This window comes from Dromiciops gliroides, chromosome 5, assembly GCF_019393635.1.
Source record: "Dromiciops gliroides isolate mDroGli1 chromosome 5, mDroGli1.pri, whole genome shotgun sequence".
Classification (NCBI taxonomy): domain Eukaryota; kingdom Metazoa; phylum Chordata; class Mammalia; order Microbiotheria; family Microbiotheriidae; genus Dromiciops; species Dromiciops gliroides.
Window position 1 is genome coordinate 200,877,910 of NC_057865.1, and position 470,986 is coordinate 201,348,895.

Consider the following 470,986-nt stretch of genomic DNA (forward strand, 5'->3'; position numbering starts at 1 on the left):
CAGGAAAGAGCGAGACAGAGCGCCAGTCTCTTCCTTCTTCCTCCCACTAGCCAACATCACTTCCTGATGCCAAAGAAAAGACTCCTGGTCTTGCCTTCAAAGACCTTCACTTCATGGGAGGAACTCTTCTACAGTAAATCTCCAGCGGGTGGCATCATTCCAATCGTTACATAGCAAATCCTTTTTGCCCCTACTTGTTTGCCTGAGAAGCTCCCACCACCCTAAAATGTTACCTCCCTTCCCCCTTTTTGTACCAGGCTTGGTATATTGTACATTAAAGTCTTTTTAAACGTCACCCTCAGTCAATCAGATCCCTTATTCACAGTCCATTGCTCATGTTTTGGCTCTGGTTTTTCTTCTGGAAAAGGTGCCCCTTTTACTTGAGAGTAGTGAGTCCAGTTTTGCTCCTCAGTCCTCACTGCAGTGTCAGTGAAAAGTAACACCAGGAATAGCCCTTTCCAATCAGGTTCCAACTTGTTGCTCTTCCAGGCTCTTATCAATACCTAGTCTCCAGGCTTAAATTGGTGAGGAGGAGTCTGGGCCAGAAGTCCCTTCCCCTTGGTGAGCATGCTCCACCCTGCGTTTGTGATGTCTCTGCTGAGTTCCTCAGACTCATGAGTCAGGGGTGCCCCACCCCCGCGTGCTCCGACCATCTCTGGCGAAGAGCACTGGGAGTGCTGAAATGCGGAGGGTCCCCACAGCTTCTTAAATCTCACTGGGGCCTCCAATTGTGAGGGAAAAAATCATCCTCTTATCAATAATTCTCAGGAACTCAACAGGGATGTGACAAAGGCTCTTTATTTCCTTCTCATGAGAAGGAGGCACCCTAGTGTGCAGCTAATGGGTGCTTTCTTTTTAAATATATTCACTTAATCTTATCTTTGACAGGCTGAGAAGTCATATATATATATATATATATATATATATATATATATATATAAGAGCTGGCCTTCTGGCCTTCCTTTTTAAATGCTCCAATGACCCTCTTTTCTTTTTTTTTTTCCCTTTGATTTGTGACAACTGTATCCCTGACCTTTTTCTTCCTTTCAACTTCCCTTCCCTCCATTGAAAAACAAAAGCAAAGAGAAAGAAAACCTTTGTTACAAATATACAAGATTAAACAATATACTATTTTACATTGGCCAAATCCAAAAATGTATCTTATTCTGCAATGTGAGTCCATCCACTTCTCTTTCTGGCAGTGAGTAGCATGCTTCAAGAATCCTCTGGAATCATGGTTGGTCATTGCATTTTTCAGAGTTCTTAAGTCTTTCAAGGTTTTTTGTCTTTGAAGTGTTGTTGTTAGGCCCTCTGCTTTATGGCTAGCCCCTCTCGGATAATCTCTGTCCTCCATTTTCATCTCATTCTCTTTTCTCTGTGTGCCTTGGATCATTGTACATAATTGATTTTTTTGGGGGTGGGGCCATGAAGATTAAGTGTCTTGCCCAAGGTCACACAGCTAGTAAGTGTCAAGTGTCTGAGGCCAGGTTTGAACTCAGGCCTTCCTGAATCCAGGGCTGGTGCTTTATGTAATGTGCCACCTAGCTGCCCTATAACTGATTTTTTTTTAAATTATTTTTGTCCTGGATTTAAATACCCAATTAAATTACCTTTTCCACATACACAGTAGAACAGAAAAAGGATTGTAAATGAAACTGTGAATATTATATACAACTTGCCTTTCAAGTATACAATAGATATAACATTAAACTTTAAAGCCTCCTCTCCATATTTTCTTCAGGCTTTCCTTCTGTTCTCTCTGTGTATTATTATTATTATTTTTGGTGGGGCAATGAGGGTTAAGTGACTTGCCCAGAGTCACACAGCTAGTAAATGTCAAGTATCTGAGGTCGAATTTGAACTCAGGTCTTCCTGAATCCAGGGCCAGTGCTTTATCCACTGCGCCACCTAGCTGCCCCCTCTGTGTATTATTTTAAAAACTGTTTCTGTGACTCTTTTTTCCTTTTCTGTTGCTTTCATATTGCTCCCTCTTTTCTCTTGGCTCATGCCCCACCACTGGAAAAAAGAAAGAAAAGAATAAAAACTTTGTAACAAATACGTTTAGCCATGCAAAACAAATTCATGATTGCATCTCAAAATATTATGTCTCATTTTGTACCTTGAGTACATCATCTAAGACTTTTAGAATACACTATATTTTTTCTCATGATTTTCACAACCACCCAGTGTCTTATTATTATCTCCATTTTACAAAAAGGAAACTGAGGCTTAGAGACATTAAATGACTTGCCCAGGGACCCACAGCAAATATTTGAGGCTTTCTTGAGTCAAAAAATGCTTGTTGGTTGTGTGATTGATGTTAAAAATAGGAACCAAATCAATCCCTGGGTGGCTATTTATTGATCTCAGATAACTTACTGTTCAGAACTTTTGAGGCTAAAGCAATCCATTACTCCGATCTTTGGTATGACCTACAAAATCTGGATGAGATAGTTCTAGTATCACTTGGGGTTTCTGCGTAATGACAATAAGAACAAAAACATGCACCTACTTTCCCCTGGACTCTATATTCAATGGGAGAGTATACCACAGATTTTTTTTTTTCTGGCAGGGAGTGGGAGGGAGATATTTTGTACTAACGTCTCACTATGCCACTTTAGTAAATACCCCTTTCCAAAAGTTAATTAAATCTGACTAGTTAATTTCAACTGACAATGAATGAAACACACTAGTGGTGGTTTGTGGGCTGTGACACAAGAAAAACTACATCCTCATGTCTCAAAGCTACCCCTAAACTACGATTGCAAATGGAGGTTAGGAGAGCAAGTTCAGAGCCTGCATGTGCTACACTTGTATTTATTTTGTATATAATTTGTGGATATGTGGATATGTTGTTTCACAGAATAAAGTATAAGCTTCTTGAGGGCAGGAACAAATACATTTTTGTTTTTGTATACCTTGTGCCTAGCATAGTGCCTGGCACATAGCAGACACTTTATAAAGCTTATTGATTGCACAGAAAAGGAAACAAAATGGCAGAAGGAAGGCAGTAACCTCAGCCCACTTGGGCCAGCACATATTACTTGCCACGTGCTTCCCTGAAATCACCATTTTTCTGTTCTTAGAGGGTGGGGAGAAATCACTTACCTAACTTCAGCAGCACTACAGTTTGGAAGTCCAAGGACAAGAAAGCACTGAAGTGAGAAGGTCGAAGTGATTCATAGCTCATTTTTATAGACCTGGAGAGGGTTCCAACAAAGAGTCTTGCCACCATCATCCATAACCAGAGATCATACTGCATGATACTCAGGTGACAAATACCTTGGAAGCAAACCTAGTCACTGGGAAACAATAAGAGGAATTTTCAGTGCCCTTTCAACAAGGTATTAGGGAGATAGGTAGTAGTGTTATCCTCAAGTGCTTGTCAGATTGCACTTAAATGATTAATTATTTTACACTGTTTACATCTTTCAGCAGCCAATTTTTCTTTATCTAGATATAATAATTCTTTGTTGCAGCATCCTTATTCTAAATTGCCACTTTAATCTCAGCAAACAACTTGTGTACTTACAACATGCCTTTTGTGATTAAAAACCTCTTTTCCCTTCGAAAAAAGTATGTGGATTAAGATTAGTCCTTTTCTGGCAACAGTGGAAATAGTTGTGGGTTTTTTTTCCAAAGACAACTTTGAGATATTCCAATATTTATGCTAAAGTTTATACTGAAAGGAAAAGTACACAATGTGATGTTTATCTGCAGAATATGCCATGCCAGGAGTAATGACCCGGCAGGTAAGATAGGACCCTTGGTGATGACTAGCAATAGAAAATATGGGAGCAAGAGGGCATTTGTTTTAGAGGAACAGAATCAGAAAGCATGAGGAAGAGGGAAATAACCTGTGTTCACCAACAGGAGAATGACTGAATAATGGTATAACAATAATGGTATAACTGTAATGGAACATGATTGTGCTTTACAAGTGAGAAATATGAAAAATACTTTTTAAAAATCCAAAGAATGTATCTCAGCATTGCCTTGAGTCCAGAGCAGAAGAACTTACTGCCCACTGATGAAGACTTTGGTCTGGTAATGAGATATCTTCTTAATAAGATATGAAATTCCCATGGCTATAACCTCCATATAGTTCACCTAGATTTTAGCAAAACAATCTGATGAAATGAATATAGTTAATAAAAAGGACAACGTGTTCAAGTCCCACTTCTAGCATGTACTAGCTGCATGAAAACCTCATAGAGACACAGGTAACTCTAAACTATATGTTGCAGAATAAATGCTGGTCTGCATTGATAGAAGGAGTTTTCTCCCTTAAATTATTATCATACATTGCTTACCTCTTTCAGCAACCAATTTTTTCTTTTTTTTTCAATCTTCATAGTATTTTATTTTTTCCAGTTACATATAAAGATAGTTTTCAACATTCATTTTTATAAGATTTTGAGTTTATAAGATTTTTCTCCCTCCCTCCCCCCACAAGATAGGAACCAATCTGATAGAGGTTATATATGTACAGTCATGTTGTGAAAGAAGAATCAGAACAAAAGAGGAAAACCTCAAGAAAGGAAAAAAAAAACAAAAAAAAAGTGAAAATAGTATGTTTCAATTTGCATTCATATTCCACAGTTCTTTTTCTGGATGTGGACAGTATTTTCCATCATTCATCCTTTGGAATTGTCTTCAATCTACAAAGATTGATTGTTGAGAAGAGCCAAGTCTCTCACAGTTGATCATCACTCAATGTTGCTGTTACAGTGTACAATGTTCTCCTGGTTCTGCTCACTTCACTCAGCATCAGTTCATGTAAGTCTTCCCAGGTTTTTTTGAAATCTGCCTGCTCATTATTTCTTATAGCACAACAGTATTCCATTACATTCATATACCACAATTTGTTCAGGCATTCTCCAATTGCCAATTCTTTGCCAGTACAAACAGCTGCTATAAATATTTTTGTATATATGGGTTCTTTCCCCCTTTTTATGATCTCTTTGAGATATAGACTTAGTAGTGATATTACTGGATCAAAGCGTATGCACAGTTTTATAGCCCTTTGGGCATAGTTCCAAATTCCTCTCCAAAATGGATCAGTTCACAACTCCACCAACAATGTATTAGTGTTTCAATTTCCCCACATCTTCTCTAACACCTATCATTTTCCTTTTTTGTCATATTAGCTAATCTGACCTCAATTCAGAGTTGTTTTAATTTACATTTCTCTAATCAATAGCGATTTAAAACATTTTTTCTTATGGCTACAGATAGCTTTAATTTCTTCATCTGAAAACTGCCTTTTCATATCCTTTGACCATTTCTCAGTTGGAGAATGACTTGTATTCTTATCAATTTGATTCAGTACTCTATGTATTTTAGAAATGAGGCTTTTATTAGAAACACTGACTGTAAAAATTGTTTCCCAGTTTTCTGCCTTCCTTCTAATCTTGGCTGCATTGCCTTTGTAGTTTAATGCAATCAAAATGATCCATTTTGCATTTCATAATATTCTCTATCTCTTTTTTGGTTATAAATTCTTCCCCTCTCCATAGATCTGAGAGATAAACTATTCCTTCCTTTCTTAATTTGCCTATGATATCACCCTTTATATCTAACTCATGTGCCCATTTTGATCTTATTTTGGTATATGATGTTAGATGTTAGATGTTGGTCTATGCCTAATTTCTACCACACTATTTTCTAGTTTTCCCAGCAGTTTTTGCCAAATAGTGAGTTCTTATCCCAGAAGCTGGAGCCTTTGGGTTTATCAAACAGTAAGTTACTATAGTCATTTACTACTGTGTCTCGTGTACCTAAACTATTCTACTGATTCACCCCTCTATTTCTTAGCCAGTACCAAATAGTTTTGATGACTGCTGCTTTATAATATTGTTTTAGATTTGATATGACTAGCCCACCCTCCTGTGTATTTTTTCATTAATTCCCTTGATATTCTTTACCTTTTGTCCTTCCAAATGAATTTTGTTATTAATTTTTCTAGCTCTATAAAGTAATTTTAGGGTAGTTTGGTTTGGCATTGAATAAGTAAGTTAATTTGGGAAGAATTATCATTTTTATTATATTAGCTTGACCTATGCATGAGCAATTGATATTTTTCCAATTATTTAGATCTGATTTGTGTGAAAAGTGTTTTGTAATTGTGCTCATGAAGTTTCTGGATTTGTCTTGACTGAGAGATTCCCAAATATTTTATATTGCTTATGGTTATTTTAAATGAAATTTCTCTTTCTATCTCTTGCTGCTGGGCTTTGTTGGTCATATACAGAAATACTGATGATTTATGTAGGTTTATTTAGCAACTTTGCTAAATTGTTTGAAGTATTTTTTTAGTTGCTTCTCTAGTATTCTCTAAGTATACCATCATATCAACTACAAAGAGTGATATTTTTGTTTCCTCCTTGCCCTTTCTAATTCCTTCCATTTCTTTTTCTTCTCTTATTGCTAAAGGTAACATTTCTAGTACAATATTGAATAACAGAGGTGATAATGGACATCCCTGTTTCACCCCTGATCTTATTGGGAATGCCTCTAACTTATCCCCATTACATATGTTTGCTGATGGTTTTAGGTAGATACTGCTTATTATCTTATGGAAAACTCCACTTATTCCTGTGCTCTCTAGTGTTTTTTAATAGGAATGGGAGCTGTATTTTTGTCAGAAGCTTTTTTTGTATCTATTGAGATAATCATATGATTTTAATTAGTCTTCTTATTGATGCAGTCAGTTGTGTTGATAGTCTTCCCAATGTTGAACCAACCTTGCATTCCTGGTTTAAATCCCACCTGGTCATGGTGTATTATGCTGGTGATAAATTGCTATAATCTCTTTACTAAGATTTTATTTAAAATTTTTGCATCAATATTTATTAGTGAGATTGGTCTATAATTTATTTTCTTTCTCTGTTTTGGTTCTTCCTCATTTAGGTATAACCACCATATTTGTGTCATACAAGGAATTTGGTAGAACTTCTTCACCTCTTTCCCCAAACAATTTATATAGTATTGGAATTAATTGTTCTTTAAATGTCTGGTAGAATTCACTTATAAATCCATCTGGCTCTAAAGATTTTTTTTAGAAAGTTCATTAATGGCTTGTTCAATTTCTTTCCCCTCCTACTTCTGCCACCCTCCTTTTCCCCCTTACTCTTCTATTTCCCTATAGGGTAAGATAAATTTATCTTTGTTAAGGGCTAAAACTCCAGCTAAACTGTCCAAAACATCCAATGAGTGGTCGCCAATAAATTATAAGCTTTAGCAAGAGTTAGACTTTTTTTTTTTTTTTTTAGTGAGGCATTTGGGGTTAAGTGACTTGCCCAGGGTGACACAGCTAGTAAGTGTTAAGTGTCTGAGGCTGGATTTGAACTCAGGTACTCCTGACTCCAAGGCCGGTGCTCTATCCACTGTGCCACCTAGCTGCCCCAAGAGTTAGACTTTTAAGCATTTATTAAGAAGAATAAGAATTTGGTAAAGAGAGAGAGAAAGGCCTAGATTCCTATCTATTAAAGGGAGAACACATTTCTAGCTCCGCTCTCCACCAGAGTCCAGAGGAAAGAGCGTCAGACAGAGCGCTACTCTCTTCCTCCTTCCTCCCACTACCCAACGTCACTTCCTGATGCCAAAGAAAAGACTCCTGGTCTTGCCCTCAAAGACCTTCACTTCATGGGTGGAACTCTTCTACAGTAAGTCCCCAGCAGGTGGCGTCATTCCAATCGTTACATTTTTTATCATAAAAGTATTTTATTATTTTCCAGTTACATGTAAAGATAGTTTTTAACATTTGTTTTCATAGGATTTTTAGTTCCAAATTTTTCTCCCTCCCTCCCTTCCCTCCCCGCCCTGCCCAAAACAGAAAGCAATCTGATGTAGGTTATATATGTACAATCACATTAAACATATTTCTGCATGTCATATTGTGAAAGAAGAATCAGAACACAAGGAGAAAAACTCAAAAAAGAAAAAAACAGCCAAAAGTAGAAACAGTATGGTCAATCTGCATTCAGAGTCCACAGTTCTTTTTCTGGATTATACCATGAGTTCTTTGGAATTGTCTTGGATCATTGCACTGCTGAGAAGAGCCAAGTCTATAACAGTTGATCATCACACAATGTTGCTGTTTCTGCATACAATGTTGTCCTGGTTCTGCTCATTTCACTCAGCATCAGCCCACTTAAGTCTTTCCAGGTTTTTCTGAAATCTGCCTACTCATCATTTCTTACAGCACAGTAGTATTCCATAAACCACAACTTGTTCAGCCATTCCTCAATTGATGGGCATTCCTTGATTTCCAATTCTTTGCCACCACAAAGAGCTGCCTATAAATATTTTTGTACATGTGGGTCTTTTTCCCTTTTCTATGATTTCTTTGGGATACAAACCTAATAATGGTGTTACTGGGTCAAAGGGTATGCAACAGCCCCATAGGCCCTTAAGATAAATTTCTTTGTTCAAATGAGTATGTATATTATTCCCTCTTTGAGCAAATCTGATGAGAGTAAGGTTGAAACAATGCTCACTCCTCCTTTCTTTCCCTCCATTGTAATAGGTCTTTTATGCCTCTTCATGTAATGTAATTTACCCCATTCCACCTCCACTTTCCTCTTCTCCCAGTATATTTTTTTCACCCTTTAATTTTTTTATATAATCACATCAGAGTCAACTTATACCCTCTGTCTATGTATACTCCTATCTGCCCTATAGATACATACGTTCTGAGAGTTACAAGTATTATCTTTCTGTGTAGGGATGTAAACCTTATTGAATAATATGTTTGGATTTTTTTTCTGTTATATTTTTATTCTTCTCTTGAGTCTTGTATTTGAAGACTGAATTTTCTGTTCAATTCTGGTCTTTTCATCAGGAAAGTTTGAAAGTTCCCTATTTCATTGAATGTCCATCTTTTCCCTTGAAAGATAATGCTCGGTTGTGCTACGTAGTTGATTCTTGGTTGCAATCCAAGCTCCTTTGCCTTCTGGAATATCAGGGAGCCCAATAATTCTTTTTTTTTTTTTTTTGCAGGGCAATGAGGGTTAAGTGACTTGCCAAGGGTCACACAGCTAGTAAGTGTCAAGTGTCTGAGGCCAGATTTGAATTCAGTTACTCCTGAATCAGGGCCGGTGCTTTAACCACTGCACCATCTAGCTGCCCCCGAGCCAAATAATTCTTAAATTATCTCTCCTGGATCTATTTTCCAGGTCAGTTGTCTTTCTGATGAGGTATTTCACATTTCTTCTATTTTTTCATTCTTTCGATTCTGTTTGACTGCTTCCTGGTGTCTCATAGAGTCATTACCTTTCACCTGCCCGATTCTAATTTTTAAGACATTATTTTCTTCAGTCAGATTTTGTACCTCCTTTTCAATTTGGTCAATTCTACTTTTTTAAAAATTTAATTTAATTTTACATATAAGGTATTTTATTTTTTCCATTACATGTAAAGATAGTTCTCAACTTTTGTTTATACAAGCTTTACAATTTCAGATTTTTCTCCCTCCCTCCCCCCTTTCCTAGACAGCAGGTAATCTGATATAGGTTATATCTATATATCTATATATCTATATACCTATAGATATAGATATAGATATAGATATAGATATAGATATAGATATAGATGTACACACATATATATACACATAATAACATTAATCCTATTTCTGCATTAGTCCTGTTATAAGAGAAAAAAATCAGAGCAATGATGAAAAACCTCAAAATAGAAAAAAAACCAACAGCACCAAAAACAAAAGAAATAGTATGGTTCATTCAGCATCTATACTCCACAGTTCTTTTTTTTTTTTTTCTTGGATTTGGAGATCCTCTTCTATCATGAGTTCCTGGAACTCTTCTGTACCATTGCATTGGGTGAGAAGAATACAGTCCATCACAGTAGATCAACACTCAATGTTGATGATACTGTGTACAATGTTCTTCTGGTTCTGCTCATCTCACTCATCATCAGCCCATGCAAGACCCTCCAGGTTTCTCTGAACTCCTCCTGCTCATCATTTCTTACAGCACAATAGTATTGCATTGTATTCATATACCACAACTTGTCCAGCCATTCCCCAATTGATGGGCACCCCCTCAACTTCCAATTCCTTGCTACCACGTAAAGAGCAGCTATAAATATTTTTGTACATGTGGGTCCCTTTCCCCTTTCCATGATTTCTTTGGGAAAAAGACCTAAAAGTGGTATTGCTGGGTCAAAGGTCAATTCTACTTTTTAAAGAATTGTTTTCTTCAGTGGATTTTTTCCCCATTTGGTCAATTGTATTTTTTTAAGGAATTGTTTTCTTCAGTCAATTTTTATGCTTCCTTTTCCAAGCTAGTGACTCTTTTTTCATAATTTTCTTGCATAATTCTCATTTCTCTTCCCACTTTTCTTCTACCTCTCTTATTTGATTTTTTAAAAATCCTTTTTGAGCTCTTTCAAGAAGGTTCTTTGGTCTTGACACCAATTCTTCTTGACAGTGTTGTCCTCTTCTGAGATTGTGTTTTGGTCTTCCCTGTTACCATAGTAGCTATCTATCATAAAAGTTATTTTTTGTTTCTTACTCATATTTGAGCCTACTTTGTGACTTTTAAAGTCAAACTCTTCTCCTGGGGCACAGTGGGGCACTGTCCCGAGCTTCTTGTGCTGGGGCCAAGGGCCTGATCACTGGTTTTCTGCTCTGAGGCCTGTGGGCCTCAAGGATTCCTCACTGTTCTGGGCTTGCTCTCTGCACTAGGGTGTCCTAGCCTAGTCACATCTGACCTTTGGATGGTTCTCCAGCAGGTAGTTTTCCCTCTCAGCTAGGGGTGGGAGACCTCAAAACTGCCAACAGCCTGCTGAGCCAGGACTGAGGGGCTTCAGCTGCTGATCTGTGCTGTGACCAAGTGCCTCCTGCTGACTTGCCCAGACACCCTTCCTGCTGTGCTCCCCTGTCACCCAAGTGAGACAGACCTTTCCTAAAGTCCTTCTAAATTATCTTAATCTGGAAAATTGCCTCTCTGTCTTTTTGTAAGTTCTGTAGCTCCAGAATCCATTTAGAGGCTGGATTTAATGTTGTTTCTGAGAGAAACTTGGAAGAGCTCAGGGAACTTTCTGGCTTCTCTTCACCATCTTGGCTCTGCCCTCCAACCAATTTTTCTTATTTATATATTTAAAGTTATTAGTTGCAGTGGCCTTATCCTAAATTGCCACAATAAGCACTTTAATCTAACCAAAAAGACATTCCCTCTGTGCTTACAATATGCCTTGCATAGAACAGGAGTTCTCTACATTAATGCTATTCTTCTGGAAAAGATTTGGGGCTCTTGGCTAAATGTCAGAACAATTAGATTAATACAAAGTAAAGTCCTTGGTCTTTTTCAGTGTAGCCCAAAGAGTTCATTCACTATTTGGATGAAATAAAAATGTACTTAATAGTAATAACAACAATAATTAAATAGAAAGTAAACTATAACAGTGCCAAAATTTGTAGTGGTTTAATGGGCAATGTGGCTTTGGAGAGAGTCTGCATTTTCAATTTCCACACTCTTCTTCATTTTCCTCCTTACTCTCCTCATGGGATAGTCACTACTGTGGGTCTTTTTGTAGATGAGTGCTAGCAAGCATTTGAACTGAGACCAAAGGTACTGGGAGAGGGAGCCAAGGGACATTCTAGCTCAACCCCATCTCTTTAGTTTTCTAGTAGTGAATTTCAATGCCTTCACATATTGTGGCTTCTAAAAAGACCGTCAGCTCAACTCCTTAGAATCTGGCTGGCTAGGAGTCTGATTCTAATTATTTGATACTTCATCTGGCTACCTGCGAGGAGGAAGCCCAAAGAGGCATCCTCCAGGCACAATTTCCTCTGCTTCTTTTTCCAGTGTGAAGCAGATGTACCTAGAGAGAGCCAGTCCCAAAAGACTTAAAAGTCCTTTGGAATCTGGCTCCAGCCTCTCTCTCCAGAGTTATTTCATATTACTATGCCTAATGTACATAAATCTCAGCCAGATCAGCTACATCTTGCTCTTTATACACACCAGTCCTATCTCCTACCTCAGCAGATCTTGCATGCCTTTCCCCATTCACTTCCACCTTGTGGAGTCCTCTATATGCCCTTAATACTCATCTCATGTTGAACATAAAAAAAATTTTATAGCAAATTTCTCTGATAAAGGTCTCTCTCTCTGGTCTCTCTCTCTTTTTTTTTAGTGAGGCAATTGGGGTTAAGTGACTTGCCCAGGGTCCACACAGCTAGTAAGGTGTTAAGTGTCTGAGGCCGGATTTAACTCAGGTAACTCCTGACGTCAGGGCCGGTGCTCTATCCACTGCACCACCTAGCTGCCCCAGAGGTCTCTTTTCTTAAATATATTTGTGGCTGAGTCAAATTTATAAAAAAAAAAAAGTCATTTTCCAATTGACAAATTGTCAAGGGATATGAACATGCAGTTGTAGAAGAAATCAAAGTTATCTGTAGTCATATGAAAAATTGCTCTAAATCCCTATTGATTGGAGAAATTCAAATTAAAACAACTCTGAGGGTACCACTTCACACCTATCAGAAATAACAAATGTTGGAAGGGATGAGGGAAAATAAGTATACTAATAAAAAGTAGGTAGAGTTGTGAACTGCTCCAACCAATCGAGAAAATAATTTGGAACTATACCTACCTGTGCAGACCTTTTTGACCCCAAGAACCACTACCACACTATACCCCAAAGAGATCAAAGGAAAAGGACCCATATATTCAATAATATTTATAGCAGCTCTTTTGTGGTGGCAAAGAATTGAAATTGGAGTGAATGCCCATCAATTTTGCAGGTAGGTGGTGCGTGATAAAGTACCAGGGCTTGAAAGTCAGAATGACTCATCTTCCTGAGTTCAAATCTGGCCTCAGACCCTTACTAGCTATGTGACCCTGGGTAGTTCACTTAACCCTGTTTGCCTCAGTTTCCTCATCTGTAAAATGAGCTAGAGAAGCAAATGGCAAAAACCACTCTAATATTTGCCAAGAAAACCCCAAATGGACTCACAGACAGACATGACTGAATCAACTCAACAACAACAACAGCAATCATAAATTGGGGTGTAGCTGAACAAGTTGCCGGCATATGATTGTGATGCAGTACTATGTGCTATAAGAAATGACAAAGTTGATGGTTTCAGAAAAAACATGGCAAGACCATTATAAATTGAGACATAGTGAAGTAAAGAGAACTGAATCATTGTCCTCAGTAATAGGAATATTGTAACATGATCAACTGTGAAGACTTAGCTACTCCGGTCAGTGTAATGATCCAAGAAAAGGACTCATAATGAAAAAATGCTATTACCTCCTGAGAGAAAATTGATGAACTCTGAGTATGATATAGTGTACATTGTTCTCACTTTATTTTTCTGGCATTCCTTTTTTTGGGGGAAGGTGTTCCTTTTTGTACAATATGGCTAAAATAGAAATGTTTGCTATGATTTCGCATGTATAATTGATGTCATATTGCTTGCTTTTCAGTGGGTTGTGGAGGGGTGGGCTAGAGGAAGAGAATTTGGAACTCAAAATTTTTTTTAATTAAAGAATTAAAAAGAAATGTTTTTTTAAAAAGAAATAATGAAAGCAATGGATCCAGAAAAACTTTGAAAGACATGTATAACTGATGAAGAGTGAAATGAGCAAAACCAAGAGAAAAACTATAAAATAACAAGATAATAAATATAAACGACCTTGAAATTTTAAGGACTCAAGATCATCAAAGTTACCAATCAACATTCCAGAGAACTGACAATGAACTATGCTACCCACCTCCTGATTAGAGAGGTGATGAACTCAAGATGCAGAATGAGACATACATTTTTGGAAATGACAAAATTTGTTTATCTTGATGATACAAAACCAAAACAAAACAATTCTTTTTTCAACTGGGAATACGTGGGAGAGAGAAAATAATGCAGGCGCATTCTTCAGCCAGCTTGTCTGGGCTCCTGGGGTGAAGGAAGCAACTGGTTCCTCTTGGAAAGGAGGAAAGAATGTAGCATGATCATCTTTTATTCTTGTTAGAGAATAGCAGCCAAGGAAATTGAGGTCTAAACAAGGTTGAAGTCTGGGGAATATTGGTGTTTGAAAGCGCTGTGGGCTTTGTGGGATTGGGTAGTTGGGGGAGTTTTTTGTTTGCTTTTGTTTCTTGTCTTCTTTTTTTTTTTGCAGGGCAATTGAGGGTTAAGTGACTTGCCCAGGGTCACACGGCTAGTAAGTGTCAAGTGTCTGAGGCTGAGGTTGAATTCAGGTCTCCTGAAATCCAGAGCTGGTGTTTTAGGTGCACTGTGCCACCTAGCTGCCGCCTGGTGTGGGGATTCTTAATTCTGTCTGGGTAATTTGGCTACTGTATATTGCAACGTTATTCATTCATTTTCTTTATATTTTCAGTTTTGCTGGCATTTAATTAGTTATAATAGTATATAAGTAAACTGAGGCTGTCCCTGTTCCCTTTTAGGATGCATATTACAAAAGAATATTAGGAGAGGGGAAGCCAGGTGGCGCAGTGGATAAAGCACCAGCCCTGGATTCAGGAGGACCTGAGTTCAAATCCGGCCTCAGACATTTGATACTTACTAGCTGTGTGACCTGGGCAAGTCACTTAACCCTCATTGCCCTGCCCCCCCCAAGAAAATTAGGAAAATATCTTTGTCTAAAGTCTTTGGTCTCCCTGAATGAGAAATCTTTATCAGTCTTTCTTTAGCTGTCAATTCTGAAACAATACCCTGTACTGAATCCCTTTCCCCCTTACCAGTGACCTAGCCACTTCTGAGTGGAAACTAGTTAAAGGTTTAAAGAGGAGAGGGCGAAAGTCCAATAATGTGGTCCATTGCACACATTTTTAGACTTTTTGCTATGTCTTGATCAGTTTGGCCAATTTCCTTTTCTTTAAAAAATATTATTTGTTTATGGAGTGGCTCTCTTGGAAGTGAGAGTGGGAAAAATTTTGGTAATGTAAAAAAATTATATCAATAATTTTTTTAAGTTTAAGAAGGAATTCCAATGGATTAATGTGGCAAACAGATTTAAAGAGGGACTAACCTTCATCTAATTAAGAGGCAGGTAGGATGGTACGGTGGATTAAAGGACAGTCAGGAAAACTGAGTTCAGATATGGCCTCATACACTAGCTTGTGTGATCCTGGGCAAATCATTTAAAATTTGCTTGTCTTAGTTTTCTCATCTGTAAATGACAAATAATAAAATTATTATCCTCTTAGGGGTTGTTGTGAGGATCAAATGAGATAATAATTGTAGAGCATTACTACAGTGCCTAGAACATGGTACGGGCTATATAAATGTTAACTATTATTGATTAAGATAAATTATTAATTACCTATCTCCAACCTTAACTTGATTGAATAGTTTAGGAAAACAATTTTCTACTAGGTATCTAGGAACATTTTAAGTGACTACTAATGAATCTGATGAATCAGACTGCTTCCTGAATCTTGTTAATATGTTTTCTCTTATTTGTAAAAATTCTGCCTTTATTTGTGAATACTTTAAATTGTAAGGGAAAAGTGGCTTGTGTCAAAGAAAGATTTTCTAAGGCAGGACTTTCCCTTTCTCTAAGGCAAAAATCCTTAGAATGACTTAATTAATAAAAGTGTCTGACTTGTGCAGTATACTGAATTTTTTTCAAATGTAGTGATTAAGCATTTTATTTCCTCTGTAATTACTGTGAATTCACCATGTTCTTTTTTATTTAGGTAATCTACTTTTCTATTTTCTAAAATCAAATCTGCTATTGGTTTATCAATTTTGTTCATATTTTTGAAAATTCAGCTATTTTTGTCAATTACCTTGTTATTTGATTTTATTGTATATTTACTTCATTAATTCAAATTTTTATATTTTTAAAATATATGTTTCCAGAGATATAAATTTTCTTCTAATGACTATTTTATCTGCATTCCACACATAAGGGCTTCTGGGCTATCCCCCCAAATTACACTCTCAAGATGGCTCTTCTGGGAGACAATAACCTTAAAAGGTTAAGGTACTCTGTTAATCCATACTCCTAAAATTCAAATTCCCTTTGGAGGCCAGGAAAATATTGGCAACAGTGATAGTGATAGAGAATAGGGAATGGACCTATACTTTCCTTGTAAAGGGAAATCTTATATGAGGAAATCCCCTTTGTCAATGCTAGTCCCCACCTCCTCTACAATTTATAGTTTTAAAGTTGCTTGGGACACTGGAGGGTTAAGTGATTTCCCCCCTTCCCAATCCCTCCCCTCTTCCCTACACCCCACTTGAACCTAGGTTTTATTGATTCTTCAGAATCATAGAATCAAAGAATTTGAGAACCCAGAGGCAACCTAGTCAAACTCATACCCAAAAAGAATTCTGATTTCTACATACTTGACAAGTGGTCATCCAGATTCTGCTTGAAGACCTTCAAGGAGGTTGGAACCACCACCTTCTAATTGTAAGGAAGATTTTTCTGACATCAAGCCTAAATTTACAACCCTTCTGTAACTTCTACACATTGTTCCTGGTTCTGCCCTTTGGAACCAAACAGAACATAACTAATCCTCCTCCACATGACAATTCTCCAAATACTTGAAGGCAGTTTTCCTGCCCCTCCTCCAGCCCATAGACCTCTTTCTCTTCTCTAGCCTACACATCCTCATCTTCTAGGCACTATGCCCCGCCACCTCTGATCTGATCACAAGATCCTAGATTTATCTAGTTGTGTTGTTCCGTTGTTTCAGTCATATCCAACTCTTCATGGAACCCATTTAGGATTTTCTTGACAAAGATACTGGAGTGGTTTGCATTTGCTCTCCAATTCAGTTTACAGATGAAGAAACTGAGGCAAACAGATTAAGTAGCTTGCCCCGGGGGCTCACACAGCCAATAAGTGTCTGAGGTAGGATCTGAACTCATGAAGATGAGCTCTTTCTGACTTCATGCACAGTACTATCTCTACTGTCACCTAGCTGCCAGATTTATCTAGAGTGACCATAAAACTAATCTATTCTAACCCTCCCATTTTACATTTGAAGAAATTAAAACCTAGGGAGGTTAAGTAATGAGCAGAAAGTTATTTACTTAGTAAGTGGCAAAGTTAGAATTCAAATCTAGGGTAAAGTGTGGTAAGTGTAAATCCAACATTCATTTATAGAAGTTAGAGTTGGAAGACTCTTTTTTTTTTTTTTTTTTTGCGGGGGCAATGGGGGTTAAGTGACTCGCCCAGGGTCACACAGCTACTAAGTGTCAAGTGTCTGAGACCGGGATTTGAACTCAGGTCCTCCTGAATCAGGGCCAGTGCTTTATCCACTACGCCACCTAGCTGCCCCGGAAGACTCTTTAAAGATAATTTTTCTTGGGGCAGCTAGGTGGCACAGTGGATAAAGCACTGGCCCCTGGATTCAGGAGGACTGAGTTCAAATCAGGTCTCAGGACACTTGACACTTAGTAGCTGTGTGACCCTGGGCGAGTCACTTAACCCCATTTGCCCCACCAAAAAAAAAAAAAAAGATCATTTTCTTGGAGAAGAGTGAGATTGTAGGTCTCACTAAGTCCTTTTGATTCCTAGTCTAGCACCCTTTCCACTGCCCCTGGATTTGATATGATAGATTAATTTTCTAATGATTTTACTTTTGATAGTCAGTGGATCCATTACATTTTTGCTGATGTAAGCCCTCCCTTCACAAGCACAGATTGTAACCTTTCTTTCTTGTAACCACTCCTTCTTATCTTGTACAATTCTTACCCACAATCCTGTTTTATGACTTACTTGATAATGATACTCAAGATCACCAAACCAAGTTATCTCTGTGATTGAATTTATTAAATAATCTCATATGGTCTTAACATAATTATGATAACTACTTTGCAGGATGAAAAATGCTAAGCTGTGTTTTGTTCTACTTGTCAGATGTCCTTTTGTAACAAAATAATAATAAACACAGGGCACCAGTAATAGAATACCAAGTGCAGTGATTAGAACGCAAAGCCTTGAGTCAAGAAGACGCTGAGTTCAAACCTGGGTCTCAGACACGTACTAGTTATGTGACCCTGGGCAAGTCTCTTTACCCTGTTTGTTTCAATTCCTCATGTGTAAAATGAGCTGGAAAAGAAAACAGCAAGCCAGTATAGTATCTCTGCCATGTTAGCTGATGGGTGTCATAAATATGGGATACAACTGAAATGACTGAACAACATACAATGGTATTCTTACATATTCCATACTTCTTGGTCATTTGTGTGGCTATGAAAATGTGGAATCCAGGGAAAATCACAAGTAAAAGCCTAACTGCTGGGGGCAGCTAGGTGGCGCAGTGGATAGAGCACCGGCCCTGGAGTCAGGACGACCTGAGTTCAAATCCGGCCTCAGACACTTAACACTTACTAGCTGTGTGACCCTGGGCAAGTCACTTAACCCCAATTGCCTCACTAAAAAAAAAAAAAAAAAGCCTACCTGCCTACTTGCTTCTTGTGTTTTTAATCAAGGATACTCTTATAAGACAATTCCAAAAAGATGTTATAGGAGATAAAAATTTAATTTTATTAATCAATAAGTTTTGATTCTTTTATAGTCCCCCTTTCTTGGGCCATGACATCTGCAATGATTTCAATTCTTTGGAATCTTCTTTTCTTAGCAATATCTTTAAAAATCAATCCTTGAGTGCCTTTAAAATTGCATCCCTCCTAGCACAGGTCTATTTTGTTTATCTTTGGTTGAGACCAACCAGTCTTCCCCTGTGCATCTTCTTTTTTGTTTTTTGGGTTTTTTTGTGGGGCAATAAGGATTAAATGACTTGCCCAGGGTCACACAGCTAGTAACTGTCAAGTGTCTGAGGCCGGATTTGAACTCAAGTCCTCTTGAATCCAGGGTTGGTACTTTATCCACTGCGCCACCTAGCTGCCCTGCCCTGTGCATCTTCTAAAGTATCACTGATATTTCCTCAAACTTCCTTCTATAGCATTTTGGGTACAATGGTGGTAGAGTCCAAATTGCTATAAAAACCACTGTCAACCTATTACATTTTAAAATTTTTGTTGTCCCTGAAGTTTTCTCTCTCTGTTTTGGTCAATATTTTATCAGGTTTCTTTTTCCCTTCACTGCTTTTCACAGTTTTTGGAGGTGATGCTGCTTATAATTTCTTATAATCACAACTCATAATATTTTGTATGTAAATCTGTGATCTAAAACAAAGGTTATTCTTAGCTACCATGCCACTTAATTTGGAAAAGAGATGAGTACTTGCTGAATGAGGCTCAGGTCCATTTTGGCCATGTCACTGTGGTGGCTGGTTTTCTATGGCTAAATTCCCTAAGAAATGGTCCATCCATCAAAGTGTTTTTACTTTTATCCAGTTTCCATGTTTCAAAATTAAGATTTATTTAAGTAGATCAAGCCCAATGCTGTTGTAATTGGATACAAATACCTCCTCATCTATCCTTTCTTCTAGAGAGTTGAGAGTCTGATATATATGGATGATTCTGGGAGGAGGGGGGAAAATCCCATAATGATAGTCAACTATTTCCTGTGCTGGAGTAAATTTTATTTTTTATAATATTGTTTGATGCTAGTCACATTTCAACTCTCTTCATGGTATGTAAGCATGGGGCTTGTGAAAATTTCATAACTTAATAAACTTTTGATTTCTTTCATTTCTTAATCCTGAACCATATTCCCATTGTATGTTTCACCATTCTTCCTTGTGGTAAAGAAGTTACCATCATTAAAATAAATATTATTGACTTGGGATCATGAGAACACAGACTTAGGGTTGGAAGGTGCCTTGTAGATCATCTCCTCTAACCCCTTCGTTTTGCAACTGGGAAAACTGGAATTCAGAAAAGTTAAATAATTGGCCAAGGTTTCTTGGTAAAAAGCAGAAGCAGCCTGTAAAGCCAGTGTTCTATTGGAGGATCTTGTCAAGTTCTTTGTAGAATTTTTCTTGTTTTTTCTTCATTTTTATAACTAAGGTTAGCTCATTGACTATAATACTCTTCACGGTCACCTGTTTGCTTTTGAAAGAGTAAATAAAATGACCAAGTACCCTCATGAAATTATGTTTCTTGTTGCTTTGAGGTATAGAGTGAAAACATCCACTTACCCCTTTATTCATTTCACTGAGAACTTGTGAGATATCTTTACATTTAGTTTTTCATTATGGTTTATTATTTTACATATGGGTAATAAGTATTCATATGCTCATTAATCTATTAACTTGTTTATTAAACATGGATTTCATATTTATGACATTACCAGTTAAATTAACTTTCAGATAATATAAAAAATATTTAATTCTTCTGTTCTTTCTGATCATCTACTATTTCCATTTTTTGCAAGTCACCATAACCAAAGAATTCATCATTTAATTAGTGGCTAACATAATGGTGATGAGAATCTTTATACTTGTACTTCTTGTATTCAGACAGTGGTAGCTGTTGTCAAGGCTTTGAAGATCTTCCAGCTGTCAGAGCTTGGGATCTCCTTATATAGCCTTTTATAATCTGGCATCATCTTCATGTGATAATGAGACATCAGAATATACCTTTTGTAGAGAACCCACAATCTACACTACCTAGATTCCTTTAATACCGGTACAATTAGTCTCTCTTCTGTTCCAAGAGGAATTGTACAAAATGCCTCTTTTGCCTATGGGCCTCACGATGCTAGTTCTCTATTATTCTGATACTTTGAAGTGGCAGGAAGTACTACTTGAAGTTTCTCAAGGACATTTTTTATATGCTAACTTTTCTATTCTTTCCAAACTTCCACTATTGCCAATGTATTCTCAATCGCCTCTCTGTTTTCTAAAGTAATATTCCCTTCGGGTTCTTTACTATTATCCCATTTTGCTAATTAAAGACCTAAACAGAGTCTGTTTTCCACAATCCTATTTATTGACCCATCTACCAATAGGAAACAGAATACTTATAACTAAAACCAGTCTAACATATCGTAAACAATGTTGCTGTTTTCAAAAAGGTTTCCCACAGCTTTTGGAATTACAGAATGATGGAAACAAGGATTATCAATGATAACTAGTGGTTGTGGGTAGTTTGAATTGATGGCTTTGAAAACCAGCAAGGAATGACTGCTAGTTTGGAATAGTAAGAAGAGCATTAAATTTGGATTCAAAAGACTTGTGGTATCTTGGCCAGTCACTTCACCTTTAAGGGTCTCAGTTTCCACACTTGTAAGATGAGAGAGGTAGACTAGATGATTGCTAAGACCCTTTCTGGAGCTAAATTATGTGGGCTTATTTCACAAGCTTCCCCTTCATATACTCTATATTGTAGGAGAAACTAGACTATTCCCAATTTCCCTGCCCCTCACCCCTTTCTATATCTTTGGTCATGTATCCTTTTTACATGGAATGTACTTAGCCCTTATCTCCTCCTCTTTCCACCCATATCTCTGACTATTGAAATCCTTTCCATATTTCAAGGCTCATCTCAATGAAGCCTTCCCTGATTTTGGATCTAATTGTGTGATCCTAAGGAATGTAAAATGAAGTTTTAGAATGACAGTTGGACATTTTACACCTTATACTAAAATAAGGTCAAATGGATACATGATTTAGACAATAGAGGTGAGACCATAGGTAAATTAGGAGAGAAAGGAATAGTCTACCTATCAGATCTTTGGAAGGGAAAACAGTTTATGACCAAACAAGAGATAGAGAATATTATAAAATGCAAAATGGATGATTTTGATTATATTAAATTTTTAAAAGTTTGTACAAACAGAAGCAATGCATCCAAAATTAGAAGGGAGGCAGAAAGCTGGGAAACAATTTTTATGACCAGTACTTCTGATAAAGGCCTCATTTCTAAAATATATAGGGAACTAGGGGGCAGCTAGGTGGCGCAGTGGATAGAGCACTGGCCCTGGAGTCAGGAGTACCTGAGTTCAAATCCAGCCTCAGACACTTAACACTTACTTGCTGTGTGACCCTGGACAAGTCACTTAACCCCAACTGCCTCACTAAAAAAATAAAATAAAATAAATATATAGGGAACTAAATCAAATCTATAAGAATCCAAGTCATTCCCCAATTGAGAAATGGTCAAAGGATATGAACAGGCAGTTTTCTGATGAAGAAACCAAAGCTATCTATTCCCATATGAAAAAATGCTCTAAATCTCTAATGATTAGAGAGATGCAAACTAAAAAAACTCTGAGGTACCACCTGACACCTATCAGATTGGCTAAAATTACAAAAAAGGAAAATAATAAATGTTGGAGAAGCTGTGGAAAAAATGAAATACTAATGCATTGTTGGTGGAGCTGTGAACTGATCCAACCATTCTGGAGAGCAATTTGGAATTATGCCCAAAGGGTGATAAAGCTGTGCATACCCTTTGACTCAGCAATACCACTTTTGGGTCTTTTTCCCAAAGAGATCATGGAAAGGGGAGAGGGACCCACATGTACAAAAATATTTATAGTTGCTCTGTACGTGGTGGCAAGGAATTGGAAGTTATGGGGATGCCCATCAATTGGGGAATGGCTGGACAAGTTGTGGTATATGAATACAATGGAATACTATTGTGCTGTAAGAAATGATGAGCAGGAGGAGTTCAGAGAAACCTGGAGGGTCTTGCGTGGGCTGATGATGAGTGAGGTGAGTAGAACCAGAAGAACATTGTACACAGTATCATCAACATTGTGTGTTGATCTACTGTGATGGACTATATTCTTCTCACCAATGAAATGGTACAGAAGAGTTCCAGGGAACTCAGGATAGAAGAGGATCTCCAAATCCAGGAAAAAAAAAAAAGAACTGTGGAGTATAGATGCTGAATGAACCATACTATTTCTTTTGTTTTTGGTGCTGTTGTTTTTCTATTTTGAGGTTTTTCGTCATTGCTCTGATTTTTCTCTTATAACATGACTAATGCAGAAATATGTTTAATGTTATTATGTGTGTGTATATATATATATATACATATATATACATATATATATATATATATATATATATATATATATATATATATATATATATATATATATATAAAACCTATATCAGATTACCTACTGTCTAGGGGAGGGGAAAAGGGAGGGGAGGGAGGGAGAAAAATCTGAAATTGGAAATTGGAAAGCTTGTATAAACAAAAGTTGAGAACTATCTTTACATGTAATGGGAAAAAAATAAAATACTTTATTAATTAAAAAAAAAGAATGACAGTTGGAAGTGGGAAGTTGGGAAAGGGTAGATAAAGATAATAGTTTAGAATAACAGTTGGGATTAGGTGGTTAGAAATGCAAGTATAGGGGCAGCTAGGTGGCGCAGTGGATAGAGCACTGATCCTGGATTCAGGAGGACCTGAGTTCAAATCCAGCCTTAGACACAACACTTACTAGCTGTGTGACCCTGGGCAAGTCACTTAACCCTCATTGCCCTGCAAAACAAAACAAAACAAAACAAAAGAAATGCAAGTATATCTGAAGAAAGGGAACTGCCAACAGTTATATTGGGGAGGATACATGTAGAAAACACACATGCACAAGGCATCAATGTATAATTTACTTATTAGCTCAATATATAGACATCAAAGACACAAAGAGAAACTACCCAATATCATTAACTGGTTTTGTGAAAGTATGATACTAGGACAAATTACTTTATAACAGTAAGTAGGTATTGAAGAATTATAGATTTTAGAGCCAGAAGAGACCTTTGAAGTCTAATCTAACCCTCTAATTTGCAAATGAAAGCCCAGAGAAGTGACTTGCCTAAAGTCACATAGTAGCAGGGCTAGGAATGGAATACAGGTACAAGAGCTCCAAATCTAGTGTTCTTTCCACTATATTACCTTTTTTATTGAAATCACCGGGGCAGCTAGGTGGCGCAGTGGATAGAGCACCGGCCCTGGATTCAGGAGGACCTGAGTTCAAATCCGGCCTCAGACACTTAACACTTAACTAGCTGTGTGACCCTAGGCAAGTCACTTAACCCCAATTGCCTCACCAAAAAAAATAAATAAAATAAAGAAATCATCGATTTATAAGGTAACCATTACAGAGGGTTATCACTGACTGTAGCAAAATGGTATCAATCAAGACAATGTTATGTGGAGTATATTACAAGTATTTTCCTCTAAGTATCAGGGTGCATATGGGGGAAAACATATGTATTTTTATTTGATATATCATATAATGTATCTTGAACCTAAAATGACAAGGATTGGGCTGAGATAAGATTGGGTTATGAATAATAACATGATAATTAAGGTCTTCAAAGTATTTCCATCATTACATGATTTAATCCTCAAAATTATAAAGAAAATTTGCATGTTATTCCCATTTTACAAATGAGGAAAATGGCCCAAGGAAGTAAAGTGACCCATCCATGATCACCCAGATGGTAAATTGCAGAGCTGGGATTTGAAACTCAGGTATTTTGACTGCCAATCTAGTAGCATTTCATGATGATTTTAGGCATGAATGTTGTGTGGAAATTTATTTTGATTTGGGGACCCTACCTTTGGGCTGAGATTAGAAAGCCTTAGGCCCTCAGGGTCTCTTCTGTGTGGGAGGTGGCTGGTGCCCCTCTCCTTCTGCTTCAGCTGAGCCAAAAAAGCCCCTTGGGCTGTACAAGATGCTAAGTCAGACAACTGGGGGGAGGGAGCGCTAGCTCCCTCCCTCCACTCTGAGCAGAGCTATCTGAGGAGATCCTGGGCTTGTCCAGGGGCCGGGCTCTGGCATAGCCTGTGCTGAGGCACGGGATGCTTGAGCATCCCCCTGGCCCCAGCCACAGCCCTGACTGGCGGATTAGCTTGGTGTTTGGGTGCAAAAAGCCCTGATATTTGAGTGGGGAAAAAAAGATATATATAAGACCTGAGAGTTAGGGACTCAGGGAGGCTGAGAAGAGGACTGTAGGCTGGCTGACAAGAGGAGGAGGCCGGCAGACAAGACTCAGAGTGGGGAAGGACAAGATAGACTGGGCGGACAAAAAAAAAGTTCCAGGGGCAGCAGGTGGAAGAACCAGAATAGGAAATGGAATGGGAAACAAAAAAGAAAAGAAACAAAAAAATCCCCAAAACCCCACATATATTGATAAAATACTAATTTCTACTTTAAAAACAAAGTGGGACTCAAATTGCAGCAAGGTGTTATATTCACAAACTTGGATATGATTTCAGGATCCTTGTTACCAAAGTAACTGTTACTAAGATCTTCTCATATAAATCTGTGTGTGTGTGTGTGTGTGTGTGTGTGTGTGTTTGGGTTTTGTTTGTTGAATGTAATCTCATCCAAAGATGGTCTTAGGTCTTATTCATACCTGTGGCCCATCTTGTGGCCTGCTCCAGCTTATTTTCAGCTGCTTGTCAATGAAGGTGCTAATAGTACTCAGTAGCATCTCTCCTGTTATTCTGAGAACTTATATGTTTACTTTTGTTTCGTTTGTTTTGGGTGAGGCAATTGGGGTTAAGTGAATTTGCCCAGGGTCACACAGCTGTAAGGTTGTCAAGTGTTTGAGGGCCGGATTTGAACTCAGGTCCTCCTGACTCCAGGGCCAGTGCTCTATCCACTACAACCACCTAGCTGCCCCTATATGTTTACTTTTGCAAGAAAAAACTAACAGGCTCTAGGAAACTGAGGGACAACCCGGTGTGAACAGTATTCAAACACATGGCCGAATTGCTTCACATATACCCTAGTTTATTGATCTATGCTGATCCACATAAGACTTTTCCCCCTGCTATATATGTGCCAGTTTGGAAAGCATGGAAGCTTTCCTTTTAACCAAGAGGGGGTGGTCATCACCAGAAAGTAGCTGAAGTGACTACTCTTGTTCCCCATACACATGATGGAGTTCTTTAAAGTGAGGCTGTCACTGAAAAGTTCAAAGAATGTGTATGGAGTGGTTTGGTAGTGAGTTTCAAGTATGGACTAACAACAATTCACTGATATATTTAGACTAATACCTTTTCCTTTTTTTTTTTTTGCTGAGGCAATTGGGGTTAAGTGACTTGCCCAGGGTCACACAACTAGTAAGTGTAAGTGTCTGAGGCCAGATTTGAACTCAGGTCCTCCTGAATCCAGGGTTGGTGCTTTATCCACTGTGCCACCTAGCTGCCCCTATTTAGACTAATACCAACTTAGATGTTACTTGCCAGAGATGAGTAGCAATACTTCAACTTCAATATCCACCCACTGGCCAGGGAAGATCAATATGTTTGCAGATTTCTTGTTCTTAAAGCTTTGGGATACCAAAGTTATGGTGATAACTAAAAAAGAAGTAAGAATTATATGTAACACTAAGACAGCTTTTCTATAAGCAAATGACAGAATTGAGAGAGTTTGAGGCTTCTACCAGCCAGAATGCCAGAGCATATGCAAATCACTCTTCAGTGAACCAAAATTTTTGCATCTGTTGTCTGTGAATAAGTGGCAGCAAGAACAGATGGCTGGGGGCAGCTAGATGGTGCAGTGGATAAAGCACCGGCCCTGGAATCAGGAGGACCTGAGTTCAAATCCAGCCTCAGACACTTGACACTTACTAGCTGTGTCACCCTGGGTAAGTGACTTAACCCCAATTGCCTCACCAAAAAAACCAAAACCAAAAACAAAAAAACAGACGGCTGATAAGGAGCTGCAAGAAGTAATGCGAAACAAGAAGTAAACTCTGAGGTACCACCTCACACCTACCAGATTGGCTAATATAACAGAAAAGGAAAATAAATGTTGGAGAAAATGTAGGAAAATTGGGACATTAATGCACTGTTGGTGCAGTTGTGAACTGACCCAACCATTCTGGAGAACAATATTGAACTATTCCCAAAGGGAAATCAAACTGTGCATACCCTTTGACCCAACAATACCACTACTAGGTCTATATCCCAAAGAGATCATAAAAAAAGGGAAAGGACCGACACGTATGAAAATATTTATAGCAGCTCTTTTAGTGCTGGCAAAGAACTGGAAACTAAAGAGGTGCCCATCAGTTGGAGAACAGCTAAACAACTTGTGGCATATGAATGTAATGGAATACTATTGTGCTATAAGAAATGATGAGCAGGAAGATTTCAGAAAAACCTGAAAAAACTTACAAGAACTGATGCTGAGTGAAGTGAACAGAACCAGAAAGTTGTACACAGTAACAGCAACATTGTGATCAACCATTATAGCCTCAGCTCTTCTCAACAATATAATGATCCAAGGTAATTTCAAAGGACTTATGATGGAAAATGCTATCCAAATCCAGAGAAAGAATAAAGAGTCTGAATACAGATAAAAACATATTATTTTCACTTTTTGGGTGGTTTTCCCCTTTTATTCTTTTTCTTCTTTCAAATGTGGAAATATGTTTAACATAATTGCACATGTATAACCTATATCAGATTGATTGCCATCTTGGGGAGGGGAGGGAGAGAGAAAAAATTTGAACTCAGAACTTTTAAAAAAGGAATGTTGAAAACTAACTATACATGTAATTGGAAAAAAATAAAAAATTATTTACAAAAAATAAATATTAAAAATTGTCTTTAAATATAATTGGAAAAATAAAATACTATTTAAAAAGGAAAAAAACTCCAAGAAGTCAGTGATGTAAAAGGACCCAAATTCTAGTACCTTGAAGACACCTTACCTGCTGAGACAATGGCAGAAATTGGACAATACAAAACTGTGCTAAATTATTCACTGATTTCCTGATACCATGAACAGCTGATGCTACTTACTGCATAATCACTCTATGGTAATTAAAGCTTTATATGATGACTTTGAATAAATTGGTCAAAAGAGAATCCTGGGGGGGCAGCTAGGTGGCACAGTGGATAAAGCACCGGCCCTGGATTCAGGAGGACCTGAGTTCAAATCTGGCCTCAGATATGTGACACTTACTAGCTGTGTGACCCTGGGCAAGTCACTTAACCCAATTACCTCACCAAAAAAAAAAAATTAAAAAAAAAAAAAAGAATGAAGGACAGGGACATAACTGGTTTAGGCGTGCACGGCCTTTCCCCTGCAGTGAGCCCCGACTTTTCACTCTCCTTCTGCTAGCGCTCAGTAGGGGCTATGGCTGATCCTCGTGTAAGGCAGATCAAGATCAAAACAGGCGTTGTGAAGGGATTGGCGGAAGAAAAAATTATGTATTAAAAAAGAAGCAAAACAACAAGAAGAAAAGGTTGAAAAAATGAAAGCTGAAGATGGTGAAAACTATGCCATTAAGAAGCAGTCAGGGGCAGCTAGATGGCGCAGTGGATAGAGCACCAGCCCTGGAGTCAGGAGGACCTGAGTTCAAATCCAGCCTCAGACACTTAACACTTACTAGCTGTGTGACCTTGGGCAAGTCACTTAACCCCAATTGCCTTACTTAAAAATAAATAAATAAATAAATACTGCATTGCTCAATTGGGGCAGCTGGGTGGCGCAGTGGATGGAGAACCGGCCCTGGAGTCAGGAGTGCCTGAGTTCAAGTCCGGCCTCAGACACTTAACACTTACTAGCTGTGTGACCCTGGGCAGGTCGCTTGGCCCCAATTGCCTCACTAAAAAAAAAAAGAAGCAGTCAGAAATTTTCTAAGAATCTCGAAGGATGATTCCAGATTGCCAGCGCAGATTGGAAGCTGCACGATCTGATCTTCTACAGTTGTTGGAAAATGAAAAAGACTTGGAAGAATCTGAAGAATTTAAAGAAGCACGTTCAGTTCTGGATTTAGTGAAGTTAGAAGCTTAAAATGTTTCTCAATACTGAATGATTTTTTTTTTCATTAAACACTGGGGTCCATTCCACATTTTATCATGGTTGGCCGCTGCTGTGTGTTCTAATAGTGTGAGAATGTGATTCATTTTTCTTTATGTAGTTGCATCTCTTTGCCTCTTCTTAACTTAAAAAATGTACCAAATAAATGGGTTGGTCTGATACAAAAAAAAAAAGAAAGAATGAAGGACAAACAATACAACAACCACCCACTTTGAGTAACAGATCCAGGATGAACTGAAGAGGAAACATGCCCAAAGTGGTATTCCAGAGTGAGGCTTCATGAGGTGTAATCAAGAGAGGAACAAGCTTTGCAGCTCAGACCCCAGGAGCAGAGAGGGGTCTCAGTTTCAGGTTCTACCTCAGTTTTAAGCCTGTAGAAAGATAACCAAAGCAGGAATTTGGGACCTATAAGAAACCTGCAGTTCAGAACCAACAGAGCTTAAAGCTTTGCTGATAGTTACTGAGTCTAGCAGTAATCTATTATTGCTTAGACCCAAACCCAGGTCAGGAATTTGCAGGGCTTAGGTTAGGAGGGCATCAATCAGACTTTGCCCTGGATTAGATCACTTTGGGAGTACTGAAAGCTTGTAGGTTCCTAGTATGAGCTTTCCTTGACATCCTAGAATAACACAATATTTAATAAACCAAAAAAGCAGCAACAGGATCAACCCAGACCTTACCTCTAGAAGTGTGGCATAGCTGAGAGGTAGACAGGAAGAATGATCAAACAAACAACAAATATCCCACCATAAAAAGATAATATGGTGACAGGAATACTCAAGACACAAACCCAAAAGAAGAGAATGATTCCAAACATCTACAAACAAAACTTCTAAGAAAAATGCAATTAGTGTTTGCTTTTTCTTTTTTCTCAATTGGGAGGAGGGAGGTTGAAAAAGGAAGGGAGGGAGAGAAGGCAGATTTTTGCTGATTAATATATATATATGTGTGTATATATATATATATATAATGATATGTTCTTGAGGGTTTGATTAATGGCAATCACTAATCAATCAGTGGACCTGATCACCCCCAGGTTATATGAAAAAAATGATTGACTTTTAGAGCTCAAGTCCAGACTGTGAACCCCAGTTATAGATTATTCTCTCTCAACTCTTTTTCATCAGGGCCCTTTAGAATAATACCAGGCATATTGTCAAGGAAAAAGTCAGGATTTTCAAAATATTTTGCAAGATGCCTAAGATTTCCATAGCTTCTCGGCCCTTAGCCCTCCATAGCCCTGTCCTTTACTGCCATTCACTCATTAGGGGATACATAACTATTGGTTTGAAGCTAAGAGTGTCCTTGATCACACTGCCCAGCAGGTGGTTGTGGGATGAGAGTTTCTAATCCCATGGCCAGAATTGCTGCCAAGAATGTAGCAAGGGAAGATAAACTTCTGATATGCTTAGTTAGAATCTGAACACATTCTCTGAAAAATATTATACATGATGGTTAGATTCTACACTATTATGAGAACTCCATTTTGGGTACAAGTTTATATCTATATCTATATCATTTATTTAGAATATTATTTCTCCCCAAATTACATGTAAAAACATTGTCCATTTTTAAAACTTTGTGTTCCAAATTTTCTTCCTCCCTCCCCCATCCCCCACCCCCTGCCCCTTAAGAATGCAAGCAATTTGGGGCAGCTAGGTGGTGCAGTGGATAGAGCACCGGCCCTGGAGTCAGGAGGACCTGAGTTCAAAGCTGGCCTCAGACACTTAACACTTACTAGCTGTGTGACCCTGGGCAAGTCACTTAAGCCCAATTGCCTCAGTTAAAAAAAAAAAAAAGAATGCAAGCAATTCAATACAAGTTAAACTTGTGTAGTCATGCAAAACATTTCTACATTAGTCCAGTTGTGAAAGAAAACTGATTAAAAAAAAAACCTTAAGTAAATGAAACTAAAAAAAAATGCTTCAATATGTACTCAGACACTGTTATGGGAATGCAGTGGGACCCCAAGAAACCTAAAGATCCCAATCCCCATGACCTAGGGAAAAGCAGCTCTCTCTCCCACCTCAGGTATGAGGTAAGGCAGGACATGACCCCAGTATGCTAATAAACCATACTAAGGTCTGCGAGAGGATATGCAGGATATGGTTGGATGCTGCATATCCTACTGATACCCTGCTACCAAAGATACCCTCTTAGTTATCTGTCCCCAGTCTTTGCATTTCCCCCTACCTTGTAATTCCCTTCCCCTTCTTTGTTTTGTAAAGATACAAAAGCCCAGTCTTTTATTCCAGTGGGACAGTCACCAAGGTGATCTGTTCCCCGGCCATATATTCCTTTCCTAATAAATCTCTTTTTATTTTACAAGATTTGTGATGAGCCTCCAATTCCTTGGGTGAGCTAGCCCCCTGATCCAGGCCTCAAGTTCCCCCAAACAACACCATCAGTTCTTTCTCTGGAGATGGATTTCATTTTCATAAGTCCTTCAGAATTGTCTTAGATCATTGCATTGCTGAGAATAGCCAAGTCATTAACAGTTGATCATGTTATAATATTAGTTACTTTGTATACAGTACATCTCACTTCGCATCAGCTCATGTAAATCTTTACAGGTTTTTCTGAGAGCATCCTGCTCATCATTTCTTATAGCACAATAGTGTTCCATCACAATCTCATCTCACAATTTGTTCAGCCATTCCCCAATTGATGGGCATCTCCTCACTTTCAAATTCTTTGCACCAGAAAAGGGCTGCAAAAGTATTTTTTGTACATATAAGTTCTTTAACTTTTTGTTTTTTATCTCTTTTTGGGCACTGACCTAATAGTGGTATTACTAGATCAAAAAGTTTTATAGCCCTTTGGCCATAATTCCAAATTGCTCTACAGAATGTTTGAATCTGTTTACACCTCCACCAACACTGCATTCCTCTCTCATCCCTTAATTTTATTTATTTTTTAAAAGATAGCATCCCTTCATATTCAACTCACACCTATGCCCTCTGTCTAAATATACTCCAGCCACCTGTCCTAATAATGAGAAAGTTCTTAAGAGTTACAATGATCATATTTCCATGTAGAAATAAAAAGTTTAACCTTTTAATATCCCTTATGATTTCTTTTTCCTGTTTACGTTTTTATTCTTCTCTAGAGTCTTGTATTTGAAAGTAAAATTTTCTATTCAACTCAGGTCTTTTCATCAAGAATGCCTGAAATCTTAATCCTCATTGCCCCGAAAAATCAATCAATCAATAAACAAATGAATGAATGAGTGAATCAATCAATAAATGAATAAAGAAATAAAGGAATAAAATAAAGAATGCCTGAAAGTCCTCTCTTTCATTGAATTCCCATTTTTCCCTTGAAGGATTATACTCGGTTTTGCTGGGCTTGGGTACAAGTTTAATATGGTTTTGTAGTCTAGTCTGAATGAATGAAAACATTAAGCACTTGTGTGCAAAGCACTATGCTAAGCTCTGTGGATAAAAAAAAAATCAGAGAAAGTCTGTGCTATCAAGAAGCTCATATTTAAAATGGGGAAGATAGCACAAATAGGAGGGCTTTAGCTTCAAGTAAGAAGGAAAGGTCCTGTGATCCTTAAGGTATAGCAGCAAAGCATATGGTAATGCTTATTCTTTAATGTTGATTTTACTGATGAAAAGATATGCTTATGGTTTTGAACCATTCAACAATCCCAAGGTCTTTGTTAATGAGAACTTTCTTTTCTGGGTTTTCAAAAGCTGTGGTTGTTTAGTAAGCAAGTACTTTAGTACTAGCAGAAGCAATTGCCAAGTCAATTCTCCATAGCAATTTCTTCCTAGGATGATGTCTTTAGAGTTTGATGTAGAAAGAAGACGTGCCCTTGGAGTATACTGCCATTCCCAGAGCTCTTGGACTTACTTGATCCTGTTGGTGTTGGTTGGTCAGTGGTTGTTGGTAGGAAGGAAGATGGGCCCCTTCTCCAAAGGAATTGCTCCTCTCCTGTGGGAGAACAGGGTGGAATCAGGGCTAGTTGTCTATGGGTTACTACAATTACTTAAACTTTGGGGTTTAGGATCTTGGGTTCTGTCCATTGGAGTCTGAGGTGAAATGAAAGCCAAGGTGATAAAAATGGTTTGACTTTCCTAACACATGCTACCTCTTTCCTTTCCCACAGAGTGCCTTGCTGCTTCAGCTAACCTGGCTTACATGAGAATCTAACCATTATGTATAGGCATACCTCAGAGAAATTGCAGTTTCAGTTCCAGATCACTGCAATAAAGTGAGTCACATGAATTTTTTGGCTTCCCAGTGCATTTAAAAACTATGTTTACACTATACTGGTTTATTGTATAATAGTATTGCGTCTTTAAAATATAAATACTTTAATTAAAAAATATTTCATTGCTAAAGAAAATGCTATCACTTGAGCCTTCAGTGAGTCATACCCTTTGCTGATGGAGAGTCTTGCCTTGATATTGATGGCTACTGAATGATCAAGGTGGTGGTTGCTGAAGACTGAGGTGACTATGGCAATTTATTAAAATAAGACAATAATGAATTTTGTTGCATTTATTGACTTTCTTCCTTTCATAAAAATTTTCTCTGTAGCATGAGATGCATTTTACCCAAAGTAAACTAATACTGGTACTTTGGTTTTCTTCTTTCTTAAAAAATTATATTAGCTAATTATTTTTATTTTAAAAAGTTATCTACTTTTATGTATTAATTTAGGTCTTTTGGTCTTTAATTTTGTTAATTTTTCTTGATTTTCAGGACTTCTATTTTTGGTGTTTAATCAGTGTTTTTAATTTTTTGGTTTTCTATTTTTTAGTTGCATGCCTAATTAATCGATCTGCTCCTCTTTTTTTTTTCTCCTCTTTTATTTATGAAGGCCTTTTGTGATATAAATTTTGTGTTGCTTTATCTGCAACTCAAAATTTTTTCATATTTGTCTCAATGCTATTATCTTTAATAAAATGATTGTTTCTCTTATTTGTACTTTGACTCACCCATTTTTTAGGATTAAGTTTTGTTTCTAATTTATTTATTTATTTAGTGAGGCAACTGGGGTTAAGTGACTTGCCCAGGGTCACACAGCTACTAAGTGTTAAGTGTGAGGCCGGATTTGAACTCAAGTACTCCTGACTCCAGGTGCTCTATCTACTGCGCCACCTAGCTGCCCTCTAATTTATTTTTAATCTTTGCTTCAAAAACCCTTTATTGAATGTAATTTTATCACATTATGATTGGCAAAAGAGGCATTCAATATTTCTGTATTTGTGAGGCCTTTGTGCTTTAATAATGGCCATTTTTGGGGATAAAGAAATAGGTAGACTCTTATTCCCTTTAGTCTTCTACAGAGATCAATAATTTCTAACTTTTCTAAAAATCTATTTAGTTTCTTCATTTTTTTTGTTTACTTTTTATTTAGATTTATCTAGGTCAGGGGCGGCTAGGTGGCACAGTGGATAGAGCACCGACCCTGGAGTCAGGAGTACCTGAGTTCAAATCTGGCCTCAGACACTTAACACTTACTTAGCTGTGTGACCCTGGGCAAGTCACTTAACCCCAACTGCCTCACTAAAAAAACAAAACAAACAAAACAAAAAAAAGATTTATCTAGGTCTGAGAGGGGGTAAATTGACATCCCTCACTCTTAGCTTTACTGTCTATTTCTCCCTATAATTCATTTAACTTTAAGAGTTTAGATGCTTTGCCATTTGGTGCATATATGTTTAGTATTGATATTATTGTCTACGGTAAATTTAATACAATTCAGTTTCCCTATTTATCTCTTTTAATCAGGTCACTTTTTTTTTTTTTTGTGTGTGTGTGTGTGTGAGGCAATTGGGGTTAAGTGACTTGCCCAGGGTCACACAGCTAGTAAGTGTTAAGTGTCTGAGGCTGGATTTGAACTCAGGTACTCCTGACTCCAGGGCCAGGGCTCTATCCACTGCACCACCTAGCTGCCCCATCAGGTCACTTTTTGCTGTTACTTTGGTTGAGATCATGATTGCTACCTCTTTTTTACTTCAATGGAAGCATAATGGAATTTAATTTCTAATTCATTCCTCTTCTGTTTTATGGGTGAGTTCATCCCATTCACAGCTATGATTGTTATATATATACCATTTGAGCATTATTTACTTAAACTGTAACCAGTGATTGTCTCTTGTTCAGTCATGCCTAACTCTTCATGACCTCATATGGGGTTTTCTTGGTAAATATATTGACTTGGTTTGCTATTTCCTTCTCCAGATCATTTTACAGATGAGGAAAATGAGGTAAATAGGATTAGGTTACTTGATCAAGGTCACACAGCTAGTCAGCATCTGAAGCCAGATTTGAACTTAGGAAGATTAGTTTTCCTGATTCCAAGCCCAGTGCTCTATCTACTCTACTACCTAGTTGCCCTTGATCATTCTCTTACCCAGTACAAAACTGTTGTCATGATTGTGGGTTTTGTCTTAGAGTTTTCCTGCCCCATCTTTTTTAAAAAATAATAAACATTTTTATTTATAGTTTTGAATTCCAATTTTTATCCCCCCCCTTCCCTCCCTCTCCTCCCCCCTCCCTGAGGCAGTAAGCAATCAGATATGGGTTATACACGTGCAATTATGTAAAACATTACCATATTAGTCATTTTGTACAAGAAAACTTGAATAAAAGAAAAAAATGAAAGAAAAAAAGTGAAAAATAGCACGCTTCAGTCTGTATTCAATTAATATCAGTTCTTTCTTTGGAGGTGGATGGTATGTTTCATCAGTAGTCCTTTGGGATTGTCTTGGATCATTGTATTGTTGTGAATAGTTAAGTCATTCACAATTCATTGAATGATATTGCTGTCTCTATGCACAATGTTCTCTTGGTTCTGCTCACTTCACTATACATCAGTTAAGGCCTTTCTTAAACCATCCTGCTTGTCATTTCTTACAGCACAATGATAGTCTATCACCATCATATACCACAGCTTGTTTAGCCATTCCCCAATTGATGGGCATTGTGGGAAATAGAACTCCAATACTCAGTGTTGGTGATGTGTCAAAGGTTTATTTACTGTCATTCTCTTTGAGAACAGGCCATTCCCTAGTGGAATGGACAACAAAATGGAGGGTTGCAAGTCTTTTTATTGCTTAATGTGACTAGCCCCTCCCCTTCTTCCCCAATTACTCAAAGATTACAATCTGTGAGCCAAAAACTAGCACCAAAAACTAGCCAATCAGAATGCAGTATTCCTTAGCCAATGGGGGAGGCAACACAGGGACAACCCTTCAACTCCTCCCCTACATAGACACAGCTCAGGAGCAGATCTAATTGTGACCAGCCTAGAGTTTCCCTGAATCATGTGATTTTTGCTGGGGGGCAGGGGGGAGAGGGGGAGGAGAGGCAAACCTCTTCCAGACTAAGAGGAGCCCAACCCCCATTTCCTCTTAGGCATTCCTTTTGATTTCCAATTCTTAGCCAAAAAGAGCTGCTATAAGTTTTTTGTTTTTGTTTTTTTTGCACAAATAGGTCTTTTTCTCTTTTTGGGATATCTTTGGGATTGGAATGATTGGAATGATGCCATCTACTGGAGATTTACTATAGGAAAGCTCCACTATGAGAAGAATGCCTCAGAGGGCAAGGCCATGTGGCTTTTCCTTGGCGTCAGGAAGTGATGTTTGTTGGTTGGAGGAGAAAGGGGGAGCCGGGCGCTCTGCCTTTTTCTTTTTTCCTGAGGATGCTGGTGGAGAAGGGAGCTAGAAATGCGCTCTCCCTTTAATAGATAGGAATCTAGGCCTTTTCTTCTCTCTTTACCAAATTCTTATCCTCCTTAATAAATGCTTAAAAGTCTAACTCTTGCTAAAGCTTATAATTTATTGGCGACCACTCATTAGATATTTTAGACAGTTTAGCTAGAATTTTAGCTTTATCAGGATACAAACCTATCTTGCCCCATCTTTAAGAATTTGTTTTGCTTCTGACTAATTTTTCCCTTAACCTATCCTTCTTATATCACCCACTTTCCCCTTAATACCTTTTCTTTATGTTTTCCTGTTTGGTGAAAAATATTTGTCTCCATCTGTGTGTGTATATGTATTCTTTCCTCTGATCAATTCAGATGAGAATGAGATTTGTCACTAATTTTGCACCTACCCCTACCCCCAACTTTCTCCTTGTTGTATAGACTTCTCTACTTGTGCAATCCATTTATGTAGAATCCCCCCTCCCCATTTTTCCTCTTCCTTACCCGCTCTCCTAAGATATTGATTCCTCTTTTGTTCTTTTCAAATAATCATCAAAGCATAACAGAAATCACTCCTAGACCTTTAATAAGGATAGAGTTTAACATGCTAAGAGTTCTGAAGGGTTACATATATCATCTCTCCATAGGAGAATGTAAATAGTTTATCCTTGTTTAGTCCTTTATGACTGCTTGCTCATATTTACTTTTTATGCTTCTTTTAACCCCTGTATTTCTATGTCAGATTTTCTACTCAGGTGTGATCTTTTCATCAAGAATGCTGAGAAGTCCTCTATTTCATTAAAGATCCATTTTCTCCCTGTAGGACTATACTCAGTTTTGCTTGGTAAGTTATTCTTGGTTCTAAGCCTATGCTCTTTGCCTTCTAAAATATCATATTCCAACTCTATGCTTCTTTTTTTTTTTTTTTTTTGGTGAGGCAATTGGGGTTAAGTGACTTGCCCAGGGTCACACAGTCAGTAAGTGTTAAGTGTCTGAGGCCGGATTTGAACTCAGGTACTCCTGAATCCAGGGCCGGTGCTTTATCCACTGCGCCACCTAGATGCCCCAACTCTATGCTTCCTTACAGTGGTATCTTCTAAATCTGGTAATATCTTGACTATAGCACCTTTCTTTCTAATTGCTTACAGTTTTTTTCTTTGACCTAGAAACTCTGGAGTTTGACTATAATGTTCCTGTGAGTTGTCATTTTGGTGTTTCTTTTAGGAGGTGATGGATTGTATTCTTTTTATTTCTGCTTTATCCTCTGACATTAAGAGATCTGGGCACTTTTAAGATTTCTCAAAATATCATGTCTAGGTTCTTTTCTTTTTCTTTTCTTTTTTTGTCATGGCTTTCTGGTAGTCCAGTGCTTTTTATTTTGTTTTGTTTTGTTTTTTTTGCAGGGCAATGAGGGTTAAGTGACTTGCCCACGGTCACACAGCTAGTGTCAAGTGTCTGAGGCTGGATTTGAACTCAAGTCCTCCTGAATCCAGGGTCAGTGCTTTATCCATTGCGCCACCTAGCTGGCCCCCAGTCCAATGCTTTTTAAATCATCTCCAATCTGTCTTCCAGGTCAGTTGTTTTTGCTATTTTACCTTACAATTGTTCATTTTTCCAGTATCATGACATTGCTTTTAATATTTCTTAATGATCTGGGCCCAACTTAATTTTCTAGATTTGTTGTATATTATTTCCTTCTCCTGTACTCTGTGATCCAGGAAAATTGTCCTTCTCTCTGTACTTTACATGTGACACTCCATTTCTCACCTCTATGTCTAGCACCCTGCCTAGTGGAACCCTTCTTAGAACATGTTCAATGATTATTCCACTTAAATGCACATTTTCTCTCCTATTCCCTATTCAAAGCGGAGATCCTTTTTGTTTTTGTTCTTTTGCAGGGCAGTGAGGGTTAAGTGATTTGCCCAGGGTCACACAGATAGTAAGTGTCAAGTGTCTGAAGTAGGATTTGAACTCAGGTCCTCCTGAATCCAGGGCCAGTGCTTTACCCTCTGTGCCACCTAGCTACCCCAAGTAGAGATCCTTTTAATGGTTTCCTGTCAACTGTGGTTGTGGTAAAAATTATTTGTGGTAAAGATTAATATCGAAAATTTTAGCTGAATCATTTGGGAGGGGCCACACCAGGCTCACCCTGAGACTGTGCATGCTACTAGGCAGTTTTTGAAGGACCTTGCCTTTTGGGGAGGAAAAAACGCCAGACCACCTGAAGGCAAGGCAACTTCTGGTGGGTGGGGTGTTCAAAAAACCCCACCTAGAACAGTAGTCTTTGGCAGTGCTTGGCTCCTGGTGGCAGTTGGGAAGCATGTGCTTTGTGCTTGGTCTTGGGCGTGCTGGTTCTCGGCCTGGCGAGCAGTTTGGGATTTGGTGAGTTTTATAAAGGAAAATCCTAAATTCCTTTGAACTAGCTTAATCTCTGGGATTGCATAGACTAAGCTTAGAGCTAAGACTATTCATCTGTATTTCTACTTCCTTATTTCCCTAATTGGTTTCACCTTTGTGGTCTAATTAATTCCCAAGCAATAAAATCTGATCCTTTATGAACTAAAGCTCAGAGGCTCCTTTTCTAATTGGCCTGGGAGGTATATATAAAAGGGAAAGTTTAAAGGGGGAGATTTATGCTCGTATATCCAATTTTGGCCCTCACACAACCATGATGATTGACATGCTTGTACTATGTAATGACAAAAAGTATTTTAATGCTGTTCCAGAACTTCATGGATATAGTCAAGGGGAAACCTGCCCCTCATCATTCTTCCTTTCTTCTACTCTGAAGGACTATTAAAAAGAATACCATTCAGAGCTGCATTAAGGAATTATGAAAGCCTCATTCCTTACTTGAATCTATAAGTTCATTACTACAAGTCCTACTTAGGTCCATGCATGGAATGGGGCTATCTCACTCCTGAGTCTTCTTTCCCTTGAAGGAGGCCTTTTGAAATCTTATAAGCAAGCTGAACCTTTCCCCATTTTTCTGGCACCAGTGCAACATAAATTGGTAATAGTGAGATTGCATTAGGGTGTTAGCAGGTAGCAGTTGCAGTGGCAACAGTAGCAGAAGACAAGTGGCAAGGGAAAGAATTGCCAGCAGAGAAAAACCACTAGATGATCATAATTGGCTATATGATTGGATAATATCAGTGTAGAGAAATTAATTTGCAGCCTAGAAGGCACTGAGTTCAAACAACACTTAAGTATAAGCCATCAATTTGTATTAGTGGTGAAAACTTCCAGTACTCTATTCTAATCATTCTATGATGCTTTATTGTTTAGCATTCCCTTTATGAAAGGGAATAACCAATCAGCAAACACTTATTAAGTGCCTACTATGGGCCGGGTATTGTGCTATGTGCTGGGGATACATAGAGAGGCAAAAGACAGTCCTTGCTCTCAAGGAATTCACAATCAAATGGGGGAGACAACATGAAAACAAATTTATAGGGAAAAAAAAAACTATATATAGGTCAAATAGAAAATAATTAGCAGTGGGAAGGCACTAGAATTAAGAGAAGTTGAGAAGGCCTCCTGTAAAAGATGAGATTCTTGCTCAGACTTAAAGGAAGCTAGGGAGGTCATTAGGCAGAGTTGAAGGAGAGCATTCCAGGCATGCAGGACAGCCAAAGAAAATGCCTAAAGCTGAGAGATGGAGTGTCTAGTTCATGGAACAGATGGGAGGCTAGTTTTACCAAACTGAAGTGACACAAAGTACATGGTGGGAAGTAAGGTATAAGACATCCTCTGCTGTTCCCTTTTCCTTTTGCCTTCAATATTTCCCAATATCAGGGTCTTTTCCAATGAGTCTTGTCTTGTCATTATAGGTCAACATACTGACGCTTCAGCTTTAGTATTTGACTTTCCAGAGAATAGTGTGAATCAATTTCTTTAAATATTGACTGATTTGATCTCCTTGCTGTCCAAGGAACTCTCAAAAGTCTTTTCTAGCACTACAATTTGAAAGCATCAATTCTGTGGCACTCAGTTTTCCTTATAGTCCAACTCTCACGGCCATTCATTGCTACTAGAAAAACCATAACTTTGACTATAGGGACCTTTGTTGGCAAGGTGATTTCTCTGCTTTTTAGTATTCTGTCCAGGTTTGTCATAACTTTCCTTCCAAGGAGCAGGTATACTTTAATTTCATGGCTGCAGCCATCATCTGCAGTGATCTTTGAGCCCAAGAATATAAAATCTGACACTGCTTCCATTTCTTCTCCCTCTGTTTGCTGGGAAGTGATGAGACCAGTTGCCAAGATCTTAGTTTTTTGGATGTTAAGCTTCAAGTCAGCTTTTATACTCTCTTTCACCCTCATCAAGGGGTTTCTTAATTCCACTTTACTTTTTGCCATCAGACTGGCATTATCTGCATATTTGAGACCTTTGGTATTTCTCCTAGCAACTTTTATTCCAGCTTTTGATGTATCAACCTGCCATTTTCCATGATATACTCTGCATATATTAAATATATAAGGTGACAACAGTAGTCAGTTATTCCAAGTTCTGTTCTAACTCTTGCTTCTTGGTTCACATACAATTCCTCAGTAGCCAAGATGATCTGTTACTCCCATCTCTGAGGACTTGCTGCACTTTGTTGTGTTCCATAGTCAAAGGTTTTAGTGTAGTCAATCAAGCAGAAGTAGATTTTTTTTCTGGAACTCCCTTGCTTTCTCTATAATCCAACGAATGTTGGCAATTTGGGTCTCTAGTTCCTCTGCTTCTTCAAATACGAGCCTGCTCTTCTGTTAATTCTTGGTTCACATATTGCTGAAGCCTTGCTTGCAGAAACTTAAGCATAACCTTGCTGACAGTGAAATAAATACAACTGTTTGGTAATTTGAACATTCCTTGACATTGCCCTTCTTTAAGACTGGGATATTAACTGATCTTTTCCAATCCAGTGGCTAATGTTAAGTTTTCCAAATTTCTTGGCATATTGAGTGCAACACTTTAATAGCATCGTCTTTTAGGATTTTAAATAGCTCAGCTGGAATTCCATTCCACTAACCTTATTGTTAGCAAGACTTCCTAAGGCCCACTTGACTTCATTCTCTAGAATGACTGGATGTAGATAAATAACTACACCATCATGGTCATCGAGGATAAATAAGCATATTTATATGTGGTAGCTAATGAGCCAGTGGAAAGGAAGGGATTAAAAATAAGTGATAGAGTTGGGATGATAGAGGGGGCAATTTATTGGAGGAGATAGGATAGAATGGTATTGCTTGAACAAATAGAGAGGGGTTAGCCTTGGTAAGGAGTAAGGGCACTTCACAGTGTGAAATGGGTAAAGTGGCAGAAGGCACCTAAGTGATAAGAGGTAAGGAAGGAGAAAGAGGGAGTTCATGGTGAATGGCCAACATTTTTCAATATAAAACAAGAGGAAAGGTTCTCAGCTGAGAAGTTAAGAGGGAGGAGGAGCCATGAGAGGTTTAAAGAGAGATGAAAAGGTTTGGAAGAGCCTCTATGGAGAGTGGGATGGTGAGTTTATAATGGAGATATGGTAGGATTGCCTTAGGAGCAGTAAAGGCCCAGTTGAGGTTGTGTAACATAAATTTTAGTGGACCCAGTCAGAATAATTGTGTAATTTTCTCCACCTTTATTCAGCAGTTTGTTTTAGGAGAGAAGGTAATGAATGGTAAGAGTGATCCAAGGCTGAGGCTTGTCTGGGTGTAATCACTGATATAAGGGAGTGAGGGATCCAAGAGAGAAGGACAGTGGAGAGTTGAACTAAGGAGTCAAGATGTGGAGGATAGTGCAGCTAGTGAAAGGGACATAGTCTGGGAGAGAACTGAGGGATCAAGGGATTAGAGGTCATGGCATGGACAATGTATATTGAAGTTTCCTAATATAAGAACAGTAGTTAGGGAGGAAATAATATTGTGAGACATTTACCAGACTCACTGAGGAAGGAAACAGATCTGTATAAAATAGCAACCATGATTTTGAGGGAGTACCAGCAACATAACCATTGGCTATGCCATGTTTGGAAATGAACTTGGTGGGGTCAATGTTTTGCAACAACTTGTTTTAAGTTGAGCCCAGTCTTCCCAGGGACTAAGGTGGTATAAAGAGTATATCACCAGGTACTGTGGGGAAATACTTTGTAACATCTAATACTTGCTATATTTTCTGAGTTTATATTGTTTTGTAAAAGCTAATTGATGTCATAGGGCTAAATGATAGTGGGACACTAATTCCTGGAGGTTTTTAATAATGTAAGGGAGACATTAATTATAACTGGCTATTCATGCTGGGGAGAGCATACCAGAATGGGGACTGCAGTCAATAACATTAGAGAATCATCCCAATCCTTACATGAAACTCCTAAAACCCTGGGAGAAAATGTAATCTTGCTCTTGCTAATTAGAATTGGGATAAGGACCTCCAGTTTCTACAAAGCCTACACTTCACCTTCTTGAGTGGGATGTCCTATTCTAGAGCCAGAGGTAGGTATATTTGTTTCTGAGGAATCCTAGGTGAAAGGGGAGGTAAAATAAACCATTGGTGACATTAATTTCCACCCTGAGAAGACAGGCAATGACAGAAGAATGAACCCAGGTGAACTGTAAGGTGAATTGTAAATGATGGAAGAGGTCACCAACCACTGTGGCCTCAGCCAAGTGATATTTTAACTAACTGCACTTGATATAGTTTTGTACTGGCCATCTCTTATGCTTTCTTTGTGTTCTTTCCTTATAGAATCTCTCTCTTCCTTCAAAATATAACTCAAGCCCCAGTCTATAAATGAAGCTTTTCCTGATCTCTTCAACTCCTAGTACTCTATTAAACTACCTTGTATTTAATCACTTTTAATAGTTGTATTGATTTATACTTATACATGTATTTGTTGTCTCCCCCAATAGAAGTTTCTTACAGCAAGGATTGTATCATTTACTATACTTGTTTTATTTATTTTTTTTAGTGAGGCAATTGGGGTTAAGTGACTTGCCCAGGGTCACACAGGTAGTAAGTGTTAAGTGTCTGAGGCCGGATTTGAACTCAGGTACTCCTGACTCCAGGGCTGGTGCTCTATCCACTGCACCATCTAGCTGCCCCTCATTTACTGTACTTGTAAACCCAGATAATAACACAATGCCTAGACCACAGTAAAAGCTTAATAAGTATTTGTTGACCATGTCCCCTTCTTTCCACTTTCACAGCTATCACTTAGATAATTTGAGAACCTCATCCTTCACCTGGGCTATTGCAATATTTTCTCTCATTCATTCTCCATATAGCCAACCCCCACCAATCTTCCTAAAGCACAGATCTGACCATATAATTTTTTTTTACTTTTTCCCCCTCAGTGCAATGAGGGTTAAGTGACTTGCCCAGGGTCACACAGCTAGTATGTGTCAAGTGTCTGAGGCTACATTTGAACTCGTCCTCCTGAATCCAGGGCCAGTGCTTTATCCACTGCACCACCTAGCTGCCCCCCCCCCATATAATTTTTCTTAAGAATTTCTAGTCATTTTCTACTGTCCCTAGTATTTAAAAGAATGATTCAGCTTGATATTTAAAGCCCTGTATGTTTGATTCATATCTTTCTCAACTTATTTCACATTACTCCTTTTCATGAATCCTGCATTTCATTGACAGTAGTCTACTAGTTATTCTCCCAACTTGGCATTTTTTCTTTCATCTTCCATTCCTGGGCTTTTACATATGTTGTCTTGTATACATGGAGTACTCTCTGATTTCATCTCTCCCCCTTAGAATCTCTAGCTTTTTTCAGGGCCCATCTTATAGAACACCTATAGGAAAACTTTCCTGATCCCATTAGTGGTTAGTGCATTTCAAAAGATCTTGTAGTTACTGATTTGCTTGTTTGTATACTCCACCAAAACATAAGCTCTTTGAAAGCAAGGGCTGTTTTTTGTCTTTGTATTTCCAGAATTTATGTTGGACATAGTAGACACTCAAGTAAAGGTTGCTGAATTGAATTTAAATAAGGAAGTTTCAGGGGCAGCTAGGTGGTGCAGTGGATAAAGCACTGGCCCTGGATTCAGGAGGACCTGAGTTCAAATGTGGCCTCAGACACTTGACACTTACTAGCTGTGTGACCCTGGGCAAGTCACTTAACCCCCATAGCCCTGCAAAAAAAAAAAAATAAGGAAGTTTCTTACAAATATATCAGGGGCTAGAATTCTCTCCCTGGTGCAGGATCGCACATGAGGAGCAACCAGCTTCTTTTCTCCTCTGACCCTTTCAGTGATCTTTCAAGAATAGTCTTAGGGTAATTTCAATAATCTGGCCCAGAAGTTTGGTGGGCAGATAGGGGATAGAGGAACAATAAGGTAATGCTTGTGGGAGTAGAATACAGAGTATTTGGAACACTGGGGGAAGAAAGTGGTCAAGTAATATTCATTTTATTTTAAGGGTTAGAGGCAGAGATCTATTTGGATACACAATAAACCTACCCTATAAGGCTTTGGGAAGTAGGGGCTATGTGCTAAAGAATACTTAACTATAACAGATGTGGGCTTTTTGAGAAGTAAAACACCAACCAAAAAAACCTCCAAACCCTAATATCCTTGTCCCATAAAAGTCAGGTTAGTCAGGAAGTCCTCTGGGAAAGGGGATAAGCATGTCTATTAGAGAATAGCTTAACTCTGGAGGGCAAAGAACAGAGCTGAACAGCACAAAGATAGAGAATGACCATTATCTGTTGGAAGAAAGTTAGAAGTGAGCAGAATAGTAGAAAGTAAATGGCTCAGAGAGGAAAGGGAAGAAGAGTAGCTAGGTACAATGGAAAGAGCATTGGCTTTGGAGTCAGAAGACCTAGGTTCAAATCTTGTCTCTTTTACTACCTGTGTGATTTTAGGCAAGTCATTTAATCTTTCTGGGTTTGTTTCCTCATGTGAAAATTTGGAGGTTGGACTCACTGATCTCTAAGGTCCCTCTAAATCTATGATCCTAAGGCCTATGGAAAGAATCAAAGCAGAGCCAAGTGTCAAGACATTAAGCTGCTGCAGAGGACACAGATGGCAGCTGACAGCAGAAGAGAGCTACAGGAGAGTAGCAAAGGACAGAACAATAGCAGGTGGGATTGCTATTGGAGGTGGGGAAAGTGATGAGCAGAGGAGGGCTGCAGGAGGGACAAATCCTAACAGAAGTCCTATTGATTGCAATACTGTTGAATCTTGAGCTTTTTGGGGGAGAGTTGTTCATTGGGTAGTTCTTTTTTTTAATTATAAAAATTATTCTGAAGGTAAACACCAAAAAACCCCCAACATTTCTATATACACAGAAGAACATACAAAAAAGGATTCTCTAATAGTGAATCTCTGTTTTACACTACTGGCTTTTAAAAAAAAGTATGTAACAAAATTCTTTATATCACTTTCAAAACTGCCTCATTTCTCTGTACTTCTGTTCTCTTCTGTGTATTTTAAAAATATGCTTCAATGACCCACTTGTTTTTGGCATCATTATTAGAAATCCCTCCTTCCTCATCTCTTATCTAATAAATAATTTTTGTTCTATGTACATACTGACAGAATAAGAAAATGACTCAAAACAGTTCAGATCAGGTTGAAAATTGAGAAAAAAAGCCCAGCTTTTTATATAAAGCATATATATATATATATTTTTATATAAGCATAAACAAGCAAAATGGACACAATAGCCATATCCAAAAATGTGTGTCTCTTTCTGAACCTTGTGTCTTTCATCTCTATGTCAGAAAGAGGGTAGCATGCTTCATCATTAGTCCTCTTTACAATGTTGCTTTCTTTGTACAAATCTTTCTCCTGGCTCTCTTTCAATTCATTCTACATCATTCTGGATTTTCTGAAATCCTTTTATTTTTTACAGAGCAATACTATTCCATTACATCCATGTACCACAATTTATTCACTCATTCTCCAATTAAGAGGAACTCTAACACATCTCCTTAGATTGTAGTTCTGTTCTCCCTCAAGATCAAGAAGGTTGCCTTGTTTGCTGTCTTTGGTATCGTCTTCCCTCTTACTCCATCCTCACTTCTTAATTTTGCTTGCTTCCCTATTAAGACTAATGCATTTCTATAAAAAATTGTCTCAATATGTTCAACCTTTCTTTGTTTTGGATATGAGTGAAGTTCACCTGCTGTACATTCCACCTGCCCATTCTTCTATGTGCATTCCAGGTGAGTATCCTCTTCTTCCTTTCTATGTGAGTGTTTATGTATATGTGTATATATACATATATACATTTATATACACACACATTCCTGGTAAGTTGCTTTTGATATCTTATAGTTTCTTTTCTTTTTTCAATCTTTTGATTTTGTTCTAATATTTTTTCCTATCTCATGAAGTAAATGATTTCTGTTTGGTATATTCCATTTCATATTTACGAATTCTTTGCTTCAGAACTTTTAATTAAAAAAAAACTTGTTTAATTTAATCTAGGTACTCATGTAATCCTTGTGGAAAATCCATTTTTTCCTTTGAGTCAATGTTTCCAAGTGTTACTTTCTTCTTTTTGGAGACCTATAGAGTCATAATAATTTTTAATACTGCTTGGTAGTTTAAAAAATTACTTATTTCTTCTTACTTTGGTTGCTGACTTGGAGCTTTGTGCCAGGGCCAGGCTCTGCCCTCTGCTGCTGCTTTTGGGTGAAGCGGTCAGCCCTGCTTTTTGGTTTTATCCTAGGCCCCTTGAGTTGTTGTTTTTAACTGACTTCCACCTCCTACAGCTAGACCTCTTCAGATCTTTTGAGGTTCAGAGCCGAGGATATTCAGGGCCCTCTCTGGCACCTCAAGACAGATTGTTAGGGGAAAGGGTATGCTGGTAATTGTTTAAGATCTGACTCTAGGAAAAAAGTAGACAGGACACACTTTTAAATTATAGCTTGGAGGCGCTTTCTGTGCTTGTTCTCGGACTCCCTCTGACTTCCTGAGGCATCTTTTTTCATTTTCTTCCTCAGAACTGTCCGGGAAGGATGGGGAAAGGAAGATATGTGAGCTTTGGGAAGGGTGGGGGAGGGGGATTGGGGGGGAGTAAATTCAATCTTCCTTGGTTATTAAAGGAGGGATGTCGAAACAGAACGACCACAGATATAGTAGTGAATAATCCACTTGCACCCGATTTTAAAGGGGAGGCCCAGACTGGTGACGTCACGCGGGTCTTGGGAAACCATGGTGGGATTTGAACCCAGGTCCTAAGACACCAAACCAAGGTTCTTTCCAATGCACCACACTACCTCTGGACACACACTTCTTAGAGGCTTGCAATCCTCATCTTGGTGGCTGACCCTGTGTGGCAGTGTCAGACGCTGGGGATCACAGGGGTGCGCAGGGAAGGAGTGTGAATGTGTTAGGGCATACGTCTAGGACACGAACAAAAGCCGGAGGGGCCGGAGCCCCGCCCCTCCCCCACCAGCCTCTGCAGGTCGTAAGGCACGAACTCCTCTCACCTCCAGCAGCTCTCCTCACCATGGAGGGAAGGAGGATGAAGGCCCTGGGATGTGCGCGCCGAGTGTCCGTGGGTGGCAGAGGGCGGCAGTGTGTGCGTGTGTACCCGTGGGTGGAGGAGATCGGTCGCGTGCGCGGGGGTGCGCGGTGCCCGTGGGCGCGCGCTCGCTCCCCGGCGCGGGCCGGGAGGGGAACCAGGCGGGCGGGAGGGCGGCCGTTACTCGGACGCGCGCCACTCTGTCGCCGAGTTGCCCCGCCCCCTTCCTTACCCTGGAAGGATCCCGGGTGCCTGCGGGAGGGGCGGGGAGCCGCCGGTGCGCGCGCGCGCGGTGCGGCGAGAGCTCCAGCCAGACCTCGGAGGTCTGCGTTGGCCGAAGGGAAGAGGAGGGGCGGGGGGGGGGGGGGGGGAAAGGAGGAGGAAGACTGGGGAGGAGGGGGCTCCCTACGCCTCTCCGCCCGGCGGACTGGGCGGGTCGCGGTGACGTCGGCAGGGCGCCTGGGGCTGTGCAACTGGTTGTGGCGGCGGCGGCGGCGGCGGAGACAGCGACAGCATCTTGGAGGTGGTGGCGAGGCGAAGCAGCGGCAGCAGCACGGCCGCCACTGCCGGGAGGCAGCAGCAGCAGCGGCCGCCGCCGCCGGATTCGGAGGCACCGCGGACGTCCTCTCGGCTCGGCCGGCGTTCCAGCGTCTCGCCCCTGCCGAGCCCGCTGCCTCTCGCGTTTCGGCCCGGGCGGAGCCTGCGGCCGGGCGAAGCGCCCCCAGGGAAGGAGGTGGGGCTGGAAGGTGAGGCGCCCGGGACCACCTCCTCCGTTCCCCTCCCCCTCTCCTCCGCGGACACCGCCCCTCCCCCGCCGGGCGGCCCCACCCTATCGGCTCGCGAGGCGGGGCGGAGACGGAGGCGGCAGGTTTGGGGGATACCCGGGGAGGATGCGGGCATGGGGGGGGGCGCGGGGCTGGAGCTCGGCCAGGCGCAGGCTTGGAGGGAGATGAGAGGCGGGGGCGTGGGGGTGGGGGGAGATGGTGTGGGGGGCAACCACGAGGTTCAGTCGGGTTGATTTGGGAGATTTAGAGGGGATTGTTGAGGAAGCGGAGGATTCCTCACAATGCCTTTGAAGCAATGGTAGGAGATACTTCTCCAGCCCCCAGCCCCCAGGGCCCCAGCCCCGTACCCCTTGCATTTTAAAATATGCTGCTATTATTCAGAGGGAAGGTGCAGGGATGAATGGATCGGAAGTGAAAAGCCCAGAGGTGAGATCATGTGTTGGGAGACTCAACTCTGAGCAACAAGCCAAGGATGGCTAGTAGGTCTTATCTCACCTGCTTTCCAGAGGTGACAACTGCCTCTTTCCCTGCATCCCCCCCAAAAAAAGCCTGCTTTACGAGGGTCTCCTGACCTTTTAAGAGAAGGGCAACTGAGCCAGTGACGCCTTGGAAGCAGTGATTCTTAATCATTTATATAGGCATTTCTGGATGACAGCTCAGAGAATGTTGTCCACTTTATTCACTGAAAAACAGTTTCATTGGGAATGGATATTTGAAAAACGGTTAAAAATACAGCTATGTGGTTTTTAATGATTGACACCTTTTGTTTGACGGCTTCTTAAAAATGAAGTTGTTCTTTATGTATGATTAGTAGAGATCTCATTAAATATCTGCTTAAACAAAATATTTATCCAAATAGGCCCTTCAACTTCTGAGAAGTTTTTGGTGTTCTTATATTTACTGTACTAGGTATTGCTTTTCAGTGAAATTTATAATTCCATTTTCCAGGAAAATGTGAAAATCCCATCATAGGGAGATGCTATCCACATTCTTGTTTTAAACTTATCGTTAGCACAGTAAATAAAACTTTTGCTGCCTTATTTTGCTAAATAGTTCACAGTAAATTGACCTTATCTGCTACCTGTTAGTGGATGGAAGTAGGTGTGATGGATATTTTTTCCAGTAGTTCTCTTTCAGGGGATAAGAAACAGTTCCAAAAAGAACTGTAGAGAATGTCTGCTGGAGTTATCTAACTTTGGAAAATAAGTCATTGGTACCAAAATAATCAGAGAAGTGCTTTCAGAAAGCATCTGTCAGTTTCAGTAGGTATAATTCATTGTCTTTTCTATTCAGCACTTACTGAACAAGCTATTTCATATCTTATAAATAAGAGGATTGTTTATAGCACAAATTGGTTGGAAATAAGAGGAGGTAATAAGTATGAACAAAGAAAAAGAGTGGCTCCAATTGTAACTAGTTTTAAAATGTTTAACCATTTTTAGAGAAATCAAGTATGAAATAGAATTGTGCAGTGACTTGTTTTTATTTTTAAGGTAGAAGGAAAATTAAAATTTGTATATCTAGCTTAGAGCTTTGAAAAAATGTAATACTATTCAGTGAAGGTAAACAAACAAAATATGAAATAGGTTGCTAAATGAAATTTTCTGAAGATGTGCTAATACAATGATATATGCAAGACTGTTAGTAGGACATCTTTATTTTCAGTTCAAGAAACATTAAATGCCTGCGATGGTCTAGGTTTTAGGGACACAAAGAAAAAAAACCCAATTCCTTGAAAGATTACTTGTTCTTGAGAAGCTTGACATTTAGATTCACATTTTAAGTTGAGGTAGGCAGAAGATGAAGGCCACTTATTTCTGTTGAATGGCTTATGATGGAAGGAAATTGTATATTTTGCTTTTCCAACAGTGCTACTTGCTTCTCATCATGACTTTCTAATGTAGATATTAAGTTGTTTTTTCTGTTGCTTAATGGAATCACAGATAAGATGTTAATCTTTTCATTCATTTTTAAAGCTGCTACTGAGAGCTAGTGTGTAGTGAATGGAGAATTAGTTTTATGAAGCCAGGAAGACAAGAATTCAAGACCTACCTCTGATGTGACTTTAGGCAATTCACTTAATTTCTCAGTGTTCTAGGCAAGTTTCTTTAAGACTAAAAGTTGTAGTTCTCTACCTGCCTTGGTAGAGGGAGTTTCTAGATCCTGGAGTTCCCTAAAGCAATGAAATCATAGTTCCATTCCCTTTTACTCTAATCTACTATACATGTAAAAAATTTAAATATATAAAACCCTCTTACTTGATTCAAAACTTTTCAGTCTGCCCTGTCTTTCTAGTCTTCTTACACCTCATTACCCACCTCTACATTTAATCCTACCAGTGACACTGGTTTCCTTGAACAAGACACTCATCTCCCTACTCTGGGCATTTTCACTGGGTGTCACAAATGTCCTCCTCATCTCTGTCTCATGGCTTCCTTCAGGTCCCCGCTAAAATCCCACCTTTTACAGCAAGCCTTTCATGATCTCTTAATACTAGAGCTTTGGTGATCATTTCCAGGTTATCCTGTATATAGCTTGTTTGTACATAGTTAGTAGTATTTTATCTCCCCCATTAAATTGTCAGTTCATAAGAGCAGGGACTATTTCTTACCTTTCTTTGTATTCCTAGAGCTTAGCACAGTGCCTGAGATACATAGTAAGAGCTTAATGCATGTTTATTGTCTGACTTATCCCATTAACTCTATACACCTAAAATAGAATGTAAAGTTCTCATATCAAGAGCTGAGTTTACTCATGCTTGGTTGACAGCCCTCTTGATGATAAGATGTAGAAGTTGCTGATCTGCATAGGTAGAGGGAGTTTCTTCAACTGGAGTACCCTACACTAGTAAAATTATAGATGGAGACAAATACTAATACAAATGATTATATACTTTATGGCATATCATTTGAAGCTATTAAGGTGTGTGTGTGGGTATGTCTATAAACACAATGGGATATATTATGGTGATGAGGTGTTCTGTTTAATGATTTAGGTTACTCAACAGTCATCATGTACACTCTAAAATATTCAAAAGGCACGTGCCATCTTACTGATTTGGAAATTCCTTTCAATGAAGCAGAACATGGCTTAGACTCTTCTTGATTTCTTTTAAACATTGTCAGAATTAAGGTCTGCAATTTTTTTCTAGACTTGGTATCTTCTTTAGATACTTTGTAAATTAGTACCTCAATGCCCTTGTAATTGTATTAATTCTGTTATAGATCTCTCTATATAATTGTTGCAATCCAGTTGCCTTCCTCTTATTTGTTCTCTTTAGTGCCATTTCTACTTTTTCTATAGCTGTCCCAGGGACTGTGATCTTAAGAGTCCAAGTGTGCTGGTATCTTGGTGACAAAAAAAGTTTGTTATAATAATTTTTGCAAATCTCTTCCATGTTTCTTTGTTCTTTCTTGTTTTCATTCTAGAATGCCCATGGGATGATTTTTCCTCGTATATTTTGCCAAACTTTCTTAAGATTGGTTTTATCCTCCATGACTTCTTTCTACTTTATGAGATGCTATTGCTCATAATTGTTCATCATCCTTTATTGTAAGATTTTACAGATGAGTTTTTGGCAGCCCTCTCCATTTGGCAAGTAAATCATCAAATATTTGCTGACTGAGACTCTTTTGGTCTCCTTGATTTAGCAATTAATTTGAATTGGTTTAACTGAATGAAATTATCATTCTATGTTTGTTTGTTTTTTAAATTTTAGTGAGGCAATTGGGGTTAAGTGACTTGCCCAGGGTCACACAGCTAGTAAGTGTTAAGTGTCTGAGGCCAGATTTGAACTCAGGTACTCCTGACTTCAGGGCTGGTGCTCTATCCATTGCTCCACCTAGCTGCCCCGTTATTCTATGTTAATAGCATTTCTGTTCATTTTCCATTTTGTATAGCTTATTTAAGTCAGGGTTAAATCTTCTTACTTGTATGCCATAACTTTTTCTTATTTTTTTTTCCTCCTTGTTTATTATAAATTATGGTCTTAGCTCCTACAAGTTGATGGTTCAATGGTACACAGGCATCTGACTCATGGATAACTTCCCATGTCCATAATAAGTTTTTTCCTGTCAGTTAAGATGTAGTCATTTTCATTCTTTGTGACCTTGTTTCGTGCACTTAACAATTCTGTTTTTGAAAAAAAGTATTCATGATTTAGAGACATGAGGCTTCTGATACATATAATCAGTTTATAATTTTCTGGGTACTCTTTATTTCTTTCTTCTGAACCATAGCTTTTCATATCTTTCCATCCTCTTCTTTGCATTGAAGTTGCTAAAGAATAGGGTGTATATTGTTTTGACTTTTAAGTTTTTCATGTAATTTCTCTATCACTTCTTCATCCTCAGTCATTGATGTTGGCATGTAAATTGCAATTATTTTTACGGTCTTTTTGCACATACTTGTCATTTTTACTGTAATATATGAAAGCCAAATGTCCAATGAAATAAGATTTCTTATTGCTTTTGAACTTGTGAAAAATTCTACTCTGCCAACTCCTTTCTTTGCTTCTCCAAGGAATACCTATAAGCCAGCCTTTCAGTTAGCTATAATTCTTTCTTGTAGATTCATTTATAACAACAATATCAAGATTGATGTGATTCTGATCCTTCAGAAATATGTTTACTTCTTGGTAAGAGGACAAAGATCTTACATTTAGAATACCAGCAATCAAATGAAAGCTTGTTGATGGTCTGCAATTTGTTATGTTTCTTACTACCCTCTGTCCTCTTTCCTGTCATTTTGTTACTTTCACTGCAGAAGTGTAAGGAGGTTGTAGTACTGAAAGCCATTTTAATTTTCCTCTGTTTTGTTGATTGCCATGGTCAAAAAAAGCTTCATCACCAGGTGGTTTACTAATCTACTGGTGATATATCTCTCCATGATTAGCTTGGCTGGTCCTTGAAAAGAGATTCAATCTGTTTCTGGGACCATACTTGATATTTTTCCAGCATTGTAGAACCTGCCAGAATTCATGTTTGACAAGCATAGTCTTGGAGAGCCCAGAAACACTGCCATACCACAGTGAAACATCAGAATAGTACTTCCATGTGTATATAACTGTATAACTCTCTGTTTCTTTAATGTGTGTATATATGCATATGTGTATGTATGTGTATGTATATATATACACACACTTATTCCTTCCTTCCTTCTCTATCCATCTATCTTTTATTCATCTATCCCCATATTGTTTTCCAAAAATTTTAGAGAAGTATAAATGCTATAAACTTACGAAGAACATCATTTGAAAGTTTAATTATTTAAATCTTTTACACTTATTTAGTTTTATGAATTTTGGATAATATGTTTTGCTTTAATATTTTAATTTTTTTGTTTCAGCTACTCTTAAAGCCAGCATCTTAAGGTTAGGATTACAAATGCAACCCTTTTAGTGACAACAACCAATGAAAGTTTGTGCAAAGTTTGAAAATTGACTAGAGTGATGTATATAGCACAAGATTTTTTTTTGGCAGAGATACTGAAGTGATTTGCCATTTCCTTCTCCAACTCATATTACAGAGGCAATCAGGGTTGTGACTTGCCCAGGCTCACACCAGCTTGTGAGTACCAGATTTGAACTCAGGAAGATGAGTCTTCCTGACTCCAGGCCTGCCCCTCTATCCACTGTGCCACCTAGCTGCCCCAGGACAAGACCATAGTCATGTTTAATTTTAATAAGAAATGTCAAATTTTTAAAAATTTAAATAACCCTTCATTTTGTTTTTTGAAATTTGTCTGCTTGTCTGTGTTTCTTTCTGAACCTCCTTCTTTTCTCTTTTGTTCATTTAAAAAATATTTCAATGGTCTTTTTTAACATCAGAGTTCTTAAGTCTTTCAAATTTGATTTTGGTCATTTCACTCTGCCTCAGTTGATACAACCCAGGATTATTTGAAATTGTCTTTTTTTTTTCATTTCTTATAGCACAGTAATATTCAAATACTACTATATTCATTTACCACAGTTCACAGTAACTGACAGGCACTTTCTTAGATTCTAGTTCTAAGTTTGATGCTCTTTCTTCACCAAACTCTGTGTGTGTGTATTCCTCTTTTGTTCATCTGGTGCCTATTTCACCCAGGCCTTTTTCCATGTTTGTATAGTTTTCTCCCATATCAGTTAGGAGAAATAACAAGTTTCACCCTCTTCTTCCTCCTTTTCCACTAGTGCATTCTTTTTACCCTGCCTTCTCTTTCTCCTTTTCAAGTCCCAAGAATAAAATTAAACCATCCTCAGGACCTCTGATTTTCTTATTTAATTCCTTCAATATCTTTTGAAGATATTAGGTTCTGAAAGGACACATTTCTTTTTCTTCTCTTCTAATATTAGTGATACATCATATAGACTCTGCCAATTGCCCAAATGAATTTACCATTTTGGTTCTTTTGTTTGTATTTCAGAATTCCCACTTAGATCTCATCTTTTATCAGAAATGCTAGAAAATTCCTCTTATTGGAGAGAGGTTGCAAAAGAGAAATTGACAAGCCTTGGCAGCAGTGTGGATATGGGGGCCAAGAGAAAGTGAGGAATCCAAGATAAGTCCTAGGTTGGGAGATTGAGGGACTGGGAGGATAGTGTTATCCTAGGGAAGATAGGGGTGGGGAAGGGCTTAGGAGACTAGAATGTTTAAGATATTTAAAATTGTTTAAGAGTTCAAGGTGTTTAAGTTGTCTACTAGGCATTCAGGATAGCTAGGTAGCACAGTGGCTAGAACACTGGAGTCAGGAAGATCTGAGGTCAAATATAGCCTCAGACACTTAACAGCTAGTGACCTCGAGCAAGTCACGTAACCCTGTTTGCCTCAATTTCCTCATCTGTAAAATGAGCTGGAGAAGGAGAATGGAAAACCACACTAATATCTTGCCAAGAAACACCAAATAGGGTCATGAAGGGGGTTGAATAGAAATGAAGAGGGCAGAACAACCACTGACATTCTTTTCAAGATGTCTTAAAGGTAGTTGGAGATGCAAGATCAGAGGTTCAGCTGAGAGTTTGGGGCAGACATAGGTAGGTTTGACAATCATCAGCTTACAGAAGCTAATTAAATCCATGGGAGTTTTGTGATAGACCCAGTGAAATGGTATGGAGGGACAAGAAAAAGAGGGCCTAGGACAGAACCCTTTGGGACATTTATGATTACAGGGCATATCTTGAGGAGGATCCAGCAAAGGACGCAGAGGCGGGTCAGAGAGATGGAAGGAAGACCAGGAAAGGAGTGGTGTCCTGAAAAAAACCCTGAGAGAAGAGAGAATATCAGGGAGAGGAATGATCAACAGGTGTCAGAAGCTGCAGAGAGCCAGAGAGAATCACAATTAAGAAAAGGTCATTGGATTTGGTAACTAGAAAGATCATTTGTAACTTTGGAGAGAGCAATTTTGGGTGGAACGATAAGGTTGGAAGCCATATTTTAAAGGTCTGAGAAGAGAGTGAAAGGAGAGAAAAGATGCAACCATTGTAGAAAGCCTTTTTGAGGAGTTTAGCTATAAATAGGCAGAAGAAGAGAGACAGCAGTAGTTAGCAGGGATGGAAGGTTCAAGGGAGGACTTTTCGAGGATAAGGGAGAAATAAACATATTTGTAAGCAAAAAGGAGATGACCATGGAGAAGGAGAGATTGAAAATAAGTACAGTTGGTATGACAGAGGGGACAAATCTGTTTGAGGAGATGGGATGGGATGGGATCACTTGAACAGGTAGAGGGTAAACTCTGATAAGAACTAAGGCCATTTCATCATGTGAGACAGGGCTGAAGAAGAGAAAGTGGCAGAAGCACCTGAGTGATAGGAGCTGAGAAAGAGGGGGAGAAGTGGGAATTCACTGCACATGACTTCAGTTTTTCCTGTAAATATAAGTCAGGGTTTTCAGCTGAGAGAGTGTGAGGAGGGAGAGGAATGTAAAAGTTTGGAGGGGCCACTGTGGAGAGTGAGACAGTGAGTGGATAAGGGAATCATTGTAGGACTGCTGAACAGCATTGAGGTTGTGTAGAGATGTATGAAACCTATCAATCACCCTTTAATTTGTTTTCTTTGATTTATTCATCCCCTAAATTGGGGCTTTCTTTGTTCCCCAGTCATTCTTTGTCCTAATGATGTTCATTTTGGCGAGACAGGTGGCCGTACTTAATCTTATCTTAGGTCCCTTGAGTTCTGCTGACCTGCTCAGATATAGTCCTCCTAGATCTTTGAGGTTCAGAACACTGGATCTTCAGAGTCCTCTATGCTATCTCAGGATAGAAAGCTAGAGACTTCATAGTTCCCTCTGCTGCTTGGGCTATCCCTAATCTGAGGGTTACTTTGCTTTTGTTGCTGCCACTTGCTGGGGCTTTCACGGCCCCTATCCCTTAGGCTTTGTGACCACCTTTGGGATCTCTGGCCTCTCTGGGTCTTTCTAACCTCCCTGGGTATTACTGACATCTTGGGATTTTTCTTGATGCTTCTGGACACAGAACCTTATGAGGTGTACATTTCTCTAATCTGTTACTGGTTGCTCTGGGAGGTTGGGCTTGTTTGTTTGTGCTGGTATCCAGCAATCTTCTTTCCTATTGCCTTTGAGTTTCTGGCTAACTTTTTGTGTACTGCTTAAATCAGAGGAATTATTTACTTTATTTTACCACTGGATTTCTTAATCATTATACTGTCTGGTACAAATTTCAGTTTTTGCTTGTGATGTTTAAAATTAAATGTATTCACCTTATTCCTGTCCCAAGCATAGGGAATATTAGCTAGGATTTACTTAGAAATTAGGAGTTTTAGCATCAGTTTGGGGCATTAAGCATTTATTAAAGCATACCAGGTATTAGTAAAAAGAGAACACCTGGATCAGAAAGTTAAGAAAAGGCTTATCTAGCCTAGAGTTCCAGCCTGTCTTGGTTCTTCCTCAAGTCCTCCTCCACACACCTGTTCGAGAGACGAACTGAGCGTGGAAGCTTCCTCTGCATCCCAAGGAGAGGCGGTCCTTCCACACTGCTTCAAGCTAATTGGCTAGCATCATCCAAATCCAATGCTTCACTGGACTTGAGGGTGGTCCCATGTCAGCATCCAGTCTCTGAGAACACACCCTCCTGAGGGCCAGGCAGGTGTGGCTTCAGTTGAATTAACTTTAAGTGAAAATAAGCAAAGTCAGTCAATCTCAGTCAATCCAATCATTCCAAATCAATACCCTTGAGCTGGGGCCTTTGGGCATTGGCAAAACCCCTTATTTTCTTAAAGACCCTCCCCCCATGCTTCGTTAAGAAACATAGTTTCCTTTAATGAAGCAATAACATTACACATATGTATGAGTAACAGTATAAAGGGAATGAAAAGAGAGAAAAGAAATTGAGTGATACATTGACAAAAACTAAAGGGGGCAGTTCCCTTTAGTAGGTGAATATTACAAATAAAACTAAGGGGGGCAGTCCTCTTTAGGAGGTGAATATTACAAATAGTGTATGCAATGGGAAAAGGAAAACAGGAAAATGTCCATTTAAGTCTTTGGAAGTTTTTTCTCAGATGATTCTTGGGATGTCATCTGGGTGTAGTGGTACAGTTAAAGTCTTTCAGATGTGAATGCTGATGATCAACTAGAAAGTCTCAGCTGGAGAGTTTTGGGTGTGGTTGTAGAGAAGTCTCTCAGGTGTTTCAGATACTGATAATCAGCTAGAAATTCTCCTCAGCTGGAAAATTTCCTACAGAATTGATCTTAACACACTTTAAACAGCTTTGCCAATAACCAAATCAAACAATAAGAGTTCTCAAAAACATATGTCTAAGGAAATTCAGAATCTGTTAGAGATATAATAAAAACAAAAATTGAAACTTCTTTTTTTTTTAACTTAATATTACTGTAACCCCCCCTGTGGAGAATAAATTGAGAAGATGCAATATAAAAGTTGTCAGATTAATTTCAGTTATAATAACTTCTAACAAAAGTGGATACCTCCTTAAGTTACTTGCAAGAGAATCCGTAAGTTATGCTGGTATACCCTTCTTTAATACAGGGCTAAGACAATTGTGATATCAACTAAGAAAGGAATTTTTATCTTAATTTCATCGCTTTTTGTATCATCTGCCTAATTATCCTCATGCCATTATGAGAAATTTAAAAATCTAATATAACTGGTAACAGATGTCAAGGCCAAATCTAGCATTGTATCCATCCTGACTGACATCTGAGATAATTATGGGGTTACATAAAAGAACAGAGGAGTAACAGAAATGAGCGTTGCCAAGCCTTGTGGCTCGCAGACAGCCAGTGTAATGTGTGTAGGGGAAACTGAGTCAGACTTAATCAGATGCATGGGATTGAGGTGTCCATGGCATCAGGCATATAGGAGGGGGAATCGAAGCCAGGTGTAGAATGAGATGGCATAGCCTGGCCATCTGGTACTATGTGGGGGGAAAAATTAAACCAAGATAATCCAATGTCAGCTCTTTCCAATGGCTATTCTCTCGGCCTTTCCCAAGGCAGTGTAGTACCTGGACTTCGTGTGTGTCTCCCCTTCTGTGACAGTTCAGTTCCTGCTCTTGTATATATTCCTCTTATGGATGCTTGGCATTTTGGCTGCTCAGATCTGATAACTCAGAATAAAGGCAATCTCAAATGGTAAATTCCCATAATCCAAGACTCATAAGGATTTAACAACTGAGGATAATGATGACAGCAAAAATTGTGAATTAGCTTTATGACTCAGGATATAATATGCAATATATGATAATTCCAATAATAACTACAAATGTATAATCACTGTCACATATAGTAGATGATAAATGTAAATGACTAACATTATTCATTTTTACATAATTTCCATGAATGCATTACTCATCAAGTGTTGGTACTGGTTTTACGTGGGAGCAATGGATCCAAGAGTCTTTCCGATTTTGATAGCAGTTGGAGTTGTCAGCAATACCTGGAAAGGACCCAAGCTGGCTGGGTGACACTAATCTGCTGAAAATTTTGATATATACACTGTCTCCTGGTCTTAAATCATGTAAGGAGAAGTCCAAGGGTCCAGCCTGTATTGCTGCTTCTAACTCATGGAGTTCATGTAGCCTGGCTTATAACTCCTGTATATAGGAAGCAACAGAGGTATTCTTCTCCTCCCCCCCCCCCCAATGATGTATATACTGGGGGAAAAGGTTTTGCTTGGATAGGGGGGTGGCCAAAAAGCATCTCAAAAGGTGATATATGTAGTTCTCCTCTTGGCCTGCTGTGCAGATAGAATAGTGCCAAGGGTAGAACATCAGGCCACTTCAGATGAGTTTCAGTGCACAATTTGCCAGTCATGCTCTTAAGCTCTTTATTCATATGTTCCACCTGGCCTGAGCTTTGTGGGTGGTAGGGTGCATGGAACTGTGGAGTTATTCCCAGGAAAGAGTAGATTTGGGATAGAACAGAATCAGTGAAATGTGTGCCTTTGTCAGAATCAGTGTGGGCAGGCAGACCAAAGGGAGGGACAATCTCTTTAAGGAGAATTTTGGCCATAAATGCAGCAGTGGGGGGTGGGGGGGGAAGGAAGGAGGAAGGAAGGTTGGGAAAGCCTCCACCCACTGAGTAAGCTGATCAACAATAACAAGACAAAACTTACAATGTCCTGCTTTAGGCATTGTGATATAATCAATTTGTAGATTTTCAAAAGGTGTATAAGCTAAAGGATGCCCTCCATAAGCTTTATCCCGGAAAGCATGTTGATTATAAGTCTGACAAGTGGGGCAAGAGGTACACACCTTAGAGGCTATATTAGTAACCCCAGGGGCAATCCAAGCCCTTTTTACTGAGTTCACGATTCCTTGTGTGCCAAAGTGGCCATTCCTGTGAATATGTAGGCATACCTACAGTTAGAAACTCTGGGATAGAAGTGTCTTTCCCTCCAAAGTTATCCAGACCCCATTGATCTGTTTTGCCTCGAATTTCTTTTTCCACTTCTCTACTTTAGACTTATCATAAGTAAGAGAAATAGAAACATCATCAGAAGAGGAGAGGTTAAATACCTGTTCAGGGGCTTCCAAAGCAGCAAGCTTAGCAGCAGTGTCAACATGTAACTTCCCTTTTTTTTTTTTTTTTTTAAAGTGAGGCAATTGGGGTTAAGTAACTTGCCCAGGGTCACACAGCTAGTAAGTGTTAAGTGTCTGAGGCTGGATTTGAACTCAGGTACTCCTGAATCCAGGGCTGGTGCTCTATCCACTGCGCCACCTAGCTGCCCCTCCCCCCCCCTTTTTAAAGGTAAACCAACCATTTTATTTTCCTCTGATTAGTTCAGGAATTTTGATAGGCAGTTAGATCTTTATACTGGCTTTGGAGGGGGTCTGGGGGCAGCACCAGCAGGTCTGAAGCAGGGTGGGGGTGTCTGATCCTTTCATGCCTCATGAGACCTATTCCTCACTACCTTGCTGTGGGTCATGCAGCTCGCACAGTAATGTAGTTTCACGTACAGTTTGGGGAGCACTCAAGAGTCAAAAACACAGGCCTCGGAGATGTCCCTGATGGCCGCGGCTTCCACGATGTTGCCAATGATGACCTTCTTGATGGCCTTGTCCTTGGACACACAGCGGGTACAGTTGGTGCAGCGGATGTGTTGCACGTGGTCACAGCCTTTCTTGGGGCACCAGTTGTTCCTCCTCTTCTTGGTCATCTTGTAAGTCAGAAGCTGAAAAAAAGGCGTGAGTTTCTTCCCTTTGTGAGTAGGGCAATGAACAACAGCTAGAGTAGAGGGAAGCTCCAAGGCAGATAGAAGATCCTTAATAAATTCTCCATTGGCAATAACTTTGCCAGCAGAGTTTTAAATCCTCTCTGCAGCCATAACATTCCTATAGCATGGCAGACACTAAATGCGTATCTGGAATCAGTGTAAACAGTAGCATTTTTTCCTCTGACCAGGTGACAGACTTGCATGAGAGCCACAAGTTCGGCAGCCTGTGCACTACGATGGGAGGACAGAGAAGCTGCCTAAACAGTATCATAATCAGAAACTACAGCAGCACCTGTATAGCACATTCCCTCGTGTATAAAAGAGGATCCGGCAGTATAGAAAATAAAATCAGGGTTCTCTAAAGGTGTGTCAAAAAAATCATCACAGGGTTCCTCAGCCATGTCACCTAGGGAGGAACAATCATGCAAAGGTTCTCTTGAGAATGGTAAGTCAGGAAGCAGTGTTGCTGGGTTAAGGACTGTGCAGTGCTTTAAAGTAATTTTCTCATTTCCTAGTAGGGTTACTTCATACCTAGTGAGCCTTTGATGTGAAAAAGCCTGTGTCCTGTGACGCAGTAAGAGAGCCTCAACTTCATGAGGGCATTATATCATTAGAGGGTTACCTAAGACCAGATCAGAGACTTTATGTACCAGGAGAACAGTGACAGCCACAGGCTGCAGAGTCAAGTTTGGCAAAATAATAGGCTGTTGGGTGCTGGGCAGGTCCTAATTTTTGAGTCAGGACCCCAGAAGCCACTCCTCTCTGTTCATGTACAAAAAGAGTAAGACTTAATGTAGTTTGGGAGTCCTAGTGCAGGTGCTGATAACAAGGCCCGTTTTAATTCTGATATAGCTGAAAGATGCTAGGGATCCAGTTGTAAAGGTTCTAGGACAGAATTTTTGGTTAGAGATATAAGATGCTTATTAATTTCACCAAAAGAGGGTATCCATTGTCTGCAATAACCAGCTGCTCCCAGAATAGCCATTAGCTGCTTCTTAGTAGAAGAAGCAGAAAGCTGTTGAATAGTTTGGACATGGTTAGAAGAGATGGATCCAGTGCCAGCAGCCAAAACAAGATTCAAATATTCCACCTGAGTTGGCCCCAATGTACCTTTGACTTGGAGACTTTGTGGCCTCTCTGGTGCAGCTCTAGCAACAAATGGCAGCTGTCTTCCTGGCAAATATCAGCATTGGGTGCAGCCAGGAGTAAGTCATCTACATATTGAACTAAGGTGGAACCTTTCAAAGTAATGGAGGCTAAATCCTGCTGCAAAATTTGAGAGAATAGTGTGGGACTGTCAACAAACCCCTGTGGGAGTCTGGTCCAAGTCCACTGTGTATTTCTCCAGGTGAAGGAAAACAAGTATTGGGAGTCTTGGTGTTGTTAGGGCCAGATTCAGTATGGGGAGAGTTAATTGGGCGGTTCGCCGTAATATTGGGGTTCAGAAAATAATGGGAGACCTCTAGGTCCAGAGTTTCCCCTCTTCCAAACTGCCTTTTCTTTAGTTATTTCTCCCAGACTGATAAGAAAGGAAATTAAAAGCCTCTTTTCCACAAACAAATCAGGTTTTATTAATGGGAACAAATTTATAACACAAGTGAAGTTAATAGTGCCAGGGACAATGAGAAAAGGGGATAGAGAAAGGGAAAAATACAACCCACTTCCCAGATGATTAGAATCTAAATTTCTAGGGTAGAAAGACTCCTAGGTACCTCAAATAAGCTCTACTTCCTCAGCTACTCAGAACAGCTTGGCTCTGGCAAAAACTAACTCAAACCCTAAACTTGTTTCCAGCTCAGCTGGCCTAACTAACCAGCCTCGCTTCAACAACACAAACTCACCACCACCTGGAATCTGTAGTTCTGAGGAGAATCATCTATGCAGTGTCTCCTGGTTAGGCCAGAAGATTAACCACCACCAGCCCCCTCCCCCCCCCCTTCCTTCCCCATCCCTCTCTGAGTACTCTCTCCTCCTTCCTGCCTCTCTCACAGGAAGGGTGGTTCTATAGCCATGCTGAGCCTCCAATTGGTTTAACATATCCCCTGGGCTGTCCCCATTATAATTTGGCCAGGCCCATGTGGGTGTGGGAGAACTCCTAGGTGGGGATTAGGTACTTAGTTTGGATACTTTGACTCAATAAATGTTTGTTCTATAATCTTTTCAAGTATACACCCATCTTCTCTTAGGCTTTTAAAGTTTGCATCTTTTCAGTGTGACCATGATGAAGCAAAGATGGGTACAATTCCCTCAATGGCTTCTCTGAGAACATACCCTCTTGAGGGCCAGGCAGATGTGGCTTCAATTGAATTAACTTTAAGTGAGTTAATCAGTTAATCTCAGTCAATCCAATCAGTCCAAATCAATCCCCTCCAGCTGGAACCTTTAAGCATTGGCAAAGCCCATTATTTTCTTACATGTGAAAGGTGTTTTGTAATTGTGTTCATATAGTTCCTGTGTCTTGGCAGGTAGACTCTTGAGTATTTTATATTGTCTACGTTTATTTTTATTTTTATTTATTTATTTTTCATCTCACAATATTTCTTTTATTTTGTATACAGTACATGCAGGTCCTTCCAGGTCTTTTTGATAGCATCCTGCTCATCATTTTTTTTTTTTAATAGTAAACTACATTTATATAGTATTTTAAAGAGAGATTTCCTTACGATAAATCCATGAGGTTGATTATTGTAACAACAGTAATAGATAACATTTACATTGTACCTTATACCTGACAAAGAATTTTCTTCACAATAGCCCAGCAAAGTTAAGTACCATACATTTTGTCATCATCATCATGCATAAAGTTTTTTTCATAAAAGTATTTTATTATTTCCCAGTTACATGTAGAGATAGTTTCAATATTTGTTTTTTTAAGATTTCTAGTTTCAAATTTTTCTCCCTCCCTCCCCCCTCCCTAAGACAGCAAACAATATGATATACCTTATATTTGTACAATCACATTAAACATTTCTGCATTAGTCATGCTGTGAAAGAAGAATCAGAGCAAAAAGGAAAAACCTCAAAAAACAAAAACAATACAAATAGTATGATTCAATCTGCACCTAGATTCCATAGTTCTTTTTTTCTGGATTTGGAGAACATTTTGCATCATGAGTCCTTTGGAACTATCTTGGACCATTGTATTGCTGAGAAGAGTCAAGTCTATCACAGTTGATCAACACACAATGCTGATACTGTGTACAGTGTTCTCCTGGCTCTGCTCATCTCCACATTTAAAAAATTTTATTTATTTATTTTTTTTGCGGGGCAATAGGGGTTATATGAATTGCCCAGGGTCGCATAGCTAGTATGTATCAAGTATCTGAGGCCAGATTTGAACTCAGGTACTCCTGAATCCAGGGCTGGTGCTTTATCCACTGCGCCACCTAGCTGCCCTACATTCCTTTATGTATTTATGTATTTATTTGGTTGAGGCATTTGGGGTTAAGTGACTTGCCCAGAGTCACACAGCTAGTAAGTGTCAAGGATCTGAGGCCGGATTTGTACTCAGGTCCTCCTGAATCCAGGGCCGGTGCTCTATCCACTGTGCTACCTAACTGCCCCTACATTTTTTTTTTTTTAATGTATGAGGTATTTTATTTTTTCCATTACATGTAAAGATAGTTCTCAACTTTTGTTTATACATGCTTTACAATTTCAGATTTTTCTCCCTCCCACCCCTCCCTCCCCCCTCCCCTAGACAGCAGGTAATCTGATATAGGTTATATCTATATATCTCTATACATATACATATATATATATATATACACACATATATATATATATATACACATAATAACATTAATCCTATTTCTGCATTAATCCTGTTACAAGAGAAAGAATCAGAGCAGTGATGCAAAACCTCAAAATAGAAAGAAAAAAAAAAACCAACAGCACCCAAAACAAAAGAAATAATATGGTTCAATCAGCAGCTATACTCCACAGTTCTTTCTTTCTTTTTTTTTTCTTGGATTTGGAGATCCTCTTCTATCATGAGTTCCCTGGAACTCTTCTGTACCATTGCATTGGTGAGAAGAATATAGTCCATCACAGTAGGTCAACACTCAATGTTGATGATACTGTATACAATGTTCTTCTGGTTCTGCTCATCTCACTCATCATCAGCTCACGTAAGACCCTCCAGGTTTCTCTGAACTCTTCCTGCTCATCATTTCTTACAGCACAATAGTATTCCATTGTATTCATATACCACAACTTGTCCAGCCATTCCCCAATTGATGGGCACCCCCTCAACTTCCAATTCCTTGCTACCACGTAAAGAGCAGCTATAAATATTTTTGTATATGTGGGTCCCTTTCCCCCTTCCATGATTTCTTTGGGCAAAAGACCTAAAAGTGGGATTGCTGGGTCAAAGGGTATGCACAGCTTTATCGCCCTTTGACTGCCCCTACATTTATTTTTAAATGGAATTTTTCTTTCTATTTTTTCCTGCTAGGCTTTGTTAGTGATATATAGAAATGCTAGTGATTAATGTGGATTTCCTTTATATCCTGTAACCTTGTTAAAGTTCATTATTTGAACTAATTTTTTAGTTGATTCTCTAGGATTCTCTAAGTATATCATCATATTATCTGCAAAGAGCGATAGTTTTATTTCCTCATTGCTTATTTGAATTCCTTCAAATTCTTTTCCTTTTCTTATTGCTATAGCTAAGTACAATATTGAATAATGGTGGTGATAATGGGCATCCTTGCTTCACCCTTGATCTTACTGGGAAGGCCTCTAGCTTGTTATTACAGATAATTCTTTTTTTTTTTTTTAGTGAGGCAATTGGGGTTAAGTGACTTGCCCAGGGTCACACAGCTAGTAAGTGTTAAGTGTCTGAGACCGGATTTGAACTCAGGTACTCCTGACTCCAGGGCCGGTGCTCTATCCACTGTGCCACCTAGCCGCCCCTATCACAGATAATTCTTGCTGATGATTTTAGATAGATACTACCTATCATTTTAAGGAAAGCTGCCTTTATTCCTGTGCTCTCTAGTGTTTTTAATAGGAATGGGTACTCTATTTTATCAAAAGCTTTTCCTGCATCTACTGAGATAATCATATAATTTCTGTCAGTTTTGTTATTAATATGGTAAATTATGCTGATAGTTTTCCTAACATTGAACTAGCTTTATATTTTTGGTATAAATCCCACATGGATGTAGTGCATGATCCTTGTGATATATTGCTGTTAATCTCCTTGCTAGTATTTTATTTAAAAATTTTTCATCAATAGTCTATAGTTGGTATATAGTTTCCTTTTCTCTGTTTTGGCTCTTCCTGGCTTAGATTATCAGCACCATATTTGTGTCATAAAAGGGGTTTGGTAGAACTCTTTCTTTTCTTGTTTTTCCAGCTATTTTATATTGTATTGGAATTAATTGTTCTTTAAATATTTGGTAGAATTCACTTATGAATCTGTCTCTCCCTGGGGATTTTTTTCTTAGGGAGTTCATTGATGGCTTGTTCAATTTTTGTTTCTTCTTCTGTTAACCTAGGCAATGTATATTTTTGTAGATATTCACCCATTTTATTTAGATTGTCTGATTTATTGGCATATAATTGTGCAAAATAGCTCCAAATAACTGTTTTAATTTCTTCTTCGTTGGTGGTGAATTCACCATTTTCATTTTTGATAATGGTAATTTTAATTTTTCCTCATTTTAAAAATAAAATTAACCAATGGTTTATCTGTTTTATTGATTTTTTCAAAATAAAACATGCTTCTAATTTTATTTATTAGTTCACTAGTCCCTTTGTCCATTTCAGATTAAATGAGGTTCATGTACTTTTTTCTCCACCCACTCCTCCTTCTCTGTATATTCTTCTGATATACCCTAGTTATGATAGCAAGTTCCCTATGCTCCCCATATCTTCTTTTTCATGCTAGTGTATTCTTTATTTTTCCTTTCCTTCTTTTCTCCTCTTAATATATTCAGAATACTTGTAGAGCCTCTATTTTTATTATTTAAATTAACTTCCCTGATACTCTTTGAAGACATTAAGATTCTGAAGGGAAACTTCTATTAGAAAGTTGGTGCTACATTATCATATGGTTCCTTCCAGTTGCTGAAATAAATTTACCTTTCTAGGTTTCTTTGAAGTCTTGTGTTTGTGTCTCCAAGTTCTATTCAGCTTAGATTTTTTTTTTGTGTGAGGCAATGAGGGTTAAGCTAGTAAGTGTCAAATGGCTGAGGCTGGATTTGAACTCAGGTCGTCCTAAATCCAGGGCTAGTGCTTTATACACTGTGCCACCTAGCTGCCCCATCAGCTCAGGTCTTTTCATTAGAAATTCTAGGATCTGTTCTGTTCTTTTAAAGATGTGTTTTTCCCTTATAGGATTATATTGAGCTTTTCAGTGTAAGTTATGCTTAGTTGTAAGTCTCTGCCATTTTGAATACTGTATTTTGTGGTCTCTTATTTTTAGTAGAAGCTCCCAGGTTCTACGTGATTCCTTGGTACTTGAATTTCTTCTCTTTGGATGCTTTCAGTATTTTATCTTTGATGTGTAACCTCTGGAGTTTGGCAACAGCATTTCTGGAGTTTTTCCTTTTGGAATTACTTTCAGGAGATAATAATTAGTAGATTCTTAAAAAAAATTTTTTTTTTAAAAAGATTTGGGTCATTTATGATTTCTTGAAATATGGTGTTCAGAAAAAAGGGGGGGGCAGCTAGGTGGCGAAGTGGATAGGGCACTGGTCCTGCATTCAGGAGGACCTGAGTTCAAATCCAGCCTCAGACACTTGACACTTACTAGCTGTGTGACCCTGGGCAAGTCACTTAACCCTCATTGCCCTGCCAAAAAAAGAAATATGGTGTCCAGGATTTAAAAAAAAAATCATTGTTGTCAGGGATATCTTATAATTTCTTCTATTTTAAAAAATCTTTGATTTTATTATTATATTTCTTAGTGTCTCATGGTGTCATTAATTTGTTTTGTCTAATCTAGCTTTCAGAGATTCCATTTCTTGAGTATATGCCCTACCCACCTTCTAAGCTACATAATTTCCTACCAGTTATTTATTTCCTCCAGAGCTTTTATTTCATTTCATTCATTCCGTGTGAAGCATATTTCCTTTTTTAAAAAAATAAACATTTTTATTTATAGTTTTGAGTTCCAAATTTTATCCTTCCTTCCCTTGCTTTCCTCCCTGCTCCCTGAGGTAGTAAGCAACCAGATGTGGATTATACATGTACAATATTACCATATTAGTCATTTTGTACAAGAAAGCTTAAATGAAAGGAAAAAAAGAAAGTGAAAAATAGCATGCTTCAGTCTGTGTTCAGTCAATACCAGTTCTTTCTTTGAAGGTGGATAGTATGCTTCATCATTAGTCCTTTGGGATTGTCTTGGATCATTGTATTGTTGAGGATAGTTAAGTCATTCATGGTTCTTCATCAAAAAATATTGATTTTACTGTGCACAATGTTCCCTTGGTTCTGCTCACTTCTCTATACATCAGTTCATACAAGTCTTTTCAAGCCTTTATGAAATCATCCTGCTTGTCATTTCTCATTACACAATAATATTCCATTACCATCATATACCACAACTTGTTTAGCCATTCCCCAATTGATGGTTATTCCTTTGATTTCCAATTCTTACCCACCACAAAAACAGCTGCTAGAAATGTTTTTGTACAAATAAGTCTTTTTTCTGTTTTTGGGGATGTCTTTGGGATATAAACCTACCAGTGGTATTGATGGATCAAAGGGGGGTATAGACAATTCTATAGCCCTTTGGGCATAGTTCCAAATTGTTCTCCAGAATGACTGAATCTTTTCACATCTTCATTGAGAGTGGATTAGTGTCCCAGTTTTCCCACATCCCCTCCAACATCTAATATTTTCTGTTTTTGTTATATTTGGTACTCTGATATGTGTGAGGTGATTCTTCAGAGTTCTTTTAATGTACATTTCTCTGATCTCTCGTGATTTAGATCATTTTTTCATATGATTATAGATAGCTTTGATTTCCTTGTCTGAAAACTGTTTGTTTATATCCTTTGGGGGTCAATATAAATTGGGGATTGACTTGTATTCTTATAAATTTGATTCAGTTCTCTATATATTTGAGAAATGAGGCCTTTATTAGAGATACTTGTTTTAAAAATTCTTTCCCAGTTTTTTGCTTCTTTTGTAATCTTGGTTGTATTAGTTTTGTTTGTGCAAAAACTTTTAAATTTTATATAATCAAAATTATCTATTTTATATTTTGTATTTCTCTCTATATCTTCTTTGGTCCTAAATTCTTCCTCTACATAAATCTATGATTCCATGCTTTCTTAATTTGCTTTTGGGATCATCCTTTATGTCATGTACTTATTTTGACCTTATTTTAGTATATGGTGTGAGATGTTCTATACCAAGTTTCTGCAATACTGTTTTCCTGTTTTCCCAACTCAGATAATGAGTTTTTGTTCCAAAAAGCTTGGATATTTGGGTTTATCATATACTGGATTACTATAGTCATTTACTATAGTGTAATTTTTTTTTTCAAAGCAGAACAGGATTGATGTATTAACAAGAATGAACTTAAAAAACACAAGGAAAATCAGTAGAATTAGGGGGAAGGAAATAAAATGGGGGAAAGGAAATGATACAACCTGACTAAACACCACCACTCAGGAATCAGCTGAGAACACATGGCATCCTGTTGCCTTCCAGCTTCAAGCTTACTATAGTGTAATTTGTACCTATTCTAGTCCATTGATCTCTATTTCTTAGCAAGTACCAGATTGTTTTGATAATTAACACACTGGTTTTTTTCTGTTTAGAATTTTATTTTCCAAATTACATGTAAAAACAAATTTTGACATCAATTTAAAAAAAAAACTTTGTGTTCCAACTTCTCTTTGTTAAGGGCTAAAATTCTAGCTAGTCTGTCTAAAATATCTAATGAGTGGTCGCCAATAAATTATAAGCTTTAGCAAGAGTTAGGTTTTTAAGCATTTATTAAGGAGAATAAGAATTTGGTAAAGAGAGAGAAAGGCCTAGATTCCTATCTATTAAAGGGAGAGCACATTTCTAGCTCCGCTCTCCACCAGAGTCCAAAGGAAAGAGCCCGAGACTGAGCGCCCGTCTCTTCCTTGCTCCCCCCACTAGTCTGCGTCACTTCCTGACACCAAAGAAAAGACTCCTGGTCTTGCCCTCAAAGACCTTCGCTTCATGGGCAGAACTCTTCTACAGTAAGTCTCCAGCAGGTGGCATCATTCCAATCGTTACATCTTCCTCACTTCCTATCCCCTACCCTGGAGAACTCAAGCATTTCGATATTATTTATACATGAGTAGTCATGGAAAACATCTCCACATTAGCCAGGTTTTGAGAGAAAACAGATAAGAACAAAACTACAGATTAAGGAATTGTCACAAAAAAAAAATGTGTTTCAATCTGTTCTCAGATACCATCAGTTCTTTCTCTGTAGATGGATTCCAATTTTCATAAGTCCTTCAGAGTTATATTGGATCATTGCATTGCCTTGCTGAAAATAACCATGTGCTTCCTAGCAGATCATCTTACACTATTGTTGTTCTTTTGTATTTAGTACATTTCACTCACCTTCAGTTCATGTGGATCTTTCCAGGTTTTTCTGATAGCATCCTGTTCATCATAAAACTTTTATATATTACCTTAAACTTGACAGAAAATTTTCTTCACAATAGCCCCGCATAGTAGGCACCATATGTTTTGCCATTATAGTCAATCATCATAACTATTTCCCTCCATCCTATTCCCTTCCCGTGATATTTACTCTATTTTCTATCTTCTTTTACCCTATTCCTCCTCAAAAGTGTTTTACTTCTGATTGCCGCCTCCCCCACTCTGCCCTCCCTTCTTTCACCCTTCCCTTCTTACGTTCTTCCCCTCCTACTTTTCTTTATGGTTAAATAGATTACTCTTCACAATTGGGTGTATATGTTTTTCCTTCCTTGAACCCACTCTGATGAAATTAAGGTTTTTGAGCTAATTCTGTGTTCTCAATTTTTCTTCCTTCCTCCCTCCTGAACCCTCCCTATGAAATCAGGCATTTCAGTATGTCATACATGTGTAGTTATGCAGAACATCTTCACCTTCCTGGAAAGTGTTTTGCTTTTTACTGCTCCCTCCCCCAATCTGCCCTTCCCTTCTCCTCCCCACCTCATCTTCTTCCCCTCTCACTTTACCTCAGGGCAAAAATATATTACTATACCCATTTGAGTATGTATGTTATTCCCTTTTTGAGCCAATTCTGATGATAGTAAGGTTCACTCACTCTCCCATTCCTTCCCCTTCTTCCCCTCACCTCCATAAGCTTTTTCTTCTTTCCTTCATGTGAGCTACCTGTTTCCAGTCTACCTCTCCCCTTTCCCCTCCCCCACTGCATTCCTCCTACCCCTCAACCCTATTTTAAAGATGTCATCATGGGTTAGCTAGGTGGCCCAGTGGCCCAAGCAACAGTCCTGGCCCCAGGAGGCCCTGAGCCCAAATCTGGCCCCAGACATAAGCCACCCCACCCTGCTTGCCCCACAAAGAATAAGGATAAACAAAGAATACATGCTTTACAGATATCATCCCTTCATATTCAGTTCAGACCTGTGTCCTCTTTCTAAGTGTATTCCTTTCATCTACCCTATTACTGAGAAAGTTCTTATGAGTTAGAAGTATTATCTTCCTATGTAGGAATGTAAACAGTTATCCCTCATGATTTCTTTTTCCTGTTTACCTTTTTATGCTTCTCTAGGGTCTTGTATTTGAAAGTCAGATTTTTCTATTCAGTTCAGGTTTTTTCATCACAAATGCCTGAACGTCCTCTTTTTCATTGAAGTCCCATTTTTCCCCCTGAAAGATTATACTCAGTTTTACAGGATAGGTGATTCTTGGCTGTAGTCCCATTTCCTTTGCCCTCTGGAATATCATATTCCATGCTCTCTGGTCCTTTAATGTAGATGCTGCTAGATCTTGTTTTAGCCTTATTGTAGCTCTAAAGTATTTGAATTTCTTTTTTCTAGCTGCTTGCAATATTTTCTCCTTGACCTGGGAGCTCTGGAATTTGGCTATAGTGTTCCTGGAGGTTTTCCTTTTGGGATCTCTTTCAGGAGTTGTTTGGTGGATTCTTTCAATTTCTATTTCTAGAACATTGAGGCAATTTTCCCTGACAATCTTTTGGAAGATGTTGTCTAAACTCTTATTTTGGTCATGGTTGTAGTCCGATGATTTTCACATTATCTCTCCTGGATCTATTTTCCAGGGCAGCTGTTTTTCCAAGGAGATATTTTATATTGCCCTCTATTTTTTTATTCGTTTGGATTTGCTTTATCATGTCTTGGTTTCTCATAAAGTCACTAGCTTCCATTTGTTCAATCCTAATTCTTAGGGAATTATTTTCTTCTGAGAGCTTTTGTATCTCCTTGACCCTCCTGAATTGCTCTCATTTCTCTTTCCATTCTTTCCTCCACCTCTCTAAATCTTCTTTCTACCTCTCCTACTTTCTCTTCAAAGTCCCTTTTGAGCTCTTCCATGGCCTGAGATCAATTCATATTTTTCTTGGAAGCTTTGGATATAGGGCCCCTGATGTTGCTATTCTCTTCTGAGGGTACACCTCGATCTTCCTTGTCACTAATGAAACTTTCAGTAGTTCTCAACTTTCTTTGCTTGATCATCTTGACGTCTTTTACTTGACTTTTAACTTCCTCTTACAGTTTGGGCCCTACTTCCAAGTTACAGTGTCTCAAGGTTCAGGGGGTCCCAGGTGTTTTGGTTTGAGGAAGGGCAGGTTTTACTCTAGCCTGGCCTGTTCTCTGGTCTGAAGATAACCTGAAGCCAACTTGCTAATTAACCAGCCAGCAGAGTGCTGTGGTTTTTCTTAGCTCCAACGAGCTTGTACTCACCCCCCATCTGAGCCTCTCATTGCTTAGAATTTCTTCCTGGTTCCCCACTGGGATGTGATAGCATAATTCCTCCTTAGGTCCTACAGACACCCCAGTATTCTTCCCCCATACACACACATCCCAGCCAGCCGTTCACTGCTCTCACCCTACCATAAACTTAGTTCCAGAAGATGCCAGTGCTGCAACTGATTTAGAGGCTTTGGGGTAAGTTCCTCTGGTGCAGCGTGCCTGGGGTCTGTGTTGGTGGGCTTGCAGGGTTGGACTCTACTAGCAGCCTAGCACAGCCCCCTTTAATCTGTCTCTGGCTGGAAAAATAATATCAGCCCGTCTTTTTGTGCATTTTTCTGTTCCAGGGGTTGTTTTGGGGCTGTTTTGGGGGTAATTGTGTCAGGAGCTCTGTGTGTTTAATGTCTTTCCTCTGCCATCTTCTCCCCCCTCCCCCTTACTGCCTTGGATAATTAACACTTTGTAATACAGTTTGAGATCTGCTACCACCAAACCACCTTCTATTGCATTTTTCCATTGATTCTCTTGATGTCCTTGAGCTTTTGTTTTTCCAGATGAATTTTGTTATTTTTTTCCAGATCTGTAAAATATTTTTGATAGTTTGATTGGTATAGTACTAAATAAATAAACAGGTAGGATTGTAATTTTTATTACATTAGCTCAGCCTACACATGAGAAATAAATATTTTTCCATTGTTTAGATCTGACTTTATTTGTGTGAAAAGTGTTTTATCGTTCTGGTTCACATAGTTCCTGGGTTTGTCTTGGCTTTTATTTCATATTAAAAGATCTCTTGCTTCATTTGTTACAGGTATTCATGTAGTAAAATTAGTTTTTCCTTGTAGAAAACACAATTTTTTTCTTTGGAGTCTCAGATTGCAGTTGTTATGGTGTTAGATTAGCCATTTTTCAGTGTGAATCTTTGATTTATTCCTCTCCATCTTTAGTTCTTGAATAGGGGCTTTGTGTTTCCATCTCCTTGATCTTTTGGATGGGGTGGTTGGTTGTGATGTGTCTTGCCCTGCGCCCCCTGAGTTCTTGAACTGACCTGCACTTCTCTGGCTTAGTACTGCCCTGGGTCTTTGTGGTTCTGAGCACTGGTTCTTTGTGGCTTTTGCTGGTATCCCAGCATAGAATGTTCCTGTCCTATCATTATGTTGGTCAGTCACTACTTGCATTCCCAGTTGGTAGTTCGTTGGCAAGATTTGCCATTACAGATTCTAGTTTTTATATTATACCTATTATTTTTACTTTGTAAATTATCAGTTCTGCTCTCATAATTCTCATTTCTATTGAACCCCTCAAGAACAGTGTGTTGTAATTCCATGTTCTCACCTTCCACAGAGTTTTCTGTCTTAAGTGCAGGATCATTTATTTCCCTTTATTTTCTAGGATTTAATCAGTTTACTAGACTTAGAGGCCACTTTTTTTTGTCTTGTTAATTATTCCCTTACCAATTTATTGGCTTATGTTTGATGTCTTTGAATTTTCTTGTTCAGGTCTTTGGTAATTTCAGTCATTGTCTTTTTTCCCCTTATTTCCCCCTATTGCTCACTTTCTCACTTATTACCCTCTGATGGTAGTTTTCTTGGGAGCTGGATTTCAAAGCAACTTAGACTCCTCCCATGGTGGGGAATTTCTAGTTCAGCAGCTTAGGTCTCTGCCCCAAGTGACTTTTGAGTGGACAAAAGTAGCAGCAGTTGGATGCTGAGCTCTTTCCCTCAGGCCTGCTAGAGTGCTGCACAGTGCCCACTCTCCCCATTCCCCTCAAAAAACCCCAAAACAAACCCACACAATGGTGTCTTGAGTTGGTGCCGTGCCCCAATTTCCTTGTTTCCTCAGTTCTGGCTGGGCAATGCTCTGTTGCATTGGTTCTGTGGGTTTGATTTCTTTTGTTTGGTTCTCCAAGGCTCTTGGAGGATGAGAGAGTTGTAGTGGTATTGAATTCCAGCTCAGACACATATCTTGTGCTTTCTCTTTGTTCTTCTTGTCCTGCAGAGATCTTTTGCAGCTCACTTGAGTGCTGTCTGTCTTGTTCTGTCCATGGTTACTGCTGTAGCCCTCCCTCTCTGTTGATGCTGGAAGAATCTTCCACAGACTGGAACTTGGGTCTGGATGGGGGACTGGAATTTGGGACTGGGTTTTGTTGTAAGCTTCTGTGTTGGATGTATCCTCCAGTCAGCTAGTGCAGCCTCACTAATTGTGGAAGGTGAGGAAGAGGTAGAGTAGGTAGGAAGAGTGAGCTCAGGGTAGGGATCAGTTCGTGGTGGTGATGTGGTTTTTTGTTTGTTTTGTTTTGTTCTTTAAACCTTCTTGTGGATTCTAGGTGTCCTAAACTAAGATGTCAAACTCCAGGCTTGCAAAACTCCCTATTGTGGAACCAGATTACAAAACTTTCAATGTGGAATAACTATAACATAGATAATGTATGTTTGTAGTTTTCTAAGTCAATGCGAGACCTGCAGAAATCTGTTTATATTTGATTTTGATCCCACTGCCCTAGACCATGGAGACAGCTGAAATTGCTTTATCTTTGGCTTGTAATTTCAATTTTGGAGGAGTTTGAAAGGTTGTGGAAATCAGAGAGAATGCTTAGTTCTCCATCTTGTTGTTCAAGTCTGCTGCCCACTCCTGCTGTAGAGCCTTGTAGGCTACATGTGTCTATGCCAGACATATCTTGTTACTCTGATGCTTGTTTTGCTTTTCTTAAACTTATAGCCTTCTGACTTTTTTGTAGGTCTGGAATGGAAGAAGTTGCTTACTGTAGTTTGTCATTGGATTTTTAAAAAATTGTTATCTGGTCCAGTACTCATTTCAGTATTTTGTTGGAGTTTGGGGGAGCTGTGTCACTTGTTTCCTGCTCAGGCAGTCATATTGAGAGGAGGGTCCCAGGTCCCCTTAAATCCATTCTGGTTTCCTTTGCAATCCAGAAAGAAACAGCTATAGGCTGATTCCTGTTACTGTAACCTGTAAGATATACAGGGTCAGACCCAGTCCCAGTTGGTTAGGTGACTGCCCCTTACTCTGGATCCCAGGCACAGGTCAGTGGAGGCCTAACCTGCCCTCTAAGTCTGTGTTGAATCTGCAACTCAGTTCTGGGGTCAGAAAGAAACATTAGACAGTTGCTTATTGGTGTCTGTACATGTTGTGACTGGAAAGTAGTTTGTGTTTTCTCCTTGGATTTCCCTATCACTTCACAGTGTGGTACTCTTAGATTTTTGTTGGAGTAGTTGAGAAGAGAGTCCGTCCCCACTGCTTTTTTCTCCATCATTTTGGCTCATCTGGCTGTTTTTTAAGATGTGGGAGCATTATATATGTTAAGGGAGAAAGTATTAAACTTTAAATTAGATTTTCTTTACAGATTCATAGATTCATGGAAATTATATGAAGATATTAGGAGCAACTTCTAGATACGCAAGAAGTTTCTTTTACTTGTACTCTGTACAGGGTGGGAGAAAGTCATGACGGGATTTCAATATTTAATAACTCCTTTGTTGTTGTTGTTGGTTTTTTTGCAGGGCAATGAGGGTTAAGTGACTTGCCTAGGGTCACAGAGCTAGTTAAGTGTCAAGTGTCTGAGGCCGGATTTGAACTCAGGTACTCCTGAATCCAGGGCCAGTGCTTTATCCACTATGCCACCTAGCTGCCCCCTAACTCCTTTGTTTTTAATTTACAATACCAAAACATCTTATATCATATAAATAGGAAATGAGTTTACATTACATGTGAAAAATAAAATATTGTAATTAGCAAAAAATAAAGAAAGCATAATTTTCTTTTTTTCCATTTTTCAAAATTTATTTATTTATATATTTTTTGCAACAAATATTTATTTTATTTTTTCCAGTTACATGTAAGGATAGTTTTTTTTTTTTTTTTTTTTTTTGTGAGGCAGTTGGGGTTAAGTGACTTGCCTAGGGTCACACAGCTAGCAAGTGTTAAGTGTCTGAGGTCGGATTTGAACTCAGGTACTCCTGACTCCAGGGCCGGTGCTCTATCCACTGCGCCATCTAGCTGCCCCAAGGATAGTTTTCAACATTCATTTTCATAAGATTTAGAGTTCCAAATTTTTCTCCTTCCCTCCCTTTCCTCCCCCCCTTCACAAGACAGCAACCAGGTTATATATGTACAATCCACAAGTGTTCTTTTTATCAGTTCTTTCTATGGGGGTGGGATAGTATGCTTCATCATTAGTCCCTTGGGATTGTCTTGGATTATTATATTACTGAGAGTAGTTAAGTCATTCACAATTGCTTATTGAAAAATACTGCTGTCACTATGCACAGTGTCTTCCCAGTTCTGCTCACTTCACTATACATCAGTTCATATGAGTCTTTCCAGGTTTTTTTGGAATCATCTTGTTTGTCATTTCCTATAGTACAATACCATTCCACTACAATCATATACCACAGCTTCTTCAGTCATTCCTCAATTGATGGACATTCCCTTTATTCCCAATTCTTAGCTGCCACAAAGAGTTGCTATAAATAATTTTTGTACAATTTTAGGAAAACATAATTTTCAAAAAGTTATTAAAACATCATGACTTTTGGTCCACCCTGTAGAATTGTACAATTTAAGTGCAAAAGTCACAGAATCGTAGTGTGCCAGCCATATTATTCACTGTCTTATTGTTCCCATTTATTTAAAATTCTACTATGAATGCTTAGAAAATTCTCTATTGACTTTCAGTTTCTGTAAGTTAATTTCTTTTTCATATGGTATAAATGAACATGGCTTCTTGATGTTAGAATTGTTGTTTGGACCATGACAGACGTGACGTCTTGCAATGAATTCCATTTAAGTGAAGAAGGGCTGTGCAAAATCACCAGCCTCACTCTCTCTTCTGGAACCAGTGGCAAGATACATTATTAGAAGAATGGAGATGGCCAGGGATGCAGTGGGAGACCTTGGCCTTTTAAGCTAAGGCTTTTCAGGGGTTTTAGTTTTGCCTGAGGCAACACCCATTCACTGATTAAGGTTAGGTAAGAAAGGAGGCAAAGAAAGGTTCGTCTCTGTCTATCTGTCTCTCTGTGATGTAACAAAGGCATAATATGAAATACCATTTTGATGGTCTAGCTGCTGTTTTGAAAACATAATAGGGATTTTTTATTACTGTATTTAGCATTCATTTAGATTCAGCTCCCTGTCTTCTCTAATACATAATAAATTTCAGCATTGTTTTGATGTGATTTTTACAGTTTGGTTTCTAAATTTTACTGTGAGAAAGGTGTGGTGGGTCCAAGTAGGGTTCATCATGTTTGCAACAATCATGTAGCCCATTAGCAAGAAGTGGAATAATGGATGATTTTACAAGGAGGTGCTGGCCTGGTCATGTACTGGGCCAGTGAGGGCTAACAGATGAACAGCCCAAATGCTGCCTTGGTATTCAAGCAGTGTTTGTTGGATTGGAAATTTGATGAGACCTAGAGAATGAGTTTCTGCATATTTGATTGATCCTTTGTGCAAGTTAGACTAGATGACCTAAAAGACTGTCCAACTTCATATCTTGAAAAATTTTATCTTTTTAGCAAAGGCCTTTTCCTATTCAGTGAGAGAATGAATGTGCTTCCTGAACTCCTTTGCCTGAAAATATGGAGAATGTGTCCTATATTCTAAAATTAGATAAATAAAAAAATTTAAACAAAAAACTTCGCAAAGTTTATGTCATTTTTCTAATAAATGATAAGGGACAACATTCTGGGGGGGGGGGCTTCCTATCTCATAGCTCTCATATTTCACTGATTTCCTTCAAGACTCAGTTCTGTTGCCACTTTTTTATCCATAGAAAAGTGCACTGTTATTTGGAGTCAGGAGCTGTTTGAATCTCAGCTCTGCCACCTACTAGTTTTGTGCACTTGGGCAAATCATGAAAACCTATGGCCCTCAGTTTCCACAAGTTTTTGGCCAAGTTCACCTCTAATATTTCTTTTCTAGTTCTATAATTCATTCCTGCCCCCCCAATTCATTATGTATGTATATATGTGTGTCAGTTTGTGCTCATGTGGTCTCCCCCATTAGAATATACATACCTCGAGGGCACTGTCCATTTTCCCTTCTGTGGGGGTTGCTGTCCTTCATCTGGTACAGAGAATCCTTCAGAGCTGGAGTTTAAATAAACAGTCCTTTTACTAAAAACCCTTCCAAAAGCTTTAGATAGGAACAGTTCTCAAGGTGAATAAGAACAAACAACAGTTCAGAGGATTTTTTAAAAAAACTGTCAGCAAGAAGGCAGTTGGCAAGAAGATTGAAAAAGCAAGGAAGTTCTTTGGAATTTCAGAAGCTCTCAGTGAGAGTTAAAAAAACCCCAAAACATTCTCCTCTTGGTCAAGGGACTCACAGCTGAGTTCCAGATCACTTCAGCGGGGTGTGGTATCCATGGCATTGTAGAAATATAGAAAGTTAGTTAACACATATTGTCCGATTTCCTGGCCCACAACAACTTCTATCTTTATATCCCTAGATCTTAACACAGTGTATTGTATGTAGTAAGTGCTCAATAAATACTTTTTGATAATTAATTTAAAAGTATTCTATATAACAAAAATGCTTGGCTCTCCCTTTGGGATTCATAATACTGGATCTATGATTTTATTGATTTGGAAGTTCTTATAAATGTTTTAGATCATAACCCATCCACACCTCTGTATCCATGCTTCTTGTACAACCCTTGTCTTTGTCTTCCCCTAAGTTTGATTGGAAATATGGTGAGAACTAGAGTAAGACCTTCCACATATTGGATTGATCCTTTGTGCAAGTTAGACTAGATGACCTCTAAGACTGTCTAACTTTATATCTTAATCTTACAGCCTGCTCACACTCAATGTGTACCTTCCCATTTCTGTCTGTTTTTGTAAACTGCTATGTTCCTTGTCTTGCTATATAGTAAAATTTAGGATATGATACTTGTTTCTCACCCTGGGCACCAGGTTAGTCATGAAAAGGTAATCACTGGGATGATCTGTGGTTATTTCTAGACCCCAGTCCCACAGTCACTACTTGTTGTTCCTTTGTTTCAGTAGGGTCCAACTCTTTGTGATCTCATCTCTGGTTTTCTTGGTAGAGATACTGGAGTGGTTTGCCATTTCCTTCTTTAGATGAGGAAAGTGAAGCAAACAAGATTAAGTGACTTGCCCAGGCTCATACAATTAATGTCTGAGGGCAGATTTGAACTCAGATCTTCCTGAGTAGTCTAGCACTTTATCCACTGCTAGGTGATGCAGTGAATAGAAACTGGCTGGGAATCAGGAAGACTCATCTTTGTGAATTCAAATGTGGCCTCAGATATTTACTACCTTGTGTTACTCTGGGCAGGTCACAATTATGGTAGATTGAGAGGCTTCATATATGCACTGTGATGTGTTATTTACTACTTGTGTGACCTTGGGCAAAATGCTTAACTTTTGGTCTATTACAAGGAATAGTGTTTCTTAGTGGAGTATTTTAGTTTGCACAGGAAACTCAAAACTTAGGGGATATCCAGGGCTAAAAGGATAGAGTACCAGGCAAGAGAACAACTAGGGAACCAAAGAAATTACTGGACCTCAGGGACCATGGTCTTCTGGCCTGTTCTAGGGGAAAAAAAGGGGGTTTATTGATGGTCCTTTGAAGAGATTTCCCTTTGGCCATGGTGTACCTAGTTTCAATTCTCCAGTCACTCATGGTTTTTTTTTTAGTTTTTTTTGCGGGGCAGACGGGGTTAAGTGACTTGCCCAGGGTCACACAGCTAGTAAAGTGTCAAGTATCTGAGGCCCGTTGAACTCAGGATTCCTGAATCAGGGCTGGTGCTTTATCCACTGTGCCACCTAGCCGCTCCTTCCAGGCACTCATGTTAATTATGGTGAAAGGCAACTGGGCCATATTTCTTCTCAGGGAAAGCATGCTGAACCCCTACACTGAGGTTGGGGGACTCACCCTTAAAAAGTAGGATAATATCTCAAACATGGAATATGTATATATGCATATGTGTGTATATATATATATATTCCTATATTAGTATACTATAATATACCTATACTAGAGCAGCGGGTGGAGAAATAGAGAAATCTGACCATCTGGGCAGCAACAAAACTGGTCATGACTGTGTTTTTTTAATAAAAAGACAGGTTATTCTACCTCTGATGTTACTGTGTGGAAGCAGCAAAGATTGGCCAGTAAGGACTGGTTATGTATAGCAGTGGAGTCAAGCTCAATTAAAAAGGGATCCCTGTGTGCTACATGTTTGATTTAGAAAAATCACAAATTAACAAATTAAATTGTTTCTGTTACATTGTATTTTTATTTATTTTGGCATATATTTCCCATTTCCACTTTAATCTTAGTTGGGCCTCAAATTTGATACTCTGGGTGTGCAGCATAGGGTTTTTTTTAGCATGAAGGTTTTCAAAAACATTGATGGGAATTTGGGGAGGTGGTATTACTAGAAAGGAGGTGGCCGTGTAGCTTAAGTCTTTGGATTCAGAGAGTTATTCCCCACAGCCAGAGAGCTTTTTTGATTATTACAGTGTATTTCCTTTGAAAAATAAAATAAGCTTTTAATTAGTATTTGGATATCTAGAGAATTGGTAATAGGCATGTTCTTAGGGGAAAAGCCTATTAACAGGGTATTTGTGTGTTCCTTTTGTGCAGATATGATTTTGACATCATGAGCACAAGACTTCAAGAATGGACAACAGTGGGAATCTGTTAATTTTGATTAGCCTTAAGCAGACTCATATCATAGAGAAACCTCATCCACTTCCATACTTTCCTGCTTTAAACCTGTCTTGACATCTCACTTCTTTGTGCAGCCATGTATGGAAAGTGCTCGTTCGGTGGTTAAAGTTGAACCAAGCAGTCAGAGTCCTGGGCGTTCACCAGGCTTCCTCGTTCCCCTCGGTTGGGGTCACCGTCGAACCAACAGCAACAGGAGGGAGTTCTGGAAGCAGTACTGGAGGTGGCAGTGGTAAAACTCTTTCGATGGAAAATATCCAATCCTTAAATGCAGCCTATGCCACATCAGGGCCTATGTACTTAAGTGACCATGAAAATATGGGTCCAGATACACCTAAAAGCACCATGACACTTGGCCGTTCTGGGGGTCGACTGCCTTATGGTGTTAGGATGACTGCTATGGGCAGCAGCCCCAATATTGCTAGTAGTGGGGTCGCCAGTGACACCATTGCATTTGGAGAACATCACCTCCCTCCTGTGAGTATGGCATCCACTGTACCTCATTCACTGCGCCAGGCAAGGGATAACACAATTATGGATCTACAGACACAATTGAAAGAAGTGTTGCGGGAAAATGATCTGTTACGTAAGGATGTTGAAGTGAAGGAGAGTAAATTGAGCTCTTCAATGAATAGCATCAAGACCTTTTGGAGCCCAGAGTTGAAGAAGGAACGAGCCCTGAGAAAAGATGAAGCTTCCAAAATCACTGTTTGGAAGGAACAGTATAGAGTTGTGCAAGAAGAAAACCAGGTTAGTTATATTTGTTTTATCTGTGTTCCACTCAATTCACGTGTATATGAAATGGAATCACATTATTATTTTTCCACTTTTCCCTGTCTTTCATGCCCTCTTTATCTTAACTTTTTTGCCTACTTCTATTTCTTAATGCCTCATTTTCTCTGCCCTACTTTTTTTTCCATTTGTTTAATCCACTTTATATCACTTTTCTGCTTATTTTGTTTCCATTTGATTTTTAGAGTTGCCTCTGACTCTCTCCTGTCAGCATGTTGTGTTTCTCTCAGTTCTAGTGAGAATATACTACATACCACAAGCTGTACCATCCATTGTTTAGAGCATTTGAGAGCATATAAAGTTTTCTGTTTTCACAAATGTCCAGAATTAGAGCACTGTCTTTTCCTTTAAAACTGAGTACAGCACTCTGAACTGATCTCAACTGAACAATATAACATTGAGGACAGTGTGTTCAAAATTTAATTTCAATATTTGAGTATCAGCTATAAGTTATCAAACAAATGTTTGTTTTATTCAGTGACATTAATAGAATTTGGTCTTGAAGATATTTAGATAGCCTGTTTCTTTTGTCTCCTTAATTCATTGAAGTTCAAGAAAGAGAATAATTTAAAATTTTAACTTATACTTTTAAAAAATTGGCTATATATTGGAATGCTGAGATATTCTAGATCAAGAACCAAATGTATTATTAATTTCATAAGCTGTTCATTTAATGCTTGCCTACTCTTCCAGGTAATATAAGTTATGCTTCATTCATTATTGTGTCATTTATCTTTATTTGCAGATGTTTTATAACATTAAAAGTGTCAACTGATGCTTTAGGGTTCCAACAATAGAAACCTAAAATATAACCTCTTTTTGAATTATTTATTTATTTATTTTTGGGTGAGGCAATTGGGGTTAAGGTGACTTGCCTAGGGTCATGCAGCTGAGTATATGTCAAGTGCCGACTCCGGTTTGAAACTCAGGTCTCCCTGACTTCAGGGCTAGTGCTCTATCCACTACGCCACCTAGCTGCCTCTATAACTTCTTTTTAAAAGGTTTTCTGGGAGCAGTCTTTGAATTTGTGAGCTTCAGTGATTTGTTTCTAAAAAAGCTAAACTTTCTTTGAGAATTTTTTTTTAAGCAATCGATATTGTAAATGCATATGAATATATCACTTCTTTTTTTAGAGAAATTCTGTATTGATTGTGAATTACTTAAATGATTTGTTTGAAACTTCAACTGTCTCTTGGCATGTTGCTATTCTCCATCATAAATAGTTATGTTCAATAATTATATAACTGATTTGGTTATTTTAAAGTCATAGACTCTTGAGAAAAAAACAATTTCTGCTTTAAAAAAATTACACTTGAAATAGTTTCCTATGGTAATTTTCTAGATCAGCTTGTCCTCAGACATAGTGACCTTCTCTTGAGATTTTGCTGGTGTTTTGGGATACCATTCTAGAAATGACAAATTTTTCAGGAAGTCTCTGACAAGGAAAATATAATTTACCATTAGGTAATGTCAAGCTGATGAAAGCAAAGTACCAGAGGCCATGGCCCCATACTTCCAAATCATAAAACGTATCCTATATTTTCTGAGTACTCATTTGCTATGATTTTGAACCATAAAAATCAATATGGTAAAAATTTGATTCAAATTTTCAAAAAAATGAAATGATAACTTACTTCCCTGTATTACGCCTAAAGCATGAGAATCGTTGTTTTGCTATATGTATATATTTTTATCTTAATAAGATCTGATGATGAAGGTAGCTAGCATTTAGATAGCACCTAGTATGTGCCAGGTCACTGAGCTAAAAAATGCTTTGCAATTATTATCTCATTTGAACCTCACAACAGTGCTCGGGAGGTGGGTGCTATTATCTCCATTTTACAGATGAGGAAACAGGCAGATAGGAGTTAAGTGACTTGTTCATGATCACAGAATTAGGAAAGTCTGAGGCCGGATTTGATCTTAGGTCTTTGTGACTTTAGGCCCAGTGCTCTATCTCCTGCACTGCTTTTGTCTTGAAAAGGCAAAGAATACTTCAAGTATATAGATATGTGTGTTTGTTGGTGTATGATATACAGAGGATTCCAAAAGTCTTACTGCAGTTTTAAGCTTTAGTAGTTTAGTATTAGCTTAGCAGTATCTTGGTATTACAGCACAGGTTGGTGGCTCAGTGGATAGAACGCTGGAGTCAGGAAAAACCTGAGTTCACGTCTGGCCTCAGACACTCACTAGCATTGTAAATTTTGGACAAGTCACTTAACCTCTGTTTGCCTATTTGACTGGAGAAAGAAATGGCAAACCACTCCATCATCTTTGCCAAGAAAACCCCAAAAAGGGTCATGGTGAGGGTTAGGGTCAGGATTAGAGTTAGACATAAATGAACAACATTACAGGGGTACCTTGTGATACTAGATAGGTGTATGGATGTTATGTCTATAAATATTTTTAAATATACGTTGTAATTTCATTGTTGTAAGAAGCTTGAGGTGAGGAGTTTGCTCTGCCAGCACAGATCATTATTTTCCTCTATTACTTATAGACTTAAGAGATGCCATGAGGTATTAGCGATTAGAGGCAGTATATATCAGAGGCGGTGCTTGAACCCCACATCTTCTGAGTCCCAGACCGGCTTCACACCACTAGGCACAATGACTTTACCTTATCCCACACATAAATCAACAAGAATTTAAGTGCCTTTTATGTACCATGTACTAGTCATTATGCTAGATATGGGTTATACAAATTTAAAAAATGAAACAATCTCTAATCCCAAGGCTCATTCTGATATATATTTATATACAGAATAAATACAAATAAATACAAGGTAGTCATGGATGGGAGGTGATGGAGAGATCTATAAAAGACTATGTAGAAGTGTGTCTTGTTAAAAACAAGGAGTCTGGGGAGCTGAATGTGAGGAGGAAAAGGAAATGCATTAAAGGACTGGGGGTGAGGGGTGACTAATGCAAAGAAATGGAATAGGAAATAGAGTGCTCAGGGTGCAGAATGAGAAGGAGGGCCAGTTTGGCCGGAATGCAGAGTGGCAGAAGGGGAGTGATGTGTAATAAGGCTGGAAAGATAGGTTTGCAGCTGGTTTGAAAAGGAGCCGTTTATATTTTATCCTGGGGGCCGCACAGAGCCCATGAGTTGATTGAGAAGGAGAACTGAATAGCTGATTGAGTAGGTCAGATCTTGCCTAAGGAAAATCACTCTGGCAGCTGTGTGTAGGATGGACTGGAGTGGAAAAGACTTAAGTCAGGAGTCTGTTGCAATAATGTAGGTAAGAAGTGATGATGACCTAAATGAAGGTGGGAGCAGTGAGTAGAAAAAATGGATTGGATGTGAGAGATGGTTGATACAGCAAGATTTTTAAACTTATTGGATATGTAGAGTGAGAGAGTGATGTCGTGGTTATATATTTATGCACATACACACACATGCATTCACTTGCATATATGCATATACACATAGATAGGTAAGGTGTGGCATAAAGTATAGAGAGATGGTCTTGGAGTTGGAAAGACCTGGGGTTCAAGGTCTGCCTCTGACACATACTAGCTGTGAGATTGACCTTAGGTAAGGCAGCTAACTTTTCAGTGCCCTAAGTGACACTCTAATTTAAAGAACAGTTATCAATATGAATTGATAGGGGAACTTCCCTGTACCAGTGGAATTATAGGTGAAGGTATGCGCACATCCCTCTCATGGGCCAGGGGATGGTTTTCTTGCTTGCTTTTTTTTTTTTTTTTTTTTTTGTGAGGCAATTGGAGTAAAGTGACTTGCCCAGGGTCACACAGCTAGTAAGCGTCAAGTGTCTGAGGCCGGATTTGAACTCAGGTCCTCCTGACTCCAGGGCCGGTGCTCTTTCCACTGCGCCACCTAGCTGCCCCTCTTGCTTGCTTTTTTTTTTTTTTTTTTTTTTTTGTGGGGCAATGGGGGTTAAGTGACTTGCCCAGGATCACACAGCTAGTAAGTGTCAAGTGTCTGAGGTCGGATTTGAACTCAGGTACTCCTGAATCCAGGGCTGGCACTTTATCCACTGCGCCACCTAGCTGCCCCCTCTTGCTTGCTTTTTAAAAATTGATTTCATAACATTTGTATATTTTGAATATCTTAGTTCCTCATTATACATTGTAAGGTATTTAATAATTAATTATGATAGTTGTATCAAGATACACCCCAACTTCAAATGGATTAATTGATAAAGAAAAAAAAAATCAGAGCCTATTCTAGCTACCTAAATGGCATATTTTTTAGAAGTAAACATTTAAAACATTTATTAAGTGGTTGCTATGTGCCAGGTAGTATGCAAAGAACATGTTCTCAAACAACCCAGTCTGTCTTAATTTTAGCTCATAATCTTAATTCTTTAATGTGATAAATCTTATAATACACATGACAGAAAAATACTAAGTAGATTTGTTTTTAAGTGGTTTATTTCCTAAGGGCTGATTATGTAGTGCTTTTTGTTAAATAGGTGTTATAATAAGAGCTGAATTTAGGTCACCAGCTTTGACAGTTTTTTCTCCTTCCCTGTTCCTTGTATGCCTTGGGTACTCAAAAATTAAACATCAAAAAACAGTTTTATGCTGTGTCTCCAGTAAAATGCCTGTTCCTAAAATGGGTTAAAGGCTTAAAAAATACTAATGTTCACGTGGAAGAAAAAAATCAGACATACTCATTTACTTTTAAATAATCTTGTTAATTGCCCTGTTTTGAAACTATCTGTCCTCCCCTCAGCTTTTTTCAGAGACAATGCATTTGAATTTAATGAAACTCTAGTTCTTTGAAAGCAAACTAGTCCAGGGAATTAGGATGCCAGAAAAGTCATATGACTAAAGAAGGGTGAACACTGACTTTTTTAGATTTTATCCTCTTTTCTAATTAAACATTTACTGAAGCTGGCAGGACTTGATTCTTCCTGCATACACTGTAATTACTACTACAAAGCTAAGAGTATGCAACTTTGGGCCAAAAAAAGGAAAGGTACAATTTAAAAGTAAAGTTGAAACACCTGCAATGAGTTGTTGTAACTAGGAATGCTAATTAATAGATTATAGTAAGCCAGGCAATGTGCCCTAATTAAACTTTGCGTTCATTATATTCTCCAGAGCCTTTAGTGGTCCCTCTTCTCACTCTTTATAAAGAGGTTGGTTTAATAGGACTTGCTGTAATTAAATCCATTTCCTCATTTTACTTTGGGATTAAGGATTTTTTGCTATGTTTTGCTTATTCAGAATACGTAGTTTGAATAGGGCATCGATATCTTGGTCCAGTCATAACAAATTAAACGCATTTGCCTAAAATTGCATAGTATGTGGTTCATTTTTGCTCAGTTATTGCAGAAGATTGTTTCCAACGTACCCTGCTGTTTTTAGATTTTAATAGTCCTTATGTGATTAAACTTTCAGATATTGGAAGCTGGTTAGTTTAAGCAGTAAATGCTATAACAGAGACTCTTAAAGAGTATTTGTACTGACCAAAGACAGAAAACCAACTGAGCCTTGGTTGAACTCTCAGAGCTAGGCTTTGGAAACGTATACCCACGTGCATATGTGATCTGTAACTACAAATATTTTTATACTTTCTCTATGATAATACCATCTTATGTTACTTCATTACGAATTTCATAATGAGTGCATTCATTAAATATTTATTATATGTCTTTCACATTTGACTCTGAAGTCAGAATATATTCTATTTTAAATAATTTTACTGTTTGGTAACTAATTAAATCTTTTTTTTCCCTTTAGGTCTTTTTTTTCTTTCACAGTATCCAGAATTCTTTTATAAATAGCAGTTCTGTAGATAGTTTTTCTTTTGTGGCTTGTTTTCACCATTTGGATACTTTATATAACTAAAGCCTTAACTTGCAGTTTAAAAGAGGCCATTTCTTGGATTTAAAGATATAATTCCTTTAAAAAACCTCTTTAATTGATAACTTTTATATTTACATCACCTACATTTCCTCATATATCCCTCCCTACCGAGAGCCATTCCTTATAACAAACAATTAAAACAAAACAAAATAACAGTTTAGTAAAACTAAGTCTGACCTTATATGCAGTGTTCTACATTTATAATCTCTAATGTCAGCAAAGAAAGTGGGGGAGGTGACTTTTCAAATGTTTTTCCTGGGGCCAAGCCCTTATCATTATTACAATTTCACAGTATTCAAAATTCAGTTATTTTGTGGTTGTTCTTTCTGTTGGCATTATTTTCATTTTGTATATTGTTTCTGTGGGGACCAATTTTTAATTGGGGAGTGCTAGCTAAGCAGTTAGCTACAATATTGGGGCAAGGAAGGACCGGCAGCCTCCCTCAAAACAGAAAAAGATTTATTTTAACAAGAACGAGCTTAAAAAAAAAAACACAAACAGGATCAGTAGGATCAAGGGAAAGGAAATAAAATGGGGAAAGGGAAATTATAATACCTGAAAAAAATACCACCGCCCAGGAATCAGCTGAAAATAGGCAGCAGAACTCCTATTGCTTTCCAGCTTCCACCTAGAATGCCCAATTCTCCTCCCCCAAACCTAGAACACCCCACACAGCTCCAGCCAATGGGATGGCTGCTCTGACAGTCACATGACTACCCTCACCCCGCTTCCAATCATTATAATTTTGCCAGGCCCATGTAGGCGTCGGTGAGTGGTGATGAGCCCTAGCCCTGGCAATGGCTACAGCCAGTGAGTGGAGCACCCTGCGGTTTGTGGAGTCCCAGGCCAGTGCGCGCTGCTGAGGCATAAAAACCTCAAATAACAATTAATTCTTTACATTTCCTAGGTTTTACTTATTTAATTTTGCATCAGTTTGTAGAAGTTTTTCCATGTTTCTCTGCATTCATTACATTTGCTGCTTCATGCATTGCAATAATATGCCATTACATTCATGTCAGTTAGTCAGCAGGCATTTTATTAAGTGCTTTCTGTATGCCAGACACTATGCTGGGTGCTGGGGGTATGAAACCCTTGAGGAGTTTACATTCTAACTTGGGCAGACAATAGGCAAACAACTATATACATGCAAAAGGGAGAGGGATGATAATATCAGAAGGAAGGCACTGGACTAGGGGAGGGAGAATAGAAATTCTGTTGTAGAATCTGGGAAGTGATCTGAGACCAGAAGGTAAAGTTGAGAAGGAGATGGGGAACTCAAAAGGGCCAGTGCCACTGGAGAACAGGGTTTAAGACAGGCCTTTGGGGGACATGATCTGAATGAAGATTTAGCAAAGGAGATCGAAAGGGAGCAGTAAGTATCCATGAAAAGAGATTGATCAAGAGTGTCAAAAACTGCAAGAGAGGTCAAGAAGGATGAAACTTGTGAAAAGGTTGTGAGTTTTGACCAATAAGAGATCATTGGTGACTTTGAGAGTATACTTTCAGTTGAATGATGAGTGAGATGCCAAATGCAAAGCTTTAGAATCTAGTGAGAGGAAAGGAAGTGTGGGCAGTGAGTATAGTAAGATGACTTTCTCAAGAAATTTAACTAAGAAGTCATCTTAAGATTTCTAGTTTCAAATTTTTCTCCCTCCCTCCCCCCCTCCCCAAGACAGCAAGTAATCTGATATAGGTTATATATGTACAATAACATGAAACATATTTCTGCATTAGTCATAAGAGGAAGAATCAGAGCAATGAGGAAAAACCTCAAATAGAAAAACAACAGCACCAAAAGCAAAAGAAATAGTATGGTTCAATCAGCATCTCTACTCCACAGTTGTTGTTTTTCTGGATTTGGAGATCCCCTTCCATCATGAGTCCCCTGGAACTCTTCTGTGCCATTGCTTTGGTGAGAAGAACCTAGTCCATCACAGTAGATCAGCAGTTTGCTGTTGTTTTAAAAAACGGTTATTTTTTTCATTTATATTGATGTAGTCATTGTGTATACTGTTACTTTACTTTGCATTAGTTCACATAAACCTTTCTATGCTTTTCTGTATTGATGTTCATCTTTTCTTATAACAGAGTAATATTCTATTACAATCTGTTTAGTCATTCTTTAATCTTTGGATATTTGCTTTGTTCCTTGTTCTTTCTTATCACAAAAAGTGCTTCTTTATGTTTTTTTTGGTTTATATAGGTACTCTTCTTCATCAGCCTCCTTGGAGTATATACCCAGCAGTGTAGTTTTTCAGTTAAAGGATGGCATGGGCATTTTAGTCACTTTTTCTTGTCTAATCCTAAATTGCTTTCCAGAATAGTTGGAGCAGTTCATAGTATCTGCCATCAACAGCATATAGTCTGTATTTTCATAACTCCTTCGATGTAGATTATTCATATCTTTTATCATCTTTTCCAATTTGCTGGATGTGAAGTGCAACCTCAGGGTTATTATTAAGAATTTGGAGCATGGTAGTTAATAGTTTGCAGCTCTTTTGAAAACTGCTTGTTTATATCCTTTTAAGGAATGGCTCTTTTTCTTATGTATTAGAATAAGTTCCTTATATATCTTGGATATGGGATCTTTATCAGAAAAACTTACCATAAATATTTTTTCCCATTAACTGTTTACCTTCTCATTTTAACTATATTGGTTTTGTTTGTACAAGTACTTTTTAATTTATATAATCTAAGTTTATATAATCTAAATAATCTATCTGTTTTATCTTCTATAATCTTCTCTCTTCTTTGTTTGCTCATGAACTCTTTATCTGTTCATAGATACTCCTTGTTCCTCAGATTTGTTTATGATATCACCTATTTCTGGAGTCATGTATTCCTTTGGTACTTTTCTTGTTATGTGGCTTAAAGTATTGATCTAGAATTTCTCTGATTTCTGCTTTTTTAAGAAGTTTTTGTCAAATCCTTTTTTTTTCTTTTTTGGGCCAATGAGGGTTAAGTGACTTGCCCAGGGTCACACAGCTAGTGTCAAGTGTTCAAGATCAGATTTGAACTGAGGTCCTCCTGAATCCAGGGTTGGTGCTTTATCCACTGTGCCACCTAGCTGCCCCCTTTGTCAAATCCTTAATGCCCATTCCTTGCATTTATTGAACTCCATGGCTTCTGTGACCATTTGCTTCTGTACATTGTGTACCTTATCAGACACTGAAGTCATTTTTCCTTTCTCGAGCTGAACTGCCAAGCATTCAAACTACCAAAGAGAGCAGAACTCTGATGGGCTGTCTACATCGTTCAAATGCCAGGTGTACGTCTGCCTAAAAGAGTATTTTACAGAGAACTCACACAAGGCATATGCTCACATGGAGGTCAGAAGAAGTGATACAAGGACACTCAAGGTCTCTCTAAGAATTTTGGAATTAATTGTGAGACACTGTAACAGGACTGCCCAGCATAACATGCCTGCATTGAGGAAGACCCAAAGCATTGAGCAAAGGCTCTATGAGGAAAGGAGAATTGTAGTAGCTTAAAAGAAACACGAGATGAGCAAATTTAGAGACATTTCCTCTCCAAATGTTCATATGGACTATTTATGCCTAACCTGTGGTAGAGCCCTCTAAGCTTATATTGGTCTGATCAGCCACAGTTGGACACGCTGTACATTAACTCCAACATAGTGATGTCATTTTGATTCTATTTGATTATGAAGGACAACCACCAACCACCTCATCTATTGCACTGATCAAGCTCTGTTCTATGGCTTAATCTGTCTAGTTTTTAGCCAAGCCAAATAGTTGTTATTGGGTTTTTTTTTTTATAGTGAGGCATTTGGGGTTAAGTGACTTGCCCAGGGTCACACAGCTAGTAAGTGTTAATTTAAGTGTCTGAGGCCGGATTTGAACTCAGGTAGTCCTGAATCCAGGGCCGGTGCTCTATCCACTGCGCCACCTAGCTGCCCCTCAAACCAAATAGTTTTGATGATACTGCATTATCATATAGGTATGAGATCTGGGATTGCTGGACACCCTGCCCATCACACTTCTTTTCATTATTCCCTTGATATTCTTGACCTTTGGTTTCTTCAGATAATTTCCTTTTTATTTTTTATAGATTTATAAAATAATTTGTTGCTAGATCTGTTGACGTGGCACTGAATAAATTAACTTAGGTAGTATTGTCACTTTCATTATATTGGCACGGCCTCCTGATGAAAAGTTAATATTTGCCTAATTATTTGGCTCTATCTTTCAGTCCATAAAGAATATTTTGTTGTTATATTCAAATAGTTGAAAATAAAATATGTGGGTTGTGTATTGGGTAGTGTTGGACTTGATGTCTAGAAGAGCTGAGTTTGCTTCCTTGCCTCGTCCAGGGTAAGTCACTTAAACTTTCTCATGCTTACCATTCAGTAAACTTCTGTGGCTCCCTATTACCTACATTATCAAATATAAAATCTTCTTTTTGGCTTTTAAAGCCCTTTGTAGCCTGGTCTCTTCCTACATTTTCATCTTCTTACACCTTAAACCCTTTGATAATTTTCCTTTATTATATTTTCTCCTTTTTTCATTTTTCATAAAACATTTTATCTCTCTTTTAAAAAATCAGATAAACGATTAGATTTCTTTTTTTCAAAAACAAACTTTAGGTTTATTTAGTTTTGTTATCTTGACTTTTCAGAAATTCTACTTACCTATGTTTTAGCTCAGTGTCCTGGTGTCTTGTTCCTTTTCTTTCTCTTTCTGGCACAGTTCTGAATCTGCATTTGGCTTTGTCCCTTGCTGTGTGAGCATGACTGGTCCCACTCACATATTGTTTATTGTGCTAGTAATAGGCTTCCTGGGAGGACCTATGTGTTCCTTATGTGCTGCCTGCCGGAAGCAGTTGTTGCAGTGGACAGAGTTCTGGGTTGGGAGGCAGAGAAAGACCTGAATTCAGATGCAACTTCAGAGACTTACTAGCTATATAAGCTATCCTCAGCAAGATGCTTAACCTTTGTTTGCCACAGTTTCCGCACTTGTAAAATGGATATAATAACTGTGTCTATATTGCAGAAATTTTGTGGGGAACAAATGAGATAATATTAGAAAATTGCTTATGCCTTGGCACATAGTGGGTGCTATATAAATGCTTATTCCCTTCCCTTCCCCCATGCCCCCTCCTGACCCTTTATGTGGCTTGGTCATAGACTACCTTGGCTCTGGGTTACCTGAGTACTGTGCTGCTGGTTGCCAAGCTGGCCCTATTCCCAGTTGTACCTTGGGCAGAGCTGTTTCTTTTTTGAGCCTTCTAGGCTCTGAATTGTTGGAGTGTTGCACACTGTGTTACCTTAAGGCTGGTCTGGTACAGTCTCCTATCGTAACCTTCACTGTTGCTGCCTTCGCTCTATGTATTGTGCTCCCTGTGGGCTGGTGCACTGCTGGGCACTGATCTGGCCCCATCTTATGTGTGTCTCTGTTGGGGCTGTCTGACCACTGGCTCCTTAGCTGCTTAGATATTAAACTGCTGGGCTTTATGCACTCTACTATCTCCCTGTTTGGCCCTGTTTCTTACTCTTCCTTTGTTGGGCCTGCCAGGCTGTCTGCTCCTGATTTGGTCCTGTTTTCTCCTGGGCCTCTAGCAAGTTGCTTAGTCATACAGTTGCCTGGGTGATAAGCTACTTGTCTTTTGGTATGGGTCTTTCCTATGGCTTTTGCTTGTCTTGTTTTTTCTCCACTTTAAAATTCCAGAGGTCTTCAAAATTCTTTGTTGTTGTTGTTTTTGTGGGGCAATGAGGGTTAAGTGACTTGCCCAGGATCACACAGCTTATAAGTGCCAAGTGTCTGAGGCCGGATTTGAACTCAGGACCTCTTAAATCCAAGGCCGGTGCTTTATCCATTCCGCCACCTAGCTGCCCCTGGTTTTCAAAATTCTTAAAAAACAACAACAAAAAAAGTCTTTTTGTTCAATCAGGGACTGGCTGGAGAAGCTTGTAGATGTTTCTCTTTGGTTTTCTTTTTCAGTGTTCCTTCTGGCTTATTTTTCAAGCTTTTGTACAGGTCTGTGTGAGGGGACCTGGGCTTCTCTAGGCCTCTACATGTCACAGTATTTTTACTGTTCCTTTCTGTAGCTCCCTACTTTTAACTCCTTGTGATTTTTACATTTGAGCTATGTTTCTTTTTTTAAAAAACTTGATCTAGGAGCTGAGGGTTTTGTCTATAATATTCTTGAGAGTTTTATTTTTGAGATTTCTTTCCTGAGGTAACCAGTAAATTCTATTTTCCATTTTGCCCTTTTGTTTTAAGAGAACATGGCAACTTTCTTTTATGATTTCTTGGGGGAAAAAAAGATTTCTAGGCTATTTTTTTTCTGGGGGGGAGGAGTGTTATTATAACATCTTAGGAAACATCTTTTTTTGGGGGGGGGGTTGCGGGGCAATGAGGGTTAAGTGACCTGCCCAAGGTCACATAGCTAGTAAGTGTCAAGTGTCTGAGGCCAGATTTGAACTCAGGACCTCCTGAATCCAGGGCCGGTGCTTTATCCACTGCACCACCTAGCTGCCCCTGGAAACATCTTTTTTTTTTAATCATAAAAGTATTTTATTATTTTCTAGTTACACGTAGAGATAATTTTCATTTTGAAGTGATGGGGGGGGTGAGGCAATTGGGGTTAAGTGACTTGCCCAGGGTCACACAGCTAGTAAGTGTGTAAAGTGTCTAAGGCCGGATTTGAACTCAGGTCCTCCTGAATCCAGGGTCAGTGCTCTATCCACTGCGCCACCTAGCTGCCCTAGAGATAGTTTTCAACATTTGTTTTTATAAGATTTCTAACTTCAAATTTTTCTCCCTCCCCGCTCCCCAAGACAGCAAGCAATCTGATATAGGTTATATATGTAAAATCACATTAAACATATTTCTGCATTAGTCATGCTGTGAAAGAAGAATTAGAGCAAAAGGGAAAAACCTCAAAAAACAAAACCAAAATAGAAACAGTATGGTTCAATCTGCATCTAGATGCCCCGGTTCTTTTTTTTTCTGGATTTGGAGAGCATTTTCCATCAAGAGTCCTTTGGAACTATTTTGGACCATTGTATTGCTGAGAAGAATCAAGTCTATCACAGTTGATCAACACACAATGTTGTTGATACCATGTACAATGTTCTCCTGGTTCTGCTCATCTCACTCAGCATCAGTTCATGTAAGTCTTTCCAGGTTTCTCTGAAATCTGCCTGCTCATTGGGAAACATCTTTTTTAAAAGTTAAAAAAGCAGGGGCAGCTAGGTGGCACAGAGGATAAAGCACTGGCCCTGGATTTAGGAGGATCTGAGTTCAAATCCAGCCTCAGACACTTGACACTTGCTAGCTGTGTGACCCTGGGCAAGTCACTTAACCCTCATTGCCTTGCAAAAAACAAAAGTTAAAAAAGCACATTGAATAGTCAAGCAAAACTCCAGTTACCTAGGTACTTGGTAGAATGGATGATGGTTTCAAGGAGGAGTGTATTTAGGGAGGACAGGTTTAGTTTTCAAGTATATAGGACAACAAAATAGAGCTGTTAAGCAGACAGTTAACCACATTGTTCTGGAGTTCAGTAGGGTTGAGAATAGTTTTCTTAATGGTGATAATTGAATCTGTAAGATTTGTACAAATAAGATAAAGCCCTATTATAGAGTACTTGGGGTTAATATCCAGATAATCTCATTTACAATGGAATAGGGTTCCTAGAGGGCAGGTACAATGTTATTTTTATCTGTCTACCTTAGCACACTGTAGATATCATCAGTCCACCCAGCTTAAGTCTAGACCCATCTAATGCAGTCAGTTGTCAAGTCTTACACACCTTTCTTCCTTTCATCACTTCTCACCTAGACAGTAATTATTATAATATCATCATAATTAGTCTTCTTGCTTTTCTCTTACTTCTCCAATCATCCTCCACATAAGCTAAAAAACAAGGAGAATCATGTGTTGCTTCCCCTCTCCAAAACAAACAAACAAAAATAAGAAACAACAAAAAATCTTCAGTGGCTCTTACAAACTCTAGGATAGAGTACAAACTCTCAGTTTGGCATTTGAAACCCTCCAAAATCTGGTTCCTGCTTTTCAGATATACTTCATATTTACTCCTCTTCACACACACACACTTACATTCCAGTTAAACAGGCCTGGGTACTGAATATAATCCTCCATCTCCAGTATGCCATGCTATTGTTCGGCTGCTTCCCATGACTAGAATGCATTCCCTCCTTACTCGTAGAGTCAATAGCTTTTTAGAGGCTCTGCTTAAGGTGTTAACCTCCTACTTAAACCTTTCTAATTCCTCAAAAGTGTTACTGCCTTTTCCCTTTCCTCAGATTGCCTTATATTTACTTATCAGTGTGCAAGTAATATCTTTCTAGAAAGGTAGTCTGGGGCAGAAAGCTATTTTTTCTTTTTGTCTTCATATTCTAGAACCTAACCACAGTGCTTGCACATTGTAAGTGCTTAATAATATGTCTTGACTTGAGATAGTTCCAAAGGACCATGATGGAAAATGCTTTCCAAATCGCAGAAAGAAAGAAAAAAAAAAAGAGCTGTGGAATTGGATGCAGATTGAACCATACTATTTCTCTTGTTTTTGGTGCTGTTGTTTTTTCTTTCTTGAGGTTTTTCCTTTTTGCTCTGAGTTCTTCTCTTCTAACCATGACTAATGCAGAAATATGTTTAATGTTATTGTACATATAAACCTATATCCGATTACTTTGCTGTCTTGGGGAGGAAGGGGAGGGACGGAGAAAAATTTGAAACTAGAAATCTTATACAAACAAATGTTGAAAACTATCTACATGTAACTGGAAAATAATAAAATACTTTATAATTAAAAAATAAATATGTCTTGAATTCCTTTAAATCTTGGTTATAAAATTTTGGATATTCTGTTTTAATGCAGAAGAAGATATTTAGCTTTTAAATTTGTTTTCTTTTAAGTAGAAGGTCCTGGGGGTGGTACTGTGGAGTAGTACCACAAGATAAATTTAGCTGTCAAGAGCTGTGTAATGGAGGTGGTATAAAGAGCGCTGCATTGTTAATCTGAACAGTTGTCCACTAAGCCTGGATTTGCCATTACTTAGTTCCATAACTAGTGGGTAATCACTTAGCCTTAGTGGACTTAGTTTTCTCATCTGCAAAATAACATATCTGGCTTTATTCTTACTATAAAAGTAGTTTTTCATTTTTGAGAGTCTGTGCATGTCTTCACACACTATTGTATTGTGATTCTGAATCCAAATTTCATAGTAGGTCAGATAATGAGCATGTTGCTCTGGCTGAAAATTAGAAATAACTAAAAATACACAGCATAGAATTGATAAGTGTCTCGAATATTACAAAGGAAATTGGATGTCCAGTGTCCAAGAAATAGTCTTTTATTTTATATTCAGAAAGCTGGATGAAGCATCAATTTAGTATGTGATCAAAGAAAATTTTTATTTTAATATTTTAAATGCAAAGTTTTCCTAGTAGTTTGCTATTGGTAGGCAAATAGGTTACTTTGTGCTTAAATTCTTTTGCTATTTCTGGATTACAGGAGTGGACAAGTTAAAATTTTAATTTTTTGACAAATATTGAAGAATGGAATAACTTTCCCCAGTGTTTCTTTATTTAATGTAATTTATTTTGAACTTAAACACATAACCCCCAAAATAAGCATTTCCATATACAAATAATAATATCTTTTTTTTTTTCAGGGCAGTGAGGGTTTAAGTGACTTGCCCAGGGTCACACAGCTAGTATCAAGTGTCTGAGGCTGATTTGAACTCCGGTCCTCCTGAATCCAAGGCCAGTGCTTATCACTGCACCACCCTAGTTGCCTTCCATATCACAAATAGGAAATAAAAGGAATATATATGAAACTGAATTTCTTCCATACATTTTGCTTTTTTTTAAAAAAGTATATAATAAATTCAACAGTTAGAAAACTGTCCAGTTTCTCTTTGCTTCCTTATGAATTTCTTCTGTTTTCTTGTCTGCATTAAAAAAAAAAATGTTACCAGTCCTGTCTTTTTTTCCTTTTCTTTGTGGCATAATAATTTTTAGTTTTCCTTTCTCACAACCATTAAAAAAAAGGGGGGGGAGCCCATGTAATAAATAAGAATAGTTAAGCAAAATCAATCCACACAGAAGCCATCTCTGAAAATGTTTCTTTCTGTATCTCTATCAGGAGATGGGTAACATGTGTCATCATGGGTCTTCCCTGGGATTATGTTTTGATGACAGGTCTTAAAGTCTTTCTAAGTCCCTCCCCCCTCCCCTCCATTAAATTGTTGTTGTATAATTGTACTCTTCCCTTCTCTATGCATTAGTTCATTCAAGTGTTTCCGGGATTTTCTGAAATTGTCACCTGTCACTTTTTATAGTTCAGTAATATTCTTTTTTGTGTGTATATCCTAATTTGTTCAGTCATTCTCCAGTTGATAGGCACCCCCTTAGTTTCTAGTTCTCTCTTCTCTCCCTTCCTTCCTCTCTCCTCCTCTCTCTACCTTCAGGAGCTAAAGTTTGCTTTGTTTTTGACTGTTCCCTCTGAGATATTATCCTCCCTCTTAACCCACAGCTTCCCTATCCTCACTTGATTCCTTTTTGTGTTTGTTGTATTTTTACATTAAACTGTGTATACACAGTTCAACCCTCCTTTGTTTCAAATATGAATGAGATTCATCTGAAGCCTATTCCTGTCCACCCCTTTCTTCATGTTTGTATATTCTTCTTTTCATGTGCAAAGCTCTGTCCTCTTTTTTTCTCAATGTCTTCCACTAGTATATTTCTTTCTCTTCCTTTCCTTTTTTTTTCTCTTAAAACCCTTATCATTTTTACTCGGTATGTTTTGAAGACTTTAAGGTAGTGAAGAATCACTTCTTTCTCCTTATCAGAATGTTATGTTTATCCTCATAAAGTCTTTTCTAATTACTCAAATACTTTTGCTATTCTAGGTTTCTCTTGAGTCTCATATTTGGATTTCAGAGTTCTACTCAGCTCTGACATTTTCGTCAGGAATGTCTAAAGTCCTCTTTTACATTAAAGGTATTTTTTTCCCCTGTTGACTGTCTGCCTTTGCAGAGTAAGCCACCCCTACCCCACCCCGCAATTGTAAAGCCAATATTTTTTGTCTTTCTATAAATTACTGTTCTTTATAGTAGACGGCTGTTAAGTTTTTTGTGCACCTTACTGTTGTTCCCTAGTACTTAAACTTTTCTTTCTGGCTTCTTGTATTTGTTTCTTTAGGTGAGCCTCTGGATTTTGGCTGTGACATCATTGGGACCTTTGGGAGGCAGTCAAATGGGTTCCTTTCCATTTTCACTTTACTCTCTGTAAATTGCAAAGATTCTGATAGATTTAGGCAGTTTTAAATTTGTGATTTCTTGGAAATATAATGTCCAGAGTTTTTGTTTTTAATAATGGTTTTCAGGGAGTCATATGATTCTTAAATGATTTTATCGTGTCTTGTTTTACATCTCACTGTTTTTGATAGCAGATACTTTAGATTTTATTTTATATTTTAGTCTTTTGATTTTGTGCTAATATTTCTTGTCTTATGTAGGCAATTGATTTCTTTTTCTTTTAATTTTTGAGGAAGTTCATTCTGTTCTGTTAATTTTTTCCCTTTCCAACTTTTTTCCTTCAGAGGTTTTATTTCATTAAAGAAAACTCTCTTGCTTCATTTTCTCTAGATAGTCATGTAGGTCTTTGTGGAAAATCCATTTTTTTTCCTCCTTTGATGTCTCACCTTGTAGTTGTTAAGGAGTTGACCTAACAGGTTTGGATCTACTGGGATTCTTTATAGTGGTCAATCTCTCAACTTTAGTTCTTAAATTGCCCCTCCCCCCCCCCCCCCCCCCCCCCCCAGCAAGTGCCTTTGGCCAGGGGCCAGACTTTTCTCCTTGCTTCGTGTTTTGGGTGGATGTGAATTAGTCTTGCTTAGCTTGTGCCTTGGTCCTGGTTTCTGTAAAGACTTCTCATAGATCTCTCATGGATGTAGTCATACTAATAAGGATCTTTGAGGTCACTTAGTCAACAAATTTATTAAGTGTTTTACTATGTTCCCCACCCTGCTAAGCAAAGGCAAAAAACCAGGCCCTGCTCCCATCTAATGGGGAAGACTACATACCAAATAACTGGATACATACAAGATATATACAGAGGAGATGGAAGGTAATCTGGAGAGGTCATTAGTAGCTGGAGTTCAGAGTGATGGAATCTTCAGTCTTCTTGAAGGAACTCGGGACAGAGTGCTAAGGATACCTTGATATCCTTGGGCATTGGGTCGTCCTGATCTCAGCACTCTTACATTGGAATTGGTTGCTACTATTCTTAGTCTGCTTCCAAGGCAATGCCTTTGGATTCCCTGGGGTTCCCTTTGGGAGCTTTTTGCTTTGGTTGTCCTTTGGATGCAGAACTTTATGACCCTTCAGGTGGTATTTACTGATGGGTCTCTGTGTTTGGAGTATTTCTTCTCTCTTAAGTTAGCTCTCTTATACAGCACCTGGCTCCCTGACTGACCCCCATGAATCTCTGTCTGACTATTTTGTGTAGTTTGGGTATAAGTAAAGTTACTGGAGATTTCTCATTGGATTCCCTGATCATTATTTAGTCTGGTACTCTTTTTAGGTTTTTGATACAGTGAATCGAAATTTGGGCTTATTTCTCTGAGGGCACCGGAAAATTTGAGCAGAGTAATTAGCTGTCAGGATATGCAGTTACAGTACAGTCATATCCTGCCTTTAACATTTTTATTCCATAGTGAGTCATTCATAAATCAGAGTACTTTCCTAAAGGAATGTATTACTGCTAGAAATATATTTTCATTGTTCTATTTCTTCTCTGTAGAGTGAGGCCAGCACTTTTCCCTCACCAACTATTTTGACCATTTGGCTTTTATGTAGAAAACCATCTTTGTAAGGCAGCTGAGATTTGGAGAGGAGATGAGATTGATATGATAAATGGAATGTTCTTTACTAACGCATTTATTTTAGGCTGTTAACTTTTGTAATATGCTTCATTTTTTCATCATCTGTGTTTTTGTATATTATATACTTAAAGTCAATCACTAAGAATTGCTTTTTGCCCATAATTCTCTGTTTTTTCCTGACATTTACAAATGGACGGTTGCTTGTGATTTACCTAATGATTTTAATGAACTACTCCACTGCTGGAGAATTACAAAAATTAGAATATCTCTATTAAGGGAGAGTATGTCTTCCAGTTATTCACTGTTTTCAGAAAGTTGGTTACTGGAAGTAATAATATAGAACACATAAAGATGTTTTCTATTATGCCACTAAAGGGAGGGATGGTGTGGAAATGTACTGTAGGAAGTACAAATAAAAACTAATGAGATAACAAATTGATTCTAATTGAGTCGTCAATAAATATGTTTGATTATATTTTAATCAGTGAATACAGTGAATCAAAATGAACTGATATCAGATGCTTTCCTATTTGTACTAGGAGAAGAGATGGAGACAAAATAGCTCTCACATACAGATATGTGTATGTGTGTGTGTGTGTGTGTATATATATATATATATATGTGTGTGTGTGTGTATATATATATGTGTTATATATATATATGTATTGCTTAGCATAGTGCCTTGAACATATATGGACACTTAATAATTAAAGCATGAAACTACATGCTATTTGTGTATACTTTGATAACAAGTCTTTCTACTGTCCCTTTTTGGGATCACTGGAAATTTTTGTAAGGTACTATTATTTTTTGAAGGAAGCTCAAAGATTTCTTGGAAAGCAGGAATAGAGATTCTCACGAATTTAGAACAAGTGTTGTATTCTATGATCCTTTGCAAGCCCTCCTTGGATATTTTTTTTGAGGGAGAGGGTTCTAGCAGGGAATCACTAACTTCAATCCTTCCATCAAGATGGCAGGCATGGGCTCTTACAATTTGCCTTGCAGCTGAGAGCACTCCTCTGTGTATTGTCCTCCATAATTAGATTATAAGCTCTTTGAGATCAGGGCTATCTACTTTTTATTTGTATTTCTAGCAGTTAGCCTAGTGCTTTGCGTGTAGGTTTAATAAAAGGTTTTAAACTCATTTATGTATTATCACCTTTAAAAAAAATTTGTTTATTTATTGTGGGGCAGTGAGGGTCAAGTGACTTGCCCAGGGTCACACAGCTAGCAAGTGTCAAATGACCGAGACCTGATTTGAACTCAGGTCCCTCCTGAATCCAGGGCCAGTGCTTTATCCACTGCACCACCTAGCTGCCCCCTCATTTATGTATTCTTTATGAAAGAACTTCTTTCTCAAACAGAAGGTTTTTTTGTGTGTCTTAGAATAAATAGAATAATCCTTGTAATACAACTGTTTTCAAAGTGTGGTCCACAGGTGCCTGGACATGTATGAGACCCTTTCTAATGGCCCATGAGATCAAAACTATTTTCTTTTTTTTTCTTTGTTTTTTGTGTGTGAGGCAATTGGGGTTATGTGACTTGCCCAGGGTCACACAGCTAGCAAGTGTTCAATGACCTGAGGCTGGATTTGAACTCAGGTCCTCCTGACTCCAGGGCCAGTACCCTATCTACTCCACCATCTATCTGCCCCCCAAAACTATTTTCATAGGAATACTAAGACTTATTTTGCTTATTAAAATATTCACATCCCTTTTACAGATACTTATCTGGTGAGGCTGGATGTGCATCGTACTTAAACAATATACTGAAACCACAAACAGTATATTGCAGCAGTTAGGAATGTAAAAGTGGATATAAGAATCCAGTTATCTTCTTATACTATTTTTTTTTTTGGTGAGGCAATTGGGGTTAAGTGACTTGCCAGGGTCACATAGCTAGTAAAGTGTTAAGTGTCTGAGGTCGGATTTGAACTCAGGTCCTCCTGACTCCAGGGCCAGTGCTCTATCCTTTGTGCACGTAGCTGACCAGTTGTCTTCTAATAATTCAGACATTTAAGAGATTTGCAAAAATGTATAAGCAGTGCTAGTCTTCTCACTAATTATTGTAGAAAATAGTAATTTTTCATAACAATATGCTATTTATGTAACATGTAATGGATTATTATTATTAAATAAATATTTTAACATTACGTCAATTTTAATTGGTAACATGGTGATATAGTATAACTCACATAAAGAAAAATCCTTTAGGACATTGATAATTTTTTTTTTTTTTGCAGGGCAATGAGGGTTAAGTGACTTGCCCAGGGTCACACAGCTATTTAAGTGTCAAGTGTCTGAGGCCGGATTTGAACTCAGGGAGTCCTGAATCCAGGGCCGGTGCTTTATCCACTGCGCCACCTAGCTGCCCCCATTGATAATTTTAAGAGTGTAAAGAGGCAGGGAAGCTAGGTGGCACAGTAGATAAAGTGCTGGCCCTGGGTTTTAGGAGGACCTGAGTTTAAATGAAGCCTCAGGCATTTGACACTTACTAGCTGTGTGACCTTGGGCAAGTCACTTAACCCTCATTGCCATGCCCCAAACAAACAAACAAAACAAAAAAGAGTGTAAAGACCAGGTTTCTAAGGCCCAAAAGTTTGAAAACTGCTGTATAACATTTCATAGACGGGAGACTACATTTCTTTGGCTTCTTTGGCTTTAAGAAAAATTCTGTAAAGTAACGCAATACCTAATTGCCTCCAGGATTACCTGTAAAACACTTCTTTCCTTCAGGAGCTTTCAGTGAGAATTCCAAATAATTGGTTTAGAGACATTTTTTCACCTTTTAATGACTGAACGAGTTGATAATGGAGAATTGCCACTGAGTGATTTTCCTGAGCAATCAACAAGCTGGGTCCTACTTTTTTTTAGGCATTGGGGATAAAAAATGTAAAAATGAAAACCTTCTTCCCCTCAAGGAGTTTACATTTCTTCAGAAAAAGAGAACATATATATGTATACAAAAATGGATTGATTTTGGGGGGTAGGCACTAGCATCTGAAGGAATCAGGGATGACCTCACATGGTGGTCCTTGAAGGAAATTTGGTGTTCTAAGAGATAGAGATAAGGACAAAATGCATTCCAGGACATGGGGAATAGTTAGTGCAAAGGCCATGAAGGCAGAGTGTACACTGAAATAAAAAAGGCCAATCTGGCTGGATTGTAGAGGGAATATTGTTCAGTAACCCAGGAAAGGTAGGTTGGGGCTGACTTGAGAAGGACTTTAAAATCCAAATGGAGGAGTTTCTATTTGATCCTAGAGGTAATTGGGAGCCACTGGAGTTTACTGGGAGAAGAACATGGTAAAACATGTGCTTTTAGAAAAAAATCACTTTGGCAACTGTGTAGTGGGAGAAAGACTTGAGACAGAGAGAATTACCATGAGGCTGTTGTGGCAGACTAGGGCAGCTGTGATGGAGATTTGAATAAAGCCTAGTGAATGGTAATTGGAGGGAAAAGGGATGCATGCTTGAGAGGTTGTGGATGTAGAAATAAGATCTGGTAACTGATTTGATAATGTGGGGTGAGAGACATATCAGTGTAGGAGGACACTGACATTTTGGAACTCATTTAACTGGAAGAATGGAGGGACTAGAAATAGGGAAGTTTGGGAGAGGGTAGATAATTCTGTTTTGGATATATTGAATTTGAGTTGTCTATGAAACATCCAGTTTAAATTGTCCAGTAGGTAGTTGGTATTTAATATGGAGCTTGGGAGAGTCACCAGAGCTGGATATATAGATCAGGTAGACAATCTGCAGAGAGATTGGATCAAGGTCACATGTAGAAAGGTTGGCCAACCATCTATCATTAGAGATTGGAGTAAATAAAAGAGGAGAGATTGTTATAAGGTAGTGAGAAGGAGAGAAAAGGGACCTCATTGTGACTCTGTTTGCTCAGGAAAGTTTGAAGGATGAACTTCAGCTATGTTGGAGAGATTTTAGGAAGTATTTAATACTGGCTACATCCACAGGAAGTAGGTCCTATTATTTTTCCCATTTTTCAGTCGAGGAAACTGAAGTAGACTGAAGTCAAGTGACTTTTCTGAGGAAGGATTTAAACTCTCATCTTATTGTTTGTTTTTGCAGGGCAATGAGGGTTAAGTGACTTGCCCAGGGTCACATAGCTAGTAAGCGGCAAGTGTCTGAGGCTGGATTTGAACTCGGGTCCCCCTGAGTCCAGGGCCAGTGCTTTATCTGCTGTGCCACCTAGCTGCCCCAACTCTCATCTTCTTGACCCTAAACCCAGTGCTGTATCCACTGTGCCCACCTAGCTGCCTATAGGCAGCTAAAATAACTAATGAGATTACTCTATGGAGAGATCATCATGCTACAGACTTCCTTCTCTTCCACTAAAAGTGTGTGTGTGTGTGTGTGTGTGTGTGTAATTGGGGAGAGGAAGTCCTTTAGCTCTGTTGGAAAAGGTTAATATTTGGGCTGATAACTTATTTCTTTGATTCATTCTCAAATTTTGTGTAAATATCCCTAAAACATTTGGTTGTTTGCTTGTTTAAAAGGGTTTATTTCTTTTTCTGGGGGACAGGGAAAGTGGAGGAAGAAAAAAATAAATACTTGGTAATTGAATAATAATAGTTTACATTCATTCTAGTGCTTACCATGTGCCAAGCACTTTATAATCACTATCTCCATTTAATCTCCCTGAAGATTAGGTGCTATTATTTTTCCCTTTTGTCAGTTGAGGAAACTGAGGCAGACAGAGGTGAAGTAACTTGCTGAGGATCACATAGCTAGTAAGTGTCTGACAGGCAGATTTGAACTGAGGTCTTTCTGACTCCAGGACCAACACTCTATCAGTTGTGCCATTTGGTTGCCTCTCAATAATATTAATATTAATAATATGATGATAAAATAAACTTGATGTTTTCAATGAAATGAATTGATTTAGTGGGCACTTGGTACTTTTGGGTGATGGTGGTGGGGGAGTGAATGCCTATTTTATAGTTTATACTCAAATTTTGTAGTAGAGAAAGTAAAGTTTTGTCAGTTTTTCTTCTATTTCATTCATATTTTTACATCGATATTTTTGAAAACTTGCCTGTCAAGAAAATCAACTATATCCTTCCCCTGTCCCACTGCCACCCCCAAAAACCTTGGGTGGTAATATAATACAATATAATATAATGCTCCTTTTCCTCTTGTGAACAGATGGCTTCCCCATGTGGTTACATGCCTACTGCTGATTTTTCAAAGACTAGATGCCATGCATTCTGTGTTTTGGCTGCTTCTAGGTTCTCTCCCCCACTCATTAGCTTCATAGAATGTTGAAACTGAATGTACTTGCTGTTGACATTTATGTGCAGAAGTAGAAAATCACTAAACTACAAATGAGTAGTTACTTTATTTGAATGAGAGTTACTTTATTTTAAACATTTTGAAGTTTCCTAAAGTGAAGGTTGAGCCCTTTTAAGCCAGATAGTTCTTTAAGTAATGATAAATACTAAGCATTTTAATAGTTTTTTCAGGAGTACTTTCTGAAATGCAGGTTTATGATTCTTAATTTTTGTAATTTTGGAATACTTATAAAACATTCCGAGGAAACTCGGCCATGTTTTCATCTTCAGGATATTAGAGAGGCAGAAATCATTAAACTGATTATTAATATGGGTACCAGTAGCCTAGATGCGCAATTATATAGTACACTGGGTAGAGTTCTGGGCCTGAAGTCAAGACTCATCTTCTCGAATTCAAATCTGGCCCCAGACACTTAGTAGCTGTGTGACTCTGAGCAAGTCACTTAACCTTGTTTGCCTCAGTTTCCTCATCGGTACAATGAACCAGGGAAGGCAATGGTAAACCTTTCCAGTATCTTTGCCAAGAAAACCTCAGATGGGGTCACTGAGAGTTGGACACAACTGAAATGACTGAACAATAAAAGTAGCATAGATTAGTAGTCTCAGATAAATATGGTTTTTGGAACATATTGAATGTAGATATGTTTGCTCTTAGAATTCAGTGAAGCCAGATAGCGAAAGGGAGAGGACTTGCCAGTCTCTCTCATTTTCCCTCCCTGCTAAGAGCTCTTTATTGTTCTTCATTCCATTAGCAGGAATGGACAGCATCAACTTTCAGACTGATATAAAGCATATCTTGGTTTTCAGTTCAAGAATACTGGTTCATGTATATAGTGAAAGAAGGAAAAGGAAGTAATTAAATAATTGAGGGGTTTTGGTAGGAGGGAGTAGGGAGTGATTTTGCCTTCAAGCTACTACTGGGCTAGGCTAAGCAGAGATCTTGTTTATCACTAGGCAGAAGAAGTTAATTAAGCAGAATCAGCAGCTATATAAATACATACTGGAAAGCCAGATTTTCCAAGCTTCACTGTCAGAAATCAGTTCAACCCAACAGACTCTCATTAAGGCCTATTATCTAGAAATCGCACATATTCTACTTTTGTATTATTGACCTTGTTTCTCACAAAAAACCTTGTCAAGTAGGTTGTGCAATATTATTGATCCTGTTTTACAGATGAGGGATGTAAGCCCCAGGTCCATTTAGCATATATATTTTAGGTAGATGCTATCGCTGAACTCTATTCAAAACTGGCTTGGAGGAGAGGTAGGTTTGTGATTTCTTCTTGCCCTCGTGAAGGGCTTCTGCCTCAGTGCTCCCCAAATGGTGTGCTCTTGCACAGTCCCCATCGGACCTCACTTCATGCTGATTGCCTTTTGCCTACCCTGTCTGGATAAAGGGACTTGTGACTTCTTCTGAATGTCCTCATCAGTATTTGGTCTGGTACATTTTCTAGATCTGTTTTTTGCATCTTTCTGGACCTCAGCACTTAGCATTGTACCTGGCACATAATGGGCACTTAATAATGTTTATGGTTATTGATTGGTTTAGAGGATTTTTGTGGCCCAGAACTTGGCTGTATTGCTTCCTGCTACTTTGAAATGTTATCCTGACATTTAAATTCTTTAGCCTGACATTAAAAACTCTTCATAACTTTAACTTGTTATCCAGTCTTCACATTATTTTCCTCTACACATAACCTTCCATTTTTCATCTCATTGTCCCATGTCCAGGATATATTATTTTCTCATCACTGCCTTTTGTGATCCATACCTTACTTTAAAAAAAAAATTTTAATTATATTTAACTTTTTTCGATCCTAATAGTATTTTATTTTTTTCCAGTTATATGCAAAAGATAGATTTGTTTTATAAAATTTTGAGTTCCACATTTTTCTCTCTCCTTCTCTTTCCTTCCCTTCCCCCTTCCCAAGACAGCAACCAATCTTATACAGATTATATATGTACAATCATGTCTAACATATTTCCACATTAGTCATGTTCATAGTTACCTTTTTTTTTGAGGTGGGGCAGTGGGGGTTAAGTGACTTACCCAGGATCACACAGCTAGTAAGTTTCAAGTGTCTGAGTTCGGATTTGAACTCTGGTCCTCCTGAATCTAGGGCTGGTGCTTATCCACTGCCCCACCTAGCTGCTCCATAGCTTACTTTCAAAGCACAACTCAAGTGCTGCTACTTCCATGAGGAGTGACATTCTCCATCAAATGCAAATATTTTTTCCTTTTGGAATTACTTTGTAATATTTGTTATAAACTTTTTGTTCACTTGTCTACGTACATGTTGTGTCTCTCCAGTAGCTTGTAAGCTCTTTGAGAGGAAGGTTTATTTTGCTTTTGTGTTGCTCTTCTTAGTGTACAGTTCAATGCAGATATTTGGTATTAATGAATTATTGTTAAATTGAATTGAGATGTATTTTGATACTTTGGATCTTGGATCTCATCAGTATTGAGTATTATCTCCAACAATATAAGACAGTCACTGCCCATATGGAATGTATATTTCTAATGGGGAAAGTCAGTATATGAAAGGGAATTGGAGAAGGGGCATTGTGTGGAGATGGCTGAAGAGTGGTGAGGAGGCTTTGTTCCAGGCAAAATAAGGTGTAAATTCACCTTTTACCACCTGGCTTCCTGGGGCAGAGTCTAAGGTATTAGTGAGAGGGAGATATCAGGATGATGGTCAGAGTGTAGTCAGCATGGTGTGGATATTTGGAAGAATGGTGTTTTTAGGTGAAAGATCATAAATTCTGTTTTGGATATGTTTGAGGTGTCTATAGGATATTCTGTTTTGAAATATGCAGAAGTCAGTTGGTAATATGGGATCAGAACCCAAGAGAAAAACTATCTAGAGGAATCATTTGTATCAAGGTGATAATTAAACTCATGGGAACTGATGAGGTCATCATGTGAGAGAATATGCAGAGAAATGATAAGAGTTCCCAGGACAGAGCCTTGGGGTATATACCCACAGTTAATGATTATGCCATGAATGAAGATGAAAATTCAGCCAAAGAGACTAAGGATCAGTCAGACAGGGAAAAGGAGAACCAACCATGAGAGCAGTAATAAGAACCCAGAGAGTATAGAATGTCATGGGGAAGGTAGTCCTGAAGCAGTTTGATGCTTCAGAGAGGTTAATGCCTCCCTTGTAACAAAAAGTGTGATCAAGTATCCTACTCAACACGTTAGCCAAACGGTGTACTCATAGTACATCTCCTCTCTCTTGAGGGAGGATACATGTTTTACCATTGATTCCCCTGGCTCAGCTTGCTCTGTGCATTGGTCAGTTCTGACATCTTTCATTGTTGCTTTCCTTTACATTACTGTGGTCATCAGAATAGCTATTCCTCTAGTCCCTCTGATTCATATCATTGTAGTCTTCCTTGAATGTTCTATTTCCCTTATCTCTTCCTCCCCTTTAAAACTTTTCTCCTATCTAGCACATTCTGTCCACTTAGACAGCTATTTTGGTATTCCAGGGCTTCATAGCCTCTCAGCTACATTATTGTAATAGCCTTCCACTTCCTGTAATGAATCTACCTGCTTCCAGATAGGATTCTACAATTCATCCTCCACACAGCTGCCATTATTATTTCAAGATTGTAAAGAATTAATTGTGGGGGCAGCTAGGTGGTGCAGTGGATAGAGCACCGGCCCTGGAGTCAGGAGTACCTGAGTTCAAATCCAGCCTCAGATACTTAACACTTACTAGCTGTGTGACCCTGGGCAAGTCACTTAACCCCAATTGCCTCACTTAAAAAAAAAAATTGTGATTTGAGGTTTCTAAGACCCCATCTTTGCCTAGAATTAGAAACCCCCTGCGCCCTGACCTCGCTCCGGGGCGCACCCACAGGCCTGCATGGGCCTGGCCAAATTATAATGAGGGCAGCCCCACCATGACTGGAAGCCGGCTGAGGGCAGTCAGGTGACCTCCAGCATCCGGAAGCTGAAGGGGGGCTGGCAATTGTAGAGCGCCTTGTTAATTCTGTCAAACAGGGCTGCTGGCCAATTAACTTGGGCCGGTGTGTCTGTCCGCCCTGTTTCCTGGGATCCCAGGGGTTGCTGGTAAGGAGAAGGGAGGAGATTCGCCATTCTGGTGTGGATCTGGAAAGAGACAGGATGAAGCCGTGTGTTCTGCTGAGCCCTGGGCAGTGATGTGATTCAGGTCGTATTGTTTTCCTTCCCCCATTCCTTTTTTTTTCCCTTTTCCTTCATTCTGCTGTTTGTTCTTGTTAATAAACCCTGTTCTGTTTTTGAAAGAGGCTATTAATCTCCTTCCTTCCCCCAATATTGCAGCAAGCTGCCTAACAAACACTCCCCAATTAAAATTTGTCCCCTACAAGATAGAGAGTTCATTTACATTAGTCATCTCATAGACTTTACATTCCAGCCAGGCAGGTTCCCCAAATTGCCTCTGTATTTGCCCTGTCTTTCCCATCAACAAGACCAGTGCCTGGAATGTACTACTGTACCTTCCAAAGTGCTTTAAATAGTTAATTCAATTTGACATTGTGCTGCCAAGATCTCATTACAGTTTTTTTTCCCAAATGTCAAAAGCAGTGGTTTCATCATGCCTAAGTGATGTGAAATTCACCAATATTTCATTAGAGTATTACATTTAGATCATATCATTATGATCTTACAGTATTTTGGTTGCCAAGTTTGTTGGTTTTACATGATGAATTGAAGATCTCCACTTGTATGTTTTATTGTATTCAACATACCTACTGTATTGTATTCAATTCAAGCCATTTGTTCTTTTCATTTTGTTTACAACATAAACTTAAATTATTTCAAAATTTGACTACTTATTATTACTTATTGTTTGGGTGAAATCCAAAAAATCACTGTGGAAACAAAGGTTCGAGCTTCTGAGCACATCAGTTTATTAAATGATGCATGCCAATTGCATCATAAATGGAGACCAGGCCTCTTCAGCTTTGCATTTAAAAGAAAACAAGTAACAGGATATAACCAGGATACGAGATAAGGTAATCTGATTTCTAATTGGAGAAAAATTAGGGGCTTTCTGAACTGGAAGGGGAAGAGCGAACAGATGTAATTCTCTGAAATCAGAAAAAGAGGTATCCTCTTCCCTCCTGAACCCCACCCCAAGTGTCTGTATTCAATCAAAGAAATAAGGAAATAGTGACTGGTTGACCAGTAATGGGGAAAGGGCATCTATGTGGTGCAGTAGATATAGTGCCAGATCTAGAGGCAGGAAGACTCATCTCCTTGAGTTCAGATCCAGCCTCAGACCACTTATTAGCTGTGTGATGCTGAGCAAGTCACTTAACCCCGTGAGCCTCAGTTTCCTCATCTGTGACATGAGCTGGAGAAGGAAATAGCAAACCACTCTGCCAAGAAAACCCCAAATGGGGTCATGAAGAGTTGAACAGAACTGAAAGGGCAGGCAGTGCTGGAACCTTATTCTCATTGGAAATGGGTTAGAGGGAATGACATATATATCTAGAAGGGTATTAAAGTCTAATAAATTTAGAAAGAAATAAGAAGGTCTGGATAGGATAATAGGATAAGGGAGGAATTCTTAGAAGGGTGTGTAGATTAAGAATTAGGAGGGGGAGGGGATAAGGGAGAAACTCTTAAAAAGATAACATAGATTAAGGTGCTGGGTAGGAGGAGAAGATTTGGGAGGGCTCTTAGAACCTTGGGTAGATTATGGAATTGAAGGGTAAAGTAGGGGGTAGAAGTAAATTTGAGGTGTAAATAGGGCAAGATACAACAACTAATTACAACTTTGAATGTGAATAGGAGGAATTTACCTACAAAACAAACAGCAGAATTGATTAAAAATCTGAATTCAACAATTTCAGGAAACAGTAAAAATGAGAGATACACAGAGTTAAAATAAAGAGTTGGAGTAGAATTTTTTATGTTAAAAAAAGGAATAGTAATCATGATCTTCAAAATGACAATTTAACTTAATTTATTATTTGCCAAATTATTCATTGCCATTCCAATTCAATTACTAAAAACTTAATTTACTGAGTTAGGAAAAATAATAAAGAAATTAATTTGGAAGAACAAAAGGTCAAGAATTTCAAAGAAATTAAGGGGAAAAATGTAAAGGAACAAGATTCAGTAGTACCAAACCTTAAACTGTGTGTGTGTGTGTGTGTGTGTGTGTGTGTGTGTGTGTGTGTGTGTGTGTGTGTGTGTGTGTGTATGGCAGCAAATTTCAAAATTATTTGGTACTGGCTAAGAAATAGAAAAGTAGAGTAGTGGAGCACAGTAGATATACAGTGTGCAGCAGTAAAGGACTGTGGTAACTTTGTGTTTGACAAATGTAAAGATTTAAGTTTTGGGGATAATAACTCATTGTTTGGTAAATATTGTTGGGAGAGCTGGATAGTAGTCTGGTGGGAATTGGACATACACCAGTATATTAAACCATGTACCAGAATGGGGTCAAAAAAGGAGTATCACAAGAAAATTAGAAGAACATGAAACATATCAGATTCATGGAGAGGAGAATAATATATGAAGAACAAGTGATAGAAAGCATTACTGAGGTATAAAATGGATAATTTTGATTATTTAAAAATCAAAACGTTCTTGTATAAATAAAACCAGTGTAGCCGAGATTATAAGGAAAGCAGAAAACTAGGAAGAAACTTTCATAGTGTAATGATTGGAATGACGCCACCTACTGGAGACTTGCTGTGGAGAGCTTCACCATGAGGAAAATGCCTCAGAGGCATTGTGGCTTTTCCTTGGCGTCAGGAAATGACATTTGCTCATGGGTGCTGTCTATCAAGTCCACCAGCCAATCAACTGGAGGAGCCTCCTATGGTCTGGGAGGAGACAGGAAGGAGGAAAGGGAGCCTGCGCAGAGAGCGCTGGCCTTTTTGGCTTCCGGACTTGATGGTGGTGGGGGCAGAGGACTTCACAGGAAATTTGAGGAAAGATAGGAATGCCAGGCTGTTAGAATTCTGTTCTCAATCTTTTTCTTTCTATTTTCCAATAAACCCTTAAAAACCTAAACTTGTTTTATCAGTGATTTTTAGTCAGTTTCCCGCAAACTGGGGGAACACATTAGAATCCACATTTAGAATCTTAAATTACACAATAGACAGTCTCTCAGATAAAGGTCTCATTTTTCAATTATATAAAGAACTTGGTCAAATTTATAAGGATATGAGTCATACCCTAATTGATAAATGGTCATGGGGTATGAATAGGCAGTGTTTTGATGAAGAAATCAAAACTATATACAATAATATGAAAAAATGCTTTAAATCATTATTGATTATATCATGTTACACCTATCAGATTGGCTAAAATGATAGATGTCCTTTGATTAGGAAATGGTTAAACAAGCTGTGGCATATGATTATGATGGAATACTACCATGATAGAAGAAATGATGAGCTACTTGATTTAGAAACACATGGAAAGGGGCAGCTAGGTGGCACAGTGGATAGAGCACCGGCCCTGGATTCAGGAGGACCTGAGTTCAAATCCGGCCTCAGACATTTGATACTTACTAGCTGTATGACCCTGAGCAAGTCACTTAACCCCAATTGCCTCACCAAAAAGGGGGGGGGGGGAGAAACACATGGAAAGACTTGGACCTATGAAGGAAGATGCTGTCCACCTCCAGAAAAAGAACTGACATTGAAATATGCATAGCATGGTCTCATATGTATGTAATGTATGTGTATATTTATAGATATGTATGTGATATATATTCATGTTTAATTGTAGCCTTCTCTAGGATGGGGGGAGGAGAAAAAAATAAAAATTCATAGAAGAGAACAAAAGAAAATGAAGAAAGCACAGAAGAGCTTTGAAAAAAATCTGTAGTATTTATTATATAGATTTTGATATTGAACACTTACGTCTGCTGTGTACATGGAAATGTTATTTTTTTCTTTTTCTTTGTATTTAAGTTTACAATAAATAAAAAAAATTTAAAAAGAATACTAAGGACATTTTATTTTATTTTATTTTATTTTATTTTATTTTATTTTATTTGTGGGCAGTGGAGGTTAAGTGACTTGCCCAGGGTCACACAGCTAGTAAGTGTTAAGTGTCTGAGGTAAGATTTGAACTCAGGTCCTCCTGAATCCAGGGCTGGTGCTCTATCCACTGCGCCACCTAGCTACCCCCCTATGAAGGACATTTTAATCTCAAATCATTTTCACTTAGTAGGCATTTTTAAAGTATCTGCTATATTTCAGTTACTGTGTCAATAAGCACTTGCAATATGACAAAAGTAGTTTCTGCCCTCAGAGCTTATGTTCTCTTGGGGGATATTGTTATAAACCTCTATTTACAAAATAGATTCATAGTCTTCAGCATCCACATATTTAACTTTTGTGACTTCAAGCATTTACAAGCTTTTATTAGTAATCTTATTTTCACTTTTGTGTTGTCAACCATGCACATTTGTGCTATGCACAGTAAAGAAAAAAATGAGAAGCAAGATGAGTGCAAGTTTGTGGAGCAGTTGGTATCCTATTACGTGTTTCACTGGTCATGTTCACCTTGCCATTGTAAAGAGTTCCTTGTTGCATATTTTCATTGTTTACCTTTAAAACTCAAGTTTTACGCTGCAATTATGCCCCCAAAGTGTAGTGGAAGTTGTTTGTGCTCTAGGGTGATGTTTTAGACCATACCAGTTTCTGAGTCTTCTTTCAGCAGCAACTAAAGTCCCAGAAACCTCTCCCTTTGTTTTTGGAGAATATCCAAAGTAGGAAAGTTTATAGCAGTGTAGTATCCAGTACAGCACTGTTACAGTGCCATCTGACACAGTGAAAAGTAAGATTCAGGTTTTTAAAAGTTGTAGGGGTTTTTTTTTTTAGATTTTAAAAATTGATACAGTATTCCAGCTGCCTGACATTTTTTCCAATCATTCATGAACCAGAATCATACTGCTAGTTTCTTATTTAGTACCACTAATAAATGATTGTATAATTAAATAATAAAATCATATAATAAAATAATAAAGTTGTAGTTTTAAAGAATTTTATTTGCTGTGCAGTATTTACTCTATTATAGATTTCATGTGTTATAAAATTTAATTGTCTGAAATAAATTATTTCCCATTTATTTAGAATTTTATTTTTCTCCCAGTTACATGTGAAAACAATTTTAATGTCCATTTAAAAAACTTTGTGTTCCAAATTCTCTTCCTCCCTCCCTGCCCACCCTTAAGAACTCAAGTAATTCAATATGTTATACATGTGTTGTCATGCAAAACATGAAATAAATTCTTTTTGAGATATTAGCACAATAGATCACTGAATTCTAGTGATTACTAGTGAGAAAAAATGTTTTGCATGTTGCCAGTTTTATTTTGTGTGCTGCATCTTATGTGTTATGTCGTGGTTACTGTGTTAGGAAAAGTACAGACTATCAGAATTAATGTTTTGTTATAAAGAATGTTCAGAAAATGTATTTTCTGCAGTCTCTAGGGAAAGATTATAGTTTTTGGTGGTTGTGAGAACCTAACCTCTTTCCCATAGGTTTCAATGCAACAATATTTGTGTTTTTTACTTTTGTGTTGTTTTCTAGGACCCGTTATCCCCTTGAAAATTGAGGATCAACTGTTTAGTGGGAGAAGCCAGTAGTGGCTGGAGGATCACTAGGAGATAATATCTAGGAGGAGAGGGTGGCTGACAGGGTCAGAAACTGCAGAAAGATCAAAATAGATTAAGGATTGAGTAAGGGCTTTTAAACTTGAGATTTCGGAAATCATTGGTCAATTTGGAGAGAGCAGTTTCAGTAGCATGATAAGTTGAGAAGTCAGCCTGAAAAGAGTTTGAAGGGAGGGTGAGAGAAGTAGAATCAGTGAGTATAGGCAACTTTTTCTAGGCCGCCAAAGGGAAGAGAAATATAGAGTAAAAGCATTGCTTGGCAACTTTTAAGTGACTTGTATTAAATCAATTTCTGGAATAGATAGGAAGTTATTTAAAAAATTTTATTTTAGAGGTCTCAGCAGTACAACTGTCATTGAGTTAACAAAAATTGAGTCTCTTTCCTGCAGATTAAAATCCCTGATTCAGTCTTAAGTCTATTTATTAAGAACATTATTGTGAGCATCTTGGTAGGGGTAGACCAGTAATTCTTTGTCTTGCAGAATTAGTCTAAAAAACTCTTTGTTATAGTGGTTTAATACCAGATATTAGCAGATTGTCATGATGGTTCTGAAATTCTTTACAGTGTGAGGGCCAAAATTTGATATATGGAGTGTTATTTGGGTGACTTGCCTTAATATTGGGGTCCTGGAAATATGAGGGACCTTTTAGGTTTAACCCTCCCCTCTGAACTGCCCTTTTTAGATATTTCTCCCAGGCCAATAAGAAAGGAGCCTCTAAGCTTAAGTTCACAAAAGGATCAGATTTTATTACTTGGGAATTAATTAAACAACAAAGGTGAAACTAATAAAAATCAAAGATAATATAGATAAATATTCTTAACTCTAAGCTTAACCCATTCACTGCCCAGACCATTCCCAATTAAGCTAGTTCAAAGGAATTTAGGGTTTTCTGTAATTAGCTCACCAAACCTGAAAGTCTATAGTTGCTCGAGCCGCCAGAACAGCCAACACGCCACAAGCTCAAGAGCCAAGAAGGAAAAGACCGAGGTCCGGAAGATGCGTAGCATTCTGGAAGCAACCGGCCTCCCTTCAGGAAGCGTTCAATCTCCCTTCCCCCAAAAGGGGAGGTCCTTCAAAAGCTGCCTATGGAGAGTTGTCCTTCTGACCTCAGTAGCATACGTAACCTCGGGGTGGGCCAGGTGTGGCCCCTCCCAAATGATTCAGCTATATGTAAAATAAATTTAACATATTACTTTCAAAATTGTCCTGCTTATCTCTACTTCCTTCTGAGCTTGATTTTCTTCTCCCCTGTGTACTTTTCAGATTATTTCTCTGGCCTTTTTGTTCCTTTCCTTTTTTTTCCCCCCTTATTACCATCTTTGCTCCTCAGTGCTTCATTTTCAATTAAAAATAAAAGAAAAAAAATACTCAAAACAAATAAGCATAGTCCAGACCTATCCACAAGGTGGCCTTATCCAAAAATGTACATGTACTACCATGCCTTGCATCCATCATCTCTATGTCAGGAGGTTGGTAATATGCATATACCACTATAGGTGCTCTGGAAATGCAGTTGGTCATTGTTTTGATCAATTTGACAAGTGTCTTTTGAAATCTTTATGGTTTTTGTCTTAGAGATAAGTGTCATGTTGACAGTTGTTAAATTATTCTCTTGGTCCTGTTCACTTCACTCTATCAGTTCTTACTTCCCAGCATTTTCTGAAATAGTCTTTTTAATTTCTTATGGGACAATAATTTCTTTTTTTTTAAATAGTAAGTTTTTATTGATGTTTTATTTTTTCACATTGCTGTGGTTTCTACCAGTAACCCTTCCCATAATCCTTTCTCCTACACCTCCTTGAGAGCCATACCATATAACAAATAGTTTATTTTTAAGGACATAAAAAGGAAAAAAAAAATGTGTGTGGGAAATCAGCTGAAGTGATTTTTGAAATCTCTTATTGAAGTTAAAAAAGTCTGAAACAATTTGTGGACCTTCCATCTCTCCAAAGGGTTGGGTTTAGAATGTTTTCTATTTCTTCTTTGAGTCATGTTTATTTTTTATAATTTTGCATTAGTCACTTTTGATTTTTTTGTTCCACACATTGTTGTAGTCATTGTGTATATTGTTTTCTTTGCTCTGCCTTCTTCACTCTGTATGGAGTTCTTTTCATGCTTCTCTATATTCATCATATTTGCCATTTCTCATGCACAGTAATATCCTATTGCATTCATATACCACAATTTTTTTAGTCAGTCTCTAACTGATGGGCATCTACTTTGTTGCCATTTCTTTGCTATCACAAAAAAATGCTGTTATATTTAGGTATATATGAGGTCTTTGTGGTCTAAGCCTCGTAATGGAATCCCTGGGCCAAAGGATATAGACATTTAGTTACTTTATTTGCATAATTCCATATTTCTCTCCAAAATGTTTGTATGCATTTACTGCTCTGCCAACAATGCACCAGCATGCCTGTCTTCCCATAACCCCTCCCACATTGGCTGTTGCCATCTTTTGTCATCATTGTCAGTTTGCAGCTTTAGTTTGCCTGCATAGACTTGATAGCTCTTTGCAAATATGCACTGTGCTTCGGTCTTTAGAAGATTCCTCCAGGCTGGGCCACTCTCAGTCTGTGACAGAGTAATTTGAATGCCTTTTCCTATGGTTGCTCTCCCTAGCCTCTAGTGCTAGGGAGAACTTTGTCCCTTCACAGTACAATTCTGTGAGGTTTATGCAGCTGTTCTGAAACATCTCTTTGACTTGTAGGGAATTAGTTCCATTTTAGTGTTACAATTTTAAAATGGTGTCAGGAAAACTAGTTAAACGGACTTGGTCAGCTAGCTAGGTGGCACAGTGGATAGACCACTGGGCTTGGAGTCAGGAAATCATTTTATTGGAAGAATCAAATGAAATAATATTTATAAAAAGTGGTTAGCACATTACCTGGCATGTAGCAGGTTGTGCTATTCACTTCCCTTTTTACTAAATGAATATGTGCTGTACCAAATTCAGATATTGATACTAAAGCATGTGTCAAATGTTAGCTATAATAAAGTTCTACTTCAGTTGCATTGAATCATTTGCTGAGTGCTATAAAATATTTCTATGAATATGAAGATGTATATTCAAGATCTGATATATACACATGTAGATATATGTGTATACATAGATGTGTATGTGTGTGTATATATATATATATATATATTATAGGGGCCAAATTTAATATAGGGAGAGTTAATTGGGTGGCTCACCATAATATTGGGGTTCAGAAAATAATGAGGTACCTCTAGTCCAAAGTTACCTCCCCTCCGAACTGCCTTTTTTAGTTATTTCTCCCAGGCCAATAAGAAAGGAGCTTAACAGCCTCTTTTCCACAAACAAATCAGGTTTTATTTAATGGGAATAAAATCCACAGTAAAGGTGAAATTAATAAAGTCAAGAAAAAGGGAGTGGGGAAAAGGAAAATGGATAATCTCCCTGGCTCTAGCCTGGCTGTCTCAAATCCAAACTCACTTTTAGCTCAGCTAATTCAAAGGGCTGGATTTAACTCACCACCAGGGGTCCGTAATTTCTATGGGAGTCAGCAGCCAGTCTCTAGTCTGCTCCGACAGCTCCTCCAAGGCCAGAGAGGGAGAGAGAGTGTATTACTTCCTGTTGGGGTCCCTTTTTCTCCCTCCCCCAAAGGGGAGGTCCTTCAAGTACTGTGGCCGAGACTAGTTCCCTGTTGATGACACAGTCCACAGTCTCTGAGGTAAGCTAGGTCTAACAGGGTGGACCAGGTGTGGCTAAAATCTAATCATCTTTAAGTGGGTACTTAGTAGTTTCTCATTCACACCCAATTCAAATACTACTAAGTCAATCAAGTCAGACCCCTGGGCATCTGCCAAATTTCATTATTTTACCACTATATACATGCATACATACATATATATGTAGAAAGTAATTTTTGAAGTTGTTAAAATATTTCCTGCATGAAAAGATTAGTCCTCTAGTGCCATAACTTCCTTTGTTTTGGGAGGCAGAAAACTAGTTTTTGCAAAAATTATATGGTATATGATATGGGTGTTATTGTAGCTATTTTACAAATAAGAAAATTGAAGCCTAGAGAGCTTAAGTAACTAACCAAGGTCAAGCAGTAATAAAGTAACAGAGACCAGAGAATAAAATTCAGGTGTTTTTAGACACTGTGTCCAGTATTCATATAATATATTTTTTCATTTAATGTTGTTTTTTCCCTTGTAGGTGGCTCATTTTGTCAAAAACTAAGTTTGATTATTGCTTTCTTTAGAGGTAGACTTGTTAGGTCCTCTCACAGCTGACAGAGGTCTCAGTTACCAAAGTCATTTGATTATTTTTGTTAGCTTATGTTTCATTGGTTAACTATAAGACAAACGAAGGATTATTAATTCTTATTACTTATTGTTAATGACCAGACACTGGTAAAATTGATTTCTGTAGTGTATGGAAACTAGTTATTACTTTTTAGTCATGTCATTATATATATATAATATATATATATGTAAAATTTGTATTATTAAATTCATTTCTGCAGGCATTTATTGTACACTTATATACAAGTGATATATTACTATAAAAATGCTATGAATACAAAGATAAAAACATTTCTGTCTTCAAGGAACTTAAGCTCTGCTGAAAAAATGCAACATGTTCATGTTTATAAATATGAAGGCTATACAAAATAATATAAAGTAATTTCAAGGGTGAGAATGTTGATAATATTTGGGGGGGGGGCAGAAAAGGTGTCAACAGAACTGTACCATGAAGGACACCAACGTAGGAGGAATAACTAGTATTTGTATGGCAGTGTCTGGGACCAAAGATGTCTTAATAGAATGAAATATTGGACTGATCTAATTAGTTGAATCCTAGTAGGGATAAATGTAATAGTCTTATACTTGGGTTAAAAAAATCAGCTTCACAGATTTAAGATGTGGGAGATGTGGCTAGATACCAGTTTAGGTGACAAAGATCTTATCTACTTAGTCAGCAAGGTATTTAACAAACAATGCCATCTTAGACTGAATTAAAACTGTAATCTGAATTAAAATATTGTTTTTCAAAGCAAAGGAAGAGATCTACTGTACTCTGCTGTTATCAAACCACATTTAAGTGTCACTTTTTAGGAAGGATATTAATAAATTTGCAGGAGAGGTAAACAAAGAGGATGAAGGGCATAGAGATCATACATATAAACTCTGGTAAAAGGAACTGGAGAAGAAAAGTTTTGGTGGGCACATGATAGCTCTCAAGTATTCAGGAGTATTAGATTTGCCCTTATTGGCCCTAAAGGGCAGAATTAGGAGTAATGGGTACAACTTGGAAGTCTCATTGATAGTTTTTAAGTAAATGCTGGATGATCATTTATTGTGTATATTGCAGAGGGGATTTTAATATATATTTTGGACTCAACCCCTGTGGTTCCTCTGAATTCTGTAGTAATAAGGGCATCATCCATTGTGGTTTGGTGAATTGAGCCTTTAGCTGTGTGTGTGTGTGTGTGTGTGTGTGTGTGTGTGTGTGTGTGTGTGTATGTTTTGCTGCCCTGTCCCCTTTCAATTAAATGCTATCGGTGGTGACTAGTGCCTTAATTTGTTAATGTTTGTTACCTGAAGTACCGTTATAATTGGCCTCTGCTGTTGATATGCAAGAAATTTTTTTTTTGCCTGATTTCCTGGGGGTTTTGTGACCACACTGATAATCTATAGTACACATGTGGAAGATAAATTACTTGTGTGTGTTTTGAGAGGTTTTAGATCTTGGTTAATTCTTTTCAAAATTATTAATAGTACTGGTTGAACTGCTGGCATTTTGCTGATTAGTTTTTCTTCCCTTCATTTGAGGATTAAATAAGAAAGACTGTCTCTCCAATGTAAAGTGTAGGATTCTGAGAAATGCCCATAGTTGCACCTAGGTTCCCCAAAGGATCTAAGTAAACTCTGTTGTTGCTGAATAGCAAATCACTGATTTGAGATTTTTGGTGTTTTTTGTCATTAAAGCACATGCAGATGACAATCCAGGCTCTCCAGGATGAATTGAGGATCCAGAGGGACCTAAACCAGCTATTCCAGCAAGACAGTAGTAATAGAGCTAGTGAACCCTTTGCAGCAGAGCTGACTGAGGAGAACTTTCAGAGGCTACATGCTGAACATGAGAGGCAAGCCAAGGAACTCTTCCTTCTTCGTAAGACTCTCGAGGAAATGGAGCTACGTATTGAGACTCAGAAACAAACATTGAATGCACGGGATGAATCTATAAAAAAGCTCTTGGAGATGTTGCAGAGTAAAGGACTGTCTGCCAAGGCCACTGAGGAAGATCATGAGAGAACAAGACGCCTGGCTGAGGCAGAGATGCATGTACACCACCTGGAAAGTCTCCTGGAGCAAAAGGAAAAAGAAAGCAATATGTTGAGAGAGGTGAGTGTCTTAAATTCTTGGTTGTCATTATTTTTATTTTTGCCTTTTTCTAGTATATCTTCCTAGATATATTTATCTGTTTTGTTATCCATGGGGAAGTAGGCATCTTCTTCTGTGCTGAATTTTTCAGTGATGTTTTTTTCTATCCTATCTACCAGTCTTGTCTGTATGCTGACTTAAAGTAGGTTGTTATTGTTAGAAATGCAGCTAACAGTTCAAATTGTGTTGTGCAATTCAAGTGTTAGCAGCTCAAGTGTTGCTAGCAGCTTAAAGAATCCAAGCAGGCAGCAGAGGATAGGTGAAGGTGTCTTTATTCATCTTCGAAGATGGGTATTCTTCTGAATGTGTCAGAGACTACACTGAAGTGAGGTCCCACATTGTTTTTTATACCCAACAAGGGTACCGCTTGACCACATTACAGTTTTCATTTACATTCAGCATTACAAAAACAACCAATCATGGCATATGGTACCAACTTCCCATATATGGTAACTGTAAGGACCAATCAGATTGTATCAGTCGACCAATCAGACTGCCCCGTTAACAACCAATCAGATTGCACCAGTTGACCAATCAGATCGTGACACTAGGCCTTAACCTTATTCTGGGCAAGAATGTCCCCATTCCTCACTTGAACAGTGCTGTGTTAATATACATAACCATACATAACTTATCAAGAAACAAAACTACTTGGGTTTTGAACATGTAAAGACTAAAATTCTTGTTGAACTATCTAAACTCTAATGAGTAAATTATATTGCCACTTGACCCAGATGGCTCTGGAGGAGAGAGTGAGGTTGGTGACCTTGCACAGCCCTCCCTCACTTAAATCCAATTCACTTCAAGTCATGACATCACCCTGATATCATGGTCCTCTTCGAGAACAAAGGACAAACAACAAACAACACAACCGAGAGATATCCCATAAATTATATTTTTTATTTTTATTTTTGTAGGGCAATGAGGGTTAAGTGACTTGCCCAGGATCACACAGCTAGTAAAGTGCCAAGTGTCTGAGGCTGGATTTGAACTCAGGTTCTCCTGAATCCAGGGCTGGTACTTTATCCACTGCACCACCTAGCTGCCCCCTGCCAATAAATTATAAGCTTTAGCAAGAGTTAGACTTTTAAGCATTTATTAAGGAGAATAAGAATTTGGTGAAGAGAAAGAGAAAGGCTTAGATTCCTGTCTATTAAAGGGAGAGAGCATTCCTAGCTCTGCTCTCTGCCAGAGTCCTCAGGAAAGACAAACATCAGGGTCATGTAGGAATCACCTCAGGTGCCTCAAGGTGAACTCCCAGCTTAGCTTGGTTCCCACAAAGTGCAGGCCCCATTCCAGGCTTTGCTGGGGCCTAAGGCCCAGGGGCTTTGGCTCCTCAGCCTTGTGTACTGGGTGGCCCCCTACTGGGAAGCTCGGGCAGTGAAGTGGTGGGGCTTGAAACCAAACCCACTGTCTATCTTTAGGTATCTGAGAAGAGTCCAAATATGGTCTTTTCTCTCATTATCTCTAAGATTTTTTGTTATCTAAAGATTTAGGCACTCAATTTTTTGTGACCTCTTACATTGTTCTTTTGTGGACATATAGAAGAAGCTAACTGTTAAGAAAAGCTGATCATTGTTCAGTTAAAAAATGAATAAAATAAAACAAACAGCCACCTGTATTTAAGAGATTACGGAGAAAAATCTTGGCAGTTATAATGAATGGCTGCCCTGTGGTTTCCATGGAAATAGTTACCTTAATTATTAAAGAGCATTTGATAAAACCATCCACTGCTGGGTAGGTATAGCCAGAAAAGATATATTTAAAGGAATAGGGTCACATACATTTTAAAGAGAAGTTTAGTCTTCATCTAGTATTCAGTCATTCTTTTTGAGTTTAAGCAAGACATAAATGAAAACTATTCATCTTTGATAGGAAAAAGGCAAAATTAATAGCAACAATAATCCTGTGAATGATCAGTGTGTCACTTTCATTTGTATATAACAAGACTCTTAGTCTGTTAGCCTAAAAATGCCATCCTTTGTGACTAAGAGCATAGAATGTGTTTTCTGAAATTATTAGCTGTAATATGTACTTGAAATTTTTTGTGTTAAATTTTATTTGAACATAAATGACCCTTATATTTTTCAGTTTTCTTTATATTTCTCTAGGAAGCATTAAATGGTGTTTTAGGAACTCTTCCTTCATTCTGGCTTCAAAGTGGAGAAAACCTTTTCTTCATTCATGTATCCTCATAGGATTTAGAGTTAGAAGGGATCTCATGCATCTAGTCAAAATCCTTCATTTTATATATGAGACCCAGAGTGATGATTAATCAGATAGCATGTGAATATTTGCCATCTTTAGAAGAAAACCACTGAATGCTGGACATATAAAATAGCATTGCTAGTTGGGATGTTTATTGAATACTCCTAGGAGAAATCACTTTAATTTGATCATAATAGGTTCCTAGGAATAATAGAGCAAAAGATAACATTTAGGTGATTTGACTTAAGTGATTTGACTCAAGAGATTTTCTTGTGGCCCCCTTTATGGTTTAAAACAAAAATTTTTAATAGAAAAGATATTTGCCCCCATACTGCATTCTGTAATGAAATTAGCCCTTACAAGAATTGTCAAGTTTCTGAAGATTAAGATATCTCTTGGTTGTGTTGTTTGTTGTTTGTCCTTTGTTCTCGAAGAGGACCATGATATCAGGGTGATGTCATGACTTGAAGTGAATTGGATTTAAGTGAGGGAGGGCTGTGCAAGGTCACCAACCTCACTCTCTCCTCCAGAGCCATCTGGGTCAAGTGGCAAGATAAATATCAGGATGACTGGTGATGGTGCTGGATGTTTTAAGGCAATTGCAGTTAAGTGACTTGCCCAGGGTTATAGCTACTAAGTGTCTGAGGTGAGATTTGAATTCAGGTCCTCCCAACTTCAGGGCCAATGCTCTATTTACTGTGCCAGCTAGATGCTCAAACACAGTGAGAATAAATTAAAGTTACCTCTTTAAACTAAAGGGAAAAAAATAAGAAAACTGAAGATTAGGGCATTTAAGAGTTTATTGAAAGGAAAGTTGTAGAAATAAATTTTAGGGAAAGATATAATAGCTACTTCTGAGGGGTGGTCATAGTTAGGTAGTAAATTTTCTTGAGGATTCTCTCAGTATATCATCATATCTGCAAAGAGTGATAGTTTTGTTTCCTCGTTGCCTATTCTAATTCCTTTAATTATTTTTTTTCTTCTCTTATTGCTAAAGCTAATGTTTAGGTAGCTAAGTTTTAGTATATGTGGCCTGTACAAAAAAAGAAAGATTTTGCACAATGTAGTACAGTCCAAAAAAATTTAATTATGTATCCCCTTTAAATCTTCATAAATTGGGACATAGGTCTTAGTGAAGGCTTATTATTCCTTTCACCACCCCTAACCCCCATCATTACCTAGTATTTATTCTTTTAAAAAATTTTTTTTTCTTTTTCTTTTTTTTAGTGAGGCAAGTGACTTGCCCAGGGTCACACAACTAGTAAGTGTTAAGTGTCTGAGGCCAGATTTGAACTCACATACTCCTGACTCCAGGGCCTGTGCTCTATCCACTGTGCCACCTAGCTGCCCTGCTAGTATTTATTCTTAGTGTCATATATTCACTATACCATTTTATTGGTGTCTTAGCATTTATTGAAGAGATAAGAACTATTTTTGTAGATATTGCATGATCAATTCTCAAAAAATTCTTGTATAATTGGGAATGTAACAAATATTATTCCCAGTTTTTAGATTGGGAAACCATCTATTAAAAGATCCAGTATTAAAAGATCAAGGTAACAAAGTAAAATAAGTACCTGAACTCAATACTTTTTTTTTCCAGTTTAGAAGATTCCCTCACCTCTTCTAAAAGGGTCTCGTTTAATAAATTTAAAAAAAAATTATTTTAAGAAATGTGCTCAAAACAAATTTGCCAACTTCATTCTATTTATTTTTAGTGATTAATATAAGTTTTGTAATTAAGCACAAGAAAAAAATTGTTCTTAAGTGTACATATGATATAGAGAACAATTAGGATGATAGAGTAGGAAGAAGTATAATTGATCTTTCCCCCACAACTTCTCCATAGTGATCTAGAAAACATTCCAGACTGAGTCCTAATTAGATACAAGGGGAGGAAAAAAAAATAGTCATTTTTCTAGGAGAGGTTGACATAAGAGATAGATGGAAAAGTCTGTGAACACTGGGGATGGGGTCTAACCAAGAATGGGTACACAGAGCTTTCCAGTATAGGGACTGAAGGAGGACTAAGGTTATATATCAGGGTACAGACATACACAGAAGGGCCTGAACTTTTGAAGTTCAGTTCAGTTTAATTCAATTCAGTAAACATTTATTAAAATGCCTGTTTGCCATGCAGTGTGATGAGCTCTGGGGATATTTTGTAGATATTAAGAAAAATAAAAATAAAATAAATAAGAAACAGAAAGACAGTCTCTACTTAAGGAAACTGGAAAATGTAGGGAGGTGGGGGTAGTGGCACCAAGAGGTACTGGTTGCAGGGGCACCATGTTCTGTGAAATCCAAACCAAGTAGAACCAGCCCTCTGTGAGATAAAGCTTTGAGAGGAATTGTAGTATTCCAGCCTCTAATCAGAAGGAAGAGGAAGCAGTTGAGTATCTGAAGCTTAGTTAATCAGTATGATGAGGAGATTTCAGGGGCTCAGCTTGTCTTGGGTGGGACATAATGTTCCCTGGATACCAAACCAAGCCAGTCCAAACCAAACTGAGCTGCAGATGGAAAGTGGGGAATAGGAACAGCGGCCAACGGGGATCTTAATTGCTTACTCTCGGGTTCCAGGGCACATATCCAGGGTAGAGGGAGGTGGGGTGTGTGCCTAGTGGTGGTGGGTATGTGACTGACTGCAGAGCAGGGGCTCAGGTTTAGTCTTTCACAGAGGCGTAGTCTATATCAGTTATTCTGCTAGGGCAGGAATTGAAGACCAAAGAGAAGTCTGCAGTTCTGTCACTCAATACTTGCAGAATATTCCAACTAATGGGTAGTGTCTGAGTCCAGCAAGAGTCTACTAGAGATAATAACCAGGCCCAAGTTTACAGGTTTATGGCTCTAACACAGACACAGTTCAGGAACTTGCAGAGCTAAGATCAGGAAGGCAATGATCAGACTTTTCCTTGTATCGCATAATGCCACTTTGGAAGTATTGAAAAGTTGTAGGTCCCTAGCCCAAATCATCCCTGAGATCCTGAAATAACACAGCAATTAATACTCTGTTTTTTCTTTGTTTGTTTGGTTTTTTTGTTGTTGCTGTTGTTTTTTTGCGAGGCAGTTGGGGCTAAGTGACTTGCCCAGGGTCACACAGCTAGTAAGTGTCAAGTGTCTGAAGCTGGATTTGAACTCAGGTCCTCCTGGATCCAGGGCCAATGCTCTATCCACTGCGCCACCTAGCTGCCCCAGCAATTAATACTCTTAAGAAAATAGTAGGAGTACCCAAGAGGACAGAAGCTCAGCCCAGGCACCCTCTCCAAAAGTCTGCAGAGCCCAGGCCTAACATTAAGCTCCAAGTCAAGAAGTAAGCTGGAAGAATGAAGAGGGAAAAATCCTATAATAAAGAACTTTTATGGTGACTAGGATACCAAAGACACAAAGCCAGAAAATAATGACTCCAAAACATTTATAAGTAAAGCCTAAAAACACACCAAGAAAAATAAAACAAAAAACCCCCACCAAACCCAAAAAACCACAACTTGGGCACAAGTCCAATGACAATTCCTGGAAGAAATGAAGCAAGAGGGTTTTGTTTTGTTTTTTTTAAATAATTTTAAAAAATGAAACCAGTGATCTAGAGGAAAGAACTGGAAAAGAAATATGACCCATGGAAGAAAGAATCGGAAAGAGAAATAGCAGCATGCAAACCTTACCCAAACAACAGTCTCTGAAAATTAGACTGGATCCAATAGAAGATAATGGTTCCATGAGATAACAAGAAGTAGTAAAACAAAGTCAAAAGATTAAATAGAAGAAATTATATGGTATCTCCTAGCAAAAACATATCAAGAACAGAGCTTTGGCAGCATATTTGAAGAAATTTTAAAATTAAGCTGTGCAAATCTCTTAGAGCCTGAGGGCAGAATGAAATCATAAAGAATCCAATAGTCAGTAGTTATTTGTCCATTACATATTTATTAAGTGCCTATTTTGTGCCAGGCATTGTGCTAAGTCTTGGGGAACAAAAACAGGAAAAAGAAAGATTGTAAATTCTCCCAAGGTGCTTACAGTCTAATGGAGAAAGACAACTCACACAAAAGGCTGAAAAGTGGGAATGGAGGGAAGGTACCCAGCACAAGGGTATGGTGAAGAAGTCAATGAAATCCAAAATGAGTGAAGCAGGAGGAACTAAAGAAATGCAAAATGAATGTAGCCAGGTGGGAAATGAAATGTCTCTCCTGTCTCCCTTTTTAAAATGAAGGTCGAGGAGTTCTTGGTTCCACCTTCCAATAAGAGACAATGTAGTATGGTTACTGAAACTGAGTGGATCTCTTGCAAGATGAGATTTCCCAATTTATTGGGGATATGGTAAAAAAGTCAAGAATCTCAAATGAGGGCATCTAGGTGGGAAATGAAGAAATGTGCTAGTCACCTCCTGAGAGAAACCCTAAAATGAGAATTTCCAGGAATATTATATCCAAAATCAAAGAAAAATACTTTAAGCAACCAGAAAGAAAGAATTCAAGTACTGAGAAGCCATAGTCACAGTCAAACAAGATTTAGTGGCTACCTACGTAAAGTAACAGAGAGCTTGGAAAATGATATTAGGGAAGGAAAAAAAAAATCCAGGTGTGCAACCAAGAATAATTTACCTAGCAAAATAGAATAGAATGCTACAAGGGGAAATGGAGGCCTTCTAAGCATTCTCTCTCTCTCTCTCTCTCTCTCTCTCTCTCTCTCTTTTTTTTTTAAAGTGAGGCAATTGGGGTTAAGTGACTTGCCCAGGGTCACACAGCTAGTAAGTGTTAAGTGTCTGAGGCTGAATTTGAACTCAGGTATTCCTGACTCCAGGGCCGGTGCTCTATCCACTGTGCCACCTAGCTGCCCCCTTCTAAGCATTCTCGATGAAAAGACCGGACCTGAATAGAAAATTTGTCATATGACAAAACGAGTCAAGTGAAACAGAATTTGAGTAAACGTGAGCCAGCAATCATGAGGGACTAAATAAGATTAAACTGTTTGCATTTTAATATGAATGCCTGAGAATGATTGTTATGATTTAGTCTCAAAAGAAGAATGGATAGAGAGGGTAAAAGGAATATACAGGGGTTTGGGGGGAGGAGAAGGGTGGAAAAATTATTTCACATAATAGCAGTGTACAAGTAGAATATATAGATACTGAGGAAGGGATGGGGAGAGCAGGCAACACTTGAACCTCACTCTAATATGAACTGGTTAAAGGGAAGAAGAAAATAGAAACCCAGTAGAGTTGGGTAAAGATATGTATTATACTGAATAAGGAAACATGGGGTGGGGTGAAAGGGAAATAGGAGGAGGGAGGGTAGGTTAAGGTAAGGGCAACAAAGTGATATAGTAGATAGAGCACTGGACTGGAATCAGGAAGACTCATCTTCCTGAGTTCAGTCTGGCCTCAGACACTTACTAGCTGTGTCATCCTGGGCAAGTGACTTAACCCTGTTTGCCTTAGTTTACTCATCTGTAAAATGGGCTGCAGAAGGAAATTGCAAACCACTTCAGTATCACTGCCAAGAAAACCCCAAATGGGTTCATGAAGACTCAGACAGAATTGAAACTGAACAATAAAAGGTTAAGGGAAGGATTAATAATAACGAAAACAAGTTCTAACTAATGAGGGTGAATTTCATAAGGAGATATAAAAGAAAAGAAAGGATAAGAACCTTTTATTGGGCTCTAGGTGAGGGAAAGAAAAAGACAGAGAAGAGGCATATTGAGTAAAACCTAGAGCACTAGGGGTAGCTAAGTAGTTCAATGGATAGAGCACCAGCCCTAGAGTCAGGAAGACCATTTGTGAGTTCAAATCTGGCCTTAGTTACTTACTGGCTGTGTTATCCTGGGCAAGTCACTTAACCCTGTTTGCCTTGGTTTCCTCATCTGTAAAATGAGCTGGAGAAGGAAATGGCAAACCACTCCAGTATCTTTGCCAAGAAAACCCCAAATGGGGTCACAGAGTCAGACATGACTGAAAAACAACTGACCAGCAGGACAGGAAACAAAAAGAAGGAAAAGCAAAATCAATGAGTATGGAGGGAAAAATGCATTTAGTGCTATTAACTGTGAATGGGAATGATAAGAACTCATACTTTAGCAACAGTGCTTTGCCCCCTCTGACTCTTCTTTCACCACTCTGGCGTAGGTTCTCATCTTCTCACACCTGGACTACTGCAGTAGTGATAGATTTGCTCCCTCAGTTCTCTCCCTACCCCAGTCCATTCTCCATTTGGCTTCAAAAAGTGATTTTCCTTAAACTCAGGACTGATTCCCCCTCCCCCACCCCCAATTAAATTCTAGTGTCTTCTTTTTGCCTCCAAGAGCAAAACCAGAAAACTCAAAGCCCTTCATAACCCAGGCCCTTCCTACCCTTTAAGTCTCCTTATGTATCCCCTGCATATACTCTTTAATCCATTGACACTGACCTTCTGACTGTTTCACCAGCAAGACACTATCTCTTGCTTGTCTCAGGGCATTTTCTCTAACTATCCTTTATGCCTGGAATGCTTTCTCTTCTTATCTCCCTGGCTTCCTTTAAGGCAAAACTGAAATCCCACTTTCTATGGGAAGTTTTCCTCAACCCCTCTTAATTCCAGTACCTTCCCTCTCTTAGTTATCTCTTCACTTATAAATATTCCTTTGCTTACTGTCTTCCCCATTAGATCATAAGCCCGTTGAGGGCAGGAACTGTCTTTTGCCTCTTTTTTGTATCCCCAACATTTAGCACAGTGCCTGGTACATAGTAGGTATTTAATAACTGTTTATTGATTCATTGAATATAGTAGAACGCAGAGTCTATCATTATATTGTTTGTAAGAAACACATTAAAAACAGAAAAATACACATAAAATTAAAATAAGCGACTGGAACAAAATCTGTTTTGCTTAAACTGAAGTGAAAAAGGTAAGGGATAGCAATCATGATATGAATCAAGGCAGCAGCAAAAATAGACTTAATTACAAGAGATAAACAAGGGACACTACATTTTGTTGAAAGACACAAAGAAAATGAATTAATATTAATATTAAACTTGCATACACAATATAGCATAGCATCTAAATACTTAAAGTTAAATGAATTACAATAAGAAATTGACAGTAAAATTACAGTATTGGGACATTTCCACTTAACTTTTTCAGGCTATGATTAATCTAATCACAAAATAAGTAAGAAGGAAAGATCTGAATAGAATTTTAGAAAAATTACCTCTGATAGACCTAGAGGTCTATTAGATTATGAATGGAAATACAAATATGTAGACCTCTTTGTCAGCTGTGCGTGGAAACTTAAAAAAAAACTATGTTTTAGCATATAAAAACCTCAGAAACAGATGTAGAGAATAAAAATATTAAACCCATCTTTTAAAGACCATAATGCAGTAAAAATTAGGTTAAAGGGCTACTGAAAAAAAATTAAAGACAACATTGTAAACCATGCATGAGGCCAAGAACAAATCATGGAATCAATTGGTGATTTCATTAAAGTTATCAATGAGACAGCATTTCAAAAATTTTGGGTTGCAGACAAAGCAGTCTTTTTGGGAAAATATATATGCCTAAACACTTTAATCAATAAAAGAGAAGAAAGACCAGAACAATGGATTGTGCATACAATCAAAAAACCTTAGAAAACCAACAAATGAAACTCCAATTAAACACAAATATAAATCCTGAAAGTATTCAAAGAAGAGATTAATAAAATTTGGGGGGGGGGAGTGAGGCAACTGGGGCTAAGTGACTTGCCCAGGGTCACACAGCCAAAGTGTCTGAGGCTGGATTTGAACTCAGGTCCTCCTGACTCCAGGGCTAGTGCTCTATCCACTGCGCCACCTAGCTGCCCCTTTTATTTATTTTTTTTATTTTATTTTATTTTTTGTGAGGCATTTGGGGTTAAGTGACTTGCCTAGGGTCACACAGCTAGTAAGTGTCAAGCATCTGAGGCCGGATTTGAACTCAGGTAATCCTGACTCCAGGGCCCATGCTCTATCCACTGTGCCACCTAGCTGCCCTGATTAATAAAATTCAAGGACAGAAAAAAAAAAAGAATTTATAATCTGTAAATAATATTAGATAACTTACTGGTTTAGGGAACAAATCAATATCTCAGACAAACCATTAGTTAATTTGATTACAAAAAGGAAGAAAAAACTCAAATTATAGAACTAAAAATGTGATTTCATGAGAGAAGGAAAACATTATTAGATACTAGTTTACCTAGTTGTATAGCAATAAAACTGATACTCAAAATAAAATGGATGAGTGTTTACAAAAACATAAAATGCCCAGATTAACAGAACAAGAAATAGAGCTCTTAACAAATTCAGAGAAAGAAATTGAAGAGGTTATATATGGTTTCTCAAAGAAAGAAAACTTTGGGTCGTATAAGTTTATAAGCAAACTCTCTCAATTAACTCCCAAACTATAGAATTATTTGAAAAAGTATGGGGGAAAGAATATATCAAATTAATTCTATGGTACAAATATGGTCTTGATCCCTAAGCCAAAGTGTCAACACAGAGAAACAAACCTCATACCCATTAAACTGGCAAAGGTGATAAAAAAAAGAAAATGACAGGTTGGAGATCTGTGGGAAAATAGTTACATGGATAGATTGTTCTTCTAGTTGTTGAATTAGTCCAGCCATTCTAGAAGAAAATTTGGAACTGTTCCCTGAAAGTTCTTAAAGCTTGCATACCTTTTGTCCCAGTAACAATTACTAGGTCTATCCATTAAGGAGATCAATGAAAAGGAAAAAAGACCTGTATGTACCAGAATGATAGCAGCTTCCCGCCCCCCATGGCCTCCCCTCCCCCACCTTCTTAACTGAAGGACGGTGCCTCATATTTTTCAGAAAAAACGGAGGTCATTTAGCATGAGCTTCCAATTTCATTCCACCAAAACTGCTCTCACCAAAGTTACTAATCTCTTAATTGCCAAATCCAGTGCTCAGTGCCCTTTTCTTAATCCTCATTCTCTTTGTCTTTTTTGCCATTGACACTTTTGACCACCCTCCCTGATATAGTAGGTGTTTAATAAATGTTTATTTATAAATTGTCTTTCCTTAGTGCTTAGCACAGTGCCTGACTCTTAGTAGGTAGGTGCTTAATTGGCTGAGTAATCAAACCAGTGAAATCACAAGTCTTTGAATTATTGAAGTAGAATATACTATTTGCTACTTAGGAAATATTACTATGGAGTTTAAAAGAGTTGGGACCAACATCAGCATATCTAGACCAGGGCTTCTTAATCTGTGTTCCATGTACTTAAATTGTTTTTTTTTAATAACTATATTTCTATATAATAAATTTCTTTATCTCATATATTTTATTTTATACATTTAGAAAACATTATTCTCAGATGCAGTCCATAGCATAAAAATTGTTAAGAATCCATGATTTGGGGCCAGCTAATGGTGCAGTGGATAGAACACCAGCCCTGGAATCAGGAGTACCTGAGTTCAAATCCAGCCTCAGACACTTAACACTTACTAGCTGTGTGACCCTGGGCAAGTCACTTAACCCCAATTACCTCACTAAAAAAAACAACAAAAAAAACCAAAACAAATCCAGCCTCAGACACTTAACACTTACTAGCTCTGTGACCCTGGGCAAGTCACTTAACCCCAATTACCTCACTAAAAAAAACAACAAAAAAAACCAAAACAAATCCAGCCTCAGACACTTAACACTTACTAGCTCTGTGACCCTGGGCAAGTCACTTAACCCCAATTACCTCACTAAAAAAAACAACAAAAAAAAACCAAAACAAATCCAGCCTCAGACACTTAACAGTTACTAGCTGTGTGACCCTGGGCAAGTCACTTAACCCCAATTACCTCACTAAAAAAAACAACAAAAAAACCCAAAACAAATCCAGCCTCAGACACTTAACACTTACTAGCTCTGTGACCCTGGGCAAGTCACTTAACCCCAATTACCTCACTAAAAAAAACAACAAAAAAAAACCAAAACAAATCCAGCCTCAGACACTTAACAGTTACTAGCTGTGTGACCCTGGGCAAGTTACTTAACCCCAATTGCCTCACCCAATTAAAAAAAAAAGAATCCTTGATTTGAAAATTTTGGTCGCTAATGAGAGAATTTTTTTTAGTGCCCTTTTTTTCCCCTCGTTTTTCTGATTTATTAAGACATATTCTACAAGGTTTCTTCAATTAGAAATTCTTTGAAACAATACCATCATTTTTTGCCAGCCGGAGAATAGAGTCATCAGATTCTCCCATTCTACGAATTGCTCCACAAATTGCATAAGTTTTAAATTGGCCATTGAATCTGCCTGTGACCTTGTCAACCTCGGCCATGTTCATCTGGATGGACGCGTGGTCCTTGGCCCCAATGATCCTGTTGCTCGTGGAGCATTTCTGCGGCACGTACAGGTCCACGAACTCTCCGGTGTTGTTCTGCATGTCGTCAGGTGAGGGAACCGAGTGCAAACTCGAAAGCGGCGGAAGAGAAAAGGCTTTAGTGGCCTTTTTTTGATCTGTGTGCTAAATAAAATGGGAGGCTCATCTGGTAAAATTTTACTATCAGGCTACAGTTGTATGTCTTTGGATTTTCTAGATAAAAACCCAGATAAAAATTGCCCCATCCTTGAAAAAACATGAAATTTAAAGCAAAACAAAAACAAAAATCTACCTAGCAAATTATCTTTTGTTGGGAGATTCTAGACTCCTTGTCTTCATCCAGTCTTCTACTCTTTTACTTTGGTTGATGTGAAAATGACACCATCTGGTGGGCAACCTTCAAACAGCAGTAGGTTCCTTCCAGCAAACTACTGTAAAAATAAAACAGCAAAGAACCCAGAGTGTGCCAAGAGAGAAACAAACCATATCTGGTGAGGTTATAGACATTTAGGACCATTGGCTCCTGGGTGGGTCTGCAGTGGATTGAGGTCTTCACTTGGTGACAGGAGGACTAGAGTTCAAGTCATGTTTCAGGTGCCTATTAGTTGTGTGAACCTGGGTAAATCACTTGACCTCTTTATAATTAATTTTCCTTATCTGTAAAATGAAAAGATTAGACTCAGGGACTTTTAAGGGCCCTTTCTTTATACATTTGTGACCCTAATACATTGTGACCTTAATACATTTGTGACTCTCTAATCCCTAGTAGTTCTGAGGTTTGTGTGAAGTGGGAGATAGAAAAGGTAGAGTCAAGAGAAAGGAAAGAAGAAAGGAGAAGAGGAGAGGGCACAGGAGACGTAGGCAATTCATTTCAATTATTATTAATTCAGGAGAGAGGTGATCTAGTAACTAAAAGAAGAAGAAACAGTGATGGTTGGTGATTTCCTTCTGAGGTGGACTGAGGCAGATATTTGTTGCTCTGATGACAAAAAGATAGATATCTGCCATCTCTCTGAGATTTGGTGGATTTGCAAAATCTTATAGCCAGTGCCACAAGCAATACTGCCAGGAGCATTCTAAAATGCCATGCTGAAGATGATGGATTCTTGGATGAGAAACTGATGGTTTTAAGAACACAAATAATTTTTCATCATTGTATTGAAGTAAATCCTTCTAAAGTGAAGCAGATTTAGGAATGCTGGTTAAGAAATTGTAATTTGAGGGGCAGCCAGGTGGTGCAGTGAATAGAGCAGCAGCCCTGGAGTCTGAAGGCCCTGAGTTCAAATCAGGCCTGAGACGTGTGGGGACCAATTTTCAATTGGGGAGTACTAGCTAAGCGGCTAGCCACAATATTGGGGCAAGGAAGGAGACTGACAGCCTCCCTCAAAACAGAACAAGATTTATTTTAACGAGAATGAACTTAAAAAAACAAACACAAACAGGATCAGTAGGATATCAAGGGAAAGGAAATAAAATGGGGAAAGGGAAATTATAATACCTGAAAAAATACCACCGCCCAGGAATCAGCTGAAAATACGCAGCAGAACGCTTGTCGCTTTCTAGTGTCCACCTAGAATGCCCAATTCTCCTCCCCCAAACTTAGAAACACCCCATACAGCCCCAGCCAGTGGGATGGCTGCTCTTCCAATCACTATAATTTTGCCAGGCCCATGTAGGTGTCGGCGAGTGGTGATGACGTGAGGTGCCAGAGCCCTGGCAATGGCTACAACCAGTGGGTGGAGCACCCTACGGTTTGCAGAGCCCCAGACCAGTGCTCGCGGAGGCATAAAAACCTCAAATAACAATTTTTAACAGACACTACCAGTGTGACCCTGGGCAAGTCACTTAACCTCCTTTGCCTCCCCCCAAAATACAAAAACAAATAAAAGTGTAATTTGTAAAGAGGATTTGTCATTTATTGTTCAGTGTCAACTTTGAAGGTGTCAGATTTCTTCTCAAAGTCTTTCTTAAAGATCTCATAAAGCAAGAGCTCCAGCAACTAGGCAATTGCTGACTTTGTGAGGGGACAGAGCCCGGTTGATGGCCATGGCTGCTCTGGCTACCTCAGGGTGATAATGTCTCTGAATCTTCAACTCCCATAGGCAACTCTCCAGGGCATGACTTTTGGCTGGTTCTTCTTCCTTTGTCATAAAGGTCAGAGGTCACACCACTGGCCTCCATGCTGGGGCTGTGAATCAGGGCCTTATGGGCAGGGTGTCTTTGGAGCAAGTTGCAGATGAAAGGGATGACCATGAGCAGGGCCTGGGGGGGCGGGGTATTCAGGGACAGGCAGCAGAGGCTCTTGGCAAAGGCAGCCACCAAGTAAGCAGGTAAGTGCAAGGAAGACAAGAACGGGTCTGCCAGGTAGAAGAAGCGGGCTCAGTACTTCACATGGAAAACAGATGAATCCAACAGCTTCTGGTAGAACTCAGGGTTCTTAAGATTATGCTGATGAATCAGGATAAAGAGCCCATTCAAGGTCAGGAGGCTTATGGAACCACCAGTGACATAGGCATTCGTGAGGAAGTCAATCATGAGACTTAGCTGGCTCATGTGGGACAGGATGGAATCATGCATGGTCACAAGCACTTTCTTGTAGAGGCTGATGGGCAGCTTACGCTTGAGAAAACTGAACCACATCTTCTCAAAGACATGTTTGTGTTTCTTGAGCAGAGTGATCTTCCACTTCTCCAACGTATCTTTGTGTTTCACATAGAAATTGGAGGTGTCACTCTGCTGGTGGGGGAGGCTCACAGCTGAGATCAGGGTGAAGGTGTTCCAGAATGTGGCAGGCACCCCCTGTTGGTGTGTGTCTGTGACCCTGGCCACTAGATCCGCCACAGCCTACATCGTGTGGTAACGAACGTCATCACGTTCCAGGTATTCTGGAACCGGGAGATCATCAGAGATGATTCTACCTCTGTTGGAATCAGGCCTTCCACCACAGACAAGAGGAGGCCTTAAGGGAGCAGACAGTTGCCTTCCCATTTAGATTTCTCCAGTGGGTGTGCCCCCTTGAACTGCACAAGTGTGTGTGTGCAAAGGGCCAGTTCCTTGACCTCGAAAGAATGGTGGCCCAAGAGTTCTGAGAGGCGGCTGCAGCAGCTGTTATACTGGTGTCTCATCCATACCTGCAGACTCTGCCATTGTGGCCTCCTCTTCGGGCAGGTGACCCATGAAGAGCTCCCCTCATTCCAGCAGGACCCCAAAGAATTGGCTGCAGGTGTGGATGGTGCTGAGAATATCATCTTCTCGATCAGACTGCAGCATGCTGAGGACATTGATCACAGTGTTAGCCCAAAAACTCTGCCCCGGACTTTGGCTCCATGTGGGCTTCTGGACGGCGTCTCAAGGCTCACGTGGGCTTATAATGGTTTTTTATAAATTTTTATTTTTATGGTCTTACTCACTTAATTTTAAGTCTTCTCAGATGTCTCTGAAACTGTCTCCATCATCCTTTCTTACAGTGTAATAGTATTGCATTACATTTTTGGGGTAGCCATTTTGAGTAATTTTTGACAAACTGTTGCTCATGGACAGGAATCCTTTGTGATTGAATAAATTGTTTGTCCTTCCATCTCAGAAAGGACCATGACATAAAGGTGATGTCATGACTTGCAGTGAATTGGATTCGAGTGAGGGAGCCACCAACGTCATTCTCTTTCTCCAGAGCCATCTGGCTCTGCCAATTGGCAGATATCTGCCATTGGAAAGATAAATAGCAGGACAACTGGCGATGGCCCCTGATGTTTAAGGCTATTGGGGTTGTGACTTGCCCAGCTAGTATCTCAGGTGAGATTTGAACTCACATCCTCCCTACTTCAAGGCCAGTGCTCTATCCACTCTGTCACCTAGGTGCCCTATTTGAATATATAGATTTAACCTGAACAGCAGGGATTGGAAATATGTGGTGGAAAGATAGCGATTAAAAGTTACCAGAGAGATGAGTCATGTATAGTCACTTTTTTCCCTAAAGGTAGAGTGAAAGAATTCTACTTATTCTCTCTGAAATGTGGGATATTATAAATTTCACTTTAGCTTACACATTTTTTTTCCTCTTATTTAGGAGATGCATCGGAGATTTGAGAATGCTCCTGATTCTGCTAAAACAAAAGCTCTGCAAACTGTTATTGAAATGAAGGTGAGAACCTTAAAAAGTTCAGGTTTTCAGTTGATAAGAGAACACACTAGCTGTATGTTTTAGAAATGATAAAAAGTAAAACCTTAACAGACATGAACTAATTGAGGGGAAAGGTTTTTTTTGTTGTTGTTTACTAGTATTTTCTTTTCTTTTTTTTCTAGTTACATGTGAAGATAGTTTTCAACATTTATTTTTGTTAGATTTTGAGTTCCAAATCCTCCCCCCCCCCCCCCCCCCCCCGCCATATGGCAATCAATCTGATATAGGTTATCCATTACAATCATGTTACACATATTTCCACATTAGTCATGTTGTGAGGGAAGAATCAGAACAAAAAGGAAAAAACAAAAGAAAGAAGAAACAAAAAAACCTCTAACAACAGAAGTGAAAACAATATGTTTTAATCTGCATTCAGACTTCATCATTCTTTTTCTGGATGTGGAGAGCATTTTACACCATGAGTCTTTTGGAATTGTCTTATTTCATTGTATTGCTGAGAAGAGTTAAGTATATCACAGCTGATCATCGAACCATGTTGTTGTGACTGTGTATAATGTTCTCCTGGTTCTGCTTACTTTAATCAGCATCTGTCTACTTAGTCTTTCCAGGTTTTTTGAAATCTGCCTTATCATCATTTCTTACAACACAATAGTATTCTGTTACATTCATATACCACAGCTTGTTCAGCCATTCCCCAGTTGACGGGCATTCCCTCATTTTCCAATGCTTTGCCACCACAAAAAGAGCTGCTATAAATATTTTGTACATGTGGGTCATTTCTTCTTTTTATGATCTCTTTGGGAACAGATCTAGTAGTGTTATTACTGGGTCAAAGGGTTTGCACAGTTTTATAAAACCCTTTGGACATGGTTCCAAATTGTTCTCCAGAATGGTTGGATTAGTTCACAACTGAGGGGAAAGTTATTAATACTTGGTAAAAAGGTTCAATTATAGAATATTTTAAAATGAATACATTCCATTAAGAGAGACACATACATCCATATACAAAATACAAAATAATTTATACAAAATAAATACAAAGGCCAGAGAGGGTAAGGACCAGGAGAGCCTCTAGGCTACTGTTGCTTTCCCCTGGAGCAAATTGGAGGGGCAAAGCAGCCAGACCATGCCTTGAGTCAGTAGCCCAATGTTTAGAGCCAAAGCAAGGAGGAAATTAAAGGTTTCTCTTTCTTTCACAGGGAGCAAATTAAGAGCCTGGGGAGGGGCCTAGACTCTATGCTTCAGCCCTTTCGACTTTGGGTTGCTGAGGAGAGGCCTAAGCCAAGGGAAGAATTGAGCCTTATAGACATAACATCATTCACTCACATCTCTTGTAATCTCAAATGCCAGGCTTTTGCTAATTTCCCATTGTAAGCCCAGAGACCAGGAAAACTCACCAGCTCCCATTGCTCTCCCTTGATTATTCATTCTTTATCCTTGCTTTCTGAATTGGTACTTTATGTTAGAGCCATCATTTTCCTTTTCTTTTTGGGAGTTTTCTTTGGTGTTCCACCTTTCCCCCATCCTTTTACCCCCTGAACCTCACCCCTTCCCTTTCAGTGACTCAGTTCCAAGCCTTTATTGTTATGTTCTTCTGCAGTCCCTTTTCTTTGAGAGACAATAGGGGTTACCAATGCAACATCACTCATTCCCTTCATTTCTTTACTTCTCCTCTTCCCATTTATATACTCATCTGCTCTGTAATTTTCTTTAACAAAATACCTTGATTTACCTTTAGGTCAGTTGTAGGGGGTTAGATTTAGTCCCTGGTACTTCAGTTCTACTTCTCCACATTGACTTGTATTTCTTTAAATTCTGCTTACATTTTAATCTGTTAATGGTCCATTCTTTTTTTCCTTCCTTCCTTCCTTCCTTCCTTCCTTCCTTCCTTCCTTCCTTCCTTCCTTCCTTCCTTCCTTCCTTCCTTCCTTCCTTCCTTCCTTCCTTCCTTCCTTCCTTCCTTCCTTCCTTCCTTCCTTCCTTCCTTCCTTCCTTCCTTCCTTCCTTCCTTCCTTCCTTCCTTCCTTCCTTCCTTCCTCTCCTTAATTCCATATTGCCTTTCTTTAAAACAAAAAGCCTTTAAACACTGGTCAATTTTAAAATTATTTATAATTTAATTCATAATTTACATTTTCCCTAGTTGTTTGCCTAGTTGGTGTCAGTGGTATTGTGACATTAACTTTTCATATTTTGGAGTTTGTAGTATACATGTTTTTAAAAATTTTTGTTTTGGGTTTTTTTTTAGTTGATTTGTGGATTCTCTTTAGCTTGCTGCTTTATTTTCTGTAATCAGGAGGTCTGGACAAGTATTTTTTTTAAATAATATATCACATCATGGTGTTTTAAAATTAAAAAAAAATTTTGTCATGTTTTCTGGTAGTTTGATGCTTAAGCTTTCTTCCCTTAGATGAAGCTTTGGCTTAGATAAAGATAATGTGCTACTTTAACCTTGTTGCCTTTTGCTTTCCTACTGCTTGTTTAAAGTATTTTAATGTTAAAAGTATGTTAATCTACCTTCCCTTTCTTTATTGAAACTCCATTGTGGATTCATTTTTTTCCCAAAGTGCAAATTGAGTTTCTTATCTCTGCATTGAGAGCTATAGAGTCTTAACTTGTTCCTGATTTCCTCTCTTTTGACTTCCATTTTTCTTTCTGGAATATCTTGTTCAGTGCTCTGCTGAGATTCCTTAGGATCCTTTGTTTCATTAGGCTTTGTTTCACTTTCCTTTGTCATGTAATAATTGTTCAGGCAGTGATGATCTCCTTGTGGGTTTACTACACAATTTCCTAGTTTTTAGATCCTCTGTTGATTTATTTTCTCAGGGTCCAGATTTTTACTGAATTTTCTTCCTCTCTAATTCTTTTGTGTTTCAGATTTTTTTGGTTATTGTCCTGTGTCACTCACTTTCTGACACTTTTACACTTGCTAGTGGTTGTACTTTCAGGAGTAGGCTGCAGAGCTGCCTCACAGCCTTTGTACTTTTGGGGATTGAGTATTTTTAAGCCCCTGTCCCTGTCCTAAATAACAAAATACTATTCAACCACTAGAAACATAGAATCCCCTATTTCCTTCAGGCCAGTTTAGTCAATTACTCTGGCCTTCTTGCCCTTCCTCTTGGCTCTCCTCCCATGCTGCCTTTGAAATGGCTGCTGCTTTAAAAAAAATTTAAATTTTTGAAATTAATAAAAATATTTTATTTCTCTCCCACCTCCCTTCTGGGAAAAATAAAAACAAAACTTTTAACTAAAAGTATGCATAATCAAGTAAAATAACTTCCCACAGTGACCAAAAAAATGTCTTATTCTACCCAAGTTCATCACCTTTCTGTCAAGAAGGTAGGGAGCATGCTTCACTCCTGGTAAATCATGGTTGGTCATTGCATGAATCAGAATTCTTAAGTCTTTCAAAGTTCTTTTAGCAATGTTGTATTTAAATAGTTTTTCTGGTTCTACTCACTTCAGTCTGTATTAGTTGTGATTGCTTTTTCCAGAGTGTTCCACAGAGGATACTCTCCAACCTAGGGGGTCCTTAACTTAAGGGCTGTCCCAGGCAGAATGCAGTATGATTCTCCCTTTCCACCTTTTGTCCCTAGTGTGACTGTGCAGAATCTATGTCTGTTGCTTGTTTTTGACTGGGGAATGGGCGCATTGTCTGATGTGCTAAAAATATCTCTAGTAGGAGTGCATCTGAATATGGGCCCCTGGGGCACAATACATGGCATTCTTGCCATGAGCTTTGGAGGCTGATTCAGCAAAGACTGAAATTTAGTTTTCATTGGAATGGTCTTGGGAGTTGCTGTTAGGATTTTTTAGATATAATAGGTAATGCAGTGATTCACAATATTTTTTGTCATAGTATATTACAATCTTGAGCCTTAATGCCTAAACATGTATGTATGTATGTATGTATGTATGGCCCTTTAAGGTGTGCAAAATGCTTTACAGATATCCTCATTTTATCTTCAAAACTACTGTGGGAGAAAGGTACTATTATCCATTGGAGAGATGAGGAAACTGAGGCAGCTAGCAGTTAAGTGACTTGCCCAGGGTCACTCAGCTAGTAAGTATCTGAGGCTGGATTTGAATTCAGATCTTTCTGACTGGGTCCCAGTGTTCCTTGTTGTATATATATATATATATGTGATTACTTAATAAATGCTTATTGACTGACTGAGCAAGAGGTAAGGGAAGGGCTTTCTTGTAAATGGAAATGAAGATACTTACATTATGAAAAATGTAATTTGATCAAGCTTTTTTTTTTTTTTAAGTGAGGCAATTGGGGTTAAGTGACTTGCCCAGGGTCACACAGCTAGTAAGTGTTAAGTGTCTGAGGCTGGATTTGAACTCAGGTATTCCTGACTCCAGGGCCGGTGCTCTATCCACTGCGCCATCTAGCTGCCCCTTCAATCAAGCTTTTTGAAGGGGTACAGATTCAGTTCAATTAACATAACATTTATTAAATAGCTGTTGTTGTTAAGTGAGAGGCAACATGGTATGGTGGATAGAAAGATGACCTATGAACCAGGAATACCTGGGCTTAAGACTTGCCTTTGGTCATATCACTTAATCCCTCCGTTACTCTAGGCAGCACTCTAAAATATATGAGTTTCAGAGAAGGCAGCAATTGCTTTGATAGAAGGAGGTTCCTCACCTCAGAATTGGAAGTACCAGTGGAATCACAGATCTGGTCCCTGTCCCCTATCCCTGTGTTTTAGTCTTTATCCCTATTCTTATTATCCAATATCCTCTTTAGTTCCACTCCAACCTTGTTAACCACCTTAGATTCTTCATTCTCCTATTCTCTTTGATAACCTAGTTATATTTGCAAAAAACTCTTATATCTTTAGATTTCCTAAGTCATTTCTTTTATTTCTGTAATTGTGGTATGAGTGTAATGAATTTATACAGTTTGAAATGATGAATATAGGAAAGGTGTTTTGTGAACTGATACAGAGATAAGAAAGTAGAATGAGAAAATGAAAACATTCTATTTATCTTCCAAAAAACCCAACAGGGGGCAGCTAGGTGGGACAGTGGGTAAAGCACCAGCCCTGGATTCAGGAGGACCTGAGTTAAAATCTGGCCTCAGACACTTGACACTTACTAGCTGTGTGACATTGGGCAAGTCACTTCATTGCCCCGCAAAAAACAAACAAAGAATAACAAAAAAACCCAACAACCTAGTACCATAGTTTTGAACAATAATTTTTTTAAATGATGTATGCCAATCCCTACGTATTTGTATTTTTAAATTAATTAATTTATTTAGAATTTTCCCTGTTACATGTTCAAAAAAACAAACAAGTGTTTTCACATTGATTTTTGTTTGTTTGTTTTTAGTGAGGCAATTGGGGTTAAGTGACTTACCCAGGGTCACACAGCTAGTAAGTGTTAAGTGTCTGAGGCCAGATTTGAACTCAGGTCCTCCTGACTCCAGGGCTGGTGCTCTACCCACTGTGCCACCTAGCTGCCCCCACATTGATTTTTTAAAGCTTTGTGTTCCAAATTTTCTTCCTCCTTCCCTCCTCACCTCTCCCTAAGAAATCAAGCAATTCAATATAAGTCATACATGTGCAGTCATACAAAACATCTTCATTTTAGTCAGGTTGTGAAAGAAAACAGACAAAATGATTTTAGAAAGAGGAACTAACAAATAAAATTGTACTTCAATCTGTATTCAGATATCATCAGTTCTTTTTCTATTGATGGCTTGCATTTTTCATATATCCTTCTGATTGCAACCTGTTTATCATTTCTTTCACAATTACTATTGCTAACTGTATTACTCTCTATCCTATTCCCTCCCCTTGATATTTTCTCTGTTTTCTATCTTCTTTCACCCTATCCCTCCTCAAAAGTGTTTTGCTTTTTACTTCCCCCTCTCCCAATCTGTCCTTCCCTCCTTTGCCTCTCCCCCCTTATCTCCTTCCCCACCCACTTTCCCTCAGGGCAAAATAGATTACTATACCCTCTTCAGTGTTTATATTATTCCCTCTTTGAGCCAATTCTGATGAGAGTAAGGCTCACTCACTCCCCCACTCCTTCCCCATCTTCCCTTCCACTCCATAAGCTTTTTCTTGTTTCTTTTATGTGAGCCATTTTACCCCCTTCCACCTCTCCCTTTCCCTTTCTTCCAGTGCATTCCTCTTACCCCTAAACTTTATTTTAAAGATGTCATCATGGGCAGGTTAGGTGAAACAGTGGACAAAGCAACTGCCCTGGACCCAGGAGGCCCCAAGCCCAAATCCAGCCCCAGACATAAGCCGCCCCACCCTGCCTGCCCCACAAAAAACAAGGATAAACAAAAAATAAATGCTTTATAGATATCATCCCTTCATATTCAGTGCACACCTGTGTCCTCTGTCTAAGTAGATTCCTTTCAGCTGCCCTAATACTGAGAAAGTTCTTATGAGTTGGAAGTATTATCTTCTCATGTAGGAATGTAAACAGTTTAACCTTTATTAAAAGGTATTAATCTGTTAATTATTAAAAGATATTAATCTGTCACGATTTCTTTTTTCTATTTACCTTTTTATGCTTCTCTAGGGTCTTGTATTTGAAATTCAAATTTTCCATTCAGTTCACAAATGTCTGAAAGTCCTCTTTTTCATTGAAGTCCCATTTTTTCCCCTGAAAGATTTTACTCAGTTTTGCTGGGTAGGTGATTCTTTGTTGTAATCCTAGTTCCTTTGCCCTCCAGAATATCATATTCCATGCCCTCTGGTCCTTTAATGTAGAAGCTGCTAGATCTTGTGTTATCCTGACTGTAGCTCCACAGTATTTTAATTCCTTTTTTCTAGCTGCTTGCAATATTTTCTCCTTGACCTGGGAGCTCTGGAATTTGGCTATAATATTCCTGGAAGTTTTCCTTTTGGGATCTCTTTCAGGAGGTGATCGGTGGATTTTTTCAATTTCTATTTAACCTTCTCCTTCTAGAACATCAGGGCAATTTCCCCTGACAATTTCTTGGAAGATGATGTCTAAGCTCTTTCCTTGATCATGGTTTTTAGGTAGTCCAGTGATTTTAAAATTATCTCTTCTGGATCTATTTTCCAGGTCAGCTGTTTTTTGAAGGAGATATTTTATATTGCCCTTTATTTTTTTATTCATTTGGATTTGCTTTATTGTGTCTTGATTTCTCATAAAGTCATTGGTTTCTCTTTGTTCTATCCTAATTCTTAAGCAATGATTTTCTTCACAGAGTTTATGTACCTCCTTTTCCATTTGGCCATTTTGGCTTTTCAAGCTGCTGCCCTTTTTTTCATGACCCTCTTGCATCACTCTCATTTCTCTCTCCATTTTTTTTCTACCTTTATTATTTTATCTTCAAAGTCCTTTTTGAGCATTTCCATGGCCTATGACCAATTCATATTTTTCTTGGAAGCTTTGGATGTAGGAACTTTGACTTTGTTATTATCTTCTTCTGAGGGTGTATTTTGATTTACCTTTCCACCAAAGAAACTTTCAATGGTCTGCTGCTTTCCCTGCCTGCTCATCTTGGCCGCTTATTTCTTGACTTTTAACTCCTTCTTAACATGTAGCGCTGCTTCCAGCATGGCTCATTCTCAGCCCGCCTGGTCTGAAAGTAACCACGGCCTGCTTTCTCTTTAACTCAGAAGCAGAAATCTGAAATCTGATTCTCTATGGTCAAAAGCTTGATGTACCTCTGCTGCTCCACCACTGGGCCTCTATTTCTTAAGTATGCTTCTTGGGCAACATGCTTTGCCTCTTCTCCGGCAGAGACCTCCACTATTTTCCCCCAGGCAACCACTGTACCCCCTCACAGGTCCATGAGCTGAGTTTCAGAAGAAGCTGCTGAGGCTGAAGATTCTGAGGCTCTAGAGGCGTGGCCTGACTGGGGCTGGATCTGAGCCATGTGTTGCGCTCCTTTCTCACCCCAAACAGTAGATGATCCCTACTGCCTGTTTAAGCTGTCTTTGGCTAGACAATAGTCTCACTCTGTTCTTTTGTGGGTTATGCTGCTCCAGGAGTTGTCTTATGACACTTTTTTTTTTTGGAGGTATGTGGACGAATTTGTCGGGAGCACAGAGAGTCAGCCTTTTCTGTGCCTTTTCTGTGCCATCTTGGCTTTGCCCCCTATTTGTAGTTTTTAAACCTTCTCTCTTGATACTCTTGACTTTTTATTCTTTCAAATGAATTTTGTTTTATTGCAAAGTATCCCTTTAGTAGTTTTGTTGACTCCAATCCATTTACTAAAGTGATTTTCTTAAAGTGACCAAGTCACTTATATCTGTCACCATATCATTCCCCTGGTCCATAAACTCCAGTGGCTCTCTTTTATGTCTGGGAGCAAGTACAAATTCCTTTGTTTGGCATTTATAGCTCTTTACCACTTGGTGCCAACCTTTATAGCTGGACTTCACATTATTTTCCTTTATACACTGTCCTCCTTAGTGACAAAATGACTTTCTTACTGTGCCTTGTATTTGATAGTCCATTTCTACTCTATGAATCTTTTCACAGACTTTCCTCTTTGACTGGAATACATTCTCTTTACCTTTGCCTCTTAGAATTCATAGTTTTCTTCCACATGATGCTCTGTAAATGAAGCCTGTCTTGACTTAGAAATGCCAATTTCCCAACTCTTTGGCTCTAAATGTCTTTGTATTTATTTTGTATGAACCAGTATATGGATGTGTGTCTTAATGGGATGTAGGTTCCTTTAATACAGGAAGTTTCAATTTTGTCTTTTTATACCCATTGTCTGAGTTTAATAACCCTGTCTATTTTTGAGACAGTGTCGTTCAATGTAAAGAACTCTATAGTTATTCACAAGAGAGCTAGGTTTAAATCCTGTCTGTGACACTAATTGCATGAATATGGTCAAATTATTTAAAATCTCTGATCCTTGGTGGTTTCCTCTGTAAAATGAAAATAATGATACCTAAATGAAGATCATAGTACTTAACTTACAAGGTTATTGAAAAGGCTCAAAGGACATATATTATAACACTTTATAAACTTTAAATGGCTATATAAATTTCAGTTATTACTGCCATCCTCATCACCTACTCCTTGAATCTTCCCTGTTAGCATCTAGCATGGAAGTCTACCCAGAATAGCTGTTACTATGTCTTTGTTATATTCAAACATGACTGAATGAATTCTACTTGTTAGTCTATTTAGGGTTAGGGCATTCCTAATTTGAATTATTTTAACCACATTACTGTTCTACTCTTTTCAGGACTCAAAAATTTCTTCCATGGAGCGTGGGCTCCGAGATTTGGAAGAGGAAATCCAGATGCTGAAATCTAATGGAGCTTTGAGCACAGAAGAACGGGAGGAAGAGATGAAACAAATGGAGGTGTATCGCAGCCATTCCAAATTCATGAAAAACAAGGTAATAGGATGTTAGCTTTCAATCCCCCAAATATGTTGGGAAGAACATAAGATGCCTAATGTACTGAATAAAGAGAGCAGTTTTGTCCCTTATTTTTATATTACTTTAAAAAAAGCACAAATATTATACTTTCAGGCTCTGAAATTAAAGTATTGAGGACAGAATTGTTAAAAGGATACAAGTTATTGGTGTGATTTCAAATATAATTACTCTCATGCAGCTTAAAAAATTCAGCATATCTCATTTCTTCAGTAGTTTTGGGCTGGCCTAGGAACATATCTAGCTATGCTTTCCTCAATATGCAAGGCAGCATAATGTTTTATTTCTCTTGTAGATTATTACAGTGCCCAATAGACTGGAGTAATTTTTCTAAACCAGGTTAAGAAAGATGAAATGATTTGTGTGCTTTTGTATATGTTTTTATTAAGGAAAACTTCATTTCTCTTCAGGAATGTTCATTTAATGGGAAATTTATCCCTTTCTTTCCCTCATGTCCATTCTACCCAGTTATTGGAGTATTATATAGCAAAATAGATAGAACAAGGCATACCAATTTTCATTGAATTCAGGCATGATTATAGTTGCCTTTATTCTTGCTTAGGGCCCACAGAGATTCAGCTTTGATTCATCTAAATATCAGGAAGACCAATTATAATAATTAACTAGTTGGAATTTTAAATATTTGGGAATGAATTAATGATACAAAGCAATTCAAAAGCAGAATTTTTCTTTCTAGAGGCTGATTATTCCATTTTAACAGCTCCCCATTTCTAATTTTTCATCTTTCTAGGGAGGCTTTTCACTAATATAAAATAATTTCCCTATTAATATATGTAAATATAAAAAAATGATTAGATCCAAGGACCCTTTCTGGTAAGTGTCATGGTTCAGTTGTTTTACCAAATCTTGTTTTTAGCTAATATCCTGTTCCTCATTCCAACCCCCTTCCCTCAGTTCCCCATCTTAAAATTTTTTTTCCTTTAATATACTTTTCCCTTTGTGACAGTTGTATTCTCTTGGCTCTTTCTTGTTGCCTCTAGATTATCTATATCACTCATAACTAGCTTATAAATATATAGTTATGATTTATATTACCTTATATCAAATAAGGTAACAGTTGTAAAAGTACTTAGCACAGTGCCTGGCACACAGTAGGTAGTTAATAAATGCTTATTCCCTACCCTTTATCATTTTATTTTGCTTATAAATTTGTCTTCAGCCACTTCCATTTGAATTTTAAAATTTAAACATTCATAATTCCAGTTTTTCAGTGGTTTTGTTTTTATGACCTTGTTTGTGAGGAAAGCTAACTGCAATTATTTATGTATTTATTGGTCAACAGTCACTGTAATTGCACATCATTTTTTGATAAATCCTTTCCTGCCTAAGATCCCTTAAAATACTAGTAAATGAGTAGAATAGCCTTGAGTGTTTTTCTTTTTTTCTTTATAACTTTTTCTTAATTTCAATTCCTGCCCTGGCCTTGAAGCAGATAATTAGAAGAAATAAACTGACAGAGAAGTGAAAAAAGAATAACAATGTCGTGACAGGTAGAGCAACTGAAGGAGGAGCTAAGTGCGAAAGAGACTCAAGGGGAAGAGCTGAAAAAGAAAGCGGCTGGTCTCCAGGCTGAGGTCTTTGCCGTAAGATTCATCTCTGTGTGTGCAGTGACCCCTTCCTCAGTGGGACTCTGCTAGCTCTTCGCTTTCTGGGTGGCTCATGCTTCACTTCTCTTGTGGTCAGCAGCTGTGCCAAATATTAGCACTAACCAGCCTCCTCTGCTTTTTAACCAATGTCTGTTTCTACCAGTTGAAAACATACTTAGGGAGCCTTTACTGTACCTGGTGATTTGATGTTGCTTTTTGTGAGATTCTTTTGAGGGTGTTGTGAATTTCGTCTGAAATTTTCCTTTCTGCAAAATAGTATTGAACAATAGGGACTTCCCTTGTCTTGGACACAAAAGGATGGTTATCTCATGCTTTCAGAAATTTCAGTCCCTATCACATGGTAAAGATGATAGACATTTGAAGTTATCAAGTAAAATACCGTCCTGGCTTTATCGTCATGGGTTAACAAAACTCCTGTTAGATTTTAGTTAGGAGGTATTATTTTCCCTACAACAAGAGGTAAAAAGATCAATTAGGTTGCCTTCATTTACATAGTAAATGAAGGACAACTTGGGGCTATCCATTGCTTTTTGGAAATAGACCATTATTCTGTTTGCAAAAACTGTTATTTGACATTGTCTACTTAAGTTAAAATATTAGGGAGAAGGGGCAGCTAGGTGGCGCAGTGGATAGAGCACCGGCCCTGGAGTCAGGAGGACCTGAGTTCAAATCTGGCCTTAGATGCTTACTTGGCACTTACTAGCTGTGTGACCCTGGGCAAGTCACTTAACCCCAATTGCCTCACCAAAAAAAAAAATGTTAGAAAAGGCTTAAGTAGGTAGAGTATGGGACATTTTTTGGTAACAGATACACAAGTAAAGTGTTGCAGAAAAGAGAAATCTGATATGTTAGACTTAACCTGATGTATAAGAAAAACATATATTGTCTTGAGGAGAAAGTTGATAAAAAATGTTTTTGTTTGTAATATTGTCATTTTCCTTTTGCTTTCTTCCCCCCCTTATTTTAAAAAGGACCATTGATGATATTTAAAATTTAAGTAATCATTCAAATGATACAGAAAGTCAGTAAGGTTTTTAAAAATCCGCTTCTGTTACTGTATCTGTCTCTTTCTCTCTTTGAATAGGAAGATGTGATTAATGGACAATCCTAGAATGCAGTGTGGTTCCTGACTTAGGCAGTCTTTCCTTGATACTATTAACTCTGTATTGTTACCAGTCACTATTTATTATAGAAATAAAATGTACTTTAAAACATAATTTCTCCTGAAGAAAGGTAGTTATATTAAAACATTTTTAGACTTTTCTTTAATTTTTATTTCACTTCTCTTTATCAAAACCCAAGTTTTTAATTAAGGCAAAGTACACTTAAAATATTAGCATTTTGGTTGTTTTTTTTTTCATGCACATGAGAAGGTAGTAGGCACTGTTTCGAATTCAAAAGCACATGTGTTGTCTGTCTGGCTTTATGTTTTAAGTAAATAAACTAATGTATTGGAGAGACAAAGTAATTGTTTAATTTAATAATAGAACTTCAGAGGAAAAAAAAGGTATGCACTCTTTTGGTTTGGTTTGCTTTTACCTTATAGGAGACATAAATCTGAAATCATAAATATGAATTATTGATGAACCATGCTTTATACTTTATCATAATTTTTCTCCTTACAAGATTGTTGCCTGATTTTATAAAAATCAGATGCTATTTAAAATTTTTTAAAATACTTTTAGTTTAAGTACCTAAGTCAGTCTTATTTTAAAGTGACTTATAAAAGTTTAAAAAAAGTAAAACAAGGGGGCATCTAGGTAGCACAGTGGATAAAGCACCAGCCCTGGATTCAGGAGGACCTGAGTTCAAATCCGACCTCAGACAATTGACACTTACTAGCTGTGTGACTCTGGGCAAGTCACTTAACCCTCATAGCCCCGCCAAAAAAAAGTAAAACAAAAAATAAAATTTAATAAAATTTAAAAAATAATTTGAAATATCATCACTTGGGAGTGAAAGAGTTGCTTGATTTCCATCTTTGCTGAATCTTTCATAAGCCTTTGTTTCACTTTTGGGGAAATGGGTCTGGTCCTGTTACCCCAATTTGTGAAAGATAAAGTTGGTAGTGTAATAGCTATTGATACCTTTGATATCTTATAATTAGTTCTAATTTTTAAAATTCCTTTCAAATTCCTTTTCCTGGCAAATAGACAGAGGTAAGAAAACTCAGACTCAATTGTTTAGTATTTTTTATTTAAAAGAATAGGTTTGAAAAGAAGGATGTTATGAAAAGAAGGTGGTGTTATGAAAGGAGCATTGAGCTTGGACACTCAAAATCTAAGTTTGAATCTCTGTTTTACAGCTTATTAGCGGTTTGACTCTGGGCAGATTACTTAATCTCTATGAGCTTCAGTTTCTTTTGATGCAAAATGGGGGTGATAATGCTCACCCTACTGATCTTATAGGGGTTTTTTTGGTGAAGAAAGTGATTTGTAAAGTATAAAAATCACATAAATATAAGTTATTTTTGTTTGCAGACTATTTTTGAACATTTCAATATTGCAGATTATCAAGAAAAATTGCATTTAAATTTCTGTCTTGTGATATATAAAATTCACATTAGAAATGGTTATCTTTTTCCTTTCTTCCTCAATGAATTTCACTTTTTTCTCCAGATTGGTCAGGTGAAACAGGAACTGTCCCGAAAGGACACAGAACTCTTAGCCTTACAGACAAAGCTAGAAACACTTACAAATCAATTCTCAGACAGTAAGCAACACATCGAAGTGCTAAAGGAATCGTTGACTGCTAAGGAGCAAAGAGCTGCCATCTTACAGACAGAGGTAAATCCTGTTGTTGATGTTTTTGTTTTGTTTCATTTGTTCATTGTATTTTTTTTTTATCTTTTTTTCTTGACCCAGCACAAGTTGCTTAATGTCTTGGGGCTTGCTTTACATCTATAAGATGTAAAGGTTGAACTAGATGACTCTAAAGTCCTTTCCAATACTTAAATATATGATATTATAATCCTTTGTCACTGTCAGGAACTAGCCAGGTTATTCATCAAGAGTCTCATACCCATTTGGTTGGGCAGTGAGATTTTGAATTCTTTCACGTTAAAGAAAACAAATTATGAAATGATCCTCAACAGTGAGTTTTGCCCCCTTCTCTTCTGGCATTGATAGTTGCCAGAGTAACAAGAAAAGGAGACAAGAGTGCTAAGAGTAACAGTTTTTAGACTATTTGTAAACATTAATCTCTTGGAATACTAAGTATAAAATGCTTATATAATGACATTTAAGTTGATTTATTCATTGCTGGAGAAACTAAGCCATATCAATGTTGATTCTTTTGTTATAAAAGGAATGAGAAGATATAAGGAAGCTCCAGGTAAGTAGAAGTATTGCTCTTGGGTTCTCTTTGTTGTATTTTCCCAAGTATTATTTTTATGAATATCTTTTTTTATATCACCTTCATTTCTAACTCTATGCCTACCCTCTTTCCTGTCTGGCAACGTGACCTTTGTAACAGATGTTTTTTTTAAAAGAGGAAAAAAGGCAGTTTAACTAAATCGGCCAACCAATACATCAAGCATATTTGACAAGTATGTGTAATAAACAGCTATGACTGTAGTTCTTCCTATCTTTAAAAAGGGAATAGAAGTACAGTTTTCAGACACTTCTCCAAGGCCAAGTTTGATTGTCACAATTGCACAGTTTTTACTTTAATTTCTTTTTCTTCTTTTTGTTTATATTGTAGATGGTTGTGCCTGTTTGTTTTTTTTTTCCTGGTAAAACTTACTTTACTCTGTGATAGTTTATGTCTTCCTCTGTTCATCTGAATTCTTTATAGTCATTGTTTTTTATGACACTATAATATTTCATTATATTCATCTACAACAATTTGTTTATCTCTTCTATAATAGGTGGTTTTCTACTTTGTTTCCAAAATTTTGTCACCATAAAAGTTCTTAAAGTATAGGACTTTTTCTATCAGCTTCTTGGGTTCTGTGTTTAGAAGTGGGATTTCTGAATCAGAAGGTATATAGAATTCCACAGTGCATTCCAGAGTAGTTGAATTGGTTTCGAGTTCCACCAACTGAGTATTAGTGCCATAGCTTCTGTTTGGAGAAGAAAATAAAGAAGTTGGCAGATTTGGTTTTATCATGTTCCCAAACGTAATTTCATCATTATCATTTCATGGGACTCTTGGCCCCAGTAAATATAAACTAAAAGCTCATTCTGAAGATGACTAGATTGTATTTGCCAAAGCCTCTTACATGGATGAAGATAAAAAGGAATTCTATGAAGAATTAAAGGGATTCTAAGATAAATTAGGGGGATCCTAAGCTAAATTAGATGACTCGGTGGATAGAGCTCTGGTCCCAGAGTCAGAAATATCTGAATTCAAATCTGACCTCAGATACTTACTAGCTGTGTGAATCTGGGCAAGTCACTTAACCTCTTTTTGGCTTAATCCATTAGAGAAGGAAATGGCAAACCACTCCAGTGTCTTTGCCAAGAAAACCCCATGGATACTATGGTCCACAGGGTCATGAAGAATGAGACATAATTGAACAACAACAACAACAACAAGTTATGTTAAACATTATATAAATCTAAGTCATATAGATTGATACTAGGAGACTTAAATTTGAAGGTGAGTCTAAGTGGAATGAAAGACTACTTGTTGGAAATGTGACTTAGGGTTTCAAAACATATCTTTGGGGTAAGGATTGGACTAGATGACATATATGGTTCCATCTAATTCTTAAATTCTGTGATTTTATGATGTAAAAAAATCACTACATTGAAGAGACAGAAGAGATAAGGAGCAGCCTTAGCTTGCAAATAAATACTTGATCTCTTTGCCAAGCAGAGATATGGCAGCCAAGGGTAATTCTAGTTTAGAATATAAACTCATTTGAAAAACATACAAGAGTATGATAAAAGATTGAGAAGTAGCTGTGTCTCACAGAAAATTGAAGAAAAGCAAGTCTTCAGAAACCTTGGCAGGAGACTTAGTTATCAGATTATCCTAAGGGTGTATAAGGATGAAGTCTTAAGGTTTCATCAGATAATGTAAAGTGTTTAAAGTCTTATATAAATGCTAGCTGCTGCTATCACCATCATCATCAAAGAGACAAAAAAGTACAGTAATTTGCCAATATTTCTTTGGTGCAATATTTTTATCATTTGTCAGTGGGGAATCTTTATTGGTATGTATGAAAGTAAAGACAGAAAAATCGGCTGTTTAAGATTACACACAAAGAAAATGTGTGATGGACATGGAGTTTTGTTTAGAAAGTACTAAGAAATATATTTTTATGATATCTGAAAGTAAGGAAGAATATAGGTGTTTACAGAAAATCATGGACACTAGTATTACCCAGGAAGGTCTCCTTTTTAAGAATGAATTGACCAAAAAAAAAAAAGAATGAATTGACAAACCACAGGCCTTCAGGCTTGTTTTTCTATAGCTAGTGAGCTAAGAATGGTTTTACATTGTAAAATAAAGTGTATCATATTTCAAAATGTAGAGAATAATTTTTAACTTTCAAGCTATAGTTTGTCAGCCCCTTTTCTATAAATTATTTTCTCTTTCTTTCTTTCTTTTTTTTTTGCTGGGCAATGACAGTTAAGTGACTTGCCCAGGATCTCACAGCTCGTAAGTGTCAAGTGTCTGAGGCCAGATTTAAACTCAGGTCCTCCTGAATCCAGGGCCAGTGCTTTATCCACTGTGCCACCTAGCTGTTCCCTCTATAAATTCTTCATGACAGTGATCCATATGTCTTTCAAAGACATCTTTGATCAGAATATGAGATGAAACCTTTCATATATTTCAAACTTTCAAGTAATTTTTTTCATCAGCATCTTCATGATCTCATGGTTTATTGAACAATGTTAACATGTAACGGCCAAATTTAGTATGGGAAGAGTAAATTGGGCGGCTCGCCTTAATATTGGGGTAAGGAAGGAAATAGCCTCTTTCAAAAACACAAAGCAGGTTTTATAAATGGGAACAAATTCAAAACACAAATGAGATTAATAGAACTAGAAACAATGTATAAATCTCTGGGGTAAAAAGGCCCCAGGCACGCCAAACCTGCCTCCAGCCCAGCTAGCTCCAACACCTGAAATCTATAGCTCTAAGGAAAATGAGCTGTGTAGTCTCTTCTGTTTTTGTCCAAAGGTCAAACACCAGCAACTCCTCTAACTGTCTGCCTTCCTTCCCTGTTTCCATCAGAACCCTCTCTTAGAAAAAAACTTTCTAACTGCCTCCAACTGTATCTAACTGACTCTCCCACAGGAAGGGGGGGCAGTTCTTAGTCATGCTTAGTCTCCAGTTGGTTCAGCACACCCACATGGGCTGTCCCCATTATAATCTGGCCATACCCATGTGGGCATGGGGAAGCTATTAGAGGGAGGCTTAGTTACTTAGTTTGAATAAATGATCCCTGTGGTCAGAGTTCCTCTTGTTTGTTCAGTTATCTCACAAAGTACACACCCATCTTCTCTTAGGCTTTTTAAGCTTACATATTTTTCTCAGTCTGATCATAATGAAGCAAAGATAGGGTTATGACAACCCTAAATCACAAATTTTTTTTTTTTGGTGAGGCAATTGGGGTTAAGTGACTTGCCCAGGGTCACACAGCTAGTAAGTGTTAAGTGTCTGAGGTCAGATTTGAACTCAGGTCCTCTTGAATCCAGGGCCTGTGCTCTATCCACTGCTCCACCTAGCTGCCCCCCTAAATCACAATTAATTCCTTACAGATAATACAGGATCTCTTGATGTTATTTATTATTAAGAAAAACCAGTTTGACTTAGTAGAGCAAAATATTGCCTGAAAGCCTTTCTTTTTAGCAAGGTTCTTCTCATTTAGATGATAGAGGATTCTTTGATAATTTCAGCTCTGGTGCTAGCCTTGTTCAGTGTCTCTTAGATTATGTTCAATGCTTGCCAAAGAACATTTGCCTCTGTCATAGAGGATGTTTTGGGCAGGGCCAGAAGAGGAATTGCATAGAAATTTTGAGGTCTTCTTGATTTTCCTGTTGGTGAATGACTGCTAATTTCATCAAGTTCCAAGATGATATAGCCCATTAAAAAAAACAAAGTTATAAAAAATTATTATTATTGAGAGAAGTGTGGTCCATGAACTTTTGGGCTTCCCCAAGACTTTTTCAATGATTCCACAAAGTCAAAATTATTTTCATAATAGTACTAAGACATTATTTGCTTATTAAAATACTCTTCCCTTTTCCAACTATGTATCTGTGGGAGGCTTTATAGACTAATCAAAGTCTAGAAAATCTGTGGGATTTTCTTTATAGACTTTAATCAAAACAATGTATCTTGGGGCAGCTAGGTGGCACAGTGGATAAAGTACCAGCCTTGGATTCAGGAGGACCCGAGTTCAAATGCGGCCTCAGACACTTGACACTTACTAGCTGTGTGACCCTGGGCAAGTCACTTAACCCTCATTGCCCTGCAAAAAACAAAACAAAACAAAACAAACCACAACGTATCTCAATGAAAATAGATAAAATAATCCAGTCTATTAAGTCAGACGTTAAAGAGAATTGCAAAAATATGTACAACAGTGACACACTTTTCATTAATTAATTTTTGTTTTGGAAACTATAATTACTTTTCTTAAAAATTTTGCTAACATATTATGGGTTTATTATCATTTATCAGTTTTAATTTTTAATGCAGTTATCAATAGATATAACCCATATAAACAAAAGCTCTTTGGGGTTCTCAGTGTTTTTAATAGTGCAAAGGACTCCTGAAAGCAAAAAGTTTAAGAATTGCTGGCCAGAGGCAGCTAGGTGGCGCAGTGGATAGAGCACTGGCCCTGAATTCAGGAGGACCTGAGTTCAAATCCGGCCTCAGACACTTAACACTTACTAGCTGTGTGACCCTGGGCAAGTCACTTAACCTCAATTGCCTCACCAAAAAAAAAAAAAAAAAAGAGTTGCTAAGAATTGCTGGCCAGTCCATTTGTACTTATATCATTCAGAGGTTGCTGGAAAATTCACAAATGGCAGTATCAATAACAAGGGTGATTTGGCTAACAGTTGTCCAAGGCCCCATGATCGTTTTCTTACAATATTTAATAATTACGTTGCTAATTTTAGTAGTCTCAAATTTAGCCAACAGACTGGAAATATTTATTAAGTGGCTACTGTGTGCCAAGTATTGTTTTAGGTGCTGGGGATACAAGGGCCAACAGTGAACTGTTCTCTGGCACATACATACATACATATATTGCTTTGCTATTTTCTTTTTCTTTTTTCTTACCATTTATTTAGAATTTTTCTTTTCCAAATTACATGTAAAAACAAATTTTAACATTGATTTTTAAAACTTTATGTTCCAAATTCTCTTCCTCTCTCCCCACCCCCCTTAAGAACTCAAGCAATTCAATATAAGTTATACGTGTGTAGTCATGCAAAACATTTCCACGTTAGTTAGATTGTGAAAGAAAACAGACAAAAAAAAAACACCTTAGAAAAAGGAACTTAAAAAAATTATGCTTCCATCTATATTACTTCTTTCTCTGGAAATGGATTGCATTTTTCATATGTCTTTCAGAGTTGTCTTATTCAGTCCTAATTCTTAGGCAGTTATTTTTGTCAGAGAGCTTTTTTACCTCCTTTTCCATTTGGCCAATTTGGCTTTTCATGCTGTTGACTTTTTTTCTCATGTCTTTCCTGCACCACCTTCCTTTTCTTTCCATTTTTTCTTCTACCTCTCTAACTTTATCTTCAAAGTCCTTTTTAAGCACCTCTCTGGCCTGAGACCAATTCATAGTTTCCTTGGAAGTGTGTAATCGTATGCTAGCTAACAATATGTAAATAACAATATAGAAAAGGAAGAGAGGAAAGTTTTGTCCAGAGGGGCAATTTTTTTGTCCTCATGAACCGACACTTTGACATTGGTCTTGCAAAGGGAGGGCCTCTGCAGAGTACATGTTACAGATGGCATATAATAACAGAAAGGAGATAGTAAAAACTAACAAAACAAAATTGTTCATATTGAGTCTCTGATTTCTCTTGTCTTCTTGAAGTGGTAAGATGTCATCAGGAGGAAGCTGGATTCTGGACTCTGGTCTGGAAAGCTGGATTCTCTTCTTTAACTGTTTGAATTTCTGGATTTTTACTAAACCTTAGCATAGCATTGTCAATGATCAAATTAATAAATTCCATTACATTCCCTCCTTTATATCCTTGGACTTCTAATAGAGGGTTGAGGTAGTTATGCAATCTATAACACTTTTTACCACCATGTGTCTGGATCAAAGCCAGATTTAGTATGTGTTCATGACACCTGAAAAATGTTATGGAAAGATTATCATACCATATCACATGGTTTTGAGACAGCCAGTGATTGTGCTAGGCCACAGGTGATTAGATTGAGTGAGACAAAAAGGAAACAAGTTCAGTTAAATTAGGTTATATTAGGAGGGAGAGAGGACAAAACTGGACTGTCTAGCAATTTTGCTCTACGTAGTCGCCATCATAAGCAAACCATGGACTTACATATACCTGTCTCTCCTTTTCTTGCACATATATTCTTTCCAAGGCCTGCATCAAAGTTCACAGCAAGTTAGTCTCTGAAATGATAAGTTTCCATACTTCCTAAATCTCATATTAATTTCACCAAAGACAGTATGATGGTAAAAATGCGTGCTATGCTACATAACTGAGAATATACTAGTGCTATATACAATAATTCCAAACCATACCCAGAGTATAATGACATATAAATAATAAATGAATGTAAATAGCTGCTTATATTAGACATAATCTTCTTTTAGCAAGTAAACCACATCATCTTATACATGAATTCTCTAGTATAACAGTAGCAGATACTTAAAGTGGTGATCAATTTATCAAAAAGAAATAAGACTTCAATTAGCAAGATTCAATATTCAATATGTTCATTGAGGTATCAAGCAATAGGGTTCAATAACCCTCTTTTTTAAACAGAATACCATAAAAGAGAAAAAAGATGGCCTCACCCACAGCATATATTTAAAATGTCTTTGAAAAGTCACTTAGTTTACAAAATTGAGTTTTAAAGAAAAGCAAAAGAAATAAAAGTCAAAAAACAAAGCAAAATCAAAAACAAAAATAAAAAGCAAAAGATTTGCTAAGCACTCTTTTGTGCTCTTAAAGAATTTAAAGGTGTGGTGATTTCCAGGTCTTGTCAGTGCCTTTCAAAAGCCAAAACAAAAAACAAAAAGGATTAAAGAATAGGTACAGGGAGGGGAAATGGTGGGGGTGATTGAGGTGGGCCAGAAAACCAGGCCATGTGCTTCAGTGGTTTGCCTGTAGAAGGAAATGCTTGTTAAATTTTAAGGTATTTAAGCTGCATGCCAAAGTGGCAGGGGTTTCTGAATTGTCATTGATTTTTCTAATGCTGTCATAATGTTCTTTATGGTAGAAAATTTGGAGTTCTCTTGCATCACTTTTGTCTGTGCCACTGATTTTCAACAGGGGCTGATTCAACTGATGAACTACCACATTCAGCTGATGCTGTCTAGCAAACGCTGCAATGGTATCATTCCATCCCCACTTTCCAAATTTCTTTAATTCATCAACATACTCTTCAAAAGGGGAGTCATTTATTCTAAAAGACTCAAACTCAGTTCTGTGGTTAATCATATAAGAAGCAGATTCTTGTCTCTGTCTGAACTGATTCCTACAGTGACCTTCTAGCTGATCTGCTAAGGCCCTAAAGAAGCAATTTCCATCTCCCAATACTTTACGAAGACTGAGTCCCAAAGCATTTAACTGATCAGTGGGACTATCAAATGGGAACTGCCTGTTGCCGCTGGGCTCTCTTTGCTCTTTAACAGTTGCTATCATTAGGGTTTTTTGCTCTTTAGCGTCTACCTTAGGTTTATCTGAAATCTCTTTACCTATGAATGGTGCAGGCTTTACATGAGAGCAATGAATCCATGAGTCTTTTTCACCAATTTTAATGGCAGTAGGAGTTGTCAATAATACCTGAAAAGGTCCCTCCCAAGCAGGCTGGGTTCCACTGGTTCTCTGAAAATTCTTTACATGTATTTTATCTCCTGGATTTAAGTTATGCAATGAAAAATCTAAGTGTCCTGCCTGGACCACAGCTCCTGCCTCCTGGAGTTCACGTAGCCTAATTTGTAATTCCTGTATATAGGAGGCAACAGAAGTATCACCTCCCACCAGTGATGTATAAACTGGGGAAAAAAATTTAAGCTTTGATAGGAGGGTGACCAAAAAGCATTTCATAAGGAGATATATGAAGTTCTCCTCTTGGTCTACTGCATAGATAGAATAATGCCAATGGTAGAACATCAGGCCATTTCAAATGGGTTTTAGTACATAATTTGCCAATCATGCTCTTAAGCTCTTTATTCATATGTTCAACTTGACCTGAACTTTGTGGGTGGTAGGGCGTGTGGAATTTTGGAGTTACTCCCAAGAAAGAGTAGATTTGGGATAAAATCAAATCAGTAAAATGTGTGCCTTTGTCAGAATCAATGTGGGCTGGTGGGCCAAAACGAGGTACTATCTCTTTAAGAAGAATTTTGGCAACAAAGGCATCTGTGGCTGGGGGCGGCGCTGGGAAATACCTCCACCCACTGAGTGAGTTGATCAACTATAAGGAGGCAAAATTTATAATGTCCTGCTTTTGGCATTGTAATATAGTCAATTTGCAAGTGCTCAAAGGGTGTATAAGCTAGAGGACGTCCTCCATAAGCTTTGGCCTTAAAAGCATGCTGATTATTAGTTTGACATGTGGAGCAGCCCGAGCAGATTCGAGATGCTGTGTTAGTCACACCTGGTGCTATCCAGGTTCTCTTAATAAAGTCTACAATGTCTTGTGTACCAAAATGGCCTTTTCTCTGAACAGAGAGGCATACCTGGTGGTAGAATTTCCGGGGAAGAAGTGGCTTACCTTCTGGAGACACCCAGACGCCATTGATCTGTTTCGCCTTAAATCTCTTTTTCCACTTTTCTACTTCAGAATCATCATAGGTTCGGTTGGAAGGAATATCCTCAGAAGGTGAAAGGTTAAATACATGTTCAGGAGCTTCTAATGCAGTGAGCTTGGCTGCAGAATCAGCTTGTACATTCCCCTTTGAAACGGGATCACTATTCCCCATGTGGGCAGGGCAATGTACAATGGCTAGGGCAGAGGGCAGTTTCAGGGCATCTAGGAGGTCCTTGATAAGGTCCCCATTGGCAATAACCTTGCCTGAAGATGTTAAAAAGCCTTGTTGTAGCCAAATCATGCCAATAAAGTGTCATATACCAAAGCCGTATTTCGAGTCAGTAAAAATGGTGGCACTCTTCCCTTTGGCTATATTACAGGCTTGTGTAAGAGCCACAAGTTCAGCAGCCTGCACACTAAAATGGGAAGGCAGAGAAGCTGCCCAGACAGTGTCATAATCAGAAACTACAGCAGTTCCAGTGAAACGGGTCCCCTCTCTCATAAATGAAAGAACCATCTGTATAGAGGACAAGATCAGGGTTTTCTAAAGGTGTATCAAAAAGATCATCACGGGGTTTCTCAGCCATATCAACTAAAGAAGCACAGTCATGCAATGGCTCTCCCAAAAGTGGTAAGTTAGGGAGTAGTGTTGCTGGGTTAAGGACTGTGCAGTGTTTTAGAGTGATATTCTCATTGCCTAACAGGATTACTTCATACTTAGCCAGCCTTTGATCTGAAAAGGCTTGTGTCCTTTGTCGTAGTAAGAGAGCCCCTACTTCGTGAGGGCATTGCACCATTAGAGGGTTACCTAGGACCAAATCAGAGGCTTTTTCTACCAAAAGGGCTGTGGCCACCACTGCCCTAAGCCAAGGTGGTGCCCCAGATGCTACAGGGTCCAGTTGGGTTGAATAGTAGGCTATGGGGCATTGGTTAGGCCCCAGTGATTGAGTCTGAACTCCAGAAGCCACCCCCCTTTGTTCATGCACAAAGAGAGTGAAGGGCTTACTGTAATCTGGTAGTCCTAGGGCAGATGCTGATAACAAGGCCCATTTTAATTCTGTTATGGCTGAGAGATGCTGGGGATCCAACTGTAAAGTGTCTGGGACAGAATTTTTTATTAGAGTTATAAGAGGCTTACTAATTTCACCAAAAGAGGGAATCCATTGTCTGCAATACCCAGCTGCTCCCAGAATGGCTCTTAATTGCTTCTTAGTAGAGGGGGCAGAAAGTTGTTGAATGGCCTGGACTCGCTTAGAAGAGACAGAGCGAGTTCCAGCAGCCAGAATAAATCCTAAATATTCCACCTGGGGCAAACACCATTGTAGCTTTGACTTGGACACCTTGTGGCCTCTCTTGTGCAGCTCTAGTAGTAAGTGACGGCTATCTTCCTGACAAATATCAGCATTAGGGGAGGCTAAAAGTAAGTCATCAACATATTGTACTAGTGTGGAGCCTTTAAAGGTAATGGAGGCCAGATCCTGCTATAAAATTTGAGGAAATAATGTGGGACTGTCTATAAATCCCTGTGGGAGTCTAGTCCAGGTCCACTGTGTATTTTTCCAGGTAAAAGCAAATAAATATTGAAAGTCCTCATGTACTGGTTTGGAGAAAAAGGCAGAGCAGGGGTCTACCACTGTGAAGCACGTAGCCTCACATGGAATGGAAGACACTATCGTGGCTAGATTTGGGACTCTAGAGTGTCTAGGAATAACATGATTGTTAATCGCTCTACGATCTTGCACAAAATGATAAACAGGTTTACCATCTGGCCCAGGCTTGGGTTTTTTAACTGGCAAAATGGGAGTATTGCATGGAGAGTGACGACATGGAACAATAATGCCCTGTCTTTTCAAAACCTCAATTATAGGGGTGATCCCTTCTATGGCTTCTTTAGACAATGGATATTGTGGAATGGATGGTGCTGGGCCACCTTTGGTCTTAATGATAACAGGTACAGCAGATTTAAGGAGACCTACGTCAGTAGAGGAGGAAGCCCATAGGGATTCAGGAATATCAGAAGGGATTTCAAATGTGTTCTCTACTGTTCCCTGACTGTCTGAAATCAAAATTGGCAGTAAGTGGACCATGTCCTCTGGCACTTCCAGGGAAATGCTACCATCTGGAGAACAAGATATGGTTGCTCTGAGTTTACAAAGGAGGTCACGGCCTAATAGGTTTGCAGGAGAGTCAGGCATACGTAGGAATGAATGTTCTACTGTTAATGGACCCAGATTCACCCTGCGAGGGGTTAATTTCGCAATGGACTGGGCTTTTCCTGAAACACCCACTACATTTAGAGATCCAATAGGTATACATTTAGGGTCAGGTTTTCGCACTAGGCTGATCTTAAGGCTCCTGTATATAATAAGCGATCATAATAAGTATTTCCAACCCTAAGGGTTATGTGGCATTCATTATTTTGGGGAGGTGAATGGACTGGCACAAGAGGGCTAAAAAGTTCAGGGTCTGGGAACATAAAATCTTCTGTCCTTTCACCCCCCCATACACCATCAATCTTCTATATCTCTCTGTTCTGCACCCCTCTGAGAGTGCCTGTAACTGTTTTGGTTCTGCCCACCTGTGTCTCTCTGAAAAGGTCTGTTTTGTCTTCATCCCGCACCCCCATGAAAAGATCTATATCTGTTTTGGTTCTGCCCATCTGTATTCCTCTGATCATTTCAAAATTCTACAGAATTGTATAAAATGTCCTTGTTTATGGCAGTACTGACAAAATTTAGGGGTTTGATATTGATTCTGGGGTTGGCAGTGATTTGGGGGTTGGTAGTGATTCTCAATTGCCCAGCTTCACTGCTTCGTTATTTCCTGTACTGGAGCTAAAATGCCTTGTCTGTTCTTTTCCTCCCTCTCATTTCCTTCGTAAATATATGTTGCTATTTCTTTAAGTCTGTCAGGACTCAACCTATTCCAATCTGGACACTGCCTTTTAAAGTATTTTCGAATTTCTGGTAAGGACTGGTATACAAAATAAGAGCAGATAATATGGGAATCTCTAGGATTCAATGGGTCTAGCCCAGCATGTTGCTTAGCATGCTTACACAACCTACTACCTAAATCTTTGGGGCTGAATGGTATATATCTTCTAAGACTTACTACAACATCATCCTTACCATGGGAGGGGATCGCGTGAAGGGGGAGGATCTTTATCCTTTCTGTTTCCTCTAAACATGGATTTTCTCTTTTTTTCTTTTTTGTTTCCTTTGTTGACGTGTCAGCCTGAGAGGCATATTTACATTCATATTCAGGCCCAAAGCCATCCTCCTTTTCTCCCTTTTCAGTCAATTCCTCACTTGCTACATTCCAGAGGTTCCAATAAGTTACATTTTGGGGGGACTCAAAATGAAGGATCATTTGTAGAGTTTTCAGTGTTTAGTGATCAAAATTTTCCATTCTCTAACCATTTGTTTCCCAATAAGCTAGAATATTTCTTATGCCACATAAAACACAGTTTGATAAGCCTTGCTTTTGTCATGCCTGGCTGAATTGGTAGTTTTTAAGTGTCCCAAGCTGCAGTTATTTTCCCAAGGGGGGAGTCATGAATGATATAAAATGTATTATCTTCCACTCCCCTTTTGTAATTCAAAAATTTCCACACTATGACACAAAGAAAAGTAAAAATTAAAATTAAAATAGGAATAGAATATTCAAATTCATAAGGACCAAACTTAAACAGAAGGTCAATCTTGGCATGCTTAAAAAGCCAGGGGAAGAGGCTTAGTCCTCTTTGGTTCCGCAATTCCCGGTCCATTTTGTAAAAGGGAGCAAGGCTTGAAAATAGGAGACTAAGAGTACTTAAGGGTTAAAATATATACTCAACCTAGGTACTTAGCTATTAAGAGAAACCCAATTTAAAGAGACAGGCACATGTGCAAATAAGGAAGGAAAAAAATACATTCTTACCAAACTTGATCAGAAGATTGAGGATCTGCTTTTCCTCTTCGTGGTCAGCCAAACTGTGTAATTTAAGATTCTAAATGTGGATTCTAATCTGTTCCCCCAGTTTTGGGGGAAACTGACTAAAATCACTGATAAAACAAGTTTTGGTTTTTAAGGGTTTATTGAAAAATAGAAGGAGAAAGATTGAAAACAGAGACAGAGCTCTCCACGCAGATAGGAGGCTCCTCAAGTTGATTGGCTGGTAGCCTTGATAGACAGCACCCATGAGCAAACGTCACTTCCTGACGCCCAAGGAAAAGCCACATGGCCTTGCCCTCTGAGGCATTCTCATGGTGGAGCTTTCCTATAGTAAGTCTCCAGTAGATGGCATCATTCCAATCATTACAGTAGCTTTAGATATAGGGTCCCTGATGTTGACATCTTCCTCTGAGGGTACACCTCAATCTTCCTTGTCACTAAAGAAACTTTCTGTGGTCCTCACCTTTCTCTGTTTGTTCATCTTTCCTTTCTTTTACTTGACTTTTAGCTCCTTAAAGTGGGGCACTGTTTCCAGGCTGCAGTATCCCAAGCTTCAGGAGATCCTAGGTGGTATGATTTAAGGAGCATCAAGTTCTTCACTCTCCTGGTCTGGTCTGTTCCCTGGTCTGTAGATGACCCTGGACCAACTTGCTAATCAACCAGCTTTGTGTGTTGTGGTTGTCAGCTCCAACAAGCCTGTGCCCCTCCCCTACCTGGGCCACTGCTACTTAAGCCTACCTCCTGATTCCCAGCAGGAGTGAAAACCCCAAATTCTGCCTCAGCACCCTGTAATCTCCCCCCTGCCAAGGGCTCAGCCCTCTCATCAAATTGTGAGCTTAGTTCTAGATGATACTGGCACTGCAGCTGATTCAGAGGCTTTGGTGGTTTCTTTCTCTGGCAAGGCCTTCCTGGGATTGGATCTGTGTCAGGGTGACTGTGGGGTTGGGCTCCACTTCTATCTCAGCACAGCAGCTCCCTCCTTCTGACATTCTAAGCCATCCTTGGTTGGAAGATGATTTCAGCACATTCTTCTGTGGATTTTGCTGTTCCATGCATTGTCCTATGGCATTATTTGGGTGTTTTTTGGAGTGATTGTGTCATGACTTCAAGAGCTCACTGCCTTTCTTCTGTCATCTTCTACAGTTAATTTTCTATCAGTGCCTTTAGTGAGCTTATTGACTTTACATTCTTCACAAGGATTTTCTTTCAGCATCATTGTAGCAGGTATTCATATTCTGTTTAAAGTTGACAATGCCATTTTTTTAGTATATCCTTTTTTTTGTTGTTGTTCTGCATCATTAGGTGGATGCGCTTCGATTACGACTGGAGGAAAAGGAAACCATGCTGAATAAGAAGACAAAGCAGATACAAGAGATAGTTGAGGAGAAAGGAACCCAGGCAGGAGAAATACATGATCTCAAGGATATGTTGGATGTGAAGGAGCGGAAGGTCAATGTTCTACAGAAGAAGGTAAAGTGCATGTTCACATAATTCCATACCATATCCTTGATGCACACCTTCACTCTTGCCACCAAATAATAGCTAAGAACTGCCAAAATGTCTGTCTTACTCCTTCTATTTACATTTTGAGGTTAGTGTGAATGGATTATTATTTGAAAGCTATTTTGTTTAGTTTTTAAAAGTTTGTTTACCTCATTTTTGGTAATTTTTCAAATACCTTCTGGGCTTCTGTAGTACACAGCCATGTTTCTCAAACTCTTAGTTTAATTTACTGTCTTTTGTCCCCAAATTTTCTAACTTTTCCTTTAGCCTATGAATAATTTATACCTACAAGCTTTTTTTAGTTAGCTAATTATTAGCTAAATTAGTTTTGAAATGCTTTTGTGGAGAAATGTTGGTGACTTCCTTTGTATGAATGACCAGATTCCAATTTGTAGGAAAGAGGTTACTGTGACTCATTTTGTAACTTGGTTAGATGTATTTAGGAAAAGGAAGGGCTTCTTTCCTTTTATTAAAAATATACATCATTGGGGCAGCTAGATAGCACAGTGGTAAAGCACCGGCCCTGGATTCAGGAGTACCTGAGTTCAAATCCGGCCTCAGACACTTGACACTTACTAGCTGTGTGACCCTGGGCAAGTCACTTAACCCTCATTGCCCTGCAAAAAACAAAAAACAAAAAATATATACATCATTGACAATTCTATTTTAAACACAAATGCTATCCCTACAGTTGATGAAAAAACTTAATATTAGTCATCCTTTATAATTTAAGCTAATCATGGTATAAAGTATAGACAACTGGATATATTACTCACTTATTCAGTTTTCAGGTTATAGATAAACTTTGGACTTAAAATCATCTTTTGATGGACCTTCTAGTAATGATAATTTTAATTTAACAAAAAATGGATTGCAGATGAACAGTTGTGAAAATTATAGTGTTGAAAATTTTAATGTGTACTATGTAATATTACTATTCAAATAACTCACCAATATGTCTCTGTAGTTTTGACAAGATAACATTAAATTATCAGATTTTAAAGTCAACTGAACTACTTGGAAAATATACGAGTATAGCCCAAAGCTATTCCCAAGTCATACTTGGAATTTACTTCAGTTTGGTTTTCTGTCAACTTCTTGATAGAATTCATAATTTAATCATGATAAATATGATGACTACATCTTAGTATTGGCTATAACTAATATCAGACATTTTTATTGTCTTCCATTAACTTCCTACTTGCCAAAAGTTAGAAAAGATCATTTTTAGTTAGTGCTTCCTAGCTTTGTCTTCAGATTAATTTATATGCTACTTACTCTGTTAGGTGACCTGGTTGTTATGAGTCCATGAATAACCATACTATCTTTTGAATAAGTTTTAGTGGGCTCCTCCAAACCTTTTCATCCCTCCTCAAACTTCCTATATTTCCTCCCTGCCCCCCACCTCCGCTGAAATCCTTTCCTTATATTTTACAGAAAAAATTGAAGCCATTCATTGTGAACTCTTTCTCCCCGCTTCTTCATCTCTTATCACTCAAATGCCTTCTGCCACTATCTCCTCCTTCACTGCTGTCTCATGGTGAGATAGCCTTACTTCTTGCCAAGCTAAACCTTTATCCTGTTCAGGTGATCCCATTCCATCTCACTTTCTGCAAGATTGACTCTCTGTCATTCCCCACTCTATCACATATTTTTAATCTCTGGCTTATGCCCTACTGTCCATTTCTTCCCCACTCTGGAACAATACTCAATAGATTATTCCATCCCTGGCAGCTATATCTTTGCTGCCCTTTGCAACTAAACTCCTTGAAAAGGCCATCTACAATAGGTGCCACTACTTTTTCTCCTCATTCTGGCTTCTGACTTAACATTACACTGAAACCACTCCCTCCAAAGTTATTAATGATCTCTTAGTTGTCAAATCCTGTGGGTTTGTTTTTTTCTCAATCCTCATTTTCCTTGACCTCTCTATAGCTTTTGACATCATTGACTACCCTCTCTTCCATGATATTTTCTTCTCTCTAGGTTTTTGGGACACTACTCTCTCCTGATCCTCCCCCTATCAATCAGATTGCTCTGTCTATCTCCTTTTCTGGATCTTCATCCAGATTCCTCTAACTGTAGGTGTCTTCTCAGGGTTCTGCTCTGGATCTTCTTTTCTACCTCTATTTCACTTGGTAATTTCATCAGCTCCCCCAGATCTAATCAACATGTCTGTGCTAATGATTCTTTTTTTTTAGATTTAAATCTAATTTTTATTTTTATATTCTTTCTCATTTTTTCCCCTTAATTAGTGTCATTCCCACGTTAGAGATGATTGATGATATAAATGAGAGGTAATTTAGATCTTTGTTGTTGTTTAGTTGTTTTCAGTCTTATCCGACTCTCTATTACTGCTTTTGGGCTTTTCTTGGCAAAAGATACTGGAGTAGTTTGCCATTTCCTTCTCCAGCTCACTTTATGGATGAGGAAACTGAGAGAAACAAGGTTAAGTGACCTTCCCACACAGCTAATAAGTGTCTTAAGGTTGATTTGAACTCAAGTCTTTGTGACTCTGGGCCTGGTGCTACACCACCACACCACCTAGCTACTCTAGTTATTTAAGTCACTGGTTTACAATTTAGCAAAAGGCTTTGGGAGGAATGATTGTTGAAATTGACAGCTAAGGTGTCTTGTTGCTCCTTTTATTTGTTTCTTTTTCTTTTTTTAAAAAAAATTAATTTTTTTGGTTACATTTTAAGTTCCAAAATGTATCCCTCCCTCTGTCTGTAGCCCACACTAGCAAAGGACACCATTTGACACCAATATATATATATATTATTCTAAGCATTCTATATATAAGTTATACTAGGTTATTCTGAGCATTATAAATATTCAAGTCAACTATAAAGGACTTAAAAAGGAAGATACTATCCATTTCCAAAAAAAGAACTGATAAAACAGAAGTATACATAATATGGTTTCATTTCACTCTTCATTGTTTCATGTAAGTCTTTCCATGTTTTTCTTTTGTTTGGGTTGTTTTTTTTTTTTTTTGCGGGGCAATGGGGGTTAAGTGACTTGCCCAGGGTCACACAGCTAGTAAGTGTCAAATGTCTGAGGCCAGATTTGAACTCAGGTACTCCTGAATCTAGGGCCGGTGCTTTATCCACTGCGCCACCTAGCCGACCCCCTTTCTATGTTTTTCTAAAATTAGCCTGCTCATCATTTCTTACAGCATAATAGTATTCCTTCACAATCATATACTACAACTTGTTGGAGCATCCCCTCGATTTGTAGTTCTTTGCCACAACAAAGAGAGCTACTATAACTATTTTAGAGCATATAGGTTTTTTTCCCTTTTCCCAGATCACTTTGGGTAACAGTCTTAATAGTGGTATTTCTGGGTCAAAGGAAATAGACAGTTTTCTAACTCTTTGGGCATAATTCCAGATTATTTTCCTGAAACAGATGTATCAGTTCATAATTCCACCAGCAGCATCCTCATATTTCCATTTCCCCTCAAACATTTGTCATTTTCCCCTTCTATCAGTTTGGCCAATCTGATAGGTATGAGATGATATCTTAATTAATTTAATTTGCATTTCTCTAATCATTTAGAACATTTTTTATATGACTGCATATAACTTTGATTTCTTCATTGCAAAACTGCCTGTTCATACCCTTTGACTATCGATTGGGGAATAGCTAATTTTTTATAAATTTGACAAAGTTTTCTATATATTTGAGATATAAAACCTTGAACTAAGAAACTGTATAAAATTTCCCCCCTATTTTTCTCCTTTCTTTTTTTTTTTTAAATTTATTTATTTTTAAGTGAGGCATTTGGGGTTAAGTGACTTGCCCAAGGTCACACAGCTAGTAAGTGTTAAGTGTCTGAGGCTGGATTTGAACTCAGGTACTCCTGAGTTCAGGGCCGGTGCTCTATCCATTTTGCCACCTAGCTGCCCCCTCTCCTTTCTTTTTAATCTTGGCTATATTGGTTTTATTTGTGTAAATCCTTTTTAATTTAATGTAATCAAAATTATCCATTTTATATCTCACAGTGCCCTCTATCTGTTGTTTATTTATAAAGTGTTCTCCTATCCATAAGTCTGATAGGTAATATGTTCCATGTTCTTCTAATTTACTTATATTGTCTCCTTTTATATCTAGGTCATGTATCCATTTTGATTGTATCGTGGTAAATGATATAGATAATGGTCCGTGTCCAATTTCTACAGGCTGCTTTCCAGTTTTCCCAACAATTTTTTTTTACCAAATAGTGAATTCTTATCTGGCAAGCTTAAATTTTTTTCATTTGTCAAAACACAAGGTTGCTATGATCATTTGTGTATTGCATGTCTACTTTATTCCATTGATCCAACTTTCTTTTTCTTAGCCAGTACCAAATGGTTTTGATAATTACCACTTATAATGCAGTTTAAAATCTAGTACTGCTAAACTTCCTTTCTTTAAATTTTCTTCATCAATTTTTTTAATATTCTTGTCCTTTTGTTCTTCCAAATGAATTTTACTATTTTTTTCTAGCTCAGTAAAATAATTTTTTTGATAATTTCATGGGATGACATTGAATAAATAGATTAATTTGGAAAGAATTGTCATTTTTATTATATTTGCTTTGCCCACCCATGAACAATTAATATTTCTTCAATTATTCAAATTTGCCTTTTTCTGTATAAAATGTGTTTTGCAATTGTATTTATGTAGTTCCTGGGTTTGTCTTGGCAAGCATACTCCCAGTTATTTTATGCTGTCTATGTTTATTTTAAATATGATATCTGTTAAATATAAATAAATATAAATGGGGTATCTTGCAGGGTTTTGTTGGTAATATATAGAAATGCTGATGATTTATGTGGGTTTATTTTATAACCTGCTACTTTGCTAAAGTTATTATTTCAACTAGCCTTTTAGTTGAATCTCTAAGATTTTCCAACTATATCATCACAATATTATCTGCAAAAAGAAATTGTTTTATTGCCTCATTGCCTATCTGATTCATTCAGTTTTTTTCTCATTCCAATTGCTAGCGTTTCTGATTTAATATTGAATAATATTGGTGATAATAGGTATCCTTGTTTTATTCCTGATCTTATTGGAAAGGCTTCTAGCTTATTCTCTTTACAAATAATGCTTGGTGATAGTTTTAGGTAGATGCTGCTTCTTTTTTCTTTTGCTTATTATTTTAAGGAAAAACCTATTTATACCTATGCTTTCAAGTGTTTTTAATTAGGAACAAGAGTTGTAGTTTGTTAAATGGGTTGGGTTTTTTTGTATCTATTGATAAAATCATGATTTCTGTTACTTTTGTTATTGATATAATCAGTTATGTTAATAACTTGTTCACAATGTTTAATCTTTGTGATATATTGTAATCTCTTAGCTAACATTTTATTTATTATTCATGAATGAAAATGGTCTATAATTTTCTTTATTTCGGTTCTTCTTGGTTTAGGTATCAGTGCCATATTTGTTTATAAGAGGAGTTTGGTAGGACTCCTTCTTATCCCTATTATTCCAAATAATTTATAATTTATTTAAAATTGGAATTAGTTGATCTTTAAATGTATGGTAGAATTCACTTGTAAATCCATTTAATCTTTTTTTGGGGGCGGGGCAATGAGGGTTTTAAGTGACTTGCCCAGGGTCACACAGCTGGTAAATGTCAAGTGTCTGAGGTTGGATTTGAACTCAGGTCCTTCTGAATCCAGGGCCAGTGCTTTATCCACTGTGCCACCTCGCTGCCCCTAATCTCTTTTTCTGAAATAAGTTTATTTAGATATTCTATTTTCTTTTCTGTTAACCTGGGCAGCTTATATTTTTTTTTTTAAGTGAGGCAATTGGGGTTAAGTGACTTGCCCAGGGTCACACAGTTAGTAAGTGTTAAGTGTCTGAGGCCGGATTTGAACTCAGGTACTCCTGACTCCAGGGCCAGTGCTCTATCCACTGCGCCACCTAACTGACCCTAGGATATGTTTTAATAACTGTGTTTGAGTATGTTTAAATAATTTAGAAGAAATTAAGGTGCAGAATGACACTTGAAAATATGGCCTTGGTGTGGATTGGTTTTGGTTGGCTATACTTATTTGTTATAAGGGTATTTTGCCCGGGGGTGGGGGGATGGGGGGAGGTAGGGGGATTAACAACATTAATGCAAAAAACTAGTGGAACTTTTAAAAAACTGCATTATAGGAGAACAAAAGGAAATTTATAAGGACTCATACAAAAAAAGGACAGCTTTGCAACAAATGTGTTGAATTTATATTTTTTTAAAAAGCAAAATGGTATGAATCAGAGATTCAGAATCCTCTATTCAATCTTCTTTTATGTTTTTCTTGTAAGGGTGAGCTCATTGGAGGGGAGGGGATTGTTTGCTAAGTTCAGAATAAAAAAGATGTTAGAGATAGTCATTATAGATACTTTGATATTTGGAAATCAATTAAAATTTATCTAATCCACTATTGTAGTCCAACTAATAGGAAAATAATTGAAGCATAAGAACGCCTATTTGCCTTCCAAAAGCTTGTTATTCTGGAAACTGCACTTAAATTTTTTTAAACTTTTAAAGTATATATTAGATTGATCTTCTCAACATGTGAAAAGCAGTGTGTGTGTGTGTGTGTGTGTGTGTGTGTGTGTGTGAGAGAGAGAGAGAGAGAGAGAGAGAGAGAGAGAGAGAGAGAGAGAGAGAGAGAGAGAGAGAGAGAGAGAGATAACAGAAACTACTTGGGTTCATTGCACCTAAATATTAGCCCTTAAAGTGAATATATTGGCTTAATTTGCTGGACAGAGAATAAAAAAGAACAAAAGCAGATGGCCTGGTTTGCCTTATGATGGAATTAGTACTTGCCCTTCCTTTCTACTGTTATCCTCTAAGATTTAAATTAGTTTTTCATTAAAATAAACTTATTATCATTTTTAATAAGTCACTATTGTGGAAAATGTAATTGAGCTTTTCAATCTGAGCTTCATTCAGAATACATTTTAAGATCAGACTGTTTATTACTTACTTGATTGATGATAAAACAAAATCTAGCTTGAAGTTTAATTTGCTTATGGTGATGCTATTGACATTCCTTTCTAGGATTGTCTTTAAATAAACTATATATCTTTCCACTATCTCTTTTCAGGTCCTGTTCCATGGTCCCTTATTTTCTGTTTTTTTAGAGTCTCAGGTTTAGTGTATAAAAGTACATAGAATTGTAAAGAATTATTTTTACCTACTCCCATTTGTTAGTCTCTTGTATTTCTACATTAAAAGTCAGGAACTTCTCCCCCCCACCCCCACCCCCTTCCTTTATATGCTAGCTTGATGTGGATTTCAGATACAAATAGCTTGTTTATTCTATGCATTAATTTGCCCTTTGCTAGAATGGGAAGAATGATATTTATGCCACATTTATGAGGCTTATAAATCACTTTCCTTACAAGAACCCATAACACATTTTCTTCACTTTTTAATTCATAAAGTTATTGAAGTCAGTGAGGCTACATTTGTAAAGGGGCCAACTTCTTCATTTTTGAGATAAGGGAACTGAAGGTCAGAACAGTGAAGTCACCTCCCAGAGATCACACTTTAACTTGCAAAGCTTCATTTGACCATGTTTTTTTTCCCCTCAGCTGTAGTTTGCCTTCTCTTATTCTGTGCTGAAGTTTGGGGAAAGAGGTTTTTGGTTAATTTAACTGAGAAATTAAGAAAGTTTTGGAAGTTTCAAAATTTGTTAAAATCCTTTCTAAAATCCATTCGTCAAACATATATCCTAGATACTACCTTTTTGAATAATATATTTTTTATTAATATCTGTTTATTTCTTTTCACTGTGGAAGCAATGAAAGATTCTTGAATACAAATTGATTATGTTCTAGTTATGTTTCATTATTTAAAATAGACTAAAAATATACATTTAACCTAATATAAGTATATATGTATATATCCACCCTACCATAATGGTTGTTGTGGAAAAATTAAAAGTTTAAGATACATTACCTGCTCACAAGGAGTTTAAAATCTTCTTGTGGAAGGAAGAGAAGTAAATCTAAAGTTAGATGATTTAATATGTTCGAGACATTATTAGAAGAGATATCACAAGTCAATTTTGACTTATTTCAGACAGGATTTCTCAGGATAAATATTAATGAGATAGTCTTAACATTGGAATTTAACATATGATAAATTGTAAGAATGTATAATGTAACTTTGATATAATGGGCTCTCTTTTAAAATAAATATAATTTATACATCAAATATATTGTTCTCTTCAGAGTAGCCCTTGCCTGGTATGTTATACAAAAAATGTTATTGATTGCTAGGGTTCTTAGTTCTAGCTTTAATATTTCGTTGTTCTATGATTGTCTTATAATAATGTATCATTGTACAAAACATGCTTAGAAGTGCTTTTAGAATTATTTTCAGAACCTGGGAGATGTTTATCATTGCTAAGATTGAGGAGATTCAAAAGAACCTTTTTCTTTTAGTTTTGGAAGGGATTTGATTTTTCTTAGAGTCAAGTTTGTGAATCAAGTGGGTCATCAAGTGATTCTTGGTCTGAAATTGGGATGTGACTATAAAGTGCTTGGGGCACTTTTCATGTAAGTCAAGAAAGCTTCCTTTGAGGACAGTCATATTGATAGAACAAATATATAGACTTCATATGACTGTTTTGAAGACAAACATTCACCTGGATAGGCGAATTCTGGTATGTTTGTTTTAAAACACAAATTCAAAATATCTTGTTACTGTCTAGTCATTTTATAGGTAGAGATTATATGAATTAAGGGAAAAGTAATTAATGAATGTGGATTGTTTCTTTTGGTTTAAGGTAAAATTTACTTTTTCCCTTTAGTTTGGCTTATGGTATTGTTATTTAATTAAATCAACTTTAACAAGTTTCCTATTTTTGTAAATTATAGTCAGACTCTTTTAATTATTTCATCAAAATGGTAGTATTTAGAGTGAATTAAATCTGTTCATGATATTTTTTGGGGGGGGGGTAGGACAATGAGCGTTATGTGACTTGCCCCAAATCACACAGCTAGTAACTGTAAAGTGTCTGAGGCTGGATTTGAACTCAGGTCCTTCTGAATCCAGGGCTGGTGCTTTATCCACTGCACCACTTAGCTGCCCCTGTTCATGATATTTTTACTGGTAACTGAGATACACTGTATTAAACTTAATTTGCTTAATGTAATTTTAGTAAATCTTAACATCTGCCTCGGTTGGCTCTATAATTTAACTTCAATATTCTTTATGAATGATGCTGATCTAGTAGATAGGGCATTTTTTCTAGTGACTGAATGGTTCTTCTTACCCTTCTTCTTACCATACTTTCATTGGTTTGAAACATCTGTCTTTATAGCTAGTTCAGCTCCCAAGGACACACACAGTTCAGCTAGGGATGTAAACAACAAATTATGTCAGCTCAGGGGGAGGGGGTGAGACTTCATCCTTGATATGTTAAGGGCCTCTTGCATACTCTGTCCAGTGTTTCTGGAAAATATGATAACTCAAGAAGACAATTTCAGGGGACCCCTTATCATCATTAAGCCACAGTGTTCCTTGGCTTTTATTATATGAAGTAATATTTTTAACTGTGTTTTAAAAAAAAAAACAAGTAAAAGAGTTTTGATTGAATTTAGTGATTAGAAAACCATTTGGAAGATGGATCAGTGTCCTTAGTTATTTGCCATGCATTAGTCAAATGTATCATGAAATTTATGAAATCTTTTGTGGTTCAAGTCTAAATTCAGATTAATATTAATATTAGCCAATTAATCTTAAGATTAGAAAGATTCCTTATAATATTTTGTCTGAAACACATATATTGTTCTAGTACCTCAAAACCAATGCATTTGTGAAGGCCACAACTATTACTTAACTTTTTCACAAGGATCTCTTAATTTGTGCACATAACTTCTCCTTATTGTGTAACCATCCATCAGCCTTTCTCAGTTATATACTTGAATCTCATTAGCCTTAATGGGTCCTTTGGAAAGTTTTTCCATTTACAGTCTGCTATTGACTTGCCTCTCACCTTGAGGAAATTGCTTAACTTTTCTGTTCAGCTGTCACATCTTTTTGAAGAGATAGACTCTCACTAGTGCATGCAAATAAATTGAGAAAATATATTGAAAATGTCAAAAGAAAGGTAATATATACATCTAAGTTGTTATTTATTAAGAACATTTTTTGTTATTTAGCTATTTTTGTTTCATGTAGCTGTTAAATTATTCTTTCTTTACTTTGTAGGAACGTTACCTTTACCATTTTTTATTATCTTGGAGGTTTTTAAATACTGTGATCATAGATCACAGACTTCTTTAGGCTGATTTTCTTCCTGTTTTCATTTTCATTGTTTTTATTAGCATTTTTCTCTCCATCATGGCCAAAAATTGAATTTAATTGCAACTTTCAAACTCTGAGGGATGGAGGGCAAGTTTGAATTGCAGATAAAGAATAGAGGACTTGTATTTGTGGCATCCTGCTCTCAAAATGCCCCATAGGAAACTATAGGCAGAGCTTGTGAACAACTTAAATTAATTCTTCCTTGTGTTTACTTTTCTCAATTGTGTTTTCTTTTGGCCCTCCTTATAGATAGAAAATCTTCAGGAACAACTTAGAGATAAAGAGAAACAGATGAGCAATTTGAAAGAACGAGTCAAATCTCTACAGGCTGACACCACCAATACTGACACTGCATTGACTACTCTTGAAGAAGCCCTTTCAGAGAAAGTGAGTGGTGAATCCTATGTCTCTTGCTGTACTATTATTTGCTAACTGTCTTTAGGAATGGGATTTAGTGCTGAATAGTATTTTGAAAATAAAGGTGATTAAATAAAGGATAAGAATGTTGCTCTGGGTAGATGTTTTGGTGATAACTGGAATTGGAAAGAAGGCATAAACTTATAAATCTTATTTTGCCTTTTTTTCTTTACCAAGAAGAAAGATATGTCACCTAGAACATATGGCTGGGGAAATGAATAGAAAATTAACACCCAAGATAAGTAAGACTAGAAAACACCTAGCTTTTCTTGATTAGTTCAGGTCCCCAGGCACAGCTGAAGTACATCCCCCATAAGAAGTAGCAGATGTGATTATTGAACCATTTGTGTGATCTGTGAAAGATTATGGAGAACAAGAGAGTTTTGCAGCACTGGACAAAGGCAAACACTTTTTGCAATAAAAAAGAAGTGGAAGGGAAGAAGAGAGGTCAGTTTGTAAACTGTAGTCTAATGAAGTTGACCTTGATTCAAGGTAAGCTCAAATGTATTATTACAGGGATGAGTAGTCTCCTCTTTGTGTAAATTTGGAGCTCTTAATTTAAAAAAAAAAAGTGGGGGGTGGTGGAACATAATTCATTAACATCTAGAAAAGGAATTAATGCCTGCAAAGAGCTGGCTCTTTGAATGCCAGACTAATCTCTCTCCTTTCTTGAACAGGGTTAGTGAGCTGATTTTATCAAAAGCTTTTATTGAGTCTTATGATTTTCTTGCAGAAAACATGGATATTTGTGGGATAGTCAGTAGTAATGTTAAGTGGATTCATAGCTTGTTGCATGAATAGACTGAAGAAATAGTCATTACTGGGTCAATGTCATCTTGATAATAGTTTTTTAATGAGAGTATCCTTGACCCTATTCTGTTAAATCATTTTATGAATGATTTACACAAAGGCTTAGAATGTCATGTTCATCAGATTTGTAGAGCTAAAAAGCTAAGGGGGCATAAATAACATCAGATGAATTAGGATATTAAAATATCTTGGCAGGTTAGACATTTAATAAGAGAGTATTTAATGGAGGTTGTAAAATCTTACTATTGGATAAAAAAAAAACCCTCAACTTTACAAGTATAGTTTGGGGAAATTTATCTAGATAGCAATCTGTCTGAAAAGATTTGTGGGCTTAGTGGAATTCAAGTTCAGTTTTTCAGTATAGGTTGGACTAGATGACTTCTGAAGTGTCTTCTGAATCTGAGATTCTTTGATTCTGTGAAATCCCTAGGATTATAACAGAAGAGAATATTCAGCACTTTTTTGCTGGCATGTGTCATATAGGAAGCGAGAAAATACTTTTATAAAGTTTCCAATTTTGGCAGCTGCCACTAGAAAAGACAGATTTCATATCTGAAGACAGTTGTAAGATTTTCCAGGTAGCCACTTGTTTTGCCACCAGTTCTGAGGCTTTTCTCCTCTTTGGATTTGATATTATTAAAAAAAAATATCTCAAGTTAACTGCTAATCTGGAAAACTTATAGCTGTACTAGCTCTCTGAAAAATTATATATGGCCTGTAAGTCCTGCTGTGGTCGCCATTCAGTGTAAAAAATACTTTAACTGGCAGGCCTAATCTGTGAACTCCTGGCTGGCTATCTGCCTGCTTTTAGCTAGTAAAGCTATAGCTGGCTATTAGCTGCCTACCTGCCTGGGGGTTTAAAAAAATCCCCCAGGTTCGTTAAGCCCCATAAGGGGATCCAAGCTGCAAGGGCTTGCCACTTCCCCCACTGCCTCCCAGACTGATAAGCAAAAGATGAGGCAGCCTCTTACAATTTAACTAAATGGGTTTATTTAGGTGAATAAACTTACTGTTAAATGTAAAGACAAGCTCTCCACTTTCTCTTTTAACTTTCTCTCCTGCTGCTGCTGCCTGCACTTACAACCCCAAGCTGTCTTCTTTCTCTGTATCAACTTCACTACTGTTTCTCTAGCTCCCTCGACTTTCACTGTCAGCCACCCCTCCTTTCACTGTAGTGACCCCAGCTTCACTGTAGTGAACCTTCCTTCTAACTGAAAGTGCCCCCCCTCCACATAAAAAACCCCTTTCTTTTGCAAGGAAACTCCTGCTGGCCAACGCCCACGCCCCCAAGCTAATTTGTTGACAGCACTGAAGGCCGGCAGCAACATGAAGTCCCTGTGCCAGGCATGCCCTCTTCCCCCCTCCCCACTTTGAGGGGGCCATGCCCCCCGCTGTGTGCCTGGGGCTTCCGCACTGCACCCCTACCCTGTGTTTTTGTCTGCTCTGCTTAGCCTGGCTTGGAGGCCCCTGCAGCTGAAAGGGGGGGGGGGGGAGGGGCAGCTCCGGAGTGCCCAAGGCTAATTCTATATACATTAGCCATGCAGATTTTTAGAACATCATGGCAGTTTTTGTTGTTGTTGAGTCCTTTCAGTCCTGTCCAAGTCTTTGTGACCCAATTTGATTTTTTTATTGCAAAGATAGTGGAATAGTTTGCCATTTCCTACTTCAGCTCATTTTTACAGATGAGGAACCTGAGCCAGACAGTTAAGTGATGTGCCCAGGGTCACATAGCTATTAAATGTCTGTGGTCAGATTTGAACTCATGAAGATGAGTCTTCCTGATTCCAGGCCTGGCACTTTATCCACTGTGCTACCAAGATGCCCCCATCATGGCATTGGAGGTCCTGAAATCTTTGTCTGTTGCTCCCACAATTCTTTTCACTAAAGGATATTGCACAGTTAAGCTTTAGGCTTGTTTTTCTAAGATTTAGGCTTCCTTTAGATTTGTGGGAATTTATTTTGATTTGGGGACCCTGCCTGTGGGCTGAGATGAAAAAGCCTTAGGCTCTCAGGGGTTTTTTCTGTGTGAGGGGCTGGTGCCCCTCCCCCTCCACTTCAGCTGAGCCAAAAAAGCCCCATGGGCTTTTCAGGACACCAGGTCAGACAGCTGGGGTGAAGAAAAAGCCCCAGCTCCCTACACCCTGAGGGGAGCTGCCCCGGAGATCCCAGGCTTGTCCTGCCAGGCCCTAGCATAAGCCTTGTGGAGGTCCCAGGTACGCAGCAGGGGGCATGGGCCCCTCGAGCCGAGCCTGGCTGGGCAGGGCCCTAGTGTGGCCAGTGGATTAGCTTGGTGTGTGTGGGGGGCACAGAGAGTTCGAGGTTTGAGGGAAGAGAAGGAACATATATACAGGGGAGAAGACAGTGAGAGGGGGGACGCCGGAGGACACAAGGAGGCCGGAAGATTAAGAGGACAGACAGAAGGGGAGCTGCTACAAGGACGCTAAGGAAACCGAGGCTGTGTAAAGAGAGGGGCTGACGGAGACTGAGAAAAGGCTAAGAGCAAGGAAGAATGCCAGAAGGCTAGAGACGTGGAGAGCTCGGTGAGAAAGGGACGCTAGAGATGGCAGGGGGTTGGCAACAGAGGTGAGGACGTTAAGGGGCTTTTCTGGGGGATCAACAAAGTGAAAGCGACTTGGAGTTAGAAGTGAAAGTGAAGCCGGGAAGCTGGAGTGAAGGAGAAAAAGAATGAAAGTTGGAGAAAGCTGGAGCATACCCTAAGGCAAGAGGCAGCAAAGGCCCTTATTATTATTAAAAGCAGACAGGTTGTATAATTTGCATTTCTCTTATCTTTTACATTGATTTTTATACATAAACTCTACTTTGATTATTTAATTAAGAGACTTCTTAATCTTTTGCTTATCAATTTGGGAGCAGTGTGGAGAAATTTTTAGATGGCTCATACTAAATTAATAGCAGTCAGATAGCCAACCAGTCAGAAGTCCCTAGATTAGTCATCCATAGATTAGTCCCCCACTCAGATTAGGCCCAGCTAGTCAGTTAAAATACTTTTATAGATCTGATCGTGACATTCTACTTTCCCCATTCTTCTTCCCTCCTACCCCCCTGCTCCCCCAGCTCAGTAAACTCCAGTAGCTCTCTGTTACCTTTTGGATCAAATATAAAGTCCTCTGGCATTTAAAGCTCTTCACAACCTGGCTGTTTCTGACTTTTTCCAGTTTTCTATAGCACTTCCATCTTCATACACAACAATTCAGCCCTACTGACTTTGTATGAAGAAGAACCCAAGAAGACCTTGATTCAAATCTTACTTCGGCACAAGCTTCATGACTGAGTAAATCTCTTTCCCTTTTACCTTGATAGGAGAGTCTTAGCTTGGGGCAGCTGTGGCATTTCCAGTCCACACTGATTGCAATTCCCCTCCTCTCCTTGACCTCATTTCTAGCCTAGACCTTTGCCTGAGCCTGGGACAAATCTACCCTGAAGGCTGACTCAGTGATTGCTGATTCCTTTCCTGGAACCTCCATATCATGAGAAGGCTCAGCCTCATTCCTCACTCTCCATTATTAGTCTGCTGCATTTCTACCCCTGCTGCCTGGCCCACCAGGGATGGTGATAACATACATAAATTCATTCCTCAGTGATTAGCACACTGCCACACTCTCATACCTTCCCACCCCGCTGACTGTTACTGTACAAACCTCGTTCTCTGTGCCACACTGCCTGCCCCCATGATCCCATTCCATTCAACCTATTTTCTCCATTCCACTCCCACCAGTCTCTTCTGCTTTGCTCTCTGGAATGCCTACCCCCTAAGTAACAAACTTGCTGTCATATTAAATCTTTTCCTACCTCACTCCTTCAGTTTTCTTGAATTCGGAAAAACCTCATTCATTTTGATGACACATTTTCCCTGACCACCCTTTCTAGAGCTTGTTATACTTTCTGTTCTTACACTTTCTTTCCTTCAGCCTTTCATTGGTCTTGGTGAAGGAGTCAGAATGTTCCTTAGTTCCCATTGCCACATCCCAGACTCATCCTTTACCACCATCACTTAATAGCCTATCCTCCTTTGAGGTTCATTCAATACATATTTATCAACGAATCAGGATTCTTGTAGTGGTTATTTACCACCTTTTGGCACATTCCCCTTCTTTAATGAATTTAGTGCCTAGATCAAATAGTTTTTTTTTCCCTTCCTCCAACTCTTGCCCTCATTTTAGGGGACTTCAACACATACATACATAACACACATACATATACATATGCTTGCACACATATGCATGTATACACACATGCACACAAATACCCCCTCTAATACCCTAACTTCTTAGTTCTTCGACTTAATCATTTTCATTGACCTACTCCTTGACTTTTCCATAATCCACAAGTAGTCCTTGTTTATGAACTCTGAGATCCCTTTTTCTGAACATAATCTTTTGGCATTCCACCTCTTTTCTCTGCCTTATAATCCCTAACCTTCTATTTTATTCACTGTGACTTTTGAATCTTAAACCCTCAGTTCTTTCCCAAGACCTGCACTTCACATACTCTCCTCCATATCTTGACATTTTGGTGAACTAATTCAATTCTATCCTCTTCTCTTGAGTCCTTTGCCTTGCTACCACGTAACTGATCTTTCCCTGCCCATGCTACTAAGTGAAGTTGGAGAAAATCATGAAATTGTACTAGTTGGATTCACTAGAAATTTATGTCACATAAGCCCAGTGGGTCCTTTTATCCTTCTCAAACCTCCCATGGCTCTGTCTCTCTCTATCCTCCTATCTCAGAATCTTGCCTCCTATTTTACTGAAAAAGGGAAGCCATTTGCTGAGAGCTCTTTCTTTTGCTCTTCTCATAATCTTACACAGATGTCTTTTGTCATTATCTTCTCCTTCACCCTAGTCTCATATGAAGAGGTCGCAAACCTATCTATGTGCACAAGCGATCCCATTCCATTCTGTTTTCTCTAGCAGATTGCTCATTCTGTTATTCCTACTCTCTTATTGGCTTCAGTCTCTCCTTGTCTATTGGCTACTTACCTAGGTCTACAAAAATAGTCGTGTCTCTTCCACCTTCACAAACCCATCCTTGATCCCTTTTACCTATGTTCTTTGTATACTAGATATCTCCTATACCTCCAATGCCTCCTCCTTTAAAACTTCCCAGAATTCCTTTCTTCCCTCCAGACTCTGCTTAGTCATTTTCTGGAGGAAGTTTTTCCCAGTACTCTCACATGCTAGTATCACCCAGACAAAATTACTTTTCTTTTCTATTCTGAATGTATCTTTTATGAAGCTACTCTTTTGCTTTCCCCAGTAGAAAATGGCCCTTTGAGGGCATGGATTGTTTTTACCTTTCTTGTATTAATAGTGTGTAGCACAGTATTTAGCATATGGTAAGTGCTTAATAAAAAGATGTTGATCAACTGATGGATAGGTATATATTTCAGGTACTGACCACCTGGAGCCCCTTCGATTAATTCTATGCTATGCTTTCCTTGTTACATCTTTTTGATACTTCCTTTGCTTGACCTTCTTTTATCATTATTAATCAATTCTACTGTCTGTGTGTTTTTTAATGTTTTAAAAAATGACATACTTGTTTTATATTTTTAATCCAGTGCATTTGAGATTATATTATGGTTTGGGGGTGAAATAACCATGAATCTTTTCTGTTATTTCACAGTGTTTTTTATACAAAGCTGTGGGGTTTTGGTGACTATTTAAAGAAGTGGCTAGTCCCAAGCTGTGGCAGCTGGGAAATCTCTAGAACATTCCTTTGTATTTTAGACCTGATTTTTTTTCAAGGACATGGTCACTATTCCCTGAATCTCCTGGACTCTGAATTCTTTGGGCCACCCATCTGGGATTAGGGTTTTGCTGTGTCAGCTTTCCAACTTGTTAATTACCTGTTAAAATTAAGTCATCTTAATTCTTCTTACCTAATTTTAATATCTTTTAAGTAATTGGACTCATGAATAACTGAAAAAGAAATCTTTGTTTCTTGTTTGTCTGATACCAAGAAACAACGAGGTGGGTGAGTGGAGTTCTGGGCTCGAAATCAGGAAGACCTGAGTTCAAAAGTAGCTTCAGATAATCTCTATGTATCACACTGAGCAAATCAGTTAACCTTTGTTTGCCTCAGTTTCCTCAACTTCAAAATGGGGATGATAATATCACCTTTACCTTCCAGGATTGTTGTGAAAATGGAATGAGATATTGTAAAGCTTTTAGAATAGGGTCCAGCACATAGTAGGTGCTTGACTAGTTGCTTGTTTCTTTCCTTCTTTTCTTCAATGCCCTTAAAGGATGTGACAAATTTTATTTAGATTTTTGGTTACTTTGAGCATGAATTAATATAGTTCTTGCAAATGGATGTTTTAGTAATCTCTAGTACTAGGAGAATTTGGACATTCATGAGGACAGACTCTCTGTTGTAAAATCAATCATAGGAAGGATGACTACTTTAAAACAAAGGCAAAATTTTTTTTTAAATTATTAAACTAGTTGTAGATTAAAAGAAAATGTATAATTTCCTTAGCCATAATCAGAATTGATAGCAGTACCCTATGAAACTCTTAAGAGATTATTGTGTTTTTTCCTTAGGAAAGGACAATTGAACGCTTGAAGGAGCAGCGGGACAGAGATGAGCGGGAGAAGCAAGAGGAGATTGACAACTATAAGAAAGACCTGAAGGATTTAAAGGAGAAAGTTAGCCTCTTGCAAGGAGACCTCTCTGAGAAAGAGGTTAATCTCATAAAAATTGATATGTTTGATTTGACTTCAAGACTGGGTTGTGTGTATATATGCTTACTTATGTTGTGAATGTGTGTATACTATCATAGTTCTTTTTGGGGATAGTGATCATATAGAGAATACTTGGGAAGTTGAATCTAATCATAGCACTTGAAGAACGTGGTCAAAATGGATCTTTTTTTAGGATGTTGTTCAGTGACTTAGACCATTACATATACTTTTGAAATTCTGGACTAACTCCTTGATGAATTGAAATTCTGTTAATGTATATGATTCCTGTAGATCAGCTCTTGAAATTATTGCTGCCCTGTTTTAGGGATGTTGGGAGGATGATAGTAAGGCAGAAGGAATGTGAAAATGAAAGAAGGATTTACTGACCTTCAGCTCTTTCTCATGCTGTATTAGTTGGTATTTCTTGTTTTTGTCAGAGAAATCTGGAATTGTCATCAACCAGTAGGGTACTTAATTTCCCTTTAATTTCCCTTAATTTCCATTTGGTGATGATCCTTCATATGAACCAAAGAGCAAAAATGACTTAAAGCCATGTGAGTTGATGATACAAAGCTTTAGAGTTACCCTCTGAATGCTTATTCTTTGGAAATTTATAGAAATACAGATTTATAGTAGAGCCTCATATAGTCTTTTCCATGTAAAAATGATTGAACTTACACCTGTTCAGAATTATTGAATATGATAATAGAAGCTTGGCTTACAGATTTAAAACTGTATGACTGGATAACGTTCAGCTGGTCTTAATTACCCTTTGACGTTCAGTTAGATTTAAGTTTAGTATGGAGAAAATCTGACTCTTTTAACAATCATTCTTTGCTTTTTAAACAAGAATACACTTATATATACTATTAGAGTGAAAATCAGAATACACAGACATGGCATAAATTTTGAGACCTCTGGATGTCATTTATATCAGATATCTGTTATTTTTTTAGGCTTCACTCTTGGACCTCAAGGAACATGCTTCTTCTCTGGCTTCCTCAGGACTGAAGAAGGATTCAAGGCTTAAAACACTGGAAATTGCTTTGGAGCAGAAGAAGGAAGAGTGTCTGAAAATGGAATCACAATTGAAAAAGGTTACCCAAAAATGCCATCTTCTTACCTTGTTTAAATTATATATGAGTTAAGAACCTCCAGTACTATCAAGTAAAAAACTTTGTAATGATCCCAGAGGCTTAAAATGCATTATTCCTATACCTTATTTCCACAGTATCCTTATGCTCGGTCTGTTTTTGTGTGCCTTTGTATGCATGTATGCTCATGTTTGCACAGTGAGAAGTCTCTCCAAGGAGAAGTGTAGTATAATGGGAAGAACACTGGACTAGAAATCAGGAGACATGGTTTCTTGGTTTTTGTGTTCATGGTCAATTTGCTGGGCTTCTTCTTGGCTTTGTGTTCTTATTCTGAAAATAATGGATTAGAATGGTGATTCCTTAGATCTTTATATTAAAAAATCTTTGATTTTGGAAAGCGGGTAGATACCTACACAGCAACATCTGGCAGGTGAGGCTTAAAACAGCTTTCTTGGGGGGCAGCTAGATGCCACAGTGGTTAAAGCACTGGCCCTGGATTCAAGAGTACCTGAATTCAAATCCAGCCTCAGACACTTGACATTTACTAGCTGTGTAACCCTGGGCAAGTAATTTAACCCCCATTGCCCCACAAAAAAACCCAAAGAACCCAAAAAACCAGCTTTCTTTTGTTTTAAAATAAAAGTATTTTATTATTTTCCAGTTACATATAGAGATAGTTTTCAACATTTGTTTATATAAGATTTCCAATTTCAAATTTTTCTCTGCCCTCCCTCCCCTAGACAGCAGGTAATCTGATATAGGTTTATAAATATATATATATATATATATATATAAAAATAATAACATTAAACATATTTCTGCATTAGTCATGCTAAAAGAGAAGAATCAGAGCAAAAAGGAAAAACCTCAAAAAAGAAAAACAACAGCACCAAAATCAAAAGAAATGGTACGGTCCAATCAGCATCCATATTCCACAGTTCCTTTTTTTTTCCCCCTGGATTTGGAGAGCCTTTTCCATATTGAGTCCTTTGGAGCTTTCTTGTACCGTTGTATTGGTGAGAAGAATCTAGTCTATCACTGTTGATCAACACATAATGTTGATACTGTGTATAATGTTCTTCTGGTTCTGCTCATCTCACTCATCATCAGTTTATGCAAGTCCTTCCAGAAAACACAGCTTTCTTGATGATCAATTTAATTCTTTCTATTAGAACGCATTTTTCATAGCTGACAATCCTTTTTTCCAGTAGTAAAATATCAAGGTCAGCCATCCTGGATTTGGCCTCTGAATCAGCTGCAGCACCAGTGTTGTCATCTGTCTATAATCTATCTAAACTGAGCAGTGAATGAGCCTTACACTCATCAGAATTGGCTGAAAGACCTTAATCTCATCAGAGTTGGGTCAAGGAGGGAATAACATACACATCAATTGGGTGGAGTAAAATCTCTATCCCTTCAGGGAAGTAGGAGGGGAAGGGGATAAGGAGGGAGGGGTAAAAGAAGGGAGGGCAGATTGGGGGAGGGGGCAGTCAGAAGCAAATCTCTTTTAAGGAGCAATATGGTTAAAGAAGATAGAAAATAGAGTAAATATTATGGGGAAGGGAATAGGATGGAGGGAAACAGTTAACAGTAGTTTTACATGAAAAAGAGAAAAGGAAAAAAAAATGTACAAAAATATTTAAAGCAGCTCTTTGTGGTGGCTAAGATTTGGGAATCAAGGGAATGTCCATCAATTGAGGAATGAATGAAGCTGTTCCTCATACATGATTTTCCGTTCTCTATCTCTGTGCCTTTGTACAGGCTCTTTTTCTCTTCTGAAATGTTCTCTTTCTTTACTTCTGCCTCTTGGAGTGCTTATAAGTACATAGGGTCTCCCCTGAGAAGAAAGCTGGGTTGTGTAGTGGATAGAGAGCTGTGTCTGTAGTTCTAAATTGATGTCAGACACTTGCTGTGTGATCCTGGGTAAGTCATGTGGCTTAGATTTCCTCAAATGTACAATGAGGATAATAATAACACCTACCTATGAGTATGTTGTGAAGATCAAATGAGATATTTGAAAAGCTCATAGATGAGTGCCTAGCAAATAGTAGATACTTAATATATCCCTTTTTTCTTCCCTCCCTCTGTTCCTCCGTCCCTTCTTTCCTTCTCTGCTACCTTCCCTCTTTCCTTCCTTCAATATAAGTTTCTTGAGAGCAGGACTATCTAATTTTTCAGCCTGGCACATAGCATGTGCTTAATATTAGTTTTTGATTGATGTGTGTGTGTGTGTGTGTAGGTGTGTTTCTAATGGGCTTTGTACTACTTTACTTCGTAGGCACACGAAGCAACTCTGGAAGCTAGAGGCAGTCCTGAGATGAATGATCGACTCCAGCAGTTAGAGAAAGAGATTACACAGCATAGGGATGAATCCAGTAAGGCCCAGGCAGAGGTAGATCGTCTCCTGGAAATCTTAAAGGAGATGGAAAATGAGAAGAATGATAAAGATAAGAAGATAGCCGAACTGGAGAGGTGAGGATGAATAAGTTGGAAGTTGCCTGATAAAGTCAGAATGGTTAAAGTATGGATTTATAACTTTTTTGGGAGCGTGGAGGTGGGAATGTAATTTGGGTAACTAGTTTTAGTTTTAACCACTTTAGTTCTTGACCTTGCTCTATTAATCTTGTTATTCATCTTGGAGTAACTTGGTTACTCTCATTTCTTGTAGTTTATTAGAGGTTGACACATTGGTGAGCAAAGTAACAGGATGATTACATTTTTAGTAGAGTTAAAGGTGATTATTGATTTAAGAGTTTAAGTCTTAGTGAAATTACTATACGTTTCTATAATTAATAGCCTGAATATTAGAAATTATTAATTCCTTATCAATTTAGTTATGTTTTCAGTGAGTTCTTAATTCTTGGGATTTTCAAAATGATGGATGTGCAGGAAGTTCTATCATTGTAGATATCACAATTGATAGTGAAGAAAATTTAAATAACATTGGGATAAGATTTTGTGGACCTTTGGCCACGAATCTAAAATTTTCATTATGAGCTTTGTTTCATAGGTCTACACATATGAACTACCCATAGAACTGACCCAGAATTTCCTGTTATTTTCTTTAGTTTTAGAGTACTCGAACACAAAGAATTCTTGCTGCTTCTTGACCCTTTCTTTTTTTTTTCTTTATTTTTTAGTGAGGCAATTGGGGTTAAGTAACTTGCCCAGGGTCTTGACCCTTTCTTATTGCTTTTGTCTCTTTTACATGTAGATATGTATGTGTGATGCTAAATTCTTCAACATCTTCCACTGAAACTCCTTCAGATGAAGAAGTTAATAGGTGCCAAAAGTCATTTGAATACCTTGTAATACTGACAAGGATTTAAAACCACTAGTATTTATAGCTATTATTGCCCAGTATTTCGGAACAATTCCTTATCATTACTTTGAAAGCTACTGGAATCATTCTATAAAGGTTAGGTCATTTCCTTCCCTTTCTATTTCCCTTTACCTCCTTCATTCCTTGTTCCCACTTCTCCTTTTTCCCTTCCCCTGGCCTCTTTTTTTTTTCCCCTGTTCCCTTTCTTAGAAAACCAGAGATTTTGGTTTCCTAAATTTTGTTTTAATGTTATACTCTATAGTCTTAGAGTTTCAGATAAAGTAGCTTCCCCTCCCCCATGCCCATAACTTTACATTTTCCTTTATTGCAATAACTACTTAAGTAGCTGAGATGTGTAACTGCCTTTTGTATTATTACCTCCAATTTTGGTGTATTCAGCTCCTCAAATTGTATTTTTAAAGCCATAGTTACCTGAAATGTCCAAGGTTCGATATTATTTCTATTTTCTTTGATTTTTTTTCTCCCCTCATTTATTTGTGTAAGTTCATATTTTTTCATATTTAAAACTATTGTCAAATATTTACTTACTAAAGTTTTATGAAAAAGCATTTTGGTTTATTAGTGTTCCCCATCTTAGCATGTGGTAGTGAGGATTATGTTATAAAATTCTACTGTGCCATTTAAAAAAAACCCAACAGAACATTGCTTGAAAGTTTATACTTTTTCTCATCTCTTTACTTGTAGAAAGAAGAAATAAATTCAGTATTTAAACCCAATACTTGTTTTGGGGTTTAGGTATGGATTTTAAAAGGAGCAAATAGTAGTTTGTTATCTAGAATTATGACCAATAACAGTTTTTATGATTGAGGCAGCCTTTCCATTTTGGTGCAGCTAGGTGGTGCAGTGGATAAAGCACTGTACCTGGATTCAGGAGGACCTGAGTTCAAATTTGGTCTCTGACACTTGACACTTACTAGCTGTGTGACCCTGGGCAAGTCACTTAACCCTCATTGCCCTGTTCTCCCTCCGTCCCCCCCCAAAAAAAAGAAAAAAAAAGAATTCTCCCATGTGAAGAAAAATTGCGCATTCTTTACTCAGAATCGAATTGGAAGACTACTGAAATTGTGGGCCCTATTGCCCTTTCAGGTATATACTGCTACATTTTTGTAGTTATAATTGAAAATTTTTTAACCCTTTAAATATTTCTCTATTTCACACCTATATAATTTCTTTTGTATCATGGTGTCAGATGGCAACAGAGTATAGAAATTTAGAAGTTCAGGAGACTTTATAAATCATGCCCTTATGACAGTGAAGAAGTAGAGACAAGGAATGGTAAAATGATTTTTCTATAATTAGTCATTGGTGGAATAAGGATTAACATTCCAGGTCTCCATAACCTTATTCTTATACTCCTTCAACTCCACTAAGACCATATGTTTTTGGCTGGATTTAGTGGGTGCTATCTTTTAGGCTTTTTCTGCCTATATGGATCTGGTACCTTGATCCTAGTTTAAAACCAAAATACCATATGAATGTGGTATTTTTTGTGACTCAAGGTTTTGTCTGTTCTAGGGAAGACATTTATTTTAGCTTCTCACAAGTCTCAAAAAACCTTTATCTTTGATGGAAACTGTTTAAATCTTTCTTTATACTTATCTAGTGCTTTCTATTTGGGAGAACTTTTGGGAAGACCATATACTTTTTGTTGCCTGTTCCATTATTGAAGTGCATGTGTGACTGGGTTTTGGTTTCCCCCCACCCCCTCAAATCATTTGCTTTTTGTATTGCAATTCCACTTTTTCCTATGTGGAAAACTTCCTCACCTTTCCATTCACTGGTTCCATTCTTGGTGTGTGTATATTTTTTCTGTCTCTTGGTCAGGTTGTTTCTCAGAAGGCTATTCTTCCACAAATTGAATCCCCCATACTAGTGTTAGTTTTCATTGTGAGGAGAGTTTGTTTGGGATGTGCTGGGGAAGTGAATGTTATATAAAGTTTCTTATAGTTCTGAATTGCTACTCTTGTTCTTGCCAGTGCTGGTGCTTACTGGGAATTGGCTTAAGTAGAATAATTAGTGACTGCATGACTGAGAAGATGATGGAGCCCTCAACAGAAGTAGTAGAGCTAGAAGAGAGGGTTTGAGGAGGAGGGGAATCATAGTGAGTCCTGGTTTGGGCATGTTGAATTTGTGTGATATCTAGTTGGAATATCCAACAGATTATTGGTGATGCAGAACTCCCACTCAAAAGCACCTTACAGATTCAGGGGTAAAAAAAGAAATCACATACCTAGAAAAAAGTCTTTATTAGTGTATTTGTTAATATATTTCTGTTTTGGGGTTGTGATTGCTTATGGGCAATCATAGTCTGACTTTTAGAGCATTAGGAAGTATGATGAGAGAATACTAGAAAAAGAGGAGATTTTGGTCTTAGCCCTGACTCTGTCCCTTGTCCTCTGAGGCCTTCAGCAACCTTTCTGACCTCTGTTTCTCATTTTCCTTGTCTGTAAAACATGTTAAGGGTTAAAATTCTAGCTAAACTGTCTAAAATATCTAATGAGTGGTCGCCAATAAATTATAAGCTTTAGCAAGAGTTAGACTTTTAAGCATTTATTAAGGAGAATAAGAATTTGGTAAAGAGAGAGAAAGGCCTAGATTCCTATCTATTAAAGGGAGAGCACATTTCTAGCTCCCTTCTCCGCCAGCGTCCTCAGGAAAAAGACCCAGAGTCAGTGCCAGTCTCTTCCTTCCTCCTCCCACTAGTCTGCGTCACTTCCTCCCCGCCAAAGAAAAGACTCCTGGTCTTGCCCTCAAAGACCTTCGCTTCATGGGCAGAACTCTTCTACAGTAAGTATCCAGCAGGTGGCGTCATTCCAATCGTTACAAACAGAAATGATAAATATTTTACCTACTTACAATAAAGGACAAGTGCTCTTCATTGTGTAAAGGGTAACTGATTGCTAACTTGAAAGGGAGAATCCAGGTATTTTATCAAGAGATTATGTCCTCATCTTTATCATTTTTAGTAATGTTAGTGTACCTCAACATCAGAGCCCAACTCCTGGCCTTCTCGTGGCGGAACTGTTTCCACTAACAGGAGAAGGGGCGAAGGCAAATCACTGGAGCCTTAAAACCAGTTGCTTCGGGCAGGTGGGGCTCATTAGCCTTGGCAGGCAAACCCACCTAGGGGAAGGAAACCCTGATTTTAAAAGTCTGCTGCCTTGCGGCTATACCCATATATGGGAAAGGCTTTGGGAGTTAACCCCGAGGAAAAATCAGGAGTCAGAGTCCCTTAGGCAGTTGGATGTTGGACATCGCATCCCTCTGGCAACTCCTGCGGCGGCACTGGTGCCAAACTGTATTGGCTCTGCCTCTCCTTAGGACCCACCAATGTCACGGAGAGGGAAAACCTGCTGCATGGGCAAGAGCTTGTTTTCCATATTGATCTGCCCAGGCCAGCACCCTGGAGAGGACACTCCAGCTACTCCTCATGGGGTAGATACAACACGGGATGTGGCAGTTACCGGTTACAAGTCACTCAGGAGCTGCGGCTCCTGTATCGGACTGCACAGCCACACTGTGGCCTGTGGTTCTTCAAGGCGCTGATCCAGGGTCATCTGCCTGGTGGAAGCCTACTATGTCCTCATCTAATTTGGCTCCAGTTTTGATGGTCATCTGTATAGAAGTCTTTGCTGAAAAGATTGTGTCATCGATACAAACTCTCAAATGTGCAAGTAGAATCTCTTAAAAATCACAGGATTACAGAGATTGGAAAGTAATTAAGGAATCTTTTTATTCTTGCCTTCTCATTGTAGAGATAAGGAAAATGAGGCCCCAGAAGGTCAAGTGATATGCCCAGGGTCACTACTAGAGGTTAGGTGTGAACTCAGGTCCTCTGACTCCAGAGCTATATGCTATATCCTCTACCATATGGTCTCCTTAGTTTAATATTGTTTTTCTCTTTTCACTCTTTTCTTAACTCCCTATCATCTTGCTTCTAACCTCATCATTCCACTGAAATTACTGTGTCCAGAGTTACCAGTAATCTGTTAATTGACAAATCCATTGGCCATTTCTCAATCTTCATTCTCCTTGACCTCTCTGCAGCATTTGACATTGTCAGTCACCTCCTTCTCTCTAGGTTTTGGGACATTGTTCTCTCTTGTTTGTCCTTCAATCTATCTGACCATTCCTCTGTCTCTACTGCTGGATCTTCATCCCTCAGGGTTCTGTCCTGTGTCCTCTTCCCTTCTCCCTTTATACTACTTCTCTTGGTGATCTTATCAAGCTCCTGTGGATTTAATTCTCATTTCTAAGATGATGATTCTTTTATCTCTCTTCTTTTTTTTCTGTTTAGAATTTTATTTTCCAAATTACACATAGAATTATTAACTATGAATAAAAGAAACTATATGCCAAGAATGAAAAACTACACTTTTTCTCTGGCACAAAAGAATTAATTCCTCAGCACGTGCCATTCATGTCAAATATATACCATAAAACACATTTACCTTGTCAATAAATCTTCAGTAATGAAATTTATTACATACTGATATAAGGTAGCACTTACTTTTTGAAGATCCATTTGAGGTGATATTATTCAGTGAATTAACAAGTAATTTTATATTTGGGAATTATACTTTGTATTCTGCATCTAATTGTTCTGATTGAAGGAAATGAAGATTGTGATTTGTTTCATAGTTACCTGAGGAGTTTGTGGTTTATCCATAATTCTTGTATCTTCCTGTAAAAACTAGGCCACATCATTTTTTGATGCAGTAATATTTGTCGATGAAATACTGCCATATCCTTTCTCAGAATTCTTGTTCTTTGAAGTCATTGTTTCCAAGTCAAGAGGTGGTGAGATGTATACCCTTTAAAAGTTATTGTGGCTTTGGATAAAATGGTCAGAAACAAAGTCCAAGTGGTTCTTGACATTAGTAAATAAGATCCACTCTTCCCTTTCTTCTTTCAGAAGCTCTACTTCCTTTTTTCTTTTTTGTGTTAATAGGTAATAAAGAGCCCTAGGTGCTTTATGCTATTCAGGAACTTAGAGACTGGCTACTTTGTAATTTGAGTCTTGAGCACTGTAGAGAGAGAAGTATGAATATATGAAGAGATACACTCTTTCCATTTTTGTTTTTAGATTTCACTTTATGAGGTATAATATGAGAAATGTAAGGTCAGCCTTCCTGCTGGCTCCACCATATTCCCATGAATTGCCAAAATGATGAACGCAAAAGGAAAAAGGAGAGGGACATGATACATGTTTTCTAGACCCTTTAGAAAAATGGTGTTGTCCCTTTGGCTATGTATATATGAATATACAAAAAAAGATGATATTGTAGATATCAAGGGTATGGGCACAGTTCAGCAAGGAGTGTCCCACAATGTTACCATGGCAAGACTGGACAGGTCTGTAATGTAACTTAACATGCTGTAGGCATTGTTGTAAACAAACAGGTTAAGGGCAAGATTCTAGCCAAGAGAATTAATGTGCATATTGAGCATATTAAGTATTCTAAGAGCAGAGACAGCTTCTTGAAGAGGGTAAAAGAAAATGACCAGAAGAAGAAAGAAGCCAAAGAAAAAGGCACCTGGGTTCAACTGAAACGTCAGCCTGCTCCACCCAGAGAAGCACATTGTGTGAGAACCAATGGCAAGGAACCTGAGCTGTTGGAACCAATCCCCTATGAATTCATGGCATAAATGACTAAAAAACATAATAAAAGATTCTTGGATTGTGCGGTGGGGGGGGGGGGGAGAAAGAAATGTATGGTCAGCAGTAGGAAGAAATGAAAAAAAATTCTTCCTGAGTAAGGCTAAAATAGATTTTCATTTGAAATTTTTAGAAAAAGTAGATTTTTTCCCCCTGCTACCTTTTATAGCTTAATGGAAAAAACAATATTATATTACTTTTTTCTATCTTATATCAAGGTAGTTTGGAACATTTTCAGGCGAGAAACTTGTAAAAGCTTAGTCCTAGGTACCACACAAATCTTTTGTAGGAATAGTCAAGTGGCCTTGTTTTTTTAATTAAATACAGCCTAATTTTCACAAACCTAATTAACTAATTCTGAAGGAGATGTGGACAATTTCTGTACCCCATGAGATAGTTGATTTCAGATAGAATTCTTGCTGGAGAAAATCATGTTGATGTAGAATGGTATAATCTGATCAAGAAAGTACTTTTCTTACCTTTTAAAAATGTTTTTGGGTGAGGCAAGTGACTTGCCCAGGGTCTCACAGCTAGTAAGTGTCAGGTGTCCGAGGCTGGATTTGAACTCAGGTTCTCCTGAATCCAGGGCCGGTGCTCTATCCACTGTGCCATCTAGCTGCCCCACTTTTCTTAACTTTTGAAAATCTTGCACATAGTAAATAAATGCTTATTGATTGATTGATATAACCCATGGTATACTTCTCTCTTTTTCTTTAATGCTATGCTTCATATTTTATCTTGTGTTCTTCAGTAGTGTTATCTCTGAACAGTAATCTCATTAACTCTTTATAACTTTCTCTTTCGCATCTTCCTGGATATGCTGCTCCCTTCAGTCTCACCTCAAGGTCAGTATGTCCTTTTAAAAATAAGTATATTTAAAATACCATGTACTAATTTATCTTGAGTTCTGAAAAGAAACTAGAATAATACAATTTATTCTAGGAAAGATATATAAGAATTTAGTCCAGAGGACATAATATTCTTGAAACTATGAGTTTTATAAGCAAAGAATTTTTAAATAACTCAGCAGATTTCTCTTTTTCAAAGACTCTGTGTGTTTCTGTCTGTCAATGTGTTTTGAGAGTTATTATCTGACCAATCCATGGGAGATTGTTTCATTTCATTGTGTTTTTTTCCCTCCCTTATTTAGATTAATAGTATTAGAAAGGAAGAATGTAGTCCATCAGAGGAAGAGTTAAAACTTTTTTTTCCTTTTCTTTAAATAGTCACCAGGCTTTTATCTATCAGCAAGAGAAAGTAAAGCACATGTTGTATTCTGTCAATTTGTTTGACAATTGCTATTACCCCAAAACATATGTTCTATTTGTAATATCTTTTCCTTTGCGGATTTTGCTGTGTTTTAGAAGCTTATATTTCAGTATGGTAGTTAATGTACTCTTAGTAGTACTAGTTTATGTCATCTTGCTATTTCTTCATGCATGGTACGAGGCAAGGAATGGAAGAAGGGGAAGGCAGATGGTCCAAAATGATCATTGAAAAAATATCAATGTCCATACATTTCCAAATCTCTTTAGAGTAGCAATTTCTCTAGAGCTGTCAAATACCTTGCCCACAGTCCATGTGCAAACTACAACACTCCTGAGTGTGGCCTAAACCTGATGAAACCGTAATTGGGAAATGTTAAATGAATAAAAATACATAGATAATATGTATAGATAGATAACATAAATAATATTAATATGTGATTTTCTAAAGTAATATATGCATGTAGAAATCCCTATGGGTATTCCCTCTCCAGGTTGGGTGTCTCTTAATCATTGCTGACAAGATTCTTGCCAGAGTCCTCCTCAGTCTGCTGATCCTTCATCTGTAATATGGTTATCTACCCAAGAGCCAGTGTGGCTTCAGAAAGGGCTAAGAAACACTTTCATGATGGCATGCTTACTTGACTTCTGGATGATGGATGATGCTCTTGTGTTTTCCTAGTCACCAGTGGAGTGAAATAGGCTGTATGCTTGCTCCCATGATTTTTTTTTGGGGGGGTGAGTCAATTAGGGTTAAGTGACTTGCCCAGGGTCACACAGCTAGGAAGTATCTGATGTCAGATTTGAACTCAGGTCCTCCTGAATCCAGGGCCAGTGCTCTATTCACTGTGCCACTTAGCTGCCCCTGTCCCATGATTTTTAACATGATGTTTTTAGCCATGCCGTCAGACGCCTTCAATGAGGACAAAAATGGCATCAAGGTCAGCTCCCCCACTGATGACAGTACATTATTAAAGTGGAGGGAGAGTTGGTGCATGACTTTTTGTTTGGCGGATGATTGTGCATTTAATGCAGCTTCTGAGGTCAAGATGCAACAAAGTATGGATCCATTCTCTATTGCTTCTTCCAATTTTGGCCTAACAATTAACACCAAGAAAAGAGAGGTTCTGCACTAGCCAGCACCACACCAGTAATACATAGGATCATCAATTATAGCAAATGGAGAAATATTCAGAGCTGTGGATAAGTTCACTGCCAACGTAAGTGAACCTGGCAAGATGAGGTACTAGACACTGAGGTCCTTTCTAGAGCAAAACTCCGATGGGCTTGTCATGTTTTTTGAATGCCAAATGTATGTTTGCCTAAAAATAATATTTTATGGAGAACTCACACAAGGAAGGTACTCATATGGTAGTTAGAAGGAGCAATATAAGGACACTTTCATGGTCTCTATGAAGAACTATGGAATTGATGATGTGTAATGGGAGATACTGGCAAAGGATATTCCAGTATGGTTTGCCTGAACTGGAAGAGGCACTGTGCTCTGTGAGAAAAGCAGAATTACAGTAGCTCAAAAGAAATGTGAGATACACCAATTGTGAGACATTTTCACTCCAATTATCCTGTGGACAATTTGTGCCTGACCTGTGATAGAGTCTTCTGAGCTCATAGTGGTCTAATCAGCCACAGTAGGACACCCTGTACCTGGATCCCAACATAGTGATATAATTTTAGTACTCTCAGAATGAAGGACACCAGGCAAGGTTCCTGTAGAAATCCTTGTGTACAGTTTCGTGATCTCTGATTCTATTTGAACCCACTACTCACTGATATCTATCTGTCCTTGTTAATCTTCATGATTTTTTGTTCAGTCATTTTGCAGTTGTGTGTGATTCTACATAGCCCCATTTGGGGTTTTCTTGGCAATGATACTGGGATGGTTGGCAGTTTCATTCTCCAGCTCATTTTAAAGATGAGGAACTAAATTAAATAGGGTTGAATGACTTGCCCAGGGTCACACAGCTAGTAAGTGTCTGAGGTGAGAGGTCCTCCCAACTTCAGGGCCAGTGCTCTTTCCACTGCTCAGCTCACTAAGTTCAATATATAAGAAAAGCAAAACATTTTTTATATTAGTAAATCTGACTCCAAATATTTACTTTGTTTAGGTTTGTTTTCATTGTCATGAAACATATAAGAATAGACTAATATATATATTAATATGTATTGATATAATTTATGAATAAATAAAAAAGTATTCCTTGTATGTCAAAGCTCTTACTATATGCCGTGCACTGTGCTAAGCTGGTGATTCACACACACACTCAGAAAGTTAGTCCTTGCCCTTAAAGAGAAAGTGAACAGAGGTTAGAAAATCATGGCCAGGGAGGGTGTAGTATTTTGGTTTGGAAAATTGCAAGGCTTATTTTTGTGGTGGCACAGGGCATTCAAAGTTGATCCTTTATAAGAACAATGACTATAATGATTTGATAGTGGTTGAAAAATATGAAAGTTAGTGGGAGCATGGGGTTGATGTGGCAATTAGGTGGCTGGCAAAAAGACGGCAGGAAGGAAAATAAAATATGGCTGGAGCAGTTGGCTTGATATATTGGGCCAGTCATATGGAGCCCTTGTCTTCCCATGGCAAGATTACCTGAGATGAAAGGATTATTAATTCTTTCAGGGTATAGGGGAGGGGAAGGGAAAGACAGAATATAGGAATAGACCATGTTTGTATGAATAGTCCATTATTTATCAGAAAAGAATGGTGTTTCTATTTAAATGTCCTCAAAAGGAAACTCATTTTGCCATATTAGTCTGACCAGAGCCAAGTACTACTTGAGTTTTCTTGCTATGCCTTTACACTGTTTATGGTAACATTTACTTTATATTGAGCTTGTAGTCCAGTTTCATGGCTTTAGGAAAAAAGGTGAATAAAAACTATGGCAAGTCCTCAAAGAGACGGGAGTACCAGAATCAACAGTTAGAACCAAACATGAAACAGTAGATTGGCTTAAGGTCAGAAAAGGAGTAAGGCAAAGCAAGACTTTATATTGTCACCTTTTTGATTTAGCTCATATGCCGAGTACATCATGCAAAATGACACGCTGGATAAATCAAAAGCCAGAATTAAGGTTTCTGGGAAGAAATATCAACAATCTCAGGCATGCAGATGATAGAGAAATTAAGGCTCTTGATGAGGGTGAAAGAGAGTAAAAGATAGTTTGAAGTTTAGTATTAAAAAAATACTAAAATTATGGCAACTGGTTCTATTACTTCCTGGCAAATGGAGAAGAAAAGAAAGCAGTGTCAGATTTTATATTCTTGGGCTCAATCATCATTGTAGACAGTGATTGTTTATTTATCCTTTGGGGAATAGCTCTTATTTTATAAATTTGATTCAGTTCTCTATATATTTGAGAAATGGAGCCTTTATTAAAGAAACTTTCAATAAATTTTTTTCACAGTTATTACTGTGTATTTCCCTCCACACTATTTTCCCCATGTTTATTCTATTATCTTTTCTTTCACCTTGTCTATTCCAAAAATTGTTTTGCTTCTGACTACTGCCTTCCCATATCTGACCTCCCTTGTTTTAGCCCTCCCCTTCTTCTCCTTTCCTCTTCCCTTCCTAATTTCCTGTAGGATAATACATATTTCTATACCCAACTGAGTCTATCTGTTATTCCCTCTTTGAGCTAGTTCTAAAGAGAGTAAGGTTCATGTATTCTCCCACCCCGATGTCCCCCATCTTCTTCTCTGCTGAAAAAATTCTTTTGCACCTCTATTATGTGAGATAATTTACCCATTCTACCTCTCCCTATCCCCTTCTCCCATTGCATTCCTCTTTCTTACCTCTTAACCTTTTTTTTTTTTAAGATACCATCCCATCATATTCTAATACTCCTTTCCTCTGTCTATGCATACTCCTTCTAAACTGCCCTAATAATGAGAAAGGTCTTAGGAATTAAAAGTATCTTTTTCTCATGTAGTGATATAAACAGTTTAACTGTATTGAATCCCATATGATTCCTTTTCCTGTTTACCTTTTAATGCTTCTCTTGGGTCTTAAAGTCAGATTTTCTATTTAGCTGTGCTCTTTTCATCAGAGATTGCTTGAAAGTCCTCTTTCATTAAATATCTATTTTCCTGAAAGATTATACTTAGTTTTGCTGGGTAGGTGATTCTTGTTTGTAATTCTAGCTCCTTTGCCCTCCAAAATATCATATTCTAAGCCTTCTAGTCCTTTAATGCAGAAGATGCCAAAGTTTTTGTTATCCTGACTGTGGCTCCATGATATTTGAATTGTTTCTTTCTGACTGCTTGCAATATTTTTTCTTTGACCTGGGAGCTCTGGAATTTGGCTATAATATTCCTGGGAGTTTTCATTTTAGGACCTCTTTCTGGATGTGATCAGTACATTTGTTTCAATTTTAATTTAACCTTCTTGTTCTAAAATATTAGGGCATTTTCTTAATTTCATAATTTCTTGAAAGGTGATGTCTAAGCTCATTTTTTGATTGTGACTTTCAAGTTGTCCAAGATTTCTTAAATGATCTTTCCTCAATTTTCTAGATCAGTTGAGATTTTTTTCATTCTTTTGATTTTGTTTTTATTGTTTCTTGGTGTCTCAGAGAGTAATAAGCTTCCACTTGCCCAATTCTTATTATTAAGGAATTATTTTATTCAATGGTATTTTGGACATCCTTTTTTCATTTGTTCAATTCTGCTTTTTAAGGAGTTCTTTTTTTTTCATTGAATTTTTGTATATGTGTTTCCATTTGGCCAATTCTGCTTTTTAAGGCATTCTTCTCTTCAGTTGATTTTTGTGCTTCTTTGACTGCTTTGCCCATTTTGTGCCTCTTCGCCCTTTTTTTGTGCCTCCTTTACCAAGCTGTTGAATTTTTTCATGATTTTCTTGCATCACTCTCATTTCTTTTTTTTTTTTTTTTGGATTTGAATAGAATTTTATTTTCCAAAATATATGTAAAAACAAAATTTTAACATCAATTTTTTAAAAACTTTGTGTTCCAATTTATCTTTCCCCCTCCATTCCCACTCCCCACCCACAAGAACTCAACAATTCAAAATAAGTTATACATGAGTAGTCATGGGAAAATTCCCATATTAGCTAGTTGTGAGAGAAAACAGTCAAAAAGACCCAAAACTTCAGATTAAGAAATTGTCGGGGCAGCTAGATGGCGCAGTGATTAAAGCGCTGGCCCTGGATTCAGGAGTACCTGAGTTCAAATCCAGCCTCAGACACTTAACACTTACTAGCTGTGTGACCCTGGGCAAGTCACTTAACCCCCATTGCCCCGCAAAAAAAAAAAAAATTTGTCAAAGAGGAAAAGAAAAAAAAATTTGAAAATGTGTTTCCATCTGTTTTCAGATACTATCAGTTCTTTCTCTGCAGATGGGCTGCAATCTTCATAAGTCCTTCAGGGTTATATTGGATCATTGCCTTGCTGAAAATAACCACATGCTTCCCAGCAGATCATCCCCCACTATTGCTGTTATCTTGTATACAGTACATTTCACTCTGCTTCAGTTCATGTAGGTCTTTCCAGGTTTTTCTGATAGTATCCTGTTCATTATAACCTGTATATAGTACCTTAAGCTTGACAGATCATTTTCTTCATAAAAGTCCAGCAAAGTATCATATGTTTTGCCATTATAATCAATTATCATAACTATTTCCCTCCATCCCACTCCCTTCCCATGGCATTTACTCTATCTTCTTTTTTACCTATTCCTCCTCAAAAATGTTTTAATTCTGACTATCCTCTCCCTCGCTCTGTACTCCCTTTTTTCACTCTTCCTTCCTTATCCTCTTCCCCTCCTACTTTCCTGCAGGGTTAAATAGATTACTCCTCCCAATTGGGTATGAAATCTATTCCCTCCATGAGCCCACTCCAATGAGATCAGGGTCCCTGAGCTAATTCTATGTTCTAAATTTTTCTTCCTCCCTCCCTCCTCAACCCTCCCTATGGGATCAAGCAATTCCATATGTCATACTGGTGCAGTAAGGTAGAACATCATCATCTTCCTTGAAAGTGTTTTGCTTTTTACTGCTCTCTCCCCCAATCTGCCCTTTCCTCCTTCCCTTCTTCCCCCCTTTTCTCCCTCCCCCCCCCAGGGCAAAAATTATATTACTATACCTACTTGAGTATGTATGTTATTTCTTCTTTGAGCCAATTCTGATGATAGTGAAGTTCACTCACTCCTCAACTTCTTCCCCCTCTTCTATACTCCTCCATAAGCTTTTTTCGTTTCCTTCATGTAAACTACCTCTCCTCAGACCCTCTCTCCCCTTCTCCCTCCCCGAGTTTATTTTTCCTATACCTCAACCCTATTTTAATGATGTCATCATGGATTAGTTAGGTGGCACAGTGGACAAAGCACCAGCCCTGGACCCAGGAGCTCCCAAGCCCAAATCCAGCCCCAGACATAAGACACCCCACCCTGTCTGCCCCACAAAGAACAAAACAAAAATGCTTTACAGATATCATCTCTTCATATTCAGTTCAGACCTGTGTCTTCTGTGAGTTTCTTACTGAGATAGTTCTTATACTTTTGGAGTATTATCTTCCCATGCAGGAATGTATACGGTTTGACCTTTTAATATCCCTCACGAAGTCTTTTTCCTGTTTACCTTTTTATGCTTCTCCAGGGTCTTGTATTTGAAAGTCAAATTTTATATTCAGTTCAGGTCTTTTCCTCACAAATGCTTGAAAGACCTCTTTCTCATTGAAATCCCATTTTTGCCTTTGAAAGATTATATTCGGTTTTGCTGGGTACGTGATTTTTGGCTGTAGTCCCAGTTCCTTTGCCCTTTGGAATATCATATTCCATGCCCTTCTGTCCTTTAATGTAGAAGCTGCTAGATCTTGCTTTATCCTTATTGGAGCTCCACAGTATTTGAACTCCTTTTTTCTAGCTGCTTGCAGTATTTTCTCCTTCACCCGGGAGTTCTGGAATTTGGCTATAATATTCCTGGAGGTTTTCCTTTGGGGATCTCTTTCAGGAGGTAATTGGTGGATTCTTTCAATTTCTATTTTAGCTTCTGCTTCTAGAATATCAGGGCAATTTCCCCTCACAATCTCTTTGAGAATGGTGTTTAAGCTTTTGTTTTGGTCATGGTTTTCAGGTAGTCCAATGATTTTCAAATTATCTCTCCTAGATTTATTTTCCAGGTCAGCTGTTTTCCCAAGGAGATATTTCACATTACCCTTTATTTTTTCATTCAATTGGATTTGCTTTACTCTGTCTTGGTTTCTCATAAGGTCACTAGCTTCCATTTGTTCAGTCCTAATTCTTAGGCAGTTATTTTCATCAGATCGTTTTTTTAATCTCCTTTTCCATTTGGCTTTTCAAACTGTTGACTTTTTTCTCATGACTATCCTGCATCACTCTCATTTCCCTTTACATTTTTTCTTCCTTTTCTCTACATCTTCTTTCTATTTCTCCTACTTTCTCTTCAAAGTCTCTTTTGAGAGCTTCCCTGGCCTGAGACCAGTTCATATTTTTCTTGGAAGCTTTGGATGTTGGAGCTTTGACCCAGTTATTATCTTCTTCTTCTGAGGTTTGTATTGTGGTCTACCTTACCCCCAAAGAAGTTTTCGATGGTCTTCTGCTTTCTCTGCCTACTCATCCTGGCTTACTATTTCTTGGCTTTTAACTCCTTCTTAAAGTGTGGCGTTGCTTCCAGGACACACTGTTCAAGCTACATTGTGGCCTGGGGGGGGGGGGGGGATGGTATGGTTGGGCTTCTTCTCACTGGGGGGTGGGGCTGCTTCTTAGTTCTACTCCTGTTCCCAGCTTCAGAGGGCCCCAGGTGTTTTAGTTTGAGGGGGGACAAGTTTTAATCTCACCTGGCCTGTTCTCAGATCTGGAGGTAACCTCAGGCCTACTTACTAAGCCACCAACCAGCAAAGGTTTCTGTGGTGTGGCTTTCAGCTTCTGATGAGCCTGCCTGCTCCCCTCCCCCACCTGGGCCTTCTGCTGCTCAGGATTTCTTCCTGGTTGCCCGCTGGGGTGGGACAATCGAATCCTTCCCCCCATTCCACTGGTACCCCTGCACTTACCACCCCCACCCCCAGGCTAGCTGTTCAGCCCGATCGAGTGCTTGGTTCTAGAAGACACTGGTGCTGTAGCCTATTCAGAGGCACTGGGGCAAATTCCTCTAGTGGGTGTCTGGTGTGCCAGCCTGATTGCGGGGTTAGGCTTTATTCATGGCCCAGCACAGCCCCCTGAAATCTATCTATAACTGTAGAAAACTCTCAGCCCAAATTTTTGTGTGTTTTTCTGCTCCAAGGGTTCTTTTATTGCTATTTTTGGGGTGGTTGTATCAGGAGCCCTGTGTGTTTAATGCCATTCCTCCACCATCTTGGCTCTGTTCACCCACTCTCATTTCTTTAACAAGTTTTTCCTCTGTGTTTCTTATTTGTATTTTAAAATTCTTTTTGTGTTCTTTTATCAACTGAAACAATTCACATTTTTCTTTGAGGCTTTTGATGCAACAGTTTTGACTTCATTGTCTTCTGAGTTTGAGTTTTGATCTTCCCTGTCACCATAGTAACTTTCTATGGTCAGGTTCTTTTTCTTTTGTTTGCTAATTTTCCCAACCTATTTCTTGACTTTAAATTTTCTATGTTAAAGTTGTGCTCTGCTTCTGGGGTGAAGGCAAGTCAGTTAACCCCAATTGCCTCACCCTCCACAAAACAAAAACAACAAAAAAGTGTGTGCCCTTAATTTCTCCTCCTGCTTTATGCAAAATTCCATTTTTCTGTGTTACTTATATATTTGCATTCTAAATAATGTTGCTAAAACTGATGCTCTAGGCTCACTGACTCTTTTTTTCTCTTTTTCTAAATTAAAAAAAAAATTTATTTTGTGGGGTAGCAAGGGTTAAGTGACTTGCCCAGGGTCACAGAACTAGTAAGTGTCAAGTGTCTGAGGCCAGATCTGAACTCAGGTCCTCCTGAATCCAGGGCTGGTGCTTTATCCACTGTGCCACCTAGTTGTCCCCTCACTGACTTAAAACAATCGATTGAGCCTGTTTCCTGGGCATAATGAAACTGTAGTTCATTGTATTTTCATTGTTGATTAATAGCAGTATCTAATCTATAGCAGCTGGGTGGCACAGTGGATAGAATGCTAATGTTGGAGTCAGCTTCCATTGATGATGTGGTGCTGGTTGTTGTTGCTTAGTCATGTCCAATTTTTTGTGACTTTCTTTGGGGTTTTCTCTGTTTGGGGTTTTCTTGCAAAGACACTGGAATGGTTTGCCATTTCTTTCTCATCGGTCCTATATATGTTATATGGGAAATAAGAAATAGAGGGAAACAGTGGCATTAAGAGGGTTTTGGAAAGGCTTCCTATAGAAAGTAGGCTTTTATTTAGGATTTGAAGGATGCCACTAGTTAGAGTGGAGGAATGGGGGGACAGCCAGAGAAAATGCTCAGAGCTGAGAAATGGAGTGTCTTATTCATGGAGCAGCCAGGAGGACAATTTCCCTAGCTAAAATAATATGTTGGGGAGTAAGGTATTAGAAGACTGGAAAGGTTGGAGGGAACTAGGTTATAATGGGCTTTGAATTTAAATGGGCATTTTGTATTTGTTCCTGGAGGCCTAGGGAAGTCACTGGAGTTTACTGAGTAAAGGGAATGACATGATTGGACCTTCATTTTGTCATGGGGGAAAAAGTGGTGGGGATCCTTATGGATTCCTCTTTAAAGAATTACACTCTCTCACAGTCCAGTTAGAATTAAAGTGGTCTTTTATTTGGCACTAGAAAAAGTAACTGATGGATAAGTAAAAAACTTTACCCCAGGGGAGGAGCCCTCAAACATTCTCCTCCCAGAACAGAAGGAAGGCAAAAGCTTTTATAGAGGACAAATGGGGTAACCACCTGAAAATGGAAAGTTCCTTTGCGGGGGTGGGGTTGGGAAAGATTCCTGAGAGTCAGGGGTATTTGGGGGGGGGGGTGATGGGGGAATGATGGTCCTGACCTCTAGGGTTATCTCTGTCTCCTAGCTCTGGTCAGGTAGTAGCCACACCTAAGTGATTTTCCTGCTATAGAATTTTATCTCCCCTTACTTCTTACTTGTGTCAGTTCTGATATCTAGTTGGCCAAGCTAAACTTTAACAGTCCCTTAATTCCTTGCTATGTCTGTTCTGTTATCTGGTCATCCTAAGCCCCATGTCATTCCTCACTTCTCTACATGTAAGGGAAAAGGGAGCAAAGATTCTTCTTCTGTAACTGCTTCAAGCTGAATGGAGTCTAAGAAGTCACAGGGGGAGGAGGGGCATGGTCCAGAGGTGAGGAGTTGTATAGGCACAGACTGTAGCTGCCATGAGGTTGAAGCGTTGAGCCTGGATGAGATAACTTTACCAAGAGGTTAAAGAAGCAAGGGCAAAAATCAAAAGGAGAAGAACCAATATTACTATAGGAAGAAAGGGGGTCCACCAAGAGAAAACCCAGGAACCCCAGGATCCTGAGTTAGGAGTGAAGATACGTTCACGAGTGTCAATCATTTAGAAAAAAAATCCCACCATTCATTGTCCATAATAAACCATGTTTGTACTATAGGACATGCTCTACAGACAATTGTTATTTTCACATTATTACATAATAAACTTATATAAAGTTGACCTTTCTATAGGTGTAAAAATCATTCTACAAGTTATCCTCCTCTAAGAAAACTTGTTACCTTAAAATTCTTTTCTTCAAAACAGACTTAAGGTGTTTCTTATTTAGCTTTAAAATACATAACTAACAACAGTCAGATGTCAGCCAGATGCTTATACACTTTAGTTGTTTATAATATAAAAAGGACTATAATTTTTAAGTTAAATAATTAAACCTCATATCTACAGATCACTATAGTAGCCCATTTACAGTAATAACCTAAGAGATGAAGATCCAATACTGTGTTCATGCTGTGATCACATGACATGATTATAGGAATTTGCCATAAAAGAAAAGGAACAAAGCTCTCAGGGAATAATTCCCTAAGTTTCATGTCCATTCCAGGCAGACGATATATAGATAGCCAATTGCAGTGGGCCAGCCAGGCTTAAAATCAGTCAGGTGGGATAGTTTTCATTCTATGTGTCATATTGGGAAATTGAGTCAGGAGAATCCTACCTCAGCCTTTTGCCAAAAGTTGTTCTTCTGGCCTTTCCTATGGCAACTTTATCATCTACAATTCGTGTTTGAGAAAGCCCTTAGGGTTGCTGGCACCATGGCTCATTGGCCAAATAGAATTTCTTGATGATCATACCTGGAGTGAGACTCAGAATAACAAAAGTTAACAGTCCTATAATGTCTTTTTTTTTTTTTTTTAACATATAAGGTATTTTATTTTTTCTGTTACATGTAAAGATAGTTCTCAACTTTTGTTTATACAAGCTTTACAATTTCAGATTTTTCTCCCTCCCTCCCCCCTCCCCTAGATAGCAGGTAATCTGATATAGGTTATATCTATATATCTATATACATATAGATATAGATAGATAGATAGATATACCTATAATGTCTTTAGCAAGTTCCAGTAATGAGTACTGCAAGTGAATTCACTTCTCAAGGATCACTGTTGTCTGGTCATCCTAAGCCCCATGTCAGTTTTAAGAAAATCAACTTAGTGGCTGGATAGAGAATGTTTTGGAGTGGGAAGAGACTTAAGACACTACGGCAGTAATCCAGGTGATGAGTAATGGTAATGTCATTGGAGAGAAGGGAGCATACTGAAAGTTATTCCAAAGGTGAAATTTGTAGGCCCTGGCAACAGCTTGGATGCTAGGGTGGGGTGAGAACTCATGACAAATCCATGATGTCTCCTAGATTGTGGGTCTGAGAATCTGGGAGTCTGGTGTTGCCTTCTATAGTGATAGGGAAAGTATAAGTGGGGGAAGATCTAGGGGGAAAGATAATGAGTTCTATTTTGGACATATTGAGTTTAAGATATCTATTAGACATCCGGTTTGAGATATCTGAAAGTTGGAGATGATCAGAGGTCAGGTTAGGAAAGGGGATTTGAGAATCATTAGCATAGAGATGGTAATTAAATATATGGGAGCTGATGAGATCACCAAGTAAAGTAGTAGAGAGGGAGAAGGGAAGAGAGTCCAGGACAGAACCCTGAGGTATGATATCAAAGAGAGAACTTTTCCACTCTGTCAGAAGATGAGTAGTATATTTCATCATCAGTGCTTCTCCTTGTTTATAAAGATGTCTACTTGCCCCTGATTATTTGACAAAATTTCCCTTAATTCTCCTTCTCCCCCCTTCCTCCCAGTGTATGCCTGTTCTCCTTTTCCATTTGTCTTTTAATACCATAACATATACATTATAGATCCAAAGACCTCCAGCTTTGGGGACAGTAACTCACAATTTGGCAAAAATTGCTGAGAAAATATGGAAAATAGTATAATAGAAACTAGGTTTAGACCAATATCTTATACCGTATACCTAGATAAAGTCAAAACGGCTACATGATTAAACATAAAAAGTGATACCATAAGCAAATTAGGAGAGCACAGAATAGTTTCCCTGTCAGATCTATGGAGAAGGGAGGAAGTTTTGACCAAACAAGACAGAATTATTAGATATAAAATGGATCATTTTTATTATATTACATTAAAAACGTTTTGCACAGACAAAACCAGTGCAGTCAAGATTAGAGGGAAAATAGAAAACTACAAAACAATTTTTACAGCAAGGATCTCTGATAAGGCCTTATTTGTCATGCATTGAGAACTGAGTCAAATTTATAAGAATACAGATCATTCCCAAATTGATAAATGCTTAAAGGATATGAATAGGCAATTTTCAAATGAAGAAATCAAAGCTATTTAGAGTCATATGAAAAAATATTTTCAATCACTGTTGATTAGAGAAATGCAAATAAAAACAACTCTGAGGTACCAGCTCACATCTATCCGATTGACTAATATGACAGAAAAGGAAAATGATAAATGTTGGCGAGGATGTGGGGAAATTGGGACCCAGTGTAGTGTACGTGGAGTTGTGAACTGATCCAACCATTGTGGAGAGTAGTTTGGAACTATGCCCAAAGGACCTTCAAATTGTGTATACCCTTTGATCCAGCAATACCACTACTAGCTCTGTATCCCAAAGAGATCATAAAAAGGGAAAAGGACCCACATGTACAAAAATACTTTTTTGTGGTGGCAAAAAATGGCTGAATAAGTTTGTAATGGAATACTATTGTGACATAAGAAATGATGAGTAGGAGGGATTTCAGAAAAACCTGGAAAGACTTAACATGAACTTACAAAGTGAAGTGAGCAGAACCGGGAGAACATTGTACACTTTGAACAACCTTGTCATGATGATCAACTATGAATAACTTAGCTCTTTTCAACAATACAATCATCCAAGACCAAGTCCAAAGGACTCATCATGGAAAATGTTATCCATGTCCAGAGGAAGAACAGGTAGAGCCTGAATGCATATTGAAGCATACTCCTTTCACTTTTATCTTTGTTGTGGTTTTTTCCCTTTTGGTTTGTGTTTTCTTTCACAACAGGACTAATATGGAAATATGTTTTATGTGATTGCACATATATAGCCTATTTAAAATTCTTTAATTTTTAGGGAGGGGGGAAGTGAAGAAGGGAGGGAGAAAATTTGGAACTCAAACATCTTTTTAAATGAATGTTAAAAAGTATCTGTACATATAGTTGGAAAAAATAAAATACTATTTTTTTAATTAAAAAAAAACATAATAAAGCCACTTTCAGGCCATGTCTAATTAGATTCCCTCTGTGACTCATAATGTTCTTTGACCTGGTTTCAACTCTTTATTTTTGCTGTGATGTTTCTAAGAGTTTTTATTTTGAAATTTCTTTTGGGTTGTGTCCAGTAGCTTCTTTCTATTTCTATTTTGCCCTCTGGTTCCAAGAGATCTCTGCAGTTTTTTTTTTTTTAAGATTTTTTGAAATAGGTTGTCTAAGGCCTTTTTCTTAGACATGGTACTCAGGTCAGTGATTCTTAATTCCCCACCCCATACTCCCATTCTGTTTTCTAGGTCATTTGTTTTTGCTATAGTTTAGATTTCCTTTTATTGAATTTCTTTTTCCAACATTTCTTTTTGTTTCATGGAATCATTGGCTTCTATTTGGTCCATTGTTACTTTCAGGGTGTTCGTTGCTTGGGGAAGGTTTTATACCTATTGTGACAAGCTGTTTATTCTCTTTCAGATTCTTTATTCCATAGTTTGAATTACCTTCTCAATTTTTTCCTCCTATACTCTCATTCATAAAAATCAATCCTTGTTTCTTCTCATATTCTAGTTGAATTTGTATCCAAGGAATGTTTTTCTATGAGAATTTTTATGGTAGAATTCTCATTTTGTTTTCTCTTTCCCCAAGCCTATTAGGGATGGGATATACACTCTTTTGGAGGACCCAGAGTGGCAGGGTTGGTTGGGTCAAACTGTTGCCATTTGTAGTAGTGTCACTCTTTGAAACTGAAAATCAGCATGAGGATTTACTAAGAAATTCACTAGTTTTCTTGTCCTTAGGTTTTGAAACAATTTTGGCAACTTTTCCATGAAATCAAAATGTTTTTAAAAATGAAAGGAGAGTACCAAAACAACTTTGTAAGAACTGGTTTTAGGATTTGGCTTTCATTGTAGATGTTATGGGGCATTTAAATGAGTTAAATTTAAAAGTTAAGGGTTGAAATCAGGGTGTAATGTTTATGTACAATTGCATTAAAACCTTTAAGATAAAACTTGGTCTTTAAATAAAGGTAAATAAAATTGTGATTTCACTCAAATTTCTACATATAGAAATTATCGAGTCATTTAAAAAAAAATTTTTTTTTAATTATTTTTCACAGGACAATTGGGGTTAAGTGACTTGCCCAGGGTCACACAGCTAGCAAGTGTCAAGTGTCTGAGCCTGGATTTGAACTCAGGTCCTCCTAAATCCATGGCTGGTGCTTTATCCACTGTGCCACCTCGCTGCCCCCCTCAAGAGTCATTTTGTTAAAATTTCAATAGATGTGGCTCAAATATTCGGGAATTAGTACAGGGTGGGCCAAAAGTCACAAAAAGGTCTGATGTTTTTAATAACTTTTGGAAAATTTTTTTTCTTTATTTTGTACTGTTTACAAGATTTGATTTTTCACACATAATGTAAATTCATTTCCTGTATATGCTGTATGTGATGCTATAATATTGTAAATAAAAGTTATTAAATATTTGTGACTTTTGCCCCCCCCCCATATTTGAATTTGAAAAACAATCTGAAGGATTCAAAATGTGTGAAAATACTTTTTAAAAACTGTTCAGCACTCCATTTCCTTTTAATATTGAGAGAGAAAAAATAGAACTGGCTGAAATTCAGTATAACATTGCTAAGAGAAAAGTATAATGAAGTGGTCCAGATTTTTCTTCTTGACAAGCCATTTTATTGAAATGCACTTGTTTGGTGCAAGAATCTTTTCAATTTTTGGTAATACATACCTATACAATCTATATACTTATATATTTTCACTCCTGAAGACTGTTAAAACTTCATCTAGGGCAAGATCGACATTCATCATAATACTGAAAACTTATCATAAATGCTTATATCCAGTATTGATAAAATAGTTTCTGCCAAAAGATGCTGTAACGATTGGAATGGTGCCACCTGCTGGAGAGTTACTGTTGGAAAGCTCTGCCATGAGGAGAGAAGGTGTCTGAGGGCAAGCCATGTGGCTTTCCTTGGCGTCAGGAAGTGACAACACCTTACTTTAAACTGTTTATTAGTATCAGCTTCATAGAAGTAAGGGAACATGCAATTTTGAAAAGTTCATTTTTTTCCTCAACAGGCAAGTAAAAGACCAAAATAAGAAGGTCGCCAATTTGAAGCACAAGGAGCAGGTGGAGAAAAAGAAGAGTGCACAGATGCTGGAGGAGGCTCGCAGAAGGGAAGACAATCTCAATGACAGCTCTCAGCAGCTCCAGGTCAGAGCAGAAAGAAAACATTGATACATGGGGGTGGATAGAAGTGGGGGCAGGCGGCAGGTGATCTGTAATGGCCTCTTATTTTTTCTGTTCTTGGGTGTCTCCGGTTCTTTTTTGCTGACTTCTGCCACTATTCAAGCTTTCTCTATCCTCCTTTACTTCCCTTCCTTCTGCTACATCCTTTATACTTTTGTCCCTCCTGCTCGTGTTAAGATAATCCCTTTCATTCTAGATCTTCTCAAAGTGTTTTTATCTAGTGCTCATGAAAATCTGGGTCTCTCATATGCATTCTATATCCTTTATCTTCCTTTAAACATACTGTTTCACCCTCTTCCTTCACCGTTCAAGGTTCAATTTATACCTCTTCTGGGAAACCTTTTATGTTCCTCTAAGTTGTTAATGCTATCACTCCTCAAGTTACCATATATCAACAACAGTAATAACTGACATTCATAAAGTACTTTACAGTTGAAAAAGGACTTTATATAGGCTTTGTAACTTGAATCTCATGAAAAACTAATGAATAGATATTATATTCTTCCCATTTTATAGGTAAGGTTAAATGCTCAAAAATTTAAATGATTCATTCATGTTACACAACTAGATCATGTCAGGCGGAATCTGAACCAAGATCTTCTTGATCACCACTTTATCAGCTTTTCCATTGACTAAGCTAAGTTGCCTTCTTATGGATGGTGAGGATAATGATGGCAACTATTATTATGTTATCTTGAATCTGGGACAGTGGGCATTTATCAAATTCCTGCTTATGGTCAAAGAACTGTGCCAGGTGAAGGGTGATTCAGTATCTTTAGTACCTATCAGAGTCTTTTTACATGTAATGAGTGCTAAATGCTTGTTGAGTTGAACTAAATTTCTCTTGGACCTATTGACAATTGGGAGGGGGGCAGGCAATTGGGGTTAAGTGACTTGCCCAGGGTCACACAGCTAGTAATTGTTAAGTGTCTGTGGCCGGATTTGAACTCAGGTCCTCCTGAATCCAGGGACAATGCTCTATCCACTGTGCCACCTAGCTGCGTGACAATTTTTTAAAAAGAGCTTTACAGGGAAAGAGAATATTTAACTCCAGTTCCCCATCCTCTTTCCTTAATCTGTTAGCCCCAGCTCAATCTATGCTACCCTAGAGTCCTATTACTTAATGTAAATCCATGATTAGCTCTCTTGAGCTATATGCAAGGTATCTTTGTAAAATTGTTTTGAATTTTTATACATTGAATTATGTGTCTGGTTGTGGGGTGTGGGGAATGGGGGCTATCCAAAGTTAATTTTTCTATATTCAATTTGTGGGAATGGTGAATTTTATTTTTGCCTTTTTTTTTTTTTTTTGGTTGGTGTGGGAGGACCAAGCCTGTGATTCTTTTGATGTAGGTCAGTGGTCTCCAAAGTTGGGGCCGTGGAATGGAATAGTGCCAAGGAGGCTATGGCTTTCATCTAGCGGGTGGCTGATCACCCATTTAGAAGGTAGGAAGAAGAATCACATCCTACTGTTACTGCTAGATGGATTCTTGAAAACATTCCTCTTTCAAAGAATTACTTGCCCAAACAATCCAATCCAAATTTTAGTAAAAGATTTTACTTTCTTTCCTGTTGTTTCCAGGCTTACAACCCCTGAGCCGCATCTCCTTCCCTGGTCTGGCCCTTTCACCGTCAGCCGCTCCCCTCTTAGCAGAAAGCCGCCCTGCACCTAGCATCTTTCTCTTGTAACTTCTCTTCCTGAAATGACACCCACTTCACCATAGCGACCTCCTTTCTTTCCTTACTGTTTCTGTGGTGTCTCTCCCCTCTAGGCTATATATCCCTTCTCTGTCCTCTTGAAACTCAGGCTGACTATGCCTATTTGTGCCAAGCTAATTCACTGGCGCTGCCAGAACCTGGCCGGCCACTGCACTAAGCCTTCATGCAGTGCATGCCGAGAGAGCCGGGGCTGGGCGGAGGAAGCTGGCATTTGCATGAGGCTTACTGTATATCCCCACTGAGCTGGGCTTGGTCTCTGGAGGCCTCCTTGCTGGGCAGTTTCAGGAGAGCAGTTGCTCTGGGGGAGGGGTGGCCTGAGGCTAATTTTAGTGTTTACATTCCCCCTTCACCCTGTCCATCTGATCACCACAGAGTGCTCTGCTGCAGTGTCTCATTAGAAACCACCCCTTTGTCCCCCCAGCACATACATATATTTCATTTTTAGTAGCACAGGGTAAACAGGCACTGATGGGTTATGACTCTAGTGTATTTCCCACCAAAACCAGCCTTCTTTCAAACTTCCCAGTTTCCATATGGGGATAATATTTTTAATTCTATCATGTTTTCAACTTCCTCCTTATTCTCAATTGTCCATTGATTAAAACTGATTCCTTTAAAGTTATCAAAGATCTTTTAATTACCAAATCTCATTGTCTTTTCTCAGTCCTCATCCTTATTGCCTTCTCTACAGTATTTTGAGCATATTGACCACTCTCTCCTCTACTATACTTAATTTCTTCTCCCTAGGTTATCATGACATTGATTTCTTCTGGTTTTCCTTCAGCCTGTCTGGCTGTGCCTTCTCATTCTCCATTGCTAGATCTTCTTTAATATTACATCCTCCCGGGGGCAGCTAGGTGGAGCAGTGCATAAAGCACCGGCCCTGGATTCAGGAGTTCCTGAGTTCAAATCCGGCCTCAGACACTTGACACTTAACTAGCTTTGTGACCCTGGGCAAGTCACTTAACCCCCATTGCCCCGCAAAAAAAAAAAAAATTACATCCTCTCCCTGTGGACATAATGTCTTATCTTATCTATATTTAATAAGTTCTTGCCTTCATCACTTCCCATTAGTTTGATTATCAGCTCTATTTACATGGCTCCCAAATCTGTCTTATCTATTACATTCAGTCTGAATCTCTCTTGAATTCAAGTCCTACATCATGAACTGCCTAGAAGACATTTTGAATTAAATATTCTTTAGACTCTCATCCAACAGGTCCAAAGTAATATTTAATATCTTTTCCTACACACACACACACAAAATACACCCCTCTTCTGAATTTATCTATCACTTTTGAGAGTATCACCATCTTTCCACTCACCAAAGTTCTCAAACTTGGTATTATCCTTGATTCCCTTCTTTCCCTTATCTCACATGTGCAGTCAGTTGCCAAACCTTGACATTTCAACCTCTTTCAAATCTGTCCCCTTCTCTCTCCACACATACCTTTCACCTTAGTTCATGCCCTTTTTATTCTCACCTGTACTATCACAATACATTCCTAGTTATTCTCTATATCTCAAGTGTCTCCCTAATCCAAGACTTTTTCCACATAGTTGCCAAAGTGATTTCGATAGAATGATAGACTCTTTATTGCTTCTAGGATCAAATATAGGGGATTTTTGGGCACAAACTGTACTTAATTATTAGTTCAGTAATACATGTACATAGTTCATAAATAAATACACATATATTAGAGTTGTGTGTGCATACTTTATTACTGATAGAGGTATATGATCAAAAAAGTTTGTTGACTACTGGTATATAGTGAACTTGCAGTGTTCTATTTATAGAAGCAGATCAGGATCTGCTTTGGTTAAAGTACTTGTTCAGGGTCAGATAGCCAGTATGTGTTATAGATAGAACTTTGACCCAGAGTTTTGTTACTATAAGACTTATGCTGCTCTGTTCATTTTGCCACATTACATTACTTCGATAAGGCAAAAATTCATGTGTAATTTACTGGTTGAATTGAATTAGCATCAGCATTATAGAGTTTTAAGAAGGTGCTTTGTCCATTGTCCCAAACTCCCAATGAAAATCCACTGTTTTATTAGGTTCCTATGACCTCCCATAGTTGTCACCTGGATACATATGATATTGTGGTTTCATCTGCCACAATATTCTTACATTTGAAGTTATAGCTATGGAATCATAACATCTTTTGAACTCATAGAGTTCAGCAGGAAAAGAAAATTATGTCTTCCCCAACTTTGCCATTTTAAAGTATAAGTGCATAATAATTGTGCGATTGAATTCTCACTTATATATTGTTCAAAATTTTTTTTTTGTTTAAGCTCACTACCACATATTTCAGTTTTTACTAATTTCTTCTTGTTCTTTATTCAGTTGAAATTGAGAACATCTAACTACTGCCCTTTTGACCTTTCTTGTATTTGAAAACTATTTATTAAATCACCATGCTGCAAAATGCAGCTGGGAGCAGAAGGGAAGATTTTAGCAAAAGAATGAGAAAAAAATCATTCAGGTTACTTGGAAGGGTTTGGAGGCAGTAGGAAGATCAAAGGTTGAATTTGGGGAAGAAGTTTGCAGAATTTGGGACAAATTGTTCTTTAAATTTTCATCAATCTCCAAGGTCCGATACTAGTTCAGATTGTGTTACTGGGTAGTAAGAGAAGCAGAATTATGGACAATTAAGGAGACTAGGATAGGATTAAGGAAAATTAGAGAATAGAATCTAAGGAGGAAAATAGAGGGAGAAAATAGTTGGAAAGACAAGGCAAGGTTAATTAGAAAAGGTAGTTGAATAATTAGTGAGTTAATCAAGTTGAGTGGATTTCTGGGTGAAATAAGAGATTGATAAAGGCATAAAGGGGAAAAGGGAAAGTTTGTGCCTGTGGAGATACTGAGATTAAGAAAATGGAATAGGTGAGGCTGTAAATTTATTAAAGAATGATCATTGATGGTCAAAATATTAGTTGAGTGCTTATGGTTGTGATATAAACTCAAAGAAAATCAGTTAAAACTTTGAAGAAACCAAGACTGAAAATCTCTACCATTATGGAAAATAAAGAAAATTATACAAGTAACTGGCATCAAATGTAAGATGTTTGTATTTCTGCAACAACCAAGTGACTGTTATCTGTTTTCTACGTGTAGGCTGATCTCTCTCCTGGAAGAACTGAAATAATACCCCTCTACATGCTAGGTTGCTAGGGAGAAGAAGGATTCCTAAAGGAAAAGAATAAAGCCTCTGGGGAAATATAAGACCTTAAGTGGAGGAGGGAAGACTTTCTTGACTCTTAAAAGTGGAAGAGTATTATCCCGAACAGAAAGAGAAGGGAAAGAACAGCTCTATAATTATAGCTTAAAATAGACTCGAGGCTTTTCCTGAAAAGTAGAGAGCTGTGTTCTGACATGGTTGTCCTCCTAAGAATGATATAATAGTGTGGCAGAAGTTTTCAGCTTCTTCCTCTAAGAAGTTAATTAACCAAAAAGTTATTAGGATTGACCATTAAAGGAGAGAGGAAGAAAAGAAGAATACTCGTAGTTGATTCCTTGGTCGCTTATTATCTGTTGACCTGATAAGAACAATGGAGAGGTATGTTGTCTTCCTAAGGCATGAATTCAAGATATAACAGGGAACCATAGCCATCCACTTGTGATAACCTTGGGCAATATCTGTAGTTCAGTATTTCAAACGTGTCTGATTATTCGTGACCCCATGGACCGTAGCATGCCAAGTCCTTTCATTCTCCACTACTTCTCAAAGTCTGTCCACATTCATGTTCATTGTATCCATGACACTGTCTATTCATCTCATCTTTTTCTTTTGCCTTGAATCTTTTCCAACATCAGAGTCTTTTCCAAGTAGTCTTGTCTTCTCATTATGTGGCCAAAGTATTTCAACTTCAGCTTCAGTATTTGACCTTCCAGTGAGTAGTCTGAATTAATATCTTCAAGTTTTGTCTCCTAAGGAACTGATATGTAGACCAATAGGCAACAGTTAGAACTGAATATGGAACTACAGATTGGGTTTAATTTTGGGCAATGTTAGAGGAACTTAAAAGGTATTACCATTTATTATAAAGCCTTAGGCAAGAAAATGCAGATTAGGGAATAAACCTGAAGTAGTAAACTCAAGAAGGATAAAGGCAAGACAGAATAAAGTATGAAAGTAAGGCACACAAGTTGTCTTTTCCTAATTAACTCTTGCCTAATGAAGACAGGATACAAAAGAGAAAAGTTATCTTGGGAAGTGAACACTAAGAGGGTGATGCCTAAGAATAAGATAGATTTCTGGGTTACAGTTGACAATATTATGTTGGCTTATTATTGTCTAGAGATGTTACATACCTAACAAAGGCTGATTAGACTGTACTTATCATATGTCTTACAAATCTAGTCAAAAGATTTTTAAACTAAAAGTCTAATGGAGGGAAAAGACTGACTATCTATTTCTCTTTATATTTCTCTCCACAAATTAGATACTAAAGGAAATAATCCCAATCAAGGAAAAAGAATAGCACCTGGGACATCAAAAAATTTATAGGAGTCAAAATGACAAAAGGAATCAGTGATAAAACACATGAGCTCAACTGTCTATGTGGGGATTAAAATTGTCCAACCTACAAGAAAAATGGCTAAGGCAGAGCTCTGAGCCAATGGCACTTTATTAAGTCCATGGTCCCCTTAATGAAGTGAATCTCAGATCTTCCTCACAATCTGAGATGTGCCCTTCTTTCAGGGCCTTCTTTTTATGAAGCTTAATAGCAAATTTAATACCTGAACATTTTAAAGAGGCTGTATAAAATACAGAATCCCATTTCACATTAGTTGATAGATCTTACATCATGGGGCAAAAAATGATGCATTAACTAGAAATGGTATGTCAGCAAGGGATCTGACTGAATGGTCATAAGATAGTCACCTGGTAATGTTGAACAAGAGAGAATGGTCCAGAGGCACAAAACTAAATTGGAGGATTTTCCATGTAATTGAGTCACCTCCACCACACTGCTTTCGTCACCATTACAAGGAAAAGCAAGAGTGGAGTTAGCTTCTTATGATTAATCAAGTGAAATTACAACTTACAGTTCATACCTCTGGGACCTAATATGCAGAACTTATAATCATTACCCTTATGAAATCATATGAAACTGATTAATATAGATTAGAATAAAGTAGGGGTCCAGATGAATTCATTCTCACACTTGTATATAAATACACTAAATGTAGATAGGAAATAACAGGAATCAATGATCCTAATGAAATTATGTTTAACAAAATCCAAATCCCATTTTTGTTTTTAAAAAATCATGAAAATGCATAGGAATAAAGGTATCATTCTCTAATATGTTAAGAGTTTTATTTTAGATTTAGAGAAGAAAATATCAGGAAGTTCAAAAAAATCACAAACAGGAGAGCTGTGAAAGTTATATGTTGAGTTTGTTCTATACACATATACATACATACACACAAACCCCTACATATATAGCTATATGTGCAGCTTGATGGCTTAGTGTATATATCACCAGACCTAGAGTCAGGAAGACTGGAAAAGGAAATGGTAAATTGTTCCAGTGTCTTTGTTAAGAAAACCCCCAATGGGATTACAAAGAGTTGAACACAACTGAAACAAATAAACAACAACAAAAATATTCACATATATGTGTATATAAAGGCAAGCTGTATGCCATGAAGATTTGCAGTTTCATGTACATTCCTTTATTCTCTTCTACTATGTATATGCAAATTTTTTCTTTCTTTCATTTTTTTTTTCAGTGCAAGAAGCATTTATTTTATTTTCTCCAGTTACATGCAAGGGTAGTCTTCAACATTTGTTTTCATAAGATTTAGAGTTCCAAATTTTTCTCCCTCCCTCCCTTTCCTCCCCCCTCCACAAAACATCAACCAATCTGATATAGGTTATATATGTACAATCCACAAATGCTCTTTTTATCAGTTCTTTCTTCTGTGGGAGTAGATAGTATGTCTCATCATTACTCCCTTGGGGTTGTCTTGGATCATTGTATTGCTGAGAGTAGTTAAGTCATTCACAATTGTCATAGAACAATACTGCTGTCTCTATGCACAGTGTCCTCCCAGTTCTGCTCACTTCACTATATGCCAGTTCATATGAATCTTTCCAGGTTTTTCTGGTATCATCCTGTTTTTCATTTCCTATAGCACAATACCATTCCACTACAATCATTTACTACAGCTTCTTCAGTCATTCCTCAATTGATGGACATTCCCTTGATTCCCAATTCTCAGCCACTATAAATATTTTTTGTACAATTTTTCCCCCTTTTCTCTTTTTCATAGTTACTATTGTTAACTGTTTCCCTCCATCCTATTCCCTTTCCCATGATATTTACTCTATTGTCTATCTTCTTTCACCCTAAACCTCTTCAAAACAGATTAGCTTCTGTCTCTCCCCTCCCCCAATCTGCCCTCCCTTCTTTTACCCCTTCCTCCTTATCCCCTTCCCCATCTACTTTCCTGCAGGGTTAAATCGATTACTACACCCAATTGAATGTGTATATTATTCCTTCCTTGAGCCAACTCTGATGAGATTAAGGTCTTTGAGCCAATTCTGATGAATATAAGGCTCATTCACTGCCCAGTGTAGATAGATTACTATACCCAATTGGTTATGTGTGTTAATCCCTCCTTGAGGCATATCTGATGAGATTAAAGGCTTTGAGCCTATTCTGATGAGTGTAAAATTAATTTACTGCCCTGTTCCTCCCTATCTCTTCCCCCATTCCATAAGCCCTTTCCTGTTTCTTTCATGTAGGATTTCACCCCATGTCATTTGCTCTTCCCCCTCCCCAACTGCATTCCCCTCACCCCTCAATTTAACCATAAAGATGTTATCATGGGGCAGCTAGGTGACACAGGTGACAAAGCATCCACCCTGGACCCAGGGGGATCCCAGCCAAAACCCAGCCTCAAACACAAGGCAGTCAGCTACTGCATGACCCCAGATATGTCCCCCAACTCCAATTTTTTATGGTTCTTTAGGGTTTTGTATTTGAAAGTCAAATTTGCAACTCAGTTCAGGTCTTTTCATCACGAATACTTGAAAGTCCTTTTCATTGAAGTCCCATTTTTTCCTCTGAAAGATTATGATCAGTTTTTTTGGATATGTGATTCTTGGTTGTAATCCCAATTCCTTTGCCCTCTGGGATATCATATTCCATGCCCTCTGGTCCTTTAATATAGAAGCTGCTGGATCTTGTGCTGTACTGATTGGGGCTCCACAGTACTTGAATTCTTTCTTTTTGGCAGCTTGTAATATTTTCTCCTTGACTTGAGAGCTCTGGAATTTGGCTGTAATATTTCTGGGAATTTTCTTTTGGGGATCTCTTTCAGGAGGTAATTAGTGGATTCTTTCAGTTTCTATTTTACCTTCTGCTTCTAGAATGTCAGGGCAATTTTCCCTGACAATTTCTTGGAAGATGATGTCTAAGCTCTTTCCTTGATCATGGTTTTTAGCTAGACCAATAATTTTCAAATTCTCTCTCCTGGCTTTATTTTCCAGGTCAGCAATTTTTCCAAAAAGATATTTCACATTGCCCTCTATTTTTTTATTCATTTGGATTTGCTTTATAGTGTCTTGGTTTCTCATAAAGTCACTGGCTTCCATTTGTTCAATCCTAATTCTTAGGCAATTATTTTCATCAGAGAGCTTTCGTACCTCCTTTTCCATTTGGCCAATTTGGCTTTTCAAACTGTTGAGTTTTTTCTCATGTCTTTCCTACATCACCCTGATTTCTCTTTCCATTTTTTCCTCTACCTCTCTAACTTTATCTTCAAAGTCCTTTTTGAGCACCTCTGTGGCCTGAGACCAATTCATATTTTTCTTGGAAGTTTTAGATATAAGGGCCCTGATGTTGACATCTTCCTCTGAGGGTGCACCTTGGTCTTCCTTGTCACTAAAGAAACTTTCTATGGTCCTCACTTTTCTCTGCTCATCTAGCCTTTCTTTTACTTGACTTTTTGCTCCTTAAAGTGGGGCACTGTTTCCAGGCTGCAGTATCCCCAGCTTTAGAAGTCCCAGGTGGTATGATTTAAGGAGGAGCAGGTTCTTCACTCACCTGCCCTGTTCCCTGGTCTGTAGATGACCCCAGACCAACTTGCTAATCAACCAGCTTTGTGCGTTGTGGTTGTCAGCTCCAATGAGCCTGTGCCGCTACTCAAGACTACCTCCTGGTTCCCAGCAGTGGTGAAAAACCCAAGTTCTGCCTCAGCAGCAGCATAGAGCCCTGTAGTCTCCCCCCCTGCCAAGGGCTCAGCCATCTCACCAGACTGTGAGCTTAGTTCCGGACAACACTGGCACTTCAGCTGATTCAGAGGCTCTAGGGGTGTCTTTCTCTGGCAAAGACTTCCTGGGACTGGATCTGTGTCAGGGTGACTGGGGTTGGGCTCTACTCCTGTCTCAGCACAGCAGCTCCCTCCTTCTGACCTTCGAAGCTGTACTTGGTTGAAAGATCATTTCAGCACATTCTTCTGTGGGTTTTGCTGCCCCAGAAATTGTCCTATGGCATTATTTGGAAGTTCTTTGGAGCGATTGTATAGTAAGGTCAAGAGCTCACTGCCTTTCCTCTGCCATCTTGGCTCCACCCTGGAAGTCTGGTGATGCTTTTCTATCTCATCTTCTGGTCCTTAGAGGAGAACTCTTACCAACCAACAGTGGGTCCAAGAAGCTAAGAATGTCAAGAAGAATGGCATCCTCTTGTGATAGAGGCATATATGCAAATTCTTATTTTTATTTGACATTCAATTAAGAATAAAAGAATTGCATGTAAAAAATTAAAATTGTTGGCAGGATTGCTGGAGGATGGACACACTGGCACATTGTTGGTAGAGTTGTGAACTGTCCTAGTCATTGTGGAAAGTAATTTGGAACTGTGCTCAAAAATCAATAAGCTTTGCATATAGTTGGACGCAGTGATACTACTACTCCAAAGAGATAAAAGAAAGAGGAAAATGACATGTATAGAACAATATAGCTGATTTTTATTGTCTCAAAGAACTGGATGGAAAGGAGATGACTATAAACTGGGGATTTCCTGAACAAATGATGATATTAAAATAAAATAGTATTGTGATGAAGTAACAAAAATAGAGAATTTTATTATCCAAATTACATGTAAAAACAAATTTTGACATCATTTTTTAAAAAACTTTGCATTCCAACTTCTCTTCCTCCCTTCCTACCTCCCACCCCGAGAACTCAAGCAATTCAATATAAGTTATATATGAGTAGTCATGGAAACCATCTCTATATTAGTTAGGTTGTGAGAGAAAACAGATTCAAACAAAATTTCAGATTAAGGAACTGTCACAAAAAAATTGTGCTTCAATCTGTTTTCAGAAACTATCAGTTCTTTCTCTGTAGATGGATTGTAATTTTCATAAATCCTTCAGTTATATTAGATCATTGCATTGCTGAAAGTAACCACGTTTCCCAGCAGATCATCTTACACTATTGCTGTTCTTTTGTATACAGTACATTTCACTCTGTTTCAGTTCATGTAGGTCCTTCCAGGTTTTTCTGATAGCATCCTGTTCATCATAACTTTTATATAGTACCTTAAAATTGACAAAAAATTTTCTTCACAATAGCCCAGCAAAGTAGGTACCATATGTTTTGCCATTATAGTCAGTCATCATGACTATTTCCCTCCATCCAATTCCCTTCTGATGCTATTTAGTCTATTATCTATCTCCTTTTACACTATTCCTCCTCAAAAGTGTTTTGCTTCTGACTGCTCCCTCCCCTGCTATCCCCTCCCTCCCTCCCTCCTTTCTTTCTTTCTTTTTTTTTTTTTTAGGGAGGCAGTTGGGGTTAAGCAACTTGCCCAGGGTCACACAGCTAGTAAGTGTTAAGTGTCTGAGGCCGGATTTCCCCTCCCTTCTTTCACCTTTCCTTCCTTATCCTCTTCCCCTTCTACTTTCCTGGAGGGTTAGATAGATTACTCCTCCCAATTGGGTGTGTATGTTATTCCTTCCTTGAGGCCACTCTGATGAGATTAAGGTCTTTGATCTAATTCTGTGTTCTAAATTTTCTTTCTCACTCTCTCCTCAACCCTCCCTATGAAATCAAGCAATTCAGTATAAGTCATATTTGTGCAGTTATGCAGAACATCTTCACCTTCCTGGAGAGTGTTTTGCTTTTTACTGCTCCTTCCCCCAATCTGCCCTTCTTCCTTTCCCTCTTTCCCCACCCCATCTCCTTCCCCTCTCACTTTGCCTCAGGGCAAAATATATTACTATACTCACTTGAATATTGTACAAAAAATAATTATCAGCTAGAAAAATTAGTCTGAAAAATTATGTAACTGGATTTATGAAAAATTATAAGTATATGAAAAATGATAAGTTTAGAGAAATTATAATTGAGCCGTAAGTCCCATCTGGGTCGCCATTCAAATGTAAAAATATTTTTACTGAATAGCCTAATTTTGGGGCTAATCTGGCTGGAGGACTAATCTGGGGACTTTTGACTATTTGGCTATCTGACTGCTATTAATTTAATGTGGGCCGTTTATAAAGTTCCACCACACTGCTCCCAAATTGATAAACTAAATATTAAGAAGCCTCTTAGCTAAATAATCAAAGCAGAGTTTATTTATGAGATACTATTTAAAATTAAGAATATAGGGAAATAAGGTGTACAACCTGACTGCATTGCGGTGCGTTCTTTCCACTGCGTCTCTTTCCCATCTGCTGTGCCTCGAACTTTTTTAATACAATAGTATGGTTCAATCAGTATCGATATTCCACAGTTCTTTTTTTTTCCTGGATTTGGAGAGCCTTTTCCATTATGAGACCTTTGGAACTTTCTTGTACCATTTGTATTGGTGAGAAGAATGACTTGGATCCTTATAAATTTGATTTAGTTCCTATGTATTTTAGAAATGAGCCCTTTATCAGAAGTACTGGCCATAAAAATTGTTTCCCAGCTTTCTTCCTCCCTTCTAATTTTGGATGCATTGCTTCTGTTTGTACAAAACCTTTATAATTTAATGTAATCAAAATCATCGATTTTGAATTTCATAATATTCTCTATCTCTTGTTTGGTCATAAAATGTTCTCCTTTCCAAAGATCTGAGAGGTAAACTATTCCTTCCTCTCCTAATTTACCTATGGTATCACTTTTTATATCTAAAGCATGTACCTATTTTGACCTTATTTTAGTATAAGGTGTAAGATGTTGGTCTATGCCTAATTTCTGCCATACTATCTTCCAGTTTTCCCTGGAGTTTTTGTCAAATACTGAGTTCCTATCCCAGAAGCTGGAGTCTTTGGATTTATCAAACAGTACATTACTAAAGTCATTTACTACTGTGTCTCCTGTGCCTTGCCCATTCCATTGATCCTCCACTCTACTTCTTAGCCAGTACCAAATAATTTTGATGACTGCTGCTTTATAGTACAGCTTCAGATTTGGTAAAGCTAACCCACCTTCCTGTGCATTTTTTTTCCCATTATTTCCCTTGATATTCTTGATGTTTTTTCCAGATGAATTTTGTTATTATTTTTTCTAGCTCTATAAAATAATTTTTAGGTAGTCTGATTGGTATGGCACTGAATGAGGGCATTAATTTAGGTAGAATTGTCATTTTTATTATATTAACTTGGCCTATCCATGAGCAATTGATATTTTTCCAATTATTTAGATCTGATTTGATTTGTGTGAGAAGTGTTTTGTAATTGTGTTCATAGAGTTCCTGGGTTTGTCTTGGCAAGTAGACTCCCAAGTATTTTATATTGTTTGCAGTTACCTTTTTTTTTTTTTTTTTTAAGTGAGGCAATTGGGGTTAAGTGACTTGCCCAGGGTCACACAGCTAGTAAGTGTTAAGTGTCTGAGGCTGGATTTGAACTCAGGTACTCCTGACTCCAGGGCCAGTGCTCTATCCACTGCGCCACCTAGCTGCCCCTGCAGTTACTTTAAATGGAATTTCCCTTTCTATCTCTTGCTGCTGGACTTTGTTGGTCATATATAGGAATGCTGATGATTTATTTGGATTTATTTTATATCCTGCAACACTGCCAAAGTCCTTAATTGTTTCAAGTAATTTTTGAGTTGATTCTCTAGGATTCTCTGAGTATACCATTATATCATCTGCAAAGAATGATAGTTTTGTTTCCTCCTTGCCTATTCTAATTCTTTTAATTCCTTTTTCTTCTCTGATTGCTAAAGCTAACATTTCTAGTACAATATTAAATAATAGAGGTGATAATGGACATCCCTGTTTCACCCCTGATCTTACTGGGAAAGCCTCTAGCTTAACTCCATTACATATAATGCTTGCTGCTGGTTTTAGGTACATACTACTTATTATTTTAAGGAAAGCTCCACCTATTCCTAAGTTCTCTAGTGTTTTTATTAGGAATGGGTGCTGTATTTTGTCAAAAGCTTTCTCTCCATCTATTGAGATAATCATATGATTTTGGTTAGTTTTCTTATTGATGTGGTTGATTATGTTAACAGTTTTCCTAATGTTGAACCAGCCCTCCATTCCTGGTATAAATCCCTCCTGGTCATAGTAAATTATCCTGGTGATCACTTGCTTTCATTTCCTTGCTAATATCTTATTAAAGATTTTTGCATCTATATTCATTAGGGAAATTGGTCTATAATTTTCTTTCTTTGTTTTAACTCTGCCTGGTTTTGGTATCACCACCATGTTTATGTCAAAAAAGGAATTTGGTAGAACTCCTTCACCTATTTTTCCAAATAATTTGTATAATATTAGAATTAATTGTTCTTTAAATATTTGGCAGAATTCACTTGTAAACCTATCTGGTCGTGGAGATTTTTTCTTAGGGAGTTCATTAATGGCTTGTTCAATTTCTTTTTCTAATATGGGCTTATTTAAGGGTTTTATTTCCTCTTCAGTTAACCTGGGTAATTTGTATTTTTGTAAATATTTATCCATTTCATATAGATTTTCAAATTTATTGGCATACAGTTGAGCAAAATAGTTCCTAATTATTGCTTTAATTTCCAATTCATTGGTGGTAAAATCACCCCTTTCACTTTTGATACTGGTAATTTGGTTTTCTTCTTTCTTTTTTTTTAATCAAATTAAACAATGGTTTATCTATTTTATTGTTTTTTTGTTTTTTCATAAAACCAGCTCTTAGTTTTATTGATTAATTCTATGGTTTTCTTGCTTTCAATTTTATTAATTTCTCCTTTAATTTTCAGGATTTCTAATTTAGTATTTAACTGGGGATTTTTAATTTGTTCTTTTTCTAGCTTTTTAAGTTGCATGCCCAATTCATTGATCTCCTCTTTCTCTTTTTCATTGATGTAAGCAGTTAGAGATATAAAATTTCCCCTAAGCACTGCTTTGGCTGTATCCCATAATTTTTGGTATGTTGTCTCATTATTGTCATTCTTTTCAATAAAGTTATTGATTGTTTTTATGATTTGTTGTTTGACCCACTCATTCTTTACAATGAAATTATTTGTTTTCCAATTAATTTTCAGTCTACTTTTCCATGGCTATTTATTTCTTGTAATTTTTATTGCATCATGATCTGAGAAGAATGCATTTACTATTTCTGCCTTTCTACATTTGACTATGAGATTTTTGTTCCCTAATACATGGTCAGTTTTTGAAAATGTGCCATGTACTGCTGAAAAAAAAAAAGGCATATTCCTTTCTTTCCCCATTCACTTTTCTCCAGACATCTATCATGTCTAATTTTTCTAACATTCTATTCAACTCTTTAACTTCTTTCTTATTTATTTTGTGGCTAGATTTATCTAATTCTGAAAGGGGAAGATTCAGATCCCCCACTATTATAGTTTTACTATTTCCTCTTGTAACTCATTTAACTTCTCTAAGAATTTGGATGCTATACCACTTGGCACATACATGTTTAATATTGATATTACTTCATTATCTATAGTACCTTTTAGCAAGATGTAGTTTCCTTCCTTATCTCTTTTAATTAGATCTATTTTTGCCTTTGCTTTGTCTGAGATAAGGATTGCAACCCCGGCTTTTTTTTACTTTAGCTGAAGCATAATATATTCTGCTCCAACCTATTACCTTTACTCTGTGTGTGTCTCTCTGCTTCAAATGTGTTTCTTGTAAACAGCATATTGTAGGATTCTGGTTTTTAATCCACTCTGCTATTCCCTTCTGTTTTATAGCAGAGTTCATCCCATTCACATTCACAGTTATTATTACTGTCTATTCCCCTTCATTCTATTTACCCCTTTGTACTTCCCCCCACTTCTTTCACCCTATTCCTCCTCACCAACATTTTGCTTCTTATCCCTGCCTCCCCCAATGTGCCCTCCCTTTTATTACCCCCCTCCCTTTTCTCCCTTCTGCCCTCCCTTCTATTAGTCCCCCCCTTTTCCCCTTACCCTTTTACTTCCCTATAAAATAAACTAAGTTTCTTTATCCAAATGAACCTATATTTTATTCCCTCTTTAAATCAAATCTAGTGAGAACAAGATTGAAACAATGTTCACCCCTCCCTTCTTCCCCTGTATTGTAATAGGTTTTTTTGCACCTCTTCATATGATATAATTCACCCCATTCCACCTCCCCTTTCCTATTCTCCCCACAAACTCCCTTTTTAACCCCTTAATTTTCTTTATATTATCACATCAAAGAATTTATATTTATAACCCTCTGTGTATAATCCTTTTGTCTGCCCAAATACGTATCTAGTTCTCAAGAGTTATAAGGATTATTTTCCCGTGTAGGGATGTAAACAGTTTAACCTTATTGAGTATCCTTTTTTCCCCCCTTGTTTACCCTTTTAAACTTTTCTTGAGTCTTATATGTTAAGATCAAATTTTCTATTCAGTTCTGGTCTTTTCATCAGGAAACCTTGAAAGTCCCCAATTTCATTGAATGTTCATCTTTTCCCCTGAAAGAGAATGAGCAGTTTTGCTGGGTAATAGATTCTTGGCTGCAGTTCAAGCTCCTTTGCCTTAAAGAATATCATATTCCAAGCCTTGTGATCTTTTAATGTTGAAGCTTCCAGGTCCTGAGCAATCCTGACTGTGGCTCCATAATATTTAAATTGCTTCTTTCTGGCTGCTTGGAGTATTTTCTCCTTCACCTGATAATTCTGGAATTTGGCTACAGTATTCCTTGGAGTTTTCCTTTTGGGGTCTCTTTCAGGAGGTGATCGGTGGATTCTTTCAGTGAGGATTTTATCCTCTGATTCTATAATATCAGGGCAATTCTTAATAATTTCCTGGAGTATGGTGTCTAGACTCTTTTTCTAATCATGGCTTTCAGGCAGTCCAATGATTCTCAAATTGTCTCTCCTGGATCTGTTTTCCAGGTCATTTGTCTTTCCCATGAGGTATTTCACATTTTCTTCTATTTTTTCATTCTTTTGATTCTGCTTGACTGATTCCTGGTGTCTTATGGAGACATTATCTTCCAACTGTCCAATTTTAATTTTTAAGGCATTGTTTTCTTCAGTGAGATTACATTCCCTTTTTTCCATTTGGTCAAATGAATTTTTTAAGGAATTATTTTCTTTGGTCAATTTTTGTGCTTCCTTTCCGAAGCTGCTGATTATTTTTTCATAATTTTCTTGTGTTGCTTTCATTTCTCTCCCCATTTTTTCTTCTACTTCTCTCAATTGGTTTTTAAAATCCTTTTTGAGCTCTCCCAAGAAAGCTTTTTGTTCTTGAAACCAATTCATCTTCCCTCTTGAAGCTTCACATGTAGGCAGTTTGAGAGTATTGTTCTCATATGAGTTTGTGTTTGCCTTTTCCCTGTCCACACAGAAGGTCTCAATGGTAAGAGCTCTTTTTTGTTTATTGCTCATATTGCAGCTTATTATTATTATTTTTTTAAAGTTGAGGTCTGCTATGGGGGCACCAGGGTCCCTGTTTCAAGCTTTTTGTGCTGGGGTATGGGGCTGTGTCACTGGCTTTCTACACTGAGGCCTCTATGGCTTGTGGATTTCTCACCACCCTGGACTTGCTTGTGGCGCACTCTGGGATGGCTAGGCCTTGTCGCGCCTGTCCTGTGGGTGGCCCTCTAGCTGGCATCTTGCCCTCTTGGCTTCTGCAGGTGGGTTTTGCCACTGTCCTGCTGCGCCACCAGCTTGTTGAGCCAGGATCCAGGGGCCTCAGTTGCTCAGCTGTGGCCTACAGCTTCCTGCTGACTTGCCCTGACCCCCTCCACACTGTGCTGTGGTGCAGTATATCTTTCCCTTTTGCCCCAGTGAGACCAACCTTTCCTGTAGTCTTCTAAATTATCTCTGGTTGGAAGACTGTATCTCTCTGTCTCTTTGCAGGTTCTGTATTTTCAGAATCTGTCCAGAGGCTTGATTTAATGTTCTTTTTAAGAGAACCGAAGGAGAGCTCAGGCAACTTGCTGGTTTCTCTCCGCCATCATGGCCCTGCCCCTCCTATTGGGTTTTGTTGGCAATATACAGAAATACTTGGACCTCAGAGCTGTTTTAGCCTCCTCCTTCATTGAGGAATTCACTGTTTATTGACTTAAGTCCCTGCCCTGAGTGGTTTCTTTGGGATACAGAACTGTGATACCATATTACTGTTACTTCAGACCCAGTACATTGGTGCAGTATGTACTCCTAGCCCAGCTTCCTCCCTTCTTTAGTTCTCTGGCTAGGGAGAGTCAGTGTCTGTTGTTTTGTTCAGACCTAAGGGAAAGCTAAGTTAGTTAATTATACTTGGAGACTTACTGCCACTTTGGGATTTTTTTGTATAACCTATGCATTCCTTCAGATAGAAGGAATGCATAGTTTCTGTCTTCTATAACATTCCTTAGGCATGTGTCTGGGCAATTTTGAAGTCCTCTGCTTGCTGTAGCAGAATCCTGTAGGAAGGACAAGAGTGGCCCTTTCGACAGAGACTGTAGCCATAGGGAAATTATGATTTGTGTGAAAACGTTGGCACAATGACTACAGCAACTGAATGCAAAGATTATACACTGTGACTTAGATTCACAACAGGAATGCATTTAGTTACCTGTTAGAAGCAGCTTAATAAATGCTGACTGAGGGGCAGCTAGGTGGCGCAGTGGATAGAACACTGGCCCTGGAGTCAGGAGTACCTGAGTTCAAATCCGGCCTCAGACATTTAACACTTACTAGCTGTGTGACCCTGGGCAAGTCACTTAACCCCAATTGCCTCACTAAAAAAAAAAAAAATGCTGACCGAATGACTATATGCCAGGCATAAAGCTCATTTTGGATAAGAGAAAGACAAGACACGTTTTTTTCCTGTCAAGGTCCTTACAGTAGAAGAGGGGAGAGAACATACAAAGAACAATATGCAAACAAGATATATAGAGGATAAATTGAAGATAATCTATGTGAGAAATCATTAGCATTAGGTACAGGAAAATAAGTACAGCAGAATTTTTTATTTGATCCTAGAAGTAATAGGGAGTAAAGAGACCAATCAGCAGGCCATTGCAATAGTCCAGGAATAAGTGTGGTGACAGTGTTAAGAGTAGAGATCTTGGGAACATGTTGGACATGGGGGGTTATGGAGAGTGAGAACTTTAGGATGAGATCTAGATTTCTAGCCTCTCTGATTGTGGTGATGGTAGTACGCTCAACATTAATAGGGAATTTAGCAAGAGGGGAGAGAGGAGGAATATAATGAGCTTAGTTTTCACGTGTTGAGTTTAAAATGTTTATGGTAGATACAATTCAAGGTGTTTAAGGGGCAGGTGAAAAAGAGAGACTTCAGGTCAACTTCTCACTCAAGTAGATTTGAGACTCTTCAGCATAGAAATGATCATTAAATCTAATGGAGTGGATGAGATCATGGAATTAAACAGCACAGATGCAAAAGAGAAGAGTGTCCAGGATAAAGCTTGAGAGATAGAGGAAGACAAAAAAAGGATGAGTGGGCCAGGAATCCAAGAAAGAAAACAAAAAACAAAACAGCAGCATAGAGTTGAATTTACCAGGTGGTCAAGATGAGGCACCTAGGTAGTACAGTGATAGAGTGCCCAGCCTAGAGTCAGGAAGACTCATCTTCCTTAGCACAAATCTGGCCTCAGACACTAGCTGTGTGACCCTAGGCAATTAACTTTTATTTGCCTTGGTTTCCTCATCTGTAAAATGAACTGGAAAAGTAAATGGCAAACCACTCCAGTATCTGCCAAGAAAGCCCCATCCTGGGGCAGCTAGGTGGAGTAGTGGATAAAGCACCAGCCCTGGATTCAGGAGGACCTGAGTTCAAATCTGGCCTCAGACACTTGTCACTGTGCCCCTGGGCAAGTCACTTAACCCTCATTGCCCAGCTCAAAAAACAAAGCAAAACAAAACATCCTGGGTCATGAAGAGTCAGACATGACTGAAAATGACAACAAACGAGATGGAGAAAAGAAAAGAAGGTGGCAATGCAAGGGTGATGGGAAAGAGCTACAAGTTCAAGGGATTAGAAGAAGTTTGGGGTTGCAGGGCAGAGGAAAAGATGGAATGAAGTAGCTTATTATCAGATATGGACATTTCAGAGTTCATGAATATGGGAATGGTTTATTTCAGGATGATGATGAGATCAAGGTCATGATAATCTTAGTATGTAGCTGAGGTCAAGTAGGTCGTGGGAAAATGAATAAATTGAGAAACTGTGATGTTACAATGTTTGAGCCAGTATCACTAGGCATGTTTGAAGTTTCCTAGTGTGAGCACTGAGGTTGAAGTGAAGAGAATGACTATGAGCCAAACACTGAACTCATTGATGAAAGAATCTTGAAGATTGGTAGAAAATAGTTACCAGAATTTTGGTAGGGTGGTATATTGTTTGTTGTTCATCCTTTGTTCTTAAAGAGGATCAATGATGCCAGGAGGGTGATTCCTTGACTTGCAAGTGAATTGGATTTAAGTTAGGAATGGCTGTACAAAGTCATTAGTAGCCTCACTCTCTCCTCCATTGTCATTTAGAGTATGGTGGGAAGATATAGGTCAGGATGACTGGCAATGGCCCTGTTGGTGGCATATATGGATTGAATGAACCTCAGAGGAGGAGTAATGGTGGTAAAAAGTGGACCTGGATATGCTTTGACCCAGCAATACCACTACTAGGTCTGTATCCCAAAGAGATCATGGAAAAGGGAAAAGGACCCTCATGTACAAAAATATTTATAGCTGCTTTTTTTGTGGTAGCAAAGAACTAGAAATTGAGGGGATGTGCATCAGTTGGGGAATGGCTGAACAAGTTCTGGTATATGAATGTAATGGAACACTATTGCACTGTAATAAATGATAAGGAAATGGAGTTCAGAAAAACCTGGAAAGACATGAATTGATGCTGAGTGAAATGAGCAGAACCAAGAGAACATTGTATACAGTATCAACAACATTTTGTGATGATCAGCTGTGCCAACTTGGCTTCTCTCAGCAATGCAGCAATCCAAGACATGCCAAAAGACTTTATGGTGGAAAATGCTCTCCATGTTGCGAAAAAGAACTATGGAGTCTCAATGTAGACTGAAGCATACTATTTTCACTTTTGTTGTTGCTCTTTTGTTATTGTTCTTGTTTATTTTTTCTTGGGGTTTTTTCCTTTTATTGTGATTAATGCGGAAATATGTTTAACATGATTGTAATATATAATCTATGTCAAATTGCTTACTGGCTTTGGGAGTGGGGAGGGAAGGCAGAGTGGGAGAAAAACTTGGAACTCAAAAAATTCCTTTACATGTAATTGAGAAAAATCAAAATAAATAAATAGATGAATGAATGAATGAATGAATGAATGAACTTGACAAAAGAGAGCAGTGAGGATTCCACCTTCCTGACCTTGACCACTATATTGGGGCAATGTGTGAAAGTACAACCAGGGCTAGAATGGTGGAAAGTCAAAGAAGTTATGTTCTCTGCAGGGATCCAGGTCTCAGTGAGAGCCTGTAGATGAAAGGAATAGAAAAGGAGATGTGAGGTGAATGCAGGTTTGTTACTATAAAGCAAGCATCCAAAATTGCAGAGTAGAAGGGGTGGATAGCTTTAGTGTGGGATATTGTACGGGTTAGAGAAGGTTGTTTGAAAGGGATAGGAATAAGGGAATGGAAACGATGGAGAAAGGACTTTGAATAATGATTTGTGGGTGTTCTGAGATGAGGAGGGTATAACCAATTGGAAGTGTGTTAATCATTAAACAATGAATTCATTTTGGTTATCAGCATCTGTAGGGGATTCATCCTCAAGGCGGAGTCCTCCCAGGTTGTTAAGTAGTTCAGACTAGGGGACTCGCAGGAGGAGTTGATAGAATGATGTTTCTCCTTTTACCTCCATTCGGGTCGAGGGAAGGAACCAGGATTGAGCGGTATTTCTCTTTCTCATGTGGGTAGGTCCCCTCTAAGATATGAGATCAGCATGTGATAAAAAATAAGAAGGAAAATTTAAACTTAAATTAACTTAAATAATTTCCCTTAACCATAGATCTGACAGGTACATTTTTTCATACTTGCCTAATTTACTTATAATTCCAACCTTTATGTTTAGATCATTTTTCCATTTTGATCTTATCTTGATATACAATGTGATATGTTGGTCTATGCTCAGTTTCTTCCAAACTGCTTTCCATTTTTCCCAGCAAGTTTTGTCAAGTGGTGAGTTCTTTCCTCCAAGCTTGGATCTTTGGCTTCATCAAACATTTACTATGGTTTTTTTCTGTGTGTTGTGTAACTAATCTATTCAACTGATCCTCCATTCTATTTCTCAGGCAGGACCGAATTGTCTTGATGATTGTCACTTTGTAATATAGTTTGAAATCTGGTACTGCTAGGCTATCTTTCTTCACATTTTTTCCATTGAATTCTTTTATATTCTTGGCCTTTTTTGTTCTTCCTGTTGAACTTTGTTACTATTTTTTTCTAGTTCTATAAAACAGTTTAGTAGTTTGATTGGTATGGAACTAAATGTATAAACTAACTTAAGGGTAATTTTTATTATATTGGCTTGGCATATTCATGAGCAATTAATATTTCTCCAGTTGTTTAGATTTGTCTTTATCTGTGTGAAAGTATTTTGTGATTGTGATCATATTGTTCCTAGGTTTATCATGAAAGGTTGACTCCCAAATATTTCATATTGTCTGCAGTTACTTTAAGATTTTGTTATTTTTGTGGTAAATTATACTATGTCTTTTCCCAATGTTGAAATAGTTATGCGTGCCTGGTACAAATTTGACTTTTTCATCATGAATTATTCCTAGAGTTTCTTTGATGAAGTTTTATTCAAAATATTTTCTTCAGTATTAATTAGTGACAATAATCTCTATCGGTCATTTTTGTTACTGCATTGTTGCTCAATATTTGGTAGATTTGTCATGTTTTCTAAGTAAATATAGTAGGTAAGTAACTTAAATCCTTTCAGTACCAATTTCCTCATGTGAAGGTGTTTCATGAAATTATTTCTAAGGTCGAGTGCATCTTTGTCATTGTTTCTAGAGCAACATGAAATGTCAATGTCATAATTTTTTTTTTTTGCCAATGTCTTTTTTGGTTTACAGGATTCAGGAAGAACTACTAATGATTTTTTGGTGGTGATATTTTAATTTATAGATAAATATACTAAATATGAGACTAACTACCAATATGTCATCAGAAACTTTTTAAAATGAGAAATTTGATCTTTCCCTTAAGACCATTTCTTTTATTTATTTATTTGTTTGTTTGTTTTGGGTGGGGTAATGAGGGTTAAGTGACTTGCCCAAGGTCACACAGCTACTAAGTGTCAAGTGTCTGAGGCCAGATTCAGGTCCTCCTGAAGCCAGGGCCAGTGCTTTATCCACTGGGCCACCTAGCTGCCCAAGACCCTTTCTTTTTGTAAGGGTTTCAACTCCAAGAAATTCCCCTACCACGAATGAAAAATAATTGTATTTCAAATAAAACTCCATATGAAATATATGCTCATTTTACATTGGAACAGTGAACAGGCAATTAAAAAAATATTTGTTTTAGAACATTGTTGTTGTGAGGTATCACAAAGTTCCACTATTTATTTCTGGTATTTTTTGGTTATTCAGATGTTTTAGTCATGTCCAGCTCTTCATAATGGCATTTGGGGTTTTCTTGGCAAAAATGCTGAAGTAATTTGCCATTTCCTTCTCCAATTATTTTACAGATGGGAAACTGAGGCAGACAGGGTTAAGTGACTTGTCCAGGGTCTCACAGATAGTAAACGTCTGAAGCCAGATTTGAACTCAGGAAGTAGAATCTTCCTGACTTAAGGCCCTGCACTCCATCCAGCTGCACTGCCTAGCTGCCCCATTTTTGGAACTATCTCCCTATATTTTGGGGTTAGATGGAAAGTCTGACTATAAAGTAAAAGGGAAAGGAAATACTATAGTTTCTCTTAGTAGGTTTGTAATTAAGGCTAAAAAAAAATCCTGATTTTATTTATTTAGTGGATTCTTCTTATCATGTGTTCTAAGGAATAAGATTATCTCTGTCATCAGTATTTGCTTTGTGATTGGTCTGAAAATGTCTACTGACATATTTAGTTTGAGGTAAAGTATTTATTTTAATTATATAATAAAATGGGTATCATTTTATCCTTCCCTCCTTTTCTTCCTTTTTTATTTCATGTGGCACTTGTTCTTTTTCTTCATAAAGGGGAAAACCTTTTGAAACTGATTTTTTGTCAATGTAGTCAAAGGATTCAACCAATCAAATGGACTTTCTCTATAAACTGAACTATGAACTCAGCTTATCATTGATTTTATGTAAACATAGCAAGTCAGTTTAAAGTTTCCATCATTTAGACTTCTTTCATCCTTCTTTAGTAGTTCTTCACCAATCACTTTTCTACTAATCCATCACAAATTACTACCTCTTCAAACCATATTTTATTCTATACAATAGAGCAAATTAAATTTTAAGTTATCCCAAAGTTTTTACCAAGCTGCTCCTAAAATACCATGTCTGAGTAAAAAAAAAAAAAAGGTATTTATGAGGATAAAATTATAATTAAAGAAAATTGTTAGCAGCTGGATCTCGGGTAATAATTTGTTTTTTAAAAACTATATTGCATTTCAACATTTCAAGTTATTGTTGACAAGAATATCAGTTAGAGATATATTTGAGGAGATTGAACTATCATTAATCACATTCCTATCCTCTTTCCAGTTTTTTCATTTAGTTCTACTTTCAACCCAGAAGAATATTATCTTTTAAAAAACTAATATTCTTTCATATCTGTCGCTCTGAAGTTTTTCTCATTCTGAGAAAAAATAGTAAATTAAAAATTACTAAACCTTTTTATTTTAGAGCTAAAGCAAACTGTTAAATATGTTTCTCTCCTTTCATTTTTCTGCCTCCTGCCCCACAGATAGGAGAAATTCTTACCTATAAGTGATCAAGAAAACTCATATCTTGCTTTATCATATATAAAAAATAGTCAAATAAATGAGTTGCACAAAATAGAGATCTTAATTCCTTCCATTCTTTGAATTCCATCATTACTATTGAAAGCATCATATCATTTTTTCTCAAATCCTAAGAACGTTTTCTCTCTGTCCTTTGGGCTAGACACAACAGTGCAGGTGGGAGATATGTGTGGTGTTGGAACCGCGAATTGAGGAAATCTAGTCCAATTCTTTATCTCGAAATGACTTACTCTTCTTTCAAGATCTAATTCATGATTACTTATCTTACTATCTTGGGATTTTGGATCAATTTCTTTGACTTTCTGAGAGCTTTCTTATGAATAACATAACTTCAGCAGTATTACAAGCAGATTCCTTTCAGAACAAATGAACCTGCCTGCTAATGAAGAATCAACAAGGACCAGTGATGAGTTGGAACACAGAGGCCAAAACTCTCACTTAGGTTGGGGGGCGGGGCACTTCAATAAGTATAAGAAACAATTTTTCTAGAATCATATAAAACTATGAATTCCCCAAACATCTTTGGTTTTCTCTTTGAAATTTGAATTTGCTCAAAATTTTTTTGTGAGAAAAATAAAAACCTCAAGATCACACTCTTCTTTACCTCCATTTAGCTTGACTTGACTAGAGGTAAAAGAGTACATGGACCTTCAGTTTAGCTATATGGCTTTCATTTCCATTGGCCATAACCCAGGTTATGGGTTCCAAAATATCTTCATTCCTTAATAAACTCTGCTACCTATGCTAACACAAACAATTTTATTGGCACTGTTGCATCAAGCAAGTTCATCATCCAACATGTTTGTCTTGGCTTTGCTTATTTGTTCCTTCAGTCTTTATTACTTCCTCTTCCTTCTTTTCTGTTCTCTCTGGATACTTATTTTTCTGCTTCATGAATTTGCTTCTGAGAGGAAAGAATTGGTTTAGCCATTATCACTTTCTTGAAAAAACAGGCTCTTCTTTTGGTCCGCATTGGTCTACTTCATCCCATCTTCCATCATTTTCCAGGACAATCTCCGTAAGAAGGATGACAGAATTGAAGAACTAGAAGAGGCACTAAGAGAAAGTGTACAGATAACTGCTGAACGAGAAATGGTGCTAGCCCAAGAGGAGTCAGCCAGAACCAGTGCTGAAAAACAGGTCTGCTATTTTATAAATCACTGGCATTTCTGCTCAGTGAATTTAATGTGCCGTTCAATTGGTAACTTCCTAGTTCTAGGTAACACTTTCTGTTTTACACATCTCAACACTTGGCCATGGTTAAGTATCTCAGGGTCAGATAAGTGTTCCAGAAGTTGGTGAAGCATCCTTTTAACATAGGTGTATGGGAATTTAAATCTATATCTTAAGGTGTTTAAGTCATTATAATAGTGTTCTTTTCTGAGGCACTGATTTTATATTTTTTCATGCATCTTCTTAGCTGTTGAAATCATGGAAAACAATTTAACATTGAAATAGTTTTCATTGAATAGCATTTTAAATAAATCTTCAGCATACATTTTTTCATATTTATTACATTGTAAGCTCTTTGCGAGCAGGGAACATATTTTTCATTTTTTATTCTGTGTACTAACTAAAACAATTAATTTATTTTTATCCCATTATCCCATTTTTCTGTTCTTCATTAATAAGAACATTCAAAGGGTAATTAGCAAGTGTGACATTGAAAATAATTACTATAGATACACTTTTTAGATAAGCTTATATTAATTTATCAATATTATACCAGTAAGGGATTGACCATGTGTCTCCCTATCTTCTCAAGATCCCAAGCCGCACGGTAGAGGAAGCAGAGAGAGAGTGCTTCAGCGTGCCAATTAGTCTGAGCAGGAAAAAAGCCCCCAACAGGTTCAGTGTGGCATTTTCCAAGGGCTTTTATCCTTTTTTGATAGAGGCGGGTCATTATACATAAATCAAATCTCATTGGTTAACCTTGTTCAGATCTAATTGGTTGACATGACTATGTATTATAATGAAGTCCAAAGATGACATCAGGTCACTCAACTCTTGGTAGATAAAGAAATTTTGAAGCACTTTTTCCCTTCCCTTCCCCCCCACCCCCAATCCCTCCTTCTAGGTGTGGTTTCATCCCATCAGTCTTTCAGCAGTTGAGACAAGATCTGTCTCCATTCCTTTTGTTCCCCTGGGTTTGTCCCAGATGATATTTGATGACAAACTCTCAAGGACACAGGACTTTCTGGAGTGGGGGAGAAAGCTAAGAAAGATATCTGGGTTCCCCAGGATATTGGTTATTAATAATTATTTTTCACACACAAGGAAAAGTTAAAAAGAATGAAGTGTCATTGTTTACATATTGAAGGGACCTCATATCAGTTATGCTTTTCATTTACTGAGTTGACTGCAATTTGGAATTTAATCAACTTTTATTTGTTTGGCTGTTTTTGCTGCCTCAAGTTGGGAATATTTGGTATAGTTTTTACAAGATTTTTCCTTTGGCAGCAAGTTGAGAAATAAAGAAGGAACATTCATTTTGGCGACAGTCTTATGTTCATGAAAAACATGGATAAGATTTTTTTTGAGCAGTACTAAGGGAAAATTTATCAGATCTCAAAGCGAGTGGCTCTCCTTGCTCTGCTTCTAGACAAATTCTGTGTCCAGTTTCCTTATTGAATAATTCCCTATGTACCAATTAAACTGAGCTTAGGTAGTAGAGAAATGGCAAGCAGCCATTGGTTCAGGACTGGAACTATATTTCACTCATTTTTTTTTCCACATTTTTTCCTTCATTTTAAAAAGTAATAATTTTTTTCTCATCCTGTGAGATTTCTTTTATCCCTTGCTTTTTACCTTTCATTATTTAGAGAAAATGTTCACACTGAAGATACATATACATACGTTTTATTTTTACAATAGATTTTCATCTATATTCTACAGAAATTCCTCTCTTCATTTTGCATTCTGCTGTGATGTATTTATTTTTCAAGCTTATTGTTGCCTAACTTGAATATAATTTGCTTTTAATTCCATGCCTTTTCTTTTCTTGTTTATCTTGTTTTCTACTATTCTGCTACTCCCTGTCTGAAGCTATTCAGTGATTTAGTGCATAAGACCAATCATTTGGCCTCTAAATGGTTCAAGGTATGAAGAAATTGCTTTTTTGTTTGTCTCAGAGATTCCCCTATCCTTTTCTCCTACCTTGTTTTTATTTCTTGCTCTCTTAAAATCCTAATATAAGTACTAATAATCTAATATTTTGCCTTATTGTGTTGGGGAGGGGTTGAACTAGGAAAAAATAATCCTAATAATTGTGTCAAAGTCCAGAAATTTAGCACCTGTACATAGGAAAAAAACTCTTTAGAAGAAGTGGCTCTTCTGTTCCAAAGGACGGCGCTAAGAACTCTTCTTTACCTCTAGGAGTGTGAACATCTTTGATTTTTCAAACAATATAGGTAGAAATGTAATCTGCAGAATACTTTGTATCTATGCTATATCACTACCTACCCCTTCCTCATAATTTACTTATAGAAATAGATATGCATTGCCACAGCATTGCTATCTTGCATAACTTAATTGTGACAAATATTTGTTCTTTGAAGGTAGGTTAAATTTTTTGGAAAAAAATTAAAATTTATTATATCTGTGTCTCAAAAGGTGAGTATTTAAGATGAGTAACACTTTTTTATTCTAAAAACAAAGCAAAACAATACATGTAACAAATTGTCATAAAAAGACTTCTTTTCTTGTGGACGTTGTCAACTAACATTGATTATAATTTTGAAAAAGAAATTTTAACATGTTTTGAGTTAATGACAGTTTAATGAAATCATTGGTAAAATATTCTCATGTGACTACCTTAAGAAATAATGCATCTTTTCCTTTATATGTTCTGACATATTCCTTTAAAAATTAGCTTAGTTACTAAATAAAGTGTTATCACCATCACAGAGTTGGGATCAGAATTCATGATATCTTAGTTTACAGGCTGATACTCAAATATTGAGCCAGTTGCCTAATCTAAAGTCAGGTTTATCCATTTATCCTGTCCAAAATTCATATCAGTATCTTGGTCTATACTTGGATGGAGCTAAACTACTTGGCTCTGCCCTCTCCAGGATCGTATGCCTTCATCTACACCTCCACTATTTTCTACCTAATCTGCCACCTTCCAAATCATACTACCAGAGAATGTGACTGAGAGGAAGTAAGGTATCCTGAGTACATGTACTCTCTCACCCTCAATTCTACTTTTGCAACTCTTTCCCCGATAATTGTAATCAAATCACCATTAATAAATCAGAAAGTGGGGGCAGCTAGATGGCACAGTGGATAGAGCACCAGCCCTGGATTCAGGAGGACCTGAGTTCAAATCCGGCCTCAGACACTTGCCACTAGCTGTGTGACCCTGGGCAAGTCTCTTAACTTTTAACTTAACTTTTGCCCTGCAAAAAAGCAAAAAAACAAAACCAAAATAAATCAGCAAGTATTTAATAAGTGTTTACTGTGTGCCAGGCACTGCTCTAAATTCTAATGATAATAAGAAAGGCCAAAAAAAATTAGTTCCTGCATTCAAGGTTGCATATTCACATGGGAGAGACAGCGTGAAAATAACTAAGTATACATAAGCAATGTACAGAGTAGATGGAAAATAATTTCTTTGTCGAAGTCAAGGAGACTGGGAAAGGAAGTCAGGGAAACTGAGGGGAAGAGGAAGGAGAATATTTCATTTAATGCAAAATCATAGAGTTGGGATGTGGAGTGTTGTTTGGGAAGAATAGAAAGTAGTGCAAAGCATGTAGAGAAAAGAAATATGTAAGCAAATTGGAGGGGCAGGAAGGGACCTGGTTGTGAAGGGCTTTAACTGCCCAACATTGGATTTCATCTCTGATGCTGGAAGTCACTTGGAGCCACTGGAGGGATTCTGTACAGGGAATATTAATGGATTGATCTACTTTTTCATTCCTATCTTTGTGACTAATTGAATGTTAATTTCTTAAGGGCAAGGACTCTCTCCTTTTGTATTTGTATCACTAGTGTTTGGTGCGGTTTTCAATTTGTGATTCAGTGGTATATGATATTTAATTCATCTAATAAATTTCATAGTAAACCAAACTGAATAACGAACAATAATAAATCCAACGAAAAACTCTAGTAGGTGACTTCTACCTTGGAACTGTGTAAGAGGTCTTAACGATAAATGAGAGAAAATGCATTTTCAGGTTTTTTTTTTTCTTTTTTGCTCTGAACTTGGATATTGACATTTCTCCTGATTCAGTTTCTGTTGTTGTATCATCATTTTACTTTCCATTTACGCATGTGGCTGTGTGTAGTTTCCCTAGTTCTGTTTACTTTATTTTACATTTGTTTGCTTACTATTTTTATTTTTTATTTTTTTAGTGAGGCAATTGGGGTTAAGTGACTTGCCCAGGGTCACACAGCTAAGTGTTAAGTGTCTGAGGTCGGACTTGAACTCAGGTACTCCTGACTCCAGGGCCAGTGCTCTATCCACTGTGCCACCTAGCTGCCCCTGTTCACTTACTGTTAAACAACCTATGTGAAAAACAATTACTGTGAAAAATGAAGGACAGAAAGGGGAAAAGAGTTATCATTTGGAAAAGAGTACACTTTTGTCTATAATTAAAAGCATTAGTGTAGTGAAGAAACAGATAGTACTAAAACAAAAAATATGCCATGTTTTATTCACAAGTTTTCATGGCTTCAGGAGGTTAATCTTGATTTTATTTTCCAGAAAAGATCAAGAAAAAAATTTTAAATGGACAAAGTGATATATATAGTTTATTACTTATAACTGTGAATGGTCTTAATGAAAAAAAATGGTTATGGAATGAATCAGGAAGTGAAACTCATTGATAAGTTGTATGCAGGAAGCATCCTTAATGTGTATATGTGTGTGTGTAGATTAAAATTAAGAATTTGATCTAAAATAAATCGTGCAGATATGTTTAACAAATCAAAAATTTCAGTATTGAATTTAATAAAGTTGAATTCAAATTAGAAATGAATTGAAATGTTGAAACATGCAATGACTTGAATGGTGAACAAAAAATGAACCAGATATACAACAATCCTTAATTTATAAGCCCCACACAATTTGATAAATTCATTAAAAATTAAAGTACAGACAAAATAAATAATAAGTAGCTTCTAGTACTGTCAGAATGTGGCAAAGCAAATAAAGATAATAATTAAAAAGCTTAATAGTCAAAATGTAATTCCACATACATAGAGAAAACTGAGTGTGAGGTGTAATGTGCAGATTATATATATTTACATATAGATCACATACATACATAAACTTTTTTTAAAGTGCCCATGGAATGCCTACAAAAATGTAATATATTTATACTTTTGAAAAGGCAGAAATTATATTTAGGATTTTCAGTTGAAAGTGAGAGAAAAAAGAAATAACATTAAAAAGAGAAAAAGATAAAACTATATGTAAACTAAGTAATAATCCTTAAAGTCATAAGAAAAGGAACAAAGCCACAATCCAATGTAGATATTAAAAAACAGATTATGAAAGAATAGAAAAAATAGAATAGAAAATAACATAAAACCAAGAAATATTTCCTTAAACAAATCATTATTAAATGGGAGAGAAAATGCAAATCATTACATAAAATTGGGAGACAACAGTAGAGAGAAAATAAATTTATATTATTAGGTTGTACCACACAGCTATATTAAAATTTTTGTATTATTACTTTTTATTATTTACATTATAAACTGTCAGGAATTGCCCCATTTAAGTAATCCTTACCTGGTGAGATTCAAAGTTTAAATAATTTCAAATTTTCTAATCTTTGTTTCAAATATCTGTGTGTGTGTGTGTGTGTGTGTGTGTGTGTGTGTGTGTGTGTATTATTTATAAAAGGCACTATCTAGTAGAGGTAGCTAGTTAGTTCAGTGGATAGAGCACTGGACCTGGAGTCAGGAAAAGCTGAGTTCAAATCCAACCTCAGTCACTTAAGTAACTGTGTGATCCTGGGCAAATCACTTCGCCTCTGTTCACTTCAGTTCTCTGGAGAAGGAAATGGCAAACCACTCCAGTATCTTTGCCAAGAAAACCCCATGGACATTATTGGCAGCTAAGTTCCATTGGGGCCAAAGAGTTGGACTTGATTGAACAACCAAACAACAAAAAAAAAGTGAATATACTTTTTTTTAAGTTTAGTTTAATTTTATTATTTTCCAGTTACATATTACATATGAGGATAGTTTTCAACATCTGCCCTCACTGGACTTTTAGTTCAAAAATGTTTTTTTCTCCCTCCTCCTCCCCAAGACAGAAAGCAGTGTGATATAGCCAGTACCAAATAGTGTTTATGACTGTTGCTTTATAGTATAGCTTCAAATTTGGTATGGCTAGCCTACCTTCCTGTGCATTTTTTTTTATTCGTTTCCTTGATATTCTTGACCTTTTGTTCTTCCATATGAATTCTGTTATTATTTTTTCTAGCTTTATAAAATAATTTTTGGGTAGTCTGATTGGTATGGCACCAAATAAGTAAATTAATTTAGATAGAATTGTCATTTTTATTATATTAGCTCGGCCTGTCCATGAGCATATTTTTCCAGTTATTTAGATCTGATTTGATTTGTGTGAAAAGTGTTTTATAATTGTGTTCATAGAGTTCCTGGGTTTGTCTTGGCAGGTAGGCTCCCAAGTATTTTATATTGTCTGCAGTTACTTTAAATGGAATTTCCCTTTCTATCTCTTGCTGCTGGACTTTGTTGGTCATGTATAGAAATGCTGATGATTTATGTGGATTTATTTTATATCCTGCAACACTGCCAAAGTCCTTAATTGTTTCAAGTAATTTTTGAGTTGATTCTCTAGGATTCTCTAAGTATACCATCATATCATCTGCAAAGAGTGATAGTTTTGTTTCCTCCTTGCCTATTCTAATTCCTTTAATTCTTATTGCTAAAGCTAACATTTCTAGTACAATATTAAATAGAGCACTCTCACCACTTTCCTTATGTCAAATGAAATATTTATTTATTTATTTATTCGTTCATTCATTTTTTAATTTGTTTTTTTGTTTGTTTTGGGTGGGGCAATGAGGGTTAAGTGACTTGCCCAGGGTCACAAAACTAGTAAGTGTCAAGTCCCTGAGGCCGGATTTTAACTCAGGTCCTCCTGAATCCAGGGCCAGTGCTTTATACACTGCACCACCCAGCTGCCCCCTGAAATAATATTTATAATTTAATAATTAATTAATAATATAATTAATAATAAATAATATGATAATTATTAATTATATTAATAATTATAAATAATTAATAATATAATAATATTTATATGCCTGGTACATAATGATGCTTAATAAATGCCCACTCCTGTCCCAGACCCTTTCCTCTAATTATTTTCTAGAGGGTTTTTTTGTTTGTTTTTGTTTTTGAAGCCTGGATCTCCCTACCTCAGTTAGGCTAGAAGTACAGCATCCTCTCTGAGGCCCAAATCCACTACTGATTGTTTAGGGGGTTTTACTTGCTTTATTTTCTAAACTGGACTGGTTCATCCCTACTTAGGTAGCCTGGTGACTGTGCTCCCAGGAGCTCACCATATTGCTACAGTTTGTGGGGATGCCTGATCCACTTAATGTACTACAGCTCAGAACTTCCAAACTTTAGCATTCCACTAGCCTCAGACTTAGTAGTAGCTGAAATTACAGGTATATGTTACCATGTCTGACATAACTGCTTTTACTTGACATAGTTTTAGATATACTCATAATTTCAACTTGATGATATCATTTATCTAGAATATCTAAAGATATGAATAAAAAATAGATAATAGATGAGTTTAGCTGTGTCCCAAGAAACCAGATTAAATCACAAAAATCTTTTGCTTTATTATTTACTACCAGTGAAGATCAACAGCAAATGACAAATAATGACAGCTCTAAAAGGAAAATAACTGAAATAAAGACATGAGTAATTGGAGAGACATTTGTTTTTCATTAGTGAGTTAGATTAATATAGTATAAAGTCAATCCATGGAGTCAGGAGGACCTGAGTTCAAATCTGTCCTCAGACACTTAACACTTACTAGCTGTGTGACCCTGGGCAAATCACTTAACCCCAATTGCCTCACCAAAAAAAAAAAGAAAGAAAGAAAGCAAAAGAGAAGAATATAAAGCCAATCCATTCCATATTAACTTAAATATTCAATTTAATAACAATGTCAAGGAACTTAATTTTAGAATTGAATGAAATTATAATGAAACTTTTTTGGGAAAAAAATGCACTGGAATATCAAGAGATTTCCAGAAACAAAAATCCAATGAATTTTTTTTTTTTGCCTTGTGCTTATATCAGAATTTATAAAAACTCACTTGGTCCTAGGAAAAAAAGAAAGAATGTGATAGAATAGTAGCCAGACACCCAACTAAATGCATATAAAATATTAGTCCTTGATAAACACAATAGGATTTTTTATACTAATAAAAACTGGCTCAGTGGATCCTTGTTGTAAGGTAGATTTAAACATAAAAAGGACTATAAGAAGCCTACAAGAAAATAGAATATTATATCTATATTAATTATGATGGGGAGATGACTTGGATAGTGTTGCTTAACTAGGTTTCTTACCAAGCTTTCATTAAACTGGTTTTTCCCCTCTAACACCTTTCCTTTATTTTATGGGGTGATATTACTCATAATTTTTATTTGCAGATTTACTAAATTAAATTACCTCTTCAGTTTGGATACCTTTCATGACCCCTTTTTATACCTAATGTGCATGTCCTCAAGTTTTGTCATTTGACTTCTGGTCTCATTGTTCAACTGAATCAATTCTTTTTAAAGTTTACAGTGATCTCTGAATTGCCAGATCTAATGGTCTTCTGAAGCTTATTCCTTCTTTACCTATCTGCTGCATTTTGTTACCATTTACTACTCTTTTTCCTGCAATGATCCTTTCCTAACTCTTCATAATATTAGTGTATTCCCTCTGAGATAATCTCCAATTTATTGTACATATAGCTTGCTGGTACATAGTGATTTGGTTGTTGCTCCTGTATTAGACTATGAACATCTTTGGAGTGGGAACTATTTTTTTTGCCCTTATTGTATCCATATTGTTTAACACCATTCCCGGCACAAGTTGTTGTCAGTTGTTTCAGTTATGTCCAACTATTTGTGACCCCTTTTGGATTTTTCTTGGTAAAGATTCTGGAATAGTTTGCCATTTCCTTCTCCAGCTCATTTTACAGATGAGGAAACTGAGGCAAACAGAGTTAAATAACTTGCACAGGGCCACATAGCTAGTAAGCATCTGAGGCCAGGTTTGAATTCAGGAAACTAAGTCTTCTTGACTCCAGGTGCACCACTATCCATCGTACCACCTAGCTGCCCTTCCTGGCATATAGTAAGCAGTTAATAAATCCTTGTTTTGGTGACTTGACTTTTGCCATACCAGATTATTAATGAGTAGTAGGCCTTTAAAGTAGGTGACCTGTTATATTTTTTCAAGGAATCATATATAATTTTGATATAGTCAGTGAAAATAACTTATTGGGAAGCCATTAATTAGTAAGGTGTTTTTATGCTACCAAACCAAATGGTTTTTGTCATTGACAGTAAACATAGTGGAATATTCAGTTCTTTGTATTTTTCAGTCAGTTATATGATGGTAAAGTTGCAGTCTACTGTGGAATATCACTTATGAAATACCATTTCTTTACCAATAGTATACTTTAAGGATAATTATTATCTGTTTGGATTATCCTCATAAAAATGTCATGTATAATAGTCATATAGGTCAATGATATTGAATATCTTTTGGTTGCTTTTATTTTTTTAGTCTGTTAACAAGGTCCAAAAATTTTTTACCCCTCACCTTTGATACTTTCCCCTCCAGGGGCCTCGTGAATCAGTTCCTGATCACTTAAAATTATGTCTCACCTATTTGACATTCAAAGTCTTTTACATCCCGGCTCTAGTGTATGTATTTTCCTAGGCTCATTATACATGTCTTATAGGATCATAGACTTAGAGCTGAAAGGTACTTTAGAGGCAGAGTCTAAGCCTCTTACTGTACAGAAGGAGAAACAGAGATTGAGAGAAGTAAGTGATTTATTCATTGTTAAACAGCTAGTCAATGTCTGAGGCAGGATTTGAAGTTCCCAATTCCAAGCCCATTGCTTTTATTCATGGTGCCACAAAGCTGCCTCTAAGTACTATAAATTATGATTTAGCCAAACTAGATCTCTTCCTGTTCTTCACACAATGCCACAGTATCTCCCTTCTATCTATCTTTGCATTAGCCATACCCTATGCACTCACCTCTGCCTTGGCAGCCAGATGGTGCAGTGCATAGAGCACTGGCCCTGAAGTTGGGAGGACCTGAGTTCAAATCTCACCTTAGACACTAGCCGTGTGACTCTGGGCAAGTCATTTAACCCCAGTTGCCTTAAAACATCCAGGGCCATCTCTGGTCATCCTGATACATGTATTGCCACTGGACCAAGATGGCTCTGGAGGAGAGAATGAGGTTGTTGGCTTTGTATAGCCCTCCCATCACTTAAATCCAACTCAGTGCCAGTCATGACATGATGTCATGGTCCTCTTCAGGAACGGATGACAAACAACAACCTAAGGAATCCCTCAGTTCCTTCAAGACTTAGCTCAAGTATCACCTTCTACATAAAGCCTTTGTTAATCCTTCCAACTGCTAATATCTTCCTTCCTTAAATATTTTATATTTACTACCTCATATTTATTCAGAGGCAGTATTCAAAACCCCAGTCTTCCTGGCTCTGGTGCCAGCTTCCTAGCTACCTTACCACGGTCCCTTTCCTTTGACACATATAGATTGTGTGACACTAGGCAAATGACTTAACCTCTCCATGTTCTAGGAAGGAGAATTCTGCAAAAGGCACAGAGAGTGCCATCCTTCTGTAGAGTGAGTGGCCTCACCAGAGGGTTCCCCTTGTTAGTGAAATTACAGCTGCAGTCCCTTGTGTTGTTGATGTCTTTTTTCCTGTAGTGCAGAATGACTTAAATACTTCTAATATATCTCTTTTAAAAACTGATTCCCCCCAAATTATGAAGTTTCTCAGATCTTACTTATTTCTAAAGATCACCACAAGGTCTATGCAGTGAAACACAGGGTGGATGGTTGTGACTACTAATAGGGGTTATTCTTGGCTAAGGAAAGACATAATCTCTCTTAGAAAACTATTAAACATGAAAAAACTTGACAAATCAAAATATTTTTTACAATTCAGGTTCAGATGATATTGGTTCATAGCAAAACATTTATTCAGTCATCTAATTATTCGATTAGTGTGAAAAGAAAAATGAATACCTTAATGTAGGCTTCCTTTGTCAGTTCTCATATTCCAGTTTACCTTTTGATGCCAAGAATCCACCCTTCACACTTTTCCCCAGTAGTCTCTGTAAGTATCGTATCTACTTTCAAATGATAAAATAGCAAAATTCCAGCAAATTAGTCAAGAGTATATACACAATAAATTCTCTCTCCTCTTAGAATGTAAGATCCGGGGCGGGGGGGGGGGGGTGTTGGGGATAGGAGTGGCATTGCCCGTAAGGGGAAGAAAAAAGACTTCTGCTTTTTTTTTTTTTTTTTGGTCTCTGTAGATTCTTAGTGCATAGTCACAGTAGGACCTTTAACATTTATTTTGATTGATTGTGTATTGGTCTACTTTAGCTTCTTTGCCTAATCACCTACCATGTAACCTACAGGCTTGGCACTGGGGATACAAAGACAAAAATTTTACCCTCAGAGAGTTTCTTTTGTACCAAATTCAATTAACATTTATTAGGGGTTTAACATCTGCCAGAAATTTGTACTAAGCCCTGGGGGTACAATTAATAAGAAGGGGAAGCAGCCATGCCTAATAGGCTTAGCTCCCTTATTGCTTAGTTGTGTCAGTACTTTAGCTTCTCTAGGAGAGTTTCCCCAGACCCATATCAGTATCAGTCAAGGTTTGGTGGTAAATACAAATGTATATACCTCACATATATTGCAGAGCTGTTGCCTATTAATATAAAGATGCCTCATGGAGAGTTCCCTCTTTCAGTGAACTCACAGTTTCTGGGGGGGGTGGGGGGGGCAAGTGTGTGTGTCTGTCTGTCCGTCTGTCTTTCTGTCTACGTCTGTCTGATTCTATGTGCCTGTGTGTAAATAGAGATGCTGATGGAGAGAAAAGACATTATAACAACGGACAAAATGAAGTGGTCCTTTGCTGATGTATAAAAGGACTATTTTGGAGATAACTTTAACTCAGAAAGGAAGACTATGTGGCTTCCTTGGATAGGATATAAGGAAGGAAAAGGTGGCAAAGGATATAACCAGAATCTGAAGGGGTAAGTGTTCCATTCATTACTGGAGGGAAGGAATCCTTAGTGTTTGCCCCCTTTTATAAACACTTTGTTACACCAAACTGTTCATTCTTCTGGTCTTTATCTTCTAGTCTTTATTCCATGCCTCAGAGCAGGGATTAGTTGGATCTCACTCATGCATTTCTAATTGGTTACCTACCTCTGATTTCATAGGCTGGATGTGCCAATCACCAAATCTAAATGGGTGATAGAAATGTCTAGCATGAAAGTTTAATGGTAGATTCTAATAAAACAGAAAGGATACCAGGCAGGAGAAGTGAGGTAGCTCAGACAGAGACAACCTGTCTCAGGAAAGACCAGGCCTCTGTGTGTGTGTGTGTGTGTGTGTGTGTGTGTGTGTGAGAGAGAGAGAGACAGAGAGACAGAGAGACAGAGAGAGAGAAGGAGAAGGAGAAGGAGAAGAGAGGAGAGACAGAGTTTTCTTAGACAAAAACTACTACACAAAAGTATTTACCTAGGAGTAGAGTAGTAAATGTTTTCTCTCACCCCTCCTTCACATCCCCGATCACCTCAATCATTAGGAAAAAGTTTATTGCTACAAAAATTACTGCTTGGTAAAGTAGTAAACTTGTGATTGTTGGAGTTGGCTAGCTGCTTGCGCACTGGAGGGGTTTTTGGTTACTAAACAGATTTATTTTGTGGTGAGCTTGCCTTTTGCCCCCAAATTAAAATGAAAACCGCTTAAATTAATAATTTTCCTTGTGTGATTGTACAGAAAAAATGAAAATGATTAATAAAATCTATACCTTGCCTTCTGATTATTTTTCTTGTCTTTTTAAAAAAAATCTTTCCCCACTCTCCTACTTTCTATTGATGTGGAAAATTAAATGTATAAGGGAGGCTTTGACCTTGTCTGTAGCAGAAAGACTCTGGCCTTGCCATGTTCCAGCTGAAGTCCTGGTTTTCCTTTGTCCTTTGTAAGGTACTATCTGCCCTCATCCTTATTTGATAAACTTGTATGTATCTTACTTTCCTATAATGACAACTGTACCACTATACCATGTCCACTCTTTTTGCATATAACCAAGTGGGCTAAAAGAATCGGGGCCCATGTGTTCGAGGTCTGACCCAGGTGGGCCCGCATGCGAAATAAAACTCTCTCTTTCTCCACCTTGAGTACCTGGCTGAGTATTTTCTGTGTCTATCATGCTGTAACACTATTAGTACTTTAAACACAGGTTTTCTTTTTTTCCTCATGTTCCTTACAGTTTCTATCTGCCCAGATTTGGGATACCCCTCTGTTTGGGTTTAAAGGGGAAAATGGAGCAGCCAATAAAAGTCTGTTTTGAATGGATAAAAGTGGCTTTTTTATTTGTACTTCTTAATTGATGCCTATCTTTTCTTTAATGCTGCATCCTTGAGACTTGTTTCCATTATCTTATTTGAATATCCTCTAATTCTGTCCTGTAACTTATGATTTATAGAAGGTTCTTCAAAAATGAATTTTTAATATTCTCATTTTTTAAAAAATCTATTTGAGTATGGTATCCTGGGTGGTTCATGAAAAAAGGAAAGGGACTTTTTGTTGTTGTTTTCACTTTACCCAAATACAAAGAAATGTGTTTGGTTGCTTATAAGCTGTGACTTAAAACTTCCATATTATATAAATTATAAGGGCATTCTAAGTGAGTCAGAAATCTTAGGTCTGTTTTAGAGTGTGTATTTGTATTCATTTGTTCCAAGATTTATATCAAATTTCATAAACTCTTCATTTGCTGCCATGACTTAGATCTTTTTTGATGATTGTGTTCTATTTTTTCTCATTCCCGTGTTCCTTAAAGGTGGAAGAGTTGATGATGGCCATGGAAAAGGTAAAACAGGAGCTAGAGTCCATGAAAGCAAAACTGTCTTCTACTCAACAGTCATTAGCAGAGAAGGAAACTCATTTGACCAATCTTCGAGCAGAAAGGAGGAAACATTTGGAAGAGGTCTTGGAGATGAAGTAAGTGCTTATAATTTAATTCATACAAATATTTATTAGATATCTTTTCCCATATTGTGTTTATCTTTTCTTAACCACTGTTAATTAGCACTTAGAGAATTACAAAATTTTAGAGGTGGAAGGGATGTTAGTGGCTATCTAGGCCAACTTGAATAGAATCCCCAATATAAAATGCCAGATTTAGTCCATGCTTGAATACCTCCTATGATGGATTACCTCTTTTCTCCTAAGGCAGTCCATTCCATTTTTGAGTGGCTTTAATTGTCAAAAAAAATTTTTCTTTACCTCAAGCTTGAGTTTGCTACTTTGACATTTGTATCCATTGTTCCTGGTTCTGCCTTCTTTAACCAAACAGAAATCCCTCTTCTACATGAAAGCTCTTCAAATTCTTGAAGACGTCTATAAAATCTCTTCTCTGGGTCCAAAGTCTCAAGTTCCTTAAAGTGATCCTCATTTAACATGAACTCAAGTTCTTTTCAATATCCTCATTGCCCAGCTTATCAATGTCCACCTTAGATTGTTGCTCCCAAAGCAGAAGACAATACTTCTGGTATAATTTAACCATTAAAGTGTATAACTATCACTTGCTTATTTCTTGGAAATTATACCTTCCAGGGCAGCTAGGTGGTGCAGTGGATAGAGCACCGGCCCTGGAGTCAGGAGTACCTGAGTTCAAATCCAGCCTCAGACACTTAACAATTACTAGCTGTGTGACCCTGGGCAAGTCACTTAACCTCTACTGCCTCACCAAAAAAAAAAAAAAAAGAAAGAAAGGAAATTATACCTGTCATTGTTATCCAAACACACATTAGCTCTTTTGTTTGTCACATCACACTTCTAACTCAATGTTAAACTTGCAGTCCACTAATACCCTTAAATTCTTTACTGATAAGCTGCTATGTTAATTCTATCTTATTCAATGCACAGTTATATCTTTTTTTTTTTTTTTTAGTGAGGAATTGGGGTTAAGTGATTTGCCCAGGGTCACACAGCTAGTAAGTGTTAAGTGTCTGAGGCCGGATTTGAACTCAGGTACTCCTGACTCCAGGGCCGGTGCTCTATCCACTGCGCCATCTAGCTGCCCCCACAGTTATATCTTTATAATTGTGTGGTCACTGAGATTGTTGGGAAAAAACTCTTGTCCAGGAAGCTTTATGAATGATGAGCTTATGCCATTTTCCCCATCATTTCAGTTAGCAATTTCCCAGGTTAAATATTCTTGTTGTTAGCTGACACCTTCATTCCCTTTTAGCTGATGATTCTTGACTGTTCTGATATTAATAATTCACATCTATCTAACAATTAATCCTTACAACAACTTTATGAATTAAGTAGTGTAAATATTTTTATTACTGTTTTCCAGACGAAAAAATTTAGCCTCACAGAGGTTAAATGACTTGCCCAAAATCAGAGCTAAAATCTAATCTTCAAAATCTATGTCTAGGGTTTGTGCCACTATACCTTGCTGTTTAATCTTTGCTAACATATAGTTAATGCTAGATTTAATGCTTGTCAATCCCTCCTGCTTCCTATGTTTAAATAATCTTAGATATGTTTTTTAAAAAAGATAGAGGAGGGGCAGCTAGGTGGCGCAGTGGATAGAGCACTGGCTTTGGATTCAGAAAGACCTGAGTTCAAATCGGGCCTCAGACACTTAACACTTACTAGCTGTGTGACCCTGGGCAAGTCACTTAACCCCAATTGCCTCACATACACATTAAAAAAAAGAGGAGTTGGAAAGACACTAGATTTTAAATTAGTGTTTACTTTTTGAGATCTACTTGAATGAGTGGAAGGAAGAAATACAATGTAAAACAAAGAAAATCTAAAATGGCTGAGGGAAATCATCCCTGCCTGTCAAGAGATTAGAAAATGGAAGAATGTGACAGTTAAAAATTAATGCTTGTGGTTCGAGTTAACTGATAGGAAATTCTCACTAAAGATGAATGCGGCATTTGCTCTGAGGAAGAAGCAGCTTCTTGTTCTCTATTCTATAAACAAATACCAGTGAGAGAATAATCCAGCACAAGTCAGAAGAAGAGGAGATTGCTAAGAGGTGCTCTTGAAGTTATTTGTTAAACTGACATAAAGAATGGAGAAGTCTGCCGTCTTCTTCATTAATTATTTATATTTTCTTAATCCTGTTTTTCCAAAGCAGTGAAATCTATGATGTTTTTCTAACTTCCCTTCTTTGAGATAACCCAAAAGATTGATTCCTAATGCTCAGCAATTGTGTCATTTCCCTCATGGACTTAGTCTGGTCAGTTGCTCATTACTGTCTATGTTTTCTTCAGCTTCATATCCGCTTGCTCATGTAGTACATCAAATACTGTGATGTTGAAGTCCAAGTGTGATTCTACTTTTATTAATGGAGAAAGAAGTTTGAAATTATATCAAAGGAAAATATGAAAGTATACCTAATGTCTGGTCACTTTTGTCTATACTTAATAAATCTTAGGCACTAAATAAATAAATCTAGATACATCTAAACACTTATAAAATATCCTGTATTGGAATATCCTGCTCAGATTCAGTAAAGAAATGAGATATAAGTGGTATGGGTAGAGGATGTGACCTAATAGGTTTTTCCCATCCCTGGGTTTTTATGATTGTAATTTTTGAACAGTATTTTTACTAATAAATGATTGCTCTAAATTTGGAGAGTTATTCAACTATTCAGTGTGGTGGTAAACTGAGCCTGACAGTGGTTCATTAGAAACATTTTTGTTGTTTAGCCAGGCCTCAAAAAAAAGGAACATATTTATTGGCAGGGCGAGCATTGAATCTCCTTCTCTATGTTATGATTATTTATTTTATTTTTTCATCCTTTTACCAAAAAAATCATAAAACAAAAACTCAGCTAAATAAAAAGAAACAATTTAGACTATGATGTCTATTATTAAGAGATCTTGATGAGTCCCTATTCCTTAATCTTTCATCCAGGTTTCTGTTGCAGATTTACCCATTGCTGGCATACCCATTGCAAAACAATATAGCTTTAAAAATTTGTACCTTTTATCTTTAAGAAAAAAATTTTATTGACCTATAAATTTTGCTATCCTGAGTATTCGTGTGGGGAGGAATATCTCTCAAGTGTATGTGACAATCATAGAATCATGTAGCAATGCATCTTATATCCATTTTACTGACAAATAATTGAGCCCAACTTTATTCCAGTAAAACTGACCATCTAAATGAAATGGTTGAATATTTTAAAAAATATAAATTGCTCAGATTAACAGAACTGAAAATAGAACCCTGTCTAAGAAAAAGAATTGAACAAGCCATAAATGAGCTTCATAAGCAAAAGAGAACCCCAAATCAGATGGATTTATAAGAAAATTCTACCAAATATCTAAAGGACAAATAATTCCAATTGTTGTTGATGAATGATTCAGTCAGTCATATCTGACTCATATCTGACCCAAATCACATTTGGGCGTTTTGGTTTTTTTTGGCAAAGATACTGAAGTGGTTTGCCATTTCTCCAGCTCATTTTACAGATGAGGAAATGGAGCCAAACAAAAGTAAGTGACTTGGCCTGGGTCACACAGCTAGGATGTGTTTGAGGCCATATTTGAATTCAGATCCTCCTGATTCCAGATCTGTCACTCTATCCACAGAACCACCTAACTGCTCCAATTAATTCCAATATTACATAAAACATTTGAAAAAATAGATAAAGAATGAGTCCTGCCACATTTCTTCTATGACATCAATTTTGTTTGTTTTTTTTTGTGAGACAATTGGGGTTAAGTGACTTGCCCAGGGTTACATAGCTAGTAAGTGTTAAGTGTCTGAGGCCAGATTTGAACTCAGGTTCTCCTGACTCCAGGGCCGGTGCTCTATCCACTGCACCACCTAACTGCCCCATCAATTTTGTTTTGATACCTAAACTAGAGCATCAAAACAGAAAAAAAAAACCCCAAACCAAAAACTATAGCCCAGTTTCCCTAATGAATATTGATATAAAAGTTTAAACACTGGCAACAAGATTACAACAATCATACCTGCCTCTATATTAAGAAAACTATAAGCATAATCAACCATATCAATTAAAAACAGCACCAAAATGGTTATTTTTATAGATGCAGGAAGTTTTTGACAAAATACAATACTCATAGGGGCAGCTAGGTGGCACAGTGGATAGAGCACTGGCCCTGGATTCAGGAGGACCTAAGTTCAAATCCAGCCTCAAACACTTGACACTTGCTAGCTGTGTGACCCTGGGCAAGTCACTTAACCCTCATTGCCCCCCAAAAAACAAACAAAAAAACCAATACTCATTCCTCTTTAAAAAACATTGGAAAAGATAGGAATTAATGTATAGGAATTAAAGTACTACTATTTGAAACCAAGAGCAAGCATTATTTCTAATGGGGATAAACTAGGAAACTTTCTAGTAAGGTCATGGGTGAAAGAAAAATGTCCATTATAACTTTTATTATTCTTTATTGCACTAGAAATGCTAGCTATAGCATTAAGGCAAGAAAAAGAAATTGAAGGAATAAACACAGGCAATAAGGAAACACATCTATTACTTTTTGAAGATGATGAATTGTTTACTTAGAGAACCCTAAAGAGTCAACTAAAAAGTTAGTTGAAACAATTAACAACTTTCTCAAAGTAGCAAGATATAAAATAAACCCACAAAAATCGTTGGCATTTCATTGTATTACCAACAAAATGCAGTGAAAAGAAACAGAGAGAAATTCTATTTAAATAACTACAGAGCATATAAAATACTAAAAAGTATACCTGCCAAGATACACATAAACTGTGAATACAATTACAAAAACAGGCCTCACACAAATAGAGACAGACCTAAATAATTGGAGAAATATGAATTATTCATGGGTAAGCCAAACCAATACAATAAAAATAACAATGCTACTTAAATTAATTTACTTATTCAATGCCATACCAAACTACCAATGAATATCTTTGTAGAGCTAGAAAAAAAATTCATATGGAGAAATAAAAGGTTAAGATTACCAAGGGAATAAATGAAAAAAAAATTTTTTTTTAGAGGAAGGGGACAGTGCAAGACCAGGTCTGAAAGTGTATTATAGAGCTGTAGTCATCAGAACAATTTGGTATAAGATGAGAAAGAGAGATTGATCAGTGGAACAGATTAGGTACACATACAGAAGCAAATGAGCATAGTAACTTAGTGTTTGTTAAACCCAATGACCCGAGATACTGAGACAAGAGCTTAGTATTAGACAAAAACTGCTAAAACTGTAAAGTAGTCTGGCGGAGACCAAAATCTCATACCAACATATATTTGAATGGGTATTTCATTTACACATATAAGATGGTATCAGAAACAAGTTAGTGGAATGTGGAAGAAATGATGGATGGGGAAGAGTTCATACCAAACAAAAGATGGAGAGATTCATAAGAGGTTAAATGGATGACATTGATAACATAAAATTAAAAAGTTGTTCACAAATGAAACCAATACTGCCAACATTGAATAGAAAAATGGGAAATTGGGGAACAATAATTACAGCAAGTTTCTTTGATAAAGGTCTCATCTCTCAAAAGATAAGAGAACCAGGGGCAGCTAGGTGGTACCATGGATAGAGCACTGGCCTGGCTCTGGAGTCAGGAAGACAAGTTCAAATTCAGCCTCAGACACTTGACACTTACTATGTAACCCAAGGCAAGTCACTTAACCATGCTTGCCTCGCAAATCAAATGAACAAAAAAGATATAGAGAACTGAGCCAAATTTATAAGAATAAGCACCATTCCCCAGTTGATAAATAAATGGTTGAAGGATATAAATAGGCAATTTTCAGAGGAAGAAAGTCATCAATAGTCATGGAAAAATGTAGTACATTACTAATAATGTACTAATAATGCATTAGAGAAATGCAAATTAAAACAACTCTGTGTTACCCTGTCACATCCATCAGAGTAGCTAACATGACAGAAAAGGAAAATGAAAAATGCTATAGGGCATGTGGAAAAAATGGTACACTAATGTACCTTTGGTGGGTTGTGAACTTGTCCAGTCATTCTGGGAAGCAGTTTGGAACTATGCCTAGAAAACTATTCAATTCTGCATATCCTTTAACCTAGAAATACTGTTACTATTTCTATACCCCAAAAGACATCAAAGAACAAGGAAAAAGGCCCATATGTACAAAAAATATCGATAACAGCTCTTTTAGAGTTGGCAAAGAATTTTAAACTGAGAGAACACACATTAATTGGGGAATGACTGATCAAATTATGGTATATAATTGTGATGAAATACTTTTGTGCAATAAAAAATTATCAGGGATAATTTCAGAAAAACATGGGAAGTTTATATGAACTTTGCAAAGGGAGCAGAACTAAGAAAAATTTACAGTGTAACAGCAATATTAAAAAGATAATTGGTTGTGAAAAACTTAGTAATATGATCAGCACTATAAACCCATCAGAACTCCAAAGAACTCATAATGAAAAATGCTGTTTATCTCCATATAGAAAACTGATGAACTTTTAATAAATACCGAAGCATATTTTTTCTCTTCTATTTTTTTCCTGGAACATGGGGTAATATGGAAATTTGTTCTGCATGACTTCATATTTGTAATGGGTTTTATATTTCTTGCTTTCTCAATAGGTGGGGGGGAGAAAATATCAAACTGAAAATAAAATTGAATATCTATTTTTCAAAGGTCTTACAAATTATGTGATCCCATTAAAGGTATAGTATCCATCTCTGTGTTCTTGAATCTTGGCACTCTGGGGCTATAATAGCAAAGAGAAATAGAAGTAATTTTTTATTCCTTATGGGGGCTGTAAATCCTATACTCCCAGATAAAACAACTGAGCCCGTTGTGAAACAGTCACTGGCATGATAACAATTCATGCCGACTTACTTCATGGCAAAAATCAAATGATATTTGAAGCTTAAATTTGTGCATGGAGATTGAACATTTACAAGTTCCAGCGTCAAACATTTTTACTTATTTAATGTTATCCTCTCTTCCTTTTGATTCTACCTTTCTCCATTTCTCAGTATAATGATATTGGCTAATATTTATATAATGCCTGCTGTCTGCCAGGCACTGTGCTACATGTTTAGTTATTTTGTTTGTTCCCTCACAACAACTCTGAGTGGTAGTTCCTATTATGTCTGCCATTTTACCTATGAGGAAATTGAGGCAAAGAGCAGTTAGTTTATTTGCCCAGGAATGACACTGTATCCACTGCATCACCTAGCTGCCCTGAATATGTACTGATTCCTTTATTTCAATAAAGAGTTCATAGCCTATGTTTTCATTTTTATCTATCTTTATGCAAAGAATCCGTTATAGAATTCTTTTCATTGCTGCTAGGATAGGATGAATTAGAATAACTGGTCAGTGGACTACATTATTATATTATATTATAGTATATTATAGTATATTATAGTATATTATAGTATATTATAGTATATTATAGTATATTATATTATATTATATTATATTATATTATATTATATTATATTATATTATATTATATTATATTATATTATATTATATTATATTGGATTGCATCAGAATCATGGTGAAAAGGTATATCTGTCTCACCCTCTTCTCTTCCTTTTAAATGTTATTTGTTATAAAAGAGGACCACAGCCTTTCCCTTATTTATGTAAGATGGGTTATTGCTTTTCCTTAGTACATTCATTTTTATCCAAATGATGAAATATCTTTTATCTTATGGAGATTTCTTTTTTTCTTGCCACTTTTTCTCTCTTTAAAAAAAAAACAACACTCAACTTTGTTTCCAGCTTGTTGTTGTTACTCTGCTTCATAGTTCCATTCTACCTCGTGATCAATACCTCTGTATCTCATGATATCTCAAACTCAATGAGCTTTAGGAACAGCCTCATAGATGGAGTTCTCTGTACCATTTAAATGAGCCATGACAAGCCTGGGAAAGTAATGGACTGCTGAAAAGTATACCAGGTGTTAAAAAGAGCTTGTTCAGTGCAGTAATTGCTCAACCCATTAAAGTTGAAGAAGGAACGAGTGGAAATGGGTTCTTTTAGCTCCTGGCTTTCTGGAAAGGTGGTCACATAGTACTTTTGTATCCCCACTACTCCACTTAAGGTTGTGTTTCATGTCTTTTTTTTCTGTTTTCTTTGCATTTTAAAAAAAAATTACAATTCCTTTAGTTAGGAACAGCTAGAAAGAAAATAAATTACTGAAATTAGATTTTTGTTTTTGCCATTGACTTGGAAAAACAACAAAGTGCTTGTCTTGTTAGGAATTAATTCTGTATTATGATTTAATCTGATGAAAAATTAAGTAAATTATTACAAGTGGGGAGAGAGAAGCCTTATCTCTTTTTTTTGGTTTGTTTTGGGGGGTTTTTTGGGGGGGTTGGTGGGGCAATGGGGGTTAAGTAACTTGCCCAGGGTCACACAGCTAGTAAGTGTCAAGTGTCTGAGGCCAGATTGAACTCAGGTCCCCCTGAATCCAGGACCAGCGCTTTAACCACTGCACCATCTAGCTGCCCCGAAGCCTTATCTCTTAGCTCAAATGTTCATATTCTAGTCAGGTGTATACTACCGAGTAGTCAGTTTTCCTTTAATTTTATTTTGTTTATTAGATTATTGAATACCTATTTTCTTGAAATTTTCTATCTATTAGAAAGCATCTAGGTATATAAGCATCACACACAAACTGTTAGACACATACATACAATTGAAATATATTCTCAGAATTCTGATAATTAAAAGTTTTAACTTGGGACTGTTTGGGGGAAATCTTCCTTGATGCTGCTCCATGTACCAATAGTCTCAAGAGCAGGTGCAGCCTAGGAGACAATTTATAACATGGGCGAGCTCATTAGTATCCTATTTCTTTTATCATTCAATATTTTGACAAAACCCAGCAACTGTCAGGCTCTGTAGATTGATTGCCCCCCAAAAGGAAATAAATCAGTCTTTGATTTTTCCTCCCTGAACATATCTAATCAAGTCACTTAATGTTTTATTATCAAGGGACTAAAGGGACAATTGATTTTGATTGATATTGAAAAAAATTGGTTCTTTATAAACATGAGCTTGAGGTGGCCCAGCCTATGTTCTCATCTACTGTCCTTTTTTTTCCTTTTCCTCTATAAATCAGTCTTCGATCTCCATAGAATTCTTTAATATTTTTATACTCTCAGACCCTGAAATCAGAATCATTCTGTGGTTAGTTTATAGTTTGTGTGTGGTGTGTTTTTTTCTTTTTAGAAAGGAGAATGTGTATTCCTTATTTTAATGAACAATTTATTTTTAGTTCCTTCCAACTCCGTATCCATCCTTTGAAAAACAAAACAGCACCCTTGTAACTAATATGTATAGTCAAGCAAAATTCATTCTCATATTAACCATGTCCAAAAAAAATTAGTCCCCCCCCAAAAAAAAACCCCTAAAACCTCACATTCAAAAAATTGCTTATTTTGAAACAATATCAGCACAGCAGGTTCCCATTTTGTAGACTCTATCATCCTTAGTTTTTCACTTTCCAAATCATACCAGAACAGGATCCTATTTTATACTAATAACAATCAAGCCCTTGTTTTTTATTTTTAAAGCATAAGAGATTTCCAATGTCATTTATAAAGCTATTTTCTTCTATAATAGAGCATCTCTCAGTAGCCATAATCAGTCCTAATAGTGACTCTGTCTCATTATTTTAGGCTCATTTTAATAAATGTGTAATTTCTTTAGTTTGTTTGGGATTTGACATAAAATACATTGAGAAATTTTGATTTTCAGTTGCAGTCATAAGAATTGTGACTTTTTCATCCATGCTCATTTCAGCATTTTAAAGCAAATTATTAAAATAGTGGCTTGAGAATCACTTTTCAAAATGACTAAGTATATATGCAATATTTGCACTGTATTATATTCATACAATGTTATGTGAACAGTAATAATAATTCTAAATCCCATCTAGACGGCAACAGAAAATATCCATCATAAAAAATTTTCCTATGCATATGCTTTGTAGTATTTTTGACAAAAATGAGTGTTATACTTTGTCAAAGGTTTTTTCTGTAACTAGTAATATAGTAATGTGGTTGTGGATGTTTTTGTTTTTACTGTGATTATGTTGGTTTCCTGGCGTTGAATCTTCCTTGCCATTCCTGTTAAAAATTTAGTTAAATAACAGTGAATGGTTTTTTGGACAAATTGGCATAGTTTTTTGTTTTGTTTTGTTTTGTTTTGCCATGATTTTATTTAAAGTTTTCAAATCAGTATGCACTAATAAAAATTTTTTCTATAGAATGCATCAGAGCAGGGAAAGACTAAAAGTGATACATCACTTGTTGAAAGGAGTTGTTCTAATCTTTTATGTTTTGTTGTATAAGACATTGATTTAGGGCAAATCTTCCTGATGATATTCAGATCATGGTTTAAAATATAAGAATAATACAACTTGAATGAAACTCAGAGATAGTCTAGTATAACCCTTTCATTGAATTAACCAGTGAATGAAATAACTCTTGGTGGATGGACAACCACCAAGGACATTTACTAGCCACCCATACTTGATTCTCTCCTGGATTCCTCTACTCCTCAACAGGGAGAAGTTCAGAAATTAAGTCTGCATAGAGAGAGTGAGGTGGTGGTGAAGAACTAGTGAAAAAACTAAGTAAACAAACAAAAGCTCTTCCAAATACACTAAATCAGTGTTTTAGAATAAGATAATCCTAGGTTCAAACTATAGAAGAATTTTGGAAAAACTAAAACTCAGAAAAGGACTGACCCTAAGACTTGTTAAGTGGAAGTAAGTAGCAAGAGCTGAAAACTCTCCTTTGGACATTGCACAGAGAGATCTGTGAAGCTGTGGATATGGAGCAAATGGCTCTCATGTGTGCTGCCTATGATCATTTCTTCAGAGTTGCCTACACCGACTGTCTTTAATCCCAAACTTGCTCCCTGGTCAGTGTGGTTTCTTCTACTGGAATCTACCATGGCCAGAAAACTCAGGCTGGCACATAGTAGACACTTAATAAATGTTTATTTCCTGAGTAATATGTTGAATATCTCATAAGAGAATTGAAGGAAGAGACAGGATTAGAATATCATTATCCCTTCCACATCTCCAGGGTTAGGATTGAAGTGCCCTCACAAACTGGAAAATCCATATGAAATTTTTTGACTCTCCCTTTGTACCAGAGAAGTCTGAATTATGATATTAAAAGATAAAATATGCTAATATTATACAATACAATGCATATATTTTATGTATTTCTGAGTTTATAAACTTTTTTTTTTTTTTTGGTTTTTTTTAGTGAGGCAATTGGGGTTAAGTGACTTGCCCAGGGTCACACAGCTAGTCAAGTGTCTGAGGCCAGATTTGAACTCAGGTACTCCTGACTCCAGGGCCGGTGCTCTATCCACTGTGCCGTCTAGCTGCCCCCTGAGTTTATAAACTTTTATTGTGTCATCTGTGACTTCTACAAAACTCCTCCAAAATTCCCATTTAATTCCTTATGCCAATCTGCGACATATAAGAACAGTGGGAAGGTCATGATGTGGAAGGAATAACTGTAAATAGTTCAGAAAATTATTTGGTAAATCTTAGTCAAGTTTTAGACATTTTTGAAGGAAAAAGATACAATAAACATAGCTTAAGGATTCAGAGGATAGAACAGCAATTAAAAAAAAAAGGAAAGTCAACTGATGGCAAAACTAGAAGACCAGGTGAGATATCTACTCTCAAAAACAAGTGACCAGGAAAACAGGAGACAAAGAAATAACATAACCATCATCTGGCACCCAAAAACCCATAGGGGAACATAAACCCGAATACCCTGTTTTTAAAAAAATGATAAAAAGAAAACAATCCAAATTATTGGAATGGGAGGGTGTAAAACATAGATAGATGCCGGTAAAAAAAGATAGCATGGGATATAATATGCCCCTGTCACAAAGACTTACCTTCAAAAACCCAAATTTCGACATTGGTCATGTGTGCATGTCCAAAAAAAAAAGTCTAATTAAAAAATGTCTAATGCTGCATTGTGAGTATTTTACCTCTCTGTTAAGAGATAGGTAGCAGGGAGGTGGGGGGCGGGGCAGCTAGATGGCGCAGTGGTTAAAAGCGCTGGCCCTGGATTCAGGAATACCTGAGTTCAAATCCGGCCTCAGACACTTGACACGTACTAGCTGTGTGACCCTGGGCAAGTCACTTAACCCCCATTGCCCCGAAAAAAACAAACAAGAGATAGGTAGCATATTTTATCATTAGGCCTCCAGAATTTCGCATAGTCATTACATTGATCAGAGTTCCTTATTTATAAGTTGTTTGTCTTTCCCATATTGCTGTCTTTATATAAATTGTTCTTCTGGTCCTATTCATTTCACTTTACATCACTTTATACATGTCTTCTAAGATTTCTCTGAAACCCTCATGGTTTCTTATATCACAGTAGTATTCCATCACAGTTCTACATCGTAACTTGTTCAGCCAATCCCTAATTAATGAGTACCCTCCAGGATTCTCATTCTTTATTACTTCAAAAAAACCCTCTATAAATATTTTTGTACATCCTTAGAGTTTGTTTTGCTTAAGACTGATTCCTACCTTAATCTGCTATCCCTCTAAATCCCCCTTTTTCCCTTTTCCCCCTTTTCCCCTTTCCCTCCTATTTGCCTAGTGAAATATATTTTTCTACCCAGCTCTGTGTGTATGTTCTTCCCTTCTTTGACCTGTTCAGAAGAGAGGTTCAAGTGTCAGCCACTTCTTCCTCTTCGCTCTTTCCTACTTGTTTACATCTTGCGTTTTTGCTGGTCAGTCATTTCAGTAATGTACACTATGCCCTCTGAAATCTGGCAGTTTTGTTTTAACGTTTCTTGAAATATGACATTTAAGCTCTGATTGTCCTTGTGTTGAAGGGAGTACAATGATTCTCATTCTCTCATTTTGTTGATAAAAATATTTTTAACTCTTTTAAAAACAAAATCCTCCTGTCATTTTTTCCCAAGAATTCTAGTTGAATTTGTGTCCAAGTTGTGTTTTTCTCTGGGGTTTTGCTTGTGGATGTTTTGGTCATTTTCTTCTGTCTGTGTCTTGAGTGTCTTTGTCACTATAATATTTTTTATTGTGATACTATTATTTTGCTCATTCTTCAAGCCTATTTCCTGACTTAGGACTTCATCTTAGGGCCTATCTATCTTTATACTCAGAGAGGAGGAGTTTAGGGTCCTGGCATAGTTTCTCTCATCCCTGGATCTGTGACTGGGAACTGGGTAGTTGGCAATAAAGCTGTCAGGTCACACCTGTTCCTCTGATAGTGCCATATAAAGGTCTGGGATTCTTTGGCCTGGTTCACAGCCTCTTCCTGGTTGCTGGAATGTTCTGTATGCTACACCCCACTCATCCCCAGTATCCACAGACGTCTGTGTCTTGTTATGCCTACCTATGCTGGAAAAATTACTATCTCTACTTTTTAGGGTTTTCTATCAGGAGCATGTCTATTGGATGAGTGTTGGGGGAAAGACAGGTTGAACCCTGCTGTATTATTTCCTCCTACTCTGCCATTCTCTCTCCATCTCAAGCACCTTTGTTCTTTTAGTCTCCTACTGAACAGAGTATTTTACTTAATTTTTCTCAATGAATGCCATAAAACTGGGACTAATGGCTTTGGTGATAGAATTGTAAGAATTAAATAGGTATGTGGATTTATTGTGTCATAATATCATGTGTCTAGAGGTACTTTTCCCATTCTTCTGGGTAGTCTTTCATGTTGGTTTAATTTTTTTCTTTTAGGAAAGAATGAAAAAGTTCATGTTTTTCTTCATTTTCTGTTTTCCAGAATCAATGGTATAAGCAATTTTGAACTTTGATCTAACAAATGTTAAAATTACCCGTGTAATGATTGTACTGTATAACCTATGTTGGATTGCTAGCTGTCTTGTGGGCTAGGAGATAGGGAGGGAGAAAAATTTGGAACTCAAAATCTTACAAAAGTGAAGGTTGAAAACTATATTTACATGTAATTGGGGGGAAAACTATTGTGAAAAAAAATAAATGTTAAAACAAATGTTTTTTAAAGTTTTATGTGTTGACTTAAAAAAAATTTTTTTTTTGGTTCTTATCTCTGACCCAGAAGCACAGTCCGATCATCTGCACATTTTGTGCCTCTAATATGCCTCTATATCTGGCCAAATTAATTTGTGTGGGAAACAAAGGTAGTAGTGATGTACAACTGATAATTCCAGTTAGAATAACAATTTTTAGTAGCAACATGGAAAGAAGCAACTATTGAATTACTGAATGTAAGTAAAAAATGAAAAATATATATAACTTTTGTGCCTTTGCCAGCAAAAATAGTCTTGATTTTTGGACTAAAATTTTATTACTTTTATGACAAATGAAGCATGAAACAAATTGGCATGTCTAGAATGGCTCAAGTACAGTGGTGTAGTGTTTGCCTTCCAATTGCTAGACCTTGGAATGTCAGCAAAGTTCACAAATTAAATTAAATATTAAAACAAAACTCGGCCAGTAATCCTTTTCTTGGTTACAGTGCAGTGGTGATATAATTATTTCAGAGACACTATAGAGAAGGCATTTTGTATATTATAGAGGAAAATCTTTGGAACCAAAACAAAATGGCAATTTATGCAAAGCTACAAATGAATCAGTAGAATAGAAATGGTGTTGGCTTTGTGCTGCAGAATATGTGGAAATCTTAGTGGGATCTTACACTGAGGTTAGCTTATGGCTCATTGCTAGCAAACATCAAGTGCTATATTCCTCAATTCTTTCCAAGTTCAGAAAAGGACCAACTGTAGATAAGCTTATTATCTGTGGTAGGTAATAAGTGGCAGAGCCTAAAACTTTTCCTTTTCCCCAAAAAAAACCTAGGATAGAAGCTTTCAATTAATTTCCTTTCATCTTACCAATTTTCAGATTCATTGATAATTGCTTTATAATGGACATCCCAACTTGCTGCTATCATACTCTATGGGCGTGAGTTTTTAGAAATGTTCATTTCCTATGCTCATATAAATATCAGTATTACTGTTAGGGTTCTGATGTCTAAGATGCCTTATGGATTCATTTTTCATTTTACTTATAGTTGTGTGGCTTTTTGTACTGTAAAGATAGTGCTTTTCACTTTATTTCTCCTTGTTTGTTTTGGAGGCAATATATCAAAAACAGTTTTTAAAGAGGAAGAAATATCAGTGTATTGATTGATACATTAACAAAGCTGTATTGTACAATATACAATATGATCTTGGTCTAAGCCTAATTTCTGGCAGATCACTTTCCAGTTTTCTCAGCAGTTTTCATCAAATAAGGAATTTCTCCTAAGTAATGTATGTTTTCCAGTTTATTGAGTTCAGTTGTTTCTTATTCTCACTTGTCTGGTCTGTTCCATTGATCCACCCTTCTTAGTAAATTCCAGGTGATTTTGATGACTACTACTTTACAATGTAGTTCGAGTTCTGAAAGTATTATTCCCCCTTCTTTTCATTATTTCCGTTTAGTATTCTATTTTTTTTTAAGTGAGGCAATTGGGGTTAAGTGACTTGCCCAGTGTCTGAGGTCAGATTTGAACTCAGGTCCTCCTGACTCCAGGGCCAGTGTTCTATCCACTGCGCCACCTAGCTGCCCCCGTTTAGTATTCTAGATCTCTAATTTTTCCAATTGAATTATGTTGTTATTAAGTTCTATAAAATATCCTGTTAATAATTTAATTAGTATTACATTAACACTATAAATTACTTTTGGTAATATTGTCATTTTTATTATTTTGGCATGGCCCAACTACAAGCACTGAGTATTCCTCCAGTTATTTAAGTTATCCTCTAAGAAACATTTTGTAATTGAAACTATATAAGTGTCTTATATGCTTTGGTAAATCAATCCTGGATATTTTATATGTTTTAGTTATATTGGATTGAAGTCTCTATAATCAGTTTTTTGATTCTGAGTTGATGAGAGTTCCCTTCTTTGATTGTATTCCCTAGACAATGCTACTAGAAGAAGTCTACCATAAATTCATGTTATGCAATTTTAACTGGATCCTTACGCTTACTTATTTTTCCTTAAGTGGTTACTCTGTTACAGTTCCGCCAGTAGCAGTCTCAAAATTTCCAATCACCAGTGGTTCCCTATTTGTTGTTGTTGTTGTTCACTTACTGTTTGACTCTTTATTACCCTAGGGACTATAGTACACCAGGTCCTTCTATTGCCCTCTTTCTTTCTTTCTTTCTTTCTTTCTTTCTTTCTTTCTTTCTTTCTTTCTTTCTTTCTTTCCTTCTTTCCTTCTTTCCTTCTTTCCTTCTTTCCTTCTTTCCTTCTTTCCTTCTTTCCTTCTTTCCTTCCTTCCTTCCTTCCTTCCTTCCTTCCTTCCTTCCTTCCTTCCTTCCTTCCTTCCTTCCTTCCTTCCTTCCTTCCTTCCTTCCTTCCTTCCTTCCTTCCTTCTTGGCAGTGAGGGTTAAGTGACTTGCCCAGGGTCACACAGTTAAAAGTGTCTGAGGCCACGTTTGAACTCAGGTCCTCCTGAATCCAGGGCCAGTGCTTTACCTACTGTGCCACCTAGCTGCCACCTCCCCACGATCTTTCAAAGTCTATCCAAGTTCATGTTTTTTGTTTCCATGATACTATGTATCCATCTCATTTTCTGCCATCCCCTTTTCCTTTGGCCTTCAATCTTTTAGAGTCTTTTTCATTTGTGCCCCATCTTCTCATTATGTGGCCAAAGCATTTAAGTTTCAGCTTCAGTTTTGACCTTCCAGTGAATTACTTAAATTAATTTCTTTAAGTATTGACTGATTGTACCTACTTGTTGTCCAAGGTACTCTAAAAACTTTTCTCTAGCACTCCAGTTTGAAAGCATTGATTCTGCAATGTTCAACTTTCCTTATAGTCTAACTCTCTCAGCCATACATTGTAATGGAAAAACATAACTTTTACTATATGGACCTTTGTCAGAAAGGTATTTCTCTGCTTTTTAACGTGCTGTCCAGATTTTTCATGGCTTTTTTTTCCAAGGAGGAAGCATCAAAAGATGTCATGGCTAGAGTCAAAATCTGCAATGACCTCTGAGCCCAATAATATGAAATTTGACACTCTTCACATTTCTTCTTACTTTTTTGCCAGGAAGTGATTAGAACAATTGCCAAGATCTTAGATTTTTTTTTCTGTTAAGCTTCAAGGCAGCTTTTATATTCTCCTCTTTCATACTCATCAAGACGCTTCTTAATTCCTTCTTAATCCCTTCTTAATTCCCCTTCCCCTTCTGCAAATCTGAAATTGTAGCTTTTTCTCCCAGCAACCTTGATTCCAGCCTGGAATTTTGCATGATGTATTCTGCATATAAATTAAATAAGGTGACAGCCATGTGATACTCCTTTTCTAATCTTAAACTAATCAGTTGTTCCATATTTGGTTCTAACTATTGCTACTTGGCTCACATACAGTTCCTCAGGAGACAAATAAGATGATCTAGTATTCCTGCCCCTTTGAGGACTTACCACATTTTGTTGTGATCCACAGGGTCAAAGGCAGTGTAGTCAAAGGTGTAGTGAATGAAGCAGAAATAGATGTTTTTCTGAAATTCTCTTGCTTTATCCATAATCCAGTGAATGTTGGCAATTTGGTCTCTAGTTCTCTGCCTGTTCAAGAACCAGCCTCCTCTTCTAGTAGTTCTCAGCTCATATATTGCTGAAGCTTAGTTTGCAGAATCTAAAGTATAACCTTACGGATGAAATGAGCACAATTGAACATTCCTTGGCATCATCCATATTTAGGATTGGGATGTAAACTGATCTTTTCCAACCCAGTGGCCACTGTTGAGTTTTTCAAATTTGCTGGCATATGGAGTGCAGCACTAAATAGCATCATCTTTTAGGATTTTAAATAGCTCAGTTGGAATTCCATCACCTCTATTAGCCTTATTGTTAGAAGTGTTTCCTAATACCTGCTTGACTTCAGTCTTTAGGAGGTATGGCTCTAGATAAGTAAGATTATTGGTGATATTAAGATCTTTCTCGTAAAGCTCTTTTATGAGGGGGCAGAGCCAAGATGGTGGAGGAAAGACATTAAACGCACAGAGCTCCTGATACAATCACCCCAAAAACAGCAATAAAAGAACCCCTAGAGCAGAAAAAACACACAAAAATACAGGCTGAGATTATTCTCCAACTATAGATAGATTTCAGGGGGTTGTGCTGGGCCACAAGTAAAGTCCAACCCCGCAATCGCACTAAAAGAGACACCAGGCACGCAGCTGGAGGAATTTATTCCAGAGCCTCTGAATCAGCTACAGCATCAGCATCTTCTAGAACTGAGCATGCGGTCAGGTGAGAGGGCTGAACTGCTGGCTGGGGGAAAAATTCAGGAGTATCAGTGGGACCTAGGGAGGAATTCAGCTGTCCCACCCCAGTGGGGAACCAGGAAGAAATCCTGAGTGGCAGGAGGCCCAGGTGGGTAAGGAGTGCAGGCTCATGGAAGCTAAGAACCACACCACAGAAAGCTTTGCTAGCTGGTTGTTCAGTAAGTAGGCTTGAGGTTATCTTCAGACCAGAGAACAGGCCAGGTGAGATTAAAACCTGCCCTCCCTCAAACCAAAACACCTGGGACCCTCTGAAGCTGGAAACAGGAGTGGAACCTAGAAGCAGGCGCGCCCCCCCCCCCCCCCCCAGTGGAGAGTTTAAAATCAAGTAAAAGATGAGCAAGCAAAGAAAGTTCAGAACTATAGAAAGCTTCTTCAGTGACAAGGTGCAGTCTCAGATGAGGAAGTTAATCACAGGGCCCCTACATCCAAAGCTTCCAAGAAAAATATGAACTGGTCTCAGGCCATGGAATCTCTCAAAAAAGACTTTGAAGAGAAATTAGGAGAGATAGAAGGAAGATGTAGGGAGAGGGAGGAAAGAATGGAAAGAGAAATGAGAGCAATTCATTAGAGTCATGAGAAAAAAGTCAACAGTTTGAAAAGCCAAATGGAAAAGGAGATAAAAAAAACTGATGAAAATAATTGCCTAAGAATTAGGATTGAACAAATGGAAGCTAGTGACATTATGAGAAACTAAGACACAGTAAAGCAAATCCAATTGAATGAAAAAATAGAGGGCAATGTGAAATATCTCCTTGGAAAAACAGCTGACCTGGAAAATAAATCCAGGAGAGAGAATTTGAAAATCATTGGACTACCTGAAAACCATGACCAAAACAAAAGCTTAAACACCATCCTCCAAGAGATTGTGAGGGAAAATTGCCCTGATATTCTAGAAGCAGAAGCTAAAATAGAAATTGAAAGAATCTACTGATAACCTCCTGAAAGAGATCCCAAAAGGAAAACCTCCAGGAATATTATAGCCAAATTCCAGAACTCCCAGGTCAAGGAGAAAATATTGCAAGCAGCTAGAAAAAAGGAATTCAAATACTGTGGAGCTCCAATAAGGATAAATCAAGATCTAGCAACTTTATTAAAGGACCAAAAGGCATGGAATATGATATTCCAGAGGGCAAAGGAACTGGGACTACAGCCAAAAATCACATAGCCAGCAAAACTGATTATAATCTTTCAGAAGAAAAAATGGTACTTTGATGAAAAAGAGGAATTTTAGGCATTTGTGATCAAGAGACCTGAACTGAATAGAAAATTTGACTTTCAAATACAAGACTCTGGAGAATCATAAAAAGCTAAAGAGGGAAAAGAAATCATGAGGGACATTAAAAGGTTAAACTGTTTACAGTCATACATGAGAAAATAATACTTCCAACTCATAAGAACTTTTTCAGCAGGGAATACACAGAGGACACAGGTCTGAGCTGAATATGAAGGGATGGTATTTGTAAAGCATTTATTTTTTGTGTATCCTTGTTCTTTGTGGAGCAAATAGGGTGGGTGGTCTGGTGCCGGGGGCCGGATTTGGGCTCTGGGCCTCCTGGGCCCAGGGCTGGTGCTTTGTCCACTGTGCCACCCAGCTAGCCCATAATGACTTCTTTAAAATAAGGGGGAGGGGTAGGAGGAATAGACTGGGGGAGGTGGGAGGTGGAATGGGGAGAGGTAGCTCATATGAAGGAAACCAAAAAAAAAAAAAGCCTATGGAGGGGAGGGAAAGAGGGAATAACATACATACTCAAGAGGGTATAGTAATACATTTTTGCCCTGAGGAAAAGTGGGAGGAGAAGGAGATGGGGGGGGGGGAGAAGAGGGGAAGGAGAGAAGAGAAGTTTGGGGGAGGGAGCTGTAAAAAGCAAAGCACTTTTGAGGAAGGTGAAGATGTTCTGCATAACACCACATTTATGACATATATTGAATTGCTTGATTTCATAGGCAGAGTTGGGGAGGGAGGGAGGAAGAAAAATTTAGAAAATAGAATTGACTCAAAGGCCTTAACCTTATCAGCCTGGGCTCAAGGAGGGAATAATACACACCCGCAATTGGGAAGGGTAATCTATTTAAGCCTACAGGAAAGTAGGAGGGGAAGAGGATAAGGAGGGAAGGGTGAATGAAGGGAGGGCAGAGCAGGGGGCGGGGGGGGGGGACAGTGAGTAGCAAAACACTTTTGAGGAGGATATGAGCAATATAAGATAGACAATAGAATAAATATCATTGGAAGGGAATGGGATGGAGGGAAATAGTTATTATGATTCACTACAATGTCAAAATGTATGGTACCACTCTGCTGGGCTATTGTGAAGAAAATTCTCTATCAAATTCAAGGGACTACATAAAAATTATGATGAAAAGAATGCTATCAGAAAAACCTGGAAAGACCCACATGAACTGAAGCAGAGAGAAATGTACCTATACAAAATAACAGCATTAGTGTAAGATGATCTGCTGGGAAGCAAGTGGTTATTTTCAGCAAGGCAGTGATTCAATATAATGCTGAAGAACTTAGGAAAATTGCAGTCCATCTACAGAGAAAGAACTGATGGTATCTGAAAACAAACTGAAACACGTTTTGGGGGGACAATTCCTGAATCTGAAGTTTTGTTTTTATCAGTTTTCTCTCACAACCTAGATAATGTAGAATTGTTTGTCATGATTACTCATGTATAATTTATGTTGAATTTTTTGAGTTCTTGGGGTGGGGGTGGGAGGGGAGGGAGGAAGAGAAGTTGGAACACAAAGTTTTTTTTTTTAATTGATGTCAAAATTTGCCTTTACATGTAACTTGGAAAATAAAAGTCTAAAAACAAAAATAAATATATTTAAAAGACAAAGAAAAAAGCTGTTTTATGTATTCTTGCCACCTCTTTTTAATCTCTTCTGTTTTTCTTAAATCCTTACCATTTTTTCTCTTTTTTCATGTTCACTTTTGCATGGTTTCCCCTTGATAGCTTTCATTTTCTTGAAGAGATCTCTTGTCTGTCTTATTCTGTTGTTTTCTTCTATTTCTTTGCTTTGTGTATTTAAGAAAACTTTTTTATCTCTCCTTGCTGTTCTTTGGAATTTTTTATTCAGTTGTGTATATCTTTCCCTTTTTCTCATCTTGTTCTAAGGTTTATTGTAATAAAATACATAGTCCTAAGGGGACAGTACTGCTGACTCCATGAATCTTTTTATGGGGTGGCTTTTCTGACCTCAGTCCTATAATTTATTCATACCATACTGTAGTAGGAATGGCAAATATGTAACGCAAACGTGGTGTCCTCTTTAGACAGGGCTTCTTCTGGGAAACTCCCATCAATCAAGATAAAGCAAAGACTACAGCAGCCCTTGTTATACCCAAAAAGGTCTCTTCCCAAAGTACTGGGGATCTTAGCTTACTGTGTTTGACCGTTATACTTGCTTGGAAAGTGTTCTTGAACTTTTGTGTACTGAATATTTGGGTTGTCTAATGTTGATTAATTGCTTGAAAGTTTGAAAGTTAGCCCTGCAACTACATTTTAGTACTGTTGTCACCCCTCTGCCAGGGGTTTAAGTCTGCATTGTATATTGTCTCAGATGAGTTTGCCTAAATTTCATAGTTCCCTTTTTCTAAAACAAGTTTATTTCTGTAAATGACTGTGTTGGAATGCCAATTAGTGATCTGGTTTCCTTTTTTGCAGCTCTACTTAGCATTGGTATTCTGAAGCATGGCATGTCAAATATCTAGCTGAACTCTTTCTTTGGTATTGATAGAATTTTTTACAGGAATGATTGGTTTTTTTAATTGCCTATACCTTTGAAATACCATTTAAGTATTCTGTTTGAAGAATAGATATGCTTCAAGTATCTATAATTTAAAAAATATAGTTAGTTTTTCTTCCATTGTAGGAAACAGTCTCTCTTTTCATCTATGAGTTATGGCAGAAAATATTAATTTAGCTATATAGGTCCTTAGATGAAGGACATACAATATTTCCTACTAGGCTCATACTTAATGCCTATGCACCTTGAATCAGCCAGACCTTCTGTTTCATTATTTAAAGTCTTGTATATCTTGGGGTCACTTCCACTTAACAGTAAGGGTCACAAAGGGTTATCTTGGACCGTATCTCCTGAGTCATACATTTTCCTTTAAGATACATTTCTTAAGGGGTGCAGTGGATAAAGCACTGGCTCTGGAGTCAGGAAGACCTGAGTTCAAATCTCATCTCAGACAATTATTAACTGTGTGACCCTGAGCAAGTCACTTAACCCCAGTTGCCTTAAAACATCCAGGGCCATCTCCAGTCATCCTGATAGATATATATCCACCTATCTAATCTGTCTGTCTATCTAATCTTGCCACTGGACCCAGATGGCTCTGGAGGAGAGAGTGAGGTAGCACAGCCCTCTCTCACTTAAATCCAATTCACTGCAAGTCTATGACATTACCTGATGTCATGGTCCTCTTTAGGAATAAAGGACAAGGGGCAGCTGGGTGGCACAGTGGAAAGAGCACCGGCCCTGGATTCAGGAGGACCTGAGTTCAAATCCGGCCTCAGACACTTAACACTTACTAGCTGTGTGACTCTGGGCAAGTCACTTAAACCCAATTGCCTCACTAAAAATAAAAAAATAAAAAAATAAAATTGGCAGCTAGGTGGCGCAGTGGATAGAGCACCAGCCCTGGAGTCAGGAGTACTTGAGTTCAAATCCGGCTTCAGACACTCAAGACTTACTAGCTGTGTGACCCTTGGCAAGTCACTTAACCCCAATTGCCTCATTTAAAAAAAAAAAAAGAATAAAGGACAAACAACAAGAAGATATGTCTCTATCAGAGATTGGGAGTCATTGACACCAACAATTACCTGGTTACCCTATATAATTCCTTTAGAAGTAAAACAGCTTTCTTTTATTGTCATCAAATTGAAATACCTTTGGTGTTTCCATAACCAATATGTGGGGCACCTTGTCAGCATAGCTTAGCATCACCTCCCCCACCCCTACTGCCCTGGGAAACATTGTCAGAGCAAAAGGAAAATACTCTCAACAGACACAAAGGAGAAGCTATGGGGCATCTGGGTCTTTGATCTATTCCCATCTTGTCTCTCTCAAAACCTTACCCTATCAGTTAATCCTCTGTTTCATGTGCTGCATGCATTATATGATTGACAGAAAGACAGCCTTGGAGCTAGGAAGCCCTGAGTTCACATCCCACCCCTGACACTTTTGTGTCAGACCCTGAGCGAATGACCTAACATCATAATATGATGCAGACAATTCTCTAAGCCCATAAGATGAAGAGACGGTACCAGCTTTTAAATTGGTTTCCTTATTTTGGAGTCTCATGTACTAGGTTGGGGCCCTGTTTCTATATATCCCCAGTTAAGTGTCTCTCTGAAAACTTGATACCTGTTGTGTATATTGTAGAAATATATTGTAGAGGGAAGGCTTGCTCCAATCCATGAGAGCTGATGAGTTTGCCAAGTGAAATAATATTGGGGGTGGGGGACAAATCAGGCCCAGGGCAGAGCCTTGGGGGACACCCAGTTAAAGAGCATGATTTGTATTGAGATACAGCCTAAATTTGCCTGATTGCAGTTGTACCTATTGCTTATGTTTCTGCTTCCTTGGACAAAACAGAACAATCACTCTTCCACATGACAGCCTTTCAGATACTTGAAAACTGTCATATATCCTCTGAATCTTATCTTCTCCAAGTTAAATATCCCTAATAGAAACACTTAAGGAATACCAAGTTAAAGGGAGTAGAGAGAGGAAGAAGAGCCAGTAAAGGAGACAGAAAGGAAGCTGAGGATTGTGGTTTTGTGGAAGATGAGGGAGGAGAGATTATAGGGATTAGGATTATTAGGTCACAGTACTGTCAGATTCTACAGAGAGGTCAAGGAGGAGGATGACTGAAAAACATCCATTGGATTTGGCACAGAAAAAAAGTTGTCTCTCACTTCTTTCTCTGTAGATGGGTTGCCATTTTCATAAGACCCTCAGGGTCATATTGGATCATTGCCTTCCTGAAAATAACCACATGCTTCCCAGCAGATCATCTTACACTATTGCCATTATTTTGTATACAGTACATTTCACTCTGCTTCAGTTCATGGAGGCCTTTCCAGGTTTTTCTAATAGTGTCCTGCTCATGTAAAACTTGTTTTGAAATGCTTGAGTTCTAGTGGGTGGGAGGTGGGAATGGAGGAGGAAGAGAAGTTGGAACACAAATTTTTTTTTAATTGATGTTAAAATTTGTTTTTAATACATTTTGGAAAATAAAATTCTATTCAATAAAAAAATTGTGAAAAAATAAAATAAAATAATTTTTTTAAAAGTTGTCTTAGGAATTTGGGAGTATTAAAAATATTTGAAATTCCATTTCCTTGAATTTTATAGATGTAGACAGTAGTTCTCAAAAGTGTGGTTTGTGGACCTATTAGCTCTTCAAGATCCTTTCTGGCTGTCCACAAGGCCAAAACTATTTTTGTCATAATACTTTCAGCTACTTATTTGTGTGAGGCCATATTTCCTTTATATATAAGTAAACCAAAACAACGTATTGCAGTGGGTTGAATGTAGAAGCTGATATGAGAATACAGCTGTTCTTTTATTAAACCAGACATTAAGAACATATGTAAAACAATGCCACTTTTCTCTTTTAAATTTTTTTGGGGAAATATAGCTATTTTTCATTAAAAGTATTATTTATATTAACATATGATAAATTTATTGTTTTAAAATAAATTAATAATTGATTATGTTTAAAGTTTAGCAGTTTTGCTTTTTTTTTTCTTTTTCTTTTCTTTTTTCTTTTTTTTCTTTTTTTTTTACAAACAAGTCAATTTATTAGTGAATCTGGTGTGGTCTGTCCTAATGTTTCTTGTTGGCAGCAGCCACCTGTCCGGCAATTCTGTCCAGGTCTCTCTGTCCCTGAGGTGTCAGCTTCTGGCCCCCATCCTGATCCTTCTCCACCATCTTGAGGCCTTCCAGGGCCTGCAGGACCCTCCGGGCCACGCTCTTGGAGCCTCTGCTGAAGTGACTGGGCATGACCCCGTTGTACTGGTGCCCACCGTAGATCTTGGTCATGGATCCCACCCCTGCCCCGCCTCGGACGTACAAGTGGCGGGCGGTGGAGGCAGCCCGGGTGTAGAACCAGTTCTCGTCATAGGGCACCAGCTCCTTGTGTTTGGCCAGCTTGACCGTGTCCACCCATTCGGGGACTTTCAGCTTCCCTGACTTTTTCAGGAAGGGGGCCAGGGCCCGGACGAACTCCTGCTGGTTCACGTCCTTCACCGTGACTCCGGGCATTGTGCGGGCTCTGTGTGACTAGTCAGGGGAAAAAAAAGCAGTTTTGATTTCTAATACAGTAAATATCACTAGAATACAACCAGATGTGTACTGGTAAATGTTTAACAACTGGGTTTTCCCGAAAAAAATGTGTGCACACCCACTTTTAAGTTCAATATGCATTATTAAGACTTTGTTAAATCTAGACAACTGATAAAACAATAAAGCAAGCCCATATTTGTCAAGATTGACAGATTTCTGAGGTGTAAATGCCCATAGTTGAAAATTTAATTATCACTTCTCAGCACAGTATTGGATATAACTACATAAGTAAAAGCTGTTTGGTGTACTCACTTTTTTTTTTTAAAGGTAAAGGGTTTCTGAGAGCAAAAAAAGGTTTGAGAACTGCTCACTATAAATATCTCTCTCCTATTTGCTCTTATAACACTATACATATCTCCTCCTACTTCCAGTCTGACCTATGTCAAATCAGTGAACCTCTCTGAACCTCTTCCCTCATCTCTCTCTCTCTTTTTTTTTTTTTTTGCGGGGCAATGGGGGTTAAGTGACTTGCCCAGGGTCACACGGCTAGTTAAGTGTCAAGTGTCTGAGGCCGGATTTGAACTCAGGTACTCTTGAATCCAGGGCCGGTGCTTTATCCACTGTGCCACCTAGCCGCCCCTCTTCCCTCATCTCTTAAGTAGAAATAAGATATTTGAATCACCTATCTTACAGGGTAGCTTTGAGTTAAGTGTTTTGTAAACTGCAAAATGCTACATAAAAATAGATTGCTATTATATTCAACTTCATATTATAATTTTATGTCTTAATATCACTCTTTCTAGATTTATAGGTTACTTGAGGTCAGCAACTGTCATATCTTTCTATCTCATTTTGCAACTAGCACAGTTCCCCCTGGTAGTCATTTGAGAAATGTTTAATGAATGAAAGACATGGAGATTTTCTTTCTAAAAAAGTTCTTTAACTTAATACAACATTAAATTTTATTTAAACAAGCTATCTGGAAAATTTTTGCTTAATCAAGAAAGCATCAAGTCAAAAGAATGTTAAATCATATAGGTTTACCACCTGTTTTATGGAATTTACAGAATTTTCAGGACCTTTGAAAAGAGATATCAGAGTGAGATCTGACTTCCAGTACCCTAATTGCTCTGTTGGACTAATCTTGAGTCACTTGGCTAAGATTTCTTAAGTACTTTTTTTTTTCCCTTGTTTGATATTCATCTGTCCAGGAGTAACACATTTTTCAATAAAAACCTTCATCTCATGGCAAACAAAGGGGAATTCCCTTCTGAGATTATAAAATTATTCTTTCAGACTTCAGAGAAAATGCATTTTTAAAAACAACTACTTATTTTAAAAATATTTAGATAAAATCCACATTTCTAGTCTGCATAATTTGGATGTGGTGATGGTGGTGATGATGATTATGATGATAGAAGAGTAAGAGGGGAAAAAGAAGGAAAAGAAGAAAAAACAACAGCAGAGCTTTATTAGGCTGTTTATACAACTGAAATTTTTACCAAAACTAAATAAATAATCTGTAGCCCCTAAAGATCCCCCAATGAAATTTTCCTCATTTCATTTTGTGCCATTCTTCTCAAGAGCATCCTCATGTTCAGATCCCGTGCAAGCCTCTGCTGCCTCCATGTGGCATCTGTTCAGCATTGCTTTGATCCTTGAGACTCCTGGCTGTTTTGTAGAAGGTTCTCCCTCCCTTCACTGTGAAGGGTTATCTCAACTTTACAGTGACTCTTCCTTGTCCTGCTCCCATCCTTGTGGTTCTCCCAGCCCTGATATTCCTTAATGTTCCCAGTTCCCAACATCACTTGAGATGTAGCTAGAGGAAACCATAAGCAGTAATAGCCATAACTCAGATTTCATTTGACCTATATATATTTCCAAGTCTCATAAGCCATCTTCTAGGGGCTAAAAGATAATAGTGTTTAGAGTTGGTACCAATCAGTTCATAAGCAGTGATTGAGTACCTACTGTATGCCAGGCAACATTGGGAATACCAGAAAACAATTCATGCTTTCAAGGAGCTCACAATCTAATGAGGGAGACAACATGCAAATTCCTATATAAGAAATACACACACATTCTATAAAAAGAAATTAAACTGGATTCTACTCAGGAAAGAGAACAAATCATTTGTGGAACATAGATGGTATGGCCGTCAACATCTTCACTGAACTCTATGAAAATTCAGAGTTATTTTACATTTGCTTTACCTTACAATTGAATGGGAGAGGGCCTTGTTTTCCAAGGTTCAGAGGGTTGATTTAAAGAATAATAATTGTAAGTAAATAACTAGCTCCCTTCTGTGGAAAGTATACACGTAGAGAAAGTTAGATCTATTTCTATAAAATTTTGAAACCTAGTCTTTTACTTGAAAAAGCCAAATTTAATACTAAGTATTACAACAACCTTTGTTACTTCTCACCACCAAGTTGGAGAGCCAAACTAAAAACTGAGAGTGATTACTTTTTTTTACAAATTCTAGATTGTAAACTTCTTGAGAGCAAGGATGACCTTTTGCCTTTTTCTGTATTCCCAGTGCTTAGCACAGCACCTGGCAGAGTCAGTGCTTAATTAAATACTAGTTGACTGACTGTACTTTAGGAAAATGCCTTTGATAACTGAATTGAGGATTGACTGAAGGAAGGAAGAGACTTGAAGCAGGGAGGCCAACCAGCCATGAAGCCTGAAAGAAGACACTAGAAGTGTATGAGGAGAAAAAGGAATGTGTATGAAAGACGTTATAAAGTACAATGAGAGAGAGACACATACCATTGTAGTTCATCACTCTCCTTCTAGGTAGTTAATTCAGTAAATAACCATTAAAGACTTGGGGGGTGGGGGGACCAAAGACTTTTTCCTTCAGGAAAAAAACCCTAGGAAAATTGGAGTATATGACATGCCTATGTTCCAGTGCCATTAAAACCTCTCAGAGCTCCTGGCCTCACTAGAACTCTTTTGTCTGATGCTATTAGGATTACTTTGTGTGTGAGAAAATCATTTTTAAATTATTCACCAGGAAACAACACTGATTGATAGAATAAAATGGAAAAGGGAATAATAGTCTTTTAGAGGTCCTCTTATCTTGGTTCATTTTTTTTCTTTCATGTATCCACTCCATATACACACAGACACTCCTTGGTTTGTCAATTACCATCAGTTCAATGCCTATTATAGCTTGTCATCATTTTAGTTTTACTGTTGACCCAATGTCACAGGCTCAAAGATTATTTTGTATTCTCTAGGGGGTTTTGTGTTCTATTTGCCTTTCATATTTGTCAAAAGGGTTCTTCTCCAGTTTCTGAGATTTGCCCAAGAGGGGAAAGGGAAAAAGAGGGGGTGGTCGAACTATTTCCTGAAATCCAAATGCCACAGCAGAACAACTTTACAGACATCTTGGTTCTATTAGGATTTGCAGGTCAGAGAGCAACCAGGACTGGTCTGGTAATTTAAAGAACTGGAATGGGTTGAACAGACAAGTTTAATGATTTACAATTAAATTTCTGCTGTCATTAACTATAATGAGCTTGTTAGTCATTCAGTAGGGAATTTGTTATCACTTTGGAAAGAGTCTGTGTTCACCTTTCTTAATGTGTTTTATTGTTTGTGGAAAAGACAAACAGACATCAAGGGTATTTCGGAAGGAAGGACATTGAAGGTTATTCTGTACATGATCTAACTCAGGCCAAGCTAGTGATTCAGGCTCAGAGGCGAGCTGCTTAGCTAACACTCCCCAATTAAAAATTGGGCCCCACAGACACTAGCTTCCTTGCTGCTTGCAGGCAATATGCCACCTCCCCATTCCGTTAATTTTTTTTAATTTAAATTTTATTTTATTTATTTGTTTATTTTTGGTGAGGCAATTAGGATTAAGTGACTTGCCCAGGGTCACACAGCTAGTAAGTGTTAAGTGTCTGAGGCCGGATCCGAACCCAGGTACTCCTGACTCCAGGGCCGGTGCTTTATCTACTGCGCCACCTAGCTGCCCCTATTCCATTAATTTTTAATGGATGTCCCTCGTGCCTGAAACTCTTCTCCCCATCTTCACCTCTTACCTCCCTTGGATTCTTTTAAGTCTCAATCTTTTTTTCCCCCCAAGTTATCCAGGGTTAAGTGGTCCAAGGTCACACAGCTAGTAAGTGTCAGGTGTCTTGAGGCCAGCTTTGAACTCAGGTCCTTCTGATTACAGGGTCAGTGCTCTATCCACTACACTACCTAGCTGACCCCTGGGTCTTAATATTAATGCCTTCTCTTTAAGATTTTCTCCAGTTGATTCCATCAGTATTGTAAGCCACTAAAATTAGCCTCAGGCGCCCCAAACAGGCTGCTCCTCCCCCAGTGTGACTGCTCTCCTCGAAACTGTCCCAGTCATGTAAGCCTCATTCCCAGCCCACACCCTGCTCAATAGGGATGTGCACAAAGGGCCTCAGGAATGCCCCAGCTTCCTCTGCCCAGACCCCAGCTTCATCGGGCCCAGCATGGGGGCATTGTGCCCCTGCTGGCCTTGGACACCTGCTCTAGGCACGACCAGCGAATTAGCTTGGCATGCCTGGGTGGCCCAGCCGGAGGCTTCTGAGAGGAAGAAGGGTTATATAGCCTGGGGGGGTGGAGACAAAGGGGAGGAAGAGTGAAAGGAGAGGGGAAGCTAAGGAGAAAGGAGACACGCGGTGGGGATGCTACAGAGACAGAGTGAAGGAGTGGAGCAGTGAAAAGATAGGACTGAGAAAGTGGACTAGAAAGCAGGCACAGCTGACAGTGAGAGGTAGTGAAGAGGAGCCTTGGTCCATAGAAGGACTGAGAAAGGAGATGCAGGGAGACAGCAGGCCACACCCACAGAGGAGCACGGGGATAGGCAGCAGCAGAGTCCTGGTACCGAAGTTCACAGGTCATATATTTCTTGCTTTTATTTCTAAGTTTGTTCCATATCAATAAACCCTGGTATTTGCTTAAATTGAAAAGAGGCTTCCTAATCTTTTTCTTATCAGTCTGAGAGAAGCAGTTGGGGAATTTTTTAAACAGCTCTTACAAACTGGCTAATAGCCTGTAGATAGGCAGACAGCTAATAGCAGTCAGATAGCCAAACAGCTAATTACAGCTATAGAAAGTTACAGAATATCGACTGTGAGGGGACTTACGGACCAGATATAATTTTTTAGATTAGGAAGCAAGTTAATATTTTTTACATTATCTTGTTTTTACAGACATTTGTGTGCTGTCTCCCTCTTTAGACTGTGAACACCTTGAGAGCAACACAGTGCCTGGCAAATGACCGGTGCTTACTATGCGTATAGACTGAAAAATTAAACACTAGTATGTTATAAAATGCAATGAAATTATATTACTTTATTACTAAAATTAAAATATAGTTATTTAGATAAAATAGATACATTCCTCCACCTCTGCATTCACAACAGCAACTGATCATTCTGGGTCATGAAGGTGTCCTGAAGGACAGTGAGAATTCTGCTAAAAACCTCCAACCTCACATCTCTTTAAGGACCACCAGCCCATCATAGATAAAATGTGTGCTCTTCTTACCACACAGCTCTTACTTATTTGGGGCTTGTAACACATTCTTTATATGAGTTGCTTCTCAGGGATTTATGGGAAACCAAATCATAGTTAGCACCACTAACAAATCTTCCTTGTCTGCATATAATCTTTTTAAAAACTGTATTTAGTAGACTTCTTGTAGTTATTAATCTTTTTAAAATTGTATCTCCATCAGAATATCTGCACTAAGAAACTTCATCAGAATTTTTACCGTCCAGATTGTCAAGTTTTTAGTGTCAACCAAAAAGTTACTTTTATTTTTTATTGTTTCATTTCAACACAGGACACATCTGACATCACCCAAACAACTGAAAAAGTACAATTAAACAGATTACAAGTAATAATATATGAGATTTTTAGTTTCACAGTAACAAAATCCAAAAGTGTATTTGCATTATTGCTGTAACTTATCTTGCATAATTCCAAATTTTCTAACAAAATCATTAGACCAGGTTCACAGCTTAATCACTCTATTAAGATCCTTTTTTGTTAATTTATTTCTTTGATCTCTTTCCTATTTCCTTGTGTGGATTTCTTTTCTTTCTTTTCTTCTTGTTCTTGTACTTTAATTGGTGCAGTTCTTGATGTTTTGAATCGATTGAGGAAAGCTGACCTTAGATGTGTCCATTACTGAAATCCAGTTTTTTGTTACATTTAGAGAAGGCAACTATTGAAGTAGGTGTATGTAGTAACTAGTTGTGTTGTCTTCCTGAAAATTCCATCTCCCTCTGGGAAACCAAGTATTCTTCACCAGATTTTAGGATTTAGTATCTCTCATCTTTAAAAGTTACCAGTATTGTTTGATTACAATGTGTTGGCTTTCCCCATTAATGTTATGTGAACACATCTGTCTTGTTCCTCAAATATGTGACTTGGATTATTCTTCATTTTATATTCCTGAGAGATAGGGATGATAGTGATACCATGGATAAAATGATGGACTTAGAATTAGGAAGACCTGGGTTCAAATACCTCTCCTGGTACTTATTTGCTGTGTGGCTGGCCATTTGCAAAATGCTAAATCTTTCTATAAAATGGAGGTGGAAATTTTATATTTAACATGTATATAGTTATAATATAAAGATATGTGTGTGCATATGTTATATATAGTATCACAATATAATTGTGAGCCTCAAAAAAGATAATATAAAATGCTTTGCAAATATTAAAAGCCCCTATAGATATCAGCTGGCCATGCTCTGGAAGTTTTAGCCATTTTATCTCTAAGCTTTCTACTCTGGTGTTTCACTTTCCTGAGTGGTGACTAGCTCTCTTGACCTAGTATTTCAGAAAGGGCCCAATTATGCTTCACTTCCCTCCCTACTCACTAGATGTCTCATCAGCCTTACCACTGTGTACATGTGTATGCCTTTTCTCTCCCACCTCTATTTTTTATAAAAATGATAAAATCAACTTTATCATTTTTCCTGGTAAGGGTACGTCATCCTCTGATCATCCTCTGGAGTTATCTTCTAACCATCCTTTAGGAACCAAAGTACTCCATCTTGGCTACCACTCCCCTATGAGTGTTGTCTCCCCCACTATGATTTAGTTTCCAGAAGGCATGGACTATCTTTGTGTGATACAAGTTTTTCATTAATTTATTGTCATCAGCCTCTGAAAATTTTAACTAGCAGTTATCCTTCCCCATCATATAGCCACATCAAATTTACCAGTCTTGGGGGCAGCTAGGTAGCGCAGTGGATAGAGCACTGGTCCTGGAGTCAGGAGTACCTGAGTTCAAATCCAGCCTCAGACACTTAACACTTACTAGCTGTGTGACCCTGGGCAAGTCACTTAACCCCAAATGCCTTACTAAAAAAAAAAAAATTACCAGTCTTAATTTGAAATAAATAAACCATTACCATATTTATATAAAATAAACAAAATTTAAAATAAAAATTAATATTCCAAGGTAATTGACATGATTATGCCAAATTTATATGACCTAGATATAGTCAGTGTCAATGTATTATTTCGTTGACTTCTTCAGCCATGTACACATATTACATACCAATTGTTGAAGATTCTCTTTTCCCCATTTATTTAGAATTTTATTTTTTCCCAAATTACATGTAAAAACAATTTGTAACGTCAAGTTTTAAAACTTTGTGTTCCAAATTCTCTTACTCCCTCCCTCCCCTCTCCCCACCTTAAGAACACAAGCAATTCAATATAAGTTATATATGTGTAGTCATACAAAACATTTCCACATTTGGTTATGAAAGAAAATAAACAAAAGAAAACTTAAGAAAAAAGAACTAAAAGAAAATTGTTCTTCAATCTGTATTCAGATACCCATCAATTCTTTCTCTGGAGATGGATTGCATTTGTTATAAGGCCTTCAGAGTTGTCTTGGATCATTGCATTGCTGAAAATAGCCAAGTCGTTGACAGCTGATCATCTTACAATATTGTTTTTACTTTGTATACAGAACATTTCACTTTGTATCAGTTCATGTAAGTCTTTCCTGGTTTTTCTAATAGCATCCTGTTCATCCTTTCTTTCTTTCTTTCTTTCTTTCGGGGAAATTGGGGTTAAGTGACTTGCCCAGGGTCACACAGCTAGTAAGTGTCAAGTGTCTGAGTCCATCTTTGAACTCAGGTCCTCCTGAATCCAGGGCTGGTGCTCTATCCACTGCGCCACCTAGCTGCTCCCTGCTCATCATTTCTTATAACACAATAGTGTTCCATCACAATCTCATCCCACAATTTGTGCAGCCATTCCCCAGTTGATGGGCATCTCCCCAATTTCAAAATCAACTTTTTGTTTTATATCTCGTTTTGGATACTGACCTAGTAGTAGTATTACTAGGTCAAAGAGCATGCATGGTTCTATAGCCCTTTGACCATAGTTCTGAATTGCTCTACAGAATGTTTGAATCAGTTTACAACTTCACCAAGAATGCATTAATGTCTCATTTTCACCATAGAGGATTCTAATAGAGAACATCTATCTAGTGCCTATTATGTGACAGGCACTGTGCTAAATGGTTTATAAATAATATCTCATTTGATCCTCAAGATAACCCTGAGAACATAGGTACTTAATAGTCTCATTTTACAATTGAAGATACTTGAGCAAGCAGAAGTTAACTGACTTGCTCAGAATTTGAACTGAGGCCCTCCTGGCTCCAGGTCAGGTCCTCTATCCACTATACCACCTAGCTGTGGATTCTCTTTACACAACATTATTTAAGGATAACTATTTCATCTGTCAGGATGCTTTTTAGATAATAATCTAGACCATTTAGATAATAAGGATCATGGTATAGTATATGCATGTACATATCTACTATACAATAATTCACACATTGTGGGAGTTCATTTAGAAATTCATAATGGAGAGAAAGAAAAACTCATAGATGTCAATTTATCTAGGTTCTAATTATCCAATACAATTTTGATTCAGCTGGGATATCTCTGAATTATGCATAATCTTAAATCAATATCCTCTTCTTTTTTTACATTTTTATTCAACTTTATTTTTATCTTCAGTTCCTAATTTTCTCCCTCACTCTCCACCTCAGTTGAGAAGGCTATTTAAAAAATATATATCGTGTTACAAAAATACATATAATCATGTAAAACTTATTCTGATATTATCTGTATCTGAAAGAAGGAAGGGAAGAGAAGAGGGGCATGCTTCATAAATTCGTTGGAATTCTAGTTGATCATTGCATTGATCAGAGTTCCTAAGTCTTTTAAAGTTTATGATGTTTTTAGTATCATTGTTATATATTTGTTCTATTTCCGTTCACTTCACTTTGCATCATACACATCTTTCCAGTTTTTTCTAAAAATCATCTGCTTCTTCAGTTCTTATAGCACAATAGTATTCCATCGCTTTATAAATGATATTGTAATTCTGTTCATATAATTCCTGTAGGCATCTTTACAGTTTAACTCCTGAGTATTTTATTCTGACTAGTTTTTTAAATGGAATTTCTCTTTCTACCTCTTTCTGCTCCATTTTCTTCGTGATATACAGAAATGCTAACAATTTGTATGGGTTTATCTTATGTTCTGCAACTTTGCAGAAGTTATTCATGGTTTTGGTTCCTTTTTTCATTGATTCTAGGGTTCTATAAATAAGTTATGTCATTGACAAAAAAAATTATAGTCTTATTTTCTTTTTTCTTATGCTTATTCCTTTAATTTCCTTTTCTTATTTTATTGTGATAGATAGTACTCCTGGTGCAATATTGAATAATAATGGTAATGATGGACATCTTTGTTTTACCACTGATTTTACTGGAAAGTCTTCTAGCTTATCCGTGTTACAGATAATGGTCACTCTTAGTTTTAGATACTATTTGTCATCTAAGCAAAGCTCCATTCTTTTCCATACTTTCTAGTGTTTTTTCACAGGAATGAATGTTGTATTGTGTGAAAAGCTTTTATCTATTAATAAAATCATATTATTTTTGTTATTTTATTAATCTGGTCAGTTATATTTATAGTTAGCATAAATATTAACCCACCCTCCATTCCTGGTATAAATCCAGCTTTGTCATAGTGTTTGATCTTTGTAATATATTGCTATAGCCTTACTAGGAATATCGATCTATAGTTTTTTTTCTTTCTTTTGACTCTTCTTGGCTTAGGTATCTAAACCGTATTTGTGTCAAAGGAATTTGGCAAGATCCATTTTTATGGTTAAAAACATTTGCTATAGTATTGGAATTATTGTTCTTTAAATGTTTGCTTTAATTCACTTGTAAATCCAGCTGGTCCTCGAGTTGTTTTTTCTTTAGGAGTTCATTTATGACTTATTTAATTTCTATTTAATTTCTTATTCTGTTAGTCTGGGCAGTTGTCAGTTTTATTGTCATATAATTGGTCAAAATAGTTCCTAATAATTGCTTTTATTTTTTCTTCATTAGTTGTGAATTCTGCTTTTTCTTTGTCAATACTGCTAATTTTAAAAAAAAAAAACTTTTTTTAATTCAAATTAGTTCACTACACAGATGGGACCCATACTTTCCACCCTGGATTTGTGATCTTGAAACGGGTAGTGGGTAACAAACTTGCCAGATGCCATCCACTCTTGTGCTCAACCCTAGCTTGGATCACTCTGCCCCCATTCTTCTTGCCATGGTGCCCTGTCTTAGCCCTCTTTCAGTTACTGGCTATTGGCATGTACCATGTTCCTGGCACCCCCAGTTTCTGCAGACTTCTCTTGTCTTCTCGCTAAAGTGCTACTCTGGTCTGGAAATGTGACTCCCTATGACTTTGTCTTCGCTTCCTAATCAGAACTAGATCTGGTGTATTTTCTAGATCTTCATGGAGCAGGTTTAGTAGAGACCAGGGCAATCCTCCTTCCTGTGACTCTGTCATCTTTACTGTGCCATCTTGCTGCCAACGAATATCCTCTTACCAAGCTTTTGTCATTCCCAAAACACTGCAGTGGTATAGGTGTTTTTCTTGTCATCTTAATCTTTAATGCACTTAAAATGAACCTACTGGCATATAGAATTAAAATGTAGACTTTCTTAAGTAAGCAACTATAGAATCTGAGGGGTTTTCCCAGTGGTATAATTTTACTGTTAAGTGGTCATATCATATCATATCATATCATTCTGAAATGCTAAGCAGTCATCTCAGTCTATGCAAAGTGTAACTAGTTATATATCAAAAGAAGTTAGACTATTCAAGTTGATGTTTTTCAGCATAATTTTTATATATGTTTGCATGTGGAAATGCCATCTGTCTTTTGTTTTTGTTTTTTGTTTGTTTGTTTTTGTTTGTTTTAGTGAGGCAATTGGGGTTAAGTGACTTGCCCAGGGTCACACAGCCAGTACATGTCAAGTGTCTGAGGCCGGATTTGAACTCAGGTCCTCCTGACTCCAGGGCTGGTGCTCTATCCACTGCGCCATCTAGCTGCCCCTATTTTGTCTTGTTTTTGTTTTTGTTTTTGTTTGTCTTTCAAAGATAACAAATTTATACTCAAACAATCAGTAGCAAAAATTGCATGATTATATCAATAGATGTTAAAAAAAAAAACTTACTTTGGGTTATTATTTCCAGTTAGTTCTGACTTTTGATTTTCTACTCTGTTCCCTATCTTATTTGATTTTAACTAATCTTTAAGAGGAGCTTGTTAGAAGAAAACCTTTAAGTTGACTTTTTTTTTTTTTTTTGGTGGGGCAATGAGGGTTAAGTGACTGGCCCAGAGCCACACAGCTAGTAAGTATCAAGTGTCTGAGGTTGGATTTGAACTCAGGTCCTCCTGAATGCAGGGCTGGTGCTCTATCCACTGTGCCACCTAGCTCCCCCCGAAGTTGACATTTTATTCTACCAAATCAAATGGTTTTTTATAGTTAACAAAACAGCTAGCACAACAGGACATGCTATACCTTTCCAGCCAATTATCTTCCTGTAGTGATGTGATCTATTGTAGAATATAATTTACAAATTCTTTCCTGTTCCTATTTCATATTTTAATAAAACATATTCTCAAAATATGGGTAGATTATTCTCATAAAGATTTTGGAGAGATGAGAAAGTAAGCATATTAGTTATTTTTCTTTATTATATTTGGGGGGATATAGGTAGTAATAATGTCCATGATTTTTTTTCCTAAGCATATGAAGTATCCTTCTTTTTCAGCAATTTTGGGAATCAATTCCTCAGTTCCCTGAAAGTTGTAGAATATCTCTTGTCCATATATTGTCTAAAAGTATTCATCTAGCTCATGGTTTAGTTCTCTACATGGCTACCGCTGAAAAAGAATTACCTTAACAAAAAACAAGCAAATTTCTGCTTGCACAGCTTTTTTTAAATCCAGCGCTTTCTTAGTTCAGAATCTCAGGTTATATTTCTAGTTTTCATAGTGTCTAATTCATCTTCTTAATGATGACTTTAAAAATATTTATTATTAAAGAATATCTTTCAATCTGTTATTTCGATTCTGGCCATTTTTGCTACTATCTTGTTTTTCTTCTTTATTGGGTCATGGTTTCTTTTCTTTTTTGATCTGAATAATAAAAAGTCTTCAGAAGCCACAAGGGATCTGCTTCATAGTATGAAGATCAACTAAAAGGTCAAGATTCTCAAGAGAAACAATGAAAAAAAGTATGGGGATGGAGGTGGCTAGTGGTACCAGAAATGAACTCTGCAATGCAATAATCATCAAAACAATTTAATACTGAAAAAAAAATAAGAGATGTTGATCACTGGAACAGATTAGGTACACAGCATACAAAAACAAACATACTAACAGTGTTAAATAAACCCATAGACATAAGGGCTCATTATTTGACAAAAACAGCTGGGTAAACTGGCAGTCTGACAGAAATTAGATTTAAAGCATCTTAACCCATATACCACAATGAATGCTAAATGCATAAGTGGCCAGATATAAAAAGTCACATAATAATGAATTTAGGAGACCAAAGAAAGAAATGCTTTCACCACTATAAACTAGAGAAAAGCTCATGACCAAAGTATAAAGAGAATCACAAGAAGATAAAATGCACAATTTTAATCACATAAAATTGAAAAAGGTTTTCGCAAACAAAACTAATACAGTTAAAATGAGAAAGAATTAACTGGGGAAAATCTTTGGCGCGAGTTACTCTGAGAAAGGACTCTTTTAATAGATCTGTAAGAACTGATTAATATAGATATAAACAAGATACATATTAATATACATATAAACATTCCCCAGGAGATAACCAGTCCAAAGATATGGTCATGTAAGTCTCAAAGGAAGAAATTCAAGCTATCAGTGACCTTATGCAAAATGCTCCAAATTACTGATAATCTGACAAAGACAAATGAAAACAATTCAGTGTTCTACCTCCCATGTAGCAGATTGGCAAAGCTGACCAAAAAGGAAAAATGAAAATTACTGGAGGAGTGCAGGACAACAAGAACATTGGTTGGTAGAGCTGTGAATAGAGTCAGCCGTTCTGGAAAGCAGTTTTGTACTGCACACCCAAAGTCACTCAACGGCATCACCTTCAGACCAGCGATAACACTCCTAGGTCTTTACTGCAGAGAAAGAGGGAAAGGATCCAGAGGCACAACATTTTTTTTTTTGATAGCGGCTCTTTTTCTGGTAGCAAAGAACTGAAAAATAAAGGGGTGCTCATCAACTCAAGAATTGTTCAACCATGAAATATGAATGGAGTACAATGTTATTGACCCCTAGGAATGATGTACAGTTTCAGAAAAGCCAGGGAAAACTTGTAAGAACATAAAGTGAGCAGAAGCAAGAGAACAATTTATGCAACAACATTGTAATTACAGAATCTCTGAAAGTCTTGGGGGGGGGGCAATGGTGGTTAAGTGACTTGCCCAGGGTCACACAGCTAGTAAGTGTCAAGTGTCTGAGGCCAGATTTGAACTCAGGTACTCCTGAATCCAGGGCCAGTGCTTTATCCACTGCGCCACCTAGTTACCCCCTCTGAAAGTCTTAATAACTCAAATCAATATAGTGATGAACCATGATTCCAAAGGACTGATGATAAATCATGCCACTCGCGACTTTCTGATAGACATAATGCATAATGAAATATAATTTTTTGACATGCCCAGAGTGGGATTTTGTTTTGCCAGATTATGTGTATTTTTTACAATGGTTTTATTTTGTTTTAATTGTGGATCAAGGTGAAAAGGAAAGGGGAACTAACAGTAGGGCTCCCTCTCCTCCAATAAAAAAGATGGTCTTTTAAAGTACTTTTTTTAATGCACAGAGGATAACAGAAGAAAGGTCAGAAAGAAACACTAACTAACCAGATAGCTTTGAAAGTTGTTACATGTTGAATTTCTTTTTTTTTTAATTAATAAAGTATTTTATTTTTTTCCCGTTACATGTAAAGATAGTTCTCAATTTTTGTTTATACAAGCTTTACAATTTCAGATTTTTCTCCCTCCCTCCCCCCTCCCCTAGACAGCAAGTAATCTGATATAGGTTATATATATATATATATATACACACACACACACACACACACACATAATAACATTAATCCTATTCTTGCATTAGTCATGTTATAAGAGAAAAAATCAGAGCAATGATGAAAAACCTCAAAATAGAAAAAAACAACAGCACCAAAACCAAAAGAAATATATGGTTCATTCAGCATCTATACTCCACAGTTCTTTTTTTTTTTTTTCCTGGATTTGGAGATCCTCTTCTATCATGAGTTCCCTGGAACTCTTCTGTACCATTGCATTGGTGAGAAGAATACAGTCCATCACAGTAGATCAACACACAATGTTGATGATACCGTGTACAATGTTCTTCTGGTTCTGCTCATCTCACTCATCATCAGCCCATGCAAGACCCTCCAGGTTTCTCTGAATTCCTCCTGCTCATCTTTTCTTACAGCACAATAGTATTCCATTGTATTCATATACCACAACTTGTCCAGCCATTCCCCAATTGATGGGCATCCCCATAACTTCCAATTCCTTGCCACCACATAAAGAGCAGCTATAAATATTTTTGTACATGTGGGTCCCTTTGCCCTTTCCATGATTTTTTTGGGAAAAAGACCCAAAAGTGGTATTGCTGGGGCAAAGGGTATGCACAGCTTTATCGCCCTTTGGGCATAATTCCAAATTGCTCTCCAGAATGGTTGGATCAGTTCACAGCTCTACCAACAATCATGCTGAATTTCTTAAAAGGAAAGTCTCTATGTGACAGAGACTCGGTTTCATGGACAATCATATCCAATTCATGGATAATCCTTTTTTTTTTCTACTTCATATATGGAAATGCTTATTTTATTTGATGTCTGAATTCAAAATAAATTAAAGAAATACAAAGCATGCAAATCATTTCCAGAAAAAGCCACAAGCTGTAGATTTATTTGTATCAGTGAAGGAAAAATTAGTGTTAATACCTCAAGCAGAAATAGGTATTTTTCTAACTTCTATTTACAATTCATCTTGTACTTTTTCCACCTGAGTATTCGAGATTTCCTGGAACCTCAGTGTAACACTGCATCTTCACTCAAGCAGCTGTAGAATGTTTTCACTGGATTGAAATGTGTGGTTAGAGATAAATAAGTAACAGGGTTCATTTTGCCAAAAGAATTAATTTAATCAAACCTTTCAAGCCCAGTTACATTTTTTTTTTTAAGTATTAAGGCCTTAATATCATCAAAGTATTATCTTTATCTGCTTCTATGTAGTTTAGTGCAAATGAGTTTATCCATTACAGGTATTATAGATATTACATTGCCCTAGAAAATGTCATTTTACAATAACATATTTAAAATTCATCATAACCAAACTTCACCTTTAAACATCACTATAATATTATTTGCCCGAGGTGGTAATTGCATGGTCATCAATATTGTGAGCTAGAGTGTAAGACCTAGCAGCAGTCACTCTTTTGAAAGGCCACCTATTTCCTGTCTATTGCTTAGTTTGCATGCATAAACATTAGTTCTATGACATTAATTATATATTTCTATAACATTATATTATTATTATTTTATAACATTAGCTATTGTAATACATTTTTAAAGCAGTTAATGATATTAGGAAAGCTAATTCTTTACATTTTTATCCAGAAATATCAAATTTATTTGAAAGGATGATTTCATTTAAATCCTAATATATGCAATGTGCAAATGGTGGTAGAGAGGAAAAACAATAAACTAAAGGTCCTGCCCTCAAGATGCTTATAATTTATGGAGTAGATATGGGAAGAAATAAGAAATGTACACAAAAAAAATTACAAGTTAGAATATGTGAACATGAAAACATTTTAGGGTCCTGAGACAGATGAAGGGGAAGTTGCTCCATCTAATTCTTTCTGGAAGGTACATAAGGCTTATTTAGGCTTGATGTCAGGAAAAAATTAGAACAGAATTGTCCAGAAGTGGAGTTGGCTATGTTAAGAGGTGGTGGATTCCTACTTATTGGAGATTTTTGAGCAGAACCTTAATAACTACTTGGGAGCTATGTTATATAAATAAATGTTTATGTTATATGAATAAATATTCTATAAGTATTCATCAAATAAATTCCTAGATTTCTATCTGATATTTATTGGTCTCTTCCAGTTCTTATTTTGTAAATAGAGGAAGGTTCTTGAAAGAGGCAGCTTCCCCCCCCCCCCTTTAGTGAGGCAATTGGGGTTAAGTGACTTGCCCAGGGTCACACAGCTAGTAAGTGTTAAGTGTCTGAGGTTGGATTTGAACTCAGGTCCTCCTGACTCCAAGACCAGTGCTCTATCCATTGCGCCACCTAGCTGCCCCAAGAGGCAGCATTTTAGTTGGACTTTGATGGACAGAAAGGATGTTCATGGAACTGGGAAGGGAAGGGCATTCTATATTTAAGGAAATTATATTAATAAAATTATATTAATGAAAAAATATTCACAAAGCTAGAGAAATGAGAAAGCAAAGAACCATTCCCCAAACAAGGAGTAATTCATTTTACAATGACAAACTCTGTAGACAGAGGGAAAGTATTGTGAATTATAACTGCAGCCAGAATGTGGAGCACCTTGAATGATAGCCTGTGGAGTTTGATCTTTATGTGGTAGGTAGTATTGAACTTTTCAGCAGTGAAGCAACATGATCTTTTTACTTGTACACTAGGAAGACCACTTTGGTCACTTAGAAATGAACTCCATAGTTTTTGACTGGTAAGTACAAATGTGTTGGCATACAGAATCACAGAATTTAACTTAAAAGGAATAAATTTGATGTAATATATGATGCAAAGTAGAGTTTGCTTAAGGCCCCCCACATTCAAGTGACAGTTTTACAACCGTTCCAAATGAACACTTGACTTGGGAGGAAAAAAAATCTTGTGCTGTTCAGAGTATTAATAGCCTCTGTACTTTCTTTTGTAGGCAAGAAGCTCTCCTTGCTGCCATTAGTGAAAAAGATGCCAACATAGCTCTTTTGGAACTTTCATCCTCCAAGAAGAAGACCCAAGATGAGGTAGCTGCACTGAAACGTGAGAAGGATCGTCTGGTGCAGCAACTTAAACAGCAGGTATGACTAAAGGAACAGTGGTAATCAAATTGGAGAAGGGCCCTCTAGAGCTATGTCTCCATTTCATTCCAAAATGTTTCCTTCCTTCCTTCCTTCCTTCCTCCCTTCCTTCCTCCCTCCCTCCCTCTGGTTTAAAGTGCCATACGTCTCAGATAGTTCATTTCTAATTACATATGCCAAGTTGGCCTTTGTAAATAAATGAGCTCATCTTTATTACAGATCTTTTTTCTCTGAATCTGATATGTATGGTTTTCTAGAGAAGCACAGCCACAAGTTCCTAGGTACCTACCTCAATACATTTTGTGCTACTGCTGGATTAAGGGGGTAAAAAGTTATACCCTATCTGTTTACTCTAGAACAGAAGCTCTTAACCTGGGGTCCATGAACTTTTTTGCAAAAATATTTTGAATTGTATTTCAGTGTAATTGACTTCCTTTGTAAGCCTATTTTATTTTTTAATTTTAAAACATTCTTCTTGGGGGGGGGGGCAATGAGGGTTAAGTGACTTGTCCAGGGTCACACAGCTAGTAAGTGTCAAGTGTCTGGGGTCAGATTTGAACTCAGGTCCTCCTGAGTCCAGTGCCAGTACTTTATCCACTGGGCCACCTAGCTGCCCCTAAAACATTATTCTGAGGAGTCTAGAGGCTTCACTGGACTGTCAGAAAAGGTGAGGGAGGCTATATCAAGTAATAGAAAGTGATTGTGGTATAAAGAACAAAAGACATCATAAAGCAAAAAAAAGAAAGATGTATGATTAGAAAAAGTAAGAGCAATGTATAACGGATGAACTACCCTTATGCCACATTGGTATGTATATATAATGTCAAGACACCAGTCAACAAGCATTTTTTAAACACTTAATATATACCAGGCATTGTGCCAAAGACAATCCCTGCTCTCAAAGATCTTCTAATCTCATGGTGGAGACAACATGCAAATACCTATATACAAACAAGATATATATAGGAGAAATTGGAGAAGATCTTGGAGAGAAAGGTTTCTTGTAGAAGATAGGGTTTTAGCTGAGTCTTGTAAGACAGGAGGTAGAGATAAAGATGTAGAACATTCTAGGCAATGAGGAATAGCCGATGAAAATGCCCAAAGTTGGGAGATAGAGTTTCTTATATAAGGAGCTGCAAAGAGGCCCCTCTCAATATATTACAGAGTATACGGGGGTTAGTAAATTGCAGTAAAACTCGAAAGGTAGGATTGTGCCAGATCGTAAAGAGTTTTAAGTGCCAAACAGGGTATTTAATATTTGGTCCTAGAGGTAGTAAGAAACCAAGAGAATTTAGTGATTGGGAGTGATAGGTTAAATCTGTGGTTTAGGAAGATCAGTTTGACAGATGATTGGAGGATAGACCAGAATGAGGAGAGACTTGAAGCAGAGAGACTAGCATTAGGCTATTGTGGTAGTCCAGGCATGAAGAAATGAGGCCCTGCATTAAAGTGGTGACAGTATTGGAAGACTAAAAAGCCATATCCTAGATATGTGATGAAAGTAAAACCAACAGGAATTGGAAACATTGGATGTGGGGAATGAGAGGGTAAAGAGTCAAGGATGACTCTAATATCATAAACCTGAATTACTGTAATATAGTGTCCTTTAAGAGTAATAGTGAAGTTTGAAAGAAGGAAGGATTTCTGGAAGAACTTTAATATGTTGGACAGGAAACAAATAAATTTACCACAAAATTCTAAATTTAACTATATGGCAATTCTCAATTAATTCTAAATTCATATATACTTACTATATGTGAATGTCTCAAATCCTACAACAATATTATCCACTTAAGGGTGAAGCTGGAACAGTTCTGAGGGGAACTGTGATGATTTCTCCAGATTGTGCTTTTTTTTCCCTCTCCCATGCATGGTTTCACAATCCTACCCACTTACAATACATCTGGGTTTATATGAAAGCAAAGAAAGGAGATTTCTGCCAAAGACATTTTGATTCTTTAATTTCTCTAAGAGCATGTATTTAAAGCTTGGATGAGGGAGAGGCCTTTTGGAAAGAAGATATGGCATCAATGTTGTTTTAATTTAAAGCTCCTAGACTTGAATTGCAAGAATGTGTCTCCATCTAGAGACATTTCCTTACAGAATCCTAACACAGAATTAACTTGGACTAGGCTTTCCAGTAAATGGAACATCTGAATCCTGGTTGGTTGTTGGCATTCACGTGGGGCCATTGCCATCATGAGATGTAGGCGGGGAAAGGATTTAAAAAGTGGAGGTCATTATCTAACGTGGTCCTGATTTATTCACACACCACCCCTAGGGTAGTTTGTCTCTCTGACTCATTTATGGCAAAGCAGTCACTGGGGAGACTTTTTCTGAAAGAGGGAGGGTCAATGCAAGAAAACAGAGCTAAAGGTTGTCTAATAAAGTCCAGATGTGCTGTGGTGCGTGCCAGCCAGTATGTTCAGATTATAAGTCATGGCCTGCTGTGCTTGTTAAGCCAGCACCAGCAATGGAATTAAGTAAAACTAGAGAGAATTCTTTATGTCATTAATATAATCTATTCAGTGGCAGTCTTTCACAAGGTGATCTTTCTGAGTATTTTTTCCCTTTTTAAGTAAAGATTTTTATAATTTTCATATAATAATTGCTACAGTTTGAAAGTCTTGTTTTTTCAGTAGAGTTGTAAAATTTGTTAAAAGGTGGGTTAGAGTTTTAGTTAATTTCAGAGATTAGAAAGCTCAATGCTAAAAAGGTTCCTCTTTGTTTTATTTAGTTTTACTTTTAAAAATGTTTTGAAATTGGATTTGGATTTAACATCAGTTATGTGTAGTTATATCCTGACTCCTTCCTGATAAGTCCTCCTTTCCAACAAAGTGTCAGAGGATCTGAGTTCTGTGTCCTGTCTCTGTCATTTAATATTTCTGCAACTTTGGATGAGTGACTTATCCTCAATGGGACATAGTTTCCTTGACTGTGAAATGAAGTGTTAGGCTAGATGACCTCGAAGATGCCTTTCTGCCCTAAAATCTGGGATTTTCACAAGAAAGTAGGTCAAATGACCAAAAAGATAGAAAATCAACTGATTTTTTTTTCTGTGATTCTCGTGACCTCTCAAGATACTGTAAAACAATAATACACAAGGTAATTGCAGCTGTCTCCATAGACTTAGATATCAAGAACCCTTCAGAAATAACAGCCTAATTAATTAACAGCAGAGAAGGATAATCCTTACCATGTTTACCCAGCACCCTCTTCACCACTAGCCCCTAGACTCTGGCAGGGTTGTACAACAAGGACCCAGGGGCTTATGCTATGGCTTCCACTTAGCAATTCTCTTCCTGCTGATACAGTCTCTGCCAGCACATACTGGCCCTGCTGTCATGACGTTATTCTGTTAAAGTAAGCAATAATAATTAGTTCTTCACCCCACCCCACTCCACTCAGCAGTTTCTGGTTTAGAGGAGAATGTGAGGAAAATGAGGATCCACCAGGACTGAAGGTTTAGGGACTGCCATTCAGTGGGACTTAGTCCTATCCTCCCAGAAGTCACTGGAAGCAGGGACCATGGCAAAAAGTGAATTCCCCAGTGTGAGAGAAGACTGAGATAGTTTTGAGATCCTACCCTTAGAGGAATCCATCATCAAAGGGGAAGAGTCAGAAAGTGAGCAATAGAGTATTAAAAGGAAAAAATGACTGAAATGTCTAATGATCTCAGGAAGAAAAAAAAACTAATTTTAAAACCTTGGGCACTAGTAGATAAATCAACTGGGAAGACATTAATAAGAGAAGGTAAGATGCCGTTCAGAATATCTTACTAAGTCTAATTGTCTCTGGATAAATATTGCAAGCAAATTGGAAATGAATCAGTACCTGATAAGGTGGAGGACCCTGTACATTTCCAGTAGAGCATGATATCTCAGCATGATGTTTCCATTTGGTTCAAGAAACAAGAAGTGTGTGAGTGGAATTTATGACCTGCCAACCACAAAAAGTTGGCAGAATAGAAGAACTTGACAAGAAACAAAAGAGGAAAAAAAACCAATTGGAAATGCAAATACACAAAAGTGAAGGGCATTCTAAAAGAAGAAAAGCAAAAGGCTTTAAAAGAGCAAATAATCTGAGTACAAGAAAAACACATTGACATCAAATATAGGATGTGTAAAGACAACTAAGGTACCTCATCCAGAAGAAAAGTTTTAAAAAAAAAACAAACCTGACTTTTATAATGCATGAAATAATATGCATTATATAAGAAAACTACCCAGAACTTCTGAACACATTAGAGTATCCATTAAAAGAATGCAAAGTTCTCTTCCAGAGGAAAAAAAAATATTTAAAACCTGTGCTGCAAACTCCAAAACACATATTAGTTAACATTAACAATTTGAATGATAAAGAGCAAGTTCTATAAGTGACCAGAAGAAAGACCTTCATATATAAAGGAAAGGAAAGGAACTACAAATGGCAGAGTGCTAATCTATACCCAATGAAACCATATAAAGGAATAGAATAATGTATTTGGAAAAGCAGAGGAACTTGAGATACAACCCAAAGTGACATAAAGTTGAGCCAAAACGTCAATCAACCAAAAAGCATGATTGATCAATAAAGGATAATCATTTGAAGGATTTTTAAAATAAAGGTAAAACCCCAGACATAAGTAAATAATTTGCTTTGCAAGCAACTCAGGTAATAGAAACCCAAGAATAACAAATTATACAGCAACCAAAACAGGCACAAGTAATAAATCCCCCCCTTCCAAAAAGGGAGAAAAAAGAGGGGCATAGGGATTTTAAATTAATATAATCTGTAGGGGTTTGGTTACCTTTATGGACAGCATCCTGACTCAGGAGAAAGGTAATCAGAGTTCCTGGGGGCAGCTGATAAGAAGAAAGGTGGTAAGGCAAAAAGTTTTCTAAACTCTAACAGACAAAAAAAAAATGAAGGGGAGGAGAAGAAACTACTTACAGAAAGGAAAAAGATGAAGAATTACATATTTAGATAAAAGAAATAAAGAGAACTGAATTAGTATATTAAGTAAGTAAAATTCAAAATTAGTGAAAGAGGTGACAAAAGGGGGAAGGAGTTCAGGGTGGGAATTCATTCTGTGGGAACAGTGTTCCCTTAAGGTAGATTAAGGGGAAAAAAAAACCTGAAGAGAAAACATACTATCTTTACAAAGGAAAAAGAACAAAAAAGAAAAGAACAATATTAGAAACAAATGTAGGAAAACAAACTTAACTTTTATAGCTTTAAATGTGAATGGGTTAAATAATCCAATAAAATGAAAAAAGTGACATTGGATTTTTTTTTAAACCTACGATCTGTTCCAAGAAACACAATTAAAAAAAAAAAAGAAACGTACAGAGTAAAATGAGGGACTGGAACAAAATTTAGTTTGCATCAGGTAAATTTAAAAAGCAGAAATTGCTATTATGCTATCAGAAAGCAAAAATTAACAACATGAAAAGATAAATAAAAATAACATTTGCTGAAACGAATCATAGACAGAGCGGTATCAGTATTGAACTCATATGCTCCAAATACCTTAGTATCTATATTCATGAATGAAAAATTAACTGAATTTTGAGAAGACTTAGAGAATAATGCAACAATAGGAGACTTTAATATCCCTCTTCCAGTTTTCAATAAATATAAAAGAAAGTCAACAAAAGGGAAAATACAGAATCGAACAAATTGTTAGAAAAATAGAATTAAAGGATTGATTTGTGATATATTCTAAATGAGGCTACTGCCAAATAAACATTTCTCAAAACCATAAGAAACCTTTATAAAAATTGACCATTTATTAGGGAACAGAGATATGACAAACAAATGTTAAAATGTCAGACCATAATATAAAAATGGGGTAGCTAGGTGGCACAGTGGATAAAGTACCGGCCCTGGATTCAGGAGGACATGAGTTCAAATCCGGCCTCAGACACTTGGCACTTACTAGCTGTGTGACCCTGGGCAAGTCGCTTAACCCTCATTGTCCCATCCTCTTCCCCCCCCCCCCCCCCCGGCCCACAAAATCTCATAATGTAATAAAAAATACTGATCAGTTCAGGGACTACAAACAAAAAGACACAGACCTACCTGTAGACTTAACAGCAGAATCTTAGATAACAAGTGTATCAAAGAACAAATCACAGAAACAGTGAATGATTATGCAAAAAAAAAATGATAATGATGAATATACCAAATTTCTGGAATGCAGTTAATACAGTTCTTGGGGGGAAATTTAGATCCATAAAACATCCTTTAACAAAAAAGAAATCGCAAAAATTAAGTAACCGAATATGTACTAAAAAATTCTAAAATAAGTAAACCTAACGTAAGCATAAAAGAGGAGTTATTAAAAATTGGGAAAACAAATTAGATACCAAAAAAACCCTATAGAAGTGATAAAAATTAGAAGCTAGCTCTTTGAAAAAACTAACAAAATTGATAAATTTTTTGACCAATCTGAATAAAAATTAAAGGTTTAAAAATCAAATCAATAATACAGCAAATAAGGGGAAATTACAACAAAATTGGAAGAATTTTTTAAAAATTAGCAGAACCTACCAGTTCTTTTTTGTTTTGGTTTGGTTTTTTGTTTTGGTTTTTGTTTTTTGGTGAGGCAATTGGGGTTAAGTGACTTGCCCAGGATCACACAGCCAATAAGTGTCAAGTGACTGAGGCCAGACCTAAACTCAGGTCCTCCTGACTCCAGGGCTGGTGCTCTATCCACTGCGCCACCTAGCTGCCCAGAACCTACCAGTTCTGAAGAGACAATTATATGCTAATAAAACTAAGAATGAAAAAAAATAGAGGAATGGATTAAAAAATATAAAATACAAAGATGAACAGAAAGGCAATAATCCTGTCTCAGAAAAGAAAATAGAATTAGCTAAACAAACTTCCAAGACAAAGGGGTTGGAATTCCTGATCATGATGGAGAATTTTATGGAATTTTTTTTGTGTATGTGTGTGTGTGTGTGTGTGTGTGTGTGTGTGAGGCAATTGGGGTTAAGTGACTTGCCCAGGGTCACACAGCTAGTAAGTGTTAAGTGTCTGAGGCTGGATAAAAAGTTGATTCCAATACTACACAAATTAATCTCCAGAATTAAGAGGGTCCTATACTGAATTCATTTTTTTTTTACATATAAGGTATTTTATTTTTTCCATTACATATAAAAATAGTTCTCAACTTTTGTTTATACAAGCTTTACAATTTCAGATTTTTCTCCCTCCCTCCCCCCTCCCCTAGACAGCAGGTAATCTGATATAGGTTATATCTATATATCTATATCTATATACATATACGTATATATATATATACATAATAACATTAATCCTATTTCTGCATTAGTCCTGTTATAAGAGAAAAAAAGAGCAATGATGCAAAACCTCAAAATAGGAAAAAAAAAACACAACAGCACCAAAAACAAAAGAAATAGTATGGTTCATTCAGCATCTATACTCCACAGTTCTTTTTTTTTTTCTTGGATTTGGAGATCCTCTTCTATCATGAGTTCCCTGGAACTCTTCTGTACCATTGCATTGGTGAGAAGAATATAGTCCATCACAGTAGATCAACACTCAATGTTGATGATACTGTGTACAATGTTCTTCTGGTTCTGCTCATCTCACTCATCATCAGCCCATGCAAGACCCTCCAGGTTTCTCTGAACTCCTCCTGCTCATCGTTTCTTAAAGCACAATAGTATTCCATTGTATTCATATACCACAACTTGTCCAGCCATTCCCCAATTGATGGGCATCCCCTCAACTTCCAATTCCTTGCCACCACATAAAAAGCAGCTATAAATATTTTTGTACATGTGAGTCCCTTTCCCCTTTCCATGATATACTAAATTCATTTTAATGAGACAAATATAGGCCTAATATAAATAAAACTATGGAGACCTATAAACTTATATCTTTAATATTGATTTAAATATTGTAAATAAAATCCCATCCAGAAAATCTACAAACAGTTCATCCAATAAATCATACATTATGACCAAGTTGGATTTAAACCAGGAATATAAAGATCGTTTAACTTTTTAAAAAATAGCATAATTAATCATAATCAAAGCCAGAACTTCCTTAACCCACATGTTTATCTCAATAAATGCAAAAACATTCCTTGACAAACTAAAACACTTACTTTTGTTAAAGATAAAATCTGCAAAGTATAGGCAAAGCATACAAAGACTTTTATTTATTTTCTTATTTATTTATTTTGCCGGACAATGAGGGTTAAGTGACTTGCCCAGGGTTATACAGCCAGTAAGTGTCAAGTGTCTGAGGTCAGATTTGAACTCACATACTCCTGAATCCAGGGTCAGTGCTTTATCCACTGTACCACCTACTTGCCCCCTATTTTATTTTATTTATTTGGTTGTTTTTTTGCGGGGCAATGAGGGAAGGACTTTTTAAAAATATAAGAAGTATCTGTCTAAAACCAACAGGAGTACAAGGATACCCAGTCCCCTTGCTGTTATTTCTTGTTTCTGTAAATGTTATCAGTAGCCCTAAAATGAGAAAGAAATTAAAGGTATTACTATAGGTAAAAAGGAGATAAGATTATTTGCTAATGATATGATGGTTTATTTATAACAACAAATGGTAATAACAACAGCAGCAAAACATAAGAGGGAAAGTCTCATTCCAAATGTTTCCAAAATATGGGAAGCAACTCACCAGGGCACATAAGATACTTATTCTCTAAGAAAAACAAACAAACAACTAAATAGCTTGAGGAACAGTTTTTTCTCATTATTAGGCCGCATCAATACAACAAAAATGACAATACAACCAAAGTTAATTTGCAATTTTAATGCTTCACCATTCAAACTATTGAAAGAATATCCTACAGAATTCAATAAAATAGTAAAATTCATTTGACAAAAAGAAAAAAAGATCTATAGTAACAAGGGAAATAAATTTTAAAAGCAAGGATGAATAGAGAACGGCCCTTTCTGGGGAATAATACCTCATACTATATTATAAGAAGTAGTCATCAAAATCATTTGACTTTGGTTTAAAAATAAGAGAAGTAGATTAGTGGTACAGACCAGGCAAATAATGTAACTCAGTAACCTAGTGTTTGATGAAATAGAAAGCAAATTACTTAGGAAAAACTTAACTATTTGAAAAAAATGCCTTGGGAAAACTGGAAAACAATCTGGCAGATATAACTATTAACTATATAAAAGAATGTTCCAAATCACTAATAATTCAAATTTCTCAAAAAGAAAATTTCTCAAAGAGAAATTCAAATTTAAAAACAAATCTGAAATTTTATTTGCCATCTAACCATTTGGCAAAGATGCAGAAAGATGGGAGGAGACAGTATTTGAGTAGTTGTGGAATGATAGTTTCACTCATCCTTTGTTGATGGACCTACATGTATATCATTATAACCATTTTAGGAAACAATTTGCAATTATGCAGATAAAGTGACTGAAATTTCCATATCCTTTGACCAAGAATTTTCATTCCTAGGTTTATAATCCAAGGAAGTCATTGATAAGAAGGTCCCCATACATATCAAAATATTTATAGCAATACTTTTTTGGCAGCAAACAATTAAAAGTAAAGTCAATGCATATTAAATGGGTAATGGCTAAATAAGTTTTAGCACATGAATGTGATAGAATATTACTGCACTGAATGAAATGATAAATATAATGAATACAAAGCAGTGTAGAATGATTTACAATAAAGTAAGCAGAGCCAAGCAAACAAAATTCACAATGACTACAACAAAATAGAAAGAACAGCAACAAAGCAAATCAGTAGTGAATATTGTAAAATTTAAAAGAATGAGAATGACCCCAAAGAAGAAATAGTAGAAGGCACCCTCACCCAACTCTTTTGCAGAAATGGAAGGTCCATAGATGTGGTACATTGCATATGTTGTCAAGCTTTATTCATGTTCAGGCAAATATTGCAGTGAAACAAGTCACATGAATTTGGGGGGTTCCCAGTGCATATAAAAGTCATGTTTACACTATCTTTTAGTCTATTAAGTGTGCAATAGTATTATGTCTAAAAAATATCCAACATACATACCTTAATTTTAAAAATACTTTATTGCTAAAAATGCTAACTATCACCTGAGCCTTTGGTGAGTCATAATCTTTTTCTGCTAGAGGGTCTTGCCTCTAAGTTAATGGCTGCTGACTGATCAGCAATGGTGATTGTTGAAGGCTGCAATTGCTGTGGCAGTTTCTTAAAGATAATAATGAAGTTTGCCATATTGATTGATTCTTCCTTTCACTTGAACACTTAGAGGCCATTCTACAATGGTTATTAATTGACTTGATTTCAATATCATTGTGTCTCAGAGAATGGGGAAGCCTGAAGAAAGGAGAGAAATGGGGGAACAGCCGATTGGTGGAGCAATCAGAACACACATAACATTTATCAATTAAATTCACCATCTTGTATGGGTGCAGTTCATGGCACTCCAAAACAATAACAATACTAATATCAAAGGTCACTTATCACAGATCACCATAACATATAATAATAATGGAAAGGCTTGAAGTATTGTGAGAATTACCACAGTGTGACAGAGACATGATGTGAGCAAATGATGTTGGAAAAATGGTGCCAGCAGACTTGCTCAATGGAAGGTTGCCACAAACTTTCAATTTGTTTAAAAAAACAAATACACAGTATCTTCAAAGTGCAATAAAACAAAGCACAATAAAATGAGATATGCCTGTATTGATTAGTTTTGTTGGTTTTTTTTCCTTTTAAAACCATTATTTGTTATATTGAATAGCTCTCTTGAAAGCTAGAGTAAAAAGGATAATAGAAGAAATTTTAGTGATGTAAAAAAGAAAATATTTTGAAAATTTATTTTGAAAGTTTGTTTAACTTTGCAGCTAGGTGGCCCAGTGGATAGAGCACCGGCCCTGGAGTCAGGAGTACCAGAGTTCAAATCCGGCCTCAGACACTTAACACTTACTAGCTGTGTGACCCCGGGCAAGTTACTTAACCCCAATTGCCTCACTAAAAAAAGAAAAAGAAAAAGAAAGTTAAACAAAATCAGCCAATACCCAGGACCAAACAACAAGACATGCTTGATACTTGTAGGGAATAATTTTTGGCCCATCCCCTTCTCACTCTGAATATAAACTTACATATTTTAGTTTTAAAATGTAGTAATGTTAGGTTTTGGGGGGTTTTTCAGTATGGATTTTGTTGCTGCCCTCTCTGGAAGATCCCTATACAAGGTAAAGCACTAGTATCAATTTATGCCCAGGTAAGGTCAACCCATAATTAGATAAACCTCTAGTGGAGGAAGGAGTAATGTTCACCTTGGGAAGATCAAGTGAAAACCAGAAAGTCAGATTAAATTAATACCATTTTATCTGTGGTACACCCACCCAGATTAAGAAGCTAAAACAAGCATTAAGACCAGCAGAATTCCAGGACTTGGAAGTACATACTATATTAGGAAATTAAAATTCAGGAATTGTCAAGAATGTATCATTTGTCAACTTGATTAGGTTTTTGTATTTTGACTATTTATGTTGTTTACTTCAACCTGGCAGTGATGTGTCAAATGTAGCACTGGATTGGATCCACCAACCTTCTCCTAACTCATTTGTCATTATTTGGTATTATGCTTATTCATTTCTTTTTCTGTATTTTTCATGCTAGTTATGTAACTATCATATCCTTATTTACATAGATTAATTAGTTTGAAAGAAAGAATAACACTGAAGTTGCAAAACTACACCAGGTATAAATTGACCTCTGGGGTAACAGAGTTGTTAGTATGTGCTCAGTGTTAGGCATTATACCTAGATTTGCCTTTAGAGATCTACTAAGATAATTTGTTTTACTTGACTGTACTTATTTCTGGACTGTATTTCTCTCCCAGGGAGGGAAAGAGTCATTGGGTAGTAAATCTGCTTCTTTTTTTTTTTTTAAGTACATCAGTGGGGCAGCTAGGTGGTTCAGTGGATAGAGCACCGGCCATGGAGTCAGGAGGACCTGAGTTTAAATCCAGCCTCAGACACTTAACACTTACCAGCTGTGTGACCCTGGGCAAGTCACTTAACCCCAATTGCCTCACCAAAAACAACAACAACAAAAAGTACATCAGTGAAACACTTAAAAACAGAACAGGGGCAGCTAGGTGGCGCAGTGGATAGAGCACCGGCCCTGTATTCAGGAGGACCTGAGTTCAAATCCGGCCTCAGACACTTGACACTTACTAGCTGTGTGACCCTGGGTAAGTCACTTAACTCCAATTGCCTCACTAAAAAAAAAAAAAAAAGCAAAACAAAAACAGAACAAAAGAAAGGCTGCCATCAAAACATTGTTGTGATTCATTTATAATCTTTAGCCCATGGCAGCTTTTCTACTTTAGAATGATCGTGACTATAGAGAAGGGTTTGTTCCCTTGGGTCTTTGACTTGTAGGTAATTAAGCAAGATTATCAGCTTTAAGCTACATCACTCATGTACACGAACATGCATGAAGTGATAGGCCATTAGTATCTCATTGTCAGAACAGCCAGCCAAAAAGCCAGTTATGGAGTGAATGTACATGAGTGTGTGTGTTGTGTGTTTTCATTGTATTAGGTGAAAGAGGAATTTAGGAGGAGGAAAAGAACCACAGCTTGGAGGAAATAGGGGGATGGGATTTGACAGCAGTGAGAACACAGAGGTTCTTAAGTCTTGTTTAGCTTCTGATATTTCTCCTAAAAAATAATATTTGCACTAGAAATGACAGGAATATGGTTCCCAGGATATGTAAGGAGATAGATAGTAAGACATCATCTAATTGTTTTTTGTAAAAGACACCCAACCCTGATGAACTACATTTTGAGATATTACAAAGATCGCTGGAAGGGATATTTAAAAGATCATACTGAATATACAAGGTACTGCAGGTCTGAAAAAGAGCAAATATTATCTCAGTTTAAAAAATTAAAAAACAAGTGCAGTTGCATTCAGGTATAGACTAGAAATCTCACCTTCTATTCCCATGAAAATTCTAGAATGGATCATTAAAGAGATGGTTAGTGAACATCTAAAAGAGGAAATGATTATAAAAAGTCCACATGGCTTCATATAGAGTGGGTCCTTCCAGGTTAACCTCATTTTCTTTTTTGACAATATCACTAAACTCAGGGGAATGCTATAGATAAAATTTACCTAGATTTTAGTAAAGCATTTAATGAAATATTTCATACTATAAATATAGAGAGACATGGGCTTAGCTAGTGGATGGTACAGTTAGACAGATTTGGAACTGGTTGAATGACTGGTGTGAAAGAGCTAATGATTATATGTCAGATTGACAGGAGATGTTCATTTGAAGGCCCCCCAGGAGTCTTTTTGAGCCTGTGCTGTTTAACCTTTTAACTATGATTTGTATAAAGGCAGAAATGGCATATTTATCAAATTTGTAGATTGCACATTGCTGTGAAGAGATGGGGGTGCAGCTAGGTGGCATAGAGCACTGGCCCTGGATTCAGGAGTACCTGAATTCAAATCCGGCCTCGGACACTTGACACTAACTAGCTGTGTGACCCTGGGCAAGTCACTTAATCCCCATTGCCCCTCCAAAAAAAAAGAGAGAGATAGCTAATGCATTGAATGATATTTTCAATATCCAAAAAAATCTTGATGGGATAGAGCATTGCTTAACTCTAATAAGATAAAATTTAACAGGGAATATTCAAAGGAATAAACCCAGGGTTTACACAGCCAACAGCATGTAGGGTGAGACATTTTCTATATTCCCTACTAACTCCCCAACCTTCCCCCCTAAAAAAAAGAGGAATTATGCACCAAAGGTAAAGCAATTTTACCTGTTCTACAGAAAATAAAGCAAGAAGCTCATCAAGGTAACCTTATAAATTGACATCGTAGAATGTTAGTCCTTGATGTATTCATTCAGCACCCCTTTCCTAACAGCCTCCATCCATGTTCCAGCAGGATACACAAACCAAACAGTAACAATGAGTTGTACTTGGCAACCCATTCAGGCAATTTCCCTCTTGCAGCAGTCTCATCTAATACCTATCCCTGTCCTTCCCCCAGTGTCTTGTTGCAACAAGCCTCACACCTCAACTTTACCCAGCTACTTACGGAAGAGGGGGAGTTATGGGGGAGAGAAGTTGGGTTTCTTGCTTACTGGAATAGCACCTATTAGGGAACCCCAAAACTAAAAAATGGTACCCAGAACATCCATTTCACCTTCCCCCAAGTTTTGAAAAAATTGGCAGACTCTGACAAACAGAGAACTAAAGAACAAAGGAAACTTGGGCAGCAGGACAGCATGCAGATTTATACTGGGCCTGAAGAAAAGGAGACTGGATTTCAGCTGTAGCCAATCCTGTTTCCCTAGAAGTTTCTTGGAGTAGGGACTTAAGCTAGTGAAAATCAGATTCTCAACATATGAGGAGGCTGATACAGCTTTGAGATCCAGCCTGGTTAAACTCACCAATAAAAGAAGAGACAGTAAGTAACAGAAGAATAACAGTGGGGGAACCAATAAAGACCTCAAGAGGAAGAAAATTCAGTTAAAAACTTATAGTAGATAATTCAACAGAGGTTAGTAAAATTAGAAGGGAAGTTGAGTATCTAGACACATAAGAGATTATAAACCACTCTAATTAAGTATTATAAAACAAAAGAAATCAAAACTATTGAACCCTAATAAAATGCATAACCCTATGGAATCCCAAGAAAACATGGAACTAAAGCAGAATATTCCAAAATGGTTAAGAGAAAAATCAGAATCTTGAGAGAAGTTACAACGGAACAAATGGCAAAATTTCTGCACAGCAAAAATTACTGACATAGGAAAACTTGAATTCGTAGAGCCTCACAAAAGAAGAAAAATTATAAATAAAAGATTGAAAGGGCAATCTAGAAAAAGAGAAGCAATATTAACAGAACACTTCCTTCCTTCCTTCCTTTTTTTTTTTTTGGTGAGGCAATTGGGGTTAAGTGACTTGCCCAGGGTCACACAGCTAGTAAGTGTCAAGTGTCTAAGGCCGGGTTTAAACTCAGGTCCCCCTGAATCCAGGGCCAGTGCTCTATCCACTGTGCCACCTACCTGCTCCTAGAACACATCATTTCTATATCAACCAAACACACTGAACTCAAAGACAAGATAAATAGAGACAACTTAAGGAATAACCCTTGACATCAAAAAACCTGAACAAATTTAGAAAACAAAGCATCAATTGAAAGAATCCACAAATTGCCTTCAAAAAATTACCTTGTCGGGGACAGTTAGGTGGCACAGTGGATAGAGCACCAGCCCTGGAGTCAGGAGGACCTGAGTTCAAATCTGGTCTCATACACCTAACACTTACTAGCTGTGTGACCCTAGGCAAGTCATTTAACCCCAATTGCCTCACCAAAAAAAAAAAAATTTACCTTGTCCCTATGCCCAAAGGGTATGGAGCTGTGTATACCCTTTGGCCCAGTAATACCACTAATAGATCTATATCTCAAAGAGATCACACAGAAGGGAAAAGGACCCACATGCACAAAAATATTTATAGCAACTCTCTTTGTGGTGGCAAAGACCTGGAAATCAAGGGGGTGCCCATCAATTGGGGAATGTCTGAACAAGTTGTGGTATATGAATGTAATGTACTATAAGAAATGATGGGGGCTGGGGGGAACGGGTGGAGGAAAAGGCATTAAGTGCTCAGAGCTCCTGACACAATTTTTTTTTAATTGATGTCAAAATTTTAATTTTACATGTAATTTGGGAAAATAAAATTTTAAATTAAAAAAAAAAAAAGAAATGATGAGCAGGCAGATTTCAGGAAAACCTGGAAAGACTTAAGTGGACTGATGCTAAATGAAGTGAGCAGACCAGGAGAACATAGTACATAGTAACAGCAACATTGTGCAGTGATCAACTGTGATGGACTTTGCTCTTCTCAGCAGTAAAATGATCCAAGACAATTCCAAAGGACTCATGATAGAAAATGCTCTCTACATCCAGAAAAAAAGAACTGTGGAATCTGAATGCAAATTGAACCATACTGTTTCTATTTTTTTTTTTTTTTGCGGTTTTCCCCTTTCGTTCTGCTTCTTTCACAACATAACTAATGTAAAAATATGTTTAATGTGATGAACTATATCAGATTGCTTTCTGTCTTGGAGGGGGGAGGGAAGGGAGGAGGGAGAAAAATTTGGAACTCAAAATCTTATAAAACAAGTGTTGAAAACTATCTCTACATGTAACTGGAAAACAATAAAAAAACTTTTATAATTTAAAAAATAAATAAAAATAAAAGTGGGAAACAAATTCCCTTGTTCCACACTCCAAGATATATAGTGATTAAATTTAACAACTGCAACGACATAGAACAAATTCCACAAGTGACCAAAAGAAAAGCTTTCAAATATAAAGGAAAGGAAATTCAAGTAACACAAAACTGTCCTACTCCTATCAGAAAGGAATGGAATATATTCCAAAAAAGCAGGGATACTCACTCATTATGCAAACCAAAATGTAATACCCTCCCAACATGAGTGCAATTATCAGTGAAAAAGATAAATGTTCAATGAAAAAGTCATTTGAGTTATTTCTCCACAAAATAAAAAATATGTATAGATTATTCAGTTTAAAAACACCCGAAACATAAGCATTAGACAGGTAAACACAATTACCAAGAAAAGAATAAGTAATAACCCTATCTTTAAAGACTATTCAAAGGAAAGAAAACTAGAGACATTTGGGTTTGTTGGGTTTTTGGTTTTTTTTTGTTTTTTTTTTAAAGAAATAACAAAGGGACTATTAAGAAATTTCTTTATAAAAGGTACTTTAGGGACTAATGATAAAAGCAGTATTTCAAAAAATTTAAATAGTTAAGGTAAAAGAACAGACCTGAAAAACTATGGACTAAACCCTACAACTTCCTATACATATGAATAAAGGTATTTTGTGGGAATAAATTGCAGAATGGGAGGGTACATATGTGGGGGGAAATGGAAGATAGGAAATGTGTCATGTATCTCAATCAATTTAATTGTTAAACAATAAAGAGAAAATACTTTCTGTAGTTTCTCAGCAAGGAGGGTGACTACTGGAGAATGGGTTATTTGGCAAAGGACAGAACTAAAATGAGGAAAGACAGTTGAAGGTCTCCATTCACTAAGGGGAAGAGGCACCAACATAGATCATTTCCATGAGGACTAGAGATAGAGTCTGTAATGAGAATGGGTGACTTGGAGTAGGTCCAATATGTAAGGAGTTGGTGCACAAGAGAACACTTCCAGTAAGAAAATATTGTCCTTCTGTGGACATTCTACCTCAGAAGAAAGGAAATTGAAACTCCTAGGGGCATCCTAGTGTGATGAGAGGAAGTTGCATAGCAAATGGGAAAGAAAATTATGTTGAGGAAGGCAAGGAGTAGAAATGTACTATACAAATTAGGACACGAGGACATTTCATCATAGAACAAAAACTAGCCAACAAAAGGAGTTTGAAGAGAGGAGGATGGGGGAAAAAAAGAGAAGAATTAGATAACTAAATAAAAATAAGGGAAAGTTGAGGGAAGGGGTAGAGACTGAGGGAAAGTGAAGCTGTGGGGATAGGGTTGCCTTAAAATTAACCAAGCAAAGCACAAACTTCTGGCTAGTAAAGGGAACGATAATGACAACAAAATTCTTGCTAATTTCAAGCAAGAAATCTAAGCTATCTATAACCATATGAAAAATGTTCCAAATAACATATAATTAGAGAAATATGAGTTAAGCAACTCTTCCCACTGCAAAAAAAAGGATAAATTTTTGAACTTTCCCAAAAACTTACCTGGCAATATATACAGCATTCCATATGGCAGTTTCCCACTTCTCTGCCAAAAGGAAAGGGTTTTTTTAATTTGTTTTTGGTTTTTGTCATTTATTTTTCTAGTAACTGTAAAGAAATGTAAAACAAAGTGTGTGGAGGTTTTTACAATGGGAGATCAAGGATGGCTTCTGGAACAATGTGCCATTTGGATGGGGCTTTAAAGCATGTAATGGATGGATGGATGGATGAAAGAAGGAAGGAAGGAAAATGAAAAATGCATTAAGCCCCTTCCTATGTGCAAAGCTCTCAAGGAGCTCACATTCTAATACTGATAGACAATACTTAGGAGCTTTCAGCTATAGATCATATAAAGAAATGTGCAGTGGCAAAGTGTATGGTTATCCATCTTCTTTATTGCTATTTCCATGGATAAAACCATATCCATTGAACTATTTAATAATGACAAGAACTTTGATGATGAGAAGCTTATTTTCTCTAGTAGCAGTGGCTTGAATATCCACAGGTTTCATCTCTACAAGAGTTGTTCGTTTGGACTATAGTTTTGGAGAATGGACTGGTGTTACAACACCCCACTGTTTCCCCCCAGGACTCTTGGACTTAACCTGTGGGAAGGGAAGGAGTGGAGGGTGGCAGTTTGTCAGCAGTTGATATGGCAGGTGGGGTGGGCAAAAATGGACAATAAATTCCTTCTCCACATAGGTTAATCCCCTTCATGGATAAATAGGATAGAATTCTATAATTTGAGAGTTGGGACCAACCAACCAAAGGAAAGGGCCTTTAAGTCTTTCAGCGTTGTCTGTCTTGGCACTATTGGTTTTATTATATAAATTGTTCTCCTAATTCTACTCATTTCACTCTATCAATTCATACAAGTTTTCCCAGATTCCTCTGAAACCATCCCCTTCATAATTTCCTTGAAGCATAATGGTATTTCATCACATTCATATATTATCACTTAAGGAGTATCCCCTTAGTTTCCAGTTCTTGGTGGCTATAAATACTTTTGTACATATAAGTCCTTTCCCTCTCATTTCATCTCTTTGAGAGTGTAGCTCTAATATTGGTATTCACTGAGTGGAAGGTTATGCATAGATGAATAAAATAGTTTGCTTTACAGAATGACTGGACCAGTTCAGAGTTCCCTTAAAATACCTGTTGTCCCACAAGCCCTCCAGCATTTGTCATTTTCTTATTTTGTCAACTTTGACAATAACAGGTGTGCAGTGAAACCTCAGAATTGTTTTAATTTGCATTCCTCTAATTTTTGGTGACTTAACAGCATTTCTTTTCATATGAATATTTCTTTATTGCATAGATTTCTTATGAAAACTGCTTATTTATATTTTTGACTATCATTTGGGAAACATCTTTTGTTCTTATCTTAGAAATGAGACCTATATTGTAGAAAGCTGCTGCAAAGATTTTTTCCCCCAGTTTTCTACTTTTCTTCTCATTTTAGCTGCATTGGTTTTGTTTGTGCAAAAACTTAAATTTTATATAAATAAAATTAACTATTTTACTTCATATGATCCTCTATCTTGTTTGGTCATGAACTCTTTCTTTATCCTTACATATGAGAGATAATTTCTTTTATCCTTCACTGATTTTTTTTAAATGTTACCTTTTAAATCTAAGTCATGTATCCATTTATAGTTTACCTTGGTTTATGGTGTGAGATGCTGGTCTCTATCTGGGTTTCTGCCAGACTGTTTCCCAGTTTTCCCAGTGGTTTTTATCAGATAGTGAGTTTTTACCCCCAATAGCTGGGACCTTTGGATTTATCAAACACTAGCTTACTGTGCTCATTTGCTTCTGTATAGTGTGTACCTAATCTGTTCCATTGATCAACCTCTCTATTTCTTACCCAATATCAAACTGTTTTAATGAATAGCGGTTTGTGGTATAGTTTGAGATCTGGTATTGATAGGCCATTTCTTTTCCCATGTTTAAAACTTAATTCCCATGATTTTTAAAAATCTATAACTCGGGGCAGCTAGGTGGCGCAGTGGATAGAGCACCGGCCCTGGAGTCAGGAGTACCTGAGTTCAAATCCGACCTCAGACACTTAACGCTAGCTGTGTGACCCTGGGCAAGTCACTTAACCCCAATTGCCTCACTAAATAATTAAATAAATAAATAAATAACTCCACATGAATTTTGTTATTATTTTTTTTCTAGCTCTCTCAAGTCATCCTTTGATAGTTTGATTAGTGTGGTACTGAATAATTAAATCATTTTAGGCAACATTGTCAAGTTTATTATAGTGGCTTGGCCTGGCCCTGACAGTATTTCTCCTATTATTTAGATTTGTCTTTATTTGTGTGAGGAATGTTTTGTAATTGTGTTCATATAATTCCCATCTGTATTTTGGCAGGTAGACTTTCAAATATTTTATATATTTAGAAGTAATTTAAAATTAATTTCTCTTTATCTCTTACTACTAGATTTTGTTGATGATATACAGAAATATTAATCATGTAGGGTTTTTTTTAATATTCTGCATTTCTATTCAAGTTCTTAGTGGTTTAAAATTTTCAGTTGACTCTCTAAGGTTCTCTAAGTAAACCATCATATCATCAGCAAAAATCAGTAGTTTTATTTCCTCTTTCCTTATGCTTATTTCTTCTTGTCTTATTGCTGTAGATAGCATTTTGAACTCTATAATGAATAGTAATGATGATAATGGACATCTTTACTTTACTCCTGAGCTTATTAGAATCTAGGCTATCTCCATTAAAGATAATCCTAGCTCTTGGTTTTATATTTATTCCTATACTTTTGAAGTAATTTTAATAGGAATTAGTGTTGTATCTTGTCAAAAGTTTTTACTGCACATCTTGATTTAATTTTATGATTTTTGTTGTTCTTGTTATTAATATGGTAAATTATGTTTATAGTTTTCCTGATATTGAACCAGTGTATTCCTGGTATAAAATCAACCGGGTCATAGTGTATATAATCTTTGTCATGTGTTGCTGTAGGGTACTTTGTAATATTTATAATTTTTGCTTCAATATTCCTTAGAGATAATAGTCCATAGTTTTCTTTCTCTGTTTTGATTCCCTCAGATTAGGAATTAAAACCACATTTGTATCATAGAAAGAATTAGATAGGATAACCCTTTCTTTACCTATTTTTTCCAGTTTATGTAGTATTGGAATTAATTGTTCTTTAAATGTTTAATAGAATTCATTTATAAATCTTTCTAGTCCTGTTGTTTTCCTTTGGGAGTTCATTTAATTCAGTTCAATTCAGTAAGCATTTATTAAGTGCCACATATTGTGCTAAAGGCTGGATACGAAATGAGAAAATACAAATAAGAAAAAGAGCTAAGGAGCTTACAACCTAATGGAAGAAAACACACATAAGGAAGCTGATGGGGCAGCTAGGTGGTGCAGTGGATAGAGCACCAGTCCTGGATTCAGGAGGACTTGAGTTCAAATCTGGTCTCAGACATTTAACACTAACTAGCTATGTGACCCTGGGCAAGTCACTTAACCCCAATTGCCTCAACAACAACAACCACAAAAACCAACAAAACAAAAAAATTCTTTAAAAAAAAAAAAAAGGAAGCTGAAGAGGGAAGGGTGAGGTAGCCACCAGTCAATACTCAGCATTAAGGCATGGCTTTCCATGGATTATAAGCCAAGCAGGAGATGCCAATGGAAAATGGAATTACCCAAAGGATTGTGAAACCTATCTAAAGGAAAGCAGAATTTAATGTTTAATGTTCCACCCTCCAATTCTGAGAAGCAGAATTCATGGGGAACAGCCAATACAAGGAGGATCAAGTGTACTAAACAGAAAGTAGACCAGTATCACTATATTGCAGAGTTAGTCAATATGTGTAACATGTAAGAAGACTAGAAGGTAATAATAATGATAGCTAGTATTTATATAACACTTTAAGATTTGTGAAGAACTTAATATTAGTTCATTTGATCCTATATAATGGAGGAAGTGACCAGATTGTGAAAAAGATATGAATGCCAAACAGGAAAGTTCATATTTGATCATGTTTTTAATAGGGACCCACTAGAATTTATTCAGTAGAGAAGTGTATGTATGTCACATGATTTGACCCATGATTTAAGAAAATGATATTAGCAGATAAGTGAAAGATAGATTGAAACATGGAGAGATTAGAGACAGGGAGACCAATTAGAAGTATGTTGCAGTAGTCCAGGTAGTAGTAGGGTGGCATCTGTGTGAATGGAGAACAGGAGACATAAGCAAGAGATGTAGAGATAGAGACAACAAGGTTTGATAATTGATTGGATGTGGTGGGTGAGTGAGTTGAAAATTGCACAGAGATTGTGAATTTAGGTGACTGGAAGGATAAGGGTACCCTTAAGGAGGTTGAAAGAGGAATGTACTTGAGGGGGAAAATAGTGAGGTCTGTTTTGGATATGTTGAGTTTGACATAGCTACAAGATATCCAGTTCAAAATGTCCCTTAAACAATTCATGATGGAAGACGAGCTCAGGAAAGAGACAGAGAAATATATAGGTCTTGGATTTCTGCCAAGACAGTTGCCTGAACAGAAGTCAGTTTGCCCAACATTGATATCACTACTTCAGGAAGACCCTTGTGGAAGACAGTACTCTAATTCTTTTCTGATTTATAGTAGAAGCAACCATGTCTTGTGTGATCCTGTGATTCCTTGGTATTTGAACCTTTTATTTCCAGCTCCTTACTTTATTTTGTTTTGTTTTGTTCTTTGACTTGGTAGCTTTGGATTTTGCTTATGATATTGCTGAAAATATCCATTTAGGGGTTTCTTTCAGGAGGTGACTAGTGAATTCTTTCCAGTTTCATTTTTGCTTTCCCATTTTGTTATGTTTAGACATTTTTCATTTATGATTTTTTGAAATATGGCATCCAGGTGTTGGGGGGGGGGGGTTAGTTGCAATTTTCAGATAGTCTGATGATTCTTACATATCCCTTATAGTTCTTTTCAGGATCAGTTGTTTTTTATACGTATTTTCTTTTTTTTTATCTTTTGATTAAAATTGATACACCACTAAATGAAAGAAAACAATATTATCAAAATTGAAAAGGAAGAGGGAAAATCACAACCAAAAATCTAGAAATAGAGAACACTGCACAATTCTTTGTCAAGACAATTTTATTAACAAGCTATTTTTTTAAAGATCTTTTCCTGTATCTCTTATCAGCTCATCTATATTTGTATTCCAAATACCTAGCCCAATGACTGGTACATATTGGCACTTTAGAAATTGTAGTTTATTGGCAGATTGACATGTTTTCAGGGGAAATGTGTTCTTATCCTAGTTCTGTCAGTAAGTAATGTAGTTTGGGACAAGTCACTGACCTCTCCAAGACTCAGTCTCCTCATTAAAATTCTACAAATCTCCATATTTTGATAGATAAAATTTTGGTCTATTCTTCCGTTACCTAATCCAGGATACCACATTTGTATTAATTACTAATTCTTGTGATGGGGGAAGGAGAATGAAAGGAAGGGAGAAAACAAGTGTACGTATTGTTTGCAGCACTTTTTAGAAATGTTTTCTTTATGAAAGCAGTAATTTCTGTATCTTGAGATAAAACAGAAATCCTCTTTATCCTGTATCCCAACTCTCTTCTGAATTCCACAGAGAAATAAATTAAGTTTAGATTAATTCTTCTTGATTAGAATAATTGAAGTCCTGAGGTTGAGAAGCAAGAAAATGTGGAATCAGCTCTTCCATCTCTTCCCTCTGTCTTTCAATTCTGGATATTTGAATATACTTCTTCAGGGTTTTTATATAATTCTTCCTTTCCTCTTTACCTAGCATCAGACTTGATTTGTCCCTTCTGTTATCATGCTGTTGATTTTTATGATGCCCTGAGGAATTATAAGGTTTTGATTGGGATTACCCAATCTCTCTACAATCTCCTAGATTCAAATAAATCAGTATATGTTTCCTGCTACTGTCTCTGACCTTCTCTTTCTCAGCTTCTTTCTCTTTGTCAGGATTTCATGATTTATATCATTGTTTCCTATACTAGTTGTCCTTGGACTATAGATCCTATTAAGTATAAGTGAAACAGAAAAAGACTGGTTTGCAAGTCACCTTACCTACCTTGTTCTTAGCATTGAAGTCATACTCTCTCGCACATGCCCTTCATTGAGCTACTTTAAACTAATGAAGATAGTCAATGTTAAAAATTAATTAGAAGGGGCAGCTAGATGGCACAGTGGATAGAGCACTGGTTCTGGAGTCAGGAGTACCTGAGTTCAAATCCGGCCTCAGACACTTAAACCTTACAAGCTGTGTGACCCTGGGCATCACTTAACCCCAAGTGCCTCACCAAAAAAAAAAAAAAAAATTTAATTAGAGCAGCTAAGTGGTACAGTTGATATAGGACTGGGCTTGGAATCAGGAAGACCGAGCTTCCTGAGTTCAAATCTGTCCTTAGACACTTACTAACTGTGTGACCCTGGACAAGTCACTTAACACTGTTTGCTTCAGTTTCCTAATCTATAAAAGGAGCTAGGGAAGGAAATGACAAACCACTTCAGTATTTCTGCCAAGAACTGTGCTCCCCCGCCAAGAAAAGGGAGGCACAAACAGTCTAACGCAACTGAAATGACCAAACAACAAAAAAATTAATGCATTTATTATGTACCTAAGCTATTCCACTGATCAACTTTTCTATTTTTTAACCAATGTAAATAGTTTTGATGATTTCTGCTTTGTGGTATAGTTTGAGATCTGGAATTGCTTCTTACTCCTTAAGGTAATCCTTTAGTTGCTGTGGCTTTGAGTAAATAAATTAATTTAGGTATAATTGTTATTTTTATTTTATTGGCATGGCCTTGCCATGAACAATTAATATTTCTGCAATTTTTTTAGGTCTGTATTTCTATAAGAAGTATTTTGTATTCATATATTTCCTATGTGTGCCTCAGTAGGTGATCTCTAAATTCAGTAGTTACTTTAAAAGGAATTTCTCTTTTTATCTCTTGCTGGTAAGTTTTGGTCATATATGGAAAGGCTTACATTTGTATGGATTTATTTTATATGCTGCTACTTTGCCGAGGCTCTAAATTGATTCAGTTCGTTTTTTAGTTAACTCATTAAGGTTCTCTAAGAAGGAGACCATTATATTATCTGTAGAAAACAATTTTGTTTCTTCTCATTTCTTTTTCTTATCTTATTGGTATAGGTAGCATTTTAGAATACTGTCAAATAGCAGTGGTATTAATGGATTTCCTTGTTTTATTCTTGATCTTAATAGAAAGGTCTCTGGTGTTTCTCTACTACACATAATGCTGGCTCTTGGTGTTAAGAAGATACTATTTTTTTTTAGACTCAATCTCTAACTCTCATACTGGAATTACAATGGCCCTTCATGAATCCTTTCCCAGTGCTGATTCTTAAGAAAGTATTCTTAGGATTAATGTTAATTATATGTGTGTGTATATATATATATATATATATAAACCTATATCAGATTACCTGCTGTCTAGGGGAGGGAGGGGAGGGAGGGAGAAAAATCTGAAATTGTAAAGCTTGTATAAACAAAAGTTGAGAACTATCTTTACATGTAACGAGAAAAAAATAAAATACTTTATTAATTAAAAAAAGAAGAAGAAAGTATTCTTACCTGCTCCATTTTTCCCGTCAGCCTTGGTTTACCCCCTTTGTCAGCAACCTGGTGATTCTTCACTTCTGGTAACTCACTTTATTAGTGCCAAACTTGAGCTTTAGCCGTAGTGTAGCTCAAAATTTTTGAACTCAGACAACCCACTAGTCTCAACCTCCCCCAGTAGTTTATTTTAAAGGTGTGAAGGTAGCAGGAATTAAAGATGTGTTCCACCATGCACAACTAAATAATTTTTATTATATGAAGGAAAGTTCTGTTTGTTCCTATCCTATTTAATGGGTATTTTAATTTTCTGAATTTTTAATTTAGTGTTTAGTGGGGGTTTTATTTGTTGCTTTAAAAAAAAATTACATGTCCAATTCATCTTTTCTTTCTTCTTTTACTGATGAAAGTGTTTAGAGATGTAAAATTTTCCCTAAGGATTACTTTGGCCGTATCCCAAAAGTCTTGGTATGTTGTCTTATTGTTAAACTTTTCTTTTACGAAATTATGTGTTTTCAAAATGATCTTTAAGTTAAAATTTTTCTTAGGATTTTTCTTTATTGTTAAAATAATTATAATAAAATACTTTTATTAGATAAAATTTGTATTGTGTTGTGGTTAACAAGGGATGAGCTCATTATTTCTGCTCTTTTGCATTTATTTTTTAAGGTTATTTGCCTGAATACAGTGTCCTATCCACACCTGAGAAATACATATACTGCTTTGATTCTGATTAACTAATTGTCAAAAATGTATCATATCTGACTCTTCCAAAATTATATTGTTTTTTAACTTTCTTGTTTAGCTTTTATTGGATTATACAGATAAATACATATCCATATATACATGTGTGTATGTATAACATATTTTTATATATTATGCATTATATATATATATATATATATATATATATATATATATATATATATATAAAATCTACATTGAAGTTTCCAGGTATTATAATTCTACTCTATTTCTCCCTGTAAATCAATTAACTTTTCCTTTAAGTATTCAGATGTTACCCCATCCACAACATATATAGTATTTATATTTGATGTATTGTCTACAGTGTCTTTAAGCATAATGTAGTTTCCCTGTTTATCTTTTTTTCATAAAAGTATTTTATTATTTTCCAGTTATATGTAGAGATAGTTTTCAACATTTGTTTTTTATAAGATTTCTAGTTTCAAATTTTTCTCCTACCCTCCCCAAGACAGCAAGTAATCTGATATAGGTTATATATGTACAATCACATTAAACATATTTCTGCATTAGTCATGCTGTGAAAGAAGGATCAGAGTAAAAAGGAAAAACCTCAAAAAAGAAAAACAACAAACAAAAACAATAGAGGTAGTATATTTCAATCTGCATCTAGATTGCACAGTTCTTATTTTTCTGGATTTGGAGAGCATTTTCCTTCATGGGTCCTTTGGAACTATCTTGGACCATTGTATCGCTGAGAAGAATCAGATCTATCACAGTTGATCAACATACAATGTTGTTGATACTTTGTACAATGTTCTCCTGGTTCTGCTCATCTCACTCATGCAAGTCCTTCCAGGTTTCTCTGAACTCCTCCTGCTCATCGTTTCTTATAGCACAATAGTATTCCATTACATTCTTATACCACAACTTATTTAGCCATTCCCCAATTGATGGGCAACCCCTCAATTTCCAATTCCTTGCCACCACAAAAAGAGCAGCTATAAATATTTTTGTACATGTGGGCCTTTTCCCTTTTTTATGATCTCTTTGGGAAAAAGACCCAAAAGTGGTATTGCTAGGTCAAAGGGTATACACAGCTATATAGCCCTTTGGGCATAATTCCAAATTGCTCTCCAGAATGGTTGGATCAGTTCACAGCTCCACCTCCCTGTTCATCTTTTAATCATATCTGTTTTTACTGTCGTCTTGAATGAGATGATTGTTATTCCCTGTTCACCTCAAAAATAAATTTTGATCTAGACCCTTTGATGCTTGGAGCCAAAGGGAATGAAGTACCATTATTTCCTCAATAGGATCATAAATTTAGAGCTGGAGAGGGGCAATGAGGGTTAAGTGACTTGCTCAGGGTCCCCCAGCTAGTAAGTGTCAAGTGTCTGAGGCCGGATTTGAACTCAGGTCCTCAGGTCCACTGTGCCACCTAGCTGCCCCTCCTGGTTATATTTCGAACTATCTGGGTTTTACCCTGCCCCAGCACCTCCCCCACTCAACTTTTCCACTCTCTTTTAATGAGTTGTCATCTCTGATAAAAGCATAAGCTGCTGGTTTTAGTGAATATGAAGCTGATATCTCAAATAATAGGCAAACAGACTACTGCTATCAATAAAATAGATTCCCCTGAGGCCCCCTACAGCCAGAAGAGATATGAGGAAATTGTCAAAGAAATCAGTATTTATATTAAGAAAATTGATTATAATCCCAACATGATAGTGTCTGGGCCAATTTCAGGTAGCACAGTGGATAAAGCACTGACCCTGGATTCAGGAGGACCTGAGTTCAAGTCCGGCCTCAGACACATGACCCTTACTAGCTGGGGGACCCTGAGCAAGTCACTTAACCCCCATTGCCCCTCACCAAAAAGAAAGAAAGAAATATAACCAGGTGGGGAATGAAGTCGAATGGACTTGGGCTTATCCCAAAATACACTTAATTGTCTTTTCACCTTGGATTTCTTTTGATCATTACTCAGTCTGGTCCTGTTTTATCATTCTTCCTAGAGTAGTTGTATAAGAGCTCAGCTATTCTGCTGTTATAGATCTCCTCCATTTGTTTGTTTTGTGTTTGTTTTTTGTGGGGCAATGAGGGTTAAGTGACTTGCCCAGGGTCACACAGCTAGTAAGTGCCAAGTGTTTGAAGCCAAATTTGAACTCAGGTCCTCCTAAATCCAGGGCTGGTGCTTTATCCACTGCACCACCTAACTGCCCCTATCTCCTCCATTTTTAACCCAGTCCCATTTGTCTTAAGGATTGGCCTAATAGACCCATTTTTTTAGAGCATACTCGCTTTTTTTTTTATTATTATTTTAGTTAGGCAATTGGGGTTAAGTGACTTGCCCAGGGTCACACAGCTAGTAAGTGTTAAGTGTCTGAGGCCGGATTTGAACTCAGGTACTCCTGACTCCAGGGCCGGTGCTCTATCCACTGTGCCACCTAGCTGCCCCTAGACCCATTTTTGAAGAACTGTCCTGAATGTTTAACTTGACTTAAAATAGTATATCAGTGCTAAGACCTTCAGCAAGAGCAATTAAATTATTAGTTGATGTATTGAGTAAAATTCCTAAGTGATTGTTCAAATAGTAAAACAACCACTAAAGATGAGTAGTGATTATTACACGCATCAACTATATTATTAACAACTGCATAGAATTCTGTTGTAACAGATAGAAAAAATATCCACAGTTTTTTTTTTTTTAACAAAGTTTGTCTTAAGGGTAGGCACCCCAATGTACTGAAATATTCTTCAAAATAAGCTTATAGTGCTACCATACTTGGGCAGCTTGGTGGTGCAATGGATAGAATGCTGGGCCTGAAGTCAGGAAGGCATCTTTCTGAATTCAAATATGGCCTCTCATACTTACTAGCTGTGTGATTCTGGGCAAGTCACTTAACCCTGTTTGCCTTAGTTTCCCCATTTATTAAATGAGCTGGAGAAGGAAATGGCAAACCACTCCAGTATCTAAGATGAACTATAATGGTGTCAAAAAGAGTCCAACACAACTGAAATGATTAAACAACAAAGCTGCCATACTTAGGTATCATTTTTTAAAAAGAAGACTTTATTATATTTTTGAGAGCTATATAAAAATGCTCAGAACTGTAATTGTTAAAATAAAAGAATAAAATTTAAATGAAGAGATTGCATACAATCAAGGTGTTTCCAGCCTGCCCTATTTAAACAAATGATTGATATAAAAATTTGAAATGGATAAAGGAACAAATTTGGATTATTGCACTTTCCTAAGCAAGTTTAACTCATGTAAGTAATTTTTTAACTCTAAAACATTAAGAAACAATGGAGGAAAAGGGAAGATTACAAAATTAAACTTTTTAAATAATCCACTTAAACACAGTGATCATGTGGGAAAGGGAAAACCAAAAAGAGCAACGCATTGGTTAAAAACAAAATAAAATAGAAAAGATACTTGATAACTGTATGACTCTGAGAAAATCATAACACTAGAGGACCAGGCACATCAATTGACAAGCAAAAAATATATATCATTTTACTTCTAGATAAAAAAATTAACCTATTTTCATAATCTTATGGATTAAAAAAATAAAAAGTACACCATCAATTGACATAGGTTAGTCCTTTGAAATATTCTTAAATCCCAATCCTCCTCGTAGTAAAAACTCTGTCTCTATTTCCCTCATTTGTAAGATAAAGTTACTGGCCTCTAGTCCCTTTCTACTCTAAATCTATGGTTCTCTGATTTTTTTTTTTTTTGAGGCAGTCAAAGTTAAGTGACATGCCCAGGTCACACAGCTAGCATGTTTATTTCTGGATTTGAACTCAGGTCCTCCTGATTCCAGGGCCAGTACTCTATCCACTGTGCCAATCCTATGATTTTAAAAACAAACTCTTTGCCCTATCAGTTTCTGGTGAGCCACTTTATCATATTCTAATATCTCAGTCCTCAGAATCTATACTAAATGAAACCAAGATTAGAAGAGAAACTGATCTAGATCAAGTATACATAGAGGAGAATTGTGCTGGAGGTGACATAATTTTAAGGACATTGAGGGACTGCTTCTCGGGGTATTTGAAAGAAGGAAGAATGCCAATACTTTTTTTTTTTTTAATCTTGACCTTATTCTTAACCCCAAGATATGATCCATATCTTCATCTTCCCATCTCTACAAAATTTGTATGAGAATAAGCTAAACACAAATATCAAGGACATCTGAGGGAAATATGAGAAGGGAATGGACAGACTTGTCAATTAATCAGTAAGTGCACATTTGATAAATATGCACTGAATCTATATATAATAACATAATCTATTTGATATTCCATATAATCTAAAACTGTGGCAAATCCATAAACTACTCTGAGCCATATAACCTTTCCTTTTTGGCCTTTAGAATTAGGGATATGATGTCACCATAGTCAAAGGTGAATGCTTGGAAAAACTAAAATGCTGTTTTCATCTCTCCAGTCTCTACTACTTTTAGACCTGAATTGACCACCAAAATTCAAATAACCCCCAAAATTTGAGAACTTGTCTTGAAACTGTTAGACTGGGGGCAACTAGGTGGTGTAGTGGATAAAGCAGCAGCCCTGGATTCAGGAGGACCTGAGTTCAAGTTCGGCCTCAGACACTTGACACTTACTAGCTGTGTGACCCTGGGCAAGTCACTTAACCCTCACTGCCCCACGAAAAAAGAAAAAAGAAAGAAAGAAACTGTCAGACTGTCAGGGAGTTGGTGATATGCCACTATTGCAGCAAAACTTACTAGTCTAGTATGTAATAATCAGGTTTTCTTCATTTTAGCCTTTGTTCAATGTAATGGTTGTTAACAATCAAGCTGTTCTTTGTCACCTTTCCTCCTGGTGCTTTCCCATTGTGCCTTATCTCTGAAAAGCTTTCATAAGATAACATACTGTCGATAATGGAAGTCTTCTGACTAGTTTTGTTCTTGGTAGTAAGTTCTTTCAATTCCAAAGTAAGGTCAGAGTTCAAAATATTTGTATCTACTACTTTACTAGTAGTAGATGAAAATAGGTGTTCTATGTGTTATTACTGGCATGTAGCTTTTGTTACGGGCAGAAGCAATTAAACTATTTTTCAGCTGTCTGATATTCTAAGCTAAGCATGACTTTCAGTTTGAAGGTTGTACCTGCATTTTTTTTGTCAAAATTTTCTTCTATCTCATTTTCTAACTATAGGGAAAAAAACCAGGAGCATAAAATTATAGTATACATTCTTTCTGGATCACATTATTTCTGTGTGTCTTAAAGTTTCTTGGGATTCCTCTTCCTAAATCCTTGTTAGCTGTTTCACATACTTGGGGATGTCTGTGATCAGAGCAGATGAGAACTCTTAACTTTTTTTACTGCCTAAATATTTAACTTCAGTTTAAAAAGAGAAAGAAAGGGAAAATAATTTACTTTTGATTAAAAGAGAAATTACTGAACCTTTTAAAAATGAGGAATAACAATTTAAGGTTCGTTGGGGGATCCTTAACAGAGGGGGAAATTATAGCTAAAGTTTGTTGTGACAAAGTCCTTGAAAATAGCATTTTTGCATTAAACTCTTATTTCCAGATGAAGTCATAAGTAAGACAACTTTCTTCTCCGAGGTGTAGAGGAATTTTAACCTAACATTTTATTTCGACCTTCTGTTTAAAATCTGTTTATGTATAGCTGTCATTATTGGATCCAGAAAACATGACCTCACATTTTCTGGTTTATTCACACCATGAATTTTTTAATATTCTTGGAAAATAGATATAGTTTGCAAAGATTATTAAATTGAATTTGAGAAGTTGTTTTAGATTTATAAGAAGGGGTGGACAGGGTGATGTGGTGACTGTGGTAGTGATGTGAAATGAAGCCTCTACCTCAGTCTGTTTTGGTGAACTTCAAATCAAATGACTATAGGAAAGACCAAAAAAAAAAAAAATGACAAAGGAACAACTCCTCTGGCTTTCTAGATATTTAATATTCAGGAATCCTACGTTCATGACTTCACTTAAAAATGACTTTGTAGCTCTGGCATTTAGTATTTGTACCTAAATTCCAAAACAAACCATATTGGACTTGTTGAATAGGGGATTCTGCCCGTTAGGTCCAGTGACTTTGCCAAAAAAAAAACAAGCATTCAAGTACAGTAAAATAAGAACTCTTGAATAAAAATGTTGGTTTATAAATTCTGAGTTTGTCTTCATTTTGATAAATAGTTGAAGGGAGCAATAAATTAAAGACTACTTACTATCCTCTTAAATTCAGAGTTGTTGTAGCATGTACCTTTGATGTTATAAGGAAGTACCAGATCTACATGATAGAAAGTTAGCTTTGCACAAGAAGCATATTCTCTTTAGGATAAACACCTTAACATCTAACGTAGTGCCTTTATCATCTCCAATTCATGATGAGGAGGAGGATGATGATAAAAAATTACTCTCTAGGTATTTTAAATAAATGATAGAAAGACCAGCAATTGTGACCTTTTCTCATAAAACTAAATGAGTATATATTGGTTTATAAAGTTAATGGTGATCAAAAGCTATTATCAACTGTAATCAATTGATAATATGTAAAGTACATTGTAAACCTTACAATGCTGTATAAATGCTCGTTGTTGGTATTATTATTCCTTTAATGTACTTTGATTCTGTGGATAATGTAATATTATTACTCTAGAAACAAAGTAGTAGGATCTATTTATGTTCATTCCTGTCTACTACTTTGTTTTACATATTATCAATTGATTACATTTTAGTCTTAGTTAAGTTTCTGAAAAGCATTACAATAAAGTAATCCTCTGACATTCATGGGCTTCACATTCACTGTTTTGGTTATTTGCGGGTTGACTACTGATAATTAAATGGAAATTTTTGGAGATTTGCAGCATACTGCAAAAATCACATATGACATGTATATGTAAAGAAACCTAAAAACATTAGTAAGTTATAAATGTATAAATACTGTATATTACTCATCTGTTTTATAGTTTACTACTATAAGTGTACATCCATAAATTTATTATAAACAGTTAAATTTTGTAAAAAGTTTTACTGTGCTAAAGAACCACAGGCTATACGCACTCTTTGGAAATACCTCCTCTTTGTCTCTCTATCTTCCAGAGTCAGTCACATAATTTCCTTCATTATCTTGTGTTTTTCCTAAGAGAAGGAAATCCTCCCTGAAGCAGTTGCTACAGCTACACCTGGGTCTGTAAAGACTCTGCATGGTGTGTGAGATATTAATTTCTCTCATATAGAAACTGCAACTTTTTATGGGTGCACTGTGTTGTTTTACTTGATTTGTGTGTTAAATATGATCAGAGTTACTAAAAATAGTGGCTTAGTTATTTGTGGTTTTTCACATTCACCCCCACAAATGTTGAAGAACAATTGTTTATGCTTTTTTTTTCATTTTTACTAAAAAAAAATCTGCATCCTAAAATTTCTGATTCTGCTTACTCTCTTAAATAAGCTATGTTAATCCTCAGTGTACATATAAAGGAGCTCCATTAAAGTCACTGGGGAAAACATTAAAGGTTATAAGGGGGGGGCAGCTAGGTGGCGCAGTGGATAGAGCGCCGGCCCTGGAATCAGGAGTACCTGAGTTCAAATCCGGCCTCAGACACTTAACACTTACTAGCTGTGTGACCTTGGGCAAGTCACTTAACCCCAATTGCCTCACTAAAAAAAAAGGTTATAAGGGAGTTCTGGATAAAGACAAACAAGTCACTATCTATTATTATTATTATTGTGTTCGTTTTTGAACCAAGGCTCACTTCTATAGCACAGAAGGAATCAGAAGGAAACCTTGATGGATGCTTACCTGATTAACATTTATTAATATTATTAATGGTCTGTTGAGGTTTATAAAACACTTTTCTAAAATCTTTATTGACCTCTGCAGCTTTTGATTACCCTCTTCTAAATTCTCCTTCTATATGTCTGACTACTTCTCAGTCTCCCTTTTTTTTTTTAATTTTTTTTTTTTTTTTTTTTTTAGTGAGGCAATTGGGGTTAAGTGACTCGCTCAGGGTCACACAGCTAGTAAGTGTTAAGTGTCTGAGGCCGGACCTGAACCCAGGTACTCCTGACTCCAGGGCCGGTGCTCTATCCACTGTGCCACCTAGCTGCCCCAGTCTCCCTTCTTGAATCTTCATACAGGTCAGCCCCACTAACTACAAGTGTTCCCCAAGGCCGTATCTTGGGCTCTCTTCTTTGCCATCTCACTTGTCAATCTTGCCAGCTCCCATTGTATCAATTATCATCTTTATGCATATATTTACCTAATCCAGCTCTAACCTCTTTCTTGAGCGGCAGTCTCACATCACCACCTACCTTTTGCATATCTCAGATTCAACATGGCCAAAACAGAAATCATTATCTTTTCCCCCTAATCCTCTCTTATTATCAATTCTCTATTCCTGTTGAGGACACCACCATTCTCCCAGTCACTCAGGCTCACAACCTAGGTGGTATCCTTGACCTCACACTCTTTCACTCTTTATAGCCAATTTGTTTTCAAAATACGTCAATTTTTACTTTTACATCTCTTATATGTCCCCGTATCTCAACTGATACAGTTACTACTTTGATTCAGGCTCTCATCACCTCATTCCCACAATATTGACAGTAAGTCTTTGGTTGATCTTCCTGCCTCAAGTTTCTCCTTACTCTAGTATATCTTCCACTTAGCTGCCAGAGTGGTTTTCCTATGATGTTTTTTTCCAATTCTAATTTGCCCTTTTGTTCATCTTTCTGTTGGACTCATCCAAAACCAAGAGAGGGACATTGAAATCTCCTACCATTATTATGTTACCATGTATGTATTCTTGTAATTCAGTTAATATTTCCTTTGTGAATTTAAGTACTAAGGGATTTAGAGCATATAAGTTTACTACTGATATTGGTTTGTTTATGGTTCCTTTCAACACAATATTTCCTTGTTTATGCTTTTTATATTTTGAGTATTTTTGCTTTATTTGAAAACATAATTGCAACTCCTGCCCTTTTGGATTCATCTAATGCATAGTAATTTTTTCAGTTGCTTATTTTTACTTTGTGTACATCTTATTTTTTAATATGTTTCTTGTGAACAAAAATGCTGGGGGGGTTTCTTCCCCTGTCTATCTGTCATTCTCTTTCATTTTATTGGATGTTTAATCCTTCACATCTAAAGTTGAGAGATGGGTTAATATTTTCTTCCATTTTTCGGCAATATTGTCTTGGGATTTTTCCCCTCCAAATTAGGATTTTCCTCTTTCACTATAAACACAACATATTCAGTTATTATACTTTAATCTATTTTAAGGTAGCCCTATTCCCACTGGCTATTTTCCCCTTACCCTAAAAACTACCCCATCTATCTATTGTACCTTTCCCTGGTTTTGGAGCTTTACTTCATTTTGTTCATTTATTGCTTTTATCCAGTTATTTAATTCTTCTCCTTTCTCTCCTCTCAGTTAAATAGTCAAGTAAAATCCCCCTTCCTGTCCTCTTCAGTTTGTTTTTTCTGTTAGCGTCTTAATTCATTTTCTGTACCTTTTTCTAAAAACAGATTCTTTCTTTCATTCTCTTCATTATTTATTTTCCCTTTCTGTCTCTGCTAGACTTTTATTCTTTGATGCATGGCCCTTATACTTTAGTCCCTTATTCTTTACATTTCTCATGAAATTAAAGCTCCTAAGCTATCTATTTTGAGTTCCTTCTAAACAGTTTCTGTTATTATTTTGTACATCTTCCTGTAGCTCCTTTTTTGTATTTGTTTAAATCTTGGAAATACCAATTTTTCCAGATGATAGAGAGGATATTGCCCTGTGTTTAGTATTCTTCCTCTGACTCTTATTGTGCAAGTCATTATTGACCTTTGGCCTCTATTTGATCATTTTTTTCCCCTATTTGCCTCAAAAATCTCTTCCCTGGGACTGTGCCCTCCCACTCTTCTGTTGGTTTCCTCTCTCTTCCCTCCTACCCTGAGTTGATTTCTCTTCTCTTGAGGCATTATTATGGCAACATCAAAGTCCTACAAATTGTACTCATTGTAAGAGTCCCCAACATTCCCTTATATATTAACTCTTATCCCATATGCATATTCATCAGTGGTCCCCCCTCCCACCATTTCTCCCATTTCCCTCCTTTTTCTGTCTCCTCCTTTGTCTCCTCACCCATTTTCTTCTAAGTGCTCTTCTTCCTGAAAGATTACAAGAGTTGTTTTCCATTCTCTTCCTTAGCCTTTGGCTTTATTAGGGCATATCACATGTTGCCCTCGATTTTCTAACTCCCCTCCCCCTTTTTAGGTGCCCTTCCATTTTGCAATCTAATCCTCAAAAAAAAAAAAAATTGATTCACCTGTAAGCAGTGTCCATGATGTTTCAATCCTGTTTCTCCACCATTTCTATTTGACTTCTACTTTCACTCTTGTCTCTTCTTGTTTATTTAGGGGAAAAAAAAAAATCTCTTGGTGTTCTCTTTGTTATCATTGTGTTGTTGTCATCCTTGGTTACTGAATTCATTTATCCTTCTTATGTTTACCCTTCTTGTGTTTCTGTTGTCTGGAGTGTTTGAGAAGCAAATAATTTCTTCAGGTCTGGTTTCTTTCTAGGAATGTTTTGAATGCCTCTTTTTATATTAAATATGTATCTTTTTTTATTAATGATTAGGCTCAGATTTGCAGGGTAGGTCATCTTGAATTGTTTCTTGAGTTCCCTTGCTCTTTGGAACACATTATTCCATTTCCTCATACATTTTCCCATGGGTACAGAATAGTCTTGTGTTATTCAAATTTCCTTTTATCTATATTTGAAGGTCTTCCCCCACCACCACCACCACTTTTGAGGTTATCTTTCCTTTCGTGGAATTAAAAAAGACTAAAACTGATCAATCTAAATAAGATCACGTTTCAAGTGATAAAATATCCAGGACAATAAAGTTTCTCATAACAGTAAAAGTACATTTTGAATATTCTCAAGCTCACCTTTGAGCAGAGCATTTTAGAAATGGAAAGAGGAGAACACAAGATCATAATTTAGAACTGGAAAGGACCTTAGAGACTATATAGTATAGCTAGCTCATTTTGTAAATGGGGATACTGAAACTGGTAGAGGTTAAATGACTTGTCCAAGGCAATGCACAAAGTGGCCAACCTGCAATTTGAACACAGAACCAGTACTGACTCCTATGGACACCATCTTTCTCTTCTACCTCACTGCCTCATCTTTTGAGAACCTCTCCGTCTTCTTACTTGATTCCAATAACTTATTTTTGTCTAGATCCCTCTGTTCTTATTAGCATTTCCATTAAGATCTGCCTGTGTGTATATATAAGAAGTATTTTATATTCTTTAAAAATGGGATTCAGAATTCCTTCATGAGTATTTGTTTCTTCAAATACCAAGTATTAAAGATAAACTCTTTTACATTCTTTAAAAAAATGACAAAGAAAAGCTATTGTTGTTGGCACATTCTTATTAAATTGATGTGGAAAGCTTTCTTAGCCAAATGAATGAAATACAGATGTTTTCTTCCCCTTTACAAACCTTCTAGACAAGTCCATTTCCCTCCCTTTTTCCAAGACTTGCTTTGCAATATACTTTCTATGTATCATGTAGCAACACATGAAAGAAAAATTGTCTATAATGGCCTAGATATCACAGAATGTCACCCAAGACCGCAGCCTTGAAGATGGGTACATGTCCAGCACCTCAAGATCTATAACAGTTTAAAATGCATTAAGAAAAAATGTTCCATCTCTAAGATACTTTCTTACTAGAATAAGGAAAAGGTGGTACAAAAATATGCACAAATCTGTAAGTCTTAAAATATTTCCCATAGTAACATCTTAATGTTACTATCTAATCCGTTTTAGTACAGACTACTCAATCTGAATTGTCCTAAATGGCCTTCGTTCCTTACAATATTGCATAATTGTAAATTGTAAATTTTGCTTATCTCCTTACAAAAGTATTTTTATGCTACTTTAATTTGGGGTTTAAGTTGATTAACCTCTCAAGGTCACTCAACATTCCAATTCCCCTTCTTATAAGACAAGGGAACCCTATGGGAAATTATTTAGGCATAAAGATGCAGAAAAAAAAATTCAATAAAAATATCTTATCAATTTCCCTACCCAATTTAGGTATCTCTTATTTGTCTTATGTTTAATGTATATTCACAAAACCCTTTGCTGAATTTATTCTCTTAATGTTATTGTCAAGCTCTAATGAGATTCTTTAAAAGCTTCTGAATTTTACTTTATCATGCCATAGGAATTTTATCTAAACAATATTGTATGTATTGTGCTATAAGAAACGATGAGCAGGAGGAGTTCAGAGAAACCTGGAGGGTCTTGCGTGGGCTGATGATGAGTGAGATGAGCAGAACTAGAAGAACATTGTACACAGTAACATCAACATTGAGTGTTGATCTACTGTGGTGTGGACTATATTCTTCTCACCAATGCAATGGCGCAGAAGAGTTCCAGGAAACTTGTGATGGAAGAGGATCTCCAAATCCAGGGAAAAAAAAATAAAAAAGAACTGCGTAGTATAGATGCTAAATGAACCATACTATTTCTTTTGTTTTTGATGCTGTTGTTTTTTTTTTTCTATTTTGAGGTTTTCCATCATTGCTCTGATTTTTTTCTCTTATAACATGACTAATGCAGAAATAGGATTAATGTTATTATGTGTGTATATATATATATATAACCTATATCAGATGACCTGCTGTCTAGGGGAGGGGGGAGGGAGGGGAGGGAGGGAGAAAAATCTGAAATTGTAAAGCTTATATAAACAAAAGTTGAGAACTATCTTTACATGTAATGGAAAAAAAATTAAATTCTTTATTAATTTTAAAAAAATAAAATTAAACAATATTGTATGTCTTTTTAGACTCAGAATCGCATGAAATTGATGGCTGACAACTATGAGGATGACCACTTCAAATCTTCTCATTCCAGCCAAACCAACCACAAACCCTCCCCAGACCAGGTATTCCTTCTCTTGTCTTTCTTTCAGATGTCTGAAATATGTGGGGTGTATTTTACATCTGCATGTAGAATCTTCATTTTGAAATTATGTTAGAAAAATTAATCATTAACTTCCTAAAAGCCATTCCCTAGTTATTTCCACACAGAGTCTCTGTGTGGTAAGGTAAAGACGATTAATTATACCTATATGACTAAAAAAAAAAAAAGGAAAATTCCTCAGTTAGCCATCTGTACCAAAACAGCCCCCCTCCCTACTGTCTTCTAGGAGAAGAGGCAAAAGTATTATAGATCAAAGCAATAATTTCTAAATCTTCTTTCAGTGGTGATGTCTAATTATAGTAGTATATCATCTACTAGACCAGTATAAATTGGTCTCACACAGAAGAAGAAAGAGGGGGCATTATAGTATAAATAAGCAAAAAAGAAGCCTGCCTTAACTAGTGCTATTCTCACTCTTCATTATACTATTCCTTTAATAAGAAAGAATACTTTGTACTCTATTATTAAAGTTCAACCTTGAATTGCAAGTAACACTTGAAATTAGAATATTGAATTAAATTTAAAATAAGGCATGTATTAGAGATGGCAGTTCTTTTTTTGTTTTGTTTTTGGGGGTTTTTGTGGGTGGGGCAATGAGGGTTAAGTGACTTGCCCGGAGTCACACAGCTAGTAAGTGTCAAGTGTCTGAGGCCGAACTTGAACTAAGGTCCTCCTGAATCCAGGGCCAGTGCTTTATCCACTGTGCCACCTCGATGCCCCCTATGGCAGCTCTTTTTAATGGGAATATGGGTCAACAAAAGCAAACAAACAATAGCACATGAGTTAGAAAGGTAGGTACCACATAGATGAAGAAAATGTTGCATAAAATAGATTGGGAACAAGCAGCTTAATTCACAATTTTGCGTAGAACCATTTTATGATAAAAACTTCCTTTCTTAAAGTAGAATAGAATGTATAAATTATAACATACTAAAGAGAAGTAGAGGGGGCAGCTAGGTAGCACAGTGGATAAAGCACCGACCCTGGATTCAGGAGGCCCTGAGTTCAAATTTGGTCTCAGACACTTGACACTTACTAGCTGTGTGACTCCGGGCAAATCACTTAACCCTCATTGCCCCACAAAATAGATAGATAGACAGACAGACAGACAGATAGATGGATGGATGAAAAAAGTATATTTCTTGAACTAGATAATGAAGGGTGAAATTTTAGGAAAATTTGATTAATAGAATAGTCTTACCCTATTTTTAACTATATTTTGAGAATGTAACTTTCTGAGGGAATCTTTTTAGATTCAAAATCACCTAAAATTTATAACTTTATCTATAAGAAAACCAATCTCAGTGAGTCAGAATACTGGTTGGGGAGATGGAAAGGACAAAAATAAGGAAATTAGAATCCGGTCTTTTCTGCTTTATACTTATGTCTGTTTTAAATACTAACCAACTCTTTTTCATTCCCATGCTGCTCTGGGGCCTTATTCCCCTTGTCATCTCTCTTCCAATAGGATGAGGAGGAGGGTATATGGGCATAGCCAATCAGATGCTCTTAGTTCAGCCATTTTGTTCAGAACGGTGAGAACCAGTTTTCCTTAATTGTAGAAAAGTTGTTTTTACACAATCACTTGCTTCTGTGTGATTCATGAATTTCCCTTTTTTCACATGGTGACTGTATTGTTTCTGACATCCTTGTGTTTGGGTGATGGTGTTTTTCCTGTTGTGTGTTTTTATTGGAGAGAACTTCCAGGGCATATAATTGATTTTTTTCTGTAATTAATTTTTGATTTTTTAATAGGTTATCATATTTAGGATGCCCTCATAGGAGCCTGGCAACACGATGTTATGATTTACACCAAACTGAAAGCAGAAAATAGTTCCTATACTGTGCCATTTTCTAAATGGCATAAGTCTGGTTGGGCTTTAGGCAAATCCTTTGTATACAGCAATTGTTCATGCATGAAGTCTTTTTTAAAAGCCCCCAAATTTAAAAAAGACATTCAACTAATGTCTTATTTCAGTTCCCTCTATAAATTAATATCCTAAGGCCACTTACTTAGGATAACTCATTTGAATTACTGGAAGCAATAGTTTAGCCCCTATGATATTTTTTTAAATTATTCTTAAGCAACTGACAATATTGGGGGGGAAGGGAGCCGGGATTTTTAAAAAGTCAATGCAAAGAGTATTTTTCTCCCCTTCTATGATAGCAGCTATGTTAAATAGCTGCCAGGAAACAATTTTTATTTCCAGGCCAAAATTTAATACAGCTTTGGCAGCATCCCCCTTTGATCTTATGCCCTGGAAGTTCCTTAGGAAATCCTTTTCTGTAAGAAAAATAATAACTATGATTATTAAGCTCATACTCATTGATGATTTTATATTCCATTGGATTCACTACCTAAGCTTATTGGTGATCTCACTTTTTTAGAATTAGTTATTTTTTAAATGTCTTGTCTTGGTATTAAATTGCCTAAAGTAATTAGAATACTCATTAGGGGGAACACAAACAAGAATGATGAGGTAAGTTGATGGAAATGGGTATGTACTGCAGGAAAAATCCCAAATAATTTATACTTAGAAGGTATGAAAGAAAGTCACATAGCAAATTCTTCAAGGAACAGCACACAGCTTTCTGAGAAGTGGCTAAAGCTGGGGAGACTTACTTCCAAATGATAAAAAGCACCAAGATCAATAGTTTATCAGTCTTTATTTCAAGATGTATAAAACAAATGATATCAATAAAAATAAAGCATTTCACTTGAATCAGTGTTTCTGCTATATAGTATGCCTAGTCAAAGGAGCATTTATCAGCTGTGTACCCCCATACATATCTTGATGGAAGTATGCATTAGTTGTAATTCCTGCTAACCTGCCTTTTCCAAGAGTTGGTATGAAATGTTTTAGTGTTTGAGGATTTATCCTCTTAATTCAATTAACCTACTATATCTAGTCAGTCCCAATTCACCAGACCAAATTGTGCTTGACATTACAGAAGTCCACTGTAGTCATCTTACCATTTACCATTTACCATTTACTCTTCCCCTCTCTACCAGTTTTCCACCTCTTGCTCTGGACTCAGTAATCAAATCAGTACTACCAATATTACCTTTACTCCTGGAAAGAGCATGTCAGTTAATTGCCCTGTGCATCACCTCACCATCCCTTTGACTTCCTACATAGTCTTTTCTCTGGTAACCACTCTCCAGTTTACCACATTTGATGGTACATAGTAATCTCTTTATAAATACTTTTCTTATCTATTCATTGAATAGTAGCACTAAATTTTAAAAAATTATTTTGCCTCATGTCTTGTTCCAAATATTACTAGTTTCATGTCTCCCTCTGCTGATTTGTAATACTGGACTTTCAAGGAACGACCCTCAGTAGCCATCTAGTCCAGCTCATATCCACTATAAAATACTCAACCAAGTGGGCACAGAACTTCTGTTTAGCTAGCTCCAAGGAGGGGGAAGGTGCCATGTTCTGAGACAGCCCACTCCACTTTGGGACAATTGTAATCATTAGGAAATATTTCCTAATATCATATCTACCTTGGTCTTTCTTTTTGTTTCCATCCATTTTGTTTTTAGTTCTGTTCTTTGAGGTCAAATAGAAGCTTTTCCACCTAAACACATCCAATATTAATAACAAACAAATTTCTGTACCATTACCTCTTGAACAGAGTTAGACAACCAAATCCATCTATGCTGCCTTTACCCTGATTACTCAATCTGTGTTACAAATTACAAAGCAGGAGAATTTTATTCAAGATTTTTAAAAAAGAGAGAGAATTGGCTGTTAATGGTGTTATAAGCACTACCAAGAGTATAAGCAAGTAGATGAGAAAGGTGAGAAATAACCAGTAAAAAGGACGAGAAACAAGAACTAGAAAAGAAATACTGAAAGCCAAAAGGAAATTAATGAGTATTTCAGGGTTTAAGTTATACTGTTCAGTACCAAGGAAAACGCAACCAAGTATGATAAATAGAAGTCTTTCCTTTTGTTGCTAATGGAATATACTTCTGAATGATGTTTTCTTCCTTCCTGTAACCTGTAGCTGGTGACCACTGAGGTGATGTAGAAATATTGAAGGTGCCATTGACTCATTTCTTTGAGCTTCATTCTGCAAAAGTGGTTTGTTGGTGTTTTTTTCAGGGCAATTGGGGGTTAAGTGACTTGCCCAGGGTCACACAGCCAGTAAGTGTCAAGTGTCTGAGGCCAGATTTGAACTCAGGAACTCCTGAATCCAGGGCCAGTGCTTTATCCACTGTGCCACCTAGCTGCCCCAAAAGTGTTTTTATAAAATAGTTTCAGAACTCCTTCAAGCAAAGTATATGCCTTTTAAAAAATACAACATTCAGTATTGTGTGTGTGTGTGTGTGTGTGTGTGTGTGTGTGTGTGTGTTATCATGACTAAAATCTGGAAGTTGATTGCTTACTAGAACAGAGTAGCATTCAGATAGTTTTGCTTTGACAAACATGTATGTATGTATGTATGTATGTATGTATGTATGTATGTATGTATGTATGTATGTATGTATTTATACACACTCTCATTTTTTTAAGGACTGTGGAAATACTGGCAGACCCATCCTCTCAGAAGAAGAATATTTTAAGATAGAGTGGTGGGGTTTTTTTACATTTTCTTTTTGTTTATACAATTTGAGTTCAAAGTATCTCCTTTTTTATTTTTACTTATTTTTATTTTATTTTTATTATTAAATTTTTTAATTTCCTAAGTGTTCACGCTAATTCAGTGCAGTTATCAGCACTATAGTGGAAGTCTCCTAAATCTCTAAGGGAACTTTCTGTGGGTGGGAGATGTTGTCATCCAGCAAGACTGAAAAAAATAGCGTATAGGAATAATGTTATTAGCTTGGAGAAAACAGTTATTTTATTGAGACTTTATAAATTTTCCCACTTAATAAATATTGGGATCACTTTTTGAAATAATGAGTAGTCAGAGCAAAACCTAAACCTGGGTTTTCAAAAATGGGTCAAAGATATAACGTTAGAAGATAGTTCATCCAGACAAAGCTAGTGTAAAATTTGAATATTTTGGTAGAGTTCAGGATTCAAGAAGATCCTAACTGCAAAAAAAGAAGACATATTTTCTTTCCTAAAAGGATAGTAATATGACTGCTTTTGCTTAAAAGCAATTTAACTGTAGCATCCATTGAGCTTCTAAGCTAAAGAGTATCATTCCAAGGCAACCCCATAATAAAAGGTATCTAAGTGGCTTCTCTGAGAACTTTGCCCTGCTACCACCCAAGAACTCAGAAGTGGAGCTCAGTTCTAAAAACTCAGTTCCAATTAAAGTAAGTTTAAAAATCAGTATTTACTTTGTTAGACATCTTAAGAGTTAAAAGAGGGGCAGCTAGGTGGCGCAGTGGATAGAGCACTGGCTCTGGAGTCAGGAGTACCTGAGTTCAGATCTGGCCTCAGACACTTAACACTTACTAGCTGTGTGACCCTGGGCAAGTCACTTAACCCCAATTGCCTCACTTAAAAAAAAAAAGTTAAAAGAACTAGTCTTCTGCCCTCAAAGGAGTTAAAATCAAAAAGTAATATTCTGCACATAAAACAATAGCAAACAGTATTTTTTAAAATCTAGACCTCTGATTTTATACTATAATATATAATTAAAGATTGGACTGTAATTTCATTGGTACACGGAACTACTAGGGAAGGAAGCGTCTGGTAACACTGCAGGTCAGCACTTTCTCTGCAGTTCCTAGTCATAGAAAGTTCTCTAGCATACTCAGAGGTTAAGTGCCTTGCATTGTGTCATATAGCCACTGTGTGTCAGAGGAAAGACATGAATCTAGGTCTTTCTGACTCTGAAGCTGGCTGACCCTCCACAGTGACACAATGGTACTCATATATAATTAAGAAATCTGGAAAATGCCTGAGCATTTTAAGGCTGTTCACACTAAAATATAACATAAATCATGTTTGACTTTAAGGAACATCCAGTTTCCCAAAAAGATTACTTATAAAAGAGATTTTTTGTTTGTTTTTTGTTTTTTATGGGCCAATGAAGGTTAAGTGACTTGCCCAGGGTCACACAGCTAGTAAGTGTCAAGTGTCTGAGGCCAGATTTGAATTTAGGTCCTCCTGAATCCAGGGCCAGTGCTTTATCCACTGTGCCATCTAGCTGCTCCCTTAAAAGAGATTTTTAAACAGAAATTCTTTTCCCATTGATTTCCCTTATAAAAAGAGAGGATGTTTTCTGAACAGGCAAAGTAAGGCATCTAGATAAAAGATCAGAGGCCTGCCATAGCAATATGATATAAAGCAGTGAAGGGGAAGAGCAGCTAGGTGGTACAATGGATAAAGTTCCTTGCCTGGAGTTAGGAAGATTCATCTTCCTGAGTTCAAATCTGGCCTCAAACACTTATTAGCTGTGTGACCCTGGACAAGTCACTTAACCCTATTTTCTTCAGTTTCTTCATTTGTAAAATGAGCTGGAGAAGGACATGGCAAACACTCTAGTATCTCTACTGAGTAAACTCCAAATGGGGTCACAAAGACTGAAAAATGACTGAAAAACAAACAACAGTGAGGGGGAAGTTGACATATCCATACATCTACTCTAGTTCTCACTCTGCCAGAAGCATAGCAGCTAATATTTCTTGACTCACCAGGATGATTATTTAATTCTTCAAAAGCGAAAATAGGGGCAGCTAGGTGGCACAGTGGATAGAGCACCAGCCCTGAATTCAGGGGTTCCTGAGTTCAAATCTGGCCTCAGACACTTGACACTTACTAGCTATGTGACCCTGGGCAAGTCACTTAACCCCCACTGCCCTGCAAAAAAAACAAACAAACAAAAGCAAAAATGGAGGAAATGGTTGTTGGGGTGGAAAAAATTTAAACCTTGGGGAGAAATGACCACTCCAACTTAGAACTTGTGATAGAGAAGAGGATTGCCAGATATAATCTGATGAGTGCCCTATATGTGAGCAAAGCAGATTTTAAAATAGAATTTCAGTGACTAAAATGCCATATGTAGAAAGTCAATCCAAAAGTGATAGGGAGGGGGCAGCTTGGTGGCGCAGTGGATAAAGAACTGGCCCTGGATTCAGGAGGACCTAAGTTCAAATCTGGCCTCACACACTTGACACTAGCTGTGTGACCCTGGGCAAGTCACTTAACCCTCATTGCCTCGCAAAAACAAAACAAAAACAAACAAACAAAAAGAGTGATAGGGAGCATTCTAAAATAAAATTCTGGAAACACAAGAGTTTCTTTGAAGAGGAAAAGAGAGAAATTGTCTTAGATGACTAATGTGAAGATGCAGGGAACAACTCAGCCAACTAATGTATACACAAGCCTCTGTAAAGCTGATGTTTCATGGTAGAGTAGAAGTAACTCTGGGTTCCTGAAGATAATACCAACAGTGTATAAGCAGCTCTGGCAGGTTCTACTATAATGAAAGGTCTTCAAGTACAGCCCTGGCAATAAACTGTGTCTGCTTTCTGAGGACTAGCCTAGCTAAGTACAGAGACACCAAAAAGCTGGCCACTTACATGGGAAAGTTTGGTCCAAGATAAAAGGAATGAGAGAGACTAAATAATTTAGATTACACGTGTCACTCTTTCCCCACTCCCCCTTATTTCATAAAAACTTTCTTTAAGAAAAAAATTGGGGAAGCAGAGCCAAGATGCTGGAGAAAAAGGCAGCAACTCACTTGAGCTCTCCCCAAAACCCCTGTGAACACCTGTAAGGAATGCCATAAAACAATTCCTAGAGTGGCAGAACCCAAAAAAGGATAGGTTTTCCAGCTAAAGACAACTTAGAAGGTCGGCAAAAAAGGTCTGTCATACCCGAGTGAGAGTGGAACACAGTCCAGTGCAGACCATGCCAGCACAAACTGGTCCTAGCAAACCAGGAACAGGCCTAGGGAGCCACTGAATCAGCAGCAACAGTGAGTGCTTCTGGAAATTTTAAGCTCACAGACAGTAAGGGGGTTGAACAGCTTGTCAGAAGGAGATTGCAAGGGTCTTTGTGCTGGCCCTGGGGGCAGGAGTTTCTTGCTTTGCCCATACTCAGACATGGGTCACAGTCCTGGGTGGCAGTCCCTGCTCCACTGCTACAGGGACCCTTGTCACAGTTCCAGGGCAGAAAAGAGTACTTGTGGTCACTCACAGACCAGAGCACAGGCCAGGAAAGTAGCAAACACAATTCTCCTTAAATTTTACTACCTTGGAGGAACTGAAAACTTATAGGCCCCTAGAAGTATCTCTGAAAACAGCTATACAAAACCCCTGAAGTTTGGGACTGTGCACCTTTCATCCTGAAAACAGAGCCCCACTTAAAGAAAAGAGTTAAAAGTCAAGAAATAAAGTAGATATAGCTATAGATATATAGATATAAAGTCAAGAAATAGGCTGGAAAAATGAGCAAGCAACAGAAAAATTCTGACCATAGAAAGTTACTATGGTGACAAGGAAGGCCAAAACAAAGAGAAGAAGATAACAAAGTCTAAGCTCTATCCAGAGTCTCTAAGAAAAATATGAATTGGTCTCAGGCCATGAAAGAACTCAAAAAGGATTTTGAAAATAGAGTAAGAGAGGTAAAAGAAAAATCAGAGTGATACAAGAAAATAATTTTTTTTTAAAAAGTCAACAGCTTGGTAAAGAAGACACAAAAAATCAGAAAAAAATAACACCTTAAAAAACACAATAGGCCAAATGGTGAAAAGAGGTACAAAAAGTCAGTGGGGAGAAGAATGTATTGAAAAGCAAAATTAGCCAAATGGAAACAGAGGTACAAAAGCTCACTGAAGAAAATAATTCCTTAAAAATTAGAATTGAGCATATGGAAGCTAACAACTTTATGAGAAATAAAGAAACAATAAAACATAACCAAAAGAATGAAAAAAGAGAAGACAGTGTGAAATAGCTCATTGGAAAAAACAACTAACCTGGAAAATAGATCCAGGAGAGATCATTTTAAACTACCTGAAAGCCAAGATCAAAAAAGGAAAATAATTGGTAAGCCTAGATATGGTAACTACCAAATAACATTTTAGAAAAGAAATAGATAATATTCTAGCAGACAGAAAAAGTCTTGTTACTGTTGTGGGAGTTTTCCCTGAATAAGGTGTCTTATGTAATCATAGTTACTACAAAGATAGAATTAGTAAAAAGCAAGAAGAAAGGATAATGAGAAAAAAATATATAGCGTACAGTTGAGATAACCCAATTAAACAAGTAATCAGCAATGGGAAATGAAGATTTATTAATGTCATCTATACCTAGTATAATAATTTATTCAGAAGTTAAACCTAGGTAAATTTTTTTGCCAGAATAAGAACATCTAGAAAGCACCTTAGACAACAAACATTTGACTTACTTGCCAAGCAGATTGAGACAACAACCAAACATAACACCTATTTAGATAATTTATTTTTAATATTTTACAAAGAGAAATAATGAACAGTAATGAGCATTGTAGTCTTATGAAGCAGAAAGAAACTATAAAAGATAAAACCAATTTAAAGAAAGCTCAGCAGGAGAGACAATTAAGCAAAGTCATCCTGAGGATATGTCACAGCCAAAAAACAGAACAGCAAATAAAATAACAATGGAAAAGGTCTGCAAAGACTACAATAATAAACTATCAAGGACAGAGGAAAAACCATATACGAATTCTAACATTAAAACATTTATGAACTGATAGAAGTGACACTAAAGAGAATAAAGACAGGAAAAGTTGCCAGATGGGACCAAATATATGTAGAAGAGGTCTGTCCTGAAGATAAACTCAAGCACCACTTTCTTCAGGAGGCCTTGCTTCTCCCAGTAATTAGAACCCTCCCTCCTTTAAAAAACAAAAACAAAAAAGTCATCATCCATTTATTTTATGTATTATTCATCTGTGAACATATTGAATCTTACTGAAGAATGTAAACTTGTGGGCTGTCTCACTTTTATATTTGTGTTCCTAGCAGGCAGCATAATGCCTGGCATAGAGGTGGTACTTTAGACATGCTTAGTGACTGTTTCACTGAAGTATTCTTTTTGCTGCTTCTTTTTGTAGGTCATCATTAAAAATATACTACAGCCTATTTATGCCCATTTTGCAACTTTCCATTGCTCTCTGGGCCACCCACAAAATTCAAAGATTCTTAGAAAAGAATTCTATTCCTATCAATTCACCAAGAGGACTTAGTGAAATACAATACTTGATTAAATCTGTGATTTCATCAATATAGACATTGTGTCCAGTGGTACAGTCACAACCCATCCATGCTTTCTCATTCTGTGCAACTCTTCTCTGTGTTCTCCCATAGATCTTCCACAAAGTTTCCACCAAGTGTGCATACACCTTCTTCTGGGTCTTTCAACATTACTTCAGTACCAGTACGGCATGAGGGCTCTCTGATAGTCCTCTCTTTCATCATATGACTAGTCCTCTACTTTTATATGTATACATCTTTTTTAATGATAATTTTATACTACTTCTGGCATGCAAATTATATTTACTAATATGCAACTAGGTGACAAAGTGAATAGAGGGCCAGGCCTGTCATCAGGAAAACCTGAGTTCAAATCCAGTCTAAGGCACTTACTAGCTGTGTGGAGAAGTCATGTAATCCTGTTTGCCTCAGTTTCCTCATCTGTCAAATTAGCTGGGGAAGGAAACAGCAAACCACACTAGTATTTTGCTGAGAAAACCCCAAATGGTGTCAGAAAGAGCTGGACATGATTGAACAACAACAAATTATATTCACTGTTCTTCTCTCCATAGTCCTGTAGATTATCCACCTGAATTACTTCTCCTATATATGTATACTGACATACTAATTTTTTTTATTTTTTTTTTATTTTTTTTTTGCAGGGCAATGGGGGTTAAGTGACTTGCCCACGGTCACACAGCTAGTAAGTGTCAAGTATCTGAGGCCGGATTTGAACTCAGGTACTCCTGAATCCAGGGCCGGTGCTTTATCCACTGCACCATCTAGCTGCCCCCTTGACATACTAATTTAATAAACTGGCCATTCAACTGTGTTTCTTAGTCAGAACAAAAGATTTTTTTTTTCATTTATTTAGTTTTTCCTGAATGGATTGTTAATCTCATCTCATTCGATCTCATTGAGAAAGCCTTAGAGTATCCTGGAACATAATTGTAATCAGCATGTCATCCATAAACCAGATATGTTCAGACTTTTCTCTTATAAGAAATTATAAAGATAAAAATAGACATGTGAGTTGTTAGTTATTGATAGGTTGGAATACACACACACACACACACACACACACACACACTATATCAGTTTCTTGGAGTCAGTAATATTGCCTATAATTTTTTTCATTCCTTTTCTGTTTTTCCTTCTATGAGGTGTCTTGTAAAATGGTACCCATTGTCTTTCGACATTAGATTGCCTACAGCACAGAAGTCTTCTGTGTTTACTTGGTCTGGTTCAGCTCCTCATCTCAGTTTCACCTTACCTGCCACTTCTACTTCCTCATATAAAGAGTTAAGATATATGGTCCAAATGTAGTGATTTCATCGTAAGGAGTTTGAAAACAGATTGTTATTTAAAAAAGAAAGAAAGAAAGCTGAAAGCTCTCTCCCATTTATTCTTTACTTCTTGCTTGGCTGTCAGTTTCAGTTATGAATATTTGATAATGATATGGCTTATGGGTCTCGCAGCAAGATTTTTATGGACTTATTTTCTCTTCCACTACACTCTACTGTTTTAACGGTGTGGTACTGTCTGTGATCTCTGACCATCTTTCTTCATGGCATTTTGCAAATGACTTTGTATCCTAAACCATTGTTTCCTTTGCCTTCCACACCTCCAAGTATTAGCTGGCTAAGAGAGTTTATGTTTGTTTGATCTCGTTGTGGTAATTCTTTTACATTGTTTTTTATAGAGTTGTAGATAGTGGTAATGATCAGCCTCCGTAGCTTTGCCTTTTTAAATTTTTCATCAGCAGTTTGTTTTTAATAGATCAGGTTGAAGCTATCACAATTAGAAACGTATAACAAGTTTCTTTTGGACTTGCTTGTGGGCTTCCAGGGAAAGCTACTTGTGGGTCTTCCAGGTAGAGATGTCCTGACAATTTGTGAGACATATCCAGAGCTGATGAGATCAATGAGAGCATGTAAAAAGAGAAAAAAGGAGGGCCTTGGAAGACAAATTATAGACTTGGGACTTGAAAATACTTACATAGTTAGAAGGCTTTGAAGTTTGCTTTCCTTTATTTATTAAATCTGAATCATATTTTCAAACATGATGTTTATCCTTCTTCCATGTTTACCTTCACTTTTTTCTATTATAATAAATATTTTATTGGTTCATTTTTGGTTATCAGTACAAAAATATTTTGAATAGTTTGTACATTTTAATGCAATTATCAAAAAATCCAAAAATTACATAGGTATAATCCTTTTGTAAACTACTGTCCGAGTGACTTCAAAGGCCTTGGCTTCCATGTCCCTGTGACTTGACATGAAGATGTAGTGTTTGTTTTCTGTGCTAATTCCTAGACTTTTTCACCTTACTTACATTGCTAATATTTCAGCAAAACAGAGTGATTCTATGTGTGTGTGTGTGTTATCTCTGCAGTTAGAATTTTCTCCTTGCAAATAAGATTTGTTTCCTTCGTTATCCTAGTATCTCTAGCATGTAGCATATTACATAGTACATAGTAGATTGAATATGTTAGTTCTTTTGTCATAGGTTCAAGATTTAGTTAATATACCAACAAGGAACTTAATCTTTATGGATGGACTAAAACTCTGTGATGCCTATCACCTACAACCCCTTTGTAATACTATACATGCCATAATCATGGCAAAAAATGTAAGGTAAGCACTTGGGCTTTAGAGCCATTTATTTTTTTTATATTTTGTTGCCAAATCCTATTCAACCTACCCGAGTCTTAGCTATTTTCATCCTCTTGCTACCAGTTTCATACACCTTTTTGTCTTTGTAGAATCTAGCAAAACTTTTTGCTTTGCTGTCATAGTCTTTGAAAACCCAAAGTAAGCATATGTTATCTTTGACTACATCAAAAATACACAGAGTTCAGAAAAAAGTAATAATTTCCAGATATAAAATAGGTTACTTCAGGAGATAGTAGACTCCATCTTACTAGAAGTTTTCAAGCAAAGGCTGGATGCTCATTTGTCACATAAATGATAAAGAGCATCCTTTCCCAAGAATCTTTCATTCCTCTTTGGGCTCCACTCTTGATTCTCTGGATTCCTTTCTTGCTTTCTTCTTGTTCTTTTGGGGGGGGGGGCAATGAGGGTTAAGTGACTTGCCCAAGGTCACACAGCTTAAGTGTCAAGTGTCTGAGACCAAATATGAAGGCCTCCTGGATCCAGGGCTGGTACTTTATCCACTGTTCCACCTAGCTGCCCCAATTCTATGGTTTTCTTTCTCTATCATAACCCATTGGCCTTCTCACCCTGGAAGATTACTCTACCCCTGGGAGGGTCTTCCCAGAGACTCCATGCTAAGGAATGTTCCCAAGTGAATCATGTTCACTCCTTCATTCCTCTCTGGGCTCCATTCTTGATTCTCTGGATGTAATTTTCCATGATTCGCCACCATATTGTGTTTTGAATATTTCAGTAGTTATGGTGTATATATTATGCATGGTCCAAATAGAAAGAGGTACTGCAATATTATGCGATGATCATCTGTGATAGACTTTGCTCTTCTTAGCAATACAATGATTCAAGACAATTCCAAAAGACTCATGATGGAAAATACTCTCCACATCCAGAAAAAAGAACTATGGAATCTGAATGCAGACCAAAGCATACTTTTTTCACTTTTACGAAGTTTTTTTGTTTTTTGTTCTGATTCTTCTTTTGCAACATGACTAAGGTGGAAATATTTTTAACACGATTGTACATATATAACCTTAAATGAATGAATGAATAAATAAAATAAGTAAAGAAATAGATGGATAGATAAATAAGTAAATATGTGACTATATGAATAAATGAATAGACGAATAGAAGAGGTACTCCAAATGGTTCTGAGATGCAGATGGCATTATGTTGATTACATTAAAACACAATATATTATAGACCCTCTCCTGCAAGATGAGTAACTGTCAAGAAATTTTGTATTATTTAAATCACATAGGAAAAATGCAAGTGGCTGAAGAATATGTACTGCCCAGATATCGATATGTAGTAGAATGGGGAGCCAATACACATATCTTTGAGGGGGATTTCTAGGCTGGACCTAGATCTAAAAAATTAGAAAAACAATTAATTGACTTTATTTAGGAATTACATGCTATTGTTAGTAATCCCAAATTGGCCCTCATGCAACACTTCACCGTTTTAATAACACTATTTTCCCAGTGATCCTTTATGGCTGCCAATCATAGAATACTACAATCTACAGTGAATCAGAGGTGCAAATGACATAAAGGGTGATGGAGACATGCATGGTAGACTCTACAACATATTACCTACAATGAATTGCATGCTAGAAGTGGCCCAAAAAATATATTGTCAAGGGAATATGTAATTGGAAAAGGAGATAGGTTGGTCTCAAAAGCAAATGAAAATTTGTGGACAACCTAGGTGCCAGACTTGTATCCATAGAATATTAAAAGTTCTAGCGGAAGGCCTTCATCATATTTGATAGGTCCTCCATGGAAGATTTTTGGAAGGACATGGGTGGGATGAGAATGTGTAAATATGTTTTGATTTGTTGGTGGGGGTACCCATATTGATGAGATCATAGAGGCATTGAAGTATGAGCTAATGATAGTGAACTATATTGCACAGCAATGTTCTAATAAACTAGTCAAGAAAGTAAGAGTGAGACAAGAAAACTCAGGAATCTGTGTCAATATTAAAACACAAGGACTGGGGGCAGCTAGGTGGCATAGTGGATAAAGCACCAGCCCTGGATTCAGGAGGACCTGAGTTCAAATCCAGCCTCAGACACTTGATATTCTCTAGCTGTGTGACCCTGGGCAAGTTACTTAATCCTCATTGCCCTGCAAAAACAAACAAAAAACCACAAGGGCCACTCAGTGGATAGAGCACATTGGCCCTGGAGTCAGGAGGTCCTGAGTTCAAATCTAGCCTCAGATACTTACTAGCTGTGTGACCCTGGGCACGTCATTTAACCTCAACTGCCTTAAAAAGAAAGAAAGAATTAAACACAAATAGCTCCCCTTAAAAAAAAAGTACTTTAAAAATTTTTTTGGAACAAAGTACATTGTTACTCTAAGGTGGGATTTTGCACCTTCCCCTTTGCAGATGCCTTGATGATAGGGGTTATTTAATTTTAATTTCAGCCTCTTCTCTTAAACTTTAAGCACTCTAGTTTGTGAGGTGATCTTTTTATCATCTGTAAAGTAGTTAGCATTTTTTGGCAACTGTTGTGAATGACTTTCTTTGATTCCTCTCTTCTCTCAAGTTATTAGCTACCTGTACAAAGCAGAGCACGGAAGTCATCTCAAAGCACTAGCAATTATCTACTGCCAGATCCTTCCATCCTTATTCAGTTAAAAAGGCAATTACCATATATCTGGACCTGGAAAACAGCATTATCCTTGATCATTTTCTTTTTTTTTTTCCTTCCTTCCTTCCTTCCTTTCTTTTCTGGATAGTTTTCAGTCTCTTTTCATTGAAACAGAATGAATTTGTTACAATGTGGCACAAACTTGTGGCAGGCTTAGGGAATACAGGGGAGACATACACAAAATAGCTACAAAATAGATAAGTAATTTGGAGGAAAGGCAGCTGGATGGTATAGTGGATAGATCCCCGAGCTTGAAATCGGGAACACTCATCTTCATGAGTTCAAATCCAGCCTTAGAGGTGTGAGATTTAAAATTGGATATTAGATCATAAATCTCCCCTCTTTAACCTTTCCCTTAATTTATCTCCCAGACTAGTAAATGGAAGAAGCTTCTGGTTTTCTAGTTAGAGCTTTTATTGTATGGTAGTCACAAGGTGATGTTGATTAGAAGGATAGGAAAGTAGAAATACAATACAAATCGTCTTAAGTCTAAGCTTAGTCTATATTCCGTATAAAACTCAACAAAAGCCGAAGGCCACCTTTGGGGAGAGAGAGAGACCGTGTCAAGCGCGTGCTGCTGCTAACCGCGAGCCGGGCCCAGTTGAACTCTCGTCAGCATCAGCCTGTGCAGCGCAGTCAGGAGACCAGCAGAGCAGGAAAAAGTTCCCACTTCCGTTCTCTCCTTGCCTTTTAAGCTCACACCCCGGAAGTCGAGTGCATAGCAGGCAGTCTGCCGTGTGCAGCAGGCGGACTGGCGTGCGTAGCTCATGCCATTGGTCTCCTCCCCGAAAGGGTGGTCCTTGAAAAACTGGCGTCTCTCCATTATCTAACCGACTGTTAAAACTTTTTACCACGGAAGTCACTTAACCCTGTTTGCCTCAGTTTCCTCATCTGTAAAATCAGTTGGAGGGGGCGGCTAGGTGGCGCAGTGGATAAAGTACCGGCCCTGGATTCAGGAGTTCCTGAGTTCAAATCCAGCCTCAGACACTTGACACTTACTAGCTGTGTGACCTTGGGCAAGTCACTTAACCCCCACTGCCCCGCCAAAAAAAAAAAATTGGGGGCGGCTAGGTGGCGCAGTGGATAAAGTACCGGCCCTGGATTCAGGAGTTCCTGAGTTCAAATCCGGTCTCAGACACTTAACACTTACTAGCTGTGTGACCCTGGGCAAGTCACTTAATCCCCATTGCCCCGCAAAAAAAAAAAAAAATCAGTTGGAGAAAGGAATAGCAAACTACTCTAGTATCTCTAACGAGAAAACCCCAAAATAGAGTACAAAAGAGTCAGACACAACTGAAACAACTTAACAACAACTTGGGGGGAAGTCACTAGTAGTTGGGGAGATCAATAAAAACTTCATATAGAAGTTGGTGTTAGAACTCAACCTTGAAGGAAACTGGGAATTCTAAGAGATAGAAGTGAGGAGTGAGTAAAGTCCAGGCACAGAAAATGGCCAATTCTGAGGTATAGGCATGAGAGATTCAGGGTTTAGTTAGAAGGCCTGTTTAAATCAAGGTAAATTAGAGCTAGGGGCTGATGGGCAAATTAAGATTTAATCCTTCAGCTAATAAGTTGCCACTAGAGTTTATTGAACAGAGGAGTCACCTGTGCTTTAGAAAAATCACTTTGGTAGCTGATTGGTAGGTGTATTTAAGTGAAGAGAGTCTTGAATCAGGGAAAACAGGAGGGACAGAGTAGGCTTTTTAAAATTGCTTCTTGACTTGACTGCACTAGTAACTGTGTTAGTAACTGTTAGTGAAGAGATTTTGTGAAAATAAAAATTATAAAAACTGGTACTGATTAGACAGATAAAGTGATTTGAGGATAACATTAAAGTTGTAAATTTGAGTAATAGATGGTAATGCCCTTAATATAAATAGGGTAGTTCACAAAAGAGTTGGGTTTGGGAGGAAAGATGAGAGTTTGAGATGCTTGTGGGATATCCAGTTGAAAAGTACTATCTATATAGCATAATGATTCCTTGTTTGGCTACTTGCCCTTATCTGCTCTCATCTTAATCACTTTCTTACAAAACTTATTTTGTTAGTTAGCAGTGGATTTGCATACTTCTGGAAGTAATGGTCGAATGGGTCATATTTCAGGGCATGGCTACAAAAAGCAATTTTTCTCTTCCTGGCACAAAAGAATAGATTACTCTTTCCACATTAAATGTCATCATTAGGTGCAGAGTTCTTCAGTAACTTCTGCCAGATAACGGTTGAAGTAAATAAAAATTTTAATTGAGATCATAAAGCACAGATAACCTAAATTAATTTAATTCTACCGTTAACTAACATGAGAGCAAGTAAGGGTAAGCAGCCAGATAGTACTGTAAATAGTATGAGACACCAGGATATAGTAGTTCTACTTCATAGGAGGTTAGTTACAGCAAAACTAACTCCCACTGTGTACACATGTGCTTAAAGCAACCCATGACTACTGTATCACTATCATACTGTACAACTTTTCACATATTAGGTACTTAAATAGTTACTGAATTTATGAATTGGTAAATAGGGTTTTGTAAATGAGAGCAGAGATATTGAAATGTCTACAATACATACAGAGCTTTGAACCCAAATACTAATAATATGAATCAGCTTCATGATAGCCTTGTAGTGTGCTTTAAAGAAAAGCAGCTTGGGGCAGCTAGGTGGCACAGTGAATAAAGCGCCAGCCCTGGATTCAGGAGGACCTGAATTCAAATCCGGCCTCAGACACTTGACACTTACTGTGTGACCCTGGGCAAGTCACTTAACCCTCATTCCCCCCCCCCAAAAAAAAAAAACAATAAAGAGAAGCAGCTGATTAGAGGAATGAATTGTTTATTGGAAAGATAAATGATGGAGTATATTAGCACAAATGTCAAAAAGGTCAGATTATGTGGATGAACAGTACAGGCAACCTGTTCATATGATCTAAGAAAAGCTTTCCTTTTCTGTTAGCAGCACTACCATGTACAGGATAATTATAAATTGTCTACACTCATACCAGCAGTCATGTATGAAGAGCCCCAGCAGATATGTAGTACAAGCACATATTTTCAAGTTGTAAGAGCACAACTCCACCAACAGTGGATTAGCATCCTAGTAAAACAGGGCTTCTTAAACTTTTTCAATCATGATTCCTGACTCCCTTTCACTTGAGAGTTTTTACTCTACCCCTGGTATATAGGTATATAAAATAGATATATATAACGTTTTACTGTTGCCCAAATTTTTCACAACCCTCACATTCAGTTTATGTGACCTCATGTGCAGCTGCAACCCACATTTTAAGAAGCTTTGGTCTAAAAACTATGATTCTTAGCACTCTGTCTCCCCCTTACCCCTGCTTTCTCCACCCTGCCACACAAATGAATGAATGAACAAACGAATGAATGAAAGAAATGAAAAACCATTTATAAATGTGTCAGCCACTGTGTTAAGCTTTAGGAATTCAAATACAAACAAGCAAGATAGTCCGTGTTCTGGAGGAACTTATACTGACAGAAAAGGGGAGAGTGGAGGAGATATGGAGAAATACACATTACTGGGGTTTGGAAACCACTGGGAAGCAAAGACCTGGTTCTGGGCAAAATAAATGGAAACACTCACAGCTAAGTGGCACAATGAATTGAGTGTTCAACTTAAGGAGACCTGAGCTTGAATTTCAGCCTCAAGACATTTACCAGGCTATGTGACCCTAGGCAAGTCACTTAACCCCTCTCAGCCTCCATTTCCTCATCAGTAAAATGGGATAGGTTGTCCCCACCTCAAAGGATTGATGTGAGGATCAAATGAAATCATGTAATGGGTCATGCTTTTTAATACCTGACATAATGGGTGCTCAGCAAATGGTTAGTGTAGATTGCTTTATCAAATAGCTTTGTCTATTTGTTGGTCATTGTGATTATATCAATTTAGAATATTTAGTTAAAACAATCTATGATTCTTAGCATATGCTCCCCAGTTTTATCACTCTACCACCTTCACCATAAAAGCAGAAGTTGGTTGTGCAGGACTGAGTTCCTTTTTTTTATTTATTTTAATTTTTGTTGTTTCATGGACTTCTATGGACAAAGAATTTTGTCGACTAGTAACCAAGCCATTCATGTTGAGTCTCTCTAGATGTAGTTAAATTGGTCCTCAGGCAATAGGCATGGTCTGTCTCTTGACTACACTTTAAACTTTTCTAACTTGGAAGAATTTGCCCAATCTCTGCCTTCAAGAACTTAGTGTCATTTGCACCTTAATATGTGGCATCATCATGGGACTGTGTGGCAGACAGAAAAGCTATTGCAATCCTAGACAGCATTAAGAAAGGTATAATATTCAGAACAAGGGAGGTGATTGTTTTATTATCATGTTTTAAGGAAAAACTTCCTATCAGAGCTATTCAGAAGTAAAATGAACTGCCCTACAAGCAGTGGATTCCCACTCACTAGAGATCTTCAAGTAAAGACCTGGTGACTATGTGTTGGGCATATTGTAGAATGGCTTCATTTTCAAGTATATGTTGGACTAGATGTCCTCTGACTTCCCTTCCAACTATGTGACTCTGTGAAGTTTCTTGCAGCTTTGTAGCATCAGGGCAGAACCACGTAGCTAATGGATCCATGCAACTTATGTGTCTGATGATAATTGCCAAAGTTCCTTCTGTGAAACCAATTCTCTTGTATACCCTTGAGATTATGCAGTAGCAGTTTTAGGGTATATACAATGCATTGTCTTTACTAAAAGGCCAGTCTATGTTAGATAGGAAAGGAGCAGAAGATATAAAATATTGACAGTTCTACTTCCACATCTCTCACATTCATCCTCTTCTGCTACTCACATGGCCCCCACTCAAGTCCAGGCCCTCATCACCTCTTGCCTGGATTATTGTAAAGACCTAATCATTGATCTTGCTTCTTATTTCTACCCTTTCCAAACCATCCTCAGCCTCAAACTTTTCTTCCTCAAGCACAGGTCTCAGATTATGTCACACATATAACCACCTTTCCTCTCAGATCTTCGGGAACTCCCTATTGCCTTTGGGAAGAAGTACAAACCCTTACTTTGGCATGTAAAGCCTTCACAAACTGGCTCCAAACTACCTTTTCATGCATTTCACTTTTTAAAATTTTTTTCTGTTGCGAACTTTACATTCCAGCCAAACTGACCTACTTGGCACTCTCTCCCACTTCACAGCCTATTGTGCCTATAATATATTTCTCATGTCCATCTCTTATAATACCTACTTTCTTTCAAGGAAAAGTTTATGTGCCACCTCTTATGATATATCTAGTTGTTGGTACACTTTCTTTCCTCACATTATTCACTTAATTGTTGTGTGTTATATCTCCCAGTAAAATGTAAACTCACTGAGAACATGGACTGCTTTTCCTTTTTTTTTTGTTTCCCTAGCACCCACTATAGCCCCTTATAAATAGCAGATGCTAAATAAATGCTAGTGAAACTGAATTGTGTACTTATTTTCTACTTGACTCAGGGTGCCGTAGACACCCTGGTTTTGGGGTGTTGACTTTATGATGGTATATGGAAGTGTTACTCATTGAACAGTTTCACATGCTTTCAGTAATCACCTTAGTAGAAGCAATAAATACCTCTTGAAGGATAAGCAGTGGGAAAAACAAATGGCCACCGGAAAGATTGGATTCTTGTCCTAATGATACAAAATCAGATTTATTATTAAAATGCTCTGTAGCATTTTCACTCAAAGTGAAAAGTATTGTTTTATTTTAATCAGTAAAGACTCAAACCAAATGATGCATTTAAATTAGTTTGAGATAAATTTATCCATAACTGAAAATTGGAACTGAAAGATTTGTCAATAACCCTCTGGTCATACATTAGTGGACTAGTAGCCCTTCAGGTTCCGTTTCATTTAAGAAATTTGAACCTTCTATTACTACTTTCTGCCACCTTTTTATCCTACAAAATGGCCACACTTTTTTTTTTTAACTAAACTTTTAATTAAAATTTTGAGTTCTAATTCTTTCCCTTCTGTTCTTCCCCCTCCCAGAGGTGGTAAGCAATCAGATATAGGTTATACATATATAATTCTGTAAAATATTTCCATATTCATCATTTTGTATAAGAAGACTCAAATAAAAGGAAAAAATGAAGAAAGTGAAAAATAGTATGCTTCAGTCTGTATTCAATCAATATCAGTTCATTCTTTGGATGTGGATAGTAGGCTTCATCATTAGTCCTATGGGATTGTCTTGGATCATTGTATTGCTGAGAATAGCTAAGACATTAACAGTGTTTCATCCAAAAATACTGCTGTTATTGTGTACAACATTCTCCTGGACTATGCATCAGTTCATGTAAGTCTTTACAGGTTTTTTTGAAATTATCCTGCTTGTCATTTCTTATAGCACAGCCATATTCCATTAAAATCACATACCACAGCTTGTTCAGCCATTCCCCAATTAATGGGCATTCCTTTGATTTCCAATTCTCAGCCACCACAAAAAAAAAGAGCTGCTATAAATATAAAATGGCCACACTTTAATGAATGCCCAGTTTTCATACTTACAGCATAAGTGCAGTTTGAACCAGCAGCACAGAGTGTGACACTCTATCATTGGAAATCTTTACCTGAATTAATCTGATCTTTGGGACTCTAACATTGAAAAGGGAGGTAAGTTGTTCAAGATCCTCTAGGAATATCAGAAATTATTGTCCAGTTTAGGGAAAGGTCAGACTAACGGAAATCAGAAAAATAAATGGAGCTTTGTTGTCCTGCAGTTGTGACAGGACATGGTACGTGTCCACTTAAAAGCATGTCTGTGTAGGTGAAATCTAAAAAAGATGTTAATCAGAAGAACATAGTGGTTAAATGCACATAAATGAGTAGTGCCAGTGGATGGCCCTTTAACTTCATCTCTGATTCGTTTTCCTGCCCACTCAGAGTCCTGTGCTTAATTGAAACAGTACTTGCCCTCCAAGATTGATGGGCAGTATATACCTATAACTGATAGGAAATTTCAGCAGGTAGCTGGTCCCATTAGTGTACTGATTAGGGTATCATACAGTGCCATATAAGCCCCTTCAGTAGGGTACTAAGTGTTATAACTTTTATCTTCATGCTGTTTCTTCTTTAATAATTTAATAATAAAAATAATGATAATGGTTTTTTTAAACCTTCATTAGTTTCTGTATATTTGTCTACTGTATATAAACCAACTCCCTTCCCTTATCTTTCATGCCCTCTAGTTTTGTAATATCAGATGTCTCCTAGAGTATTCCTAATTTATTATGTATGGTCTATATAATAGTCTTTAGTAGAAAAAGTTTAGATAGCCACTTATGGTGCCTTTTCTTTTCACATTGTAATAGTTAAACTTTTGAAATGTCAGGATAAAAGGAAAGGTGCCGAATTATTTGGGGATAAAGGGGAGGGTTTTAATGTCATCAATGAAAATACCAAGCTCCCTTTCTAAAAAATTTTAGGGTCAGAGGTGTCTTTCTGATGAAACATGTTAGTCTGCTAATGTGCAACAGGTTCCTTGGGAACATTTTGAGTATTGCCAGTAAGACTGTACAATCATCTGTTGTGTCTCAGACGGGTGCTTCTCTAACACTGATGTGAGATGTGAGATATGTCCAGACTTCCTTCTTAAACATCAAACTTTGTTTGACTATCTTGGGTATAGCTAAAAATATAAGGAGTAACTATAAATGAGATCCTAAATCAGAAATAACTAGAGTGTTTTCCTGGGAGGGAAATCAAAGGAATAGGTCCCAAGAAAAACTAAATATAGAAATGCTCTTCAAAGGTCTATAAGGCTAGATAGGCTTAGAATAATTCATAGAACTGGGAACAGTACAGGGAGTCCCAGCCTTTCAGTCAAACATCTTGTCCCAGATGAGAATTTATTCACTGACATTTCAAAAAGCCACATGGGCAATTCAAGGGTCAATTTGGTGACAAACTCACTTCACTCATTGTACTCAAACAAAGCTTTTTCTATAGATTGGCTATACATGGTAAAAGAGCCATATGAATTGTAGTCCTTTCTTTCCAGTGAGACATTTCCACTAGCTTTTATTGTAACTAATTTCATGAGAGCCTATTAAACTAGGATTGCTCTTTAGATTGGCCCAATGGGGGAATGGCCAGGAAAAGCTGTGAAGTAGCAGAAGGGTTGGGAGCATCATCTCTTATTACCAACCCATAGGGTTGGGGAGTTTATTCATCTTTTGTCTTGATTAAAAAGCTCAGCAATCTCTCCTCTCAGAATGTGTGGATTTTAAGATTATATGAAATTAATTGTGATTAGAAAGGCTCAGGAGTTTGGTCAGTTTTATTTACATTTCTGCTTTTTATTTAGGCATCTTAGAAGAGAATTTATAAGAGATGTTTGAATTTTTCCAGCCAGATTGTCCCTGATGGTCCCTATTCTTTCACCTCAGATAATCCAGCCCCTCTTAGAACTTGACCAGAACCGCAGCAAATTGAAGTTGTACATTGGACATCTGACGTCTCTTTGCCATGACGAGATCCCCTGATTCTTCGAGGACCTAACTCCACCTGCCTCCTATCACCTGGACGATGATCCGGGCAGCTTGGGAAAGTGAGCTGCAGAAGATGACCCAGGAGCAGGTTCAGTTTACACCTGGACCACCCATGAAAGCGTATTCCAGTATCCTGGCTATTATATTGACCCAGTGGGGAGCAGCCTGTAGAGTATACCATGTAGATTCAAGCTTTGGTTGCACTAGCCATGAAACAATAAAGCAGTTCCGTGTGGTCTGCAAAGAAAAAGTATGATGCCATTTACAGGGGTTAATATAAGGACTGCTTTTACTCTGATTGCTTAAGAAAGTCTGAACTGCCCGGAGATGGGTCACAAAACCCCAGAACAGTCTTCCTGGTACATTACTACATAGAGTAAGTTCTTACAGAGGTTTCACAGCCTTCTGAAGTGTTAGCTTTTCTGCAGAGCAGTAGTAGCTAGTAATAGTTGTGTTTATATGGTGCTTTACATATATTATCTCATTCATTCTCACAGCCACCTAACAAGGTAGATGTAATTGTTAATCTCTAGTTTACAGGTGAAAAAACTGAGACTGAGAGTGCCTTCTGCAGAGGCACACGATTAGTAATTCAACTTGAGATCTTCCTGACCAGGTCCAGTACTTTGTCCACTTACATTCTTTAGAACATACTTCTTCTCTGCCAATATTTATATAGAAAATCTATTTGAGTTCCAAATTTTCTCCCACTCCCCTCCCTTTCCCTGCCCCCTCCCAAGGCCAGCAAGCAACAAGCAATACAGTACTATTGTGATAAACATATTTCGACTTTAATCAGAACAAAAGGGGAAAGAAAAACCTCAAGAAAGAATAAACAAGAACTAGTAAACAAAAAAGCAACAAAATGTGAAATAGTGCGCTTCCAGAATCCATTCAGACTCCATAGTTCTTTTTTGAATTGTGGAAAACATTTTCCCCCATAGTCCTTTTGGCATTGTCTTGGATCATCGTATTGCTGAAATGAGTTAAGTCTGTTACAGTTGATCATCACAAAATGTTGTTGATACTGTGTACAATGTTCTCTTGGTTCTGCTCATTTCACTCAGCATCAATTCAAGTAAGTCTTTCCAAGTTTTTCTGAAATCCATCTATCTGCTGATCATTTCTTACAGCACAATAGTATTTCATTACATTCATATACCAAAACTTGTTTAGCCATTCCCCAATTGATGGGCAACCCTTCAATTTCCAATTCTTTGCTGCCACGGAAATAGCAACTATGAGTATTTTTGTACATATAGGTCTTCTATGTCTTTTGAATACGAGAAAGAAGACTTCTTGAGAAGAGGGACTACTTTGTATCACTAGGGCCTTTCATAATGCCTCACACAAAATAAGCATTTAAAAAATGCCTGTTGAATTAAATTGAAGGCACAGCTGGACAAGGAGATTGAACACACAAAAAAGGGAGTAGGCAGAGAAACGACAACACTGGGGAGCAAACATAAAGCTTGGTAGCAAAGCAAATGAAAAGGACACTGTGGGGAGATAGTAGTAAGTGGGGTCTGAGGCAGAAGATATTACAAAGTAGAGAACAAGACGAGATGAGCAGGAAAAATGAACACCATAGTGTTCAGGGACAGATAAAGAGGTAGAAGGCAGGGCAGTGTTTAAACTGATTCCAGGCATTCTGCCTTCAGTATTAGCCAACAGAACCTCAGTGTTCGAAGGAAACTCAGGTGGTGTAGTCAACTTATGCCTGAATGAGAACACCCTCTATACACACCTAACATGAGGTCATCCTGCTTTGGCCTGAAGACCCTCCATGAGGAGAAGCTACTGCCTCTAAAGCAACCCCCTTCCTCTTTGGGATAGTATTAATCACTGGGAAGCTTTTCTTATAGTCAAGTCTAAATTAAGCTCTTTACCCTGTGCTCCTGGTTCTGTTCTTTGAGGCCACAGAAAACCATTCTCTTCCGCATTACAGCCTTTCAAATATTTGAAGACAGCTGTCACATATAAATTTGCTAAAGCTTTATGAGGTTCCCTTACACGTTGACATACTGGAACTGACCATTTTTTCCTAATTATTAAGTATTTCCCATGTATGTAACATTTTTTTCAACTTTTGTTATATAAGAAAATGAGGTGGTTTATGGTTAAAAAAAACATACCCAAATAAACCCCTACACACACAACACCACCAAAAACCTCTTGTTAAGTAACATGGAAAATACAGATGACCAGGTCCACAAGTCAACAAATGTCATCTCAGTGTTCATAACAGTTTTATTCACTTCCCTATAATGTACCATATTATGAAATAATTTATGCATTTAGCAATCTAGTTAATCATCCCTAGCTTCCTCCTAATTGGTGAAAGCACGCACTGCCTAGCCTGCCCCATACACCAAACCCATGCTTCACCACCATAGAGCCTTTTGTACTATAGCTCCAATCTATATACCCACTTCCCGCCTCATTCTGGAACTGCTCTGGACCAGTAATCAAACTGATACAAGAAACCATATGCTTCCTAAACTGAAACGCTCTTACCTCAACCCACTACTCCCCTCTTTACATTATCTCCTGAATTAGAATGTGAGCTCCCTGAGGGACAAGGATATGTCTCCTCTTTAGTGTTTCAGTCCCCACCACTTTGCTAGTGTCCGGCATATGGGAAGCATTTAAATAAATGATTTTTCAATTCATTCATTCAACTCACTTCATTTGCTCTGTATATAAAAACTACATTATCTTCATTGTTCTACTTTAGTGTATCTGTGTCGATTTTATAATGTTATTATTCCTTTAGAGAGAAGGAAAAAAATGAAAACAAGTTTTCACCTATTTCCCCTCAATTAAAACAAATTTACTTTTGGGGGCAGCTAGATGGCGCAGTGGATAGAGCACCAGCCCTGGATTCATGAGGACCTGAGTTCAAATCTGGCCTCAGACCTTAACCTTACTAGCTGTGTGACCCTGGGCAAGTCACTTAACCCCAATTGCCTCACCAAAAAAAAAAAGAAAGAAAAACCATTTACTTTTTTAAAGTTTATTTTATTTCCACAGTCTTTCCCTCCCCATCCTCCTCCCCCCTTCCACCCAATTGAGGTAAAATCCATGTTCAGTGATGTTTCTTATAAAGCTGTGTCTTCTTTGTTTTTGTTTTTGTTTTGTTTTAAAAAAGCAAAGCCCATTACAAATATATATATATAGTCATACAAAGCAAATTCCACATTAACCATGCCCCCCCCCCAAAGAAAGGAGGGAAAAGATCAACTTCTCTATCTTGAGATGGATAGCATGTTTCTATCGTGAGTCTTTTGTCATTGGAGTTCCTACAGCTTTCAGAGTGTCCTTACAGTTATGTATAAAATTCCTCTCTTCATTCTTTTTCTTCTTTTTTTTTGGGGGGGGGGCGGGTGGTGAGGCAATTAGGGTTAAGTGACTTGCCCAGGGTCACACAGCTAGTAAGTGTCAAGTGTCTGAGGCCAGATTTGAACTCAGGTCCTCCTGAATCCAGGGCTGTGCTCTATCCATTGTGCCAACCCCTAGCTGCCCCTCCTCTCTTCATTCTACTCACTCTCTCTGTACCAGTTTCAAAAAAGAATCCCCACATTTTTCTGAAACCCACCCCTTCGTCATTTTTCATAGCACAATAGTATTCCATCACATTTACATACCAACAGGGTGGTTCAGCCAATTGATGGGAAATTTTTAAGCTTTTTTCTTTAAGTGCTAATAAAGCTCTTAGGTGAAAATATAAGTAAAGGACCTACTTGAAATACTAGGTTGGTAGGGGCAGCTAGGTTGGGCGCAGTTGGATAAAGCCACCGGCCCTGATTTCAGGAGTACCGGAGTTAAAATCGGCCTCAGACACTTGGACACTTCTAGCTGTGTGACCCTGGGCAAGTCACTTAACCCCCATTGTCCACCCACCCAAAAAAAAAAAAAAGAAATACTAGTTGGTGTACATGGGCAATCAGTATTAAATTAAATCTCTTTTGGAGAGATTTTCATCAAACCTTGCAAAAAAAACAAAGCCTATTAAAGAAGAATAGCCATAGAAAAGTGTGTTGATATTTGTTGTTTTTTGAATTATTTGCACATGAAACTACTTGTCATTAAAGAAGGGGTAGGTGGCTTTTTCTCCAAGCTGCAATTCAGATATGCCTGGGTGGATTTAATTCAGTCTTGGGGGGGGGGGGGGGTTGGATAACGTTTGGAACAAGATCATGCATGGAATTTTCAAACCAAGATTTTTTTTTTTTTGAGAGAAAGTTACAAGTGAATGAACCAGAGATTCTTGTGAAAATGCCCATGTGGACTAGGTGTTAGCAGGGCCATTGCCAGTACTAGCTGGTTTGCCCTCTTGCAGGTTTCCTGTAGCACCATCATGTTTCCTTTTTCAACTAAGTAAGAATGGCCTTTCATCACTTTGGTTGCTATTTCAGCATCCAGGTCATGTTCTATGCTTCATGCTACTCATCTTGTGTTTTCCAATTTTTAAAACTCACAAAACAAGAAGCAACAGATTTTAAGAAAGGTTCAGTGCCCAAAATCTCTCCTCTCCAGTTCAGTCAAAATTATCGCTTTCTTCACCACCTGTCCAATTCCTTGGCATGGTAGAAGCTGAAGATTCTGATTCTGGGGAAGTTTTGTTTTTGTCTTTGCCTGGCTATTGCTTTACATCATGACAGAAACCTTAGACAAAGTAACATTTGGAGATTAATGAAAGTTGCAGCTGCATCACCAGCATTGGCTTTTCCCTTACTTTCTAGAATGTTGTCATGTTATCATTTAAACTGAATGAAATAAACAAGCTGCTTTTCCACGTCATTTCTCCAATTGGGAAACTGAAAGAGTAGAGTTTCGAAGGGATGGAAGATTAGAATCACGGCTAGAATTAGATTTTTGAGAGAGTAGGGTGCCAAACATTTGGATGATAGCTTAATATTTTAAAACTCCATTTGCAGGTAATATGCCTTCTCAGGAATCAACCATTTCAGGCATTCTGTTTTTGCTATTTGTTATCCCCTTTCTTTCTACTCCTGTGGATTAGGAAACAGATTCTTTTCTATTCTCCATCCCCTGTTATCCAATCTTCTGTCAAGTGCAGTTGTTTCTTTCATCCACATGTCTCTCAGCTCTTTCCTTTCATCACCCACAACCACGAAACAGGCCTTACACCTATTTTACCAGCACCCATATTACTGCCGTAGCCTTTAGCTGGTCAGCCAAACTCCAGGCTCTTCTTACACCCTAACTCTCCAAATTCACTCTACCACCACCTGAGTGCAGGCCAGTTTTCTAAGTTAATAGCGTCCACAGGGATCCTTCTGTGAGTAGGTTTAATGGCCTCATTTCTATTTTGAGTCTGACACTACTGCCCTACAGCACAGTGCCTAACACAGATCCTGACCCAGGGCTGTTTGGCTTACAGAATCTTCTAAATGCCATCCTCCAATTTATGATTCCCTTGCAGGACACAGGGATTGCTGTGTTTGAAATAATCTTTTCCTTCCCCCTCCATCAGCAGTCCTAGATTGATTCTGTTGGAGCATGCAAACCTGTGCTTTAAAGTTTTCTTCACATCATAAACCAAAAGGATAAAAATGAACAAAAGGACAGGGTCTGGAGGTGAATTGAAGCTGTTATATTGGAGCTTCTGACATCTTCTGGTTCCTGCTTAGAGTTAATGTTTATATAAAGCTCTCTTTATGCAAAACTCTAAAACTCCGCTTACTTAGACAGCTGGAATAGATTAAGTTTAGCCGGGGGAAAGAACATACTCTTAACATTTCAACTATACATTCCAGTAGAGAATACATACAAGACAAGTATGTAAAAATCAACTCATTGCATAAGCATTTATAGACTTTCTGGGTGCTAACTGGCAGATGTTGCTTTATTTTGACCTTACCTAAATAGAGAATTAGAAGCTTGAGAAGTTTATATGAATTTTAATGTCCTTAAGACAGGCAGCATAAAAACCAACAGAATTCTTTCTGCTTGTCCAATTTGGAACATTTCTTTCTCATCTAGCTAAAATTGAACCATCAGCTATATTCAATATATCCAGACAGTCTATATAGATATTGTGTATATGCATGTGTATGTATATATATAATATATATTCCCTAGAGACATTAAGATTTCTCAATTTTGAATTTTTGTTTTTATTAAGGGCCATTCTCATATTTGAATTTTAGTCTCATATAGCACATATTTTCATGAGGATTGTAAGCAATCGATCCAAATGAGTTTGAGAGTTCTTACCACATAACAGAAAAATTCCAGTGAATGCAAATGTAATTTTTTGGTGGAAATTACAAAATTATTAGAAAGCTTTATTTGGAGTAAAAATAAAATCCCAGAAAGCAGTAGAGAAAATAAATCTAAAGCTTGGTGCAATATAAAAATCTGTTTAGAAAATGTGGTGATTGTTGGTATCTTTGGTCATGGGGTTATTTGAAATTAGCAAAACAGTATTCATTTACTCCAACCAAAATACTCTCCACTTTTTTCAAGTTGTAGGATTGTTTAACTCTCCAACTTTTGATTCTTGATTTTTCTCTGTCCTAGGATGGTAACTTTTTTCCTGTGATTCAGTAACAACCTTTCTTCGTCCCCAAAAACCCCAGTAGTGCCAACTTTTCCCATCATGTATTAACATTCTGGCGGAATCAATATGGCAGACCTCTTTACCGAGCTTTGATTTTCTATTGCTTTTGCATTGCTCAAGCGTGGACAATTCTGACCACCAGTGTGATCCACGTTTTATTGAGAAGTAGCAGTTTCTGCTTTATTCTTCATCCTTTCTACACGAACAGAATCACAATTGCCTCTCCCTGATCAGACCTCTTTTTCTATTTAACTCCCTCAATATCTTTTAAAGACATGAAGGTTCCTAAGGGACACAATGTTTCTTCTCCCCAATTAGAATGTTACCACTCCATCATCATATAGTTCTTTCCACTCTCTTATGTTTGTATTTTAAAGCTTCTACTCAGCTCTGGTCTTTCCTTCAAAACACTTGAAAGTTCTCTTACTTCTTTTAAAGGTACTTTTTTCCTTTATGGTATTATACTCAGTTTGAAGTCTATTATTCATTGGTTATAGTCTTTTTTGTCTTTTGGGATAATATATTCCAAGATCTTTCTGGAAAATTTAGTAGAAGTCGCTGTGGTTTTATGTGATCCTGGCTGTAGTCCTTGATTCACCTAGCTTCTTGAAGTATTTTTTTCTTTGATGTGGGAGCTCTGTATTTTGGTTATGGTATTCCTGGAAGCCTGTGTGTGTGTGTGTGTGTGTGTGTGTGTGTATTTCAGGAGGTGATTAGTGAATTCTTTCTCTAATATATCTGGGAAGGGCTTGATTTTAAAATATAGTATACAAGCTTAATTTTTTTTTTTAACTTTTCAGGAAGTTCAAAGAAATTATCTGTAGACCCTCTGTTTCCAGCTCAGATGTTTTTGATATATCTTACATTTTTCTTCTCTTTTTCAGCCTTTGATTTTATTCTACTATTTTTTGTGTCTCATGTTCCTATCGCGTTCTGTTTGGTCTCTTCTAATTTTCAGAGAACCCATTTCTTAGATAAGGTTCACCACTTTCTCTTCTCTTTCTCTAACTTATTCTCCTTTCAGTTCTTCCCTGAAGCTTTTTTATTGACTGTTTGTCTCTTGTTTCGGGTTTTTTTGTTTTGTTTTTTTTTTTTTTTGGCCTTTGAGTCTCAGTTGAGTGTTTAGGGAATTTAGATTTATAATAATTTTTGATACTGGAGGGTGTTTTCTTTGATTTACTCATCTCTCTAGCTTCAGTTCTTGAATTGGGCTTTGTGCCAGATCAGGCCCATTCTTCTCTAACTGTTTTTGAAAGGGCTGTTTGGCCCTGCTTGTTCACACCCTGGGTCCCCTTGGGTTCTTTCACTGACCTCCTCTAGCTCCTTGCGGTTCTATCTACTGGAATTTCAGGTCTGCTTTCTCAGGACAGGTGGCTATGGACCTCAGAGCCTGGGCTGTCTTGGTCTGAGTACTGACTATTGCTGGTCCCAGGGCTTCTTAAGTTCTACACCCTTTTGCTTTCTCACCACCCCTGGATCTTTCTCAGAAGAGCCATCTGCTACTGTTGAGTTGTCCATCATTGGTTGCACTGGGCATTGGCTTGCTGGAGGAGATAGAACAAGATGACTTTTTTTGCAGTTCTGGGATGTAATCCCATCAGCTCCTCCCTCCCAAAAATAGAAACTTTCCTTGTAACCAAAACAAGCACGATCAGGCAAAACATCCCACATTGGCTTTATTTCTTATTGTATCTCTAATCCAATGCCTCTCAGCCAAGAGGTAGAAAGCATGCTTCATCATCAGTCATCTAAAGTCATTGAATTGATTATGATTGATCAGAACTCTGAAGTGTTTCAAAGTTCTTTCCTTTACATTATGGTGGTCATTGGGTAAATTGTTGCTCCTGATTCTGCTAACCTTACACTGGCAGGATCCCAGTTTTTTTGGGATGTGTCATAGTTATAATTTCTTATGGCTTAATAATATTTCTACATTTGGGGCAGCTAGGTGGCACAGTGGATAGAGCACCGGCCCTGGAGTCAGGAGTACCTGAGTTCAAAATCCCGGGCCCCTCAGACACTTAACACTACTAGCTGTGTGACCCTGCTAAGTCACTTAACCCCACTTGCCTCACTAAAAATATAATATTATATTAATATTCTACATTTGTATCACCCTTCAGTCCATTCCCCAATGACTAGACACCCATTTTGTCTCCAAATCTTACCTACGACAAAAAGTACCTATTATGATTATTTTTTGTATGCACAGGACTTTTATCTCTGTCTTTTCCCTCTTTGGTTATATGGTATAATAATTATTGCTGGGTCAGAGGGGTTGTTTACACAGTTTAACTTTGGGGTAGAGTTTCCAAATTCCTTTCCTAAATGGTTGGACTAATTCACAATTCCACCAATAGTACACTAGATACAATATCCTACTACAAACCTTTCAACAATTGCTATTTTCATCTTTGTCATCTTTGCCAATTAAATGGGTGTAGAGCTTCTCATTGTTAGATTTTCATTTTTCTTCTAGTGATTTGAAGTATTTTATATAGTTATTGATGGCTTGCATTTTTAAAATTATATATTCATATCCTTTGACAATTAAATCTATTGTGATATGACTCTTGTTCTTGTATATATGTAATAATTCCATATGTGTTGGGGGGTGGCACATATTATGTACTTATAGATTAGCAGATTTATTATATATATACTTGTACTCATATACACTTAATACATACCTACATACTTACATACCCCACAGACAATTTGATTTGCAAGAAACCTTGTAAATTAAAGACATTTTAAAAAATTGAACACACAAAAATAACATTGAATTAATAAATAAAAACCAGGCCTTTATCAAAAGAAAACTAATATAGCTTATCTGATTTTTTAAAAGAATGAAGAGGGGACAGCTAGGTGGTGCAGTGTATAAAGCACCTGCCCTGGATTTAGGAGGACCTGAGTTCAAATCCAGCCCTAGACACTTGATACTTACTAGCTGTGTGACCCTGGGCACTTAAACCCTCATTGCCCCGCCCCCCAAAAAAAGAATGAAGAAAACCAAATTGTCAATATAAAAATTGATAAAGGAGAATTTATACAAAGAAAGATGAAGTGGACAGAAAATTATCTTTCCCAACTATATGCTCCCCAAAAATATCTTAGTTAAAATGAATACTTACAAAAGCATTAAATACCTAGGTTAACAGAATAAGAATTAAGAAAAATAAATAACCTAGTTCCAGAAAAAAGAAATTGAACAATATGTAAATGAAATCCTTCAAAAAAAACTCTCCAAGATCATGTTGTTACAAATGAATCCTACCAACCTCAAAGATCTAATAATTTCAGTATTACACAAATTCTTTGTAATAAGAAAAGAAGGGAATCATTCCAAAGTAAATAATCGGAAATTACCATGCCAACAAACATGGACATCTTAGATGAATGGAAAGATATCTTATGTGTTTATGTAAAAATACCTGATTAAACAGAACAAATAATAGAAATTTAAATAACCTACTTTCATAAAAGTAAATTGATCAAGCTAGATTACTCCCAAAGAAAAGAACTTCAAGACCAGATGGTTTTCTAAGAAATTTCTATCAAACCCTCTAAAAATTAATTCCAATATTGCATAAGCTATTTGCAAAAATAGGACAAAGGAAGTTTACCAAAATTTTTATATAATACAGTATGGTCTCCTGATAGCTAAACCAGGGAGATACAGAAATAAAAATGAAAAATATTGACCAATCTACCTAATGCTTATTTATGCAAATATTAGCACTGAGGATATAACAGCATATTATAAAGATTATGACTTGTTGGATTTATATCAGAGAGCAGGTTTGGCATAAGAAAATCTATAAATATGAGAGACCATCATATAAAATCTTAACAAAAGATGCTGAGAAAAGCTTTTGACAGAATGCCTCCTATTTAAATAAAAATACTTTAAAGTATAGGTATAGGATAGAGCACTGCCCTGGAGGTCAGGTGGAGTACCTGAGTTCAAATCCAGTCTCAGGACACTTAACACTTACTAGCTGTGTGACCCTGGGCAAGTCACTTAACCCCAATTGCCTCACTTAAAAAAAAAAAGTATAGGTATAAACAAACTTTTCCTTAGGATAATAAAAAGTATTTCCCTAAAACCAAGGGCTTAAAGGATTAAAATTAATGAAGGAAGAACAGGCCTTTCCAGTAAGAGCAGAGATAAAGCAAAGGACGTTCATTATCACATTAATATTATTTGATACATACTAGCCATAAAAAGAAATTGAGGGAATGGAAATTTGAGGGACATACTGTATAAAGAAATGATTTCAAACACCTAAGAATGAGAGCCCTTCCTTAATAAATAATGAAAGAATATATACATGTAGCGCTCAAAGGAAGAAATGCAAGTTATCAATAGTCATATGCAAAATGCTCCAGATTGTTAATTCGGCAAATGAAAATTAAATCAGCTCTGAGATCCTGCCCTCACTCATAGGATATTTGCAAAGATGACAATAATAATAACAATAATATTAGCTAGCATTTACATGGTGCTTTAAGGTTTGCAAAGTGCTTTGGCCTATTGTTATCCTTGTTTTACAGATAAAGAAATTGAGGTGGGCAAAGATTAAGTGACTTGACTTGGGTCACACAGCTAGTAAGTATCTGGGACTGAATTGGAATTCAGTTCTTCCTAAGTCCAGGTCCAACATAACATCCAGTACACCACAAAGCTGTTTCCAATAAATATAAAATAAAAATAGCAAAATGTCAGTTATTGGAGCTGCAGGAAAACAGACACAGTAGTTACTGCTGATGGAACTGTAACTTAATCCAATCTTTCTTTTAAAAAAAAATTGCTATTATACCCACAAAATTACTAAACTGTGCATGCCTTTTGACCTAACAATGTCACTACTTAAGTTACTTTATACCAAAGAAATCAAAGATAGAGGAACAAGCCTGTATGTTCAAAAATATTTCTATTTGTTGTAGCAAATTAATGGAGTGTCTAATTAATGTAGTAATTGAGGGAGTGTCTCTTAATTGGGAAAGCACTCAACAAACTATTTTACTGTAACATAGTGGAATATTACTGTGCCTTAAGAAATGATAAAAGAACTGATTTCAGAGAAACCAGGGAAGTCTTATATGAACTGATCAAGAATGAAATGAGCAGAACCAGGAAATGTATTAATATAATAACATTATAAAGAAAAAACAACTTTAAAAGGCTTTATAAATAAGTAAAATAACCAATTCCAGAAGACCCCAATGATGAAGCATACTAGCCACCTGATACCTGACAGTTGTCTCAAGGTGCATAAGACATGAATTTTTAGAATAGACTGACTATGCTTATTTGTTACCAGGACTGTTTTTTCCACTTCCCCACCCCCCCACCCCCCCACCCCCCGACATGGGAAGATGTTCAGAGAGAGAGGATAGGTAGTAATAGCATTGTCAAAAGAAAATAAAAGATGAAGATTGCTAGCTGCGGGTTCTTGGGCAAGTCACTAAACCCTCTTTGCGCCACAAAAAAAAAAAAAAGATAAAGAAAAAGTGATCATTGAACATTTTTTCACTGTATGTGAGCAGGACAACTTTGAAAGTAATATTGTTGTATCTAAGAGAGATTTGCAGTTTTTTGGATAATCCTCATGGTGTGCTCTACTTAAACGTGGAAATACTCATTTTATTTAATCTTTTAACAGAATATTTTTTATAAAAGTGAGGATTTACGGAATACCCTATAACACATTAATTCCCTAATTTCACAAAGAGGCAAGAGGATAAGATATTCACAAGTACAGATATTGGCAAGAACATATGTGCACATACATAATCAGTTTCATAGTTCTAAGTGATTGTGTCACATATACAGTGAGGTGAGGTTGATATTTTTAAGTTTCTTATGACCTTACACACACTCAAACTGTGTTCCATAATACTGTTTTCCTTGCAACAATAAATTTAAAACTGTTCGATTTGTCATCAGTGCTCACAATAGTGGCAAAAGTGAATATTATAACCAACTCAGAGCATAATTTTGTGGTCAGTCCACCTAGATGGAATAAATTGTATGCATTGGTGATTTCAGAGACCCTGGTTAGATTCAACGAAACTAAATCTAGGCTGTTTTAATGTTTGGCATGGCAGGAAAATTGTCTGGGTGTGTGTGTGTGTGTGTGTGTGTGTGTGTGTGTGTGTGTGTGTGTGTTCCACACATTAAAAAAATCATTTTTGTGGGTAGCTGGATACAGAATTACATGCATGATTGCATTACATGATTTTCATCTTTTTGATTCCTGTTATCTGGATTTCAGTAAAGACATTCAATCACATGATTCATTCACCACCCCCCTCAATTATTAGCTGTGATCTTGTTAAGTCTCAAGAAACTGTAGTTGGGGCAAGGTCAAGATTTAGATTGGTGTTCATCTAAGAAAATCTGACAGTATGTATCTTAGGTATATGAGAAAGCTGATGATTTTATCATGTGGAAATTTTGTGATCAGTTCAAGTTATATATCTTACTTCTCCCTCCATAGGTCTTATATAGGATCATATAAAAATTCCTTTACAATGTTAATTCAGCAGCTGTGATGTGCAAAACACTCTTAGATATGGCAGGAAAGAATAAGACAGAAGTCCCCCTCTAATTCTTAGAATACTTATTGAATGAGCTTCAAGCCTCAGCTCAAGGTTTACTTCCTAATCTTTTCCCGGTTCCTCTAGTTGTTGGTATGCCCTCCCTCTTCAAATTACTTTTATATTTACTTATCTGTTTATATTTTGTATCCTGCCACTGGATTACAAATTTTTTTGAGGGTGGGGATTATTTTCATTTTTCTCTTTATTATTCCCAGTGTTTAGCATAGTATGGCTAGCAGTATGGCACATAGTATATACTCGATCAACTATTCTTATATTAAATCATTTAATTAAGTACCTCCTATGTGCTAAGCCCTAGAGATACATAGTAAAGTAAAGACAGTCCCTACCCTCAAGGAGCTCACAATCCAATGGGAGAGAAAATATGCAAATAACAATATACAAACAAGCTATACACAGGATAAATTGGGAATAATCAACAGAGGAAAGGAACTACAATTAAGAGAAAGTGGGATTTTAGCTGGGACTTGAAGGAAGCCAGAGAAGCCTGGAGGCAGAAATGAGGAAGGAAACCACTCTATGCATGGGGGGGAGGGCAGCTAATATCAGGCAAAAGAGGCCTTGCTCAGTGGCCACCTAGTCCTTCCTATCCATGAATAAGAATTCTTACTATATTGTACTTGATAAGTAATTATCTAGCCATTGCTTGAAGACCTCCAATAAAAGGAAATCCACTATTTTCAGAGAAAGCCCATTCACTTTTTTTGATAGCTCTTATTATTAGGAAGGTTCTTGCTTTTAATATTAAGCCTAATTTTGTCTCTTTGCAAAAGAGAACAATTCTAATTCTTCTTCTGTATGACAGCTCTGCACATATTTAAAGAGCTATTTCCATTATTTTCCTTAACTCCTGGACAACAGCTTATTGGATATTTTGTATAATTGTTTCTTGTTCCAGATACAGGTTGGACTAGATAGCTTTTGAGGTCCCTTCTGAGATTCTGTTATTCTGGTAAGAATTTGTTGCCTTCATTTGTCAAATCTTGTTGATTCCAGCTCCAATATATTAATCAATCAGTGAACATGCATTAGAAGTGCCTACTGGGCAAACGTGCTGAGCATACAAAGAAAGGCAAAAGGCTGTTGCTGCTCTCAAAGGGCTTACAGTCTAATGGGGGAGACAACAAGAAAACAACTAAGTACAAACAAGATGTCTAAAGGATAAATTTAAGATAAATCAACAGAGGAAAAGCAATAGCATTAAGGAGGATTCATATCTTACATCCATCCCCTTCTCACCACTTATAGAACTACCTTCACATAGTTAAATCATACCTGCCTAATAAAACTCCAGTGGTTCTTCTTTAGCTCTATGATCAAATATGATGCTCTTTAGATTCCTTCTTCTGTTTGTTTTCCAGTTTTCAAAGGTTTTTCACTTGGGCTTCTCTTGTCAAAGTTATGTGGGGGGCATATATATGTATAATAATGTCATTGTGGTTCTGAACCTTTCTACCCACAACCATATCTTCCTAACTTGAAGAGTCTCTGATCAGTTAAGAAAACAATGTTCTTTTATCCATCTTCTAAATGCAATCAAAAATAGCATTATGGCACATGGAACATGTGAGTGGAAAACAAAAAATTACTTTGAATAGAATTTTTTTGTGTGAAACAAGCATTTTTATTCTGGTTCTGTAGGTTTCTTCTTGAGATGTTTAAATTTGCTTCCTTAGCTCAGTGCCTCAACAATGGGATAAAACCCTAATGTACAAATAATAGTAGTCAGAGTACATGGGGCTAAAGGAGATAATACCGACAATTCCCAGAATATCAGAGCTGAAGATAAATATATCTGCAATAGAACCTGGACTTGGAAATGTTACCTGTTTATCTGTTCTCATATATTGATGAGAAAAACATCATAATGTATAATAATAATAGCCAACTTACTATGTACCAAACACTGTGCTAAGAACTCTATAATTATTGTCTCATTTGATCCTCACAACAATCCTAGGAAAGAAGTGCTATTATTATCCCCATTTTACAGAAGAGGAAACTGAGACAAACAAAAATTAAGGGTCACAGAGTTAGTAAGTATCTAAGGCCAGATTTGAATTCAGGTCTTCCTGACTCTAGGTCCAGCACTCTATCCACTGTGCCACCTAACTATTCACACAGCTATCTAGCACTTTCTTCTTCCTCTGACAGCTGCCGTTAGTCTTTTTACATAAAGAGGAAGGTATCGTACCTATCCAGTTGGATGATAAAATTACTGGCAAAGGAAGCTTATGGATTGGAGGACTTGGTGGTTAAGAAATAGCCAAATGCATATACCACAAGAGAGATTCAGTGGACTTTGACACATAAAAGCACACTTCTAGGCTGATGTCTGAGCACAACTGCAGTTATAAATTAGAAAGTATCTAAAACTTTTCTTCTGCCTAAATTCCTTCCATTTATGTGGGGAAGATATCAAACAGTGACAGTAGATTCAGATAGAGAACTTTTTTTTTTAAGTGAGGAAATTGGGGTTAAGTGACTTGCCCAGGGTCACACAGCTAGTAAGTGTTAAGTGTCTGAGGCCGGATTTGAACTCAGGTACTCCTGAATCCAGGGCTGGTGCTCTATCCACTGTGCCACCTAGCTGCCCCAGAGAACTTTTTTAAAAAACAAAATTAAAGTAAACTACATTTATCCCTAATCCATCTTGTGCTTAACACATAGCCTGCAGTAGAAACATAGTCAGTGAGCAGTGGAATCCCCCACCCTGAGACTAGCAATATCATGTCCTGGTATGTTTAGAACAGGAGTTATTCATATACAACCTGAAGAGCAGAATTTTATTAGTATCACTTTCTCAGCTCCAAGCTATTTTTATTTATCATAATTGTATTTTTTCCTTTGTGTTTAAAGTATTGCCACAGGAGAAGGGGAGTTAACTCCCTGGAGGAAGCCATAATTTACCATTCTGGAATTTAATGAGCCACTTTGATCGGCAACTGCACTGGACTTGGAATCAGGAAGCCCTGAATTCAAATCCTAACTTAGACACTAGCTATTTGACCCTAGGCAAGTCATTTAACAACCCTCAGCCTCAGCTTCTTCATTTACTGCTGAGGAATACTGATGTGAATAGCACTTATCTCATGAGGTGGTCAAGTGAAATTTTGCATGTAAAGCACTTCACAAATTATTACCATTTCTAAATTACTTCAAATCCATTGCAAAAATGATCTTAACTCTCCAGTGGTGTGGGAGAAGAAAATAAATTCTTGTGAATGCCAGACAATGTGGAAGTAATTAGGGTAAGGACTGTTTGTTTAAACTGACAGTAAGATTTAAGAATTGTGGAAATGACCAATAATCCTAACCAGTCCTAATAGTTGAATTCAATTTTCTATTTACCTTCTCATATCCTTCCATTGTCCTGTTCTTACTGGAAGAGTCCAGAAGCAACACAATTTTAAATATTCTCAAAACCACAATACTTCTCTGATGATTCATCCCCAAATAATGAATGACTTACATAATGTACAACAACCCCTGCCACTTGAAAGCCAGTTTCCCTTGAGCTACTGAAGTTGCTACCAAAGCTATTACCCTTTCCTCTGCCCTGTCTGTCCCCTGTTGCTAGAATCCCCATCCCTTCGCCTAGCCAATAAGGCCACCATGGAAGCTCATTTTATTGAGTCCAATACTTTAATCTGTCAGAATTCTTTTGGATTCTGACTCTATCATGAAGTGTTAGCTATTCCTCTCAGCTTTGTATCACCTGAAAATGCCATCTGTTCCTTTATACAAGTCAATGGAAAAAATGTTAAGCAGCAAAAAGCCAAGCACAGATGCCTGGAGCACTCTAATGACACCTCCTGACAAGTTGACATTTAATCATTAAGGATAATTCTTTGGGTGTCACTAAATTATTGTCTAGTCTGCATCTCCATCATGTGGAAATAAAACTAGAAAACACTGAAAGAGCATTTAGTAGATTGGACATAATAGTGAGTGAAAAAATGAACAAATATGTAACAGTTTTCAGTTTATCTGCACCAAATAAATGGAAAGTTAATAAAAGAAATACCAACAGAAATACAGAAAGAAATAGTAAAACATAAAAATAGTATAAGATTTAATTATTAGAATGTAAAAAATTATGATTGACAGACAAAGAAATTATAAAGCTAAATGACTTCCTTACAATGAAAATGACTGATATATGGATATAATTAAATAACAGAAACAATACACATTCATTTTAGGTAACATTGATGTATTTCATTTCTCACAAACAATTGATGAAATATTGTTATAAATAAACCCTTCATAAATTAAAAAGCCAGCAATTAGACATTCTGTATTTTCAGAAAAATATGTAGATAAACAACCTTATGGTTGACATAAAAAAAATTTTCCTACCAATTAGGAGTAGCTAAAAGTAGAACAGGCTTCTTCGGGGAGTAGTGATTTTCCCCTTCATAGAGATCTTCAAGGAAAGGCTGGATGACCTTTTTATTGACTGGTTATGTTTAAAAAAAAAAAAAAGATTCTTTTTTAATCTAGATTGGACTAGATAGCTCCTGAAATCAACTTATTGTAAGGAATGGTTCTATGAGTGGGGAATGGAGTTTTATTAGAAAAGCTTTATGTAAAAATAAGTTATCTGTAAATGTTAATCATCTGACTATGTAAAAGGCAATGAAAATTATACCATGTTAAAATCTGTGGCATACAACTAAAGCAGTACTTGATTAGTATTTCTGAGTGCTTATCTATGTTAATTAGAGAGAAACAAAGAGATTAATTAAATCATCCCCTAAAAACTCAAGGAATGAAGCAGTACAAAGTAAAGTAAAAAAGAAAAAAATGTTTGAGATCACTGTTGATCAGAGAAATGCAAATTAAAACAACTGGTATCACCTCACACCTATCAAAGTGGCAAATATAACAAAACGGAAAATACTGGATTTTGGAGGGGATGTGGGAAAACTGAGGCACTAATCCACTGTTGGTGGAGTTGTGAACAGATCCAACCATTCTGGAGAGCAATTTGGAATTACTCCCAAAGGGCTATAGAACTGTGCATACCCTTTGATCCAGCAATACCACTGCTAGGTTTATATCCCAAAGACATCCCCCAAAAGAGAAAAAGACTTATTTATACAAAAATATTTCTAGCAGCTCTTTGTGGTGGCCAAGAATTGGAAATCAAAGGAATGCCCATCAATTGGGGAATATGATGGTGTGCTATAAGAAATGACAAGCAGGATGAGTTCAGAAAGGCTTATATGAACTGATGTTTAGTGAAGTGAGCAGAACCAAGAGATCTTTGTGTACAGAGAGCAATATGTTTCATGGAAGAACTGAATGACAACTATTCTCTGCAATACAATGATCCAAGACAATCCCAAAGGACTAATGATGAAGCATACTATCCACCTCCAAAGAAAGAACTGATATTGATGGAATCCAAACTGAAGCATGCTATTTTTCACGTTTCTTTCATTTTTTTCTCTTTTATTCAAGTTTTCTTGTACAAAATGATTAATGTTAATGTTTTACATAATTGTACATGTATAACCCATATCTGATTTCTTACTACTTGAGGAAGGGGGGAGGGGAGGGAGGGAAGGAGAGATAAAAATTGGAACTCAAAACTATAAATAAAAATGTTTATTACTTTAAAAAAAGAAAGCAAAAAAAATATAAGTTCTAAAGGTGCAATTTTTAAATTTTAATTATACAAGTATTTTATTATTTTCTAGTTACATTTAAAGATAGTTTCAGCATTTGTTTTTATAAGACTTTTAGTTCCAAATTTTTCTCTCTCCCTTCCCCCTCCCCAAGGCAGCAAGCAATCTGATATAGGTTATATAGGTACAATCACATTAAACATATTTCCGCATTAGTCATGCTGTGAAAGAAGAATCAGAACAAAAGGGAAAAACACAAAAAGTAGAAACAGTATGGTTCAATCTGCATCTAGATTCCACATTATTTTTTCTGGATTTGGAGAGCATTTTCCATAGTGAGTCCTTTGGAATTATCCTGGACCATTGCATTGCCGAGAAGTGTCAAGTCTATCATAGCTGATCAACGCACAATGTTGTTGATACCTGTGTACCAGTGTTCTTGTTCTGCTCATCTCACTAAAGGTACAATTTTTTAATGAAACCAAGAGTTAGCTTTAAATGATCAATCTAATTGTCAAACTTAACAAACACTCAAAAAGGAGGAGAGGAGCAAAACCCATAAAATTACAAATGAAAAAAGCAGAAAGAAACAACAAATACCAAAAGAAAATAAAAATTGATTAAGGAATATCACACATAGCTACTAATAGAATGTTATAAAGGCAAGGACTGTTTTTGGCTTTGTAACATCAGCATTTACGTTAGGCTCACTGGTAGTAGATTGAGCACTGCCTCAGAGTCAGTAAAATATGGGTTTAAGTTTTACTTCTGAGATAGATGCAACTCTAATTTTTCACAAAAGTAATGCTTGGAGTCATTGGTATTGTTGAAAAAAAGTCTGTTTTCTACCTGACCATCCCAAAGGTTATTTTCAACTCTAGAGTTCTAAATTAATTTGGGGCACAAGCCATTTCCTTTGCTTTTCTACAAATTATTTCCAAAGCTTTCCTTCCATTTCGTGTTGATAGTACATAATGTTGTGTGATTCTGCCTGAAATTTCTTGATCTCTGAGCTTTCGTTTTCTGTCCACTTATAATTTTATTTTTGATTTAAGAATTCTGGCCTTGATGACCACTTTCCTGGATGAGTTAAAAACTGAAGTTCCTTTCTGTTTTCTTCCCTTTGCCCTCTTTCCAATATTTCCAGGCAATTTTCTTTTATGACTTTCTGAAACTTTAGCGTGAATTGTAGATTATCTCTACAATCTTTGTTTTCAGTTGTTTCATATTATAGATATTTCATGTGGAGGTTTTTTTCCCCAATATTGCTGTCTTATTTATTTCTTTTTGTTTCTTTGAATTTTTATATCTATCCATTCTTATTTTTCAGTGTTAGTGTTTGCAAAGGTTTTCCCTTTTCTCACCATAGAGTCTCTTTTCAGTTTTTAAATTTAAAATAAAACTTCTAATTTTACTCTTTATCTTTTCCTTCAGTTCTTTTTTTTTTAAGACCTTTTAACAATTTTCAGAGTTCTTAGGGTCATTCCAGACCAGGAAAGGAAAAGAGAGGCACTAACAACCTTTTGGATCTAAGAGATTTATTAAAGGATAGTTGTCTTTGAAGCCAACTGAAAGCTTAGTCAGCCGGAGTTGGGGGAATATTGCAAGTTTTTAGATCTGTGCTTGTGGGTGTCAAGTTACTTACAGGAATGTGGCATCAACATGGCTTTCCAGTTTTCCTTTTTATACTGGAAAAGTTCTCTATCTCTGATGTCTATCAGTAATATTTACCAGTTTTCCCTGGTATCAGACCCCAAAAACATGCTTATCTTGTTTTTTGTTTGCCCTGAAACTTACTGTTTCTTCTGATTTTGATTTTGAGGAAACCAGTTATATCTCTGGATGAACCTTAATATACTCAGGGAATCTCTGAAAATATGTCCAATTCTTCAGTGGCACCACGTTCAAATAGGAAACTTTTCAAACCACAAACTAACATTATGTATGTTGTGTTGTATTTTTATTTATTTCTTAAACATTCCCAATTGCTTCTTTTTTTTTTTTTTTTTTTGGTGGAGGCAATTGGGGTTAAGTGACTTGCCCAGGGTCACACAGCTAGTAAGTGTCAAGTGTCTGAGGCCAAATTTGAACTCAGGTTCTCCTGATGCAGGGCCGGTGCTCTATCCACTGTGCCACCTAGCTGCCCCCCAATTGCATTTTATCTGGTTCTGCAGGCAAGGAGTTTGACACCCCTCCTACTCTTGATTCCTATTGCCCTTTTGCTCCAGCCCTGGTTCTTATTTTGGTTTGTGTCATTCAGTCAGCCAGTCAAAAAGCATCTATTAAGTGTCTTCTGTGTGCTAGGCACTGGGCTAAGCCCGGGGGATACAAAAAGAGACAAAGATTGGCCCTCAGTGGTAAAGCACCGGCCTTGGATTCAGGTAGGTACCTAAGTTCAAATCCGGCCTCAGACACTTGACACTTACTAGCTGTGTGACCCTGGCTAGTCACTTAACCCTCATTGCCCCGCAGAAAAAAAAAAAAAATTGTCCCTGTCCTCAAGGATCTTATGGTTTAATAGGGAGACAACAGCAAACAAATATGTACAAACAAGCTATGTACCGGATAAAGAGGAAATAATCTGCAGGAGGAAGAAACTGGTATTAAGAGGGATTTGGTGAAGGCTTTCTGGAGAAAATGGGCTTTTAGTTCACATTTAAAGGAATCTCAGAAAGCCAAGAGGTAGAGATAAGGTGGACAGCATGGGGACAGCCGGAGAAAATGCCTGCAACTGGGAGATGGAGTATCTTGTTCATGGAATAGCCAGGAAGCCAGTGTCACTGGATGGAAGAGCATCATGGCAGGGCGGGAGGTGTAGAAGACCCTGTTTATTCAGAATTACTCATTGTAGAGAGGTAACATCTTGTTTACTTTGTCTAAACCCTTAAACTATGGGTCGCAGCCCCATGTAGGGTCACAGCCCCATATAGGGTCACATAACTGAATGTGGAGATCACAAAAAATTGGCAACAGTAAAAGGTTATGTATACCCTATTTTATGTATCTATAAACTCAGGGTCACATAAGAATTTCTTAGGTGAAAAGGGTCACAAGTAGAAAAAGTTTAGAAACCCTGGCCTAAGCCACTCCTCCCCTATAGAAACTAATTAAACCTCCCTCTAGCAAAAGAAATCTCATTACTGAGAGGGTGATGAATTCCTCAACAGTGGTCCTTGGGATCATTGCCACTGTAGCAGGGTCTTGATTGGAGATGCTACAATGGACTCTTTATACCTGGGCTTCTGCCAGAAGTAGCCAGCAGCCGCTGGTAAAATAAAGGTGCTAGAGAGGATTAGAGAGTCCACAACAAAGCATTGTTCTTGCTGCTTAGTACTTTAGGAAACTATTAAAAAGGAAATTACTCTGGAAAGAGTCTTATCTGTTGGTCATGAGACAAACTGTTCTGGAGATATATTACAGCTCCAACATGCTCTCTTTCTTTTTACCCCTCCTTCATCTGAAATGAAGGAATTCAGCAAAAGAAAAGGTAGAACAGAGAATGTTTCCATGGTTTTCTAAGGAAGACTAAGAATCAGTAGAAAAATATGTGACAAGAATTTCCCTTGTATTCAGGACCTTTCTTACCAGGTTTCCCTGATTTGCACATTAGTTAATATTGCAGAATAAATTGTTACTTTTTCCCTGTGACCGTTTCAAAATCAACAATCAGAAGTATTTTATTTCTTCTAGTCTCCAAAACAAATTAGCTATTCAGGAGACAGATGAGCCATGCTGGAGTCTGCAGAGCAAGACCAGCTGTAGCAGGAGAAACATTTCAGCCAGCGGGCCAGCACGCAGTTCAGTTCCATGGCCCAGGCACTCCAGTCTGAAAGATCAAGTTCAGATTCCCTTTGACTCAGACCAAAGTGAGACTTCTTTATACTTTTGTACCTACTAACAAACCATCTGCCAAAAGGAATCAAGCTAAATCACTGGCAACTGTGATTGGATTTACACATTAGCCTGTACATATCCCCTCTATTTGAACTCACAAAACACATACCCTTCAGCTGGTCTTCTGAGAGACTGAATACATTATTATTTACACTTACACTCAGCCAAAGCCTACTGGTTTTCTCTTTTTAAAAATTCTAGCTTTTGTCTTTTCTGGTGACTCTCCTTTAAGTCCTAACTTTGGCCTAGACAACAGATTGTTAACCTATTCCGAGGATAACCAGTGCTTTATAGGAAATGTGTTGGGAAACAAGGCATCTTGGACCAAAAAAAAACTGCACCAGCAATGAAGTTGTGTTTCTGTTCAAGCTCCACTCGGCATTGCTTCCATTCTTCATACTCTGTGCTATCCACCTACAGTCTCTGCTTTTGCTCCCAAAAAAAAGTCAAAAAGGGATTTCAAGGTAATTTTCTCCCTCTTTACCACATCTCACCACTGTTGGTCATTTTTCAGTTTCCAAAGCTTGGCTCGTCACACATCCTCTAATTATCATCTCTGAACCCCTTCTCTTGTCTCCCATTGCATTCCTGGAAGCTAGAACCTTCTCTTCTAATTATTCCAAACCCTTTCTTTCTCCCCTTCCTCATACCAGTAACTCTCCCCCCAAAATGCCCATTTATCCGAGGATCTATATTAGGTTGCTATTGCGTCTGTGATTCTTGGCATAAGATCCTCTAGAAATCATATTACTGCTCAGTGAGTTTGGAGAAGACTGTAATAACTGCTAAAACATAGTTATTTAAAAGTACATTAAATAATATTCCACAAACAAAAGCTAGACAATTCCTAGCAAAGGTAAACTGAATTTGTTGCATTTTTTGTATTTGTTAAAGTATTCAAAAAGAGTTAAGATGAATAAAGCTTATGGTTAATATGCCATGCTCCCTAGCAAAGAACCACAAATTCCACAATTTGGAATTGCCTCAGCTTTGTTAGAACTCTCATGGGGAAGGTGCCAAAGCACTTTGTGAATGTATATGTATGTTCATATTGAATTGCTTCTATTTCTTCATGTGTGCCATGTACTTTTGTTGATTTGATGTTTTCCTTAGTTCTGTTTGTTGCTAGTGCAGTGAACAGTATTAATAGACACCAAGGCAGAACTGTAACTATGGTGGAACAACCAGGTTTCTGAAAATTGAGAGGGGGCACTGGCAGAAATTTCCATCCTTCAGCAACATAGAGCATTTGTGCTTAACATCTAGTTAGCAGAAATTAGACTTTTCTCAAGATGTTGTAGTAGTGGGCAGAAAAGCCCAGTTTTCTCAAAGTTACACAGAAAAGATGAAAAAAGACAACCAAACCATTAATGGTCAGAAAAAGCAGGAAGAAACTACATTAGGAGAAGCAGAAAGAGAAAATCACAAGCCTATAGGGATTAGGCTCCACTGTTGGTGGAGTTGTATAGGCAAAAGGCTATAGAACTGTGCATTACCCTTTGATCCAGCAATACCACTGCTAGGTTTATAGCCAAAGACATTCTCAAAAAGAGAAAAAGACCTATTTATACAAAAAATATTCTAGCAGCTCTTTTTGGTGGTGTCTAAGAGAATGGAAATCAAAGGGATGCCCATCAATAGGGGAATGACTAAACAAGCTGTGGTATGTGATGGTGATGGAATATTATTGTGGTATAAGAAATTACAAGCAGGATGATTTCAAAACAGCCTGGAAAGACTTACATGAACTGATGTATAGTGAAGTGAGCAGAACCAAGAGAATGTTTGCACAGTGACAGCAATATTGTTTGATGAAGAACTATGAATGACTTAACTATTCTTAGCAGTACAATGATCCTTAGCAATACAATGATCCAAGACAATCCCAAAGGACTAATGATGAAACAAGCATGCTATCCACCCCAAAGAAAGAACTGATATTGATTGACACAGACTAAAGCATGCTATTTTTCACTTTCTTTCATTTTTTCTTTTATCCAAGTTTTCTTATACAAAAATTACTAATATGGTAATGTTTTACATAATTTATGCACATGTATAACCTATAGCTGATTGCTTACTGCCTCAGGAGGGGGAAGAGGAAGGAGGAAAGAAAGGATAAAATTTGGAACTCAAAACTTAAATAAAAAATGTTTATTATTTAAAAAAAAAAAAAGGAAAGGGGTCCAGATAAAAATTTAGCACAAGATCAGCTAAGGACACCTGAACCTGTGGCTATGTCACCATGATCCCAAGGACTCAGAAGCCTGCAAGTCTGTGACCATGAAGGGGGAAAGACCACTTCAGCACAGCTCACTTCCTTAAGTAGCTCCTTAAAGAACACAGAGTTCAGGGGCAGTTAGGTGGCGCGGTGGATAAAGCACCGGCCCTGAATTCAGGAGAACCTGAGTTCAAATCCGGCCTCAGACACTTAACACTTACTAGCTGTGTGACCCTGGGCAAGTCACTTAACCCCAATTGCCTCACTAAAAAATAAAAACCAAAAACATAGAGTTCGTGTTAAGACACAGACAATACAGGTCAAGACTAAATAAGGCCCAGTCATCCTTTCCAGAAAGAAGTACACAAAACCTGGACAAAATACAGAGTTCCTGTTCAGGAAGTAAAGCCAGAATACTAAAACAAAACAGAAGAAAATATTAATGGTAAAGAAAAACTATGGGGCCATGGATGCCCAAATGCAGAAGACAAGACTAGTTCCACATCATCTATAAACAAAAGCCTCAAAGGAAATGACAGATCTTCCAAAAACTACTGGAACTGCTGGTAGAAATGAAAATTAAAAAAAAAAAAATAGCATAAAGGAAATAAATAAAGTCTACAGGGAAGAACTGGTAGGAGAACAAAGCTAGTACAGGAGTTATACAACCTTACCAAAGTAAAAGACTCTGATAATTAGTTTGAACCAGAGGCCCCAAGAGATAGCAAGAAATACTAGAAAAAGACTGAAAGACTGAAAAACTAGAATAAAATGTAAGGTATTTATAGAAATTCACTGGAACCATCTCTAAAAGGCTTGTAAGACCCAATTGTTAAATTTTCAGTGTTAGTGTTTACATCTCAGAAATTGGCAATTGCTATAAATCAGGGCTTAATTATTGGTTTTGGGTGATTATGTAGACTTTAAAAAGTGTCCATGATGGATAATAATTAAAAATATGGGTGCCTACATTTTTTTCCAGAGTCTGATTGTTAAACATTTACCAGCATACCTCTGTAAACATTGCTTAAATTCAGTAGCAATGCAGTGAAAGCTCAGGAAATTAAATCACCAGATTAGAAGGGTCATCATCGTCATCATTGTCATTTATATGTTGCTGTGAGGTTTACAATGTACTTTACTTCCATTTTTTTCAATTAAGAAGATATACCCCACAGTATTGCCTAGCAAAAACAGCTATCCTGGAAAACTTGTCAAAGAAAAATAATCTATGAATTACTGTACTAGCTGAAAAAATTTTTGTTAAACCTACATACTATATTTTTAAGAGTTCATGAATGAAAATTGTCTAGACCTATTAGAACCAGAAGGGAAAACTGAAAATAGAAAGAATCCATCAGTCACCTCTTAAAAGAAACCCCAAAAGGAAAATTATCAGAATTCATAGCCAAAATCCAGAGCTTAAAAAACTGTAAGCAACTGGAAAGAGTTCAAGTAGCAAAGACCCACAGTCAAGATCACACAATATTTGGCAGCTACCAATTTCAAAGAAAGAAGAACTTGGAATACAGTATTCTCAAAGAAAGGTTAAAGATAAACCAATTATATCCAATAATAATTTGTTAGGTGAAGGTGAGTATAATCTTGCTCACTCTGGGGAACACAAGAAGCTGAAGGAGACACTTGGCTAATCCCTTCCTGGTAGAAATTGATAATATGCTTACCCATAACTTGTGTCTATAGTAATTATTTCACCATCACAATTGGGAATACTAGAAGTCTGCTTTTTTCATTAAAGGTTTATCTTGTCCCCTGTAGGGTGATATTTAGTTTTGCTGAGTAAGTCATTCTTAACTGAAGGCTTATGTCCTTTGCTTTCTATAATATTGTATTCCAAGCTCTCTGCTCCTTTATGGTGGTGACTCTTAAATCATGTGTGGTCTTCATTTTGGCTGCTTATAGGTTTTTTTTAGTAGTATTTTTTTTTAACCTGGAAGCTCTGAACTTTGGCTACATTATTCCTGAGAGATTTCAGTTAGGAGTTTCTTTCATGAGATGACTAGTAGATTTTTTCTAGTTCCACTTGCCATCTGCTTCTAAGGGGTCTGGACATTTTGTTTAAGATTTCTTGAAATAGATTTCTAGGCTCTTTTTTTGGTCACAGCATTCAGGTAGTTAAATGATTCTTATATTCTTCTCTTAATTTTCTGTGTTATCTGTTTTTTCCTTTGAGAGACCTTACTTTTTTCTCTATTTTTTCCGTGTTTTTACTTTAGATTAATAGTTCTTGCTGTCTCATGAAGTCAGTCTCTACTTGGATCTATTCAAAGTTTCAAGGCATTTCTTTCTTAGATAAATTTTGCACAAGATCTCATGAGAAACTGTCAGTTTCCTTTTCCAAGTCTTTCTTCATACCTCTCATTTTTTCCCAAAATTTTTCATCTACCATCCTCATTTCATTTATAAAAACACTTTTAACTTTTTAAACTCTTGCTTTATAACTTTTTTAGGAATTCTAGTTGAATTTGTTCCCAAGCTTTTCTTTTAATCTTTGATTTTAAGTGTTTGGGAGTTATTCTCTTCTGTGTCCCTGTCACCAGAGCCGCTTTTCTGTGCCTGGAATCAAGAAAACCTGAACTCAAATCCAGCCTTAGACATTTACTTACTTATTGTGACCCTGAACAAGTCACTTAACCTCCATTTTGCCTCAGTTTCTTTATCTGTAAAATGATAATAATAATAGCATCTACCTCTTAGAGTTGTTATGAGGATCAAATGAGATTAATGATTGTAAAACATTTAGCATAGTGCCTGGCACATATTAAATGCTTTATAAATATTTATCATCATCTCATTCTTCCAACCTGCTTCCTGATTTCAGAATTGATGTTAGCATCAAGCTATCTATGCACACTTATGGAGGGAAGATCTTAGCTTGTCCTGTCTCTGCTTTCTGTGTAATGTTATTCCATGATCTCAGGGACAGCTCAGGCTGGGGACCTGTAAGCACTCAGTGCTCTTAAAGTGCCCCCATTCTATCTGTCCTGTCCTTCCTTGGCCATCTCCTCTGAAAACTTAATGTTCATAGGATCACAGATCATGTAGTCCAAGCCTTTCATTTCACAAATTAGGAAATTTAGGGTCATCGAAGTTAAGTGATTTGCCCAACATTACACAGGTGCTTGTAAGAGGTAGAGTCAGAATTTGAACCCAAGTCTTCCAACTTCAGACTTTCCACTACACCAGTCTGCCTTTTTAAGCTTCTAATACTACATCACAAAATGGAAAAAAGCTTATTTACAATTCTAAACCTCTTTGGCTTTAGCTACTTCCACATTTTAATGCCTAAGAGCATGACTCTCTCTCTCCCTGACAAAAATGCTCAGCATAGCACTGGAAAATCATTGCTTTGTATTTCATTTCAGTTTCTTTGCACTGCTTTTGTTAACATTACTTCCATACGTCTCTTTGGCTAAATCACTCCTCCTCCCTTCTTTACACTGCCATGGCTTTTATAGGCAGTAATCACATTTTCAACATGTTAGTTTTCTTTTACAGGGCATGTTTACTCTATATATTTCTATTCTATATATTTAGTTCTAATCTTGCTTCATAAAATTATCTTTTTAACTACTTCATCTTCTTTGATACAGTCTGTCTCCATTTCCTTGGCTCTTGAAGGTATAAGGTACCTTATATTAATGATTTAGATGGGGGTGATCTTAATAGTTCATGATCCTGGTATCATTCCCAGGGCTAAATTCACTTCCAACAAAGCCCTGGGACCCTTTTCTTCCCCTTCTCCTCTTTCAAAACTTTGACCTTTTTTCTCTGAGATGAGAAGCTGTCCTTGTAAAGTAAACATATATAGACAGGCATCCCTCAATCCACCCCCATTGTAAGAAACCACAGAATAGGTTTATAAATTTGCCATAATGAATATATTCTCAGATAACTAAAAGTTGACTGCAGGTTCCTTGGACTGAGGTTCTCTGTTACTGAACAATGCCTCCTATCTCAGTTAGGTGGATTGCTTCATGGGTTTTGGCTTCTTCAAGAAGATATTCTTGAGTTCAGAAGTCCTTTGATGTGGAGGAATCTTAAAGTTGTTTACTGCACCAGTGCTGATACAGTCCTAGTGCATACTTGGGGAATAGAGTGGAGGGAGTAAAACAGTGAATCTCGTTTTCCTGTTTTGACATTTCAGCTTTAAGTTACATGACCTGAGACATATGTTATATACTGCAAGTTGAGAATCATACATGAGTGTCACCCTTGGGCTTCCATACAGCCCAGACTCCCTGTTGTATGAATACAGTTTGGGGCTACTCAGTTGACATCCTATAATAATTTTTCTAGATAGTTCTTACTTCTGAAGTAGGAGACTCATTCAGCAGAGGGAGTTAGAGTGAATGATGGACCATGGCAAAGAGGAAGTAAAAACACTGGTGATGGATAGGCCTCGGAAATATGCTCATGCCATTGGTCTAAAGACACCCTCAGCTAGTTTAACTGAAGGTGTACTTAGCAAACAGCAAAAGATAAAACACCCCATTTTCTCTGAACTCTCTAATAATTTCATAATAATCATCAACACAGTTTTTAATAATGATGAAGTCTGCTCTTTTATTAAAGACATAGATTTCCCAAGAGGAAACCCTAAAACCGGTTCTTCTTCCTTGAGCCTTTAAATATGTTTATGTTGGGGGCAGCTAGGTGGCACAGTGGATAGAGCACCGGCCCTGGATTCAGGAGGACCTGAGTTCAGATCCAGCCTCAAACACTTAACACTTACTAGCTGTGTGCCCCTGGGCAAGTCACTTAACCCCAATTGCCTCACTTTAAAAAAAAAAAATATATATATATATATATGTTGGTTGACTGGAGTCCAGAACTTATCCCTGCTTTATCTGAAAACTCTCTCTCTTTTCCGTTGCAGCTTTGCAGTGAATTAGAAAAAGGTGAGCGAGATAATGCAGAACTTCAGGAGTTTGCCAACGCCATCCTCCAACAGATAGCTGATCACTGCCCCGACATTCTGGAACAAGTGGTCAATGCACTAGAGGAGTCCTCCTGACCCTACCCAATGACCTCGTGGGAATGACCAACCCAGTCAATCCAGGGACCTAAGAAAGGAGCAGGAAGAACAACAGACATCCAGGAATCTCTGCTTTGCCTTGTACACGTTAAAACCAACCGGCCAAACACCACAAATTACTTCCTTTCTCTATTCTTCCATCCAGAGTCCCACAACGTTTTTGCATTCATCTTTTTGCTATGGAGTTGGTCTCCTCATTATTTGGGGAGTCCACAGTGGGTGGCTTTCTCTCCATAGAAATCTGTCATCTAGTCATCATCAACGAGTAACTGTTAGAAACTAATGATTCTCCTTCAGCACAGGGACATGAAGTGATTGCCTTTTCTCCTTTAACATAAAAATGAAACCTATAACTGCAACAGGCCAGAAAATCTAGGGAGTTCTGTGGTTTGAAGTGATTTCTCTAAAAAGGATAGTCTCACAGAAAGAGAGAAGTAGAGAAGGGAAGAGAGAGACAAAGGAGCAAATAAGAGAGAACCAACTCTGCCGTTTAAATTGTAGTCCAGGGAGGAAGGTGCTCAGTATTCATTCTTTCTTTTACTTGTCCTTTCTCATTATTGATTTTGTCTTCTAGGAGGCTTCAGGCAGGGACATAACTACTTCCTTTTTTCCTCAGTAATGGCTTATTGAACACTAATTCAGAAAACCACCACTTTGGGGTCTTTATCCCATCCTACCTATCCTGTCCTTCCTTGACCATCTCTTCTGAAAAGTTAATGAGAGGCTGCTACAGAAAGCCCAGTCACACTGGAGCCCTTACTCAGCTTAAGGCTATCAGACAAAATTTTTCTAGGAAATTTTAAAAATGAGTTGGGACCCTGAGGACTTCTCATACTCCAGTCATATTTGTCTTTGTAGAAGATAAACTGGATTTGTAGAAGTCTGGCTCGTGCCTTCTGAACCCACAAGCATTTCTCCAGGTCACTCTTCTGGACTCTGATATCTTGAGCCAGTAGCACAGAGGATACAACTTCCCTTTTCCAGGCTCCTTCAGTGCATTTTGTTTCTTATGACTCATTGTGAGCATGGGAAGATGAGCTCTGCAGGCTTCCCTGGCCTCCTCATATGTGACTTAGTGCCTTCCTGTCTTTCAGATGGGCTCTCTTCACTCTCCTCTATCAAAATGCCATCCAGCCTCTTCCCACTGAAAAATGCCTAATGCATGGGTTGTAACCATTGCCATGTGACAAACCAGGTTGAGAGTGAGAGAATGCAGAGATATGCCCTTCTGCTGCCTCTCCCCTGCAGTCTTTCTAGAATGGAAATTTTCTAGTAAATCTTTTTCAAGAGCCTGATTTTCTAATTATAGCAAAATTGATGCATTTGGGGGCTTGGGTCACTTGCTGCTTACAGGAAATCTCACTTGGTTATTAAGGGTTTTGGGGGTTTTTTTTGGTTGTCCTAAAAAGGTATCCAACTTAGGAAGATAGTTGGCTTTAGATGCCCTTTTAACACATTCAAGCTAGTAGTCACCCTGGTTTTTTACTGTCTATAAATGCAAATCAGAAATTAGAAATATCAAATTCAAAACTAAAAGAGTCCTCAAGTTTTAAAGGCCTCTAAAGGACTTTTCCAGAATACAAACAAGGACAGTGATGAATGATCAGACACTGCCACTCAAATATGGACAATTCAGTCAGAACTGCCCCTTTTACCACTTCCTTTGCCAGACATCCACATGTTTTGGTAAAAGTCACAGCCCTAAAACATTTAGGACATGCATTTTCTCCCTCACCCGCAATTACCCAAGGAATTTAGTGCTATCCATAAAGTCATCATATCCATGAGTCTTAACATCTTCCCACTGCCACTCCCTGACTGTCTCATTAGCTTACATTGTCAGAAATCTAAGAACCCTCATTCCCTGTTGTAAAACAATACCTTCTCCCTGTGAGATGCCAGAATTTTCTTTATCTATGGTCTAAATGAATCCGGCTCATAAACTTCTTACTGATATGTTCCTTGATAGGAAGGCTAGTCTGTTGGGGGGAGTAAGGAGGTGAGACAGTGATTGGGGAGTAATGGCAGTCATTTGTGACCAATTACCTGAGTTCTATTTGTTTATTGCACTGCCCATAAATCATCTAAAACTCCACAGCCTTTCTAGGCTCAGAATGGTGGAGCCTTAATTTGAGCCACCAGTGTATAACTGAACTTCTGAAGAACTATCATGCCCTTGTTGGAGCACGATGGAGACAACAGATCTGGAGCTGATGCTTGGGGATCTGAGCCAATTCTAACTGTTTGTTCTGACCAAACTGACGTGGGATGATCTCAAGCAGGCCACCTGTGGCTCTTACCCATATGGAGTATTAACGTGTGCTCTCCTTCCTTTCCACTTTCACTTCAGCTCTCCCCATGGATACACCATGAAATCCATCTAATCCTTTTCTGGGGCTTTGGGAGAAAGATCTGACTTAGTCTCTCTTGAACCATAGAAGATAAGCTTTTCAATCCCAGTTGGGTAGAGAGATCCAGTCTTATCTTATCAGATAGCCCTCGGAATTGCCTCCAAGAGGGAAGGCATCTTTGGCCAGAAGGCAAAACTGTTCATGACTTACTTTCCTTGCAGAAGGAAAATTCATCAGATCACTGGCTTTTGTGTCTCTTCCTGGGCTTGGCAAATTAATTCAATCAACACATATTGATTGATTGCATCATCAAGTAGTGGCTGTTGTGGTTCTGCCAATTCATTCAATTGCTGCTTAGTGTTTTTGCCTTGATTATCCTTTTACATTTGGCAAGGAGGTTTGAGAGTAACCTTCCCAAACTTGTCCATTTCATTAACCAATACATTTGCCCTTTCTCACTTGAAGATCAATTCCCCCTCCCCCCCCAAACAAATAGTACCCATAACAGGGACAGTGAAAAAGAATGGTGGACTGAATCAACCTAACACTTGTATGGGAGGGTTGATGACTAAAGAAACAGAGAGTGTTTCTCTCTGTGTGTGTCTCTGTCTCTCTCTCCTCCCATCCCCACCTATCCTTTCAGTATATTAATACACTAATCTATGAAGACTCTGTATACTGATCAAAATGGGTAAGTCATTCTAAGTTTGAATGTAATGAAACATATGAATGGAATTCTGTGAACCCATTTCAGCCCTGACATTTAATCCTCACTTCTCTCATGATCTGGAGAAGCTTTGAGTGATTCTGTCCCCTTTCTTAAAAGGGGGGCATTAACAACAATGGTGTAGGATATTAAAAGCCGAGACCCCCCCTCACAGTTGATGGTACTGCTAGCTAACATTTAAAGTAAAGCTGTCTAGGTTCTAGGGGAGAGAGGGCTGGAGGGGGAGGAGAAACCTAGTTGTGCCTGGCATTAAACTATGAAAGGAGGGCTAGGCTTGATCATCCACCAGTGGGAAGCTAAGGGTTTGTCATATCTTTTGCCCAGATAAAAGCCCTGGGTAAGGGAGGAAGAAAAGAAAGGACACCATGGGCTGAATTCCAGTGACTTCACTGGGCTAATTGCTCTCTCACTGATGTTCCAGGACTAGTATTTGGTGTTGCTGCTCAAGGGTTCTATAGCAAAGAAAATCCCACCTAGCTTTTCCAGACTCAGTCTCATTCTGCTACCTGACCCCATTTCCCAAAAGCTGTTAGCTGCTCCATAGGTTTTACTTTTCTGCTCTAGGAAATTTGGGAGGTTTCCAGAGGATAAAATGCTTCATCTTTCCACTCAGTGGTAAATTACCCCAGAATTGAGACCTCAGGTCCAGGGTATGTATTGGGGCGTCTTCAAGGTTTCAACAAGACCCTGTTTCATCAGGAGTTGCTATTTTTCCCCCAGCCATCAAAGCCCAGAGGCTGGAGGAAGTTGGTGGAAAGAGAGAAAGCTGTGATTCGGCAGTACTGTTCCCATAAAACCAGCAGGGACCTCCATATAGATCATGTGGGGGCCATCCTCCGGATGAGATCCATCCTGCTCATCAAGACAGTGGGGAGAAAACCATCTGACTTAACCATTCAAAGGAAAGCTCTTTTTAAAAATCGGTGGGGTTTTTCACGTGAATTGAGGGGATATCTAAGCAGGAAACTAAAGTCTCCTTCACTACAGGGAAATCCTTCTGAACAAAATGGTTGTTGCCTCTGCCAACTCTTTTTAAAGCAAAAACTGTTTCCAAACTTTTTAGTGTCAAAACTATAACCAGGAGGCCCCTGACTTTTCTGATGTGTTTGGCAAGTGCTGTGACCCTATCATTGATATTTCTTCTCCTGACTTTTTTGGGGGGATGAAGAGGTTTAGGGTTTGATTTCTTGGGTTCTTTGTCCCCCATCCCTCCTCCTGTTTTGCTGTTTTGTTTCTCTGCTTGTCAATATTGTCTGTGTGGTCCAGAGAACTGGAGCAGTTATAAATCATGTGTGTCCATTGTTGAGATGTTGGTTGTTTTTGTTTTTTTTAATGAGAGAGAAAAAAAATAGTAGTAGAACTGAAAAATAAAGAGCTGTGTTTTATAAAAAATAATAATAAAATGCAAACCAATATTGTTTTAATAAAGGAATTCAAGCTAGGGACAGCCAAACTCCTCCCCCTCCTCCCAGGCTTGCTGAGGAAATTATGGGCCTGCATCTGGACGTTTTGCCTTTTTCTTTACAAGGCTTAGAAGAAAATGAAAGCTGGATCTTTTAAGTAAATGTTTCAGAGTCCACACCCCCAGTGCCTAGCACCATGTAGCATCAGGGGCTGATCTCTTTGACGCTTTGTCTAAGTTCATTAGCTATGGTGCTAGGGTGAGTGGTTGTCGGCCCCCCTTCTGGCAACAGCCACAGTACAGGCCACACAACCTCTTTCCTCCTTGGTGCTATTTCATCCAGTTAACCTCTCACTTTTCGGGCTAGCCTGAAGTCTACATGCCAGGTGAGATAAATTACACTCAATTCTCCACTCCTTTGACTTTCAGTCCCCTGATTCTTGCTCTTGAACTTTTTAAACCTCTTAAGTTTTCTGGGCCAGAAAATCTCCAGCCAATGAAGATGCTTTTGGAAAAGGAGATGAATTAGACCAAAGCCAGAGGACTTACTCCTGGGCCTGAGCAAGGCTTCTGGACCCAACCCACCACATCATACCATACCAGTATTTCATTCATCCTAATACACAATCCTTTATGACCTGCCTGCCCCACTACAAGAACAGCCCAGTAGACAGCCAAACAAGTCAGCACGTCCAAGACAGGAACATTAGGTACAGCCTGGGCCTCTCTCCTTTGCTTGCTTCAGAAGAGAGGTGTTGCACTTTAGTGGAGGAGGAGAGGAGTATATAGGGTACCATCTCCCTTATAGCTTGAGTTCCTTTTTGGTAACAGAGGCAGCTGGAGATGCTGGTGTTACCAAACCTGCCCACTGCCTTCAACTGTATGTGTGTGTGTGTGTGTTGTTGCTGGAGTTGTGTAACTGACAGGATAATGATAATGCAAAGAAATTGTGTTATATTCAACTTTGCCTTGATAATTATTATAAACACTTTGTTCGGTTTTCTTTTTTTATTCACAAACTTAATTCATCAGGAAACTATAAAGTTATTTAAAAAGTCTATACTGTCTCCTTTTTTGTCTTGCCTATTATCAAGAGTTCTGGGCTGAGGCAATGGATAAAGCACCGGTCCTGGATTCAGGAGGACCTGAGTTCAAATTTGACCTAAGATACTTACCAGCTGTGTGACTCTGGGCAAGTCACTTAACCCTCATTGCCCCGCCCCCCCAAAAAAAAGTTCTGGGCTAAAGGGCATTCATGCCTGCTTGAAATAAAGAAGACCTTGCAAGGTTATGCTCAGGTGAAAACTTCAAAATGAATGAATATAATTGGAAGGTGGGATGAGAAGTTGCACAGTCAACTGGCATAGCTGTTACTGACACAGTGATAAGTGTTAAGATCTAGCTCAAACAGTGAGTGATCTTCAGGACAGTAGTCTTCAGTCCAAATGCACCTAGATCTGGAAAAAATCAAGTAGGACATAAGGGCATTGTTGTGCATTGTTGGGCTCCTTTGATCCTTCAGAAAACTTAGAAACAACCAGAAGGTAAAGATAGCATTTATTTAACAGTCATCTGAATCAAATGTCATTGGGAAACTCCATCAGGTAACATGAAAAAAAGGTTTGGGTTTGGTTTTTTTAATCTCTTATGTCATCATCAAAGTATGACATTTTTACTTTACTACCCACTCAGAAGTATAAGCTTCTACCTAAGCTGGCCCTAACCCTGGGTTCATAATTTTAGAGACCCATTGGTATACTTTTTCTCTTTAGCCTTGTGGATTATATTACTTTCAAATAGGTTCTTTCCTATCTGTGGTCTCAGCTAAAAGGTGAGAAATATTCTAAAGTACTTACTTTGGAATGTTTGCATGAAATCAGCCAACATGGAGTATGAGAACCACAAATAAAAATGCCCTAGGAGGGGAGATTTGGAGGATTTCTATGAACTTGAAAATGACTGGAATTTTCAGCATCGATGATTACCACTGACTAGTTCTCAATGAAAACCAAGTTTGGAAATTTTCTCTTTCTTTAAAAAAAAAAATTAAATTTCTGACCTAAATATTTTCATTATTCCCAGGAAAAAGGAAAAGTGTTGGGAAGGAGAGAAGAGAGAAGAAGTAGGTTGAAACCCCTACTATGTCTGAGTTTTTGCTTCCCTACTTAAAAGGATACTTCATACTTTGTGTTCTGCGTTTTTCCTTTGAAGGTTGGAGAGTCAGACTAGTGTATTGTTTTTCCTAATGGAAGAATTACTTGTATAATAATAATTCCCTAATCTCCAATTCTGCCACACTTTCTGTGGCGTATTTTGTAGCTTTGTCATTGACCCATTTACCTTAGTAAAAGCTCTGAGCCTTGGTTTCAAATTAGGTAAAATAGAGATAATAATGCTGGCCTAATTTAGGAGGTTTTGAAGAAAACAAAATGAGTTGACCTAGGAAAAAAGGATAGATATTAAATTGGGAATCCTGGGAAAAGATGAAGTTTAAGGTTTTGGGGGAGACATCTCTCTACTCTTTGTACACAATCACAGAATTTAGAGTTGGAAAAGACCTCTGGCCATGTAGTCCAACCCATACACAAAGGAATCCCCATTACAACCCATCTACTTAGATAACTACAAGGAGGGAAAAACCCATCAGTCAGTGGATAAATGTTTATTAAATGCCTATTACATGCCAGGCAAAAGACAACCCCTATGCTGCACTCACAGTCTGATGGGGAAGACATGCAAATACATAAAACAAGCTATGGATAGGCTAAATAGGAAATAGTTAACAGAAGGGAGACACTAAAATTAAGAGGGATTGGAAAAGGCATATATTTCAATAAAATTAGTCTCTTGTAATTCCCATGCATTTTATTTTAAGCATTTAAAAAGCATTATGGGGGCGGCTAGGTGGCTCAGTGGATAGAGCACTGGCCCTGGATTCAGGAGAACCTGAGTTCAAATCCGGCCTCAGACACTTAATACTTACTAGCTATGTGACCCTGGGCAAGTCACTTAACCCCAATTGCCTCACCTCAAAAAAAAAAAAAGGCATTCTGAGAGGAGTTCCATAGTTCACCAGACTACTGAAGAAGTACATAGCACACACAAAAAAGGTCAAGAACCCCTGCAATAGTGGGAAAGAATAGGGGAGAGAGATAACAGTGCTAGGTCTTCAAATAGAAAAGGATTAGCATTAATCATATTACAGCAAGGACAAACAGTAAAGGCAGCAAATTATTTGATTAAAACAGATGAAAGATGAATGGGGAAGAAAAATCATAAAAAGAAATCTAAGGGAACTGAGTCAAAATCCCCTAAAGAAAGGGAAGCTATCAAAAGATTCTCAAAAGAGCATAAGCTCTGAATTCAGAGGGCTTGGACTAAAATATTGCATCTGCACTACCAGTGTGACTTTGGCAAGTGACTTAACCTTCTTAGGCCTCAGTTTCTTCATTTGTAAAATAAAAGTTTTTGACTTTTGGCTTCTGAGATCCATCTAGATCTGTGATCCAATGAAACAACAATGCTACAACTCCAAGAACCTTAAAAATAATTCAGAAAAGCAATTGAAGAATTGCCTGAAAATATCGAACAAGAGTGTCTCTGAACTTCCACCTTCCCTCTAGATACCATCTCACCCTAAAGATACCTCCATTCTGCATCCCTGTCTTCTGATTTGTGAGACCCTGCCCCAGACCACCATTTTAATAGGTTCCCAACCCATGCTGACTTCAGTCCCAGCTCCACTCCTAAACTCCAGCTTCCCTTTAATATAATCTTGCCCCATTACAATGTGACCTCCTTTAGGGTAAGGACTAATGGGCATACTGGCACCAACTTGAACTGGCTCTTGAGAACTGATTGTTAAATTTTCAGTGTGTTCATTTGCACCTCAGAAATCAGTGAGAAAAATTCATTGTTCAGTGGATTCATACTCTTCATGACCCCATTTGGGCTTTTCTTGGCAAACATACTTGAGATGGTTTGCCATTTCCTTCTCCAGCTCATTTCACAGATGAGAAAACTAAGGCAAACCTGGTTAAGCCCAGGGTCACATAGCAATTAAGTGTCTGAAGCTGGATTTGAACTCAGGTCTTCCTGAGTCCAGACGCAGAACTCTATTCATTGCGCCACCTAGCTGCCCTTGAAAATGTTAATAATGGGGGCAGCTAGGTGGCGCAGCGGATAGAGCACCGGCCCTGGAGTCAGGAGTACCTGAGTTCAAATCCGGCCTCAGACACTTAACACTTACTAGCTGTGTGACCCTGGGCAAGTCACTTAACCCCAATTGCCTCACTAAAAAAAAAAAAAGAAAGAAAGAAAATGTTAATAATGCAGATTAAATTTAAGTGTGTCATGAATACATTTTTGGAGAGACACTTGTTAAACATTTACTAACACACTACTGGTAGGGACATTTTTATTTTTATTTTATTTGTGTCCCCAGTTTAGAACATTATAAACCTTTAATAAATGCCTTATCTTAAAAAAAAATTAAATTCTTAAGAAGGAAATCAAGGCTAACTAGAGACCATTTAATTTAGAACAAAATATGAGACCTTCTCATTATTATATTCTCAAAAAGAAAATAAAAGAATTGGAACGCAAAAAGTCCACAAATGAAAAATAGTGGAACAAAAAGATAATGGGGTGGAGAGAGGCCAGGAAATTGCCTGAGCTCACCCAGCCTTCCCTCAAAACAACATTAAATCAAGCCTCTAACTGGATTCTGAAACTAAAGAACCTGCAAAAACACAGAGAGACACAATCTTCCAACTTGAGATAATTTAGAAGACTTCAGGAAAGATCAGCCTCACTTGGGTGAAAGGGGAGCACAGCACAGTGCAGCACAGTGTGGAGGAAGTCTGGGCAGGTCAGCTGGAGGCTCTTGGCTACAGCAAAGACCAGCAACTGAAGCCCCTTGGTCCTGGCTCAACAGGCTGTTGGTGCAGCAGGCCAGTTGGGAAACCCACCAGCCCCAGCTGAGAGGGCAAACAGCCAGATAGACAACCACCCACAGGACAGGCTCCACTCCTAAACTCCATCTTCTCTTTAATATAAGCCATCCCAGCACAGGGAGCAGGTATAGGGTGGTGAGGAATCTGCAAGCAACAGAGACCTCAGAGCAGAAAGCCAGTAACCAGGCCCCTATCCACCAGCACAAGAACCTTGCAAGAGTGGCCCCTGTGCCCCAGGAGCATACTTCAACTTTAAAAGTAAAAAAAAAAAAATAAGCCACAACATGAGTAAGAAACAGAAAATGGCCCTTAGATTGAGAGCTTCTGTGTCAACAGGGAAAACCAAAAAACAAATTCGGATGAGGACAATACTCTCAAAATGCCTGCATGTGAAACCTCAAGGGGGAAGATGAATTGGTCTCAAGACCAAAAAGCCTTCCAAAAATGAAATGAAAGAGATAGAAGAAAAAATAGGAAGAGAGATGAGAGTTATGCAAGAAAACTATGAAAAAAGAGTCAACAGCTTGGAGAAGGAAGCACAAAAATTAACTGAAGAAAACAATTCCCTAAAAAATACAATTGGTCAAATGAGGGGGGGGGGGGAAATGGGGAAATGGTCAAAGGAAAAATAGATGCAAAAGCTTGCTGAAGAAAATAATGCCTTAAAAATTAGAATTGGGCAGATGGAAGCTAATGACTCTGTGAAACACCAAGAATCAGTCAAACAGAATCAAAAGAATGAAAAAATACAAGAAAATGTGAAATACCTCATCAGAAAGACAACTGACCTGGAAAATAGATCCAGGAGAGATAATTTGAGAATTATTGGACTACCTGAAAGCAGTGATCAGAAAAAGAATCTAAACACCAAAATCCAGGAAATTATCAAGGAGAATTGCCCTGATATTGTACAATCAGAGGATAAAATAGTAATTGAAAGAATCCACCAATCACCTCCTGAAAGAGACCCCAAAAGGAAAACACCAAGGAATATTGTAGCCAAATTCCAAAATTATCAGGTAAAAGAGAAAATACTGCAAACAGCCAGAAAAATACCAATTTAAATATCAAGGAACAACTATCAGAATTACACAGGATCTGGCAGCTTCAACATTAAAGGATCAGAAGCAAAGGAACTGGGATTACAGCAAAGAATCAACTACCCAGCAAAATTAAACATAATCTTTCAGGGAGAAAGATAGGCATTCAATGAAACAGGAGACTTTAAAACTTTCCTAATGAAAAGTCCATGTTATTCAATAGGGTTAAAATATTTGCATCCCTAAATGGGAAGAAGATACTTGTAACTTTTGAGAAAATGTATCTTTATGAAGGCAGATAGGAGGAGTACACACAAACAGAAGGTGTGGGTATAAGTGGATTCTGATGTGATGTTATTAAAAAAAATCTTAAGGAGAAACAAAAAAACATTATACTGGGAGAAGAGAAAAGGGAAGGCAGAATGGGGTAAATCACATCAAGTGAAGAGGCACAAAAGATCTATTACAATAGAGGGAAAGAAGGGAGGGGTGAGCATTATTTTAACCTTACTCTCATCTGATTTGGCTCAAAAAGGGAATAACACACACACTTAATTGGGTATAGAATTCTATCTTACCCAATAGGGAAGTAAAAAGAGAAAGGGGAAAGAAAAGGGTGTGGTGCTTACAGAATAGAGGGTAAAATTAATAGGGGAAAGAGGAAAAGACAAAAAAGGAGGTGGGGTTGATAGAAGGGAGGGCAAAACTGGGAATTGAAAGGGGAAAGAACAAAAGGAGGTGGGGCTAATAGAAGGGAAGTTAATACTGAGGGGGCAGAAACAAAACACTAGTGAGAAGGGACAGGGGAAAAGGAAAGAAAAAATACAAACAAGGGAAAAATAGGATGCAGGGAAATACACAGTTAGTAATCATAACTGTGAATGTGAATGGGATGAACTCTCCCATAAAACAGAAGCAGATAGCAGAGTGGATTAAAAACCAGAATCCTACAATATGTTGTTTACAAGAAACACATTTGAAGCAGAGAGATACACACAGAGTAAAGGCTGGAACAGAATATATTATGCTTCAGCTGAAATAAAAAAAAGCAGGGGTAGCAGGGCAGCTAGGTGGCACAGTGGATAAAACACTGGACCTGGATTCAGGAGGACCTGAGTTCAAACCCAGCCTCAGACACTTGACACTTACTAGCTGTGTGACCCTGGGTAAATTACTTAACCCTCATTGCCCTGCAAACAAACAAAACAACAAAAACAACAAAAAAGCAGGTGTAGCAATCCTTATCTCAGACAAAGAAAAAGCAAAAATTGACCTAACTAAAAGAGATAAGGAAGGAAACTACATCTTGCTAAAAGGTACCACAAACAACGAAGTAATATCAATACTAAACATTTATGCACCAAGTGGTATAATATCCAGATTATTAGAGAAGAAGTTAAGTGAGTTATGGGAAGAAATAGATAGAAAAACTATATTAGTGGGGGACCTCAACCTCCCCCTCTCTGAACTAGATAAATCTAACCACAAAATTAATAAGAAAGAAGTTAAGAAAGTGAATAGAATTTTAGAAAAGTTAGATATGATAGACCTTTGGAGAAAATTGAATGGGGATAGAAAGGAATATACCTTTTTCTCAGCAGTACATGGTAATTACACAAAAATTGCCCATGTATTAGGGCATAAAAATCTCATGGTCAGATGCAGAAAGGCAGAAATAGTAAATGCATCCTTTTCAGATCATGATGCAATAAATATGTGTAATAAAGGGCCATGGAAAGATAGACCAAAAACGAATTGGAAACTAAATAATCGCATCCTAAAGAATTAGTGGGTCAGGGGCAGCTAGGTGGCGCAGTGGATAGAGCACCGGCCTTGGAGTCAGGAGGACCTGAGTTCAAATCTGGACCCAGACACTTGATACTTACTAGCTGTGTGACCCCGAGCAAGTCACTTAACCCCAATTGCCTCAAATTAAAAAAAAAAAAAAAGAATTAGTGGGTCAAACAACAAATCATAGAAACAATCAGTAACTTCATCCAAGAGAATGACAATGATGAGACAACATACCAAAATTTATGGGATGCAGCCAAAGCAGTTCTTAGGGAAAATTTTATATCTCTAAATGAATAAAATAGAGAAAGAGATCAATGAATTGGGCATGCAACTTTAAAAGCTAGAAAAAGAACAAATTTAAAATCCCCAATTAAACACCAAATTGGAAATTCTGAAAATTAAAGCTAAGATTAATGAAATCAAAAGTAAGAAAACTATAGAATGAATAAGTAAAACTAAGAGCAGGTTCTATGAAAAAACCAATAAAATAGATAAACTTTTGGCTAATCTGATTTTAAAAAAGAAAGAAGAAAAGCAAATTACCAGCATCAAAAATGAAAAGGGTGAACTCACCACCAATGAAGAGGAAATTAAAGCAATAATTAGAACCTCTTTTGCCCAACTATATGGCAATAATTTTGACAATCTAAATGAAATGGATGAATATTTACAAAAATATAAACTGCCCAGATTAACAGAAGAGGAAATAAAATCCTTAAATAAGCCCATTTCAGAAAAAGAAATTGAACAAGCCATCAATGAACTCCCTAATGAAAAATCTCCAGGGCCATATGGGTTTACAAGTGAATTCTACCAAATATTTAAAGAACATTTAATTCCAATACTACAAAAACTGTTTGGAAAAATAGGTGAAGAAAGAATCCTACCAAATTTCTTCTATGAGACAAATATGGTGCTGATACCTAAACCAGGAAGAACAAAAACAGAGAAAGAAAATTATAGACCAATCTCCCTAATGAATATTGATGCAAAAATTCTAAATAGAACATTAGCAAAGAGATTACAGAAATTTATCACCAGGATATCACTGTGACCAGGTGGGATTTATACCACGAATACAGGACTGGTTCAATATTATGAAAACTATCAACATAATTGACCATATCAATAACAAAACTAACCAAAATCAAATGATCATCTCAACAGATGCAAAGAAAGCCTTTGACAAAATACAACACCCATTCCTATTAAAAACACTAGAAAGCATAGGAATAAATGGAGCTTTCTTTAATATGATAAACAGTATCTATCTTAAACCATGTTAGAGACATTCCCAGTAAGATGAGGGGTGAAACAAGGATGTCCATTATCACCACTATTATTCAATATTGTACTAGAATGTTAGCCTTAGCAATAAGAGAAGAAAAAGAAATTGAAGGAATTAGAATAGGCAAGGAAGAAACAAAACTATCTACAACCATATGAAAAAAAAATGTTCTCCAAAAAAAACAACAACAAAAAAAACCAACAAAAAAAAATGTTCTCAATCACTACTGATTAGAGAAATGCAAATTAAAACTACTCTGAGGTGCCACCTCACAGCTATCCAATTGGCTAATATGACAAAAAAAAAGGAGAATGATAAATGCTGGAGAAGATGTGGGAAAATTGGAACACTAATTCACTGTTGGTGGAGCTGTGAATTGATCCAACCATTCTGGAGAGCAATTTGGAACCATGCCCAAAAGGCTTTAAAACTGTGCATACCCTTTGACCCAGCAATACTGCTACTAGGTCTATATCCCAAAGAGATCATGGAAAAAGGAAAAGGACCCACATGTACAAAAAATATTTATAGCTGTTCTTTTTGTGGTAGCAAAGAATTGGAAATTATGGGAATGTTCATCAATTGGGGAATGGCTGAACAAGTTGTAATATATGAATGTAATGGAATACTATTGTGCTGTAAGAAATGATAAGCAGATGGATTTCAGAAAAACCTAGAAAGACTTACATGAATTGATGCTTAGTGAAATGAGCAGAACCAAGAGAACATTGTACACAGTATCAACAACATTTTGTGATGATCAACTGTAATGGAGATACTTGATAACTTGGGCCATCTATGAGCTCAGGATTAGAACTAAGGATACATAAGTGGCATATAGGAACAGAATACATCAGGCTTATTCCTCACCTGCTATTGGGTCTGGAAGGAAGAAGAAGAATATGATCAACACAAAGATCTCTTGCTCCCAGTGTTACTGAGGTGCATTTATTTCTTGGAACTCAGGTGATAAAGAGCTCTGATTGCTCTCATAGCCTTTCAGGGCCCTCATTGGGAATCAACAAGCTCCAAGATTCTGGGGTGTACATAGAATGTTTCTTTTGCCATACTGTCCAGGGGAGACATTAACATACCCCTCAAGCAGGATTGAGCATTTGACTTTAAAATGCCTTGTCTTCAAACGGGTCCCATGACAACTAGGCTGACATTCATTTTCCTTCTTCCTGAAGTAACTTTTACTTTTCTCTTGCCTGTCTTGAAAGTTCCCAGGTTGTCTGGGCTCAATGTCCTTCAGTATTTGGTGCTCATTGTGTGTTAAAATAGGTCTCCCAGACCTTATTCAAAAAGGAAGAACTCCAGACAAGTTCTTAAGGAGAGAGTTGGGAGTGTAAAAACAACACTGTCAAAAGTCCGCTCATTTTCCAGGTCATGAAAAGTTGTGTCTGCCCTCAGTGTGGAATTCAGATGCTTAAGGTAAATTCCTGTTTGTTTTGCTTTAGGGTTAATGTTTGGATGGTGTTTTCAATGATTTGTAATCGCTGTTGGAATAAAGCCTTGTAAGGAAATCTGTTTGTATTCCTAACTTGGCTGGACTAGCGTCAGGTCCTGAGTGCATTGTCCCCTTTTTCTTTTTACTGTACTCTCATCTCTCCATAATTTCCTATTTTTGGTATATTTGCTCCTTCCCTCACAACAGGACCCTGTTATTAACATCAAAGGTTTGTGGATGTGGTCAACAAAAATGACGCTTTCTTTAAGCCCCTTGAGTACCCAATACCTTCCCCCCCCCCCTAAAAATTTAGTTATGTGCCAGAAGTACAGTAATTACAACTAATCCACAGAAGAAGATATAATATCCAATAAGGTAAAATCCTTTATGAATTAACATGGAAGAACTCTAATGTTTATCTTGCTTGCTCAGTATCTATTTTCCATCACTATATTGCAAAGGTGCAAATTTTCAGCCTTGTACAAGGCCTACCTTGGAGTCACCCACTGCTACAGTGACTGTCCAAATAACTATCATACTTTGCATACTGCAAGAGTGGCCGACCCTGTGTCCTGGGCTAGGCTTAACCTAATCCAGTCCAGGAATCCAAGCTGAGGAGTTAAAATACAATGAGGCACTAGACCATAAAATGCAATTAAAACAACTTTATTGATAAGATATTAGAAGAATACTGTTTCTCAGGGGCAGCTAGGTGGCACAGGGGATAGAGCACTGGCCCTGGAGTCAGGAGGACCTGAGGTCAAATCCGGCCTCAGACACTTAACACTTACTAGCTGTGTGACCCTGGGCAAGTCACTTAACCCCAACTGCCTCGCTTAAAAAAAAAAAAAAAAGAGGGGCAGCTAGGTGGCACAGGGGATAGAGCACTGGCCCTGGAGTCAGGAGGACCTGAGGTCAAATCTGGCCTCGGACACTTAACACTTACTAGCTGTGTGACCCTGGGCAAGTCACTTAACCCCAATTGCCTCACTTTAAAAAAAAAAAGAATACTGTTTCTCAAAAATAATCCTCACTCCAATAAAACACTACTACCTCATACACCTCCACATTCACCCCAGCAACTGGCTATTCTCAGAGGGACAAGAAAGCACTCCAATGAGACTTCTGCCATCAGTTCTTCCCCAGAGGATGGGCAAAGGCTCATTATGTTTCGGGCAGCAAAATTACCTCCACTGCCATTTTAAAGGACTAACCAAGACTCCATGCTACTAGAACCATCTGGTATATATGGGCTGAGGGAGAGAGGGAAAGAGAGAACAAAGGGGTGAGGGCAAAAGGGAAAGGAGAAGAATGAGGCTGTGGCTGTCTGTGGGAGGGTCATGGAGCAGGGAGGGAGTCTGTGTGCACACTCTCACCCTCACCAGTGAACTCATGCAACAGACCGGATGCTCTCTCCCCAGGGATGGCCCCTTCTCCTCATAACCCTATTGTAGCCCATATCAGATTTACGTATCCTTATCCCAACTCACACTCTTACCTTTAGAGGTAAGCTGGCAAATTTCCTTCCTCAGGGTTCTTAGGACACCCCTTAGGAGTCAGGGGTTATTCTCTAATTTAGGGCCCCCCACCGAGATTATCAGTTAAAAGCCATTTAGTCAGCCAGCCTTTAGTGACTTTTAGAAAGAGGTTCTTACTTAGGTAGTAGAATAAGAACAGTTATTACAAAGCATCCTCTCAAACATCTGTGACATAAATACGTGTGGATGGAGCTCAAGGGAAAGTAAACTCAAGCTTAGAAAACACATGAGGCAAAGGGAAAACACAACTCCTGTTTACTCTAAATCCTTTTCTCCCAATCGTGGAGAGCTCAAGAAGTTTCCCTTCAGCCTGATGTATCCAGTTCAGTTTGTCCTTTCCATATTAGTGTATTTCTCCTCTTCTACTACTTGAAACCCTCAAAACATAATTGGTCAACTTCCACCACCCCTTCCTTTGACAAAGACTTCTGTTTTTCTTATTTCAATCAATCAATAAACATTTTTAAATCAATAAATGTTTTAAAGTACCTACTATGTGCCAGGACCTGTGCTAAGTGCTAGGGTTACAAAAAGAGGCCAAATACAGCCCTTTCCCTCAAGAAGCTTACAATCTAAACTCCATCAATACCCATTGAAGACATTAATGTTCCAAAAGAGACACATTTCTTCCTTCCCATTAGAATGTTAGAACTACATTATTATATAATTCCTTCCATTTTTTCCCTTATGTTGCGTTAGACTTTTGTGTTTGTATTTCAGAGTTCTTCCTCAGCTCTGGTCTTTTCCTGAGAAATGTTTGAACCTTTACTTTATTCCATTGCAGGATTCTGGCCAGCTTTGCTTATGTAGGAGTTATTTTTTGGTTGTGAGCTTCCATCTTTTCAGTTTTGGAATACTGAATTCTGGAAGTTGTCAGATCATTTGTGATTTTGTCCTCAAAATTTTTTATTTCATCTTTTATTTCTTGTGTCATTTCTTCTGGGTAAACTTAGACTCTAGACTTACTATCTCATGCACTGTAGCAGATTGGATTTTTAGAGTTAAATAAAACTGGGGGCTCGCTTCCAGATCAAGATCTACTACATCTTTCTCTCGGGGTTCTAAGGGTACTCTAAAGAATTGGGGGATGTCTTTCTCCATTGTCATTATCTTGAGCCACCGTTCTGGTATATTCTCCCCACTACTAACCATCAGTGATTAGTGCCCCAGTTCCATTTAAGTAATCACTATTAATTACCATTAAGGAATGAATAATAACTACAAATATATAGCAAGAATAGAACACACATTCACCTGTAATACTTCAAATTCAAAGCAGTTTGTACATAGCATTAGTCCCACCAGGTTAGCTTTAAAAAGTAGTATAAATGGGCTAGATCATTAGGTCATCCCTGAAGGCTTTGCTGCTGAGCTAGCTGGCTATAAAACCCAACACAGACTCCAGATGGTGGCTTGCCGTGCTAATCTTTCAAAGCTCACTATGTCATAGCTGTCCCTACTACTCCTTCACCGAACTCAGAAAAGAATAGACACAGCAGAAACAGAAGAGATAGCAAATAGCAGGGCCGTGTGCTCATGGGATACCTTACAGCAACTCAAGGCCTGAGGCCTATCTCCCCTCCAAGGATTTTTGGCACTTCTCTTCCCTTCACAAAACACAATCAGACAGAAAAGAGCTGGAGCAAGAGACACACAAAAAAGACTTTTATTTAAAATGAAAGACAGGGGCAGCTAGGTGGTGCAGTGGAAAAAACACTGGCCCTGGATTCAGGAGGACCTGAGTTCAAATCTGGCCTCAGACACTTAACACTTACCAGCTGTGTGACCCTGGGCAAGTCACTTAACCCTCATTGCCCTGCCAAAAAAAAAAAAAAGAAAGAAAGAAAGAAAGAAAAAATAATAATAAAATGAAAGAAATGTTTCTGGCACATGCTTGGATGAAGAACAAATCTCAAATCTCTAAGGAAAAGAGTCCTTCCGTTCTCTCCCTTCCTTCTGCTACACTTTTTTTTTTTAGTTAATTTATTTTTTCCAATTCTTAAGCATTTTCTTGCTCCCTTTCACCTCTCTGCTCCTACTGAAAAATAAACACAAAATCCTCATGTTGTATAAGTATAGTCGGAATTGACTCTAGATACAGTTCCACAGCTAATCATCATGTGATTAGGAGACCAGAACCACTTGTAGAATGTCTGCCCATGATCCAAAGGGAGAAGCAAGGCCCTTCCATAATTTGTCATGATGCCTTTCCAAAAGCATCTTCAGATTCTTCCACATGGCAATTTTTCAGCCAAGCATACTGTCCTTGCTTACCAGCCCTGCCTTCCCCATTACATGAGTATTCACGTAGTTATTGTGGAAAATACATTTTGTTTTCCTTTGAATCACAACTTGCAGTTTTAATGAAATTATTCGTACCTTCCTTTTGGAGGTCTCTAGATCTACGAGTATCCTGGCCGATCATTTCTTTGACTTACTCATCTCTCCAGCTTTAGTATCTGAATCAGGACTTTGTACCAGGACTGGGTCCCACCCCCTTATTTACTTTTGGTTGGAACAGTCAGCCCTGCTTGGTCTTGCCCCGGTTTCTGCAATGACTTCCAGCTCCAGAGGTTAGGTCACCTAGATATTTGAAGTTGAGAGTGTTGGATTTTCAGGGCCCACTCTGGAGTGTCAAGTGAGAATGCTTGGGACCTTGAAGTACCCTGAGCCTGGGGTGTCCTGGTCTGAACACTGTGATAAACTCTGGTTGCTGTTAATCCTGGGGATCCCAAGGCCCCCAGTTTGGGGTTTTATGATGTCCCTGTGTCTTTCTCATGTGCTTTTCTGATCTTGTTGCCTTTGGACACCTAGCCTTTCAGGCTGCATTTAGTAAGTCAACCCATCATTAGCCAATAAGCATTTATTAAGTGTACTTGAGCACTGGGGTTACAAAAAGAGGCAAAAGACAGCCTCCACCTTCAATAAGCTCACATCTGATTGGAGAGAAAATAAGAAAATAAATATGTACAAACAAGTTATATATAAGATAAATAAAAAAAAATTAATAGAAGGTAAGTTGAAGTTTACTCCTAGGGACCACAGAATGGCAGGGTTAAAGTAGGGCCATCCTGTCCTAGCAGCGACTGCAAAAGCAGCAGAGAAGTTGCTGAGTGGATTCTAGAGCCCAAGGCCATGGGTGAGGCTGGACTGGCACTGGTGGGAAAGAGGGTGCTAAGTGAACATGTTAGGGATTAGAAATTATCTTTCTCTATCGTTAATTCAACAGGTTGTTGCCTTGTTGGGTTTCTTGGTGTTTTAGCCTCGTGATAGCAGCAATAGCTTTACTTTTTCTACATAAGTGAAAGTATCAAGAATTTCTGAGGACTGGAGAAAATGGGTAGTCTTCCATCTTGTTCACATGACATCCTTTCTTACTGCAGTTTCTTATTGAATATTGATTGTTATTTGATCTGATCTGAATTTCAGATTTTTGCTGATATATTTATATGGGAGCCCAGTAGTCTCCCTTCATTCAGGAAACCATCTTAGCTAGAAATCTTTTCTAGGGGCAGCTAGGTGGCGCAGTGGATAGAGCACCAGCCCTGGAGTCAGGAGTACCTGAGGTCAAATGCGGCCTCAGACACTTAACATTTACTAGCTGTGTGACCCTGGGCAAGTCACTTAACCCTAATTGCCTCACTAAAAAAAAAAAAAAAAGAAATCTTTGCTAACTTGTCTATGAGATGATTTCTTCTATCTATATTTAAGCTCCATTTGGGGATGACTGTTGTCTGTGGTATGAGTTGTTGGTGTAAACCTAGTCTCTCCCTCTATCAGATTGCTGCGGTCCTGGGGAGGGGAAAGGGAAGAGAGGGAGGGAGAAAAATGTGGAACTAGAAATCTTATAAAAACAAATGTTGAAAGCTATCTCTACATGTAACTAGAAAATAATAAAATACTTTTATGATAAAAAAAATTTTAAAAACCAAAAACCTAGCCTCTCCCAGACTGCTTTTCAATTTTCCCAGAAGTTTTTAGTGAATTGTGATTCCTTGCTCCAGTAGGTGGTGTTCTTATGTTTACTGAACACTTTGCTATGATGTTAAATTGGTTGGAAGTCTTGCATACCAATCTGTTTCATTCACTGATTTTTCTATTTTATGGTATGGTATGGTATGGTATGGTTTGATATCTGGTACAAGTAGGGCACTTTGCTTCCCACGTTTTTTATTTCCCTTTGGATTCTTTAACCTTTTCTTCCTCCAGATGAAATTTTTAATTATTTTGTCTAGTTTGATTAAGTAATCCTTTGATAGTTTGATTGCTATTGCAGTAAATCTATAAATTATTTTAGGTAGTATTATAATTTTTGTTATAATGGCCTGGCCCAACCACAAGCAATTATTGAAGTCTTATTTCTGTAAAGAGTGTTTTGTGGTTGTGTTCATGTAATTCCTGGGTATGTCTTGGTAAGTGGACTCCCAGATATTTTATACATTTTTTTTATACATTCTAAGAATGAAATTTCATTTCCTGCCTTCTTTTGGAGTTTTGTTTATAATGTATACAAGGGTTTATCATTTTTATGGGTTTATTTTATATCTTGCTACATTACTGAAGTAATTCACTGTTTTAATGAACTTTAATTGAATCTCAAGTTCTCTGTAAAATGATTTTATTTCTTCATTGCCTATGTGTACTCCTGCAATGTCTTTGTCTTCTCTTGTCGCTATAGTTATCATTTCTAAAACTACATTAAATAATAGTGGTAACAAAGGACGTTATTGCTTTACCATATTGGATAACCTAATAGTGTTTCTCCATTAAAGATAATGTAGGGGGCAGCTAGGTGGCGCAGTGGATAGAGCACTGGCCCTGGATTCCGGAGGACCTGAGTTCAAATCCAGTCTCAGACACTTAACACTTACTAGTTGTGTGACCCTGGGCAAGTCGCTTAACCCTCATTGCCCCGCCAAAAAAAAAAAAAAAGATAATGCTAACTAGCACTTGGTTTTATCCAGATTCTGTTTATTACTATGTCTTAAATTTTTTTCACATAGATAAATATTATACTTTATCAAAAGTTCTTTCTGTATCTATGGATATAATCATATGATTGTAATATTTTTGTTATTAATATGGTCTATTATAGTTAAAGTTTCCCTTATGTTGACCCAGCTCTACATTACTGGTAGAAATCCAACAAGATCTTTAAAGATATTGGTCCATAGTTTTCTTTCTCTGCTTTATCTCTCCTTAGATTAGGTATCAGAACTGTGTTTGCTTCATATAAGGAGTTTGTTATTGGGCCATCTCCTTTTATTTTTTTCAAACAATTCTGTCATAATGGAGTTATTTGTGTTTGGTAAAATTCCCCATTAAATCCACTTGGTACATTTTTTTCTGTAGAATTTTCTTAATAATGTGTTGAATTTGTTTTTCTAAAATTGGGTCTTTTAAGTTTTCTCTTTTTTATTTTTTATACTAACATACATATTGTATTTATTGTAAAGATTCATTCATTTCATATGTCAGCTTTATTGGCATATAATTGGGCAAAATACTTTCTAACAATTTATTTTATTTCCTCTCCAACTGTTATGAATCTTTTTTCTCTTTTTTAATATAAAAAATTTGGTTTTCCTTTTTAAAAAAAAAATCAGATCAGTGAATAGTTTTTCTATTTTGTTTAAAAAATAGTTTCTGATTTAATTTATCAATACAATTTTTTTCAGTTTCATTTACCTTTTCTTGATATTCAGTATTTCTATTTTTCTGATTAGATTGGGTTTAACATTTTTTTTGCTTTTCTAATTTTGTAGTCATATGTACAATTCTTTGATCTGTTTTGTTATTATTGAAAGTGTTTAGAAATTTAAATTCCCTCAATGACTACTTTTGTTGAATTGTAAAAGTTTTACCATGCTTATTGTTTTCTTTGATTGAACTATTTTTTATTTCTATGATTTGTTCTTTAATTCACCACTATTATTAGAATTAAATGATTGGGGCAGCTAGGTGGCGCAGTGGATAAAGCACTGGTCCTGGATTCAGGAGGACCGGAGTTCAAATCCGGCCTCAGACACTTGACACTTATTAGCTGTGTGACCCTGTACAAGTCACTTAACCCTCATTGCCCCTCAAAAAAAAAATAATTAAATGATTTAATCTCCATTTAAGTTAAATAATTTCTTCAAAGCCTTTATTGATTATACATTTTTTTGCTCTGTGTTTGCTAAAAGGTGTCTGACAAATATGTATACTCCTTTCCAATCCCATTCAATAATCTCCATAATTCTATCATATCCAACTTTTATGAAATTCTATTTAGGTCCTTAACTTCTTTCATGTTTATTTGTTCAATAGATTGATCTGCTGGCCCACTATTATAGTTTTATTCTCTATTTCTCCTTGTACTCATTTATTTAATGTTTCTGTTAAGTATTTATATATTTTGTTATTTGGTACATATATGTTTGATACTGATATTCATTATCTATGGTCCCTTGATAATTCATTGTCTATGGTACCTTTTAAAAATCTAGTTTCTCTGTTGATCCCTATTGATTTTCTATTTTTCCTGTTGTTTGTATCTGTGTTTTCATCTATAAAATGGGGATAAAAATATCACCTACCTTACAGGGTTGTTGTGAGGATCAAATAATATAATAATTGTAAAGAGCTTAGCACAGTGCCTAGCACATAGTATGTGCTATTAAAACATTAACTATTATTAGTATTAATAGTGATAATAATTACTATTATTATTATGTAGTCCTGGATTAGATGCAGGAATTACTATTGTTTCTCTTTGGGCATCTTGATCATTATTATATCAAGTACCCTTTTATGCCTTTTCCAGAGGTGTTTGTGAGATCTAGGATCTTTCTGATTTCCATCTTAACCAGAAGTCCAACAAATATTTTAATTTTCTCAAATTGATTATAATGATCCTGGGAGAAATTAATGTTATACTATGATATTAATAACTAATTGTTAATTTGTAATCCATCCTTTTCCTCTGATTTTTGTTAAGACCTTACTCATGAAAAGATCAGTCAGTCTCTGAAGGGCAAGGCGCCTACTTTTTTTGTTGTTGTTTTTTGTTTTTTGCTTTTTGCAGGGCAGTGAGGGTTAAGTGACTTGCCCAGGGTCACACAGCTAGTGTCAAGTGTCTGAAGCTGGCTTTGAACTCAGGTCTTCCTGAATCCAGGGCCAGTGCTTTATCCACTGTGCCACCTAGCTGCCCTCAAGGCACCTACTTTTAACCTACTTTCTTTGGGCAGGACCCCACCTGACTAGGAAACCAGATTTAAGTTTATAGTATAAACAGAATCCAGTCTGGATGAATTCTTTCCCTGGGAGAAGGAATTCCTGTCCTGGACACCCTTCATTAGAGTTTAGGGCTCATAAAATAGAAAAGTAACAGGAGTGGTACTGATGGAATTGGCTTCCCTTGCCCAGTTGCCTTCTGGATGCTGAATCTTATCATCTGTCTCAGCAGGTGGAACTAAAGAATTCCTAGACCACCTTATCATTAAATGTTCCACAATTAGGGTCAAGTTTCACTTGTCAAATGAGTTCCCTAGCATAAGAAACACACCTGATTTAAGGTGTTTTAGAATCTTCCATGGTGTCTTCAGTTACCAAGAGAAACCACTGACCACCAATTTATTGATTATTGGCTCACCTGATTAAGAATACCTGGAAACCTTGTCCCTTGGGGTTTTATTCATTACAATCCCCATAGTCACTGCTGTATTCCTTCTTTCTCTTTAAATCCAATCCCCACCAATCTCTCTCCCAGCAGAAGGCCTCAACTCCTTTACTGATAAAATCACCACCATCCATTGTGAATTACCTCATTTCTTTTGCCCAAATCTTCAAAACCCTTCTAAGTCTTCTCTAATTCTCTCTGAGAAGAGACTGCCCCTTATGCCAAGACAAATGCTTTTACTTGTATCTCTCATTCTTATCAAATCCCTTCTCATCTCTTCTGAGAACTTGGTCCCTTCCTCCCGACCCTTCTCTGCCTCCAATCTCTCTCCTTTTTTTATAATAATAAACATTTTTATTTATAGTTTTGGTTTCCATTTTTTATCCCTCTTTCCTTCTCTCCCTTCACCCCTCCCTGAGGTGGCAAACAATCAAATATCGGTTATACCTGTATTATTATGTAAAACATTACCATATTTGTCATTTTGTACCAGCAAACTTGATTAAAAGAAAAAAAATGAAAGAAAGTGAAAAATAGCATGCTTCAGTCTGTTCCATCAATATCAGTTCTTTCTTTGGAGGTGAATAGTATGTTTCATCAAAAGTCTTTTGGGATTTTCTTGGATCATTGTATTGTTGAGAATAGTCAAGTCATTCACAATTCCTCATCAAATAATATTGCTGTCTCTATGTACAATGTGCTCTTGGTTCTGCTCACTTCACTATACATCATTTGATACATGCCTTTCCAGGCCTTTCTTACATCATCCTGCTTGTCATTTCTTATAGCCCAATAATATTCCATCACCATCATATATCACAGCTTGTTTAGCCATTCCCCAACTGATGGGTATTCCTTTGATTTCCAATTCTTAACCACCACAAAAAGAGCTGCTAACTGCTAGCTACTTCCCAATTGTCCATAAGCATGTTCCTTATTCCTTGAAAGAGTGTTCCACAACCAATGCCTCTATTCCTCTCTACCCATTCACTTCCCAAACCCTGGAAATCAGAATCTAACTTAACTCCTCTACTTACACTTCCCCCCATAAGCTTAGCAAAGATCTTCTGAATGTAATGTTCTTTTTTCTCAGTCCTTAGCCCATTTGACTTCTCTGCAGCCTTAAACAATGTTGACCATATCTTCTCCTAGATACTGTCTTTTCCAGTGGCTTCCATGACAAAGTTCCTGGTTCTTCTGTTGCCTATATGCCTGTTCCTTAATGAAGACCCTCTATAATGAAGCTCCTTTATGTATCTCCAGAAGAAGACTCATGGTCAAATCTTAGAGCAATTGATCTCATGGTTAAAAATCAGTTTCTCTTAACTGAAGACAAAAGCCATTATAAAATTATGGATAAAAAAAATGTCCTGACTGTTAAGTAATACTAATACCATTTTGTCAGACAGCAATGAAGTGAGAGAGTGGAAGTAGAGAATGGATAACATGACCAAGTCCCAGCAGTGGCAAGGCAGGCATAGACAGGGAAAGAGCAAAATTCTTTCCAGACAGATGCCCTTAAATGGTTCAGTGAGCTAGACAAGACTCCAACTGCTCATGATTTATACTGAGTTCAAGGAAGCAGCAACATTCATTAGTAATTAGTTCACCATGGGTACACATCTGGAACCATAGACCCCTTTCCACTTGGCTTCCCAAGTGCCTTTGTGGCTTCTTCCCATGATCTTTCAGTCCCTCCTGCCAACTGAGAAAAACCTTCCTATCAGGCCCCTTGCTGATAAGTAACTACATCAATATCATTTACTAAATTATCATCCCATACCCCAAGGGTCTGTCCTTGACTCTCCTTTTTCTCTCTCGGTGATCTTATTGATTTCCATGGATTCAATTATTATCTCAATCCAGATGACTCCCAAATACATATATGACATATATATGTGTGCATGTGTGTCTGTTATTTATATTATATTATAAAAGAATATGCATATAGTATTTTAGGTTTGTAAAAAGGTTTGCATACATTATCTAAATTGATCCTCACAACAACCCTTTAAATTAATTGCTATAGGTATTACTATCTCCATTTGTAAATGAGGAAACAGACTCAAAGAGATTAAATGAACTGACTGTGGAGATATATATAGAGAGAGAGATAGAGATAGAGATAGAGATAGAGATAGAGATAGAGATAGAGATAGAGATAGAGATAGAGATAGAGATAGAGATAGAGATAGAGATAGAGATAGAGATATATAAACATACAGAAGCCTTAGTTCATTTTTGTTTTGTTTTGTTTTGTTTTTTGTGAGGCAATTGGGGTTAAGTGACTTGCCCAGGGTCACACGGCTAGTAAGTGTTAAGTGTCTGAGGTCGGATTTGAATTTAGGTCCTCCTGAATCCAGGGTCAGTGCTCTATCCACTGTGCCACCTAGCCGCCCCCTTAGTTCAGTTTTAATCTATTAAAGCAGCAGCAGCAGTATCACCACCACCACCACCACCACCATTTATATACCACTTACTATGTTCCAGGCTAAGCACTTTACAAATATTATCTCATTTAAAGCTTAAAAACTTTAAACTAAGGGGAAAGGGCCTATTTGTACAAAAAAAAAATTGTGGTAGCTCTTTTTGTGGTGTCTAAGAATTAGAAATTAAGGGGATACTCGTCAACTGGGGAATGGCTGAACAAGTTATGATACATGATTGTGATGGAATACTACTGTGCTATAAGAAATGACAAGATGGATGATTTCAGAAAAACCTGGAGATACTGATGCATAGTGAAGTGAGTAGAACCAGGAGAATATTGTATGCAGTAACTGTAATAATGTTGAAAAAGAAAACACAGACCGAAAAAGCTCAGATGCCACTTTCTCTTAAGAAGCCTTTCCTGATTCCTCCCCACCACACACCTGGCTTGTTAGTGCTCTCTCCACATATTACCTTGTATTGACTATACATATGCTGTGCTCTCCTAGTGAACTATAGGCTTCTAAATGCCAGTAACTATTTCGGGGTGGGGAGGTTTCTTGTTTTTACTTTGCACATCTATCACAGTGTCCCACATATGCTAAATAACTGTCCATTTGAATTGAATCAAATCTTAAGAAACCTTGAACACAAGCTCTGTCTCCCTTTCCTTCTTTCCTTCAAACTTAATACTATGATTCCCCAATCTACAAATGAAAAAGTTAAGACCTGGAACATTGAGGCTACTTGACATTAGAGATAAAGAAGAAAATATACTCCTAATTTCTCTTGTCCCCCCACCCCTTTTCCCTACCAGACTCCCTCCTTCCATTGGTCCAATCATAACATTAGTTATTCAGTCATTTCAGTAATGTCAGACTCTTTGTGACCCCATTTGGGGTTTTCCTGGCAAAGATACTGGAGTGGTTTGCCAGTTCATTCTCCAGCTTGTTTTACAGATGAGGAAACTGAGGCAGATGGAATTAAGTGACTTTCCCAGGATGACACACTTAGTAAGTGCTTGTGAACAGATTTGAACTCAAGAAGATGAGTTTTCCTCACTTCAGCCCCAGCATTGTATCCACTGTGTCATCTCAATGCCCAAACACTGACATAGTGACAGATAAAACAAATTGCTGTCTCAAAGGCTCACCACCTTCCTCCCTGAGAAGGAAGATCCCCCTTATTTTGGGCCTGCTACCATCTTTACTTAAAGAATCCATCTGCTGACAATCATATTGTTTCTGTTCTAAAAGTGAAAAGTCAAAATGCCAGCCTCCCCACCTCATCATTTGGGTTTGTGTTATCCTTCTGTAACAAGACATTTTGAGTCTCTCAAATGAGAACCTTGTAAGCACTAGCTGTTAGTCACTGTGACAAAGATCAGTGGCAGAAGTTTGGATTCTTTGCCCAGAACATCATGTTACAGAGTTTAGTCTAAAGTCTAAAAATGAACCTTGGTTTAAATATCTCCTTAGTCTTCTACAGATTTCCATAATGCCAATTGAGGTGTCCCCATTCACCCTCAAGAGTCAATATGTTGCAATACCACGGCTAGGTCTATATCCAAAGGACATCCCAAAAAGGAGAAAAAGACCTATTTGTACAAAAATATTTCTAGCAGCTCTTTTTGTGGTGGCTAAGAATTGGAAATCAAAGGGATGCCCATCAATTAGGGAATGGCTTAACAAGCTGGGGTATATTATTGTAATGAAATGTTATTGTGCTATAAGAAATGACAAAAAGGATGATTTCAGAAAGGCCTGGAAACTTATATGAATTTATGTATAGTGAAGTGAGCAGAAGAACCAGGAAAACATTGTGCACAGTAAAAGCAATATTGTTTGATGAAGAACTGTGAATGACAACTTTTCTCAGCAATACAATGATCCAAGACAACCCCAAAGGACTAATGATGAAGCATACTATCCACCTCCAAAGAAAGAACTGATATTGATTGAACACATGCTGAAGCACACAATTTTTCACTTTATTTCTTTCACTTTTTTTCTTTTATTTGTGTTTTCTTGTACAAAATGGCTTATATGATAATGTTTTACATAATTGCACATGTATAACCTATATCTGATTGCTTACTGCCTCAGGGAGGGAAGGAGGGATAAAATTTGGAACTTTAAATAGAAATGTTTATTATTTTTAAAAAAGAATCAATATGCTGCCCTCCATTCTTCCCTGTCCTTACCCTCCTCCTCTTCCCACTGCTAGCCTCTTTATGATAATCAAGTTGCCTCTCTCCTCTCCACTAAGCAATGTGTTTGGATGGAAGGGTGGCTATTCTACCTATCTACATCAAGAAGACACTCAGAACAGTATGCCCAGCAGAGATCCCCATCCCTGCCTGAAAAGACCATTCTACCAAGAACACAATCTACTTGGCCATTTTTTTTAGCTCTCACCATTGCCAGACTTAGGGTCCACAGTACCTCTTCCCTTATGACAGCTTCCAAATCAAGAACCCATAATAACTTCCCAAGATTAAGTCCAAATTCCTTGGATTGGCATTTAATGTTTTACATAATCTGTTGCCAGTCTACCTTGTCAATCTTCTACCCTGGGAGTTATCAACATGAGTTCTGCTCGATTGGAGGCTGTATTCTAACTAACCTGACACATCATTCTCATCATTGGTTCCACCCCCACTTAAAAGCTTCCATGAGCTTCTTTATCTTTTCTAATCCTATTTATTTATGTATTTATGTATTTATTTATTTTTAGTGAGGCAATTGGGGTTAAGTGACTTGCCCAGGGTCACACAGCTAGAACGTGTTAAGTGTCTGAGGCCGGATTTGAATTCAGCTACTCCTGACTCCAGGGCCGGTGCTCTATCCACTGCGCCACCTAGCTGTCCCCTAATCCTATTTATTTAACCCCCAAGGCCCAGGTTCTGGCCACCCACAGCAGCCATCTTGTTGGTCCCACTCCACTGGGCAAAAGGAAAGGAGGGCTACTGCAAGATTCTGCTTAATGGGTCATTTCCCTTTCACTAGCACATGCATGGACTTGCTCGTTCACAGAGGCCTTTCTAGTGCTCTCTGAGCTTTCGTTCCTTTCTTGTGGTTCTTAACCTGGACATTGGGCGACTGGACATTGACCTTCGTAAGGAAGTAGAGACTGAGGCTTCTACTCATTATCTGAAAATGATCTTGCTGCTGAGTGGCTTCGGGAACTTATTAGGAACTGTGACTCCTCTACCTCTTTGTGTGTGTGTGTGTGTGTGTGTGTGTGCGCACGAGTGCGTGTGCATACACTCGTGCACACTCCTAACTTTATGCAGTTTCAAACACAACAAGGTTTTGGCAAAATAAGAGGGTCTCCATGCTAAGAAGGAAATGAGTAAACAACTCTGACATTTTTGTTTCCCTCTGAGGCTTGCAAAGAAGGTGCTAAAGAGCACAAGGTTTAAATCATAAACCGTATTAAAAGGCAAACAACTCAGCATTGCAGATACTGCCAACTTGGACCAAGTTTTCAGGGTCATGCTGCACTGAGCTAATCAAGAAAAAATCAAGGAAAGATGGATGGAACAGGAGGGATCGAAGGCAAACTAGAACTGACTGGAGCCCTGACTCGTGGTCATCCATCCCTATTTCTGTGAGCAAGAATGGAGAGCCAGGTAATACCTTGAGATTACTTTCGATTTTTTCTCCTCTTCCCTGATCCTATTTCCTTGGGAATTTTATCAGGATATTTGTGGATACTGCCTCCTTTGGGGGTGCCTAACCCCAGGATGGAAATCATTCCACATATCTCTTGCTCATATCCCTATTTTAGAATCTCATTTTCTTCCAAGGATGGTGATTCATGGCACCATGGGGTCAAGTGATTTTTAACTTTAACCTAACCATACTCAAGATGGGTCAAACACTTCCCTGAATAGCAAATAAGTTGAGGAATAAGTAACTAGTTCCTTTTCAAGTGAGAAGTAACTATCTGAAGTACCATCAATATGCCACCCCTATATTCTAAGATGTATATATGTGTGTATACATACATACATATATGTGTGAAAATGTTATACCATAGCAACACTTTCTATTGCAGCAAGAAACTGGCAACAAATTTCCTGTTGATTGGGGAGTTGCTGAACAAATTGTGGTATATGAAAGTAATGAACTATTATTGTGCTTGTTGGGAGTTTTTTTGTTGTTTTTTTGGGGGGCAATGAGGGTTAAGTGACTTGCCCAGGGTCACACAGCTAGTAAGTGGCAAGTATCTGAGGCTGGATTTGAACTCAGGTCCTCCTGAATCCAGGGCTGGTGCTTTATCCACTGTGTCACCTAGCTACCCCTATTAGTGTACTTGTTTGTTTGTTTGTTTGTTTGTTTGGTGAGGCAATTGGAGTTAAGTGACTTGCCCAGGGTCACACAGCTAGTAAGTGTTAAGTGTCTGAGGCTGGATTTGAACTCAGGTCCTCCTGACTTCAGGGCCAGTGCACTATCTACTGCGCCACCTAGCTGCCCCAGTGTACTTGTTAAGGAAAGATGAATACAAAGAATTTAGAAAACCTTAGAAAGACTTGGATGAACTGATGCAAAGTGAAAATGTACAATGTAAAAGAAACCACTAAAAGATTTATCTCATCTCTATGCTTTGACCAACCTTGACTTCAGAAGACTGATAATGAGGCATACTTCTGACCTCTCAGTAGAGACTACAAGTACAGAAGGGACATGTACTGTCAGACATCTCAAGTGTATTGGCTTTTGTTTCCTTTGACTATACTTTGTTACAGGAAAAGGATCCATTGTCCATTTGGAAATGACAATAATATAAAAATTAAATCAATAACACTTTTAAAAATGTAAATAACACTTAAAAAAATGGGGCAGCTAGGTGGTACAGTGGATAGAGCACCAGCCCTGGATTCAGGAGGACCTGAGTTCAAATCTGGCCTCAGACAGTTAACACTTACTAGCTGTGTGACCTTGGACAATTCACTTAACCCCAACTGCCTCACTAAAAAAAGAAAAAATGTAAGTCACGTTCTCTTCTTGTGGTCTCCTTGAGTAGACAAGACATCATTGAAGTAAAGGTGAATAATTCTAAGCATAAGATTTTCTGTGTCCACTGCCTATATGTATATCTATCTCTAGAATCTTGCCCCTCTCTTTTTAAAAAGGGAGACTGTGATTCCTGCCTTGAGGGGAGTCAGAGAAGGGCCATGAAACTGGGCATTCTTTTCTTCAGTCTCTGAAAAAGGTACTGGACTAGAATTAAATTGATCATCCTCCTTGAATATTGTTGGTCTATGGGGCACAATAGCTTTAAGACAAAAAATATTTCCTGGGTCAATAATCCTTATTGGGAAAAGGCAACCCCATGCTTATACTCAGTACAAAACACTAGATACACAAAAGGGCAGCTAAGTGGCCCAGTGGATAGAACACTGGCCCTGAAGTTGGGAGGATCTGAGTTCAAATCTGACCTCAGACACTTACTAGCCATGTGACCCTGGGCAAGTCACTTAACTCCAATTGCCTTAAAGCATCCGGGGCCATCTCCATCTTAATAATATATCTTGCCACTGGACCCAGATGGCTCTGGAAGAGAGAGTGAGATTGGTGACTTTACACAGCCCTCTCTCATCTAAATCTAATTCACTGCAAGTCATGACATCTGTTATGGTCCTCTTCAAGAAAGAAGGACAGGGGGCAGCTAGGTGGTGCAGTGGATAAAGCACCAGCCCTGAATTCAAGAGGGCGAGTTCAAATCTGGCCTCACTTGACACTTACTAGCTGTGTGACCCTGGGCAAGTCACTTAGCCCTCAATGCCCTGCAAAAAAAAGAAGGACAAACAACAACAACAAGATAAACAAAAGACAATAAAAATGGTAGACATCAAGTAAATTCATTTATCAAAGTATTAACTCGAACCTCAAAGTCCACTAGTATAAGGGTCTCTCTTTGGTAGAGATTTATTGCTGAATGTTTTATACCTGTGTGAGGGCTGGAGTTAATGAGAACTAAAGAGAAAAAAATCTGTTCCTTACTGATCTGGCTTCCAGCTTCAATAGGGAAAAGCAGTTGTTCCAGACTCTAGTCAGGTCTGTGGAGGAAGAACTATAGCCAACATGTAGAGTCAACACTGATCTTATTCCTTTTCCCAGCTTACCACACTGGAGAATTTCCCTGGGGGGGGGGGGGTAGATCTGAGAGTCTTTCTGTGTCTGTCTCTGTCTCTCTCTGTTGAGCTGATTGATCTCACTCCAAATGGGAAAGCTCATTGACTCTGTATATTGATTGGTATATATTCTCCTAAGTATACTTTCTCTGATTTCTGTTTGCTATCTCTTTGGATAAATGATTTTATTTGCTGTTTGCTATGTGTGTTCATTGTGGAACTGGCATTTAGTGGGAAGAAAGTCAGGCTGTAGATAGATAGATAATATTTTGGAGCCCTTCTTTTCCCAATAAGGAATGGAGATCAGGATTGTAACTTGAACCTAAAAATTATTTCCTCTAGATTAATACTTTAGGAAACAGATTGAAATAATTCTATCATAGTACCAGCTCTCTCTCTGGCCCCAATCTCCTGCTTCCCTTCCAGGAAGGAACCAAAGTCTCCCTTGGAGAAGGGTGAGGGGAGGAGGTCCTAGAGATTCTTGTCTTCCTTCTCCCTTTTCTTCCTTCCCTTGTGTCTCTCTCTTCCCTCTGATATGGTGGGAAATGGGGTACGGGTTGGGTTAGGGATTGGGGTTCTTGGGAATTCCTCTTTAAAGAATTACACCCTCTTGCACACAAAACTTAGTTAGAATAAGGTGATAGTTTATTTAGGAGCAAGGGAAGGGAAGGGTGGGGGGAGGGAAACCATGAAAGAAATCCTTGGACTTTTCATGGGGAGATTTGGCATAAAGCACATGGCTCAGAGGTACCAAATCTCCTCGAACAGGAGACTGGAAGGTACTTTTATAGAGGACTGATGGGGGTGGACCATCTGCCCGTGAAAAGTTCCTTTAGTGAGAGAGGACCATCCCCCACTGGTAGTGACTAGAGGAATTGGGTGAGGGGTGGCTACGGATCCCTATTCAGAACATAAAGGCCGCAGCCACACCCAAATTTATCTCCCCAGGGTAAGGGAGACCAGAATGAAGGGTAGGAATCCGAAGCTAGCTCAGTCCAATTTGCTTCAGTTTATCTCTCTAGGGTTATCTGTCCTCTGGTTTAGTTTCTCAAGGAGAAGATTCCTTGGTGTGCCCCAGAGAACTTCTGGGGTGCTCTGTACCCCATGACATTCCCCACTTCTCTATATATAAGGAAAGGGGATGAAGATTCTTCTGAAACTGCTTCATGCTGACCGGGGTCGAAGAATCACGGCGCAAGGGAGGGGGAGGGGAGAGAAGTGGAGAAGGCCTGGAGTGCGCGGAGTTGTGAGGGGCCCAGAGAGTCCAGAGGCAACACGTAGGCACAATGGGTATCTGCCATGAATCCTTGAGCCTAGATGGAACAGACTTAAACAAAAAAATTAAAACTGACCAGAGCAAAAAAAAACAAAAAGGGACTTTATCAGATCAGGAGTCAAGTGGGACCTTTTTTGCAGGACAGGGTGTGGCCTGCTTTACCCGAGTTAAGTAATCTAATCAAATCAAGCCTAATTCTGTGATAGGTAGTGTCTGTCTACTTTTAGGGTCCCTTTTATCCCATCCCCATTTTGTGCCTTGATTGCATGCTAGGACCTGAACCAGAGAGTAAGACAGAGGTCGCCCCCAAACCATTCTTAGACTTGCCTCCTATGTCCAGCTTGGCCATGGGCCTGACAAGGTGCTGACCAGGAGAGCAAGCTGCAGAGCCCTGGATTTTTGCTAAGCCGATCTCTTGGGTGCTGCCCTGGGGACAAAGAGGTAGGAGGGCAGGCCTCACCTTTGTGCGGCGTCCCCCACTTCTGTGTCCCAGTTTACTGCACCTGCCAGAATGTCGGCCAGCCGGAGTTCTGCTGGTAGCAGATGTGGTGATGGCTGCTGCTATTATAGAAGCTTGGTCTATGGAGCGAGCACGAGCCATCTTTTCTCTCTCTTTGGCTACGGCAAGGTTCCTGTTATTAAAAATCTTAAAAGCAATATCAAGGAGTTGTGAGGATGGGATCTGGAGACCCCAGTCTAACTTCTGGAGCTCTCTCCTAATGTCAGGAGCAGACTGGATGATAAAATGAATATTGAGGACAGTTATTCCTACATCTCTTTGGGGGTCTAGGTTGGTATATTTCTTCAGAGAGTCTGCTAAGCGGCTCATGAAGACAGCAGGATTTTCATCAGACCCCTGTGTTATCTCCCTTACCTTTCCATAATTGACTTGTTTCTTAACACCCCTTCTCATTCCCTCAACCAGGCAGGTGACCATGTGATTTCTACGAGCTCTGTCTTCCCTGTTATCATAGTTCCATCTCGGTTCTAAGACCGGGACAGCTGTAAATCCAGGGACCCCAACCCAATTTCCAACCTGCGAGTGTTCATCCCCAACTTGTACTGCCAGGTCCCAAATCTGTTTTTTCTCATCAGGGGTACAACAGCTGGCAAGAATAATTTGCAAATCGGTCCAGGAAAGGTCAAACTCCAGTGTCACAGACTTAAAGCCATCTATGAACTTTGTGGGGTTCTCTGAGTAGCTCCCCAATTTCTCTTTAATCTGAGATAATCTGCTTATAGAAAAAGGGGCATGCCTTACTGTTGTGCCCTTCCCAATGGGAAATTCCCTTAATGGAAGCAGGGAAACAGTGGGAGACACTGGTAAGGACCTGGGTTGGGGAGATAGCTCAGGTGGAGACAGAGGATTGGGCACAGGGCCCAGTGGGGGAGGGGTGACAGCCTTTGGCTGTGGAGTACGTGGGGGAGGGGAAACAGTCTTTGGCTGCAGCATGGGTGGAGATGGGGAAAGGGAGATAGCCGTAGGTGACTGCAGATTAGGTAAAGCAGATGGGGTCGGCTGAATGGAAAAAACAGGAGAAATGGGAACATATTGGAGTTCCCCCCGATTGTAAATGGGGTAGAGCAGGATAGAGGGAGACTGATATCCACTCCCCGTGTGGCACAGGGAATTGGTTCTGAGATCAGCCGGTGGGCAAGGAGAGGTGTCAGTCATAGAGTGATATAACTGTGGTTGACCCATAGGTACGGAAGCAGGCGGAGAAGGAGTGGAACGAGAAACAGGTAGGGAATGAGTTTGAGGAGGAAGGGAGGCTGAGGTCTCAGAGGAGGTGCCCGAAGGGTTAGCTAATTGCTTGGACTTTCTGTGATTCTCCACCGACAAGGGGACCTCATCCTTTCCCTTTGACTTCTGGCTTAAACTCATAAAAGCCAATATGTATGGAATCTCTGTCCATCTCCCTTCACGCTTGCAAAACTTGTCCAATTGCAAGATGGTATTATAATTAAGGGTGCCGTGTACAGGCCAATTTCCTTCACTTCCTAGAGGATAATGTGGCCATAAATTGTTACAAAAATGTATCATACATCTCTTTCTCAGGTTTTTAAGTTCCAATTTAGTCCAATCTCTTAGGATGCACCCCAGAGGTGAATTTTTCGGAACACTCCCTTTCTGTCCCATAACTACTGTCTAAGGAGAATAGTCTGAACCAAGAGCAGAGAGCTGGTAAGGGATAGACACATAAGCATAAATGTTCTTACCCAGAAACATGTAGTCTGAGGGTCCTAGCGTGGTTCGGACATCTAGGAGTCCCAGGCTGCTCTCTGCTGTCCTGCAGACGCTGACTGTCTCTACCTCTCTGTGACTCAAACGGGAGGTTGAGTCTGGTGGGAGAGGGAGAAGAGAAACCCAGACGGTAGGACCTTACCTCCAGGTTGTGTGCCAAGCGTGGTCCAGACGTCTGTTTGAGCTTTCGGCGAGGGAGGGAGACTCAGGCACACGACTCCACTGTCGTGTGCGAAAGCTGACCCTCTCTCTACCTCTCTGTGACTCAAACGGGAGGTTGAGTCAGGCGGGAGAGGGAGAAAGGAAACCCAGAAGGGAGGTTCCCACCCCCTAGTTTTGTGTGCTAAGAGGAAAGAAGAAAATCCCGCGTCCCTACAACGTTCGAGCGCCAGATGATATGGGGGGAAAACCGATAGGAGAATGCACGTGGGTCCTTAGGATTCTTCTGTAAAGAATTACACTCTCGCACAAGACCTAATTAGGAATAAGAGAACAGGTTTATTGGGGTACAAGAGAAACCGGCCGGGAGGAAGGTTTTGCCAGAACAAAACGCTCCCCCCCCCCGGCTAACTTGTGGGGTGCCATTTTATAGGGTTTAGATGGGGATGGGTAAGAGTCTCTTATTGCATGAGGGGCTGGTGGTCTTCCCGTTGCGCTGGGGTTGGAAGAATCCCTCGTGAGAGATCTGGTGGTGGGTGTCAACTTTGTCCTGATGGGTCTAAGCAGTCTGCTGATGGGCGGTTCCAGGTGGTCTTCTCCTGGATTACCTCATCCAGATGCTTAGAATGACTGGAATGTAGGGTGATGGTCCTGGACCATACTTAGTTCGATCTGTGCCGCTTATCTCCGTTAGGTGAGTGTGTGTGTCCTTGATTGTGTTCAAGGAGAGGCCTACTTGATTTCAAGGGAAAACCCCTGAGGTTTCAAGGAAAAATTTTCTTGAACCCCCCAGAGAATTGTTGGGGTGACCGGGGCCCATAATCCTCCCATGGCAGGGTTAATAATAATAATAACGCCTGCCTCCTGGGAACTTCCTGTAAAGATCAAATTAGATAACATATGTGAAATGCTTTGCAAATCTCACTATATAAATGCAATGACGATGGTGGTGATGGTGACAATATGACAATGATGACGATTCCAATTTCAGACTTGTATCACCAGGGCAAGGGTCCAACTCTTGACACCTGCTGTCATTATCTTTCCATGGGGGAGACAATAATCTTTTTAACCTGAAATGTTGATGTTGTTCATCATAAAAAACTACAAATTTAAAACAAGCAAACAAAAAAACAATCAGAATAACTTAAGTCAAGTTGGGTGATTCTGCTGAATTCTCAAAAGAATTAGGGATGAGCTCCTAGGGCAAGAGTGGAATTTACCTGGAATCCCTCCCAGAGTAAAAGGGATAAGGGGTGGGGAAGAGTATCAACAGCTTGTAAGACCGCATGCCTTTTATACATGTTTATAAATGGCCTTGCATATAAGGATTTGATATGCGTGACTGTATATCTTTGGAAATTTTTACTTCCATTAAATCTAATGACTTCTTCTGCAGTGTCCTCATGAGCATGTGAGTGTATCAAAAAGGATGGTGTGTACTGTAAAATTAGATTGTAAAGGGAGGAGCCAAGGGACAACTCACCACACTTTCATTGAGGAAATCGGAAAATCTTGCACTTGAGTGAAATAATTACTGTCCTGGGTTAAATAAGCAACAAGAATAATGCCTTCATCAGGAGGACCTGAGTTCAAATCCAGCCTCAGACACTTAACACTTACTAACTGTGTGACCCTGGGCAAGTCACTTAACCCTAATTGCCTCACTAAAAAACAAACAAAAAAAAGAATAATGCCTTCATTCCTAAAGCTAGGAAATTCTCTATAGACAAAGGGATAAAACCCTCATTTTGCCCCTTTGACCTTATCACCTGTACTCTGGCCACTAACCCTACTCTACTGGGAAGCTTTCCAAGATTCCAAACCTGTCAAGCCATTTGCTAGTCACTGCTTTTTATTTTCTTTCCTTCCCTTCCCTGGCCCAACTCCCCACTCCTTTTCACAAAGTAAATCCACCACAAAAATGTTTCCCTCTTTCTCTCAATGTGGAGCAGCCAGGATCAGGAAACCACAGGGACTGATAATTACACTAGACTAGGAGTTAGCTATATTTGAGTCTAGACCAAGGACACTCTTGAGGTCTGACGTGTTACAAACCAGAGCTGGTAAAGAATACTGAGGGCTTAAAATTCCAATCTCCCATTGGCAGCTCTGCTGAGTAAATGAGGGATTTTCTAATGTTAATGATCATTCATTTGTGCTCTAGTCTCTCCCTCACTTTTCTCTAGATGCTTTTCAAGGTTGATTATTATGTCTTTCCCTAGACTTATGTCACTTCTCTGTTGTTTTACATTAGCTACCAAGGGCTAACCATGTCCCCAGTTTCCTAACCAATCAGAATCCATGGTGGCTCATTACCAAACTATTGATTCATGCAGAGTCAATATTCTGGGAAATGTAGTCCAGTGGATTTTGCCCTCATTCTCATTCTCTCTCATTCCCAAAGGCTGTGGGAAATGAATAATCATGATCTGTAGTCCTTTGCATCACCAAAATTGTTAGACTGATCTCTTTTGAATAATCATAGATGTCATTGTTGTTGTTGTTGTTGTTGAGTAGTGTCCAACTCTTCATGACACAATTTGGAGTTTTCCTGACAAAGATATAGGAATGGTTTGTGTGAGGGAAAAATCCATCCTCTTCTCAATAATTCTCAGGAACTCAGCAGCGAGGTGACAAACGCTCTTTATTTCATTCTCATGAGAAGGAGGCACCCTAGTGTGCAGCTAGTGGGTGCCCAGAAAGGGGGCCCTGTTTTATACCCTAGTCCCTAATGCAAATGGACCTTCCCCTTTTTCATCACTGGTGGAGTTACAATCTATGAGCAAAAACTAGCTAATCGGAATGCAGTATTCCCACCCCTCTTCCTTGTATGGGCATAACTCAGGAGTGGACCTTATACTTCCTTGTATGGACACAACTCTGGAGCAGACCTTATTGAGACCAGGGCTCCTTGAACCATGTGACCCTGCTAACCTGAGGGGGAGGAGGGGATCTGAGACCTCTGTCCTACAACCAGGTCAGGGGGAGTATGACTGATTGTTATATCTACATTGAGAGGAGACAACTACCCATTTCTCACCGTTTGCCATTTCCTTCTCCAGCTAACTGAGGCAAACAGGGTTAAGTGATTTGCCCAGAGTCACACAGCTAATACAAATCTGAGGCTGAATTTGAACCCAGGTCTCCCTGATTCCCAGCCCAGTGCTCCATCCACTGCACTGGAGGGTGTTCTGGAGGGTGGACTGGCATTCCCCATCTCTCTGAAACAGGAATTTGTTTTCCCTAAAAGGTAACAAAGCTGTCCCTGGGTCCAGAAAGGTCCCTGCATTGTTTAATGAAGCTTCCTCCTCCTTTGAGGGTATAAAAATGCCATTCACCTGCATTCAGTGCCCTCTGATCTGGTGGGTGTTTGAAGACCACGTTAGTCACTGCACCCTGCCCTGCCAACTGGACAGGTTTCCATCTGGGGACAAGCTAGTGTCCTTGTTGCATATTTTTTCTGGGTTAGTAAACCTTTCATTGCTAACCATTCAATGACTTGTAAATGCTTCATTTTGTCCAAAGATCAAACCTGAATCAACAGGATGCTGATTTAAGGCCTTCACTAACATAGTCAGTAAAATGAGTTGGCTCACATTGTGGAGGGGAGGGTGATTATATGGCAGAATACTTCCGTGGCACCTGGTCTCAAGAGCTCTTCTCTCTCTATGGGACATGGAGCAGGCACCCACTCAGGTAGAACAATTAACTCAGTGGGAGCTGGAGGAGGCTGACCAGGAGGATAAAGCGCCAAGTCCAACATTCTCTGATGGCTATTGACCACCCTGTAGAAGCTGGACTGTCAGCATAAGATAAGAGAAAGTGAATGGTTCAGCCCATTCAGCAACTAGAGACAAAGACCTTGGCTTTAAGGGTCCATGCAATGAAAGTCAAGGAGGAGCTAATGGAGCTGGTGATCATGCAAGTCAGGGGAATCTATCTCCATGGACTGACAGGTGGCACTCAGTAACCCACTAGGGCCTGAGGGCAGGAGAACGAGAGAGAAAATAAGGAAGAGACTCCTCCCAAGAGGAAGGGATTTCCCTGCCCTGAGGGAGCAGGAAGTAGGCAGGCATTCCCCATACAAGAAACTGCTGAGGTTGCCAGAAAAGTTCAAACAGCAACCTGATGAATCACTTGGATGCTGATGGTGTGGTCTAATGGAACCAGTGCAGATACTTTCTCCCCAGAAGAGTTCCAAAGGCTCTCTGATGCAAGAGCTGTTAAAATAGTTACCCATGGGGCAGCTAGGTGGTGCAGTGGATAAAGCACTGGCCTTGGATTCAGGAGGACCTGAGTTCAAATCCAGCCTCAAACACTTGACAATTACTAGCTGTGTGACCCTGGGCAAGTCACTTAACCACAACTGCCTCCCTTAAAAAAAAAAAAAAAGAAATAGTTACCCACTCATCATAAGCAAATTAAGAAAGCATAGAATAGTTTATCCGTCAGATTTATGGACAGGGGAAGAATTTAGGACCAAAGAAGATATAGAGAGCATTACAAAATGTAAAATAGATCATTTTTATTATAAAATATTAAAAAACTTTTGAATAAACACAACCAATACAACCAAAATTATAAAGAAAGCAGAGGGGCAGCTAGGTGGTGCAGTGGATAGAGCACCGGCCCTGGAGTCAGGAGGACCTGAGTTCAAATCTGGCCTCAGACACTTAACACTTTAGCTGTGTGACCCTGGGCAAGTCACTTAACCCCAATCGCCTCACTAAAAAATAAATAAATAAATAAGGAAAGCAGAAGGCTGGGAAAGCATTTTTCAACAAGGATCTCTGATAAAGGTGTCATTTCTCAAATATATAGAGAACTGAGTCACATTTATAAAAATATGTCATTCCCCAATTGATAAATGGTCAAAGGATATGATGAACAGGCAATTTTCAGACAAAGAAATCAAAGCCATCTGTAGTCATATGAAAAAATGCTCCAAATCATTATCGATCACAGAAATGCAAATTAAAACAACTCTGAGGTACGACTTTATACCTATCAGAATGGCTAATATGACAGAAAAGGAAAATGTTGAATGTTGGAGGGGATGTGAGAAAACTGGGACACTAATCCATTGTTAGTGAACTGATCTAATCATTCTGAAAAGGAATTTGCGACTATGCCCAAAAGGCCATAAAACTGTGCATTCCCTTTGATCCAGCAGTACAACTGCTAGGTTTATATCCCAAAGACATCCAAAAATAGGGAAAAGAACCCATTTGTATAAAAATATAGCAACTCTTTTTGTGGTGGAAATCAAAGGGATAACCATCAATTAGGAAATGGCTAAACAAGCTGTGCTATATGATTGTAATGGAATATTATTGTGTTATAAGAAATGACAAGCAGGATGATTTAAGAAAAACCTGGAAAGACGTACATGTGTGAGATTTAAAATTGGATATTAGATCATAAATCTCCCCTACTTAACCTTTCCCTTAATTTATCTCCCAGACTAGTAAATGGAAGAAGCTTTTGGTTTTCTAGATAGACCTTTTATTGTTATGGTAGTCACAAGGTGATGTTGATTAGAAGGATAGGAAAGTAGAAACACAATACAAATTGTCTTAAGTCTAAGCTTAGTCTATACTCCTTATAAAAACTCACCAAAACCGAAGGCCACCTTTGGAGAGAGAGAGAGACCGTCTGTGCAGCGCAGTCAGGAGACCAGCAGAGCAGGAAAAAGCCCCACTTCCATTCTCTCCTTGTCTTTTAAGCTCTCACCCCGGAAGTTGAGTGCGTAGCAGGCAGTCTGACGTGCTCAGCAGGCGGACTGGCGTGCATAGCTCATGCCGTTGGTCTCCTCCCCAAAAGGGTGGTCCTTAAAAAAACTGGCGTCTTTCAGTTATCCTAACCGACTGTTAAAAAACTTTCATATTTTTTTACCACACATGAACTGATTTATAGTGAAGTGAGCAGAACCAGGAGATTGTACACAGTAACAACAATATTGTACAATGAAGAACTGCAAATAACTTAGCTATTCTTTTTTTTCTTTTTCTTTTCTTTTTTTTTTTTTTTTGGTGGGGCAATTGGGGTTAAGTGACTTGCCCAGGGTCACACAGCTAGTGTCAAGTGTCTGAGGCCAGATTTGAACTCAGGTACTCCTGAATCCAGGGCTGGTGCTTTATTCACTGCACCACCTAGCTGCCCCTAACTTAGTTATTCTCAGCAAGACAATCCCAAAGCATTAATGATGAAGCATACTATCCACCTTCAGGAGAAAGATATGATATTCATTGAACATAGACTGAAGCATGCTATTTTTCACTTTCTTTCATTTTTTTCTTTAATCCAAGTCTTCTTATGCAAAATGACTAATATGGAAATGTTTTACATAATTGTTGTGAGAAAATGGGTAATTATCTCCTCTCAATGAGGATATAACAGTCAATCATACTTCTCCTGACCTGTTTTTAGGACAAAGGTCTCAGATCCCCTCCTCCCCCTCTGGCTAAATTGGTCTCAATAAGGTCAGCTCCTGAGTTGTGTTCATATAAGGAAGAATTGATTAAGGATGGGAATACTGCATTCTGATTAGCTAGTTTTTGCACACAGATTGTAACCCTTGAGTAATCGGACCAATGATGAAAAAGGGGAGGGTCCATTCATGTAAGGGACTAGGGTTTAAAACAGGGCCTTCAAGCCCCCATTCTTGGCACCCACTAGCTGCACACTAGGGTGCCCCTTTCTTGCAAGAAGGAAATAAATGAGCCTTTGTCACATCACTGCTGAGTTCCCAAGAATTATTGAGAAGAGGATTGTTTTCTCTCATAATTGTACGTGTATAACTTATATCTGATTGCTTAGCAGGAGGGATAGAATTTTGAACTCAAAACTTAAAAATGTTTTTAAAAAATTTTAAAGGGAAAAAATAGGAAAAAAAGAGAAATAGTCATCTACTCCATGAAGACTGTCCGTTTTCCCTTTTTAGATTTCTAATATGGAGAGTTATTTTACAACTGGACAACTGGATGACTGTCCAATGCAGCCAGCTCCCCCATGGGGATCTGCAAGGGAGGGGATAAAGAAGATCAATTTCCTAAATGAAATGGGTTTGATAGACTGGATTTTGACACAGAGGCTGCCATATTCTATGCCCAGCCTATGCTGGGGCAATGAGATCCTGCCTTTTGGAATAGAGCCCCATCAGAATGACTTCAGAATTTAGCTATGGGCCTCCCCTGACATATAACAGAACAGGTGTGGACACCTAATTGCTGAAATTTTAGCAGGGGGAAAGGACAATTGTGGCTTGGTGGGAGGTAAAAGAGAGAAGGAATAATAATTCTGTCAGTGCAAATAGGTACTTTGGGAATGGAGGAAGGAGTCACAGAGTCCTAGGTCCAGCTAGGTGGCCAGAAGGCTATGACACTCTCCTTGTGGGAGCTTTGGGTGTGGCTTCTGAAACAAAAAGTTGATAAGAAAGCAATTGATAGCAAGTCCTTGGGAGTGCTATTCAAACCCCAAGGAAATTCAACCCCATCCAAGCCTGAGGCATCCTCAGATCTATTTGGGTCTCTGGGGAGATTCCAGGGGACAAACCTTGGAAGAAAAGGATATTGTGGTCTCAGTATCTACATGAGCTCTTTTTGGCAACATTTAGGGTAAGACTGGGGGCAGCTAGGTGGTGCAGTGGATAGAGCACCAGCCCTGGATTCAAGGAGGACCTGAGTTCAAATCCGGCCTCAGACCCTTGACACTTAATAGCTGTGTGACCCTAGGCAAGTCACTTAACCCCAACTGCCTCACCAAAAACAAAACAAAAAAACCAAACATTTAGGGTAAGACCAAATGGAAATTCTTAGAATTACTCGAACCATTCCATATGGTTAATACCAAACAATATTGAATTGGAGTGTTGTTGTTTAGTCATTTTTCAAACTCTTTGTGACCCCATTTGGGGTTTTCTGGGCAAAGATACTGGAGTGGTTTGCCATTTCCTTCTCCATCTTATTTTACATATGAGGAAACTGAGGCAAATGGAGTTATATAACTTGCCCAGGTCACACAGCTAGTAAGTGTTGAAGGTCAGATTTGAACTCAGGAAGATGAGTCTTTCCGACTCCATGCCTGGAATCTTATCCACTGTGCCACTGGGTTGGAGTGGGGGAGTCATTTAAGATATTTCTTTGTTAGTGATGGAGATGAAGGAAGTTGGAATACTTCATGTAGCTGTCCCCGCCATGTAGCATGGGGCTATCATTGTGCAGCTCATATCTCTAGCCTCTATTCCTCCCACCCTTCTCCAAGGGAGATTTTATTTCCTACCAGGAAGAGAAGCAAGAAGTCCATGGGTAATAATAATTCCTTAAGTCTCTCAGTAAACACTAGGGAAAGAGGACTGTAGGAGAAAGGATAAAAATAATGTAGGAGGGGGGTGGCTAGGTGGCGCAGTGGATAAAGCACCAGCCCTGGATTCAGGAGTACCTGAGTTCAAATCTGGCCTCAGACACTTGACACTTACTAGCTGTGTGACCCTGGGCAAGTCACTTAACCCCCATTGCCCCTCAAAAAAAAATGTAGGAGACAGATTAGAATGGGGATCTTAGAAGAGGGGCATGGTCTCAGCCCCCAAGGAAAAAGGAAAGGGTGCCACCAAAGAACACTATAACCCCAAAAACTATTCACTTGGGAGAGCGAGTTAATTCAATAGTTAGAGATCAGGACCTTATAATAAATTTCAATGGAGGGGAGGGGCCTGGATTTTCACATTAAGAGACCACCTTATTTGAAAACAGGTTGAACATCCTTTTTCAACTTCCCATCTCAGAAATCCACACAAGGACTACTACCACCCAGAGTGATAGGAAGGATAGAGAACCAAAGCTAAAATAACATGACCTTGGGAATGGAGACACATCATAGTAAGGTGAGGGATTAGGGCTGGGCCTCAAAATTTGGGACACAGAGTGATTCCTCACCATAAAACACAGCTTCCATCTGACATTGCTTCCTTACTAAATACATCCTTTACAGTAAGTCATACAGGAATCACAAGTCAAACATACACCTAAATGTACTTTATAAGGAGATCTTGAATGAGAAGGTTGAAGCAGAAATTAATAACTATGTAAAAAGGAATCATAATGATGAAAAATGTACCAATTTTTTGTAATGCTGCTTAAGTAATCCTAAAACATACTGATGTATGTTAGAGGTTAATGTATGGGAAAAAAAAAAAGAAAAAAAGGGGCAGCTAGGTGGCGCAGTGGATAGAGCACCGGCCCTGGAGTCAGGAGTACCTGAATTCAAATCCAGCCTCAGACACTTAACACTTACTAGCTGTGTGACCCTGGGCAAGTCACTTAACCCCAATTGCCTCCCTTAAAAAAAAAAAAAGAAAGAAAGAAGTTAATGTATGGGAGCATCTGGGTGGCCCAGTGGATAAAGTGCCAGTCCTGGATTCAGGAGGACCTGGGTTCAAATCCGGCCTCAGATACTTACTAGCTGTGTGACCTTGAACAAGTCACTTAACCCTCATTGCTTCACAAAGAAGAAAGAAGAACAAGAACAAGAAGTTAATATATGTAAGATAGAAAAAGAAAGGTCAGGTAAAGCTCTCTGGGTTAAGCCCTGGAGCAGGGGCCTCTGGGAGTCCCAAAACTCCATTATTTTCTCATAGCAAAAAAAGAAAATCTTTTAAATTCAAGGAAAAAAATAAAATGGAAAACAAAGACTACAGAATTAATAAACAAAATTAAGACCTCAGTCTCTGAAAAGACTTAGAAAATCAATAAATCTTTAGCTAATCAATCAAATTACAAACATTTATTAAGTGCCAAAAACTGTTAAAGGCACTAGAAATATACCTCATGGCACAGTGGATAGAGTTCCAGGTCCAGAGTCAGGAAGATCTGAGTTAAAATCTAGCCTAAGAACACATATTAGGCTTTGTGACCCTGTACTAGTGACTTAACCTCTGTTTGCCTCAGTTTCCTCAACTGTAAAGTACAGATAATAAAAGCACCTACATTCTAGGGTTCTGAGGATCAGATGAGATAATAACTGTAGAACACTTAGTATAGTATGTATAGCAAGCAGTACATAAATGTTAATTATTATTATCAAATTCAATTAATAAAATTATCACTACATCTAAGGAGTTTAACTTGATCAAAGGAAGACTGAAAAAAAATTCCCCAAATGAAAAATTAATAAGGGAACAAAGGGGTTTTTTGGTTAGAATTTACAACACAAAATCATATGCAAGTCAAATTGGGAATTTAAAAGAAATAAATATTACCTACAAAAATATAAAATGCCCAAGTTAATAGAACTTGAAATTGTGATCTTAAATAACTGAATTTCAGAAAGTGAAAAATTTAGATTTATAGATTAATTCTATCAATTATCTAAAAAACAGAAAATACTTATGCTACACAAATTATTTTCAAAATCTCAGGAAGAAAGCATTCTGCCAAACTCCTTTAATGACTTTATAACCCTAATATGTAAACAAGAGAAGAATAAAGAGAATTATAGATCAATATCACTAATGAATATTGATGAAAAATTTAAAAATGAAATCTAAGAAAAAAGTATAGTAATATATCTAAAAAATTTATTCACTTTGAATAAGTTTAATTTATATCAGGTATGGAATGGTGCTTCAACAGTCAGAAAACTATTAGTATAATTAATTATACATTAAAAATAATTATCTCAATGGATGCCTAAAAGCCTTTGACAAAGGACAAATCTGATTTATGCTAAAAATCCTACAAGGTATAAACAACAACAGGTAGTTTTAACATTTTATTTTTCCTGTTCTGAACTTAATAAACACCATAAAAGGGAGAACATCTCCCTTTGCAAAGTAGAACAGAAAAGTATAGCATGGATTCTGTGAATCTCTATTATGTATAGCTTACTTTTTTTTTTTTTTAAAGTGAGGCAATTGGGGTTAAGTGACTTGCCCAGGGTCACACAGCTAGTAAGTGTCAAGTGTCTGAGGCCGGACTTGAACTCAGGTACTCCTGACTCCAGGGCCAGTGCTCTATCCACTGCGCCATCTAGCTGCCCCATATAGCTTACTTTTAAAAATACATATAATAGGGAGCAGCTAGGTGGCACAGTGGATAAAGCACCGGCCCTGGATTCAGGAGTACCTGAGTTCAAATCCGGCCTCAGACACTTGACACTTACTAGCTGTGTGACCCTGGACAAGTCACTTAACCCCCATTGCCCCATAAAAAAAAAAAAGGAAAAACACATATAATAATTTCAACATATTATTTTCAAAGCTATATAGCTTGTCTTTTTTTTTTCCTGAACTTTTGGGGTTTTTTCCTGTGCATTAAAAGAATGCTTCAATGACCTTTTCTTTCTTTTGGCAACACTCTTGCTATAGACTTTTCACACTAAAACCAATGATTGATTAATTTATTAGAACAGTGTTCTCATCTAATTAGGGTATGAAGACTAAAATCACCATCCCACAGTTTTACTATTTGCTGTCCTTAACAAATCTAGTGGAATGTGTTTGGCAAAGGTCAAATCCTGGATAGCTCTTTAGTGACTTGGGAAAGTTCTGCAGTTGGGATTTTTTTTTTCAAATTCTTTCCCCAGTGACTTGTACTAAAGAATTCCTGGAAAAGTCTATGTGCCTCAGTTCATAATTAAATCCAGCAATTCACATTCTTCAATATTTCCAATACATGATGATACAATTTAACAAAACCATAAGGTTTTACAAATTTCTAATAACTGGAATCTAGGAATTCCAGTTAACTTGATGCTTTTATACATGACCCCCGAGGGCATGACAAAATCCCTCAGAAGGATTGGATCAGACTTTCTATCTGGAATCATTCCACTTCTAATGGCTTTGAAAGACTTTCGGCACTTAGTCTAAAGCCTATGATTGAATGATTGATTGAAATGTGTTCTCACCTAGTTAAGGTATCAAGACTAAAACTGGATAGAGTGGTTTTTTAAAATCAACCTTACATCACAGCCTGTTGTTGTGATATTGCTAGGTTTCTTTCCCTACCACCTCTTTTTTAAAAAATATTTCCTTTGAGAATCTTGACCTTTTGTTATTATTTATCCAAAATCTAGAAAATAATTCTTCGATAGTTTGATTAATATGGCATTCAATATGTAAATTAATTTAGTGTTATCATTTATCATATAGGCATAGATCAACCATGAGAGGTCAGTATTTTTCTACCTATGTCTCTCTAGAAAGATTATTTTGTAATATTATTTATATAGTTCTTGTGGTTATAATAGTTATTAATAGCTTCAATTAATTTTTAGTTAATTATGTAGACCATCATATCTACAAAATGTTATTTTGTTTCTTTTTTGTCCACTCTTATTCCCTCAATTTCTTTTTCTTGTTTTATTGCTCTACTTGGAATTTCTAGCACTCTGCCAAAATAATGGTGGTGATGATGAACATCCTTATGTTTATCCCTGATCTTCTTTGAAAGACCTCTAATTTATTTGCATTACAGTTAATATGGGAAGTGGGTATTAGATAGTTATTATTTACCATAATAAGAAACTCCTCCCTAGTCAAAATCTTTTGGAAGTGTTATGTAACCTCTTTGCTAATATTTTCTTTGCATTTCTTGCAATAATTTTCATTTGGGATATTAGCCTATAGTTTTCTTTCTCTGGTTTGTCCTTTATTAAGGTATTGGGATTATATTTATATATTTTAAAGTGTTTTCCTATTTTTATAAGTAGTTTATATAATATTTGAATTAATTGTTCTATGAATGTACAACAGATTTTACTTGTAAATTCATCTATCTTCTAGAGTTTTTCTTTTGAAGTGCATTTATTCATTTATGGCTTTTTCAATTTCTTTTTCTGAGATTCAATTGTTTGTATTCCCTATTCCTTGTTCTGCTAATCTAGGTATTTTATATTTTTGTAGATATAAATTCACTTCATTTAAATTTCCAGTATTTTTGTTTTATAATTGAGGAAAATAGTTTCTAAAAAACTTCCTTTATTTCTTCATTTGTTGTGATTTCTTCTTCTTCATTGTTCATACTGGCAATTTTCCTCTTTCTTTTAAATCAGACTAGCTTATCTATTTTATTTTGTTCATTGTTAAAACATTGAATTTGTCAATTCAGTAAGGTTTTTATTTTAATCTTGTTGATCTATTTATTGATTCCCAGTATTTCTATTTTGGTGTTTTTTGGCATTTTTTGATTATTTCATTTTCTAGGGTTGGTTTTTTTTTTTAGTTCCATGCCTTATTTATCAAACTGTTCTTTTTTTCTTTTTGTTGATGAATGTTTCATGTAAAGACTATGGAAATATCTATAATGTAATCTTCCCACTTAACTCTTCTAATAAAATAGGTTTTTGTGGTTGCCTTTTCTGAGATCAGCGTTGCTATCAATACTTCTTTCTTTCCTTTTTTTTTTTTTTTTGGGTGAGGCAATTGGGGTTAAGTGACTTTCCTAGGGTCACACAGCTAGTAAGTGTTAAGTGTCTGAGGCCGCATTTGAACTCAGGTCCTCCTGACTCCAAGGCCGGTGCTCTATCCACTGCACCACCTAGCTGCCCAATACTTCTTTGAAACATAATAGATTTTGCTCTAGTCACTTATTCTGACACTGTGAATATTTCTGTTTCAAGTATGTTTCTTGTAGACAACAAATTGTTGCATTTTGATTTCTTATCCTTTTTCCAAACCTCCCCCATTTTGTGGGTGAGCTCATTTCATTCATGTTCAATTATGACTTTGACCCCACAGCCTCCTCTTTTCAAATTAAAAGAGGATGTTGAGGAAAGAGTGTTTATAACACTGCTGATCTACATTTGATCAATCATCTGTTTCACTGCTCTTCTTTTCTTTTCTTTTTCTTCTTTTTTTTTTTGGTGAGGCAGTTGGGGTTAAGTGACTTGCCCAGGGTCACACAGCTAGTAAGTGTTAAGTGTCTGAGGCTGGATTTGAACTCAGGTCCTCCTGAATCCAGGGCTGGTGCTCTATCCACTGCACCACCTAGCTGCCCCTTAAATAAACAGGGTATTTTTTTTGTTTGTTTTGTTGGCAATTGGGGTTAAGTGACAGTGTCTGAGGCTGGATTTGAACTCAGGTCCTCCTGATTCCAGGGCCAGTGCTCTATCCACTGTGCCACCTAGCTGCCCTTCACTGTTCTTCTTTCTCCATCTAGTCCCTGATTATAGGTCCTTATCATTTCTTATCTTTTATTTTCTTCTTCTTGATCTACCTTTCAAAGTTGAAGTTTATTTTGTTTATGAATCCCAGCCCTCTCCCTCCCCAATCTGCCTTCCTTATCTTCCTATTTGTTGTTTCTTCCCGATTCCCTGTTGACTTTAATGTATTTGTAAACCAAATTCTTTGTGTGTATTTATTCAACTATAATTTGTCCAATTCAGATGAAAATGAGCTTTACATATAGCCCACTCCCCTACCCAAATCTTCATATTTGTATTGTCTTCTTACACACTTTGATTATGTAAAATAATAAGTTCCACCCTCTCCCTTCCTGTTTCTTCTCTATATATTCCTTATTGGGTAGATAGATGCCTCAGTGGATAGAATGCTAGGCCTGGAGTCAGGAAGATCTTAGCTCCTCTGGCCTCAGACACTCATTATCTGTGTGATCCTAGGCAAATCACTTAAATCAATGGAGAAGAAAATGGAAAAACACTCCAGTGTCTTTCCTAAGAAAACCCCATGGACAATATGGTCCAAACAACAGTATATTCTTTATTCTGAGCCTTTTCTTTTTTGCCTCATGGTCATAACAATATGATGAAACACTCCTAGGCTCTCTGACTTATTTACTTAGTTTTGTTTTTGGTTTTTTGTTTTGTGGGGCAATGAGGGTTAAGTGACTTGCCCAGGGTCACACAGCTAGTGTCAAGTGTCTGGATCTGGATTTGAAGTCAGGTCCTCCTGAATCCAAGGCCAGTGCTTTATCCACTGTGCCACCTAGCTGACTTATTTACTTTGAAGTCATTAAGATTCTGAGAAGAAATTTGTTTATTCTCTCCTTTTTAGAATATAAAATTTTCATTATTGTATAGTTCCTTTCAATTGCTGAAGTGAAAGGTAAATACCTTTCTAGAATTCTCTAGACCTTTTACATTTTAAAGTATCTCCTCAGTTGTTATTCTTGTTGTTATTTAATCAGAAATACTTGGAAGTCCTTCATTAAAGGTCCACCTTTTTTTTTTCCTGTGCGATTTTACTCAGCTTTGATGGGTGAATTATTCTTGGTAGTAGACTTTTATCTAAAATATTCCAAGCTTTCCTCTTTTTTAAAAGAATAGCTGTCAAGTCTTGTGTTATCCTGACTATGAGTCCTTGTTGCTTAAACTTTTTCTTTCCGGCTGCTTACAGTATTTATTCTTTAAGTTACATTCATTCAGTCTGTCAACAAGAATCTATTAAGTGCTTACTATGTGCCAGATGCACATAGTAAGTGCTAAGTGCTAAAGATACAAAAAGGTGCAAAAACATAATCCCTGCCTTCAAAAAGCTCACACTTGAATGTGAGCTTTTGAGATGGAAACAGCACGCAAAAAATGTATATAAAAGATATATATATAGATATATATATATAGATATATATATATATATATAGTGTAAATAGAAGGTAATCTCAGAGAGAAGGCAGTAGCGGGGGGAGGGAAGAATGTATATAGGATGGGGAATGGTGATGACTAGAAAGGCCTCATGTAGAATGCAGGACTTGAACTGAGACTTGAAGGAAGTCAAGACCCAGAGCCCAAGAGGACAAACATTCCAGGGATAAGGAATGGCTAGTGAAAAAGCATAGTCAAAAGACAGGGAGAATATGGGAGGAACAGAAAGAAAGCCATGCAGTGGATTATAGAGTGCCTGTTATTGAGTGCTTAAGAAGTGAAGGGAAATTACAAGAAGTCTGGAAAGTAAAGATGGTCCAGGTTGTGAAGGGCTTTAAAAAACAAAAAGAGGGAGCTGGATAGCACATGTGTGGTGGTGGTGGTGGGGATGCTGTATGGCATTTTACTAAGCCTGAAGAAAAGAACCTAATATGCAACTGGGGTCACTTTTGTTCCTCCAAAAGCCACTTGGGGCAAAGACCTAGGCTAGTGAACCACAAATTGCCCAGCATGGAAGGAAACTGGGATGCTCTGAGATCTAGTCCTCAGGGAAATTGCTATCAGAGGGAAGAGAGTCAGAAAGAGAGCAACAGAGGAGGGAAATATTGAAATTTAAAAAGATTTCATAAGATAGAAAACTCAAAGACCTTGAGCATAAGCAGATGAATCAAGAAGGAAAAACACTGAATACAGAAGGAAAGATGGTTTCTAGATTTAGTTAAAAAAAAAGTTCAGACATCTATGAATAAATACTGTAAAACAAAGGAAAATGATTCAATGCCTGATAAGAATTTCAAGGAGAGCAGGGAACCAAAATATGTTCTTCAAAATCTTTTAATTCTATGAAGAAAACAGAGAATGAAGAAGGATTAAATAAGTTTAGGGTCCATGAACCAAATAGTAAAAGTCTAGAATAAACAGAAAGGGAAGATAAATAATTAAGACAGTAGAGGGAAAAGATAATTTCTGGAAAAAAACACACAGAAATGAAGGGGGAAAGAGAGGGGGATTCTACTTATTATTTAACTAAGAGGGTAGTGAGAGGGTAAGAATTAAGGGCAGCTAGGTGGTGCAGTGGATAAAGCACCAGCCCTGGATTCAGGAGGACCTGAGTTCAAATCCAACCTCAGACACTTGACACTTACTAGCTATGTGACCCTGGGCAAGTCACTTAACCCTCATTGTTCCACCCAAAAAAACCCAAAACCAAACAAACAAAAAAAGAGGGTAAGAATTAAGTAACCAGATAAAAAACAAGAAAGAAAAAGGAACTAATAAGCAAAACTCCAAGACCAAAGAAAAGGGTAAAAAATGGGGGATGGGGAAGAGGAGGAAAAGAGAACCAATGGGAATATGGCTGCCTTTATAATTATTAAGCTAAAAATAACTGAAGAAACATAATACTGTGTTTATAGTGGAAGAGGAGAACAAAAATTATAACTTGTAAAAACCCAATATTAGAGACAAGTGGAAGAATCTCATAATTTTATATGTAAATTAATCAAATAATCCAATAAAGTAAAAAGGAGTGATAGATCAGATTTTTTAAAAAACCTACAATCTTTTGCTTGCAAGAAACACATTTTAAAAATTAAGACATAGGGGCAGCTAGGTGGCGCAGTGGATAGAGCACCGGCCCTGGAATCAGGAGTACCTGAGTTCAAATCCAGCCTCAGACACTTAACACTTACTAGCTGTGTGACCCTGGGCAAGTTGCTTAACCCCAATTGCCTCACTAAGAAAAAAAAAAAATTAAGACATATGGGATAAAAATGAGGGGTTGGAAATTTTTTACTATATTCAGTGAATCCAAAATAACAGGAGTTGAAGTTATGTCATCAAACAAAGAAAAGCAATCATTCAAAACATAAAATAGATAAACAAGAAGACTATACTATGTTGAAAAGAACCATAAACAATAAACGGATATTAATATTAAATTTTTATGCTCCAAATGCCTTAGCATCCTAATTAATAAAGGAAACATCAACTAAGCTACAAAAATACAAAAAATGACAGTCTATTTCAAGGTCCATCTCTAGGGAAAATATAGAGCTGAACAAATTGGTGGAGAAATTAGAAATAAAAGACAGGGTGTCACCTAAATGGGACTGCAAAAGAATATATGTATGTCTCAGCACGACATCAAACTTTTATAAAAATTGGCCATGCATTAGGGCACAGAAATAATGAAAACAAATGTTAAAAAGCAGAAACAGTGAGTACATACTTTATATGTAATAAAAGTTGTAATTTACTCTGGGACCACAAACAAAAGACACAGACCCAAATAGAGACCCAACAATAAAATCCTAGATAACAAGTGGGTCAAAGAACAAATAAAGAAATCATTAATAACTATGTGAAAGAAGATGGTAATGATAAAACAACATACCAACATTTCTGGGATGCAACTAAAGCAGTCCTCAGGGGAAAATTATATTCCTATTAAAAAAACCCAACTAAATGACCAAATAAATAGACCCAGAAAAATCATAATGAAATTCATCTGGAGGAACATAAGATCAAGAATGTTAAAGGAAATAATTAGGAGAAAAAAGAGGGAGGAAGAGACCCTAGCAGTATCAAATCTTAAAATATATTACAAAGCAGTAATCTTTAAAATGGCACTGCAACACACAGAAACAAACATAATGACCTAGTTTTTGAGAAGACCCCAGCTACTAGGATAAAACTGGCTATAATACAAAAAAAAATGCTAGGGAAAAAATGGAAAGCTATCTGACAGAGATTAGGTTTAGAAACCAGCACTTATACCATATAATAACATAAGCTGCAAATGAGTACATGAATCCAATAAAAAGGTCATATCATAAACAAATTTGAGGAGGAAGGAAGAAATTACCATTCAGATCTATGAACAGGGAAAATAATTCATGACCAAATAAAAGATAGAGGGGATCACAGAAAATAAAAGGGACACTTCTGATTACATAAAATTTATAAGATTTTGCACACACACACACACACACACACAAACCAATGTAGCTAAAATTAGCAGGGAAGCAAATAACTGTGGAAAAATCTTTGCAGCAAGTTTCTCTGATAAAAGTCTCATTTCTAAGATAGGAGTTGATTCAAATTTAATAAGAATAAAACCCATTCTTCGATTAATAAGTGTTCAAAGGATATAGATAGACAATTACCAAAGGAAAAAATCCAAGCTGCTAATAGCCATGTGAAAAAATGCTCTGCATCACTAATAATATGGGAAAACAGTGAATAAAAGAAGTCCTCAACACTTCAGGGTACCACTAGATGAAGATGAAATCTTGCTTTGTGAATGGAACTTACCAGTTAGAGTTGGGATAAAGACACCATAGTTCTTTTTAGGCCGCAAAATCATAACTCTTTTCAAAGCTAGGTAATACTAAACACAGGAAATGTCGACCTGTTATACTCCATGATTTTGGGCAGTTTTTAGAAACCTGAGGCAAGAGGTGTGAGGTATAGTAGTTTTCTCTACCCTAAATTAGCATTCCCAGCAGATATTAGCTTTCTGTCAGGCACCAGGGTGAATTGCTGGTCTTAGTCACTAGGGGGAGCACATCACACCAACATTTGATTGCAGTGAGGGAGCAGGTGTCACACTGATTTTTCTTTTTCCATCTCTCCATTGGGTGGGGGGAGCTGTGGTGGGGGAGATAGGACACAATCTAAGAAAAAGAAATTCTTGTTAAGCACTGGTTTCACTTATCAGCCTTGTTTCAGGGTCTCTACAAATTTAAAACCAAGCTGATTATTTTTGTTCCTCTAAACTATCCCAGGCTTCTTATCTTCATAGATTTATTGAAAGAAACAGCTTTCACAGGGAAACAATATACACACTGACTAAAACAACTTAAATGGAAAGAACAAAAAAGGGGAAGTGAACATTGTGTCATAATAACCAAGCCTAGCACTGGAGAATAGTTGAGGTGTAGTTACACCTCCCTTCTTGGCAGAGGTGGGAGGTTATGGGTATGAAATGCTATAAATATTCTCAGAAAAAGTTTATGTGTTTTGATGAATTGCTTTTTTCTTTTTTGTTAGAAAGGATACCTTTCTGGGTAAAGGAGGGGATATATATTGGGAAGCGAAGGTAATATAAAAACAAAGCATATCAATACAAATTTTGATATAGTACAAAACCCCAACAGATTCTATTCTATAAGCGAGAATAGGAAGCACAGAATTATGTTGACTTCTGTTTTTGCCTCCACATTTCTAAAAAATAAGTTTTTAATGATATCCTTTGGAGAGGGAAAAAAAGTCAGCATAACTGATCAATACATTGAAAAGGTCTGAAAACATGTAATGTGTAACAATGTGTAACAATGTGTAACAAGTTGGGGGTGTCTTCTCATATCTTTTCATTTGCATTTTGCTTGGTCTTTATAATTGTGTTTATAGTTGCTCTTTCCATTTACATTGTTGTAGTTACGGTATATATTGTTTCCTTGACTCTTCTTATTTCATTCTGCATTAGTTCATATAGATCTTCCATGCACAAATCATTTTTAGAGCAAAGTAATATTCCATTATATTTATGTACTACAATTTGTTTAGCCATTCCCCAACTTATAGGTAGGTTATCTTTTTTATTTCCAATTCTTAGCTATCACAAAATGTAGGGGCAGCTAAGTGATATAGTGGATAGAGAACTGGCCCTGAAGTTGGGAGGATCTGAATTCAAATCTAACTTCAGACACTTGCTAGCCATGTGGCCTTGGACAAGTCACTGAACCTCAATTGCCTTAAACATTCTGGGCCATCTCCAGTCGATCCAGATGGCTTTGGAGAAGAAAGTGAGTTTGGTGACCTTGCACAGCCCTCCCTCACTTAAATCCAATTCAGTGCAAATCATAACATTAACCTGATATCATGGTTCTCTTCAGGAACAAAGGACAACCAACAACAATAATCACAAAAGGTACTGCTAAAAATATTTTAGAGTATATGGAGACTTTTTTTCATTGGCTTCCTTGGGGATATAAGCCCAATAATGAAATCTCTGGATCAAAGATATGGACATTTTAGCTATTTTATTTGTATTATTCCAAATTACTTTCTAAAATTATTCTATTGGAGGCAGCTAGGTGGCACAGTGGATAAACCACCAGCCCTGGATTCAGAAGGACCTGAGTTCAAATCCGACCTCAGACACTTGACACTAGCTGTGTGACCCTGGGCAAGTCACTTAACCCTCATTGCCCCACAAAAATAAAAATTTAAAAATTTAAAAATTTTTTAAAAATAAAATTATTCTATCATTTCATAGCTCCACCAACAATGTGTTAGTATACTGATCATTTCACAACCCTTCCAATACTAACTGTTGTCATTTTTGTCAACTTGAGGGGTTCAAGGTGAAACCTCAGGGTTGTTTTGATGTGCATTATTATTGATTTCAAGCATTCTTTCATGTTGTTGTGAATACTTTGCATTTTTTATTTTGAGGACTGTTTTTTCATATTCTTTGGGATTATGGCTAGCATAATTGATTGGGAAATGACCATAGTCATATATATTTATTAATTGATTACATATCTTTGATACCAAACCCTTATCAGAGAATTTTGATACAAAGATTTTTCAGATTCAGCTACTTCCCTTCTTATCCTAGATGCATTAATTTTATCTGTGCAGAAGCTTTTTAGTTGCAAGTAATCAAAATTATATATTTTATCTTTTATAATTGCCCCATCTCTTTTTTGGTTAAGATTACATCTTTTACCTAAAGCTGAGAGATTTCTCTACTTCTCTTACTTTATCTTCAAAGTCCTTTTTGAGTGCTTCTATGGCCTAAGACCAATTCATATTTTTCTTGGAAGCTTTGGATGTAGGAGCCCTGATGCTGCTATCCTCTTCTGAGGGTGCACCTTGATTTTCCTTGTAACTAAAGAAACATTCTATGGTCCACATCTTTCTCTGTTTGTTAATCTTGCCTGCCTATTTCTTGACTTTTAACCCCTTCTTAAAGTGGGGCACTGCTTCCAAGATGTACTGTACCAAGCTTCAGGGGGTCCAAGGTGGTACGATTTAAGGAGGGGCAGGTTCTTTACTCGCCTGGTCTGTGCTCTGATCTATAAATAACCCCAAGCTTACTTGCTATTCAACCAGGCAACAAAATTTTGTTTGCTGTGGTTAATAGCTTTGGCAAGCCTGTGCCCCTCCCCTACCTGGGCCACCACCACTCAAGATTGCTTCCTGGTTCTCAGCTGGGGTATAACAATCAAATTTCTCCTCAGCTCCAGCAGAGACCCCTGTAATCTCCCCCTGGCCAACCACTAAACCTTCTCACCAGACGGTGAGCTTAGTTCCAGAAGACACCACTGCTATGGCCAATTCAGAGGCTCTGGGGGTAAATTGCTCTGGCACAGGCTGCCTGGGGCTGGATCTGTGTTGGCACAACTGTGGGGTTGGGCTCCACTCCCAACCTGGCACAGCAGTCCCCTCCTGCTTCCAACCTTTTAAGTCATCTTTGGCTGGAAAATTATCTCAGTCTGTCCTTTTGTGAGTTCTGCTGCTCCAACTCCATAGGTCTTTTAACTCTAGTTTCAGCACCATATTTTTGTGTTAGATTTAATAGTCTCTTGTCACTATTGTGGCATAGATAGTAGTGCATGTCTTTTTGTAGCTCAGATGTTTCCTTTATGAATGTGGATGCTAAAGCATGTGGAACATTTATTATTGATATCGGTTTGTTGTCTTTGATTCCTTTCAACCTAGTATAGTTTCCTTGTTCATTCTTTTTTGGTTTTTTTGAATGTTTATTTTTGCTGTCAGATAGCATGATCACAATTCCTGCTTTTTTGTATTCAAATGATACATAGTAATTTTTTCCTTTCTCTTTTTTATTTTGTATATGGCTTTGTTTTATAAATGTGTTTCTTGCAAGCAACAGATTATAGGCTTTTGTTTTCTTATACAATCTTTCACTTATATTAATTTTATTGGGGGGCAGCTAGGTGGCGCAGTGGATAGAGCACTGGCCCTGGAATCAGGAGGACCTGAGTTCAAATCCAGCCTCAGACACTTAATACTTACTAGCTGTGTGACCCTAAGCAAATCACTTAACCCTAATTGCCTCACCAAAAATAAAAAATTATTGGATTGTGCTACTGGGCACAGTGGATGGAGTGCCAGGCCTAGAATCAGGAATATTCATCTTCCTAAATTCAAATCCCACTACAGATACTTAGTAGCTGTGTGACCCTGAGCAAGTCACTTAACCCTGTTTGCCTCAGTTTCCTCATATGTAAAATGAGCTGGAGAAGGTAATGGCAAGCCACTCTAGTATCTTGGCCAAGAAAACCCTAAATGGCATCATAAAGAGTCAGACATGACTGAAAAGATTGAACAACAAAACATCTATTTATATTTAAATCTATGAGAATTAGGTTTGTATTTTTCTCTCTAATGTTGAAGATTTTTTCCGTTATGATTCCCCCCCCCCCATTTTTTGCTCTAAACAGTAGTATGTTCCTCCAGTTACTTTACCTTAATATTTTAAATAGTAGTCTTGTCCAACTGGTCATTTTCTGTTCACCCCTGGTCCTCTCCTCTCATGTGTTAAGTCTTTTCCTTTGGGGTTTTGCTTATTGGTTACTTTTTTTCTCCTGCTTTTATGTCATCATATAATTCTTCTTCTCCTTATTTCCTCTGTGAGTCAAGTAGATTTCCCCCTTCCTTTTCTCCCCTTCAATTAGTCCTGTTCATTATTTCCTTTAAAAAAAAAATTCATTTGTGGTCCCTCTTCCAGAGAGAATTTCTCTCATATTCTTCATTATCCATTCTCTTTTTCTATCTACTATAGACCCTCATTCTCCAATTCATGACCCCTATAATTATCTAGTCTCTGTTCTATATATTTCTGATGCAGTTAAAACTTCTGACTAATCCTTTCTAAGTTCTTCCTTCTAGGCAGCTTCTGCCACTTTGTGATAGAACTTGTTCCACAGATTTGCATTTCTCATTCTTCCTCTCCCTCAGAACAATACCAAATTCTGCAGATATCAGAAGGGATAATCCCCCTTGATGTGACTCTTCCCCCACACTACCATAACCCTGATTACACAGCCCACCACTAATATATACCTCCCCTTAGTTATCTTATTTTTACCATTTGCCTCAGTGTCTCCTCTTTGTGTCCATGCTTTTCCATCCCCCATTTGCCAGTAGCCCCAAAGATTTCTGATTTCCCACATCCAGAGGTCAGAGTCTTTTTAAGCACCAATTCTCCTGGACCACACTGAACACAAGATTCTCATCTCTTTCCACAGAACATCACTCTTCACACATAATAAAATCCCCTTATTCCACCAAAGCAGGGCCTCCTTCCCTTTCCCCATTTTTCAATCTTCCTTCTTCCTCCCCTCCCCCTTCTCCACAGGTTTTTCCCCCCCAAGACCACAGGGGTCATGTTCCCCTCATTGCTAGCTCTCCATTTGACCCAGACATGTCACACACTCTTCTCTAATCCCCTTGTGCTCTCCCCACTTCTGTGTAACCTCCAATTTTGTAATTTAGTCTCACAGAAAAAAAGTAATTCACCAGTAGGCTGGGCATCACCAGGTTCTGTCTATAATGCCCCTGGCCTACCTCTTCACTGTTATCCACAATGGACTTTTATACCTTTTATACCTGTCTCCTTATGTACACCCATTTAAAAATGTTTCTTACTGGTCTATCTGCTCTCACTCTCTGCATTTCTGTTGTCTGAGATCTTTGAGAAGTAAATATTCTCTTCAACTCTGGTTTTCTTTCTAAGAATATGGCAAATGCCTCTTTATCATTGAATGTTCATCTTTTTTCAGATTTGCATGATAGGAAATGTTGATCTGCATCATGTGCTTCATTGCTCTTTGGAACACATTATTCCATTGCCTCCTGTGTTCTCTTATGTGTAGAGAGTAGTCTTGTGTTAGTCAAATTTCCTTTCCTTTGTATTTAAAGGTCTTTGTCCTGACTGCATGCAAAACTGAATGTTTCTGAATCAAACTGTTATATTTAACCACCATGTGTCTGAAGTTGAAACCTTGGGGTTTTTCTGGAAGCAATCTATGAATTCTTTCAATTGGTATTTCATTTTCTGTGGTCAGAAATTTTGGCCAATTTTATTTTTCTTGCATTATGATGTTTAGATTTTTTTATCGTGTCACATTCTTTTGAGAGATTTATGATGCTTAGGTTGTCTCTGTGCATTCTGTCTTTGATATCAATATGTTTTACTTGCATTGTAAGCATATTTTGCTTTAATGTTATTGGAGGGGCTTTCTTTTGTTAAGGGCTAAAATTCTAGCTAAACTGTCTAAACTATTTAATGAGTGGTCGCCAATAAATTATAAGCTTTAGCAAGAGTTAGACTTTTAAGCATTTATTAAGGAGAATAAGAATTTGGTAAAGAGAGAGAAAGGCCTACATTCATCTATCTATTAAAGGGAGAGCACATTTCTAGCTCCCTTCTCCACCAGAGTCCAGAGGAAAAGAGCGCGAGACTGAGCGCCAGTCTCTTCCTTCCTCCTCCCACTAGACCGCGTCACTTCCTGACGCCAAAGACCTTCGCTTCATGGGTAGAACTCTTCTACAGTAAGTCTCCAGCAGGTGGCATCATTCCAATCGTTACACTTTGTTTCCTTTTTTTCTACATTGTTCTTCACTTCTACATCTTTGCATTCCCAAACCATTATTCTCTTTTGTTTCTTTGGTGAGATTTGCCACCATGCACTCAAATTTCCCTATTCTGTTCATTGTTTTTGTTGATCAGGCCATAAATTATTATTTTTTTTTTGCGGGGCTATGGGGGGTTAAGTGACTTGCCCAGGGTCACACAGCCAGTAAATGTCTAGTGTCTGAGGCCAAATTTGAACTCAGGTACTCCTGAAGCCAGAGCCGGTGCTTTATCCACTGTGCCACCTAGCTGCCCCCCAATAAATTATTCTTATAATTCTCATTTCTCTTTTGAACCACTTAGGAACAGCATGTTGTGGTTACATGTTCTCTTCATATTTCCTTGGGTTCTCTGTCTCATCAAGTGTTGGATCATTTTTGTTTGTTTTGCAGTCATTATTCATGGATACCTGAACTCATTTAGTAGATCTAGAGGCCACATTTCCTTCTGTTGTTAATGTTTTCTCTATTGATTTATCTGTTTATGTTCAAAGTTTTTCAGTTTTCTTCTGAGATCTTTAGTAATTTCATTATTTCACCCCTGCTATCTTATTTTCCCCAACTAATCATGTTCTAACTCCCTCCCCTTCTGATGGTGATTTCTTTGAGGGCTAGATCTCAAAGCATCTCAGCCCCCTCCCACACTGTGTAGTAATTCATGGTTCACCAGTCTAGGCATCTGTCTCCAATGATTTTGAAGGGGATAGAATTGACCCCAGTTGTATACTAAGCTCTTGCCCTCAGGCTTAATGTAGTGCCACACAATACTCCTACACAAACACACATACACACACACACACACACACACACACACACACACACATGGCATCCTGCCCCACTCCTTCTGTTCCTCAATTTTCTGACCTGGCACCAGCAGTTCTCATAGAAAGCTGCTATGCTGGTCTTACAGAGTTGATTTTTGTTGTTTGGGTCACTGAGGCTTTAGGAAGAAAGGTGGTGTGTGGGGCTGAGCCCTGTTTCAAGACCAGACACATATCCTGCCCCTTTTCCTCTGTTCCTCTATTCTCCTACGGAGATCTTTTTAGCTTAGAATGCTGCCTATGACAGCACTGTCTATTGTGGCTCCAGCAAGGATCTGCCATTGGACAACTACATGCATTCGCTATCAGCCCTAGCAAACTCCTGGAGCCTAGAGCTGGGATCTTCATGGCACTAAAAAGAGAGGGGAGACTGGGGTATGCAGCTGGGTTTTGTTGAAAGCCTATGTATTGGTTCTTTGGGTTGGCTTGTGCAGTGTCCCTGCTGGTAGGTGAGGGCAGGAAGAGGTGCTGAGAGGCCTCAGGGAGGTTTTTTTGTTTTGTTTTATTTTATCTTCTTTTGGATTAATAGTGGCTTAGACTATGGAAACAACTGAAGTTGTTTTTAACTTTGGTGCATAACTTCTGTTTTGAAGAGGTTGTGGGAATCAAAGAAAATGTCTAGTCTACTATCTTGTTGGTCACATGACCTAGAAGTCTCATCTTAACCTTTTGAAAAAAATGTTGGATCTTGAGTCTGACATACAAGTATTTTAGTTATCCCTTTCAGCTTCATGTTATTTGCAGATTTGATTTATATGCCATCTTTGATATTTCCAAGCTAACTCTTTTTTGGGGGGGGCGGGGCAATGAGGGTTAAGTGACTTGCCCAGGGTCACACAGCTGGTAAGTGTCAAGTGTCTGAAGCCAGATTTGAACTCAGGTCCTCCTGAATCCAGGGCTGGTGCTTTACCCACTGCGCCACCTAGGTGCCCCTCCAAGCTAACTCTTAATCATACTTGCCTTCAGTGAAGTTATTGATAAAATGTTGAACACCCAAGGGCTAAGGATAGAACAATCCATTAGATATCTCTCAAAATGATTCATGCAGACCCTTTGACCCAGCAATTCCACTTTTAGGTCTTTTTCCCAAAGAAATCATGGAAGGGGGAAAGGGACCTACATGTACAAAAATATTTATAGCTGCTCTTTACGTGGTAGCAAGGAATTGGAAGTTGAGAGGGTGCCCATCAATTGGGGAATGGCTGGACAAGTTGTGGTATATGAATACAATGGAATACTATTGTGCTGTAAGAAATGATGAGCAGGAGGAGTTCAGAGAAACCTGGAGGGTCTTATGTGAGCTGATGATGAGTGAGATGAGCAGAATCAGAAGAACATTGTACACAGTATCATCAACATTGAGTGTTGACCTACTGTGATGGACTATATTCTTCTCACCAATGCAATGGTACAAAAGAGTTCCAGGGAACTCATGATAGAAGAGGATCTCCAAATCCAAGAAAAAAAAAAAAAAAGAACTGTGGAGTATAGATGCTGATTGAACCATACTGTTTCTTTTGTTTTGGGTGCTGTTTTTTTTTTTTTCTATTTTGAGGTTTTGCATCACTGCTCTGATTTTTTCTCTTGTAACAGGATTAATGCAGACATAGGATTAATGTTATTATGTGTATATATATGTGTGTGTATATATCTATCTATCTATATGTATATGGATATGATATATAGATACATAGATATAACCTATATCAGATTACCTGCTGTCTAGGGGAGGGGTGAGGGAGGGGAGAGAGGGAGAAAAATCTGAAATTGTAAAGCTTGTATAAACAAAAGTTGAGAACTATCTTTACATGTAACGGAAAAAATAAAATACCTTATATGTAAAAAAAAAAAATGATTCATGCAGGGGGGCAGCTAGGTGGTGCAGTGGATAAAGCACTGGCCTTGGATTCAGGAGTACCTGAGTTCAAATCCAGCCTCAGACACTTGACACTTACTAGCTGTGTGACCCTGGGCAAGTCACTTAACCCTCATTGCCCAGCAAAAAAAAAAAAAAAAGATTCATGCATTAATAACGAATCTTTTCATTCAATGATTCTGATTTCACTTAAATATATCATTTAACCCACATTGCCCCATCTTTTCCACAAGAATAGCATGCAGTGAGGTTATTGAGGCACTGAAATTTAGAGGTTGTTCATAGCAATTATTTCCAGTAGAAACATAAAAACCCAACCTAATTAACAAAAACAATGATTAAAAATAGGAAACTATAAGATGATAGGCTTTCTCTACCCCACTTCCCAGTGGCTATATCTCAGTCAAATTCTTTCCTAGCTCAGACCAAGCATGCTTCTCTCCCACACCTATACAATTAGTAACCTTCCTGCCAAATGTTCCAAGGTCTCTGCCTCCCTCACACTGGTCATTTTGCCCTGGAGTCTCTCCCTACCCTGTTCCTTCATTAGAATTTTTCTTAAATTTTTTATTTGAAAGTACCATTTGTGAAACTTGGTCTAGGTGTTGAAATGACTATTTATAGCTCAGATAATCTGAGAGACTTTGGTAAATACTCTGTGGAAACTTAAGGATACTTAGTCTACAGTATTCCCTAATCTTATCAGTCTACTAGCTGTATATCTATTCTTGAAGTCATGTTCTATTTCTCTTTCTAATGGATTAAAAATTATCTCTTTAATATGTTTCATATTTTTCTAGGAATCAAAAATAAGCTCATCTGCCTTTACTTTGCATACTCAGCTATTGTGAAAATCAGAATGTTTGCTCATTTTCACTCCTGCAACTCTTCTTCTGTGCTCCATGATTTTTCAAAGATAATTAACATCAGCTCAGTAATCCTGTCAGTGCTTTTACCATTCTACAATCTAGTTAACATGGGCCTGATGATTTGAACTTATTATAGGTAGTTAGGTAGTATGTATTTCGTCTTTTGCTCACTTATCTTGAGTTACAACTCCTTATTAACCATTTTCCATAATTTTTATCTTCCTTCCCTGCCCAAAGATATACACCTCTGCAGAGAAAAGAGAAACAGCATAGTGTTTTCATTGTAACATCGCTTTCAAACAATTGTCTCAACCCTTCTTCAACCTTCTTATCCCCAAACTCTTGACATAAAATTCTTTTTGTTGTTGTTTGCATTCACCATCAGCTTCTATTCGTTCTGAATGGTAAGGTCCTGGCACTATTTTTATAGGACTTTAATTGCTGAATTGTGCATTCACAGAGATCTATTTAAACAACTATCTTCTTTGCTTCAAACCTGTAACAGCTTATTTCTATATTTTTAGAATTTCATGCTTGTGATTTCAGAAAGGCCTGGAAAGACTTGTGTGAACTGATGTATAGTGAAGAGAACAGAACTAAGAGAACATTGTGCACAAAGACAGCAATACTGTTTGATGAAGAATTGTGAAAGTCAACAATACAATGATCCAAGACAATCCCAAAAGACTATTGATGAAACATACTATCCACCACCAAAGAAAAAAACTTAGGTTGATTAGACACAGACAGAAGCATGCTATTTTTCACTTTCTTTCATTTTTTCTTTTATTCAAGTTTTCTTATACAAAATGACTAATATGATAATGTTTTACATAATTATACCTGTATAACCTATATCTGATTGCTTATTGCCTGAGGGAGGGGGGAGGAGAGGAAGGGGGAAGAGAAGGGAGGGAAGGAGGGATAAAAATTGGAACCCCAAACTATAAATAAAAATGTTTATTACTTGAAATAAATAAATTTTTTTTAAAGGAATTTCATGCTTGGAAGTGCTACACCCTTTTTAGGCCAACTTCCCCCTTTAGAATCTTAGTCTTGTAAAAAAAATAATTATTAATAAGTATATCTAACCTGGGAAAATTATATAATTGTATTTATGGAAAATTATAAGTATATGAAAAATGATAAGTTTTGGAAAATTATAAGTGGGCCCATAAGTCCCTTCGTGGTTGCCATTCAAATGTAGAAATATTTTAAATGACTAGTCACTAATTTGGGGGGCTAATCTGACTGGGGTATTTAATCTGGGACTTTTGGCTAGCTGGCTATCTGACTTCATTAATTTAATGTGGGCCGTTTATAAAGTTCCACCACACTGCTCTACTCCCAAAATTGATAAGCAAAGGATTAAAAAGCCTCTTAACTAAATAATGAAAGCAGAGTTTATTTATGAGATACTATTTAAATTAAGAATACAGGGAAATAAAATGTACAACCTGACTGCTTTCCTGTGGTCTCTTTCCCACCTGCTGCTCTTCGAACTTTTTTTTTTAATACAATAGGGCATTAGCTGCCTCTTGCCTCAGGGTATGTACTTTCCCTGCTCAGCTACTTTCTTCTAACTCCTCTTAATCTTCACTTTCTCCAACCTATACCCTGTGCTGACCACTTCTGTGCTCTCCACTGCTTCCTGTTCAGTCTGTCTTCTGCTGCCTTTGCTCCTAGTCTTGCGTTGCTGCTTGTCTCGTCCCCCCACCCTTGTCCGAACCTCTTCTCAGCCTCTCGTCCGTCCTTGTCCAACTGAACTCTTATCCTTGTCTGCTCCCGTCTGTCCAAACCTCTATAATCTCCTCAGCGCCCCCCCCCCCCTTGTCCGAACCAAACTGCTCCATCCTTGTCCGTGCCCCCCTTTGCTGTCTAACTCCCAGGTCTATATATACCTTTTCTTCTCTCCACTCAAATTTCGGGGCTTCTTGCACCCACACACCAAGCTAATCTGCTAGCCAGGGCTGCGGCTGGTGGGGGGGAGGGGTGTGCTCGAGCAGCTCCTGTCTCAGCACAGGCTATCCAGGATCTTTCGGATAGCTCCACTCAGGTCAGAGGGAGGTGGGAGCTTTTTTTTTCCCCCCCAGCTATCTGACCTGGCGTCTTGTACAACCCACGGGGCTTTTGGGCTCAGCTGAAGCAGAGGGGGAGGGGAAGAGACCCTGAGGGCCTAAGGCTTTCTAATCTCAGCCTAAAGGTAGGGTCCCCAAATCAAAATAAATTTCCACAGTCTATTTTCTAAACTTTTTTTTTTAAACTTGTTCTTCCCTAATATAGGAAAAACAACATTCCTGTCATTCGAATTCTAAGTTGAATCCATAATTTCCTATCAAGGTTCCCATTATTTCTACTTCAGTGATTAGTTCCTATCAGAATTAACTTTAAAATAGCAAAATACTCCTTGCTTCTTCCATTTTTTGAAGAATGAAATCAACATTTTGTTAACTATTCTGCTTTTGGCAGGGAGAGAACTCCAGCAGATGTCCAGATAATTTATGCCCCCCATAACTATACTATATCATGCCTCCATGCCAAGAATATATGATCTTTTTCCTGAAGCTGCTACTTCCTCCTTCTGTCCAGACAGATCATAGGATTATAGATTTAGAGCTGGGAAGAACTTCAAAGGTCATTTAGTCCAACCCCCTCATTAGATAGGTGAAGAAACTGAACCCCAGAGAAATAACTCAGCTAAATGACACAGTGGATAGATCACTCGCCTGGAGCCAGGAAGACAGGAGATCAAATCCAGCTTCAGACACTTTCTAGCTATGTGACTCTGAGCAAGTCACTTAAGCTCAGTCTAATAATAAGAGCTAAAATTTAAATAACTCTTACCATGTGCTAAATGCTTTGTAATTGTTATCTCATTTGATCCTCACAACTCTCCTAGGAAGTAGGTGCTATTATTATCCCAGTTTTGCAGATGAGGAAACCAAGGCAAATAGATGTTTCTTTCTTTCCTTTCCTTTTTTTTTTTTTTTTGCAGGCAATGGGGGTTAAGTGACTTGCCCAGGGTCACACAGCTAGTAAGTGTCAAGTGTCTGAGGCTGGATTTGAACTCAGGTACTCCTGAGTCCAGGGCCAGCGCGTTAACCACCGCGCCATCTAGCTGCCCCCCCAAATAGATGTTTCTTCAACCCTAAAATAGGCATAATAATAGCACCTACCTCCTTTAGGTGTTGTAAGGTTCAAGTGAGATATTTGTAAAGAACTTAGCACAATGCCTACACTTAGCATGCACTTAATAACAACTTCCTTCCTTTTTTTCTTCCTTCTTTCCTTCCTTCTTTCCAAAGATCACATCAGTACTAAGTAGCAGAGATACAATTCAAATGAAGGTTTTCTGAATCCATATCCAGCACTCTGATCTTCCTTAACTCCTAGGGCCCTTGTTCTATAACTAACCTAGTACCTACCTTGCATTTATTTTATTTGTATTTTGTATACAAATGTATACAGTGGCCTGGCACATAGTAGGTGATTAATGGGGGTTTGACAATTGACTGTGTTGCTTTTCTTTCCCATGACAATATTGCTTCTGTTCAATTCAATTTCACAAGCATTAAGTGCTTGCCATGTATAAGTCACTGTGTTCAACTCTGGGGATATAGCTACAAAAACAATACTTCATGCCCTCAAGGAGCTTACATTCTATTTCTCACCAAATGCTGTCATGTAGAATCTTTTTCTGTCTTAGATTTTTTCACATTAATTTATCTTTTTAACTTAAATGTTCTTTTTCATTTTTCTTTTTTCATTTCTTTTTCATTATAAACATAGATATCAACAATTATTTCAATATACAAAGAATATTAGAAAAAGATTTATATAACTGTGTGTGTACACACACAACCCCCCCCACACACACACACACACAGAGTGGCACAGGAATCAGGAAGACCTGAGTTCAAATTCAGCTTCAGACACTTACTAGCTATGTGAGTGGGCAAATCACTTAACCCTATTTGCCTCATTTTCCTCATATGTTAAATGAGCTAGAGAAGGAAATGACAAACCTACCAAGAAAACCCCAAAAGGGGTCATAAAGAGTCAGATATGAATGAAAAATGACTAAACAACAACATATATATTATATATTTACATATATATTTTTTTGTTTTGTTTTGTTTTTGCTGGGCAATGAGGGTTAAGTGACTTGCCCAGGGTCACACAGCTAATAAGTGTCAAGTGTCTGAGGCCGGATTTGAACTCAGGTACTCCTGAATCCAGGGCCGGTGCTTTATCCACTGCACCACCTAGCTGCCCTACATATATATTTTAGTATTTTATTGATGTTCATTTCTTTTTTTCCCTTCTTTTTCTCTTTCTTCTTTTATCTCTGACTACCTCCTTTCAGGACTTATTAGGTTGGCTTTAGATGAGGAAATTTTCCTTGCATCTCTAGTATGGGGTGGACCAAAAGTCACAAAGTCACAGAGGGGTTTCAATATTTATTTTTTGTTTTTAATTTACAATACCATAGCATTGTGTCCAATATATAGGAAATAAATATGTATGTATGTATGTGTGTATATATATATATACATATATATAAAGAAAAATAATTTTCAAAAAGTTACCAAAACATCAGACCCTTTTGTGATTTTTGGCCCACCCTTATATTATATAACTGTGGGAAAGAGTATATGGATGAAGGCAAGTTGAATGGTTGATTCACAACATGGAGGTTTCTCTTTTAGTTGGGCACGTTGGTAAGAGGGATAGGCCATGAATATTGAGCTGAACTCCTCTGGATTTCTCCATCATGCTCCAGAAAGCTCTTCATCCTGAAAAATCACTTTTTTGAACATTGGAGTAATTCTGCATCCCCCAGTTGGAAATTGGGTGGTTCCTCCTAGAAGTTCTACTTAGAAAGGGTACTCAGATGCCACAAGGCTGCACTCCTCTGGACCTCTCCATTAGTTTTACCTTCCCCTCACCCCCACCTGGGTACATTCCTCCCTTCCACATTTCCCTCACCTTTTCCGCTTCCTTAATAAATGCTTGTTGACTGCTTGATTGACCATTTCTTGTTGATATTTGGAGTCAGAGGACAATGGGAAACTTTGACGAATCACTCAACCTTCTTAAGTCTCAGCTATCTCATCCATAACATGAAGGAGTTGAATGATATAATTTCTTTTTTTTTTTTCTTAATAGTATTTTTTCCAATTACATGTAAAGATAGTTTTCAACATTCTTTTTTTTAAAGATTTTGAGTTCCAGATTTCCCTCCCTCCCTTCCCTTCCCCCACCCAAGATAGCAACCAATCTGATACAGGTTATACGTGTACAATCATGTTATATATATTTTCACATTAGTCAGGTTGTGAAAGAAGAATCAGAACAAAAGGCAAAAACCATGAGAAAGGGGAAAAAACAAAGTGAAAATAGTATGCTTCAATCTGCAGTCAGATGCCATAGTTCTTTTTCTGGATGTGAAGAGCATTTTCCATCACGAGTTTTTTGGAATTGTCTTAGATCATTGTATTGCTAAGAAGACTTAGATAATCTATCACAGATTATTGTTATACAATGTTCTGCTTCTGCTTACTTCTGTGTTGTTTACACACACACAACCCCCCCCCCACGCACACACACACAGAGTGGCACAGGAATCAGGAAGACCTGAGTTGCTTACTTCTGCTTACTTCTATGTTGTTTAAAATCTAAATTTGTGTGGTTGCCTTAAATTAGAAGCTTTAGCACCAGTCTTTGGGCATGAAGCATTTATTAAAGCATACAGGTATTCACGTGGAGGTCAGAAAGTTAAGGAAAGGCCTATCTAGCCTAGAGTTCCAGCCTGGTTGGGTTCTTCCTCAAGTCCTCTGCCATGAGCCTGCTTCAATCACGAACTCCCCTCAAACTGTGTGGAAGCTTTTTATCCATCCAGAGCATAGGAGGTCCTTACACACTGTTTCAAGCTGATGAGTTAGTGTCATCCAAATCCACTGGTTCACTGGACTTGAAGGTGGTCTCCAGTTAAGTCCAAAGTCTTTAACTTCTGAGAACAATACCTTCTTAAGGGCCAGCCAGGTGTGCTTACAATCTAGTTAAATTGAAGTAGGCTAATCAGCAGTCAATCACTCTCACTTAATTCCATCAGTTTAGTTTAATCTCCAGGTGGGCCTTTGCATATCTGCTAAATCCCATTATTTTATCACACTTCACTCAGTATCAGTTCATTTAAGTCTTTCCAGGTTTTTATAAAATCTGCTCGCTCATCATTTCTTACAGCACAATAGTATTCCATTACATTCACATACCACAATTTGTTCAGGCATTCTCCAAATGAAGGGCATTCCATCAATTTCCAATTATTTGCCACCACAAAAGAGATGCTATAAATATTTTTCTACATGGGGGTCATTTTCCCTTTTTTGTGATCTCTTTAGGATATAAACCTAGTAGTTGTACTGCTGGGTCAAAGGGTATGCACAGTTTTATAGATCTTTTGAGTATATGAACAATATAATTTCTAAGGTTTCTTTTAGTTTTCTTAGTTTCTCTTAGTTCTAAGCCAATGATCCTATGTTTTGAAGAATAGGTCATGCAACCTCTAGGGCTCCTTCTTCACTCTCTCCCACTGGCAGATTAGGTCATTAAACAGCAGCTGACCACCAAATACCACTGCTCTCAGGGTTCTAGAGTACTACTCTAGGAGTAATCCTGAAGGTCAATGGCATTTCTACTACTATGGCTTACAATGCCTCACCAGCATGCTTCCCATTGATTATCAGATAGTCTTAATTAGCTTTTAGAAAGGGAGTCCAGACAGAGCAAAGACAGTTATAGAAACATCCACCCAAATCAGGTGTTCATTTTCCCATTGCACACACAAGAGAATGAGCTCAAACTTAAACAATATATGTGCCTATTAAACTTATTTTTTAACTTTTAAAATTAATTTAATATTTTCACCAATTACATGTAAAAGCCATTTTTAGCATTTGTTTTAATTTTTTTTGAGTTCCAAATTCTCTGCCTCCCTTCCCTGAGAAAAGGGGAGTAATTTGATATAGATTATACATGTTCAGTCATGCAAAACATATTTTCATGTTAGTCATGTTGTGAAAGAAAACACAGGCATAAAAAAATCCAAGAAAAATAAAGAAAGAAAAAGTATGCTGGGGGCAGCTAGATGGTGCAGTGGATAAAGCACCGGCCCTGGAGTCAGGAGGACCTGAGTTCAAATCCGGCCTCAGACACTTAACACTTACTAGCTGTGTGACCCTGGGCAAGTCACTTAACCCCAATTGCCTCACTAAAAAAAAAAAAAAAGAAAAAAGAAAAAGTATGCTTCCATCTGCATTTAGACTCCATCAGTTCTTTCTCTGGAGGTGGATAGCATTTTTCAGCAGGAGTCCTTTGAAATTATTGGAATTGGATAGTTGTATTATTTAGAACAGCTAAGTCATTCACAGTTGATCATCATGCAATATTGCTGTTACTATAAAAAACATTCTCCTGGTTCTGCTCATTTCACTCAGCATCAGTTCATGTAAGTCTTTCCAGATTTTTTGAAATCATCCTGTTCATCATTTTATATAGCACAATAGTATTCCATCACAATCATATACTACAACTTGTTCAGCCAATCCCAAATAGATGGGCATCCCCTTAATTTCCAGTTATTGCCATCACTAAAAGAGTTACTATAAATGCTTTTGTACCTATAGGTCCCTTTCCTTTTTGTTTTTTATCTCTTCAGGTTACATACTGGTATTGGTATTTCTGGGTGAAAAGGTATATAAATTGTAAACTTATTGCTTCTGGTCATGAAATCCTCATTAAGTTCCTTTTAGGTGTAACTCACTTCTAGGCGCTGAGTGTCATTGTCCTTTTAGAATACTGAAGGTGCCTTTGCTTTATATACCTATTTTGTCCTTGTATCTCTCAGCTCCTGATGAAGCTAAATCTCTGGTGGCAGGCTCTGCTGGTCACTGGTGGGAACTTCCATTCAGCCTTTTGAAGTTTACAAGGTTATCACCTTGTCATAGTGTGGGAAGGCCAGTGAAAAGCTTTCTCTTTCTCACTCTTCCTCCAAGGTCAATTCCCTCTCAGGAATCCTTAATTGCTGGATTTGACCACCACTCAACTGACCTAATGCTGAAAATGTGCTATTTTGAACCACTTGCTAACTTATACAATAGGTCAGAGGTGTGTGTGGTTCTTTCAGCCAATATCAGCTAGGTAGTTTCTGTTGGTCATCATCTGTTCTCTCCAATGAACTAAAGCTCCTGTGATACTTTCAAACTAATTAAGGATGTATTCACACCTAATTTCCTTTTGAGTGATTGGTTGATTTGTTTGAGATGTCTGGGTTTTCAGTGATTCACACACATTTGGAAGGAAGTTTTAGGTGAAGATAGTATTTTCACATCAGAGGACTAACACGAAAATCATCTTATTTGCATTGGCCTGAACAAAATTTTCCCAGATCTCATAGAAATGGTCCTAACTTCTGGTTTCTCCCTTCAGTTATTTTTGGTTATGTTTTGATAGAAATATATAGTTGTTGTTTTTTAAGGGGCCCCTGAGCATAGACTCAAAGTACTTTCTACTGGTTTCCTGACCTAGAAACAATAAAAGTAACAGAAGAAAGTAGAGTTATTGTGAGAGGGGGAGGAGAATATCATTACTAAGTTTGCAAAAACTCTGACCTCATCAATATGACTAATCCCTCTAATGGTACAGCCATCATTCAATTGGTTTTTCCTTTGTAGATAGGTAAGTTAATTCTTTTTAATGGTTTCCACAGTGTTTGATAAAATCAATACAAGGTTATCCAGAAACACGAGCATCTAGTGGACCTCAGCATTTATAGGAAATAGTTTTTCCATTTAGACAATGTTCTAGGAATGCTCAATGATAGTGGCAAATACCTTTAGTGAGTCTGTGTCTCCCTGTTTTATGTTTCATCTGATATTAAAAATCAAAGGATCATCAAAGTTGTCTCTATTATTACATATTTCAAGGAATCTTAAGCAATTTTAACAGATGCATGGTAGGCACCTCTTTGAAGAAGAGTTTTTAAAGCTGCATTTTGCTGTAACAATTTTTTTATCATCAACAAACATTAAGACATTGGGATCCTGTTTTTGCTACATTTTTTGGTCACCTATTTGACTGTAAAGATGTGGTCTTATATAGAATATGATTTCTACAAGCCTGTCTGTTCTCCTTTCATACCTTCCACAAAAATGGCTTTGATAACTGTAAAACTTGGTGTCATAAAGGATTTATACAAATAAGAAGGTAAACATAGGAGAGTTAGGGATTTTAAAAAATTTTGTTGTGCTAATAATCAGGTTCATGATTTTATCTAGCATTTAGTATCCTGCCCTCTTTTCATATCTTAACCATTCCATCACTACCTGTAAAGTTGTGTCATCTCACACCCTGAACTTTAAAAAATTTTATTTTAAATCATGGAATAAAACAAACATTTCCATAACATAGTATAAATTTTAAAAAAAGGATGATCACTCATGAAACTGCAAATCTACTATGTATAACTTTCTATTCCTTTTAAATGTACAACAAAATTGTCATGTAAATTTTTTTTCTTCCCTCTCCCCTCACCTAGAAATGGTCACTATTAGACACAAATTGGTGTGTGTATGCATACACACACCCCCATATATATGTATGTATCGTGTAAAATTATTTTATACATACTTCTATTTATCACCCTGACTTCTTTTGAGCATAATTAGTCTAATTTAGTTGCTGATTCCATCTTTGTTATATTCATGCAACTTATACGAACTGTGACCTTACAGTTCAAATGTGTTGGTTCCCCTGTTGTTGATAGGAATAAAAGCTGACTACAGAAATATTTATAGCTATTTTTCATTTTCTATCTGTTATCTTCTTTCTACTTTCATCCTAAAATTCTCTAGGGATTATCTGGATCAATTAGATTTCTCTATAGACTTGTTTTTCCTTCTACTGCTTCTCACTGTTTTATGAAGCAATGTTGATCACAGTCTTCCATCTTCATCCTCTGTTATATTTTTACAAATGAGGTCCTTCTATGTAAATTGGTGTTTCTTTAGGTTGCCATGTTTCTCCACTTGCTAATGAGATGAAATATTTGGTTATTAACCTAGAAACAGGTTCTTTTAGTCTCCTGGTTATAATGATTGCTTTACATCAGTTAGATTTTTTGAGAAATGAGGGTAGTTGGTGTGTCAATTACCTGTTCTTTCTTCCATTTCCCATTTTTCAGTATCAATAATTTATTTGTCAGGTGGAGTTGTTTCAATTCAACATATCTTGTAATTTTTTCTTTTGTATTCAATTTTGATTTTGATCTTTGCACTAACAAGGAAATGATCTGTGTGAACAGCTAATTTGGAAATGATTCACATTTGTATTTTTGTTTGTTACTATATTATCAATTTCATTTCTCCTAATGTTATTCAGTGCTCAATATGCCCAATGCTTCTATATTCTTTATATATAAGGTGGAAGGTTTCTCTGTATTCTGCCAGTTTTTGGCCTCTGTCAATTTATTTTTATTCCTGAACCATGTTTTGAAAATATTCTTCCCTCTCCTTCTTCATGCACATTTTTGCATTGAAGTATAGAAGTACAGAAAGAATGAAAATTGCTATAAGCCCAAATCTTATTTAAGCCACGTACCAAACAAGGACTATTTTATTTAAAGGGTGAAGGAAGAAGAGAATCTACTCAAGAACCACAGACAGGACAGAGGAAAGATCAATATACATTCTCGTGGACTTCAGATCATAGTGGCTGGTTGCAGATGTCTTCCCCACAGGAAATTCTTTAGTTCTTTCAGTGACTCAGACAATGGGGTTCTCACCACTTCCCTTGGGAATTTGGGCCATGTTTCATCTGTTTCTTCCCGGCTACCCAGCCACAGGCTCTCTTCCTATGAGTACTACAACTTCCTTCACTTAAGCCGCAAGTTTTGATTCATCCCAGAGGGAACTTAAAGGAGGAACTCATGTCTTATTGTGACATCAGTCACCTATCCTCTAATTCTTTTTTTCTTATTTATTTAGAATTTTATTTTTCCCAAATTACTTGTAAATGCAAATTTTGACATCTATTTTTTTTCAAAACTTTGTGTTCCAAATTCTCTTCCTCCCTCCCCCCCCCCCCCGCCAAGAACTCAAGCAATTCAATATAAGCTATACATAAGCAGTGATGCAAAACATTTCCACATTAGCCAAGTTGTAAAAGAAAACAGACAAAAACAAAACTTCAGATAAAGGAACTAAAAAAAATTATGCTTCAATCTGTATTCAGACACTATCAGTTCTCTCTCTGTAGATGGACTGCATTTTTCGTAAGACCTTCAGAGCTGTCTTGGATCATTGCATTGCTGGAAATAACCAGGTCATTCACAGCTGATCATCTTGCATTATTGCTGTTATTTTGTATATAGTACATTTCATATTGCATCAGCTCATGTAGGTCTTTCCAGGTTTTTCTGATAGTATCCTGCTCATCATTTTTTTAAATAGTAAACTACATTTATATAGTACATTTTTTTTTGTGGGGCAATGAGGTTTAAGTGACTTGCCCAAGGTCACACAGCTACTAAGTGTCAAGGGTCTGAAGCCAGATTTGAACTCAGGTCCTCCTGAATCAAGGGCCGGTGCTTTATCCACTGTGCCAACTAGCTGTCCCCTACTTATCCTCTAATTCAGGTCCAAAATTTATTCTGCCCTACTGCAAATCTATTTAGTCAAAATTGCCTTTATCTTTTCTTGACGGATCAGAGTTCTCTGCCTTTGCCTTATTCCCACCACCATCAAAAGAACCCTACCCCTTAAAAAAGAAAAAGAAGCAGCACCAACAGAACAGAAAGCACAGGATTTCCTAGCCATGTAACTATGAACAAGTCAGTTACTTTAAGCCTGTTTCCTTGTCTGAAAATGGGATAATACAAATATTACATAACACATTATGTTGTGTTATATTGTATCATATTCTATTCTATTCCCTACTAGGAGAGATGAATAGAGAGAAAAACCTAAGAGTCAGAAAGATCTGGCCAGGTTAAAGTCTTGCCCTTAATACATACTGATTCTGACCAAGTCACTTAACTTCTCAGTATACTAAGCAATTTTCTGAAACCATAAATTGGAGAGGAATTGCTAATTTTTATTGGTAGGAGTTTCCTGGCAGGGAATTCCCTATACCAGTGAAATTATAGTTTCAGATCCTTTTCTCTACCCTCATCCCAAATATATATCTCTCACCCAGTTGGCTGTGAGGAAAACATTTTAAACATCTTCATATATTGAGTTATTATTACAGTACTTTGGACCGTCTTCAAGACTTGCTGCCGCTCCAAAATGGATCATCCTGTGACCCAATCTGGTTTTAAGCCCCTCTGAATTTAGCTGGTCTTTCTTATACTCTAAGCCTTTCTAGCTTGGCGGGGGCCTGCCAGAGCTTGAGTTCTACCAGCACAGCCTTGGACAACACAGTGTCAATACTGCCGTGATAAAACACAGGAAGAGGACCTCAGTGAAGAAGTTGTTGTGATATTGTCAAGACTGATGCAACAAACTGGTTCTAAGGTTTCTTACTTCCTATCACAATAGTTTTCCTGCTATCCCTTTCTCTCTCTGAAGAAGGGAGCCTTGAACTAGGTCCCTTGACTTGGATTGAGAGTAGTGCCCTCAGGGACAATAGGTCAAGCAGTTAATGTGAAAATGCTCAGGACCTAGCCTCATAAACCCCATTTACTCCAGGATGAGAAAAGCCTAGTATGTGTTACTCTACCAATAATGCAATTCCAAATGAGCCTTTTCCTCTAATTAGTTGGCATTTGCTAAAACAGCTGTTATCTCTCTTATTGTAAAAAGTCCAGAGGAAAATGAATACTTATTTCTTAACCATGAAAGGGACTTTTTATTTAGTTCCATCATTTTTCTTGACACCCCTACCCTCCTTGAAGGGAACTATTATTTATAAGTGTTACCTCTTTGGGTTACTAATTAAGAAACAGCAATTCCTCTGATTTTTGTGAACTTCTTGCCTATCCTTTACTGTATAACATCAAAATAGCAGTTTCTTTAGAGATGCCAACCCCTTTTACCCCTCTCTCTAAATACAACAGCAAAGTGCCCTGCATAAGTGTCTGTTTAACATGACTGTCTGTAGGCTTGCCCCCAAATGTCTTGGATTTTGGAGCCTAGCTCCTCCATGGCTAAGTCATATCATTCCTTTGTGCCTTGTAACAGGTATTGTGGGATTTCATGTATGTATTTATTTTATTTATTTATTTTTTGGTGAGTCAATTGGGGTTAAATGACTTGCCCAGCTAGTTGTCAAGGATCTGAGGCTGAATTTGAACTCAGGTCCTCCTGAATCCAGGGCTGGTGCTCTATCCACTGTGCCACCTAGCTGCCTGAGATTTCATGTATTTAAAAGCACTTTGACCCTTTAGACCAATACTGCCTGACCCAGAAATCCCACTGCTAGGCATATACCACAAGGAAGTAAATGATAAAAAACAAGGGTCCTCATATAAACCAAAATATTGATAACAACACTTTTTTTGTAAAAGCAAAGAAATGGAAACTAAGGAAGTGCCCCTTGGTTGAAGAGTAGTCCAACAAACTGTGGTACATTAATATAATGGAATATCACTGTATCATAATAAATTATGAATATGAATATAGAGAAGCATGAGAAACTTTATATGAACTGATGCAAAGTGAAGTAGTAAAAAGGGAAAAATATATAAAAGTGATGTGAAAAGAGTAACAAAATTTTAGAAATTCAATGCCATCAAATGATTCTGACCAAACCAAAAGAGATATGAGAAGGTATCTCCCTTTTTTTTTTTTTTGTGGGGCAATGAAGGTTAAATGACTTGCCCAGGGTCTAGCTAGTAAGTGTCAAGTGTCTGAGGTCAGATTTGAACTTAGGTCCTCCTGAATCCAGGACCAGTGCACCACCAGTGCATCCACTGCACCACCTAGCTTCCCCCTTCCTTTCTTTCTTCAAAGAAGTTGAGGATTCTAGATAGGGAATACTGCATACATGTACAATTGTCTGACCTTTCAATGTATTGGTTAGTTTTCCTGAACTGTTCTTCCCCTTTTTCCCATTATTAAGGATCTTTGAGAAAGGGAGAGGAAAATATGTTGGGTAATGAAGGTGATATAAACGTTAAAGGGATCAAAAATATTTTTAGCCTTAAAAATGTATAATATATATACACACATATGTGTGTATGTATATATACGTGTGTCTCTATATTTGTATATATGTACATATATATATACATATATATGTATGACATGGTGCTTTAGTAAAGATTTAGACCACTAAATCCAGAAATTAGAATTCTTTTTCCTTCTAAAGGGCTAATTCATCCTCTGGGGTAAGAGCTCACATCTGTCTGAGATACCCAGCCCATAAAGTCAGGAAAGTAATTCCAGCCCTATTCAACTCATCAAGACTGGGAGAACAAAAGAAGAGAAATTTTGTAACAAGGGATTTGGGAAAGCTTTGGGAAAGAATGATGAAATATTATTATTATTATTTTTAAACTTTAGTATGGTCTAGTGTTATTACCCCTTGGTGTTTCTTAACTTTGTTCGGCCTTTGCCTCCAGCAAATCCCCCTACCCTGGAGACCAGGACTGCTCTGCCCTTGCTCTCTTATCTTTCCGGTGCAGTAAGAACCGCAGGTGGGGTTCCTGCTAGGATTCCACAGAATAAGAGCCCAGGAAATTGAAAGGGACTCCAGGGGCCAGACTGCATGCACCGGTGCTTTCTGCATTGGAGCAGTCCAAAAAGCCTGCTTTGAAGGCAGGCTTTTTTGGAACAAGGGGTTGGGGTACTCTGAACAAATAATTCCTATGACTGAGAAGAGTAACTTGGGGGTAGGAAAGTACAGCATGGAAGTCAGATGGAAAACTGGGACTCCTGGCTGAGGTGCATCTGACTTAGAGGCAGCTCCCAGTGAGGCAGGTGCGGAAGTGCACGGTCTTGGAGGCTGTCTTGCATTCTCCGGGAGGGGTCTGTGGGAGGGGTATTGCCGGAGTCTGGGAGTGGGGGTCGAAAGGGAGGCAGTCGGGGGCTGGGCATGCATTGGCGGGGGGCGGGGAGGAGGCGTGTGGGAGGCGGGGCGGAGGCGGCTGGAGCCCCCCGGATCCTCTGGCCCAGCTTGGGCCCCGCCGCGCGCTGCTGCCACCCTCCCTGCAACCACCGACGGGACAGGAGTCGCCTCCCGATCGCCCAGAGCCACGGAGAGTGGCACTGAACCCCATCGGCCACAGGGACCTTGGAGGCTGGGACTAGTTGCGCTTCTTACTCCTATGGCTCGCCTCGCCAGGCTTCAGAACCCGGAGCCCGCCCTCCCAAACGCCCCCCTCCTCCTCTCCTAGCGGGCCGACTTCGGGGGTCCCACCGGGGCAGGGTCGCGTCCCTCCGGACGGAAAAGAGAGAGAGTTTTCCGTGTCTGACCTTCCCCCACCCCAACAGACACACTCGGGCGTCGGGGGTCGCCAGCCCCTTGACCCAGCAAACAGCCACGGGAGACTACCGGGGGATCTCGGGGTGCCGAAGAGAACGCCCGGAGCTGGGTTCTTCGGAGCGGGCGCAATCGTCCACGCCTGCTTCCCAGACTTCTCCCCCAGTTCCCGGGTTTCGGATGAGGAGTTCAGAGCGGCGGGAGGCGG

The 470,986-nt window shown here is 37.6% G+C and overlaps 3 protein-coding genes and 3 pseudogenes across 3 annotated transcripts; 3 read left to right on the forward strand and 3 right to left on the reverse strand.

Annotated features, from left to right (window-relative positions):
* The first annotated feature begins 27,974 nt into the window (after positions 1–27,974).
* Positions 27,975–28,692, forward strand: LOC122729926 (annotated as a pseudogene).
* Positions 28,693–60,827: 32,135 nt separating this feature from the next.
* Positions 60,828–61,175, reverse strand: LOC122729782 (annotated as a pseudogene).
* Positions 61,176–81,884: 20,709 nt separating this feature from the next.
* Positions 81,885–395,538, forward strand: ERC1 (ELKS/RAB6-interacting/CAST family member 1). The gene is made up of 16 exons (XM_043966008.1): positions 81,885–82,576; positions 122,251–122,667; positions 139,316–139,390; positions 148,596–148,751; positions 153,037–153,204; positions 167,585–167,752; positions 178,341–178,478; positions 185,885–186,025; positions 186,982–187,122; positions 189,398–189,591; positions 213,195–213,330; positions 253,568–253,728; positions 296,754–296,898; positions 335,845–335,943; positions 359,867–360,056; positions 389,842–395,538. Exons 1-15 carry the CDS (start codon positions 82,073–82,075, stop codon positions 359,960–359,962), a joined length of 2,739 nt encoding a protein of 912 aa, XP_043821943.1. The 5' UTR covers positions 81,885–82,072; the 3' UTR covers positions 359,963–360,056; positions 389,842–395,538.
* On the reverse strand, positions 135,028–135,312 carry LOC122728006 (40S ribosomal protein S21-like). The gene has a single exon (XM_043966009.1). The coding sequence runs from the start codon at positions 135,310–135,312 to the stop codon at positions 135,061–135,063; it is 252 nt and encodes an 83-aa protein (XP_043821944.1). The 3' UTR covers positions 135,028–135,060.
* Positions 195,630–196,111, forward strand: LOC122728005 (annotated as a pseudogene).
* On the reverse strand, positions 278,919–279,359 carry LOC122728007 (40S ribosomal protein S19-like). The gene has a single exon (XM_043966010.1). It carries the CDS (start codon positions 279,354–279,356, stop codon positions 278,919–278,921), a length of 438 nt encoding a protein of 145 aa, XP_043821945.1. The 5' UTR covers positions 279,357–279,359.
* Positions 395,539–470,986: the final 75,448 nt, after the last annotated feature.

What these genes read in the sequence shown, in the direction of transcription:
- LOC122728007 (XM_043966010.1), bottom strand. Translation starts at nt 279,356, where the DNA reads ATGCCCGGAGTCACGGTGAAGGACGTGAACCAGCAGGAGTTCGTCCGG.
- ERC1 (XM_043966008.1), top strand. Translation starts at nt 82,073, where the DNA reads ATGGAAAATATCCAATCCTTAAATGCAGCCTATGCCACATCAGGGCCT. An exon ending in AAACTGTTATTGAAATGAAG is followed by an intron (nt 139,391 to 148,595) that starts GTGAGAACCTTA and finishes TACTCTTTTCAG; the next exon opens with GACTCAAAAATTTCTTCCAT. An exon ending in ACAGCTCTCAGCAGCTCCAG is followed by an intron (nt 213,331 to 253,567) that starts GTCAGAGCAGAA and finishes TGTTCCTTAAAG; the next exon opens with GTGGAAGAGTTGATGATGGC.
- LOC122728006 (XM_043966009.1), bottom strand. Translation starts at nt 135,312, where the DNA reads ATGCAGAACAACACCGGAGAGTTCGTGGACCTGTACGTGCCGCAGAAA.